General features: G+C 44.8%; 1 protein-coding gene across 1 annotated transcript; it reads left to right on the top strand.

Annotated features, from left to right (window-relative positions):
- The first annotated feature begins 91,151 nt into the window (after positions 1-91,151).
- On the top strand, positions 91,152-472,296 carry LOC146812208 (uncharacterized). Its single transcript, XM_085619240.1, has 8 exons — positions 91,152-91,210; positions 98,505-98,613; positions 163,039-163,126; positions 166,587-166,691; positions 350,789-350,926; positions 396,251-396,311; positions 438,950-438,998; positions 471,984-472,296. Exons 2-8 carry the CDS (start codon positions 98,520-98,522, stop codon positions 472,004-472,006), a joined length of 558 nt encoding a protein of 185 aa, XP_085475366.1. The 5' UTR covers positions 91,152-91,210; positions 98,505-98,519; the 3' UTR covers positions 472,007-472,296.
- The last annotated feature ends 104,420 nt before the right edge of the window (positions 472,297-576,716 follow it).

Genomic DNA, 576,716 nt, shown 5'->3' with positions numbered 1-576,716 from the left:
AATTTTTCACAGGACTCAGGAGGATCTATTTCCTGCTGTAACTTCTGGTCAGAGTCATAGAGGGATGTACTACTACATTTGTTGGAGGTGGTCAGAGTTATCAAGGTCCATTTATTTAGATCAGCAGAGAACAGAAAATGAGACTCTTTGGGTTGCAAATCCTCCTTATTCACCTTGGGTCAATAGATTAAGAAGGTAATTTCTATTGCCTACTTAAATTCAGGTTGCTGTCTTCTAGTTTAATTGCTAGCACGTTCCACAAGTGGCATGGCTGTCTCATGGACACAATGATGTGGTGCTTTGATTACAGACATTTGTGCAACAGGAAGGTGAACAAGACTTGTATTTTTGTGAATTATTGCAGGCTAAATGTATCCCAATATACTGTGACTCAATTTGCTACAAATGTTTTCAATGCGCAAAGATTTACAATAAAGAGGAATTTTTTGAGAGCAGGTTCAAGTTTAGTTAATCAAATATAGTCATTGCATGGATTCTGTGTTATGATAACTCCTTTGGAAGAGACATTGAGCTTGGGTACGTCTGTATTCTGTAAGAATGAGACGAGGAGCGTCAAACAGGAGGTGATCTCTGGATTACTTACCATTAATCTGCATTACTCCAATTCCAAACTGCTTTTCCTAGTACTTACTTTACCACTCTCCCACCAGTATCAAAACGGCCCTAGTAGAAGCTTGGATATAACCTGGAGTACATTAGAGACTGTTGCCTTTAGTAGTAAATGGGGCAGGTCTTTTTATGTAAAAAACAGAAAAGCATACTTGAGGGAGACGTGCCCAGGAAGAAGTGGGGCCTCACAATTGCATTTAGTAAGTAAAATATGTACTAGGAGCAATGAAGATTAACGGTTAGCAATCCAGAATTATATTACAAATGAAAGTGTTTTATCGGTATCTCTGGCTTCTAGCAGCCGCTCTGTTGATTCCGTGACCAGTTTCAAGGGTACACAATAGCAGCCATATTTGCCTCTGGGTTAGGGACTACTCCTATTGTGCCTATCTCCCATTGGTCTCAACAGTGGCTGCTCTTTTATTAGCCTCTTCCAGTATAATTCTTTTTTTGTGTGTAATATGCAACCCTTTCAGTTCCCCAAACATTATCCTAATGAATGGCGCTGCTGCTTTTGTTACAATGGGGTCAATATTGCAGCACTGCTGCAAAACCGGCCCATAACAAAAAAGGCCCCCACCTCTCTAAAACTGTCCCCCACTTTCCACCCTACCAGGAAAATGCCCTGTTCCCATTATGGCCAGTCCGACCCTGATGGTACCACACCTTTCTGCCCTCTCTGCTGTCTTAATTCAGTGCATTTTTCGGTGCCATACTGGAATCACACATGAACCATATGACACTACAAAGGGCTGCGCTTTTAGGACCTCAATTACAAGCCCATTGCCCTGTTGGTGCGTCTCTTTTTTTAACGTACCAGTGGCGCAATAGGCTTGCCTATATCTACAAGGCCGGGTAAGTCACTGTGCGTGACTTTTCATTGTCTTGTAAATATGGGCCCCTTTCACGCATTATTCTGAATGAAAGGGGCGTTCCATGGGTGTTGCTGTGGGTTTTCGCACGCAACATTCATGAAACCTGACACATTCTCAGAGTTACACCATTTTATAAAGCTGGGAATTCGACAGAATTCCACGCTTCTCCATGGGAGGCATAGGAGTGGCTCAATGAGGTGAAATACTTTTATTTCTCCTCAATTTTCATGTGTGCTGCACAGAAACAGGAATGTGCCATCAATGATTGTTTTGGTGCAGAAATATGTCCCTTCATGCAGAAAAACTATAGTTCCGCAACGCGGACACCCTTGCAAAATGATGTAAGAGTGCCTGCGCTGGCACATGGCAGCCAATTGGTCAACAGAGCAGGGGAAAGAACACGGATGTATCATATTGTTGTTGATGCGACTCATCCGTGTGCTTTGAAAATGTCACAGCTTGGCACAGCTAAATGCTTGTGGTGCCATACTGCATCATTTTCTTGTAAATGAAGCCCTTAGTTTGATGGCACTATCTGCCAAAAACAGGCAGCATTGAATACACAATGTCTCTGCAGTTTGCATCCTGCCTTTCTTTGGCTAGGGTGTCATAATGTGTAAAACGTCAGGTTTGGAAATCCGAATATTTTAAACAATATATGTATTTTATATTTTTCAACCCAATACTTTTTGTACTTTTAGAACTGTGCAAGGTGAAGGGTTTTGAAAAACATTACCTTTAAAAGCCTACTAAACACAAGCTAATTTGGTTACCTAATGTCATTTCTTTGGGGAGGAAAGAACTAATACATCTTTCACCATATAGCTACTCAATGCCGCTCGAGGATTCCTACCTTGCTGAGGGACTATGCGGGACTCTGGGGCTCGTTTCCCACACCGGACATCGTCACTGTGAAGGACGCCGTGCTGCCTGCTCACATCAGCCACAGGGGAGTGTTTGCCAGCTGCCACCAACGCACTCGGGACTGCGAGGACCAGGGAGCTGTGCGCGCTGCACATTGGCTGCACCTGGTCCTCTTCCCGACTCCTCCCCTCTAGTCTTTATTACGACTCGCGGCCCCCGCTACGCGGGAGCCGCTCGAGGATTCCTACCTTGCTGAGGGACTCTGCGGGACTCTGGGGCTCGTTTCCCACACCGGACATCGTCACTGTGAAGGACGCCGTGCTGCCTGCTCACATCAGCCACAGGGGAGTGTTTGCCAGCTGCCACCAACGCACTCGGGACTGCGAGGATCAGGGAGCTGTGCACGCTGCACATTGGCTGCACCTGGTCCTCTTCCCGACACCTCCCCTATCTCCGCCCCCTTCTTCTTCCTTATTACCATACCATCGCTCACACGCATTAGCGGGACGCGTGCGGGACTAAAGCCGGGGCTAAGACCGGGCAAAGAGCGGGCCGTTTGAGGCCGTTCGAGGCAGTAAGAGGCTGGACTGGACATCCCTCTTGGTGAGTGCTCTCTGTCAAAGGCTATAAGCAACGGCTACTGGTTTCTAGATCGGGCCCGTTGCAGCAACTCAGAGATCGGACTGGGCCCCCCCTTATTGATTCACACCAGGCAAAGGAATTGCCAGGGTATAGGTCTGAGTTGTGCACATTATATCATTACTGACACGAATAGGTGGCCATGGCTGCAAGGGAAACTAGGAGTACTGCTGCAAGGTCTGGAGCCCAAACACTTTCCACTTTGGGGACTATGGACAATTTCATTATAAGGGCTAATTCTGTACTGGACAAAGAAATTACCACGCTAGAGAGGAGACTTTCACAGGGCTTAGCTGCATCGAAACGCTCCTCTCTGGGGGCTATTGCTAGGGCTTTATCGCCTATTCAGCAGGGTCCTCCGGTGAATGCCAGGGATTTGAGCTTAACACCTCCATTACTAGGGTTAGTTGGTGATGCTCAACCCTTAACTAACAGTGTTATCCCTGACACACAAGGTGATTTCCAAAGCCCCCTCCTTGTCCCCTTCACCCAACCTACACAGGGCCCTGTACTTAGGAATAAGACTCTAGAGCTAGGCCAACGCGAAGGTGCAATCAAGAAAAGGAAACAATGCACAGAGGGTCTGGGGGGGAAAAAATCTAAAAAACCTAAAATCCCAAAACATGATAACGTCCAATTTTCACGGAATACGAGCAAGGGACAAGGGAGGAACCCCCAGGTTTATAACACCAACCCAAGGGCAGAAGCTACTCCCCCACTGTCAAGCAGTCTTTCTGCAATCTTCAAGGTTGACGGGGAAGTCGAATTGAGGGATAGAGACTTGAGCTCTACTACAGAATGCCTGATAGACTTCCTCGAAGCTAGATTAACACGGCTAGAGGCTAGATTAAGTGGTATTGAGGAGGGTATAAACGCTACTCAGCAAACCCTTATGGAATCTACCCGTGGGCTAGGGAAAGTAGAGGGTAGGTTGACTAGAATGGAGGATTTAATGAAAGATCTGGTAAAGGGTGTAGGGACACTGAAGGTACCGCAAAACAGCAGTGGTATCTGTTCAAAGTGCGCAGTAAGGGGAGATGCAGCTCCCGCAACATCATCCACCCACCCAACGAATCCATTCTATTCAGCCACTACTCTACCTACTACATCTGGTACCAACAATCTAGTCCCAAGTAATGACACACCACGGGGCATTCCAAACCCTTCCCCACCACTCCCCCCATCTATACCTCCTAGGGGGGTCACTACCAACAAAATCCCTGTGACAGCACCCCCTGTTATTCAGACACAGGGACCTAATCTCCCGGTAAATCTGCCAAAGGGACCCAATCCTTATCCTAGGGAGCAAGCCATGCAACCTTCAATGAAGATCCCTGATTCTAATTCCGTCAGGAGACCAGCCCATCTACCTCCAGGTGCCGCTCCTTATGTGGTAGTGCTCACTGGTGTCCCTGAGCTTGCTGAGGGCTCCAATGAGACTCCCACTTCTATTAAAAATAAGACCATAGATTGGCTCAACAAATTTAGGCCCCTACCCCCGGGCATGCACAATGACGTTATTTTGGCAAGGCGGGTCCCGTGGGTAGGAGAGTCAGTCAAAAGGGGCACAGGGGACTGCGTCCTGGTTAATTTCAGAGACCCAAGAACAGTTGCTTACATCTGTAATTGGGTCGGGGGCTCACCATATACCACCATACAGACACTTCCCTTATCGGCCTTCTATCCCGACAAATTAGAGCGGTTTGCGGAGGGAGGCGACGAGGGTTGGTCACGGGTGGGCCCGAGAAAGTTGTATCAGGGGAGAAGAGTTTTTCCCCAAGGGGAACCCCGGGGCATGAATAGATGGAACCAGCCAGCCTTGGGTTTGAATGGGGTCCCATTTACTCACTTTACTCATTTTAACAGATTTGACTGCCTTGATGCTGTGGATTGACGGTATAATTCCAAAGGGGAGCACACTGTCTGTCCAACTCCTGGGGGGGAGAGTAATACTGGGGTGGTTGGGTGTTCATCAAGAAAGGTCTCTTCGCCACGGGCTATCCTTGGCAGTGAACACTCTGCCACTGGGGATCGGGCCCTCCCCGGGTTAGACCAAAGTATTCCTGCCGAGATTGTTACAAATACAGATAAGGATTTGAGGTCATTAGAAATCCTATCCTGGAACATAGCGGGGCTACCCAATAAACTAGACTGTAGTGAATGGGAAGACTTCATTAAAAAATACGATATATGTATGTTCCAGGAGACATGGGCCAGAGAGAGTCTCTGCTATGCTGGGTTTGCAACTTTTAATGTTTTAGCCACATGGGGAGGGAAGGGACGCCCGTCCGGTGGTCTGTCAATATGGGTTGGTTCTCATCTCGGCTGCAAGGCCGAGATTGTAGAAACCAACTCTTTGGATATTTTGTGTGTGGCCTTGTGTTGGCCCACTGGGATGGGTCTAACACTGGTAAATGTATATTCCAGACCGGTTGGAGTAGCGGGCACCTCAGGGACAATGGAGGACCTGGCTACATTTCTCGACTCTGTCTCTAGCTCAGTAACACTCTTTGTCGGAGGCGACTTCAACACTCAGTACGAACCACTCCCGGCTTACCTAGACGGGGTCAGTAGTGAGGAGGACGATCTCTGGGACATTCCAACTATTGCGGGTCCCCCGGTCAGGGCATGCTCACCACTTGTATCCCAAATAACAACTATGACCCTTGCAAACTCACTTAGAGCTTGCAACGGCAGGTTTAAAGGGGACATACCACCGCAACCAACTTTTAATAGACTAGGCCATGAGTCCCGGATAGATTATATACTAACTAGATTACCGGATTGGAAACTAGTCAAAGAATTTAAAATAGTCCCTAGGCCGGTTAGTGATCATAACGGCCTGTCCCTCTCCTTAGCAGCCGACGGATTCCTCAATCCTGTTGTGGTAGAAAACAAAGCAGTGGCGATAAGTTTAACTATATCCAGTAATAGGCGAAGAATAAGGTGGGAAAAACTCTTGGAAAAACCAAATCGTATCCGGGCGATTTATGAGTTAGTGGCCCCAGCCCTCGAAAAGGTGGGTAGGCTTCTCCCACAATTGCCTTCGCCTGATGGATGCCGTTCCCTGGGGGATATCCATCTGACCCTGTGTAATAACCTTGCTGAGGTATTGAACCCGGTGGTTCGGGAGAGGAAAGCGAGGAGAGATAGAGCATCCTGGTTCAATGCTAGTTGCAGGAAAGCCAAGGCAGACCTTCTCCAGACACTCAAAAATAGGGAGGACCATCTGGTTATCAGGGAAAAGCGGGCCGCTTATAAGTTCCTCCTTGAAAATGCCAAAATAGATTGGGACTGGGAGAATTGGTCAGAAATGACATCTGCTCTCAAAGTCAGAGATCCCAGGAAGTTCTGGCAAATAGTGAAACATGGCTCTGTTGAGCCTGCTCTGGCTATAGAGGCAAATATTGCGTCCGAAGCATGGGAGGAACATTTTTCTTCCCTCTATAGTGTAGCTGGGCTGGATCATCTGGGAACCGAGGCTGGAGAGATAGTGCCCCTAACCACTGGTAATTCTTCCATGATGGAAGATTTCAACTTGGAGGATCTGGAAATGGCGATTGCTCACCTTTCCTCGGGAAAAGCGCCAGGACTTGACAAGCTCCCAGGAGACCTCTTAAAACATGAGGTTAGAATCTGGGCCCCCTACTTCCTTGTACTCTTCAACGCCATTGTCCATGGTATGCCGGTTCCCTCTACTTGGCTGGGGGCAGAGATTGTCCCTATATTTAAAAGGGGTTCATCTCTGCTTCCAGCCAACTACAGACCGATCAGTCTGATAGACGTCCCCCAGAAGCTTTTCGCGAGGCTTCTGCTGGATCGACTTTCGGACTGGATCGAAGATAGGGAAATCTTGAGCCCCCTCCAGGCTGGGTTTCGACAATAGGTCTCTACCATAGACCAGGTCTTCAGGCTGTCCCTCATATATTGGAAAACAATACAGTTGGAGGGTGGCAGCCTCTATACTGTGTTTGTGGACCTGAGGGCGGCCTTTGACCTGGTTCCATGAGGTAAGCTGTGGGAAGTGTTGGCTAGAGTGGGGGTACCTAGTGGTCTATTGTCGATGATTATTCGACTTCACACCAACACCTATGCTCAAGTGAGGTGTGGTAAGCAGGGTGCCCTATCCAACAAGTTTCCCGTTGGCAGAGGGGTAAGACAGGGGTGTGTACTTGCACCGACCCTGTTCTGCCTCTTTGTCAACGGGGTCATTGACCACCTCAACGGGGTCCCTAATTCTGACGTCCCAAAGCTGGCAGGAAGGAGGGTTCCGGCAATTATGTTTGCGGATGATACCCTCCTCCTCTCCAAGTCACCGATGGGAATCCAGCGTGTTCTGGACGGCTTTGTGGACTTCTGTAGAGAGCACGGACTGGAGATTAACACCACGAAGACCAAATTTATGGCCTTCAATCCCCCGCCTAGGTTCCACTGCATTCCCCGTATAGGGAATAATACGCTAGAACGGGTTAACACCTTTGAATATCTTGGTGTAACCCTCAATGAGAAAATGGGGTGGGGTCCACATCAGGCGAAAGCAAAGTTAAAACTAGTACAACATGTGGGTGGGATATTAAGGCTGTTGGGGAAGAATAGGTCAACTCTTAAACCTATAGGCCCTCCGCTCCACATTTATAAGGCCCAAGCCAGAGGAGCCGTTATTTATGGCAGTGAATTATGGGGCCACAAAGTCTCGTCTTGTTTGGCTAAGGAGGAGAACAGGTTTCTCAGGTGCTTAGTAGCCCTCCCTCCAACTACACCTTTAGTGCCACTAAGACTTGACTTAGGTATTAGACCCCTGGAAGAAGATCTGGCGCTCCGTCCTCTGATCTACTGGCGCAGATTGTGGGCGGTGCCCGAACTGATCCATTATAGGCAGGGCTTGCAGGAAGTCCTTAGCCTTCCGAATTCGGGGAACATTGGTTGGCTCAAATTTGTAAGGAGTAGTCTGGTGGGTCTAGGCCTTGACACCCTATGGAATGATCCTTTAGATGCTTGCCCCAGGCTTCCAAAAAAGGCCCTCACTAAAATGTACTATGACTCCAAGGCTCCCACAGTGCACCCCTCCATAACCCCTGGGACCCTCACGGAGCAATTCATTTGTATTAAAAATGCTTATAGTCTGGAACCAGCCCTGGACAATATACACCCAGTACTAATAAGGAACTTGTATCTGCAATGGAGGCATGGGTCCCTGCCAATCCGTGCATTCACTTGTCACTGGATTGAGTCCGCACCTAGCACTTGCCCGGCATGCAGAGTAAGTGATGAAACTGAACTGCATATAATATTCTTTTGTCCGGGCTATAGTGAGGCGCGGAGAAAATGGATCATCCCCATTTGCAGGAATTTGGGTTTTACTAGGTGTCATGAAGCCTTTAGAATCTTGAAGAGTGAAATGGCTGCCCATATTGTGTTTGCTGTGGCCAAATTTCTGGGGGCTTTCTGGCACACAAGGAGACGGTACTTGAAAACGTTCACCTGATTCAATTTGTACTGCCTCAAACTGTATATGATTGTTGTATCGAGCGGCCATATAGATGTCCTGGTGTTCTAAATGTTTTAAATATTTTAAACACTTCTTAACTAATTCTATGCACGTTTTTTAAATATTTTAATAATAGTACAATTTTATGTATCTTTTATGGAGATATTCTCCGAAATAAAGTTTATTTGACTTGACTTGATTTATAGCACATAATGTTCACCATAGAGGCACTAAAATATGATTAAGCTAAATGTTGGTTTCACCTCCACAAGACTACATGCAGCCTAGTGCATATATAGGAAATATAACAAAATTGATGGTTGGACTGCTTTAATTAATATTAGGCATTGATAATTACTCTTACTGCATTCCCAGCCATCATTATTTTGTCCACCATGCCACCTTAAACAGGAGCCACCCATTTTCAGGGCAGCCATGGTCCTGCTGCAATAGGAATAGTTCAACTTGGACTGCCAGTCCAGGTCTACCCTGAACCAGGAAACAAGCAACCCCAGACTTATTTTGAGCTTACACTTCATTAAAATGAAAGTATGCCAGGGATAAGTGACCTATTGGCTACAAAAAAAACTCAAACTTCCAGAATATTAGAAAAACATCCAACCGGTTCTCTAAAGAGCTAAATGAAAGCGGAAAATCTCTGTGACCATACAAAAGGGCTCCGTGACAAAATACGTGGACAGAAAATATCTCAGTTGAGGGCTGGAGAAAAATACTTTGAAAATACATCTCCAAAGAGAACTCTAGTCACCCAAAAGGAGAGTTTGAAGGGGCGTGACTTGGGTGCCCGAGATGGGGGACACAGCCTAGTGAGGCTCTGGGTGTGATGGAGAAGAACTTAGCTATAAAGTGACATTGGGATGATTTGTGACTGCACAAAATAGATCAGGATATCAAGTCAATTTGTGGTAGCTGTTTCTTTGAAGAAAAATATTATTTTCCAACATGTCAAGTCGCATGGTAGAAGAGACAGGATGGGCTTGTTTTAATAAGAACTGTTGCTCCAGTCAGCTTTGCAAGACTTGCTGAGGATATTTATGACTTTCAAATTAAGAAACATGTGGTGGCAGATTTTTTGAAGTGTCATCTAGGTTATCCATTTTACAGCAATGTGAAATACTTCTGTGGAGAAGCTACAGTGTTTCTTTTTATGAGTGTGTCATACCTGTCATGTTTTAGAAGCAGTGCTAAGGTGATTTTCAAGCTTTTCACTGCTCTCTCTTTATCTCTATTGCCGTGAAAGTCTTTTTTAATACAGATTTAAGTTTTGCTGTATAGCAGGGCAGGGATGATAATACTTAAAAATAATACTGCTTTGCCTTTCAAGTCAATGCATCTGCTAAGTAAGCAAGGATTTGAAATGCTTTCTGAAATGAATGTAAAGGTCTTTTCCTGAAACACTAGGACGTTTATTAACAGGAACATACTGAAACAATTCTGAAAGGTACAAAAACATTTATGCATGCAGCATATTTTGAATAAGACCATCTGATGCATTGAAAAAATAAACTTCTTAGAGCTTATTTTTCTCCTTATTCATTATAAAAGCTGAAGCTCCAGAAGTTGTTTGCTTACTTATAACTGAAACAACACTGCTCTGCCTATTTACAATGAAGGTCCAGCAATGATGTGGTTTTACCTGTGTTAGGACAAAATATCGAATAAAAACATTGTGATACAAAAATATTGTGTCAAGAATATTGGGATGTCAAAAAAATTGACGACAGGAATATCAAAGGTAAAAATATTGTAGTGCTACCCTGCTGGGCCCATTTATGATCTCCACTAGTTTTGCGTCTCAGATATTTTAGGCTGCCTCTGCTCTGCAGAGCAACATATAATGCATTTGTTTTCATGACATTGTCCTAGGCAGTACATGTGGTTTGTTATTCAGAGACTCGTCTTGGGATCTTGTCCGCACATCTGATACAAGGTTGCTAGGAATACATACCAACATAGTGTACTGTTTTCATTGCTCATTCAGCAACATCTCCTACATCTAGACATAACATTGTCACACAATTGCAACTCTAACACAATAATTTATCATATAGACTATGTCCCATCTGCTTGGGGACAGAGAGGAGAATTCCAGAAGAGATGAGTGCTCTAGAACTTCAGCAGTGCCTGACAATCAGCCCTGAATAAACTAAATTTACACTCCTGATGCAGACCACCGAACTGCATACACCAGGAATTAGGTCCTACACCAATCCAAGAAATTGCAAATATATCCCTGTGCTTGCATAGTAAGGGTAGACCTAGACGAATATATAATTTACCATGGTTGGGATGTTTGTTCTTTACAATCTGTTAGTAATGTTAATTATTTGTTTTGTTGCAGATGCCCAATGATGGCAGCACACTTTCTTCATAATAGTCTACAATTGTTTCAAAAAATTCATGGTAAACTTTCTTTGTGTCTTTCTTATGTGAACTATGGGCTTGCATGAGTTTGTAAGTGAGTAACGAAAGGAGAGGATCTCTTTCCACAGTTCTCTTGGGGACTAGAGGGTCATGTTCTAGGTTGTCGAAATCACCTGTTATTTTGGAGAGGTTAGGAATTCAGGTGAGGCACTGTGAGCTAGCCAGGCACTAATGCTGTAGAGAGACCCAGTCCCTACACTATGACGTCCTGTCATCCTAACACACAGTTCTGCATCACCAGCAAAATTCATGCGACATAGTGCTACCAACTTTGATCAGGTACTTATTTAACCGGTCTCCTGAGTAGTAACTGTATGTGACCTTAGTACCCCATACACCTCTATCTGAGTTAGGTAGTTAATCCTCCACAGTATTTTTTGGAAGTACCTACATTTTATCTGTTGGTTGTTCAAGCTTGATTCTTTAAAAGGATACTCATATTTGTGTTCTGTTCCCTTTACTTTTTTAGTAATGGTGGAGCCGCAGCCTACACCTATACCTATACCTATAGCTGATAATTGAAGACATGCTGTTCATGCACATCTGGCTCTACAGGAACTTGGCAATGTTGGTGGTGATGTAACCTTGGTGGTTGAAGCCCATGATGGTTGCAAGTATTTTATTCTAAAGCTAATTTTCCAGCTGTGGTTGCAAACACACAAACATTTCATAAATACACTGACGTTTCACCCCCGCTTAATATAGAGCATATCAACAGTTAGAAATACCACTATTTGTCTGGGAACATCAAAATTTGTTCCGATGTGACCGAGTGCACATTTTGGACCATGTCCACACAAGACACATTAGTAATGAAGGGGCCAATGGCTGGTGTCAGCTGGTCATATACCATATCCTATTCTGTGAAATCTCAATGCTAATGAGCTATTGCCATTATATGTAGTTCTAGTAAGACAATATTGGCGCTTGAGTCAATATGTTTTGCACACATTGATGGCTGTCCCAGCATGGGCAGATTTTGCAGGACAAGCACAGTTGCCTGCTGTACCTCCAATTCTCCCTGTAATTATTAATGCAATTATGGGTAAAATTTCCATGAAACGTGCTGAAATTCCATTTTGGATAGCCCAACAAATTAATCAGATTGAAGGCGTGTTTCTCTTTACGGTACCACAAAATAAACATAGAATACCCTTCGGGATAGATGACTGCTCAACTTGGGGCACAGTGTTTGCTGTAGTTTTTACCATCATACAAGGTACTCCATCTATGGCAGTCTTGCCGAAGGTGTTGAAATAAATACAAAACAAACACGGGCAGCTTCTGCCCTGAATTTGGGGATGAAATTAATTGGAAACTTTCCCATGGTCTCCTCAATTATTCTAGCCAACATTAAAGGTTAAGCAGCATGTCTGGTTATATACCAATGGCTCACACTGGCCACACCAGTCGACCAGGAACATGAGCTAATTATCAGTAAGGTGTACATCTCCATATGTCAGGATAATTTGGGGGCCAGATCAAATAAACCACATCTTGGTAAACCTAGTTCCGACAATGATATTGCCAAGCAGAACCCGGAGTTTGTTAAAAAATGATGGGACAAACCCATCAAAAGAAAAAGCTATGTCTAAAGGAGGAGCCACAAAAAAAGGGACCATCTGACGGATGCTATAATTTGTGTGATTGCTCACATTTGAAGCCACTTGATAGGTATGAGTATTCTGATACTCGTCCTTCTCGTTCCTTTCAGGACTCCACGGATAAACAATTCAAGAGAGGAGGACATTCTGAGCACTAACAGGAAGAGTATGTGAAACCAAAGAAGGACTCACAACACTCATCTGACGTGAAGATAAAGAAGGAAGAGAAACTTTCTCAGTTTAAGCCACAATTAAAAAAAGAAAGTTGTATCTCTAACTGTAATATGCCACTAACACTGAGAACTTTCCTCCTGAACATGAGGGGGGTGGTGACTCTCCTCAACAGCATTGCAGAGACCACTATAGTGCACCAGAATCTCCAGGAGTTTCTGGCAACGAGAGCAACAGATAAATAAATTACAGTTGTTACCCCAGATCGGCGAGTAGGCCCTCCAGTTAGATTACATGATTTGGATATACAAATAGAGGGTTCTGTACAGCGCACCATACAAGTAATATTCTGGGAAAATTTAACAATATCATATAACATTCTCTTGGCGGAGGTCGACTGGCCCATGGAGTTTGTACATACATCATCACAAGCTGAAGATGTAATAATATCATAATTCTTTGGGCAAGGCCCTGATAAAGTCAAACAAGCCTGCACATCTGAATGGGCTCTCTCACAAGCACCAGCATTATACCGCAATCATGTCGGCTGGGATATGGAGTCTCCACATCATTGCATACCCATAAGGTCCAGCCCATAAGTGCAACTGCAGTTCCCAATTAAACAGGCTGCTAAAACTCCTGTTAGAGAATACTCTCACAATTAGAATATCAGGGTCTCATTGAACCCTTTATCTCCCCAATTAATAACCCTCTTTTCCCAGTGGTGAAGTCAAACCACTCATATCATATTGCCTTAGAATACAGACATTTAAACAGTCATACACACACATCTGCGATATAGAATACACATAGTACGGCATTTATCAATAATACAGTCCATAAAAAATATGACACAAATTTCGATCTTTCCAATGGTCTTTTTCTGCCAAAATATAGCATCTGAAAGCAGAGAATGGAACTGCCTTCCCAGCACTAGGCTCTCAATGCTCCTTTTGCCAACACCCCATGGAGTATAAAAACTGTCTTGGATTGTTTGCTGCATGCATAGTGTCAATTCTACATGATATTGACCCAGACACATTGTCCTACGCCAATGATAGCTACCCTTAAGGAAGATTAATTAAAGACACATTTAGCCACAGTGGATCACATCATTTTGGGATTTGCTGAATATGGCTACAAATTCAATCTCAAGAAATCTTATATAGCATTTCTAAGTGTCCTATTTCTCTGATGCATATTTACCCGGGAGGGAAAGAGCCTCACAACACACTTCCTAGAGAAGTGTGCTATGCTAAAATCACCCAATACACTTCTTTTGGCAGAACCTACATTCCTGATTATGCCCAATGCATTAAACCTTTATTTGAATTAATTCATCCTGACTTTTCAAGTTTAAATTTGACTTCAGATCATACAGACATAATCAGATCACTACAATCTGACTTGCTTGCTACAAAACACTTATATACACATGTCAATACCACAAATCTGATCATTTATATTGTTGCAGGGGCCATTGGCTTTACATATATCACCTTTAAAGAGGGTGAGACAGTGCCTATTGCATATAAATCGCATCTATATTCCAATGGGGAAATGCATTTTGCATCCACTGAAAAAAACAACAACTGTAGTTCAAATGGCTGTCATTAAAGAGTGGCTGGTTGCACAAGGGAAACACAATATTGTTGTTACTCCCATTCGAGCCTTAGAGATTATCACAAAAGCAAGAGTCGGGGGCGTGGCTTGAGTCGCCACAGGATGTCTGCATCCGGTTGAGGCTCCGCGCTTCAAGCCAGATCTTCTCTACCGCCGGAGCTGTTTTTCCTGTACAGGAGGAATATGAACTAGTGCGTTTATGCAGCGGATGCAGGGGCACAGGCAGCGGTTCTTTTTTCTGTTTTCTACCTTGTTTGCTGCCTGTTTTACCCCGCGCCGCTTTTGCCTCGGGGCGCCCGCCATTTTGTCTTTGACGGAGCGCCTTTCTCCCCTTAGAGCTCCCCGGTGCTGTGCGCGGTGTGGGCTTTCATTCCGCCGTGGCAGCAGAGCATTGGGTGCTCCTTCCTTCTGTTGAGGCACCAAACTTTTGGAATTTCCTTCTTCTTTTTCCTGGCTGGAGTTGGCAATGGACTCTTGTTTCTTTCATGTTGCAACTGCCCGGGTACAATGTGCTGCACTGGATTTCTTCATTGTGCAGTTTTCTTCTAACGCCTCACTACTTAAATATAATGACTTTTAAGGTGGTTTCACTATAATTCCATGCCATCCTACTTCATATAAAAAGGGCTATGGTATTTTTTGAGTCATTTTCACTTTTTTTTTGCTTTTTTGCTGGGGAAGGATTTTCAACTTTAAAATGTTATAACTGCATTGGACAGAGCAACGCTGTCATATAGCCTGCTTTTTGACCCTGTCCTTTCTAACGCTTTGCTCCCTTCGCACAAGCCTGATGACATTTGTTACTTTACCTCAGGGTGATGATCCCTTTTTCACTGGCTCTTCAGTGTCGCTGTGGTGTGTTTTTGGGATGCTGCTGCTGTTCTTCATCCTTTGAGCTTTACACCATGTTGCTGTACAATGTGAACATTTGGTATCTATTCTTCGATATGGATTAGTAGCAAGTTAGTAGCGGATTATCCGCGCTACGTTGTTTACTTCTATCATCCCCTGCGACTTCCCCACTGGGATTCAATGCTCCCCCAAACCGAATGCTGAGTTGGGAGTTACGTGCTAGAGCACAGGCTACAACTTTTTGTTCCAAAGTGGGTTCTCTAAGTGGATCGGTGTGATTTCACTGGCCCCTTGTCTGGGATCACAGCAGAGTTGAAGGCCCTAATCTGGGTGTGGTGAGATATCATCAGAGCAGATCTTTTCAGTGTGTTGCACGGTAGTGACATTAAGTTGTGCCCCATCCGAAGCCAACACTTTGCCTATCTCTCGGGATTGCACTCCAATAATTATTTTTCTACATGGAGTCCTCAACCTCACTTGGACATAAACCCACTTCAGCAAATATGTCTTTTCTTCGTAAAGACTCTAACAATGTTGCCCCTTCTAAACATCATAAGAAGGAACCTAACACCCCTATGAAGTCTCCACTACCTATAACAATGGATGACCTCATGGAGGAGATAAGGCTGCTTAAACCTTTTGTGATTGAAACCAACGCTACTCTTCAGAAATGGGACAATAAATGGTCTAATTTAGAGCTGAGAGTGTCGGCAGTGGAACAGAGGGTTAGCGACACTCAAGATGTGATTCCTCAAGTTACTGCCATGTCTAAAGAGATTGATCTCCTCAAAATGCAGACAGAAGACTTAGAAAATCGCAATAGGCGCAATAATCTCCGCATCTATTGTATTCCTGAGGGAGAGGAAGGATCTGACATGCTTGCCTTTTTTAAAGTAAATATCCCCAAAATTGTTGGTCTGAAGGATGACACTGCCCTTAACTTGCAGCATGCTCACCGTATTGGTCCTAAAAGTGGTGTATCATCTTCTTCCTCGTCCCAGAGGAATAATCCTCCACTTCTTGGAGTACACAAGTTATTAATGGTCCTTTCAGCAGCCAAGCTCCGAAAACAGATGCTGTGGTCCGGTCAAAGAGTTTTATTTTCTCAGGATGTGGCACGCGCTACTGCAGCTCGTCGCAAGGAATTTCTGTCTCTCCGCCCAGCTCTTCGATCTATGAATGCCCGATATGGCCTAGTATATCCATGCTTCTTCAAAGTTACATACAAGGAGAGGTCCTACTCTTTTGATCGTCCTGAAGATCTAAGACAAATTATTTCTCGCCATAAAGGAGACGTGATGGACCTTGGAGGTTCTTGAGTGTTATTGCTGTCTCTATGTTGTCCTATGTTCTCTAAGTTTATCTTTTCTAATTTAATGTTCTGAAGAGTTTCGTCTTCCTCTATCATTGTTGGATATGATCCGTCAATGTTGTGTTTTCTAGATTACTGAGGTTTGGTTGCTTTCCGGCAGCCATTTTATATTATTGTTTTCTTTTGTTTCCTCCAAAGATGTTCTTTCCCTCTGTATCAACCCATTACCCAGATGTTTCCCTATCCCTAGCCTTTCACCTAAACCTTATTGTTTACACTTAACACCCATGTCTGGTAAGTGTCATATTTTATATCACATCCTTTCTGTTCCTGTTCGCCCTTTTTGTATCGTTTCATGTTATGTATAAAGTTAGTATGTATTTGATTCCTCCTGTTGTGTCATTTCACACTAAGCTCATGGCATTCATATTTATTTCTCCTTTTTTGGTCCTGTTTGTTCCCCGGCTGTCCTCGCCGGCTTCACCGTCTGTTTCCCTTTTGCTGCTCCCCGCCTTCCCATGTTATTTTTCTTGGTCTGGATATTCATCCCTTTCTTCTTGACTGAAGCCCCCTGGCTTCTCGTCAGCTCCCCTTTATCTACCACTTACCTCCTCTTTGGCCTCTTTTTTCTTTTTCTCTTTCTATATTTTTTTCTATTTTAAATTTTTCATTCTTTTTCCTTGGGTCTCACACCTAGTTTTTTTATATTTACTTTCTTTCTCTCATTCTTTTCTCCTCCTTTGTGTACCTTTTATTCACTCTCTCTTTTGTATCCTTTTTCATTCTAATCTCTTATTGCTTCATTGTTATTAATCTGCTGAAATTGATTGTGGTCATAATGTTTATTTGATTCCTTTTCAATTATATAATGTTCATATTATTAATTGATGTTCTCTTTACCTTCAATGACTGAAAATATTTGTATTGTTTCATGGAATGTAAAGGGTTTACGTAATCCCCTAAAGAAGCAACGGGTACTCTCGCACCTTTCCAAATTACAATGTAAAATTGCACTGTTACAGGAAACACATCTTACTGATAATGATGTTAACTCCCTCAGGAAACAGTGGGTTGGTAGTGTTTATAGTTCCACATCTATGGACAGGAAAAACGGAGTGGTTATATTATTTCACAAGTCCCTTGCCCTTACTGTAGAAAGAGAAGAGAGAGATGCTGGCTTCTTCTCCACACTATCATTAACATATCCCATGTGTCTCTCCTTAACATTTATGGTCCCACAGGTTTCGACTCCCATTTTTGGCAATCCATGTCACATACTCTTCACTCATGCTCTGATTCTAATCTCATAGTGGGGGTGACTGTAATCAGGTCATAGACCCGTTTATGGATAGGAAATCCTCTTCTAGATACATCCCTAATAAAATGCAAAAGACTTTTGCTCAGCCTATACTCTCAAGAGGCCTGGTCAACGCCTGGAGAACACTCAATCCCGATTGTTTAGAATTCACTTTTTATTCCCCGACCCACAATTCTACATCTAGAATCGATTACATTTTTTTGAGTTCACATCTTCTTCCCAATCTATTGCATGCTGAGATTGGCTCCATTTTGATTTCCGATCACGCCCCTGTTCTTATCAACTTAGATCTTCCTTCCTTATCATCCAAATTCCATAAATTATCTTCTTAAGGATTCCTCTTTTATTAATCGCTTTAAGGAGTTTGTTTTAGAATTCTTTCTCCTTAATGGCAGTCCAGATTTGCCCTTTCACACCATATGGGATGCCTTCAAGGCGACAGCCAGAGGTTTTATAATTGAATCTGTTGCTAGTAAAATGAAACAATTTTGCAAGGAATCTGCCTCTATACTCTCTTCCATTAAGAAACTAGAACACATGTATTTTTCTTCCAATCGTGCTGACACCCTCAAGAATCTGGTTCAAGCAAAACTTGATTTTAATAGGAAATCCACTGAGGAAGCTACTAGGACTTTATTAAAAATCAATTCCAAATTCTATGGTGGCCGCAATAGAGCAGGTAAATTGTTGGCGAATTACCTGAAAGTTAAGTCCCAAAGATCTAGAATAGTCAAAATTACTGTTGATTACGGAGTTCGCCATTTTAAGGATGAGGAGATATTGAGATGTTTTAGACCCTTAACACTCCTGAATCTTCTCCATCTGACGATGCGTGGGACTCCTTCTTTGATTCATTGCCTCCCCGTTCCTCCCCTCTCCCGGATTGTTCTATTTTAGATATAGATATATCCCTCTCTGAGATAATGTCTTCTCTATCCAAGTTACCCAAGGATAAGGACCCCGGCCCTGACGACATTACGGCTGAATTTTATTCTTGCTTTTCCCAGATACTTTTACCTAATCTTTTATCTCTTTCTCAATATTTTGTATCCCATAGTGAGGCCCGTGGCTCTTTTCTTGAGGCTATGATCTGTTTAATTCCAAAAAAAGATAAGGATCCCTCGCTTTGTGCATACTACCGTCCCCTTTCATTGATTAATTTAGATTGTAAAATATTTGACAAGGTATTAGCTCTTTGCATTAATCAGGTACTTCTGGAATTTATTGGTCTTGAGCAGAAGGGGTTTGTCAAGACAATTCCAGAACCTTTCTTAACATTATCCCTCTAGCATTCAAGAGTTCCTCTCCTGCTGCAGCCATAACCCTTGACGCGGAGAAAGCCTTCCATCGTGTTCATTGGCTTTTCATAATGTGCGCCCTTAAGTGGCATGGCTTTGGTCCTGCTATTCTGTCCCTTATTAATCTGCTATATTCTTCCCCCTCTACCTCTGTATTTGCTAATGGCTCACGATCTTCTTACTTTCCTTTACAACGAGGTACTCGACAGGGATGTCCTCTTTCTCCTTTACTCTTTTTTCTTTCACTTGAGCCTTTTCTTCATTCCTTGCGTCATTCTCCTACCTTCCGAGGTTTTAAACCTAAGACAATTGAAATCAAATTTACTGCCTATTCAGATGAAATTATGCTATATATTTCGGATCCCTCCACTTCTTTACCCGCCTTCTAAGATCTTCTTTCTTCTTATGCCTCCTTATCCAGGTATAAATTAATTCTTTCTAAATCTGAAGTGCTTCCTCTAAATAAATATTGTTTAAAGAGCATGTTTGAAGGATCTGATTTTAAATGGAATACACGTAGTATCACTTGCTTAGGCATTAACTATTCCTCCTCTATCGCCAAAACGATTCAACTTAATTTAGAAGAGGTTCTTTTAAAGGTAAACAATATGATAGGTGGATGGTCCCCCCTTTTCCTATCTTGGTGGGGCAGATTGGACACAAGTAAAATGATGCTGCTTCCTGTTATTAAGTTTTATTTGTCAATGTTCCGATCAGATCGACTCCTGAGGCGGAAGCCGGGAGTTTTTTTAAATCACTGGTATTTACTTTCGCTTACCTTATTTTAGTGTATTCCCCTTCTACCTGGCACTAATCAGGGCTCGCCTCACTCAGCTCAGCGCACCCTGCCTTCGCTGCCAGTCGGAACCTGCATCGCTTTCCTATCGCGGTGTTGGGAGACGGAGGCAGACACTTGTTGGCAGCCATATTGGGTGGGGGACTGGACAGCGTTCTAGACGCCCAGAGGCCGGGGGGATAAATTGCAGAAGTCATCGCGAGCGCGCAGCGATCAGATCGACTCCTGAGGCGGAAGCCGGGAGTTTTTTTAAATCACTGGTATTTACTTTCGCTTACCTCATTTTAGTGTATTCCCCTTCTACCTGGCACTAATCAGGGCTCACCTCACTCAGCTCAGCTCAGCGCACGCTGCCTTCACTGCCAGTCGGAACCCGCATCGCTTTAATATCGCGCTGTTGGGAGACGGAGGCAGACACTTGTTGGCAGCCATATTGGGTGGGAGACTTGACAGCGTTCTAGACGCCCAGAGGCCGGGGGGAGAAATTGCAGATGTCATTGCGAGCGCGCAGCGGGCGCGCTGGCAGCGCGCCAAAGGCGCGCTAAAGGCAAGCCCGTCTGTGCCCGTCCGCGCCCCTCCGGGCTCAGGGGCCAGCCATTATGGTCAGTTCGCTACTCATTCATCTAAGAATCTGAAGGAGTTGCACTACATGAATGGGCAACTTCCTAAAAAGACCTTGTCTATTTTAACTGACAATGATATATTCATTGCACGAAACAGTTTCCCGGAACTACAGTCCATTATCGTTCATAACCTGCACCCTTCTATCCAGACTATACACAGAGCAGCTCCTCTGTTAATCTACTATCTCAACACTCGATCCCTGGTTAAACATCAGTTGGAGATTTTTCTACTCCTGATCACTGATAAACCAGATGTCCTGCTACTGACTGAGACCTGGCTCACCGATGAATCCGCCCCGGATATACTTGCAGCACTTCCCCCTGTCTATTACATCATGTCGGCTAACAGATGTCCGGGCAAGTCAGGTGGCGGTGTGGCGGCCGTCATTCACACTGATCTCAGTTTTTGCTCTCTGACATCCCTCTTTCTTACTGATACGGATAATATCGTGATTAAACTTGAGTCTGCTAACGACTCTTTGGTCTGTGTCCTATTATATAGACCACCTAAGCCGATGCCTCTCTTCCAACTGGCTCTTAGCGAACAGATAGCCAAATTAGTAACGGAGCACGCTAGGGTCCTTCTGGCAGGAGATTTCAATTACTGGTACGACGATCCTAATGAAGGGCCTAAATCTGCAGAAATGTCTGATTTACTCAGAAACTTAAATCGATCCCAGCTTGTCTCTTCCCCAACCCACTCTAAGGGTTGGATCCTGGATCAAATATGGGCTACCGGTGTGAATATCTCTATCCCTACTGTGTTACCTTGTATCTGGTCCGACCACCATCTACTGAAATTCCAAATCACAAGATCTGTTCCTCCGAAAATCAAAGCGCTGGAAGGAGGTCTAGCCAGTAGATGGAATCTTATCAACAAAGAAGATTTCCTTAACACACTAGCTGACACCACTCCAGCACTAGACCATGATGTTAATACCCTGGAAAACAAGGTATCCAAATGGCTTCTCGATGCCAGTAATAAACACGCTCCTTCTAAAAGAGTAAAATTAGTGCGTCTGACAGAGGCGAACAGATGGTTCTCAGATGATCTTAAGGCACAGAAACTGACCGTACATCAACTGGAGAGACAATGGCGTCAGCAATACTCTCCAGGAAAAAGATCTCAGTACATCACTGCGCACAAAGAGTATAAGAAAAATATTTTGACGGCCAAAACGGCTTTTTTCTCTGACCGTATTCTGAATTCTAATCACAGTTCTAAAGTAATATTTTCGATAATAGATGAACTTTCCAACCCTGAGCGCACCCTACGAAAGGCTGCCCCTTCCCAGGAATTATGTGATTCTCTGAATGATTACTTCATTGACAAGATCTCTCTAATAAAAACTAGCATCCCGTCCCACCCTTCTCAGCAGGATTCTCCTGGCCATCACTGTAACAATAGTACCCTTAGTGGTTTTCCTACTATTAGTGAAAAGGTCTTCCAATCTCTCTTAGTGGAAATCAAATCTGGTGCTCCCTCCGACTGTTGCCCTCCTCACATTCTTAAAGAGTGCCTCGCTATTCACCCTGGCCCGGCCTTGCTCTATTGAACAAATCTATCACATCAGGCACAGTCCCCTTAGCCTTTAAAAAAGCTACAGTAGTCCCTCTTCTGAAAAAGTTGGGAGCTGATCCTGCGCTTCTTTCCAACTACCGTCCCATATCTCTACTGCCTTTTCTGGCCAAAGTTTTGGAGGGCTATGTAGCTAAATGCCTCTCCAACTTTTTGGAGTTGTCTAAACATTTGGACTCCCATCAGGCCGGCTTCCGTCCCGCGCATTCCACCGAAGCCGTGATTTTGTCAGCTATGGACAGCTTACGTGATTTTGCTGACAAAGGTTGTCCCCGAGCCTTGGTCTTGTTGGACCTGTCTGCGGCCTTCGACACGGTCGACCAAGGAGGGCCGGAGTTTTAGGAACCGCGGCACGCTGGATCTCCTCTTTTTTGGAGGATCGCTCTCAAGCGGTGCGCCTGGGCCAGTTTTCATCTAACCCACACATTACCACCTGTGGGGTGCCCCAGGGCTCGCCCTCTCTCCCCATCTATTTAACATCTATATGGCTCCCCTGATTAAATCACTCAAAAAGAGAAATGTACTGGTCCTTAACTATGCTGATGATCTGCAGCTCCTCCTCAGGGTCGATAGCTCCAACAACTCCATCATGGAATTCCAGGATACTATGTTATTTATCCAAACTTGGATGGATCTTAATCACCTCAAACTGAATCCTGGAAAAACGGAAATAGTCCTTACCGGGGACAGCCTTAAGCACTGGGGCCCTCACTATTGGCCTCCTGCACTCGGTCCACCTCCCATCCCTTCTAACTCAGCTAAGACACTAGGGGTACTCCTGGACAGTGAGCTATCACTAAAAACGCAGGTTGGAGCTGTGGTGTCCAAGTGTTTTTACCAACTGCGAAAAATCAGGAATATTCACTGCTTTCTTACTCACGATGCCTTGATCCAAGCCATGATTTCTACGGTATTATCTCATCTAGGCTATTCCAACTCGGTCTACTTAGGAATGCCCCACTATCTATTCAAGCGACTTCAGCTGGTCCAAAATCAGGCAGCTCGACTGATTTACCATCAACCTAAATGGCAACCTGCCTCCCCATTGATGAGGAAACTACACTGGCTCCCTGTATCACAGCGCTGTGTGTTCAAGACCGGCTGCCTCATTTTCAAGGCCTTACATGGTACCAGCCCGAAATTAATAATCTCATACTCAGGTACTCCCCTACACGTTATCTAAGGTCCGCCCATCTCGCCCTTCTCACTACTCCGAACTTCAAGAGGGTACGTCTTGGAGGACGCAGATTTGCCACTCTTGCCCCCAAACTGTGGAACTCCTTCCCTCTTGAAATTCGATCCTGTACAGACCTCCTCTTGTTTAGGAAACTCCTGAAAACCTGGCTGTTTACACAGGGCTAGCTCTTGCCTCTCTCTGTCAATCTGTTCTCTAGCGCCATGAAGCCAATCGGCGTACATGCGCTTTATAAATTCCCACTAACATTAACATTAACAATGTTACCTGTTCCTCAGAAGTTTTTTAAGACTCTTAATGGTGTTTTGAGTAAGGGTGGGCGTAGTGGGCGTAGTGGGGCTATGTGAAGCAGCACGTAGTGTGCCCAAATCTACGCACACTAAGCGCTTCGCGTAGCCCCACTACGTGCCACCCACCTCCCACCCGCCCTCCTTTTAAATAATATCAGCAATGTAAAATAAATTAAAGTAAAGAGACTTACCTTAAGCCCGGTGTCTCCGGGGCTCCCTCTTCTTCGTTTCTAATTTCTTCTGACAAATGCGCATGCGCGGACGCCCGCGCATTTCTCGCAAGAAATTCGCATGCGCGGGTGTCCGCGCATGGGCATTTGCCAGAAGAAATTAGAAACGAGAAAGAGGGAGCCCCGGAGACGCCGCGCTTAAGGTAAGTCGCTTTACTTTAATTTATTTTTCATTGCTGATATTATTTAAAAGGAGGGCAGGCGGGAGGTGGGTGGCGGGTGGCAGGCAGCTACGCTTCGCCCTCGGCGTGTGCGTAGCGCTGCCCTGCTTCGCCTACTTCGGAAAGTGCGAAGCAGGCAGCGCTACATACACTACGTGGGCGAAGCGTAGTGCTACGCCCGGGGTTAGTTTTGAGTACATTTCTTTGGAGTGGTCGGAAAGCTCACATTTCTTTACTTCTCTTGTCTGCTCCTAAAGATCAGGGGGGTGTTCAGTTTCCCAACTTTCGACAATATCACTCTTCCTTTTTGATTCGTCAAGTGCTACCGTACTTATCTTCCTCAGAGGGACTTTCTACCTTTGTCTGGCACAGATTGGAGGAATCTTTTATTTACCCTTTCCCTTTTTCTTTGTTAGCTTATTTTACTCATTCTCCTCGTTCTTTTAACTACCCGACAATTTCCAACTTTATTTCCACCTTTCATCCAATTAAGCCCAAATCTCATACTCCTTTGCAAATATTTTTAGATTCACCCCAGTTGCATAACAAACTTATTAAGGGGCATATTAACAAGGAACAGGGAAAATTAACACTAAGGGCGCTGTCACGAGCCAAGACCTGGACCACAGGGTCGAAGATGAGTCCCAATGCCCCACCACCAGCTCGCCACCCGAAAACTGCAACGCACCAATAGGGGGGAAAGGGGAAGTGGAAAACAAAGAGAGACAGCCTGGCGATGATGATAATGTTGTTCACGCTGTTGGATCAGCTGAGTCTGGGCAGTTCTACACGCTGTGCCTGCAGTGGATAAATAAGTCTCATAAACAACAATACTTCACAGTACAGCAATCTATGTATTTAATTAATGCACATTTGCTATTACCCATTGGCCCAAGGCTATTGCATCTCTCTATCTATGTAGTTGCTTGGTGAGTGTGTATTCTGCACCTACAATGAAAGTTAGACTATGAATACATTTCCTGGTTTTAGCATGAATTCAGCTTATTTTCGTTTTTTTAAGATATTCACCCCAAGGTACAATTAGCTGCTTATAAATTAGTTCTTGGCAATTAGGTTTTCTGCTTTATTATGTGGAGATAAGGATTTAATTGTTCTTATCTATTTTCAACACCACAGGGTGGACAACGCAGAAAATTAAGCAGTCACTGTAGAGTGTTTTTCTTTTAACTGAATAATGGCAATGTCGGGTAGCCTTTGCTGGTTTCTCAAGACACCTCTTACCACCGCAACAACCGGAACTAATCTCTGCTACTTAGCGCTTCAAATATTTAAGTTCTTGACACGTAGAGAATTTTCGGAGTCTTCTATTTGCCGCTTCTGAGGAGAGTAGTTGCTTCGTCCCACGTAGCGCATGCGTGAAGAATTTTCAGCTTCACGGAGGTTCTCTTGACAAAACTTGAGATGCCAGACGCGACTCGAAAACTAATGCTATAAGTAACTAAAGTTCTGTGATAACAACCAAAACGCGTGAATACGAAGCAACCTGCTTCGTCACGCAGACGGTTGAAGTGTGAAGTTCTTTTCCAGAACCCGCGCATTAAGCACCTGGGTTGCCGCGAGTCTGGAAGGTCTAAACCGCTGACTCAACCCACTGATGGAGTCAGCTTCCGCCATATTGGATTTCTGCAACGTAATAATACACTGTTTCAGGAACAGTCTGGTAATTAACAATTTGTTCTTTTTATGATAACACCTCTTGCCAATTCTCCAACGAGTGTTTATCTTCTTTTTCAATCTTACAGGATGGTGAGTGGTCAGACAGACCTTGACAGGCGCTTAGTGTTCATTTTTTTAACGCCCGCTATCGCTGGATAATATTGCCTGGTTATCGCGTTATTAACAACGCTAACCGCCTAGGCGATAAAAAATCCAGCGATAGCGGCATTTTGGGAGGTTATCGCTGGTAATGTAGCGATAAAACTACAAGGATAGAGATATCCTTGTTGATAGCCCATTGTGGACTTAGCCATGTAATCCAACTCCCAGTGGATTACATGGATAAATCTGAAAATTAGCAGACGTAAAAAAGCAGCGTTAATCCGCTGCTTTTTTGTCTCTAACAGGGTTAGCGTGAAGCTTGATAATAGGAGAAATGTCGCTTAGCGACATTTCTCCTATTATTTTGCTCTGGAACGCCCACTTTGCATCTCATTAGAGATGCAAAGGGAAGCGAAGCGAAGTGAAAAAGGGTGCTAACATGCGATTTTGCATGTTAGCACCCTGTTGTTGATAGGGCGATATTTTTATCTCCGCTTCTTTGGTTTTTAAAGCCAAAAAAGCGGAGATAAAGCCCTTGTTAATATGCCCCTAAATTGTGAAATCGTACTATTTTTTGGAAAAAATGGGCTGACAAAGGGATCTTTCTTGTTAAACATTTATTGAATGGTTCGTTCTTTCTTTCCTCTCGAGAGGTTCAATCTAATTTCGATTTACCTGCCTCCCTATTACTCAGATATGACACCTTGAAGTTGCTCTTAACTAATCAACTTTCTCTCCTCTCCCTCAGATCCATGATTCGAACCTCGACCCTCCTCCCCCTCAGCCCTGGCCTCTCATATTTATAAATACCTCAATTTTTCCCCCCCTAACCATCCCAAGAGTAAAGTTGACCTTTTATGGGAATCAGAGTTGCAACATACCCTCTCCATTCACATGTGGAACTCTATTTGAGATCAAAAGGAATGGGGGAGGTAGAGAGAAAAGAGGCTAGGTCCACCCTCCTGTATCATATGTAGTAAAAAAATCTGAACTCTCAGATAGAGAACCTAGCATAAAAATTGTGGGCATATTATCAAGCCAGGCGATAAAAATATCTCTGCTTTAGCGGCAGAAAACTGCCGCTAAAACGGCGATAATGGGCTTGATAATATGCTCTATGGAATTCCAATTGAAGCCCTTGTTAAATGTGAAGGACATCTAACATGGGCTTCAATTGGAATTGATTTATTTCCTGGTGTGGCGGACGGTCCTGCAGCAGTCTGAGAGTGGGGGCCATATATTAGACCATATTTTTCCCCCCTTAGGGTCTAATATCAGTAAATGAGACTATCATTCTATGCTGGACTGACCATATGTTGTTTTCGTTTCATTTACATATCCAGGAAGTGAACCCCCTGAAGAAGAGTACGACATCTGGAAGTAAGGTCAGAGCGTGGCATAAACATATCAGGCCTTCTTATGGATCTGTTTTTGATCTTTCTAATTCCTTTGAGCCCAGGAATCCCATAGAAACCAATTGTATTATCCTTGATGAGGAAATGACTGTAAGGTTAGATAAAATGATCCCCCTCACTAATCATAAAACCCATCACTGACCACCCACTCCTTGTTACAGTGAGTGACTGAAAGCAGCAAATCTAATCATCTATGTAGGCAATGGGAAAGGAAATTGAGTCTGCCCTATACTGATGCGGATACACTCTACTTCAAGGCTGCTTTGAATAACTATAAAAAGATGGTTCGAAAGGCAAAAGCATATTTCTATACAAATTCTATGTTAGCCGCCTCCATTGGTTCAAGAAAGATTTTTGATATCTTTCGTGACTCATCTAACCTCACTGTCTAAAATAAGAAATAATTCCCTCTCAGGAACTGTGTGATGATCTAGTGGTCTTCTTTGAAAAGAGGATTAGCAAGATCTAAGAAGATATTGATGGTTGCTTGGATATGGATAAGTTACTCTCTCTGGAAAGGACCAGTCTGGCTGTTGTGCCTCAACTTTATAATGATGTCACAGAGACTCCCAGTATCAAGAATGGTGTAAGGCAGGATTTCTCTGTGAGCATTAATTTTCAGACCGAATGCATTGATCCTATTTCTAAGGAGCCTTTCCCCAGTATTGCTATGACCACTATTTCTGAATATCCCTTAGACACTCTTATTTCCAGAGAGTGGAAAATGAAGCAGATGCTGCCAATGAGACTACTCTGTAACCAATCCTTGGAATTTGGATTGGGACCTCGTAGTTGGAAGAAGGCCATAGTTAGGCCTTTATTGAAAAAAGCATCAGCAGATCTGGCAGTTTTGAGTAACTATAGACCTATCTCCCTTCTTCCTTTTCCACTGAAAATACTGGAAAGCCATGTTAGGAGGATACTCTCTCTATGCCTCGAAACACATTCCCTGTTGGGGGAAGAACAATTTGGCCTCACCATGGCACAGAGACTGTCTTACTGAGCGCCATGAATGAGATGTGCTTGAGGGTAGACAGAGGTCAGTCCACAATGTTAATTCTGCTTGATCTGTCCGCAGCTATTGACACGGTTAACCACCACACCCTAATGGCAAGACTAACGTCTTTGGGTGTTGGTGGTACCGTGTTAAAGTGAATAAAATCCTATTTGCAAGACCACTGTCAGGCGGTGGCACTACCACCTTATTGATCGGACTTCAGAGGTATCCAACATGGAGTGCCAAAAGGCTCGGCACTCAGTTCGATATTATTTTACATTCAGGTGAAGCCACTAATTTACTTAATCAAAATGCATAATATCACTTTAATTGATTATGTGGATGACGCACAGTTGGTCCTGTCTCTTGATAATACCCAGCATGATATGAAAAACACCTTTCATACCTGTCTAGTAGATATCATAAAGTGAATGAATGAAAATTCCCTGAAACTAGATAGGGATTAAACAGAATTCCTTTGCTGCTTAGCAGACAAGGCTCCAATGCCTCTACCCCCTATTTTCTGGCCACTTACCACAGAGATAGAGATGCATCCTTCTGAGTTTGTTCGGTTGTTCATAATCTTGGGGTCACCTTTGACGAACATCTCTCCCTTGAGAATCAAGTTAATAAGGTGACTTGTGTTTGTTTTGCAGTGCTTTGCGGCCTCAGAAAGCTGTTCCCGGTGTTACCTGTGCATCCTAGATCTTTAATTGCATAGAGCGTTATACTTAGTCATCTTGACTATTGCAATGCTCTTTTCTTTGGACCCCCTGATTATTTGGTTAATAGATTGCAAAGTGTTCAGACAGCTGACGCCAAGCTAACGTTAAATAGATATTGTAGATTCTCTGCATCCACCACCCTTAGAGATCTCCATTGGATTCCGCGAAACAGAGGATCCTCTTCAGTCTATATGCATTGTGTTCAGGACGCTTCAGAACAGAGCACCTGTCCTGTTGCAATGTAGACTGAAGAGATAAGTTCTAAGGAGGTCTTTATATTCTGCCACTGTTAATTTCATGCAGGTGCACAGGTTCTCAATGTTTGTCTAGGTGTAAAAGCCTTTTCAGTAAAAGTTTCCACACAATCTGAGAGAGCACTCATACCTGCTGACATTTAGGAAAGCTTTGCAGACCTGGCTGGTCCCACAGCAAGTGGAGGAGGTCATTCCATGCCCTTCAAATTGGGAATGGTTGCCGGGTATTTAAATCAACATTTCTAAACACAGTAATATACACGAAGCAAGGCAAAAATCCCAGGAGATTAAAATCTGCTTTCGGAACGTGAGGGGAATTTTAGATCATGAGGACAAATCAAAGAAGTTTGTAGACATGTCTGTGAATGGCATTATGTGTCTGCAGTAAACATGGTGTATAAAGTCTGAGCCTCTTCCAAGCTATATGGATGTCACAGCACCCGCCCTTCCATCCTGGTGCTGTGGACGCCCAAGATGTGGGGTTTCAGTACAAGTCAAAAGTGATCTGGCAGTTAATGCCTCCACAATCTGGGCCAGAAATGGAGGTGCAATCATTATAGAAATTGAAACACTTAAAAGTCAATACAATAGAATAACCCAAACTTTAATTATTGGGAATATATATATGCACTCGTCAAGCACATGGAAATGTGAGCCCGCTTGGATTCTGGTGTACTTTTAAAAGGCATAAAGCATACGTGCTGTTTGAAGGTGATTTCAATTCAAATTTATTGCGTAATTGCAACCAGGAGCAGTGGAAAGATAGTTAGAATGCATACTTAATCATTCCACAAGTGACCTCCCAGGAGCAGAGACAAGACAAATTAAGTCAATAACTAGCTAACTCTCTAGAGTTTCTAGGGATGCAATGCCTGAAAGACAGAGTAAAATCCGACCGACTAGCAGCATATACACATATTTCCCCTACCAGGTTAGCTACCCTGAACTATCTATGGTCATCAATATAGCACTTTCATAAAATAAATGATTTTTAGATAATACCAAAAATCTCCAGTGAACATGCAGCTAGCTCATGTAAAATTATTGTGTTTGCGAAAAATTATGACAAAATATAGCTCGTTGGCCACCAAGGCTATTGTGCCCTGTTAAAAAGAATAAATCAGAGGATGGAACAGACTAAAATAAACAAAATAAACATGGTCTGGGTCTAATAAAATGGGGCACAGAACATAAAACGGACAATGAACCAACTACAAGTTGGATTATGTTGGAAGCATCTCTACATGAGAAGGGCCCCAAAAGAACATCAGACTTAGATAACAATAGATCAGAGTGCTCTGCTGGACAGATAGCATAAGGGCTGAGAAAAGAACTAAATTAAGCCCTCCGGTGACTCAGGAACACAAAAGTGGATGCAAAGAGTATGAAAGAAAAAGTTCAAACTCTGAGGCAATCATACAGGAAACAGCAAGGGCTGATAAACATCAGTTGAGGACCTAAACTGGCCCAAAACAAGGCTGTATTCTTGCTCCTTGACTTTTTTATCTATACATGGCAGATAAATAAAAGCCAGTTAGCCATTCCTTGGATTTGCCTGGCTTGCCTGATGAAGAAGAAAATACAAATATTACAATACGCATATGACATGTGGTTCTAGATCATTACCAAATTGGTCTTCAGAGGTCACTTGATGCACTTGCACAATACTGCACGGAAAATGACATCATCATTAATCTGAAAAAGACAAAAACAATCATGTTTTGTAGAAGTTTAAAAAAAAGGGCGCTTGCATTTTTGGAGGCTCACATATAGAAAAAGTATTAAGCTTTAAATATCTGGGCATGATGAAAGTGGTAGCAGGAAAGCTCAGTTAGGCTCCCTTAAAATGGTAGCAAAGCATTTGATATGCAGGTTGGGACAGCTTTCGGGGAACCTTGCCTGTCAAAATACTAGGGCCCTACTGACGGTTGTCCCAAGAAATCTGAGGCCTACAATTCCATATGGTGCAATGATGTTTAACGACCAGCTTCACCATTAGTAAGACAAACAACAATGCATCTGATCACGCCACTAATTTGCACTCCCAGATTGCACCAGCCAAGCTCAAATCTGACTGGAATTCAAATTACCAAAGAAGGATTTGGCCTAGAGGGCAAAATGTTTTTCCTACTGCCAAATATTGAAAAAGGCTCCAAGCTGTACAATGACACAACTCCTCTGGGAGAAATTCCAGGAATCCGGCTCTGTATGGGGTTTGTGTTTGGCAACCTCAATTGAGGCTCTGTGTGAGGAGGCCTTAACATGCAAAAACCTACCAGACAAAATTACATCAAAATTATTAATGAAATCCGCAAAATTTAATCTCACCAGGACCTCAAGGAGTTAAGAGCAAAATCACACAGTAGAGGAGCAGTGGATCTATACACCCTGGGTGAGCTCACAAAGTATGTGAGCCCTCCTTTTTCCAACTATTCCAACTACTCACTTATTAGACTGTGTTTCGGCCTTATTCCTTTGAGGTGCTACTGGTACAGCCCAAAGGTGGATGAAAACAATATGCAATGCAGATGGTGTCACCAAGCAGAGGAGTCTTTAATGCACACGATTTGCATGTGTGAATCCTTAAAACCCCTTATGTGTCTATGGCTTCGACCAATATTTCAGACTCTAAATGTGAGGACTTGTCTACCAGCCATTTTAAATTGCTGAAAAGTGAATGAAGTCAGTTACGTGGGCGGTTCTTAAAGCTTATGAAAGAAGGAATCCACAATAAATAAAGTATTACTATGATTTTAAAAGGAATAGGAGAAAACTTGCATTTTCAACAGACCATGAGGCTCTTTTCTTATCAGCATGGACCACCTTTTGGCCTATGGGGGTCAGCCATGAAGGTCTTAGAAGTAGGTATTGTGATAAGATGCAAAAAGGGATGTGGTGACAAAACAGGTTTGGTACACTAAATCAGATAGAACACAATGCATTTTTTGCTAGGAGCACTTTGAGCCTTGGGAACACAGGCTTGGTCCCCTAGGAAATGGAGTACGCAGCATTTTCTATGCAGGAAGCACTTTGATCCTCAGGGATGCTTAATGGTTGAATATGGATAACAATTAGGTGCCGTGAAGATAAAGGGCCTACTTTGAAGGGCTGACTGTGGACTAGGCTGATGGACTTCGGTTTGACTTGTGACGCATGATGGATAATGGCTTGGCTCACTGAAACAATGGAGCACATTGCATTTACTTTGCATGGAGCATTTTGATGCTTGGAAATGCATGATGATTGCATTTGGATAATGAAGCATGATAGTTCACTTTTGATCAATTAATCAATCAATAATTCGTAAAGCGCACTACATACCCGCAAGGGTTTCAAGGCGCTGAGGGTGGGGAGAGGAGGAGTGCTGTTGCTACTGGTCCAACAGCCAGGTCTTGAGTTGTCTCCTGAAAGCGAGAAGGTGTTCAGTTTGTCGTAGGATGAGGGGGAGGGTGTTCCAGGTCTTGGCGGCGCGGTGGGAGAAGGTTTTGCCTCCAGCTGTGGTTCTACAGATGCATGGGACGGTAGCCACGGAGAGGTCTGCGGAGCAGAGTTTCCTGTTGGGTACGTAGAAGGAGAGTTGACTGTTGAGATAAGCTGGGCTGGTCTTGTGGAGGGCCTTGTGTGCGTGGATCAGGAGCTTGAAGGAGATTCTTTTGTCGACAGGGAGCCAGTGCAGGTTCCTCAGGGGGGGGGGGGGTGATGTGGTCGCAGCGTGGGACATCGAGGATCAGGCGTGCGGAGGCATTCTGGATTCTTTGCAGTCTGTTGATGAGCTTGGTCGGGGCTCCGGCGTAGAGGGCGTTTCTATAGTCGAGTCTGCTGCTGACTAAGGCCTGGGTGACTGTTTTCCTTGTGTCTGTCGGGATCCATCTGTAGATCTTGAGGAGCATATGGAGGGTGTTGAAGCAGGTGGAGGAGACAGCGGTGACTTGTTTGGTCATGGTGAGTTTCGAGTCGAGGATGACTCCCAGGTTGCGTGTGTGGTTGATGGATGCGGGGGGTGTCCCCAGCGACACGGGCCACCAGGAGTCGTCCCATGCTGATGGGGTTGGGCCTGAGGATGAGGATCTCCGTCTTGTCTGTGTTCAGCTTAAGGCGGCTATCCTCCATCGGCGACGGCCTTCATTCCCTGGTGGAGGTTGGATTTGGCGGTGAGGGGGTCCTTGGTGAGGGAGAGGATCAGTTGCATGTCGTCGGTGTAGGAGATTATGTTGAGGTCGTGGTGTCGGGTGATACGTGTGAGAGGCGCCATGTAGTAGACGTTGAACAGCGTCGGGCTGAGGGAGGATCCCTGCGGGACGCCTCAGATGACCTCGGAGGTTTCGGATCGGACCGGGGGGAGGCGGACTCTCTGGGTTCTTCCGGATAGGAAGGAGGAGGTCCAGTCCAGGGCCTTGTCTCAGATCCCTGCGCCGTGGAGTCGTGTGCGTAGTGTGCGGTGGTAGACGGTGTCGAAGGTGGCGGAGAGGTCCAGAAGGATGAGGGCTGCCATCTCGCCATTGTCCAGTAGGATCCTGATGTCATCTGTGGCGGCGATGAGGGTGGTCTCGGTGCTGTGGTTGCTGCGGAATCCTGAATGGGAGAGTTCCAGGATGCTGTTGTCTTCGAGGTAGCGGGTGAGCTGGATGTTGACTATCTTCTCGATGACCTTAGCTGGGAACGGAAGCAGGGTGATGGGCCGGAAGTTTTTGAGTTTGCTCGGGTCCGCCTTGGGTTTCTTCAGTAGGGCGTTGATCTCGGTGTGTTTCCAGCTTTCAGGGAAGGTCACGGTCTCAAAGGAGAGGTTGATGATGTTGCACAGGTGGGGTGCAATGGAGCTGCCGGCTTTGTTGAAGATGTGGTGTGGAAAAGGGTCAGACGGTGAGCCGGAATGGATTGTGCCCATAGTCTTGATTGTGTCTTCGATGCTCACGTTGGCCCAGGTTATCAGGGGGTCGTGGTCGGTGGGGTGTGGTGGTTTCAGCATGTTGGGGCTTGTTAGGGTCATTCGGGGGGTCGAAGCTATCTTGGATGTTGGTGATCTTGCGGTGGAAGAAGGTGGCGAGGGAGTCGTTGGCGTTGGAGCTGGGGTTGGAGAGTTCCTTCACGATGTTGAAGAGCTCCTTGCTGTTGTGTGCGTTGTTGTCGAGGCGGTCTTTGAAGGAGGTCCTCTTGGTGGTCTTGATGAGGTGGTGGTGGTTGTGGATGGCGTCTTTGTGGGCTGCTCGGCTGCCCGGCGATTTCTCGCTGTGCCATATGTTCTCCAACTTCCGGCAGGTGTGCTTTGACACTAGAAGTTCCGGGGCGAACCAGTTGGCTCTCTTGCTGGTGTCTTTGAGGGTTTGTTTTTTCAGCGGGGCTAAGGTGTTGGCGCAGTCGTCCATCCATCATCTGAGGGTGCGCGCACCATCGTCGGGGTTGGAGGGGTTGGTCGGTGGGTTGAGTGCGAGGTTTGTCTGTAGTTGCACTTCAGTGATTTTGCCCAAGCAGTGACGGGGGATCTGTAAGGTGCGGTGATGTGCGACGGGTTTCCGAAAGGTGAAGTGGATGCATTGATGGTCGTCCAGGTGGGTTCGGAGACGTGGCTGAAGGAGACGTGGGGGCTTGAGGAGAAGATGACGTCGAGCGTGTGTCCGGCGATGTGGGCCGGCGTCGTGACGAGCTGTTCCAGTCCGAGGTTGGCGAGGTTGTCTATCAGGGTGGAGGAGTTGCTGTCGTTGTTGTTCTCCAGATGGAAGTTCAGGTCTCCGAGGAGGATGTAGTCGGTGGAGGTCAGTGCGTGCGTGCTGATGAAGTCGGCGATGGCGTTGCAGAATTGTGGTCGGGGTCCGGGTGGTCTGTATACGAGGGTGCCTCTTAGGGTGGTCTTGGGGTCCGTGTGGATCTGGAAGTGCATGCGCTCGGCGGTGTTGAGAGTGTCGTCGGTGTTTGTTGATACCCTGATGGTCTTCTTGCGGACGATGGCGATTTCTCCTCCTACTCTGTTGGTGCGGTCTCTGCGGGTGATCTTGTATCCGTCTGGGATGGATATGGTGATGTCTGGAGAGGAGGCTTCGTTCATACAGGTCTCGGTCAGGAAGGCGACGCCTGGTGCTGCGGTGTCGAGTAGGTCCCAGAGCTCGACGGCGTGTTTGCGTGCGGAGCGGGTGTGGATCAGGATGCATCAGAGCTGGTTGTGTTCTGTCGTGGCGGGTGTGTCTGCGTCTTTGATGGAGGAGAAGCTGCAGTTCTGGCAGGCGAAGGGACCGTGGGTGCGCTTCGGGGTGGCCCTGCAGCAAGTGGGGGTCCGTCCTGGGTTGAGAGCATTGAGGATGCTGGCGTCATATCAGAGGTGGTCTTCATGGCTGGTGCGGGGACCAGGGTTTCTGGCGCTGGGCACGGTCCAGGCGCAGATGGGCGCAGATGGGCTTGCCTTAGGCGCTCCTTTGGCGTGCCAGCGGTGCGGCCGCACAGAGGCCACCATTTTAAGGGGAGGTGGGAGGGAGGACCGCTGGGTTGCGGGAGGCGGGTGGCAGGGGGCAGCGAATGGGCACAGGGGGCGGGTCCACAGGGGATGCAGCGGCGGGAACGCACAGAAGGCAAATATGGGCAGCGGGGCACAGGGGAACAAAGGCACACAAAAGCGGGGAAACAAAAAGAAAAATGGGCAGCGGGGCACACGAGAATGGGGAAATAAAAGCAGGATGGGCAGCGGGGCACACAAGAGCGGGGAAGCAAAAGGGACACACAGGAGCGGGGTAAAAGAAGCAAGATGGGCAGCGGGGCACAGAGGAGCAAAAGGGCACAGGACACTCAGCGAGCGCAGGTGGAGCTGCAGCGGGGGGGAGCGACCTACCTGGCAAGGTCAAGGGTCACTTTTGAAGGGCTGACAATGGACGAGGTTGATGGTCACTGGTTTTGATTCGCTGGAACAATTGCCTATGATGCTCTTTGAAACATGGGGCTGCATGATTGTTTTAACATCAGTAACTATTAAGTGGCATGTGGACAATGGGTCAAGATTATCCACTGTGAATGGCCAACAGTGGGTGGGGTGGTTGTTATAAAAATGACCAGACTATCAAAAAATTATCTTTTAAAATTCTACACTGTTTTTAATATATTTAGGATGCAGATTTTGGGAAAAGGATATTAGGAAGTGGGGATCAGGTCACCCTGAGAGAGTTAGTTTGGAATTGCAATGAAATTTAAATTTCTACGGAATATGAATACAGAAATGCTCTAATACTCATTCCCCGATGTGTTGGATGTAACTATTTGTAATTCTCTTTTTATAATTTGTGTGAAACTAGATATAATAATTTTAATTAATATGTATTTTATTTCTGTTTCTATTATCCATATGGTCAAGGAAATTGAACAACTAAAAAAAAACACAGAGTACTTGGAAAATAGAAACAGGAGAAATAATTGTCATTCATATTGTATACCATGATACTGAGGATCCAGGAGATAAAGATGCTCAGGGATGTGGTCCATGGAGTGCCTTTGTGGTTATACCTCAGTCCACGGGTCAGTTGAGGTGACTTTTACCGCATAGGTTGGGTTCCCTCGAAGTCCTCTTTGAGACCATAGAAGGCCAGCTGCTGCTAGGCTACTGGGTACAACGGTCCTAGTAAAATCCTTTAGTGGGGCATGGTGTTCCTCTTGGGTGACAAATCTGGCCTAAGACAGCACTCCTGGGTCCGGCTGCCTCGGGTGCAACTTTTGGCAATTGAGGATCGGTATCTTGCGGTGGCTAGCAACTTGCCAGTGTGGGATCCTTAAGCTGTGGTGACCCCACTGCAGGTTCCAGGGGGTCAGTCCATAATTATTATTGAATTGTTCCTTTGGTCTGGGCCTGGGATATGAAATTTCTTGAGCCAAGAGCCACAGGCACAGTCTTCTCTTTTCTAGTCCAAAGTGCAGCAGGTGCAGTCCAGCAGACAATGTAGCCTCTCTTTGTGTAGTCCAGCGGGCATCAGGGCAGTGCTTCTTAGGTCCTTGTTCCAGTTATGACGTGATACGGGGTGGAGGCGGCCAGCAATTCCACATTTATTCCCAGAAAGTGCCCTGGGGGGAAGATGCATTCAGTTGCCAATGGGCTACCAGGTCATCTCCCTCTTGGTGACAACTTTTTGTGTATGTGTGGCGAAATCTCGTTATTGATGTCATAACTACACTCTCACAATTGCTTTATTTTCATTCATGCTTTCTCTAATTTGCTTAAAAATGCAGCATTTGCCCTATCTTTTTTCAAAAATTTCCCAGAGGGACACCTCTTTCAATTATTACCAGCTGTCTCTGCATGACCCTACTCATCCGCCACCCCTTTTTTTTAGGAACCTAATTTCACAGAAAATACTATAATATCTGGTGATAATTTCCTACTAGGCGGGGATTGTAATTAATAAATTAACCCCTTTCTTGATAGATATTCCTCAGCTAGATTTTTTCTTAACAGTGCTCATAAGGCATTTAAAAATACCATTTCCCAGAGCTCCATTTCTGACTCCTGGAGATTGTTTAACCTAGTCAGTCATACTTCGTTATTCGGCCATAGGACATAAAAGACAAGAATACAACAATTATAGCATTTATCCAAATAAAAACAGGAGGAATAAAAACCTTCCTTTACATAAAACCTTAAAACATTCAATATTTAGACAGCATATAAAAATATCTTACCACCCACACCAGCATATGACAGTACATTCTCGCCCACATTTTATCACTGAGAAATCAAGAAATCATCTTATATCTCCTTCTAATACCAATTCCTTTCCTTATAAAATTCAGAACAGTAAGGCAAGTGTCCCTAACCACAAGGCTTTGTAAGTATGTTAAGCCCTCCTGATGTGGTCTCAATTTGGACTTCCATAATACAGGTATTACATTTTTTTGGGGGGGGTCCTTGGATAGAGGACAAAAGAGAGCAAAGTGACTAGTGCTTTGTTTGGTAGTTTGGTCACATGGGCAGTAAGTCATGTGACCAGACACCATGTATGAGAAAAGCAACCTTAAAAAGTATCTTAAAAAAATCTAAAAAGGGATCAACAAATAGCAATGATGACTGGGGTTTGATATCCATACAAGGTATGCTTCCAGGTTATCTGTTGTAGAGATCGGTACATATCTTTGAATTGCATTTCTGATGCCTGATATTTGAACAATAATTTAGGTAACACAATTTTACCTCTTTACTTTTTTGGGTGATCTTGGAAGGATTTTCAAAAAGGTCCTCTTTACCTATTAAGGCAAAAGTCTCTTTTCGGTAGGTCACCCAAGGAATTTGTGTCACTCCATCCAGTGCCAGACAGTTCAAATACCAAATCTGCCTCTGGATGTAGCCATGACTTGATCCACAATAACAGTAGAGCTAGCTCCAAACTATCTTCTAAATAAGGGAGACCTACTTATTGATGGCAGAGCTGGTTGGTTGCCGAGCCCTGGGGGACCATGAATAGGCTAGGCAAACAATGAGTCTCAACTTTCTGGAGAATTTCAACATTGGGCATACCCCCACAGGCCCGCTCCAAATGCATATGTCAAAATATATTTTTGTTTTGTACAGATAAATCAATTTGTTAATGGGTTTCTTTCCCAACTTTTTAGCAAATCTAGAAATTGCCTCTATGTTGCTTTTAAGGCTCTGTGCCCTGGCAGTTTAAAGCGATACCTATTAAAAGGAGGAACTGAATACAATCCCCAGGTAATTAAAGGTATTTACTTTCTCCAGGGTGGAAGTCCCCATGAAGTAGTGTTTGGTGTTAGTGAGGGGTGGCCCGCAATTAATAATATATAATTTAGACTGATTCACCCTAAGATCCAAGTTGCCCATGGCCACAATTAACATTGCGTTGTCAGCGTAGAGTAAAATAGTGATTGTTTTCCCTCCAATACAAGGAATGCCCTTCCCAACCTCCTGCAGACATTTGGAGATTCCATTTATTTATAACAAGAATAAAAACGGAGAAAGGATGCATCTCTTTCTTACTCCAGCGTCGACTTGTTTAACCCAGATTTTAGAGAGCTCTCATTTTACTCGACCACTTATAACTCTCAAACTAGAATTGACAATTTATTTTTATAAAAGTATGATTCAACATTTGATTAATTGAGAAATTGTCTCAATTCTGATTTCTGACAATGCCCAGGTTTGGACAGACCTAGAAATTCTGCAGAGCAATAATAGGAAATCTTAATGGAGATGTAATAAATTTCCTGATTTTGAATAAGACTTTCATTACCATCTACAAAAACTTTGTCAAAGAATAGTTTGATAATAAAATTACAGGGTAAACTTCTTTCAACTTTGTCTGGGATGCATTTAAACAGCCTCAAGAGGTTTTAGAATTGGTTATGTTTCCTTCAAAAAGAAAAATGCAGTAAAACAATCTGCATCTATTCTTGACAACATGAAGATTTAGTGCTCGATTACGATGCTGTAGGAAACGTCTCTGACCCTCGGTCAGAGCCGTTCCTACGGCATCGTAATCTCCTGTTAGGATTAATTTCCGACCGACCCATTTGGATGGAGTCAGTCATAAATTAACCCAAACCGGATCTCCGAATGGTTTACGACGGGCTCAGAGAGCACGTCTGCCATTCGGAAAGAGGCTAGTAATCCCAAAGGCATCTCTTTCCACCGGAGGGATTACAATGGCAGATTCCCAAAGCCTTTCTGTGCCGGCCTTTATGACACAGAAAGGCTGTTGGAATCCAACTTTGGGGTCCCCCAGCAGGGCCCCGATGGGTGCAAGGCCTCCGGATGGCCTACAGGGCACCATAGTCCCTGTTGATCCCTGCACCCGGTAGCAGGCACCTTGAGGTGCCTTTCACATGGTGCAGGGAAGGACTGCACCTCAGCTCTTTACAAAGAGAACATGCATTCCGGACAGAATGCATGCTCCCATTGTAAAGAATAGGTATGCGATCGACAGTGTTCGGTCGCATCCTAATTGCTGGGTTGGGACCGCCAAAAGGAGGTTGGTCAGTCCCAGTTCCTACAACGATCCGTCCGACATCGTAACCAGGCCCTTAGAATATTAATACTATACTGTAAAAAATATTAAAGCTGATCTCGATGTGTTGATGGCAGCTAAAATACAGTTTAAAAAATACACTACTGAAAAATCTTGCGGGGTTCTTCTTTAAATGAGCGGCAAGTAATATGGTGGGACGAATCAAGCTGGTTCTTTATTGGCTAATTATCTGAAGTGCAACAAGGAGAAGTCACCTGTGAAATCAATTGTAAATGGCTTGGCAAGAAAATGCTCAGGGATTCTGATACTGCTACTTGCTTTGCGCACTATTACCAAAATGTATACTCTCCTAAGACTAGTCCTTCTGAGATATTCATTAATTTCTACTTCTCTAGGCTCAAGAAAAGGAATACAGACAATATGGATTTATATCCTCTATAAATTCCCATAAAAATTGAAGAGTTATAATATCCTGTTAAAGTTCCAACAGGAAAAGCAACAAGTCCCAATAGATTTACAGTAGAATTATATTTGCAATTTTCAAAAATTACTTTTCCTATACTTTTTGAGCTGATCACTTTTATCACTGAATGACTCTGTGGGTTCTTTTACTGAGGCTATGATTTGTATTATACCTAAAAAAAGATTGAAATGTCTCTTTGTGCAAGGACTACAGACCTGTTTCTCACATTAAGACGTACAGCAACATAGGAGCGGGATGTACAGCAACATAGGAGCAAGATGGCGGCCGTGCTACTGGCCGAGTGAGGTAGCGTTTTTCACTCCGCTGGACCACGCCGTTATTTCAACGGTCCTATCTTTCCCGGTATCCGGCTACGTTAGGAGAGTTGTCGGGGAAATGCCAGCGAAACGTTAAGGAGGCTCGTTGTCTCCAGAGGCACGGCGGAATAATCGTGAGCTGAAGAAAAAAAACCAAACAAGGAGAGATGGCGATCTGCGCGCAGGCTCAGGCTCAGGTGCCGGCGCCGGCGCTCTACCCAGCGAATCCGAAGACCGTCAATCACTGACCAGAGCTCTGCCTCACAAGCCGTTCATATGGTGTATGGTGTATGGTGCTTTGCCGGAGACTCTGGAGGGAGGTTGGACGACGGTTTGGAGCCAGCGCTGTTCAGCGCCTCAGCGCCTCAGGTGTGAGCGTGTACCTGGAGCTGATCTCGTTTTTGTTCTCTGAGACGCCGTCATCCAGTGTGAAAATTCCGGGGCTATGTCTCCTCAGAGGCGATCGGACTCCAAACTGTGAGTAACACGAGCAAACTGGATTGAATGGGCATTGGATATTTAGCTTAACGGTGACTCTTCTTGCTTTTTGTTCGGACTTGAGCCGTTTACTGAAAAAATCCTCAACGGGGCTGACTAAGTTGATTGAGCAGTGAAGAGGAGGTCTGCAACATTGTATCATTTGATGGTTTGATGGTTACACAGTTAACGTACTGCTAAATCCAGACCCGGTTGCTATTAGGATTTGGATATTTAAACACAGCGGAGAGGAGAGGAGAGGAGAGGAGAGCTTGCTACTCTCCTTAAGCCCTGGGGACTTAAAATCGTATGTCTCTCTAATTAACTAGAAATTAGTCGGTTGCGGCTTTATCTCCTTTTGAAATACTGAAATATCGAAACTGTCTCCTTTCTGAAAAATTAAGGGCTAAAGGGCTACCGTATTACGCATGGCACTAGCATTCTACCTGGATATCTTAAGACCTGCCCTCTCATCAAGACGGAGCTGGCAGTGGCGAGCTGATCAGAGCCCGATTTCCAACATATGTTACACGACGGACAGCAGAAAATATATCCTCTCCGCGGTTTCTCAGCCTCCTTCCAGGTTCTTCTCGGACTTTTTTGCCGTACCGGTAATGCCACCAAAAGCTTTGAAGACAGCTCCTAAGCCGGTGAAACCTCGCAATCCTACTCGCAATCACCCTCCAGACGCTGAAGCCAATAGCACACGGGCCACTCGGAGGGGCAGAGCTCCAATGTCGGATAAAACTTCTGTTCAGGGGTCACCAGCTGTCACGACTGTAGCTTCAACCTCATCCTTGATACCGGGTAAGGTCCAGACCCTGTCGGATATCTTTGCCAAATTGGGAGCAAAGGAAAAAATGGTAACATCTGTTTCAACTGCTCCATCCGCTACATCGGTACCGGCAACAGCTGTCTCTACCTCCACTATCTTGCCTCCCGTAGAGCAACGCTCTTCCTTGACAGATATCCATGCTCATCCTCCTCATGCTGTGACCAATTCCAACAATCTGATCCCTACAGTGGCTACCCCTGAAACACCCGACCTGTCTCAATCTACGGTGTGCCCCTCTTTATTGACAGTCCCGGTCCTCTCTGTTCCTTTGTTATCTGCGTCTGGCTCTGTATCACCTCAGTGTTCTATGGATGATGCGGTTTCCACAGTCTATCAGGAATCTGTTGGCTTGGGAGCCTCGGAGGAGGGTCGTGTCACAGGTGCGATCAGTGACTCAATGGAAAAGTTCTATTCTGTTTCAGATCACTCGCTGTCTGACGAGGAGGAGGGTGATCTTGATTTAGAATGGTCAGATTACGACAGCGAAGCTGGTGATTGGCGACCCAGTCTGACTACAGAAGCCCAGGCTACTGACACAGTCCGTAAGGCCCCTGGTATCAAGCCTCTAGGAGATCAATCTCAAATTGATCTTCAGACATCATTAAATTCCAAGGTTGGAGCCCCTGATCTGCCAGAGGAGGTTTCTCTGTTAACAATATATCATACAATTATCCAACATAGAGAGGCAACAAAGCAAGAGAATTTACGCACTCAGTCAGTGTGTCGTAAATTACAAAACTCCCTTCGACGTGTAATCAAATCAACAGCTGAGATTAACACGAGAGTTACTGAAGCTGAAGAGAGGATCTCAGCACTTGAAGATGCTGCAGCTGTCCAAAAAGACTTGGTTACCGAGGTTAAGGAACAGCGAAAAGACATAATATGGAAGCTATCGGACCTTGAGAACCGCTCAAGAAGGAATAATCTCCGCATTTTGGGAATTGATGAGGATATTGAAGGAGGCGATGCTCGGCAATTTATAGTTGAGCTTTTCACTGAAGCGTTCCCAGAGGTCACCCAATGGGAATGGAATCAAGAAATCCAGAGAGCACATCGCTTCCCGCTATCAAAAAGAAAGAAAACATCCTCTACTAATACTAACAGTTCTTACCCTCGTGCTATTCTGGTTTGTTTTAACACCTTTCTTGCTCGTGAGTGTGTTTTCGATTTAGCTCGACCCAATAAAAAAAGATCTGCCAAGGGCTGCCAGTTTTTTGCTCGGCCCGATCTTGCAGCAGAGACAGTAGAACGCCGCTGGCATCTCCGTCAGCAGATCCCTCTTTTTCAAGCGAAAGGTGCCCAAGCTTTTTTGCTCTTCCCTGCAAAATTGAAAATAATACATAAGTCAGAAACAAAATTTTTTCTTTCTGAAATAACTGCAAGAGACTATCTGGACACAATGTAGGGAAAAGGGAGTGGTAAGGGTGGCAAAAAAACAAACAAAAAAAAAAAAAAATGTTTAGAATAGTGGGGGCTGACTTATACAATCTATAAAAAAAAAAAAAAAAAAAAAAATTTTTTTCTTTGCTGTATTTCTCTTCTCATTTATTGCCTCAATGTGTTAAAAGGAAGTTAACAGACCCTTTTTTCTTCTGTATTACTTTAACGTGATTTAGATAGGACCGATTCTCTTATAATATTTATCAAGTATATTGTTGTTGGCCCAGCGGAGCGTGGTGTGACGCTTACTCAACCATCACAGGGACCTTGGTCCTGAGCTCCCGTTTTTGGTTAAAGGGTAGGGGGGGCAACGGGGTGGGAGGGGGGGGTGGAAGGTGGGCAGGGGGGGGTGGGGTCACTGGGTGATAATGTGGTGGATACTTGAGGTGATTGGCCATACAAGTAAGATGCATGGCAGGGGGACTTTAATCTCTTCTAAAGTGTTAATTATGTACTCTTTTTTGATATGTTGGTGGTATATCCTATATAATCTCTTTCAAAGTGTGTATACGTTTATATGTATGATGTTCTCTCTCTCTATTAGGCTCAATGGCAAACTGTAAATTGACCTGTGCAACCTGGAATATCTGTGGGTTAAATGATCCTAAGAAGCGGAGGATATTTTATAAGCTGATGCAAGTCATGCAAGTGGATTTGATCTGCTTGCAAGAAACTCATATTTCTTGGTCCAACAGGCACTATCTTAAATTTTTGGGTTATGATTTAGTGGTTACCACCAGACAAACCTCCACTATTAGGGGCGTTGCTATCATCGTAAAAGCTGGAATTGCCCAACTCAAGAGAACTAAACAAGATAATACAGGTAGATGGTTAATCGCTGAATTGCTCATCAATAATTCTATACTTTCGATCTGTTCAATATATGCCCCTAATCTGGATGATCCACAGATTTTAATGGATCTAAATGTAGAATTAGCTAATTGGCCGCACCCGTTAATCTTCTGTGGTGATTTCAATATCAATATTCCTAGTGGGCTAGATATCACTAAATCGATTAATTATATCGGTAGGAAACCTCAGGTGTATAAAGCACTTCGTATATTAATATGTGAGCATGGTCTAGTAGATACATGGCATGTTAGTAATCCAGCACTTAACGGGTTTACCTTTTATTCAATACCCCATCAAAAATTGGTTCGTATAGATTACGTCTTTGCTTCTGTTGAAGTTCTGAATTCTATTAAGGTAAGGCTCGACCCACGGACCATATCTGATCATAATCCCATAATTTTTAGTTTTTCTTGGAATCGGCCTCCGCACCATATCAGATCTTGGACTTTCGACAGGAAGCTGTTGTTGGATAAACTTTATCATGAACGGATGTCAGTTTGGATTCCAGACTTTTTTTTAATTAATAGTAATTCAGCTTCTGTAGGCCTGGTCTGGGACACCTTTAAAGCTGCCCTACGCGGGGAAACTAAGAGAATTGCGTCTTATCGGTGGCAAACCGAGCAGCAAAATCTTAAAAATAGGGCTTTAGCACTCCAACAAGCTGAGCTAGATCTAAGCACTAGCATCCGTATTGGCGGCGATCTAACCACTTGTCAGAAAGCGGTCGCTCTTGCCAAGGCTAACTTTCTTGATCCTTTATATGCTGATATAGCTATTAAGTACTTTCAATTTCGTACATCAATGTATGAGTTTGGTGAAGCATCAGGCAAGGTTTTGGCAAAAAGAGTACAACAAAGAACAATAGCTAGTCATATAACAAAGGTTAAAGACCGATGGGGTACTCTACAAGACTCACCCAATGGTGTTTTAAACACCTTTGTGGATTTTTATTCAACCTTATATACTGAGGAATCAAATATTTTTCAGCAACAACAAAGTCAATTGGATCATTTTTTAAAATCCTTTGAAACTCGGAAGACTGCTCTCGAACAGAATCTAATCTTGGTCGAACCTATAAGTTGGGAAGAAATCGAAGCTGCCATAAAATCTCTGTCCTCTGGCAAGGCCGCAGGACCTGATCTCATTCATCTTGAATTTTATAAAACTTTCTCTTATCTATTTAAACAACAGATGCTCGAAGTCTTTCAGCTTGCTCAGAAGGGGGTCATTCCCGAGACTTGGCGACAATCGACCATTGTATTATTCAAAAAGAAAGGAAAGGATGAACTAAATCCAGCATCTTATAGGCCTATAGCACTAATTAATACTGACAGCAAAATTTATTCCAGGGTTTTAGCATTTCGTCTCGTCCAAATTATTTCTCCATTAGTTTCTATTCGTCAACATGGTTTTATTCAGGGTAGAGATACCACTGATCATATCAAGCGTGTTATTGCACTTTTAGATTGGGCTCAGACTACAAAATCTCCCCTGGGTGTGATCCTGTTGGACGCCGAGAAGGCGTTCGACAGGGTCTCCTGGGGCTATCTCTGGGCTGTTCTTCGTTGGAAAGGGATACCGTCTGAATTCATTCTTGCCTTGCAAACATTATATATTTCCCCAATCGCTAAAATTCGCATCTCAGGAGAGGAATCGAGTTATTTTCCTATTACTCGTGGCACCAGACAAGGGTGCCCTTGTTCCCCTCTCCTTTTTGCTTTATATATTGATCCTTTTCTATCCCTCATAGAACAAGCACAAAATATTTCTCCGATTATCGTTCATGGCACTGAGTACAAAACACTGGCATATGCTGACGATATAGTAGTGCTAACAAATAATATTACTGCATCTTTTCCTGTGCTGGAGACTTTAGCAGCTCAATTTGGCTCAATCTCTGGATACAAATTAAATATTACAAAAACTCAAATCCTGCAATCATCAGCTATGCCAATAACAACTGTTTCTACTGTTTCACAAGCGACATATTTAGGTATTGAGATATCGGCGGATGTAGGACAAATTTCAGATTTAAATTTTTCTCCTATCATCGACCAGCTTCATAATAAACTAGAACGGCTGAACCACCTCCATCTCTCCCTATTTGGGCGCTGTAACGTTCTTAAAATGTTGGTACTTCCAAAATTTTTGTATTTATTCCGATCCATCCCGCTATTAGTTTCTAACCTTACTTTAATAAAGGCACAAAGAATCTCTCAGAGGTTCTTATGGGCATATCGTAAGCCACGACGAGCTGCCAAATGGATTTATCTCCCGCAAGAACGCGGGGGCTGGTCAGTTCCAAATCTTACCTACTATTATTGGGCGGCGATGATTCAACACTTTGCCTTTCCACTATTTGGTAAGAAGGTGGTATTACAGCCATTTTTGGCTCCTTCAATCTATTCAATTTCATTAGGTAATGCTACACAAGGGATACTAACACGTATTTTAGAACCAAGCTATTTTAAAAAAACGAGGTTTAAGGTAGCCTGGGCCTTGTTCACGATCTGGCAAAAAATTCGTCGATTATTCTCTAACTATAAAATCAACTTTTATACTCCATTGAATGCGTCCGGACTTCCTCCAGTGATATTTCAAGACTCAATAACTGCTGTCTGGGCTTTGCAAGGCCTCACCGATATAGGCGATCTAGCCGATTCTGGCATGCTAGCATCTTTTTCTTTTTTACAACATAAATTTGAATTGCATTCTAACCAATTTTTCAAATATCTACAAGTTAGAAGCTTTCTTGAGAAAAAATTATTAGAAAACTCAGCACTGTTTGACAAGATTTTGATATTTGAACTGGTTAAAAAACAAGCCAAAATCGGCATATTGTATCAAACTCTGCTATCCCAACTATCAGACGATCTCTCGAATTTTAATAACAAATGGGCAGTTAAATTTGGGGTACCTACTATAGATTTAAAGGTACCACTTATGCTAGCCAAGACTGTTTTTGTTTCCGGTACTCTCCGTACTCAAAGCTATATGGCTATGTTCAACCTTTATTATACCCCAGCTAAAATATCAAGATGGGGGATCGCCTCGGGGGCCATAAGTTCGTTATGTCCAAGATGTAAATTCCCATCTGCGGATTCTCTTCACATGTTTTTTGACTGCCCTGAACTATCACTCTTCATTAAGCAAATTGAAATATTCCTCACACAGATAACTCAATCTCCAATTAAAATCTCTGCTGAAATGGTGATTACAGGTTATCAATATGCTATGGACACTGCCAGATCAAGATATCTTCATTCCTTTTTGTTCATTGCAATGGCAATGTTTAGACTCTGTATTACCTCTATTTGGATAAATCCTCAACCTCCTACTTTCTTTCATTGGCAGGCCAGGATGTTGGCTTGGTTTAAGTTAGAAACTGCTGTACGTAAGTTTCAGGGAAGGAGAAGACGTTTAATTGCTGCTAAAAACTGGGCCCCATTTCAGGATTGGTTAGCAAATTAATAAGTTGTTTTCTATAATCAACTGTCATGTATTTTTGTTGCTCTTTTTCTGTTGTTTATTTTTTATCTATTGTACATATTTCTGTATTTCTTTTTATGAAGTTTAAATCGCCAATACCTTTTTCCACCACTGTAAAAAATGTAAAATAAAATAAAAAAAAAAAAAAAAGGAAAAGCAACAAGTCCCAATAGATTTACAGTAGAATTATATTTGCAATTTTCAAAAATTACTTTTCCTATACTTTTTGAGCTGATCACTTTTATCACTGAATGACTCTGTGGGTTCTTTTACTGAGGCTATGATTTGTATTATACCTAAAAAAAGATTGAAATGTCTCTTTGTGCAAGGACTACAGACCTGTTTCTCACATTAAGACTTATTTTAAAATATTTGCCAAAGCTCTTGCCCTTAAACTAGATAACTTCATAGCAGAACTAACTAGCCTGAAACAGCCTAATTTTGTTAAAAATGCAAACATGGTAGCTAGTTCTTGCATTTTTAAAAATATTAACAAAGCTTCTAAAATAGCCAACCCTATTGCTGCACTTGCTGTCGATGCAGAGAAAGCTTTTGACATTGTAAACTGGCAGTTTCTTATGGAAGCACTGGAGTGGCAAGGTTTTGGTCCCAAATATTAGAGCTTATTTCACTATAGTATTCTCCACCCAAGTTGTCAGTAATAGTAAATGACATCCAATCCTCTTATTTTCCCCATAATAGGATACTAGACAGGGATGCCCTTTGTCTCCTTTATTCTTTATTCTGGCATTAGAACCATTCCTCTTTCAAGTAAAACAATCTAAGAGTTTTCTGGCCTTAAAACTAAAGATCAACTAATTAAACTTACTGCTTATGCAGATGATATAATTTTGCTTGTGTAAAAACTGGAATTCTCTATTCTAACTTAGTTTATGGAACTAAAACTCTATTCTGAGGTTTCAAATTATGAGCCTAGGGTAGATAAATCAATGGCTAGGTCTCTTAATAAACATTGCATGAATGAGCTTTTGTTGCAGCGGGTTTATACTGGAATATGACTAAGATCAAATGCTTGGGCATATGGTATTGTAATTCTACTGGGGATACTCTTAAAATCAATACAGATGAAATTGTTAGTAAAGTCCATCCCCTTACACAAAAATGGTCTCCTTAATTTTTATTTTGGTGGGGTTTCATTAATATAATTAAGATGATTCTCCCAATTATAAACTTTTTTCTTATGATGATGCGGTAAACATTTTAAAATATGTTTAGCTACCTTAGATAGCATATTATATAAGTTTCTTTGGAATGGGAAGAACCCTAGAATTTCTCTGGCTAGATTGAAAAATCCCAAGGTGTCTGGAGGTGTTAATTTTCTGGATTTCTGCTCCTATCACAGGACATTTGGAAATAAACAAATTCAGGATCATTTAGTGGACCCTGTCTCCAACACAGGTACTTAAGGTTTTCTAAATATAGAGGGCTTTGCTTCTCCCTTTTTTCATAACAGAAATATTCTTTAAAGTTAAATCCTCCTAAGTTTTGGTTGCTGTCTACAGTATCACACTCTTGTTCTTTTTTGAAACCATTTATGGTAGTTTGTTACCAGTCACAACTGGTATAATAACTTGATTAGGAAATATGGGAAAACCATATAATGGATGAAAAAGGGCATTTTGTCCATTTCACAATTAGTGAAGGATATCGCTATTTTTTCTTTTTCGGAACTGTACAGCACATATAATCTCTCAAATAATATATTTACGCAATATTATGAGCCTAAGGGTCTCACTCACATTGCACTAGGGTCACTCACTTCCTTGAGACTTGCGGCTCCTCCTGAGCAGGATTAGCCTATTTCTAAGAAGTTGCTCTAAAAAGCTTCTCTCATGTATATTGCTCTGAACAACAAATATAGGCAGTCCTAAGTATACTACCGAATATTTGTGGGAATTGGAGTTGCATTGCACTTGTTTCCAGCTGAGATAAAATCTGGGCTTTTTACTACTCGCTTTGCAACCTTAACTCAAACTCTGTTTTGTTTTATAATCGATTATTTTAAACTTCAGTTTTTCTTTTTAAAATTCAACGCATTCAACAAGATACTTGTTGGCGTTGTGATGCACATGCTGGTTCATGCTTGCATAGGATTCTTTTATGTCTAGTTTTTTCTGAGTTTTGAACTCATGTTTGGCAAAACGTTGTAGTTATAACCAATGTTTCCTCACCATTTTCATTGAATAAATTGCTTTTGGGAGAGGTGCACTCTGTTTGATCTGAGCAATTGATTTACAGGTCATTACTTCGAACTGGAAATCAAAAGAAAATATTTCTATTGATTGTTGGTCATTAGAACCACACATTGGACAGATTTAATCTAAACTCTTCACAGTTAGCAGTTAAACGTGACAAACTGTGGTTACCAATTACAATTTATTTACCTCATATTGCTACTGCTAATGCTACAATGTATTCACAAGGCTCACCACCTTTTTTGAAGTATTTCATCTATGCTATGAGTTTATGTTCATGTTATATTTCATTAGGATTTTAATAGTATATTATTTTATCTCTTACTATAAATTTTGTCTCAACATGTACTTGATATCCTTTTTGCTTTCTGCTTTCCACGCTCTTCTTTTTCCTTCTCTTTTTTCTCCTTCTAGTTTTTTTTCTTTTCTATTGTAAAATCACTCTGTATATTGCATTTCCAGTGACTTATTCATTTTGACTTTTTTTTATTTCTCTTTATTTTGACATGTTCACATTCTACAGTGTTACTAACTATTTGATGTACTGCTTCTGTTATGATTTAATGTTTTGATTCTTCAATTAAAAAAAAACTAAAACAACAGTGTTTGATGTAGAAATAGGCATAAAAAGCAACACTCTCTAACTCAGATACATTTTCCTTTACCTCCATTGACAGATGTAAGGAGTTCTCTAACTTCTCTATTGATAAAAAAAGTGAAGAAGATTGAACTCTCACAAACCCTTCAACACTGCAAAATCAAAATATTACGACCATAAAAGGGAAAACACTCTGGGCCAACTTTAAAGAGATGCTTCCTGCAAAATTTAGTTCAGTAATCACCAATCCCAAACACTCCTCTCATTTCTCTGAGTTCATTGCTATGATATTCCTAAAGGAGATCAGGAACTATGTCATGCCTGACCAACTCCTCCCTATCAGAATGAAAGGTCCCCAACTGCTGAAAAGTAGGTCAAGTGTTTCCCTTTATCAGAAAGCAAGGAGTGGATTTGTTTGATTTTAAGAATTACCAACTGGTATCCAATATCCCTTTTTGACCAAATTACTCAATAGCTGCATTGAATTCTAACAGAGAAGCTTCACTCCTGGCCACAATACAGAGACACTAATTCTAAAAATAGTAGCTGGCACTCTCTGCATCCTAGACTAAGGCCAGTTATGCTTACCTGTCCTCCTTGAACTATCATGGATCTTTAAGAAATGGGACTGAAAAGAGCAGCGCTCAAATGTTTCTCCTCATACCTGAGAAATAAAAGCCAATGCATGAAAATATTTCACCTCATCTATAGCCCCATGATTGTACCCCAAATTGCCAACAAGGCAAGTATACTTGAAAACTTCCAGACATTAATATTTCACAACCATCTAAAATTGAAATTCAAGTAACTAAATTCCTCCTTACCTAACCTCCAACTTGGACTTTCCTGACTCAAGCTTGTCTGAACCACATCTTGGTACTGAACTTCAAACCATTAATAAGGAAATCCGTAGAATCACTGGACTTCTACTTAGGCAGAAACATCAACCTCTGGCGGAACACTCTTCCTGGCTGCTGGAGGCCTCCATTATCCTGCTTCACCTACCTACTGTTGCCTGGCTGAGGTGGCACATAGATCCCGAAAATGCCCATTATGCTGCGGAGAGAAGAGGGCAGGCCTGCCCTCCCAAACGCTGTAAGGCGCCTGCTCATTCCAACAGCATGGGACACTCTTCCTGGCTGCAGGAGGCCTCCATTTGCCACTTCACCTACCTGCTGTTGCCTGGCTGGGGTGGGACACAGTCCCCCAGCACAGCCAGTACTCCATGGAGACAAGGAGGAGGGGCTGCCCTCCCGAAATGCCATAAGGGGTCTGCACATTCCCACACTGCGGGACACTCTTCCTGGTCGCTGGAGGACTCTATTTGCCGCTTTATCTACCTTCTGTTGTCTGGCTGGGGTGGGACACGGTCCCTCACATGCCCATTATGCCATGGAGAAAAGCTGACGGGGCTGCCCTCCCGAAACGCTGTAAGGCACCTGCACATTCTGCAGCACAGGACATTCTTCCTGGTCGCTGGAGGCCTCCATTTGCCTCTTCACCTACCTGTTGTTGCCTGGCTGGGGTGGGACACGGTCTTCCTGTACACTCAGGATGTCGCAGAGATTAAGGGGTGGGGCTACCCTCCCTAAACGCCATAAGGCAACTGAACATTCCCGCAGCGCGGGACACACGCGGGTGTGCCCGGGCAAAGCCCGGTCCAAGGGTGGGCATGTCTGTGCCCGTAAGAGCCTGGAAGAGGCTGGGCTGGGCCACCTCCCTAAGATCTTCTATCTGGGATATTAAGGTACTGTTCAACTTTACTGTAGAACTGATAACTTTGAGACTCAGTAGACGGGGACAGTCTCGCCAGTTACACTGTCTTAGTGTTTCTACCAGAGCTCCCATAAATACTTATTTGTCACCTACCATGAGATGGAGAAAAGAAAGGTGTCAGATGGTGTGTTAGGTGGGGCAGCAGGGAAAGGGAAAATAGCCAGGAAAATGGTAAAACATGCTGGAAGCAACTCTGTACTTGACCGCTTCGACAGTTTGTTAGTCGAATTTGAAGGCATTTTAGACACACAAGTTGCGACCCCCCACCATGTGCCTTAGGTAACCCGACATCAACTAACAGCGCAAATCCCAGTAACCTGCCAGTCATTCCAAAAATTTTTAAAAGAGCTGTTGTGTAGTTCCTACAAACCATTATAGGTTCTGTGCGTTTAGACAACATGTACTGTAGGATTGGAGTCAGACCGATTCTAGACACCACTACCGAATATGTTAGCCTTTATACCAGCTGGCTCACAGTGCCACTAGAAACTTCTCTTACCAAGGAGAGAATAGTTCTTTGCAACTATCGAACATGACAACTCTGTCCCATCAGGGATCATGGAAACAGTGTACTACTTTTTGCTCGGTCACTCGTGATCACTCTGTCTTCGAGAGATACACAGAATAAACGGTGGGGACGTTTTTCAATAAGCATTTATTGAACAAGTGTAATTCTTGTGTAAAATAGGTGTGCTGAAACAACCGTTAGACAGTAACAGATATAAACGATTATAAGCACTAACAGAGTAAAAGGATGGTAGATTTCTACCGTCGTGCTAAAACAATGAATACATGCAAGTATATACAATACATGACAGTAAAGATGAGTACTCCTACGATGCAACCCTAACTAGATGTACCTAAGTGTACCTAACAAGTATGTGGGTGTAGAGCCAAGAATCACTCAAGGATAAAGTCAACCCCTTTACCTGAAGTGAGAGACTGTGGAACCCCGTCTTGGTTTCAAGATGGACACCCCGCAAGGGATGTCAGACCACTGCAAGCTGTAGTGTCTGCGTGCAGGAGCCTCAGCGTCTTGTGTCAGTGTGTCGGCATGGAAGTCCATTTTTCCTCTGACTATCTCAGCAAGAGATGATGTATATATACCGAAAGTGGTACCCCCTGGGGATATACCTTGCTGTGTCATGTCGTACTTAGGATTACGTAAGGAATTACCCTTATACATAGTTATTATGCAGGAGATGGTAGGTCTGCTGTCCTGCTGTGATTCCAAGAATCTTCATGCATAATGAATGAGGCTTAAGCTTTTCGTAGAAAATCCCATGTCATCTCTGGACATTACCTTAACTAGGTAAAAGGTCAGTACTAAGAACCATTATGTAGGGTAATGGTATGGAGAATATAGGTGAAATGTTAGGTGACTACATGAGCCTATATTGGGGTACCTATATGTAACTTAACACCCACTCCTCATCTGACTGGGCGACATACTAAAAATTCTACGTAAAAATAGTGCATGCGACAGAAGTCTGTACTAAATAAGTTTGTATATATAGTCAGAACAATGAGAGACTGAAAGACATGCAGTTTAGAAAAAGTGTCTTGTTTAAAATTCAAAATTTGGTTGTTTTTTGAAAAAGGCAGAATTTTTCCCAGCACAAGATAAGCCAAATATTTATGTGTCCTGGCTGGGAAACGCAACATTACTGTTGCCTCGCAGATCAGGTCAATTGAGCACAGATGTTCCTCTGTATTCACCACAGCCGTTGCTGGGGATGTAGTAGTGTCATCTGAGGCCTGAATATTTGTTGAGGAGCCGGTATCCTTCCCGACAGGAGCCAAAGCATCCCATGGTGGCTCCAAGAATGTAGTCATCAACATTGGAATATGTTGAAGACACTGCAGAACATAGGCCGTTATCGGGTCCTGCAAAGCATCAACGTCCGGTGGCGCAATTGTTGGAAATTTTAGACAGAGATTCAACACACATTCTTGTCCGCAGAACAGGCATCGGATGACAGGCAGAATACAGTCGATCCAGACTGCTCTAAATGACAAGAACCAAGACTCGCTCAGTTCTCAAAGACGAGGTGTGCCCAGATGGATTAACATGTGATCACGGTATTGGCGCTCCAAGAGCGTGCGTTCCATCTCCTTTGTGACTGGGACATCCATTGCGTAGCAGAAAAAGTACAATCAGGATACCTGCTATTATAAACAGGATCAGGGGAAACTCTCCAAATATGCTTCAGAATGCGAAGTGCATAAAGTTGGGAACAACTCCGAGGATTGTCTGAAAGCTGCTTAACAGTCCAGAACCTATGGTCTTAAATAGGTGGAAAATACCAGTCGTACAAGACATATTAAAGATATGTTGACCATTTCTGAGATATGGAAAGGCAAGTTAGTTTGTATCAGAGCCGGTATCTCAGCCGAGGACCTTGCAACCTGGCTATCATAAGTTTCTGGGGCAGAGGTTAAGGGCACGCTTTGCTGTAGAAGCATAGCTTTCATTCGGCTCAGAGTATCAAACCATATAAAGGAAACATTCAACGAAGGCCATAACTGCACCTCCCTGATTGTGTGGGTCAGTGGAAACAATACTTGCACAGCAAGTAACCCGAGATCTTACAGTGACAAGATATGCGATGCCCGAGAGCATCCCACAACAACCTTAATCATTCAGCATCAAGTAACTCCCATTTGAAAGTAACTTGACTACCGGATTAATCACGGCAGCTGGGGAAACTTTCAAGTGGCAGGATAAGTTAGCAACTGAACCATTAGAGGCCCCGTGAAGCATGATATCCTGGCATATGAGAGATCCACTTAAGGAATTCTCGCAGTTGGTACCGCTAAGGAACACTTCCATGTCCCCATTCCTACATCGAAATCGGTACAGCAATTCCCAAGTTTCCTTGATAAATTCCCTACCCATTGCTTCATATCTGCCTGCCAGTTGTTGATCTAGGCAATACTGAAACTGGAAAGTTATGACTGGCAGTGTTATATGGCCATGAATTAACTAACCCTGGGCATAGTACGCGAAGTAGCGCTATGCGTAGCTATGCAAAGTGCACTTCGCACTACGCGAGCTACGCGTAGCACTTTGCGGACTGCGTAGTACCCTGTTCGCACTGAGCAAGATGCCGTTTTCAATGATTGCATGGTGCCGGATGCTTTTCCGCACTGTGCAATCATTGAAAACGGCATCTTGCACAGTGCGAGCTGTAGTTTTCTGCCGCTCAAGTAGATATTTACTCGAGCGGCAGCTTTCTCTAAGCGGACTGGTAGTTTCTCATAGCGAGCGGTCATGAGCATACGCGACCACTTGCAATGAGAAACCTGACCTCCCCGCGTTGAGAATCTCGCCGGGATGTCATTTTGCTTGCTTGCGGTTGCCAACTTGACGTTGAGGACCACGAGCAAGCAAAAAATGACCGCTGCACTACGCTACGCGTGTTTGCACTATGCTACGTGTAATTCGCATAGTGCGAAGTAGCGCAAACTTCGCAAACTACGCGAGCGTAGCGTAGTGCTTTGCCCAGGCTTAGAATGAACCATTCTGTGGATAGTGACTCTGCCACAGTAAAAGGTAACTTGTCAAGTTTTTCAATACGCAGCATTGTATATTTTGCTCCCCTGTCGACCATAGTAACATGTTTTTCAGTTACATCGTATGCTGAAAATAGACACATACTGTTGATTAATCGCCAAGGCACATAACCAGCGCGCAATGACTGCAGCATACTGCTTAATAACATAATAAAACGTAGGTGAGGTTGTCCGTGTTGTAATATGGACAAGTCCTGTTCTAGTATATCAATAGCAGAGGATACAATATTGCCCAGTGAATAAATCCTGGATGTTAAAGTAGCCATACCATTGTCAACTACAGCTAACGCTTTTTCTACGTTAATTTTATATATTTCACTGAGTCTCTCCGCAATTTCTTGTTGAGAGATTTTCCAGAGTTCATTATAGACAGCGTAATAGAAACGTTTCTGACGTGGCTTTCGGGGACCTGATAAACAATCCATTAAATCCACCTCATCTGAGAGTAAGGATAAGTGCTGTTTCACCTGGGACAGTGTCGAGGTTTTAGCCAATCAAAGCATAACTTCCCAACACTGTAGGATGTCACTACCCCGGATGTTCTCTTTGTACATATTGTGGGTCTGGCCTATGGATACTAAACCCTTTGGTTGTAGCCCTGAATCTTGATTGACATCTGTTTGTGTCGGTGGGCCAAACTAACCATCTCTTCCAATTGGTGTCTGATGTATTGTATTGCATGATGTCATCTATTAAATCCCCTCCACGTGATGTAAAATTGATGTGCGAAGGTGTGGGAACCCATGGTGTGTTCAAATCCTTGTTCTTGGCTAGTCCAAGACAGGAAGTCTATCGCAAAGTTTCATTCAGAAATATTATTTGTTGCAGAATGAGGCATGCTCTAAATAGTGCTTCTGTTCCCTGAACTTGACATTCCTTAGAACCCCAGACTGATTTAGTGTCTATTGTGTCCTTCCATAAGTCGAAACCATGTTCAGACAGTTGGGCAATAAAAGATGCAGAATAAATCTGTTTGGTGTTAGTCAGTATATTTCTCTGTGCAGGTGTCGGTGCAACCTTATAGTAAAATGAGGTTGGGTCAGAAGTGTTAAACTCTGAGAAATATGAGAATTTTTGTGCAAACGTTTTTGAACTAACTTTCGGCGGTATCGGGCAATGTTCCCATTGGTGGTATGTGAAAACATTACGAGGGATACTCGATTTATGTAAAAAGTGATGAATCATAATGATGGTAACAGTACATGCTATCAAAGTGAGATGTGTCATCTAACATTTCATTGTTTGAAAATGCAGTGTATTTTTCCAAATCAGACAATATATTGTTTACAGTTTTAAAATCCCAATGATCAGAAAATGTACTGGAGGTAATGATATCATTTAGAGATATTTTAAATAAATGTGGTATTTTCATAAGTTCAGTAGAGCTAAATACATCATAATCAGCATTGTCCCAAACTATACCATCAGGAATTGGAACAGCTGTAATGTACACGGAGAACAAGTCTCTTTGTTCACAATGAGATGATGTATGAGGTTTCAAGACCAAGTTCACATTGGATACTGCAGAGCGTTCTGGGAGATATTTTCCATTTATGAGTAAGCAAAACACAGTTACTAGGCCAATCCAGAGCAGAAAAAACAATATTCCAGTTATGATCCAGAGCTGGAGCCAGGGTGATACTAAGTAAGTCTTTTTCAGGAAATTGTAGAAGTAACAAGTTTGTTGCTTTCGGGAAACTGGAGCTGCTGTTGTCTCAGGTTCACTAGGATCAAGGGAGAAAGTATCAAAATCGATGAAGTAGCCAGATGCAGTTTGATCTAGCTTTGGTAACTTGGCAGGTAGTATTGAACTGGCAGATGTCTCTTGTTGAGGCATATTGATGTAGACATAGGTGGGATGCCGAATTGATATTTGTCTTTCATTTGTAGTTTGAAGTTCTGTTTCCGGAGGAATGAGTTCCAATTTCATTGTTGGAAATTCCGTCACTTCGAATTGGTGACTCGTCGAATGTTAAGAGTCTTTCTGTCTGAACATCCTGTATGGTAGGGAGAGGAGTGCATCGCCTACCCAGGAGCCCACAAGGCCTACTATTCACTATCGGCCACATAGTGTGGTTTGATCAGAACAGTGGAGATAAATCTCTTCTCTTTTTTGCCGCCAAGTGGCGGAAGAAGTACTGTTCTTGTTTCTTCGACAGCCAGGGCAGGTACAGGCTTTCTGTAGGATGGTCCAAATTCTTTCTTGTCCTTGATCTTTTCTCTGACCAGATCCCTGACTTTTGGGACCCGGACAGGTCTTGCCGTGACTGATTTGACTTCCCTAGTGACAGTCCGTTTTACTTGCACGTTGCTTAGTAGTGCTCTTGATTCATGCAGATCCTGGAAAACAGCCAAATGTTTATTGATGTCAAATGGTTTTTCATCCGCCACCTTGCCTTCACAATCAAGATCAGGTACCCACATTCTTGTCCGAAATAGGACCTCATAAGGAGTGACTTCTTGGCATGTTGAGGGCACGCTGTACCCCATATAGGTGATTGACCTAACTACGACCAGAACCTAATGCTCTTGTTCTTAAAGACTGGTTTAAGTCCAGGTCTTTCCTCTCTGCTACCGAATTTCCCTCAGAATGGTACAGAGAGGAGTGCCGCGATGCTACACCCAAACCTTCCATGGCTTCCTTGTAAGCCCTAGAACAGGGCCACAGTCAGAATTTAATGTGCCAACTGCAAATGTCCCTATGAAGACTCACAAATCTTTTATAACAGTTCGAGCATCAGCAGAGCGCTGAGAGCATACCCATTGGAATCTTGAACATGAATCCACCGCCATCAATATATACTTGTAAGCCCCATCTGAATGTAGGGTCTGCAGTGGTTCAGTAAAGGTGTCTGCCCCGAACGTGCTACAGTGGAACCCTTCATCTGCTGTCAGATGTCGCTTTTCAAGACAAAATTCTTTGTCTGTTTTGTTAAACCAGGCAACCAATAGCATTGTTTTAATAAAGAAACTGTTGCAGTAATCCCTGCGTGTGCAGAATCTAGACCCTTGCATGCAGCTAGTATTAAACCCAATCTACGATCCATATTTGGTATCACTCGGTCCCCAACTCCAGGATCACAAGCATACAGAATGTTAATTGCATCTATCTTGTAGGAGTATTTGAGTGGAAAACCTTTAGGTAAGGCAGTGCTGTTTTTGTGTGTAGCAATGCCAACTATCATTATCCGTCCGTCTATTCTCGTTTTTGAGTGATTGCAGCTACATCAGTAGTTTGTACTGCCCCCTTTGCAGCTTCATCAGCCAACAAATTCCCTTCAACGTGAATGCCATCATGTTGATGACTCAGCGTGTGTATCACGTGAGCTCTTGGTAGTTCGTTTTTCAACTCAGCTACCTGTTCCCAAAGCATTGTATGCTTAATTCTGCCACCTTTTGAGTCTTTAAACCCATTTTGACCCCAGTAGTGAAGATATTCATTATATGACTAGACACAGTAAAAAGAATTGCACACAATCATGTCAGCTTGTAGGGAACAAATTATATCTGTGTGTTCCTGTGTCCAATGCCTAACTGAGAAATCAGGTTGTATTAAGTTTGTTAGAACTGGGGGTCTCTAGTTGGCAGAGGTAGGTACCTATGACCAAATAGGGACCCTTGCTTCTAAGTCAGGGAAAGGGGATTACACTACTGGAGAATCCCTGCTCACCCCCTTGGTAGCTTGGCACAAGCAGACAGGCTTATCTCAGAGGCAGTGTGTTAAGCATTTGTGAACACATACAGTAATACAGTGAAAACACTACAGATGGACACCACACAGGTTTTATAAAAATGTATTCTTTATATAGACTTAACACAACACCACAAATGACAAAAATCCACAATACTGTAGTCAAAATTGACTTAAAGATGGTAGAGTTAACTTAGTTCAAGTAGATGGTAAATGCGACACAGTTTGTCACAAAAGTACATGGATGCGTGACGCAAAATAAACAAAAATCTCGCAGCATTGGAGATGCGTCGGTTCCTTGCTTCGGGGGAGACGATGTGTCGCACTTCAATGTTTGCGCAGAGTAGGGAATGCGTCTTGATCCTTACCGGAGAGGAGGTGATGCGTAGATTTTCGTCCTGCAGCCCGGTTGCAATGTGGCAAGATGGCGCCTCGATGTGATGCGACAATCCGGTGCGATGCAATAAGATGGCGCCTTTGATGCGACGACGTTGAGAGGATGCGACACGCCCTGGCAGCCTTGCAGCGACTCTGTACTTTGGAGCCGCGACAGGCCCTGCAACACTCTTCTCCAAAGATGCAATGGCGACCCTCACGTTTGGGACGTGCTTCTCCAGTGATGCGACAGCAGACAGCTGCGACAAAGGCACGCTTCTGGGAGATGTGGCGGCGGCACGCTTCTCTGGCGATACGATGACTACAGCTGCGGCGGCGACATGCTTCTTCTCAGTGCGTCGCACTTCCAGCTCCCAGCGACACGCAGGCTGCTGCAGATAGACTTCCCAGCAAGGAAATTCAGAGGGGAGCTGGTGGTGAAGTCTGTTGTCCCTGAGACTTCTTGGAGAAATATTCTGCAAGATGGTGAAAGTTCTGTAAAAGTTCCTTCTCCTCTCCTTGGCAATGAAGACACCACTGCAGGCCAACCCAACAACACAGTACACTGGCAGGGGAGCAGTCCAACTCCTACAGCTTCCTTTGGTTCTTCTCCTTGGCAGAGGTCTATTCTTGTTTTTCCAGAAGTGATCTAAAGTCTCGGGATTTGGGTCCCCTTATTTATACTACTTTTCTCTTTGTTCTCTGAAGCCAGAGAGGCCTTTGCCTAGTCCAAACTAGTTCTGGTCAGTCCTGGAGCACTTTGTTCACCTGACTCCTTCTTCCCTTTCAGAGTACAGGGCAGAGAGATCAGACACACCACAGGAGGTGGAGCCAGCATTGTGGAGGGAAGGCACAGCCCTATTCGGGTCCCCGGTGAAACTCCTCCCACCCATCTACATGCAGATCTCTCTATTCAGCCCTGTGCCGACTCACCCTCTCCCCTGGAATCCCCAGACACTGTCACTCACAGAACCAGATACACAATACACAACCTAGTAGAGGCAGGCTTGGACTGTTAAGCAAGATAATACCTACTTTCTAAAAGTGTTTATTTCAAACACAGAATGTTAAAACCAACTTTACTAAAAGATGTATTTTATCATTCTGAGTTCAGGCATACTAAATTCGAATTTCACCATGTTCCCTAAGTCAGTTAGGATTGTAAGATGTAATAATCAAACTGCCTATTCTAGCCTATGGGGAACAGGTAGCCGTGCAATAGTGATAAACGAAAATGGCTGTAATTCACTATTAGGACATGCCACACACTCCAGGGCATGTCCTACCTTATACTTACAATGCACCCTGCCCTTGGGCCTACCCTAGGGGTGTCTGACATGAAGAAAAGGGAAAGTTTAGGGACTGGCAAGTGGGTGCACTTGGTCAGTCAGCATGGCAGTACCAGACTGCATATAGGCTCTGCAATGGCAGACCTGAGACACACTTTACAAGCTGCTTCTGTGGGTGGCACATCCAGTGCTGAAAGCTCACCAGCAGCATTTGATTTACAAGCCCTGGGCACACATGGTGCACTGTACTAGGGTCTGACAAGTAAATCAAATAACCCAATCATGGAGTCACTAATCAATACATCAATTTACCCCATGGAGCACTTGCACTGTGGAACTGAATGTCAGTGGCACAGTGCCTAAAGCATCTAAACCAGCAAAACATATAAAAAACAGAGGAGGCAATCAGAAAAATGGAAGGGAGACTCACGCCAATGGTAACAGGCTTTACTATTTCTGCGTAATCCAAAATGTATGTTCTGCCAAAATTTGAAAATACTGATATGGATTGTAGGTTTTTTTAAGATTTAGGAGGTTGGAGCAGCGCACACTTTTCTCAAAAGTTAGCTGCCATGCTTTTTCACTCAGTTGATCGTATCCCAAAAAGAGGACATTGAGGTGGGGTATTTTCGATTTATTTAAAGTTGAATTTGCAACCCTTAGAATCCCAAAATGATGGTACTCACTCTGGTCAAGTGATCCTATAAATCATCATCTGTCAGATAAATATCATCCCCATAAGACAATGTCTCTTCATCCAAATTCTCAAGTAATTCTGTTACCTTAGCGGAAAACAACACGGGGCTATTCTTAAACCCTTGAGGAGTTGACAAAATTGACGCGGGGAACCTAGTGTTGAGAATGCTGCTAAATACCTGCTTTCAGGTGCTATATTTTGGCAGAGGAATCCATTTGAAATGTCCAGTGTTGTTTTGTATTTTTCTGAACAATTTATTAATTTATGTAGCACTATGTGAATTTTGTACTGTGAATGTTTTAGTGCATGTGTTCAGATGTCTGTAATCTAAAACTAGACGATATGAATTATCGTGTTTCATTACGGAAAACAAAGGATTATTCATTAAAGAGGTGCAAGTTTCTATTACACCCTGGTATTCAAGTTGATCTAAGATCTCCCTGACCTGTTTTTTTGCTTCTTGTTTTATTGGGTATTGGCTCTGTAGAGTTGGAGTCAATTTTACTGGGATTACATGGTGTGGTGACTCAACATCCCACCCAACATGGTTGCGATAAAGTGCTGGAGCAAGGGCTACTGCCCACTCCCGTGTGTATGTATGTTTTCAGTAAATTGGAACATGGTCGGGAAAAGCTAGTAAAATTACTGTTTCTCCCTTTGGGCAATCCATAACAATTTCAGAAGGCCAATATTTTTCAGCTAAAAGGATGTCATAGCCATAAGTCAAGTTCTCTTAAAAGTGACCTATAACTTTTCTGGGTTCGTCCCCCTCCATTTGGAGTGGTAGTTCATGTAACCTATTTGGGACACTTACCCTCATATCAGGGGTTTCCACAATGATGTGCTCATTCAACTCCGCTGTCACCAGAAATTCCATCAGTTTCTGGCGAGCTATTGTTACTTTTGCTGCGCTGTCTAGCATTGTCAGAGCCCATCCCCCATTCAGTAATTGACTCCTCAGAATTCTGGGCATGTCTAACTTTGAGACCTGCTACTTACTTCTTTTTAAATTGAGGTTTAGATTGTGGCTTTTCTTCTTTTTTAGAAAGATAGCTTGAAGTGCGTGGCGGGTCTCTGGACTTCTTCTCTGTGTTCTGACCATCCTTCTTTCTCAGAGTTTTGTGCTGATCCCTGCAAGGAACGAGAGGAACGTGTATCAGTATCCTGATACCTGTCAGGTTTTTTTAATGTTATCCCTATTTCTAAGGTTATATCTCCTTTTGGAGGGCTCCTGTTGAGGAGACCCACTCCTAGATAGAGATCTACTTTCCCAAATGTTTTGTTTTTTGTTGTTATTATCCCATTTCTTATTGGAAGAATAAGGTGCTTGCTTGGTGTTATCCTTTTCAGGACCACCCATGATTTGAGGTTTTGTTACTTTAGCTCCTAAACTATCTATACCTAGTTTAACATAGGTGTTTGTGATAACTTTAGGTAATTCATGTTCCTGTTGTAAAGGAGTGAAATCCCTCAGGCATTGGTGTATTGCCACTGCTGCTGCCTCCCCTTTTATATTTGCTAATAATATAGCTGATACCAGGATAAAATTGCCTAATAATTTCATCCCTGAGTTCAGAGAAGGTTCTGCTCTGTATTTGTCTTAATACGTCTGGTATTACTGCTAATGACGCGATACCATGAGTTCTGGTATATATGGCAGTGAAAATTGTACCCCGAGTGGTACAATCCTCTATCTGGGGAGCCATCCCAATTGGCAAGCAGAATGTGAGCATTCTGTGTTTTTCTTGAGGGCTTATAAGTGTAAATAATGCCTCTAGCTGTGTTATTAATTTAGCTATCCAGAATGGCATTTGCTCAAGTTTAAAGGGCATTTTACCCATAACTGGGTATAGAGTTTGTGATGTAATTTTAGTTGTAGAACCCTGAATTTGTACTGCTTGTGTAGCTCTTGTTGGCTGAAGTCTGAGTGTTCCCATCACAAACTGTGTCAGGTTTTTGTAAAGTTTTATTATTTCTTTATGAAGTAGACGTAGGTCTGCTACTGACATTGTGTCAATTTCTGGATGCGGTGTGTAAGCTGCAAAGACTGGCCAAGTGGCTCCATCTCTTCTGAGTGGACCTAACATTGCTTTGTCTTTTGTTTTGGGAAGGGTGCCTTTAAACCAGTTTATGTGCTCCTGGTAGGTGAGCGGAATTTCAATGTCCTCATATGGACAGTATTCATTTGGTGTTTCATCTTCAGTGTAAGAATGACATGTATTTGTGCATCTGCTTGTGGGAATTTAACCCATGAGTAGAATACCTCTGTTCTACATGGTTTGTGAGCCTCAATACCTATATGGAACATAACAGAGCCTAGGGTAAGAATTTAATTCCATGCGCTCATGAAGTCGAAAGCCAAACTGATTTGATCGATGCCCACAGAGTCAGTCTGACCCAGTGATCTCTTGTAGCAACATATTTACTCCCCTTCTTGATATGAGCAATGCCTCTCAGGATGCCATTGAGCCACCAATATCAGAGGAGCCAAGTGTATCAGCATCAGGCAGCCATCATCACAACCAGAGTGCCTATCAGCTTATCAGCGACCTCAGCACTGAAGTGGGGTCCTTGAGGTCCGTAATAGGCGACATCACAGGGCTAATGAAACATCTATTGGAGAGCAGCCATAGACCCTGCTCTCACAGTGAAGCTTTATTAAGTACGACTAGTCAACCTATACATGAGCCACCGATTATTTTGTTACCCTATTAGAGCAGAAGAGTTCCCTCTGCCCAAATCAGAACCAACTCTTCCTTTACAACCCAGGACCACGACCAGTGGGCACGCGTTGATATCCTCCCCAAAGAAAATTATTTTGCGAATTCTAGGTTAGGTGGGGGTCTACCCTCCGAGATTAGCCCCAATATGCAATGGGGCAACATTTCGGCAAAAGTAGGAAGGAATCAGGCACCATTTCAAGAGCTACCCATGCCACTATTTCCCTGGAAAATGTATATGGTAAATGTTCCCAAACTAGGAGCCCAGCAGTGATTTGAGGGGAAAGCATCATTGAAAAATAAAGCAAAACACTGGATTTGTCAAGTGAGGGGGTGTCACTCCTTAATACAAGATGACATCATACGGGCAAGAAGATGCCATGATTTGCCCACCGACTGCAACCTCTAAAACCACATCAGTACAATAGTTAAAGGCGCAAAACTCCAACTCATACTCATTTTCCACCATGGAATAAAACCGTTCATCCCTGACACAGCTCTAAAACTAATAATCAAATTTCTTGTCCTCTCAGGGATCTTTCTAGTAGCATTTCAGAACCTACACCTGACGGCTTTTAAAAGACGACCCTTCATGCAGCTGTCAGGCTGTCTAAAGTCTTCAATAAATTTGACTATATTTCACCTTTCCTTGTCACTCTTAAATGGCTGCCAATTGATTTGAGAAGCATTTTCAAATTTGCCTCCATCATGCACAAAGTCTTATTCAGAGAAAATCCAAACTATCTTGCCCAGAAACTGACCATCTCTGGAGGACAATATTTCCTTAGCAGTTGCGTCTGCATACTTCTTGAAATACTTGACTTCAATAAACAAAAACTCTGAAACAATCATTGCCTGGGTGCATCCATTAGGACAACCTTACTTTTATACCATTAAAAAAACAACTACGCCTATAATGTGCCAACATCACTTCCGGTTCTGAATGAGCACTCTAAGCACCACATAAGATAAGCAAACATGTAATCTACTCGCTTTTAGCTATGGTTGTTGTATAACATGTGTTAACATATTCCATCCCATTTGCTAATCATGCGCTGTCAGCCTTTGGGCTCTGTACTCACTATTTCAATTCAATTTTCAATTCAAAATACTTTATTCGGTATATAAAAACACCATAAAAATGCAAATAAAATAGATCATAATAAAATCAGGCCACATTAGTCCATCCATAAGTAAAAACCCCTTAAAATATAAAATTCATATTTAGGGCCGATACAGGACTAGCCTCACCAATCACAAAAATTCAGAAGGGATGCATCACATAATAGGAGAAATGCAAAACAATTCAACAGCTTAAAATAAGTGCATGTTCAATCCCTCCTGGATTAAGCGAACCATTCCCCTCATCAAATTCATTTAAAAGGCCTTTAACAGAATCGCGCTAGGTACCACATTTATTCACCTAGTACCTCTTGTGTTTCTAAGTCTGACAGCTACCCTCAAAAAGGTTACAGTGCAGAACAGAGTTAATGCATCTGGGGACAATTTTAAAAACAACAGGGCCTCCTTAGCGTGATTAAATCTAGCATTTTTTAAAATACTTTTTTAAAAACAAGCTCCTAGGATATGAATGAAAAGGACATAATAAAACAAAGTGAAGGGTATCCTGCGGAGACCGGTGGTTGCAGCCTCACGGACCCTTTAACTCTATAGATAGGGTATATCCTGCCGGATCAGCTAATATGTGATGTAGAAGTAAACCTGAAACGTGTCATTAAAAATCTGTCATGGCCATAATATAAATGAGATAAATAAGGCTCAATACCCGGACATGATTTAGTCAGGAGGTGTGCTTTGACTGTTGTCTTGACCAGATCCCTATCTTCCCTAAGTGATGTAACATATTTCTGGTACCGATCTTTCATCAAGGCCTTATCCTGGACTAGCATTTATGTGGGGTTATTAAAAAGGTCTGCACATCCTATGCCTACTAGAGACTCCTTTATGTACTTAAGCCAGGGGATGTGCAGTCCCCGATCACGGGCAAGACAGTCTATTATGATCTGCTTGCTAAATGAGGCCTCTGGGTTTGTCCAAATTTTGGCCTAGCAGGTTAGGCGTTTGACTTCCAACCTGTCTCCAAGATAACTAACACCCAATTCTTCATGAATGAGTTGTGACGGTGTACTCTGGGGCACTTTGAGTCGACGCCTTTGGGCTCTGTACTCACTATTTAAAAACCACAAATAATAACAGCACTTTGCATATTTTTAAGCAATCAAAAATAAATAGGTAATCTAAATTGTCTTGTGAAGTCTTCTCTAATTCCGAAATATTCTTGATCTCAAATCATTAGCATGGAAAATAATCTGATTATAAATTAGGATTTACTGAAGTTAAATACTTTCAGCAGTTGACAGGAGTGAGGGATGGCATAACATGAAGTGAAGTGACCAACATGTGCATTGGCATAATGAAAAGCTGGAAAATTAGAGGCTTGAAATAGTAGGCAGGTAAATCAATAAGGTCATCAAGAATGTTCTCTCTTGATTGAGTTAAGGAGCGGACAACTATTTAACATGGACTTTGGTAATTTGTTTGCTTTTGACTTTATTTACCTCCTCTTCTTCAGCTGTGTAATGGACGTACATCTGGACATGCCCCACACCTCCCCTTTGGGTGGATAAGTGTAAAATGTACATAAGATTCTGGAGCCCATTACTCATGCATGGATTGCTTTGTTGTCTAACTCAGGTCTCTGCTCCTGATTCAGTGTCTTTCCTCCATGTTCTTATGTTTGTCCTGCCAATAATAATTTTGGTCTCATAGTGATCTGATTGGATGAGTTGTATATTCCATTACTACTTGTTCTCACTCCCTCTCCATTACCCACTTTCCTTTTATTTCCATCTTCTTCATTTCCTACCTCCCTGCATTCCCTTCTGCTCTCTGACGTTTTCATGCTCCTTCCCTTTCTTCTCACTTTCCCTTCCTGCCTTCCTTGCTCCTATCCTCCTAACATCCCTGCCCAGTTGTTCTTCCTGCTGTTTTCTCCCTCAACCCGTTGCTTCACCATTGTGCTTTAAACCTGCCCCCATTGCTCCATATTATGTATCACCCCACCCATTGCTCCCCGAGCGCCTTGCAGTGCTGCCTGTTTTGTACTCTCTGTCCTCATCTGTTGATCCCTGGTCCCACTCCCTGTTTTGAATTTTTTAGCACGAGCTAAAGCCAACGAAATAAATCAATGGCAAAGCCAATAGCTGTGCCTTAGTAGCTTTGCCTATACTTCTTTAAACTTGACATTGCAGCCTAATGGGTAATCTCCTAAGGACGAACAAGCCCTGAGCATGGAGTTGCAAGTACAAACAATAAAGAAATTGGTGAAAACTCCTTGGCTTAACGCCGCACTCCACCACTTCTGAAACGTAGGGCTGCACTGCATTTACAAGACTACGGTGCAGCCTTGCGTTTCCCCCTGCACTGGTTTCTAAATTAGCTGCCTAGTGCCAATGCAGGTACCCTTGCACCATAGTGAACGGCTGCTTGTGTTGAGGGGAATGATTGATTATGTGCAGGAAGGTGCCCCTCCCTGCACATAAACAATGTGAAATGGTGTTTTGAAACTTCTATGTGTTCTGCTTAATGCAGCTCACATAGAAGTTGCAAAACATCTTTTTTAATGATTGTTTATGTGCAAAAAGGGACACCTTCCTACACATAAACAACCAATTGAATATTGCTGTTTCCATGTGTGCTGCACAACCCAGCACATATGGAAACAGCAAAAACGAGGAGAAATTAAACATTTCTCCGCATTGCGCCAGGATAAGACCAGGTTTTCCTTGGTCTGAATTTTGGCAATGCCTGAAATTTTACGCCACCCTTGTATTGGGCAATGTCAAAATCAACGGGTGTTGCGGTGGAACACCCACCACAACACCCATTGCCCGCCCCTTTCATGCTAAGTATAGCATTAAAGGGTTCCTTACTCACAAGGCGGTGTTAATCCTGTGGCTTAACGCCGCATTGTGAATAAGGCAAAGCCCCTATTGCCACCAAAACATCAAAAAAGTGACAATGTGGAGTCACGAGGGGTTTGTAAATATGCCCCTATGTTAGGTGTTCTGCAAACAGCATTGCTCAGTCCAAGACATTTTCTTTCTCGTCACTGTTCCTTCATGCAAATTCTCTACCAGAAATCCATTCAAAGGATGACCTGGAGCTCAAGAAATGGTCAAAAAGAGCATAGTGAAAACTAAGCTATCGTTGGTGTTGCTCATTAAAGTTTTGGATCAAAGTATCAAATAATTCTTTAGTTTTGGGGGAATCTAGACAGATGCCCAACTCTTATCATGTGTTTTGTTTCCTTTAAAATTCTTGGCAACAAGCCAAGGCATTTTACCATAGCTGCCACCTGAACTGATGTAGTTGGAATACATGAACATTCTGTTTAACAAGTCAGACAACTGAAATATAAAATGTATTAATAGTTCCTACTTAAGGCAGAAAGTGTGAGGGGACGGTGCATGGGCACATACACAATATAGTTCCTCCTTCGAAATGTGCGGTGTGTCACATTCACCAGTGACACCCCATCTGAGGACCCCTGCAACCGAGGAGTGCTGCAAGCATTCACATCCAAAGCTGGAAAAATGAATCTATGTAAAGAGGTGCATATCAACCCAAGGTTTCCAGAAAAGCTATAGTCACCATTATCTAGTCTACAGTCAACTAGGCGCTCAACTCAGTTCACAAAGGAAATTACCCATTTGAGATCAAAGGAGTACCCCTTTGGGCACTTCATTAAGGTAATTCTAATGATGTCCAATGGCACACAACAGCTTGCCTCCTGATTGAAACCTTACAAAGAGGGGCAACTCCAGGGAGAAAGTCAAATGTTGAAGACTGGGGCAGCTGACTCGGTGAGCACTGAGCTTTTGAGCTCAAAACCCTCTTCCAAAGTCACTGCCTTTCTACTCTTTCAGACCATTTTTAGTTATTTTTCATTGTACACAGATTAATTTTCCTTCTTTCTCCTCCAAACAGAATTATGTTTTTGTTTTTTCCCGCACATCAGGTTCCTTTTTTGTGAATCAATAACGGAAGAGATGCCTCTACAGAGGAGGGCTTTAATTTTAATGAGCTTAACTGCATTTTGAAACTAGTTGTGGATGTGATAGTTGAGTGAACAAGGTCGTCATGTGCACAACAGAAAAAGCCAAACTCCTTCTGTCATTCAAACTCAACTCAATTTCCATGTCTACTCACAATTAATTATAGCAAACGTTTTTTGGTTTCCCTTGCTGTGTTTGGCCTGTGTTCCCTCCAAGGTGGACCCTCAGGCCTCGCCAAAGCCTGTCTTCCAGCCGCACATGTATGGGGTGGGAGGGTACCGAAAAGGAACACAAAAGAGAGGAATTATCGTCCTTTAAGGGTGAACTGCTCATTAACCTATTTAAGCTCATCACTGAAGGATATTGATTGAAAGGTGGATGAATTGCCTGCCAAGTTTTTGAGAGATCAGGAAATAATTTGAAAGGTAGGGGTGTTAACATTTAGAAAAAATCTATAACGTAAATACCAGAATAAACTGATTATTTGAAATCAATTTTCGAATAATCCACTAAAACAGTGCGATTTTATAGTGCCGTAACATTATCACGTAAAGCTATGACAAGTGAGCATAGGAATGAAAGCCGAGCAAAGAGGCAGTACATTATGATCTGTGTGCTTATATTTCTCTCCTAAGTACCGGCACAGTGAAAAGGAAAAGTGGAATTTGTGACCTACTGCAAAAGTGTAAACATAATTTGTTGGAACTGGCCCTTTTTGAAGGGTTATCCCAAAACTTTTTGCATCTTCCTCCTTTGTTTTTCCTGACCGGTGGTTGTTGGCTATAGGACTCTGGTCACTTTACCACTGCTGATCAGTGCTAAAGTGCATATGCTCTCTCTGTAATTTGTTAATTGTGATTGGTTATCCACGATTGGCATATTTGTTTTACAAGTAGGTCTCTAGTAAAGTGCACTGAGTGTGCCAGGGCTGGTGATTCAAATGCTACTAGTGGGCCTGCAGCACTGATTGTGCCACCTACATGAGTAGCCCTAAAATGGTGTCTCAGGCATTCGACCGCAGTGCCTGTGCGTAGTTTGTTAACTGCCATGTTGACAGGCCAGTGTCCACACTTACCAGGCCTGACCCTTCCCTTTTCTTACACATAGGACACCCTTATGGTAGGCCCAAGGTACCCCCTGGGCGGGGTGCAGTGTATGTGAAAGGTAGGATATCTACTAGTGTGGGTAACAAGTCCTGATAGTGAAATACTGCCAATTTCGTGTTTCACTATTGAAAGACTATTTTGCCCATAGGACAGAATGGGGAATGCTGTGTAACATGTTTACCTGCATATCTTCCCATAGCAGCAAGATGGAAATTTAGAATCTGGCATCCCTGAACTCAGATTTTAATAACACATCTTTCAGGGAGGATGGTTTTTAAATCCAAAGTATGGAAATGGCACTTTTAAAAATTGGCTTTTTTCTCTTTCAACCTCTCTGTGTGCCTCTGCCTGTTTGTGGATTGACCGTCTGGTTTGTGAGTGACAGGGGCTGGGGTGGCTCCAGGAGGCTGGGTGAGTCAGCACTAGGCTGAATAGACCTATCTTCATGTAGAGTGGTGGGAGGAGTAGCACCTGGGTCTGAATAGGGCTGTGCCTGCCTTCCACAATCTTCAATATTCTGCCACTTTTTGGTTTTTAATTGTGATTTTCTTAATGTCAATCATGTATAAAACAATTAATAACATGATGCTTTTTAAATGTTAATCAATTTGTGTTTTTAAATAAGAACTGTTATTATGTTACTATGTGTTGTACTGAGTTTATTATTTTCACATACATAAATCATATTGGTATAATTAAGTTGCCTACGAATTTATTTTTCATTGTGTATTACCCTGTCCTTGGAATTGTACGAGCAATTTGTCAGGGGGTCCTTGATACTCACATGAGATATCCCCTAGTTATACCCAGAGAAAGACCCTTCTCGCAACAGTATCAAAGGTCAAATTAGTGACCACTTCAAATTATACTCTTTGGCAGACACGATCATAATTCTTCTTCTTTGAACCACATATTTGGAGCGGTGTTGGATTGCATCCCCTCATTCCGCACAGACAGTAGTCCTCCCTTCTTCTAATTAATTGTTTTATCACCCTTGACTCCCCTCACGCTTCCCTATCTTGTACACACAACGTGTCTTTCTCCACTCATTAGATCGTGCACCAGGCACCAGCAGAGAAAAAAAACACTGCACCCATAGAAAGCATTCATCTTGAAGATAAAAACATTGTGAAATTCAAATGCTTAAGGCCTTTGGTTAAGTTAAAAAATGCTAAGATTCAGTACTGTGTGAATACAGATAGATGGACAGTCATGTTATAGGTGAAAATGTAATTCTGATAGATACATGTGCCATGATTCAGTAAATGCAGACTACCTTTAAATGAATACATGAATATATGAAGTTTAATCAATATTATTGAAACGCACACGTATAAATATACATGAGAAGTGCAATTCGTTTTTACTGTAAAAGAAGCATTAATGTACACACATATATATAAATGTCGAGGTTGCATGATAAATGCCCTTTCCTTAAGGCTTCCCTTCATTAGTCACACCATGCCACGTGAGTACATAAGGCCCTAGATAAACATATATGTGGACTAATCAATAATAATGAGAGTGAAGCTAAAATGATGCTGCTTCAATATTCCACTCTGTTGGCGTATCCAGCCATCATGGATAACAATCTGATCTTATCGGACGGACCATCTATAACAGGCCGATTTTTCATCTTGAATTCTCCAGGCATTTCATATCATCATAGTATCTACTCTGACTCTCCTTTAACTCCACGTCTGCTTTCTTGCACTTCACTCCTCGTCTAACGTCAGCATACTTATATCCCTTAAACGTCATGAATAGAACTATCACACACAGAGCAATTATCAAAAGGGGATTCAAAACGGCACCAGGAATTCCACTTCCCAAGTGTCCAAACCACTTGTCTACAGCAGACAAACCATTCCCAAAGTTTTCCCAAGCTCCTGTTGCTTCTAACCCTTTCAAATCCTTTGTCAACCCAGATATATTTTGAGTGTATTTACCCAGGTCCTGACTTTCATCAGGTTTATAAGTACAGCATTGTTGGGCTGAAGTTCATGTTCCCTCAGTTTCATTTGAATTCTCACAAAGATTCCAGAATTCCCAAAACTCTTCTCTCAGTCATTTGCAAGGAAATATGTCAGTTCAGGAGAAGAGTACCTCTGACAAGGCAATATTGCTCTCTTTGACTTTCTGAGTGCATTTCCCTGTCCTTATGTGTCACTCAGATCAGAGTTCTGAGTTTCTTCCTGAATAACAGGAAGGTCACCTTCTTCTTACTGGATCAGTCCCTCCCTCTCCTGTTGTCTTGGCCAGTGTTCGACAGCTGCCACTTGTGGTTCAACAGCACTAGGCTCTTCTTCAGAGTCCGACGATTGTTCTGTCACTGCTACGGAATTAGCTTCATCTCCTGCCTCAACAATGACTCATCAGGACCGAAAAGCCCTCAGACCATAAAAGTGCAGTCTTGAATTCTTGCTAGTCCCCAACAGCTTGACTAACCTGCTCCCATGGTCTCTTGCCCACGACTGGTGCCTCTGGGAGAGGTGCTGTTATATCATTGAGGGGACACTGAATTCGGCAAGTGTGTGCAGCATGCACCCAGTTTGGGAGACCGCTGCACTTCAAAGCAGTCAGGGTGACCAGAATCAATTGATATTGCCCAGCCAGTGAGTCTCCAGATAGCTCTTCCTCACATGATTTTTCACCAGGACCTAGTCACTAGGACTTAGTTAATGGCACTTCTCCTGATGAGGTGAGGTGGTAGCAGCTTCGACTTGCTGAGACACAGAATGCACCACATCAGCAGTTCCTTTGCAGTAATCAAGTATTAGATCATCAGTAATGTATGCAGGCACTGCTGGCAATCTCATTGCCCTACCCATGATGATCTCATGGTGGGAATATCCTGTCCTTCAATCAGGTATGCTGTTGTAACTCATCAACACAAGCAGCAAAGCATTAGGCCATTTCAAGGACATGAAAGCACACACTTTGAAAAGCCTTGATTTCAAAGTCCCATTAGCTTGCTCCACCAGACACAAAGCCTCTGGTCTGTAACTGCAATGCAGTCATTGTTCAACTTGCAAAGTAATGCACAACATTCTTAAGTGTGTGCCCCGATCAGATTCCATCGAAGTCGGGAAGCCAAACCTAGGTATTAACTCCCTCAACAACAATTTTGCTACTGGGAGTCTGTTGCTTCTTAAAGTAGGGTAATCCTCAACCCATCGTGAAAAGAAGCACACAACTTCCAACACATAGCTCTATCCATTACACACAGGCAACTCACTGAACTTTAGCTGCATCCTATTAAAGGCGACTCAATGTGACTGCAGTTCTTTTCCCCACATTATTCTGTGGACACACCTCACACCTGTGAAACAGTGCTTTAATCATCAACCTAAACAGGGGATTAAACCAGGTTTGTCAAAACAACCTAACCATGGCGTCTCCTCCTACATGAGTTGGACTATGATAATGTCTTGCCATTGGGGGTAAAAGACTATTTGGTAACATTGGTCTATCAACTGTCGAAACCCAGATCTCATCTGTATCAATCTTGACACAGCTTGCCTTGACTCAACTTTGCTGTTCTTCATCTAACACTTCTTCCTGCAACCTTTTTTACTTCTTCCCAAGTGTCTGCTGTAGTTAACAAAAGGTTGTAGATGGTCTCATCCATTCTCTCATTTGTGTATTCACCATTAAAAGTACAAGTATTATAAGCATGGTATTTAGAAAGTTCATTTGTGTACCTATTGCCCACTGTTACATATTCATCACCCTTACAATGGGGTGCACACTTAACAACAGCAACTTGGGCACTCATTTGTAATGCTTCAAGGAGTCTTAAGACTTGCTCCCTATTTCAAATGATACATACAACAGTGGTCCAACTGATCAATGAACTTCTAGAGGAGAAAAACAAGGATAGGAAAAAAAACACAATAATGAAATCAGACAATGACCAAGTTGACTCAGTTGTCAACAAAATGCATGTTGATAATTATTCATCAATTCACAATTTCAATGGTTGCTCAACAGTGACAAGGTTAGTAAAGTGCTCAAGGTGGTGCTCGTAAAGTGAAGGACATGTGGAGGATAAACATATGAATCTACACAATATTTACAAGATTGAAAATGACCTGTCTAACATAGTTTTTAAAAGACTAACTACATAGCCTAAGCAATGCAATGCCTTGAATGCACAATAGGTTTGTCCGCTTTTGGGCTGAATGTTTGAGTACAGGACAAAATATAAGTAAAGTCGACGTTTCAAACCCAGAAACTAGAAGAAGGTTTGTTCAATACTAACAAAGGGGTCTTCCTCAGGACCAGTGGAGGAGCAACCTACAAGGTAGGTAGAAATATCATCAATACTAGTACAAGTTGGAGGGGTGCGCATGATTGCAGTAATGTTGCAATAAAGTTCACCTCAATGAAGACACTGTCCAATATACAGTGTGGAGTTGGTAATGGGGCTGTGTCGCTCCAGGGGTAAGAGAAATGTGACACCACGGGTGCTGGACTGAAAGATTAAGAAAGGCACATAAGGGCTCAATCGGATAATCAATACTTTAAGGCTCATAGACAATAAAGGCGATACACACATGATAAGGGATTTACATCAATGGTTGAGTTGGGCCTTGGATATACTTCAGTATGGGGGATTATATCCGAAAAGTAAAAGTTATCCAAGATTCAGGTAATGCTGAATGAATCAGCACTATTCTACAAACAAAACAAAAAACAGGCCAATGAGTAGTGAAAGTCAACCACAAAAATGTGTGCACACTCGTAGTTAACATTGATGAGTGTCTAGCAGAATTAATCTGATAGCGTATTGTTACAACGGTGAACGATAGTAAAATGCTGCCAGTGGGACCAGACCAAAATCCTGTTCATCCGATGAACGGGTGAGTGGACAGGTCTCAGAACAAAAGGGCGACTGTACAATTACAGAACACTTAAAGAGGACGATGTATCATTACCCAAGTGTAAAATAAAGGAAGGAGGGGGGAGCGGGCGATGCTCTTTACCTTGACAAGATCGATGAGCTCAACTGGGTGCCTCATGTCTAAGTGAGCGGCCGGGAAACTGCAACTAGTTAAGTAGTCACATGTTTGTGCACGACGTGACTAAACAGCAGGGCGGGCTACCGCTAGATGCTTATCACCTTAATGGTGGCCCGACATTGAAACGTCACGTTCAGCGTTCTAGATGTCAGTAAGGTTACTGATGTGGTGCTAAGAGTAGCATGGCTTGTTGGAAAGGGTGACTAAGTTAGATAAACTAAAGCACTAATGGATTGGAGGGTACGCTGTGTGTGCAAGGTCACAGTATCTGAAAGTAAATCACGTGTTTCAGTAACAATAAAGAAAAGGCCCAAGGGACTACACTTAGATTGTAAGGAAAATCAATTTGGATTATTAACATAAAATCCAGTAAAATCAGTCGGACAGTAGGAACGCATCACATACTACTGAAGCACCAATGAACCTAGAAACAAATAATTACATAACTACATAATTACATTTAAAAAAGGCATTAGCGGTTAGTGCAATCTAGGAAGCCAAAGATGGTGATCAATGAATACAACAATAGAGGTTCAATTACATCAAATTGGAAGCTGGACAAAAGCATAGATGCACTGGTTGAAAACAACAAACAACACGGCAGCAGTGACTCATTTTAACATGTGACGTGTAAAGGCGGAGGTGAAAATATATCGACAAACATCCATTGCCACATTAACCTACGGGTGTCAGGCAAAAGGATTTCTGTGAAACCTCTTGATACATGGGAGTGTGTGTAACCAATGCAAGGGTCAGCCCATGGTTAGTTGGGGTAACTGCCTCACAATTTCCGCTTGTTTATTCAGGCTGTTTTTGACAGTGTCCAAATAATGCATCTACTTGCATTCACGCAAATTCATAATATCTGCAATGTTGCCACCCCTCAGACCTAGTACAACCTGGTCAATGACTACCCATCTGATGTCTGCAGAGTGGTGAGACAACTGAAAATGTTCAACTAAGGGAGCTCCTGAGACACCACATCGGATCCTGCTGCAAGGTTGTAGGATGCGGGTCTTGACCTTCTGACTGGTTTGACCAATGTATCGAAGGCCACATGGACAGCTAATTCCATAGATCACATTAGTGCTCTTGCAGTTAGTGTGTTCCTTCAATGTGATGGAGGAGTTGTTGTGCGAGAATTTCTTGGTCTCAATGGTAAGGTCACTGGCTTTACAATGGCCACATATGAAGTGGCCCAAAGTGGATGGTAAGTTCCACAATGTGTGTAAAGAAGGAGAGCAGTTAGCCTAACGGCTAGGGCGGTCGACCTCTAATCTGGGGAACCGAGTTTGAGTCTCGGCAATGACGCTGAGCATCCTGTGATTCTGGACAAATCACTTAATTTCCCCATGCCTAACAAAAATGAATGTGTCCTCATGTAATGCAACTGGTGCCCGTGTAAAGTACTCTGATATCCGATACCTTCGGGTCAAGTTCACACTATAAAAAACTCCGTAAAAAAAAAATAGGTTATGTGAGTGGTTTAAAAAAGGAATGGACCAAATGATCCCTGATACTTTTGCCCCTCTTGAAGGAGTGCATTGGTGGTTCAGTCATGTTTAGGTCATCAGCAATTAATTTCCAATACTGATTGAATATTTGTTTGATGTCATCGCTACCTGTGTTATAAGTAGTCACACATACCATGCGCTCCATGTAGTTGTCATGGCTGGGTTTGACTTCAAGTAAGGCTTCCCTGCGGTTGTACCAAGCTCTTTTGCAAACATTTTTCACTAGAGATTTGGGATAGCCTCTATCTTTCAATCTTGACAGGAGGTCCTCGGACTCATTAAAGTAGTCCTGCCTGAGAGTACAGTTCCTGCGGATTCTAAGACATTGGCCAAAGGGCAGGTTGTCCCTAAGACCCTTAGGATGGTGGCTGCTGTAACATAGGAGGTCGTTTCTCTCGGTACCTTTTCTGTGCAGTGTAGTGTAGAGCCAATCATTGGCTGCTTTTATAGAGATGTCTAAAAAGTTTATTGAAGGGGACTGTATTCAGTAGTAAATTGGATATCTGGTGTTCTTTGATTCTGCCACATATGAAAGGTCTCAAGGTCACTACCATTTCCATTTCGCATCATGGCTACTTCCAACAATTGTATTATGAATTTGGTGGGGACCTGTATGGGTCATGGTCTGACATCCAGTACCGTCCGCATCACACCCAAGCAGGTTTCTGTGGGATGTCGGTGTAGAGGGGAACAATATCTTTCGTTCCCCAAAAGTTGCTGGGTGGGATTGATGACCATGTTTTCCACCAGTCGGATGGTTTCCATGGTGTCCCTAAGATATGTTGTGGTGGACTCAGCAAGTGGTTTGAGGAAAAAGCCAAGATATTTACAAAGAGGCTCTAAGACTCAACTGCAGTCTGATACTATTGGGTGGCCTGGGGGACGTTCCAGGTGCTTATAATTTTTGGGGAGCGCATAAATGGTGGGGGTCCGTACATGTTTCCTATTGAGGAAGTCATATTCAAGGTCTGACAAGCATCCTTGGCTACGGCCCAAGTCTTTGATGCCCTTAATCAACTTACTGATTTTCTTAGTGGTGGTCTGTACTGAGCTTGATGTAGCTAGTTCTAGTGGTCAGCTATGTCTCAATTTCCGTTATGCAATCTGAAGTGTTCTGTATTACCAATGCACCCCATTTGTCAGTGGGTTTTATAACTATGGAATCATTGTTTTGAAGTGTACGGAGCACCTGCCGTTCTGGAGATATTGGAGCTTACATATTGTCTCTCTGAGCATAGATTCATCACGTCCCTTAACACAACCTGTTCATATGCCAAGATTTTGTGTGACATGGTATTTGTGGGGAGCATGAAGGTGGAAGGACAGCTTAACCTGGTGGCAGACATAGAAGGGCTCGTAGGAATTCTGTGAAAAATAGTGCTGAAACCTGATATTTCTGAAAAATGTATGCAGTTCTATTTTGCTATTGAAACTGTTGAGTCGTGCAGTGGGAACAAAGGATAAACCCTTGCCCAGTACCCTCTGTTCATCAGGTAATAATATGTGGTTAGACAGATTGATGATGGGATTGTGTGGGTTAATGTCTACCACTGGTAGTGTTGTCTCCTGGTCTGTGTGCTCCCATGACTCTCTTGCCGAAAGCAGACTTGTTTGCGGCCCCTGTTCCTGCCCCAATCTAAACCCCTCAGAGGTTCCTGATTCCTGCCTGAAATCCAATATTGTCCTAGTTGTTGTACCTGATTCCAATTGCCTCTCCCCTGGCAGATCATCATTGACCTTCCCCTAGAAAAGACCCTCGGGGTGCAGATTGATATCTATAGTCCTGATTGTGTGGACCGTAACATGGGCCCGGTGCTTCAGTGTCAATTCCTGTGCTGCTGCGGGCAAAGGAATCCGAGAAAGTGGTGAATGTCCTAGATCCCCCGAAGTACCCTCTACCTCTGTTAGAGAACCTTCCCTGAGTAGTTTGTTTATAATAGTCCTCTTTAGGTATGGATATTTCACTTTTTTGTCATAGAACGAAATAGGCTACCTTGATGAAGTCATAAATCCTCTCTGGAACCATAACTGTCCAAAGTCATGAACAACATCAAAGTGGTATTGAATATCTGTGGAAATTGTCACTTTCTGCTGATCTGAGAAACAGTATGCTTTAGGTAGAACAACCAATTCAGCCATTTGTACTGAATACACACCTGGCAACCATGAATCTTCTACTACTCCTGAAACAGTGAAAACTGCATAAGCAACTTGCAGATTCCTTTATGGTTTCGTACACATGAGCCATCCACAAACAATGCAAAATGAGATTCAGGCACCGACTCATCTTGAATATCTGGTCCTGGATTGTTGCGCAGTCCAGAGACATCGAGACAGTCATGCTCCACCTCATTTTCTCTACTATCAATGTCAGGAATAGGCAACAAGCTGGCAGGATTTAGAACAGAACACCTCTTCAAAGTGAAATGAAATTTCAGCTGCCAGTATGATGTGTTCGCACAGAGTCAAGCAACTGTTTGTCAAATGCTGTGTGCAAGTACAATATTTCCACAGAGTGAGGAACATAGGGTTAAAGGGTGACCCATGACAATGCCTTCACATCTCTCAATGTTAACATGTACAGCTGCCACTGCTTTCTGGGCATGCAAGCCGAGCTGCCGCTACTGGATCTAAAGTAGCTGAGAGGTAGGCAACTTATATACGGCCATTCCCATGAGTCTGTGTAAGCACTGAGAGAGCACAGCCCTCCCTCTCACTGCAGAAAACCAAAAACACTTTATTATAATCAGTCATTCCTAGCACCAGGGAATGACAGAGACTTTCTCTCAACTCTAGGATGAAAACCAACAGTCATTGTCACAAGTCACCGGATCCAAAACATCCTTGTGGGTCAGCCTCTGCTAAGGCTTGGCCACTAAGGAAAAGATGTCCACTGGTGACAGTAGCCCACCATTCCCAAGAACATCCTGACCTATTTATGAGTTGTTGGCGGGTCCATCTGTAAAATTGCCAAAATTCTCATTGGCGGCACCTTTCTGACTCCCTTCTCAATGTTATGACCAAGATATAAGACTTATTTTATATAGTATAGTAACTTACCGTGGGGCATTTTATATTGTCCATTCTCAGCCAAGTTGTTTCACAATACAATAGTATCAATCCTGCATGCTTCACAAGTATTTGATGCAACCAGCAATAGTAAACATACTGAACCAAGACAAAGTTACAAAGCATGACTAGAGACTTCAAATTATTTTTAAGGATCTGGTTAAAAATTGACTGATTCTCCATATACCATTCTGGCACCATGCCAAAACACGATTGCCGAGCTGAAAAACAAAAAGGAACTGACTGTTCTCATGCAGGGGTATGGAGAAAAATGCCTGGCAAAAATCAGTAACAGAAAAATACTCAGCCTAACATGGAAACTGAAACAATATTACAACAGGATTCAGTACCACAGGACAACAAGAGACCACAATATTATTCATTTTGAACAGATCCTGCACTATGTAGTACTTACTGCTAGGCTTCTTCATGCCCATAATGGGTGATTAACATGGACTCCCCATAATCTCCTTCAGGATAAATTGGTGGATCTCTAACTCAATTGCTGAAGTTATTCTAGTGATCGTTTTAGGGAACAAATTATACTGCGGGGTTCTGGGAACTTCTGTATTTGGCTTTATCTGTATACGAGCGTGCTCAACTACTTTAATGAGTCCAAAGTCCTTTCCCCAAAAATTCCACACCTCAACTTTCACTGTTTCTCTAAGGTCTAAAGGCAGGTCTTCATTTGTCATCATAGGGTACATTATAACAATTGGGGTGTGATTAACTTTTTAAAGGCCACGTCCTCATCGTCAGTCTGAAATCCTACACCTCTCGGTGTACAGTAAATAGTGTTATTCACCTTGCATAATAAATCATGCTCCAACAAACTCAACGCTCCTAATAATGCCCTATTCCAACAGGGACTTCTTCAGTGATAGGATTTCTCATTTGTTGATTAGCAACACCAACAACTTTCAAAGGGGCATATTAACAAGGGCCAGCGATAATTATCGCTGGCCCCACATAGCGGTAGAAATATTATCGCCGGCTATCGCTGAAAATTATCGCCATGATAACGCTATATTAACAATACATAGCACTATGGCGATAATATTTCAGCGATAGCGGTGTTTACCATGGAACATCGCTGGTTTTCCAGCGATGTTCCATGGAAAATAGCGATAACATTGCTGATACGACCCTGTGGTCTTATCAGCATAATCCACCTACCATTTTTAGTATGCCTTCGTCTGGAATTTAACTGACGTTAAATTCAAGCGTTAAGGCCGAGGTAGCGCGATTATTTTTATTGCTGCACCTACTTGTTAATATCGCGAAGCTGCCTTGGCGATATTTTCATGTGTTGTTTTCACAGCCACGCCTTCTTTGCATCTCATTAGCGATGCGAGGCAAGGCTGTGAAAAAACGGGCTCTACATCAAAGAAACACGCGCTAGCGTGTCCTTGATGATATTGCGAGATAGTTATCGCCGCTTATCGCCTGAAAACGGACGCTAAAGCGGCGATAATTATATCGCCAGCCCTTGCTAATATGCCCCAAAGTTCTTCCCGAGAAGGGTAGATCTGGAACTTCCACTGTTTGCACAGTAGAACGGGAAGCACCAGTAGTTACTTCAACTCCGACATATGAGCCAGTCTGGTCTACCTCCAGTACTGCGCCACATACTCAATCCTCCTCCCCCTCCGGCAACGTCAGGCTGACTGATTGACACCAAAATTCTCAACTATCTCAAACATGGTATATTGCTGGTAAGGAATGTTACCCTGAAATGAATTCTGATTAACATTCAGAATCTGAATTGAAACAAATCTGGGACAAGCAGCTTTCAGCAGGTTTGGGGGTTGTGGGAGTTGCATCACTGGGTCTTGGGGTACATTGAAATTTTGGATCCTTAACATAGGCACATGCTGTTGCTACATAGGATTATTTCCCTTTTGTGGTACAAACCCTGGATTCTGTCCTTCATTTGCTGGATTAAGGCAACATTCCCACTTCCAATGCTCCAAACAGTTACAGTAGTGCCATGGATTAGACTTTTTCGAAGTACCTACATCAATTCCAGTACTCAGATCAATAAGAACTCCTCTACTGCTGATACACTCCATGCATAAAAGGTGCATTTTCTACAAATGGAGGGCCTTCCCTACCCCTCTGAGCAGCTTTTGTTTGCACCACCATGAGCTTTCCTTCCCATTTTTTCTGCCTCGTGTCAATCTCATTGTTGCAATTCTCTGCGTATCTCAAGATCTCATCAACCAACTTCTTTTGACAGCAAATTAAATGTTGTTCAATTATCATGCTATTCTCAGGTCCTTTTACAAACCTAGACACAAAATTTCCTGTATCCCTGGGTACCAACGTTTCCATCCCACCTTAAAGTTTGTATGCTTCTAACAATCTCTCATGATATGTATAAATCATCTGTTTATGTTCCTGAGTTGTACGATCAATGTTAACCCAATAGATATCTTGGGGTGACACCTTAGATTTCAACCACATCCTTACCGGGTAATACTTCCTCATTACTATTAATGAAGGGCCATTAGTGAACGGATCCTTCAGTGGTACCCTTTCAGGCTACCCTGTAGCTATTTTACATGCTGTCCACAAATCCCTTGGAACCACAATATCAAAAAGAGTATTCAAATCAGTCCACAACACCTTCAACATTTTCACAAACCTCTCAACTTGTTAGCCCCATTCAACAGGTTTCTCTCCCAACCTGGGACAAATCATTAGAGGATCATGCAATATCACTTCTGCTCTACGGCACATGAACGTAACCTTCAAAAAGCACTTTCCGTAAAAGTAAAATTGTGGTACCTGGCCCACCATCTCCTGGAGGATGTGGTTGCCCCATTAATCTTTTAGGACCTTTCTTTTTTGACCGTTTGACTTTCCATTTGTCCAGCACCCCCAAATCTGAATGCTTTGAATTGGTTCCTGAACTTGCATTTTCAACCCTGGTATCCTCATGTTTTTGAGATCTTGGTTCAAAGAATAAACTGATGATTTTTCTGTATTCTAGATGTACCTCATATTTCTAGATAGTTCAGATACTTTCTCATGGGCTTATCTCACTTTTCAACCAACATCCTTACGCATAAACAAAACCTCATGTGGTTCATAAGTGTCTATTTGAGCCAACTCAAGACTTCCACTTGTCATGTCATCCAATTTGAGTTTTAATTTAACAACATTTACCAGATTTTTCTCTTAATGTTCACTGAATCGTCCTTTGGTTTATTTCTGTACACTTGGTCTCATTCGAAGGTTCAGTGTGAGCTTTTAACCACTCATCTAAATTTTGATCAGTCAATATGTTTGTCATTTAAGGAACATTAGGTATCACCTTAGCCTTGAGTGTGCTACTTTGCACATTCAAACGTGGTTCCCATACAAGAGAATCTAATTCTGGTAATCCCACAAATGACTTTAAAGGTCCAAATCCTCCCTCACTCATTGATGGATCTGCATTCGCACCACAATTGGAATTCACATTCATTGGGACCAAGGGAACAAACTTCACATTAGATTTGGTTGGAGCTTTCTCTGGAGCTCTTGTCTCATTAGGGACGGGCAAATTACATGTAACACTTCTAATGGAGCTGGGATTATATATTGGTCCTACAGTACTAATAGAAACAGGGACTGTAAGAGCATTTGGAATTCTTGAGGCTGTAGAAACATTTGGGGCTATGGGGTGACTAGGTACATAGATCCCCGAACATCCTTGTATCATATTATGACTCATATTCATAGGGGTAACCCCTACTGCATTATAACTCATAATCATTGGTGCAGTAGCAATCTCTGAACTTCCACCAATCATTAAACTTCCACCTTTCCTTGCTTGAGGCTGGAGCGTTGGGATCAACACATCTAAAAGACTGCCTCAAGTGTCACTTTCATCAGTTCACCTCCATCAGCCAATTCCTTTGGCCCATTCACTCTCACATTCTGTTTTTTTCTCTTGTCTATCTTTCACAAGCTCCTCACCCGTCAATGTCGGATACAATTTAGCTCCCTCTATCATATCCATCCTCCACCTCTTCTAATCTACATCCCATCTTGCATTTGCATATGTAGGTACTGTCCTTCTGGCTCTGCCCTGATATCTCTCTTTATCCTTTTCATTGGCAGTATGCTCAAAAGCATTGAGCTCTTCAAACTATGTAGGGTTAAGTTATGGTGCCATTTCCTATAAAATACTTTCAAAATGTTCAATAATATGTGTATTAAATGTACCATAGCGAGGCAATGCCAGTGCACCTTCAGTTCAGTGATCTTATGCCATTGTTTGAGCCAAATACAAGTGTGAGGCACTTATGAAAAAGTACAGAAGTGTTCCTCCAGACTACGCGTGTCTTCAAAATGGTGGGAAGCACACAGCTTTGTTTAAATACCCCTCACCCACCAAAAGGGCCCTTGGGGGCATGCTTTATCATTGGGATCTTCCCGCCCTGCTGCGGGACGGGGCGTGCTGCACCTATGACTACGCTGGAGCACTGATTTTGATTTTTTTTACATTGACTTGAGGAGGACGTATCCACCTCTTATGCTCCTTGAAAAATACCTCTTCACTCCCTCCTTTGTTAATTTGGTTATCACCATATAATGGCCTGCAGTAACTTTGGGTGCTGCCCCTTCTCCTTCTCTAACAGGTTTAGACACATCTCCCCTAACCAAGTCCTGTATTACTTTAATACATTACATCTTTTGTTCAATATGTCAACAATCACAGAAAAAAGTATCCAATTCAAGCAAAGAAATAACAATTTTCACACACATTATTTTTGGAATAAACTGCCAATACCAGCACAACACCCTATTCTGTAACCTACAAATAGCAGCCCAACTTTACACCAATCAACCAATCGCAGCATGTCACACTGTGACGTTGATCTCATTCCTTGCAGCGATTTACCCTCCTTTATAATTTTCACAAATGCACTCTCCAACAACAAGCACAAATCCAAATACAATAACGAATAATAGTTGTCTGCTTTACTAAAGAAATTGACAGAATACAATCACCCAAGAAGCACTATAACATGCATTCAAGCGAAACCTTGACCTGCGGGAATTATCCTGATCAGTGCAGTGTCCCGCTGCGCACAAAGTCCACCGTACTAATCCTTCTTCTCAATCACATGTAAAGATAAAGTCCCTTGCCAAGTGGGTTGCTGACGGTGTCTCACGACAAAGTCTACAAAATTCAAGTATACAATTACAAACTTTGATACCATCCTGGGATCTTAGCCACATCGGACATATTAACAATTTCGCCACAATAAACACCACACTCAAAGTCAAGGTAATATAAATCAGTCTCAGAAACATAGTATAGCAGTACAAGATTATCAAAGGAAAGCAAAATTGGTGAACAAAGTTAATCCTAAATAGCAAGTAACAGATGAGGACTTCAGAAGTAATTGTGCAAAATATAAGAAAAACAGTATGGTGGTTGGATTGGAAGTTTCAGTCCTCCTGCATATACTGCAAGAGAGATTCTAAGTTCCTTCAGGTAACCTACACTAAAGAGTGCTAAATAAAACCCAGAGTAGATCTATTAATGCAGAAAGGTGTCAGCATATAAGAACTTCTGTAGAAGTTATTTAAAGCAAGAGTATTGCAATGTATGAAGCCACGCAACAAGAAAAGCACATAGAGGTCCTGGAATCTGAACAAAGCTCAAGATCATTCCCTAGTTATACCCAGAGAAAGACCAGTTGAGAAAGAGCATCAACGGTCCAATTAGTGACCACCTTCAAATGATACTCTTTGGCAGATGCACTCATAATTCTTCTTCTTTGATCTACATATTTGAAGCGGTGTTAGATCACATCTCCTCATTCTGCCCATATAGTACTCCTCCCTTCTTCTCATACATTTTTTATCACCGTCAACTCCCCTCACGCTTCCCTATCTTCTTTACACAATGTGCCTTTCTCCATTCATTATATTATGCACCAGGCACCTGCAGAGGAAAGAAAAACACTGCACCCATAGAAAACATTCATCTTGAAGGTTAAGAATTGCAAAACCCAAATGCTTAAGGCCTTTGCTCAAGTTAGCAAATGCTAAGATGCAATACACATTGTAACTGCGTGAATACTGATACATAGACGGTCATCTTATAAGTGTAAAAGGAAATTCTAATAGATAAATATACCATTATATATAGTAAATACAGACTAGCTTTAAATGAATATATTAATGAATACATGAAGATTAATCAATATTATTGAAACACACAAATGTAAATATACATGAGAACAGCAATTTGTTGGTACTGTAAAAGAAGCATTAATGTACACATGTAATTAAATGTCAAAGTTACATGGTACAATACACTTTCTATATGGCTTTAAGTGCACTTCACTTCATTAGACACACTACAACACATGAGTGCATAAGGCCCTGGATTAAAATGGATATGGCCTAATCAATAATAATGAGGATGTCGCTAAAATTAGCAGTGCAGGAACAAATTATGTGACACAATTGCCAACATTACGCATCAAGAAAAGACAAATTTCCCATCCCAGAAAGGCAAATTATGTTCCAAATCATGCAGTTATGGCAGGTTAGGCAGCATATTCTGTGGAATTATTTTGAGAGAAGTATTAGCATTTTAAAATCTAATTATACATACTTAATACCAGTGCCTTTACAAATAGACTAGCTTCTTAATAATAAATATTCGCATTAAGCCAGATACTGTTAATGTTTTATTTACTAACATTCTGAGAATGTGCCCTTCATGGAAGCACTTGAATTCTACTTTTTACACTGTCCTTTCTAGCTTCAAGAGTGAAATAGATTACATAAATCATATTTACTTTTACATTCTGTAGAAAATGAACCTTGTATTCAGACTTACTATTATGAAACGTTGTGAATGATTTATTGTGTGCAATACAATTATGTTCTAAAACTGGCCCTCGGTTTCAAGAGCAGTCTGTGAAAGCACATATTGCCATTATGAAAATCACCACAGAACATAATGAGTTCTGTACGTTTCTCATTGAAAGGTACTTTGTGATTCAAGACAATGGACACTGGGATTCTTCTCAATTGTGTACAAAGAAGCCTTCCTGTTTCACCATGTAGGAAAGTGCCTCTTTTTGCATAATTGCCCCCACTTCTTTGCTAATGTTGATGTACTTTGACTGAGTGTGCACTGGGTTCCTGCCAACCAGGTACCCAGGGCCTATGTCCTTTCCCCAAAAGTGTACTGTTTCAAAACCTAATTGGCAACTCTCTGGCCACATGTAAGACCCTTGCAAAAGGTACCATAGGTTCCAAGGGCACTGTGACAAGGAAAGAACTCTAAGGGCTGCAGCACTGATTGTGCCACCCTTAGAGCCCAATACCTACACACAAACACACTGCCTTTGCAGGCTGCATGTCTTGGTGCAGAACAAAGTGAAGAGTCCACATGGAACACATCCCTGTGTACAATGCCTACAATACACTGCCCTGGCATAGGTAAGCCACCCTTCTAGCTGGGTGCACCATACCAGTGGTGAGGGTACAGGTGCATGAGCCCTATAACCCTATAGTGTCTAAGTCAATTCTTGGACATTGTAAGTGCAGGATTGCCATAAAGAGTATATGGTCTTGGAGTTTGTGATTTAGAACACCACAGCACCATAATGGCTTTACTGAAAACTGGGAAGTTTAATATCAAACTGCTCAGCACATTAAACCCACAATGATGACAGTGTGGGATTTAATGAAAAATGCACTGAAAAACGACCTAATGCTAGTGTCCTGACTGAGTGGCTGCTCGCTAACTGCCACCATCAGACATGTTTCTGGACCCCTGGCCCGAGAGCCTGCCACTCTCGGGGTCCTGAAACAAAGCACATCTTGGGACGAGGTGCCAAGGGGAAGTTTCAAAGGCCTGCAGTCTTTGTGAGCTACCCCAGACATTTGTTGCTGCCAGCAACTGGCCCCCACTGGTTCTGACCCCCACATTGGGCGGGAGATTCGGCAGGCAAACCAAGTTAGGAGGAAAGTTGTGCTCACCTTTGCCAACCCCACCCCTCAGGTGGGGGAAGTGAGGTGAAGCAAAACTCTGAGTCGCCGCCATCTTGAAGATGGAGGGACCCAAACAACCAGAGTGAGGCTTATGCCCCCCTCCCACTGGAGGGTGAAATAATAGGGGGTGCATCCACCCCAAGAAAGGGACCTATTGGTCCTGACCGGGACCTACCTGTAAATGCCCCAAAATGTTGTATTTAGGGGCAACCCTGAACCTTGCTTCCTCAGACCAGAGCCGAAAAGAAGAAGCAAGAAGAAGAAGGACCAAACAGCCACCAGAGAGAAGAAGAGGAGGACAACAACTGACTTGGCCCTAGTCCTACTGGCCTGTCCTGACCACAGACTCCTCTAACAGAACCTTGGTCTGTCCTGCAGACAGCAGTCCTCGAAAACCCGGAGAACCTGCCCTGGTGACTAAATAGGACTTTGTCTCCAGCGAGCGCTGGACTTGCTTAAAGGTAACCTACTCTGACACCAGACGATTCTGTGAGTCTCCAACACTCCACTCCCGGTGCCCCGAGCCCGAGTGACCCAATACCCTAAGAAGGTCCCCCCCGCAATCCTTGCCTGGATCCCAGTGACCCATGAACCTCCATAAATTCCTAAATCAAACCTGCAGCCAACAACTGGAAGGTCCCCTCAACCGAGACCGAAGGTGCCACCCTGACCGACTCTGTAACTGAAGCAGTCCTGAAAGAGCAACAGTGACCGTTCAACCGACTTTATCACTGAATGCTTGCGGTCACAGGACGGCGACTCCCAAAGACCCCATTCACCTCAACAGCATCTGACCAACTCCGACGGAACCACGACCGAATCTACAGCATCAGCAAAACTGCATCCTACGCCCAGCCGCCCCTGTGCCACTGGTGGTGTAGTTCTTGTGTTGGCCATTGGGCCTTCAGTGATGACTTCGACACCAGGAGGTTTTGTTCCACAATTTGGTGGCCTGCTCACCGCAGTCCTCAAGCCCATGACCATGTTTAGCCCTGTGGCTAACGTGTGGTCCCAGCACTCTGCACCCGGCTGCCTCTGTGCCGCTGGCGGTGTGACTCGAGTGTCTATTAGACCAAAACTTTACCACGGACCTGTAAACTCAGTTTTGCCTTCTCTGGACTAAATGTGGCTCGTTAGTAGTACTATAAACCTGTATTACATTTGCAAAATGCATTGTCTCTGTTTTCTTTCCCTCAGGAAATGCACCAGCCTAGCATCTAGAGATACCTGGCTGCGTAAGAAATTGCAAAGTAATTCTGTATGCGAATTCAAAGTAATGATATTGTAACTAATTTAATGTATACAAATTATATTTAAACTGCATATGCTTGCAAAGTATTTTTATACTAACCTGTATCAGGCCTGGCTTGGTTCTAGAAAATTAATATAACTAAACAATATTTTTATACCTACCATCTGGCTAGAGTTCAGTCCTTGAGTGTGTGAAATCATTTCTTGCCTGAGTTGTACACGTGCTTAGCACTACCCTCTGATAAGGCCTTACTGCTCGCCTACACTACCACAAATAGAAAGTAAGGTTCTTTAACCTCTGCCTACCTTTGGGGATTCACTGGACTCTGTGCACAATATACCTTACTTTTGGCATAGTATATACAGAGCCAGCTTCCTACACACCACTCTGCTACTTTGTAGGAATTCATTGAGGAGCACTCTCCAGGAGATTTTTAAATTAGGTGAGTCTGCTTATAGCTGTTAATATTTTTGTTTAACATTTAATAGCTATGTTTACTTAACTAAGCAGTAGTGAGATAAACTCTACTGAAAACCAAAACCCATTTTATGTATAGAACTTTAGCAAATCTGCAAATCATTTATCTAGGCATAGTGCCAACAAGTAATTTTGTAAAAAGTATGGATACATATTTTACAAATGGATCCCTGTTAGAAGCAGCAGAGAATATACTTATTTTGTTTTCTAATCACTTTGGCTTGGCCTGTTTGCCTTTTCCCTCTGACCCATCAGTACTTACTGCCACTGTGTGGAAGGTCTCCCACAGCTATCGCTCACATAGTGACCCATCACAGCCTTCGATTCCAGGCCCAGTTAAGAAAAGACCACAAGCACACAGCACACGGAGGAAAATAATTAGAAGTCGAATGAATAAACCTGCATGGCGCTCTTTAAGAGCCTTCTCTGGAGATGCTATCTGACGTTTGAATACATTTATATTAAGAAAACAAGTGGCATTTGTCAACGTTTGCACCACATATCCGAAACATGAATGTTTTTTAGAAAATAGAACTGTTTCTTTCCCTTCGATACATTCCGTAAGAGAAGAAAAGATACCGTCATCCTTACGTAAATTCTTTTGGCTTAAAAAGCGTTTTCATTTGTTTGAAAAGCAGTTGTGCCATCCTCTCCTGCAGGGTATATATAGCCCGCAGGTTTAGTCTCCTTTCAGAGCGAAACCAGGAAAGCAGGCTGTTCTAGACGAGAAACCCTTGCTGACAACCGCTTTGCAGAGGTGAGTGAAAGAGTGTCTGGCAGTGCTTAACTGGAGCCTGTGGTTGCTGGTGGGGTCGGCTGGCACTCATTTGTGGGGACCAACGCTTCATTTTCTTCATCAGACACTGACTGAGAGGGAAAACACACAAAGAAGAAAGCAGGGGGAAGAGAATGATGGAAAACTGTCACAAAGGGAGAAAACAGCAACATACAAGAGTGAAAGAAAGGGGCAGGCTGTGTGTGGTAGTGGATTAACTGCTCAACTGTGGCGCGAATTCCGCCGCGGTGCGGCAGTTTGAAAGAGTGCGTCGGCCAACAGAAGTGCGCAGCACTAGCCAGGAAGTGCTCGCGACAGCTGTTGGCCGACAGGAGCACGGAAGGGGTTAAAGAGGCACAAGGTGGGTCGACAATATGCATTTGATGTGCAAACATTTAATTGCACTGTCCCTGGGACTCTGAGCTTAGGTTTGGGCACTGGTACTCATTTACAAATCAAACCATGGAATCTCATATTGGACTGATGTGTAGTAAATATTGGAATATTCTAGAATATTGGCGGCCAAAATATCAGCAAGGTTAAAGAATATAGCTAGGAACAGGTTTACTTTCTAGACTCTCTGTCTATTTGTATTGCAGACAAATAATGAATAAATAAACTTACATTTAGAGATCGCTAGCGGTCTGTGCCTGGTCCCTTAGGGGATGTGAGGAGCAACACAGGTAGGAGCAATATGTATATAAAAAACTATGTTTCAAATTTTATTTATTTTTTCTATACAAGCCAAATTTAAAGTACACAAACATTAGAAGTTCTAAAGTAATAGTTATACTTTAAATTATAATTTACACATCACCTTCAAATTACTATTACTCACGCACCTTTGTATACAGTGTTGTCAACTTGCTAGCCAGACTACATTAACTTTACGATACACTGCTTACACCTGTTCATATTAAATCATTTATACTATGTGAAATCATAGCATTTATGACAACTCTTATGACATCTGAAATGAAATAATTTGTGAGAATATTGTGCATAGTAGAGTGCCAAGTTATAGTTAATGTAGTCTTAGTTTAAGTTGCAGAGTTCCTGATTTTAATGGTAAATATAGTGTACGTGTTATTTTTATTTTTAGATACTTAATTTGTTTATTTCTTTCTTAAGTACACTGTACTACATTATATTTTCCCTAAAACCCCAGAATGCAGACTAAGGGGTCTATTATAATTAAGGGTGGGCGTAGTTCGCGAAGTAGCACTTCGCGAAGCTACGCAAAGTGAAGTTCGCACTACGCGAGCTACGCGTAGCACTTCGCGAACTGCGAAGTAACATGTTCGCACTGTGCAAGATGTTGTTTTCAATGATTGCACAGTGCGGACAAGCAACCGGCACTGTGCAATCATTGAAAATGGCATCTTGCACAGTGCGAGCTGTAGTTTTCTGCTGCTCGAGTAGATTTTTACTCGAGCTGCAGCTTTCTCAACGCGAACTGGTAGTTTCTCATCGCGAGCGGTCGCGAGCATACGCGACCCCTCGCAATGAGAAACCTGACCTTCTCACGTTGGGAATCTCGCCGGGAGGTTTATTTTCCATGCTCGCGATCGCGAACAAGGAAAAAGTCTCGCCAGGATGTCATTTTGCTTGCTCGCGGTCGCCAACTTGACGTTGAGGACCGCGAGCAAGCAAAAAATGACCGCAGCACTACGCAACACTACGCTACGCGTGTTCGCACTGTGCTACGTGCAGTTCGCGTAGTGCGAAGTAGCGCGAACTTCGCAAACTACGCGAGCGTAGCGTAGTGCTTCGCCCAGGCCTAATTATAATGGCGGGCGCTTCGCCACCGCCCGTATGGCGGTGGCGATCCACCTGCCATTATCCACCACCTGCATGAAATTTACCCCCCGCCTGATTATATTGGCGGGGTACCGCGGCGGACGGGAAGACTGTACAACACTATATTTCCCCTTAAATCCTAGAATGCAGACTAAATGTGTTGTGAGCAATGTTTCCCCCTTCCAAAATTGAAAGTGCGTAATATATTTTAGACAATCCTGCATTCTGTTTTTTAAGGGGAAACATAGTGTAGTAGAGTGCATTTAAAATATTTTGCATTTCTTTTCTTTTTTAAGGCGCTAAATTTAGCTGCCTAGCGCCAATGCGGGCACCTATGAACCATAGTGCAAAGGTTCCTGCATTGCAGAGAATGATTGTTCATGTGCAGGAATGTATTCCTTCCTGCACATAAACAATCAATAATGGCGATTTGTAACTTCAATATGTGCTGCTATATGCAACAAGTTAGCAGGGAGAGCCATGCCAAGGGTCTGTCTTGACTCCAAGAGCGTGTTTTGGCTCTAAGATCCCATTCATGAGCTGCGCCACTGGAACATTTGGAATGGAAATTGTGCCACAAACTTCATCTAAATAATATAAGAAATTACCTTTAAAATTAAAAAAGTCTATTTCTTGAAAAAAACATTTCACCTTAGTGTATCCGATTATATCACTGCATTGAGCGGCATTGACTCAAGGTAATAGCTGTTAAACATGTTAAAGAGAAACATTTAACCATTCATGCCCTGACCCCTCACCCTGACGACTATACCATTACTAAAGTAAGAAGCAAGTCAGTTGTCATGTCCACCCTTTATGTGGGCTATATATTCTTATTTTACACCGAGCAATAAAGTAGTCCATTAAATCAGAGATTATTTTACAGTACTCATCCATGTTTACTTCAATGGTTTCTCATATGCAATAATGAAAAGAATAGTGGGCACGATAAAATAAAATAGTGTCCGTGGATCACACAGTTTAGTCAAATGGCCAAGCTGGGATTAATCTGAAGTTTTCACATTGCGCAATTCAGCCACTAGATTGGTATACTTTTATTGCTACTGTTTGGCATCAAAGTTTAATGCTTTGCCTTTCAATCTTCATGCATGAGGTTAGAGCATGGGCAGCGGACAGATGCCACATGACAGCTCAGCTCATTTTGAGCATGAGGGCTCAAGAGGAGCTTACGCTTACCAGTTCCTGTCATCTTGCTAGAGCCTTCAGTGGCTCACATGCCTCTGTACTTTACTCTGGGCATTCTCTGGCTGAAATAAGCTTATATAATGCGGCCAGTGTGATGCCTGTTTTGTATGTTAGGATATCTTAGCTTGCACTGCTGATCATCTTGTGCCAGTGCTGTGCATGAGGGGAACTTATACTACTGCGAAATAGTGCACATTGTGTGTGCGCTTGCTCAGAGGCTTTTACTGCAGCTTCAGATGTTGTCCATGTTCTTTGCATGCAAGGGAAGCTTGCATTGTTTCTGGCCAGATTGGTATGTGTTCTATAGGTGTGGTTGTGAGGGAAGCATTTGAGGGAAGCGTTTACTCGACTGATGATGTATCTGTTTTGTGTGTGGAAGTCTTGCTATGTGAGTCAAGACTGCACGCATACACCCTCGTGCTATCCATTACACTTGTACCAGATTTGAAATACTGCTTATTCATTTTATCAAAGAAAACTGTTAAACATTGCTGCCCAGTGCCACAATTGTTTCATGTCTTTAAAGGAAGGTTGCACTGGCCCTGCATTGTCATACTTGTTTCATGTCTTTGAATGAACCTTGCACTGGTCCTGCGATACCACACTTGTTCCATGTGATGCTCTAGGCCAGTGTTGTTTGTCTTATGTTTGTGAGCCAAGGACCCACTGCACTCCTGCTCACTGTACTCTATCTATTTGTGTTTGTTTTAGGTCTGACCTAAAGACTGTCTGAGCTGTCTCGTCAGTCTCATGTTTCCTTAAAAATAATACAGAAGCTTGCTTAGCACATATTTTTAAGTCTTTGGGAAATAGATTATCCCTCTTCACCCAATGGCTTTGCTGCCAATGATTTGCTCGGCCTAGTAGACAATCACTGGTCTTTAGGATTTCAGGTAGTCTAAGTAACATAATTCGGCCTATTACTTTGTGTTACTCTGCAACCAGAAGAATACGACCTCAGGAGATATTTCCTTTAGTTCAATCCCTTACAGAGCACCTACAGCTGCAGACTAGTGCTAATTGAGTACTGAAAGTACTGGGCGCTCTGATGCCACTGCCGCCTGATCACACCTTTCTGATGCAGGCCGACAGGCATCTTCTGGAAGCTTCAAAACTATACCAGCATTTTGAAATAGTATTTTGCATACTCAACATTTTTTACTGTTCCAAGATGACAGGCCAGTGTGAAGCTTTACTTTTACATTTTTTGTATTGAAGCACATACCCTCCACTTTTGGTTGATGTTTTTTCTTTATTTACTTATTTATTTTAGTATGTGTTTGCTCTACAAATAAAACCACTGGTTGACGTTTTTTCTTTAGTTTTTTTTCTTTATTTACTTATTTATTTTAGTATGTGTTTGCTCTACAAATAAAACCACTACCTTATTTTTAGAAGGCAAGAGGGATGTTTTTTCATGTCAAGACAGCAAATGTCCACATAAATCAGACTTACGTGGAGTGCTGGTTTAAGAGTGGCTTAAGGATTGCCTCATTGGAAATTCAGTCTTCAGTGTAGCTTACTTCTAGAGCTTTGGAGTGCACTAGTGGACTGATACAACAGATACTTGTGCCTCCTATCACACCACTTGTCCCAACTCTGCTCCTTCCTGTGAGCGGTATATCCTGTGTGAGCAGTGTGCTTGTGTGAGTGCACAATAGCCACCACGTTGTGTGAGCGCAGAGTGATGGGTGAACCTGTGTGAAAGCAGTATTAACATTATCTTTTGTGATTCAGGGTAAGTGGTTTACAGGTTGAAAGTTGTGCCTGTTTGAGTGCAGAGTGAGGCATATGCATGTGTGAGTGCAACGGTAAGGGTGTGCCTATGTGAGGCCTAACCTATTGGCTTTGGTACTGTTTTTAGGGTTTGACTTTGACTTGTATTAATGCATTGCATGGAGAGGAAATGGAATAGTGTGTATGTGAATGGTACGGAGTTTTGATATGGCAGATAAAGACTATGTCGAAGGAGGTTGAGGAGTTTTGGGGGCAGCTGAAAGAGATGTGGCCATAGTGAGGGTCCTAGCTACTTTGCTTGCACCAGGGCCCATGGCAACCTAGCTAAGCCACTGATGTTTATAGACAAAATGGGTAAGTTTACACCTGCTTGGAACTCAGAAAATGATACTCAGCAGGGAAAAATCAATTTACACCTGCGTAATTTCATATCTCAGGTCTGTAAGATTATGGCTGTGTAACTCCCACATGAGGGGAGGAAGTGGGATATAAAAGGTGCAGTCAGCCTTTTGAGTTCAAAAACACCCATAAACAGTGTTTGCTTTAAGGAGGTGCTTCTAAACCATGTGACAAACCTGGAGGTGGAAGGTGACAGGGGGGGGGTGACTGAGTTGACAGGCCAGGCTTGATAGGCGAGCAAAATCCATCCGCAACATTCCTTGTTTGCTCAACAATGTTAAATGGATAATAATGTCAAGATGATTCTAGTGGTTAATGTAATTTTTTAGAGATATGTGTTTTGTCTAGTAACCATTTTGACTCATCTTAAAGTAGCACATAGGGTTAATGCGCCTGCTTCAAAGCACCAGATGTAACATGCAGATCACAGATTTGTATTTCGTAATGAAAGCTCATAGGGTTACTGGATTTCTGACTGAGGTGCTTTGGTTGCTTTGGTTGTTCATAAGTTACAGTCTCTCTAGTGTAGCACAGTGAGCAATGAACCAGCATCAAAGAGTTGTATGCAAACAGTAAGGCAGAAATGTAGAAGCTTGTTTTGTTCTCAGCTGTGTTTTATTCTAAGGTTGATAGAAATGTTTCCTTCGTGTGTTTCTCCAGACCAAGCACTCTTAAAATATAATGCCTACCAGTATGTATGACATGTGACTCCTATAGCACGCAGCCCTCCCAGTCAAATGCAACATTACCTATACTTTAATTAACACACTTGAATGACTAATTGTCTCTGTGTAATAATCATGCAAGATGTAAAGCAATCTGACACCAGACACTGAAATGAGTAGTGTTATAAAACAAAATTAAATAAATGTCAGAATTGCTGTGGAGGGATGAGGGGCACTTTTGGAGGGTGGTAGTAAGGGAATCCAGGGGAAAGGAGGTGACGAAGAGGGAGTCAACAAAGATTGGTTCACCAGGTATCACCAATGCTAAAGATAGCAATGCCAATAAACATGGAAGCTTGTGAGTATTCACAAACCACTCTCGGACCTTTCCACACCATGAAAATGGCCAGAGGTTTTCTTCTTTACAAAACTGGAATAAATTCCTTTTGAGGATGGAAGCGGAACAGAAAACCTTGAAACTTAGTTTGTGATGGTGAAAATGGGTTTTCTGTGGGAGAAAATGTTTTCCGAAGGGAGAACAACGGCACCTGCTTTTTTACAGAACTATGATGGCTTTTCCATATGTGAAATTAGAATGTGCATACAATTCAGTATTGGGAAAATGCCTTTAAAACCTACTTGTTATTTAGAAATTATGTCTGGAAAGCTGCAACCTGCACAACTTTTCATATATACTCTTGCAAACATTTGTCACTTTCAAAAAAGGGCATAATTAAGTCCACCTGACACCTTTGAGAATTGGTTCAGACTGCACAATTTGGATACAACATCCATTTTCCAAATGGCAGCTTGTGTGGCGGCCAGAAATGCCCGGCAGGAAAAGCTGCCCTTGGAAAATGGATGTTTGTAAACATCTCTGCACCGTGTGGCAGGCACCATGAGGTGCCTGCCACCCCCAGGCCCCATAATGGAGGGTCAGGGAGGAAGGGGGCCCTGCTGGGTCCCCCAAAGTCACTTTCCAACAGCCTTTACATGTCAGATAGCCTGACATGGAAAGGCTGTCGGAAACTGACATTGTTATGCCGACGGCAGAGCCAAAGCTGGCTCCACCATCATTCATGGGATTACATTTCCGATCATCTTCCCATTGTAAGAGGAGTGGAATCCCCCTGCGGGTTTCCCTCCGACCACCGTCATCATAATACGGTGTTCGAAGGAAACCCTTGATGTCGAGTTAAAAGCCTCCAACAGTCTGTCGAATGGCTCTCCGCCCAACATCAAAATCGGGCCCACAGTTTCAAAGTACATTTAAATGGAGATTTAAATCTGCACGTATACTTTTGCCCTTTTTTGTGGTTTTGGTCCTGTGTCTTAAACCCTGTTTCTGGCATCTTTATCTGTCTCAGAAATATTCTAAGATGATTATTAGTACCTAAATTGCATGGCCTTAGACTTCATTCCACAATGTCTCTCAATTCTCTGCACTAACACAGTTTTGTTCTTAGTAGATCTCAGAAACCAAGATGTTTAAGTACGTTCTGTTGAGTGTCCTCCTGACCATGCATGTGCAGAAGTCTGCTGCTGGCTGTGTATGTGACCCGAAACAAGTAGAAAACTGTGAGTAATATGCATATGCAATTTGAAATGTTACAGTATGTGGAACTCCTTTTTGAGTATCCTGAAAACAAAGTCCTGCTCTACCAAACCTGAGAGAGGCACTCTGTCCTGTCTCAAGGTCATGACGGAGGCAGCCATCCCTGACTACTGTATCATATCTGGAGGCTTCCACTCACAAGGGGCATCCACAAGAAGCAACATTTCTAATTATTGAGATACACAAAAGGGCATTCACCTGACACAGTGCAGGAAGCACTAGCCTCATTTCCCTGCACTCCAAAATTCAACGCAACACTTCTGACTGCTTGACACATATTGGACCTCTTTGATGAAGTAGCAAAGTATATTCCTACATATGGAAATTTAAAAATGGGAATAGTATATTTAAAAGGCAGATTGTCTGATGACAAAATGTCCAAAATAATTGTAAAGACAGTAAAGAGATACATTGAAGTTTAAAGTATAGGAAATGAAGTACCACATGAATAACTATAATGAAGTCATACAAGTTGTCTTGACAAGTTAGGTCTATCAAGCAAAACAGTGTATGCAAATGAACACAACACAAACTACAATGCCTATATTGCAATAGGAGATCGGAATGAGAGAAAGGAATGTGAAAGTTAGAGAACAAAGGAAAGCAAACAATGCTTTGTACTTAGGTTCTCACAAAATATGTGTTTTGGCAATAACAGAATGAGATGAGATTCCTTGCATTCTAAATACCAAGGGCCTGATTACAAATTTGGCGGTGCAGAGTGCACCGCCATACTGGTGACCCAGTCCTGCACCACCAAGCCTGTGGTCGGGCTGCCTGCCAGATTAGGAGTTTCCTCCTGACTGGCGGGCTTTTTTTGCCATGCTGCACGCCATGGACTGTAAAGTCTATGCCGTGTAGAAACTGGGGTGCATGCAAACAAGGGGGCACATGTTGCCCCACTACATGCATCCACAAGGCATGAGGCACAAGGGGGCCCTGTAGAGTCCCCATTGTTTCCTCTTCACTGCGGTTTTCATGGAGGAGGAACCACCATGAGACCTGTGGCAGAGAGGAAACTCTTAATATGCTTGGACTGCAGCATTTCTGCCAAGCATATTACTGCCACTAAGCCACCACGCCACTACCAGGGAACAGCTGTTCCCTGGCACTGATGGTGGTCCCAGGGTAATGCGACCACCCAACTCATAATGAGGCAGTCGGACCGCCAGTGCGGCGGTGGCTGGACCACCACCGCAGTGCCACCACGTAATCAGGCCCTAAGACAAAACACCTTGTGCTGCCAGTTTATTATTAATACTTAAAAGGGAATGCTTGCAGATTCTATACATCAAAGTAAGTAATTGCTAGAGAAATGATATATCATGTGTACTGTTAGAAAATGTAATCATTGCTGAGAAATGTTTACCCTGTGTCTTTCACCCCATACCACAACATAAACAGTACAAATACAAATTGACTCTTTCTTTTACCATGCACCAATATGGATGTTAACCTTCAGCTCAGTACATTTAGCTCCTGCTCCACCAGCTCAACAAAAAATTATTTTTCAGTGCACTGTTTGATATTCTGACAAAAAGTAAGATTTCACACCTGCAGAAATGATAAGGTGTATGGGGCATATTTATCATACTTTCATGCAGTGCAAGGCAGCAAGCCACCTTGCTTTGTTGTGCTGCATGAAAAGGAAAGGGCAAGAATGTGCTGTATTTAACATCATATGCCACATTCCTGTACTTTCCTTACGCTGGCACAGATTTGGCAAGCAGGATTGTTTTTGTTCAGAAAGGGACACTTTTCTGAGGAAAAATAATCCTGAAAGGGATTTTCTTCTTTCTATGTGTGCTGCAGAAAGCATCACACATAGAAAGAGGAAAAAACAAGGAGGAATAAAGATATTTCTCCTCGTTATGCCTACCTTTGAATGCACCAAAATCCATAGGTGAATGTGTGGGCACACCCATGCACTACCCATGGAACACCTCCCTGGGCCAGAGTAACACAAAGCAGTGATTTGCACTTCCTTTGGCTAAGCCAAATTCATAAAGCCATGCAGAACCACGCAAGGTGGTCTTGCATGGCTTAATAAATCTGACTATAGTGTTATGTCGCACTTGCACCCCTTGCATGGCACAAGGGCGATGCAACACTATGATAAATATGCCACTAAATGGTCATATTTTTTAAGTATAATATGAGGACTAAATTATGGACAGACTTAAATGTACCTTAGGGTAGTGGTTCTTAACTTTTTGACTTCTGTGGAATCCAACTAATATATTACTGGAATCAGAGAAGAGGCATAGGGGTCGCTTGTGCTCCTCTGCTCCTCTTCTTTGGCACAGGCTTCCAGAATGTCTTGCAGACAATCCTGAAGCTGCTCTCACATGGGAGCAGCTTCAGGATTGGCATGAGCACCCATATGTAGCTTCGGTTGGAGAGCTTTACTGCCCATGATGGTTTGGTCAGGCTCAGACGGCCAGCCAAACCATCATGCGCAGTGAAGGGAGTGCACTTCCACTTTGCTCAGTGCTGTAATCCCCTAGGTCCTGACCCCAAGACTCAGCAGGAAAGGAGAAATAAAATGAGTGTTGTTTTATTTTTCCTTTGCTGACATTTTTGGGGGGTGACGCTCCTCCGCAATAACGGAGGAGCGACCACTGGGTGTGATCTCCTCCTTGCAGAATAGCCAGTGTGGATGTGAGCCCAAAAGGAGCTCTTCAAAGGGGAATCTGCCTTTGAAGGGAAAATGGTAATTACTCATCGAAGGGGCTGCTCTTTTGTTTTAGCAGACAGGTTGGCCTCGCCGGCAGAGAGAGAGGAGCCACTGTCTAACAGGTTTTTTGAGGGGAGTGTAGCCCACAGGTAACCACACCTCTGGGTTGTCATAGGGAGCTCACACACTGAAAGAAATGTAGGGTGGGTCATTCTGGGCTACTGGATCTGGAAGACCTTTGGCTAATTAGGCTCCTCTTCTCCGTAGGCTTGTACTGGGCATAAAAGTGGCAACCCTGTCACCAAGACCTCTGATCACTTCCGTACTGGAGGAGGACTACAGGAGGACTGCACTGCAGTTCCCTGGACCCAGCAAAGAGTAGCTGCACCAAAGACTAAACTGCATCTGCTGCACCTTGGAATAGCAATGAAAGAAATGTGCCTGTGTTGCCCCACTAGTGGAAAAGTTGTCCATACGTTCCAGACAGAGAAGGCTCCTCCAAGAGTCAGTTGGTTGACTCCCTGCTATGGACACAGGATCATGGAAACTGAGAATCCTGCACCCTTGAGAGCCTGAGGTACGACTTGGAAGACCAAGTTCTGAACCTCAAACATTTCAGCTGAGTCTGAATGTACAGCCCTCTGTACGGATATGGTCAAAAAACAGTACAGCCTTGTTCTTGAAACAGGATTGACTGCTGTCCTCTAATCTGTCTACCATTGCCATTGAACCCCTTGCATCCAGACTGCGCCAACACCATATTGAGCACGGCCTCAAGTATGTGGGTTGATTAATAGTGGTATCAATGTATGTAGATCATGTGACAAATTTAGTTTAAAAAAAACCTGAGATCCACCTCATGCCCTCTCTGCAAATATTTAATTGATTTTAACACCTCTGTTAACTGATACAAGTGAGTGATCTTCCCGCGCACTGCTGTGACGTCTCACTTTGATACAGAGATTCCTCTAAAATGGGCGGGAGCTGTGCTCAAATTTTCAGGGCAGGGATCTGGATAAGTAAAATTATGAAGATGATTTGGAGGGAGAATTACGGCAGGGCCATAGCATGGCTGGAAGAGAGAGTCAAGGTTTGAATTGCTTTGTCCCTGTCTATGGTGGGGAGAAATGTGATCACCAAAATGGTAGTCCTGTTTAATCTCCTCCAATCTCTTTATGAATATCACCATTCCCCTGACAAGAACATTCTTTGGCTACCTTTGCTCACTTTTGGTTGGTAGACATGTAAGGGCAGACAGCTGAGGCTGGCATGGGTGGCATATTCACTCATGGTTCCATCCAATGCCATACCAGACACACATCACAGAGTAGTCTGACAATGCTGACCACGTCCTATAAGGTTTACAGTGTTGGCTGGAGTGGGATGCGTCACAGATCTAGGAGACAGTGCTTGCATTTGACTTAAGTGAGCATCACATGGAAATATGCGCTGCCTCTCACTGTGGAGGAAAGGGTCCAGCTGCACCTGAACCACCTGAAACTGCTATCAATGAGAGATTTATACCCTGCAGGAAGCTTAATTGGCTTGCAGTATATACAAGCTGCTGTGGAGATTGTGCCTGTAGAACCTGCTTCTGTATTACAGGTTACTTAGCACTAACAAGAAACTACATTGCACATTCCTGCAGGAGCCCAAGAGTATGCAGTCGCTGGACTATATTGTAGACACGGTCTTCCTCTGATGACTGATTACATAGCTATAGTCTACCATGCAGAACACTGCCCCTGTGATAAAGCCCTGACCTTTGTCTTAAGAACTGGCTTTTCGAATGACCCCCAACAGAGCTGCTCACACCCACCCCTCAGCGCCTTGAGACCCTAACGGGTGAGTAGTGCGCTCTACAAAACCCTGATTAATTGATTGAAAGAAAGACCGTCACCCAGGCCCTCATCAGCAGCAGCCTCGACTACGGAAACGCCCTCTACGCGGGAGCCCCAACCAAGCTCTTCAAACGACTACAACGCATCCAAAACGCCTCGGCCCCCACTTGAGAAACCTACACTGGCTCCCCGTCAACAAGAGGATATACTTCATGCTCCTCATCCACGCACACAAAGCACTCAACAAGACCGGCCCAGCCTACCTCAACAGACGGCTCTCCTCTACATCCCTAACCGCCAGCTACGCTCCATCGATCTCTCACTCACCACTGTCCCACGCATCTGAAGAACAACCACCGGCAGGAGATCCTCCTCCCACCTCGCCGCGGACATGGAACACCCTCCCACTGAGCCTACGACAGACCCAAGACCTGCTCACCTTCAGGAGGATACTCAAGACCATTAGTAGCGCCACCCCCCAGCACCTTGAGACCCTCGCGGGTATGTAGTGCACTTTACAAATGATTGATTGATTGATCGATTGATTGATTGATTGATTGATGTCCTAGTGGAAAGATTCAATGACAGTGGCATCACAGGCAAGCAGTGGTGATGCTGCTGCAAAACAACCAAACTGTTCTCACCTAATTATAGAATATACCTGATTGACATTAGGTTCCTGCACATACTGTACCACACCCCTGTTTAACTGTTTCAAATCGGGTTATGGAGAAACTCCAGATGAACGCAATGTAATGAGGAGGATGCAGTTTTTATCCACCTAGCCTAGTGCTGCCCTTAGGTCACTGGGTTCTGGGATGGAGTGTATGGGAATGGTTTCAGGGAGCGAGGTTCCTAGAAACCACTCTATTGACTTCTATGGCGGTTTACCCATGCAACCTGTAACGTTGCTGGAGACTACTTCAACCAAGAGGTAACTGTTCAACTGAGCCTGACTGGTTCCTAAGACTGGAGTCCGCCCTCACAAGAGTGCCCTTAAAGACGTTTTCAAGTGACTTGTTGTGACTAGCCCTGTACCATGAGTTGCTGTAGAGGATAAATATGTATTGCGTCAGTGAAAATAATTGATATATTGTTTCTTTGAAAATTCATATCTCAGGAACCCTGTGGCGAATTTTTGTCTTTGAGGTGTATATTGAAAGATAAAAATACAATTTAGTTTTAGAGATTGGGGTTGGATTTTTATTGTGTTGTGTTTTCTCGTTATTTAACTGTTTTGATACTTATTATTGCTTTTCACCTGATCCTGTGATATAGTCTGACTTCTCTGAGCCACAGCTCCCCAGGAATGAGCAAACGTTTTACAAATGAACCTGACTAGACCTGATACAGAACTGTGACACGTTGAGGTCGCACAACCGCACCCTATAATAAACCACTTTTTACAAACACATCAAACATCTTACAAAATAGATATTAACCCATTCTTCTCTTCCTATACATCAAAATGGTTGTAACTGAGCTATCCTGCACTGCTCTGTTTATGTGGCAACACTGTCATCTTCAAACTGCAACTGAAAGCAGCAAGGCTCAATAGCAGGTACATTTAAATATTTGGTGAATTGCCATGCAGGTATTTTTGTACATGGCAGTTTCTCTTTCTCCTCAGATATGGTCGATATATTGTGCTCTGAGTTAGTTGGTAACTAAAACAATGCTATCATTAACTTTGTACATAACATCAAACCCTGTTCCTTACTATGAAAATGCTTCTCTTCTTCAACAATATTTGTATGCCTTTATGTTTCACTTGAAGCACAAAATGTCTATTTCCATAACCTCAAAATGTTTGTTTTCTGTTCCATCAGTGTGCCGATCCAGTTGCTACAATATTTTCCATGGCTATATCCATATCAGAGACCCAAAAAAAGAGAGCAGGAATGACTGCCACCCTATTAGATCCTTGCATACACTCTTGCTCAACATTATGTGGTGATGCCCGTTGCTGGCCCCTTTTGCAATTTGTGCTACCCTTCTAAAAAGGATCATGCCGACTGGGATTGACCTTGGCAGCGAAATTGCGTTCATCGAGTAGTTTCTGTTCCTCCCTCCATATAACATTTTCCTTCCAACTCATGGATTCTATGGCATTGCCCAGGGCTTTAAACTGTTCCTGAGGAGGCCTGCATATGCCTGCCTCTGAATCTATTTTTATTCCCAAAAAACCTGCCTGGTTGCTTGAGCTTCTGCTTTTTGTCCTGCTTAGTTGGACAACCTAAGGCATAAGCCAATTGTGTGAACTAAGCTAATATGCTATTGCACTGCTGTGATCTAGCCTTGTCATCAAATAGAAAGTCAGCAAGATAGCGTAGCTTCCCACCTTATGGATAATATTTTCAAACCACTCCAAGAAAATAGTAAACATTTTGAAGTATGCACAAGACACATTGGCATCTATTTATCGAAAACATATTTCCTCTGAAATTTGAACCCCACCGGATGGAAGTTATTGGGTTACACAGGTAGCAAAGGCTGTTATATTTATATCTGCCTTTTGTCATCATGGCTTCCGCACCAGAAACTCTCACCACATCAACTCCATTGTCAAGTTAGAGATAGAATACAGAACAGTAGTTGTATTTTATAAAACCTGTGAAGAGCACATGCATCCTTCCTAGCATGAGCTCCTTTAATATACTCTACCTGACCACTTCAGATTGTCCGGCCACCGATTTGATATTTCTGCTATCGCTACTGCTTATTGGGCATTTGTAAGGGATGTGGAACGCTATCTCAAAGAATTTAAGTAAAATGTCTACTTCAGACAACCTCTAAAACTCATTAGGCAATTGTCTTAATTTTACCTTGTGAATGGAGGTGGTGCCCTTCCAAATTTAACTGCAGGATGAACATTCTTTTTCTCGAGGGTCATAGCCAGGTGGTCTTGATCATGCATGGTGTTCCGGTGAACTATTGTGAGCTGTATTCCTTCTGGTTCATTCCCTTTTTATTCCACAATCAGTTGGGTGTTTGCCTGCTCTTGATGCTCCTACACATGTGCATGAATTTACAGGCTGGTACATAGCAATCGCCCTTGTCAAAACACCAGTAGATATTGTGATAACCCTACCTGCCCCTGTAAGGCTTTTGCTTATTAAATGGGTTGAAACTGTCACTTTCAATTTTGCATGCCCAAAATGGCTGCTTAGGGTTGGTGGCCACTGCCTGGCTGCAACCATTTTGTGCACGTAGCTTAACACATTTTCATGGTCCCATTCTAGCATGGGTCATGTTTGCATCTTCAATCTAAAACCATGATTATTCTTACAGTGTTTCTTGTAGTGGAAAATTTAATTAAATTCTTTCCTTCAAATCCTTTCTTTCACGACAAAGGAGTGAGGCTTGCTAATCTGTTTGACTTGACAACAATAGAGTGCCCCAGGGGAAGCCCTTCTGTAAGTAGATGCTGGTGTGGTTGTTGCTCCTGTGTTCCTCTCTGCCCTTTTCATGCTAAAGTTGTGTCCACCACTTGCATTAATTTGTCGGTCCTGTTGTCATTTGCCATGAGTATGTTGGTGCTATGGGGTTGTTCCTCCCTGTATCCTTGGCCCTGAAGCTGTTCCCCCATGTTGCTTTTCCGACCTAGGTTGAAACCACAACCACCTAAGGTCCCTTCTTGCTCGACTGGCCATGTGTTGCTCAAAGACTTTAAACATTGTAAAACAATTGCACTAATTCGCTCACCATTTCGTGTAGATGCATTGGGGCTGGTTTATGTTGTCACTGTGTTGGCCTCAGACATCAGGTCTTTTGTCTCATAATCATTTTGGTTTGCTTCCCCTGTTTCCCAGCTCTTGACTGGTGTGGATTTTGCTTTGCCTGTGCCAATAGCTGGTCCTCTTCTTGAGCCTGGTTAGGAGAAGATTGCTCCACCACTCTGAGCTTTTCTGGCATGGCCTTTGACTATGGCTCTTTGACTTTCTCAATCCTTCCACCAAATAATTCCCACATTAGCGAGTTCTTCCCATGCTTGGACCTAATTGACTTTAAGATAAGAGAATATCCTCCACATCGGGGGAGCATATATCTGTGCTCCATTCTCTCATGCCATAGTATTACTCCTCTGCCTTTGTGCAGCCCCTACCATCCCCTTGCTCCTCTTACCGGCATTTGCTACTGCCTGAGGGGCCAAGTGGCTGGGCACAAAACCTATATGCTGACTTATTCTTTATTGCTAGTATAAACAATAAGAGAGCGAGGAGCAAGAGGGGGTACATCCTTTTCCCCAAATAAATGTACAAAGCAACAATAGGGACGGACCCTGCGAGGGAATCCGAATTCACTGCATCAAAGGACCAGAAAATAGGAAAAAAACATTACGTTTTTTAAAACAACCTTACCCACCAATCTAGTCGGTGGCATGCTTCGTCATCAGGTTCCCACCTGGGGTGCCGAGTGCATTCCGGGTGTGCTTTGACGCATGAGTTACAGCGGGGCAGGTGTTTTTATTGTGTTTTGGGAGTGAGTTCAATGTGAAGGTTTTTAAAATTGCCTCAAGGATCCTCCTTGATAAATAAAGTGTTTTAATGATGAGAATCTGGGACAAGGTTAAAAAGAAGAAAGAGATCAGATATTACTAGGCCTGAATTGGTCTGGAATATCCTAGTGATGGTCTACATGTTTCAGCTTGTGTTCTAAGATTTACTAGGCTTTCTTCAGGACCAGTAAGTGGTATGAAGACAAAACAAAGGCCTCGTGAAATATCATTGCACATGCTAAGGTGCACTGTGAGTGCAGGGGTGATCCCGTACTTACGTTTTTTTCACTAATGCGCTATGTCCGTAAGACAAAGCAAAAACATCACTGTGCAATGTTAATGGAACTTAGGTAGGTGCTAAGTGATTCTCATGTCCCATCTGTATTACAGACAGTCAGCAAATAGCAACCCACGTCAGCATCACCGTGACGTCTGGCATACATTGGTGCAAGATGTGTTCGGAGAACTATACATGTGGATTCCCTGTTATACATCCAGAAGACTGTTATCTTAAAGGCATGTGATCGCTAGGTTAACCACAGAAACCTATAGTGCATTGTGGTTGCTATGTGATCTTAATAAAACCATGATTGCAAACATGGGCATGAAAAGCATCAATGTTGCCCACTGGGTCAGGGTAGACAATGGTCCAACCTGCCTTAAATGGGTATAGGACATCATCATTAAGGGTCCCTACCCTTCGGAAACCTCTGAGTAAAATGAGATAGAACATAATTATGGCATTCACTTATTTTTTTTAAAAAGATTAAAGTTTCAAAAGAAACTTCCTTCAGTGCAACTGCTTATTAGCAGCATGGATCTCGGTGGGGGCGGGACCTGTAGTTACACGTTAGGAAATGAAAGAAAGAAGGGTGGACCATGTCTGTAAAAAAAGTCAGACTACCTAAATGCAAAGCCTCCCCTGTTTTTTTACCGAGAAAACCCACTTAATTCGTCAAGGTTGACCGCCCTCCTTGGTACCTAATGTTGACCTGCGGTGCGGGATCCCGAAGATATTTGCAAGTTGAGTTTCGCTGGTTAAATGCAAAAAGCAGCAGACCCTGGCTCGTATGCAATGGGCGTGGCATGTGCTCATAAGCGTCGCAGTGATGTCATTGTCACAAGCCTACATGATTGGATCGGTTGGGCTATGCTTCTACCAAGACAGAGTCAAGAGCAGAAAAAGACTGTGCCATGTGATTTTATCGAAAGGGGACATTAGGGAAGAAGTATCGGGTTAGCCCTTAATTATAGCCCCTAATTCAGTCTATTTTAAAAGAAATATGTTATTGGACACGGAGAGAATGGAAAACGTTAGGCCAATGTGAAGACACATAATTGTATTGTAGGAAAAGTATATTCCGTGGTATGGTGCAAAAAAAGAAATAATATATATTCCAAAGTATGGTGCAAAATTTGAAAGCATGTCATAGTACGTGTAAATTACAGGGGACTCGAGTCAGATATGCCTGAGTGTGGTAAAGACCAATATGGCTAGCTGTATTTAGTGTAGGAGAGCCATTGTGTCAGGTAATTGAGGTACAGTGATCCCCAGGATCTAAATTTGTCTATAAACAGCGTATATACAAAAGCTTTACTGATTTTTAGCAGAATGGACATGTGGCAAATCAGACACAATGTTGAACCGCTATTAAGGGCATTCCAGGGGATATTATCGTTCAAGCCTTCTTTGTGAGTTTACAAGCGATAGACCCATCTCTGGTCTTTTTTTAGTAGGCGGCTCTCTAGGTTAGATTGGCACTTTTCAATTTGTTCACTGACCCCTTATTGGAGGTCATTAGTTGTATGCCCTGTAGACAGAAAGTGATCAGTCATTCTTGCTGTGCTGCATCGGCATCTAATATTGCTAAGATGTCCACACATTCTTATAATACTTTCTGGCTTGTCATTCCGATGTGGCGTAAGCCACAAGAGCAGGTGGTCATATATATCACAGTGCTGGAGTTGCAATTCGTATGTTTCCTGAGATGCAGGTCTTTCCAAGTTCCAGATTTAGTTTCTTTGCGGCATCAGTCATGTGACAGACACTACACTTACCACATGGGAAGTGTCCTGTCACATTCAGTAGTCCCCAGGTGTTGAGAACTGTGTGGGTCTGTAGTTCCAAATTTCTTGGGTGAGTTGTTACTAAACTGTCTTTTAAACTTCTCGCTCTCCTTGAGAAAAAAATAGTTTTTTCCCAGCGTAACTTTCCTGTTTGCAAAATCTTCCAATATTTGTTGATTATATTAGATACCTGGTTAGAGACAGTGCTGTATGTGGTTACACAGGTGAGCGGTATCATGGTGTCAGTTCTGGGTGTTTCTACTAATCGGGCATCCCTATTCTGGTTCCGGGCACGTTTCTAGGAGGTGTTTAAAATCCTCTCTGGGTAGCCATATTCTCTCAGTTTTGTGGAGAGGGCTGATGCTTGTTTTTTAGAGTCTTTAACATCACTGCAGTTCCTCTGTATGTGGAGGCACTGCCCGAAGGGGAGATATTCTCTCAGTGTCCTTGGGTGGAAACTCCCAAATTTTAGTAGTGAGATTCTTGCTATTGGTTTATAGTAGGTTTTTGTTCTAAGTTTCCAATTCTCGGCAATGATGTCGATGTCTAGAAAAGAGATCTTAGATTTATCAATGCAGGGGCTGAACTTCAGATTTTTGTTTCAGGAATTTATCCAGTTCAGAAAAGGGGCAAGGGTCTCTTCCTGTCATTCCCAAATCAGCAATACGTTATCAATGTATCGTTTGTAGAATGTGATGGTATCTTTAAAAGGATTGTTGGAGTTAAGGATATACGTGTTTTCGAATTCGAAAACATACAGGCCCGCTACACTCGGGGCTAATGTGCTGCCCGTGGAAGTGCCGTAGGTCGGTAAGAAAAAGGGTTCATTCAAATTCAAAGAAATTCTCTTTTAATGCGAATTCAGTGCTTTCAAGAATGAAGGACCTAGGAGTATTATATTCCCATGTTGTTCCCTCTAGGACCGCCTTCAAAACCTTGATCATGTCATCCTGAGGGAGGGGGGCTCATATAGAGACTCTCAATGTCTGGACTGACCAACAGGGAAGTGTCAGCATTAGAACTGATTGTATTCAATTGTCTCAATCGATCCTTCATATTGTTTAAATAAATAGAGTTTGTTTTTTACAATGGGTTTTAGGAAGAAGTCACAAATGTGTCACAGAGGTTCCAAAAGGGAGCTGATTCCAGAAACTATTGGGCGACCTGGGGAAGGGTTCTCATTTTTATGTATTTTAGGCAGAGTATAGACGTATGGGACTTTTGCCTCTCCTGTTTGTAAAAAGTCTACCTCTCATTTGACAATCTCTCCCCTTATTTCTGCTCACTCTGCCAGGACTTTCATTTTTCCTTTGAGGGTTTCTGTTGGATCATTTTGTAGCAGTCTATAGTTTTTTTGATCACCCAATAGGTGTCTGCATTCTTTTTGGTAGTCTTCTTTATTTTGGAGAACTACTCCTCCCCCCTTGTCAGCTTGTTTGATGGCAATCTCACTGTTATTGCGAAGAGTGTCAACTGCTGTGAATTCATCTTTACTCATGTTATTAAATTTTTCAATCTCTTCTATCCTTTCCACTTCATTAAATACTGCTTGTTCAAAGGTTATGAGCTCAAACGGTATTGTGCTTAGCGGTGGACTGAATGTATACTTGGGTCTTAAGCTTGTATCACCCTTATTTTCTAAATCTTCCCCAGTTCACAATGCAACTTAAATTTGTCTAGGCAAGCTGTAGGTACAAAACCCAAACCTTTGTTCAGTATGTTTACTTCGGCTGGTGTTAAAATGTGGGACGATAAGTTGATAACTAGACTCTGTGTGAGCTTGTCCCGGCTTGTGGGTCCCTTAGGGCTGGTTTCTGGGTTTCTGTTGTCGTTGTCACTGTGTTGGCCTCAGACACCAGGTCCTTTGTCTCATAGTCATTTTGGTTTGCTGCCCCTATTTCCCAGCTGTTGACTGGTTTGGAATTTTTTTTGCCTTTGCCAAAAACTGGTCTTCTTTTTGGGCCTGGTTAGGAGAAGATTGTTTTACCACTCTGAGCTTTTCTAGCATGGCATTTGATAAAGGCTCTTTGCCTGTCTCACTCCTCCTACCAAATAATTGCCACATTAGCGAGTCCTGCCCATGATTGGACCTAACTGACTTTGAGATGAGAAAATATCCTCAACATCGGGGGGAGCAGATCTGTGTGCTCTATTCTCTCATGCCATAGTATTACACCTCTGCCTTTGTGCAGCTGCTGCCATCCCATTGCTCCTCTTACCGGCATTTGCTACTGCCTTAGGGGCCAAGTGGCTGGACACAAAACCTATATACTGACTTTTTCTTTATTGCCTCAGAGCCTTTTGTCATCGTGTACTGGTGATCTGATGAGTGGGCTGCCTTACTGCTCCCTGACCTAGCCCCACCACACTTCTTGCCCCCTTGTACTAGTACTTTGTGGTGTCCCTTTGTTCTGCCTTGCTTGGCACAGCTCCCTTTTTGAATTTCATCTCGCTACTAGTGCAATTTTTTCACCAACTTGGATGCTTCTTTCCTTCTTATGAGAAGCAGCTACTGAGTGTAGATGCCAATGTTTGTGGTTTCAGTATCAATCAGTATTAATCCAAGCAACTGGTGAATCATCACCAGCTAACTACATGTCATTTGTCTGTTCCATATGAGGCAGCATTGTCACGCAAGACCACTTTGCTCCTGCATCTACCTCCTATGATGCAATGGTTCCCAAGGACTCATTTGTATTTAAATTAATTTAATTATTTTAAACTCTTTGAATTAGCTCAAACAAACACAGATAGCGTTTTATTACAGAGTGCCAGTAGCCACTCTGTAGTTATAGTTAAGGTTACCAGAGATAGGAATTCCTCTGATTTTTCACCATTAATTACTTTGCATCTGCTTAAAGTTGAGATTCATCAAGGGGTGAAATTAAAAAGGGGGGTGCCAAACACGTTTGGGCACCAATGCAGTTCTCAAAGACTTTGTACTCCGGCATAGTGTGAAAATGGCTGGACAGATTTGAATGACATTTGGCACGATTATGCAATATGAGGGGTAGATGATTCTTTTGAGTACTACAGGTAAGTAGGGTAAGTATTTTTTAAAGTTATAAGGCATTTTATCTTAGTGATATCTGTATTCATGGTAGCCTCACAAAATTTTACGGGATTACAGAGGAACATAGCAATGACAGGTCCTTATGTGATAGGCTAATGACTGCCTTTACAAAAGTTAAAAGCAGCCATGTTGTTTTAGGCTCACTTTGGCTGTGTTCTGCGTTTCACCCTTAGATAGAGGTAAGTATTAGGTTTGATATTTTCCCCCTACCTAGTACCAATTTATTAAAGTGGTAATAGGTAGGGAAAATATTTATAAGTTTCTATATAGTTTTAAAACAATTACAAAGTACCGGATACTTCCTCAGAAGTAATGCAGAACGTAATTAAATAAATATGTTACAAATGTAAATGTACACTGTAATATACTATATTTTACAAATATACTGTACTAAAATGTGGTTTCTATTCCTAAAACACATAAATATGTACAGCAAAGTCTACGGACTACTGCGGTAATGCTTACAAATTACTATGCTTGACTTAAAATAATGTAAAAAAAATTTGGTTCTCATCAAACTGCTGTAAAATATATAAAAATGTATAAATACATTTCTTTACCTATTACCACTTTAATAAAGTGATAATAGGTAGTGAACAACAATAAAACCTACTACTTATCTATATCAAAGACTGCGACCCACAATGTAGATTGCAGTAAAACTGTACTAGAAAATATGGCTAACTTTTACCTTTGGTAAACAGCCATTAGTAAAACACATACTGAGATCTCTTTCACATGTACCATGGTATACTGCTAACTTAACGTGGTATACTGCAGTCCAATATCTAACCAAACATTTTAAAACACATAACTTTTAACACTGCTTACACTATTCAAACATACTACCAACATTTACCATTTACACCTCATAATGTATATTACTGACACATTATATCTACATCCATTCAGACACTTTCAAGGTACATCCTTTTCAATTACCATACTGTATTCTATGCCACTCCACTCTGCGCCACTACATTCCACGCTATTACACTCTACGCCATTCGAGTGTATGTCACTCAACTATATGTCTCTCCACTGTGTGCTAATCCACTGTATGCCACTTCATCCCACTTCACTGCACTCTATGCCACTCCACTCTACACCACTCCAGTGTTTGCTCCTACACTCTATGCCAATCTATTCTATGACACTACAGTGTATGCCCCCCACTCTACGCTACTGCACTGTACACTATTTCACTGCACGCAACTACATTCTACAACACTAAAGTCTAGGCTATTGTACTCTGCGTCACTCCACTGTATGCTATTTCATGGTGCACCACTGCACTATACACTATTCCACTGTAGGCCACTCCATTCTGTTCCACTCCATTGTATGCTACTCCACTCTATGACAATCCAGTCTATGCTATTCCTCAATGCACTACCCTCTTCTGCACCCCTCCATGCCATTCCATTCTTCATCATAACCTCCTATGCTATTAAAGTATACGCTATTCCAATGTACTACACTCCCATTTATGCCACTCTACTCAATGCTACTCCACTGTATGCCACTCCATTCTACATCACTGTACTGTACACCTGTAAACTCAAAGTTATTCCGCTCTACTCCACTCCACTGTATGCTACTCCACTGAATGCCACTTCACTCTACAACACGCCACTCCACTTTATGGTATTCATCTCTACGCCAAACCACTGTATGCCATTTCACTATACTATATTCCATTCTATGCCACTCCACTCTGACACTCCACTCTATGCTATTCTACTGCCTGCCCCTTTAATGTACCTCACTCTACTGCACGCCGCTCCACTGTATGCCACTGCACTCAACCTAACTCCACTCTATGCAATTTGCTCTACCGCACTCCATTCTACGCCATTCCATTCTTTCTCACTCCATTGTACACCACTGTGCTGTATGCTACTACACGCTGCAAAATTCCACTGTGTGTTATTCCACTCTACACCACTCCACTGTACACAACTACACTCTAAACAACTCAACACTTTGCTATTTGACTCTATGTCACTCCACTCCACTCCACCCCACTCCCCTGTACTCAACCCCACTATATGCTCTTCCAGTGTACCCCACTTCACTGTACAGCACTGTACTGTACACCACTGCACTCTACACCAATACACGGTATGCCACTCCACTCTACACTACTCACCTGTTTTCTATTTCACTGAATGCTACTCTACTGGATGCTATTCCACTCTATGCCACTCCAGTCCACACCACTCCACTTAAGGCCACTTTGCTATACACTATTCCACTCTATGCTACACTCTAAGCTATTCTATTGCATGCCACTACTCTCTACACCACTCCACTGAAAGCCACTTCACTCTACACCACTGCACTCTATGCTACTCCATTGTACTCTATCACACCCTTTGCCACTCCAACTGTACGATATTCTACAGTATGCCACTACACTATATGCCACTTACTCAACAGCACTCAATTGTGCGCTATTCCCCTCTACTCCGTCAACACTGTATACTGAGACACTCTGCACCACTCCACTGTGCCCTACTCCACTTTACAACACTTCACTATACAGTATTCCACTGTTTGCAACGATACACTACGCTGTTTAACTCCATGCTATTCAATTCTAAGCCACTCCAATCCACCCCACTTCACTTAATGCCACTCCATTGTACCCCATTCCACTGTACACCACTCTGTTGTATGCTATTCCACTGTACACTACTCCACTGTTCCCTACTCCACTGTATGCCACTCCATTGTACACCACTGCGCTCTAAGTCACTCCAATGTACTCCATTCCAATCAATGCTACATCAGTGTACACCACTCCTCTGTACACTACTCCACTGTACACTATTTCAGTGCATGCTAATCTACTGTATGCCATTCCACTACATGCCACTCCACTGTATGCCACTCCACTGTATACTATTCCACTGTACGTTGCTTCACTCTAACCCCTTCCACTCTCTGTCACTTCAGTCTATGCCACTCCACACCACTTTCCTGTACACCACTCCACTTCATGCTACTCCACTATACTCCACTACACTCTACCCCACTCTACTGTATGATAATCTACTGTACGGCACTCTAGTCTATTACACTCCACTGTACACTGCTTCACTTTATGCTAATGTATTCTATGTAATTTCAGTGAATGCAAATCCACTCCATGCTGCTCCACTCTATGCTTTTACACTTTCCCCAACCTTACTGTGCTCCACTCCAGTGAAGCCACTACAGTGCACACAGCACAACTGCACACTACTCCAATGTACACTATTCCACTCTAGGACAGTGCACTGTACGCCACTCCAATCAGTGCTATTCCACTTTATACCACTCTACTGTGCGCCACGCCACAATACGCTATTTCACTTAACCCCTTCAGTGCCCGCCCCTTTCCCCGCCCAGTGCCGGCCGTTGCATTAGCGGGCGGGGTCTATGACGAGCTGGACTCGTCATGGGCACAGCGCCACCGCGGCCCATGACGAGTCCAGCTCGTCATGGGCACTGAAGGGGTTAATGGCACTCCACTGTATGCTAGTCGCCTGTATCCACCTCCACTGTATACTATTCTACTCTACTCCACCCCACTGTATGCCAATCCAGTCACCACATTCCACTATATGCAACTTCACTGTATACTACTCCACTCTATGCCACACCGGTGTACGCCATATCACTGTACACTATTTAATTGGATAGAACTCCACTCGGCAACACTCTGCTATATACTATTCTGCTATATGCCACTCTACTGTACGTCACTTCACTTAACAGCACTCTATAACACTACACTCCACAACACTATATGAACTCCACTGCAGCACACTACCATATTCTAGTCTACTCTAATTCACTCATCTGTACAATATTGTACTCCAGTCTAGTCTACTGCACTGTACTCCACTCTGTTACAGTTTCACACACTGTACAACATGGAATACCACTCCACTGTACGACTCACCACTCCACTTTATAACACTTTGCTCCTCTGTATGCTACACCACTACAATTTATTACACTATATGGCACTGTACTATACAAGATGCCCCTACACTATATGACACGTTATCCCACTCTATGCTACGCCATGCCACTCCACTCTACTACACTGTACGACAGTTTAGCCCAGTGTATGCCTTAGTACGACCCTCCAATGTACACCTCCTCACTCTACAGCACTCTACAACACTCACCTTCACACTATGCCAGTGTACGACACCGTGCTACACTGTTTGACCCTACACTACACTGTGCAACACTGTACTCCACTCTATACCATTCTAGGATATTTACTCAACTCTGTGTCACTTGATGACACTCCACTCCAGAACACTCTATGACACTCGACTCCACAACACTACAGTTGACGATACTCCACTGTACAACACTCATCTGTACTGTATGACGTCAGTCCACTGTACAAAATGCCCAACTCCACTATATGACACATCACCTCACTTCACTAGTCATTCCACTATATAACACTTTACTCCACTGTATTCCATACCACTCCACTCCACTGTATTCCACTCCACATCAATACATTCTATGACAATACACTGTAATACACTGTCCTTTACTATACTCCACAACACTACACTTAACATCATTCAATTAAATGACACTTAACACTATGATTTTTAGTTAAAAATAAAAAACATTTAAATGTAATGAAACATTAGCTGGTCCCGTCGGGGTTTGAGGAGGCCTTAATATCTAATAATTATGGGAAAAAGTTCCCCCCCACACACAAGGCCGACTACTAGGCAGAAAGCCCCAATTCGAACCCCTATTGCTCAACCCTTCGCCCAACCAACTGCCATCGACAGAATGCTGCAGCAGGCTATTGGAGCAGTCTCCATTTATTATTTATTTATTTATTCTTTATTTCGCGCCGGGATACTCCTGAGTAACTGTGCGCGTAATAAATGTATATAACATAACATAACATATATAAACCCAACTTAAACTATACAACCAGGAGAAATTATAAAGTTATATTTATAACTTACATTTCGAATTTATACACCAGTAGTTAGAAGTTACATTGATAATTTTTGCACGACCTTTAATTTACTATACAGCATACACCTCCATATGCATTCTTCTTGCATCTGTCGCCAAACTACATTAACTATAACTCACCATTCTCCCACGCAGTCTGTTTGGAGAAATGATGTCATTTAAGATCATAAGTCTTATTATAACTGCTATCATTTCACACTCTATAATTTAATATTATGCAAGGTTAAATCAGTGCATGGAGAAAGGGTGGCCTACAGTTATCTCTTTCAACGATGGAATAATGTGGAAGGTAGCTAAGAGTTTTGAATAGTTTATTGGGTGAATTTCAGTTTTCTATTCTACATCTTGAGGGTGGTTTAAATAAAAGGACAGCAGTACTCTTCACATCTCACAGTACAGGCCTAGGGTCTGTTTTGGTTCTTTTCCATAGGACATAGCCTTGAATGATTAATCTTTCCTCTCAAACATTTTTTTTCTCAATGAGCATAGGAATGTTAATCGGGGAAGGAATAAGGAAAGGAGAACACCCTTTCACTAGGCCTTGGCCAAGACTTTGATTTTGCTTTTACTCCCCTCAAGTACAGATTTGTCATACAACATTCGATAAGTACACCTTTCACCAGTTGAAGCAAGCCAGGACCTTCACCTGATCACTTAGTAGTCTTTTCTGTCAGTGTTGTGAACTTTTGCTGGCCCTTTTCTTTCAGCCTATAAAAAAGGTTTTACTCTGCCAACAATCTTCTTCTCCTGTATCTTTCCGCTGATTTGTAAACCAGTGCAGGGAAGCATGAAATGAAAACACTATCAATTTTGGTTTCCGTGACAGGTAGGTTAGCCACCTTATCTGCTTCTATTTCACTTAGTATTAACTCTATGGGTCTTTTTTTGGGCTCTTCTATTCTCAAATCAAGACCGTATCCTATGTTTTCAAGAAGGGCTATTTGATTTGCTTGAAGAATATTTGACAACATTACAGCCTTCAACATCCCCTGAAATGTATTTGCAGAAGTGAGAGCATGCTAAGCATTGATAGCACAGAAGTTCCACCATCCTCAATCAAGCTAAAAGGCAAGGTAAAGGCTGCAAACAATTTTGAAGTACAAATTCCTCAACATTATCTGGGACTGGTGATGTTTGAGCTAGTGAAAATGCAACGCTAGCATTTTTCATCAAAGGAAGGCAATCCTTTATACTAAAGTAAGGGCATGAGGATAAATGTGGATCTATCATTGCAGTATTGTTTCTAGTACCTTCCAGTAATGAACCGGAGTTAAGGGCTTGAACGTCTTCCTCTGAAACCAGAGTTTGACCATGGCCTGATGACCTGAAGGAAATCAAATTAGGCACAACTCAAAGGCATAGACTTGCTGAATTCTCCACTTCAGCAAAGGTAACAAAAGAAGATGAAATAGGTCCAGAGCGGTCACTAGCGCCTTGCTCTATTTGGATCACCCCTGTTACAAGACCTCCTTTTCGGGTGGTCCAATCTTCAGTGAGTCTGGAAAATGAAAATATTTGGCAACAAAGTACCTCAGCCATGTAGATAGTAGTTGTGAGAAGTTGGCCTGGTATATGCTGTCCACTAGTTACAGTGGGCACCTTGCACCAGTGCAAACAACCCCTTATCGATGATAGGTTAAAGGCAACCTTATTTGAAAGCTATCCTAGTGGTAGCTATGGAGAGCAGCCTTCAGGCTAGGTCTTGAAGGAATGTAAAGCAGCTTGTTTTACCAGTCTATAATCTCTTGAATGTCCAAATGAAAGGAGAACCACACTAGGTATATATATAAAATATATGTATTTATTTCTAAACACACCCTAATAGTCTCTTTATGAGGCTAGAGGTAAAAGCACATATGTTACACTTCAAATATCACAGTAAATTAGCACAATATACGATAGGCCCTAGGGGTGAACCAAACCATATATTAAAAAAGTGGTATAAAAACCATGACTTGACTAGACACAAGGCCTAGAGCCTGTAGAATCGCTGGGACCCCAAGGAACCACCAAAGGTAGACCCACGGGGACCCATGGGGGGCGTGTGCAGTGTGAGAACACAGCCACGAGCTCCCGTTTGCTTCAATGGGGAAAGTCACAGTTAGAATTCTAAAGTTTAAGGACACTTAGGCGTGGACTAGGAACAAACCCTTTTGGACTTAGATGGTTCTAGGGCCAACACCCACGGGAGAACCGGAGTACTCGCGTTACCTCACCCAGGGAAGCCGGGTGCATAGGTGTCAAATGGTGTCGGGTGGCGTCGTCGTTTTCAATAGCAGGAGACTGAAAAGTGATGATGCCAGGAAGAGGAGAAGTGTCCGAAGAGATCCAAGCTTGGATCAAAGATGTGAATAACCTGAAAGCAGAGGGGATAGAGTCTGGGTCACTTGCCAGTGACCAGGGGAACGATAGACGAATGCCCCCCGATGTTGGGTGCTTCAGGTGCAAAGAGAGGAAGCTTGACTCTTCAGCCACGAGGACCAGGAAGTACCGAGGATAACCAGGTGCTGGATTCGAGCTGTCTCTTGAAGGATGTCGAATGCTGCAGCATCGGTGCACAGATTGGACACAACAAGCCTTGGCAACTGCAACCAACGCAGGAAGAGTAAAGATGCTACGGTGAGGAACAGCAAGGTCCTGGGGACTCTCCAAGTGATGAAGAGTCAGAGCACATCTGGAGCAACCAGGGAAGCCCAATTAAAGTATGAGTTGCCTTCACAGGGACCTACCAGTCAACAGACCAGGAATCGCGAAGAAGCCTCAAGCAAAAACACAAAGGGCGATCTCACGGAACACTCGTGGAGTGTAGGCTAGCAATCTTCAGTGTAAAATGTGCTCGGGGTCTGGGCTACAAATAATCCAATGCACAGCCTTAAAGGACGTCGAGAAGCTGATGGACTTGAAAATGTGGAAGGTGTCCAGGGGTTCCGGTTCCACGGTACTCAAGAGGGCTATGGGTCTAAGCTTTGCTGGGGACTCAGGTCAGCCTCTGGGAAGTCTGGAAACCCACCTCGGTGTTACAAATTCTTCGGCATCCGGCGGGAGCTTTAGAGATGCAGACCAAACAGATGCATCTTTGGTGCCTGCCAAGCAGGGGAGTAACTCCTTTACTCCAAGGGAGATTCTTCAGTAATCTGGTTGTGTAGATCGTCGAAGTTCCAGGATTTCTGTATCAGAGTTTCGTCCAGGACTAATCTAAAGACCTGTAGCCAGGGGTTCCTTTCTTATACCCAAGGAAGGGGTTGGACATACTCTGGGGACCCACCTATGGGAGGGTCAGGAAAGAGGGGTGGCTACACTCATTTCCTTTGTCCAGTTTCATGCCAGAGCAGGGGCTGGTAGCCCCGGCAACCGGTTTGCGCTGGACTATGCAGAGGGACACCAAATGTGCCCCCAGTGCAGACTTCAAATCACTCCTGGAGTGCACCCACCCAGCCCTAATCCACTAAGACCTGTCTGGGAGGTGATAACACCTCCCTGTGACAGGAATCCTATTGTCCAGGCCTCCCCTGCCGGAGTTTCGGTCAGCAGCAGGAGGTGAGACTCGTGTCTGTGGCTGGCCGCATCCATTTTGTGATGCCAGGGCTCTGTTAGCTGGTACCGGGTATACCGGTGCTTCATTGTCTCTCCCTCTAGAAGGGTGGGATCATACTCCCACACCAGTTACTGGTGTGGGGGTATGATTCCAAGGTGACAACCCCGGAAAAGAGATTCTGAAGGCTGCAGAGGGGCTCTGATCATGCATGGGCACCCTCTCACACAAAACAAAGCACCCTGCCTTCAGGATTGATAAGGCCTGCCATAGGGGTGTCTGATAGGTGTATATGTACAGTGATAGGGTGAGATATAGTGAACCTATATCTCAGTAAGGGATGCATGCGCCACCTTACCCAGGCTGCAGTAGCAGACCTGTTGTGTCATTTTGGAGGGCTTCCCAGGGGTGGCATAATATATGCTGCAGCCCCTGGTAGGCCTCTGGGGTACCTATGCCCTGGGTACATAGTATACCATATACTAGGGACTTATAAGGCACCCCAGAATCCAATCTGGGGTGTACCTAAGGTACTAGGAATCAATTTCGATGGGAAGCAGCTAGGCTGGGGTCCTGAATAGCAGGGCCCCAACCAGACTAAAGTCTAAAAACAGGGTTACATCAACAAAAAGTGGGGGTAACCATAAGAAGCAGATCCTACTCTCCTACAGTAGTGACAAATTACAATTTGATGCAACATATCATGGAAGACACGACAGTGAATATCATCCCCTTGCTCACCCAATCTGCCCCCTGTAACACCTAATGCCTTTGTTTTTGGTTCTTGTTCTGTTTAAATAGAGACACATGTCTGTTCTCTGCCCATGGTTGTAGTGTAAAGTTATTGTAGGTTTAACTGACATTATTGATTGGGGGAATGAAACCCAAAGGAACCCAAAAAACAATTGCCACCCACCACAAACCATTCTTTCGACTTAGTCAACACTTCCTCATTACAGCTACTTGAGTTGAGTTGGCAAAGTGCCAAAAATCACTGGCTTAGCTCCACTACCAAGACACTTGGATAGACCAACGGAAAAAAAGAAAATTTCTGAGGTCTACTACATTTGTCATAAATGAGAATCTTGGTTGATTACAGCTCTCCTTTGGGGTCAGGAAACCTGAAGCCAAATTACTTAGTCTAGTCTATTTAGGCTAATTCATACAAGGCTGCTGACTCTGTCCCTTCAGGCAACTTTAAATATGATTTTCAGCCGTCAGGAACCTGACACTTTCATTTAAATATGCTCTTTGTCCTTCGCATAAAATAAGAGGTGCTGATGGGCATAGCTGGCCTAGACTTAATTAGAGCTGGATAAATCATAGTTATGTAGTTAGATTGCATTTGGTGCCACCAGTTCTCTGCTGTGGTTCCTCCATCAAAAGGACAATAGGTTGAAGATTGGGCAACTGGGGCCACAGGATGCACTGGGCCAGCACCCCCCCCAGGAATATCAATTACTGCAGAACTTTGTCAGGCAAAGGCCAGGTAAGCGAACCCCATTCAACTATTCCATCGTATCCATGGTGATACAATGGCAGCATTTTGTCAGAAGACCTACAAGAACAGAACACGATGTAGGAGTATGGAGAGAAAGGGAGAAATGTTCTCAGACTTCAGGCATGCACTACCTGAATGGGAAAAAGGAGCATTAAACTGGGAGGCATGATTGCCAAGCAACTTCCACAGGCACCTGCAAGCTGATACAGGCTCCTCTGTCTTCCACAGCTTTTTCACCAAACTGTTAGACGCTCCCCAGGCCCCAAACTCCAACAAGCACTGGCATCAGCAATGTGGTCAGCAGCTGGCTTCCCGTGACAGCTGCAGCTCCTTCCCCCTGGGGCATCAAGCATGTTCTTGGATTGTATGATGCAACCATGCATGCCTAAACCACGCATGCCTTAAGCACGCAGTCTTACAACGACCGCATCGCGTCTTTACCACACATGCAATTAGCACACATGCCTTTAGAACAAATGTCATTGTAAAGGCATGATTGGTAAAGGTATATAGGTGGTAAAGATCATACCACAGCCCCCTCTGCCCTGAGTCATAAGATGTGTCCCTCCTGTATCATAATCTACCTGCCCCAGTCCTATTCACTACCCTGACATCCTACCCTGAGCCCTAAAACCTGCCCCCCTGGCCCAAAAAAAACTACCCCGATCCCAACACCCTGAGCCCTAAAAAGTGGCCCCAGCCCAGAAAACTGCCACTTACCCTCTGCCATAAAAACTACCCCAACCCCAGCCCACCTTCCCAAGACCTAAAACCACCCCCACCACTAAAACCTACCCCCACCTTACCCCGGCCCCAGTACAACTTACTAGCCACGTCTTGGTCCTTCTTCCTGCCGCGATCCTTCCGGTTCCTCTCCCCGCCCATTCGCTCAGACAGCCACAACACCGACTGCCTTAACCATGCATATGCGTGGTTAAGGCATATGGGTGGTTAAGTCAAGCGTTATGCCACTTGCAGGTAAATGGCACCCTTGCTTAAGGCTGCGTTGTAAAGGTTGTTTCTCACATCCCTGGAGTAAAGAAGCAATACACTTGACAGTAGCCAGTAATAAGTATATATTTATAATTAGGAATTAATGTAAGTTGATTCAAACAAGACAGCCAGTATGAATTTTGAGGTAATAATTAATTTGGTTCAGTCAATATCTAAGGTAGTGTTAAAGTAATAATAAGACTACTGCTAGGTGTTTCCACAACAGATTTTTGAGGCACAAGGTTCACAAAATGTGAAATTTGTAAGAGTAAAGTTAGATAATTTCCAAGATTCTTGTAAGTAAAATATACCTAGTGGAAGAAACCATGGAACCCAAAATGCTGATATAGAATGGAAAAAGGAATAGTTCAAATAGCACACCTAACCTGGAAGTAACTTAGACTGAAGAGGGCGTAGAAAGCCCTGGAGTAGCTGCTAAAAACACTGAAGGGAAGAATCTGGAAAGTGGGGAAGTGCAAGGGGTCTTCCCTCAGCATTGTAGGGCTAATAGGCCTGTTACAATGAAAGGTAAGTCACAAGAGTCACTGACTTAATTGATTAACAATAAAACCACCAAACTGTTCCCCCTCTTTGTAAACAAACCAAAGACCAACAGCAGCATGAATTTTCCAGGTTTGAATCAGCTCCCCTCAATAAAGTAAGGCTAAATGCAGTGCAAGGAAACACAGCCTAGCCAAACAAAATCTTGAGAATTGAGAAAGGCCCTGAAATGGCTAAATAAATAGTTAAAATTTAAAATATGGAAAATAATCAAAAGGCAACCACAAGGAATGAAGCAGTAGGAAATGAAATCGCAGCCATTTTGAAAGGGATCCTGCTTGAGATTCTGGGAGAAATGAAGCAGATTAAACTAAAAACACACAGCAAGGAATTGCGAAACAGATGGCAGAGTGTCTATTTAGCCTAGTGGAGAAGATTACCCTGGGGCTTGACAGCAAGGAGGAAATGGAGAAAACGGAGCAACAAATATCAAACTGCGAAGATTAACTTTCTCAGATTAATGGGCATAATCTCAAAAAGGAATTCTAGGCCCTACGAAATAAACAGGAGGTGCTAGATAACCACTACAGAATGTCCAATTTAGGAATAAGCCGAGTACCCGAGCATAAAGAAGATGCTGTGGTGCCCATCGTCTATGTGAATGTTCTGATAAAAATGTGTACTTCAGGAACATGCACAGGACTTAACTATTGTCTATGCACATCGAGTACCTTTTCACACTCCTGCAAATGTAAAATGTCCGTGCACAGTTGTGGTCAACTTTGCAGACCTCTGTGTCAAACAAACATTTTTAAGTATAGCAATCCATAAGAAAACATTAGAAATCAACATGGAATTTTCTAAGATTTGTTTTTCTGAAATGGCAGTTGACTCTGCTCACTGGCTCAAGGATTTCAAGACTTTGCTTTCATCTCTCCATCCGATTAGAGTTCAGGCAACCATTACACAGCCAGCAAAGCTTAAAGTACTGTATAAATACCGATTTCATGTATTTACAATGGAGGAAACACAGGGTTTCCTGGGAAAAAGTCACAACGCCCAGAAATGTCAAAGAAATATGGGGGCATATTATCAAGACAGGCGATACAATTATCGCCGCTTTAGCGGCAGAAAACTGCCGCTAAAGCGGCGATAATTTTATCGCCTGTCTTGATAATATGCCCCAAACTTCCATAAAAGACTCGCAGGGAAGAGGAGGCACGGGGGCGAGTGAGGGAAATGTGGCACGAAACCATGGTGCCAATAGCCGAATCAGACTGGTGACTCTGGAACAACAGTAGGTGGGGCCCCAAAAGGATGGGGTGGAGGGAGGCAAAGGCTGATGCGAGGGGGAGAGCAAATATAAAATGGAAGAATTTGCAGTGTGAGATACAGATACAGATACATCTAGTCATCAATGCAATAGTTTAGATGTATATCAGAGATACATTGCACATTTTTAAAAATCCGAGTTTTAACTACAATGGGTTACAAATCTGAAATTGCACAGGAGGCTTCAGCACTCTGCACTTTAGGTCATCAATATAAGTAGAATGCACTTTAGTTACAAGTTACAGTGGGCACAGGCTCCTCATGATTTTTAAGAAACGCTGACAAATATGAAGAAATATGCATCATAAATAAAGGTTGCCCTTATTGGCCTATGAAGGGGAAGGATTGCATTTTTGTAACAGAAACACCTGTGTGAAATCTGCACAATGTACTTTAGAGCTCAGCACTTTAGTGGATAATGATTTCACATTGGAAATAGCTTTGGTGTATGATACTTCAGCTGCTTATCACCAAACAATAAAGACTGAAATGAGCAATGCATAGGTGTGTGTCCCGGTAGATACCAACTCTCAGCACGTGATGTAATGAGTGGCATACAACACTTCAGCTCTTTGTATCATGGGGCACTTCTGTCCTTGGGGTAATTGCCTGTGATTTTGACACACATATGTTGTCTGGCCCAACATAACATAGTCTTAATTCAAGAGACTCATTTCAATGAAGCTATACAACAAAACTTCACAATCTTCAAGAACTGGGCTGGGTTTAAGATCATTTCTAGTGCAAATGTAGCACACAGAGTGGTGGCAATTTATATAAACAAAGATCTTGAGTATGATATTAGCACCGTTCAAACAGATAAAGAGGGCAGATTGGCATGGGTCAGGGGCAATATAGACGGTGTAAGAAAACAATCATAACCATCTATGCTCCTATCTCCGATGACCCAGTCCCCTTGATATAATTATTTCAATCAGTAATCATCATTCCTGAGAAATAAATTCTAGTAGGGGACTTTAATTTCCTCCAGAGTCCAGAACTAGATTCATCAACCAACACTCACACACAAAATAAGCCCCAAACAGCCAAAATACTGGCCGAATATATTAAAGCTCTAAAAATTAGTGATCTATGGAAGAATAAATAGCCAACCCAGTGGGAATATATCTGTATTTCAGAAAAATATAAGTCAGCCACAAGGCTGAACTATTAGGCCTTTATACTTACAATCACATAACAAATGACTTTTCCAACTATTCACTAATTAAGATGCATGTTACTAGGATTAAACTTGATAGACCTAGGCGTTGATGGTTTTTCGACAAAGTGAAACTAGAAGATGAATCTTGAGTTCAAGAGATCGAAAAGGATATAACTAGTTATTTAGGGGCATATTTACAAGCTGGCGATAAAAAATTATCGCCGCTTTTGCGGCCTTTTTCGACTGAAAATCGCGCACAAGCCAACCCTAAATTATCCAGTGCTCAACCCTCTGGTAGCATGGCACAGAGCAGTTAGGCTTAACTTGGAGGCAATGTGTAAAGTATTTGTGCAACACTTCAAACAGTAAATAAAGTGAAAACACCACACAAAAACAATCCCACAGTAGATTAGTAAAAGTGCGTAATTTTTGATAAATAGAAGAAGACCAAAGCAACAGAAATCCAATGAAGAGAACCAAAGACATGCAGTTTTTAAAGTTTCAGTGAAAATAACACCGAAAAGCACAAAATACTAACTGTGGATATCTGGTCGTGCTGGATTGGCACAAAGTCACCAGTTCAGGGTAAACGCGAAGGAGCGCAGGCAGGCTACAGGTACCCAGTTAGGCCCACTGGATGAGAGTTCTTTAGGTCCTGGCAGCAGAGCATTGGGAGGTCCTGTGCTGAGGAGGCGTCTTGCAGCTGAGGTTATACGTTGGCTCCAGGGAGTTGCAAAGCAGCAATGCTAAGTCCTGCGTCATCAAGGATCTCATCGACAAGTGCTTGTGATGTGAATTCTGGTGGCGTGGATGCGTTGCACAGTCAAGGCGATGCGTCAGTTCCGAGGAGCTGTGAAACGGCGATGCAAGAACCTGTGTTGTCGTCTAAGCTGCCATCGATGATGTATTTGCAATGCAAGTGCCTGTGTTGTGAAAGCTTTGCAGAGGCAGCAGTTCAGAAGCAGGCAGCGAGATCGATGAGGAGCCCTTGAGTGGGAGAATCATTGCGGCAGATGTGATACGTCAGTTGTGCTTGGAGTTGTGCAGCAGAGGAGATCCAGGTCTGGGGTGGCATCACTTGGCAGGGTAGGACTCACAGATGGCAGAGTCCAGGTGCCGAGTACAAGGGTATTGGAGGCTTCTGTCCCGAGGCTCTAGTCAGAAGGCCAGCCAACTAGCCCATGATGTCACTTTGGAGTCCTGGGTTCAACAGATGCAGGTCCAAGCCTTCTCACCCAAGCAAGAGGGCAGCAGTCATCAGGTCAGCACAGCAAGGCATCATTCCAGTAAGGTAGTAGACGAGCAGGGCAGCAGTCCAGCAGAGTGACAGTTGTTTCAGCAGCACAGCAGTCCTTCACTCTGGCAGAGCATTGACAATATGGCAATATGTATACTTGGTGCTCTTCATCGGGATGGTGGGAGAAGCTTCTAGAAATTCTCATTGAAGTGCACAAGCTTGCTGCCTTTCCTGCCCTTGCTCCAGACTATCTATAGAGGTATGAAGTAATTTGTGCGTATGCAGGACACAGCCTTTTTAAGTGTAAGTAGGGCTGTGTACAGTTCCACCCTCCCATCCTGCCATTAATGGTCCATCTAGGCACGCCTAAGCTCTCTATTGTGGCTGGCTATCTAGGAGGAATGCACAAAGCCTAACTTTCAGCTAACCTCACTCATGTGACCCAGAGGCCAGGCTACAGGCACTTTGGGGTCGATTCCGATCCGAGAGCTGTTCGTAGCCTTACCTTACGACCAACACATTTCGGGACCAGGTCCGTCCATGCAATGAAGTACGATGCGCATAATTGACACAAATCCGACCGACACGAAGGCTGCGATTCAAGCTGCATATTCCATATGAGCTGTACCTCCGATCGCCGAACCGAGTCACCCGGAAGCAGCCGAGTCGCCCGGAAGCAGTTCCCACAGCAGTTTCCGGCCAGACAAGTACGATGTGCAAATCATACGCGCTGGACGGGTCGCCATGTATAGCACGTCACAGCATCCGGGAAAGCAGCATATCAGGTGCGATTCACGCCAGAACACAATCCACGGCTATGAGACGGACCAGCTAGCAACGAGTACGAGACGGAGCAACAAGCAGTGTGTACGAGACGAACACATCATGAATCCCATCGCCCAGGTCATACCAGTACTGTACATCTATGACCGGATCAGGAACAGACGCGAACGGCGCAGACGGTAAGTCAGACACTCACCACACAAACAAATGACGCGTACCAGCCAAATGTCACACACACCCAGGGGATCCATATCCTGTCCAGTAGCAACAGGCCACCATAGGGGTCGCATGGCCATCACCACTACCTGCCCCACTCATAGGGGACTTGTTGGCCATCACTACTGCTACCCCCACTCATAGGGGACCTGTTGCCCATCACTACTGCCACCTCCACCCATAAGGGTTATGTTGCCCATCACTACTGCCAACCCCCACCCATAGGGGAACCTGTTGCCCATCACTCCTGCCACCCCCACTTATAGGGGTTATGTTGCCCATCACTACTGCCACCCCCACCCATAGGGGACCTGTTGCCCATCACTCCTGCCACCCCCACTCATAGGAATTATATTGCCCATCACTACTGCCACCCCCACCCATAGGGGACCTGTTGCCCATCACTCCTGCCACCCCCAAGCATAGGGGTTATGTTGCCCATCACTACTGCCACCCCCACCCATAGGGACTATGTTGCCCATCACAACTGCCACGCCCACTCATTGGGGTTATGTTGCCCATCACTCCTGCCACCCCCACCCATAGGGACCATGTTGCCCATCACTACTGCCACCCCCACCCATAAGGGTTATGTTGCTCATCACTACTGCCACCCCCACTCATAGGGTGCTGTGTGACTATCAATATCAATACCCCCACTCATAGGATGGGTGATGCGCCACACATCCATCATACACCAACATTAGGTATGTCAGCAAAATACATCCCCCTAACATCATGACAACAGTGTGTAGTCTGTGACAAATGCCCACAACAGTGAATATGACTTCGAACATACAATGTAACTACCATCACATGTGTGACCAAAAACTGAGTGTGGCCTACACAAGTCAAGCATCACAATAGCACTGTGTCAATGTGCACTAACCCCCCCCCTACTGTGTAGAAAAAAAGTTAAGTGTGGGGTTCCAAACTGCAGCAAATGTTGAGGATTGTGGTGATGGGGTCTAAACCCCCCCTCATCACAGTGACGAAAAGGTAAGTGTCATCAGGGTAAAAGTTGCAAATACCAAACAGCATGTATGATTCCTGGTCCCAACACATGAAACACTTTTGTGGCAAAGTAGAGGTTGTGTCCCATACCCACAGAGATGGGGTGAGGCTAACAGTGCTGTGAAAATCATACATACTCTCAGCCATGTGCAGACAAGCACCAGCCATGGGGGCTGACATTGCATGCAGTGTACAATGACACAAAAGCAAAAGTGACCATCATAATGCATACACACATCTCGAAAATAGATACACAAATCAATACATCCTGTGTAGACTGTAGGTGCCAGGTCACAAACTCCTATTCCATGGCAGCAATGGGACCTAACAACCAGGATGAATGTGCAGAACGATGTGATATGACTCACAGGGACAGCAGGGAAAATCACCCAAACAATATCCAGACAGTGACCCACAACAGCAATACCAATGCACTGGTGCAGATGCACAAACACAAACAGGCAACCTCACACTGCACATCTGACACAACATGTGTGTCTCAGCATCCACAGGCAACTGCACAACACATGAGGGGGATCTGAAACATAGTGACACAGATGTGGACACAGTGCCATACAAAAGTAACCCATCATTGGGCCCCCCTTAGTGGGCAATCAGGCATTGTGAGATGAGAGGGAGCCCAACAGACACGTGACACAAGCTGGAATGAACAGCAACTAAAACACAACAGCACTACCCCCAGGGACCATACATTGGGTGACACAAGCATGCATGATACGTCCACTGTGATTACACAGGTAGATGTCGTACAAACTGTGAAACTCAGACATATGTCCTGTGCCACAAACGTACATCACACCTACACAAACACAAATCACTCAGCATGGCCCTTCATCCTGGGACAAACGGGAGGTAGGGGCCGAGCCATGCAAACATTCACATCTGTCCACCCTCAACACCACACACCCTGAACTGCACCAATGTGCATCTGTGAAGCCCACCTGGACATGTGACATTGCATATTCACCCATGACAAACACAGTAATGTTGGGAGGACAAGGACAGTCTACAACCCTGGTGAATGACAGACATACTGCACAGTATGCGGTACATGGCCATGACGTCAAAGCTCACGTAACCTTCGGAATCCCTGCCACAGTCCCAGGACAAAACAGAAGCCAAGGAGAACCACAAGGCACAGATGCTTACACCTGCCAACATTGCAGCCCTGAACCTGACGAGTGTGAGCAGTCACACACACATACACATGTCTCAATCACCTAAAGGTACCACCAAGGGACAACTACATGATATTGCAAACAAACAAGTGCCTTGGGGACCCCTGACTGTGTCCCATCTGCGTCTGACCATGTCATCACCACTCAGAACTGACAAATCCCAATGATGAAACACCAATTAACAGTAGTGTGTCATGCACCCACACACCTGGTAGCCCAGGACAAAGATGTGGGATGAACACAGTACAACTCAGCAAGCATCAACAACAGGAACATATCAAGGGAACACAGCCTGTGTAGAAAAAGGGATGTGGACACTCACACACAAGCTCACACAACACACACCATAGGCCCAGACAATGTCACGGAACAACACACTTACTTGAGGGGACTCAACTCCTGTGGAAGCTCAGCTGTGCCAAACATAGTTCCAGCAGGTCTCAGTCATGTCAGCAGAACACTTGGTCAGTCAGCCATCAGTTACCACCCAATGAAGGCACCCGTCACATCAGCCTGGGTACGGGAGTGTCCCATAAGTCATCTGCACATACTCAATACATATGTCCAGCAAGTTGCACAGAGGACCCAGTTGCTCCTACACCAATGATGTCCACACTTGCAGGTCCAGTGGAGATGCACCCACAGTCAGAGAAATAGACAAATTGGACAATTGGAAACACATCATATGTGCATGTGTGCAAGCCACAGATGTGACCATGCAAATGAAATGTTTACAGAGATGTTCACAAATTGTTAATCATGACTCACCCAGTTAGCTGCAAAGGATGACATGGATACCGAATGGGGGTGCGGTGCCTGGCACAAAGGAGACATGCTCCCGAACACGGGAGCCTCCACGGACCTCTGGGATGGGAGCCGATGGGAGGGTGGTGATAGTGGTGGTGGTTGCTGGGACAGCCTCACTAGCTGGGGTGTGTTGGCTGCTGACACCCGCCTCCACAAGGGAGTCATCCTCTGAGCTGCTGTGGTCCTCAGCTGGGGTGGATGGTGCTGAGGACTCCTCGGGGTGGCTCCACTCGCCCTCTGTACCACTGGGTCCCTCCAACTCCTCACTTTCTGTCCCAGTCTGGCTCTGTGGCTCTTCCTGGTCCGTGGCGCGGTCTCCTCCTGTGGCCGTGGATGTATCTGGATAGAATTAGGAAAAACAGACCAACATCAGTCACCTGCACTGACCACACACACCACAGTGAGTACAGCACATGACAGAGCATGCCCTGGAATCAGCATCTGAACACTGCTCAAAGTGCTCACACTGTGCTGAATACGCCAATTGTCAGTCTGACCATCAACCATGTCACTCATATCCCTCCTGGACTTGCACCCATATGTCTGTTGCATGTTGGATGCTAATACCCCAATGTGCAGACATGCATCACCTACACAGTTGTTGGACATGCAAGTGAATATGTAGAAGTTTGTCACTATACACACATCACATCTCTTGACACTGACTCGGTACAGGTGTCAGGAAGAAGGGATGGCCAGAGTCTCATTTCACATGCTTGTGATGCATACCAGCAACACACACTATGATGTTCTCATGTCCTGATAGTCAATGCCACAATGAGGTGCAAAGAGCACATTTGACTCCAATGCAGGATCCCTCATAACAAGTTAAATGCCATGGCACAGGCATGCCTGGAAAGGCAGTCATCACTGTCTCCTGTCACAGGAGCAGGGCATCCAGACAACAACAGTATGCACTGTGTCACAATCATAGGTCATGGGTAAAGCAAGCTCTGCAGCTGACAAGTGCACTTGTCCATCCCCTGCAAACAACATATCCCGGACTCAGATGGCCCCACATCATACAAATCAGACATATGAATGACTGCGAACACAACTCCCAGAACATGAGCACCTCACAGTCTGCTGTGCATGAAACACAGCTGCCTGAACTTCACAGTTGCATACACCATTGTGCACTGTCATGTGATCACACACCTCTATGTCACACAGGTCTCGTCTCCTATAGTCACATCTCCGATGACCTGCTGACCCTCAAACTCATAAACAGCCCAGTTGTCCTGAAAAGGAATCCATACCACAATGACACAGAGGCAAACACCTGAAGGCACATGTCACTAAGCACGACCTGGAAGTTGATACACAGGAGTGTGAGTACCGAGTGTTTCTAAATGCCCTGGACTAGGCATGACTGCCCAGGTCTATGTGAAACAGTGTATAGCCCTGGACAGTAGTCAGGTGGCTAAACAAGTGTGACACACTTGATATACATACTCCTGAGGCCCAACATTTGGAGTCCCCTGCTGCATGGGTGTGTTTGAAATACCCCAGGCACGTGTGGCGAGTCAGTCCAGCAATTGGAACACATATCAAGGGAACACACAGATCACATGTTAGATCTCAGGCATTGTGTAAACAATTGACCCACCCATTAAACACAAAACAGAGTCATGGTAACAGATGCTGTCCGGAACCTGAAGCATAGCTGACTGCAGGGACACAGTGCCGTAGTGACACAAGCCACAGACTGTAGGGTCCATACCTGTGGATCAGATGAGGAGGGTGCATCACACAATTGAGGGACATGAGTCCTGGACTACAAGACCTACGTAATGTGAAAGTTTGACCAGGCCAAAAGACTGCAAATAGCATGTCAGACATAGTACACAGATTAGGCATGGACTTACCACCTCCTTGCTGCTGTCTGGCCTTCAGCTGCCTATCCAGGTCCGGGAAGACCTGCCAGAATTCTGTGCATGTGGGGGGTCAGGGTCCGTGTCTGCCCCTCCTGCGAGGAGGCGGCAGCTTCAGCTGGACCCTTGCAATCCACCGGGTCCAGCCCTGAAGGTCCTGCCACTAATTCTGGCAGTTGCGGATCCGGCGCTTATAGACCCCCACTGATCTAAATGCCTCGGCGATGGTCAACCAGATATCCTGCTTCTGGTGGGCATCAACCAGTGAGGATGACAAAGTTAAAAGTCCTTTACCACACATGCCACATATTTGTGCTGCACACAGTTGGATATACATGTAGTCATCACAAAGGAAAATGAGGTGCACAGGTAGTGCACCCATGGAAAAGGACAAATGCCCTGCATGTCTGACATGTTAACATTGCCTGGGAAGTTAAAGCTTGCACAAATGCACTTTGCTGCAGAACACAGTTTGGGGGTTGAAAGTACTCTGTGAGTACGCTTGCCACTGGTGTACACACTGCTAATACTGCTAGTCAGACAACATGCACAATTAGGAAGGCAGTGGACTGCACACTCACCTGCTCCCCTGGTTTCCCATACAGCTTGCAGTACTGTGGAAGGAGCCCGTCCAGCAGGACCTGGTTTTCCTCCTCAGTGAAGGCTGGGGCCCTCTCCAGAGTGCGTGCCATAGCAGTAGCCAGAGGATGCAGAGACAGCAGCAGTGGTAGCAGAGATGTGGTCCAGTAGCATATAGTGCAGGCAAGTGAGATCCCTGGGGGTCATCCAGCCTTATATCTGTGCTGCAGAGGCAGAATCTGTGCCATGTGTCCCAAGTGATAGGTGCAACACGGTTGCATTTAATGAATCTGGTCAATCCATGGAATTGTATGACTCGTACATGTCTTCCTCATTGTTCAAATCTTCACCTTCATGAAACCCTAGAAATTGCAACTTGTAAGCATCCAACGGAATTTCCAGTGCATGACTCGTACATGTTTTGAATCCGCGTCCATCTCCATGACAATCCAGAGCCAATGGGTGCGTACGGCTCGGTCAACTGACTGTACAACAGATAGTTTGAAAATCCACACACACCTGTCTCCATACGATTCAATGGCCTAGGTGTGCGCAGGGCTTGGTCCAAACCTGCATGACGCGTATGCATGATAGTCACCCGCATCGGTTCACATTTCAGTTAATGGCCAAGGCGTGCGCACGGCTCGGTCCTGAACTGTGCAATGCATATGCATGATAGTCACCCGTATCGGTTCACATTGCAGTCAATGACAAATGCATGCGCAGGGCTCGGTCTATGCCTGCACGACGCGTATGCATGATAGTCACCCGCATCGGTTCACATTGAAGTCAATGGCCAAGGAGTGCACACGGATCAGTCCTGAACTGTGCAATGTGTATGCATAATAGTCACCCGCATCGGTTCACATTGCAGTCAATGGCCAAGGCGTGCGCACGACTCGGTCCTGAACAGTGCAATGCGTATGCATGATAGTTACCCGCATCGGTTCACATTGCAGTCAATGGCCAAGGAGTGCTCACGGCTCGGTCCATGCCTGCACGACACGTATGCATGATAGTCACCCGCATCGGTTCACAATGAAGTCAAAGGCCAAGGCGTGCGCACGCCTCGGTCCTGAACTGTGCAATGCGTCTTTGTAGAACTCACCTGTGTCGGTTGACATTGGTGTGACTTTTTGACGGCTTCCACACTCAATTACTTGCCAGGGACTCAGGTGCACACCTACCACACTACAGCATGTGCCACACTGTGTCCCATGGCATGTAAGGCTGCATTACCTGTGTGTGTAGTGGGGGCAACATTTGGTTTGTTGTGTGGCACTTTGCTGCAGCCACTCCCAGGCTCTGCACGTGTTCATGGGGACAGAATCCTTTGTGTGTTGTGCACATTACCACTGTGAAGTGCAACTGTACAGTTCTGGGCATGAGTCATGGACACAGTTGCAGGTTGGATATGTTTAGGACATTTCACATACACCCTGAGTCCTGGGTGGGATGGCATGTACATCACAGTGAGACCCATAGCCACAATTCTGATGTACACCCACAGTCTGTGTGCATGTTGTGTCTCAGATGTGTCTGCTCAAATGTGCCCCATGGGAGACAGTCTCCACATCCATGTGGTTTGGGCATCAACATTGATGTTGTGTGTGTGTCCACGAGACGTCCATGTAGGGCCTGCAGAGACAACAGATGCTACTACCTGTGGGAATCATGGTTGTTATTTGGCGTGTACATGGTACGCCATGTCATGCCAGTGTCCATGTGGCAATACAGGGACCCTGGGTATCTGCCTGTCAAAGAGCTGTGATGCCTGGGAGACATCAGGCCTCACTTGTCACTGTGGTGTGTGTTTGGAACGTGACAGCAGCACATAGGTACTGTGACACAGCCCAATGATTGGCCATTGCACTACATGTAACTTATGTAGACATGTGGACTTGAGATGTGAGATGATGGGCATGTAGGTGACATATGTGTCCATACCCAACAGCACACACCTCAGTACTTTGTGTATTGTCATGATGTTTCATGTGATATTTTGCTTGGTCATAGCCACATGGGTGGATGAATCAACAATCTTCCTTTGTTCATCTCTGTACTGCAGGGCACCAGCTGTCCATAGACCGTTCCCAGACCTTGAAACCATGCAGGAACGCGACTTCATCTGACGGTACCGCTTCACCAGGCCACTGACTGAGGAGTTGGCAGAGCAATTGGTGTCACATCTGCTACCTGGCCGGACATACCCCACAGCACTGACCCCAGAGGTGATGACAGCCCTGCACTTATTTGCTATTGGTACCTTCTAGTACACTGTGGCTACTGCTGGTGGTATGTCACAAACTATGTTCAGTCGTGTGCTACGCAATGTCTTGGAGGGCATGTTGCAATTCCTCGACCTGTATATCAAGTTCCCGAGCCCAGATGAACTCCCTGAAATTAAGGATGCTTTTTATACACTGGGGAGGATGCCTAATGTCATCGGATCTATTGATGGTACACATGTGGCCCTGGTACCACCACGGGCACATGAGCAGACATACCGGAACAGGAAACATTCCCACTCCATCAATGCTCTGGTGGTATGTCTTGTGGACATGTGTATCACACATGTGTGTGCAGGTTTCCCCGGTTCTACGCACGATGCCTACATCATGAAGAGTAGTCGCATTGCAACGCTGATGTCAAAGATGCCAAACCAGCGTGCCTGGCTTGTCGGTGTGTACTGACTGTTTACCATTGTGTATGTGTGGCAATGTAGTATTCCACCCGCTTTCAAAACTCAGCTAATTGTTAAATTTTTTGTATGTAGGTGACTCCGGATACCCCAACATGCCGTGGTTGCTGACACCCCTCAGGAACCCTGTGACACCAGCCAAGATGTGCTACAATGAGGCACATGGTCAGACCAGGAGGGTGATTGAGCGGACATTTGGTCTCCTAAAAAGCCGCTTCCGCTGCCTGGACGAGACCGGAGGGGCCCTCCCATATGACCCTGCAAAAGTGTGCAAAATTATCCTTGTATGCTGCATGCTATACAACATGGCAGTGCGGAAGAAGTTGCCTCTCATCCAGGATGACGATGACCTACATCCACCTGTGGAGGATCCAGGCCTGGGCTATGATGCCAGTGATGATGATGATGATTAGGGTGACGTCCGCACACAGCTCATCAACAACTTCTTCACCTGAAAGTGAGTTTACAGGGTTGTTGTGTCAGTGTATTGAGTTCGCCTGAAATGTGTTGGGGCTGCTCGGTTGCTGTTTGAGTGTGTCTGTGTGCAACTTGACTGGATGCGTGCAGTGATGTGTCCTTTCAGGTAGTCTGTACCCCACAATAGTGTCAACATGCTAACTTGTTTCTGTGTAGGTTTCTTGTGACATGTTTTGTGCATGTGTATTACATTTCTATCCTGTTCTACTGTGCTTTTGACTGTGTCTTATGTCTGTCCTTCCCAGGGTACTTTGCCTGTTTGGTCAACACTGACCCCCAACACCCGGAATCCAACCCCAGGGTGGAAGTTGTCAATTCCCATCAAGTGATGTACCACACACCCCTGAACTTCAATCCTCCAACACTTTGTGACTGTGTGTCCACTGTCACGTAGAATTACCTTGCAAATGTTGTGGAATAAACATGTTGCTGATGTGTAATGAACCTGTGCTACGCTTTGTTATGTGTGTTGTCTGTCTTCCCACATCTGACTGACAGTTGCTTTAAATCACCTGTGGGCTTGTTACCACTGACTGTGGATAGGTGTGGTGTCTGTGCATTCCACTGTATTTCAGGTCAACATCATTGTATGGGATGAGTTACATGGCCATGGTGAGTATGTGTTGTGGTGCCATAGTGGTGTGTCTCCCTCACATGTGTCACATCAACATGACTCACATAACAGTGATCGCATTGCTGTAGTATTTGGCATACACTGTGTTCTTTAGCAGGTGAGGAAATATGAATTTTTATGATCAATTGTGTCCCCTATCTAGACCCCAACGGCTCCATGTACATGCTACAAGTACATGTATGTTCCCTCCACTTCAAGCTATGAAGACGCAAATACAATTGTGTCCAACGTTAATATGTCCTCTTTCAGATCTGCCATGAATGGGTCAGATATTCTGTTCCTAAGTATGCCTTGCCACCGTCTTTATATGGTGTACTTTTCACGTTTTTCAGCTCTGGCAAGTTAGGCCCTGAATTCTGCCATCGAGCCTTTTCCTGCCTTCTGCCTCTGAACGCTCCAGCCTGGACCTGCATCTGTATCAATGACCTTTGTCTTACTTCCTGCGCGGTTAACGGTGCCTAGCCCGGCCTGTTGCCTGCCAAAACTGTATTCAGCCTTCAAGTTATCTGCTCCGCTCCTCGAGAAATGCATTCCTGTCTAGTAGCTTAGGTAAACATCCCTCCAGCTGCAAAGCAAAGGGCCCGGCCTTACTGTCTCTGTGCAAATAATTCATGACTTCTGTTGTCATGGTAGGCCCATGCCCCCTCGCATCTCATGTAGACACTTAGACGCTTGTACACGCACTAGCAGTCAGTATAGAATAGGCTCTGTCCGAAAAGACCTTTCCTTCCAGATAATATAGTTCCTTAAACACAAGATATTAGATATGATTTGGGATTAGGTTGTCCTGACATCCCAGACTTCTGTCTTCTCATGTAGGGCTAAATGTCAAGTTCCCTTCACCCTCTAGTTACACGTCAATCACACGTCATGCGGCTGCGCGCGCATCTCTGCCATATATTTCTGCTGACTTTGCAGGATTCTTTTATGGATCCACCCACTTGTGTCATCATCATAATGACGTTTCTAGTATACGCCTTTATGCACGCCTATTGTAACGCCTTTTTCATTACGTATGTGTATTCTTATCTCTCTTCTCAACTGTAACGCCTTCTGCATATGTCTTTACTGTAATGCATTTTTCTATAAATATGATAACCTGTCAATAATGTGCTGCTGATTCCTTCCTGAACCTTCGTGGTGACGGAACTCGATTGCCTGGTTCGAACCATAATTCCTTTGTAAGGAATAAATTCCCTTTTATAACCTCAAATACCACGGATTCTGCCTCTTATTTTTACTGAGTTATTCTTATTGAATTTTACCGCATAAATTAAGTCTAGGTAATTTAAATTTACCACATAATTGGCACCCGAAAAGGGACACCTCTCACACCCCACGCGCCGGAGGTGCGTTGCAGACCCGGTCTCCTGCCACAGCCGGACGGACAATTACGCGTACCCGCAGGATTTCCTGTATCTCCCTCAGGCCAACGGGGGCGACTGAGGCTGCGATCAACACCCAGACGAGGCGGTGAGGAGTACGGAGAATCCCGACCAGAGCCTAGCTGAGAGAGCAAGATCCGAGGTATATAGAGGCCCACCAGATTCCGAAGTTTCCGAAGTATCTAAGTCACGAGTCGAGTCCAGTCCAGTTTGGTCTAGTCCAGTCCAGACTTCCGAGGCCTTCCGTTCCGTGCTTCCCGGTGAGTACCGTTGCTGGGGACGCATCTAGACGTGCACATTAGTTTGTGCCGGTCAAGACGGGTTTGGGTACACAGACCTGGTCTGCACTGTTTTAGCAGTGTATCTGTACTGTTTAGCAGTACATACAGTATATTTAGTATTATGCAGTTAACTAGTTTTATTCTATTTATTATTGTTCGTTTCTAAAAAGTTTGTGATATGTTTTAAATGTCGTGGTATGAGTGATTGTTCGATCTTCATTATTGTGTTTATTGTATTAATTGTGTTCAAGTCCGAGTAGGAATCAAGTAGCAAGGTTTAAGATGCCGTTATTTTCAAAATTAAGACAGATAAAAACTAGAAAAGGGATACTCGAGGAAGCTGTTCCCATTCCACCTAGGGACACTCCAGGGTACTTTATGTACCATAAACATGGCCTAGATGCCGTATTATATCTTGATCTATGGGTGGACTACACCAAGGATTTAGCAGAGAGTCAGAGATGGCCCGCTACTAGAACATGGGATGCAGATTGCATCATGAGAGTAGAAGAAGTATTATGGAAAAAGAAAGCCAGACAGTCACAGAAAGATGCCATTGAACTATGGCGTAGAGAATCGCATAGACGCACAGAGAAAGCGCTCAGAAAAGAAGAGAAAAGTAGGGAAGATTCAGAAAGAGCCCGAGAAAACATATTAATTGACGAAGGTATCCGAGTAAAAACAGAACAAGTAGACAGACAACGAAACACTCTTATGAATGGTATGTATCCTCTTCTGGCCGAGGGTTTGCCTAAGGCCACCCTGGAGGTACCAAAAGATCTGCCACCTCCATTACTCCCGATTAAAGTACATCCCAAGACCGCAAAGGACATTTTCCTTTCTTCCTATTTAGATGATACAGCCCCCGAATATGCTAATGGTGCGCAGCCACGCACACCACCTGTTAACGACGCTCAACCCCAAGATCAGCCGCCCCCACCTCCGCAGCAACAAACTCCTCCTCACGTTCTAAACATTCCATCTGTTTCTACAGTCCTTCCTGCATCCACACTCTCTACCCTACACCCAACAAATCCTTTTGGACCTGGCACCTCAGGAGGTGCGACAGGAGGTTTTTCCACGCCACCGCCAGCAACTAGATTGACTTATAGGGATTTAGCACACCAACGTACACCCCAAAGAGCTAATGACAATATATTAAATGAGCCTCTTACAGATTGTAGATATGATCCAGTGCCAGGTAAACACGACAGAATGTTGCTATCTTCAGTACGTTTACGACGAGTTGCAAACTATTTAATGACATTACCAGGAATGGTTGAACATCTAGACAAAATATATCGCTTTGTCCAAACAGGGCAAGGTCCTGAAAGTATTGGCGAGGCCATGGAATACCAGAAAGTAGATATGCAGAAATTATTGTTACGCTTTTTCATAAACTGCTTGATCAGAAACAGAGATAGGCCTGAGATCCGGAGGAAATGCATGTACTTACCAGATGGGGTCAGAATATAGCAGACGGAAAACATGATAAACAGAAGTATATAGAAGTCATGTGCCGAAAGATCAGAAAAGAAGTAGAACGAATACATGAAAGAAGATTAGAAGCAGATAAAACTGAATCAGAGGAAGAGGAGGAGGAACAGTCAGAAATGAACACAGGACAATTAGAATTACCAGCTAGACAAACGATAGCTTATGTAGGAAAAGGAAGATCTTTCAATAATCCAATGCGTCCGATACGTCCAGAATGTAACAGAATTTTCAAACAGCTATCTCAAATCCAAGGACCCCTGAACACTTATTCCAGGCTACTGATAAATTACTTCGAGAACGAAGGGGGTACCATGTGCTCGATTCTATGGATGAACAAGAATTAGCCAGGTCAGCAGTACAATGGGCTGACAGCTCTGAAAAATACAGTGATGATGCGCTAGCACACACGTTTCTGAATCTCACCCCAGATGAGCAGCGTTTAGCTAGTATATACATGATACAACATCTCCTTATATTATATAAAGGCCAACACTCCGATCCTGGTCCCCTACCTGATATACTGATAGAACTACTCCTGAATAAATGGAGAGGTCTAGGTACCGATCTAATTAAAGTAATTCTAGAATACCGACATAGATATAGTGCCTTTTTGTGTCCAGAACATGATCCAGCTCCTTCCATGGAGAGAAAAACGTATTACATAGACAGACAGAATCCCTTATGCGAAGTACACCCAGTTAGAAATGATGATAATACGTTTAGACGCGTGTTTGTGTACACGCCCATAACTAAAATAGAACTATTGGAAATGAAAAAATTAGTGCCCAGCCATGACAAAGATCCAGCAGGTTTTCACCGTGAACTAAAGGACATGTTACTCATGGGTGATTATACCTATCCTGACATTATGAAAATATTGAAAGTATTATTGCCTGCCGGTATTTATGAGAAACTCAAAGAAAAAGAATGGGAAGTGGGAGACCAAAAGATTGATTGGACCGTATTAGAAAACGAAGAAAATGCCCGAACTGCAGGCGTAGGGCTTGGGGACAAAACAAAAGCATTGCCAGGATTATTAGTACAAGTATTGCCACGTTTATTAACTACGAAAAAGGAAGACTGGGGAGCAATCTCAGCTTGTAAACAGAAACCCGATGAAGACACTAGTGATTTTTATTCCCGATTTGAAAAATGTTTTGGTATTAATAGCGGCCTGAAAGCAAGTAGCGAGTCATATCCACATCTTTTTGTAACAAAACTAGTCGAGAATTCCCTGCCACAGGTTAAAAACAGAGTATTGAAAGTTGAGAGCACTTGGCAAGCTAACACTCCTTCACAGATGTTACAAATGTTACAGTATCACCAGATTAGAATTAGAGAAGAACAAGAACACGAACAAAGACGTATGAAAGACACGAAAATGAAAATGCTCGTCGCTCAGTCAGTTCCAGCTGACGGTCATAAAAAGGGTGCGACACAGTCCAGTAATTCAGCGGTTCCCGTTAAAGGGACATGCAACTATTGTAAACAGCCAGGTCATTATATAAACGACTGTGCAGTTCTGAAACATAATATCTCTACGGGTAAAACCAAGGAGAGACCACGTCCGCCTAGACAGGATCAGATCCAACAACAAGCACCTCAACATGTACAGCCTATGCCGGTTCCACAACAGACCGTAGTGGTACCACAGCCACAGCCTATTGCCGCAACACAAAACACGACGCAACAGATGTACCAGTATGCACAAAATGACTATCCAGATTATCAGCGCTATACATGAAATAGCCTAGAGAGGGAAGTTGGCTTACCCCTTATTGAGGTTCCTGTAGATCAAGAGGGTCCTTATGTACAGAGTCAAGTATTAGGGAAAGACAGAAAGTTTCTACTTGATACAGGGGCAAGCAGAACAACTATAAGTCACGACGAAGTCCCAGGGGCACCCCTCTCAGGCTCACAAAATATTTCCCTTGGTTTTTCGGGAAAGCCTACTATTAACGAAGTATCGCAACCGCTTGCATTTACAGTTGGTCCATTGACACGGACTACAGATCTATTGCTTACAAAATCATGCCCAGAAAACTTGTTAGGTATAAAAACATTGAAAGCTCTAGGAGCTATAATATGTTGTTCTCCGGACGGAGTACGACTATTTTTGCGTGACTTTAAAGGTCACTACGTGTCAAGAGACATGGATCACCGGTTACAGAATCTACCTGCACATTTATGGGCAAAAGGCCCCACTGATGTAGGTTGTATGCACATTACACCATATCGAGTCACACTCAAAGCAGGAGTGGTATTACCACGAATGCGACAATACAAGTTACCTCCAGATGCTGTAGTGGTTTTACTGCAAATCATTGACGAGCTCATTGCACAAGGAGTGGTTGTAGAAACCGACTCCAATGTATGTAATTCTCCGATCATTCCGATTCTTAAACGAACTGATCCAAAAGCACCCCCAGTATATCGATTAGTTATTGATCTGCGCGAATTGAATAAATGCATTGTACCACAATATCCCGTGGTCCCAGATATCTCTTCATTACTGACAGCTATTGATTCAGAAGCAACGTTCTTTACTGTAATTGACCTCAAGAACGCCTTCTTTAGCGTCCCAATCGATCCGGAGAGCCAATATTTGTTCGGATTTAGTTTAAATGGACGAAGCTTTAAATTCGCACGCGCGCCTCAAGGATTTACAGAAAGTCCTAGCATCTACAGCCAAGCACTGAAAAGACAACTTGACAGTATCCACATGCCAGTTAACACTGCACTGCTTCAGTATGTCGATGATCTGCTGATCACCGCCCGAAGCGAACCCGAATGTGAAAAAGCATCACTGCCGATTTTACATTTTCTGGCCGACAAGGGGCACAAGGTGTCCCCTTCGAAGCTGCAATTCTGTGCCCAGCAAGTTGTGTACCTAGGGCACTTGCTGTCCAAGGGGGGGAGACAGCTCACACCTGACCGCATCCAGTTAATTGTAAACATGCCACCACCCAAGACACAAAAGGAGGTACGGGCCTTCATAGGCCTCACTTCGTACTGTAGGCAGTGGATTCCCCAATATGCATTTCTAGCAAAACCACTCATTCAGTTGACAACCCAGGAGGCAGCGACATCGACTGTCCTCCCTTGGACTCCAGAACATACACAAGTTTTTGAAGACTTAAAGAAAGCTTTATGCCAAGCACCTGTTTTAGCGACACCATGTTACAGTAAGCCTTTTACACTCTTTGTTACAGAACGGGAAGGTACTGCTTTGTCAGTACTCACTCAGGAACAAGCAGGATCACACAAGCCATGTGCTTACTTTTCTAGCACATTAGATCCCGTAGCTCAGGCTCTTCCTGCGTGCCTGAAATCAGTTGCAGCGACAGCTCTAGCGATCAGACAAAGCGATTCCATAGTATTAGGACATCAATTGACAGTACAAGTACCACATGCAGTAGAGGTTCTCTTGAACCGAACACAAACACAACACTTGACTATAGCACGACTGACAGGTTACGAACTAACATTGTTTCAGCCACACATAGATATCAGACGTTGTAGTACATTAAATCCTGCCACACTTTTGCCATTAAGTGGAACAGACCCACTGGCACATGATTGCATCGAAGTCATTACTATTACGACGAAACCCAGACACGACTTGACAGACGTCCCATTACCAGACCCAGACTTGACATTTTATGTAGATGGTTCATGTATGAGAACAAGTACAGGAGAGTTAGTGGCCGCTTATGCAGTCACAACAGACACCGAAGTCATTGAAACAAATTGTATTGACACATTATCAGCTCAAGCAGCAGAGCTTATTGCTCTGACACAAGCCTGTATTCAAGCCAAAAATAGAAAAGTTAACATATACACAGATTCACGTTATGCATTCGGAGTTGTACACGACTTCGGAGTCCTTTGGCGAGAGAGAGGTTATTTGACTTCTCACGGTGCCAACATTCAACACGGTCCCCTCATTCAAGCTCTGTTAGATGCAATACATCTACCTACTTCAATATCTATCATGAAGTGTATGGCCCATACAAAAGTCACCAATATCATTTCCCAGGGTAACGACCTAGCAGACCGAACAGCTAAGCAAACAGCACAGAATAGGACTCATGCAACTGACTTGACAAAGACAATAGTTCCGACGCCGACACACTGCATGACAGTTAGGGATCCCGCCCTTGATGTAATTGACATACAGACACATGCTACACCAGAGGAAATAAAGAAATGGACTGAATTAGGAGGGATCCAAACAGATCAGGGATGGATGACGAAGGGAAAATCTATATGGTTTCTCCCCGACTCAATGGTTCAAGTTATCATTAACACAATACACAGTCCAGCACATCTAGGAGAAAAAGCTATGTTAGACAGTATTCAACACATTTGGTTCAACAAACACTTACGAGCTGCAGCCAAACAGAAAGTCCGAACTTGTATGATTTGTTGTCAGTTCAACCCAGGTAAAGGCGTACCTGTAGAGCAGGGTGGATTTCAACCTCCCGATCATCCTTTTGAAGTCCTCCAGATGGATTATATCCAGATGGAACGATGTCGAGGATTCAAATATGTCCTCGTAGTTGTATGCGCTCTTTCCCGTTGGACAGAGGCATATCCCGTCTCAGATTACACTGCCCCGACTACTGCCAAACAGTTAGTTCGTGAATTCTTCCCACGGTATGGTTTGCCCCGTATCGTGTACTCAGATAATGGCCAGCCGTTCTCATCCGAGCTAATGAAACGCATTTCACTCTTGTTAGGCTATCAATGGAAATTCCACTGTGTCCGACATCCCGAGGCAGCAGGTCTCGTGGAACGTCATAATCAGACCCTGAAAATTCGACTTTCCAAAGTCTGTAGAGAGAAAGGCGTCGACTGGATAATAGCCTTGCCAGTTGCACTCTTTTACATGAGAATGGTAGCACATTCTCGCACAGGGCTATCCCCGTACGAGGTGGTCTTCGGTAGGCCACCAAATATGTGGGGGACGCCTATACCTCGTAAAATCACTGATGTTGATTGTAATATGCTGACAGATTACCTTGCTTTCTTGATGTCTGCACTACAATCTTGCCGTTCACAGGTAGCTGCAGCCTTTCCCGACAACACCGAGGTGAAGCCCCATGAAGTGGTTCCTGGAGACTTGGTCTTCATAAGAAACTTCGACAGGAGGAGCCCGTTGGAGCCTCGCTGGCAAACGCCAAAGCTGGTACTTCTAACCACGAGGACAGCAGTGAAGGTCGAGGGTCGCAAGGGTTGGTTACACTCGAGCCATATCAAGAAATTTCATGGACTACCATCTGATTTGAACTCTCAGCCCTGCCCCCTTCCACAGACTGATTCAAAACTCCCCCTGGTTGAAAAGACCAAATCTCAAGACTATAAACTGAAACTAAGGTCTAGCAAGTCAGACAATTCGATTGTTTAAGTCCTCTCCAAGGTGAATCGGTTGAATTAAGTCTCTGACATGTATCCTCTAGACCGAATTAGAGAGAGAAATAGACAGAAACAGCTCAAGAAACATGCATACTGTAAATCACTTCATAGTCACTGTATAGTGACATTGTTGATTATGTTTTTTCTAAGTCTTTTTATTATTGCTGCAAGTATACTGTTGCACATGTACTATCCTATTTTCAAGCGTGCTCATTCTGCTTACAATGTTACTGCCGAACATTCTTTTAGTGAACTACCTCCACATGAGTTGTCCTATAGATTTGCGCTGCGCAACAACACATTCATTAGTATGTTACACCATTTCCATCAGACCAGCAATGTTACAAATTGTTGGATATGTGGCCGACTTCCTCCCTATCAGAAATACAAAGGAGTTCTGCCTCTCTTTCCGTACCCGTTTACACACAATGGTTCCTGTGGAGCATGGTTTAGTTTGATTAACTCTTTAGATTCAAACACTGTAGTTTACCAGAGCAACTGGGTATGGGGAAACCTGAACTTAGTTTTGCTTAAAGCCTGTTATCCTAACAAGGAGGGACTTCCCAAAAGAACAGGAACTGATCTAGAAAATGAAGTATATGGATTAGGTAATTTTACACTTAACCTCATGATTCTGAATGTTGAATCTGAAGCTGCACTAGTCTTGCCTGCTATGTCAGTATTACCAGTCAAAGGTGAATTCTGTGTAAGAAAGAATGGTTCAGTACACCTGGGTCATAGTAAATGTACTACTGTGATCGAATTCAGTGATAAAGGCAAGTCTACATTTAGAGCTTCCCGTCATTCCTACTTCATATGTGGTCATACCGCATATTTACGCCTACCTCTAGATTGGGATGGTACCTGTTACATTGCATTCCTTCTGCCACCTGTTTTCCTAGCCCCTCCTGATTATCATAGAAATACCAATCTAGTACACCATAGACCCCAGAGAGATATCCCGATTGTTGACCACACTGAAACAGCATGGGAACAATATACAGACTTCAATAAAGGTCTCTTTCCTTACATAGGTGTGGTCTCAAATAGTAAACTGATACGTAGATTAACCAGAACCCTTGAAGCAGTAGTGAATGAAACTACTTCCGCCCTAGGCAACTTAACAGAGGAGCAGTCTGCGATGCGGATTGTTGTTCTCCAAAATCGTCTTGTCCTTGACGTCATCCTAGCCGATAGGGGCGGAGCCTGTAGGGTCATCGGATCAAGTTGCTGTGTTTTCATTCCAGAAAACGCGCCATCCGTATATAAAGCCATAACTCGTCTTCACAAGATTGCAAACCAGATACATCAGAATCCAGGCACCTGGACATGGTCCGGTTGGTTCTGGAGCGTGTTGTCAGCCTGGGGATGGAAAGTCCTATCCTTCCTAGGTATTGGCCTTCTCATAGTATTCAGTTGTTGCCTGTGTCTACAATGTGGTCCAGCGATTTGCGGCCTGTGTGCCACCTCGTGTATTCCACGTTCAAGTTTTCATTCAAAATCCCGGAAGGAGAAAGAAGGGCAAATGATGTTACATGAACAGATTGATGGATTCTTGAAGATCGATATTTCATGAAGGGTCCGTAGGGGACAAGGAGGGAATGAGGAAATATGAATTTTTATGATCAATTGTGTCCCCTATCTAGACCCCAACGGCTCCATGTACATGCTACAAGTACATGTATGTTCCCTCCACTTCAAGCTATGAAGACACAAATACAATTGTGTCCAACGTTAATATGTCCTCTTTCAGATCTGCCATGAATGGGTCAGATATTCCGTTCCTAAGTATGCCTTGCCACCGTCTTTATATGGTGTACTTTTCACGTTTTTCAGCTCTGGCAAGTTAGGCCCTGAATTCTGCCATCGAGCCTTTTCCTGCCTTCTGCCTCTGAATGCTCCAGCCTGGACCTGCATCTGTATCAATGACCTTTGTCTTACTTCCTGCGCGGTTAACGGTGCCTAGCCCGGCCTGTTGCCTGCCAAAACTGTATTCAGCCTTCAAGTTATCTGCTCTGCTCCTCGAGAAATGCATTCCTGTCTAGTAGCTTAGGTAAACATCCCTCCAGCTGCAAAGCAAAGGGCCCGGCCTTACTGTCTCTGTGCAAATAATTCATGACTTCTGTTGTCATGGTAGGCCCATGCCCCCTCGCATCTCATGTAGACACTTAGACGCTTGTACACGCACTAGCAGTCAGTATAGAATAGGCTCTGTCCGAAAAGACCTTTCCTTCCAGATAATATAGTTCCTTAAACACAAGATATTAGATATGATTTGGGATTAGGTTGTCCTGACATCCCAGACTTCTGTCTTCTCATGTAGGGCTAAATGTCAAGTTTCCTTCACCCTCTAGTTACACGTCAATCACACGTCATGCGGCTGCGCGCATCTCTGCCATATATTTCTGCTGACTTTGCAGGATTCTTTTATGGATCCACCCACTTGTGTCATCATCATAATGACGTTTCTAGTATACGCCTTTATGCACGCCTATTGTAACGCCTTTTTCATTACGTATGTGTATTCTTATCTCTCTTCTCAACTGTAACGCCTTCTGCATATGTCTTTACTGTAATGCATTTTTCTATAAATATGATAACCTGTCAATAATGTGCTGCTGATTCCTTCCTGAACCTTCGTGGTGACGGAACTCGATTGCCTGGTTCGAACCATAATTCCTTTGTAAGGAATAAATTCCCTTTTATAACCTCAAATACCACGGATTCTGCCTCTTATTTTTACTGAGTTATTCTTATTGAATTTTACCACATAAATTAAGTCTAGGTAATTTAAATTTACCACACAGGTCATCATCTCCATGACACATAACAAGTTGGAATCACAACAGAGGCAGGTACAGTGTACTAGTGAGTTTATTTACAAACATGTGTGAGGATAGTGCACAGGATGGTGAGTGCTGTACATTGGGTTTTGAATCCAAAGTTCACAGAAGAGTTGGAAGTGTTGGTAGCTGAAATATCCAGAGTAAGGTCCACAGTCATCTGCTACATTAGACCAACATGAACCCTCCATGTCATGTAGTCGACTTGGGTTATATGCGACAAGGTGAACGGTTTGCACACAAAGAACATTTTCCAGAACAGGTTTTGAAGTCCTGGGCGATGTGCATGGCCATCTGCGCCTCACTTGTCCTTCTTCGGACGACCTCTCTTCTTCTTCGAGGGGGGATCCTCAGGTGCAGGTGGCTGTGGTGCAGAGGACACACCACCAATGTCATCCTCCCTCCCTGTGGCACTGGCAGATCTTGCGGCAACAGGTGTTGTGGCCACACAGGGAGGTGTGGACATGTTGGTGCTTATCTGGTGGAGGCATGTGAGTATGTCCCTATGCACTGCAGTAAGTGCATCCCACTTGGACTCCATGCGAGCATGATGGGCAGCCTGCTCCTGTTGAATGTCCTTGAGGATCCCCACTACCTGGCCGAATCCTCCGGTGCTATCCTGGTATGCATCTATGATGCGTACAGTTGGGGGTCATCATGCAGTCCAGACCTCTCTGCAAGCCGCAACCTCTGCCTACCACCCCTCCCACCACCCCTAGCCACACTTGCAGGACCTGCAGCGGCACGCGCAGGTGACACTGGGCCCCTTGGGTGATGTTACTGGTGGTGTTGTCCGTAGCTTCCTGGGGGCCTGTGTCCCTGTGCTGTGAGTATTCCGTGTCCTTGGTCTGTCCGTGTTGGCGGGGGCACCCTGTCTGTTGCCAGATATTGGAGGTGTGGGTGCAGGATGTGCAGATGTTTGTACTGCTGGTGCTGCATGATGACTCACACTGGAGGTGCCAGGTTGTTCTTTCTCATCCGAAGAGGACAGAGACTGATCCACAGCAGAGAGCTGAGGGTCCACCAGAGTCTGAGACAGGGACTCCTCTTAATTTGCCGCTGTGTCCCCAGCACCACCTGTGTTTGGAAGAGACACACAATGTAAGTTATGTTTCTAAAAGGCATCAATGGTTCACATACATGACATTTGCTACTGTACGTCAGGATGCGTCCCTGTACACAGCTTTGTCCAATGTTGTCACGGACAGAGATTGATATTGTTGTTGCACATTGTCCAGCCAACATGAAGCATTTGAATGTGCATGGCGAAGTGTGTGAATGACCAGCTCATGTATAGATTTTACTGTACATGGCCATTACTATTCAAGGGCCATCAAGTTGCTGACACAGGTGTATCATCCCTGTACACATTTGACCTTTAACAAGGACATACATGCTATTCCACTGAGGATATGTTGCAAGATTGGGGCATGTGTGGTAGCAGATTTTACTAGTCTTTGTGTGTCACATTGGTGTATTGGTACGACATGGTCACATCCCGGTATGCCTGTGATCTCTTGGGAGAAAGTGTTTTTTTCCTGTGTTCCTAGTTCCCATCTCATTTCATACAAGTGATGATCTCACCATCGTTAATGAGTCTGGTGCTGAGTTTTATATGTGCATATGTGAGTTGACTTGTCAATGTTCTCCATGGTGACATGGATTGAGCAAAGCAGCTCTCTGGCTTTTCAATGCTCATGACAGTGAGAGCCGGTGTTGTGTGTGTTGTGGTTTGGCTGCTGTGAGTAGCATGTCTCCTCCAATGCAGTCCAGGTTAGACCATGTGACTACAGTGTCTATGACAGTGAGTGGTGTGTTGTGTGAAGGATGTATATGTTGTAGAAAGATGTAGGAGTGGAATGCAGCTCACAACAGCACTGAGTGTGAATGAGACCATGCTACGGTGTTGGCTAGATTCCATTCACTGTCAGATGTCCCCTGTCAATGATGTATATGTGAGTTCCTGTGTGTTTTGTGCAATATACTATATATGGGTCTCCACACTTGTCATCTGCAAGACACACCTCCACAGCCAGGCCAGGGGGCACCCCTGGACACTGCATCCCCAGACAGTGAGTTTGAACATACGGCTGTGTGTGCGACCATGTTTGGGTTGGCGGGTGCATATGTGGGATTTTCAGCCACATCATTTATCAGGCCCATGTGTCAGACATCTTGAGCGGGCATTATCTTTGTGAGTGACTGGTACCACGTGTGCAATGTGTTTTAGCATAGAAGGTGTGTGTATGGCTAGCATCGGTGTTATTTGTTTTCAAGTCAGGACCTCCTTCTCCCCAGGCCAGTTATCCCATGATGAAGCGTGACACCATTGCAGTGGGTGCAGGTTAACTTTCAGGATGTCAATCAGTGCAGTGCTGGTGTTTGTTGGTGCCCAGTTCCCAGCAGGGCCTAGTGCTCCCCACAACAGAGCCCAGTGTCAGACATCTTGTCAGTCCATTTCCACTCCCTGTGAGGTGAGCATGATTCAGTGTGAGCTTTCTGGGTTATGTGGGTGGGTGGGGATTGTCTGTGACTACAATTCCCATCATACATTTGGCTACACCCCCCCTTCCCAGCATGTCCATACTTCCTTCCTTTTGAATCTGCTTCCCTGTGAGGGACTGTGACAGCAATGGCAAGATGGCTGACTGTGCAGTCCTGGTGTTTGTTGGTGCCCAGTTCCCAGCAGGGCAGTTCCCAGCAGGGCCTTGTGCTCCCCACAACAGAGCCCAGTGTCAGACATCGTGCCAGTCCATTTCCACTCCCTGTGAGGTGAGCATGGTTCAGTGTGAGCTTTCTGGGCCATGTGAGTGGGTGGGGATTGTCTGTGACTGCAACTCCCATCATGCTTTTGGCTACACCCCCCTTCCCAACATGCCCATAATTCCTTCCTTTTGACTCTGCTTCCCTGTGAGGGAGTGTGACAGCAATGTCAAGATGTCAGTCAGTGCAGTCCTGTTGTTTGTCAGTGCCCAGTTCCCAGCAGGGCCTTGTGCTCCCCACAACAGAGCCCAGTGTCAGACATCTTGTAAGTCCATTTCCACTCCCTGTGAGGTGAGCATGGTTCAGTGTGAGCTTGCTGGGCCATGTAGGTGGGTGGGGATTGTCTGTAACTGCAACTCCCATCATGCTCTTGGCTACACCCCCCTTCCCAGCATGCCCATACTTCTTTCCTTTTGGCTTTGCTTCCCTGTGAGGGAGTGTGATAGCAATGGCAAGATGGCTGACTGTGCTGTCCTGGTGTTTGTCTACAAGTCCAAAGAGAGCCGCTGTGCTTCACATGGCAGAACCCAGTGCGGTGTATCTTTGTGTGATATTTCACTACAGTGTGAGTCAATGCATTATACCCGGTGAGTTGTGTGGAGGTTGTGTTGAGGGGTGTGTGTGTCTACACATGCTGGTAAGTATGGTCAGAGCTGTCAGCCCTCCTTCCCACCCGGCCAGACATCCCACCATGAAACGTGCTTCCATGGGGGGGGTACAAGTTGGCTTTCAGGATGTCAGGCAGTGGTGTCCTGCTTCTGATTTGCGCATAACCCCTACCAGGGCCTTGTGCTCCCCACAGCAGGACCCAGTGTCAGCCATCTTGTCAGTCATTTTCCACTCCCTGTGATGTGGGCATGTTTCAGAGAGGTCGTGATGGGCCAATTGGGAGGGGGTGCATTATCTACGACTACAAACCCCATCATGCTTTTGGATACACTCACTTCACCTGCATACCCACGATTCCTTCCTGCCAGTCAGCTGCACTGTGAGGTAGTGTGTTTGTGGTGGCAAACTGTCTGACAGTGTTTATTTAGATTTGTGCCACTGCCTTGCTCTATTTGTTGGTAGGTTTGTAGATGACATAACACAGTTACAGGTCAATATGAGATGGCAGGTATTGTGTTTGTCTGACTAGCATACACATCTTGGGATGATTATCTATTGGTCACTGTGGCTTTGCTAACGGTGCATGATTTCACTGTCCCCTTGCCACACAATATTGAGCATATTGGTTGTGTACTCACCAGGCTCTGGTATGTCTGATAGACCATGGATGCTCGCTGGTGGTAGGATGTCCCGCACCTTCTCTTCCCAGGACCTGAAGTATACAGGTTTGGCAGGAGGGCACTGAGTCAAGGCATGATCCTTCTCGATGACTTTCTTGACCCTCCTGCGCACGTCATACCACCTGTTCTGGATATCATCCTTTGTGCACAACATTGGTGCTTGTGCGTTCACCTTGTTCACAATCCTCGCCCACATCTTTGTTTTCTGTGAGATGGGGGTCCTTTGATCCAATGTACCAAACAAATGTGGCTCTACCAGCACTTCTAACTCACTATCTGTGAACTTTGGATTCTTCTTTGGGGGCATGGTGATGGGCGGTGGTGGTGGTGAGTGATGTGTGTGTGAGGGTGCAAGTGAGGGTGGGTGAGTGTCAGTTTTGCTAGGTGTATGTGTGAGTGCTTTTGGTGAGGTGCGAATGGTGTGAAAGTTGTGTGATGGGTGAGTTGTGAGTGTGTCTGTGGTTGCTGTCTGATGGTGTTCTCTGCTGGCTGTTCTCTTGAATTTGCAAAGGATCATGGTAGTGATTAGTGTTCTTTATAGGTGGAGTTGTGGGTGTGTCTTTGTTGCAAGTTTTTTTTATATTTATTGACTTTGTCACTGCTTGTATAGTCCTTTTTTTGTATTTTTTCCTTTGGGTTTTCTAGGCATGAAGGAGACGTTCTTCTGACCGAGACGGACGCTGATGTTGGCTCGTGTGGGCTTCTCCAGGTCTTTCACGCTGACTTTCTTCTGTGTTTCATACGCGTCGGTCGCGGAAATCTCTATTGCTACAGGTCCCTGTTTTCTGTGCGTGTCGGTCATGCGGGTGGGCTCCGTGCGAGTCGGTCTGGTTTTACACGCATTGCATTGTACTGCGCAGATCGGACATCGCTGATACGTGTCAGTCAGGTTCATTCGTGGTGCGTGTCGGTCGGTGCGAATTGCGTCCCATTTGCGGGGGAAACACTGGTTTCCCTACGGCTTGGTCGTACGACTTATATTCTGTATGTGTTGGTTGTAATTCACACCCGTTGCATCGTACTGCACGAGTCGCACGGCGCCGGTCCGTGTCGGTCAGTCTCCGTTCCCGGTCCGTGTCGGTCGGTACGTTCTACGGCCGGAATCGGAATCGGCCCCTAAATGGCTAACACAGGAAAATGCCACCGTTCTAAGAGTGGCTTTTTCAAAATTGTAATTTAAAATCCGACTTTACCAGAAGGGAGGATTTTAATTACAGTTCAAAAGATACCAAACATGAACTGGCTAATTGTTCCCATTTGTAAGTTACAGCTTGTTAAATGTAATAAGGTAATTTTAATGTTATCCTATGGGAGAGACAGGCCTTGCAATAGTGAAAAAACAAAAGTAATAGTTTTTCACTATCAGGACATGTAAAACTTCAAAGTACAACTTTTTAAATGCACTGCACCCTGACCTCATGGTGATTCACATGTATTAAAAAGGAAGGATTAGGCCAAGCAAAAGATTTCTGCCAGATCGATATGCTAGTTTAAAACTGCACACTCAGGCTGCAATAGAGACCTGAGACATTTGGAAAGGGCTACTTAAGTGGCTGGCCAAACAGTACTGCAGGCCTACAAGAAGCATTTAATTTATAGGCCCTGTGTTTATGTAGTGCCAGTTTACTAGGGACTTACCTGCAAATTGAATATACCAATTGGGTATGAGCCAATGTTACCATGTTTTAAGGAGTGAGCACCTTCACTTTAGCTCTGGTAAGTAGTGGTAAAGTTCACAGAGTACTAAGGCCAACAAAAATGAGATCAGCAAAAATAAGGGGAGGAAGGCTAAAACGTTTTGGGGGAGAAAACTCTGAGGCTGACAGCTCTAACAATATGTCTATCATTGTATTGTTTGATATGGTATGGGATGGCATGTGATTCTATAGTATGGTATGACCTGTCATTGTAGAGTTTGGTATGGTATGGCCTGTCATTGCATATGGTATGGTCTGGTATGGTCTATCATTGTATGGTATGTTATGTTATAGTATGGTATGGTATGGTATGGTATAGTATAGTATAGTATGGTATGGCATTGGATGGGATGGTATGGCTTGTTATTGTATAGTATGGGATGGCCTGTCACTGTTTAGTATGCTATGCTATGGTATGGTAAGGACTGTCAGATATGGTATGTATGGCCTGTCAATTTATAAGATTGTTTGGTATGGCCTGTCATTGTATAGTATGGTATGGTATGGTATAGCATGTCATTGTATAGTATGGTATGGTGCATGGTGTGGTATGGCCTGTCATTATACTTTATGGTATGGTTTGTTCTGATATGATATGGTATGGCATGTCATTGTATAGTATGGTATGGTATGGTATGACCTGTCATTTTATGTTATGGTATGGTATAACCTGTCATTGTATAGTATGGTATGGTACACCTGGTATGGTATGGTATGATATGTCACTCAATGGTATGGTATGGTGTGGTATGGTATGGTATGGTATGGTATGGTATGGTATGGTACAGTTATGTTATGTTATAAACATTTATAAAGCGTGCGGCTTCTCAGAAGAGTGTCCTGGCGCTGGCAGAGGGGGAAAAGAGTCGCATCGGGTAACTAGTTGTTTAAAAGGTGGGTTTTAAGCTTCTTTATAAACAGGTCAAGGCTGTCTATCCTCCGCAGGTCCAGTGGTAGTCTGTTCCAAGACGGGGGTCCCAAATAGGAAGAGGACCTCCCACCCATTCTGAGTCGATTGATTTGGGGCACCTTTGCCATGCGTCCGAGGACGGTATCGTGTGGTATGGTATGGCATTGTATGGCCATCAGTGTATCATATGGTATGGCCAGTCATTGTATAGTTTGGTATGGTATTGTCTAGTATGGTATGGTATGACCATCATTGTATGGTATGGTATGGTATGGTATGAATACTATAGTGAGGCTGGGGGCTCCCTGTCAAAGGAGGAAGCACACCATTGCACGGTAAGTCTAGGAAGCAGTCAGTAGTATACTTTATAGTGCACCCCTTTCCCTCTCTTAACACTCACTGGAAGGCTGACCTTTTTAGCTGGTTTCACACTTTAAGGCATCCGGGGGAATCTGTCAGCGAAGCCACTCTTTCCCGGCCACTGTTCAAAACACCTGATTAGCTGATAAAATATCCACCAGTGCTGACGAGACACAGATGGACATGTGAGCCTGTGAGTCATCCAAGTACTTTCCGAGAATATGGAGACATGTAAATACAAAGCTTTCAGTTAAAGTGCAAAGGGCCATGCTTTCTACAATGCATGATAGACATCCAAAGCTTATGTTTGTTATCGGTATGGAAAAGAAAAAAAGAGTATTCCGGTCCAAAAAGCTGCAGGAAACAACAATAACCATATTTGTAGTTACAAATATAACATTTTTATATATAAATCTCAGGAGTCTGCTTACCCACCCCATCAACTTATTATTTATTTTCTTCTTAACTATGATATTTTACCATCTAAATGTATTGTTATGTGCCCCTCTTATCCAAATACCTCTTCCCGTCCGGGTTTGTATTAAATTCTGATTGTCATACTGAATTGCATCCCTTTTAATCAATGCTGGAAAGCAGGGGACCCCCCTGGATCCTGGCTCCAGCAGCTATCGCTGGGTCGGATTTGAAATCCGACCAACCCCAGGGAAAGATGCTGAATTTGTCTTGCACCAGGACACAATTCAGCAGTGCCCACATGTTGTCTGCTTTTTGTTCAGTGCAGCAATCTACAGGCAGCAAGGGGGCTTTCCCATTTTAAAATACAGCTGGGTACAAAACAAAGGCTTGATTTATAGGGTAATCAGCCCGCCTTTTGTTTAAGTATCATCCTAGTTGGATGCCATCTGCGGCCTCACACCTAGACTCCAATGGAAGAAAAACAAGCAATGGCATAGCCAATAGGTCTCGCCTTTGGGACCTTATAAGTGTTTAGCCATGCAACAGTTGGTGTTGTTGCACCAAGGATACTGTGCTGCATAACTAAACACTTATAAGGTCCCAAAAGCGAGACCTATTGGCTATGCCAATGCTTGTTTTTCTTTTGAATTCTGGGAATTGTAGTCTTGTTTATTCCATTATAAAACGGAACTAAAAGTCCCAGAAGTCAAAGGGGAAAACACTTGGACTGAAGTAGTACTTCATGGACTTGAGAAAATTGGCAGCTGTGGAGAAGCCATGGCTGCCCCAGTTCTGGAGGAGTGGGATGTGAAACCCTCTTGGTCGAATCCTATCTAAGCTAGTGCATGTTTACACAGCCGGTTAAGGTAAACATGCGTGAGAGGTGTGCCATTCTGATGTAACAGGAGATCTGGACTCCCCTCTGAGATGAAAAACTCGGATACCCTAAGGCCCAAAACATGCCATCCAATCAGCCTGGCAGAAGTGCAAAGACTGGGAAAGGTGACACATAAGGCTACAAGGATCTTCAGTGCCCAGGTCTATGGGCCTCCATGTATGCAGCTTGGAAGGGAACACACACTCCTACCCCCTCATGGCCTTTTTGACCCGCACATTCCTTGTGGGGTTCCCAACTTCTCTGAGAGTGGCCAAACAAAGCAATAGCAGCCAGCTGGCTCCTAACTTCACCCAATGATTTGGCCGCTCTCTCTGATTTGACAGTAAATCCGGGCTCCCCACTGTCTTGAATCAGCCCAGCCTGTTGCTTGCATCAAACATTTTGTCAGCCTGCCAAGCTTCCTCATGTGTGATTGTATCTGTTTTTATTATTATTATTGGTATAAATTGATTGTCTTATGAAGTTTTGTTTTGCTAAAAATGATCGATATGGAATAACAATCTTTTGACAACTAATGATCTACTCGGTATTTGTTTAAATATGTGAGAAGAATTTAAGTTTTCCTTTTAACTGAGAAGAAATTTACATTGTAGATGCTGCTAAAATCTGTAATAAATGTGACACTTTTGCATTACTCATGGATCAGTGCTTTTGTAGTGAGTTATCCACGAGCCAACTGTTAAGAAGCATTCTTTGTGAATAATTTGTAGGAATGATAAGAGTGATCAAAACGATTTGAGGCAAGGATACATTTGTTGTTGATAAGTGACACTGTTCTTTTCCAAAAAATAGGGCACCTCTCCCATTTTTGTGCAGCCAGGTGACAGACAGGGCCATGGATTTCCTCTAGAAAATGGAGCTAAAATGCATAGGTCCTTTCACGTCGTTAGACTTTGTGATGTTTCACCTGCAAATCTGTCATCGCTCTCACAATGTTTCTTGAGAGAACCTCTTTGGGGTAGAATCCATTTGCCCACCAGTCCCTGCCGCTGATGACGGTGACTTTGCTGCTAATAAACAAGCCCCAGTTAAGCCCTGAAGTAGTCGCGCTTGATTGAGTGCCGTGAGGAATCAAAACTTACACGTAGGCCTTGTGACGCAGAAGGGTACATTCACGGGCAGAAACGCACTGCTTCCGAGGAAAAGAAACCGAGAGATGGCCCAAGGGAGTGTATTGAGGAGAAGGAGGCGAACCTAAGGAGGTGAGGAACGACTGACTTTAACCTTCGTCGCTTGCGCTGCTGTGTAAAGTGTCTTAAGGAAGGGCAATCATTGGGTCGTAAACTAAGTGCGAGTGACGTAGTGTCGTGAGGAGGACTCTAGGCTGGAACAAAACCTATTCAGAGGAAGAGAAACCTGATTTTAACACAAATCTCCTCTTTAAATTGATAGAGAACCCAAACTCCAGCATGAAGCTGACCGGCTAAGCTCGGCTAAGAGGGAAAGGGTTAACGGTCGACTGAGTTGAGAGGCAGGCAGCAGGGGTAGTGCTTGGGGGTCGCAGTGCAAGGTCTCTTAGCCCTGAGAGAAGCCCACAGCTGTGTGTGCTTGGAGGGTGGGGGGAGGGCTCTGGGCGCTACGAGGGAGAACGCCTTCCACAGTGTAGCGTCATAAAATGCGCTTAGAAGCCTGGCGCTGCGTATAAAATCTATACGAATGAAGCTACGATACAGTCCAAAAGCATCAAAGCGAATGCATTCCAGTGAGTGGGTGAAAATAATGTGTATGGGGGAGAGAAAAACAACAGAAGTGGAGACAGTTATGATATAGAAATATGTTGGGGGGGCGGAGGGTTGAAGAACCTAGACAAGTGACAAATACTTTCTTCCACAGAAGTAAACTTTCAAATCTCTTCTAAAAAGAATCCGCGCTACATTTGCCAGGGCTGTATTTTGAACATGAGCCGCGGAGAGGCCACGACAATGTACCTCATTGTTTAATTCGAAGCACCGCGACCAGAATCGCACCTGACACCTAAGGGGCAATGTATCAGATTACCGCTATCAAGCGCACGCCAACATGTGGGAACAACTGGAGCAGGGCAAGTGGGGGGGAGTCAGAAAAAGGGGGCTTTTGACTTGCATTGGAGAGGCAATAATTCAGGAATTACGAAGTTATATAAAGTAGACATGTTCACCATTTTTACTGTAAAGGAGAGTTAAAATGCAGGGCTAACGCATTTTACAAATGTTCTAAAATAAATAGAAATAAAAAGAGTCTCTCCGTCAAAAAGGGAAGGTGGGCTATTATTTCAGCGCTCCATACGTGCATGTATAAGTAAATAACCGGACCGCTTGTGTCTTCGTGGTCATCCTTTTGCTGAATTTAATCTTTGTGTTTCAGTTTCTTCGCGATGTTACAGGCATACGTTTTAAAAGTTACAACGTACTTTCAATAACAAACCAGAGTGTGAGGGCAGACCAGGAGAAGTGCCAGAGGCAGGAAGTTGTCAAGGGGGGGCCAGCAGAACAGAGCACAGCAGTGGGCTTGAGGGAGTAATAACAAGAAAAGCCCGGCGGAGCGTGGGCGCGAGCGCTTGGGGGCGGGGGAGCGGACCCTTTGAAGTGCTCAAAGGAGCCAAAGCTATAGAGAAGGGAGGGCGGAGTGGGAGCAGCTGTGCACGTGCACGTGCATGTGATCGTGCACTCAAGGTTTAGGCCAGCCAAAACTGTGGGTAGCACTTTGAAAATCCCACATATAAAATGTCTCTTCGAGCCTTTGGCTTGCGAGACCTAAAAAGGCACTCAGCTTTCCAACACTTCACAAGTACTTAAGGATAACTATGATTTGGCGTCACGTTTTTAACTTGCTTCAACTCCCTACGAAGAGATATGCTTGTACTGTAAGAATGCAAAATGTATCTGTCCATATGAATAATGAAACATATTGATTTAAATGCATTTTTGTTTTATTTTATTCTATTATGACCCTCATCTCAATGTAGGGTCTGAGAGCCCTTTCATTATCCACAGAGGCCCAATAAGTCATACAAGTGTGTAAATTAAGAGTACAGGAAATGTTGCATAAGATAATGAGGTTTTTAAGGTGTAGGGGTCACATATCGGCCATATTTGTGGATGTTATAATGTTAAAAGTGAATGGTTGGGAAAAACAAAAAGTCATATTAAACGTAAAAAAGTGACTGTGGTTGTCTGTACTAAGTAGACTTTATTTCTTAGCAACAAACCCTTCTTTGCAATAAGGATCTAGATCAATGACTTTGCGCACACCACCTTGATGCTTGTAAATAGATCACTGCAATGTATTAGAAGGCTTGCAGCTTACAAATAGTAAATTAAAAATTTGAAGTAACATAATGATCTCAGTGTCAAAGGCCCACTTACGTATCCAAATAAAATAAATACACATCTGTGATCTGCATGTTAAACTACGTGCTTTGCAGAAGGCTCATTAACCCTGAATGGAACTTGGACTCAAAACTGTGACTGGGCAAAATAAAAAGCTCTACCAGAACCGTATTAACACAAGCAACCCAGGACAGGTTTTGCCCTTGTTATTGGCTCTTCAGACATATATAGTTTGTCTCCAGTTGCACAGTGAGCCTGAGACCGAGGTCTGGGCATACCAGCCGCACTTAGGTCATCAAATGCAAAAACAACGTGGTGAGGGATGTAATGCTTGAATTAATCACAGCCTCTGACAATTGCTCTGGCCACAGCCCAGTCCATAGTTTTTCACCCACAATGCAACCACAGTTTGGATCCAGCCATTTGCAAATCAGTGTTGACCTTGTTCCTCATGTGAACAGACAAACCCAAACTGCCAGGCCAGGTCCTCCCTCAATCGAAACACAAGCCACCCAGTGCTGGTTTTGCCCATGTTATGGGGTCTTCAGCCTTGTATAGCTTGGCTCCAGTGGCACAGAGAGCCCGAGACACACATCTGGGCATACCCAGCCCACCTAAGGTATCTAATGCAAAAACAACAGGGTGATGTATGGAATGCTTTAACTAATCTCAGCCACAGCCAACGGCTGGGGACTGCCCCCGAGTCCATCATTTTTCACCCACCATGCCACCTTAGTTTAGATCCAGCCATATGCATAACTAAGGGTGAAACTGGTCTTGGGTTGCTTTTGTTCCTGTTCCAGGAGGACCTGGCTTGGCATTTTGGGCTAGACTGCTCTGATTGAAGCAGGGTCAAGTCTGATTTGCACAGAGCGGGATCCAAACTGAGGTGACATGGTGTACAAAATAACAATGGACTGGGATGCAGCCGGCGTAATTACTAGTGGCTGAGATTATTTCAAGCATTCCATCCATCACTTTTTTGAGCACTTTAGTGTGTCCAGTCGTGATTCCTGTGCAGACTGTCACTGGAAGCAAGCGGAACCCAACTGATGAGCCCATCACTACGGCAAAACCATTGCTTGTGTTCCGGTTCAGGGAGGCCCTTGCTTGGCAGTTCAGGCTTGACTGTTCTGATTGGAGCAGGGTCAAGGCTGATTTGCATATAGCTAGGTTCAAACTGAGATGACATGGTGTGCAAAATAAGGATGGATTGGGATGTGGCCCAAGTAACTGCCAGTGGTTGAGATTAATTCAAGCATTTCATCAATCACTTTGTGTGTACTTTCTTATTTTTTCAAGCCTAAAATTGGTCCAAACTTAACATAGTGAGGTATAGACAGGGTTTCAAATGGGTAATTAAGCGGGAGTGTTTGTTTTTGTTTATAGAACAAATTCTACAAGGCTGGGCCAGGTAGGTTTGTCTCAAGATGCGATTTCACCGTATCATTGTAGGGAAGACCTGAACTCAAAGTAATAGTGATTACCAGTAAGTAATCAAGACTTTCACTGCTGCTAAATTGTATTTTATTGTTATCTAGCTGAGACTTTTAGCAAAACAAAGACAGGAGGATAATGTGGTGTTTCATAATCTTGTTATTCACACAGATTGGGGTGCCTCTCTAACTGGGAAAAACTTGAAAGATGCATTTAATGAAGAAAACATCCCACTTCTGATTTCTTTGTTGTCATTCAAGTGAGTAGAGAAAGTATTTGTTGGCTACCCACGATGGTTTGTATTACATTTTATTAACTCATTCAATCCTCGGGGAAAGAATAATTGAGTCATGGTTCTCATGTGTGCACCAGTTTTGCCAGCTTCACCAGAAATGTCCCAATGATATATCGAAATTCTACCACTTACTGACCTAAATTTCAAAAGATAGCAAGTTAGACATGTTTTTAATGTAAAGGAAGAATGCTCTTAGGCACTATATTCAGAACTTTAAAAGCTGAATTACTTCAAGAAATCCTTATTAGAAATGTCTATTGAACCTGCAAGCTTTCGGCAAGTGTCCTTAGAATAAGTATTGGCAAAGCCAATAGGTAGCACCTTTAAAGGGTAGTGGCGAACTTTTAACTTTATCAGTGCTCGTTTGTCAATGCTGCTGGTTTTAGCCACAAAAGGAAAAAAAAGCCAAACGATATTGCACTGTGGGTGCTTGCGCATGAACAGGTGTGCACATGTAGCTGGAAATCTTGTATTTAAAAAAAATATGTTTTATATATATATAACTCATCTATAACAGTTAATGGGCAAGTGCATCATGAGTTACACACCAGCATCCATTTTACTAATTTTCACCTACTATTCCAAGACGGCAGACAGGTTTTTACAATGGTAAATTATTGGTTTTTTTCCTTTTTAAATTGTGCTGGAGTGCTCAAAACAGAAATGACCAGCCCAGTAAGTAGTATGTTGCATTTGCCTGGCCAGCGTTAAATAAGAATTAAAACAAAATGAATAAACAAGTGACAAGCAGTATAGGAAGGGCGGGGTAACGAAGGGGAAATGGAGATTCACCAAAGAGAATGATCATAGGCGAGAGTGTAAGAAAAAAAAATGCATTTGCATAAAGTGTTGAAACGAAAAATGAAACAATACTTCTCTGCTGTCAGAAGTGGAAGTATACAACACATCCAATCAGAAACGTGGTAAATCAGCTTTGCTCCAAGGCTAAACCGAAAACAATTGTAGTCACTTGTCTGAAACAGCAGGGTTTCTTCTGTTCCTCATGATGTTTAACAACAAACAATGCGCTTTGTTAAATGGAAGTGTCCTCTCTCTAGGGCTTGATAACAATGTGAGGTATCGTTGACAAGGTACTGACTGAAAAGGATGTTGTTTGGCGGAGTTTTTATATAGCGCGAACTTGACCCGAATCCAATCAGGTATCAGAGCGCTTTACATAGCACCAGTTACGTTACATGAGGACACACATTCATTTTTTTGTTTTTGTTTTTTGTTTGCGGTTTGGCCTATATAGGACTGGTTGGTAAGGCGTGTAAGGTTTGAGAACAGGGACTGTTAGACGAAGCCCAACCAGGAGCATTAACAAAGCGACTTATAGAGGCACTTTTAAATCCCCATGAAAATGATATGCAATCTACTGAGGAGTAAAGAGGAGCAACCCAATAAAGCCACTGTTAATAATCAAGGAGAATTATATTGAGTCTGCCAATGACCAACAGAGGGGAAAAACCTTTGGAGGCACTGCTATCTCACCAGGAAGTATTACACGGAGTCTGAGCAGGAGCGTCAGAGGTAGTGGAATCTCCTCCGCTGAGGCGTAGGAGCGTCGCCCCACTGCTCCAGCAGCAAGCTGAATGCAAAAAACATAAAATGATAATAATGTTTGTTATTATCATTTTGTTTTTTGCATTCAGTTTGCAGCTGAAGCAAGGCAGTCAGGGCTGGGGTAGGAGTGGTGGCAGCACCTAAAGTACACATGCCGCTTTGACCAGCTGTCTCAAGCCGGCCAAAGCATCATGCGCACTTTGCATGTTCTCCATGCAGGCTGTATTACAGCCTGCGGGGAGAACATGCACAGCCTGCTAGTCCCTGTCTGAGTGCCGAACCACGGCGCTCAGACCAATCACAATGCTTCTAAGTCAGCCTGGTGATTGCCCAGGGGATTGTGGGAGGCAGTGTGCTATCTGCCATGCAGAGAGGAAGACGGAGAAAGAAGAGGTGGCAGTCAGCAGTAAAAAGGTAAGTCCTTTTTTTTTACTTTCCTCCCTCCCTTCCTCCCTCCCTTTGTCCCCCAGCACACCCCCCGTCACACCACCCCTGGTCAGTAACAGCCGCTACTGGACAGAGGGGCGATAGAGTAGCAGCCCATTAGAGCCTCTCATGGGCTGCTGCTCTGTTGCCCTTCTGTCCAGTAGCAGCTGCTACTGACCAGGGGTGGTGAGACCGGGGGGTGTTGATAAATATTATCAGGAACAGAAGAAACCCTGCTGTTTCAGACAAATTACTGAGGAGAGCACTCGAGGACAGGAAAAACTTCAAAGTAAACTGCGATTTGTATGACACGGTCAGGTTTAACACAATGCTCAAGATTATGTGTATAGAACAGCTCAAAACCCAGATCAACAATTGTTCTTCTTCCTAAGGGATCTCTCAGGCCACAAAACAGAACAAACTGGATTGTACTTGAGAAAAAGCTAAAATATTCGGATTAAACTCCAGTAAAATTAAAATCCTGACAATGAACAGTAGAACTTCAACTTAATGCTGCGGGGATAAATGCAGAAACTTAGCCTATCCCACCGAAGAGCACTTTAAGACAAAGTAAAAACCAGGCGAACTGCATCAAGTGCCAGGCCTACAAATAAGAGACTTGACGTAATTTGTCATAGGTTTTAACAGTAATATTTGGCTCATTTTCTTTAGTTTTAACTATTGTGTTTAATTTAAATTATTTTTGTATCTAGGCTTATGTGAAAGGTCGTTATGCTTATACATTGTTGGCCGAAAGCACCTTTAATAATATTGAAAATCACATATATAGAGATGTAAGCCTATGTAATCACCATCGTTAATGATGAAATTAAATCAATGCAAACATGTTCTGTAGTGAATGACCCAAATGATAAAATTTTACATCCGCCTAGTCGTTTCTCTTTTCTATTTTTTAATCTAATAAAAAGTGCCTATATTTGTTGGACCAAGAAACGAAGTAGGCATAGATTGTGCATTACCTTTCAAGTCATATGTCACTTCTTCATATGTGAATTTCTGATCTTTAGAAGAAAGAGTATTTTGTTTTCCCAAAGATAAAGTAATATCGATTTTTCAGATGGTTCAATAGAAAGTAACCTAATAAAATGCTATTTTTCTGTAAATAATCTTATTGTTGCCACTATGACACAGTGACACACGGTTAAAATGTATTATACACCATAAAAGGTATATTTATTTATATTTTTTAAAATACATTTATAATGGAATATTACTTTTGAGCTTTGTCGATAAAAATAATGAAGAAGTGTTCCAAAATGTGAGTGCTTTTTAATACTCTAAGAAAGAAAATCGATGAATAATGTAAGCTAAGTTTATCCTTTTGATCCAATTCAATTTATCATTACTTGCAGGTTACAAACTACAATATGAACAGCCATGTTTTATCACTCACTGTTTTAAAATCCTTTAGGGTTGTTGCAGTTGATCTGATAATACGACTTATTGGAACTGAGACAACTGACAAAAGCATCACGCTGTTACTGAAAATAGGAGGCAACTTGTCATTACTAAATAAGTAAGTACAATATTTAACCTACTCAAAATGATACTGTATCATTTTATAAAAAGCCCTCACAATGCTATTCAAATAAAAGTCGAAGCATGGTCAGTTCAAGGCTGCAGGGTCAAACTTTGACCCTTTGAACGAATATAATAACTGAATTATTAAGGGCGGGCCCTTCCATGCCCATCATTGCCCGGAGGAGGCTGGGCTGGGCCACCCCCCTGACATCTGGCCTAGGAGGTCCTTCTCCCAGAATCTGGCATCTAGAGCAAGATCAAAGGTACAACCCCCACTTATTGGACTGATATTTTATCACTGCAAGCTAAAGGAGATTTATAGATATTACGGGGCTTATTTATGAGCCCTTGCGTAACTTTTGCGCCGCCAGTGCGTCACTATTTGTGACGCACCAGCAGCTTAAAAAATTAGCATTGTTGTACCATATTTACAAAGTGACGCATCTAAGTAGATGCGTCACTTTGTAAACCCCTGCGCCACATTATACCTGCTCCAGGTATAATGTATGCAGGGGGAGTGTTCTGACGCAAGAAAGGGTCTTAGAAGTGACGCAGTGAAATCTATAAGATTTCACTGCGCCACTTCTAGGACCAAATGCGTCAATATCTTATGCCTGCCTCATGGCAGGCGTAATACTGATGCAGACATATTTCACATGGGACTTGCCCATGTGAAATGACCCATTGCTGGAGTTGCGTCACTTTTGTGGCACACTCCAGCAATGCATCATTTTTGCGCCTACAGATACGTCAGAAATACTGATGTATCTGTAACTCTTGCGACATGATGCGTCATACTGTAAATATGACGCATCATTGGTGTCGCAAGGAGAGCACAATGAAAAGTGACGCATCGCTGTTTTCTCGCAGCGATGCATCACTTTTCATAAATGAGGCCCTAGGTTTCTGTAAGGCTTATATCCTAAGGGTGCCATCACTGAAGGTTGCCCGCCTGTAACAAAGAATCTGTTTTGATCTTTTTACTTTGTCCTAGCTCTGGAAACTTGCAAATATGGTGAAACGGGCGTGCCCTGCAAAGCAACAAACCTTGATGCAGCAGTCTGCTCCCACAATGGCTCCCACTACAATCGATAAAATGTTACAAAGGGTCATTGAGGCCCTTGCAACAGAGATTGAACTCACTGAGCGGCATCTATCCCTAACCCATGATTTTTATTTTTGGGCGCCTGATTTGACCTCCCTCCATTCTACCTCTGACCCAGAACCAGTACCACAGGCTTCTCAAGCCAATATCTCTGCTAGGGAGAAGGAACCACTAACAACTGGCCAGCGAAACGGAATAATAGTTTGTGGACCCATCAAAAATGGGAAACCCAAGCAACCTAGCAGGACAGGCATAAAAAGAAAGAAGTGAAATAATGGAACGCCTGACACTGGAACACTTCAGGTTGACCCAGATACTGCTTTGGATCTTGCTCAAGTACTTTGAGACTATCCAACATGGATAAAGAACTTAATGATGGACCTACAGACCCAAGTCAGATCTATTGTGAAAGAAGAGCTAAGCTCTCTTTCAGTTCGGGTAGACAAACTGGCAGAAACATTTGAACTCTGGGTGGGTAGGTTGATGCCAGTTCCAGGGAAAGGTACAGCTTTTAACCGCCTGGCAGACATAGGTGTGCAAGCACCTGACCAAGTACCCAAGGTCAGAATTCCCGTCAGTCCAAAACCCCACCACTATCCTTGTTCCTGGTCTGGCTAGCAGGGAGCCTAGGAGTAAAAATCCAGCATATCCTAGTTTGGTAAACAAACCCACATTATGAGTCGGCGTGGACCAAGGCACAGAGGGGAGGGCGATTGTGGATCGTAACGTAAAAGGGCCGGAGAAGGGTATAGCGGTCTACCTTCCATCAATTTACCCCCTGCCTCATCTCCATATGTTATTGTCCTAGTGAGCGTACCAGAGCTCAACCCCCGACAGCGGGATTTGCATTGCAAACTAAAAAATAAATGCATGTTTTGGCTAGCAAGGAGAGGCAATTCTCCTACGAAAATGCTGGAGAGATCCTTATGACCCGCAGGGTCAGCTGGGTGGGGAGGTAAAGAGTCAGCATATCGAGTTGGAAGTGTCGACTTGAACTAATATTGAGTGCAGATTATCGAGATACAGAAATATCGACTGCAAGAATATTGTGGTCAAGAATATTAAGTTTAAGGTAGGAAATATCATTTCCAAAAATATTGAAGTCATTAATATTGTTTGCAAAAATATAGGGGCCGATTCCGATTCCGGACGCAAAACGAACCGACCGACACGGACCCGGACCGAATACCGACCAACACGGACCAGCGCAGTATGACCCGTGCAGTACGATGCAACACGTGTGAATTCCAACCGACACATACGGAATACAAGCCGTACGACCGAGCCGTAGGGAAAATAGTGATCCGGCCGGGAAACCGACGCGATTTTCACTGACCGACACGAACCCGGAATGAACCCGACCGACCCGTACCCGCGATGTACGAGTAGTGCAGTACGATGCAATGCGTGTAAAACCAGACCGACTCGCACGGAGACCAAGCCGCACGACCGACACGAACAGACAACCCGGCACACAAGCAATAGAGACCGCCGCGAACGACGCGTACCAAACACAGAAGACAGGCAGCATGAACGAGGCGGAGAAGCCCGCACGAGACAACAGCAGCGTCCGTTTCCGTCACATGAATGTCTCCTTCATGCCTACAAAACACAAAGGAAAAAAGACAAAAAAATGACCAAATAAGCAATGACAAAGCCAATAAATACCCCCCCCAAAAAAATGGGACAAAGACACACCCACAACCCCGACTATATAAAGGACTGCAATCACTACCATCATCCCTTGCAAACAGGAGACACAGCAAGCAGCAAACACCAGTACACAGCAACCACAGACACACTCACAACTCACCCATCACACAACTAACACACAATCAGCACCTCATACAAAAGCACACACACATACACACAGCAAAACCAACACCAACCCACCATCACTTGCACCCTCACACACACATCACTCACCACCACCACCCATCACCATGCCTCCAAAGAAGAATCCAAAGTTCACAGACAGTGAGTTAGAAGTGCTGGTAGACGAGATCATCAGAGTAGAGCCACATTTGTTTGGTACATTGGTTCAAAGGACCCCCATCTCACAGAAAACCAAGATGTGGTCGAGGATTGTGGACAAGATGAACGCACAAGCACCAGCAAGGCGCCCAAAGGACGACATCCAGAACAGGTGGTATGATGTGCGCAGGAGGGTCAAGAAACTCATCGAAAAAGATCACGCCCTGAGTCAGTGCACCGGCGGTGGCCCTCCTGCCAAACCAGTCTACTTCAGGACCTGGGAGGAGAAGGTGCGGGACATCCTACCACCAGAGAGCGTCCATAGCCTAACACTCATCCCAGAGCCTGGTGAGTACACAAACAACATACCCAAGATTGAGTGGCAAGGGGACAGTGAAACCATGTACCCCAAGCAAAGCTACAGTAACCAATAGATAATCAGCCCAAGATGTGTATGCCCGTCAGACACACACAATACCTGCCATCTCATAGTGACTGGGGACTGTGTCATGACATGCACCAACCTACAACCAAATAGAGCAAGCCAGTGGCACTAAGCCAAATAGACCCTGCTAGACAGTTTGCCACCACAAGCACTCCACCTCACAGTGCAGGAAGGAATAGTGGGGATGCAGGTGAAGTGAGTGTAGCCAAAAGCATGATGGGGCCTGTAGTCACAGATAATGCACACCCTCCTGATTGGCCCATCAATACCTCTCTGAAACATACCCACATCACAGGGAGTGGAAAATGACTGACAAGATGGCTGACACTGGGTCCTGCTGTGGGGAGCACAAGGTCCTGCTAGGGCATGTGAGCAAATCAGAAGCAGGACACCACTGACTGACATCTTGAAAGACAACTTGCACGCCCTACAATGGAAGCACGTTTCATGATGGAAAGGAGGACTGACCGCCCTGACCATACAACTCAGCATGGGGAGACACCCCCCAACACAAACTCCACACAACTCACCGGGTACAATGCATTGACACACACCTCATTGAAATATCAGCAAAAGATACCCCGTACTGGGTGCTGCTGTGTGAAGCACACGGGCTCACTTGGGACTTGTAGCCAAACAAACACCAGGATTTCACAGTCAGCCATCTTGCCATTGCTGTCACACCCCCTCACAGGGAAGCAGAGTCAAGAGGGAGGAAGCATGGGCATGCTGGGAAGGGGGGTGTAGCCAAGAGTATGATGGGAGTCGCAGTCACAGACAACCTACACCCATCCACATGGCCCTGCAAGGTCAAACTGAACCATACTCGCCTCACAGGGAGTGGGAAGGGACTGACAAGATGTCTGACACTGGGCTCTGTTGTGGGGAGCACAAGGATATGCTGGGAAATGCCCAACAACAAACATCAGGACTTCACAGTCAGCAATCTTGCCATTGCTGTCACACCCCCTCACAGGGAAGCAGAGTCAAGAGGGAGGAAGTATGGGCATGCTGGGAAGGGGGGTGTAGCCAAGAGTATGCTGGGAGTCACAGTCACAGACAACCTACACCCACCCACATGGTCCTGTAAAATCAAACTGAACCATACTCGCCTCACAGGGAGTGGTAAGGGACTGACAAGATGTCTGACACTGGGCTCTGTCGTGGGGAGCACAAGGCCATGCTGGTAATTGGCCAACATCATACATCAGGACTACACAGTCAGTCATCTTGCCATTGCTGTCACACCCCCTCACAGGGAAGCAGAGTCAAGAGGGAGGAAGCATGGGCATGCTGGGAAGGGGGGGGTAGACAAGAATATGATGGGAGTCGCAGTCACAGACAACCTACACCCACCCACATGGCCCAGCAAGATCAAAGTGAACCATACTCGCCTCATAGGGAGTGGGAAGGGACTGACAAGATGTCTGACACTGGGCTCTGTTGTGGGGAGCACAAGGCCTTGCTGGGAAATGGCCAACAACAATATCAAACTCTGTCTGTGACAAGCTGGGAAAAAGCAGTGTACAGGCAGGCATCTGTTTGAAAAGTAGAAAATTTCATGTTTGTGAACCAACGATGCATGTAGAAACATAAATCACATTGTGTGTCTCTTCCAAACACAGGTGGTGCTGGGCACCCAGCACCAAATGACGAGGATACCCAGTCCCAGACTCTGGTGGACACTGAGCTCTCTGGTCTGACTCTCTCACTGTCCTCTTCGGAAGACGACGACCAACCTGGCCCCTCCGGTGTGAGCCATCATGCAGCACCAGGAGCATCAACATATGCACCCCCTGTACCTATGCCTCCAGCATCTGATTCTGGACACCGACAGGGTACCCCCGCCAACACGGACAGACCAAGGACAATCAACACCCACAGCACAGGGACACAGGACCCCCCGGAAGCTACAGCCAACACCACCAGCAACACCACCCAAGGTGTCCCAGTGTCACCTGTGCGTACCGCCGCTGGTCCTGCCCCTGTGGAGAGGGGTGCTGGGAGGGGTGGGAGGCACAGGGCACACCTTGCAGAGGGGTCTGGACTGCATGATGAGCCCCAACTGGCACGCACCTTAGATGCTTACCAGGATACCACCAGAAGATTTGGCCAGGTAGTGGGGATCCTCAAGGACATGCAACATGAGCAGGTCGCCCACCATGCCCGCATAGAGGCCAAGTGGGATGACATCACTGCGGTGCATCGTGACATACTACAGTGCCTCTGCCAGATCAACACCAACCTGTCCACACACCCGTGTGTGCCCACAACATCTGTCGCAACACCATCTGCCAGCACCACAGGGAGGGAGGAGGACTCTGGCAGAGAGTCCCCTGCACCGCAGAGGCCTGCACATGAGGATCCCCCCGGAAAAAGAGGGGTTGTCCGAAGAAGGACATGTGAGAGGCAAATGTCCCAGCACATCCCCCAGGGCCTCCAAACCTGTTCTGGACAATGTTCTTTGTGTGCAACCCGTTCACCTTGTCCAATAGCACACAACTCGCCCACATGACATGGAGGGTTCATGTTGGGCCAATGTATCAGATGACTGTGGACTTTACTCTTGACATTTCATCTACCAGCACTTCCAACTCCAATGTGAACTTTGGATTCCCAAACCACTGTACAGCACCCACCATCCTGTGCACTTTGTAAATAATCTCACCAGTACACCATACTTGCCTCTGTTGTGATTCAAACTTGTCATGTTCAGGGAGATGTTGATCTGCTACACAACACAGTGCATGCCAAATGCTGCAACAATGTGACCAACGTAAGGTGAGTCATGGGGATGTGACACATGTGAGGGACACACACCACTATAGCAACATAAAACATACTCACCATGGCCATGTTACTCATCACACACAATTATGTTGACCTGAAACACATTGGCATGCACAGACACAATACCAAGCCCAGTCAGTGGTAACAAGTCCACAGGGGAGGTAAGCAGATATCACTCAGATGTGGGAAGACAGACAACGCACATAACAAAGCTTAGCACAGGTTCATTACACATCAGCAACACGTTTATTCCACACTAGTTGCACGGTAATTCTAAGTAACAGTGGACACATGCTCACAATGTGTTGGTGAATGGAAGTCCAGGGATGTGTGGTACATCAGTTGATGGGAATTGTCAACTTCCACACTGGCGTTGGCTTCTGGGTGTTGGGGGTCAGTGTTGACCACACAACAGGCAAAGTACCCTGGGAAGGACAGACAAGATACAGTCAAAAGCACAGAAGAACAGGAGAGAAATGCAATACACATGCACAAAACATGTTGCAAAACACCTACACAAACACTAGTTAGCATTACTACCCTATTGTGGAGTACACACCACCTGAATGGACACATTATAGCATGCATCCAGTCAAGTGGCACACAGACACACTCAGACAGCAACAGAGCTGGCTCAACACATTCCAGGCTACCTCCATACATTCACATAACAACCCTGGAAACTCACATTCAGGTGAAGAAGTTGTTGATGGGCTGGGAGCGGACATCACCATCATCTTCATCATCACTGGCATCTTGGCCCAGGCTGGGATCCTCCACAGGTGCCGGAGGTTGGTCATCCTCATCGTCATCCTGGATGAGAGGCACCTCCTTCCGCACCACCATGTTGTGTAGCAGGCAGCAGACAAGGATTATTTTGCACACGTTTGCAGGCTCATATGGGAGAACACCTCCGGTCTTGTCAATCACCCTCCTGCTCCGACCATGTGCCTCATTGTAGCACAGCTCAGCTGGTGTCACAGGGTTCCTGAGGGGTGTCAGCAACCACGGCATGTTGGGGTATCCGGAGTCCCCTACACACACAAAAGTGAACAAGTAGCTGAGTTTTGTAGGAGTGCGAATACAACAGTGATAAACACACACAATGAGAAAGAGTCAGTACACACCGACAAGCCACCGACAAGCCAGACACGCTGAGCTGGCACCTGTGACATCAGCGTTGCAATGCGACTACTCCTCATAATGTAGGCATGGTGCACCGAACCAGGGAACCGTGCACACACATGTGTGATCGACATGTCAGCAAGACAGAGCATTGATCAAATGGTAGTGCTTCCTGTTCCGGTATGCCTGCTCATGTGCCTGTGGTGGTATCAGGGCAACATGTGTCCCATCAATAGATCCGATGACGTTCGGCATCCTCCCCAGTGTATAAAAGGCATCCTCAATTTCAGGGAATTCATCTGGGCTCGGGAACTTGATATACAGGTCGAGGAATTGCAACATGCCCTCCAAGACATCGCGTAGCACCCGACTAAACATCGTTTGCGACAAACCACCAGCAGTAGCCACAGTAAACTGTAAGGTACTGGTAGCACAGAAGTGCAGGGCTGCCATCACCTTCACCTCTGGTGTCAGTGCTGTAGGGTATGTCCGGCCAGGTGGCAGATGTGGCGCCAACTGCTCCGCCAACTCCTCAATCAGTGGCCTTGTGAAGTGGTACCGTCTGATGCAGTCGCGTTCCTGCATGGTTGCAAGGTCTGGGAACAGACGATGGACAGCTGGTGCCCTGCAGTACTGAGATGCACAAAGGAAGATTGTCAGTACATCCACCCATGTGGCCATGACCACGATCACTATCACATGCTAGTTCATGACATTACACAATGTACTGAGGTGTGTGCTGTTGGGCATGGATGCATTTGTCACCTACAAGACCACCACCTCACATCTCAATTCCACATGTCCACATGAGTCCCATGTAGTGCAATGGACCATCATCTGGCTGTGTCACCCAACCAATGTGCTGCTGCAACGTTAAAAAAACACACCCCAGTGACAATTGAGGCCTTATGTCTCCCAGGCATCACAGATCGTTGCCATGCAGAAACCCAGGCTCCCTGTATTACCACATCAACACAGCAATGGACATGGCATAGCACGTACACACCACAAGGCAAGCGTAAGTCCCACAGGTAGTGGCCACTGTTGTTCCTGCCGCCCCTACATGTCCGTCTCTTAGACACACACCCCATCAAGGTTGATGCATATGCCACATGGATGTGGAGACTGTCACCCATTGGTAACATGTGATCAGACACATCTGAGACACAACATGCACACAGACTGTTGGTGCACATCAGTATTGTGGCTACAGGTCTCACTGTGACGTACATGCCATCACCCCCAGGACTCAGGGTGTATGTGACATGTCCTAAACATATCCAACCTGACACAGTGGCCTTGACTCATGCCCATTACTGTACAATTGCACATCACAGTGGTAATGTGCACCACACACAAAGGATTCTGTCCCCATGTACACGTGCAGAGCCTGGGAGTGGCTGCAAAAAGTGCCAGCCGAAAAAACTGCTGTGGCCCCCCCAAACACCCAGGGAATGCATCCTTACATGCCATGGGACACTGTGTGGCCAATGCTATAGTGTGGCAGGTGTGCACAGGTGTCCATGGCCAGTATATATGTGTTGCATCCGTATAATAGTCACACTAATAAGGTCCGAAGCGGGTGACAATGCGTACGCGTTGCACGGGTCATGTCCGAGCCGAGCGTACGCCTGGTCATTGAATGCAATGAGGTCCGACGCGGGTGACAATGCGTACGCATTGCACGGGTCATGTCCGAGCCGTGCATACGCTTTGTCATTCAATGTAATGAGGTCCGACGCGGTGACTATCATGCATATGCGTCGGACAGGCATGGTCCGAGACAGGCGTACGCCTTGGCCATTGAATCATATGGAGACGGGTGCATGGGTATATTGAAAATACGCGTTGTACAGTCAGTTGAACGAGCCGTGCGCACCCATTGGCTCTGGACTGTCATGGAGACAGATGCGGATTCAAAAGTTGTACGAGTTGTGCACTGGAAATTCAGTTGGATGCCTACAACAATGTTGCAATTTCAAGTGTTCCATGAAGGTTAAGATTTGAACGATGCGGAAGGCGTGTACGAGTCGTACTTTTAAATGGATTGGCCAGATTCATAGAATGCAATTGTGTTGGACCTATCACTTGTGACACATGGCACAGAGTCTGCCTCTGCAGAACAGATATAAGGCTGGCTAGCCCCCAGGGAGCTCACTTGCCCGCACTACATGCTACTGGATCACATCCCTGCTACCACTGCTGCTGTCTATTCATCCTCTGGCTCCTGCTATGGCACGTACTCTGGAGAGGGCCCCAGCCTTCACTGAGGAGGAGAACCAGGCCCTGCTGGACGGGCTCCTTCCAGAGTACAGAAAGCTCTATGGGAAACCAGGGGAGCAGGTGAGTGTGCAGTCCACTGCCTTCCTAATTATGCATGTTGTCTGACTAGCAGTACTAGCAGTGTGTACACGAGTGGCAAGCAGTCTCAATGACTGCTTTAATCCCCCAAAGTGTGTCGGTACATGCAATGAATAGTTTTCCTGCTGCTAAAGTGCATTATTTCAAGCTCAAACTATCCAGGCATTGTTCCCGTGTCAGACATGCATGTGCTTTTGCAATCCCCATGGTTGCACTACCTGTGTAATTTATTTCCCTTTGTGATGATGACATGTCTATCCAAATGTCTGCTGCAGCAATCTGTGGCATGTGTGTTAATGTACTTTTCACTTTGTCCTCCTCACAGGTTGATGCCCACCAGAAGCAGGAGATCTGGCTGACCATCGCCCGGGCTGTTCGTTCTGTGGGGGTCTACAAGCGCCGGATCCGCAACTGCCAGAAGAGGTGGCAGGACCTTCGGGGCTGGACCCGGAGGATAGCTAGAGTCCAGCTGAAGCTGTCACCTCCACGTAGGAGGGGTAGACACCGGACCCTGACTCCACACATGCTCCGGATCCTGGTGGTGGTCTTCCCGGACCTGGATAGGCAGCTGAAGGCCTGACAGCAGCAGGAAGGGGGTGAGTCCATGTCTGATCTGTGTACTGTGTCTGACATGCAAATAGCAGTCTTTTGTCCTGCTCACACTTCCACGTTACATAGCTCTTGTAGTCCCAAACTCAGGTCCCTCATTTGTGTGATGCACCCTCCTCATCTGTTCCACAGGTGTGGCCCCTCCAATCTGTTGCTTGTGTCACTAGGGCACTGTGTCCCTGCAGTCAGCTATGCTTCAGGTACCGGTCAGCATCAGTTCCCGTGAATCTGTTGTGTGTTTCATGGGTGGGTCAATTGTTTACACAGTGACTGAGACCTGTGTGTGCCCTTGAGATGTGTACCAATTGCTGGTCTGACTCGCAACATGCGGCTGGGGTATTTCAAACAAACCCATGCAGCAGGGGACTCCAATTTAGAGGCCTCAGGAGTTTGTATAGCAAGTATGTCCCACTTGCTTAGCCACCTGACTACTGTCCAGGGCCAAACACTGTTTCACTTAGTCCTGGACAGTCATGCCCCCTCAAGGGCATTTACAAACACTGTAATCCCAGTCCTGTGTATGAAACTGCAGGTTGTGCTCAGTGACATGTGCCCTCAGGTGTCTGCCTCTGTGTCATCAGGGTGTGGCTTGTTGCTACGTACAACTGGGGTGTCCATGATTCAGAGGGTCAGCATGACATCTGCGATGTGACTGTGAGAGACAAAACCTGTGTGACATATAGGTGTGTGATCATCTGACAGCGCACAATGGTGTAGGCAACTGTGTCCTTCATGCAGCTGGGTTTCATGCATGGCATACTGTGATGTGTTAATGTACAGGGATTTTTGTTTGCTGACACTCATATGTCTGATTTGCATGATGTGGGGTCTTCTGGGTCCTGGATATGTTGTTTGTATGGGATGGGCAAGTGCGCCGGTCATCTGCTGAGTTTGCTTTACCCCAGAGCTAGGATTGTGAGTCAGTGCATATTGTTGTTGTCTGGATGCCCTACCCCTGTGACAGGAGACAGTGTTGACTGACTTTCAGGGCATACCAGTGCCATGGCATTTAACTTGCAATGAGTGAGCCTGCATTGTGTTCAAGTGTGCACCATGCACCACATTGTGGCATTGACCATCAGGACAGGAGTAAATCATAGTGTGTGTTGCTGGCATGCATCACAAGCATGTGGAATGAGTCTCTGCCCATCCCTTCATCTGGACACCTGTACTGAGTCAGTAGCAAGAGATGTGCTGTGTGTATAGTGACATACTCCTACATGTTCACCTGCATGTACAACTAATGTGTGGGTGGTACATGTTGGCACATTGGGGTGTTATCATCCAACATGCAACGGACATATGTGTGAAAGTCAAGGAGGGATATGTGTGCCATGGTTGATGTTGAGAATGACAATTGTCTTATCCTAAACAGTGTTGGCACTTTGAGCTGTGTTCAGCTGATGATGCCAGGGCTTGCCCTGTGATGTGATGTACTCACTGTGGTGTGTGCAGTCGGTGCAGGTGACTGATGTAGTTCTGTTACTTCCTATTCCTATCCAGATACATCCACGGCCACAGGTGGGGACAGCTCCACAGACCAGGAGGAGCCACAGAGCCTTACAGGGACAGAAGGAGAGGAGTCGGGTGGACCCAGTGGCACGGAGGGTGAGTTGAGCCACACAGAGGAGTCGTCAGCACCATCCCCCCAGCTGAGGGCCACAGCAGCTCTGAGGATGACTCCCTTGTGGAGGCGGGTGTCAGCAGCCACCAAACCCCAGCTAGTGAGGCTGTCTCCGCCCCCGCCACCGACACCACCACCACCACCCCCCTCCCATCAGCTCCCATCCCAGAGGTCCCTGTGGGCTCCCGTGTTCGTGATCATGTCTCCTTTGTGCCAGGCACTGCCCCCCCTGCCCCTGTGTCCCCTGCTGCCCTGAGTGAGGAGTCTGTGGACTTACTTCGACAGATCCATGTAGGGCAGACGTCGATGCTGAAGGTCCTCCATGCACACACAGGTCTATTGACACAACTGGTGTCATTCATGGAGGGCATTTCCTTGGGCATGTCTGCCCTACAGAGGACCAATCAGTCTGTGGCCTCCTCTCTGATGGCAGCAGTGTCCCTCCTCCAACAGTCCTGCACCCCTCCTACCCCTGCACCACCCATGATTCCTAGCACCCTACCTGTCCCAACCACAGAAACCCCCAAACCAAGGTCTAGACGCGCACACAAGCAAGCGCAGGGGACTGATTCCACACTCACAGGGGCTGGTTTGCTCACACACAGTCATCCACAACCACTCCACAGTCCTCCGAGACCTCTCCCTCCCAGCCCCCTTCCCTTGCCTCACCTGCAACCCCATCCCCCAGAAGCTTTTCCTCTGTGACCTTGACCTCTTCCCCACCGACCCTGCAGATCCTGATTACAAGGGGAAGAGGAAGTCCCCACACACAGAAGGGAGTCCCCCTCACATCCAGACACCCTCTCGCAGGCGCAGTCAGACCGAGACGCCCACCCGCAAGTCCCCCCGGCGCCAGAAGAGCAAGACCCCCCGGCCACCACACAGCTCCAAGGCAAAGTCTCTGTCCTCCATCCCCCAGGCCACCACTCCAGAGGCTCCCCCGCCACTCCCTGCCCCGGGTTCCCCCACATACAGATACACCATCCCCAAAAGGCTAAGGCCATCCCCCCTAGCACTTGCTACTCCACACCTGGTCAGTCAGTTGATGCCACTGATGTAGGGGCGTGTCCCCCCTGCCCTGCCGACCTCACCTGTCCCCCATTCCGCTCCCATGGATGTAGGCACTGCTTTGGAGTCCACTACCACCCCGTCTCACTTGGGCACTGCAGTGGTGAGCCAATCCACTCCATCTGACCTGCCCACTGGAGTTGTGCCGGCACCCACCCCATCTGACTTGTGCTCCACAGTTGTGACAGCACCCACCACTTCAGTCAGCTCCACTGCAGTTGCAATTGTCATCCACCACCTCTTCACTGCCTCCTTCTGCTGCGCCCTGATCCTGTCCCTGCGGTGCCTGGCCTGCCCCCATGTATGCCCCTCCGAGGGGATGACCCCGGTCCTTAGCAGTGCAGGCAAGCAAGGTGTGACAGTTGTCACTCTACTTTACTCCTTGGCATTTGGACATGGGCTGGCCATTGGCCTTTTATTTGCACAGATGTTTACATTTTCATATACTGAATTTGTCACTCTAGTTCACTCCTTGGCATTTGGACATGGACTGCCCATTGGCCTTTTGTTAGAACAGACGTTTCACTTTTAATATGCTGAATAAAGCGTTTTTCTTTATCCCTGTGAACTTGATTTAGCTGTACATTATGTTGATGTTGTTTTACATGCCCTTGCACCTGTAATGCTTGGTTTACAATGTTGAATACTGATGTGTTGATGTGTTGATGTGAGGTACTCCCTGTGGTCCATGAGGTATGTATCCTATTCTGGTGGGGTATCCATGTCATCCTTTGCAGCTACCTGGGTGTGTCAGGATCAACTATTTATGTACATCTCTCTGTGAGCATTTCATTGGCAAGGTCACATCTGTGGCTTGCACCCCTGCACATATGATGTGCTTCACATTGTCCAATTTGTCACTTCCACATACTTTGTGCTCATCAACACTGGGCCTACAGGTGTGGGCATCATTGTAATAGGAGCAACTGAGGCCTCTGTGCAACTTGCTAGACATATGTTTTGGGTATGTGCAGATGACTTAGGGGAGAATCACGTACCCAGGCTGCTGTGACCAGAGCCTTCATTGTGTGGTAACTGATGGCTGACTGACCAAGTGTTCTGAAGGAAGAAAGAGATGAGGACCAAGAAGGGGACCAGAATTAGTCACCAATTGGTTATGGGAAAGAATAGGGGGAGGGCCAGGGGAGTGCCCTTTGCGGAACTAGGGTGGTAACTGATGGCTGACTGACCAAGTGTTCTGCTGACATGACTGAGACCTGCTGGGACTATGTTTGGCACAGCTGGGCTCCCACAGGAGTTGTGTCCCCTCAAGTTAGTGTGTTGTCCATTGACATGGCCTGGGGCCATGGTGTGTGTTGTATGAGCATGTGTGTGTGTCCACATCCCTGTTCATACACAGACAGTGTTGCCTTGATGTGTTCCTGTTGTTGATGCTTGCTGAGTGGTACTGGGTTCATCCCACTACTTTTCCAATGGGCTACCAGATGTGTGGGTGCATGACACACTACTGTTAATTGGTGTATCCTCATTGGGATTTGTCAGTTCTGAGTGGTGATGATGTTGTCAGACACAGATTTGCTAAATCATGTAGTTGTCCCTAGGTGGTAGTTTTCAGTGATTGTGACATTTGTATGTGTGTGTGACTGCTCCCACTTGGCAAGTACACCTGGAGCGTCCTCAGGAACACCTGCAATGTACATTAGGCCAGAATTTGCATTTCTCGAGCAACACTGTGTGAAGTGTAAGAAACTTATATGCTTCGGTGAGTAGTCCGTGGATGCAGTCTGTGCTGCGCAACGCAACCATCGATGATAATTTTTTTGTTTTTGGAATGATAAGTAATTCCAAATGTTTCCTATTTTATTCGTTCTTTTTTTTGTTCATTTTTTGAAAAAACACCCAAAAAAATACAAAATTGTTAATAAAACCCCCAAAAAATAAAAAAGAAAAAAGAAGAACTACCTTATCTGGTTAAAGAAAGAACTATAATTGCAAGGTAATGTGTGAAAGTATGGTTGAATATATGTATAGAGCATGATTAACTGAAAGAATGCATTAGTAGTGTATGGTGAATTTATAGGTGAAGATTTATGAGGAACTACTACAGCGTGACACTGCAAGCTCTTTAGCTGCACTGCACTGTGGCAGTTCCAAAGCACAGGGATGTGACATATGTACATGAATATGTTGCAACTCTGTGCTTCCCTCTGCACTGCTGCACAAGCTGCAGCAATGCGGTGACACAGGCACCCTTGCATCATGGTGCAAGGATGTCTGTGTCGTGTGGAGATTGTTTTTGTGCAGGAAGGGACACCTTCCGGCACAAAAACAATCAGTAAAGGCATTTTCCTCTTTCAATGTATGCTGTGGAATGCAGCATGCATTGAAAGAGGAAAAAATGAGGAGAAATGAAAACAATTCTCCTAGTTGCGCCTTGCTACACCAACTCTAGGATGGCGCAGCATTCACACACATCTCCAGATTTACGATTTCTCATAAATTTGGAGATGTGTCTTGTTCTATGGGTGTTGCGTGGGAACACCCACAGCAACAACTATGGGATGCCCCTTCAACGCAAAGTTCTGTGTATGAAGGGGTCATATTTACAAGGAGAGGAAAAACCACGCAGGGTGGCTTTTCCTCTCCTTGTAAATATGAAGGAGTGCCTGGCGCCATCACTACGTTCCAAAACGTGACGTACTTTTGGCGCAGGGTGCTTGTAAATCTGCCCCATAAGTGCTTAGGTATTGGCAGACTGATACAATAAGAACATAGTGCTGGATGGGTGATTGAAAAATTGCATGAGACTGACAGGAGGTATCCTATGCTGCATGGGTACTACTTCTGTATTTAATGGAGTGGACCAATAGTATGTATCTGCTTAGAAATTTGTAGGGATTATGCACAGAATATTTTATGTGTTCTTGTGTTGGTGCCTAGGTCATGTTATAAGAATACCACTAGCAACTGGAATGATGACAGTGCTGCAAACAGAGTGAACACTTAATTTTTAAGTGCTTACATATTGGTGGAGTGATAGGATAGGTAGATAGTGGTAGATAAGTGATTAAAGAAGTGCATGGGACAGACTGGACGATTCATGGTCTCCATGGTCTGTGGATATGCCATCATAGTCTCACTGTTGCCCTCCATGGTGTGTCTTGCTTCTAGTGCCCATCCTGCCTGACCTCCATGGTCATCTTGCTGCTCCTGCCCTGCCCCCTTGCCCCCAGCCCCCTGTTTCCATGTGCAGACCCCTATTCCCTCCCTCCTGGCTTGTCTGTTCCATTGTAATGCCCCTGATCCGTCACTCCTGCCCTTTATGGTCTGTTATGCTGAAGCTTTCTCTCCTGTCTGTCCATTATGGTCAGCTAGCTACCATTGCCTCTTTCCCCTCTGTTCTCTGTTGTCCATGTGCATGGTCCTGTCCCCTCCCTATTGCTTGCTATGGATTGTTGTGCTGCACTCCCATCCCGCATGCCCTGTGTGGTGTATTGTGCTGCTGCAAACCCTGATGCCTGCCCTGTAGGGTCAGTTTGGTGCACCTCTCCATGTCCCTCCTGTCCTCTGTTATCCGAGTCCATGTCCCTACCCCAATTCCTCCTGCCTTCCATGATCCAATGTACCATGCTTGCTAACATTTTGAACTTGGTAAGAGGGAGATTTTGAAAAAAAACTGGGGTATTGATTTTCCAATTTTACTTACATTGAAAAAGAGGAGATTGTAGACAGGAGACAGATCAAATAAAGCCCATTTGGGCTTAAAAACATTGGACGTTTCCTGGCTATATCGGGTCTGTTGGCATGTATGGTTGTACTACCACTGCCTCTTCCTTCTACCCACAATGGTCTATTCAATTGCCACAGCCTTTCTTGCCAGTCCTGTAATGTTGGTTTGTTGCCCCTACCCCCTTTCCACTCCCCTCCATAGTCTGTTGTGCTGCCACTGCCCTTCCTGTCTGCCCAGTGCGGTCAAATTGTTGCCTCTGCACCTTCCTACCTGCCTTCAATTTTCAGAGTCCGTGCCCCTGGCCTCTGCCTCTCAACAGTATCCTAATGAACAACTAGATTGCTAACATTCTATATTTATTACAAAAGTGTGGAACGCCTGACATCACCTTGATGTAATCAAAACTGTAATACCTAGAGCATTTCCTTTAGAAATTACATATATGAGAGGGTCTTATTTGCATCAAAATTATGGTTAGTGCTGTAAAAAACTAAAATGAGGACATATTTTCTGAGTTTTCAAATAGCGACAAAGAACTTTTAAATTATTTGTTATCTTTATGTTTTTTTATCCAGTTGACCACTTGATTAAATGTTGCACTTAGAGGAGAGGATGTGGTGTTACTTCCAGAGCTGCAGACTTTGCAACTGGGGAACCAGGTTGGAGTTTCAGCTTAAGCTCGACATTCTGTGATTCTGGTCAAATCACTTAATCTCCCCATGTCTACAACCAAAATGAAATTGTTCTTGTGTGATGTAACCAATGCTCCTGTAAAGCACTCCAATACCTGACAAGTCTGCACTATATAAAACTGCAAATTCACAAAAAGTGTTTTGCACACTTCTGTGATTGGGCTACATCTGGGCTACATCTGGGTGACATTTGTGCTACATTTGGGCTCTTTTGTCTCTGGTGGCCATCCTGGGAGACTTATATTTTATGAAGTTTCCTAATTTCCTCATTTACTGCAGTCTCCTCAGTAGGAAATACTTTCAGTTTTTTACTTTGGTTCCATCAAGAAGGCTTTCAGATGTGTCACACATTTGCCATAAATTCTGAATGTTACCACTCTAGTTGCTCATTAGATCACTGTAGTAAAGCTACTGCTCACCAGGGAAGTCTGCTGCTGGTATTCAAAGTGCATGTTTCAGTCTGCATGTCAGAATTTTTTTATGAAATAGAAGAGGATTTGAGAAGTCAAAATGTTCCCTAATTTTTCTTTCTGCAGCACTAATCATAATTTCTATGGCAAAATGAACCCCCTCATTTTGTTAATTTGCAAATTAAATGTTTTAAGTGTTACCACTTTATTCCAATCAAGATGGCTTCAGGTGTGCCATACTTTTGTCATAAGTAAGACTTTTAGCACTCTAGTTGTTCTTTAGAACACTCTGGGAAGCTGCAGTAGAACACAAAGGAATCAACTGACAGTCTCTGCCCTTGTTGGATGTACATGTTTTACTGAGAATGTCAGACTTCATTCTCACATGACTGAAAAAGATAATCTGAATTTACAGAAAATATGCTCTCAGTTTAGCTTATAGATCACCTTCCAAACCTCTGTGGGAAAAGCATGGGAAAGTAGTTTTCTCTCAAACATGATTCATGATATCCCAGCAGAAGGCTTTTTCACGTGGTAAAATCACCTTAGAACACACCACAATTCCTAAAATGAGTAGGGTACCATCAACAAATGATTTATAATGTAAATAAAGTCTTAAAACCTTCCATTAACTGCAATGCTTTTTAATGAGGTTCTATCATGTATATTGGTCCCAAGATGGCTGCCAACACTTCTTAGATGAAGTGCTGACAGCCAATCAGATCTTACGATGAGATGCGTGGTTAGGCTCCGCCCAGATATCTATATTTCTTTTTCCATTAATATTTTAAAAACTACTGAACGGATTTACACTATTTAACTAAAAGACATGATTCTAAACCAAGTGCTACCCTTTTGCCAAATTTGGTGTAATTCCATTCAGCAGTTCGGGCTTTAGCCGCGACTAAAGGTTCCTATGTTAAATTGCATGGGGAAAACATGTTTTGGGACCCCCCTTTTTTCTCAGCCCCCTCATGCCGAATCACCCCGAAACTTTAAAGATAGGAGCGGACCGGAGTGCCCCACGAGATTTGAAAATTTTGAGAAGATTCGTCAATCGGCGCCAAAGTTATTGGGAATAGAATGTTGAGATTTTCCTATGGTAACTAGGTCCTAACTATAACTACCTACTGGCGATTGTCAGTTGGTGATATATATGTATAGTCCATTTGGATTTTATTTTCATTCCCGCGCAGAATCAACCCAGGTATGGTGAACTCTGGGAGATGTAGTGCTTACAACACTGCAACTGATGGGCGATCACATGACCAGGGATTGTGAGTGCTCCTACCAATGGGAGGGTTGCAGGACTATTTAAAAACGAGGGTGGGGCAGCATCCTGGTAAACAGTGGCATCTGAGGAAGGCGTAGAGAGCCGAAATGCATCATGCCTTATGCTGTTGAATAAAAGGGCTTCCGAAGATATTTCCCTGTGTGGCCTCTTCCTTTATGTACTGGAGGGGTTCTGTGTATGTTTGCACGCCAGCCAGAGGCGTGATAAGAGGCCCCGTTCTACAAGTGGCTGGAGTGTTACTGGTTCCTGCATCTGCAGTTCTTTTCGTATTCCGAGGTATCGGAACCACTCCGGCCCGCCCCAACGAGTAAGCAAAGCAAGGGCTGCTGCCAGGTGCAGCTTGTGACTTCACAAGTGGCTGGATTCACTGCAATCACAGCCTGCGGCCCTGTGGATACTTATTTTTCGTGGCTGGAACGTTAAGGGGACCCAAGGAAACCCTTTGGACATCAACCAACCAGGACATTTTCCAATCAGACACCCGCGTTTGGTCCTGCACAACACTAGTCCATTTGGATTTTATTTTTATTCCCGTGCAGCATCAACCCAGGTATGGTGAACTCTGGGAGATGTAGTGCTTACAACACTGCAACTGATGGGCGATCACATGACCAGGGATTGTGAGTGCTCCTACCAATGGGAGGGTTGCAGGACTATTTAAAAATGAGGGTGGGGCAGCATCCTGGTAAACAGTGGCATCTGAGGAAGGCGAAGAGAGCCGAAATGCATCATACCTTATGCTGTTGAATAAAAGGGTTTCCGAAGATATTTCCCCATGTGGCCTCTTCCTTTCTCTACTGGAGGGGTTCTGTGTATGTTTGCACGCCAGCCAGAGGCGTGATAAGAGGCCCCGTTCTACAAGTGGCTGGAGTGTTACTGGTTCCTGCATCTGCAGTTCTTTTCATATTCCGAGGTATCGGAACCACTCTGGCCCGCCCCAACGAGTAAGCAAAGCAAGGGCTGCTGCCAGGTGCAGCTTGTGACTTCACGAGTGGCTGGATTCACTGCAATCACAGCCTGCGGCCCTGTGGATACTTATTTTTCGTGGCTGGAACGTTAAGGGGACCCAAGGAAGCCCTTTGGACATCAACCAACCAGGACATTTTCCAATCAGACACCCGCGTTTGGTCCTGCACAGCACTAGTCCATTTGGATTTTATTTTCATTCCCGCGCAGCATCAACCCAGGTATGGTGAACTCTGGGAGATGTAGTGCTTACAACACTGCAACTGATGGGCGATCACATGACCAGGGATTGTGAGTGCTCCTACCAATGGGAGGGTTGCAGGACTATTTAAAAACGAGGGTGGGGAAGCATCCTGGTAAACAGTGGCATCTGAGGAAGGCGAAGAGAGCCGAAATGCATCATGCCTTATGCTGTTGAATAAAAGGGCTTCCGAAGATATTTCCCCGTGTGGCCTCTTCCTTTCTGTACTGGAGGGGTTCTGTGTATACAAAAACAACGAGAGAGGAAGGGAACACAACACGAGTACTCCCCTCGAGGGATGAATCTCAAAAAACAACGAAGTCCGTGTGGTTTATACACAACCTCTTAGGGTCAAAGAAGCACGAGTCTGCTGACTCAAAACAACACTGTATGTTGTTTAACCCCTTCGATGCTGCTCAGATTCCGCCGCTGTGCTGGCGGAATCTTGCGCGGGCGTGGTCATGACGGAATGGTTCCGTCATGAGCACAGCTCAACCGTGGGTCATGACGGAACCATTCCGTCATGAGCACCGAAGGGGTTATGGAGAAAAAACCTAAATAGGTTTTATATAAAGCCCTCACTCACCAACCTGGTTGGTGACATGCTTCATCATCGGGCTCCACTGGGTATGGCCGAATGCCATCCCAGTGTGCTGCAACGCCAGGTTACTGCGGAGCGGGGTTCGTGTGAGGTGACAGTGAATTTAAAAACTTCCAATTGAGTCAAAAAAGTAATTTTATTTGTTTTGCTAATTGGAAATATTAAAAAAGAAGAAGAAGAGTGAGGGTCAAAAATTAGAAGACCAGATTCACTCTGTGGCGGTCAACATGTTTCTGCCTTGATGTATGGTATACAGGCTTTCGTCAGGACCAGAGTGGGGGTGCAGAGTCCCGGTGGTATGAGCGCGCTAAGGCTCACCCTGCCGAGGACTGCGAGTGTGAAAAAATTATATTGAAAATTAGCCGCCAACAATTATAGTGGTGGAGAGAAACGACTTTATTCTTGTGACTGACAGACACACAACAGAAGACAAAAAATGAAAGAATTATAAGTATTCATGTCCATACTGTAATCAGTCGCTGCCAAGTCAGCCAAGCAGCAAACAAAGTGCTCAATCGGTGATGTGCTATTAGGTTGTACCACAGGTGCACTATTTGTGAGACCGGTGCACCTAAAAAGTACCAAGGCTCAGGTGTCAGGCAAGTAACTTGAAACTCGTCCTGAATAGCGTGTCTAGTTGAGTATATCGAGACACACGTGATTGCTGTACAACGTGATAACAACTATATAGCATATGGGCAAGGGGGACGTAGGAACGTACCCCTGTGTAGGTCATAGATAGAGACTAACAATAAGATAAGACACAATCTTACTCGGAGGCATATCCGTATGAAGCCTCAGGGATCCCGGGAGAAGGGTGGGAGCATATGGCACACCCTGGAATTGAAGGAGAGATGAAAGGAAAATGGTTGAAACGCCAAGTGCGAGGTGTCTCGCTGGAAAGCGCTTACCGTAACTTGGAGGGAAAGGGGACGGGATTTTACTCACGCCCTCGTTGCTCGGCACCCGTTCGGTACCTATAGAATGCCTCTCGTGCCCGGGTCCAGGTGATAGGGGCCCGGAGTGAGGAGCTCGTATATGTAGTAGCAAAGCTGACATGCGTCGCTATGGTAGGCAAATCATATGGCTAGAGACTAGAGACGGCCACACTGATTGGTCCAGCTATGCCCATGCTGATACATGATAGGATATACTGGAGGCTAGGGAGCCAATCGTGTCGGAGTTAAGGAACGGACAATGCCGTGTAGTCTAGGGTACCTGATCGAGAAGGAAACAGGTTTTTTTGTTGTTAAGACGAAACTTTATTAAGAGTAAGACTATTAAAGTCTCCCATTGTAAATGGTTGATTGGGAGTATCATGTAGTAGATGACAGCTCCCATGTATATAGTTGGAACTATATTCGAGAGTAGAACTAAAAAGTCTACCATCGTAAGTGGTTGGTTAGAAGTGTAATATAGAGGTTGATACCTCCAGTGTATTTAGTTGGAAACAGCACAGTCAACGGGCAACCGTTAGGCATAGTATCGTGTTGATCTGCACAAAGTACAGCACGGCAAAAGAAGTTTTTTTGCGAAGCAAGTAGTATTAATACGCAAACACTCTATGCACGGGGTAGGTGGCAGCTACGGGTCAGAGAGTTGGGGTGCACAGATGATTACATACAACTGTGTGAGAAGGACAAAGGGAGGGAGTCTTTCAGGGAAAAGGAAAACTGAGGGGTACCAGTCCTGAAAACGCAGTTAAGTCACAAATAAGCAATTAGACTGAACGCAGGGGTACTAGATTGGTGATAGTTAGGGGCAACAGAGAGTATTAGGGACTTATAATACTGTAGCCCACGGTATGTTGTCATTAAGCCCACCTCACACGAACCCCGCTCGGCAGTAACCTGGCGTTGCAGCACACTGGGATGGCATTCGGCCATACCCAGTGGAGCCCGATGATAAAGCATGTCACCAACCAGGTTGGTGAGTGAGGGCTTTATATAAAACCTATTTAGGTTTTTTCTCCTTAAACAACATACAGTGTTGTTTTCAGTCAGCAGACTCGTGCTCCTTTGACCCTAAGAGGTTGTGTATAAACCACACGGACTTCGTTGTTTTTTGGGGTTCTGTGTATATCAATATATATATATATTCACAGAAAAAACCATAGGTTTCAGGGGTGTTATAGTTAGCTGGACTTTTCACTTGTACAAAACCATTGAAATTCCCCCGTTATAGTTAGTTCAGCTAACTATAACTCGCGCGCCCGCAATGCACTGCTGATGACGTCACATATTACATCACTCATGACATGGTCAGTGACATCACTCATGACATCACTGATGACATCTCAAATGACATCACTGATGACATCATCCAGTGAATGTGTGTTTTTCTGAAAATTAAATATGTTTTATATATGTATATCTCAAGGTCGATGGAAGAATAAATGGGTATATAAGTGTCTAAATGGATGATTTGTTTTTGAAAAATTGATTGTGTAACTGACTGATTAAGTGTATCATAGTGAATACATGGCTTAGTGAGTAATGTTTAAATATGTAAATATCTGTATCAGTCTCTCACTTTGTGTATAAGTGGCTGCATGGGTTGGTGAGTAACTACATGGGTGTCGATATAGGTTATTAGTTGGTTTTTTGAGTATCAGTCTGAGTGTCTGCATGGTTCGGTGGGGGGTATTACGTAGTGCATAGGTGCATGAATGAGTGACTCACTCTTTGTATGTATTGAAGACCGCATGTGTGCAGGACTGTATGGGTGGATGAGTGTGTGTATGGGTGTGTTAGTGAGTGAATGACTGTCTCAATAGTGTCTTTATGAGTAACTACATATGTTTTAAACTAGTATATGTGACTATTGGTGTATATAAGTGAGTATATGTGAGAGTGAGAGATTGAAAGAGTTCCTGTATGAATAAGTATGTGTTTCTATAAGTGATTGTTTAAAAGACTAAGTATGTGTAAGATTCCGTAGAAGTAAGTGTGGTGGTGTGTATAACTGTATATGCAAATAAATGTATGTTTGATTCTTTATTAGCACGAGTGACTATGTGTGTGAGTAACTCTATGGATGAGTGGCATTGTGTAACAGGATGTATAGGTGTATGAGTACATATGATGACTGAATACATGTATGAGTGACTGTATAGGACTGTTGGTGAATGAGTGGATGTGTATGTGGATCTTAGAATTACTGAAGAGGTTGTTGTAACTGGTATTGCTATGTCCATTGTTTTGAAAAGTTTAGTCTCTATTTTTGAATGTGTGTATCAAATGTTATATTAGGGTGAGAGGAGGTCTGCCACTCTATCACAAGGATGATGTCATCAGTGATGTCATCAGTGATGTCATTTGAGATGTCATCAGTGATGTCATGAGTGATGTCACTGACCATGTCATGAGTGATGTAATATGTGACGTCATCAGCAGTGCATTGCGGGTGCGCGAGTTATAGTTAGCTGAACTAACTATAACGGGGGAATTTCAATGGTTTTGTACAAGTGAAAAGTCCAGCTAACTAACACCCCTGAAACCTATGGTTTTTTCAGTGAATTTCTGAGGTTTTTTAAATGCTAATTCCTAACTATAACGTGCCTGAAACCTATGGTTTTTTCTGTGAATTTCAAAGGTTTTTTAAATGCTAATTTCTAACTATGCCTACAGAGATAGGACATGTGAAGAAAGAAGAAAAAATGCACAGAAAGAAAAAAAAGAAGTGCAGAAAGAAGCAACAGAAGTCCTCAAAGACGAAGAAAAGTGCAGGAAGAAGGATAACGTGCAGAAAGAACAAAAAGAAGAGCAGAAAGAAGCCTTGTTGCAAAATTATCCTGTACCCTCAACTTTTTCAGACGGATACTGGTGGTAACTGAGTCTGACTAACCAGTCCTAGAGCCAGTGCTATGTTAAAAGACACTTAGAATACAGTGAAAACACCTACATACACTAGGGAACATTATGCGTTGGGGTCCCCCTGTGATTAGCATGACCTCCTCTGTAAGCCTCTAGTATATAATAGGGCAGGGGGATTAAAACTACCTCTTAAAACAGGCCACAGGGCGTTTTTGCACACGTTAACTCAGGCCCCGACCCCTCCCTTCACCACTGTGTAAACACGCCCTGTGTCCGTTTTTAGTTGGGAGATTAAGTTCATTTGAATCCTGAGGGTCCCTAGGGTCCAACTAGCCCACTAGGTACCTCCAGTAAGTGCCACAGATCTGCGTTGCAGAGAGGTGTAAAAAGTGGCACGGCCTGGACCACCTCTCTGCAATGCAGCTCAGTGGCGCTTACTGGAAGCACTTGGTGGGCTAGTTAGCCCCCAGGGGCCCTCAGTATTGAAGGAAAATTATATACCCAATTTAAAACGTGCCATAGTGCGTGTTTGCACACGTCACCTCAGGCCCCATCCCCTCCCTTCACCACCGTGTAAACGCGCCCTGTGGCTGTTCTAAGTTGAGAGATTAAGTCCCCTTGAATCCTAAGGGTCCCTAGGGTCAAACTAGACCACTAGGTACCTCCAGTAAGCGCCACAGAGCTGCGTTGCAGAGAGGTGTAAAAAGGGGCTTGGCCTCAGAACACCTGTCTGCAGCGCAGCTCCCTGGTGCATACTGGAGATGCCTGTTGGGCTAGTTGGCCCTCAGGGACCCTCAGTATTGAAGAGGAATTAATTCCCCAACTTACAACTCGCCAGGGGGTGCGTTTGCAGAGTGCTGCAAGGAGGGGGCGTGGCCTCCGGCACGATGCCAGTCTTTTATTTATTTTAATTTTTTAAGAAAGGGGGCTGTGTGGTTCCCCTTCTTATTCTAATTTATTGGCCCTGATGACCCCATCCCCCAGGGCCTGTCTCCTAATTATATTTTTTTGACCCCAGTCCCCAGGGCCGGCCACTGTTTTTTATTATTTAAAAAAAATATATATTTATAGACACACCTAGGACATGCTGGACAAACCGTACGTACCTATCACCATGACGATTTGCGGGATATTCATTAAAAGGCGACTATGCATACAATGAATCCACGTGGAATGTATTTACACCACTAGTGAAGCTCTGACATGTCTGATGCCCTACCGTGCCTAATCCCGGTAGACACCCTTGTCGTTTATTTATAAAAACATGGGTAGCTATTGACGGGCACATTTAATACACATGCACACCAAGCCATTCAAAGGGGATTCGACAAAAATTCGACAAACTATGCAAGAAACCCCCCTCACGGTTAATAAAACACACATCCACTGCCGGATGTGTAATACTTTTAATTTTACTCTCTGGAAAGGGGACGAACATCACTTGAGAGTCACAGCGCGCTCCTGGCAGAGCCCAATGCTGTGTTACACCCACCATTGCCTGCTGAGTGCCACACACCTCTGTGTTGTATTCCACTAGCTAGTGCATATGCTATGACACTCTCTAGCCCATGTGCACTGTAACACCACCCCGTGAATATGTCATGCCACACTTGTCTTCGCACGGGTTATATTGCCCCATCTAACGTGCCTTCCTCGATGCCTAAGATATAACGCACAGTGCTATGCCATACATATTACAATCTGGGATTCATATCTTTGTCACAGTGCATATGCAACGTTACACTCCCCAGCACATATTTTATATTACAACTTTAGAGACTAGTTAGGTTACACAACACTGCCCTGTGCATATTGCACTCCAAGGTGCATATCGCATAGCACGCGCTAGTGCCTGTGCTATCTCGCGCTCTCCAATGAATCTGTCATTGCGCACAATGTATTGCATATTATATTTCACGCCCGGTTCATCTTATCTCACACTTTTTGGTGCATAGTTTATACCATACACTATATCTAGTTTTCATTTTCAATCGTGCTCTCAGGACTATGTTCTATATAACACTGTGTTCGCCTACCCTTTTCACGGGCATTACATTTTGCGATAGGGGGTGGAGGGTCAGGGGGTGTTTCTGCCAAGTGAGCCCGGAGTCACAGTCACAAACGTCCTCTTCTTCCTGAATAAAAGTGAGATTATGCTGCATACTTGTTCATATTTTAAGTAGTTCGCACAGACATACGTTTTAAAAACAATAAAGTTCCTAATACCCGCCTTCTCTGAACAGTTAGCTTGCTGCCCCATCCCCCTCCTCCCTATCCTCTGTTGTGTGAATCCATGGACTAGCCTCCTCCATCCTGCCATGCATGGTCTGATGTGCTGCCACTGCCCTCAATTTAGTATGATGTACCAGTCCACTCCTCCTGCCCTCCTTTGCCCAATTCTATGCCCCATCATTGACCTCCTGCTTAAACTCTGTGCTTAGCTTGCTGCCCCTATTCTCCTTCCCCCTGCCTTCCGATGTCTTTATGTATGCCCCTGCTCCATCCTTTTTGCCCACCATGTTCCATGGACCTGCCACTCCTATCTACTCTGAGTGTTCTGTTGAGCTGCCACTCCCCTCCCACCTGCCTAGCATTGTCAGATGACTGTAACCTGTCCCTGCCACCTCCACCCTGCCTGTCCACATGCCATGCCCCTATCCTCTTCCTCCTGTCCTACATGGTCCATTGTACTGCCACACCCTTCTGCCCTCCCTGGTCTGTTGTGCTGCAACTGCTCCTCCTGCCTGCCCCGTGCGGTCTGTTGTGAGACCCCTTCCCCTGAACTTTCTTGTCTGTGCACAGGTCCTGACCCTCCCTTCTATCCTCCATCGTCCTTTGTGCATGCCCCTGCACCCTCCTTCTTGCCCATCATAGCCATTGTGCTACCACTAACCATCCCACTTGCCATGCATGGTCTTCTGTGCTGCCATGGCCCCTCCCACCTTCCCTATGTGGTCAGTTAGCTGCCCCTGAACCCCTCCCACCTTCCCTCCATGGTCTGTGTGTATGCCATCACACTGTTGCTCTTCATGATGTGTCTTGCTTCTAGTGCCCATCCTGCCTGACCTCCATGGCTATCTTGCTGCTCCTGCCCTGCCCCCTTGCCCCCAGCCCTCTGCTTACATGTGCAGACCCCTTCTCCCTCCCTCCTGGCTTGTCTGTTCCATTGTAATGCCCCTGATCCATCCCTCCTGCCCTTTATGGTCTGTTATGCTGCAGCTTTCTCTCCTGTCTGTCAATTATGGTCCTGCCTCTTGCCCCTCTGTTCTCTGTTGTCCATGTGCATGGTCCTGTCCCCTCCCTCTTGCTTTCTATGGATTGTTGTGCTGCACTCCCGTCCCGCATGTCCTGTGTGGTGTATTGTGCTGCTGCAAACCCTGATGCCTGCCCTGCAGGGTCAGTTTGGTGCACATCTCCATGTCCCTCCTGTCCTCTGTTATCCAAGTCCATGTCCCTACCCCATTTCCTTCCATGATCCAATGTACCATACTTGCGAACATTTTGAACTTGGTAAGAGGGAGATTTTGAAAAAAAACTGGGGTATTGATTTTCCCCTTTGAGTTACATTGAAAAAGAGGAGATTGTAGAGAGGAGACAGATAAAATAAAGCTCATTTGAGCTTAAAAACATTGGACGTTTCCTGGCTGAATCGGGTCTGTTGGCATGTATGGTTGTACTACCATTGCCTCTTCCTTCTGCCCACAATGGTCTATTACATTGCCACAGCCTCTCTTGCAAGTCCTGTATTGTTGGTTTGTTGCCCCTGCCTCCCTTTCCACTGCCCTCCATAGTCTGTTGTGCTGCCACGGCCCTTCCTGCATGCTCAGTGTGGTTAAATTGTTGCCTTTGCACCCTCCTACCTGCCTTCAATTTTCAGAGTCCGTGCCCCTGGCCTCTGCCTCTCAACAGTATCCTAATGAACAACTAGATTGCTAACATTCTGTATGTATTACAAAAGTGTGAAACGCCTGACGTCATCTTGATGTAATCAAAACTGTAATATCTAGAGCATTTCCTTTAGAAATTACATATATGAGAGGGTCTTATTGGCATCAAAATTATGGTTAGTGCTCTAAAAGACTAAAATAAGGACATATTTTCTGAGTTTTCAAATAGCGAGAAAGCACTTTTAAATTATTTGTTACCTTTATGTTTTTTTATCCAGTTGACCACTTGATTAAATGTTGCACTTAGGGGAGAGGATGTGGTATTACTTCCAGAACTGCAGACTTTGCAACTGGAGAAACAGGTTGGAGTTTCTGCTTCAGCTAGACATTCTGTGATTCTGGTCAAATCACTTAGTCTCCCCATGTCTACAACCAAAATGAATTTGTTCTTGTGTGATGTAACCAATGCTCATGTAAAGCACTCCAATACCTGACAAGTCTGCACTATATAACACTGCAAAAACACAAAATAATAAGTGTTTTGCACACTTCTGTCATTGGGCTATATTTGGGCTACATCTGGGTGATTTTGGGCTACATTTGGGCTCTTTTGTCTCCGGTGGCCATCTTGGGAGATTTATTTGTTATGAAGTTTCCTAATTTCCTCATGTACTGCAGTCTCCTCAGTAGGAAATGCTTTCAGTTTTTTACTTTGATTCCATCATGAAGGTATTCAGATATGTCACACACTGGCCATAAATTCTGAATGTTAGCACTCTAGTTGCTCATTAGATCACTGTAGTAAAACTACTGTTCACCATGGAAGTCTGCTCCTGGTATTAAAAGTGCATGTTTCAGTCTGCATGTCAGAATTTTTTAATGAAATAGAAGAGAATTTGAGAAGTCACTCAAAATGTGCCCTCATTTTCTTTCTTCAGCATTAATCATAATTTCTATGGCAAAATGAACCCCCTCATTGTGTTCCTTTTTAAATTAAATGTTTTAAGTGTTACCAGTTTATTCCAATCAAAATGGCTTCAGGTGTGCCATACTTTTGTCATAATGAAGACAGTAAGCGCTCTAGTTGTTTTTAAGAACACTCTGGGACATTCTGTCATTGGGCTATACTTGGGCTACATCTGGGTGATATTTGGGCTACATTTGGGCTCTTTTGTCTCTGGTGGCCATCTTGGCAGACTTATTTGTTATGAAGTTTCCTAATTTCCTCATTTACTGCAGTCTCCTCAGTAGGAAATACTTTCAGTTTTTTACTTTGATTCCAAAGGCATTCAGATGTGTCACACATTTGCCATAAATTCAGAATGTTAGCACTCTTTTTGCTCATTAGATCACTGTAGTAAAGCTACTGCTCACCAGGGAAAACTGCTGTTGGTATTGAAAGTGCATGTTTCAGTCTGCATGTCAGAATTTTTTTATGAAATAGAAGAGGATTTGAGAAGTCACTCAAAATGTGCCCTAATTTTTCTTTCTGCAGCACTAATCATACTTTTTATGGAAAAATGAACCCCCTCATTTTGTTCCTTTTTAAATTAAATGTTTTAAGAGTTACCACTTTAATCCAAGCAAGATGGCTTCAGGTGTGCCATACGTTTATCATAAGTAGGACTGTTAGCGCTCTAGTTGTTCTTTGGAACACTCTGGGAAGCTGCAGTAGAACATAAAGGAATCAACTGACAGTCTCTGCCCTTGTTGGATGTACATGCTTTACTGAGAATGTCAGACTTCATTCTCACATGACTGAGAAAGATAATGTGAATTTACAGAAAATAAGCTCTCAGTTTAGCTTATAGATCACCTTCCAAACCTCTGTGGGAAAAGCATGAGATAATATTTTTCTCTCAATCATGATATCCCAGCAGAAGGCTTTTTCACATGGTGAAATCACCTTAGAACATACCACAATTCCTAAAATGAGTATGGTACCATCAACAAATGATTTATAATGTAACTAAAGTCTTAAAACCTTCTATTAACTGCAATGCTTTTTAATGAGGTGCTATCATGTATATTGGTCCCAAGATGGCTGCCAACACTTCTTGGATGAAGTGCTGACAGCCAATCAGATCTCAGGATGAGATGTGTGGTTAGGCTCCGCCCATATATATATATGATTTTACTTTTGATTTTCTCAGGAACTACTGAACAGATTGACACCAGACCTGCAAAAGGCACATCCCTGACCTGAGGACTACCTCTCTGCCAAATTTCAAGTAATTCTGTTCAGCCGTTCGGGCTGTACCTTGGACTAAAGGCCCCTATGGAAAATTGCATGGGGAAAATGCGTTTTGGGACCCCCCTTTTTTCTCAGCTCCCGCTTGACGAATCCCCCCGAGACTTTCAGGATTTGAGCGGAGCGGAGCGCCCCACCTATTTTGAAAATTTCGCGAGGATTTGTCAACCGGCGCTAAAGTTATTCCAAATAGAATGTTGCGGATTTCCTATGGAAAGACGGTCCTAACTATAACTATCTACTGGCGACCGCCAGTAGATAATATATATATATATATATATATATATATCCACAAAGAGCTTGCAAAATTTCCTCGCAAGCATGAGCCACACCAATCCAATTTTGTTAACAGATATATATTTCAGGGCAAACAAAGACGAGTTACGAGCTATCCAGCTCTTGGTCACATGACCATAGGTTCAAAGTTCAGAATCTTTAAAGACATTTCATAGAGATAGACAAAAGACTTGGGATTGAAAGTCATCCCCAAATAAACACAAACATTTTTTTTATAATAAATATTTTTGGGTTTTGCACATAAATGATAAATAAATCATTCTAGTGATATAACGCATTGTGTGCGAAAAGATACACTAAGTTATTTATCTTCATGTGAAATACAAATATATCAGTATTTGCAATTAGACAGATGTTATTTATTATCATCCCCTCCTCTACTTCTCACAAGAGCTTAAGCAGAGCGACAGTGATCACTTTGTTGAATTTAATCCAAACAAATAAAGAGTAAAGTACCCATTATACAAAGTCTCAATCATCTGTCCTTTAGATAAAGAGCAGATCATTGAAAGGTATAGTACCTAACTGTTTACAGATTTCAGTACTCCCAATCTCCCAACTACTTAGGAGAAAGAATATATATATATATATATATATATATATATATATATATATATATATCACTGAAAAAACCATAGGTTACACACACGTTATAGTTAGGAATTAGCATTTAAAAAACCTTGCAAATTCACTGAAAAAACCATAGGTTTCACACATGTTATAGTTAGCTGGGCATTTCATTTGTGAAAAACCAATGAAATTCCCCCGTTATAGTTAGTGCGGGCAACTATAACTCACGCGACCGCAATCCTCTGCTGATGACGTCAGATATGACATCACTGTATTTAGACACTTATTTACCCATGTCTTCTTCCATTAATTTTTAGCTGTACATAAATTACAAATATTTTTTTCAGAAAAACACATATGTCAACATTTTCCACAAGACACATCTCGATCATTTGCAGTAACATACTAGTATGTGTTAACAGGTGTATACTTCTAGATCTAAGGAAGTGCTCACACGCTTTAAGTCCATCTCTGTATCTGATGCTGGTATATAAGCTTTCCATGTCCAGACACACAAGCCAAAAGTTTCTATCCCAATGTATGTTTTCTATCTTTTGTAGAAAGTCTTTGGTATCCCTGATATAGGATGTCAAGTCCTTCACATAGTCTGATAAAAAATGGTCCACGTACATGGAAATATTCTCGAGCAGACTGTTTTTGGAAGAAACTATTGGTCAACCTGGTGGTTGCACAGGATCCTTGTGCACCTTAGGGAGGAGGTAAAAAGTCGGTATAGTAGGTGTCTCGTTTTTTAGAAATTTCTGTTCATCCCAATTCAAAAGGTTCTCATCTGTCCAACCTTTAAGGAGGTTAAAAAATCTATCCTGCAGTTTAATAAGATACGATTTGTCTACCTTGGTGTAGCATGTCACATTGTTAAGCTGTCTCCTGGCTTCCTGAATATAGTTCTTTTTATCCCACAAGACAACATTGCCGCCTTTATCGGACGGCTTAATAACAATGCTGTCGTCATTTTGTAGACTCCTTATCGTCTCTCTTTGTGTTCTACTGAGATTGGAATCAGTGACAGGTTTTTTTAGAAGATGTAAAATGTCATGATTGACCATCTCATGAAAGACGTCAATATTATCTTTAGGGATCTGTGGTCTATATTTAGATTTACCTCTAAAAGGTGTTACAATGGGTCTGGCAGGATCTAGTCCTAGAGTTGGCACTGTACCAATGATGTGCGGGTCAGATATTTCTATTGTCTGTGTGTTATGACCATCCTGTTCATCATTAAGACTAGTGGGTGTTCTTAAAATTCCAGTGTCAGTAATGCTCCGGTCAAATAATTCTACTACCTGTATATTGTATACTGTCTGTTCATCATTGGGATTAATAAGTGTTCTTAAAATCTCAGTATCATCCATAGAGGGGGACAGGGGGTGTATCATTGTTGCTATTGTATTTTGATTCTGTTCTCTGAGTTTGTGAATCTTAAACAATTTGAGTTTCCGTACAAAACAATACATGTCAATGCGTGTTTGAGCATAGTCAAGGAGAAAGTCTGGACAAAAAGTTAATCCTAGTTTAAGGACCTGTTCTTCTATTGGAGTCAAGAGTCTATTGGGGAGGTTCATTACTGTAAGTTCTTTCCATCCATTACTTCCCCTCTGGTTCTGGCCTTTGGTTCCCATGCCAGTGTTGTTGTTCTTTCTTCTGCCGGTCTTGCCTTCTTTTGCCTGTGTTTTTCCTCCCCTTCCTTGAAACCTTGTCCTTCCTCTTATTGAGTGTTCGTTTGCCTCCTGCATGAGGCGCAGTTCTTTGGAAAAAGACGTGATTTCCGGTGGAAAGGAGCTGGTACTATCTATGGATCCCACATCAGAGCTCAGACTTGTGCCAGACTCCCATCTTCCCTTATCCGCAGCTCCCAGTGCTTGGTCTTTAGTAAGGTTGGTGCGCAATTTATCAAACTTCTTGGCGAATGTCAAGATTCTCACGGACCTGTAGTCCCTCTCGTCCCTTTCAAACTTCCTCTGCTTTCTTTCAATGATGTCCTTCTCAAAGATTATTATCCGTTCATTTATTGCCTCTAGAAGTTTCTTCACTTCATTCTGGTCTGTCTCTTTAGCCAGATCATCCAGTATTTTCTGTATTTCGTCAACCAGCTCTTTATGCTCCTCCCATGCGTTTTTAATAAGAATTTGAAGCATCGTTCTGGAGCAGGCAGTGGTGTTATCAAGCAATGCTTTCAGGACTTCTTGTTTAGGCTTATTCAGTGTTGGGTACAATAAAGATCCTCAGACCCCTTGGTATACGATTTACTTCCAGATAATTTTGGAGGGATGTGGCCTCCCACCATCTGCTTAGTTCTTTTTTACGTAATGTCTCCAAGAGATTACCCTTTTGTTTAATACTCGATGTGGTCAGGGATTGATTTGCACCCATTTCATCTCTATTCCGTTCGTTTGTAGTTTTCTTGAAAATTAATGTAGCCGATATATGGCCCCCCAACCCAATACTAGCATTGCCCCAGGATTTGCCCCCCCGGGGGCAAATTAGCAACGAAGCGCGGGAGACCACGCTTCGTTTTTTTTAAAAAAATCGGCAGGATCCGCGCACCCAGTGCGGAATTTGACGACTTCTAAAAAAAAATATTTTTTTTGGGCCCTGGGGGTCTTTGTGGGACGCCTTAAGCAGGCCTAGGGGATCAGGGTGTTTCTACCCTGCCCCCTTTTTGCATTCTGCATGTTTGGTTTTGTGCTTTCTTGTGCCTCGGTTCTATCGAGGCACAAGACGGCTGCCAACACTTCCTGGTTTGGAGTGTTGACAGCCAATTAGCATCCAGCTCGTGCTCGGCAGGGTGTGCGGATCCACCGCGCCCATAGATATATCTATGATTTTACTTTTGATTTTCTCAGGAAGCACTGAACGGATTTACACCATTTAAGCAAATGGCACGTGTGAACCAAGGGCAACCTTTGTGCCAAATTTGGAGTAATTCCGTTCAGCAGTTCGGGCTGTAGCTGCGATTAACGGTTCCTATGGAAAATTGCATGGGAAAACACGTTTTTGGACCCCCTTTTTTCTCAGCCCCTGCTTGACGAATCACCCCGAGACTTTCAGGATAGGAGCCAACCAGAGCTCCCCACCAGTTTTGAAACTTTCGTGAAGATTCGTCAACCGGCGCCAAAGTTATTCAAAATAGAATGTTGCGGATTTCCTGTGGATAATAGGTCCTAACTATAACTACCTATTGCGACCACCAGTAGGTAATATATATCTATCTATCTCTCTATATATTATCTACTGGCGGTCGCCAGTAGATAGTTATAGTTAGGACCGTGTTTCCATAGGAAATCTCAAAATTCTATTTTGAATAACTTTGGCGCCGGTTGACGAATCCTCGCGAAATTTTCAAAACGAATGGGGCGTTCCACTCAGCTCCTACCCTGAAAGTCTCGGGGGGATTCGTCAAGCGGGGGCCGAGAAAAAAGGGGGGTCCCAAAACGCGTTTTCCCCATGCATTTTCCCATAGGACCTTTAGTCGAAGGTACAGCCCGAACGGCTGAACAGAATTACTTGAAATTTGGCAAAGAGGTAGTCCTCAGGTCAGGGATGTGCCTTTTGCATATATGGAGTCAATCCGTTCAGTAGTTCCTGAGAAAATCAAAAGTAAAATCATATATATATCTGGGCGGAGCCTAACCACACATCTCATTGTGAGATCTGATTGGCTGTCAGCACTTCATCCAAGAAGTGTTGGCAGCCATCTTGGGACCAATATACATGATAGCACCTCATTAAAAAGCATTGCAGTTAATAGAAGGTTTTAAGACTTTAGTTACATTATAAATCATTTGTTGATGGCACCATACTCATTTTAAGAATTGTGGTATGTTCTAAGGTGATTTTACCATGTGAAAAAGCCTTCTGCTGGGATATCATGAATCATGTTTGAGAGAAAACTATTTTCACATGCTTTTCCCACAGAGGTTTGGAAGGTGATCTATAAGCTAAACTGAGAGCATATTTTCTGTAAATTCACATTATCTTTCTCAGTCATGTGAGAATGAAGTCTGACATTCTCAGTAAAACATGTACATCCAACAAGGGCAGAGACTGTCAGTTGATTCCTTTGTGTTCTACTGCAGCTTCCCAGAGTGTTCCAAAGAACAAGTAGAGCGCTAACAGTCTTACTTATGACAAAGTTATGGCACACTTGAAGCCATCTTGATTGGAATAAAGTGGTAACATTTAAACCATTTAATTTAAAAAGGAACAAAATGAGAGGGTTCATTTTGCCATAGAATGTATGATAAGTGCTGCGGAAAGAAAAATTAGGGCACATTTTGATTGACTTCTCAAATCCTCTTCTATTTCATTAAAGAATTCTGACATGCAGACTGAAACATGCACTGTCAATACCAGCAGCAGACTTCCCTGGTGAGCAGTAGCTTTACTACAGTGATCTAATGAGCAACTAGAGTGCTAACATTCTGAATTTATGGCAAATGTGTGACACATCTGAATGCCTTCTTCATTGAATCAAAGTAAAAAACTGACAGTATGCCTACTGAGGAGAATGCAGTAAATGAGGAAATTAGGAATCTTCATAACAAGGTTCCCAAGATGGCCACCAGAGACAAAAAAAGAGCCCAAATGTAGCACAAATATCACCGAGATGTAGCCCAAGCATAGCCCAATGACAGAAATCCCAGAGTGTTTTAAAGAACAACTAGAGCGCTAACAGTCTTACTTATGACAAAGGTATGGCACACCTGAAGCCATCTTGATTGGAATAAAGTGGTAACATTTAAAACATTTAATTGGCAAAGGAACAAAATGAGGGGGTTCATTTTGCCATAGAAATTATGATTAGTGCTGCAGAAAGAAAACTTAGGGCACATTTTGACTTCTCAAATCCTCTTCTATTTCATTAAAAAGTTCTGACATGCAGACTGAAACATGCACTTTGAATACCAGCAGCAGACTTCCCTGGTGAGCAGTAGCTTTGCTACAGTGATCTAATGAGGAACTAGAGTGCTGCCATTCAGAATTTATGGCAAATGTGTCACATCTGAATGCCTTCTTGATGGAACCAAAGTAAACAAGCATTGAAAATGCAATAGGTCTCGCCCTCGTTTAAGTTAAAGCAATTCTGATTATAATTAGGTGGCTTTTTAGCTTTGCTTTTATTAGTGTTTTTCAAAATTTCATACACATACCATGCATATGTATGCATATATGTATATGTATATGTTTGCATGAATTTATATTTATATAGATATGCAGATTATATGTTTATATATGTATACATATATATATGTACACATACATATATATAAATGCATATGCATATATATGCATATATATATGTGCATATGTGTGCATGTACAGAGAGGTAGAGATGTAGAGGTGTATAGGTAGAGGTGTAGAGGTAGAGAGGTAGACGTAGAGAGGTAGAGAGTAGTAGAGAGAGAGGTAGAGAGGTAGAGAGTAGAGAGCATGTAATAGAGAGTAGAGAGTGAGTAGTAGAGAGTAGTATAGAGTAGTAGAGAAAGTATCAGAGAGTGAGTAGTAGAGAGTAGTAGAGTGAGTAGTAGAGAGTGAGTAGTAGAGAGTGAGTATTAGAGAGTGAGTAGTAGAGAGTAGTAGAGAGTGAGTAGTAGAGAGTAGTAGAGAGTGAGTAGTAGAGTGAGTAGTAGAACGTAGTAGAGAGTAGTAGGGAGTGAGTAGTAGAGAGTGAGTAGCAGAGTGAGTAGTAGAGAGTAGTAGAGAGAGTAGTAGAGAGTGAGTAGTAGAGAGTAGTAGAGAGTGAGTAGTAGAGAGTGGTAGAGAGAGTAGTAGAGAGTGAGTAGTAGAGAGTAGTAGAGAGTGAGTAGTAGAGAGTAGTAGAGAGTGAGTAGTAGAGAGTGAGTAGTAGAGAGAGAGTAGTAGAGAGTAGTAGAGCAGTAGAGCGTGAGTAGTAGAGAGTGAGTAGTAGAGAGTAGTGGAGTAGTAGAGAGTGAGTAGTAGAGAGTAGTAGAGAGTGAGTATTAGAGTGAGTACTAGAGAGTAGTAGAGAGCGAGTAGCAGAGAGCAAGTAGTAGAGAGTGTGTAGTAGAGAGTGAGTAGTAGCGAGTGAGTAGTAGAGAGAGTAGTAGAGAGTGAGAAGTAGAGAGAGTAGTAGAGTAGTAGAGAGTGAGTAGTAGAGTGAGTAGTAGAGAGTAGTTGAGAGCGAGTAGTAGAGAATCAGTAGTGGAGAGTGAGCAGTAGAGAGTAGTAGAGAGTGAGTAGTAGAGAGTGAGTAGTACAGAGTGAGTAGTACAGAGTAGTACAGAGTGAGTAGTATAGAGTAGTAGAGTGAGTAGTAGAGAGAGAGTAGTAGAGAGTGAGTAGTAGAGTAGTAGAGAGTGAGTGGTAGAGAGTAGGAGAGAGTAGTAGAGTGAGTAGTAGAGAATAGTAGAAAGTGAGTAGTAGAGCGAGTAGTAGAGAGTAGTAGAGTAGTCGAGAGTGAGTAGTAGAGAGTGAGTAGCAGAGAGAGTAGTAGAGAGTGAGTAGTAGAGAGTGAGTAGTAGAGAGTGAGTAGTAGAGAGTAGTAGAGAGCGAGTAGTAGAGAGTGAGTAGTGGAGAGTGAATAGTAGAGAGTGAGTAGTAGAGAGAGAGTAGTAGAGCGTGAGTAGTAGAGTAGTAGAGTGAGTAGTAGAGAGTGAGTAGTAGAGAGTAGTAGAGAGTAGAAGAGAGAGAGTAGTAGAGAGTGAGTAGTAGAGAGAGAGTAGTAGAGTAGTAGAGAGTGAGTGCTAGAGAGCAGCAAAGAGTAGTAGAGTGAGTAGTAGAGAGTAGTAGAGAGTGAGTAGTAGAGAGTAGTAGAGAGTAGTAGTAGAGAGTAGTAGAGAGTAGTAGAGAGTGTAGTAGAGAGTGAGTAGTAGAGAGTAGTAGCGAGTGAGTAGTAGAGAGTGGTAGAGAGTGAGTAGTAGAGTAGTAGAGAGTGAGTGGTAGAGAGTAGTAGAAAGTAGTAGAGTGAGTAGTAGAGAGTGAGTAGTATAGAGTGAATAGTAGAGAGTAGTAGAGAGTGAGTAGTAGAGAGTAGTAGCGCGTGAGTAGTAGAGAGTGAGTAGTAGAGAGTGAGTAGTAGAGAGTAGTAGCGAGTGAGTAGTAGAGAGTGAGTAGTAGAGTAGTATAGAGTGAGTAGTTGAGAGTTAGTAGTAGAGAGTGAGTAGTAGAGAGTAGTAGAGTAGTAGAGAGTGAGTAGTAGAGAGTAGTAGAGAGTGAGTAGTAGAGAGTGAGTAGTAGAGAGAGAGTAGTAGAGAGTAGTAGAGAGTAAGTAGTAGAGTAGTAGAGATTAGTCAGTCAGTGTCAGTCAATGTCAGTCAATGTCAGTCAGTCAGTGTCAGCCAGTCAGTGTCAGTCAATGTCAGTCAATGTCAGTCAGTCAGTGTCAGTCAATCAGTGTCAGTCAGTGTCAGTCAATCAGTGTCAGTCAGTCAGTGTCAGTCAATCGGTGTCAGTCAGTCAGTGTCAGTCAATCACTGTCAGTCAGTGTCAATCAGTGTCAGTCAGTGTCAGTCAGTCAGTGTCAGTCAGTGTCAGTGTCAGCTAGAGCAGCTCTGCTGACCTGGTTCTCTGGCTCTAAAGCAGCTCTGCTGACCTGGTTCTCTCTCTCTAAAGCAGCTCTGCCGACCTGGTTTCTCTGGCTCTACAGCAGGTCTGCTGACCTGGATCTCTGGCTCTAGAGCAGCTCTGCTGACCTAGTTCTTATGCTACAGAGCAGCTCTGCTGATCTAGTTCTCTGGCTCTACAACAGCTCTGCAGACCTGGTTATCTGGCTCTAAAGCAGCTCCGTTGACCCAGTTCTATGGCTCTGACGCAGTTCTGCTGACATGGTTCTCTGGCTCTATAGAAGCTCTGCTGACCTGGTTCTCTCCCTCTAAAGCAGCTCTACTGACCTGGTTTCTCTGGCTCTGCAGCAGCTCTGCTGACCTGGTTCTCTGGCTCTAGAGCAGCTCTGTTGACCTGATTCTTAGGCTCTAGAGCAGCTCTACTGACCTGGTTCTCTGGCTCTAAAGCAGCTCTGCTGACTTGGTTCTATGGCTCTAAAGCAGCTCTGCTGATTTGGTTCTCTGGCTCTAGAGTAGCTCTGCTGACCTGGTTCTCTGGCTCTAAAGCAGCTCTGCTGACCTGGTTCTCTCCCTCTAAAGCAGCTCTGCTGACCTGGTTTCTCTGGCTCTACAGCAGCTCTGCTGACCTGGTTCTCTGACTCTAGAGCAGCTCTGCTGACCTAGTTCTTAGGCTCTAGAGCAGCTCTGCTGACCTAGTTCTTAGGCTCTAGAGCAGCTCTGCTGACCTGGTTCTCTGGCTCTACAGCAGCTCTGCTGACCTGGTTTTCTGCACTCACGACGCACGCACCCGACTTCGCGAAAATATATTTAAAAATAATATAAGTTTCTTATAAGTACAAATATATTATTTTGATGAATATCTTACATAATCTCTTGCCTTAATATGTATATTAAATACACAAACATATCATTTTGGAACATACATTATTTTTGCGGGAGTCGCGCACCCAGCGCGCCCCAGCACGTATATGATGTCACGCGGGACCCGCAAGCGCGCAAAAATCTCGAACCATAATGCGCATGTGTCGCGAATGCACGGGAGCAGGAGTCGCAGACTGGTCGCATACTAATCGCGCATATCACGTGATATTAAATGTATATGATGTAACTGAAAAACACGCAGCCGTCGCACACCATACGCGGATCCTTCATGACTTTTCTAAAATGGCGGCTAGAATGCGCGCACCCACCGTGATGTGTGCTCTTTGAGTGCGCGACTGCGGAAAAAATTGGATTTTTTTTTTAAGAAAATGATATAAATATATTAAAATAAAATATGAAAACAAGAAAATTAATCAATATTTCAGTTTTAATTAAAAAAAGTTTTTTTGCAATTTTCAGAAAAATATATGTTATTTAATGAATAAAATATTTATAAATAAACAGTTAAAAATTGGTAGAAAATCAGTACAAAAAAATAGATATAACTACTATCACACTTAAAAGTTAGCATTTAAAAAACCTTTGAAATTCACTAAAAAAAAAACATAAGTTTCAGAGACGTTATAGTTAGAAATTAGCATTTAAAAAACCTTAGAAATTCACAGAAAAAAACATAGGTTTCAGGGGTGTTATGGTTAGCTGCCCATTTCACCCGTACAAAACCATAGAAATTCCTCCGTTATAGTTAGTTCTGCTAACTATAACTCACGCGCCCGCAATGCACTGCTGATGATGTCACATATTGCATCATTCATGACATGGTCTGTGACATCACTGATGACATCTCAAATGACATCACTGATGACATCATCCACTTGACAATCCGATACACCACATCATACACTAGTATAACCTTTCATCACTCACTGTAAAATACAGAGTACCATATTGGAAACCATTGACACACCAATACCAGTTACTACATACCCACTCACTGATTCCTAAGTCTACACACACAACTACCCATTCAACAACAGAATCATCTATACATGCAGTCATTAATTAATAGAACACTATCAAATGCACGTATACACATATATAGACATTGACACATCAGCAGTCATCTTAGTCGGTTATGCAGTCATCCTACTCACTCATGAAAAAAATGTATCGCACTTAAATTTACTCACTTACACAATTATCCAATGATACCTCATTTATTCAAACACATAGTAACTCATCGTTAATATGTTAAAAATGCACCATTACAATTATACACTCATTCATATATTTACTCTCACAATCACTGACTCTTACACAAACTTATTTATATACACCAACTCTCAGATACAATGCCTTTTATTTTTTTACTTTGTTGAAGATGTACAACTAAAACATATATTCACTCACCAACACACAAATAAATACACTCAGTCACCCAAACAACTGTTTCCACATGCACTCTTAAACCCATATACCTAGTCAATCAACCATTCACACATCTATGCATAGAGTTACACACACCCCATCCAACCACACACAAACTCAGTGTCCCATACATATACTCACCCAACTAATCAATAACTAATATACACACTCATGTAGTTAGTGACCAACTGAGGCAGCATGTTATACAACAACAGAGACAGTGCTGCACACATTCACATAGTTTAGTTACTAATCCATGTATTAAGTGAGACACTTTCAATTACTCACTTAAAAAGACAGTCAGACAGCTACTAAATCCACCATCCAGACAGTTATATATCCAGTCAATCTTCAATACAGATTGGTATATATATAATACATATTTAAATTTCAAACTAAACCACATTCAGTGGATGATGTCATCAGTGATGTCATCAGTGATGTCATTTGAGATGTCATCAGTGATGTCATCAGTGATGTCACTGACCATGTCATGAAGGATGCAATATGTGACATCATCAGCAGTGCATTGCGGGCGCGTGAGTTATAGTTAGCAGAACTAACTATAACAGAGGAATTTCTATGGTTTTGTACGAGTGAAATGGGCAGCTAACCATAACACCCCTGAAACCTATGTTTTTTTCTGTGAATTATATATATATATATATATATATATATATATATATATATATATATATATATATATATATATATATATTCACTGAAAAAACCATGGGTTTCACACACGTTATAGTTAGGAATTAGCATTTAAAAAACCTTAGAAATTCAATGAAAAAACCAAAGGTTTCACACATGTTATAGTTAGCTGGACATTTCACTCGTAAAAAACCAATGAAATTCCCCCGTTATAGTTAGTTCAGCTAACTATAACTCGCGCGCCCGCAATGCACTACTGATGACGTCACATATTACATCACTCATGACATGGTCACTGACATCACTCATGACATCACTGATGACATCTCAAATGACATCACTGGTGACATCACTGATGACATCATCCAGTGAATGTGTGTTTTTCTGAAAATTAAATATGTTTTATATATGTATATCTCAAGGTCAATGGAAGAATAAATGGGTATATAAGTGTATAAATGGATGCTTTTTAAAAAAAAAAAAATTTGTGTAACTGACTGATTAAGTGTATCATAGTGAATACATGGCTTACTGAGTAATGTTTAAATATGAAAATATCTGTATCAGTCTCTCACTTTGTGTATAAGTGGCTGCATGGGTTGGTGAGTAGCTTCATGGGTATCTATATAGGTTATTAGTTCTTTTTTTAAGTATCAGTCTGAGTGTCTGTATGGTTCGGTGGGGGGTATTACGTAGTGCATAGGTGCATGAATGAGTGATTCACTCTTTGTATGTGTTGAAGACAACATGTGTGCAGGACTGTATGGGTGGATGAGTGTGTGTATGGGTGTGTTAGTGAGTGAATGACTGTCTCAATAGTGTCTTTATGAGTAACTACAGATCTATTAAACTAGTATATGTGACTATTGGTGTATATAAGTGAGTATATGTGAGAGTGAGAGATTGAAAGAGTTCCTGTATGAATAAGTATGTGTTTCTATAAGTGATTGTTTAAAAGACTAAATATGTGTAAGTTTCCGTAGAAGTAAGTGTGGTGGTGTGTGTATAACTGTATATGCAAGTAAATGTATGTTTGATTCTTTATTAGCATGAGTGACTATGTGTGTGAGTAACTCTATGGATGAGTGGCATTGTGTAACAGGATGTATAGGTGTATGAGTACATATGATGAGTGAGTGCATGTATGAGTGTCTGTATAGGACTGTTGGTGAATGAGTGGATGTGTATGTGGTTCTTAGACTTACTGAATAGGTTGTTGTAACTGATATTGGTATGTCCATTGTTTTGAAAATTTTAGTTTCTATTTTTGAATGTGTGTATCAAAGGTTATATTAGGGGAAGAGGAGGTCTGCCACTCTATCACAAGGATGATGTCATCAGTGATGTCATCAGTGATGTCATTTGAGATGTCATCAGTGATGTCATGAGTGATGTCAGTGACCATGTCATGAGTGATGTAATATGTGACGTCATCAGTAGTGCATTGCGGGCGCGCGAGTTATAGTTAGCTGAACTAACTATAACAGGGGAATTTCATTGGTTTTTTACGAGTGAAATGTCCAGCTAACTATAACATGTGTGAAACCTTTGGTTTTTTCATTGAATTTCTAAGGTTTTTTAAATGCTAATTCCTAACTATAACGTGTGTGAAACCCATGGTTTTTTCAGTGAATTTGCAAGGTTTTTTAAATGCTAATTCCTAACTATAACGTGTGTGAAACCCATGGTTTTTTCAGTGAATTTGCAAGGTTTTTTAAATGCTAATTTTTATTTTATTTATTTTTTTTTGTTTTCAATTTTTTTTTACATATTTTTATTTTAATTTTCCATCCTTTTTTAAAGACTATGGTTAAATTTTAAAAATTCTACAATATGTTTTTTTTTTACCATTTTTATAAAATAAACAGGTAAGATTTATTAGTATAACATATTGGTTTCTTTTTTCCCTTTTTTCTTTTTTTCTTTTTTTTTTTAACGTGCGCGTACGGTAAGTGCACGTCTTGCTTTCATTACGTTAGATTTCTACGCTGTTTGCGTTCATTTACGCAATTTGCGTAGACGTACATCACGCGCACGCAGCGAGTAACGCGTACGCTGCACGCGCTTGTTACACGGAAGTGAAGGGGCGTGCCTGTTTTGCGCATGCGCGCTAGTGCGTGTCTTTTTTATGCGCATGCGTACTTTTACCGTAAGCGCCCTGTAAGCGTAACATAAGCGTAACGTACGCGCACGGTGGGTCATGTGATCATGAAACACAACTTTTGATTGGTTGAAACTACTTTCAGTTCTAGAACTCTCCTACACCACACCCATTCCCCTCATTTCTGCTTGTGATCCCTTAGGAGAAGGAGCTGAGTTGTCTTTGTGATACGATGGCAGAACAGCAGAACTCTTCTGAAAGTGAGGCTAGCAGCACTACCTTGAGGCAGAGAAGGAGGAAACAAAAGAGCTCTTTCATATGGGAGTATTTTTCTTTTCCAGAGGACAAGAAAAAGGTAAATGCACCCTTAGTGACTTGTAAGCTTTGTCGCCGTGTACTTTCAAGAGGGAATCCCAACAAGAAGTATTCCTTCGGGAATCACACCATGTTGAGACACCTTCAAGATGTACACGGTAGGACATTTGCTCGACATACTGAAGGTAACCCTTCAGTAAGTTAACCAAGCACATCCACAGCAGCTCAGCCTGGTCCATCATCTGCAGTGCCGAGTCCATCTTCGGCAGGTCAGCTGAGCCCTTCATCTGTGGGGGGAGCATCTCCTTTTTCTCGTCCTCTGGAAATCAACCATCGGTTTTCGAGGGTTTTAGTTCGGTGCGCCACTTGTCATGATCTAATTTGTCATAGGGAGACCAGTGTTGCCCTAGTGAACAATTTAATAGATCAACACATTTGTCGTAGAGACTAATATTCCCACTCTTTCTTTCCTCTGTCCCTGCATGAACACAACGGCTCTTTTAAGAGCCAACCTTACCTTTTAACTTTTTTTTATATATTTTGTAAAACTTTTTTCAATTTTTTTTTTACCGTACGCGTACGGTACGCGTAATTATTTTTTTTTTTTTTCAAAAACACTAAAAATCAATTATCACATTACAAGGTCCTTGAGAGACTACAATGAAAAACTGAAAATGTGATTGTGGAGAAGTGGAAAAAAGGGACCATGACATTTTTGACTTACCATACCCACTCAAAAAATTATTTATTAATTTAAATTTAATTTTAATTGCTTTAAAAATGGTTCAAGTTTTCGAAAAATTTCTATCTCAATCTGAAAAAAAAGAAAAAAGTATTAATATTTAATAAAACATTTTATAATACAGTACACATATTTACATATTTTCCCAAAACATTTTTTGCCTTTTTTTTGCTGTTTTCAGAATATATTGCATTTCACTATAAATTGTGAAAGCAATTGCATTCAAAAAAGCACATGTCCAAACTGCTTTTTCAGACCAGCACCATGTGTAACCTGGGTGACTGACTACACTCCAGCAAGGGCAACCAGCCTTAGTGATGCTGAATGTATTTGCATTACTGACTGAAACTCAAACCCCACTCGGTTGTGAATACTGTGCATGATTCCACAGGATAAGCAGCTGGGTGTGTGCTAAGAGTCTGCTTCTGCACAAAAAAATGGCTCCCCCTTTCCATCTAATGCAAATGTGAAATCTCCAGAGCAATACGTAATAAATCTCTGCCTGTAATTCCTATTTGCACACAGAGTCATGTTTTCACATTAGTCACAAAACGAAATTTCTTTGCCAATTTGAAAGCACACTTACTACTCTTTTTTTTGGCAAGTGATAAACACTTTTACAGACTGACACATTTTTAATCCACTTTTCAGATTCTTAAAAAAGCACATGTCCAAACTGCTTTTTCAGACCAGCACCATGTGTAACCTGGGTGACTGACTACACTCCAGCAAGGGCAACCAGCCTTAGTGATGCTGAATGTATTTGCATTACTGACTGAAACCTCAAACCCCACTCGGTTGTGAATACTGTGCATGATTCCACAGGATAAGCAGCTGGGTGTGTGCTAAGAGTCTGCTTCTGCACAAAAAAATGACTCCCCCTTTCCATTTAATGCAAATGTGAAATCACCAGAGCAATACACAATAAATCTATGCCTGTAATTCCTATTTACACACAGAGTCATGTTTTCACATTAGTCACAAAACGAAATTTCTTTGCCAATATGAAAGCACACTTACTACTCTTTTTTTTGGCAAGTGATAAACACTTTTACAGACTGACACATTTTGAATCCACTTTTCAGATTCTTAAAAAAGCACATGTACAAACTGCTTTTTCAGACCAGCACCATGTGTAACCTGGGTGACTGACTTTACTCCAGCAAGGGCAACCAGCCTTATTGATGCTGAATGTATTTGCATTACTGACTGAAACCTCAAACCCCACTCGGTTGTGAATACTGTGCATGATTCCACAGGATAAACAGCTGGGTGTGTGCTAAGAGTCTGCTTCTGCACAAAAAAATGGCTCCCCCTTTCCATCTAATGCAAATGTAAAATCACCAGAGCAATACGCAATAAATCTCTGCCTGTAATTCCTATTTGCACACAGAGTCATGTTTTCACATTAGTCACAAAACGAAATTTCTTTGCCAATTTGAAAGCACACTTACTACTCTTTTTTTTGGCAAGTGATAAACACTTTTACAGACTGACACATTTTGAATCCACTTTTCAGATTCTTAAAAAAGCACATGTCCAAACTGCTTTTTCAGACCAGCACCATGTGTAACCTGGGTGACTGACTACACTCCAGCAAGGGCAACCAGCCTTAGTGATGCTGAATGTATTTGCATTACTGACTGAAACCTCAAACCCCACTCGGTTGTGAATACTGTGCATGATTCCACAGGATAAGCAGCTGGGTGTGTGCTAAGAGTCTGCTTCTGCACAAAAAAATGGCTCCCCCTTTCCATCTAATGCAAATGTAAAATCTCCAGAGCAATACGCAATAAATCTCTGCCTGTAATTCCTATTTGCACACAGAGTCATGTTTTCATATTAGTCACAAAACGAAATTTCTTTGCCAATTTGAAAGCACACTTACTACTCTTTTTTTTGGCAAGTGATAAACACTTTTACAGACTGACACATTTTGAATCCACTTTTCAGATTCTTAAAAAAGCACATGTCCAAACTGCTTTTTCAGACCAGCACCATGTGTAACCTGGGTGACTGACTACACTCCAGCAAGGGCAACCAGCCTTACTGATGCTGAATGTATTTGCATTACTGACTGAAACCTCAAACCCCACTCGGTTGTGAATACTGTGCATGATTCCACAGGATAAGCAGCTGGGTGTGTGCTAAGAGTCTGCTTCTGCACAAAAAAATGGCTCCCCCTTTCCATCTAATGCAAATGTAAAATCTCCAGAGCAATACGCAATAAATCTATGCCTGTAATTCCTATTTACACACAGAGTCATGTTTTCACATTAGTCTCAAAACGAAATTTCTTTGCCAATTTGAAAGCACACTTACTACTCTTTTTTTTGGCAAGTGATAAACACTTTTACAGACTGACACATTTTGAATCCACTTTTCAGATTCTGAAAACAGCACATGTCCAAACTGCTTTTTCAAACCAGCACCATGTGTAACCTGGGTGACTGACTACACTCCAGCAAGGGCAACCAGCCTTACTGATGCTGTATGTATTTGCATTACTGAGTGCAACCTCAAACCCTTAAAGTATTCCTTATTTTTACCAGTACACCTTAATTTATCGTGAAAACATAGTCCATATTATTTTACATGTTCCTCACATTTAAATTTCTCCCAAAACAGAAAATAATAAACACAACTTCAGCAAAAGGAATTCCAATTCTATTATTCATTTCTTAATTTACCATATACATCCCCTCTCAAACTCTAAACTCACCTTTAAAATTAGTTAGTTGTGAAAAAATTGTAGCACTCAAACAGCAGATTATCAGAGCCAGGATCTCTGTTCTGTTCACCTCTCTCCTCTCAGCAGAACCAGATAATGGCAAACTTTCCGTCTCTTTTTCAACACTTATACATGTTAATTTCAAATCTCAGTGCTTCCCCCTTTTTTTCAAATGTAATCACACATTTCTATTGGTTGAAAACCAACCCTTTTCCAAAAGTGCCCTTCCCCCAACTTGACTTCTGCCTAGTACCCTTCCCCCAACTTCACTTCTGCCTGCTACCATAGCAACAGCTCATGGAACACTGCTGTGTGGAGTTAGGTCAGAAGTTCGCCACACAATGTTTCATTTCCAAAGAGCAGGAGTGCTTGACTTTTCAAACCTAACAGCAAATCCATAGTACTGTTCTTTGGTAACACATTTTTCTGTACCAATACAAAACATGCTTCTATAAATTTACACATACAGCCTAGTTTTTATTCTAGAATGGTATGAAACAGCCAATCAGTTCTTTTTTTTTATAAAAAAAATATGTATGCCTCCATTTCCAAACTGTCTTTCATTTCTTTTTACCATTCTACTGAATTACACCTCCTGAGTGCATCCAGTTCTCCTTTGAAGATGTTCACAGTGTGGATTGTAGGGCACAGCTATGTCTTCTGGTGTGAAAAGTATGCAGAGAAAACAGATATGGTGAGAGACCTTGCTTTGCCAAATGTAGACATTAAATGGATTGGTCAGAGAGGGTTAAAGTGGCACCAATTGATGCCATTGGTGAAATCCTTCTTGCAAATCCAACACCCTGACCTCATATTAGTGCACTGTGGTGGCAATGACCTAGGCACTTTGACTGGGGTAGGTCTGGAAATGCTTATGAAGAACACCTTTGCACAACTGTTTTCACTTTTCCCTAAAACTGCCTTTGTGTTTTCTAACATATGCCAAAGGCAAAAATGGAACTGGTCCAATCATTTTTGTCCGCAGATTGACAAAGCAAGAAAGCACGTCAACAAATCTGTTTGTGCTTTCCTCCGTGACTATGGTATGGGTTCCATTTACCACAACAACTTGCGTTACGACATGCAAGACATTTATAGAGGAGATGGTGTACACTTCACTGATGAAGGGAACAGAGTCTTCCTCTTGAACCTTAGACTCTGCATCGGTACTTACTTGTAGGTACCAATAAAAAATCACTTCATAAACACAACGGCTCTTTTTAGAGCCCCCTAATATCTAAACACTTAAATCTGCATTTCATTTCTTTTTTTTCTTTTTTTTTTTACCGTACGCGTACGGTGAGCTTACCGTACGCGTACCCCGTGATTTTTTTTAAAATTAATAAATGTTTTTTTTGTACTTTTCTGTCCTTCTTTGACCCCCTTACAAATGTTAGGGGGTCTGTAACTCTCTTCCTTGCCCCCTTTTCAAGATATCACCCTTTTTTTTCTGAGTGAAATACACAAAATGGCGGCCGCCGCTTCCTGGTTTCGACCGATTCGAATGTTTACTAAGATCTAAGAGCCAATCAGAATCGCGCTCGCGCACGTCACCGTACGCGTACGGTAAGCGCACCGTAAGCGCACCGTAAGTTGGCTCAGATATATATATTGATTTAAAGGCTATTTTCTCAGAATCTACTGAACAGATTTACACCAAACCTACAAAAGGCACTTCCTTGACCTGAGGACTACCTCTCTGCCAAATTTCAAGTAATTCTGTTCAGCCGTTCGGGCTGTAGCTGTGTCTAAAGGTCCTATGGAAAAATGCATGGGAAAAACGCGTTTTGGGACCCCCCTTTTATCTCAGCCCCCGCTTGACGAATCCCCCCGAGACTTTCAGGGTCGGAGCGGAGCGTAGCGCCCCACCTATTTTGAAAAATTGGCGAGGATTCGTCAACCGGCGCCAAAGTTATTCAAAATAGAATGTTGCAGATTTCCTATGGAAACGTGGTCCTAACTATAACTACCTACTGGCGACCGCCAGTAGGTAATATATATATATATATTTTAAATGTTTAATACATTTCTAACATTTTATAATTAATTATAAATTCTTATTTATTAAAATATTATTATAAGTAAATATATAGATATATACTACATTTTATATATTATTATTATCTCCACGTTGCTCCTTCTGGATCTATGGGTACTTCACCAGCAATGTAAATAATGTGCAAAAGGTAAAAAAATAAAAAAAATAAAAACATTTAAAAATGTAAATATGCAAAAGGAACAATGGCAACTGCCAAAAGCCAGATGCAATCATTGTTAAATATGGGTTAGCAGTCTAGTCTATTTTCTAACAGAAACAAACAAGGGATGCATGCACTTAGTTACTTTAAATAGACAGTTTAAACGGTGGGAATCTATGGTCCAGTTGAAGGCATCTGCCAAAACGCGTCGACCGCCCTTTCATGTTTTGCACTGATGGTGTTGAAAGAATAAAAATACCTTAAAGGAACAACTGTGGACTCCCTCTGTGCCGTGGATACTCTGGTGGTGATCGCGACGAGTTTGCTTTAAAAAAATATATATATATATGGAAGAATAAATGAGTATATAAGTGTCTAAATGGATGATTTGTTTTTGAAAAATTGATTGTATAACTGACTGATAAAGTGTATCTTAGTGAATACATGGCTTAGTGAGTAATGTTTAAATATGTAAGTATCTGTATCAGTCTCTCACTCTGTGTATAAGTGGCTGCATGGGTTGGTGAGTAGCTACATGAGTGTCTATATAGGTTACAAGTTGGTTTTTTGAGTATCAGTATGAGTGTCTGAGTGGCTGTATCGTTCGGTGGGGGGTATTACATAGTGCATAGGTGCATGAATGAGTGACTCACTGTTTGTATGTGTTGAAGACAGCATGAGTGCAGGACTGTATCTGTGGATGAGTGTGTGTATGGGTGTGTTAGTGAGTGAATGACTGTCTCAATAGTGTCTTTATGAGTAACTACATATGTTTTAAACTAGTATATGTGACTATTGGTGTATATAAGTGAGTATATGTTAGAGTGAGAGATTGATAGAGTTCCTGTATGAATAAGTATGTGTTTCTATAAGTGATTGTTAAAAAGACTAGGTATGTGTAAGTTTCTGTAGAAGTAAGAGTGGTGGTGTGTGTATAACTGTATATGCAAGTAAATGGATGTTTGATTCTTTATTAGCATGAGTGACTATGTGTGTGAGTAACTCTATGGATGAGTGGCGTTGTGTAACAGGATGTATAGGTGTATGAGTACATATGCTGAATGAGTACATGTATGAGTGACTGTATAGAACTGTTGGTGAATGAGTGGATGTGTATGTGGATCTTAGAATTACTGAATAGGTTGTTGTAACTGGTATTGGTATGTCCATTGTTTTGAAAATGTTAGTTTCTATTTTTGAATGTGTGTATCAAAGGTTATATTAGGGTGAGAGGAGGTCTGCCACTCTATCACAAGGATGATGTCATCAGTGATGTCATTTGAGATGTCATGAGTGATGTCATGAGTGATGTTACTGACCATGTCATGAGTGATGTAATATGTGACGTCATCAGCAGTGCATTGCAGGCATGCGAGTTTTACTTAGCTGAACTAACAATACCGGGGGAATTTCAATGGTTTTGTACGAGTGAAAGTCCAGCTAACTATAACGCCCCTGAAACCTATGGTTTTTTCAGTGAATTTTTATATATATATGCCTTTGAATCCTGCAAAGCCAAATGCCTTTGAATCCTGCAAAGCCAAATGCCTTTGAATCCTGCAAAGCCAAATGCCTTTGAATCCTGCAAAGCCAAATGCCTTTGAATCCTGCAAAGCCAAATGCCTTTGAATCCTGCAAAGCCTCACATTGTGCCTGTGATCAAGAAGTTTTCACTTCGAAACGCGTAAGGCTTGTAAATATGCTCTGAATTAAAGAATGCTGTTTGAAGCTGATACTACGTCTGTTTTAGAGTGCTCCTTAAACCGAGGAGGCATTGTTTGACATATATATATATATATATATATATATATATATATATATATATATATATATATATATATATATATATATTACCTACTGGCGGTCGCCAGTAGGTAGATATAGTTAGGACCTAACTTTTCCATACGAAATCCGCAACATTCTATTTGGAATAACGTTCGCGTCGATTGACGAATCTTCGCAAAATTTTCCAAACTTTTGGCCAGCTTTGGTTTGCTCCTATCCTGAAAATTTCACGGTGATTCATCAAGCGAGGGCCGAGATACAAGGGGGGACCCAAAACTAATTTTCCCCATGCATTTTCCCATAGGACCTGTTGACGCAGCTACAGCCCGAACTGCTGAACTGAATTACACCAAATTTGGCAAAGAGGTAGTCCTTAGTTCAGACTTGTGCCTTTTGCTTAAATGGTGTAAATCCGTTCAGTAGTTCCTGAGAAATTAGAGTTAAAATGATAGATATATCTATGGCCTCGGAGGATCTGCGCACCCTCCCCGCACCCTCCAGAGCACGAGCTGAATGCTAATTGGCTGTCAACACTCTGAATCAGGAAGAAAACCCCCCAAAAAAGGTGCAAAACGCGACAAGGGGGCAGGGTAGAAACAAAATCGTGGGATGCGCTTAGGGTCCGCGCATCCCGCTGCTGAAAAAAAAAACAAAGCGCGGACTCCCGCGCTTCGTTTTTATGTAGCCCCCGGGAGGGGCAAGTCCCGGGGGCAATATGTAAATGATATGGGCACCCCAGCCCCGAGGACAGCCACCCTCCGGGGCTTATGTGAATTATGGGGGGGGCTCTCAGCCCCCCAGCCCCGGGGACTGCCACCTCCGGGGCTTTATTATAGATGGGTGGGGGGGCTCAAATGCTCCCCCAAACCCCGGGGACCGCCACCCCCGGGGCTTGAATTTAAAAAAAAAAGGAAAAACCCTCTGGGGGGGGCTTGAGCCCCCCACATGCCCCAGGGACTGCCACCTCCCGGGGCACTAACTATTTAACATAGGGGGTCCGTTACGGACCCCCAAGCCCCGGGGACCACCACCCCCTGGGGCTTTAAATTAAGTGGGAGGGGGACCGCGCGGCCCCGCCTGGAGCCAATGATGGCCCTGGGGACCGCCAACCCCCAGGCCCGGCTCCTGCAGTGTCCCGGGGTGCCCACCCCTGGGACACTGCTGTTTGCAATGGCAGGGCGGGAGCCTCGTGGCTCCCACCCTGCCATTGCAAACTGCTTTGCTTCATTGAAACAAGAGCAGGGAAACCTGCTCTCGCTTCAATGAAGCAAAGCAGATTGCTTTTCCACATGGGGAGCAGCATGTTAGCTGCTCCCCATGTGGAAAACAATGCCGGCTCCTGCAGGAGGCGGGGAGCCGGCTAGGACCATGGGGGGATTGGGGACCCCCCCATGGTCCCCAATGAGGTGGCCAGGCCCTGGGGGATAGGGTCCCCGGGGCCAGTAGTGGCCCCGGAGGGGGGCCACGTGGCCCCCCTCCTAAAAATAAAAAATAAAAAAACGGCCCTGGGGGATGGGGTCCCGGGGGCCAATAGGGGCCACAGGAGGGGGGCAAGGCAGCCCCCTCCAAAAATCAAAAAAGAAAAAAACGGTCATGCCCTTGGGGGTGGGGTCCCCGGGGCAAATTATGGCCTCGGGAGGGGGGCCACGCAGCCCCCTTCCCGATTTTTGGGGGTTTTTTAATAAAAAAAAAATTGGGGGCAGGCCCTGGGGGATGGGGTCCCCAGGGCCAATAAATTAGAAAAAGAAGGGGGGCTACACAGCCCCCCTTCTAAAAAAAGAAAAAAAAAAAGAAGAAGGCTCGGGCTGGAGGCCACGCCCTCTCGTTGCACCAGAGGGGGATCTAATTCCCCTTGAATACTGGGGGTCCCTGTGGGCCAACTAGCCCACCAGGAACCTCCAGTATGCACCAGAGAGGTGTAATGAGGCCACGCCCCTTTTTACACCTCTCTGTAACGCAGCTCCGTGGCGCTTACTGGAGGTACTTGGTGGGCTAGTTGGCCGCCAGGGGACCTCAGGATTCAAGGGGACTTAATCTCCTAACTTAAAATGCGCCAAGGGCGCGTTTGCACAGTGGTGAAGGTAGGGGGCGGGGCCTGAGGTGATACTGTGCAAAAACGCCCTGTGGCGCGTTTTAAGTTGGGGAATTCATTCCTCTTCAATCCAGAGGTCCCCTAGGGGCAACTAGCCCACCAGGTAACTCCACTAAGCACCACGGAGCTGCGTTGCAGAGTGTTGTAAAAAGGGGCGTAGCCTCTGAAAACCTCTCTGCACTGCAGCTCCCTGGCGCATACTGGAGGTACCTGGTGGGCCAGTTGGCCGCCAGGGGACCTCAGGATTCAAGGGGACTTAATTCCCCAACTAAAAACACCCCATGGAGCACGTTTGCACAGTGGTGTAGGTAGGGGGCGGGGCCTGTGGTAATATGTGTGCAAACACGCCCTGTGGTGCGTTTTAAGTTAGGGAATTAATTCCTATTCAATCATGAGGGTCCTTGGGGACCAACTAGCCCATCAGGTACCTACAGTAAGTGCCACAGAGCTGCATTGCAGAGTGTTGTAAAAAGGGGCGTGGCCTCTGAACACCTCTCTGCAATGCAGCTCCCTGGCGCATACTGGAGGTACCTGGTGGGCTAGTTGGCCCCCAGGGGACCTCAGGATTGAAGAGGAATTAATTCCCCAACTTAAAACGCGCCACAGGGCGTTTGCACATGTCACCTCAGGCCCTGCCCCCTTCCTTCACCATTGTACAAATATTCCTCTAAAATCAGCCGAACTACGAATTCCGATTTACTCACCTGTTATCAGGAGAGAACCCAGGGCTGCATCTTTTAGACCAGCAGTGACCCTGAAAAGTAATTCTAAGCGTACTTACCAGTAACTTGTATTTCGGTTCCATAGGAATCCATTGTGCGGTTTTCAGCAGAAAAGTTTCTAAGTGTCCATTTTTGAAACTTACAAATATTCCTCTAAAATCAGCCGAACTACGAATTCCGATTTACTCACCTGTTATCAGGAGAGAACCCAGGGCTGCATCTTTTAGCCCAGCACTGACCCTGAAAAGTAATTCTAAGCGTACTTACCAGTAACTTGTATTTCGGTTCCATAGGAATCCATTGTGCGGTTTTCAGCAGAAAAGTTTCTAAGTGTCTATTTTTACAAACTAAAAATATTCCTAAAAATTAATCAGTATGACTTAAACACATTCTTTCAACTGTTTACAGGAGGTTGGCCAGTGCTGGATCCAGGATCCACCACTGAGTAAGAAAAAGTAACGATAACACTACTTACCTGCTAAGTGAATTTTCTGCCATAGGATAACATTGGTGATTCTATGTGAAAAATGTTCAAAGTGTCAACTTTTAAAATACAATAATATTCCTTAAAAATAACTACTGTAACCAAAACGCTTTTACTCAACTGTTTAAGGAGATGTCCAAGGACTGAATCTAGGATCCAGTCCTGTGGTTAGAAAATGAATCCATAAAGTAACTAATTGCATTTAACTAGAAATTCACATTTAGCTCAATGTTGCTTTGTGTTTGAAATTGTGTTGCCCATTGCAACAACTGTAACTACTGTACTTAAAAGTCTGTTGCCTATTTGCCAAGTATTTAAACTAAAGTAATTCATTCTGAGAAAGTATATTTTGTATTGTAATGTATAATGTAAGTATAATGTAATTTAAAAAAATATATTTAAAAATAAATAGTTTAAAAAATGTAGTAAATCAGTATCAAAAAAATCTGTATAACAATTAGTACATTAAAAATTGTCATTTACAAAACCTTTGACATTCACTGAAAAGACCATAGGTTTCAGGCATGAAATAGTTAGGAATTAGCATTTAAAAAACCATTGAAATTCACTGAAAAAACCATAGGTTTCAGGCCTGATATAGTTAGGAATTAGCATTTAAAAAACCTTTGAAATTCACTGAAAAAACAATAGGTTTTAGGGGTGTTATAGTTAGCTGGACATTTCACTCGAACAAAACCATTGAAATTCCTCCGATATAGTTAGTTGTACTAACTACATCTCGCACGCCCGCAATCCACTGCTGATGATGTCACATATTACATCATTCATGACATGGTCAGTGACATCACTGATTACATCTCAAATGACATCACTGATGGCATCATCCACATGACAATCAGATTCACCTCATCATACACTAGTATAACCTTTCATCACTCACTGTAAAATACAGAGTGCCAGATTTAAAACCATTGACACACCAATACAAGTTTCTAAACACCCACTCAGTGATTACTAGATCTATACACACATCTAATCACTTACCTATAGATTCACTCATACATGCTGTCAATGATCAATAGAACACTATCAAATATACTTATACACCTATATCGACATTACACACCAGCACACATCCTAATCACTTATGAAGTCATCCTACTCACTTATGCAAACAATGGATCATACTTACTTTTACTTAGCTATACACTTATAAAAACACCACTTCATCTATTCATATCGATAATAACTCATACTTAGTGTGTTATCAAAACACTATTACAAGTATACAGTTATCCATACAGTCACTCATACAATCACTGAGTCATATATATACTTATTTATATACAACAACTGACACATACACTTGCTTTTATTTTCCTAGTTTGTTGGACATGTACCATTGAGACATATATTGGCTCATCACCACACCCATAAAGATATTCACTCACCCAAACAAATGTTATAACATGTAGTTTTAACTTCATATACCTACTGAATCAACTATTCACACATATTTGGGCAGTCACACAACCCCACCGAACCACACACACATTTACTCTCCCAATACTCAGTTAACTAATCAATAAATAATATAGACTTTCACGTAGCTAGTAACCAACTGGTGCAGCAGTTTACACAACAACTGACAAAGTGATACAGATATTCACACAGTTTAGTCACTATCCAATATATTTAGTGAGACACTATAAATTAGTCAAGTAAACAGTCAATCACACTGCTACTAAATCCTCCATCCAGATATTTATATATCCAGCCATTCTTCAATGCAAATTGCTATATATATATATAATACATATTTAAATAACGAACCAAACAACATTCACTGGATGATGTCATCAGTGATGTCATCAGTGATGTCATTTGAGATGTCATCAGTGATGCCACTGACCATGTCATGAATGATGTAATATGTGACATCATCAACAGTGGATTGCGGGCGCGCGAGATGTAGTTAGTACAACTAACTATATCGGAGGAATTTCAATGGTTTTGTTCAAATGAAATGTCCAGCTAACTATAACACCCCTAAAACCTATTGTTTTTTCAGTGAATTTCTATGGTTTTTTAAATGCGAATTCCTAACTATATCAGGCCTGAAACCTATGGGTTTTTCAGTGAATATATTACCTACTGGCGGTCGCCAGTAGGTAGTTATAGTTAGGACCCTGTTTCCATAGGAAAACCGCAACATTCTATTTGGAATAACTTTGGTGCCGGTCGACGAATCCTCGCGAAATTTTCAAAACTAATGGGGCGCTACGCTCCGCTCCTACCCTGAAAGTCTCGGGGGGATTCGTCAAGCGGGGGCTGAGATAAAAGGGGGGTCCCAAAACGCGGTTTTCCCATGCATTTTTCCATAGGACCTTTAGACACAGCTACAGCCCGAACGGCTGAACAGAGTTCCTTGAAATTTGGCAGAGAGGTAGTCCTCAGGTCAAGGAAGTGCCTTTTGTAGGTTTGGTGTAAATCTGTTCAGTAGATTCTGAGAAAATAGCCTTTAAATCAATATATATATCTGAGCCAGCTTACGGTGCGCTTACGGTGCGCTTACCGTACGCGTACGGTGACGTGCGCGAGCGCGATTCTGATTGGCTGTTAGATCCTAGTAAACATTCGAATCGGTCGAAACCAGGAAGCGTTGGCCGCCATTTCGTGTGTTTCACTCAGAAAAAAAAGGGTGATAACTTGAAAAGGGGGCAAGGAAGAGAGTTTCAGACCCCCTAACATTTGAAAGGGGGTCAAAGAAGGACAGAAAAGTACAAAAAAAACATTTATTAATTTTTTTTTAAAAATCGCGGGGTACGCGTACGGTAAGCTTACCGTAAGCTTACCGTAAGCTTACCGTACGCGTACGGTAAAAAAAAATAAAAAAAAGAAATGAAATGCAGATTTAAGTGTTTAGATATTAGGGGGCTCTAAAAAGAGCCGTTGTGTTTATTAAGTGATTTTTTAGTCGTACCTATAAGTAAGTACCGATGCAGAGTCTAAGGTTCAAGAGGAAGACTCTGTTCCCTTCATCAGTGAAGTGTACACCATCTCCTCTATAAATGTCTTGCATGTCGTAACGCAAGTTGTTGTGGTAAATGGAACCCATACCATAGTCACGGAGGAAAGCAGAAACAGATTTGTTGACGTGCTTTCTTGCTTTGTCAATCTGCGGACAAAAATGATTGGACCAGTTCCATTTTTGACTTATGTTAGAATACACAAAGGCAGTTTTAGGGAGAAGTGAAAACAGTTGTGCAAAGGTCTCCTTCATAAGCATTTCCAGACCTACCCCAGTCAAAGTGCCTAGGTCATTGCCACCACAGTGCACTATTATGAGGTCAGGGTGTTGGATTTGCATGAAGGATTTCACCAATGGCATCAATTGGTGCCACTTTAACCCTCTCTGACCAATCCATTTAATGTCTACATTTGGCAAAGCAAGGTCTCTCACCATACCAGTTTTCTCTGCATACTTTTCACTCCAGAAGACATAGCTGTGCCCTACAATCCACACTGTGAACATCTTCAAAGGAGAACTGGATGCACTCAGGAGGTGTAATTCAGTAGAATGGTAAAAAGAAATGAAAGACAGTTTGGAAATGGAGGCATACATATTTTTTTTATAAAAAAAAAGAACTGATTGGCTGTTTCATACCATTCTAGAATAAAAACTAGGCTGTATGTGTAAATTTATAGAAGCATGTTTTGTATTGGTACAGAAAAATGTGTTACCAAAGAACAGTACTATGGATTTGCTGTTAGGTTTGAAAAGTCAAGCACTCCTGCTCTTTGGAAATGAAACATTGTTTGGTGAACTTCTGACCTAACTCTACACAGCAGTGTTTCAAGAGCTGTTGCTATGGTAGCAGGCAGAAGTCAAGTTGGGGGAAGGGTACTAGGCAGAAGTCAAGTTGGGGGAAGGGCACTTTTGGAAAAGGGTTGGTTTTCAACCAATAGAAATGTGTGATTACATTTGAAAAAAGGGGGAAGCACTGAGATTTGAAACTAACATGTATATGTGTGGAAAAAGAGAGGGAAATTTTGCCATTATCTGGTTCTGCTGAGAGGAGAGAGGTGTACAGAACAGAGATCCTGGCTCTGATAATCTGCTGTTTGAGTGCCACATTTCTTTCACAACTAACTAATTTTAAAGGTGAGTTTAGAGTTTGAGAGGGGATGTATATGGTAAATTAAGAAATGAATAATAGAATTGGAATTCCTTTTGTTGAAGTTGTGTTTATCATTTTGTGTTTTGGGAGAAATTTAAATGTGAGGAACATGTAAAATAATATGGACTATGTTTTCACGATAAATTAAGGTGTACTGGTAAAAGTATTTATCACTTGCCAAAAATAAGAGTAGTAAGTGTGGTTTCAAATTGGCAAAGAAATTTCGTTTTCAGACTAATATGAAAACATGACTCTGTGTGCAAATAGGAATTACAGGCAGAGATTTATTGCGTATTGCTCTGGTGATTTTACATTTGCATTAGATGGAAAGGGGGACCTATTTTTTTCTGCAGAAGCAGACTCTTAGCACACACCCAGCTGCTTATCCTGTGGAATTATGCACAGTATTCACAACCGAGTGGGGTTTGAGGTTGCACTTAGTAATGCAAATACAAACATGTAAAATAATATGGACTATGTTTTCACGATAAATTAAGGTGTACTGGTAAAAGTATTTATCACTTGCCAAAAATAAGAGTAGTAAGTGTGGTTTCAAATTGGCAAAGAAATTTCGTTTTCAGACTAATATGAAAACATGACTCTGTGTGCAAATAGGAATTACAGGCAGAGATTTATTGCGTATTGCTCTGGTGATTTTACATTTGCATTAGATGGAAAGGGGGACCTATTTTTTTCTGCAGAAGCAGACTCTTAGCACACACCCAGCTGCTTATCCTGTGGAATTATGCACAGTATTCACAACCGAGTGGGGTTTGAGGTTGCACTTAGTAATGCAAATACAAACATGTAAAATAATATGGACTATGTTTTCACCATAAATTAAGGTGTAGTGGTATAAATGAGGAATACTTTTAGGGTTTGAGGTTGCAGTCAGTAATGCAAATACATTGAGCATCACTAAGGCTGGTTGCCCTTGCTGGAGTGTAGTCAGTCACTCAGGTTACACATGTTGCTGGTCTCAGAAAGCTGTTTGGTATTTCTCTGGTGATTTTACATTTGCATTAGTAGGAAAGGGGGAGCTTTTTTTTCTGCAGAAGCAGACTCTTAGCACACACCTAGCTGCTTATCCTGTGGAATTATGCACAGTATTCACAACCGAGTGGGGTTTGAAGTTGTACTTAGTAATGCAAATACAAACATGTAAAATAATATGGACTATGTTTTCACCATAAATTAAGGTGTAGTGGTATAAATGAGGAATACCTTTAGGGTTTGAGGTTGCAGTCAGTAATGCAAATACATTGAGCATCACTAAGGCTGGTTGCCCTTGCTGGAGTGTAGTCAGTCACCCAGGTTACACATGTTGCTGGTCTCAGAAAGCTGTTTGGTATTGCTCTGGTGATTTTACATTTGCATTAGATGGAAAGGGGTAGCTATTTTTTTATGCAGAAGCAGACTCTTAGCACACACCCAGCTGCTTATCCTGTGGAATCATGCACAGTATTCACAACCAAGTGGGGTTTGAGGTTGCAGTCAGTAATGCAAATACATTCAGCATCACTAAGGCTGGTTGCCCTTGCTGGACTGTAGTCAGTCACCCAGGTTACACATGGTGCTGGTCTCAAAAAGCAGTTTGGACATGTGCTTTTATCAGAATCTGAAAAGTGGATTCAAAATGTGTCAGTCTGTAAAAGTACTTATCACTTGCCAAATAAGTAGTAGAAAGTGTGCTTTCCAATTGGCAAAGAAATTTCGTTTTCTGGCTAATTTCAAAGCATGACTCTGTGTGCACACAGGAATTGTTTTTAAATATTTAATTTGTGAAGGTGTTATTGTGATTTTCACTTCTAGGAAAGGGGTACCTATTATTTTAAGATTTGAAAAGATCATAAAAAATGTAGTAATATATTTAAATAAAAAAAAGGAATTTTTTTTTAGTTTTTTTCAGGTATTGCTGAAGAGCAGTGAACAAAATTTAAGATGCCTACAAAATCCAGAGTAAGGAAAAACCACAAAAAAAAACTATATTTGAAGACAACTGGAGGACCTAAGTTAGTTGGAGATGCTCATGTTGGGAAAAAGAAAAAGTCTTCTGGTAAGCAGACAAAAGATTTTTTAAAGAACATCTTCAAAAAAAGGAAAAATGTACAAAATGTCTGTACTGGAAAGAATGTTTTCAATAGAAAAGAACAGGAAAAAATTGAGAATTTAGTTAATGCAAATATACCTTCTGCAACAATAAAGATTAACTTAAACAGAAAAACAGCGTTTAAAGAGATACGTAGAAAAATGTTTCAGAGAAGAGTTATGTCCAATTTGATAAAGGATGTGAAGAAATATAAGCAAAAGGCAAAATATTATAAGAGAATAAAAGAAATTGAAGCCATTGCAGCAAAGGCATTAGAATTAAAAAGGAAACTATTCATTTTAATTTTGAATAGGATGCGTACATTAGATAAAATGGTTAATGTACTAAAATCACAATGCAAAAGGAAAAGAGTAGTGAAAAGAACAAACTTTTGTAAAGTGTGTTAAAGGAAAGGTATCCAATTGTATTGTGGACTTAATTAAATCCTAATTAATCTTTCGGAAACCAAAATTTTAGAGATAATCGGTAACATGTGTACAATTTAAATTTTGGAATTTTATTGGATTATCGTTGGAAATTTAATCAAAAAATAATTTCAAAAATTAACATTTGGCCTAAAGGAAATGAAACTAGATGTATTGTGGATTTATTTGAGATATATTGTTTTTGAGATTATGCTTCTGAAAGAAAATTGTCAGACGGTATTTTTTAGAAATAGTTTTTGTTATTAGATGATATTTTTAATGAATAATATTTTGCATTTCGATAATGTTATGTTTAACTGAGAAGAGATTCTGGGCTTTTTTTAAACAATCTTTGAGATTGTTATTTTTTTTTTGCCCGCTGTTAAGTGATGAATGCAATTGCTTTCACGATTTATAGTGAAATGCAATATATTCTGAAAACAGCAAAAAAAAGGCAAAAAATTGTTTTTGGAAAATATGTAAATACGTGTACTGTATTATAAAATGTTTTATTAAATATTAATACTTTTTTCTTTTTTTTCAGATTGAGAAAGAAAATTTACGAAAACTTGAACCATTTTTTTTACAATTTAAATTAAATTTTAATTAATAAATAATTTTTTGAGTGGGTATGGTAAGTGAGAAATTTCATGGTCCCTTTTTTCCACTTCTCCACAATCACATTTTCAGTTTTTCATTGTAATCTCTCAAGGACCTTGTAATGTGATAATTGATTTTTAGTGTTTTTAAAAAAAAAAAAAAAATTATGCGTACCGTACGTGTACGGTAAAAAAAAAAATCAAAAAAAAGTTAAAAAAAATATATAAAAAAAAGTTGAAAGGTAAGGTTGGCTCTTAAAAGAGCCGTTGTGTTCGTACAGGGACAGAGGAAAGAAAGAATGGGAATATTAGTCGGTAGGACAAATGTGATGGTCTATTTTATTGTTAACTAGGGCAACACTGGTCTCCCTACGACAAATTAGACCATGACAAGTGGCACACCGCATTGTAACCCTCGCAAACCGAGGGTTAGTTTCCAGAGGACCAGAAAAAGGAGATGCTCCCCCCACAGATGAAGGGCTCAGCTGACCTGCCGAAGATGGACTCGGCCTTGCAGATGATGGACCAGGCTGAGCTGCTGTGGATGTGCTTGGTTGACTTACTGAAGGGTTTCCTCCAGTATGTCGAGCATATGTCCTACCATGTACATCATGAAGGTGTCTCAACATAGTGTGATTCCCGAAGGAATACTTCTTGTTAGGATTCCCTCTTGAAAGTACACGGTCACACAGCTTACAAATCACTAAAGGTGCATTTACCTTTTTTTTGCCCTCTGGAAAAGAAAAATACTCCCATATGAAAGAGCTCTTTTGTTTCCTCCTTCTCTGCCTCAAGGTAGTGCTGCTAGCCTCACTCTCTGAAGAGGTCTGCTGTTCTGCCATCGTATCACAAAGACAACTCAGCTCCTTCTCCAAAGGGATCACAAGCAGAAATGAGGGGAATGGGTGTGGTGTAGGAGAGTTCTAGAACTGAAAGTAGTAAAAACCAATCAAAAGTGTTGTTTCTTGATCACCAACGTGCGCGTACGTTACGCTTACGGTGCGCTTACCGAGCGCTTACGGTAAAAGTACGCATGCGCGTAAAAAAGACACGCGCTCGCGCGCATGCGCAAAACAGTCACTCCACAACACTTCCGCGTAACGTGCGCGTGTAGCGTACACGCCTACGCGCCCCACGCGCAGTACGCACGGCTACGCAAATTGCGTAACTATACGCAAACAGAGTAGATAAATTACGAACATTTCGTAAACCGTACGCTTACCGTACGCTTACTAAAAAAAAAAAGAAAAAAAAAATATTTTCTATGTTATACTAATATATCTTACCTGTTTGGTAAAAAAAAAAAAGAGAAAAATTTATATATTGCAGATTTTTTTTTAAAAAACTTAGTATTTAGGAGAATAAAAAGATTTAAAAAAAACTTGTTTTTTAAAAAAAAAGCAACACATTTAATATAAGAATTTATAATAAAAAAATCATACAAAATCAATAAAAAAACTATGGGAATCACATATGTTATAGGTAGGAATTAGCATTTAAAAAACCATACAAATTCACTGAAAAAACCATGGGTTTCACACACGTTATAGTTAGGAATTAGCATTTGAAAAACCTTGCAAATTCACTGAAAAAAACATAGGTTTCACACACGTTATAGTCAGGAATTAGCATTTAAAAAACCTTGCAAATTCACTGAAAAAACCATAGGTTTCACACACGTTATAGTTAGGAATTAGCATTTAAAAAACCTTGCAAATTCAGTGAAAAAACCATAGGTTTCACACACGTTATAGTTAGCTGGACATTTCACTCGTAAAAAACCAATGAAATTTCCCCGTTATAGTTAGTTAAGCTAACTATAACTCGCGCGCCCGCAATGCACTGCTGATGACGTCACATATTACATCACTCATGACATGGTCAGTGACATCACTCATGACATCACTGATGACATCTCAAATGACATCACTGATGACATCATCCTTGTGACAGAGTGGTAGACCTCCTCTCACCCTAAGATAACCTTTGATACAAACATTCAAAAATAGAGACTGAAATTTTCAAAAAAATGGACATACCAATACCAATTACAACAACCTCTTCAATAATTCTAAGATCCACATAAACATCCACTCATTCACCAACAGTCCTGTACAGTCACTCATACGTGTACTCACACATCATATGTACTCATACACCTATACATCCTGTAACACAATGCCACTCATCCATAGAGTTACTCACACACATAGTCACTCATGCTAATAAAGAATCAAACATACATTTACTTGCATATACAGTTATACACACACCACCACACTTACTTCTACAGAAACTTACACATACTTAGTCTTTTAAACAATCACTTATAGAAACACATACTTATTCATACAGGAACTCTTTCAATCTCTCACTCTCACATATACTCACTTATATACACCAATAGTCACATATACTAGTTTAAAACATATGTAGTTACTCATAAAGACACTATTGAGACAGCCATTCACTCACTAACACACCCATACACACACTCATCCACCCATACAGTCCTGCACACATGCTGTCTTCAACACATACAAAGAGTGAGTCACTCATTCATGCACCTATGCACTACGTAATACCCCCCACCGAACCATGCAGACACTCAGACACTCATACTGAGCCTCAAAAAACCAAATAATAACCTATATAAACACCCATGTAGCTACTCACCAACCCATGCAGACACTTATACACAAAGTGAGAGACTGATACAGGTATTTACACATTTAAACATTACTCACTTAGCCATGTATTCAAAAGGATACACTTAATCAGTCAGTAATACAATCAATTTTTCAAAAACAAATCATCCATTTAGACACTTATATACTCATTTATTCTTCCATCGACCTTGAGATATACATATATTAAACATATTTAATTTTCAGAAAAACACACATTCACTGGATGATGTCATCAGTGATGTCATTTGAGATGTCATCAGTGATGTCATGAGTGATGTCACTGACCATGTCATGAGTGATGTAATATGTGACGTCATCAGCAGTGCATTGCGGGCGCGCGAGTTATAGTTAGCTTAACTAACTATAACGGGGAAATTTAATTGTTTTTTTACGAGTGAAATGTCCAGCTAACTATAACGTGTGTGAAACCTATGGTTTTTTCACTGAATTTGCAGGGTTTTTTAAATGCTGATTCGTAACTATAACGTGTGAAACCTATGGTTTTTTCAGTGAATATATATATATATATATATTTATAATGTTTAGTACATTTCTAACATTTTATAATTAATTACAATTCTTATTTATTAAATTATTTTGAAGTAAATATATAGATATATACTGCTTTTTATATATTATTATTATCTCCACGTTGCTTCTTCTGGATCTATCGGGCCCGTGAGTAGTGGCGCACACGCCGGCAAAGCAAACCTGCAAACAGTTCCCATACGAATCATAAATTACGAGCGCTCTCAGGAAAAACAGGTCTCAAACTCCAATGAATTACACAGTGTTTAATTCACACAACGTGTTTCTGCTTCTTCCGTAGTCTTGGTCATGGGTAAAGTGCAACATAAGTGATTGGTTTAAATAAGTACAGCATGGTAAAAATAGAAGACGGCTGTATACATAGTCAAATGACATGAACTTAGCGGCCATGTTGGAGTGTAGTCAAAAGGTAAAAGGTAAATACTAGAAGAACCTGAACATGTACATTGCTGTAAACACAGTGTTGCATAAAAACTGAAGTTGGTGTATATACAGGACAATTTATGTTTCACAAGATTAAGATACCCTGTAACCAACTCGTGATACATGATCATTAAGTGGTACAATTCACGTTTGATAAACTCAGTGTTATTGAAAGTCTGTATCGCACCTTGCAATGCCCAATAGGTTAGATTGTGAATGTCCGATATGAAACACTGTTGTTGATGATGTTACACCTCAAAATGGAGGTAAAGTTATCGTGTTTACTGCAAAATTGGTCTAAGGAAATAAAACGCAAATTTGCGTGTAGCTACTTTGTGTAAAGGTGCAGTAAACGTTTGTCCCATCAAAATACTGGAACAACGGTGTAGAGCCCCCGTAAATAAATGAGAGCTCACAGTATTGGCCAGTGCCCAAGGTGAAACAAGAGGGAAGTCCCAGTCTGTCAATCAGAACAGTATAACACAGATGTTAAACAAGTCGCATTGTCGCATGAAGCCCATACAATAAAGACAGAGCTCACAGTAGTGGTCAGTGCCATATGTGTTAATACCAGAGAAATAGTGGCCTGTCAAAGGATGTATAATAAATGCTAGTGACAATGTTCTAAAACAATGCCCATGGTGGTTTGCAAAGTTAAGGTAGAAAATTCTGAACATAAAGAGAATGACAGGCGGAGCCCCAATGACAACACTCTCTAATTGCACCACGTTTTAAGTACCATGGACAATGTGAAGTAAAGTTAAGATGAAGAAAAGGTTAGGCGGATGGTGATGGTGAATCCAAAGTGAGTGGGCCCCTTCCTTTCCTCCTGCAAAAGAAACAAAAAAGAGACAGAAGAAAAAATGAACAGGGAGAAAAAAAACTGGAATCTGAGAAATGCTTCTCTTGGTAGTGTCGCGCCACCGAGTATTTTGGATCCCTGTTCATGATCGCCCTCATGTGTTCAAGTATTCTTTTTAACCATGAGGGTGGTGCTACCAATGTATCTGAGTTTACACGGATATTCGATAAAATATATCACGAATGTGGTACTACACGTAAGGAATTGATGAATGGCTTTCTTGTGAGTTATATGTGTGAGTTCATTGAGAGATACTCTGTTCCTGCACGCTTTGCAATGCCCACAGGGAATAAAATCCCCGTAGACCATGTTCGCTGCTGGTCGTGTGTCTGGTAATATCACTATGAACCAACATGTCTCTGTAATTCCTGCCTCTTCTGAAAGTAATGTTAGTTCTGTCTTTGATAGATCTCCCGATCAAGCTGTCACTTTTGAGGATATCCCAATTCTTGACCAAAATATGTCTGACTTTCTCTACATCAGAATTGTAGGATAAAATTATTCTGGTGTCCATTTCTTCAGATTCAGCCTCGGTAGGATCTTTATCTGTAAGGGTGTCCGCTGCTATAGACACCATTAACTCTGTATTTAGCTCTTTTAAGGACCCAATTGGGATTGCCCCTTAACCTGAATCTGTTAAGCATACAGATGCTTTCTTTGGCAAACACTTCTTCACTACTAAAGTTCCTTTTTGCCCCCAGCAGTTTTCCAAAAAGAATACTCCGCTTGAGAGTCTCTGGATGACCGCTGAGGGCATACAGGACACTGTTTCCTGCAGTTGCTTTCCGTAACAAAGTGGTGTGGATATGATTCTGTTTGATATCAAGTTTGACTTCAAGATATTCAGCTTCAGTCCTGCTAATCGTCCCTGTGAGCAAAATGTTGCGTTTGATGACATTGAGTTTTTTGACAAACTCACTGGCTTCTGATCCCGAACCCCTCCAGATAATGAACAGTTTGTCGATGTACCGAAGCCACATCACAACCTGTTCAAAATCATGAGAAATGTTTGGATCTTGTAAAATCTCTTCCTCCCAGAGACCCATGAAGAGATTGGCAGAACTAGGAGAAAAGCACGATCCCATCGCCATACCGGTGGTCTGTAAATACAGGTCACCATCAAACAGATAGATGTTATTCTTCAGACAATACTCTGTCATTTCAAGGACAATTTGGCTATGCTCCCAGAATCTCACATGTCTTCTTTTTGGAAAATGTTCACAGGCCTCTAGTCCCTGCTGGTGGTTAATGATGGTGTACAAAGAATGTATGTGATGAAAAAAAGGTCATCATCCCATCCGACATCTTGTAACTTTCCGAGGAAGTCTTTTGTGTCCCTAACATAACTGGGTAGGTTCTGGACATGTTCCCTCAAGAAATGATCAACATATTTGGACACATGTTCTGCCACACTGCCCCTGGAGGAAACAATCGGTCGTCCAGGAGGTCTAAGAGGATCTTAGTGCACGTTGGGCAGAAGATAAAGTACAGGTAATTTGGGATGATCTCTTTGGAGATAACAATACTCTTCCCAAATGATGATACCCCTGTCCTTCCATTCTTTGAGTTTGTCCCAAAGGGTGGTAAACCTCATGTTGTATAGGTCCCTGAAGATAGGTATATAGTATTGGGTTTCACTATGTTGTCCAAGGGCTTCGTTAATATACTGTTCCCTATCCAATATCACAATGTTCCCACCCTTGTCAGCAGGGCAGATAACAATCTCAGTGTCCTCAGCTAGGGTTGTAAGGGCCTGCCTTTGCCCATAAGTGAGGTTCATGGATCGTTTATTGCACTTGGTATTTTTATGTCTCAAATCCATGAGTGCTCTAGTGACACTCTCGTGGAAAGTATCAATAGCATCTTGAGGGAGGGTAGGCATAAAAGTGGAACGGGGTCTTAAATCAGTGGGGGCCGCTGCATCATGGGCGATACCTAACTCCTGAAGGAGTTGTGACTCACTGATATCTGTCATGTGGTCGCCTGGGCCTTGTTGTTATTCAAGCCTGGTGACAAGAATATCAATATCACCAATGGTTAAATCACTATCTGTAGCTGCAATCCCTCCACCAGTGTTCCTATTCATGCCCGGTCTTTTTAAACTATGCCATTTTCGTAGTTTTAACTTTCCGACAAACGTGAACAGGTCAATCCTGGTGTTAGTGTAATTGAATGAGGAAGAGGGACAAAAGGAAAGTCCTAAACATAAAGTCTGTTTTTCAATGTCACTAAGAACTCTCTTAGACAAATTAACAATGGATTTATTAACTGTATTGAAATCCATTAGTAAGTTTTTCCAGCGCGTGTCCTGCTGTTTCCCATGGCGCCATGTCCCCGCCTCTTCTGCCAAAGCTATTGGATTCTTCTCCTTCTGTTCCTTCGTTTCCTTGGCCTCTGCCTCGGCCACGTCCTGGTTCCCTCTGTCCTCTCGTTTTTGGTGCTGGTGTGCCCCTCGTGGTTTGACGACCTCGACACAACTGTCTGTATTCGTCTAAAAAATGCACTGGCCTTAATGTACGTTCGCTCTCTGCGACATTACCAGCTGTCGGTTCAGACTCACTGCTGCTGGCAATTTATAGATCCGACATAGGGCTTTCAGTGGGTACATCTAGTGTGGCAATAGATTTGGTCTTGTTAGAGTATAAATGATCATATTTTCTGCTGAATGTTAGAATGCGACCACTTTCATAGTCTGCATAGTCTCTGTTCAGTTTCCTTTCTTTACGCGCCTTTATTTCTTCTTCATGTTTCTTCAGGCGGTCTCTCATTGCTTCCATCGTTTTATATGTATATGTTTAATTTATTTTTAAATTAAATTTATTACGTATAATTGTTAAAATTTACAAATAATTGGGGGGCGCTAGAGAGCCCGGAGCAAGATGGCCGCTTCCTAGCGCGGCTCTGCCGGCCGTGACTTCTATCCGCCAATTATCCTCCGCCTCCCATGCCATCCATGCTGGGTACGATCGGACCTGCCGTCCCTGCTGCCTGCTGTACATTTTGATACTCTTTGGTGGCCAGCAGCTGCTTCCTGCTTGCTTTTCTGCCTCTGGGGTCCTGGCATGCAATGGCGGCTGACCTGCTGGCGAGGTGACGGCTGTGCGCAGCCGGTTGCTGGGTGCGGAATCCGGATCTGTGCTTTGCCCCCAGCGGAGCGGTGTACCCTGGGCCTTTGTGGATCCGAGCCGGGGGTGAGCTCCGAGCAAGTCCTTTGTTGCAGCCCAGCCCTTAACCTAACGGGCACAGTACCTTTCCGAAAGGCAGGAGGCAGTCCGGTCGTCAGTGGTGACTCACCGGAGTTTCGGTGGAGGAAGCGCGAGGAGCGGAGTGTGGCAGCAGATGCGGGCTGGAGGTAAGGGGTCCACGGTGGAGTTCGGGGCCCTGTAGTCCTGTGCCTGGCCTCTTCTGAGCGGCGCGGAGGGTGGCGCTGCCCTCTCCCCGCCTCCGCTCATTGCTGCTGCTCCCTGTTGCTGCCGCTGGTGGTTCCGATCTGCCGCATCGCGAAGAGGAGCTTCTCTGGACCTCATGGGCTGCTGTGAGCGGGCGGCCCTATCTGGGCCTGTGCCTGGCCCTCTCGATCGCCGCTGGAGTCCACTGAGTGCTGCAGTGCGGAGTGGAGTGCCCCTGGACCTGCATTGGTAACAGTGAGTTTGCCCTGCCTGTGCTCCCTGCGGGCTTGCGTCTTATTGCTGCCTACTCGCTTCATCCTGTGGGAGTGCCGGCCTGCTTGGATCCTGGGCCCTGCGTTATATTGGCCCTCGTCACCAGCCGACTGGACTACGGAAACACCCTCTACGCCGGAACCACAGCCAAGCTACAGAAAAGACTCCAACGCATCCAGAACGCCTCCGCCCGACTCATTCTGGACATCCCCCGACGCAGCCACATCTCCGGCCACCTGAGGGACCTGCATTGGCTCCCCGTTGACAAGAGGATCACGTTCAGGCTCCTCACCCACGCACACAAGTCTCTCCACGACCTGGGCCCCAAGTACCTCAACGACCGCCTGACCTTCTACACGCCCACCCGCCAGCTACGGTCTACCAGCCTCGCCCTCGCAACCGTACCACGCATCCGAAGAGCCACCGCCGGAGGCAGATCCTTCTCCTACCTGGCGGCCAAGACATGGAACTCCCTCCCTATCCACCTCCGGCTGACCCAGGACCACCTCGCCTTCAGGAGACAACTCAAGACCTGGCTGTTCGAGCAGTAGCGGACCCCTTCCCCCAAGCGCCTTGAGACCCTTCCGGGTGAGTAGCGCGCTATACAAATGCTATGATTGATTGATTGATTGCCACTGCTGGTGCCCTGGGGTGTCTTTGCGGCCTGCGGTGCGGCGGAGTGGCGGGTGGAGGGTGCTAGGCCCTGAGTGGGCACCACATGCTTTGCCCTTTTTGCTGATTACCCTTCTTGAGCCCTCTCTGCTGTGTGGGTATCGTTGTGCTGGCGGACTGCTCACTGCCCTGCGCTATTTGGGCGATTTGGTGGCTGATTCTGTGCCTGCAGGCCCTTGCGGTGGGTCTCATAGCGCTGCTCGCCGCCTCCGCCGCTTTTTTTTTCCTGCTTTTTGGTAGCGCTGGGAGCTAATTGAGTGGATTTGTTGCTTCTACCCCTCGCAGTTACTTCTGATTTTCCCCTCGCGGGTGGCTCTGGGTGGTCGGCATGGGCCACACTGATAAGCAGCAGAGTAAGCTCTCTTTTGACGCTAGAAAGCCTCCTAAGCCTCCCACACCTATTACTTCGGACGCCGAACCTGAGCCTGAGCAGGGCTCCGGGGCTAGACTGGAGCGCATGATGATGTCCATGCAGCAAAGCCTTCACACTATTGATGCCAAAATAGACAATTTGAATCTGCGCATGGACACAATGGCGTCCAAGTTGGACAAGCATGGCGCCCAGCTTGCCAGGCAGAGCAGCGTATTTCGACGACCGAGGACCGGGTTGAGACACTTAATACCTCTTGTGTGGGTATGGAAAAGCTTCTGGAGGTCATCCGAGCTAAGAATGACGACATTGAGGCCCGCTCACTACGCAATAATCTCCGTATTACCGGAATTTCGGAATCGACCAACACTGGGCCCATGGAGCTATACATTGAGACGCTGCTGACCTCTCTGCTGGGTGCGGGGCACTTTTCAAAGGTGTTCATTGTTGAGCGGGCTCATCGCTCCTTGGCTGCTCGACCTATTCCGGGAGCGCCGCCCCGGCCAATAATAGCCCGTTTGCTGAATTATCGTGATCGTGATGCCGCTCTGCGGCTAGCGCGGGAAAAGGGCAGTCTGAACTATCAGGGCTTGAAAGTCGAGCTCTTCCCTGACTTTACAGTGGCGGTGCAGCAGGCGCGCAGGGAGTTTCACGCTGTCAAGAAAAAACTGCAATTGCTCAGCATTCCCTACGTAATGCTCTATCCTGCGCATCTGCGCATCCAACACAATGGCAAAGCCCACATTTTTTCATCACCCAAGGATGCTCTTCACTATCTCCGGCAGTTGGAGCGCCGCTCCCCGCAACATGAGACTGTGGGGGACTCTGGCCCCGATGGCTAAGCAGTCGGCTTGATCTGTATCTGTATTATCTATGTTCCATTTGCCTTCTATAATGCTGATTTGATGTCTCATTCATTCTCTTTGCGTCCAATTGCTGTTTTGTGATGCTCTGTTGTAGTTGTAAGGTCCAGTTTGCTAAAGCCTCATTTTGACAATTTGTTTCATATCGTCTTGACACTTCGTCCTGCATTGCTTGTTGTGATGTGTGTAGGGGATGGGAGGTCCTTTGCTGTAAGGGTTACATCAGTGACCACTATGTGGATATTAAGGTCAGCATAGGGTGGCCACACATGTGTTGTCTCGGCCCACCCTGGGTTCCTCGGGGTGCCGGTGGCCTCTGGCGCATCTCTGAATGGGAAATCCCCGCAAAGTTGTTTTTTTTGCTCTAGAGCATAGGTGCGCTTTGTTTGTCTCCTTGTTACTTTGGCGACTGTTGTTGCCTGTGTTGCTCCTGTTGCAACATGTTTCGGGATGGTTCCTTCAATGTTGTCTCCTGGGATGTCACAGCAGCCTTATGTTGCTGGAGTGGGTGGGTTGGGGTTTTTACCTTTTTAAGATGTGCAATGATGTGGCGCTGCAGATGTAGTGATGTAATGCTTTGGGCTGGTCCTAACTGTGGGCATGGGCCATTGTTTCTCCTTGCTGGGACGTGACTGCCTCTGCTGCCCTAACGATATCCTGTCTTAGTTGGAATGTAAGGGGGCTTAATAATCCAAGTTGCTCTTCTACAGGACACGCATCTTCTCAAACAGGCTGTGTCCGGTATCGCCACTAGATGGGCCGGGGTGCGACTTGCTGCCTCGTATTCCTCTTATGCTCGGGGGGTGATGATTCTGGTTAAAGAAGATACCCCCTTTACACCGCTCTCTGTAGATGAAGACGACGAGGAGAGATATCTTATTGTGCAGGGTACACTTTATGGTAGATCTCTGACTCTTGTTAATGTGTATGGCCCTAACATCGACGATCCTGCGTTCTTTGAGGCTCTCTGGCGAAAGCTTTGCTGTCTGCCTCCATGCACTATCATCTGTGGTGGGGATTTTAATGTGGTTCTGGACCCTGCTGAGGATCGGGTGTCCACTGTGGACCGGCCCCCTAAAAAGGCAGCTGCAGCTCTTCGAGATGGTATGTTGACGCTGGGGCTGGTGGATGTCTGGCGCTCGCGCAACCCTTGCGCTAGTGACGGCACTTGCCACTCTTATGCCCGTTCTGCATGGTCCCGTATTGACTTCTGGCTGCTGTCTCGTGATGCTTGTGACTGGACTGTGCATGTGGAGCATTTACCTAGGACGCTCTCTGATCATTCCCCTGTGCTGGTCCGCATGGCGCTTCCCTCGTGCTCTCCCCCCCTTCCAGTGGCGACTTCAGCCTTCTGCCCTGCTGGACCTGGTGTTCTGCGAGGGTGTTCGGTAGGCTATCACTGATTACTTTGCGCCTAATACTGGATCGGTTGATGCGGTGGGAACATTATGGGAGGCCTTTAAAGTGACCATACGGGGGGTCTGCATTGGGCTCCAGGCTGGGGTTCTTAGATCCCTTCGGCGTACAATGTCCGCCCTGGAGCGTGAGCTGCAGGGGCTGGAGCGCAGTTATGAGAGCTCGCCTGACCCTTCTGTGCTATCCCTTATTAATGACAAAGTGGCAGAATACAATGAGGTGGCAGATCAGGAGGTGCGCCACATGTCGCGGAGGTGTAGGGCTAGGTACTATGGGGAGGGTGGTCGGCCGAGTCGGGCATTGGCTGCCTGTCTTTTGGAGCCCCGAGGGGGGGTCTATACAGTTAGCTCCATTGTAGCTGATGGCGTTACCCATCATGACACTTCTCATATTCTGCAACAGTTCGCAGATTTCTACACGGATATGTATGCTCAACGGCAGGTTGCGACTGAGGTGGAACTGCAGCACTATTTGGACGACATCGCCTTAGTATGGCTCTCTCTGGGACAACAGGAAATTTTAATGCACCCTATTACCCTCGGTGAGATACGGGATGCCATTGCGGCTCTCCCTAATGGTAAATCTGCCGGCTCTGATGGCCTGCCGGCAGAGTTCTACAAGGCTTATATTGATATCCTGGCTCCTTGTTTGTTTCAGGTCTATGAGTAGGCATACCACGCGAATTGTCTGCCTCGTACCTTACGGGAAGCTCTGGTGGTCACTCTTCTGAAGCCAGGCAAGCCGGCCGATAGCTGCGACTCCTACCGACCTCTGTCCTTAATTAACACAGATGTCAAAATCTTGGCTAAGATTATTGCGACCCGGCTGCAGCTGCTCCTTCCCGTTATGGTTCTGCCGGATCAATCAGGTTTTGTGTCGACTCGATCCACCTCGCATAATCTTCGGACGATTTTAGCGGCTATGCATATTCTAACGCCCACGTTGCCTGCGGTGGCTGTACTTCTTGATGCCGCTAAGGCTTTTGATTCTATCTCTTGGTCGTACATGCTTGCGATCTTGCACCGGATGGGGGTGCCTTTTGTCTTTCCCAACTGGATAAAACTGCTTTACACTTGGCCCACAGCGCGCGTGAGGGTCAATGGTGCTTTATCTTCTCCTTTTCCTATACAGCGTGGTACACGGCAGGGCTGTCCGCTCTCCCCGCTGTTGTTTATGCTCATGCTTGAACCCCTGGCCTGTATCTTGCGGCAACGTTATTCCCAGGCGGCGTTGCGGTTCTTTCAGCGACCTTTGGCAGTCTCCATGTATGCAGATGACATAGTGCTGTACGTGCGGGAGCCTGCCCTCTATTTGCCTCCTCTTCTCTGGGAATATGTCCGTTTCGAGTGGTTCTCGGGGTTGGGCATCAATTGGTCCAAGTCCGTGGTGCTGCCCTTGACGGACTGTACATCTCCCATTGACTTGGAGTTTCCGCTGGTTTGGTGCACTGACGCCGTCAAATACCTGGGCGTGTGGCTGCACCGGGATCCTCAGGAGGTGGTGCGTGCCAACTATGGAGTGGCAGTCGCGCGGCTTGAGGAGCAGGTTGGCCGTTGGATTAAGCTGCCTCTTTCCTTTGCCGACCGTCTGGCATTGATAAAAATGGTGGTCCTTCCCTGCTTTCTGAACCTTTTTTTAAAACGTGACTGTGCATTTGTCCCGCCAATTTTTTCGTTCTCTTCGCTCGCATCTGATTACGCTAGCATGGAGGGGTAAAAAGCCTCGTCTTACGTGGGAGACGCTGGTGTTACCATATGAACTGGGGGGGTTCGCTGCGCCTGATTTTCAGCTGTACTATTTGTGCGTGCAGGCCCATTTTGCGTATTATTGGCAACATGACCCGGCTTATATTCCCCATGTGGCGGTCGAGGCTGGGGCGGTGCACCCCATACCACTCAAGTCCATGCTTGTTAACACTCACTCAGTGTTTGACAAGGGAGAGTTTGATACTGTACAGACCACAGCTAGGGCTTGGCGAGAGCTCGGCAGACGTGCTCGGAAGCTGCCGTTATATGCGCCTGCTATGCCACTGCTTCATCATACGGATCTCTCGAATACCACTGAGGTGGGCGCCTTGCGGGTCCTTAAAGACATGAATTTAGTGACCATGAAAGATGTCTACCCTGGGGGTCACTTTGTGACTTCGGCAACCTTGGCTGATACTGGCCCTCTTCCTTCTATGCACCTCTTTGCTTACATCAGATTGAGGTCGGCAATGCACGAGCTGTATCCGTGCTTTCCTGCTGAGCCGCCTAGCTTGGAGGCACTGCAATTGTTATACACTACCCCCTCCAGAGTGAAGCTAGTCACGCGGCTTTATCGGGCGTCGCAGAGGGAAGCTGCTGTCTCTGATGCGGTGGCCTTGGCCAAATGGAATGCTGTCCTGCCGCGCGCTCTGACTGAAGATGAGTGGGGAGGTTGCTGTCGCCTTACTGGGCATCTAACGTCGAATGGGAATTTGCGGATGGTTCATTTTAAGTATATCCATCAATTGTACTATACCCCTGCTCAGCTGTCTAAATATGGGTTACGTGATTCTGCGGCCTGTAAGCGGTGTGGGGCTCCTGATGCTACCTTTTATCATCTAGCATGGTTGTGTCCTAGAGTATTCTCATACTGGGAAGATGTAATAAAGATTCTGCACTTAATGACTGAGCTTTCCTTGGACTGCACTCCTCAGCTATATCTGCTTGGTCTCCTTGCCGATGTCAAGGCTTCCTATAGACGATTTGTGGCTATTGCGCTGTTGGTTGCCAAACGGCAGATCTCTCTGTGTTGGGAGAGCAGGTCGGCGCCCACCACCAAGCATTGGCTGCAGGACTTGACCTACTGTAGGGATCAGTTGGTTTGCTATGCTGAGGAGCTGCCCGTCCCCTCGCGGCCATGAGACATATGGTCGCCCCTTACGGCCTACTTACTATCAGTGACTGCTATCTAGTCTCCTGCCTTCCCGGCCTCTGTGATGGATTGGTCTGCTACATGCCTGTATTGTACTGTCCCCCTCACCTGTGTTTCCCCCCCCTCAGTTCCGGCAATATTGTATGCTCTAATTATGTGCCTGCTCCAGCTCTGCTCTTCATGGATCTGTTGCCCTTGCCATGTGCTGTATAGTGACCAGTCTTTCACCCTGTAGTGTGTTTCATTGCACTTTTGATTTCTTGTTTGTACACTTCATTGAAAATGACAATAAAAAAAAATAACAAAATAAAAAAATACATATAATTCTATTTTTTTTAAAGGTAAATGTATTATTTAATTTATTTTACATTATTTCTTATACATAGTAAAAAACGATATTTTGTACTACAATATTTTTAACAACGACATTTTTTTCTGATATTTTTGTACTTACCATTATGAAGATAGGAGGTCTATATTTTTGACAATGATATTTATGTTCTGAAATTTTTATAACTCAATATTCTTGTACTTGATATTCTGCCAGTGATCCTGGTGGGGAATAGACCAAAAGATGTGCAAGGAGATTGCATAGTAATCAATTTTTTAAATCTCATTATCGTTCAAACACTCCTAGCCTCAAAACACCAGTTTTCAGGTGAGGGAATCAGGTCTCTCCCCCTAGGGTATTTTTACATCCCACACCCAGTACCAGACCCCAAAACATACACAAGCCATGGACAGGGGACATGGAAACATAATCACCACTACACAAGCTAGAGGTTCCATGCCCCCAGACCCTTTTTATACAATGTACTCACAGTAAACAGATTTAGAGTCTTAGAAGAGGTAGAATGACTCACTGCAATTTAACACTCTGAGCAGCCCACCTTCATCCAACAGGAAACTGGGGTGAGCTCCTCCCTTAGAACGGAATGTTACCCCCCTAGTTCTAAGCCCAGACCTGGGATAGGTGTTTTGTTGAACCCTCATGCTGTAATTCTCTCAAGCAGGGGCAGCCAGGAAACTGACTGGGGCGGGTTGCAGTACACTGGGGCAGACACCTTTTGATTTTTCTGTAAGTATAAATACAGGTGCAATCCAAGTTGTGCCCCAGTTCATAGCCCCAACATTCCCTGTAGACCCAAATATCCCAGTCTCCACAATCGATAGCTCTGTGACTGTAACCGGAATCTTGGCAGCCAGTTTGAGGGACCAACTTAGTGTAACTAGCCTTCCAAATGCTGAATTCAGGGCAAGTACACCTGCCAATACCAGAAACCGAGTTAAGTTAAATATCTTATCTTGGAATGTTGCAGGCCTGAGAAATAAGCTTGATAATCCTGACTGGGGGGAATTCGTGGACCAATACGACATCTGTATGTTCCAAAAAACCTGGAATAGGGAGGTGGCCTGGTGGGTGGGGTTTGCAACATATAGTATTCCTGCTACTTAAACTACAGGAGTTTGTTTCTAACGACGTCCAGTGCCTTCTTCTGACTTTTAATTCCAAGGGCAGAATTGCCCTGCTAAATGTCTACTCCTGGCCTGTTGGTATTAGTCATGAATCTCCGACCCTTGAACAACTAGCTACCTTCTTGACCATCATCCCCAGTAACTATTGGATGGTTGTGGTAGGGGATTTCAGCTGCCAGTTTGAGCCCTTCAGTGACCCTAATGGTGGCATGCCCAGTGAAGAAGATCTACATTGGGGTGTCCCTGAGGTCAATATCTGGCCAATAAGGCCTTGGACATCGCTGGCGCAGTAGATCAAGTCTCTTACCTTGTCACACTCCTTACGGGCTTGTAATGGTTGAACTAAATCTGATATGCTGGGGAACTATACTTTTATTCGCTCAGGGCATTCTTCTATCATAGATTACATCCTAATTGATATTAGGATCTGGCAGAGGGTGGTTGACTTTATTTTCTCCACCCGCCATGATAGCGATCATGATGACCTAACTGTTGATCTAGAACTGCCGTCCACTGAAGCTGTTGTTGGTCTAACTATAACAACGGACAATAGACTTGTCTTGGCCAACAACAGAAAAAGGGTCCGGTGGAGGGCCTTACACCAATCACATGTCAAGCTGGCCTCTCTGTACAAGACAGTTATCTATTGTCTTGTGGCAACGGAACAATCCATCTCTGGGGATGGTGCACTCATCTCTCATGACTAATTGCTGTGACTCATGAATTGCTGACAACTAGTTTGGCAGATATCTTTAACCTTCTGTCCCGTCCCAGTGGCCAGAAAAAGGGTAAACAACCCTGGTTTAGAAAAGCTGCCAGAAGGCTAAGTTAGCCCTGACTGAGGCAATTAAAGCCAAAGATAGACCCTTAATTAGAGCAAGTAGGGTGTTTTGTAGGGCTTGTATCACTGAAGCCAAAAAAGCTTGGGAGGTGGAAAAGTGGGAGTCCTTAAAGATGGTCCTTTCTGGAAAGAATATTTTGAGACACTCTATCAAGGGCTAGAACATGTAGTTACTAATATAACCTATGAGATTACTTCTTTGCAAAATAGGGACATAGAGGCCCCTCAGATAACTCTATCAGAGATAATGAGTGCTCTAAAGAAAATTGCCCCCTCAAAAGCTCTTGGCCTCAACAAGATCGCTGGCGACCTCTTCTGCTCTGAGCCAACTAGCTGGACTCCCTACCTTTGGTCTTTATTCAATGACATATTGCAGGGAATGGCTATTCCCTCTACATGGGCAGGTGCGGAAATTCTCCCAGTTATCAAAAAGGGTTTACCCCTTCTCCCCTCTAACTATCGGCCTATAAGTTTAATTGACGTAAGTCAGAAGATTTTTGCCAAGGTACTGTTGGTCCGGCTTCAAGCCTGGATTTACAAGCTGGTTTTAGGGGAAACATTTCAACTGGAGAAGTGTGGCTCAATGATTAGAGTGGCAGACCCATTGCAGAGGTCTAGCCCGGGACCAGGGTTCAATTCCCCGCCTCGGCGGGTCTTGGGCTAAAAAATTCCACGGACCTGATAATTCTCGCCTCGGTGCCATTCAATCATGGAGTCCCACTCTGCAACTCTGGGCAATAGCTTGCTTAATCTCCACAACGGCCCCCACAATGCTAAGGATGCCTGGCCTCCACCTTGGGGCTGCCCAGGAGTGGACGCCTCACAGGGAAAGCCAGGATGGGTTCCACAGCGCTATTCGTACAAGCGCCTTGAGACCCTTGCGGGTGAGTAGTGCGCTATACAAGTATCAATTTACAACTATGGCCCAAATATTCAGGCTTCAACTCTTGTACTGGAAAATGGTGACAATAGAGGGTGGCAGTCTCTATTTGATCTTCTTGGATTTAAAATCTGCGTATGATCTCTGGTACGGAGAGAGAAGCTGTGGGCCATTCTAAGAGCTCTGGGGGTGCCTCCTTATCTTTGCCATATGTTGAGGCATTTGCACGAAGGCAAGCATGCCCAAATCAGATTTGGCAAACGAGGGGAACTTACCTCACCCATTCCAGTAGATAGAGGTGTTAGGTAAGGGTGCGTGCTTGCACCCACCCTTTTCAGTCTGTTCATCAATGCACTTGTTGATGTGTTGAATGCGGGAAAGTATAACGATGCACCCAAGTGAGCCAGCAGAAAAATACCAGCAATGATGATTGCCTATGATACTTTGTTGCTCTCGAAAACACCAATGGGCATACAGAGGATCCTCGACAACTTCAAGGCCTTTTGCGACAGTAGGGGACTCGATTGTGCGAAGACTAAGTATATGGTCTTTAACCCAACTAGTACCACTCATTCTAATCCCGACCTGCATGGTACTCTCCTGGATCAGGTCTCTGTTTTCGATTACCTCAGGGTTACCCTGACTGAAATAATGGCCTGAGGGGCGCAAATTATTAAAACCAGTTTGAAGTTGGTGCAGAGTCCAGGAGGGTTAATGAAGCTATTTAGGAACTCCCCATTCAAGCCCATCGGCCCAATAGTGGCAATTTTTAAAATGCAAACTAGGGGTTCTGCTGTGTATGGGGCCGAACTTTGGGGGCATAACTCTCTAAGAAATATTACCGAGATTGAGAATGCATTCACCAGACAGATTCTTGGTCTTCCACCTAGTACTCTGCTTATACCACTACATTTAGATCTGGGGATAACACCCACTGCTTAAGATATTGCCCTTAGACCACTACTCCACTGGCGCCGACTATGGGTAACCCCGGAATAGACTGCTTACCGGGACGAGTTAAAGGAGGCTTTGACTCTGAATGCTGATGGGAAATATACCATGGTTAGCTTATGTAAGGGACACCATTCAGAATATGGCCAGAGCAAGCCTATGGCACACCCCTGAGGAAGGCTGTGTCCTAGTTTCTCATAAGGAATTGGCACAGGGATACAGGGAAGACAGACTTGCCAGAATACAGGGGTGTTCGGCAACAGGCTCACTGGCAGCTTAGTTTATGAGGGTTAAAGATCAATATAGCCTAGAGCCTGCCTTGGATGAGATACAATCTGCGCTAGCAAGGAAACTCTATGTCCAATTTATGCATGGGATCCTCCCACTATGTGCATTCACAAACTAATGGGGAGGTGCACCTACTCTGGGCTGTGCTGCTTGTGACCATGCAGAGGAATCAGAGTTACATGTCTTCTTTTTCTGCCCTGGTTATAGAAATTCTAGGCGCCGCTGACTGACACAATTCTGTAGAGACTTGGGCACCAGATGCTGTGTGGAGGTTTTTAGGCTGCTGAAGTATAATACTCTAATTCCTATTGTATTTGAGGTGTCACGCTTTTTATTATCTATGTAGTGTGTGAGCAGGTCGTTTTTAAAAAGTATCCCCTAAGGGTGTAATTGATAGCATCACCCCTTTTTTTTCCTTTGGGTTTCCCCGTATGTGGTTTTTATCTACGTCTTTTTCATGTTGCAGACCGTGAAATCTATGTGCACTTGTCTTTTAATATATTGCACAATCCTTCTTACATGGTTTTTATGTATGTGCTGTAATGAGTTTTGCTATTTTTTTATTGGGGAGTGGGTAACTACAGAAATCATGAGCAGTAACCAAGGGGCCTTTTGTTTTTTAAGACTATGGTCCCCATTAGGATGGCCACCCTAGCGGTGCTGGGACCGGTTGCCAGTGGTGCGGCGGTACCACACTGCCAATTAGGATGTGACCGCCACCCTGGAGGTCGCATCCCGCATATTCAACATTGTGATGGGTGGTGCTGTAAGCAGCACCCGCCACAATGTTGAAAATGCATGTTGTGCATTGGCATGTACAACATGACAGGCACCTGCCACCTTGTGAATGCCAATGTAGGGGGAACCATGGTTACCCCCAAGTGCAGCCCCCCACCCCCAGGAGACCCACAATGGGCCCCCAAAGTAAACTCCGCATGCCTTAGGAATTCCACTGCACAAATCATAATATGGATGGCGGTGTCTGCAAGGCAGCACCACCATATTATGGGCCTTTTCTGCCCGGCAGGCAATCGTGAAAATTGGCTACAGGCGAAAACGCGGTGGACGGTCTTTCCATCTGCTGCGGTACCCCACGCCATGCTAATGTGGCGGGGGTAAATGGCCATCTGGCGGGGTATTTTGGCAGGTGGATCGCCAACGCCAGTAGGGCGGTCTGATCCGCCCGCCATGATAATAGGCCCCTATGTATTTGAGATTTTTTTTTTTATTTGAAATGTTGCGTATCTTGCACTTTTATGGTCTATTGACCACAATAAAGTTTTTGAATTGAATTGATTACTCAATTTTGAATTTAGCAGATAAGCATAAGTAAACCAAAAACATAAACAGCTAATGCTATATTATAAAAAGAATATGTGGTTACAAACATAGCAAACGTATGGTCAACATGTTCATACTTTGTAACATAAAATAATCTCCGCCATATCTCTTCAAATGTCTTGTATGACTCCTATTTCTGTATGAAATCCACACTTTAATACCCAAATCTATTTTCTATCCACAAGCCCACACATAACTTCAGTTTCCTTTTCAAATTTTTGAGTTTCATAAATCTACCAACTTTGAACTCCTTCAACACAAACTCTCATTCCTTCAACACAAACTCTTTGGTTTGTGGGTATTTTCAAGCATCTCTTTGACCGATGTCCAGCTTCAAAACGGTTAGAAATGTACTCCTGACAAGGAGAGGAGTAAATCATTTTTGAGAGTTAAAAGGAAATTCAACAACCTAAAAATTGTGGTGCTAAAGAAAAAATCCTGCTTCTTCATGACAAAAAATATTTTCTGTTGTACAAATACAATACGGTTTCTGCATTCATTATTGTACAATACGTACAATTGGTCATATATAAATGCCTCCGTATAGTCGCAAACTGGATATGACAAAACATTTTGACGTTTGTGCTTAGAAATATGTGACTCTCACAGGGTTCAAGGCATACTTCGGAAAACCTTTGTAAATTCAAAAAAGTCTGAATTTTGCACCAGTGGGAGGTTGTGAAATTGCAGGTGTACATCTCAAGCTTTATCGGCAAATTGTGCCAAGGACCCTGTTTCTGATCAATGTTGTCCTCACTACCATACTAAATCTTAAACATGAATCCTCTCAAGTCTCATTAACTAGTACCAGTTTCACCATCAGATGTAGAATGCCTACATTAACTCTAGAATAGCACACCACCATATTTTGAAGGTAAGTATATATTGCATTTTTAATATTCTTAACTCCATGTCTAGTTACCCTAACAATATATATCCACGAAAGCATAGATCTTTAGGGAGGGGGCAGACTTTTGATTTATTGTACAAAATTCTCCCAACAACCATAGATCAATATTGTTCACTCATATGATAGTAGGATCCATGCATCTTGTTGTCTATCTTTTAATTGCTCTGTGTGTCCTTCAAGGGGAAGGAAAAAAGAAGGAAAACATTGCTGTTGCTTCCTGAATAATGAGGGTGTTGTATTGGCTAATTAGAAGAAAGGAAGTGTTTAAGGACAACTGCTAAATTTGTAACACAGATTGCTTAATAACCCTTTCCACAGCTCCACCCTTATTATAATCCAGCTGATGAGCTTCAAACCTTTGACTGAGGCATATGTTGTGATATTTAGGTGCATATTTATCATTGCTGTTGTGTCACGCAAGCGCCACACAAGTAAGCGCAAGGGTGATGCAAAAACAAAGTCAGATTTGTCAAGGCATGCAAGGCCACCTTGCATGGCCCTCAGTCGCTTTATAAGTTTAGAGTAATGCAATTCAGCACAAATCGCTGCATTGTGATACTCTGCCCCAGGGAGGCCTTCCATGGCGGGAGCACGGGTGTTCCCAAGCATTCACTCATGGATTCTGGCGCATTCCCAGATTTACCATTACTGGTAGACCTGGGTATGTATCAAAATGCTATGCCTCCCCAGGTGAAGTGTAATGAGGAGAAATATGTTTCTCCTCAGAGGATTGTTTCGGTGCAGCGTAGCGTCCCTTACTGCACAAAAACAATCCGGCTTACAACACAGGCACACTTTCACTGTGGTGCAAGAGTGCCTGCTTTGGCGCTAAGCAGCAGTTTATACGACAGCACAGGCAGAGAGCAAGAGTGCGCCGTTATAGCCTTAGAGCCCGTCGTAGTAGGTTTCACTGGCCATTTAGGGTCTTTAGCAAGGAGGGCTATGGAGCGCTCAAAAGCTATTAAAATAGTCCTCCCCTTGGTTGGCAGAATGTTCTAATTTGTAAAACAAAGGCCTCATGGAGTAGGGGCGGGTTGAAATCCCCTCAGGCTCTGTTAGGCCTTTGTTCACAGCTGTTGCTGTGAACAAACATTTGAATCTTGATTCTCCAGACTTCTACCGGCCATTAGAAACCTGGAGCACTCCATTGTTTTCAATGGAGCGCTCAACATTTCAATGTTCTAAATAACGTTAAATTCAGCACATTCCTGCCCTTTCCCGTTCATGCAGTGCAGCATAGCTAGGTGGCTTGCTGCAATTTGTTACATGAATGCTTGATACATTTGCTCCTTAACATCTTGATGTTAGGATGGACATGTTCTCAGTAGCCAAATCTCCAAACCAAAGTACGTTAAAAAATGATATAAGATATATTACATGCTATTCAGTAGCAATGACAAATTACATCAATGAAACATTAGTTTACCCCACTCTTGGATGAACAGGTGATTGAATAAAAAAACCTGAGCCGACCAAATGCCACTGTCTCATCTGAGACTCCCTTTTGAATTCATTCAAGAGCTAGATGACCTGCAACCCACTACCCAACCGGAGGCCTCAGCAGAATCTGAACACATTAAAATGAGCTCTTCACTTTAGAACCTGTCATTTATAGGAAAATATTCTGTTTTGCAGACCCGGGTCTGTTTGTATTTAACAATGTCAAAGTCAAAAGATTTCCTTTGCTTTTAATCTCTCCAAAACCTGAGGCATTTTAAAAATTAGAGGCCTCATGATTATGATGCTCCTTTCACTAAAAGTAGGCCGTACTGTCATCACTGCACTTGGAGGGGCACCAGGTGGGAACACTTGGACAGACATATGTGCTCTCGCTATGGGGACGAATTCTGGAGGACACATAGCATATAAGTTAATCCTCTAACAGCTGGTCTATTAACAAGCCTGTGCGCCTTTAAAGAAACCCAAAAACCATAGGATAGGATAGGCCAGGATAATATTTATAAAGCACACTTATACCCGAGGGTGTCAAGGTGCTTAATGGACGGGGAGGAGAAAGAAATGCCTACATCCAGCTAAGAAGCAAATAGCCAGGTTTACAAAAGTTTCCTAAAGACCGGAAGAGAGTCTGCCTTGGAGATGGAGGGGGGCAAGGAGTTCCAGAGTTTGGTGGCTTCCACAGAAAAGGAACGACCACCCCATCTGGTCCTGTGAAATCTAGGAGAAACCAGTTTTCTCTGTGAGGAAAATCTCAATTCCCTTCCCGGATTGTACCACTGAAACATGTTTTTTAAATGCTTTGGATAGCCTTATATACCATATTCAGGACCTTGAAGGAAATGAGCTTCCTAATGGGGAGCCAGTGCAAGGCTCGAATCCCTTCCCAGGCCAACGGATACTTCAAGATGTTAAGAATCAGCCTAGCCCCTACATTCGGTACCACCTGAAGCTTGTTCAGGGATACTGCGTTGATGTTAAGGTACAGAGATTTGCAGTAGTCCAGCCGGGAGGTGACTAGTGCGATTATAGTGGACCAATGCAGTTCAGATCGAATATACGGCAGCACCTTTCTCAAGATTTTTAAGATGTAGAAGCAGGTGCTTACTGTACTGCTGACCTGAGCATCAAAGGTCAAACCTTCATCAAAAGTGACCCCCAGAGTTTTTGCTGTTCTGACCTGGACAGGAAGGGGAGCACAGTCTGCAGGCCACCAGGCGTTTGACCAGATAGAATTCTGTGTGCCAAAAACTAGCACCTCGGTTTTATCCTTATTGATCTTTAATGAATTGCCCTTCTTCCAGCATAGAATGCTTGACATACATTGATTGAACTTTTGTGCGACCGATTGCTAACTATGTAAACAATGATTTGTGTGTCGTCTGCGTAGGAGAACACCTGGAATCTGAACGATCTCACCAGCTTGGCAAGAGGGGTTGCATAGAGGTTAAAAAGAGTGGGGCTGAGCAAAGATCCCTGGGGGACCCCACAGGGAAGGCCAAAGGCCTCTGCTCTGAAGCCTCCACAACTGACAATGTGCGTTCTGCCAGTCATATAAGATTGAAAAGGCTGCAAGGCTCTTCCAGTGACTCCCATTTCCCTCAGTCGCTGGGCCATGCACACTGGGAAGACGGTGTTGAATGCCGCTGAGAGGTCGAGCAAAATCAGCACCGCAGATCCACCTCAGTCAATCTGCATGCAAATACAGTTGTGGCTGCTACTAGGGTGGTTTCACTGCTGGGACCAGAAAGAAACCCGTTCTGAGAGCTGTCAAGGATCTTATAGGATTCAATGAGTTTCATCAGCTCAACATTGCTGAATTTCTCCAAGATTTTGGCAGGAGCTGGGAGAAGGACGATAGGTCAAAAGTTCCTCAGATCTGAGGGGTCTACGTTGGATTTATTAAGAAAAGATGAGACAATTGCTTCCTTCCAGGTGGCTGGGTAGTTGCAGGACAGGAGTGTGTCATTGTAGGTTCAGGTGCAAGTCTGAGTATGGAGGACGAACAAGGGTTCAAAGGAGCTCCGGACTTTAGGCCCTGTAAGAGTTCCTTGGTTTGCTGAGCTGTGATTTGTAGAAAAGAGGACAGGGCATACTTTCCGAGGACCTGGGTGAGTTTCCCTTTAGATGGATCATTGCTTTCCCCTTCAGCTACCCCTGTGGTAGGATAATCCTCTATAGTAGGGGTAAACTCATGAAAGATCTTCAGGACTTTGTCGTGGAAGTAGATTGCTACTCTGTCACAGAAGTCTTGGGAGGGGTTCAAGAGCTGTGACCCTGGTTGCTCAGAGATCTCTCTTATGACTTTGAATAGCATGCTAGAGGATTTGTCAGCCGTTACAATCTTTTCTGTGGAAACAGGATTTGGCCTGAAATATGGCGTGTTTATATTCCTGCAGTAAAGATTTCTGCTTGACTTTTTCCCGATGGCAAGGGTCAGCACGCCATTTTCGTTTTTGGCTACAGCATTGAGGCCTGGGAGCCATAAGCTATTCTGAGAACCATGGAGCCGAGGGTTTCACTCGGTGATCCAATTGCGAAAACCCTCTGCAGTGGGAGGATGAGTGACATAAATCCCAGCAGAAGCTGAAGCCAAGGTGGCCTCCCAGCAAAAATGCCATCCAAGGTATGGCCAGCACCATGGGTGGGAGAATGGACTAGATGCTCAGATCCTATAGATGTCATAAGATCTAAAAGGTGAGCAGAGTCATTATCCTGTTTGTTTTCAAGATGAAAATTGAAATCCCCAAGAACGGTGTAATGAGCCATGGTGTCAAATGGTTCTAAGGTTTGGCACAATGTCTCCACAAACTTGGCTCTTGGCCCTGGAGGATGATAAACCAGAAGGCCTGAGAGGTTACAGTTCTCAGATAGCTTAATTCCGAACGTGGCTGCTTCCATTAGCGAGCCAGGTACACCTTCCACAGTGCTAAGGGTACATTTAAGAGAGTCCCTAGCCACCAGGGCTAGGCCACCTCCATCAATTCTCTTTCTCCATATAATATTGATCCCCCAGTGTTCTTCTATGGTGAAACAAGTGTGGGTCCCTATCCCTGCAAGCCGAGTGGGAGGTAAGATCAACAATGGCCTGCCAATTCAACAACGGGCAGGGTAGGATTACTCAGCCAAACAGAGCTTTTTCAACTAAACAACAAGATGTGGTGCACAGAAGCACACACAACAAGTTCACTCCAATGAACAAATAATGCTATATCTGGACCACAATATGCATGCACACCAGAGTCAGCGTCTTCAGCAAACAACATACAGAGACCATTGTTAGGTTTGTAACTGCAGCAGTTGTAGAGGAAGAGAACAGTTTCATCACCATTGTCTGTGCAGCCATGACTAAGACTTGCACTCGAACTCTCAAGTGGTCTGTCAACCCCTTTCAGAGATGGTGACAGTTCAACCAAATTATGAGAAAAAAAACAATCCCGCAAAGTAAGTTCCAGGAACTTTGGTGTGATGTGTACTCCACTGTATCCTTACTGAAGGAAGTTATGGGGAGACATGGACAATTGCTGCTTACTGCCCAGCTTTAATAATTCAGGCGCACATCAGAAGGTTGGCAATGTTTGCAGCCAAATCATGTAAGAACAAGGATCCCTACATTTGCTGGGAGAAGGTGATGTCCCTGTGATGACGACTACCTCACCTATGCAGCAATTCTCTATGCCCTGGTAAAGCTCAAGTGAGACAGTAACAGCTAGGGAAACAAGTGGCTGCATATGCCATGTGAGCCAGGCACCAATGAGCTGGTCTCATACAGCCTCGATGTCCACTGTGACAGCACTGTTAAAATAACACCCCTATCAAGTCGCGCTTGACACCAGGGTACAGCTGTGAAGCCAGAGTATTCTCTCAGTGGAGCTTCTATGGCGCACTTGCCATAAGCAGGACAGCACTCAGATGACTGTAGCCTCTGCACTGGAAATAGAGTCTGGGCCAGACATTCACCTGATTTTGCAGGCTCATTCTTTACTTGCTTCCACAAGTAAAGTGTATCAGGAGACAGTAGGAACAAGGCAAGAGGAGGTAATTATGTTAGTAGTCTTACAGAGATCAACGGCTAAGCTTCTTCTCAAGGACCCCCCCAGGCTACAACCAGCAGTTCAAGATTCTTTACACCTAGGAGAGAAATACTAACTATGCCTAGTGCTCTTGGCCAGAAATTAGAAAACATTTTTAATGTGAAGAAGAATGAAAACGAGACATTGCATATCTAAATATCTACCATGACAGAGAGGTCTTAAAATCATTGGAACAAAATGATCTCCCTTCACTTGAAGAGAATCTTGGGGGCATATTTATGAGGAAATGGTGCAGCGTGGAGCTGCAGCAAATTTTGCAGCGCTAGTTTGAAAACGCAGGTATGTGCAGTATCTACAAGAATATGGTGGACCCCTGTGTTTTCACTTGCACTTATGCTAAAAATAGCTGCCTAGCGCCAACACAGGCACCCTTGCGCCATAGAGCAAGGTTGCCTGTGTTGCAGGGATGATTGTTTATGTGCCAAAAAGTGTCCCTTACTGCGCATAAACAATCAATACAATTAGCTACTTTCATGTGTGCTGCATTCTGCAGCACACAGAAGTAGCAAATTGTCATTAGCAAATGATTATTTTTGTGTAGGAAGGGACACCCTCCTGCAACACAATCATTAATGGCATTTTCCTCTTTTTATGTGTGCTAAAGAATGCAGCACACATAGAAAAAGCAAAAACAAAGAGAAATAAAAGTATTTTTCCTCGTTGTGCCACTCAAACATCTGCTTCTGCATGGGGTTAGTTTTTGGCCCCAGATTTACTGATCCTTGTCAATCTGGTGCACTATCAAAAAGCAATGGGTGCTGTGGTGGAACGTCCACAGCAAAACCAATTGCATGCAGATACCTGTATGAAATGGTGCCATATTTACCAAGTGGTTTACATCGAAAAAATAACATTGCGGCCAATAGCAAAAACCCTCAGTGTCAATCAATCATTTGCAGGTTGAGTTACGTGGAACATTGCGGTCAATAGCAAAACCCACTACTGACAGTTGACCACTTGCAGGTTGAGTTGAGATAAACCCTTATAGGGTTATGGTAATGCGGGCCCCAGGACCAGGCTAAAGCAATCAGATCTCATTTACCTAGCCTGTGGAGTCCTGGTGCCGAGTTGTTCTGAATGTCCTTGGTGCTGAAGGGGAGCTGTGGGAGGTGCTGTTTTTACCACTTACACACTGCAGCAAGAAACAGAATGCAAAAACACAACAGATAAACAGCTGCTGATATCGGATGATGGTTGCAAGGCGGTTCAGGGCAGGTGAAACTACAATTCCTATAATGCACTGGACCACCAAGATTTGGACTATCACTCAGAGGTCCCGATGGCCAGCGAATCTTTGGATCTGGCGAGTGTTTTACCTGCACTTTGAAGGGGACTGGTGCCACTAGTCCAGAGGAGACTAAGGGCTCTTCTGGCTTCCACAAGGGTCCCTCTCATCTGCATTTTTGAGTTTTAGCCAAGGACGAGGGTCGTTCTCTCAGTTCCAAGTTTGTTGCCTCAATAGTGATGTACAGAGTATCCCTCTTTTCCTTCATGCAGTTGGCAAAGTCCTGTTGTCAGTGAAACAGGTCTCCTCTTGGTCCTTTGTTGAAGTAAGTTGTTCAGTTATGAGGACCTGCTGTTGGGGGGACCCTTAAGTCCTTGATTTAAGGGATTTAGAGGCGTGGGAGCAAGTAGCCAATGGGCAGCTAGTCCCTAAAGATAATCTGTCCCTAAAGTGACCACATCCAGTGGTGTAGGTATCTTTTTTACCCAGAACCCACAATTTCTGCCCTCCCATTGATGGTAGAATTCTGTTTTAGGTATACAGATAAGGATGCCCACTCTAGAGATGTGGCCAGCATTCCTGGGGGTGCACACCTCCTACATATATAATTTCCCAGCTTGCCCAGGTCCAAGCATGCCTGGGGCAAGGGGAGGGCTGTGCACTCCTTACTGGGACAGCTCAGATGCATTTCAGAGGCCCTGTAGCCCTTGAAACGTGCTGCCTTAATGTGGCAATTCACTAGCCTGCTTGGGAGCAAAGAGGTGTAACCTCCTTTCTCCCAGACCTTTGTTCCTGACCACTGGGAGTGATAACACTACCTGGCAGGAGGTCAGACACCTGTCTTGCTGCAGCAGGCATGGTAAAGTGTGGGCTGGTCAGCCAAAGCACAGTGAAGCTAGAGCAACCAGATGGGCAACCTTTAATATGCCACCTGGGTGCATGCCATGTCACACAGAGCATGAGAAAGATATCAAGGCTGGGAAGGCATGCTGTTTGATACCAAACATGACATATTTTAGTGGCACCATAATGGAGCTGCCAATCTCAAGAGTGCTTGGTTGGCAGCCCATATTATCCTAAGGACCGCTAACACATAGTAGTTTCTAATGGAGATCACCACTATACGTACATATATATGTTTGCACTTACATGTCCTCACCTTTAATATACTGCACCTTTCTTCCTGGGCTGGGGAGGCCTACCTTAGGAGTGCCTTGCATATATGAGAGGTAGTGCTTTGACTGTGCCACACATGGTGAGGGCACTGTCAAATTCGAGCAGTTTACACTGCTTCTGCAGTCTTCGATGGCAGGCAGGCTGTCAGTAGTTTGCTTGGGTCACAGAGGATGGAACACAATTGTGCTGCAGTCCTGAGGGACCCTTTACCACCTTGCCCTGGGTATCCTGGTACCATATACCAGGCTCTTCTAAGGGGGTAAAGTCTTTGCCAATTTGTGATTACCAAGCCGAACATAACCGTTTTGAGAGAGAGTACAGACACTGGGGTAAAGGCAGCATTTAGAGCAAAAAGTGGGGGATGACCATACAAAAGAGGCACTTTCCTACACTTACAGATCGCACACACACTTGCACTATGGTGCAAGAGTGTGTACACTGGTGCATGTCAGCCTAAAGCATACCAGCGCAGGGACAGAGAAAAACACCTCCATATCCAAAAAGATCTGGTGCTGTTGTGCTCTCTCCCTTTCACCGAATGCAGCACAACAGCTTTAGTTGATGTGCTGTTTTGCATGAATTTTCATAAATCTGGGTCCTAATTGATTCAACGGATCTTTAAAATCATTAATTATATAGAGCTGTTCTACTGTGTGCCTGACAAAGTTCTAACTAAAGAATAATACATAATCACCAAACAGAAAGAGCTTTAATGTTGATGGCATCATGGAGGTACTCTCACACGTTAAAGCTTGAGAAATTAATCGAATAACCTAGGGATGTTTTTTCTTCTTCTGTTGCCTGAACAGTAAGCAATGGTCTTTCTCCCCCTCCTTCTCAAAAGGCACTTCTTTACATGGTGAAAAAACGTTTCTTAACAATTGGATCACAAATCAATTAGGTCCTCATTTATGAGAGGGTTGAGTTATGTTTGCACTACATAACTTGATACATGCATGACGCAAACCTCAAAGTCAGATTGTTTAAGCCATGCATAAATCCTTTCTGTGTGGCTCTTAGTGGCTTAAAAAATATTGAGTAACGAAACGAAGTGCAAATTGCTGTGTTGCATTACTCTGCCATAGGTAAGCACTCCATGGGCATTGTGTGGGTGTTCCCACGCAACTCCCATGGCTTTTGGCCCGCCCCCCAATTTCCAAGAAATTGTAAACCTGGGAATGCGCCAAAAATGTATACTTCCTCAGGGGAGATGTAACAAGTAGAAATATCTCTATTTCTCCTTTTTTCTTCTTTTTTGCGATGTGTGCTGCTTTCTGCACCAAACATAGAAAGAGGAATATGCCTCCCAGTATTGATTTTGTGAAGGAAGGTGCCCCTTCCTGCTCAAAGAGCACCTTCATGCACAAAGACAAACCTGAATGCACCACAGGCACCGTTGCACCAAGATGCAAGAGTGTACCCAAAGATTGTGGAAATGGAGGTGCTGCAGTATTGTTGAGGGTTCTATTAATTATGCATAATTTCTTTTTGCAATGCTATATAGTGCGGACATGAACCAAAGACATCAGAGCACTTTGCTGCCGTGCTAAATCACTTACTAAAATGCAGCAAAGTCCACAGAAATAATTTTTACAGGAGTTAGCCTGAGTCGCTTTAGCCAGTTTCACCACAGTAATACTCCTTGGCCACTTTCTAATGCTATAAGTGGGCTACATTTGACTACTTTGGGTTTTTTCTGAGTGCTCTTTCGGTTGGCAGAGAAGTGGCTGGACTTTGGCACGGCAGGAACAGAGTACCTGAAGCAGAGACATCGGCGGCAGATTAGAAGGAGCTGTATGTTGCAAGTGCACTTCTGTCACCTTCAAATCTAGCTTCCACATGCAGTAGCGGCTGGTGACTTTTGAAAGTGGTGAGGCGGGGGCAGCACGTAAAAGTGAAATCATTTTAGAAAGAAGGACATGCTAAAATTTGTAAGGCAGAGGTGATCAGGGTACATTCTATATGTACGTTTTACGTCTATAGGATGTGCACCGATCAACCCTGCAATACAAATGAAATGTATCACGATATCGGGACTATTGGCAAGCCACACACAATAACAGAAGCCAGAAATAGAACCGGCACAGAACTGAGGGTTCAAACACTGGCACACCCTGGATGAAGCACACAGGCCTGGCTGCAGTCTCACACTTATTTTCACAAGTGTCACATGTGGTATATCTTTTTACAACATCTCAGGTACTCATGCATCCCAGGTACTCACAGTTCTCATTTCCTTGCACGCATCACCGGCTCACATGTACTAACCGATCTCGGATGGTCAAAAGTCAAAAACATCATACAGTGGCAGTTTCCACCTATTTCTCAAGTGAAAATAATTCAGAGGACCCGTCCGAGCTTCCTGTTATGCTCTTTGACGACGTTCATCCAGTCCAATTCATTTCAAACGAAAGTTCAAGTCGGACAGACACTGAGCTGTGAAAGCCCACCCCGATGACAGATGTAACAGATGTAACAGACCCCGCTGCTCAGAGAGCCCATGCACTCACATGTCCCATGCTGGCACAGCGCCCACACCCCTCCACCCCGATCCACACCGAGCCGCACTTTTCTGCAGCGGAGGCTCCGACTTCAGGAAGAGCGATGCTTGGAGCGCTAGCAGCTCGCCCAGAACCGACACATGACCCCAGGGGAGGATTCAGGAAGTGCGGCTCGATGCATGGAGAGAGGAACTGTCAATTCAAGCTAAAGGTCGAGCGCGCTGCATACCCGGAGGGACGCCCTGTGCAGGTTTAGTGCGATGTACCTGGAGGGACTGTGCTAACGCTCCATACCTGTTTGTGGGGAGATGAACTGTCACACCGTTGTGTGTCTACTGCATTGTCGGCCTGTTGTAGGGCTCACTATGGGGCATATTATCAACGGCCAGCGATAATTATCGCTGGCCGTTCATAGCAATAGAAATATTATCGCCAGCTATCGCTGAATATTATCGCCATGATAACGCTATATTTACAACGCATAGCGCTATGGCGATAATATTTCAGCGATAGCCGTGTTTTCAATGGAACATCGCTGGTTTTCCAGCGATGTTCCATTGAAAACAGCGATAACATTGCTTATAGGACCCTGTGGTCCTATCAGCATAATCCATATCCCATTAAAAGTATGCCTTAGTCAGGAATTTAACAGGTGTTAAATTCCTGAGTTAAGGCTGAGGTCGCTGCATCTCCTCCTTGTTAATATCGCGAAGCTGCCTTCACGATATTAACATGTGTTGTTTTCACAGCCATGCCTATTTTGCATCTCATGAGAAATGCGAGGCGAGGCTGTGAAAAAACAGACTCTACATCAAGGAAACACGCGCTAGCGTGTCCTTGATGATATTGTGATATAATTATCGCCGCTTTTCGCCCAAAAACGGACGCTAAAGTGGCGATAATTATATCGCCAGCCCTTGCAAATATGCCCCTATATCTTCCGTTCGGTTGTCAGTTGTGAACTAGTGTGCACGCTGCAGAAGGGTGCGTGCACAGTACAGCCTGCGAGGGATGAGTGCCCTGTGATTCCCGTGGAACTGTGCGGAGAGTGCATTGTTCACCTTGCAATGTCAGGTCGGTGGATGTGAGTGGTCTGTAGGCTCCCCTGAGCTGTGCATGGATGGTGCAGCGCTAAGGGGATGGACTGCACTCACTGTTAGCCTCGATATAGTTAATTATATGCTGTTCGCCCTTCCTTGGGGTGAGTGCACAATACACCCTGCTGAGGAGGGTGATCGCAACTGCAGGATTGTCGAGTAGGGACTACACTGCCGGGTATGCAGCAGGGTGAGTTGCCTGTAAACCCATGCTATGGTGTGTGTGTACCAGCATTCTTGGTGTGTGAGTGAAGTGCTTTGTACAATTGTATCATCAGGTCTGCTGCGTACACCTTGCTGTGTTGGAAGGAATAAGTGACCGGTTAATCCTGATGTGGGGTGAGTGAGTTGTCAGCGCTGCTTTTGTTTTAACTACATTTATTGTGATTGTGCAGTGGGGTGAGAGCAACCCTATGCAATCCACACCTTGAAGAAGGGTGAGTGCACTGTACACTCTGCTGTGAGTACACTGTTACAAAAAGGACATTAAGTACTCACGGTTTTCAGCTTGATCACAGGGTTTCTCTCGGACCGGGTTGAAGCTGGTACAAGGAAGGAGGGAAATACGAACCCAGCGCAGGAAGCAGTACTTGAAATCCCGCCTCTATTTGTCATAGGATGACTGTATCAACGGTCATCCAGTCAGAGGAGGAGGCGGGATCCTAGAACTAGAAGAATGTTCTGAGCTACGTCAGAGATCCAGGCAAGCCGAAAATCCTACCGAAGTCCTGGAAAACCAGCTGCTTCAGGTAGCGCCTGCTTGCCCTCACCACTGCCTCACAGACAGACTCTGCACATGCGTGACTTGGGCGATATTGAAGTCAGACGTCCACCACACATGCGCAGGGTGTGATTGTACACGGCCGTGCTGCACTGCTACCAGAGTGCCGCAGCCTCAGACCACCAGTCTCCTTTCAATCTCTTTCTCCTTCTTCTGAGACTGGTGGTGCTCCGCCCCATACGCCCTCATGCAGGAACCGTGCCTGTACATGTATTCACAATGTGTATAATATTTATAGTGCACGCACAAAGTGGCACTCTCTCTTCCCCACTTCCATCATACTTCTCCGTCCCCTGCGTGGCCATGAACGCTCAGAATCAGTTTATATTGTCCAAGGCGTAGCTTGTATTCACATCAAATCAGGTAATTCACCACAAACCACTACGAGAATAAAAATATCCTACTTGGATATATATATCAATATTCATGGCATCACACTCTAGCGACATCCACATGTCAATGGCAATAAGGAATTAAAATTGACATTACAGTTAAGCTTTAACTTGGCCATCCTCTTGAACACTCTACTGCACACATTGTGCCAGCAGGCCCCAAGGTGCTACCGCAAACAGTTGCACTACTAGAAATCCAGGGCATCGCATAGCGCACTGGCCCACCGGGGTACCTGATCTGAACACAGGCAGCCTCCCCAAGATTCATCTCAGTCCATAAGTTGCGGGTTAGGACAGTAGAGTCGAGGACCACCAGCAGGTCAGTCCCCCCCTCCCAGCCTACCCTCTGCCAACTTCAATCCTACCCCCTCCTGGGGTCCATCCAGGTGCTGAACCTCCATTGTTGTGACTGCCCCTTTGTTGTTAACTGTCAGCGCTCTGGCTTACTCTGTTGCCGGGTGGGTGGGTGGTTGCTGATGCTCCTGCAGCTTCGTCAGGTTCCCGGAGAACAAAGAGGACGAGACCCTAAAGGTTCAGCCTTAAATACCTACTACTAGGATTCAGTTTAATTTCTTACTTCTGCACACCCCTCTCCAGTGTCGTCACCAGTCTCCCTCCTCCACCAGCCCCCTTTTCCCCGGCCCCGGGGGATGCTCGGTCCAGTGGCGCTACTAAGGGCGCCTCTCCTCTAGGCACAGGTGGCGCCTGCTCATAGTGCGCGCACAACGTGACACTCTCTCTTCCCCACTTCTATCATCCTTCTCTGCCCCCTGCTGTGCCCATGAACTCTCAGAATCAGTTTATATTGTCCAAGGCGTAGTTTTTATTCACATCAAATCAGGTAATTCACCACAAACCACTACGAGAGTAAAAATATCCTACTTGGATATATATATCATTATTCATGGCATCACACTCTACGGACATCCACATGTCAAAGACAGTAAAGAATGAAATTTGACATTACACTTAAGCTTTAACTTGGCCATCCTCTTGAACATTCTGTTGCGCACATTTTGCCAGGAGGCCCCAAGGTGCTTCTGCAAACAGTTGCACTACTAGAAATCTAGGGCATCGCATAGCGCACCGGCCCACCGAAGTACCTGAACACAGGCAACCTCCCCAAGATTCATCTCAGTCCAAAAGTTGCGGGTTAGGGCAGTAGAGACTAGGACCAACAGGAGGTCAGTCCCCCCTACCCACCTACCCTCTGCACACTTCAATCCTACCCCTCCTGGGGTCCATTCAGTCTCTGAACCTCCATTGTTTTGACTGCCCCTTTGTTGTTAACTGTCAGCGCTCCGCCACAGGGGGAGAAGCTCTCTGGTGCACTCGCCCTTCCCCCCTGGCGCTGACTGTTCTTTAGAATAACCCCCAGTATAATGTGGATAAAGATCTCTGTCCCTTAACCTGACAGCTGCACCCATACTGATGGAACAACTCTGGTTTCCCGGGATGGAGCAACTGGTGCCGAATTGTACCCATTGTAGAACCCTTTAAGATTCTTTGTATGGAATAGTTCAGCTTCTGTAAAGATGTATTCATTGCCTTCACCAGAGTCCCCACAGCCCATTCCACCCGTGGTATATCCTCCGACCACAATATTGATGATGTCGGTAAGTATTGTCTAATTCTAGACATGACTGAAAACAAGGCCTCTCTTACCCCTTGCATCATATCATTCCTGCCCGCGTGAATAACTAAATTGCTTGGGCAAAGCATTGCTTTAGATTCTATAACTTGTTCAAACCGACCAAACAGATCCTGTAATTTTAGACCCCGCACCCCAATCCAATGGTGCGCAAACCCAGCGGCCCTTTGCGCTTCCTCCAGACTGGACCCGCGGAAGTGCTGCTCCGCTCTGCGAATCAAGGAATGCTCACACCAACACACATGAACTGTATTGCGGGAATCAACTGAAAGAGAGAAAGAATTGCTGTTAAGACCATGACTGGTGGGCTCTCTGGGCCTCATTCTTCCCCCTACATGAGACTAGGCCGGACATACCGTTCAAAACATGCTGATTGCCATCGTCCCACCCTTTTGATTGTTTCTGCTGATAGGCCCATCGCCGCTGCTGTGGTGGCCGCCCTTATGTAAAAGGAATGGGAGATAAACTGGGTTGAGTCCTCGCCCAGGTAGGCCAATGCCCTCCTACACACCTGAGTGAACTGGTATTGCGTCATTGGAATCCCCTCCTTGTGCACTAGAAGCCTAGTTGAGGCCACTACAGGGCGTCCCCTAATGTACTCCCTCACCATTGCCACTGGACAATATGCGGCGTAGTGCGCCGCATGTAATTTTACCCACGTGTCCTTACCGAGCGAGTCTGTTTTTGACCGCCGGATCATAAGATGGATCGCCCCTACTTCCAGAAGGACATCCACCAGGCCTATTCCCCCTTCACCCTTCCTGGATGAGGCCACAAACTCGTAGATGCGCAAAGCCCCAAAAAAAGGCAAGCACGTATGCAAGGCTGAATAGCTCTAACTCATATTGAGACCGGCACGCCTGCTGTAAGGCCACCAATAGTTTATCCAGCCTCTCAACATTTATAGATTGCCTATTGTCCTGCACTTCGGATACCAAGTTTTCCCAATCCCTGATAGCTTTCAATACCCTAAGGTCCTTGGTGGGATCCCTGACTCCTTGCATCCCAGCAAAGAAGGCAATGGTGGACAATTGCTTGCAAACTAGCAACAGCAATTTTCCCTGGTTTCTCTGCCCCACAAGAAAACCTAGTACTCCTTCCGGTGTGAATCTGTCCCGCTCCCCGCCTGATCTGATTGTCGTGCTGTACACCCCCCAAGCCCTCTCGTACATACGTTTTGACTGGTGTGCCAACGCTGGTGCAATTAGGTGTGCGGCAATGGGGCACCTAGCCTCCATAACTCCTCTGGGAACTCCGCCATCACTTCGTCTGCTTGCGGCCACCGTGCCCTGAACTCTGCCAACTTAGATCGCGACAAAGCATCAGCCACTGCATTATCCACACTGGGTACATGTTTGGCAGAAAAATGCGCATTATGCAGGAGACAAATAAGAATCTTCAGCAGCCGCAGCACCAAAAGGCATTTAGCGCTCTCTGATTATTGATGGCCATGACCGCAGACATGCTGTCTGACCAAAACATTATTCTGGTGTTCGCTAATGATGTCCCCCAAATGAGTAGGGCGACAATGATGGGAAACAATTCTAGAAAGGAAACATTGCGTGTGAGCCCAGACGCAACCCATTTCCCAGCCAATGCTTCATGCACCACCTAGAGCCCAACACTGCTCCAAAACCAATGCTGCCCGCTGCATCCATGTAAAGGGCTATCTCTCTGTTGCTCTGGACTGGTTGCTGCCACAATAGCGTTCCATTGAAATGATCTAGGAACCCCCTCCATGTCTCCAAGTCCTCCCTGACCTCTGTAGACAACCTTGTGTGTTGGTGCTTTGCCCATGAGCTGGACATTGCTCTGGCTATTTTCTTTGAAAAAACTCTGCCCATGGGAATCACTCTCAAGGCAAAGTTCAATTGGCCCACCAAGACCTGCAGCTGATGTAGCGTAACCTTCACGGCAGTTATGCAGGCATTAACCGCATCCCTGAATGCCCTCACCTTCTCCTGCAGCAGCCTACACTCTCCTGCTACCGAGTCTATCTCAATGCCCAGGAAACACAAACAGGTCGTGGGGCCTTCTGTTTTCCCTTCAACTAACGGAACCCCCAATGCCTGAGTAAGCTGTTGAAAACCTTGCAGTGCCCTCCCGCATGCCCGGTCACCTGTGGGACCCATGAACAGGAAGTCGGCCAGGTAATGCACCACAGTGTCCGATGACAGCAAGTCCTTCACTGCCCACTCGAGGAATCTGCTCAATGTCTCAAATACTGAGCACGCTATGAAAAACCCCAATGGGCATACACAAGTCCAGGAAATACTGAAACTCAAAAGTGAAACCCAGCAAGCGAGTATCCTTTGGGTGGACAAGTAGAAGGCAGAAAGCGGACTCTATGTCTGACTTGGCCATTAGAGCCCTCTTGCCGAATCTCCGTAATTTTCTGATGGCTTCGTCAAAGGTGGTGCATCGCACTGTGCATAGTACCTGGTCCAATCCATCATTTACCGAGAACCGAGTGGGGTGAGAAAGTTTGTGAATTAAACAAAATTTTTCTGGCTCTTTCTTTGGAACCAACCCTAGGGGCGAACACACAAATGATGCACATGGTGGAGAACTAAAAGGACCCGCCATTCTCCCCGCATGCACCTCACTCACATAATCTTGTCTTGGACCAACTACTATTGTTGCAGGACTGACTGTTGATTCTTTGGTGGGACTGATGAAGGGGGTGCGCGGGAAGGAATGCGGTACCTGTCCTTGAAGCCTTAGTACAGCATGTGAGCATCTTTTCTGTTATTGTATTTACTGAGCAGGTGTGTGAGAACGTGCATGCGAATTGGGGAATGGCGCTTCACATTATTGCTTGGGCAATAGACTCTTAAAGGTTGTGGGCTCCCTTTGTTTGCCCTGCTTTTTAGAACACTTAAACTCTGGATGTCCTTGTCCCCTGCAGAAGGAGCAAATGTGTTTACACTTATAGGCTGCCCCCTTGCTACATTTCTTCTTATTGTACTGCCAGCAGGCCAGTTTTTTTGTCTCCCAAACTTTTGTTGAATCGAAAGTACTGAGCCGCCCTCCCAGTTGCATGAGACATATTGAACTCTGCATGCCAAATTGATCTCCCTCTGGTCCCATGCTACCTCAGGCCTAACCGCTTTAATCTGCCTAAACTTAGTGTCATACTGCATTTATGCAGACCCTTGGAACTTGGATGCCGCCCCGTGTATGACGGACATGTACCCAAATAACTGTGGGGCTAGTGATGGTGTTTTCTCAGTTAGAATCGCTGTGTAAATGGAAAACCCTGTTACCCAGTACCTCATGGACCACTCAACCCACACCGTTTTTGGCTTCAACTCGCTCTCCCTTGCTGTTCTGGGTCTACTTGGGACCACCCCTGCATTGATCAAATCAAAAACGTTCACAAATTCCCCCCTGTAAATCTTGTCCCATGTCTCCGATGGAACGTGCCATATAATGGCTGAAGGAGGGGCCAGCACCAAAGATGTAGACCCAGATATCAATGGGGTCACCACTGGAGACGATTGGATTACGCTCGCCCCCACAATTGCAGTGTGGTAGAAGGCTGCTCTACTCCCAGCCCCACCATCTCCGGCGTCCCACCCGTCTGTGCCCACACTTGTGTTGGCTCCCCCCCTTGCACTCCTGACACTGTACTTGGTCCGGTTGGTGGTGGAACTGACGCCCTCCCCTACACTATGGGGACCTGGTGAGCGGCAGCACTTCCTGCCGCATGCAACCCCCTTGTGATCCTGACTGCCCGCCTGGCCCGCGTGGTGGTGGCACCATCACCCCCACCATACTCCCCAGTGGCTGGAGGGCTGCAGCCCTACCTGCCGCTTGTGTCACTACTGGCGCTCCCCCTACTTGTGGTGCCCTCACAGATGCTGTTATTGTGAAGACTGCCATAATGCTCTGCCCCACCGTGCCCACACTCGTGTTAAATACAGGCCCCTGCGGCGCCTGGTCCGAGCTCCGAGCGGCCATGTCCTGAGAAATTGACACACATCCCACAGTGGCTACTGATGCAGGCTGCTTGCGGGGCTTGTCATGTTGCCCCTCCCTATATCGAACCAGGACCTGTCTCTGCCGTTTTGGTGCCGTGCCGTCTGGCTGTTGCTCTGGCTCGCCGCCAACTTCTGCAGCGCTGCCTCCATGCCATGCCGTTCCAAAGCTCGTTAAGGGCGTGGAAATCCTCCTGGGTTGCAGGCATTCCGGAATTGGTGCATGCACGCTTAGGCGCTATGTCTCTCACCTACTAGCCAGAAACAAAAACATTATGTTAAACACCAGCCTCCCCATACATTACAAACTCTGCCTCCCATACCACCTGCCCACCGAATGGTTATCACCCCAGTAGTCCACCATGCCCCAACTTGAAATGCACCTATGCCCACAATTATTTAATGCATTAATTTCCAACCAGATCAGAAGTGATGTTTTGCCAGGGCATTAGAGTCATTAAACATGTTGTTATTGTAGGTACAGGGATATTACGTAATGTGCCCAAGATTACAGGATGGCAAGCTATCGCTGACACTCAAATCTAATTCCCCAACTCAAAGGGAGGCCACTCTGGCCGTAATGACACCTACTCTCCTGTGAGTTTTTTTTGTTTTTTTGTTATGCTGTTGCATTAAATGTCTTCTTTTATAACTCAATGCTGTAACCGGAGCTCGGCCTGAAGTAAAATTGTGCCTTTTAAAAAGTAAGGCTCACAGGAAACCTATGGAAGCCATCTGCAGGTCTCTGTATGGGGCATTTTTTTTTGTTGATTTGCAACTCAACATGCATTGTCACATAAGCTCTAAGCAAATAATTTTAAACATTCACCTCATCTCCCCCCACGGCCACACAAAAGGCCTCTTCCCCCACCGCGCCGTTATTACAAGCTGTGCCAAATTAACTCAAATAACGCCGCATGCGTTCTTGGAGCCACACATCATATTGCAATTTCACCGACCATGAGGCTCGAACCCTGGTTTCCGGGATTCACGTCAACCGTCCTACCCACTGAGCCACACCCCACTGACACAACTGGGCGCATCCTGGCTCCCGTGTAGCCTTCAACATCTATAATGCCTTAACCACCCCAATTGATGCAGCCAATTCAACTTATGGCCTCCGCTGAAGGTGGAACCCCTGGGCCCCTCAAAGTACCAACACAGTTCACACCACAATGTTAAATAAAACGCTATTTGCAATTGCTTAAAGAAATGCTAAATCAACATTCCGGGCTTACAAATAAAATCAAAACTTACTACAGCAGACATCTCAAGGAACAGATCCCTGTCCCCCAGGATATTAAGTGGGATGAAAAACTGTTATGGCCCTCTAAAGGGCGTGGCCGATGTAATTAACGGCGTGGCTTAAAGAGAAGCACGACGATAAACATTTAGGAATGCTTGTACGGTATTCTCAGAAATTAAGCTAGCAAATAAATGCAATGACTACCAGGCGCCCACCCTGGGGCTCAAACCAGGTTCCTCAGTACCAAAACGAGCGCCCTGCCCACAGGGCCACGCCCCATCTACACTCAGGCGTGGCCTTGCTCCCGCGTGGAACCACATCAGCAGTCACCCCTCGAGCACCGCACTCAACAAAATGCTGCCGCACACATCCTCATCAACGGAACACATTTCCCACAACCACGCACAGGTGCCACAACCAGTCCATTGCGCCTCCACCAAGTCGCTCACCCCAGCGCCCCGATCTGAAGTCGACCGCCCACCAGCGAGCCACCTCCGTCCAAATGGGCCCGGCCACACTCATGCACAGCCTCACAACAGAACCCGACAGTCCGCAGACACATACAGGTAAGCAACCCCAATTTAACTCAACCCAACCTTGCCCAGCAACCGCTGGAGGCTCCCATCTGTAGCGTGGGTGTATGGGGACGACCTCGTGGGCACAGCGCAGGACAGACACACAGGACCACGCTCAGTGATACTTCGGCCGTAAGGTCACGTGCGACCTTCGCCCATTTAATATATAGCCTCGGACCGAGCCCGGTCACGAGGGGTGTGGTGCGTACATGTACGTTCGTAGAGGCTGGGTGGCACTCTACATCCCTCCAAACCTTTAGCTGACATGTAGGCATCAGAATGAAAGAGGCAGGGGCAGTGAGAAAAGATAGAGAGGAAAGGAAGAAAGATAAGAGGGAGAGAATTGGAACGGACTACAGATAGAAACAAAGGAAGAAACAATCTGCGTTGCGCAGACGGGGGTGCTTATCCAGTCTCTGGCTGTCACTCTGGTGATGGTGTCACATGCTCAGCCGCTTGACAGGCATAGTCTCTGAGCCTCTGGCTGGGTGCTGGATTCGGCCTCAACTGGTAGCGTTGACCTCGAGAGGATGTCATGTCTTGTGTTGAGGTGGCGCCATCCTGACACCCGTTGGGATAAGAAGCAGCTCCTGGACACGTTGGATGCTGGGTATCGGGGTTCTCCTTGCTCCGCCGGGGCGATGGTGTTGGGGTTTCTCTTGCAGTTGGTGCAGTGATGTCCAGGAGGCTGGACATTTCTTCATCTCCTTCAGGGGCCTCCTCTGTCACCTGTGGCCGGTTCACCACCTCCTTGAACCACGATACATTCCTTACTACTGAGTGCCACCCCCTCTGGGCAGTAATCATTGTCCCTTTTACGTTGGTTACTGTCCACTCCTCGGGTTCATAACGTGTGCAGAACTACCAGCCGGGATGGCGATCTTTCAAGATTACCCGAGACCCAACTCGGATGGCTGGAACCTTGGCTCCTCGACGGAGTGTTGCCTTGTCATTAGTTTGCTGACGCCTCTGTTGCGCCCGCTCCTGATCGAAGGCTTGCGGCGCCCACTCCGGGTCCTCGGGGATGAGGTCCCTCGGTGTCCGCTTCAGAAGGAGAGTTGCTGGGGCGCACCCTGTCATGGAGTGTGGCGTCTGCCGGTACGCAAACAGGAATTGATGAAGACAGGTCTCGGGGTCTTGATGTTTGTCCATCCCTATGCGCAGCGCCCGGTTCAGTGTCCTCATGAATCGTTCAACTTCCCCGTTGGCTTGAGGCCACTGGGGTGTGATGCGCCGATGTCTGATCGCTCGCCTCTGCAAGAAGTCTTGAAACTCCTGACCGTGGAATGGTGGTCCATTATATGATTTCACCTCCTTAGGCAGCCCAAAGGTTGCGAAGATCTTTTCAAGTGCAGGTTGGACATGTGCGAAAGCCGTGGACAGCACCAACTCAACCACCGGGAATTTGGTGTGCGAGTCCATTACCACCAGCGTGTGGCATCCGTCGGCGAAACTGCCGAATTCGACGTTCACTTTGGGGCCACAGCTGGTCAAACTGGTTGGAGTCCATGACGTTCACCGACGCTCCTGTGTCGATAAGAGCTTGTATGATGCATCCGTTGACGCTGACCTGACATATTGGGGGTGGGCGCCTTTTCTTTCCTGGCCGCCCCGCGAAGGAAATGACGAACGCCTCATCGTCGTCTTCATAGTATGCTGTGGCGGTAGCTCCCACCGGGACCTCAGCGACTCCCTGGTCTTCCAGCGTGAGTTGTCTCAGACTCATCTGGCATCCTCTGGGTGCACTACCGCGTGCCCTTCCTCCTCGCCCACGGCACACGCTGGCATAATGGTTGGCCTTTCCACACTTGGCGCACGCTTGCTCTCTTGCGGGACATTTGTCGTGTTCTCCGTGGTCAAATCCACAGTAACCACACTTGCTGGTGGACCGTATCCCGGTGTTCCGCCGCTGGGTGCCCACCGGCCGTCGTTGGATAGCTTCCACAGACTCCTCCTTCACTCGCACCTGCTTCGGCGCTGTCGAGAGCGACGTGTTTCTTAGTCGAACTTCTTCCATCTCCTACGTACGCTTGTCGGAGAGTTCATGCGACCGGGCCAGAATTAGAATTTCATCTAGCGAGATGCCCGGTTTCCGCAGGATGAGACGTCTTAGGGTGACCGATTTGCATCCCGAGATCAGTTGCGCTCTGATCTCATCGTTGTGGTCTATGTACGTGCAGGTGGCTGCAAGCTTGCGAAGCCTGGCATAGTACAAATCCATCGTCTCTGCCTCCGTCTGCCGGGCCTGTCGCAATTTGAACCGCTCGTAATCCGGGTTCATCTGGGGGTCGAAGTATCTGTTCAGAGCTGCAATGACGACATCGTAGTCGTCATCTTCGCCTGTATTGGGTAGAGTTTCAAACAGCTCATACAGCTCGTCACCTCCAAAGTGCATGAGGAGCGAGCGTTTCACCTTGCCGTTGTTTTCGCGTGTCCCGGTGAAATAGTGGTTGAGACGCCCTACCCACTGCTTCCATCGTGGCGCTGCAGTGGCGGGGTCAGCTAGCTGGCTAAATGGCGGCAGGGAAGTCACTGAGGCATGCGAGTGGGGGTTCGTGGGGGCTGGTGGCCGTGCAGCTGGCTCATCTCCCATGTTGCTGTACTGTGTATTTCTGTTTCCTGGTGGCGCCCTCTTGAGACCACTTTTGATGTTGGGTGCAGTCACTTCGTGCCCTCCTGAGTGTTCCCTCTTGGGACCCTCCCTTGCTGCTGTGCTGAGGGACACTTCCCCTTGTTGTGCTCAGGGTAGTCTTCTCTATGTCCCTTTCACCTAGTTTTCTTCTTGTGGGTTTTTCTTCTTTTAATCCTTGGCTTGGCTGCAGTGAGGCGCTGTCTGCCCGCTGTCTACCGCCGGGGCACAACCCCCTCCTCCTGAGGCCCGCAGGGCCACGCACGGGCACAGCTGACAGCTTCAGAGGCCTGCGGGGCCTCGCGTGAGAGATCCACCGGGCCTTCCTGACGCGGGCACGCGCTCACTTCCTCGTGCAGCGCCTCCTGCTGATTACCGGCCTCGCTGCAGAGGGCCGGGTGAGGCGCCTGGAATCCACCTCGGATGCGGGCGCACGCAGGAGCGGGGTGTGAACACTCACCGCAGGACGCTGCAGTCCACCACGACGAGAGGGCGATCCTCGCCGTTGGCGCCGCCGCCTAGGGACCGGCGCGCGCACTTTCACCGGGCTGACTCGATGAGGCAGGTCGTGCCGCAGGCAGGTCGGGCCGCAGGCAGGTAGACACTCACACCGGGTGCAGACTCGGAAGCGGGAACACAGCAGGGGTCGGAAGCACACCCTGATTGCCAGTGTAGCGTGGGTGTATGGGGATGACCTCGTGGGCACAGAGCAGGACAGACACACAGGACCACGCTCAGTGATACTTCGGCCGTAAGGTCACGTGCGACCTTCACCCATTTAATATATACCCTCGGACCGAGCCCGGTCACGAGGGGTGTGGTGCGTACATGTACGTTCGTAGAGGCCGGGTGGCACTCTACACCATCCAAACAGGCACGCTCTGCCCGAAGTCCGGGGTCTGGAGGACCCAGCATCTACCGGCAGCCTCTGGATCTGTTGAAATCACCACCGCGACCCCGGGCCTCTTAATAACCTTTAATCGGGCAATCGCGTTATCATAAACAGTTGCACGCCCCATCAGAGATTGATTTAGCAACAATTTAGAAATAGAGAAATGTATCATTTAGAAATAACACCCGATCCTACCCACTCATAATACCACTAGACACTACACGGGCTCCCCTGAAACCCACCGTGCCACCCTACTCGAGCCGCCGTCCGGAACTTCTGGTTGCCGACGCTCCTGCAGCTTCATCAGGTTCCCGTAGGACAAAGAGGACAAGACCCTAAAGGTGCAACCTTTTAAATAACCTACTACTAGGATGAAGTTTTGTTTCTCACTTCTGCACACTCCTGTCTAGTGTCGTCACCAGTCCCCCTCCTCCACCAGCCCCCTTTTCCCCAGCCCCGGGGGATGCTCAGTCCACTGGCACTACTAAGGGCATCCCTCCTCTAGGCGCTGAGCATGTCCACCCTTATCTTAACAACAACAATTAAGCGGCTATAACTTACAAAGGAAAATCACCCCGCAGCTTTAAAATGCTCCATTTTGGAAAAATAATGGGAGGAAATTAATTTTGAGAAAACCACCAAATGCATAATGCCCCACATTAAAATGTATATGTGCCCGCCATGAACATGCATGTGACAAAGAAAGATTTAAAAAATGTAATCTGCAGTGTTTTTCCAACCTCGGAGGGGCACGCAGCATGTGTTGGCATAAATATTACAGAACGACCTGCCTCAAGTAAGACCAGTAAACAGCTGTGCCGATGCTGGCGCCTTGGCTGCCGGGAGTGGAGCGGCGGGTTGGGATGGCAAGAGGAATGCTCTCAAGAGATGAAAATAGCATCCAAAGTGGAGCGAGGCAGAGGAGTCCAGCGTTCAGTAATCGCCCAGCCTTTTGCAAGGAGAATGCGTGCTCTGAAACCAGGAGTACCGGAAAGGTGTAGCAAAGAAAAGTGTAAGACTGATGTTTGTCAGCACAGAGAGGGAGCACTCACAATAAAAACGCAACCCCCTCCCCATCTAGGAGGCAATGAGCAGGGTGGGCAGCAACACGGGGATGCCCTTCGTGACCCAGCAAGCAGCCTATTAGAACGCTCCAGGGGCGTAAGATCTGGCACAGCGGATTTCGTAAACAATACATATTCGGTGATTTGGAAAAATAGATATACTGCATATATTAATCATAATTAGACATGCAAGGTAACCCTATTGTTCAGCACACCAGCATTGACGGAACACTCTCCATGCCGGATTATAAAGCAAGGCGTGTGCCGCTTTTATAAAAGTTAAAGCAAGGCCATTTGGAAAAATAGATATACTGCAACTATTAATCATAATTAGACATGCAGGGTAACCCTATTGTTCAGCGCACCAGCATTGACGGAACACTCTCCATGCCGGATTATAAAGCAAGGCGTGTGCCGCTTTTGTAAAAGTTAAAGCAAGGCATGGCACGCTGGGAAAAATAAAAAAATCTAATTATATGGGGGGAGCTTGCAAAAGGGGTGGGGGGAGGGGGTTGTACAAAGCAGTGTCCCCAGCAGAGCTCTGTCAGGCAGCACAGAGAACGGAAGCACAGACAGTCTGCATCTTCCAGCGGCGCAATATTTGGAAGCTTCTGCTTTATCGAAGTAGACCACAATGGAACAATTAAGCAGCTACAGCGTAAGGGGTCTGTAGTTGGCCGGTGTTCCTGGGTCCAAAACAGAAGTGATGAATCAGCAGTGACAACCAATGAGGGGCAATCAAACAAGACCTACACAGGGATCAGCCAATGGTAAGCAGCAGTCTGAATTTCCCCTCGGTATAGTGCTTACAATAGGTTTTGCAGACAGCGCATGCACTGTCAAGGCTAGACCTATAAATTGTGAAATAGTAGCGTTCAGAATCACCCAAAAAAGTAAATGCATCAAGAATAGAGCACCACGCTTAAGCAGATAATGATCTAACAACCCCCCTTCTGAAGACACAGTTGTAGCAAAAGAAGCTTAAGAAAACAAGGAGGCAAGTGTTTTTTATGAAAGAACCAGTTAATTATTATCTCTCCACAGCACCATAGACACAAATACAACATTGTGACATCACTTCATGAAAATATCACAGCCTGCTTGAATGCGTCTTCATATGGTCTGGGACTACCGAATTTCCCCCTCCCCCTTCGCGTAAACCACATTTCTAATGAGGGTCATGAGAAGGTAATTACTTTTTGGAGGTGTGGGTCGCACAACCCCCGGCCGTATTTATTAAAATATGAAAACAAAATTAAATTTTTTGAAATAAACAATATTTACACAATTATACGCAGAAACATAACACGACATTTGATTACAATTCATATGCACAGATATCAGATGGCTAACCTTAAACTATCTCTAATACATAGTTTTTCTATCCGAATCTAACATCTGGATGTAATCATACATTAATTACTTTCTGCGTATCCTATTTGAGCCTACGGCAAGGTCGCTAACCGGTGTCAGATCCTTATCAATTAGCCACGCCCTCCCGTAGGAGTTGCGCATGCGCAGAGGGCCCGCTTACCGAGAGGGTACTTCCCCCCCCGGTTACCCCATACGTTCCCTGAACTCCATTCCAATTTGGGGGGTCTTGCACTCTGCGCCATTCAATGACGTCCATACAAGTGCGGGGTGGCCAACCAGCCTAAAGAAAGCGTGGCTCCCCTCTTTCCCCGCACCCATCCATAGAACCGGATGTACCGCCCCTGGAGTTCTAGGAGAGACCCCTTGTCCCTCCTCCTGGGCGACCCCATCCGTGAATGGCGCCGCCCCCTAAGGACCTTAAATTTACTGCTCACCAGTCATGACCTTACCGCCACAGGCCAGCATAGTTGACCGACTATCTGGCCCCCCCCATCCTGTCACTGAGAAAGGTCATGCCCCTGCCTCAATTCCCTGACCAAGCTTATGAAAATTTATCAACACTATTTCATCACCTAACCTAGTCGAGTGGACCCCGACTTCTATGAAGCACAGTTCCCCATGACACCCCATGTGACCAGACTATGCTGCAGCCCTGGCACTCCTTTGCTAACCAACCAACCTTGGAGATTACCTCCTCCAGCAAGACCCTTCTGCCTAGTGGTATCAAGTCGTTCTACTAACTATAAGAACTATTGTGGCGAAGGACTGTGTCTCTTCAGAAGATCAGTCATAAAAACCCCCTAAACTGACTGAGGCCAAGGAAAGATACTTAGAAACCACCCTGCTCTCAGCTCTGTCTGTATAGTCTGCAGGTGTAAAAAACGCTAGCTAGCCTCCTCTCTGCTGGAATCTCTGCAATCCATGCCGAGGTGTACCTCGGCATAGACGTGTCACTTTCCCACTCCCATGCGAAGTATTCCCACTGTACTACCCAGGCGTAGGGTCCGCAACCCCCTTCCTAGTGTACGATAACACAAATACCAGGGCTGACTGAATCAGACAAAATTGACATACCGTCAGGGAGCCACTAAATGGTCTTGATTGAACGCATCGCGATGTAACACGTTGCAACCCACACCCTAGCATTATTAGCACCATGCTCTAAACCGTCAGAGTTAACCGGCCACTCACATGCCCCGGTACTCATTGCCGATGTGATTATACAATTGTGATACTAACCCAGTAGTGTCCCACAGGCTCCCAAAGAGTTCCCATAAGCATACCATGGGCCTCATGAACCACTGAAACCGAACCAATATGCTCTAAGATAGGTTCTGTGTTGGCTGCTGCCCCTACTACGGAGCATCCCAACACGCACAGTGACCAATTTAATGACAAGGGGTGTTGAGGAATAGTTTCGTACCTGGTCACTCCCCATTTGCAGGATAATAATGCTACGGGGCTGGCTTCCTCATAGGGAATGAACCTGCCGTTTTGGGGCCCTAAACCGTGAACTATCTGCACCCGAGCACAATGTTCTGGGATAGGCTCTGTGTCAGCCTATCCCCCTACACGGAGCATCCCAACACTGCTCAATGTCCGCACTGAAAGGGGCCTGCGTGCACATGCGCCGTAATGGCAGTTAACCGTTCAATGACACAGGAATTATTGTGTCGCATCTGCCCCTAATACTTGTGTTTTATACCATCGGTAAAGGTGTACACCTACAAGGCAGCGAACTGCCACCATAACACGAATGGCAACAATAAATGGGTGACAACCATACCCTCCCACTATAATGCATGAGCAGCTCTGAAGGTATACACCTGCCAGGCAGACGTACTGCCAACTTACCACAAATGGCAACAACAAATGAGTGACAACTATACATTCCAACTATGAAGCATATGGAGCACTGATGCCGCCGCTTGCCACTCACGTTCCGGATCCGCCAGTCCCCTTGATTGTCCGCCTCTTGTAGTCATAGCGGTGTGTAGCACTTCCAGGCATCAGGCGTGGATCCAGGCATACATAAATGAAAATCAAAGATCAATGATCAGTGCCTTATGCTGTGAGGTGCCCAACAATGATTTTTTAAGTCAGCGCTACTTCGTGAGACTGTACTCTCCTCCTTTTACCCACCCTCAGGCTTTTAAAGTGCATTGGTACTATTCTTTGGCCCGCCGGACCCATCATTCGTACGCCAAAAGGATGCGTTGATACTGCCGACACTACACCCCTCTCTAGGTGTGACACCGCCAGGTCCCATATTCTGCCGGCCGCCGGGTGCATTGATACTGCGTGGGTCTGACAACATAGGCCCCCAAGTACCCCAAATGTGAACCAGCCCCAGAGAGTGGGTCCAGCGCGACACAACCCAAGAATAACCTGCTTATTTTACAAGTCCAATGCACCCCAGTAATGTGCGACCCCACACATACATTACACTGTGTAAGTGCATGGGCAATGGTGCATATATACAACATGACAAACCCCAGGCATATAATGCCGCCGTGTATACGCACTAGGGGAGCGACGGTACCATGTGATGCCATACGACGTACAAATAACAAGTGCACAAGCATATAAATGCAGAGATACCGTGTGATAAAATACATCATTGTGCCTGCATGTATGCGCATAAATGTGTTCCCTGAACTCCAGTGTACAGACACTGAGCAGACATCGGAATCCAGTGCCTACGTGTATAATTGGACCGGCGCAGAGGCGCCGTGTGACTTAACGCCCTCCTGCAGCTTACTTCCCCTGCACATGGCGCCTAGGGCTCCTTGACCCAGACCCCTCCTTCCTATGTACCCCCACACCGCACACACGGATACCCTTGACGGTGTGACAACAAGGCCTCTACTTGTTGAGAGTTTACTTAAGTGACCCTCACCTCAGGACAGTGCCTTGTGGGCCGAACCTCATAATCATTTAAAGGCATCGGTTAACATGCTGAGCCTAACTCACAAACTAAGAAATGTCGCACAATGTGCAACCCTGTAGCCTACCATAAAGGTACCTTATATGTAAAGAAGTGAAGGTTTGTACCAACCTGGCAATTTACCAACTGTTTGAGCAGATCCTACAGTGATAGGTCTGACACACATTGTTAAAAAAGGGGGCCTACCCCGGCGGGTGGCTATGCTGGTGGTACAGGCCCACCAGCAGTACTTGGCTTACAGGTCATGGCCCACACCTCTCGTATTCCTAAAAATATTCTTCAGTAGACCTGGTACATTCACCCTAGGACGCTTTCATAGGCAATGTTGTCCCGCTTTGCATGAACAAAACACTGACTCCTATTCCACTGTTCCAATCCCTGCCTACTTCATTTTTTCCTTATCTATTGCCAATCCCCTAACACGGCTTCCTACAGTGTTACCTAATGAATTTGTAATGCAGGCCAAGGCATTGCTTTCAGCCACCTAATGAATCTCCAAACAGTTTGGAATTGGCCCAAATGTAAATGCTGACTCTAAGGCACTGAGTACTGACTTGCATATACCACCCGTATGTGTTCCCAATTGATCCGAAGCCTAGTAATTTTGTAAACTAAAAAACGGCGGTCAACATCAGCCGCCTTCTTCAACTGTATTCACCTGCAGGTGAGACCTACACAATCCGAGAACCTTTGCCATGGGCATCAACCGCAATTGTTAATCAGACTCACAAATGCATCACCTCCGGATCATTGTAAGTAGACTCCTTTGAGACTGTCCCGCCAGTCTCATCGCATAAGGAACATCGAAAACGGACAATAAAACTTAAAATGACGCTTAGCATAACGCCAGATGCACTACCTCAGGGACACTAGATTCAGACTTACAATAGGGAGTGCCCTGCATAGCGCTTGTCACAGCACACTGAGGTAACATTGGAATCACCCAAAAAGGAGAGTGCCTACCATGAGCAATACTTGAGGAGTTACGTACACATTTTTCAATTGAGACCGCCTAGCTTAGCACCCGCTGCATAACATAGCACAACATAGTACACGTTGCCGTAGTAGACAAAACCTACAAAACCGGACCGTCTTTGTCGAGAGCGTATAACTGCACCCTCAAATTTACCCGCAGATCATTAAAGTACCTCAATTTGAAACATTTTTTGGCAATGCCTCTAGATAAGAGGCGGATTTGTTAGTATGCCAGCACTTCATCATACAACTAACAGATTGTGTCCCGCAAGGGAACATAAGACGTGAGTGTTAATTAGCGTGTGAGACCTTGTGTAAGACAGGAAAGGATATGGTTCGATTTTAATGTTAAAAACGTGAAATCGCCACAAAGGTATCGGGACGCTTTACATGAGCACCCTGTAAGTTACGCAAGAACACGTCCATGTACTTTTTTGTGTGCGTGGGGAGATTTTGTCCATACTCACAGGATATACTGTATTTTATTATGTTTGGGTGTCACCAAGTTTTGGTTCTCAGTCGTTCAGGAGCACTCAAATTTCATTTTTAGCTAAAAGAATGTATTGCATCCTCTAGCATGAAACCCCGCATCCTGAAACGTGCATTGCTCAGTAAACAAGTACAACTGGTTACCACATGAAAGATGCTCTGGGACTTATTCATTAGTAATCCGTGACTTTTGTGACCTTCACCAGCCTGTGATCTGCGGCCTACTTCTACTTCCCTATTTGCAAAGCTGTCAACAGTGCTTTTAAAAAATTGTCTAAAGTCCGCCATTCAAGGAACCTCGCAAACCCCGATTCAGGTGCAAACAGCAGTTTGGGCCTGAATTTTGATTGGTGCCCACAATAGCACAACCATGGATTTCTTCGCACACAATTTTCCCCAAAGTAAAACCTGGGAAAAGATTGTGCGGGTAAACTGAGCACGTTCCCCATTTGTGAACCTCGGGACTGGAGGAAACAAGTTATACGACTGGTTTATCTTGATAAGGAGGTCCAAAAGCCAGTATGGCGATATCATTGTGCACCTGACTAAATATAGTGCCCAGTGTCATCCGTATTGAAAGGGGTCACAATTAACCCCTCGGGTCACACGGGTAGAGGAAGAAGCACCCCCTCAGCATTAGAATACTTGAATAACAAAATCATGACGCACATACATCCATGCAGCATACAATTGTCTCAACTGGGCGATGTTGTGGGGATTTTTTATAGCGCGAACTCGACCCGAAGGTATTGGAGCGCTTTACACGAACACCGCATTTTCATTACACATTTTTCATCTGGCACGGGGAGATTAAGTGATTTACCCAGAATCACAGCATGTGGACCCGACCTCGTGGCTCTAACTCAAATTTCCAGCACCAAAGTCAGTAGTTAACGCCGACGGACCACCTCCTCGCCCGAATTGAACCTGAAAAACAACCGTCCCTGGGTGGGCTCGAACCACTAACCTTACAGTTTTGCAGGCGAACGTGCTACCGATTGCGCCACAACATTTGTATTACCCTTGAAAGTACGAGTCTCAGACCTTAACCATTAGGCCACAGTGACTCCGCATTGCCAGAGCCCTTGCACCCGTGTGCCGCTTGTTATTCTTGCCAATATTTCAGGGCCCCCCCATTGCCAGATTACGCTGCATGCTCCTATTTCAGACGCATGCTCACCATAAATAACACGGGCAGAAGGCAGCCCCTCACATCGCGGCTGGCCGACATAGCTATTCCCCTCGCGTTCAACGCCCTCTCCGCCGACGAGCCCGACACCGGCACTGGTCATCTTGCGGGTCCTGCGAACACAACCTCCATCGACGAAGCTGTAAACACGAAGACCATGCCACCGATGAGCCGCACGTCACTCAAGCTCTTCGTCGCCAGACCGCTCCCGAATCCGCCAATTAATCCTGAAAAACAAAGCAAACAAATAGTTAGCAGCCTCCCAGGGGCTGCGTCCGGATGCCTGAGAGCGCGGGACCAAGAAACCGCGTCCCGCGCTCCCCGGCCTTTTATCCTAATACTGGGGGCAGGCCAGTTCTAACTGGCCTGTCCCCTGCCGCCCCCTTGACCCGGAAGCACCTTAATTGCTTCCGGGCCAAGGGCTCCCCGCCGCCACCCAATCCCAGCCGCGACGCGCCCACCGCGTCACACTGACGCGGTAGACGCGCCGGGCGAACAGGCGAGGGGGGAGGGGGTCGGTGCCCCGCCATATCTGCGGCGGTGCCGATACCGGCTCCCGCCTTTCTCTTCTCTGCTACCACATAACATTCTAGTTTAAGAAAAAAATGCTGAGATATGGTAATGAATGAAAATCAGCTGGACTGGGATAACAAACATGAGAACAAGAAGATGAGGAAGACCTTGCAAAAAAGGAAGCTATGACAAGGAGGTCGGAAAGGGACAAATGGGCAATGAGCAAAATGCATAGCAAATGGCTGCAGGTAGCTTTCTCATGGACTGGTAAAAGTACACATTAATCTGAGAGAGCGATTTGACCTATACCTTAGAAAGTATACTGGGTAGATTGGAGGTTATCTAAAACTCCCACCCTCTTTTTAATAAAATCAAACATTTTCTTTCATCTAAAGCTTTGAAAATTCCCATTTTAAAGCAAGACAGAGAAGAAACATTTTATTCATGATTATGCTTGTGGTGGGCGATAAATTCCACTTCGCCTTTGGGGTTTGCAGAGTATTGGCCACTCTGCATTGCACTTGTAATGCGCATTTTTGGCCAAACTCCTCCAATCGCAGCGTGGGTCACCTTCGGTAAGTTGGCAAGCACGAGTGAGAATTGGAATCACCTAGTGCCATTTTTTAGAGCTAGGAGTGCACTTGGTGAGATTTTCCCACAAAAATCAACTCAAGTGGCAGAAAAGAAGCATAGCCCTCCTGCACACTGTTCAATGCATTTCGTGCTGAATTTGCAGAGCGGAACAAGCTCTCGAAAATCAGCGTGAGCAGCGTGACATGTTGATTCATGCCCACTAGTGGAACTCCAAGGAATCTCATGGAGATTTCATGTAACTTTATCCAATTCTGCAGAGTGAAACTCTGTGAGTTTCGCACACCCCTTGCTTATGCATCTGCAACTTTTTCAGCTATTAATGAAGTATGGATTTCCTCTAATCTGGGGTCAGTGCAGAGACTTTGGAACTCATGGCACGGTGTCCCCTGTCAACAAAATAGTATACTTAATTTCCCGCATAGTCATCGCCATAGCCATCATCTCTCTGACCCTGTGAGCTTTGCTTGCAATGAGTTTGGATATGCAGCTACAAAAGGATTGGTTTTAAAGAAGCTTGCTTGAATTCAATCCACAAAGCACAGGTAATGTAATGCTTGAAATATAGAAGCACATTCTGGGAAGCTGTTTGGCTTCAGGCTGCAATGAAACCATGCATTATCTAGCCAATATTAAAGGGCAGAGTCAGAATGTGCTGAGATGTTAGATACTCCTCAACATGAAATGGAACAGATTAGAGATATTGGACAGAGTGAGCCCTAAAAGTCATGGTTGAATTAGACAGCTGTGAGGAAAGTGGCTTATTATATGGTGTGGTAGTGTGGCCTCACCATGTATTAAAGTCACAATTCTCTATCAGGTCCAGCCAGGTTCATTTTCAACCTTCGCTCAGTCATAGGCAGTTGAGGCTCAGAGCTGTCAGGATGTACTAAAGGAACCATTGTAAACCATTAAGAAGCTAATAAACAGTTTTATAAGAAGGAAATGCAACACAATAAAAATTCAATACCAATTTACAAAAATGGGTTGTATCTTTATCTTTAAATAGACTCCTCGATGACAAAAAACCATCGTAGGGTTCCAAAAATGTGAATTTTTAAACAAATAATAAATCAAAGATTTTCACTTTAGCAATAAATCATTGGGATCTATTGCGACTTGCAGTTCAGGGTTAGTCACAACAAGATACTTAAAAAACGTTAAGAAGGCACTCTGGTGGCAACCCACACTGGCAGGGAATGAGCTGCAGGTTCCAAGACGGCCCAACAGAACAGTTATCTAGAAATGAAAGCGGTCTCCAGTCTAGTTCCAGGGATCAATGGAGAGGTCCTGATTTAAAGGTACAGGATGCTGAAGATGCTCAAGGATGCTGAGACAGTTGTGGGGTCCTCCCTTGTTCCACAAACCTGGTGGGTTCGGTTTGGCCTCGAAAGTTGATGTCCCTCAAAGTCTGGGTGAAGTCCAGCCAAAAACGAGTTGCCACTAGCCTACTGCTCTCCGGTTAGAGCAAAACCAGCAGTTCTCTTTAACTTGCAGTATCTTCTGTGTTGGGTGAAAAACTGCACTACGACGACTCTCCCATGTCCTGTAGATTTGTGTGCAACTAATGAGGATCGGGACTCAGTCTCCCTGGCTGCACTTCAGTGGTCAGCAGTGGTCAGGCGTTTTTGGCTAACAACTCACCAAGGCAGGCTTCTACAGTTTTTTTGGTCCTCTGGTAGTAACAGGCAGTCATCCAACCTTGTCTGTATGGGGGATGGCTATTCTTTGAACCGGGCACCACAGGCACTGTCCTTTCTGTGCAAGCCCAAGGAGCAGGAGGCGCAGTTCAGTCTTTGATGAAGCCTAACTTTGTTAGGCCAGGAAAAAGCAGGGCATTCCTTCTGTGGTCCTCTCTCTAGTTCAGACATGATCTGAGATCTGGGTACCAGTTGTGCCACTTTTATGCCTACAGAAAAAATGATCTGGTAATGGCTTCTCCTTCTCTGTCTGAAATGTCAGCCTGTCTGCTAAAAGAAAAGAACAGCCCATCTCATATGTGTGAAGCTCCCCTTTTTGGCTCACACCCTGTTTGCCAATCCTGAAAAGAGTAGGACACACCTCTTCCAACATAAGTGCCTTGTGTTTCTTCCTGAGAGTAGCTCACATCTCTCCCCAAGAAGACAGAAGGCAAATTGTGTGCAACTCTAAATGGTCACTAGAAAATTTGAACAACAAAGTGACACATTTCTAAAGTTGCCATTTGTGCAAAAGTTACAATAAATGTGACTTGTTCTCACCCCATTTCTCTTTTCAATCCATACTAATGGAGTAGAGGCTCCCCTGATAGAATCAACGCCGGACGTTCCAAAGATGAATCAGTTACGCATTCTCATACTTCTCTACGCTGACGGTGCATTGCTCATTGCACGTACCGGTCTAACGCTTTAGAACCTTTTAGAGGTAACGAGAATTAGATGCATAAACTAGATTTAAAAAACAATGAGGCAAAGTCTTTTATCCTAGTCACTGGTCCTAAGGAGAAGAAGGTACCATCTTTTTACATAGGTCAAAAAGTGGCACAGGCGGACACATTCTCATACTTAGGGTTGACCTTTGATAGAATGTCAACATGGTCCCATATGATAACTAAGCAAACAAAAGGAGATAATGGACAGGGCACTGGCTGATGAGGGGTGTAACCCCAATACCGGTTCCAGGATGCTTGTTTCCGGTCCAGGAAAGACATAGCTTGGCAGTTCGGTCTGGACTGTTCCCATGAGTAACAGGGTCAAGACTGATTTGCATATGGCCGGATCTGAAATGGGGTGGCGAATTTATCTAAAGAACGATGATGGATTCAGCCCAGATCTGTGACTGGGGGTGAGTGTCTGAAAAGTTTCAGCATCCGTCCATCATCTCCTTGTGTTTGCTTTGTTTGCCCTAATTTGACAGGGTATGCCCAGACGTGGGTCCCTTGCTCACTTTGCCACTGGATTCAAGCTAGCCTGGCTGATGAGGGGTGTTACACAGGAACCGGTCCCAGGATGCTTGTTTCCAGTCCAGGAAAGACCTGGCCTGGTAGTTCAGACTGGACTGTTCCCATAAGGCACAGGGTAAAGACTGATTTGCATATGGCTAGGGCCAAACTGGGGTGGCGAAATGAGCTAAAGAATAATGATGGATTCAACCCAGATCTGTGACTGGGGGTGAGTGTCTGAAAAGTATCAGCACTCTGTCCATCATCTACTTGTGTTTGCCCATATGATGACTAACGGGGTCTAATGTTAGAAAAAAGTATTACTGCTTTATACTCCTTTAATAAAAAGTTAGGTTCAAAACCTTTGGATGCTCTAAAAATGTGCATATGGCAAACTCCATCTCAGTTCCTACCTATGGGGTGGGTGTATGTGGATATTCTAACCCTACAGCTCTACAAGTTATTGAAGACACCTTTTTTGAAAAAACTGATAGGACTCCCCAAAAGCTGTTCAAATTGTTATTGCCACTCTGAACTGAATGTTCCATATATTTTTGACCAGATTAGCCTGGCCCCAATTCTTTTATGACACTCCATCTGGAGAAGGGAATCTGTTAACCTTACACACCAGTTTATTGAAGACTTTCTCTCTTTGGAACAAGTACACAGGATCCCTTGGATCACATATGTTAAAAACAGTCTAGTTTCCCTAGGTTTAGCACATATCTTTGAAATGCCAAGTAAATGTTTAACTATTTCTAAAAAGGAGACTAAAACTCAATTTTTAAATCCAATGCCAAAAGAAAGATATAAAAATAACATCCTAAAATAAACGGTAAAATCCTATTTAGAGGGACCAGTAACTAATGAAGGGACAGCCTCATACTTACTGTCCGTGACAAACCAACGCCATAGCGTTATGCTACTTAGGTTTCGTATAAATCTCATCCCCTGTGAGTTGGCTTATCCAGCGGGGAATTTTTGTTTACAAGAGGTCCTGCCTAGCCCATGTGGTGGCGTGTCTACACAATCTAACCTGCATATTTTTTTCTTCTGTGAGTTTTACTCGGAGCATCGTAAAAGATTCATATTGCCAATTATGCACAAATGCAATTTTAGGCAATGTCACCCAGGGATGTTCTTTTTACAACTGTTGTCTGATCACCTTGTTTGTTATTGTGTTGCGTCCTTTCTATGTATTATTTTAAAGACTAGGAGATTTAAAATGAATTTCAAGCTTTATCTGCTTTTAACGAATATTTTTAATACGATATTTTAATATTATATTTTGTATAATGACGAATGTTTTGTGTGTATAGCCGAACTTTTATGAACAAAGATCGAATAAAGAGATTTGACTGACTGACTGCACTTAGGCCCACTTCCAAGGGTCCAGGCATTGGGTGGAACCACATGGCAGGGTAGACTCATAGATGGCAGAGTCCAGGTTTAGGTGAAAGCTTGTTGGAAGCCTGTAATGTCCCTGAGGCTTCAGATCAGGAGGCAGTCAACTAACCCTTGGAGTTACTCTGGTTTCTGGGTTCAAAAGATGCAGGTCAAGTCCTTCTCAACCATGCAAGAGGGCAGCAGGCATCAGGTCAGCACATCAGGACAGAAGTTCCTTCAGAGCAGCAGTCCAACAGAGTGGCAGTCCTTTCAGCAACACAACAGTCCTTTTTCGTGGCAGAATATTCACAGGTCCAGAAGTGTACTGCAGAGTTGGTGTCTGAGGTGCAGTATTTATACATAGTTGTGCCTTTGAAGTAAGGAGAAACTTGGAAACATAGGGCAGTAATTGCTATTCTAAAGATTGGATTAGGATATGGTCATTTACCTTGTTCAATAAACAACTGATTTAATGATTCTGCATCAGTGATGTGCGAAAAATAGTTTCCCAATGCGATCCTTGGATTGGGAATGGGCAGAGCCTACTAGACTGCTGCATACTTGTGTCATGTTAGTGTTTCATTGCAATTTTAAAGGCAAGAAAACAATGCAGCAATATGTGGAAGAATTGCTTTATTATTGCCTCCAAGCCATATTTTCCTTAAAGGCTTAGTCATAAGTGACTTGATGCCCTTTGCAAGCCATCTATTTTGGATTAGCAGCAAAAACCATTTCATCAGAGCTTAGAAATCATAACTCTTCTTTTACCTTCCTTTTGAGATTATTCCTCTGTGGGAAAAGGTTTGCCTTTCTTCAAATTCTTGTAATGCCAGGCTTGCCCTTTTAAATCGGCTTACCTCACTTCCAGACGATTTGTCAATGATCTCATCACAATCAGCTTCTTCTAAACTTCTACATTTCTTGGCATGGCAATCCTTGGGGATCTGCAAGATGGTCAGCTCTTTAATGAGACAAACATGATCAATGAGACCTGGGCTTCAGCAACTGGGTGGTAAGATAAGTCTGTCTCACAGCCTGTGTTCCAATGACCTTTTGTATAGGAATATTATTCACCAACCTGCGTTCACATCACCCCATCCCCTTTGTAGTGCCACTTTCATCGGTAAAATCTCCAGATGTGTAGGGTCGTGAAGGGCGTCCACCTAATGTGACCTTTTCTTCCTGTTATCCCTGCGACTGGAATGTCTACTTGGTCCTTTAGCTTTTATCTAAAGGTCTGTGTACAGAAACGCCACTTATGCCATGATCACCCTCTAGTTTTTGGAATGATCCTGCTGGTTTTTCAACTGAAAAGGTGCATTGAGTCGTGCCAAACAGGCCTCAGTGAGAGCTGCTCTAATCCTTAAATACATAAATGTCTAATTGTCTCATCCATAATTGGCATAAGTTTACTTATTTAGAAGTCCCTAGTATATGGAATCAGAGTTACCCAGGGCCTGTAAGATAAAGGTCCCTTGTGAACTGAAACACCTATTGTGCTACCATGAGTGTGACAAAGCAAAGCATGACTCCCAGCCCACCGTTGCTGGCTGGCAAAACAGTTTTACATTGCTAAAAGGTTTTTAAAATTGGCACTCCTAAGGCAGGCTTACTGAGCCCTAAAGGCAGGGTGTTTTATATTAAAAAGACGAATATATGTTTTGGTTACTTTACGTGGCCAGGCAGTAAAAACCCTGCATTGTCATTTTTACAGTGGTAAGGCTAATTTTCTCATTAGCAAGAACAAAGTTAAATGCTAACAACTCAGCAGTGGTAACTTCTTAATGGAACTACTAAATCAAAATCGTTAAGGTATCAAAAGAATCATTACAATCCTGTCGTACCCCTCCTATTCACAAAGAACCACCTAGTACACTCTCCCTGATTCCCGTAACCGACGCAGGCCAAGGCCGTGGAATATAGCTGCCTGATGAAGAATGATTGTCTCATCAATGACCATCTCCTTCATAATATCTCCACAAATGATGGTGGGCAGCACAGTCAAATGCTGCGGATAGGTCCATGAATGCCAAGTAAAGCTTGCCTTGTTTGGCTTGTGTATACTTGGCAATTAGCAAGCTTAGATTAAGGCCCTGATCCTGTGTGCTTTTGCCTTTTTTTAAACTGTATTGGACTGGAATCAAAACATTATTTTGGGTGGGCTATTCCTCCAATCTGTTCAGTAGGACTCAACCCATAAGTTTGGGGGTACTATTCAAAAGTGAAATGGGCCTTTAAGTTTTTTGCGTCAGATTTATCTCCCTTTTAATAAATAGGGATTAGGATAGATCTCGACCAAGAGTCTAAAGGGCCCACACTGGGAACTACATTAAAGACATTTGTACCGGACCCCGAGATCCGGGTTCTCAAAGAAAAAATCTATTGAAGTACCGTCCGTGCCGGGAGCCCAATTTCTAGAGCACTGCACAAGAGCTTCCCTAAACTCAAGATGGGTAAAGAGAAGGATAGGCTTTGTGGATGGTGTATTATCTGTCTGGGAAAAATGTCTTCCCTCGCTTGGAGGGCCAAATATTTTGGTGAAGTAAGCCACCTAGGATTCTTTATCTAAATGAATATCTCGGTTTGGGTGAGTAGGTGGTTTAAGGAAAATGGCATTGATTACCATATAGAAATCCCACGAGTTATGTGTGCTGGAAGCCTCATAGAGTTGTCCTCATGCCTCCTCCTTCAATGTTTTTAATCTGACCTTCCTAGCATCTTTATACTGATGGCGCAAAAGCTTGACTTAATCTCATCTCTTGGGTTGTTTCTAAGAGCCTTATGTAGATTTGATACGGTTCTAGTACAGGCTTGATCGATCCATCTGGGGGCTACAGAATTAATAATGGGGCCACTTTTAGTTAGATTGTACTTTATCTCGGACAATATTGTCTCAAAGGCAGTCACCACCTTAGTTGGATCTGTATTCATGTCAAGACAGGTCATAATTTCATTGCGTATGTATGCAACAACCATGTGGACAATTTTCTCCTTGTTAATCTTCCCACATTTAAAAATAATATTTTTTTTTCTGGTTATACAGGGTTTTATGCGCCTTATTTGCTGGGTTAATCCACATATTGCTTTGGTTAAAAAACAACAACTATGCACACTAAAATCTCCCAGCCATAATATGCAAGGTATCTGCTTAGGAGCATTGAATAGTGCATTGATTTTTCCCTCGAGTAAATTAACCACCTTTGTCATTTCGCCCACAAAGTTGTTATTATAATAGTTGATTACAAGCATGGTATTGCCTCCTTTGCCTTTTAGATGTAATAAATAGTAATAAGGAGAATCATTATAGGTGCACAATACTTCAAAACTAAGGGTTTTTTTCATCAATGTCAACATTTCTTCTCTAACACGACCTGATTTTGAAGGAAGAGTGGGAGTATAAAAAGAACGGTAACTGTCTAAATGGATAGGGCCTGTTTCCCATGTCTCTTCGAGACATATCACATTAAAAGTGATTATATTCATAATCCATTCATTGTCAGACAGTTTTGAGTCCAACCCTGCCATATTCCATAAATTAACCTATTCTGGTCATTTACTTCCGTACTATGTCGGGAATACTCTGACCCTTCTGTAGCACAGCTAGGTGCAGGGATGGGAATCGTCCCAATCATCCTCTGTCTATCACAGGCTCCAAGATCCGCCAATGCAGTGAATCGGTTATTAGTTGGAAGGGGGTAAGTTGTGTGCCTCAAGTAGGGATGTTGGATTGCTGGGTAAAGATGACTAGACTGAACCATGGGGCCCTGATCCCAAGGGCTATACCTTACTGGTTTGTAAAAAAAAAACTAACAGCAGTGAAAATATCGGTGTATCTGGTGATTGGCCATCGGGTAATAAACTTAAAAGTATCCGAGCCATAAGATAGGACTTAAAATTTACTACCACACAATCCTCCTAAATGTTTTATCTGAATTTCCCATCAAACCCACCCTTCTCACCATTATGATTCTAGAGAAAGATACCGCCTGTCCCCCGTGTGTTTATTAATTAAATGACATGCTTTATGAATTAATTGTTCAGTTGATTTCCTTTGATTGCTGTTTAACTCGGGCCATTAGCCAAAATAATAATATATGGGCAGGATGCTGGCAGTAGGGTTAATCTCGTGTAGGAATCTACTCGCCAATCTGATAAACTATGTGCCCTCGTCGGTATTGTAGCAAAGTCTGCGTTCCAAGATGTTCTTTGGGTCTGTGTGACGTTAAATAGAGTGGAAACAGAGTCAGAGGGGTGGGGCGAGTGGTTATTCAAGATGGATGCTGCAATAGCCTTATAGAGTCCCCCGACAGCAGGTGTGCAATAAGACTCATTTGGTGATCTTTGGGAACTCCCTCATCTCCGTCTTTCATTGAAGCTTGTCTTGCCTGGTGTTCATTGGTTTTTTTTTGGGGGGGGGGACAATGGGGAGCCTCTGTCGGGTCAGTACGAGAAGTTGCAGTGGGGGCCTGGTCAATGAAATCATTCAATAATATCCTTCTCCTCAACGAGGTAAGTGATGCTATATTAGCCCTAATTCTAATTATTCTCTCCAAACAAGGTTGCAGCAAATTGGTAATAGTCTGTTCAACTCTAAGGGTCAATGCCTCAAGAACTAAAGGAGTAGCCAGAGTAGACCCGAATCGGTGTGTGTAGATTTACTCATTCTCCCCTCTCCTTTTTTCTTCTTAGTGGGTGGCTCTGCCCGATGGGGGGTTCAATAGAATTGAGCATTTGCAGAGGGTGGTTGTTGGATTGACATTTGGGGGATCAATAGTGAATGCAGATTGAATCTCAGCGTTAAACGGCTAAAGTGAGGGTCAGGCTCCCAACGGAGAGCCTACACTCAGTGACTTCAGTCTTTTTTTCCAGAGCATCAGATACCCTTAGGAGGAAAGAATCCAAGGTGTTAGTGGGGTCACTTTGGTGTGTCGCAAGATTGATCATGTTTCCTCATCTTCAGGCACAACTCCATTGCGACTAGGCAGCCAAAATAACCGCATTAGCGGGGGGCCCAGCCCAGCCTCTTCCGGGCTCCGCGGGGCAGCGTTGTGTTTATATGCGCCCCAGGAGCTGGGAGTAGATGTGAGTTGAAGTCCATGTGGGTCCAGCAGAACTGGAGCATCTCCTCTGCTGGTTGGGGTAACCCTGAGCAGAACAGAAGCATTTCCACGGCTGCAAGGATTAGACCTGTTGCAAAGACCCGCATCATCTCTTCAGCCAGCTACGCCTTCGAAACTGCTACTGCGCTAAGCATCCTCGGTGCGGACCCTCACATCCCTCAACGACGCCAGCATCAATGACAATGCTGGACTCAGCAACTCGTTCAAACCGGCGCACTGCCTTGACTGTTCACTGCACCCCTACACCAGATTTCGCATTGCAAGCCCTGTCAATGGGACCCTGGACAATGGCTCAGGCCCTCGCATCATGGCCTCGTAGTTTCCGGAACCGACACATCACTTCAGCTGTGTGAAACCTCTTCGACAAAAATCCTTGCAATGCTCTGCCAACCAGGATTTAAGGTCATTTTGTTCACCATACCTAACTGGGTCCTTGTGGGCAGTCCATGCTTTATCAGTTTGAATTTGTGTCTTTTTCCCAGTCTGGGGCAGCCAGACTGTGCTTTTTGGTGCTATTTGTTTCTAAAATCTTTAAAATTGAATATCTCCAGTTCTACCAATTGGATTTTTGTTGTTTTGCTCTTGTTTTGTTAATGACCCTTTCCTCTATTTTACACACTGCCTCTAAGTGAACCCTGACTGCTCCATACCAGGATACCAGACAGTGGAGACTAGGTTAATTTGGGGTCAATTTGTGCCTTCACTCTCACATGGATTGTGATTGCTGCCTGACCAGGGCTCACACCCCGGTAAACCATGAATGTAATTTCTTACACATCTTTACTGATTGTCTTCATGGGATTCCCTTCCTGTCAGCACTAATTGAAAGGCTATTTAGAACTTTAAGTTCTTTACAATATGATTTTAAAATGAACATTAACAAAATGAAGACATCTTGCTTTATTTAAGCATGCAATAGAAATATCAATGGCTGTGTTATTTTGGAAGGGTTTGTGTTTGGTAATAGTTGGGTGAGTCTGCATGTGTTGCTTCCAGCTCTCCAAGGTGGAAAAGCCATAATGAAATAACATTTTCGGGTTCATCAATATGGAAGCAGAAGTATGATCCCTTTGGTGAACACACTGCATGAGGAGAGTTAAGCTATATCTTCAAAGAAGAGTGTTATGAAAAGAAGTAAAAATATAGAGTTTGCCTAGTGAGTGATGAATTTAAAAGGCATACCCACAAATATATTGCAAAGTAGATATTTTTCCGACAATGGACAGTAATTTGAAGACATTTTCAAGAGAGCCAATTTACATGTTCATTTTAGGTTTCGCTTGCACAGCGCTTACCTTCTGCTTGGGAAATCTATTGTTGTTAATATAAACTTAAAAGGGCCTTTCCACCGCCTTCTCTCTCTCTCCCTGGCTTTTCATTGGTTCTTGCACATGCTACTTACTTTTCCTCTATTTCTATTAGCTGTAGCATATTTTCCTGCATTTACCAATGCTTGTACCTCGTCTGCTTCTCTTATCAGTTTCCCGTCGCCAAAATACTGTTAACATCCGCTTTGGTGGACCTATTTTTTCATACAGTTTTGCCTCTTTTCGCTTTTTACTCTTGCAGTATATTTATATAACAATTTATCACCAGAGAGATTAAGTCATTTGCATAAAACAACAGGATGTTGCTACCACCTAGGCTCGAACCGGGATCCCCAGCTCTCGAGTCAACAGCTCTGGTTCCTGCGCCACATCCTCTCCCGTGTTATATGTCAGGGAGCTCTTTCCTTCTCCCGGTCGATAATTGATAAAAACAGTACTTTATTCATCACATAGGCGAAACCAATGCATTACCAGTGCTTGTTTAATTTGCGAACAAAAAAGCTGCAAATGAAATAACAAGTTATCATGACAGTAAAGAAAAACAAATGACCTAGCAAGGGTGATTAGTAAATAGCCTTAGACTGATGCAAAGACAAACATGCACTTCAAAACAAAATATCAATACGCCAGCAATTAAAATGTCATGTCAGTAAAGTAAATACATCAAAGAACACATGCTGACACTGATTTGCAAGCTATACGTCATGTTTCTGAAGTACAACAAACATACTTCTTGAGCCAATTACCAAAGCCCAGTAGGAACACAAATAGGGCAAAGTAACTGTTACAATGAAGACTGGAGCGAAGGTAAGTTCAGTAACTTCTTTATTTCGGCATCCACTCTGCCACCAACAAGCCCTCAGTGTACGGGCCCAGTGCACTCTGCACTCCTCTCAATCAGGCTGCTCTTGTCAACATTCCAAGGCAGCCTCTAGCCCAACAGAAGGAATATACCACTAGGAAACTAGGAAAGGAAAAGTGGGGGGGGGGCAATCAGAAAGGCTAATATAAAGATTCCCAAAGTGTCCAACAAGAATAACTTGAAAGAAAAGGAAAAAATAAAATAACAGTAACTATCCATGAAATGCTATGACCTTGATGGGAAGCAAATCCAAGCAAAGAAATACCATGAGATACCATGTTAGCCAATAGATGTAGTGAGCTGACCCTAAACCCACTCTATCTGTACTACTTCTGAGATGCACTTTTAAACCATGTTGATAACAGTGGTCTTCCAGCTAAAGCTGCCTGTAGCAATCAATTAAAAAGAAGTGTTTAATGAGTTTCTCCTGAGCACATCTACAGGCAAATCACAAGACAGCGTCATGTTCTCTTCATTGGTTTCTTGATGCTGCTTTCATTGATCATTTATGTTTATTTTATTAATTTCTTAGCACTTATGATCACAGTCATGCTTTAGTAAGAACTAATTTTGGAACTGCAGCCCAAGATAGGAGGATATCGTTCCTAAGGGACGAGATTAGGCAAGCCTACCTGGAGGCCGCTAAGTTGTTGTGGAGGTCCTCTGTGGCCCGAGTATATGGATGGGGAGGTAAGAATGGGAAACTCCTCCATCGTCTGGCCACATATCGTATGGTCAATCGTATCATTCCCAGGGTGCTTGATTCCAACGGAGTGACCCAGCAAACCCCAGTGGCAGTGGCCCAGTGTTTTGCCACCCGCCAATCTGTACTCTGCACTGCCTAACAGTCTCTCACTCCCGGGGCTCCTTCGGCACAAATGATTCCCTCTTCGGCGACTCAGTGAATCAGGTGCGAGGCGCTAGATGCCCCGGTCACTCTGGAGGAGATCAATGATGCCCTATTGCACATGGCTGCCGGTAAGACGCCAGGGCCAGACGGACTCCCACAGGAGTTCTACATATCCTTCCGAGTCACGCTGGTTCCCCACCTCCTAGAAGTTTATCAGGAGGTGGTTGATCGCGGCTCATTCTGCCCGAGACGGACACGGCCACCATTGTGATGATCCCCAAGTCTCAACCTCCGTTGAAGCATTGTCTTGACTACCTCCCGCTCTCTCATAAATTCAGAGCTCAAAATATTTGCTGCTGTCATGGCTAATCGCATGAGACCGTACCTGGCCAAGCTGGTCCATCCCGACCAGTGCGGATTCATGCCCCTCCGGGGAACCAGGCATGCCTTAGACGCCTCCACCTGGCTTTAGCAAACTGGCAACAGCTGACCCCATACATATCCCTTCTTTTTGTGGATTTCGAGAAAGCATTTGATACAGTGGACTGGCTATTTCTAGAAGAGGTGTTGACCGAAATGGGGTTCCGTCCACCCTTTCGCAACCTGGTCAAGACGTTATATTGTAAGCCACGGGCTCAGGTACTAGTCAATGGAGCCCAGTACTGCCCCTTTCCCGTCAGAAGAGACACAAGGCAGGGATGCCCCCTTTCGCCCCTCCTCTTCGCGTTGGCAATGGAACCCTTTGCCGGCCTCGTTAGAGCTGACAAACTCATCATGGGATGGCGGTGGCCAGGCTTAGAGGAGGACAAGATCGCCCTTCACGCAGACGATGTTTTGCTATTTTTAGCAGATCCAGCCCAGTCGGGACCCCCATGTCTGCGGGCCCTGAGCCTTTTTGAACAAACATCCGGTCTTTCCTTGAATTCGACTAAATCCGTCCTGGTCCCCTTCACCTCTCGAGTGCTTTAACTGGCAGTCATCGATACCTCTCCGGCGTCAGTGCTTTAAATACCTGGGGATCTGGGTTGCCCTCCTCCCCGACCTCACCTGGTCACTCAATGTCACCCCGCTGGTGAAAAGATTCGTGCTGATCTCCTGAATTGGCGGACTTTGCCATTGAACCCCATGGCCAGAATAGCTTTATTCAAAATGATGGTTCTGCCCAGATTCCTTTACATGCTCCAGAATTCAGATCTCTCCTTCTCCCACGCATGGTTCTGCAAGATGGACAGCTTGGCTATCAAGTTTTTATGGGGAGGTCGAAGGCCTCGGCTGGCCCTCGCCCAGTGCCGGATTACGCCCTTTGATGGAGGTCTGGGGATGAATACTCTATACCTCTACTACTAAGCTACACGGCTCCTCACTTTGCATGATTGGCTTAATGGGGGATGGTCCGACCCAGCATACCGCCTGGAACTCCACACCCTGGGCCTACACAACATTCAGGGGATGCTGTATGGGAACAACATTTCCCAAACTATGCCTGAGGTTACACGTGGGGTGCTTTTGGCCTGGCGGGCTTCTCTGCACCATACCCACTGGTTGGGTAAACTGACCCAATATACCCCATTGTGGAGGGGCACTCAGCTCCGGGAGGTCATCAATCTCTCTGGTTTTTAGGCATGGGATCTCATTGGGATTTCACTACTGGGGGATGTATGGAGTGGGAACCACATACGCACCTTCCAAGACTTGCAGACTCGATACTCCCTTCACACCTCACAGTGTTATTGGTACCTGCAGCACCGCCACGCCCTCAATTCTCATATATCAGAAGGCACCTCTCTGCCCGAATATAGCCTGCCTGAAGCACAGATCAGGACCAGCGATTTGGGGAAGGGGGGATCTCCCCTATCTATCGCTTCCTTACTAACAACACCCCCAACAAACGATTCCAACTCAGGGGCAAATTGGAGGGGTGGCTCGGGCCCTTGCATGACGCCGACCGGAGAGACGCGTTAATGGCTCCCAAAACAGTCACTGCCTCGGCGCAGCTTCGCCTGGTTCAGGTATATTACCTCCATGCTGCTTATCTCACACTGCTGCGCCTCCACCAAGTTAGGCTTCGACCCGATGCATCCTGTCCCCGCTGCAGCAACTCACAAGCCAATTTCTATCACATGGTATGGCTCTGCCCCGTAATTGCACGCTGCTGGGAGTCAGTGACGGGAGAGCTTACTAAGGTTCTGGGATCTCCAAATTAATTAAATTTTGATTATAAAAAAAAAAGAACTATTTTTGACCCTGTTAGTATTTCATTCCTCTTTCGTACAATATTTTAAAAGGGCATTGTGGCATCCTGAGATTCTACACCTGTTGCCCGGTGCTAGAGAATGTTATGATGTAAGCTGGCTTAGAGATCAGTTAGAGCCTTGATTAGGTCATGGTAACAGGCTGCTTGTGGATGGGATCCTTTTCCTGGAACAAACCCTACTTTACTTCAATACTGTGTACTTGGATTCTTACATTTGGCAACAGAGAATGGCTCTACTCTTCTAGGAAGGATCAAGAAGGATCCCAACACCACTTCTATGGCATATTGATGAAGAAAGTGATTTATACTACCTACTTGTCAAAGGTACTGTCTTTCCTTTTACTAAACTCTCTGCATGATCTTGACTGGGAAGAAAGATATATTGAAGTTCTTCTAGTTTATTCTACATTCTTATCACTGAATCTCCATCTTCATATACAAAGTGAAGATATACACTATTAATGTATATGCACGGCTCTTGTTCAAGGGTTCCCAAGCAAGAAACGCTCGCTTCGGCTTTGTTTCCTCCTCGCATCACCACATAATTGCTTTGCAACACCAGCCGATGTAACCGTGCATTCCACGTCTTTGCGCACAACGTGAATTCTATTTTGAATGTTGCTTAGTCACCGGCGGAGGAGAAAATAGTTTGCGTTCCACATCTGTGAAACGCACTCCCTCTCACGAATATACGCAGCGTGTCATTTCAGTGACACGCACACTTTTGAAAGGGCAACATATTTATTCTCCACATCAGTGACACGCTCACTTATCTTCAATTCAAAGAAAAAAGTAGCATGCACTGAAAGAATATCACCTTGCGTGCCCCATCAGAGACACGCACACTTTTGAAAGTTTAATGTGTTTGTTCTCCGCATCAGTGACACGCTCACTTATCTTTAACAAACAGCATGCACTGAAGGAATATCACCTTGTGTGCCACATCAGTGACACGCACACTTTTGAAAGTTTAACATGTTTGTTCACCAAATAGTGTGCCTTTTCAGTGATACGCTAACTCTTGACAAAAAGATTTTTCCTGCTACTTGTGACAGGCTCATGTGTATATTGAACATCTGCGTGCACACCATTTCAGTGACACGCACACTGTTTTTTAAGTGTTATTAGTACAAAATTTGCATTTGAAAGAAAATTTAAAACTAATACAAGAAGGAAGAAACAATAAGTCTGCACAACATTGGTAGCTCATTTAACTTTATTGTTAATAATTGTTAATTTAAAGTAAGCTTATACTAAATTTGCATTTTATTCTACAGGGATATTTACATTGGAGTTTTCTTTGACTTGACACCAAATTTTTATTGATGTAATGTCATTGTGGTAATGTTATTCTTGTAGACTTGTTACAACTTTTTAAAAGGGTGTGTGTTAAAAAAAAAAAAAGTAACAAAACAATGCAGAATGTGACTGCACCTCTGTTCTTTTTGCCGCCACCGGGAGATCCACCAATAAGATGGCAAAAATGGCGCAGTCTTTGAAAGTTATGCCAGGGTATGTGGATCCTCCTTAAGTGCTGCGAGAAAGACGGCTTTGTTGCTACATTGCTTAGGATCGGAAGGTCAGGAGGTTTTTGACCATCTTCCTGAGCTTGATGATCATAACGTTAATGAATATGAAATATTCATAGATAAATTGGATAAGCATTACTTACCAAAAGTCAGCACCATTCTTGAGAGGTACCACTTCGGTCGCAGATCTCAGTTAGATGATGAAACAGTTGAAAGTTATGTGACATCTCTCAGGAAATTGGCATCATCTTGTAAATTTGGTTCGACTCTTGATGAAAGAATTAGAGACCAATTTATGTTAGGTTGCAGCATTGATCGGGTCAGGGAAGAGCTATGGCAGAAGGATGAACCAACTTTAGATGAAGCAGTAGTTATTGCTAAAAGAATTGAACATGCTTTAAAATGTGTTGAGGTTATTAAGAAAGACTCTGAAAGAAAAGAAAAAAAATCAGTACACCTTGTTAAACAGAATCGAAAGGAAATTAATGGGCAGAAAGATCTTAAAAAGAAAAGTACGTTTTCTGAAGGTAATGTTCAATTTAATTTATCTCAAGCAAAATGCTTCCGCTGTGGAAAGTTAGGTCATTTAGCGAATAACAAACAATGTCCAGGTTGGAAAGCCACTTGAAGTAAAAGTAAAAGAAAAGGTCATTTTTCTGTTGCATGTAAAGGTAGAAATTACAAAGGGAAAGTTAGCTAAATTTATTATGATGTGAACGATACATATGAATCTTGTGATGAGGTGGATTGTGGTCAAATTCAAGTTCAAGTCGTTCAAAACGAGGAAAGCAAGAATTGTCCTACTGATGAAATCTTGGTGGCTGGGAAACCAACAAATGTTCTCTTTGATTCTGGTGTGAAAATCACCATAATATCCAAAGAATACTATCTCAAAGAAATCAGAGAGAAAAGTAAGGTTTATTCCCCTGACATTAGATCTCTTGCTTACGTTGGGGAACCAATTAAGCTCTTTGGTTATTTCTGAGGTTTGCTTGATTACAAAAACAGATTGACCAATGCGAAAATATATATATCTCAGAGAGGTGATAGTATATTGAGTTGGTTTCACCAGAGAGATCTTGGTGTAATTCTAGACCCGAATGCTTCACCCCCCATTATACTGAAAGAGAATTTTAATTCTAAGTCCATCGCTGTCATAGATAGTGATGCAAACACGACTTTTACACAATTGTTAAAAGAAAAATTTCCAAACGTATTTTGTGAAACTTTAGAGTGTCTAAAAACTACGTCCATCACATTCGCTTGATTGATGGTGCCAAACTGTTTTTTTGTAAAGTAAGACATGTCCCAGTAGTAGTCAGAGAAACAGAATTTGAACGCTTAAAAAGGGATGGAATCATTAAAGAAGTTGAGGCAACTCAATGGCTTGCTCCAGTTGTAGCCGCCAAAAAAGCTGATGGCTCTCTCCGGCTTTGTGTGGACCTTAGAGAGTTGAACAAAAATGTGGTGGTAGAAAAGTACCCTCTACCAAAATTGTTGATATGTTAATGCTCTTAAAAGGAGCAAAGGTTTTTGGCACAATAGATCTGAAATCTGCATACCACCAGATTATATTAGATGAGGAGTCAAAAGATCTGACAGCATTTGTTACTCCTTTTGGTACATATCGCTTTGTAAGACTACCTTTTGGGTTGGTCTCAGCGGCCTCGGTTTTCCAGAGGGCGTTGGAGATTGTTTTGAAAGGACTTCCTGGTATAAGAGTATATCAGGATGATATCTTGATTTTTGGGTTGAATGACAAGTAGCATGAGTTGAGACTAATGAGTGTGTTAAGCAGGCTTGATGAATTTAGACTAACCGTCAAAATTGGAAAGTGCAAATTCAAAAGCGAATCAATTGATTATCTGGGTCATACAATCTCTGAGGGTGGTGTTTTGCCGAAGGAAAATTTTGTGATTGCGATACAGAGAATGCCTTCACCTACTAACAAGGAAGAATTTATGAGTTTTTTAGGAATGGCTGAATATTATATTAAATTGATTAAAGGTTTTGCCCCATTATGTGTTTCCATGAGAACTTTGTTGTGTAAAGGATGTGAGTTTGTTTGGGATGAAAAGTCTGAACAAGAATTTCGCATCCTTAAGGAAAAGTTAAGCTTGGCAACGAAATTGAGCAGCTTTGATCCAGAGAAGAAATCCATCTTAATAACTGATGCTAGCATGAAAGGTCTAGGAGCGGTTCTCCTGCAAAGAAGCAATGGACATGAAGAAGTGATACTCTTTTTGTCTATGAGTTTGAGGGGAGCTGAGATGCGATACTCAGTGGTAGAGAGAGAAGCTCTTGCCGTTTATTGGTCAGTAAATAAATTGAAAAATCTGTTGTGGGGAGGCGTATTTGAGGTTAGAACCGACCACAAACCTTTATGTGATTTTTTTTTTTTTAAAGGGGCATTGATGCTGTCTCCAGTAGAATCACAAAGTGGGTTGTGGCACTGCAAGATTATAATGTTGAGGTAAAATATTTACCTGATGTTGAGAATATAGTGGCACGTGCCTTATCTTGCCTACTTGTTAAAGACGATGTTTGTCCCCATGATGAGTGCGAACAGGATGGAGAAATGGTATGCACCATTGAGGGAAGCATAATTGAGAAAGAGAGATGGTTAAAAGCCTTAGGTGATGATAATGATCTATTAAAGATTCTAGAGTGTATCAAAACAGAAAGTCAAAGCCAAAGGTGATGAAAATGTGGATACATTTTGGCATGTGAGGGACCAATTATTGGAACAAAATGGTTTACTTGTCAGGGGGGTGAGGCTTATTCCTCCAACTTCTCTTAGGGAAGAGCTTATTTCTTTAGCACATGATGGTCATCTGGGAATTTCCAAGACTAAGGAAAGGTTAAGATTGTCCCATTGGTGGCTGGGAATGGAGATACAGGTGGAACGGAAGATCAGGGATTGTATGCAGTGTGCTTTAAGTGAGAGAGTGGCAAAATCCAAGGTGCAACCCATGGTTATAAGAGACCACTCTGATGGTCCATGGAAGGAGGTTGGCCTAGCTATTGTTGGCCCCATCCGTTCTTCTGGCACAGAGTGGTATATACTTGTTCTAGTTGATTTTTTTTCAAGGTGGCCAGAAATAGCTATAACACGAGGAATTGAAACTAAGTATATAAATGTTTTTTGGGAGAAACTCATTGCTAGAGAGGGCATACCCAAAGCTATTCTTAGACAATGGCGTACAATTGGTCACCTTGGAGATGGAAGAGTTTTTATCTGCACATGGTATTAAGCATAAGAGGTCTTCATTATATCACCCAGAGACCAATGGATTGGTTGAGCGGTTTAAATCAGGTGCTCAAAGAAGCTATTGAAATGGCCAAATCTGCAAGTTTGGATTGGCGTACAGAAATCCTTAAAAAAGTAAAGGTTTATAGATTGTCTCCCCATGCTGTCACCAAAAGAACTCCATTTGAGTTATTTAGAAGCAGGTGTGCAAACACTCTTGTTACGCCTACTTGGGTGAATGACATGCAACCAGATTGACATTTTGAGAATGAAAAGAGTGATTGGAGGTTAGCGGTGTCTAAGAGAATTGATTATAGAAAAAAGCTTCATGATGTAAAGAAATGTGTAAAGAAAACAGTTGTGAAAGTTGGGGATTGGGTTTTGATAAAAACCCCCTGCAAGAGTAAGTCATCCGAAGCATTTTTGAAACCTATTCAATTCATTAAGATTTTCAACAATGCTGACCACCGCATTTGGAATTTGAACAGGGTAGTGGTGGTTAGAAAAGATTTTGTTTGTGACTCAAAGGAATCTTCTGAAGAGTTGGATCACACCACTAGTGTTCCACTTGGCATCCGGAAGTCTTCAAGAGTATCATCTCCCCCAAGCTACTTAAAGGATTTTGTTAAGTAAAGTTATGCATCGTATTTCACATGTTTCTTTGCTTACTGATATTGTTTATTTTTAACCCATTCTAATTTTGCCTTAACTATTTTATTTTTGTTAATTGTAATGAAAGGAGATGTGTGGCATCCCGAGATTCTACACCTGTTGCCAGGTGCTAGAGAATGTTATGATGTAAGCTGGCTTAGAGATCAGTTACAGCCTTGATTAGGTCTTTGTAACAGGCTGCTTGTGGATGGGATCCTTGTAATGGAATAAACCCTTCTTTACTTCAATACTGTGTACTTGGATTCTTACAGGCATGTAAGTGAATCCTCTTCAGCCCCGGTTTAATCTCACGCAGCAAATTTTCACATTTACTGTCTTCATGTCTACTCCACCTGGAAATAGTAATTACTTTCATTATAAGATTTTAAATGGCACCATGATGAATTTAGCAAATCAGCTCATACACTGGCAAGCGAGATACGCATTCACGAACTGCCTTCAAGTACTGCCCATCACATAAAAATTAAGGGGCATATTTATGAGCCCCTTGCACTGCCTGTGTGTCATTTTTTTGTGACGCACCAGCAGTGTAAATTATGCGTCACACTGCGACATATTTACAAAGTGATGCATCTTAGCAGATGTGTCACTTTATACACCCCTTTGCTACATTATACCTGTGTCAGGTATAATGTTTGCAGAGTGGGCGTTCCCCTGCACAAAAGGCTCGTAGAAAGATGCTTCAAGTTGTAAAGCCCTGCGCTACATTAAACCTGCGTCAGGTATAATGTATGCAGGGTGGGCGTTCCGACGTAAGACAGCCTCGTAGAAGTGAGGCAGGGAAATCTACAAGATTTCACTGCGTCACTTCTACGACACCACTGCGTCAAAACCGTACGCCTGCTTGAAGCAGGCACATGGAGTGATGCAGCACAATAGGAATAGGCATTCCGAAGCATTGGTGGAGTTGCGTTGTGCTTGCGACGCGACTCCAGCAATGCGTTACCTTTACGCCAACAGATGCGTCACGCATCTGTCAAACTTTGCACCATGGAGAGCCGCATTGTAAATGCAATCTATCCATGGTGGCACAAGGGTTTTTTTTGCGTGACACAAATTAACTGACGCATCTCTGCTAATATGTAGAGATGCGTCAGTTCTTGTAAATATGCCCCCCCTATGTTTATTGAGTGCTGATGGTTGGGTTAAAGATGTGAAGTTACCACACATATCACAGTAACTGGATTATGATATCTGGTAAGATATCCTTAATTTCTTAATAATACTTAACCCTTTTTGTCCATCCCAGTTGCTGCTAATATAATGCACCTAACTCAGGGGCTTTGGTGGTGTTCTACCCAGCTAAATGCACAAATGCAAATATTTTATTAGGCTGTATATTTTAAAGACTCAGAGAAAAGCCTTTTTTAAAATAAGTTCTATATTAGCTCAAAATCATTGATTTTTAGATGTGGTATGTACAATAGATTGCTTTGTAATTAGGGTACAAAAAATGTAAACATATATTTAAATGTACATTGTTTAATCATATTAATTAGTGGGATGTAGTAATAATATGCATTATATTGTTCTAAGATCTTTATTATTTGATCGTTTTACTGACATTTAGTTTGAAAGACTACAGTTATTCATTGACTGTTGTCTATTTTAGTCATTTAATGTGGTTTGTGATAACATTTTATCCCCAGTACTCTTGTACTGCTTTTCCTCTCATTAGCAACGTTTGTATCCTATCATGATTATTTTATCAACCATACACAAAACTGATTAAATTGAGTTGAGTTGGCCATTTATGAAAAAATAAATACAATAGCTGCTGCTTAGAAAGTGCCACGATGCTAACAGGTGCAAATAACACAAACAATTCTCCATTCCCCACGTAATAGGAACTTTGGGAATAATCAATGTAGAAAAAACATATCAAAGAAGACTCATGAACAAAGGCCTTGCTCTTTATAGGTTACAATTTCAGCCTTTATAGGAAAACAAGAAAAGTGTCATCCGTGTCCAAAAGATGACCAGATTTGATTGCGAGCAGAAGGCTAGTGACAATGAGTTCTACATCTTAGCATTGATAACATTGTTTTCAATCCTTGCTAAATACAAATTGCTACCTTTCTCTGTTGCTTAAAGTATTCTTGTTAAATAAGTTGAGTTCATTAAGATATCAAGGGGCGTGTAGCAAAAAAACTCGAACAAGTATCCAGTAATCAGCCGTGTGTCACAGCACTGTGTACTTGGAATTGTACATAAATATTTTGCATTCTAGTCCTTTACAACAGTCTTCATGGAAACGGCTAATTAGCAAACACTACCCTGTCAACTATTAAAATAAGGCAATATACTCGTTGAAGTTTAAACAATCTGGAAGAGCATCACAGTGTCAGATCTGTAATTTAAAGTAATACGCAAACTGACTGTACTGGGTGCCGCTCGCTGGCGTGAACATTTGATTTCATTTTTACCACAGAGGGACGAGTGTTTGAAGGGCAGCTCATCCATACCGGGACTGCGAGGACCAGCGTGCTCCCTGCTCTTCGTGCGGCGCAATCATCAGCAGCTGGGGGACTCTTCCCGACTCCTCCCCCTATTCCTAATCTATTTTAGACACGCCTTATCTCGCGTACGCGGGACGCGAGCGGAGCGCAGACCGGGGCTAAGCCCGGGCAAAGGGCGGGCCCTCTTAGGCCCTCAGAGGCCGAGTGAGGCCGGGCAGGGCCCATTCTCTTACGCCCCTCTTGTGTTGTATAGATTTGTTTGTTAGTACTGTTGCTATGGCCCAGAGTCTGGCCAATGTTATTCTAGAAAAGCCGGGGGGGTTGTCAATTGGCACTCTTGACAGTTATTTCACAAGGGTTTCCACCGATCTAGATAGGGAGTCAATACTAGAAGAGCGCAGGGCGGAGCGCCGTCGCTCGGTTGAATGCCTGAAAAATTGGGCTCCAAAAGATCCCACGCCTCAGACTCTCCCTCCTAGTGGAGGAAGTCCTAGTGGTATTGACGACCTAATTTCCCTTGAGAGTGTTCCTCTTCTGTTACGTGATTCCATACTTACACCTACCCCCTCCATCGAACAGTCTGGCAGCCACCCCACCCTTCCCAGTCTTAGTGCCCTAACTGGTAAACCTGTTCGACATAAGATGATCAAATCAATCCCGCCCAAGGTACATGGCCCCCCTCCAGGCAAAAGAAGACGTAAAGGGGGCGAATATCAAAAACCTAAGATTAGTCACAAAGACTTTGGCAGGCATCCTAAGCCGGCCACTAGAATAGACCAGGCGCCAGTAGCCGTACTAGATAACCCCCTTAAACCTACCCATATTGACAAGGAAGCTAGTACCATTGTACCCACTGCCTTTTCTGCTGAATCCACACTGAAAACAGCATTCTCCACCCTTTTACCAGACAGCATGGAACAACTAATTAGGTCTCTCATTTCTCCAATTATCGAGGGGCTAAAGAGGGTGGAGAAACGTCTCGAGGTTATCGAGTCTGCTATTAGCAGCAAGGATGTCGCAACTAGGGTTTTTGCGTCTACGGCGGTGCCCTCTACAAACCTGGCTGTACAACCAAATAGCTCAGCCTCTAAAGTTACATCAGTATCTCCCAATCTAGCAAAACCCCAACAACAAAGGCTACCTCCCCCAATGTTGGCTAATAAACCAGCTGTAATTCCTTTAAACGAACCTACGAGAGGAACAGATATTGTACTTGCAGGAAATATGCAGGAGGGGGGGGGGGAAGCACCAGATATACAAGGGTTCCAATGAACAAAGGTCCAATAGTTGAACTCCCCCCTGAAGCTGTTCCCTACGTGGTCGTCTTGACGGGGGTCCCCATATTGACAGATAACAGAAGGGAAGGGTTTGCCCAATTAAAAAACAAAATCATGCACTGGCTTAGTATACACAGACCAATCACAAATAACATCAATGGTGAAATAGTGCATGTTCGGCGACTCTCATGGCTGGGTGGTAGAAGTAAAGACCTCGAGGGAGATGTAGTCGTGGTTAATTTCAGAGATCCACGTGTGGTCAATTATATATTAAACTGGCCTTTGGGTAATGGAATGAACTCCATCATACCTCGTGCTTTGATATACTTCTATCCAAGATCACTTGTGTTTCCTACAACCTATGTAAGTGGCCAAGTACCCATCTACCCAAATTATTTAGCTCCTTATAATACGGGGCACCCTGCACAAGCTCAATATTCAGTACCTGTTGCTGACCCCTTTGGGTGGAATATTGTTCCTCATAGATTTAACACAAACAGTAATAGGAGAATGGAGCATTTAAGACCTTTTACACCCTTGGAGACTGTAAACAGATTCGATGTGCTCACAGATATGGAAGGGTGCGATTGAAGATTACAGCCGTTGTGGGCCTCGCGGGCTCGCCTGGTTGGGGGTGTTACCCGCGTGAAGCCGCAACGTAATGAATCTTTTAGCCAACAAATAGTTGGGTCTGTTCTCCTCACTGACCGAGATCCCATCATTGTATATGATAACATTTGTAGGGAGGAGGTTTTGATGGTTGGTGAGACTTGTGTTGCAGACGTAAAAGGTATAACTACAACCCCTAATGTTCCACTGCTTTCGTCTGTTTCAGGTAGTAAAGATTCTAACAAAGGTGGGGTTGGGGCTGGAAGCTTAATGTCATGGAACATAGCGGGTTTGCGTCACAAACATGAGTCCCAAGAGTGGGTTGACTTTGTCAATGGTTTTGATATCTGTCTATTCCAAGCGACATGGGTGTGTGAACCCATGTTCCTGCAGGGCTTTTTGAACTATTCTGTGCCAGCCACTAAGGGTAAAAAGGGCCGACCTATGGGAGGTCTGACGATTTGGGTCCGGCAAAACCTGTGCATAAATATTAGAGTTATCGAGACAGGGAGTAGGGATATCCAACTCATAAACCTAGATTTGGGACCGCTAGGGTGCCTTGACTATACAATGTATATGTTAGGGGCAACAAGGGTGGAAAGTCAGAAGTTTTAGCTTCCTTGGTGGCTCTCCTAGAGACCCATTCCCTGGCTAACAATATTATAATTGCTGGGGATTTTAACCGCACATTTGAACCGCTAAATATAGGTGATGACTGTCTAGGGACAGAAGAAGATAGGCATTGGGGTGTCCCTCCACTTGATCTAGACCCGATAAAACGATGGTCCGATGATATCATTTGCCTAAACGCCACCTGCCTGGAGAGAGGGCTCCGTGCGTTGAATGGGAGAACCAAGAGCGATAGGATGGGGGCTTGCACTTTTGATAATAGTCGGAGTAGGAGTAGGATAGACTATGTTATGTGCAACTTGGAAATATGGAACCTGGTTAATGATATGGAGGTTATCCATAGGTTGGAAAGCGATCATGACCCTCTGTGTATTTGCCACAGATGGTGGACCTTGCCTAGCGGGAATGCTCGAATAGAGTGGGAAGGTCTCCCTCTACCAGTTTCTTCCAATAACACACGTCGGTTAAAATGGCCCCGTGTATTGGCCAACCAAGATTCTATGGCTAGTATAAATAAGGAGGTGTATAGAGCTATCGAAGCCTTGGAGCAGGTTGACGCTGTTACCCAGGGGTCACAGGAAGCGACAATAATTCATGATACACTCTTTTTAACTATCAAGTCACATTTCCAGAAGGCAGGTAGGATTAACAATCGCAGGGTCCCTAACAAGACAGCGAAGTGGTATAATGCACAGTGTAGGACGGCAAGGTTGGCCCTGGGCAGTGCCATTAAGTCTAGGGATTTGGTGGCAATCCGTGGTGCTAGAAGTAATTATAAAGACTGCATAGTTGCAGCAAAAAAGGAGTGGGACGAGAGGCACTGGAGTGAGTTGTTAGAAGCCTGTGGCTCCAAGGACTCCAGGCTTTTCTGGAGTATTGTTAGATGGGGGAGAGGTGGTGTGCCCGATTGCCCTGACAATAATGTCCAAGAGGAGGATTGGGTTAAATACTTTAAACCTCAATATGCTGAACCTAAACCTGGCAGGGAGATGGAAGGGTTTAAGGATGTCTACCCGAATGAGCCATTTTTCAGCCTCAAAGAGGTTCTGTTGGCTCTAAGTGCCGTATCATCGGGTAGAGCCCCTGGGATTGATGGGGTACCGGCAGATCTCTTTATTTATGATAAGGAAAGATGGGGTAGATACATCCTCCTCCTCGCTAATGCAGTTGCTCAAGGAGCACCGGTACCGTGGAGTTGGAGGGGTGCAATCATCATTCCCATATTCAAGAAGGGCGATAGGGGATCGCCTGGGAACTATCGGCCTATCAGCCTGATAGCGACCATACAAAAGGTTGTGGGGAGGATGGTTGTAAATAGACTTATGGAATGGGTGGATGAGCACAATGCATTATCACCCTACCAAGCAGGGTTCCGGAGGGCTACTAGTACGATGGACCAGGTGTTCCGATTCACTCTGGTTCAGTGGCGGACCGTGGCGCTGGGTGGAGGCAGCTTGTACGCTGCTTTTGTAGATCTGCAGGCTGCCTTTGACCTGGTGCCTAGGTCCAAGTTGTGGTTTGAATTAAGAAGCCTGGGTCTGCCTGACGACTTGTTGACTATGGTCATACGGTTACATGAGGCTAATTTCGCTAGGATACAGTGGGGTACTCAGGGCGAGACTACTGATGATTTTCCAGTAGAACGGGGTGTGCGACAGGGTTGTGCGATGGCCCCGCTGCTTTTTTCTTTATTTATTAATGGGGAAGTAGCCAGAATGCTAGCTACGAACGTGGACGCACCCTCGTTGGCAGGCATCAAGATACCGATCTTGATGTTCGCCGACGATACGTTGATCCTGTCTAAGACCCCTAGTGGCCTGCAAAGTGCTCCCTGTATTTTTGACGATTTTTGTAGGAATTATGGTCTGGAAGTCAATGTGACAAAGACCAAACTTATGTTTTTTAATCCGCACCGCAGCGTCAGACCCAGGCTGTTTTTGAGCCAAGGCCCCCTGGATGTAGTCAGAGCCTTCACTTACCTGGGCGTTTACATAACTGATGATTTAAGATCGGCTCAGCATATTGAATTGGCTGCCTTAAAGCATAGGCAAGTGTCTGGAATCCTTGGGCTTGAGCACAGGAAATCACAGTCGAAACCTATTGCACCAGTTTTGAAGGTGTACGAAGCAAAATCTTTGGGATCTGAACTGTATGGTGCAGAACTCTGGGGATTTGGTCACCTAATTCGATCCAGATGTCTGAGAATAAGTTTGTTAGGTCATTAATCGGTCTCCCTAAAAGTACACCCCTGATCCCAATGAGATATGACTTGGGAAGGAAGGCAGTAGGGGATTTGGCAAGACTACGCCCAATCTTGTATTGGAGGCTGCTCTGGACTACACCAGAACTCAAGCATTATGCTGAGGGCTTTGCAGCAGTGATTAAGGCTGACGTTTTTATAAGATCCAATGGTTGACCAAACTTGGAGCATTGTTATGTACGCTTGGGTTAAAAATGCTATGGGACACCCCACAAGAAGCTGTCTTCCCAAGTAAGCAAGCAATCAAGGAGCTGTATTGGGCTTATGTGTTCGACCAGGCATGGAGAAAATCTGATGCAGGCTCCATGTCTGGTCGTTTCCTGGAGGTTAAGTCATTCCGTATACTAGAATTATTTTGGGATATTATAACTAACCCAAGGGACAGGAAACTTTTCTTTCAACTGAGGATAGGTGCCCTCCCCTTAAGGTCTTTAACCGGGAGGTGGAGGGGGTCTACTCATATCACCTGTCCCGCCTGTGGAACAACAAAAGAGTCCATTGGGCACTTCTTGTTTTCCTGCAAGGCCTATACAGCCCCTCGGCGTATTTGGTTAGCACCGGCTTGTAGAAATTTAAGCGTTCCCAATGGTTCTGTAGCTATGAGAATCATCTCCACTAGCTCCTGCCTCCAATTGACTGTTGCAACCGCCAAATTCTTGGGATGGGCATGGTCCATTAGGCAGAGTACCATTACCTAGGAGTTAACCGTTTAGATGAATGAAACACTGGCACTGTGCTAATTTATTGCATCTATACTTATTCTTTTTAAATTGATTGTTTGTATATTTTATGATGTATGATATTAATAATTATTGTGTGTACTGCTTTTATGAGAAATTCTCGAATAAATCTCTTTGAATCTTGAATCTTGTATTTCTTCTATCAAGCCAATGTCTGTTAGCGTGTTTGGTTTATCGAAGATGTTGATCTGTCTGAATTTAAAGACTTCAGAGAGAAAGTCACTCATGGAATATTACACGTAAAATGCAATAAATGGTTTGAACTACATAAAGCTTATTGTATCCACTGAAATCATAGTCTGAATGTTACTAAACGAAGGCAATATACTTTCAAAATGTTCATGTTTGAAAATGTACGTAAGATTCATAAAGAAGCACACACAATGCCTTTTCTTTTAGTGTGTGTTTCAAAAATGCTCATTCAGTGAGATTTCACAAAATCACCCCTATAGATTCACAGATAGTTTCCTGCCATTAACTCAAGACTCAGATCTTTACTCTACAAATATGACCATTATTAACTAGTTGCTATGAAAATATTACTAAATAATACTACTAAATAATTTACCACCTTTAAATCTCATTGGCTGTCTTTATCAAAATGCTACAACTGAAAATGACCTTTGAGTGTAATTTTTTCCCTATCTTTATAGTACATTTTAACTATTTTCTGTGCTTTCTAAATTTATTATGATTTTCTTACATAGTTTGGTGTTAGAAGCTGCATCACACTGCTTTACAAAGAGCAAAGTATCACATGCGGCGATAGGAGAGAAGTGCTGCAAAGTGATTCGGCAAATACAAAGTGATTGATTACCTGCACAAGTTAAATAATGCAGATTCTAATTTTACATATAAAATACTGGTCATCGTCTAGAAACACGTACCTACAGTACAACTCTGATGTATATAGGAGGAGGAGTAAAGTTCAGCAACTGAACCTGGATCAAAAATGAAGATTAAAATAGGTAGAGCACAAAAGCAATATAAAAGTATAAGGGTATCCTAGACACAGTGGAAAAAACTGGTCTCCCATCGACAGTAGAATCTAGCTATGGTAATTGACATGCAAATATTAAGAGGATTGAAGAATCAAAATAGAAGAAAGAAAATCTGGTGCTTGAGAGGCAGTTGTTTCAGGTCTTTTATGGTTGGTAGTGATAGCATAGTGCAGAGAGAAGATGGAATGGAGTTTCTGTCCCTCGGAGCACAAACCTAAAAAGATTCTTAAAAAGGGCTTGATTACGGGTTTGGCCAACAGAGTTAGGCTGTCACAAATGTGATGGATATCCGATCTGCCAAAATTCAGTTATATCCTATGGAACTTGAAATATGGTGAACGGGATATCCGTAATGTTTGTGACAGAGCATCACATCCTCTAAACTTGTAAGGCCCTATGAGTGTAATTGTTGAGAAGTTGAAGGGAGCATCCTGAGACCTTTATTGCCAGTTAATGAGGATATCAAATTATAGTTGTTTTTGAAATACACATGATAAACAGATGATGGTATGCTGTTCCTGGGGTGGGGGGCTTTACAGGATGGGAACTGTGGCAAGTCACTTCAAGAATGTCAGTTGCAGACAGGTGCTAGATAAGACAGGATAGTGTGTCAGGGGATAACTCAAATAAGGAGCAAGGGTACTCACACACCCGAGCTTCATCATAGGGCAGCTCCTCATTGGGCCGGAGCTGCTGCAATGCCCAATGGGCCCCGCAAGGGGGGCTCTTTGCCGGAGGTCTTCTCGGTTTGCTGTCATGAAGCTAAATGATGTAATTTGAAGGTGCCTCAGTGTAGTGAGTAAAAAACGGATCATGTGCGTGTGGTTTAAAAGATGGGTCCTGGTTTCTCCAGATACAGTTTATTCAAGGGGTACCTGGGCCATAAATAAAAACGGACTAAGAAGTCGTGAACTGAGGAGGGAGGATTAAACCCATCTCAGTTATAAGGTTTTTGATGAGTTGTGCAAGGGGTCGACATGCTTCATACCTTATTCAGTCCATAGGGATCTAGACATTTCTTCAGGACCTATTTATCCTCATCTACTCAGAGGGGGCAGTATGTGATGATTGGCCAAAGGGCCTAAAGAGTCATGTCCCCTCAAGTTAGGTTCCAACAGTAATCTTAATGTTTGGAATAAACTAAATGTACAATTATACCTTCTGGAAATTCGCGCACCTGAAAGAAAATGGGTCGGGAAATAGTTTAAAGTCAGCAGGATATGCCCTGGTTCACACTAGAAAAGAAACCATGGAGTAATGGAAAGGGAAGTAGGCCCTACAGCACCTAAGTGAGATAGAGTAAAGTTGGGCAGGCAAGGACCTGGAGAGGACAGAATAAAAATACACACATTGGTCATGGTAAAAATGCTGTAATCAAGAAAGTTATTCTTCTTTCTAAAGATAATGAAGAACCACATATGAATACATAATCACATCACCCACACATGCATCAGCAGCATGAATGTATGGTGAAGCCACTTGGTGATGCTACTGTCGTGGGACAGTGTGACATAAGGAGACGATATATATCCCTGTAACCTTGTGCCTTAGCATGTGTCCTATGCAGTCTCTGCCACCAGTGAACTCACCTAGATATTGGGGTAGTTTCTCCCCAGCAGAGGCAGGCCAGGATCATCGCAGACAATGCGAGAAGGACCAATCTGCAAATGGCAGATACAGAAGGGGTTAGTTTAGCGAGTGGCTGCTAACGGCCCGCTATGGTTGGGGGACAATATAAACCTCAGATCCTGTGGTCGATGCAGACTATGTCCGCTGGATAGATGTAGGCATTACTGCCGCACCTTGGGCCTGCTGGGTGCTAAGTAGATCGGGTGGGCTATGTGGCTTCAATGTGGTCGAGGGAGCAGTGAAAGATAAAAAGTGTTGCCCTGTGTGGTACACAAGGGCCAATATGTGTGTGTTGCTGGGTAAAGTCTCCCATGGATAATAGTGGACTCTGCTCCCACGCATAGTGCAGAAACCTGGGGTTGCTCATTGATAGAGAATGGACCATGAGGCCCGTGATAGAGGTTGTGCCTGAGATGTAAGGTGGACCCTGATGTCCAGCGTCATGCTCAAACCTACCGCGGCTCAATGGTAGAAACAGGAGCGTAAGGGTGCATTAAGACGCGGTGGTGCACAAATTCAACCAACCGCAAGTAGTTATTAGTGCTATAAAATGCACCCAGGTTATAAAGGTTGAAGGAGTTGTAAAAATATGGATAATTAATGCTGGGGGCCCTGTTGTGCCCAATGATAAGGAGGGTTGTTGGCGCAGGTGTTGGTAAAGGGGAACTAGTGCTGAGAATGTGTGCGACAGACGTGATTGCAGGGAGCCTACATAGCCCTTGATGCCTCTGCCGAGTTGGCGGAGCTCTGCCAGAAGCCAACCACCGGAGGTGGAGCGTACATTGCTCCAGGTGTGGCGTAGAGCCAGTGTTGAACCCCATGATGCTCGAGATTCACGGTGCTCTTTAATAAAGTGCCGGGGCATTAGAGTACCGGGGACGTTGTTACAGGGAGACTATATGGCCCGTAATGCCGGGTTGATGGAGCGCTACCCGAGCCCAAACACTAGAGATGGATCGTGCGTTGCTCCAGGTGTGGCGTGGTAGCCAGTATTGACCTCCATGATGCTCGGGACTCACAGTACTCTTAGGTGAAGAGCCGGATTGTTAGAGTACCCGGGGAGCTGTGTATTTGAAATGGATCATAGATGAATGGTAACCGAGATGTTGCTGTCAGGGCGGTGGTGTGCAGTAGGGGAAGTAGACCTACCACAAGCAGTGATTGCGCTGCGTGATGCATCATATTGGAGTGGACGTGGGGGTCCATAGCACTGCCATGAGATGTAGTAGGTGATCAGTGCTGGTGGGGGAAGCGGCAGGCTGCATTCACCTTTAGGTACAATGGTGCGGAGCACTAACTTGAGTCCTCGAGGTTCCTGGTGTGGGACCTACCCTAGGCCGACTGTCTCCGGATGTCTGAGCTGGAGTACTGGGGAAGCTGATAAAGAAGAGACTAGAGCACTAGTGTGTGTATTGGTGGGCTTTTAGCGGTGGCCATGTTTCATCCTACATGATATTGGGGGCCATCTTGGAATGGAGTCTCAGAAAGGATCTAGGTTGGTACAAGGGGAGATCTAGGGAGGATGGTTTGTATGTGGGGAAGGGAGGCAGGAATACCGAATGGGGATGGTTCACAGTGGCGATGAAGAAAACAAATTAATCAGAAGGACTCTCTTGTGGTGTTGCTTTTTTGGAGAGACTGCATAGAACCATGCCTATAAGCTGAACTAGCAGGTTGATTGAGTTGGGCTATAAAGCGTGGAGGCCTACTGGTATGCTTGCAGGTGTGTATTACTGTGATCAGTTCCTTGCAGGAAAATGGTATCCTAGCTAGCGGGAGGGTGAGGAAAGGGGGGGCTGGTCACTAGTTTGTGTATCCGTAAGGGTGGACTGCGTAGTTATGACAAACATGGGTAGTAAGGCAAAGGTGTATGTAACCTTGTATTCACATGCGTTATCAGGGATGTACTTTTGGGCGTACTGACTAGATTTAAAGGTGTGTCAACGGGTGACCTCACCCCAGGGATGTCATCATTCAGGCCCATCTGGTGTGTATTAAGTCGGAACACACATCTTTGTTCCTTAACAAGAAGGGCATGCGGGGTTGAGGTGGTGTTAATTTCCAGGACTGTCCACTCTATGTCATCTGGTGAGTGGCTTTGTTCAATGTAGTGTGTAATTATTCTTGTCATGCTTCTTAAGCATCTTATATTGCTGCAGTGTTCAGTAATCCTTAGTTTGACAGCCTGTGTAGTCATTCCAATGTAAAACACACAAGATGATGGACGGAATGTTGCACATTGGCAAAACATTCACCCCCAGTCACAGATCTGGGTTTAATCCATCGTTATTTCGCTCACCTCGCCACCCCAGTTCAGACATGGCCATATGCAAATCAGTCTTGACCCTGTGCCTCATGGGAACAGTCCAGCCCGAACTGCCAAGCCATGTCTTCCCTGGACCGGAATCAAGCATCCTAGCACCGGTTTCTGGCTATCAGCCGTCATCAGCCAGGATAGCTTGACTCCAGTGGCGTAGTGAGCACGGGACCCACGTCTGGGCATACCCTTCCCACATAGGGTGAACAGCAAAACACACAAGATGATGGACGGAATGTTGCACATTGGCACAACATTCACCCCCAGTCACAGATCTGAATCTAATCCATCGTTATTTTGCTCACCTCGCCACCCCAGTTCAGACATGGCCATATGCAAATCAGTCTTGACCCTGTGCCTCATGGGAACAGTCCAGCCCGAACTGCCAAGCCATGTCTTCCCTGGACCGGAGTCAAGCATCCTAGGACCGGTTTCTGGCTATCAGCCGTCATCAGCCAGGATAGCTTGACTCCAGTGGCGTAGTGAGCACGGGACCCACATCTGGGCATACCCTTCCCACATAGGGTGAACAGCAAAACACACAAGATGATGGACGGAATGTTGCACATTGGCAAAACATTCACCCCCAGTCACAGATCTGTGTTTAATCCATCGTTATTTTGCTCACCTCGCCACCCCAGTTCAGACATGGCCATGTGCAAATCAGTCTTGACCCTGTGCCTCATGGGAACAGTCCAGCCCGAACTGCCAAGCCATGTCTTCCCTGGACCGGAATCAAGCATCCTAGGACCGGTTTCTGGCTATCAGCCGTCATCAGCCAGGATAGCTTGACTCCAGTGGCATAGTGAGCACCGGACACACGTCTGGGCATACCCTTCCCACATAGGGTGAACAGCAAAACACACAAGATGATGGACGGAATGTTGGACATTGGCAAAACATTCACCCCCAGTCACAGATCTGGGTTTAATCCATCGTTATTTTGCTCACCTCGCCACCCCAGTTCAGACATGGCCATATGCAAATCAGTCTTGACCCTGTGCCTGGGGGTCAATGTTTTGCCAATGTGCAACATTCCGTCCATCATCTTGTGTGTTTTGCTGTTCACCCTATGTGGGAAGGGTATGCCCAGACGTGGGTCCCGTGCTCACTACGGGGTGATGTGGTGAGCAAAATAACGATGGATTAATCCCAGATCTGTGACTGGGGGTGAATGTTTTGCCAATGTGCAACATTCCGTCCATCATCGTGTGTGTTTTGCTAGTCATTCCAATGTAACGTTTCTGGCAGGGGCATGTGATCATGTATACGTAATAACAAGTGTTACAATTGGTGTGGGTTCTCTGGACTCACATGCCAGTGGTCCCCAAATCTACCTGCTTGGAGTGGCGTGCAAAGCACACACACTACATGACCCATATGGGTAGTGTCCCAAGATGGGAGGGAGGCCCCAGAGTTGTTGTTGCCGCCTGGTGGGTGCAGGGAGAGGTCTGGTGTGTACAATGATGTCCTTGATGTTGGCAGTTAGCTTGAAGGCATAGGGGGAGGTAGCTGGTGACATGTACCCAGTGAGTAAGAGGGGCCAGTGTTTCTTTATGATTTTTCTTGATGTTTTTTGACTATGGAGTGAAGGATGTGAAGCAGGTGATTACATCATTAGTTATTCGTTCCCATGGTTCCAACAGTGCTTCCCTGTGGTTATTCCTATCCCTTTTGTTGGCTTTTTGTACAGAATTCCTAGGGTAGGTACAAGCCACAAAGTCAGAACTAAGGGATTGTGCTTGTTGTTTGTAGTCCCTGATGTCACTACAATTGCAGCGTAGACAGAAATATTGTCCAAATGGGAGGTTGTCTCACAGGTGTTTGGGGTGGTGGCTGTCATACCTGAGTAGACTGTTACTGTCCGTGTTTTTTTTATATGTCCTGGTAATCAGTTTTCCTTCATTAAGGACTATAGATAAGTCCAAAAATGGTATTTCAGTAGTGGAGGTGGTCTTACTGAACTTGAAAAACCCGTTGAGTGTATTTACCCATGTGTAGAATTCGGAGCAGGTCTCATTAGTACCTTGCCAAAGGATAAGTATATCATCGATATACCTCTGCCACAACAAGATGTTATCCTTGGAAGGGTTGGTATTGCCCTCTATGTGCTTCCTCTCAAGGTCTGCCATGTACAAAAATGCCAGACTCGGAGCATAGGTACTACTCATTGAGGTGCTCTGTGTCTGATGGTCGAGTTGGTCCTCAACTGGCAGTAGTTCTCTTTTAGTGCCAGTGTGGAGCACTGCATGATGAAAATGATGGGTGTGGGTGAAGTCCAATCATCATTCCGGAGGACGGATTCGACCACCTCCAGAGTAGTGTCTTGGGGTATGCTCATTTAGAGGGCCTCCACGTCTAGGGTAACCAGTAAGTTAAAAGTGGAGTCCTCACCTAGGCTCTCTAGAAGGTTGAGGACTGCTGTGGTATCCTTCAAAAAGGATGGAGTTTTCACTACCAGAGGTTGAAGGAAGTGGTTGCAAAATTGGGACAGTGGTTCCAGTATGGACCCTATCCCTGATACGATGGCCCTACCCGGGGGAGGTCTTATTCCCTTGCGAATTTTAGTGAGGGTGTAAAGGTAGGTTGTCTTGGGGTGGTCGTTGATCAAGAAGGCCGCCTCCTTTTTGCTGATCCAACCCTGCGCCTCCACTGTGAACGCTACTGATATCATGTGTGTTTTGAGACGTGCCGTTGGGTCATCTCGAATGGGTGTGTAATGTTCACTGTTAGACAGTTTTCATCTACATTCCCAATTGTAGTCCATGGTAGCGGTAGCCTGTATTTCGAAGGCCGCCCCCTTATCCGCTGGTTTTATGATAACTAAGATGTCAGTCCCTAGCGCACGTGTGGCTATTGTTACCATTTTTGACATGTTGAAAAAAAGAATCTTGCATGTGTGACTGCCAATATCCTTCATAACAGCCTGCTCAAAGGTAAGTATGCCCCCTCAGAGTAGCTGAGGATAAATAGGTCCAGAGAAATTCCTAGATCCCTTTGAATTGAATAAGGCATGAAACATGTCGACCCCTTGCACAAATCACTAAATACCTTAGAACTGAGACGAGTTTAATCCTCCCACCTCAGTTCATGACTCCTTGGTCTGTTTTTATTCATGGCACAGGTACTCCTTGAAATAAACTATATCTGGAGAATCCAGGAGCCATCATTTAAAGCACATGCATACAATCCCTTTTCTACTCACTAAACTGCGGCATCCTCAAATTATATCATTTAGCTTCACGACGGCAAACCAAGAAGACCTCCGGCAAAGAGCCCCCTTGTGGGGCCTGCTGGGCATTGCAGTGCTGACCCAATGAGGAGCTGCCCTATGATGAAGCATTACACCCCTCGGGGTGAGTGAGGGCCCTTGCTCCTTATTGGAGCTATTCCCGGACACACTATCGTGTCCTATCTAACACCTATCTGCAACTGACATTCTTGATATGACTTGCCACACTTCCCATCCCATTCCTCCCCCCACCCCAGGAACAACATACAATCTTCTCTTTATCAGTATTCATTGGGCCTGTATGCTGAACCTGCTAAGCCCCTCGTTCTTCCCTGTGAGACTCTTTGAAATACACTTGTCACTTTATAGGTATATCTAGATTTGATTTGATGTGAAGCCAACTCAAACTGAGCAGTTCAGGAGTAAGGTGGTTAAAGCATTCCTCACATAGTTAAGGTTGGCTGTAGTAGGCTGCAGCATGAGGAGTGCCTTTGAGGTGGGACAGATAGGTTTTTGGAATGGCAGAAAGGATAAAATGTCCATAGTTTGACCTGGAGAGGACCAAAGCATGGTCTCCTTCCATAAAGTCCTCTTTTGGCATAGGGATTTTTTTTTTAATTCTCTCAATAAGTGTATGACTGTAATTATCATTTCTAGCTTCGTTGTTAATGTATTTCTGAAGATAAAGATGGTTGTCCAGATTGAAGCCAGTTAATTTGCAGATTTCAATAGTGGTAGTAGCGCAGTCTAAATTATTTGTTAATTTCAGCCAGTGTTGAACCAACGTGGAGGATGATTTGGGAAGAAACAAAGCACTATTTAGATTAAATTTAAAGTGATAAGTGGTCATCTCAGATATGATCTATGATAAAAGCTAGTGAGAATATTACATTTCGAGTAGATAGCTTCAAATAAAGTTGAGTGTTATCAGTATATCTTTGGGGTAATATGGCAGACTCTTGAATAAAGTTACCTGTGGTTCAATATAGAGGTTGAAAAGTGTAGCGTTAGCACAGATCCTTCTTCTTGTACCAGAACAGGGTCAGAAAAGGACCGGTCTTTTTTGTCTGTTTGAATTTGTCAGGTAAGGTTGAAATCATTTCAGCACCCTGTGTTCAAACGTCATTTGGTGTTTGTGTGAATTTGGCTGTGGGGCCCTATCGTGGAGTACACTCACAAATTCTGTCTTGGGTCCAATAAGGCTTGTGGCTGCGGCAAGGAACTTAGTGCAAAGCATTTAAAAGCATGAAACAACAAAATAAGAAAGTAACAAAACAAGAAGCAGACACAACAACAATTTATAAATATTGAGTGTATTTTCATGAACATTTTTAGAGGCTTTGATCCGCAAACTAGGCTGGGCCTGGGAGTCAACTTTGACCTGAGCCAGGAGGTGCAGGCGCAGTCCAAACTTTGCAAGTCCATGGTGCAGCAGGTGCATCCTTCTAATGGTGCAGCATCTCTTTGTGCAGTTTCATGGGCAGCAGGGTAGTCTTTCTTCATTCCTCTCCAATTCCAGCATGATCTGCGGAGCCGGGTACTAGGGGTGCCACATTTTTTCTAGTAAATTGTCCCGAGGGGACCATGCAGTCACTAGCCAATGGGCTACAGGGACCACCTCCTTTCTAGTGAAGTGTGTCCTGCAATGTGTGGCATCTAGCTATCAGAGGGCCCCCTTCTTGCCCCTTTCAAGATGACATGACCCTTCCTTGATTGTCGGGAGCACAGTAGCTCGTCCTAGAGGTGTGGCTACCAGTGGGCTAAACACCAATAGGAAAACTGATTTGGGGTTGGTTTTCCCTGTCTGTGTCAGTCTCCTATCTGCCTGCAGAAGCAATAGGCATTCTTCTCAGGGGTGTTGTGCAGTTGGCCTTTCTAAAGCCGCTTCCCCTTTTGAAATTCGCCTTTTGGACTAACACCCCGACTGGCTATGCTGGGAGTGGACGTCTCACCTCGCTCTCAGGCAACTGCCTTTGTTCCTGGGCCTGACAGTTGGTCATAAGTTCCCCTAGGTGGAGAGAAAGCTGTCTGTGTGCCAGGGCCTATGTTAGGCCACTGGACAATTTGAAGTGCAGGGTGCCAACTTTCCGAAGGTTGCTTAACTTTAATGGTGACATTAAATTTGACCTGGGCATCAGGTTGAGTTTAATACCACAAATAATTTGATATCTTACTTGGCCCAGTTAGGTAGTCCCATTCAGAGGCTAGTCAGGCTGAGGTGCTAGCTGGTAATCCTGTGTTATTTAAGAGGGTTTGTAACCTTTCGACAGCAAAATGATACTTTGTAAATGTTGCTGTTAAGGCACATCATAAATTGTATGTCCTACTGAATAATGTATGCCAAAGGGCTCCATGTCCTTCCTTAGGGGAGACTTGCATATATCTTTAACCCCTTCCCCGCTCATGACGGAACCGTTCCGTCATGAGCCACGGTTGCCGTGTGCTCATGACGGAACGGTTCCGTCATGACAATCCTGTTGGCGGCCGCTCCGCCTGCGCGGCGCTGTTTCCCCGCCTGTGCGAGGGGACAACGCAAATGGGCGGAGTCATGACGGAACCGTTCCGTCATGAGCACAGCTCAACTGTGGCTCATGACGGAGCGGCTCCGTCATGAGCACAGGCCCACCGCGCTGCCCCCCTGCCCTCCCCAGCGCTGCAGCGGAATGTCCGCAGCAGCGAAGGGGTTAAGGGAAGTGGGTCTATGACTTTAGTTGTAGTGGCAAAGTTGAACTAGAATAGTAAACACTACCCTTTCTGTCTGCAGTGGCAGACTGGGATCCATTTTGTCCTTTGTTCCACTCAGGGTGACATAAACAGTGCTCCAGCCCTGGGTAAACACTCTGCCTTACATGCCCTGGGCAAACTTGGTTCCATATACTTAGGACTTATAGGTAAGTCAGTATTTGCCAATCAGGTTTATCCATTTCAACATATTAATTGCATAGGGTTAGAACACTCCCTGTGAGGGCTAGTTAGCAGGCCTCAGTGCACTTTCAGAGTAAAGAAAATAGCAGCATCAGTCCAAAAATGTGGGAGTGAACATGCAAAAAGAGGCGTTTCCTTCCATGGCTCCCCTACAGATGAAAGGTGATGAACAACTTAACCCTTATCCTGGTGATTTTCATCATCTAATTGGAAAAACATGGAAAGGCCCTCTTCATTGGCATGGTCAGCCCCTGGTCTGTGTTCCACTGCAAAGTCCATACCTTGTAGGGAAATGGACAACCTCAGCACTTTGGGGTTCTCTACTTTTATCTATATTAACTATCTGAGAGACCTGTGGTCAGTTTGAACTGTTAAGTAATCTTTCACGAAAGTAGGATCATAGCTTTTTCAGGGACCTAACCACAGGAAAGGCTTCCTTCTCAGTGGCATTCCAACGCTGTTCTCTTGATCTTGACTGTATTTAGGCCCCAGTAGTCCACACAGACTCTTAACTCTGGTTTTACTCCTTTTGAAATAGGTTTGGGGACCAGAACTACTGAGCTGGCCCAAGGACTAGAGGGCTCAATCACCCCCCAACTCTAGCATTTTTGCAACTTTTGCTTTAATGCTAGCCCTTTCTGAAAATCCGTATATTTTACTTGTGAAAGTTAGACTGTCACTGATATCCACATCATGGGTGGAACATAATGTCAAATCCGAGGTCAATGAAAAATTCAGCAAACTGTTCAAGCAAGTTGCAACAGTATTTCTGTTGCTGACTGGTCAGAATGATACAGAGAACTCCTTGCTCAAATGAACCATCTTTGACATTGGTTGACATCAGGTCTAGGAGAGGTTCACTTTCTTCCTCTTCTCCACCATCTGTCACAATGAGCATTTTAATGCCTGCTCTGTCATGATGTATCATGTAACTTGAGTCTATTCACATGTATCATCCTAGGAGTATTCCTTGGGGTACCTACGTCCACAAAGTATGTGACTTCACCTTTCTTTTCCAAGATAGGGTAAGGCACAGTCCATTTGTCTTGGAGGGCCCTGGGTGCTACAGGCTCTAACACCCAAACCAATTGCCCAGCCTGAAACTCTACCAGGGAAGCCCTTTTATCATAATAGTACATAACAGGCTCCTGGCTGGCCTTCAAGTTTCTGTTTGTCTTCTTCATGTATTCTGCCATCCTTGAGCGAAGGGCTAGTACATTATCTAGGATGTCCTGTTTGGGCTTCTTGAGAGGTCTTTCCCAACTTTTTCTTACCAAACTTAAGGGATCCCTCAAGGAGTGTCCAAACAATAGCTCAAAGGGACTGAACCCTACTTCCTTTATGAGGAACCTACCTGTAGGCAAACAATAGGCACGGGAGTGCAATATCCTATCTCCTCCTGAGTGTCTCTGGTAAACCCATAATTATGCATTTTATGCTCTTGGTAAACCTTTCAACAAGGTCATTATCTTGGGGATGGTATGGTGTAGTACATTTGTTAGTCACGCCACACTCATCCCACATTGCTTTCAGATAGGGAGATATAAAGTTTATACCTCTATCTGAGATTACTGCCTTAGGGAAACACACTCTGGTAAAAATTCTAACTAGTGCTCTAGCTACTGCAGTGGCGTGGCTTCTGGATATTTGGTGGCTTGGCCCACTGCCATCAGGATAAACCTATGCCCACAGACAGTAGGTGGGTATAAGAAACCATCTATATCAATTCCACCCTCTCAAAAGGATCCCCACCTTAGGAAGTGATGTAAGGGGAGTCTTTGGTTTGCTATCTGCTTTGTCACTGGTTTGGCAGGTAACTCAGGAGTGGCAAAACTATTTCACCTTTTCGAACATCTGAGGCCAATAGAAGTGATTAACCAACCTATCCCAGGTTTTGGTCTACCGAAGATGTCTAACTAAGGGCATGTCATGGGCTAGGTTAAGGAGAAATTCTCTGTATTGTTGAGGGACCACCACTCATGAGGTTGCCCCTGGCATGGAGTTCCTTGCTTCACTAGAAAGGATTCCTTCCTCCCAGTATACATTATAGGTACCACTGACATTCCCTTCCTCCTATCTGACAGCCAACTGTCTCAGAACCTTAAGAGTGGAATAAGGGCCATTTGTAGGACCCTACCAATTTGCGACTCACAAATTGTGTCGTTTGGTGACTCACAATTTGCGACTCACAAATTTGAATGTACAACAGTGTCTCAGACGCTGTTTGCGATTCCTAATGGGGTCGCAGATTGCATGTCTAATTAATATTCATGAGGCAGATGCAAATTGCAACCTCATTAGGAATGGCTAGCACTCCCAGAGATGGTGGCCTACTAGGGTCAGCAGACCACTATGTCTGTGACTGCTTTTTGAAATGAAGCAGTTTTTTTTTAATGCAGCCTGTTTTCCATATAGGAAAACAGTATGCATTTAAAAAAGAAAAATTAAACATTTCTGTTTCATTTTTTAAGGGCAGGCAGTTGTCCCTGGGACCCCTGCCCCTCCGCATCCATTCACAAAGGGGAAGGGGTCCCCTGGGGACCCCTTCCCATTTGCAAGTGCTTGCCACCTACTTGAAATTGGTGGTAAACTTCGAGTGCAATCCCCAGGGACACATTCTGCCTGAATCCTTAGACTTGGCAAGTCCCTTGGAACTATCACCAGTGGGTGATTTCTTTGTGCATGCAGGATCCCCTTTCTTGTGCCCTGGCTGTCTACATTCATAGCACACCCCAGTCTTTGTTGGGTCAAAGTTCTTTCCCTGATATGCCGTTTTAGAATTGGTATGTGGCTCTGTGCTTCCCACCTTGGTGATCTTTTGGTTTCTCTGACTTTTCAAACTTAGCCCCATCTTTCCACTGTAGGGGGACCTGTTCAACATTTTTGTGTTCAACACCGTGGGACTTTTAGGCACTGTGGGACGGCAGACTGGACAAACAGATGCGGAGGCTGTATGTAATGAGCCAGTTGGTGTTTTTTTATTAACCAGATAGGAAGAGGGCCTGCCGGTGCGGGTCTCAGGGAGTCTTGGTGAAGCCTTCGGGTCTCCTCTTGTTCCGCTGTGTCTGGAATGTCCCCTTCGTTGAATGGCGCTTCTGGGTTGGGCTGTGTGGTTCTCCCAGGGAGGCTCATGCGAGAGGCAAAAAGAAACAAGAAGCCGTCAAGGACTCTAACTTGTCTCGCCCATAGGCGATCGCCGGTCCATCACCACACCCGGTTGATGTTTAGGGAATGTGCAGGGCGTATCTCCTACTGGCTAGTGCAGGGGTTTGTGAGGAAAAAGGGGAGGGGGTTGTATGGAAGGATGGCCTAGATGTTACTGTGACTGGCAGCAGCTAGAAGGAGATCAGTCCCGACCACCAGAGCCTTCCTTTTATTATATAGGGGTGCTCTCTTAGGAGGGGGTGACTTGAGGAAGGGAAAACAAATCAAGGGAAGAAGACTAAACACAAGCGAGAGAGGCAAAAAAAAACAATATTCCTTTAACCACCCTCCACCCCTTTGTTACCCCTCTCTAAACCACCCGCTGCCACCGCCCTGTCCTGTTTTTCCCGTATCTCTCCCAAGTTGCGGCCGCTCTCCAGCCTCCTCCAGTGGGGTCTACCAGTCCTCACACCACGTCTCGTCCTGAGCTTCTTCTTCTTCGCTACTCTGCCTCTCCTCTCCACGCTGCTCCTTCTCCTCTCCACGCTGCTCCTTCTCCTCTCCGCGCCACTCCTTCTCTCCACGCCGCTCCTTCTCCACACCGCTCCACTCCTTCTCCTCTCCACGCTTCTCCTTCTCCTCTCCACGCTGCTCCTTCTCCTCTCCACGCCTTCCTTCCTCCACTCCGGCACATGTGCATCTGTTTGCAGTCTCCGTGCCCCTTTTCACCTGTGACGGAGAAGTACATCCGGGTTTAGTCCCTCCCACTTCCGCATTCATCCTGGATGCATCACGGCCCGGCCGGATCCGCGCGCGAGGGGGCGGGGCCAGTGTCCGGAACGTCGCGGCCATGCTGCAGGAGTCCGTGCGGCTGTTTTCCCCAGGTGAGGTCAGTTCACGGGTTTGTGGGGATGGTGTGGGCAGGGGAATGTCCGGGGCCCTCTCACATCCCTTTTTCCTTGCTGTCCTTCTAGAGTGGGGGGGTTCACTGGGATAACGAGAAAGGAAGTCTGCATTTGTTTGTTCTGTTCCTTTCCTATGGTGGGTATGGAATCCATAGGGTTGCAATGCCAGGAACCAGCGCAATACCCTTTCATTGTTCCCTTTGTTGCGGGCTAACCATTCCAAAGGGGCATGGTCCGTGTATAATGTGAACTCTCGACCCTCGAGGTAATATTTTAATGAGTCGATGGCCCATTTAATGGCTAGGGCTTCTTTTTCGATCACGCCGTAGTTCCATTCACGTGGGTACAGCTTTCTACTTATGTATAAGATGGGTTTTTCTTCTCCCTGGCGGTTTCTCTGGGACAATACTGCCCGAGACCCTGATCAGAGGCATCAGTCTGGAGGATAAAAGGTAAGGTATAGTCGGGACTGGCTAACACTGTCTCAGAGGTCAGGGAGGCTTTTAATGCGTTGAATGCCTGCACTACCTCGGGTTGGGGTCCCTCAATCTGGCTTCGGTTTTTACGGACTTCTGCAAGAGATCGGTGAGTGGGGCGGCTATCCGGGAGAACTGAGGTATGAACCTCCTATAATACCCCAGCAATCCCAAAAATGCTCTAAGGGCTTTGGCTGAACGTGGAAAGGGTATTTGTGATATGGCGGTCAGTTTCTTATCCTGGGGCCGTATCATTCCCTCTCCCAGTAGGTAGCCTAGGTATTTCACGGTCTGGGCGGCCAGATGACTTTTGGCCGGATTGATTTTAAAGCCGTGTTTACCCAAGGTTTGGACCACGCTGAAAAGATGGGTCAGATGCTGGTCCCACGTCTCACTATAGATGATGATATCGTCTATGTATGCCCCGGCATAGCACTCATGGGGACGCAGAATGAGGTTCATGGCCCGTTGAAACGTAGCTGGGGCTCCGTGCAATCCGAAGGGCAACATTACAAACTGGTAGAGGCCGTCCGTAGTAGAGAATGCCATTTTCTCTCGGTCTTGGACTCTCAGGGGTATTTGCCAGTACCCTTTGCATAAATCGAGGGTGCTGATCTATTTGGCCTTCCCTATCCTTTCTATCATTTCGTCAACCCGAGGGAGGGGATATGTGTCAAATTCGGATACTTTATTAACCTCCCGGAAGTCAATGCAAAAGCGTACCGAGCCATCGGGCTTCGGCACGAGAACAATGGGCGAATTCCATTCGCTCACAGAGGGTTCTATGACCCCCATCTGTATCATTTGTTGGACTTCGTTTCGTATAGTCTGTCTGTGGGCCTCTGGAATATGGTACGGCCGCAGACGCACTATTCTACCGGGACTGGTTTTGATGGCATGTTCTACCACTGAGGTTTTTCCAGGAGTGAGGGAAAACACATCCTGCAAAGGTAGCAATGAATCAATCAGAGCGGCAGTGTTACGGGAGGGTAAGTCACCATCACCGTCGATACACTGACAGTACAAGGGGTCAAGGGGAAGGGGTCCCTCCCACTTCTTTAACAGATTAATGTGATAGACCTGGGAGGTACCTCTTTTTTTGTCTAACTCGATTTTGTAGGTGACGGGGGTTACTTTTTCTAGTACTACATAGGGTCCTTGCCACTGACCCAATAATTTGTGGTCAGAAGACGTCATCATAAGGAGTACCGCATCTCCGACAGTGAAGGACCTGTCCTTTGTTTTCTTGTCATATTGAGATTTTTGTGCCTCCTGCGCTTTCTCCATATTGTTCCGGACAATGGTTCGTATCTGCCCCAGATGGGTTCTCAGATTAGTAGCATATTCAATCAGGGGAGAGGTATTGTTCGGTTCTGTTTCCCATGCTTCGCGAGCCATTTCCAACAAAGACCGAGGTTGTGACCGTATAACAGTTCCAAGGGGGAGAAACCTGTGCTCTTCTGGGTTTGGCATCTGATCGCGGACAATGCCAGGGGCAATAGGTCCTCCCACCGTTTGGTTTCGAGGTCAAGGAGTTTTTTTAGTGTGGTCTTCAGTGTGGTGTTGTAACGCTCGATGAGACCGTCCGTTTGGAGGTGATAGGCCGCCGCCCTTATTTGTTTGATCACTAACTGTGTGCATACCTGTTTCATCAGTTTGGACATGAATGGGGTCCCCTGATCCGTTAGGATCTCTTTCGGGAACCCCACCCGAGAAAACACTGAAATCATGGCTTTAGCTATGGCCATGGCATTCGGGTGTCGTAAAGCGATGGCCTCCGGAAAACGCGTAGCATAATCCACAAGGACCAGCACATACCGACATCCACTACGAGAGGGTAGCAGGGGGCCTATGATGTGCATCCCTATCCTGCGGAATGGTTCCTCAATAACGGGTAGGGGTTGCAAGGGAGCTCGGGGGGGCCTATACCTGCTATTTTTTTGGCAAACGGGGCATTCACGACAATACACCTTCACTTTTTTATAGATGCCAGGCCAGTAGAACTGCTTGATTATTATTTGTTCTGTTTTTTCCTCACCAGAATGCCCACCCAGGAGATGACTATGTGCTAGATAGAGGACCTTATCCTGAAAAAGGGAAGGGACTAATAACTGAGGGTTGCTGTTGGGCTCTGCCTTCCGGTAGAGCAGACCGTTTTTGACAAAGAAATAAGGACATACGTGTAATGGGTCTTCTTGGTTCAGGGCTTTGCTCCAGGCTTCCTGTAAAACCGGATCTTCCCGCTGGGCTGTGTGGAAGTGGTGGTTGTGTTCCCACGGGTTTTCCATTGGGGCAGCTGGGAATGCAGACACCGTCTTCCCTTTGTCCCTTTGTCCCTTTGTTTTTGATTTCTTGTTTTCCTGGGTTTGGAAGGGGGCCAGTCGGGATTCTCCTCTTGCGCGAAGGGTGCTATATTCAACCATTCTCTGTCGGGGTTCGGGGCTTCTTGCAGTAAGGCAGGCAGATGGGGATAATCATTTCCAAGGATGATCTTTTCCGGTAGGTGTCGGATGAGGCCTACTTTCAACGCAGAGCCAGGATCCGCGGTGGTTTGTACTCGTAGATGGGTAGTGGGATATGTCTTTGTATCCCCATGAACGCATTGTATGTTCACAGTCCCATCCACTGGTCCGATGTTGGCCCCTAAATCCTGGGGCCGTACCACGCTCTGTCGGCAGCCAGTATCGGCAAGTGCTATCATCTGTTGTCCATTTACAGCTACTTCACAGTGATACGGAGGTGGGTGGGGGGTCTGGGGAGGCAATAATAATTCCTTGCCATGCCGATCTCCATCGGTTCTGCCTTCTGCGGGCAAAAATGGGCGATGTGACCTAGCCCTCCGCAACTGTAACACTGTGGTACGGGGGTAAGGGTTCTCACTAAGGGGGGGCCCGGGGTTCGGAAAACAGGGGGTCCGGGGATCACTGTCACAGGATCAGGTTTTCGGGTCAGTGAAGGCTGGGAAGGGCGATGAGCCCCGCTCACGCCGGGTTTCCAGGTAGTCTCGTCGCGTCCCTTTTGTACTTCTTGCGCTCTGCTGTAGGCACTAGCGATTTCTACGGCAGTATCCAGTGTGAGGTGCGCATGTTGTCTTACCCATCTCTGTATGGGTGGATGGAGGGAAGCGAGGTATTGCTCCAGGTAGACTTTGGCCATAATGTCCTCCTTTGTGGCGTTGGCGGGCTTCAGCCATGTCTCGGACTCGGAAGTATAAGGCCCTAGGGGACTCTTGGGGTCCTTCCTTTATTTGCCAGAGTCTCATCCTATTGGTCTCATCGTTCACCCCTAAGTGTTCCATGATACATTGCTTTATTTCGGCGTAGGGGGTTGTACCCAGGATATTGGCCGCTTGGTAGGAAGCCTGTAGTTCTCCAGACAGCAGGGGCCCTAGGTATTGACCCCACTTATCCACCGGCCATGCTGCGGCCAAGGCCATTCGTTCGAAATTGTTGAAAAAATACTCAGGGTCTTCTCCTGTTACATTTTTTTGCAGAATCACTGAGGGTAGAGTACTCGGCCCTCGTTGTTGTCCTAGAACATCTGTGATTTTCCCCATCGCGGTATCATGGGTCTGGCCCTGCTCCGTGAGTGCCTGTTGTAGCCTCCCCCGATCTTCTTCTACAACGACGAGGAATTTTTCCATGGCTTTTCCCAGGCTCTCTTGGCTCTCGGCCATTCGAGCGATTGCAGCCTCCATGTCTCCAGTTGATCCCACTTCTGACACCACTTGTGGGATGGCAGACCGGACAAACAGACGCGGAGGCTGTATGTAATGAGCCAGTTGGTGTTTTTTTATTAACCAGATAGGAAGAGGGCCTGCCGGTGCAGGTCTCAGGGAGTCTTGGTGAAGCCTTCGGGTCTCCTCTTGTTCCGCTGTGTCTGAAATGTCCCCTTCGTTGAATGTCGCTTCTGGGTTGGGCTGTGTGGTTCTCCCAGGGAGGCTCATGCGAGAGACAAAAAGAAACAAGAAGCCGCCAGGGACTCTAACTTGTCCCGCCCATTGGCAATCGCCAGTCCATCACCACACCCAGTTGACGTTTAGGGAATGTGCAGGGCGTATCTCATACTGGCTAGTGCAGGGGTTTGTGAGGAAAAAGGGGAGGGGGTTGTATGGAAGGATGGCCTAGATGTTACTGTGACTGGCAGCAGCTAGAAGGAGATCAGTCCCGACCACCAGAGCCTTCCTTTTATTATATAGGGGTGCTCTCTTAGGAGGGGGTGACTTGAGGAAGGGAGAAAAAAGACCAAACACAAGCGAGAGAGGCAAAAAAACCACTATTCTTTTAACCACCCTCCACCCCTTCGTTACCCCTCTCTAAACCACCCGCCGCCGCCACCGCCCTGTCCTGTTTTTCCCGTATCTCAGCCACTCACCGGCCCCGCCACAACTCTCCCGAGTTGCGGCCACTCTCCAGCCTCCTCCTGTGGGGTCCACCAGTTCTCGCACCACGTCTCGTCCTGGGCTTCTTCTTCTTCGCTACTCCGCCTCTCCTCTCCACGCTGCTCCTTCTCCTCTCCACGCTGCTCCTTCTCCTCTCCACGCTGCTCCTTCTCCTCTCCGCTCCACTCCTTCTCCTCTCCACGCCGCTCCTTCTCCGCTCCGCTCCACTCCTTCTCCTCTCCACGCTGCTCCTTCTCCTCTCCACGCCTTCCTTCCTCCACTCTGGCACATGTGCATCTGTTTGCAGTCTCCGTGCCCCTTTTCACCTGTGACGGAGAAGTACATCCGGGTTTAGTCCCTCCCACTTCCGCATTCGTCCTGGATGCATCACGGCCCGGCCGGATCCGAGCGCGAGGGGGCGGGGCCAGTGTCCGGAACGTCGCGGCCATGCTGCGGGAGTCCGCGTGGCTGTTTTCCCCAGGTGAGGTCCGTTCCCAGGTTTGTGGGGATGGTGTGGGCAGGGGCATGTCTGGGGCCCTCTCACAGGCACCGTAGTACGTACCCACTATTCAGCTATCTTCCCCAGCTCTCTTGGGCTAGATAACTTGGAATCTACTGGATGCTGGTGTAACTACTCTGAGGTACAATTTGTAAGAACGTGCTCTTCAACCACTACATTGGAAAGTCCCTCATCAGTATCCACTATGTTACCCTTAATCCAGCCTTCCAGTCACTTCACAGAGGCATTCCCAACATGTACCTATGTCTGTGTTGTCCCTTTGTGTATGCTCCTAAACCTTTGTCTATACTCCTCTGGGGTAAGACCAAACAGCTCAATGAGTAGCACTCTCATGTGGGTGAAAGGCTCTGTCACCTCATGTAGGCAGTCTATCTCACCCTACTGATGGTATCAATTCCAAAATTAAGTACTCCCAATGTTGTGCACTTACCCTCCTTATCCTTGGAGCTCTCTCATAGAATCCTAGTCACTTGGCTATGCCATACCCTTCTGTGTGTTTTGGAATAATATTATTGGGCAACCTGGGATCATAGCATAGGCACCACTTGTGATTACCTCTCCTTCTCTGGTACTACCACCATCTTCTTGGGGTTTCAGACACAAGTTGACCTTCCTCTCCTCTAGGGCAATTTCTTGTCCTCCAGGGCCAGCTTCCTCTCCAGGATCTAATGGAGGTTGAGATTGACTGTGAGGTTCTGTGGTCTCCTCACTGAGGAAGAGCTCCTTTCACTCCTAGATAGAGAGTTAACTCTTGAACGAATTGTGGGCACCCCACTTTCATTGTCCCAATCCAGTCCATTGAAATCAACATCATCCTCCTTTTTTTCACTGTTAGTAGGGGTGATCTCCTCTTTGTGCTGGAGCTGGGCCCTCCTGGATTCCTCCAAAGCTTTGAGAGTTTTTGCAAGATTCTGTTTAGATGCAGTATTTCCTTAGAAACTGTTTCTCTCCCTGCACACGGACCTCAGGGTATTATTCTTGAGCCTGGGCAGGGCAGGCTAGTCCATTCCCCTGCTTGCCATATTTGAAGACTTGCAGGAATTTATTTTTGCTACTTTTCTTTTTACTTTTCCTCTACACAACAGGTGGCTTTGGAATTTCAGTGTTTTGTTTACTTTTTCTTGTGGTCTACTTTGCAGTCTCTTTCAGTGGTTACCAACTTATTAGTTGTATGATATACCTAAACACAAATCCTGGTTCCCACCGCAAGGCAAAACTGTGATGATTAGGGTGCACTATATGATATGGCTGTGGGGCCTTATTAATCCACCAGAGGGTTCTGGAGGTCCATATAGAGGGTTCTGGAGGTCCATATTTAAGACATTTATATCACTTTTAAATGCAACTGTAAACAATTATTGCTCACAGAAAGTTGGTAAACTTTACAAACCTTGTTAGGTAGGTCGCTCCCCCACCACACAGCTCCACCTGTGTGTCCTGCTTCAGATGCCGCTGCTGTAGAAGTTGAGACCCTCCTCCACCCGCAGGCTACCCCCTGCACCTCATCCCTGGTGGCCAGTGGTAGGCCTTAGGTTTGTATCACTGTCGCTGTCTGTCTGTCTTTTCCCTGTACTGCCCAAACTGTCTTCTGGTGTCTGTGACCGCTGTTGCCTGTCTCCCCCCTGTATCTGCATTCTTTTCTGTGCCCGTTTTTCTTGCCTTCTGTTCCCCCTCGTTATCCCCTGATTTGTGCCGGTTGCCTTCGGTGCCCTCGCTGCTCCTGTTCCCGCCACTGCATCCCCTGCAGCACTGCCCCCTCACTGCCCATGCCTCCTGCCTCCCGCCTCCCAGCTGCTCCTCCTTCCCACCTCCCCATATATGGCAGCCGCTGTGCGGCCGCACCGCTAGCGCGCCTAAGGCAAACCCGTCAGCAACCGCCCATGCCCGGACTGCGCCCAGGGCCAGAACCCCTGGTCCCCGCACCGGCCACGACTACCGCCACCGCTACGATGCCAGCACACTCCACGCTCTCAACCCCGGACGGACCCAAATCTGCTTCAAAGCTGCCCCGGAACGCACACAGGGTCCCTTCACCTGCCGGAACTGCAGCTACACCAGCCTGAAAGCCGCCGATCCACCCGCCAAGAAAGGCCGGAATCTCCTCCGATGCATCCTACTGAACACTCGCTCCGCACGCAAACACGCCGTCGAGCTCTGGGACCTGCTCGACACTTCATCCCCAGACGTCGCCTTCCTGACAGAGACCTGGATGAACAACTCCTCCGCACCTGACATCGCCATTGACATCCCAGACGGCTACAAGATCACCCGCAGGGACCGCACCAATGGAGGCGGAGGAGGAATCGCCATCATCCACAAGAACAGCATCAGGGTCTTGAGCAGTACCGACGACACTCTCAGCACCGCCGAACACATGCATTTCCAGATCCACAGAGACCCCAACTCCACCCTCATAGGGACCCTCATGTACAGACCCCCCGGACCCTGACCACAGTTCAGTGACACCATCGCCGACTTCATCAGCACGCATGCCCTGACCTCCACCGACTACGTCCTCCTCGGAGACCTGAACTCTTACCTTGAGAACAACAACGACAGCAACTTCACCACCGTAATTGATAACCTCGCCAACCTCGAACTGAAGCAACTCGTTACAACACCGACCCACTCCGCCGGCCACACGCTCGACCTCGTCTTCTCCTTAAGCTCCCATGTCTCCTTCAGCCACACCACCGAACTCCACTGGACTGACCACCGCTGCGTCCACTTCACCTTCCAGAAACCCACCACACACCACCGCACCCAACAGATCCCCCGCCGTTGCTAGAACAAAATAACCGAAGACCAACTACACATGAACCTCGCTCTCAGCCCACCCATTGAACTCTCCAACACCGATGACGCTACCCAAAGCCTCAGACGCTGGATCAACGACTGCGCCAACACCCTTGCCCTGCTAAAGAAACCCTCCCACAGTGACACCAGCAAGAGGGCCAGCTGGTTCACCTCAGCACTCCTAACCTCCAAGTGAGCCTGACGGAAACTGTAGAAGAAAAGGCACAGCGAGCAGACTCCGGACAGCCACGCAGCCAACAAGGACGCCATCCGCAACCACCACCACCTCATCAGGACTGCCAAGAGGACCTCCTTCAAAGACCGCCTCGACAATAACGCACACAATAGCAAGGAGCTCTTCAACATCATGAAGAAACTTTCCAACCCCAGCTCCAACACCGACATCCCGCCGTCTCAAGCCCTGTGTGACTCCCTCGCCACTTTCTTCCACCGCAAGATAGCAGACATCCACAACAGCTTTAACACCCAGACAGCCCCAACAGACTTCAACACAACAGAATCTCTGCGCACCATCGACCACAACCCCATGCTAGCTTGGGCCAACGTGAGCCTCGATGACACCATCAAGACCATGAGCACTATCCACTCCGGCTCCCCGTCAGACCCACTCCCACACCACATCTTCAACAAAGTCAACAGCTCCATCGCACCCCACCTGCGCAACATCATCAACCTCTCCCTCGAGACCACGACCTTCCCAGAGAGCTGGAAACACGCCAAGATCAACGCCCTACTCAAAAAACCGAAGGCGGACCCTAGAGACCTCAAGAACATCCGGCCCATCTCTCTTCTTCCGTTCCCGGCGAAAGTCTTCGAGAAGATCGTCAACAGACAGCTAACCCGATACCTTGAAGAAAACAGAATCCTGGACCCTTCCAAGTCAGGGTTCCACAGCAACCACAGCACCGAGACTGCCCTCATCGCCGCCACCGACGACATCAGGACCCTGCTGGACAATGGTGAGACCGCGGCCCTCATCCTCCTGGACCTCGCTGCCGCATTCGACACCATCTGCCACCGCACACTACGCACACGCCTCCACGCTGTCGGAATCTGAGACAAGGCTCTGGAATGGACCACCTCCTTCCTCTCCGGCAGAACCCAGAGCGTCCGCCTCCCCCCATTCTGATCCGAAGCCTCCAAAATCATCTGTGGCGTACCCCAGGGATCTTCCTTCACCCCAACACTGTTCAACATCTACATGGCCCCACTCACACATGTCACCCGACAGGACGACCTCAACATAATCTCCTACGCCGACGACACTCAACTGATCCTCTCCCTCACCAAGGACCCCATTACCGCCAAATCCAACCTTCACGAAGGAATGAAGGCCGTCGCGGACTGGATGAGGATCAGCCGACTGAAGCTGAACACAGACAAGATGAAGGTCCTCCTCCTCGGCTCCAACCCCTCAGCCTGGGACGACTCCTGGTGTCCGACGGCACTGGGGGCACCCCCGACACCCACCGACCACACACGCAACCTTTGAATCATCCTCGACTCAACGCTCTCTATGACCAAGCAAATCAATGCCGTCTCCTCCTCCTGCTTCAACACCCTTCGCATGCTCCGCAAGATATACAGGTGGATCCTGACACACACAAGAAGAACAGTCACCCAGGCCCTCATCAGCAGCAGACTCGACTACGGAAACGCCCTCTTCGTGGGAGCTCCGACCAAGCTCATCAAACGTCTGCAATGTATCCAAAACACCAATGCACAACTGATCCTCGACATACCACGCCACAGCCACATCACCCCTACCTGAGAAACCTGCACTGGCTCCCCGTAAACAAGAGGATATCCTTCAAGCTCCTTATCCACGCACACAAGGCACTCCACAAGACCGGCCCAGCCTACCTCAACGGATGACTCTACTTCTACATCCCCAGCCGCCAGCTCCACTCCACCAACCTCGCACTCGCCACCGTCCCTCGCATCCGTAGAACAACCACCGGCGGAAGATCCTTCTCCCACCTCGCCGCCAAGACTTGGAATACCCTCCCACTGAGCCTACGACAGACTCAAGACTGGCTGACCTTCAGGAGGCTACTCAAGACCTGGCTGTTCGACCATTAGCGCCCTACCCTGCCAGTGCCTTGAGACCCTCGTGGGTATGTAGTGCGCTCTACAAATGACTGATTGATTGATTGAGTGCGAGTACTCTTGCCCAAGGTTGGGTGATCAAATCAGGCAGGAAAAATGTCTAGGGGGCCAGAAAGAATACTTCGGACAGTTACCTGGCTACCAGTTCCTTTTTCAGACAAGTTTCAATTGCTACAGGATGAACATACATCATAGACATAAATGCAGTGGCCCTGATACTGAGGATTCAGGCAAAATATGCTCAAAGGATTCTTAGGTTGAGGTGTGGTGGACATGGGTTACTTTGTAGTTGTCCCTTGGTCCACCGTTGATGTGAGGTGAATTTGGCCACAGAGTTCGGGTCCGTTGAAGTCCTCTACATTGCAGTAGCAGACCAGCCGATGCTAGGCTACTGGTATCCTTGCACAGCGGTTGGGGTGAAGTCCTTGAATGGGGCTGGTGTCCCTTGGATACAAGGAATCCAGACTCTGATATCGCTCCTGGGTCTGGGACATATGGGTGCAACTTTTGACTATCTCAGTTCTGTGCCCAGTGACTAGCAGCGGCAAAACATCTGCGGTGGCTAGCAACGTGTTGGTTTGGATTTCTTCATAACTTGTGCTACCTACTTGTTGGATTGGGCTTCTTCAGCTCTTGTGTCCCTACAGCTATTTCTAAGGGATCAAACAACTGAGGTCACTGCTGTAGGTTGGGGCTGGAAATCAACTTTTCCCTGAGCAAGGAGCTGCAAGCACAGTCCATAAGTCGCTACCCCATGATGCAGCAAGTGCGCCCTACCGCTAGTGCAGCCTCTCTTTGTGCAGTTCCAAGAACAGGAGGGTAGGCCTTCTTCTTCGTTCCTATCTTTGATTACTGCATGATCTGAGCGGCAGGATGCCAGGGGTCCCAAATATGTCCCAGGAAAGTGCCCCGAGGGAACCATGCAGTCACTAGCCATATGGCTACTGGTTCCCCTCCTTCCTAGTGGTGTGTTTCCTGCAATGTGTGGCATCTAGCTATTCCAGAGTGCCCCACCTTTCAAGATGGCATGACCCTTCCTTGATTGTCAGTAGCACGGTAGCTTATGGATTAAGGAGTATCAAAAGGCTTAAATTACCTCTAGCCAGGTTGTGCAACATATCATCAGTGGTTTGAAAGATGGTTAATCCTGCTTTAAAGCCAGACCAGAGATAATCAAGAAGAAATTTGCCATAACAAGCTGTTTTGATTAATTATTGTAACAGTTTTCAAGAATCTTGATAAGGAAATGCAGACCAGAAACAGGACAGACATTGTTTGACTCAATTAAGTCTGCAGTTGTCTTTTATAAAAAGAGTAGACATTGATCCCACTTAACTTAGGTGTTCCAGAAGCACTTCTTGTAAGAGTGTGAGATTCATACAATCGTATCAGTGTGGCACAAGATATGCCCACATATCTTGTTTTAAGTTGGTTGGTAGAGGATCTTCAAAATTATTGGAGGGATTGAGTTTGGATTTAATTGTAAGAGGTTTAGTGCTGAAAACCTTTTTAAAAAGAGATCTTTTGTATGGTGATGGTCACCATAAAGCAGGATTTGATTTGGGACTTGGGACTTTACAGATGAGAATTTTGATTTGACTATAATATTCTTTAAAAATTTAACAGCACATAGTTTCTCACAGAGACACATTTGCACTATGAGCAGAGGTGTGTATATGACACTCAGCAGCCTGACTGTGTGCAAGTGCTGAGGAGAGAGCAGAACAGCACCATAGCTCTGTAGATATGGAGGTTTCCAGCTCTCTTCCCGTCATGCTCCACAGTGCAGCAACTTTGGGTGCTGTGCTGCGTTGTGTGACAGTTTTGAAAACCTGAAGTGTATTCGTTCAGTCTAAGGCTTTTCTATTCCAAATCAAATGATAGAAGATACTTTACTTTTCATTCTTTTCTCATTCTTTCAGGCAAAATCATATATGATTCTGATTATGGATCAATTTAAAGTGGCAGTTGCATTATTCACATAATACCCTTTTTGGAAAAGAGTGGAGGCTGGAGAAATAGTGTGCTATGGGTTTGTTTAGATTAATTCTCAATATGAGAAACCCACATTTATGGTCTTTTGGGTTTCCCAGTCTTCTTCGTTAAAGAGAAGGATATCAAAAATGCAATTTAGTGGTGATCTGATGAGTCAACTAGAACAAGTTCATCAACTAGTATGCAATCCTTCTTGAACATGATGATATATTTGGTACCCCTTGGTGTTTGTGGATTTGTGGCAGTGTGGGATAGTGCCATTCTTACACGGAGAAGAGAAGAAGGGGGAACATTGTGATGGATCGTTGAGGTTGCCCCACTGTAAATTAAAATTGCCTACAAATATGTGAATTCTATTGAAAATAGAAAGTCAAGAAGTTAAATGATCCCTGTCATGTTCCAAAAAGGACATATCCCATCAGGTGGTAATTAAATAATGATTGTGGTAGATTTAGAGGCTGTGGACATACGATCAAGGAAGAGATGGAGTCATATGGCACTTTATGGCAGAGATTGAGATTTTTTATGAATTACAGCTACCCTCACACCCCAATTTACCTTTTTAGTCATGCAAATTCATGGAGCAACACAATATAATAATTAAGTTATTATCATAATGTTCAAGTATATGTCGACAATTGAGCTCACATACTGTATCCAATGTTTGACTATGGACATGCAGTTATGGAGTATGGCGTTAATGTTAGGTACCCCCTTGAGAGAGCATTCTAACTAGATAAGGTTATTATGTTCAGCCCTTTTGTTGGTAAAGTGGCACAGAGGGTGGGGGGTATCCTAATTGGAACACCTTCATGCTCTTAGCTGTTCTATACAGCTTGGGTCATAGAAATCCCCAATTAATAATTACCCTGAAGAGCTTTAATTTCCCTTGGGAGAAGAGGGTCTGTTCTGTAGAGACATATGTGATAATACATTATTATTCGATTATGCATCATAATTATAAAATATAAAAACATAAGAACCACTTAAATACATTAAAAACATTACAATATACAGTCCACCATATTGTGCTCAGATCGCACATTATATAAACATTAGCTACAATTTAGAAGAAAACAAACCAACCAATCTATCAAATCACTGTAAATTACTCACACATAATTGTATTCCAATATAGAGCTCCTTTTAAATAGGCAGTAACCACCAGCATCACCGCACAATCAGGTAATAGCTCTAAATGTAAAAAGGCAGGTTGAAACTGGACAGAACCGCTGGATTTTAAAAGCGGTATTGTGTACTTTTATGAAAAAAATCATAACATATACAGAATAAAAACAGATGTATCAGGGTTTGGGGGAGAAACCATTACAGTGACAAATCAAAACTTTGTAAGCAATGATCTGTCCCATGAATGTCTAATAGCTGTAAGGTATGGTTTGAGCCGGTTACAGTTTTCAGGAGCAAAAAGGATCTATTAGTGTATTTCTCCAGCGCCCTGGCTTCCCTTTCATCCTTCCATTGGTTTGAAAATTGTTCCCTAAGAAGGCTTCGATCTTCTTTTTAAAGAAACTGTGACCTATATAAAAGGTCTATACTGTCTAGGGAGCGATCAATCATTTTAATATAATTTAACCACAGTATCTTGTGGCCCTACATACACCTGAGACAATCTTCAATCACACTCTTGTTAAAATTCAGTTTCTTGTCACACCATACTGAGATCCAAACTAACAATGGGGCCAATTTAACTTGATCCTCCACATAAACCAATCCCAGTTCTTCATGAAAAAAAAAGGATGCACTATTTATACCCGGGCCCAATAATCTTCTACAAAATCTGTCCTCTTCCTGCTGTATCACCTTGCAGTTATAGTATACCCAAATTGCTGCACTGCAAGTCAATACTGGGAGACGTTTCATTCTATAGATTTGCAGTAGGGGCAGAAAGGGTTTCTTGATTTTGGACTTATACCTTTTTGCAGGACTATCCCCAAACATTTTGCTTCTTCCTCCTATGTTTACCTGACTTTTTGTTGTTGGCTTCATGACTCTTGGCACTTTACCACTGCTAATCAGTTCTAAAGTACATATGCTCTCCATGTAAAATGTGTTTATGAATTGGTGTTTCCCTGATTGTCAGATTTTATTTACTGGTAAGTACCTAGTAAAGTGCACTGAGTGTGCCAGGGCCTGTAAATCAAATGTTTCTAGTGGGCCTGCAGCACTGATTGTGCCACCTACATGATTACCCCTGAAAAAGGTATCTCAGACCTGACACTGAAGTGTCTGCGCGCAGTTTTATACTACCATGTCAATCTAGCAAGTGCACCCACTTGCCAGGCCCTAAGCTTCAATTTACTTACATGTAAGGCACCCCTATGGTAGGCCCAAGGTACACCCTCGAGCAGTGCACAATGTATGTGAACAGTAAGACATGTAATGGTGAGCGTGACATGTCCTGATAGTGAAATACTGTCAATTTTGTTTTTCACTATTGAAAGGCTGTCTGTACCATAGGATAGAATGGGAGATACTTTGCAACATCTTACAAGTATAACTTCCCATTGGGACAAGATAGAAAAATAAAGTTTAGGCTCTATGAACTCAGAATTTAATAACACATCTTTTAGTAAAGATGGTTTTTAAATTAAGTGTTTGAAAGTGCCACTTTTAGAAAGTAGGTATTTTCTTTTTTAAACAATTCTGTGCGACTCTGCCTGTTTGTGGATTGACTGTCTGGTTTGGAGTGACAGTGGCTGGAGATGTGCATTCACTGTAGACAGCCAATGAGGGGTTGAGGTGTGCCTGGCCCTGTATGGGTGATTTCGAGCTGAACTGATTAGGGCCTGGCTCCCTTGCACAATGCTGTCTCCACTCCTTCTGGTCAAATTGCACCAGTGAAGAAAAAACTGGTTTGGACTTGGCTCAGAGACCCTTGTACAAAGAGAACAAAGACACACTGGTGTATCAGTAGTAGACCTTAAATCCCAGAAATTTAGATCACTTCTGGACTCAAGAGGAACCTTTGCCAAGGAGATGAGTTGAAGAACTACGAGGAGGAGTACTGCCCCTTTTTGCTGTGTGCTGTGTGAGGTTGGCCTGCAATTGCTGTTTCTGCCAAGGAAAGGACAAAGACTGGAACTTTGCTGTGAACCTGCTTGAAGAAGAATCTCTGAAGGCCTGAAGTGTGCTGGCCTCCTGCTCTGAAGTCTCAGGGACACAAAGACCTCACTCCCAGCTCCCTGGAGCTCAATTGCTGAGAGTTTCGACCTGCCAAGAGGTGTCTATTCCAGTTTTGGGGCTCTGAAGGTTGTTCCTGCTGTTGGGAGCTGGAAGAATCCTAAGAGAAGCAAGAAAGCATGTCTCTGACACCGTCAGCAATGCCGCTGTGATGCCGCGACCTGCATCGAGGCCAGGGGCATCACTCATGAAGTGCATGACGCACCGCCCGACCTGCACCGCAACTTAGTCGCCCATCAATGTCTGCCAATGCCTGCAGTTATCGGTATTCCTGATGCCAGCACTCGCACCGACTCAGTCACCAAGAGTGCCTGCATCCTGTTATTGCGACGCCGATAACCACTGAGGGGGACTCCACAAACTCGCCGACTTCGCACAGTCACCGGAACCGACGTCTCATCGCTGATGCAACCGTCTTCCACCGTCCTGGATTCGACACGTCGCCTCATCGAAGACACAATGCCTCACCTGCCCCGTGACTCCGTGCCCATCGCCGCACTCCTCGTGGTCAGCGCTGTACTTTGGAACTATTGCTGTCACAACATTGCAATAGACCCAGGTGGAGCTTTTTCTTTTCTACAAGCTTTATTTTTGCAATAACTGTTCTGAAGTCATATCTTATTAGCTGTATGTTGGATTTTTGGCATTTTTGTCTTGTTGAGTTTAGATAAAGATGCTTTATTTTTCCTAAACTGGTGTGGTGTCCATTTGTGGTGTTATTACTGTATTGCTGTGTGTTTTGAGTGCAAATATCTTACACATTGCCTTTGGGATTAGCCTGCCTGTTTGTGCAAAGCTACCCAGGGGGGTGAGCAGAGTTTATCTAAAGTGTGTATCGCCCTTACCCTGACTAGAAGCAATGGTCCCTATTTGGACAAAGGTACCTACCTCAGCCAACTAGAGACCCCCATTTCAACAGTTGCCTATTGACGAGGAAAATCTAAACAGAGAGCTACAAGCTTGACTAAATTTGGAGCATCAGTTAGATATACCGTTGAGTTAAGACTTATTAGTTTGTTAAGTTTCACAGTACTGAGAATGGCTGATTAATTAATTAGTTTTTATGTCTGGGGACTGATCGCATAGCTCCTGGAATGGTGAATTCTTAATGTTTGTCCTTTTTCGAAGTGTTCCTGAAGGGATTGTTATGAGAGATTCTAAAGTTGGATATTTTATTCAATAAGAGTCCATGAACCTCCATCCTAAATTATTTTGTAGATGCAAATGCTGTGATTTGCAAAATGGGTGTGTTTGCAACTGCAAATAGGTTTGACTATACATTATCCCATTTTAGGAGCCAGTACATTTTTACTGAATCCTGTCACAAAACTGACTCCCATGTTGTGTTGGTAATAAATTCACCAAAGGTATGAGGTACACTTGGGATCCCTTGTCCTTTGTGAATCTTAGGAAAAAGATTCTTTGGGAATAGGCAGTGGTCCGAGGAACTATTAACAATTCTTAAACCACCTTTAAAAAATGCTAACTTTCTTTTTGTGATTCTTTTTTTTTTATGGGAAAAAGACTGCATTTAAAGAAAAGTTTTCTTTCTTGAGAAGCAAGAATGGGAGTCTCCTTGGGTTACTAACCTTTCACACAATGCAGTGCAGCAAGGCATTGCATTAGAGAAAAGAGAGAGAGCAGAAATGTCATATCTACTAATATGTGGCACACTGTTGCTCTCTCATAGCACTGGTGCACTACAGGACACCTAGTGTCAAAACAGGCACCCTTCACCAAGGTGCAAGGTTGCCTGCATTACAAGAATAATTGTTTTTGTTTAGGAAGGAATACCTTCCTTCATGAAAACAATCCCTGGAGGCATTTTCTCTTTCTATATGTGCTGCAGAATGTAGCACAATGCATCACACATAGAATGAAGAAATAACAAGGAGAAACAAAACATTCTCCTCAAAATGCCATCCTCTGGGAGGCTTAGTGATTTAAATCAACCACAGATTTACACACCTTTGAAAATCTAGGATTACATAAAATCCATGGATGGATACAAGGGACACACCCATGCTCCACCCATGGAATGCCTCCCACATTGAAGAGCAAATCCCCACCTGTGTGGCTTCGTGAATATCTACAAGATTTTGCATTGAGGCTGAGCCACAAAAGTGGTGCAACCACAACACGAAATGTTAGTAAATTTGTCTCCCAGTCACCATCCTGTGATGGCCTCTAATTGAAGTGAGTAACAATTTTCAATCTACCTCATGAATATTAATAAGGTACGCTGAAATTGCCACTCATTGTGAATCATTTATTTTCAAACTACTGAATGTTGGTCGGTGTATAGGAAATCTTTCTGGACACAAAATTACTATTATGCATCCAGAAAGTACATGCATCAGGCCACAAATTACTATTGATAAAGTGCTGAGTGATTAAAGTTAATTCAAGAGCAGTAAATGGTGATGGCTAGTCATAGCAAAACTTTTAATACTAGAATTCAATAGTTGAAGAACAACCATGAATGGATAGAAAGGTTACATATTTCTTTAGTGATTGCAGTTTTTTATTTTCATTGCAAAAATAAAATTTTAAGTAAAGTTCCACCACATTGGTAAGGCAAATGGTGTGGGGGTCAGCAGATCTGATTGTTTGCTTACACAGATATATATAATTCTATTTATAAGAAATAGAAATAGTGATTTGGTCTCCTGTCCCAGGAGAATTATTGAAAAGTTTCAAAACTTTTATTTCTCAATATATATTGATTCTAAAATCCATCACTTATGTGTTTGATAACTGTCTTTCAAATTTACATTTGCCAAATAGCTATCTCATTTATAATACACTGCAATTCTCACTGATTATTTTCTAACCTTAGTCTCCCATTTTGAAATATATTACAATCAATTCATATTGTAAGAGGAAGTTTGTGGTTCTTTCAAAGAAGCCCTGATCATTCTCAATCCCAAATTGGCAAAGGAAAACAATATTACAAACTTTAGGGAAAATAAATCCCTAATTACTATTGACAATAAAGTGCATGTTAAATATTGATAGGTTGATTGGCAAAGGTGTTCCTTTTAATAATTTTTAAAGAACAGTATGGTTTTCTGATAGATAATTACTCCTCAAATATTAAAGAATTCGTTTTTAAATACAATACTTCATGGGACATCTGTCAATTTTATGAGTAAATGTAATGTTAGTCTAAGTTTTAGCGCTGTGCCTAAATGCATACAGAATGCTTTGATTCTTGCCAATGTTAAAGAACCATGCTCGTTTAGATTAAATCTTTGTACAACATAAGGTTGCTCACTTTTAACTTTGTTATTTTTACATTTGGTGGAGTAGAAATTAGTACTTTATTTTCTGTTTTACTGATGAGTTTCAAGGGATTAACATAGGTATCACCCAAAATAAATTATTACCATAGACAGATGATATTTTATTTCTCACCAGTCTGCTAACATTAGTTGCTTGTGTACTGAATTTAATTCCAGGAAATTATGCATTTTCTTTGCTACATATTAAATAAAACAAATGTATATTTTTAATACCTCATGAGAAATACTTTCCCTAAGTGCTACTTCCTACAAGCATTTTCAGGTTTAGTTCATCTAATTAATATTCAGGCAATAGATGTGAAAACGGCAATTCAGAATCTATTTCATTCAAATGTAATCCTATTCTTACAGGCAAAGAGCATCATATGTCTAGATTGTCTCCAAGTAAATCTTGATGTTTAAAGACTTTATTTGAAGTTTCTACCAAAATTACATATTTACTTCATATTTTTCCTGTTTCACTTCAGTTTTTCAGGAAAATTAATTGTCTAATTTAATATTTGGTTTGCCAAAACAAGAACGTATATTTCTATAATCAAACTCTAATGCAAAAAAATGAAAGTAGTTATTAATCTGGCTCCTTTTCAACTAAAACGTTCAACTTTTTTGGTAAGTCATGGTCATTTGTGGTTTAGGAAAACTTCAACTAATTCCCAGCCTGCACCTCACAAATCAACCTCCTTTTGTTTCATGGTTTAGTATGCATCACCAATAAAATGATAAAAGTGAAGCTAATAGAGTCTCTTAAATGTTGGAAGTAAACTATCTCTTAAGAATGCCTATGATAAATGTATTGCTCCTTTTTGGAATGAAAATAATGGACCTAATTTTAAAATCATTCCAATTTCAGATAAAGTATTGTTCTTTCATTTATAGATCTAAAGATTTAAAATACATCTATACAAATTAGAAAATGTTTATTGCATCAACAAATATATTTGTTTATTTTGTCATGCTTTATCTTCGTAATCACCTATTGATGGTCAAATTAGTAATGCTGTTTAACCTGTTTTTCCTCTTCATTGTGTCCAATTCCCTCATAATTTCTTTACTTGGTCATTATCACAATGTTTTCCATTATACAGAAATGAATGTCTTTGGTTCTCAAATAATCTGTGTCCTGCTCTTCATTGTACAATTTTAATAACATATTTTGAACTTAAAAATTGCACCAAAATATGAACTGCATAGGAAGATACTTTAATTTCCAGGCCTTATTAAGATTTGGAGTAAGAGTTACAAACTCTACTTCTAACACACTGCTCCAATAGCAGTGATAGATAATACATTTCACTCTAAGATAAACATTGAGTTTTAAAAGAGTTTCTAACCCATGAATTGTGCTCTAGGTGGCTTAGTGAATATTGGAGGACTGACGTAGGAATGCAAATTAATATATATATTTTTTTTTAAAAGTTGTATTTTTAGTGTGTGACACTATTTTTAGGTTGAGCTTTCAAGACCTCTTGTATATACTTTAGTATATACTTCATATACTTTAGTATATACTTCTTTGTGGGCTTACTGCTTTTCATTTGCTTGATTCAGAGTCCCTTAAAAATCCTTACTTGCCAGTGGTCAGTCTTGCCTATTTGCCCCTCCATTTAAATCCACGGAGCAATACCCCAGTACTTGTACCCTTCCACTGGTCTCATTGTAGCATCTGTTCAGAGACTGATTTTCCCTTTCTCCAAGAGCATCTGACCCTATTGATGTTTTGAACTTGTGTTAATGTTTGCCTGTGCTCCAACTGCTGTTTATGTAAGCAGGGCTGCAATTCTTGTTATGTCCTCACATTAACTCTGTATTCAAAGACTGAGCTCAAATGCCAGACACAAGGTAATTTTATTTCTCATACATTAAAGTGAGAGGATTTCCCCATCCCCCAAATCCCTCCCGTTTTGCTGCATGCCTTTTTTTCCTGCTGGTGATTGTCTAACTCCTCTAAATGTCCGGTGCCTGCCCCTTTAACAATCCTTGTGCCTTTATGCGCCTTTAATTCTGCCCCCTTTAATTTCCTTGTCACCCATAGCCGGAAAAGACTAGCTGTTGTGCTCTAATCGGAGCTGCTGCAACGCGTTTCTCTGCTGCTCAGTGAGCTCTTTACTTGAGCACTAGTTACATTACATACATTCATATACATTTTTTCTGCATGAAACATTAAAGTAATTTGCACTGACCCACACAATGTTAAGCCACCTCGACTGTTATACTGGCTAGAACCATTTAATTTCTATCTCACACTGACTCTCTCAGTCAGACTGTATATTTGTGCCATAGTTGTTTTCTTTCACACTCGTTTTCAGACACTTAGGGGCTTATTTATGAGCCCTTGCGTCACTTTTGCGTCACCAGTGCGTCACTTTTTGTGACACACCAGTGGCACAAAAAATGTGCCTTGTTGCGTCATATTTTCAAAGTGATGCATCTAGGTAGATGCGTCACTTTGTAAGCCCCTGCGCCACATTATACCTGCGCCTGTTATAATGTATGCAGGGGGGGGGGCGTTTTGATGCAAGAAAGGGTCGTAGATGTGACGCAGTGAAATCTATAAAATTTCACTGCGCCATTTCTTGGATGCTAATGCGTCAATATCTTACGCCTGCCTCAGGCGTAAGACTGACACAGGCACTATCAACATGGGACTTGCCCATGTGTAATGACACATTGCTGGAGTTGCGTCACTTTTGTGACACACTCCAGCAATATGTCATTTTTGTGCCTATAGATACGTCAGACATACTGACGCATCTGTAACTCCTTGCGACATGATGCGTAATACTGTAAATATGATGCATCATTGGTGTCGCAAGGAAGGCGCAATGAAAAGTGACGCAACACGGTTTTCACGCAGCGACGCGTCATTTTTCATAAATGAGGCCCTTAATGGCATATTTGCAAGCCCCTTGCACCACCGATGCATCACTTTTAATATGGGAAAAAGTGACATGCCAGCAGCGCATGGGGCCTGTAAATGAGGCCCTTGATTATGGAAATATGCGTAGCCTGTGGTCACGGTCTTCAAAATACTATACCACGTCAACACCTTGTGGTGAAAGGAAGAAATCACACAATGTAGCTACATTGCATGCAATTGAATAGACTGAAAAAACAAACTCTCAGAATACACCGAACAGGGGCTATAAAGTTATAACAAAAACTACAAGAAGAGCAATACAGAGCTTCTAGCGTGCAAGAGACTGCACCCGAGAAATGAAAAGCCAACACTAAATCAGAAGTTATCTTACACACCCTTCCCGTGTGGTTGTTGTTGACGTGTGGCTTTTCTGCTCAAACCATCCCTCCTGAGAGACAGTCAACATAACTGTGCGAAAAACAAGCAATTACACAAGACATGGGTAGGTCAAGAATTGGGATTTATGTGGAAATAAGCTTGCACAGTGAACATTATAACAGATTATGCATGGGGCTACTGTTGTTGCCAGAGAATATGGTGAATTTGTCTTTATTGGCATCTTGTGTCACATAATTAGCTATTCCTTGATGCATAATTAAAAAAACACTTTCACAAGAAGCAGCAGAGTGCCATATAAAGAAACTACAAAACAGTTAATCAGTAAATACTGCAACATAATGTGGTCCTTCATTACTCCATAGGCCCAGATTATTTATGCTACACTGATTGCATGTTTTATTTTAGCAAACAACAGCCAGGATAATGTGTAAAACTTCACAGATTCCTGCAGCGCAAACTCATTTTGTGGACTCCCCCTGTACTATGGATTATGAAACCGTCTCCCATTGTCAATTGCATGGTGTGAATACTTTACTGGAAGTTTCAACAACAATGCAATTGACGCTGATGATAATAATAATACGTGTTATTATTCCTATCAGTCTCTTTTAAGTCTCTGTAACTTTACCGTAACTTGTAGTATCGTCATCAATCAGAATTATGAGATTTTGTGGCTTTGGTGTTTTCTGGATAGATAATGGATTTGCCACATAATCCATTATCTGCTTCCTAATTTGCAGATTTTCACAAAAAATGCTTGCTTCTCCAGATAGGATCAAACTTTACTAAAGCATGATGACATGTGTTGTCATGCAGTGGGAGGCCCTTGGCAAAGACCGACTGGTCACCTTTTAGTTGTTAATTGCTGTATGTGGGTGCTGAACAGGGTCTAATGTGGGTGAAAACCTTTTCACAGTGAGTTTGTAACCAATACAAATAAAATAATGCATCATGCTATCACAAAATGTGCATTATACCAAATAATGTGCATTTTTTCTTGCCACATAATTTGACCCTCCCTTTCCACATAATTCAAATGGCCCTGTGCATGTTGTAAGGCAGGAAATATGTTTCTGTACAATCTGTGTGATGCCATAGCATGTCTGTCGTTTTCTTTCCTCTGGTATCATGTTGTAAGCCAGGTCCAATGATAATGTTTCTCAAATGTTTATTCAAATATTTTGTGTAATGTTTCTGGCTTCAGTTTCAAGCCAGAGTAAAGAGGCGGATAGATGTTCTTGATAAAAAAACTCAACCTGTCAAAGTAGCAATGAGTGTGTTTGGCGTCAGTATGCTGATCACATTTTGCTTTCTACTGAAATGTATTGGACTGAACATTTAAGTTGGGCACATCAGGAAAATAGCTATTTTGGATACAAATAAGTGTAAAATCAGTGCTCTTCAACGGAAGGTCTATGGAGTTATAGGTGTGTACATATTGTTCATTGGAAATCAATTATTTTGAGCTGTGCTATTTTTCCATTTTCTATTTTCTCATTCCTTGAGTTTTACTACTTCACCATCTAGTATGTTTCTAAGTGCCCCTGGCACTGATTCTTCAGGCTGTTCAATACTTTAGTGTTGCAGTCCACACAGAATGTTACAGTGATGTTGACTTGCATAGAGGCACTTGTCTTTCTGTCTGTGCCTTAAAAAATTCTTGGAATTTGTCCATAAATGTTTTCTGAGGCAAGCATGTATTTATAAATTAGACTGTATGACCTAGTGCGTAGTAATTGTATTGTTCTTCAATCCCTGGCAGCACATCACCCAGAATAATGTGCTGCATGTCTAAACACTTATAAGGTACAAAAGGCTTGTTTGCATAGAAACTAAAAATGTCTCCATGTTTGTCTCTCTGTTACTAGATGGAACAGGTATGATCATAGAAATTCCGACATCCACCCCACTCTGAAACCAATGCAGAAAATAATTTCTTAATGTTTATAATCAGAAATGCCTCAAAAAAATGTTGGAACAGTTAAATACTGACACAAAATTAAAAGCTGATTTTCCCTGAAATTGATATAGTTAATTCATTTGTTTCTGACAGTGTGTGTTCTTTTGGTGGTGATTCAAATGCTACAGTAACTCTGACAACCTATGCAGAAAATGGACAATGCAAGCTTAATTCACCTACAGTCCAAACTCAAAGAGTGGATCAACATCAACTCAAATGTTTAGGGCAGACGTAAGTTATTTTTCTGAATATATTGCAAAGTGCACTCATGCCCAGTAACAGTTTTTGAAAAGTAACACAGAATTGTGATTTTGTTGTAAATATAACACCATTAATGTATTCCTTATAATAATAATGATAATCTTTAGTCAGCATACATAAATATGACCATAGAGGAGACAATTTGAGCTACACATACATGAAATGTAAACATATTTGCTAAAACAACCAAGTCCCCATTAAGACAGCATGAGATCCATAAAATATGGTTGTCCCCTTTTGTCTTTAAAATTCATGATGCTTCCAGCAGCCTTTATTTCAGATATAAAAGTATGATCATTAAAATCCTAAATTGACCACAGTTTAACATGTAAAAACTGGACCTGATCCTAAAAAGTGACTCACAATTCACAACTTTTATAGCAACCTCAGACAGTGCAAAATCGACAGAAACTCTTGTATACTTCAAACACCTCTAGTGGTTCTTATCTTTAAATCAGATCTTAAAAAGTTAGAAACACAAAAAAGTGAAAAAACAACTGATGAAAGTTGTAAAAACAATAGGGCAACATGTGCCTGCCTGAATCTAGGCTTTCTTAAAAGCCCGTTAAGGAACACTCTTCTCGGGTGTGAGTAGTGAGGACAGAGGAAGACAAAATGTAAGGTATTCTGTGGAGACCTATTGTCGCAGCCACAGGGTCCTCTGTTTTCTGCGTGTGCCATGAAGCCAGCGGGGTACAGCCAATAAGTGATGGAATAAGTTCAATCTGAGACGTGTAATTAAAATTCTATCACATGGGCTTGTTATAAGAGATAAACAGGGTTCCATGCACTGCACTGACTTTACTAAAATGTGATCTCGGATCGTGGATTTTTTAAGCTCCCTATCCTAAGCAGTGACATGTTTAAAAGACAGATCTTTAAGGAAAAGCGCTTTTCCTGTGATCCCACCTTATCATGATTGGTGAACATATCTTCTCATTCTAACGCGGTGAGGGTGTCCTTTACATATTTTAGCCACCGTATTTTTAACGCATAGTCGAAGGAGCGACAGTCCTGGATTATCATCCTATTAAAGCTTACCTCTTTGTTGGACCAGATCTTCACCCAACACATTAGGGGTTTCACTGCCACCATATCAGAGATGTATTTGGACCCCAATTCTTCATGTACAGAGTATGCAGGGAAACTATGAGGGACTTTCAGCAAGTGCCCAAAATATCTGTTTTCTTCAGTTTTTAATTTGTTATCCACCTTATATCCCCATACCATGCTACCATATAAAACGTTTGAACTACAGACGGAGTTGTATAAATTTAAAATTGTCCCAGTTGACCAGTTGCCTAATCTATGAGCAAAGTTTGCAATTGCTCTGGTAGCATTCTCCTCTAGTAGGTGTTTAAAACTCAATGTCTCAATTTCTCATCAAATAAAATAACCAGATATAAGAAGGCTGGTACTTTCCCTAAACTGTGTGTGTCTACCGTGTATGTGTTATGCTTCCTGCACTTCTTCCCAATTTCCATTATATAGGATTTAGTTAAAATAGGGGACAGGTCCATCGTTTCCATAAAAAGGCAATAAGTGACATGGTCGTCGAGTTATGGTCACTAAATACACTATGGATGATATTAAAAAAGGATATAAACTTCCTCAATGTAAGAGACACAAATATAAAATCAATAAATGATGAGCAGCCTCTACCTTTTATAAGTCGGGAGCACAACTGAATCAGGTTGAGTTGCAATCAGGTCAAAGGTGTGAGTTAGACTATAGGTGTTTAGGAGGAAACTCAAATACCGCCCTTCCTTAGTATGTTCCATATGTGGTATGCAGGTCGACCAGTCACAATGAGTCACCCTTATATTGGGACACAGGTGGCAATTAATGTCTCAGGCTAAAATTAGTTGAGACCATGACAGGCCTTCCCCCTGAGTTTGCTCCAGCCGTCGACTTAATTCCACCAGGCTAGCCGATCCATGTGAGTGTAATCAGTAAGTATTACTCGTGAATGTGAGACCTTATACAGCATCCGAGTTCCACAACAGGGTCTTCCACCCACCGTGAATCCTGAATCCTGAGATCTCTAAACACTCCCCCCCTTACTCTGCCTGCATTTGACCTTAATGCTGGGCAGAAAAGGTTTTAGAACCTTCTAGGAAAATGTTATTAGCTGGCTCCTATGTTTCCTGAATGCATATATTATGGATAATTCCTTGATGACCTTAGTGTCTAAGCCTATGGTGTCATCTCCTTTCTCCGCCAGAATTGTTATCTTATCTACTTTCCGTTGTTTCTTCTGAGAAGGTGGGCCACTTAAATCCGCACCATGAGTAGTGGTCATAATAACTCTATTCCGTGTGGTCTGACCAACTGTGGTATCAATTAGACTAGTGCCATGGTTGGAAATCCCTGAGTCTTCCTTATCTTGAACTTGTCCCAAGGCACCGTATGCTAACTTTTCAACCTCCTGGCCCACGCACTCCCCCGGGAGCGATAGTGCTGCCCCTGTCTTTTCCAAGGAGAACTGCTGCTCTGCGTTGTCTATTTATTTAGTGACTGTCCCCACTGCTTTTACCAAAAAGGAATCAACGGTTCCCTTATTTGACTCCTGTGGGGAACACGAGGGAGCACCTTTCCTCTTCCACATGATGTACTTATTCAATAAACCCACCTACGCAGCACAAGGCAAAGTGATTAAGGCGGTTTCAGGGAAAGGCAGGGATGTGAAAAAGTACTCTCACAAGCTGTATCTGCAATCAATGACCTCCGGTCAGCCTTCAGCCCCAGACCACTGACTTGTCCTCCAAGCACCTTGCCGATGTTCAAAGAATTCCGACCACTCCTGCCGTAATATCCGCTAGCATGAAGCCAAGAGGGTAAGCCCGGCCCAGCCACAGTCGGCCACGGTTGGGAGCAGATGGGTCCCCCCTTGGTCTGGGAGCGGCCCAGGCACGTCACCATGCGTCAAATGCTGTTGGAGACCTGGGCTGGCCATAAGCGCCTCTTGGTGCAAAGGTGCCGCCGTTAGCGGTGTGCGTGAGAGCCACGATGCCCACTGGGGCTTGAAGTCCTGGCCCCCTCCCTCAGCACAAAATATATGTCAGCGGTCTCCCTTATAGAGAACATAAACATTAAGGGTCTATTTTAGAGTTCATCAGATAGATAATCACAAAAGTATGGTTATTCTGACCACCTTTTTACAAGTAAATGTTTTCCTAGTGCACTTGTTATAAGGGGGATGGGGTATTGCACGCATTATAAGGTGGATGGGATATCCTTCATTTTATTGGTGGAGTACCCACAAGCCAACCTCTAACTCAGGCCCTAAGTTTCTAGTTCAACCGATGGAGTTCTGTGCATAACTAGCATAAACAGAGATAAACAATAGCTGTGCTTCTTGTTACTGTCATACATTTGAGCAGTGATTTGCCCATTACTGCCCCTTGCACTTCCTCCCTGTTAACAATCTTCTTGTTGCCTCTTTCATGCTCGTTTCCACATTCAGGAGGATATAAGTGATACCTGTGGTATATAACGTGTCTCCAAGATAAGATTACATGTTGATTATGCTGCATTGTTCTCAGATCTCCATCCATTTAATTTTCAAGGAATATTCAAGTATTGTGGGACACTTTGTGAAAAAAGCAAGATCAAAACTATCCTGATTCATTTCACTGAAAATGTCTTACCTCAAGGGTTAAGAAGTAGAATTCAATTGATGCATTTCCAATGTTTGGTATGCTAACTATAGAGCCTAATCCAGCTACTTAACCAACATACTCCTCCAATGGCCAGACAGAGTATTTGTGCATCCGAGGTTAGCCAACCGACTGCCCGCCCAATTTAGAGTGGACAATCAGATTGCTTGTTTTATGCTGTCAAACACAGTCAGGTTAGGGAGTGTTAAAAAAAAATGACCTTTTCACCATGGAAGAAAGCTCCCATGGTTTGGGCGCCGCTAGTTTTTCATTTATCAAAAACAAACTCCTGTTTGAAAAGGGAAAAACAGTGTAGAAGTTTGACGAGCAGCTGTCAAGTTTCCCAGAGCAGTCTGTTAAACTTTTACAACAGTGACATGAAGAGTTGTCTGCCAGACTGGCAGACAACTCTAAATTTGGCTGGTTGAGGACCAATCGGGATGGTGGGGGCAATATTTTATGCCATCCCAACAATTGCCCTCCATCCATCAAAGTCTAGATAGGGTTCTAAAACTGAATTTCCTAGGGGCGTGGCCAAGATGGCAGGTGAATAAGACATGCTTCTCCCATCTCCTCAGCCCTGCCGCCTGCCCTGGCCTACTCTACTGCTTGAATCAGCCCAGCAGGACCACTGAATAGCTCCCAGGGATAAGCTGAGAACAGGGCATGGAGCAGGGGGCTGTCTTCCTCTGCCCAACACCGACATCTGAGATCCACGGGGAAGAGAGTGGAAGTGGCTGGTGAAGCAAGATGGTGGCCGCAGCCTAGGACGCTGGCTCATGGTGCGGGCTGCTCTGAGGGGCCGCCTGCGGCCGGGTGACCTTCAAGGCATCCAGTGCACAAGAGAGGTGGTTAGCGGTGCCGGCCCTGAGGGTGACTGCAGCAGGGGTGCTTCTTGTCCCTGGAGAGGCCCGGTTCTCGACTACCAGCTCGGTCCCAGGCTACAAAAGTTGGCCGCTGCCGGGCGAACGTCCCCACCAGCGGTGCGGGACTGGCCTGTGAGTAGTGGTCAGCGGTGGTCACTGGCAAGAGCAGTTTGTGACATCGACGGGGGACCCTGATGAGGGCCCTAGGCACAGTGAGGTCCTGAGGCATCCCGGGAGCTGCTATTGAGGCCCATGACATGCAGGGGGAGCTGACCTCAGGAGGAGCCCCGCAGAAAGTAGCTGAGCCAAGCAGGAGTGCCTGCAGTGGGGTGACCTGGCGCCTGAGCGACCCGGCGATTTGGAGCTGCTGCAGCCAGTGGAGACTGAGATTAGATGCTGTGAGGGGGCGGGGGGACTCATGGACTGAGCTGCGTCCCTGGCCTGCCAGAGGTAGGCTGTGGGGTTTTTCCCGTATGAACTGTCACACAATAAGAGATAGACGCTTTCCACTTTTCTGAACCGAAGGGCTGAGGTTGACATTGGCTTAACATCTGGGACAGTGACTCCTTCTTCCCCTGTGAGGACCATCTGAGGTGGAGGGGTGTGACCACCTGGCAACCAAACAGCAACGGCCAAGTAGTGAACTGTGTGAGGGTCTTCCTGTCAGGCACGGCGTCTTGCCTTGTTACATGACCCTGCTCCCGATGGTGGTCATTTGGCTTGACCCTTAGGCTGCGGCGTCCACCCCAGCTGTGGCCTGGGCCATCACTGTGGCTGAGAGATCTTCAAAAAGCCTGCTTATACCGGTAGCCATGGGGGGCTGTAGCTCGTCTCAATAGCGAGCGGACCCCTGCAGCGTGGGGGAGTGAGGTGGCGGGACCATCACCTCCCGCACCAAACAAGAAGTCCTAGGTTTAGGATGGAGCGGGGGCCTCTGCGGCACCGGGCATGGACAGTGCTGATCAGGAGTCCTATTCCACTCAGAGTATATTTATAGACCCCCTGTATAGCTTGCCGGATACCCACCTCCAGGAGATGGACAGCAGGTGTCATGGAGTGGAGAGTGGGGGGGCGGATAGGTTCTCAGGGTATGACATCAGCTCGAGCGAAGAAGGAACGGTCCCTCAAAGATATGCTGACCAGGCCCTCCGTCACTCCGGCTAGGGAATGGCAGATGAGCCAGCCACAGGACTTGGAGAGGGGAGGAGCCTGTCATCTGCTCCTTTTTGGAGGACCTTTTCTCCTTTCTGCGCGAAGACCTACAGGCCCTCAAATGTGAGCTCTCTAGTGACATTAAGGAGATCAGAAGCAATGTGCATTCCATCAGAGAGAGGCCCTCAGTGATCGAGGACCAGGAACACACTTGCGATGAAGAAGTGGCGCACCTGCAGCAGGAGGTGATACACCTGCGGAAAGAGCAGATAAACTTACAGGCCCACTTGGAGGACAACATTCAAATTAAGGGTGTGCCATCCTCTACGGTACTGACCTGTCCATCTATCTTAGGGATCGTTTCCTCTTTATTCTGGAAGCCTCATTAGAACTAGAGATTAAAATTGACTGTCGCCGTGTGGTCATATATGCCACGGTGACGGCCAGATTGGACTACGCGAACAGTCTATATGTAGGTTTACCTGCACATTTGATTAAAAGACTGCAAATGGTCCAAAATGCGGCTGCGAGAATGATTAGGCGAGTACCTTACCGCATATTAAGCTACTCCACTGGCTGCCCGTGGCTAGGAGACTTGAATTTAAGGCCCTGACATTTGCTTTCTGTTCCTTACATGGCAAATGCCCGAGCTATTTGAAACAAAGCTTATGTAGCTATAAACAGAATAGGCTCCTGAGATCTACTTCCTTAAACCTATTATGCGTTCCGAGGTTTAAGAAGCCCGGATTGGTGGGAGATCATTTATGGTTGCGGCTACTAAGCAATGGAATGCTTTGCCTAACTTTTTGCGGCAGATTGAATCTGAGCCATTTTTCCGGAAAGCGCTGAAAACATGGCTTTTTACCCTAGAACTGAAGGACTAGGTTAGCTTTTGCATTCTCGGTTGCTTGCACTTCTGTCTTGCTTCAGTGCCGGGACACCTCTGCTTGAGGTAGCTGTTTACGCTTTTATAAATGCCGTTATTATTATTATTAGAGCATGCCGGGTCGGTCTGCCGAGTCCTGCATTGGCCCCACCTGGGAACATATTGGCTTGGCTCGATGATTTCCAGCCGAAATAAAAGATTTTGTGAAAGGCCTGTGAGAAACATCCACTAACTTTTAAGGGACACATACCAATGCTCTATCAAGACCTGGCCATGCTAGCCTTTCAGAAAAGGCGGGACTTCCGTCCAGTTTCCTCCTACCAGCAGAACCTTGGGATCTCCTACTCTTGGGGGGTCATGCTTTTTGTCTCATCTTTCACCTCGAGGACAAGTCATACCAGCTATGCTCCTTTAAAGAGATTTGCCGGATACTCGGGATAGAAGGTTTAACTGCTGGGGCTCAAGATCGGGAATTTCACAGGGCCGTCGCCTCTCAGACACCCACAATGGCAAAGACCTCGTCCAGCCTTTGGGACTGTGAAACCTGACCCAGCTACATTTGCTTTGGAATGTAAGCGGTTCTGGAGTTACTGGCCGGGGACCAGCCAAATAAGGACAACGCATGATCTCACTGGGCATAGCATCTGTTGTTAACTGAAGGACTGCCCTTGCATGCGGCTGGGATCTGGGGCCACAACATGCACCCTCTGCTCCCATTTGCTGGGAAACTGCGGACTTGTTTTACCAGTCCCGGACTTGACCTTGTTATTTCTATGTTTTTGTATTTAGTTAGTTTTGTTTGCGTTGTGGAACAGTACTCAGTTTTGATGTTGGAGGGAGATGAACTAGATACATTCATGCAGGCGTCCAGAGAGGTGGGAGGAGGGCAGGTAACCTCGGTCTCCACAACAAATGAGCACAGCATAGCACTGCAATTCTACATAGAAGAATTGACTTGCCAACAGGTTAATGTCCTTTCACTGATCGTGAAGGGAATCAACAACCCAGTCAAGGGCAGAGCAATATTGTCTTATCTCGAGCACTCTGGGGCTAACATATGCTTACTCCAGGAGACCCACCTTCTGGTTAGGGACTGGCATCAACTTCGCTTCCCCACCTTCCCTCACCAGTTTTTTTCTTCTGCATCCACTAAAACTGCGGGAATGGCTATACTAGTAGCTAAGTCTTTCTGAGGCAGGGTGGGTCCCAGGGTGGTGGAATTGAAGGGTAGGACGTTGCATACACTGTGTTCATAGAGGACCAATCTCTTGTGCTTCAGCTCCATATATACTCCCAAAACTAGACAAGAACAATTCATCCATTCAGCAGTGTCGGAGGTAATGGTCTCTCAGGCACACAGGGTGCTCCTCTGGGGGGAGGGGGGGCCACAATCTGTTATTGGATACTGATAAGGATAGAACAGCACATTGATACGGCCAAGCAGGGGCCCTGTCCAAGGAAGTGGTTAAGTGGCTGTGAGCGATGTGGTTGCTTGAGTTTTGGAGGGATTTCCATCTGCAAGCTCTTGAGTATACCTTTTACTCTCATGCACACAAAGCACATGTACAACTCGACTATTTTTTTAGGGACCAGGGACGTACATAATCTCATGGGGGGCTGCCCGTTTCGGATCATGATGCAGTTACCATTACTATGGAATTCCCCCCAATGGATAGACGACTAGGACATGGCAATTTCAATAGACCCTTGACAATGCCCAAGGACATACTACAAGTCACAAGAGCAATACAAACATTCCTAGGTTTCAATAACACCCCTGAAACCTCCATTTCCATACTCTTGGAGGCCCTGAATGCCATAGTGAGGGGCGAGCTCAAAGCTATTCCCGCAGCAGATAATGAGGTTTGCAAAGAAAAGAGAGATCAGTTGATTAGCCTGGTCAAAGAGCTATAACGAATACATTGTCGAACTGGGGCTTTGAGAGTATGGCACCAACTACACGCTGTGCACACGCAACTTGCAGGATTAGATTTAGACTGGGCTGAATATGCTGCCCTCTGGCTAAAACATTCCTTCTACATAGCAGGAGATAAATACAGACCTCTGTTAGCTAACAAGCTGAGGGCCTAATGGCAGCAAGCAGGAGTCTATTCCCTGCGGACACCGGAGGGCAAGGTAGTGCTACATGATAAATCTATAGCCTCGGCATTTCGAGACTTTTTACGCAGAACCTTACTAGGGACAAGAACTAGAGCCGCAATCATATGTTCAAGGAACGAATATGACCCGAATCACTCCACTACAGGCGGCTTCACTAGATTTCCCTATTAAACTGGAAGAGGCCATTTCGTTAATAGCCCGTCAGAAGCCCTTAAAACCCCTGGGGCTTGATGGATTTTTGGCAATCTGTTGCAAAACCTTTTGACAGATTTGAGCCTCTATCCTCACTAGGTAGTTCAATTCATTCTCGGGCCCGAGATCCATCCCCTCTTCCATGCTGACAGCAGCTATTGTGGTCATTCCGAAACATGGGAAGGACAAACAGCACAGCAGCTCATACCAACCAATATCTCTTTTGAATGTGGATATGAAGCTCTTTACAGGCATACTCACGTTGAGGCCGGGTCCCTAGATGCCAAGCATTATAGTCCCAGACCAGGCTGGGTTTATTCACCAAACGCAATGTTGTGATAATACAAAGCGTATACTGCACTTAATAGATAAAGCTAATCATTCAGACGATGAGACCCTGCTACTTTCGATCAAGGCAGGGAAGGTGTTTGATCGTGTGCACTGACTGTACCTGGAACAGACTCTTCTCCATTTTGGATCTGACGATCGTTTTCGAGCTTGGGTTGTGAGCTGTTATAGCTCACCTACGGTAATGGTTAATATTGTAACATCATCGCCCTTCCCCATCAACAGAGGCACCAGGCAGGGGTGTCCCTTGTCACCCCTGCTGTTTGCCCTTTACATGGAGCTCATGGCTCAGTGGATCAGAGACAACCCTGATATAATTGGAATTGCCTTTGGGGGGGAGCGGCACACTATTCGTCTATACGCCAATGACGTCTTAGTTTCCCTGCTTAACCCCAGTGCTGCCCTCTCGGCCTTTATAGATAAATTGTCCACATTCAGCTCTTCATCGGGATTCTGAGGCAACCTCAACAAATCACAGGCCTTCACCCTATCGATATCCCAAAGTCACTTGGCCCTCCCTAAGGCCCAATTCCCTATACATATCAATCCCGTATCTGGAGATCCAACTCACAATTCGCCAGACCGCTACCATAAACTATAATTCTTTACTTCACCGGATCAGAGACCACCGCTTCTCTTGGCTTGGATTTGGGTTACCTACCTCCAGATGCTGGGGGTTTGGGGTACCCAATATTCAGCACTATTTTCAAGCGGCGCAGCTGAGGCTACCTCCTGGAGTGGAACAGAGAACAATTGGAGAAACATTGACTATTCTAAGATAGGGCGATAGCAGGACTTTCCTTGTGAAAGGTACCCTTTCTCAAGGAAGCTCATAGAGCAAACACTTTGCAAGCATCCCCTTGCTAAAATGATCATGGAGGTTTGGGACAAGGTAAAGACTCAACGGGGCCTCACCACATTCCCCTCCCCCAAGACACCCTTGTTCGACAACAGTAACTTTTCCCCGGGGTTGCAGCGAGGGGTATTTGAAGTCTGGAAACAGACACAATGCTGCTCTGCGGCCCACTTCTTTGATGCAGAAGGGACAATCCCATTCCCCCAATTGCAACAACAATATAACTTGCCAGAGACAAAAAGAATGCATTATTTACAACTAAAACACTGGCTCTTACAATCTTCTAATCTCCCTGCGGTGGGCTTGCAGCTTACACCTTATAAAAAATGGTTGGTGGCCAAAAGTACCAATAAAAGGCTAATTTCTGAGTTATATGCCTTTCTACGCCAGCCTACCCAATCGCTGAGCATCCTCAGCCAGAGAAGGTGGGAAAGGGAACTGGGGAGAACTTTAACCCCAAAGGAATGGGGAGAGATTTATTACAGAGCGAGTAACACAGCCTGTAACATGGCAAGTATGGAGACCACCACCAAGGTAGCCACTTACTGGTAGCTGTCCCGTACACCTCCACTGGGGCAATCCGGAGTGAATCCCAGACTGCCGGAGAGGCTGCAGCTCCCTGGGTACCTTGCTCCAACTGTTGTGGGACAGCCCCAAATTTACAGACTATTGAACTAAACTCCTTGATGACATAGACCTATATTTGGACACACATATACCCAGATTCCCCTCCTACACAATTTTGGGTCTGCCCAACCCGCTAATGTTGCTGCTCATATCCCTTAGGGGAGGCAAATGGGACAAGCCCTGGGGACGGCACAGCAGAACATCCTTGTCCATTGGTGTTTCGGACACATACCTACCTATCAGGAGTGGCTTCACAGATGGTGGTATATCTTAGTGATGGAGAGGATTGCTCCATCCCTTGCCACTTCTAGGGTTTCGTTTGGGGAGATATGGCACCCATTTCTCACACTCCTAGCCACAGAATTTCTTGAGCTCCCTTGCCCCAAATATCTGCGCATTCTCAGATAAATAAAAAAAAAAAAAAAAACTCCCCCTGACCTGGCAATAAGAGACCTTTAAACACCTAATGCTCAATTCCCTCTTCTGCTAACACGCTCTGGGGCATATGTACAAGAACTGCCACTAACTAACGTTAACAATAGTTAGCGGCACTTTTCCTAACGGGCCTATCGCCGCAAACTATCGCCCTGTTAGCGATGTATGTACAATATGTCGCTACATGGCGATAGGTTCAGGTAGTCGTGGTGAAAACTGCTGCTAATACTGGCGTGAAGGCAATACAAATTCAGACATTAGCGGACGAAAACTGACGAAAGGTCAATTAGAGGCAAAAAAACTCACGTTAGTCAGCCCAATGTGACTTTTTTTGCCTCTAGAGGCAAAAATACCCTATAGGTCCACCGCCAATGAAACATAGGAAACAAAACCAATGGAATGGAGCAGCAATGGCCAAGTGCAGCACATATCTACAACCCCTCCCCCCACAACAGCCAGAATGACCAGCCGGAGTCCCAGAGGAAGAGGAAATTCGGAAATTCAGGGCTACAATAATGAAAAGAGGCACATCGCTGGGCAAAACCAGTGATGCATCACTCATCATTGCACACTCCTTGCAACGCCAAGGCATCCAAAACCTTGAAAGCGCAGAGAGCCTCCCGTACCTGGAGGCCTCGCTGGGCCCACGTCTGGGACTCGAAGTGGGATGCAGAGGTGCTGTTGAGTTGCTGGGCCATGGTGGTAGACATTAAGGTGTCGGCGATTTCCCTTACCTGGTGATGAAGTCTACCAGGTTGCATGGAGACACATTACTGACCTGTGTGAGAAGACCGCCTGGTGCCTCTTGGAGCTGTGAAAGGTAGAGGCACTTCTGCGCACCAATGTAGGGAGGTCTGCATCGCATACCATGTGCCACCACTAAACTGGGATGCACGGAGGAGATTACCAATGGTGGGACACAGTCTGGAGGATATTGTGCTGGCTGGATGCTGTGGCGGGTGAGGCCCCTGAGCTGCGCTGAACTTGTGTGGTGGGAGCACTGCCACTTCACGCCTAAGGAGGCCCCTGTTGCATCACCTGCATTGGGAGGTTCCCCAGCAGACTTGGCAGCGATTGCTGTACCCAGGGTTGTGAAATCCCACCTGGCTGAGGCTCCTGCTGGCTGAGTCACAGATTTCGAAAGAGGGCAGCGGATTGCGCCACGGTGTCATTGTCCAGGTGAGGAGAAGGGGAAACGCAGTGGGGAGAAGAACAGGGGTGCAGTCGGGGCCAGGCCTAGCACCTGTGAGTGACGCACCCTCAGTGGCAGCTCATACGCTATGTCGGAAGAGCATTGCCCAACTGCTTTCAAGCAGTGCAAGAAAAGGGAAACATAACATGATGATAACTTTCTGATGTACTGATTAGGCCTGGGCAGTAAATTCCGTTCCGCACACGGAATTTGCGAGATTTGGGTAGTTTCGTGTTCTGCGGAGATGGTGGAATTGCCAAAAGTTCCGCGATCCGCGGGTTTGCGGAATTTTTCGCTTGTTTGCGCTTTCAAAATGCGTGTTCGCAAGATATTTTCCCCCGAGCAGGCAAACAGAGTTCGCGAACAGGCAAAAAGCACCGCGAATGGGCGGAACAAGCAAATTTGCGTGTTCGCGGAACTCTGCGTGCTCACAGAGATTTTTTACTGTTTCGCAGAACTTTGCGTAGCACTACTATGCAAATTCCGCCCACCCCTAGCTATGTTTCCTTTGCGGGTGGGAGGGTGGGTAGGGCTGCTCTACTCACAGAGCAGGGCAGGGGTGGAGTGGTATGCCCACTCAAGTGCGCAATGACTGTTTGGTCGCCTCTCTCAGGCCGGCCAAAGCAGTCATGCGCACTTCCCTGTTCGCAATGCCGGCTGCATTACAGCCTGCATGGAGTATATGCCCACCCCTCCAGCCCCTGGCTGAACGCCTTGTCAAGTCGCTCAAGAACAATCAGAATGCTGCATTGCAGCATTGTGATTGGCTGAGGGAGCCTGGTTGCTTGCTTCCTGTTCTTCGGAGCAGACTCAGGAGAGCAGGAGCACAGAAGACACGGGACCAGGCATCGAGGTAAGAATTAAAAAATATATCTACAACCCCTTCTCCCCCCAAGTCCACACCCCCTACAGTGTCGTTTCCCGCGTTTCCCGCCTCCTAGCTGTCCAGTCCCCCCCACAGCACTACTTAATGGCAGCCACTGTGCAGCCATGCTCAGCGGGGCATACTACTGTTGCGTCAAAGGCAAGCCCGTCTGTGTCCGTCTGCCCCTGGACCGCATCCAGCACCAAGGACCTTTCCTCTTGGAAACTCCACCACTACAACGCCAGCACCCTCCTTGCCATCAACCCTGGACACCACACCACCTGCCATCTAGCAACACTGTAGATTTCTCTTACACCCTGCGCCTGTCGAAACTGCAATTGCCCCTTCTGCCACATCACCACCTCCTGCCGCCCAGCTGACCAACAGCCCTATCGACTGGCTCAACTGCATCCTACTCAACGTGTGGTCTCTCCACAAACATGCAACAGAAATCTGGGACCTCCAAAACGCCACCTCTTCAGACATCACCTTCTTCAAGGAAACCTGGACCAACCTCTGCTGCGGACCGGACATCGCCATCACCATCCATGACGGCTACAAATTCACCCACACAGACCACCCGAGCACCAGTAGGAGGCATCGCCATTGTCTGAAAAAGCACACTTCAACTGACCACGCACTCTAATGACCCAACGGTGACCATGGAACACCTCCACTTCCAGATGTGGACCAAACCCAATAACATTCTCTGCGGCACCCTCATCTACACGCCCCCCAAGCAATGAATGCCCATTCACCAATGCCATTGTAGATCTCATTGCGCCCCAGGCTCTCCCATCCACTGACTACATCCTACTCGGAGACCGCAAGTTCCACCTGGACAATCCCAGTGACTAGAACACCACCCCCCTCCTGGGGAACCTCGCCAACATCTGACTCAAGCAGCTAACCCACAAAGCCTGACATACACTTGAACCGTCTTCTCTACCAGCGGGTACTTCAACTACAGCCACACCACAGAACTCTCCTGTACCGACCATCATTGTTTAGATCACGCCTTCACCATGCCCACTGTACACCATCGCAATCATTGCCCCCCGTCGCAGCTGGATCAAGGCAGCTAAAGAACTACCCATCAACACCCTCAGCATCACCACTCCACCAAGGCTTACGGGTGTCAACACAGCAGCATGGAACCTCCACCGATGAATCTCCAACTGTGCTGACACCCTGGCACCCCTCAAGAAAAGACCAGGCAAACAACACTCCAAGAAGGCCACGTGGTGTTGTGTGTCGATTTAGATACTGTATATAGGTGTCCCGATTTATGTCCTTATATAGGCACAATTCGCATTGCCAATATTTAAGCATAGAAATCCTACCCTTATTTAGGCATTATCCATGCTAACCAAATACAGGCATGGCCACATACATCCGTTCATCTATGTCACAACGAGTTCTTGGAAAACTAGACTCTTAAGCCTTTAGGACTTCCCCTTGCTTGGATATTGATTTGTCCAAGAACTCATTTATTATGCATGAACTTCTATTCCTTAGGGGTTCATTCATGACGTTCTTCTGCCCGACTTTTACGTCAATACTGCCATTCCTAAACATTTCAAGTTATAAATATACCTTCACTTACCATGGCAAACCACGGTTCTGCTGCCTACTTGCACGACGCGGCTCGCCACGGCAAGTTCGGAAGGAAGTCAATTCCCCGCCTGATGCACTCACCAGACACGGTCATCCTCCTCGCAGATAATCCAGCTCCAGTGTTTCTGACTCCCCTTGCGGGGTGTTAGAGATCGAGACTCGGAAAGAGGTTCCAACCTCACTCATTCTAAGGTATGGAGCGGACTAGAATCTAGAAGGACTTTTGGCAAATCTTGGCAACTATAGCTAAACTAGACTATAGACAAACAGCACCTACTTCTTACCTCGTACTACACTTAGGTAAGGTACACTGGGGTAGAACTAGCTAGAAGTATCAAATGAGTATTAACATTTTAGCCTGTGTTACTTATGTGTGTATTTTTATGAATATCTGTCATAGCTACAAACCATGCTATTGCAGTACATAATATACTTCGCGTTCTGTCTTACGATTGTAGCAGTTCATATCTCTTGCACGAGATATAAGATTGTTCAATAAACCCTTTTTTATTGAAATGCCCATCTATCTATTTCTGTATAACTCTGTAGAAATGAAGCATGCACGATTGACTGAGTGAAACTGTTATCTATTGTTTCCACGATTCTGAGATTGTTCCGATTCTAAGGGAAACAAAGTTGTCATGTTTATGCAGTTGTCAGAAACTAATCCCTTCTTGTTTATTCGAGAAGTTTTCTAGTGACCTCCGAGGTAGCTGGCACACACAAGTAATTAAGTTTAATGTACTTGACAGAGACATACTGACCTCAGTCTTATGTCAAAACTATAGTGTATATTATTCCAATGCGCAGAGCCTATCAGGGATGTAGGAAGTACACTACATGGCACCCAGTGGTTTGGTAAGGCACTAATTTAACACTAGATACTGTAGTAACTCAGTCGTGCTTTTCTCAGAGACCCCTACTCATAATAATCCATAAGACGTCTGGAGTGGGTAGGGATAATATCCGCCACAGCTGAGTAGGACAAAAATCCTATGTATTAGCTGTTTGGTTTGTTTAACGTTGAAGGATACAGTGTTCCAAAATATTGTGCACCTTATCTTTGTTCCCTTGAAACTTGCTATGCAATTTTCATTAAACAAATGTCCGTTAACGGGGTTAATAACACCGGAACCGGTGGAGCTGTACCCAATATTGTCGCAGCAGCTTTTTGATTATACAGGTTTTAATGAAACCGATGCAAATGCGAAAATCATCGCTCCAAATTTAAGGAGAGCCATCACTCTAAAACTTATAAAACATGGCCTAACACCAAGAGGTGGTAGAGCAGTGTTTGTGATAGAGGCACATGAATCTCACCAGACAGAGGAATTCTATTCATGGATAGTATTCTCAGAATCAAATCCAGTAACTAAAACGTTTCACTTCTACAAAGAAGATGAACCACCTGAGGAATATATTCCTTTCGAGGATATTGAAATTCCACTCAGCATGCCTCTGGTTTAAAGGTGCCCTAAAACATTACAATCACATTACCAGGCTCAGTCCACTTTGAGACCAGGAGCAACCTGGCTGATTTTAGCCGGCTACACACCTCATCCGGACATTGAAGATATGTCAAATGAAGAATTACTTGCTCAACTCAAGGAGTTATTCAAAATATATAGACAATTGGTTCAATATGTCATGCGGACTTTCACAGTCCAACCAACAATAGCCATTCCAAGACAAACCTCTCACCAGGTGAATGCGCTAAAAATCACACCACAGACTTTATATGCAGTCATGGGTAAAATGCCCACAAAACGTGAACAAATTCCATTCTGGCTAGCTCTAAAAACGACTCAAATCGAAGCGGTATTTCCTAATACCAGCCCTTATGAGAAACATACAATTCTAACAATCTGTTTACCAATGGGGATAACACCACATCTGGAAGACTGCACCACTTGGGCACAGTCTTTCCTGCTATCTATACTAAAACACATGGTGTTCCATCTATGGCGGTAATACCTGATGTCCTGAAACAAATTCAAAACGAATACGAGGCAGAGCCTGCTCTGAATTTAGGTAGGAAGTTACTGAAAAATTTCGACCAGGTCTCAACAATAATATCTAATATTAAGGGAGAAGAGGCATCAGTGGCAATGCACCAGAAATTAAGGGAATTTGATGTAACAGAACAACCACAAGAACTAGCCAGAATAATTGAAAAATCCTATGAAGAATTAGGCCGAGACAGTTTGGGAGGGAAACCAGTTAAACCACAACAGATATCGTCACAGACATCCGAAAGAAGAGGACGGTCAGATCAAAAAGAAGAATGCGTGAAGTCCAAAGACAATCAACACGTTCAGAAAAACAAACCAAAACTTCTATTCTCCAAGATGAAAGTAGCAGGTATGAAGATCAAACATGCCGAGGATTCTGAGAACACAACTCAAGAATGGAGAATTGGCTCAGACAATGTTGGACAGCGCAGCCGAAGTATCAATAGCTCGCCAGAACCTGAAGGGACTTCTGGAGACAGTGGACCTGAATGAAGAGACTCGAGTTGAAACTGCAGACACAAGGGTTAGTTCTCCACAAAGGTTATATGAAATAACACTCCGGATTGAGGGAGGCATATCAAGAAAAGTGAAAGCACTCTTTTGGGACCGACTTTCAAAGGGTTATGATATACTTCTAGCAGAACGGGACTGGCCATCAGAATTTGTCAGAGAGAACCCACATGGCGAAGACATCATTATGCCAGCCTTCTCTAACCATCTTCCAGTACATTTAAAATATACTTATGCCAGGAAATGGGCAGTGGCCCAAGCCCCAGCATTATACAAAAATCTTGTAGGATGGGATGAGGACTCACCGCACCATAAGATCCAGTTAAAAAATCAACCTGGCCGCCAACTTTTTAGAAAAGTGTGCGCTGCTCCAACCTCCAAAAACAATGAAAAACGTAGTCGATTCTAGGTTTCCTAAATTTTGGAAGAACATACATTCTAAACTACGCAGAAAGGGTTAAACCTCTCTACGAATAATCAAACCTGATTTTAAAATCACACATTGGACACAGGAACACACAGATATCCTGCGTTCACTTCAAGCTGACATGTTAGCAACAAAACACTTACAAACACGCATAAACATACGCAACTTAGTGATCCGAATCATTCCGAGTCAATGCGGATTCACCTACTTAACTTTTAACGAAGGTGAAAAAGTACCAATTGCATAAAAATCACATTTGTATACGCAAGCAGAAATTAAATTTACATCGACAGAAAAAATTCTGACCGCAGTTCAAACCGCTGTAGCAAAAGAAAGAGCCCTAGCACAGGGGAAACACATTATGGTTGTAGCCCCTGTACAAGCCTTAGAGGCAGTTACAAAAGCGAGTATTCCAAATGAAAAAGCTTTACATCCAAGATGGATACAGTGGGTTAATTCTCTTGCTGCAACTGATGTTGAATATGTTTTTGATCCTTATTTAAAAACACAAGCATTCCTGCAATACGAACACAAATTTCCTCTGCCTACTGAAATTCTCCCTCTTGACCAGTACAAATTTATAGTTTATACTGACGGATCTGCACAACCCGCTACGGAGGGTAAGCAAGCTTATAGTGCAGCATGAACTTTAAAGGTTGTATGCTCAATGGCAAATTTAGACCAATGGTCACGAAAACAAGCGCAATCTCTAGGAGATTGTACAGCTCAGCGAGCCGAACTACAAGCATTTCAAATGGCACTTGAAAATACGGATCGCGAATTCCCCACACTCATAGTGTGCAATTCTTTTTATTATGTTCAATCATACAATGAATATTTACAGAATTGGCTTCAAAATGGTTTCAAAGATGCAAAAGGTGGAACAATCAAGCATAAAATGCTTTGAGAACAAGTAGTTCAGTTGTGAAACGGACTACAAAACACTCACGTGATACACACGCTGAGTCATCAACGTGATGGCGTTCATGTTGAAGGGAATTCATTGGCTGATGAAGCCGCGAAAGGGGCTGTGCAAATGGCTTCCGTAGCTGCAATCACTCATTCAGAAACGAAAACAGACAGTGAAATGATACTGGCTGTCAATGCTTCAAGCAAAGGCAGCGGTGCAGCGTTACCTAAAATGTTTCCACTCAAATACTCATATATAATTGATACGAACAATGTTCCGTTTGCTCGAATCCCTGGAGTGGGGAACATAGATTAGGACTAATCCTAGCAGCACATGACGGGATCGCCTCTGCCCATGCAGGTGTTTCCGCCACAGTATCGTTATTAAAACAGAGATACTGGTGGCCAGGCATTTGGAAACAGATCAGGAATTATGTTTTGGACTGCGAAATATGCCAGAAGATGAAAGTCTCTACTGTGAAACGTCCTGCGCAGACGCTCCTGTTAATTTCAGATAAACCATTAGCATGTGTTTACCTGGACCACTGCGGTCCCTTACAAAGGGATGGTAACTATAAATGTATCGTGGTCGCAGTGGATTCGTGTTCAAGGTTCCGTTGGATGTGGCCTCAGCGCTCGGCTGACACTCGAACTGTTATAAAAGATTTGCAAGTCTTTATCAACACATACGCAATTGGCACACTACATTCTGACCAGGGTCCTGCGTTTAGCTCTCGAACTTACAAAGAAGCCATGGCCAGTTTGGGTGTAGCATTGCGGTATTCTTCTCCATTCCCTCCTGAGAGAAATTCTGTTGTGGAAAGAAAAACATGGGGCATAAGCAGTCTATAACAGCTAGGGAATTAGGTTTGGGTAATGGGTGGGTCAAACATATTTATGGGGTCCAACACTCATTAAACAATTTGCCAAGAAGTTCTCTACGGGGTGTCACTCCATAAGAAGTCCTATTTTGAACTAGAATGTTGATTCCGGACCTTGACATGAAAGGCACAGTGGTGGAAAATAAAAAGTTTGATATCAAAGATCGTTTGGCTGTTTTACAGGACTTAAATGAACTAAGATCCAAACAAAGCAACGTGTTCCTGAAGCCAACCACCACTTGTGAAAAACCAAACGTCCCAGCAAGGCCTGTCTGGATCCCAAAGCTTGGTGATCTAGTCGGAGAAAAGATTGCAGACAAGAAGGAATTTGGGCCTTCTTACAGACAACCAGTACCTGTCCTAGCAATCCATGGATCGAGAACAGTACTACTGCTGCCCCTTGCTGGTAAAAAGGGGAAAGATTTGTGTCCATCGACCTGATCAAACCACACTATGTGGCCGATACTAAGCAGTAGGCCAAGAGGACTCCGACAATGTAGCAGGCGCACTCCACTAGCTACAATCCAAGAGGTTCAAACTGAGAGACTCATCACGTTTGAAGATTCTACAGTGAGAAATGAAGGACAAAGCAAAAAAGCTTTGGAACTCATCCCTCTTGAGACCCAAAGAACAGTTCGTCCTGATACACCTGTCTAAAATGAAGTAACAAGTGATCAACTGGTTCCAGCATTTTCAACGAATCCGGATGCAATTCCAACCATTGACAGAACTGCCTCTGGCTATTTCATTAACTTTGACACATTTTCTGAGGATCCCAGTAAACCTGAAATTACGCCAGCACAAAGATCTTTCAAAGAACAAGCAACAGACTTTTTTCATCTCCTGAAAAAACTTACCTGGTTTCACCATGGATTGAACCATGGATTGTTTTGGGAATATTCTTCTTTCTAGTTTGGTTAGCTCTGGTAATAACTCTGGGTATGCTGATAAATGGAAGATATATTCAAATGGACACAGCAAGTAAAAGAGTGAACTTACTTCTCCAGCCACACAAATCATCCCATCGTGAAGCAAGAAACTTGTCAGCAGTGAACATCACAGCCGTTCCTATACCAGATGGTATAGTTTGGGACAGAACTGAATATGAAATTTTTGGTCCATCGGAACATTTGAAGATTCCACACTTAAAATTTCATTAAGTGACTTTATTACCTCTAGTACCTTTTCTGATGATTGGGACTTCGAGACTGTTAATAACATGATGTCTGATCTAAAAATGTCTGCAATATTCACAAATCATGAATATTTAGAGGGTTCATCAGACTATGAACAAATGTACTTTTATGACCACTATGGTCATCATTACTTGCATAAAACTGCATCACCTAGAAATGTGTTTATGTATAACCAATGGGAACATTATCCTATATCTCCACAGGGTAGCTCAAAAACGTTTGCAATGAAATTTCCATATTTTTCAGGGTACAACTTATCAAATCCAGAATCATTTTATTTTAAGAATATGAACAATACAGGAACGAAAAATATGTTAACCAATACGAAACAGATTTATTCTGCAGTCTTTATTGCCCAACTGTCTAGACAGGGTTTCGACTTTTGGAAAGACAACATTGAGCCAAAATCTGTCTGGGGTACAAAAGATTGGCAAGTGCAGGGGGTAGAAGATTTGTTTAGTGCCTGTATCATCCCTGAGCAAATTATGTTTTTGAATGACACCGTCCAACAAACATCTTGCCTTGCGTTAGCCAAGATCAAAGACATTAACACACCGACCATACCGATACCTGCAAATAATAGCACTACATGGGGGGAGGTCGACGTACATAATATTTTGCATCACAATAGATCAGATCCGGAATGGAAAAAATGGTTACTCTGGCCCACAGACACAAACAACTGTCAAGATCGGTTCCTGAACAAAACACAGGGTTTCACTATCAATAGGCCAGACCCACGCTATGTTCAAAGACAGCATCCAGGGGTAGTAACAACATACAGTGTAGGGAAACTCTGCCTTGATTGGCTACAGAAAGCTACACTGCAGGGTGTAAAACAACACTTATCTTTACTTAAAGAAGGAGCAGACCATAGGGAATTCTTGCTAGGACCGAGAAAACCGCGTCAAAAATGTTTCGTATATGTCGGTATCTCCGCTGCTTATAATGAAATATGGAAGATTACCCAAGCAGAGACTGCAGAACAAATACGAGAAATTGATCATATTAATTTAGAGAAATCTCTCTCTGTAGTAGACAATGGGTTAACGACTCTGTCGTCCAGGATATTTTCATTGGACAGCATTGTGTCTTCTGCCATAGAAATCATAGAACAAGACTTGGTCATGCGACAACATGGTCAGTCTCAATTACGTTCTATAATGCTATTAGGCTGGATGCTCCAAAACTTGCGTTCAGGCTATATGCCTTGGCGTTTAATCAACACTACGTCACTGTTTTCAGAATTTAATCTCACTGATAAACAGATCAAACTGGCACAAAAGGGAGCAGACTATACGGTGCTGAGCATTGAAAAACTGGAAAAATTACCATTCACGGTGGCGGAAAAACCAGCTGCAGAGTGGATCATACATGGCAAAATTACACTGCCTATTGAAACTTTCCATTTTCAGTATTGCCTAAAACATATAAAAGCAGGCAAATATGAAAGGTTGGGTAAAGAATACATCAAGACATCTTGGGATTTACCTTATACACATAGATGTTGGAGTGGGGGGCATGAAGTGTTAGCGGAACAAACTGTGAAAACGTGCTAAGCGGTACTCTCCTTTGTCAGGGTATTAATATACACGGGGCCTGAGATTGTTCCACTGCAAACTTATCCTGTCACCTGCAAGGCTCACCAGCTGTAATGATTACTCCAATTTTTGGACTACTTTCAAATGGAAGTTACCTCATGTTGAATGATCACAGCTGCTGTAGCATGTTGTAAGGTATCCCATATCTAGTAACAGTTACATCCAGGGTCACTTGCTGTATGCAAGTCTTGTTTCCACAAATACAGGCAGTCAGGGAGTCACCTCTATGGCCTTCACTGAACATCTCTTCTATACAAATTGATACTCTATGCAGAATGAAAGCCATTCTTTTACAACAAACTGTGCCACTGACCTCGGCCAAAGAAACCTATGATCTACAAGTCACAAGGACTTCTGCCGAGATACAAGCCCTTTTGAATACAAACTGCCCTACACATTTCGCAGAAATGTTGGACAGTATCTTAAACATGTCTGATACAAGCGGTATTGTACATGTATTTAAGACCGTGTGTTCAAGACTGTTAGCACCTTTTCAAGCAGTCCTCTGAATAATTCCCAACTTCGTGTACTCTGTGTTTGGCGGACTGCCACTACTTTTTGGACTCGTTGCAGGGATCCTATTTTTGTTCCTACTGCTCCGACATGGCAAGCCAAATCATCAGCGTCACTCTGAGCACCATAGAGAAAGCTCTATTGGAGATGAAGTGTCGTGAGCGCATCGTCCAAATTTTAGGTTTACCCCGTCTACGAGAATTAAATACCACATAGTTTCTGTCATTCAGACCGATCTGGCAAGATTGCATCTTACCTATTCTACGCTGCCTGCTTTGGGGTGAAAAATGCGTGCTAGACATCTGTCTAACACTCCCATCAGTCATGCCTACGGATATCGATACTAGGGGTGGGCGGAATTTGCGAAATTCACTTTCGCAAATTATCGCGAAAATGTTAAAACTCTCCGCAAACATGCGGAAATATCGCGAAGATTCAGAAGTTTTTTCCCGCCCGTTCACGAGATTTTCTGCATGGTTGCAGCTCGCCAACTTACCCATGTGGTTGCTCGCTGGCGCGGCCATCTTGTTTTCAGTTGTCTCGCGGTGCATGATCGTGAGAAGAAAGACGTGATCGCGCGACGCATGACGTCACTGCGGGCGTGAACTGTCGCGAGACAGCGCAAATGGCTAAAAACAATACAACATCTCATGGAGAACGCGACCGGATCGGGAAAACTTGTCGGCGAACGCGGGGATTCAGGTAAGGCGATCGCGCGCGCACGAGAATGTATTATTTTACAGCGCGAGCAAGAAACAAATTATCGCTAAGCTGCGGAATGCGGAAATTTTGACATTTTCGCGCTTTCCGCGGAACGCGAAAATGTCAAATTATCGCAATTTCCACGACTGGAACGAAATTTTAGCCCAGGCCTAATCGATACTCTGCTGGACCCGGTAATGGCCCATGCTGTGTGTTGTCCCCAGCGGCTACCAATCCTGATGACGGCATTCATTGAGATCTGACAGACGCAAATTGCTACTGCTGAGGTACGAGAGGAAACAACAGGCACGCAGGCAACATCCGATACAAGCATTGCTGATGCAACCACTGCTGACGGCGGTGCTTCTCATCTATGTGCAGTTAGTCTTCTAAACGAAGGTAGACAACTTTTTATCTACAGGGTTAGAAGATTTTATGTTTTCTCCATCCCCATACACTGCATTTTGATTCAGCACACAGTGTACCAGGAAGACTCTGAATTTCGCCTTCATTTTTCAAAACAAAGACTAAACTTGGAACTTTTTCCTATGATTTTTCCAAATTTAAATTTTTCTTTTTATGGCACAGAAATCTACTTATAGTAGAACTATTCATAGAGAACAGAATTCTTTGATACACTTTCAGAGAAAATATGTCACCTTGTCAATACCAATTGATTTATGTAACTTAGCATGAAATGGTTTCGACCTTTTTTTCTTCTGTATTTACGAGCCATTTCATAATGTGTATATATATGTATGTTCATTCATTTAGCATTCAATGAAAATATATGCTTAGAATGAAACATTGCTTTAATATGTACAACACCAGTGCATTTTTATGCATGCCAACTGTTTTTATGCATTTTACAATGTATTTTTAGACATGTTCTTAGCCATCCATATATAGCTATATTTTAGATATGTTTAACATGTTTAGGATTTAGTGATGTCGTTCATACGAAAGTGGAGTAGGTGTTGTGTGTCGATTTAGATACTGTATATAGGTTTCCCGATTTATGTCCTTAAATGGGCACATTTCGCATTGCCCATATTTAGGCATTAAAATCCTACCCTTATTTAGGCATTATCTATGATAACCAAATACAGGCATGGCCACCTACATCTACGTCACAACGAATTCTTGGAAAACCAGACTCTTAAGCCTTTAGGACTTCCCCTTGCTTGGATATTGATTTCTCCTAGAACTCACTTATTATGCATGAACTTCTATTCCTTAGGGGTTCACTCATGACGTTCTTCTGCCTGACTTTTACGTCAATACTGGCATTCCTAAACACATTCAAGGTATAACTATACCTTCACTTACCATGGCAAACCACGGTTCGGCTGCCTACTAACACGACGCGGCTCGCCACGGCAAGTTCGGAAGGAAGTCAAGTCCCCGCCTGATGCACTCACCAGACGCTGTCATCCTCCTCGCAGAGAATCCAGCTCCAGTGTTTCTGACTCCCCTTGCAGGGTGTTAGAGATTGAGACTCAGAAAGAGATTCCAACCTCACTCATTCTAAGGTATGGAGCGGACTAGAACCTAGAGGGACTTTTGGCAAATCTTGGCAACTATAGCTAAACTAGACTATAGACAAACAACACCTACTTCTTACCTCATACTACACTTAGGTTAGGTACACTGGGGTAGAACTAGCTGGAAGCATCAGACGAGTATTAACATTTTAGCCTGTTTTATTTATGTATGTATTTTTATGAATATCTGTCATAGCTACAAACCATGCTATTGCAGTATTATTTTATCTTACTGCTAACGCTGTACATATTATACTTCGCATTCTGTCTTACGATTGTAGCAGTTCATATCTCTTGCGCGAGAAAAAAGACTGTTCAATAAACCCTTTTTATTGAAACGCCCGTCTATCTATTTTTGTGTTACTCTGTAGAAACTAAGCATGCACGATTGACTGAGTGAAACTGTTATCTATTGTTTCCACGATTCTGAGATTGTTCCGATTCTAAGGGAAACAAAGTTGTCATGTTTATGCAGTTGCCAGAAACAAATCACTTCTTGTTTATTCGAGAAGTTTTCTAGTGACCTCTGAGTTAGCTGGCACACACAAGTAATTAAGTTTAATGTACTCGATAGAGACATACTGACCTCAGTCCTATGTCAAAACTATAGTGTACATTATTCCAATGTGCAGAGCCTATCAAGGATATAGGAACTACAGTAGAGTGGTTCACTCCCGCCCTCCACTAGTCCAGCCCCACCTGCAGACGTCTTGAGAAGAGATGTAGCCACAATATCAATCAAATCCGCAACACAGTTACCCTTGCACCATGGCGCAAGGGTGACTGCGTTGGTGCATGGCAGACATCGTGCACCAACGTTGGGGAGAAAGACAGGGGGGCTTATTTATGAGGCCCTTCTGACAGTTTCACTCCACTGGTGGGTCATTTTCCTGATGTACTTGCAGGGTGATTCTTGCACCACGTTGTGCCGTATTTGCAAAGTGACGCCTCAAGGCCTTAGTGTGACCTTGTGAAGCCCTGTGCCACATTATATCTGCATCAGGTATGATGTATGCAGGGTGGGCGTTCCCACACAACAAAGACTCATAGGAGTGGCGGAGGGAAATCCATCAGAATTCACTGCAAAAATTGTGGGACGCCACTGCAACAGTAGCTTACGCCTGCCTCATGTAAGGCATAAGGATGACGCAGTAAAACAGGGATAGGCTTGCCCCATGCACTGCTGGAGTTGCGTCATGGTTGCGACACAACTGCAGCAATACGTGACTATAGCGCTGACAGATACTTCAGGATTCCAAACGTATCTGCCATTAATTGCGACATGGAGCGGCATATGGTAAATACAGCGCATCCATGGTGTTGCAAGAAGGGCGTAGTGAAAAGTTTTGCAACGCTGTTTTGTCAGTGCAATGCAACACTTTTTATGAATGGGGCCCGGGAATGTGCCCTATCTTATTGATGGTGTGCATTCCTGCCCTGTAGTTTTGTCACAGGCAGTGCAGCAACATTACTTGCAGTGCTGTCCAGCAACAAAACCTTCTGAAATGAGGCCCCATGTGTTTGCAGCATTTCAATACCAGCTCTTTTCTGGTCTTAAAAAACTGCCTCTAACTGGAGTTAGAGGCAGTTTATTTGGTTTGGCATCATACAAGGAATTCCTTGTAAATATTGCGATGTGAGATTAGCAGCAGTTTTTGCACGGGAACGCCTACCTTGCATCTCATTTTCGTTAAGTCCCGCTAACAGAAGTGGCGGTCTTGAAAATTCACATTTGCGCCTGAAAACTGCAGCTAACTGCGGTTAGCGTCAACTTGTAAATACGGTGATAAAACAAAACCTGCCATAACGTTGAAAAATTGACGCTACAGCGGCGTTAACTCCATGTACATACACCCCTTTGTCTTTTGTTAGCGAGTTCTGGGGGGTGAGAGAGGGATTTTCATATTCAAAGCACGTTCACACGCAAAGCGCTGCAATGCTCTTTTTCTTGATATATCTGCTACGCACAGGTGAATAAAAAGATTGAAACCATATAACGGAATTTCCAGTGATGAGGAAAAATGTCTTTGTTGTTACTTTGTATATAAATGTGATTAAAATTAATAGGCTTTTGCCTCTTTTCACTTTTTCTGTAATTTTCCTGCTTTTTTAATAAGGCCTTCTTCATTGATTCTCCCTTAAATTGAATGAACCACTGAACAGGTCTATAAATGCAAACAAAATTCACCAGAATTCTAGAACTAAGTTGCGCACCAAATTGGAGGATGGGGATGGGCATTCCCTTATTTTGAATATTGTTTTTTTGCTTGCAATCTCAGTAACTCTGACATGTCTGATTGTTCCAAGTCGTGGTGAACAAATTTCAAACATGGTCTCAGCTAAAATGATCAGGCATTATGGATTATTTGGTTTTGCATCTAGATTATTTAATTTAGAGGCCCAACAATATCTTAATTCAACCACACTACAAATTATGTGTTGAATTTATGATTGGTGGCTCAGGAAACTCTGTTCTATTGAGCTTTTGGCTTCCTTCCACTTTGGAGAAGTTCACTTTTGTTCTGAGGCACTCAGGAGAGGAAGGGACTTAGTCTCCCAACCAGTAGTGCAGGTCCTGCGAGATGGGGTCCCCGGGGCCAAAATTGGACTTTGGAGGGGGTCACACAGCCTCCTTCCTTAAAAAAGAAAAAAAAATGGAAAAAAAACTTCTGCAAGTTTCCAGAGGCCATGCCCTATCCCCACAACTCTGCAAACGCGCCTCCTGGCTCACTGCCAGTTGGGGGATCAAGTTCCCTTGATTCCGGATGCCCCTTGGGGTCCAACAAGACCTCCTGCTACCTCTAGTAAGTTCCACACAGCGGGATTGCTGAGAGGTATTTGGAGGCCATGCCCCCTTTCTCCACCACTCCTCAAACACACCTCCAGGTGTACTGCTCGTGGGGGATGATGTCCCCCTGGCTGCTGAGGGTCCTTGGGGGCCAACTACCCCTCCTGTTACCTCCATTAATTTATATACAGTGGGATTGCTGAGAGGTTGTCAGAAGCCATACCCCTTTTCTCCACCACTCTGCAAACGCACCTCCTGGCACACTACTGGTTGGTGAATGAAGTCCACTTCTCTCCTGAGGGACATTGGGGGCCAAGAAGCCCTTCTGGTATCTCCTGTAAATCCTACACAGCTGGATTCCTGAGAACTGGTCAGAGGGCCAGGCCCCCTTCTCCACCACTTAGCAAACATGACTACTACTTAAAAAACCAAAGAAATTTGATGAAAAAAACAAAGGTTACAGGGATGTCATAGTTAGGAATTAGCATTTAAAAAACCTTAGAAATTCACTGCAAAAAACAAAGGTTACATTGAAGTTATAGTTTGGATATGGAATTAAAGAAACCTAAGAAATTCATAGAAAAAGCCAAAGGTTACAAGCAATGTTCCCTCTAATATTTTTTTTTGCTGTGCTGCAATGCAGTGTCTATGTGCACACTTTTCTGTGCTGTGTGCGCAAATGAGGCATAACAGGACTATGTGAGTGAGCGTAGCGTGCTACCTCTAAACACCGTGAAGATAACACCTCTCTCATTTTTGGACAAAATGGGAGGAAGGGTGAATGGCTGAAAGTTTTTTTAAATAAGTGCTATGACGCAGCCAGCGTTGATAACATTTTATCTCTTTTATTATTGTTGTGGCAGGTAGAGGGGGCAATATGGACAGCAAAAGGAAAGCGGGAGCAAGCAAGAACACAGACAGCAGTTGAGGCAAACAAACACGGACAGTAGTTGGAGGCAAGCAACAACATGGACAACAGGTGTAGCAAGCTACAGTATGGGCTGTGGGTGGGGTCAAGCTACAATACAGACATCTAGAAGAGGGCAGGAGGTTGCAAGTAACAGCACAGAGAGTGGGAGAGAGTAAGCAACAATACAGGACATTGAGAGGATGGTGGGAGAGGGCAAGCTACAACATGGAGAATGGCATGAGGGGCAAGCAACAACACAGACAGCAGGAGGGGCAAGAAGTACATGAGGTAGCCAGATGAAAAAGACACTCTCTGGTAGAGTGCTTAAACCTAAAGAAAAATGTAGCCCCACATAAAATGAGCAGTGGAAGGACAAAAGTAATGCATCAATATTCCAGGGGACAGACACACACATGAAGAGGAAGAAAACCTACTGCAGCTTACTAATAAGATGCAAGCAAATGAGAGTGACAATGAAGCCAACCAATGGTATTCCCACTGTATATAAAACAAAAGATCTTGCATTCGCTGTCTTAGGGAAAACATAAAAAAGGATCAAATGTTCTGGTGCTCATATAAAGTGCACCAAGGACCTTGGGCCAGGTTTGCACTATATAAAATTGTTGAAAGGAAATTGTTCCTAGGTGTGCTAGCTCAAATGGATCAAGCGATCCATGTAAACCGAGACTACAACTCCTTGACTGAACAGGGCTGTTAAATAAAGATCCATCTTTCAGCATATAAGTGGGATCTACAGGAATTGAAAACGATGGTCGTTAAAGCCAGAAAGGCCTAACAAGAACAAGGGCCAGATATGCACAGGAATTTTGTGTTCACAAAAGGTCTGATTTCCAATATCAGGCTGTTTGCGTCCTTAAATTTATATATAACAAACCGACATTGCAATACATAACACGTTACAAAAAATACAAAATGAGCAGTGAACCCTCTATATGTATTTTTTTACTGTAACAGTTACTGAATCGCAATTTCTGTTTGCCACTAAATTCTGAATCGGTATTTGTAAGTGGTGTGTTTAGGGCTTCTCTTCCAAATACTAATTTGAAAAGGGATGTCATAATGTTTTGCGACTGAAATTAGGTTGCAAAACATTATATTTTAACGACTACACAAGTGTCACGGTAATCCTACCACCTTTGCAACTGTTGACAAAAAACTTTTTTTAGAGTACTCAGTGGTCCTATCCCTACTCTTTAAAAAATCTTACTTAAACTCTTCTTTTTATGAAACAGATACCTTTTTCCTTTCATGAAATGGGCTATATTCAAAAACAAAATTATTTATTTATTTAAATACAACAATAAATAAGGTGATCTGCTGACCCCAGCAGGCCGCTATCGCTCAGATTTGTTTGGGGGGGGGGGTTATATAGCGCAGACTTGACCCAAAGTATCGGAGCGCTTTACATGTGCACCAGTTGCTTACACAAGCACACATTCATTATTGTTAGGCACGGGGAGATTAAGTGATCTGCACAGAATCACAAGATGTTAAGCATCATTGCCGAGACTTAAACCCCGTTCCCCAGATTTGAGATCGACCGCCCTAGCCGTAAGGCTACATATTCTCTCCATGGAGAATGGCTGAGAATCATAGTGGGCCACATTTTGTGACTTACCTTGTTAGTATTGTTGAGGTAGGTCGAATTGTGACCCACTACGACTTGGTATTTTGCAAACGGACCTATTAGTACATAGGTCGGTTTGCAGAATACCACACTGATTGCAAAAATATTGGTCACAAAGTTTGACCAGTATTTTGCGACCAGAGCTTCATACATCTGGACCAAGATATTTAGTAAAAATACTTTTTGGGTGTATTTTTTGTTAGACCATGGACATACTACCATAAATCTAAGGAAACTTTGGTCTAGAGCTAAAATTAAATGATTGTAAAATGTAGAAAGGTAGAAACAGAATATAGTCTATGCTTAAAAGAAAAAAAGGCTCTTTGTATTGCTGTATACTTTAAATTTACAGGGCTCTGTTTTTTCAATTCCATAACAGAGCAAATGCTAGGAAAGTTGCAGCCCTCAGTAAATACGTTCAATTCTGCTGTGCTTTAACTAAAGAGATAGAGATACCCCTGCCCTGTGGCGTTCGTTTCATTGCTGGTGCCTGTGTCTTTGTTGATTTCCAGATGTCAAAGAGCTCTCCTGCTGATAAGCAAAAAGACCCTTTGAAATGCACGCTCTGGAGGGCCCCCTGCGCGGTAGTTAATGACAATGTGCACTGCCGCCCAGGCACGCACTCTAGAGGGAACAGTGGTTACAGGGATGTTATAGTTAGGCTCAGGTTCTATAACTCATGCTCCCCCCACAATGCACAGCTTAGAACCTCACATATTCTCACTCATGACATGGTCAGTGACATAACTGATGACATCACTAATTACATCTCAAATGATATCACTGATGATATCATCCATAGAATCACTGCACAAGCACTCAGACCCCCATGGAAGCTTTCATACACCCACTCCTACACCCACAGAACCATTGACAAATCAATTCACAGACCCATACCAGTACTTACACGCCGACTTACTGATTCATAGATCTACACACATCTACTCACTCACCGATACAGCCACTCATACAACCACTCCATCACTAATGCAGCCACCAACATATCCACTCATACACTCATACAGCCACTCACACACTGAGACAGTCACCCATAGAGCTACTCACACACCTATTCACTCAACTATTTACTCACTCATACAGATACATACACGCCCATTCATTTACTCATACAGATGCTAACACATACTCACACACCTATACAGTCACTGACACACTCACCCACACAGCCACTCTCACAGTCACTCACTCACCCATACAGTCACTCATATACCCCATCACTCACATATACTGCCTTTCACATACCCAGTTACTCACCCATATACCACTGACACATCCAGTTACTCACCCACACAGCCAGACACGCACTCAGTCACCCATACAGCACCTCACACATGCACTCACTCTCCCATACAGCTAGTGACTCATCCACTCAGTCGTCCATACAGGCAGTCACACACCCACTCATCCACCCACTCAGACAACCATACAGGTACTCAGACAACCAATCACTCACCAATACAGCCACTCATGTACCCACGCTTGCACCCATAGAGCCACTTAGACACCAACTGACAGACTGATACAGACATTCACACAACCAGTCACTCACCCATACATTTACTGAGAAACCCAATGACTCACATATACAGGCAGTTGTGCACCCACAGAGTCATCCATACAGGCTCTCGTACATCCAATGACTCTCCAATATACCTTGGTGTATATATTTAACACACATAAACTCTTTTAAAACACTCAGTCACCAGATGATGTCATCACTGATGTCATTTAATATGTCATCTCATCAGTGATGTCAACAAAGAGAGGGATAGGTGGGTAAGATTAATGAGGTCCAGTGTACATACCCAAGAGACTGATGAGACAAAAAGGGTACAAAGTTCCTCAGGTCAGAGAAAAAGAAGTTATGGTTTCAGCAAAAAATGTCGTATGTCATGGATAGGGGGAAACCCTTTAGTTGGAACTAGGGCCCTCACACACCCAGCAAGCTAGGTGTCATGCTTCATCATTTGAGCCTGCCCCTCGTCAGGTCGGCGCTGCAATTCCTGACGGGCTCCCAATAATGGGGCTCTTTGGCGGGGATCTTCTGTTCCTGCCGAAGGGTGCTGTGGGGGTAAGGGGCCCTAGAATGTGTAGATGTGGTGTAAGGATAAAATAGGTACTGTTAGTCCACAAAAAAATGTATTTAATGGAGTGGTAAACAGCCTAATTAAAAGAAATGAGAAAAGTGAGGTGGGGATAGCTACTAGTGGTTATGACGCTAGTTATGTATGCCCTACTCTCAAAAGGATCAACATGTTTCTTGCCTATAAAGCCAGTAAGTGGTCACGGCAATTCGTCAGGATCAAAAAACATAGACTATCTACAACAAAGGTATGTGTGTTTTACATACCCGAGAGGTGCTCAGGAGTAACCTATGAAAAGATTGGAGACAGAAAAAACATGACAACATACTGCATGGTAAATAATACACACATAACATAATGAGCTGAAATCATCGAGAGTCTCCTGGGGAGAAGTTCCCAGGGTGGGTATTGAAAGGTCACAAAGGACGGGACCAATCAAGAGACAGGACTCGGGGCGGAGACAGAGGGGAAATCACTATTGCAGAAAGGCCTTGGTTTTGTCCCCACCCCTAGGGTTGACAGATTCAGGGATCACTGCGAAATCCACTATCTTTTTCGGAAGATACGCCTTAAAGCCTTCTTTCAGGACCAACCCCACAACGAGGTTATCGATTCTGGATTAAGAAACCCCTCCACATTCACTCCACAAAATAACATGGTTCCTGTGGAGATTCTCACATTTGAAAAAGCGGTGTTGAAAGAACTAGATTCACCCCACAGGGAGGCTCCATTCCATAATCTGACTGGGCACGAAACCCTGCTCTTGAAAAACCTCTCTGAGGATTCCACTATTACTGTCAAGCAGGCGGACAAGGGCGGGGCGATCGTAATCCAGTCCACCACAGATTACGAGACTGAATGCAGACGTCAACTCACAAATGAGAGATATTATACTCCCATAGCGTCTGACCCGACTCCCCGTCTTAAGACCACCATCTGCACCATGGTTTATGAAGCTGAAGCCAATGGCTGGATTACCCACAAAGAGGCAGAGTTCCTGATAACTCGGGAACCGAGGATCCCCTTTTTCTATACCCTCCCGAAAATCCATAAGGGCACGACTCCGGTCCCAGGACGACCGATTGTATCCGGCATTGGTTCGCTCCTCGAACCTCTGTCCAAATTTTGTGATCACTTTTTGCAACCCTTGGTACGTGACATACCCTCATTCATCAAGGACACCACTGACGTCCTCAAAATCATTGATGACTTTCCAGACACTAGTGTCATCAACTATCTCGTGACCTTGGATGTGGAGGCCCTCTACACTAACATCCCTCAGAGGGCCTCTTTGGCAGTCATTGAGTCAACACTACGGGCACTAGACTGGTCGTCACCCACACCAGTCACCTTTATCATTGACTGTGCTACCTTGGCTCTTACTGAAATTTTTTTTGAATTTAACAAACAACTGTACCACCAGAGCCAAGGTACATCTATGGGTAGTACCTTTGCTCCCAGTGTAGCATGCCTCTATATGGCTGATTTCGAGAAGAACGTGATCTCCTGTACATCTAATCCTTTCCATGACAACATCTCCCTTTGGAAACGATTTATAGACGATATACTCGTCTTTTGGCACGGTACACATACTGAGTGTATGAATTTCATACAGTGGATTAATGAGCAGAACGAGTTCCTTAAGTTCTCTCATACTATATCAGAACACTCGGTACCATTCCTGGACCTGAACATCACTCTATTCGAAGGTACCCTCACCACCACACTGTACAAAAAACCCACTGACCGCAATAGTCTTCTACGTTATGATAGCCACCACCCGAAAACATTGAGGGACAACCTGCCCTTTGGGAAATTCCTACGCATTAGACGTAATTGCACTCAGATAACAGACTACAACTCAGAAGCCAAGATACTATCATCTAACCTGATGGCCAGGGGTTACCCCCCTAGGTGTGTCCTTAACTCTATGAAAAGGGCTAAGACTAACCCACGGGAAACACTACTGGTAACACACACTAAACCTGATACCGATATTTTGACCTGTGTCACGTCCTTTACATCTGACTCGAGTAGGATTAGAAAGATCATTTTGAACAACTGGGGTATTCTAGACACGGGCAATCTTAACATACCCAAACCCAGATTTGCCTACAGACGCACACAAAACATCAAAGACCTACTTGTCCACACTAGACCTAGACTACGCACCATTGGTCCACAAAGGACGATATGGGAGCTACCACCAGTTAAGGGCCATTTTCCGTGCGGTTCGTGCGTAGTGTGTAAACTGACTAACGCCTACAAGGACATAACTTTTAAGAATGACTTCCACTGGACACTAAACAGACACACGAATTGCAACACTAAGAACTGCATATATATGATTAGATGTCCTTGTGAGTTGGTATACATAGGCATGACAACCCGCATGGTGAAGACCAGGATAATGGAACACAAGAGTAACATACGATGTCAGAGAGTGACCACCAAACTCTACACCCATTTTAAAACAATGCAACATCAGACAGACTCCATCAACTGGGTGGTCCTAGAAGCACATCCTCAGATCTCTCAAAATGCATTGTTTAAACTTGAGCAAAGATGGGTTCTTAGACTGTCTTCGCATCTGACTGGGCTGAACGACGACATCCCTTGGTCCACACTCAGTGGGTAAGCTTGCTCCTTAATAGGACCTGTGACCCTTCCTTAATACACGATGTATGCCTGTTACTCTTACGACCACCTTGGCCAATCCTGTTATCTTTCATGCGGACCTTACCTCCCTAGAAGTGATGATAGTTGAAAATACACCATGAAGAGATCACAAACCATCTAGATCCCTTTTTCACTGTAGTAAATAGATACACAATACTCGTATCTTATTTTATCTTTTTCTCTGCCTCCCTCTGTTTGTTTACATGTGTCTGTCTCCCGTGCGGATAGTTGCCGCTCTGTTTTTAGACCCTTATTCACGGGTTATACCCCTGTAGATTCTTTAGGTCATTGAAACTCCATCATGGCCCCCGCGACCGCCACCATTATCCCGATTTTTTTGGGACTGTGCCTGGTCACTCATCTTTTGCCTTGCTTTAATCTATATCGCTATGGCAACCTGTTCTTTGAGTACACCTACCAATGTAGTATCACTTCCTGACTCATACCGGATTCCGATAGTTATTCACTCTACCCGTTCCAACATGGCCGCCCCTCCATCTATTCCCCGACCAATGGGATTGAGACAACCATGGTCATGTGACGTAATTGGCGTCTCTCGATATCCTTATCTGGCTAAGACCGACACTGGACGGGACCCATCCCAGGTCCGGCGGCAGGGGTAGGTCTTTCATCCCACGCGTCGAACGACGCAGGTGAGTGCATCGTGTTCCGCCGCTCGCTTTTCCAAAAGGTGAGTTTGGCTGCATTGAGGGGGCTTTTTGGCGCCTCCATGACTTCAATGGCACCTCGAGCGAGAACGTCCTGCTCTGACCCATCCGCTATCAGTGGCTATGGCGGTCGCCCCCTGTTTGCTCACGAGCCTTCCGTAACAACCCAGTTATTGACCTCACTGACCATTTGGGCGGCGGCACACCTTGGCCCCTGAGCACGAGGGTTACCACGGCTGCACACCTTATCGCTCATGTTAGTACCTTTTGAAATATAAGGCTGCCTTCACCCTCCAACACTTTACTTACCGCTTGGATTGCCGGGACGATCATGCCACTGTGGATTTTGGTCCATGCTTGGTTTTTTACAATCACTCTTCCCGGTTTTTTACCCTAGGACCCACGTTGGGAGTCCTTTTTACCCGCCGGAGACTGCTGCAAGATTGTCTTGCTAATACAAGAGGTGAGTTCTGCACCTCCCCTCTGTCTCCGCCCCGAGTCCTGTCTCTTGATTGGTCCCGTCCTTTGTGACCTTTCAATACCCACCCTGGGAACTTCTCCCCAGGAGACTCTCGATGATTTCAGCTCATTATGTTATGTGTGTATTATTTACCATGCAGTATGTTGTCATGTTTTTTCTGTCTCCAATCTTTTCATAGGTTACTCCTGAGCACCTCTCGGGTATGTAAAACACACATACCTTTGTTGTAGATAGTCTATGTTTTTTGATCCTGACGAATTGCTGTGACCACTTACTGGCTTTATAGGCAAGAAACATGTTGATCCTTTTGAGAGTAGGGCATACATAACTAGCGTCATAACCACTAGTAGCTATCCCCACCTCACTTTTCTCATTTCTTTTAATTAGGCTGTTTACCACTCCATTAAATACATTTTTTTGTGGACTAACAGTACCTATTTTATCCTTACACCACATCTACACATTCTAGGGCCCCTTACCCCCACAGCACCCTTCGGCAGGAACAGAAGATCCCCGCCAAAGAGCCCCATTATTGGGAGCCCGTCAGGAATTGCAGCGCCGACCTGACAAGGGGCAGGCTCAAATGATGAAGCATGACACCTAGCTTGCTGGGTGTGTGAGGGCCCTAGTTCCAACTAAAGGGTTTCCCCCTATCCATGACATACGACATTTTTTGCTGAAACCATAACTTCTTTTTCTCTGACCTGAGGAACTTTGTACCCTTTTTGTCTCATCAGTCTCTTGGGTATGTACACTGGACCTCGTTAATCTTACCCACCTATCCCTCTCTTTGTTGACATATTTGCACGGGCGTACACCCGTGGGATTTTGAGGCTACCAGCGGATCACAACTATTTGTGTTTTTTTGCTGGCCCATACCTTATTTGGGTTTTATTAAATTCCCTCCACCTCCACTACTGCGCATCATTCGCGAGACCTCACCAACCCACCATGGATTTCCATCAGGGTTTGAGTTTCGGCGATGATGTTGTAACGGATATTTTAGATAGGACTCCGTCACTGTTAGGGGCTGATGGCAGCGCGGCAACAGGTTCACAGTCGGATGACTGGACAGCATTGACACACCTGAAGAGGGAATGGCTTAAAATTACCCTGCATGGGGCACTCATGACAGAGTACCTGCGGGCTAACATCGCACCCGCAGGCCTTATTGTCAACAACTTTCCTAGATTGTTTCTAGAGGATGCCACTTTTAAGAAGGAATGGTCCCTGGTGTCATGGAAATGCACCAGGGACTGGCTTGTCTTGATTATTAATACCGCGAAGAGATTGGCTGACGCCATCCTCGTGAGGATTCAAATTGCTGAAGGGGCCTTAAAAACAACTATACAGATAACGGCCTACAAGACCAGGTTGGCCGAAATCAACGCCGAGATTTCTGACAATAAAGACTATCTGATGAAACAGAAAATAACCAAATTGCAAAAAGACATACAGAAATTTGATAAGGAAAGGGTCTACCCATACTTGAAGGCTGACTACACCTCAGACAAAACGAGCTACTCCTCTGACGAGATTTCAGACAGGAGAGACTCCAGCGATAGTAATTCTAGCACCAATAGCTGGGGGAGTAATAACTCGAGAAAAAAACAACGGAATAATCGACCCTACAATGGCCCTCCCTTCCAGGGCCCTCCTATGTTCCAAGGTCCCCTTCAACCACTACCATACTGGCAGTTTCCTCAATACCAACATTGCCCCCCCCAGTTTTTCAATGGTAACAACCAGCCTTTTTTAGGCAGAGGCTGGGGCAGAGGAAGAGGGCGCAACAGAAGAGGCGCACAGAAACAGGTCCATTGGCAAGAACCACCAACCAGCGGCATGGACACCAGGAGCAGAACGAAGGACAAGAGGAACTAGTTGTGAATCTCTCACATAGGGTCCTCATTGCTCCTGATAAATCACTATTGCAGAAAGGCCTTGGTTTTGTCCCCACCCCTAGGGTTGACAGATTCAGGGATCACTGCGAAATCCACAATCTTTTTCGGAAGATACGCCTTAAAGCCTTCTTTCAGGACCAACCCCACAACGAGGTTATCGATTCTGGATTAAGAAACCCCTCCACATTCACTCCACAAAATAACATGGTTCCTGTGGAGATTCTCACATTTGAAAAAGCGGTGTTGAAAGAACTAGATTCACCCCACAGGGAGGCTCCATTCCATAATCTGACTGGGCACGAAACCCTGCTCTTGAAAAACCTCTCTGAGGATTCCACTATTACTGTCAAGCAGGCGGACAAGGGCGGGGCGATCGTAATCCAGTCCACCACAGATTACGAGACTGAATGCAGACGTCAACTCACAAATGAGAGATATTATACTCCCATAGCGTCTGACCCGACTCCCCGTCTTAAGACCACCATCTGCACCATGGTTTATGAAGCTGAAGCCAATGGCTGGATTACCCACAAAGAGGCAGAGTTCCTGATAACTCGGGAACCGAGGATCCCCTTTTTCTATACCCTCCCGAAAATCCATAAGGGCACAACTCCGGTCCCAGGACGACCGATTGTATCCGGCATTGGTTCGCTCCTCGAACCTCTGTCCAAATTTTGTGATCACTTTTTGCAACCCTTGGTACGTGACATACCCTCATTCATCAAGGACACCACTGACGTCCTCAAAATCATTGATGACTTTCCAGACACTAGTGTCATCAACTATCTCGTGACCTTGGATGTGGAGGCCCTCTACACTAACATCCCTCAGAGGGCCTCTTTGGCAGTCATTGAGTCAACACTACGGGCACTAGACTGGTCGTCACCCACACCAGTCACCTTTATCATTGACTGTGCTACCTTGGCTCTTACTGAAATTTTTTTTGAATTTAACAAACAACTGTACCACCAGAGCCAAGGTACATCTATGGGTAGTACCTTTGCTCCCAGTGTAGCATGCCTCTATATGGCTGATTTCGAGAAGAACGTGATCTCCTGTACATCTAATCCTTTCCATGACAACATCTCCCTTTGGAAACGATTTATAGACGATATACTCGTCTTTTGGCACGGTACACATACTGAGTGTATGAATTTCATACAGTGGATTAATGAGCAGAACGAGTTCCTTAAGTTCTCTCATACTATATCAGAACACTCGGTACCATTCCTGGACCTGAACATCACTCTATTCGAAGGTACCCTCACCACCACACTGTACAAAAAACCCACTGACCGCAATAGTCTTCTACGTTATGATAGCCACCACCCGAAAACATTGAGGGACAACCTGCCCTTTGGGCAATTCCTACGCATTAGACGTAATTGCACTCAGATAACAGACTACAACTCAGAAGCCAAGATACTATCATCTAACCTGATGGCCAGGGGTTACCCCCCTAGGTGTGTCCTTAACTCTATGAAAAGGGCTAAGAATAACCCACGGGAAACACTACTGGTAACACACACTAAACCTGATACCGATATTTTGACCTGTGTCACGTCCTTTACATCTGACTCGAGTAGGATTAGAAAGATCATTTTGAACAACTGGGGTATTCTAGACACGGGCAATCTTAACATACCCAAACCCAGATTTGCCTACAGACGCACACAAAACATCAAAGACCTACTTGTCCACACTAGACCTAGACTACGCACCATTGGTCCACAAAGGACGATATGGGAGCTACCACCAGTTAAGGGCCATTTTCCGTGCGGTTCGTGCGTAGTGTGTAAACTGACTAACGCCTACAAGGACATAACTTTTAAGAATGACTTCCACTGGACACTAAACAGACACACGAATTGCAACACTAAGAACTGCATATATATGATTAGATGTCCTTGTGAGTTGGTATACATAGGCATGACAACCCGCATGGTGAAGACCAGGATAATGGAACACAAGAGTAACATACGATGTCAGAGAGTGACCACCAAACTCTACACCCATTTTAAAACAATGCAACATCAGACAGACTCCATCAACTGGGTGGTCCTAGAAGCACATCCTCAGATCTCTCAAAATGCATTGTTTAAACTTGAGCAAAGATGGGTTCTTAGACTGTCTTCGCATCTGACTGGGCTGAACGACGACATCCCTTGGTCCACACTCAGTGGGTAAGCTTGCTCCTTAATAGGACCTGTGACCCTTCCTTAATACACGATGTATGCCTGTTACTCTTACGACCACCTTGGCCAATCCTGTTATCTTTCATGCGGACCTTACCTCCCTAGCAGTGATGATAGTTGAAAATACACCATGAAGAGATCACAAACCATCTAGATCCCTTTTTCACTGTAGTAAATAGATACACAATACTCGTATCTTATTTTATCTTTTTCTCTGCCCCCCTCTGTTTGTTTACATGTGTCTGTCTCCCGTGCGGATAGTTGCCGCTCTGTTTTTAGACCCTTATTCACGGGTTATACCCCCGTAGATTCTTTAGGTCATTGAAACTCCATCATGGCCCCCGCGACCGCCACCATTATCCCGATTTTTTTGGGACTGTGCCTGGTCACTCATCTTTTGCCTTGCTTTAATCTATATCGCTATGGCAACCTGTTCTTTGAGTACACCTACCAATGTAGTATCACTTCCTGACTCATACCGGATTCCGATAGTTATTCACTCTACCCGTTCCAACATGGCCGCCCCTCCATCTATTCCCCGACCAATGGGATTGAGACAACCATGGTCATGTGACGTAATTGGCGTCTCTCGATATCCTTATCTGGCTAAGACCGACACTGGACGGGACCCATCCCAGGTCCGGCGGCAGGGGTAGGTCTTTCATCCCACGCGTCGAACGACGCAGGTGAGTGCATCGTGTTCCGCCGCTCGCTTTTCCAAAAGGTGAGTTTGGCTGCATTGAGGGGGCTTTTTGGCGCCTCCATGACTTCAATGGCACCTCGAGCGAGAACGTCCTGCTCTGACCCATCCGCTATCAGTGGCTATGGCGGTCGCCCCCTGTTTGCTCACGAGCCTTCCGTAACAACCCAGTTATTGACCTCACTGACCATTTGGGCGGCGGCACACCTTGGCCCCTGAGCACGAGGGTTACCACGGCTGCACACCTTATCGCTCATGTTAGTACCTTTTGAAATATAAGGCTGCCTTCACCCTCCAACACTTTACTTACCGCTTGGATTGCCGGGACGATCATGCCACTGTGGATTTTGGTCCATGCTTGGTTTTTTACAATCGCTCTTCCCGGTTTTTTACCCTAGGACCCACGTTGGGAGTCCTTTTTACCCGCCGGAGACTGCTGCAAGATTGTCTTGCTAATACAAGAGGTGAGTTCTGCACCTCCCCTCTGTCTCCGCCCCGAGTCCTGTCTCTTGATTGGTCCCGTCCTTTGTGACCTTTCAATACCCACCCTGGGAACTTCTCCCCAGGAGACTCTCGATGATTTCAGCTCATTATGTTATGTGTGTATTATTTACCATGCAGTATGTTGTCATGTTTTTTCTGTCTCCAATCTTTTCATAGGTTACTCCTGAGCACCTCTCGGGTATGTAAAACACACATACCTTTGTTGTAGATAGTCTATGTTTTTTGATCCTGACGAATTGCCGTGACCACTTACTGGCTTTATAGGCAAGAAACATGTTGATCCTTTTGAGAGTAGGGCATACATAACTAGCGTCATAACCACTAGTAGCTATCCCCACCTCACTTTTCTCATTTCTTTTAATTAGGCTGTTTACCACTCCATTAAATACATTTTTTTGTGGACTAACAGTACCTATTTTATCCTTACACCACATCTACACATTCTAGGGCCCCTTACCCCCACAGCACCCTTCGGCAGGAACAGAAGATCCCCGCCAAAGAGCCCCATTATTGGGAGCCCGTCAGGAATTGCAGCGCCGACCTGACGAGGGGCAGGCTCAAATGATGAAGCATGACACCTAGCTTGCTGGGTGTGTGAGGGCCCTAGTTCCAACTAAAGGGTTTCCCCCTATCCATGACATACGACATTTTTTGCTGAAACCATAACTTCTTTTTCTCTGACCTGAGGAACTTTTCATCTCATCAGTGATGTCACTGACCATGTCATGAGTGATGTAATATGTGAAGTCATAAGCAGTGCGTTGCTGGGGTTGCGAGTTATAGTTAGCTCAACTAATTATAACTGCTACATTTCACCTGTTTTGAATGAGTGAAACCGGAGCCTAACTATAACGGCTGCCAGTAGGTAGTTATATTTAGGATCAAGTTTCTATTGGAAAAGCATTTTTTGTTTTGCCAATAACTTTGGGGCCGATTGATGAATCTTCACAAAATGTTCAAATCTTTGGCTACAGTCCGTTCAGCTGCTGTGTTGAAGGTTTTGGGGGGATGTGTCAAGTAGGGCCGAGAAAAAAGGGAGGTCCCAAATATATTTTCCTCTTGCATTTCCCCATAGAGATTTTGAACATGACTGCAACCTGAACCGCTGAATGGAATTACATCAAGTTTGGCAGAAAGCTAGATAAGGTCAGAAAGCGTGCTTTTTATAATTTGGTGTAATTCTGTTCAGTAGTTTTAGAGATATTTCAGTTTAAAAAATATTGATACCTGGGGATGCGGATCCTTGCAGTGGCTCACGGATCCACAGTCCCCGTGCTGAATTTGATTGGCTGCCAACACTTCAATAAAGAAGTGTTGGCAGCCATCCTGGGACTGGGCTTGAAGCCAGTCCCACAAACAAAATAAAAAAATAAAGAAAAGGGGGCATGGCAGGAATACCATGACCCTCCAGATATGGTGGTGTGTGGTCCCACAGGAGACCCCACCAAGGGGTAATTCAATTTTCCCTTCAAAGCCATACCCCCTTTCTCCACCACTCTTCAAATGCTCTTTGTGGTGCACTGCTGGTTGGGAAAAGAAGTCCTCTTGGTTCCAGATGGTCCTTGGGGGCCAATAAGACCTCCTGTTACCTCCAGTAAGTCCCACAGAGAGGGATTGCTGAGAGGTCTTCAGAGATCAGTCGCCTTTTATCGACCGCTCTGAAAATGTGCCTTCTTCTGCAGTATTAGTGGTGGGATGAAGTCCCCTTGAATGCTGAGGGTCCTTGGGGGCCAACAAGCCCTCCTATTTCCTCCAGTATATCCCAAACAGCAGGATTGCTGAGAGGTCATCAGAGGCCACGCCCCAGTTTTCAGAACATGAGCAGTTGCTGTTTGGCAAAACTTGCTAATTTCAAACAATATTTCTTAGCACGCAGATGGATTTTGTGCTAAAATATAGCACCAAATGCCAGTTTTGGATTGTTTGTAATTACCTGTAATAATGTGTAATTACTCAGAAATGTAATGGAATTATGCAAATGCGAATTAAGGTAATTTAGCACACCCCTACCAATAATAAGTCCTGCTGGCCATTCCTTTTCATGCTTATCATTTTCTCTCATCTTGTTTTGCAGTTTACCTCAGCTCAGTCCATGCTTTCCACGTCCACAAATCAAGGGGCCATATTTATGAGAGGAGTTGCATCGCTCTTGCACCATGCAACATGGTGCAAGAGCGACGCAAGACTAAAATACAATTTATGTAGCCATGCAAGGCCACCTTGCAGAGCCCTGAGTGGCTTCATAAATCGGGAGTAAAGCAACGCAGCGCAAATTGCTGTATTGCGTCACTCTGCCCTGGGAAGGTGTTCCATGGTCATTGGACTGGTTTCCCATGCAACTCTGATGGTTTTTGCTGCATTCCCCAATTTACCAATAGTGGTTGACCTGGGAATCCGACAAAAAGATACACCTTCTCAGGGGAGGAGTAATGAGGAAATTATCTTTATTTCTCCTTGTTCCTCCCTCTTTCTATGTGCGTTGCATTCTGCAGCACATGTAGAAAGAGGAATGTGCCTCATGAGATTGTTTTCATGCAGGGAGGTGTCCATTCCTGCCTAAAAACAATCCTGTATGCAACACAGGCACCCTTGCACATGGTGAAGGGTTTGTAAGTTTTGGCACTAGGCAGTCAAAACTGTGCCTTTGCAGGGAGAAAGGCAGGATCCTAACCTTTACCAGTCATGCAGTGCAGCACAGCATGGTGACTTGCTGCGCTGCTTGTTTTATTTGTAAATATGCCATCACGTATCTACTTTTGCTTGGTTTTCATCTCTTGTATCCACACTAATCATCCACTATCTTCAATGGCTTTGCCTCTTGCTCCCAAATCGCATTGCACTTTGCTCCTTCCTGCATTGTACCCTATGGTGCTCCCACTTACACAATCTGCTGCTCCCCACTGAAACATGCACTGTTCTCTTGGTAATTTTGCCAGCTTCTGCACTTGCACCCAATTCTGCTCTACCTTGCGCCAAGCACTGCTCCCCGTTCTACTCTTCACTGTTGCCCATGCACCAAGTACTAGTTCACCTTGTAGTCTGCGTTGCTTGCCTCTTGTACCACATCCTGCTGGGCCCTGCACCTGCAAAGGCCTCCTCTTGCACCCAAAGCTGCTACTCCCCCTAACCACAAGTGCTAATCCCGTTGGTATTTTGAATAGGGAAAATATGTTTGTAGAGCTTCACTAACAATCAGCACAGGTCACAAGGGCAGCAGCAGTGCAAGCTTTACTTCACAAAACTCACTTGTGGGACAGGTGTGCTTCTTCACTCGCAGAACAGGTACAAAAGCTGAACTGAATAATTTACTTTCTAAATAACAATAAGCATTTTCTGTTGCTAGCCATGTTCTACCAAGCAGACGTAGCAGTCTCCAATCAGATATTGTGAGGAAATGTTTCAATTAAGGTAAGCTGCAATGAAAGATGCAATAATGGAGCACAAGTCATTGTTCGGAGATATCTGTACCACAAGAAACAGGGATCCATATCCTTTTATTTCATAGTTTCTCCCTTACTTATGAGCTGTCAATAATGAAACACTATCACCTTGTTTTTCTTAACTTACATTTTGAGATCTCTTTATGTTTTTGTTTCCTGTACAGGCTCGACGAAAAAACAAATGTGGGTTTTGGGAACAGCTACAATACAGTTATGGCTTCACTGGTAAGTGTTTCAATTACCTAATCAGCTTTTAAAAGATGCCTCACAGAGCAGAGAGCTAGGAAGTTAAAAAAATCAAAAGCACAGCTGTGACAATTATTCTGTTTTTTAAAGGTTATAGGGCCTAGTGTCTCAAAGTGTTTTCCCACACTGTGTCTATGGGAAAATGATTCAGTACATATTGGCCAAAGATTACAATGTAAAAGAAAGGAACGATTCACATTTTCTAGTTTTTAAATAAAATAGTTAATTTAGCTTTATACCTTTTTCTTAGATAAAAGATTTCAGTTCGAGCAAACACTTTGGTAGCAGTGACTGATGATCTATTATCTTATATATATAGTAAGCTTTATTCGATTTATCAATAAATCATAAAAGCATACAAATACAATTTATGCAGACAATTAAGAACAGTTTTCATATGAACAAAGTTACAAAAATGGATAAAACATTTCTCCAAAAGTTAAAATCTACAGCAGTCATTTGGATGAGGGGCCTCGTTTTACACTAATCAGTCAATATTAACATGTGTTAGTTAAGTCATTGAGTTTCTAAATTTCATCACTGACATTAAGAAGCGAGAAACAGCCAAGATGACATCCACATCTTCTAAAAGCAAAACTTTTAAATATGCAGGTTTACATGTTCTTATCCCCCAGCGTTTAAGTAAGGGTAGAAGAAATAATTTCCTCGGGCTGGTATACAGATTACAAAAGAACATGATGTGAATGTTACTTTGTATTGAATGGTCGTCGCATGGACATATTAATTTCAATGAGGCCCAGTCATTCTGTTTCGGCAAAGTGACCAAGCGGAAGAAAATCCCTAGGCGCAGCCTAGTTAAAAGCATGCGAGCATAGGGTGCTTTTTCAATCCCAAGGTAAGATTGTAGGCCTTCAGTAGGGGTGATTTGCTGATAGCTCAGGGTTGTGCCTTTAAGTTTCTCAGTGTCCCATCTAGCACTCTCTAAGTGTATAGATAATAGTTTTTTAAGGGCCGGTCTAGTCAAGGTTTGTAGGGTCTCTGGTTCGTCGTAAAATTCAGAGTGTCCAATGTTAGAAAACATCGCTTGTACATATCGCAGCCACTTAACTTTTGCTACACCGTCCAAAGCCATGCAGTCTTTTATGAGATTTCTATTCAATTTGCACTCCTCTGTGGTCCAAATCTTATGCCAGAGCAAACAAGGTGATATTTTTATGATGTCGCTAAGGTATTTGACGCCGGTCTCAATGTGAGTCATAAAAGTCGACGTGGTTTTGGACACACCTAGTAAGTAACAGATGAAGATATTCTCGCAAGTTTGTAATGAGGACACATTCTCGAAACCCCAGAGACCTGCGCCATATGTGGCCGTAGCTATACACTTTGCCCGGTAGATCTGTAACATTTCTTGAATGGGTTTACCCCCAACTTTGGCTGCAAAGGTTCTTAAAGCACCTATGGCACGGCTAAAGGCGAGTTTCCTAGCTGACACTGCGTGTTTCCACCTTCCCCACCTGTCAAACACAATGCCCAAATAGCAAAAAGTGTCTGTAATGGCAATCTTTTGCTGATCTAAATATATTGAGCATGATGGTCTGTTGTTCTTTTGGGAGCAGGGCATGGAGAAAGTTTTGGAAATATTCACCTTTAAATTTCTTTTACCCATGTAGGATGAAAATTCATTTACTGCTCTCTGCAAACCTACTTTTGTCCTAGACATAATTGCCGCGTCATCGGCATATAAAAGAATGGGTACAGGCCTACCATTAGCAGCCGGATAATCGCTTGACAGAGTTATTAAGCTTTCAGCGATAGAGTTTATGTAAAATGTGAAAAGCAAGGGTGCAAGTATGCAGCCTTGCCTCACCCCTCTGTTTATGGGAAATTTTTGTGAACATTGCCCCTGGGTCCCAAATCTTACTCTGGCCCCCGCTTCTCTATATAATTCTTTGATAAATGTGAGGATAACTGAGTCCACCCCAATGTCTTCCAGTGTCGACCAGAGCATCGCATGGTCCACGCAATCGAATGCGGAGCTGAGGTCGACAAAGGTAACAAATAGGTCCCCTTTTTTGGCCTGCGTATATTTAGAGACTAATAGGGACAAGTTTAGGGATTGCTCCAATGTCCCTAGTCCCTTTCGGAACCCATATTGAAACTCCGATATAACCTTCTTCTCTTCTTCCCAGTGTTGTATCCTCTTAAGGACAATCCTGCCAGCAACTTTCATGAGTCCGTCCAATAGCGATATTGGACGGTAGCAAGCCGGGTCGTCCCTATTCCCTTTTTTAAATATGGGGACTACGATTGCGTCCGACCAGGTGGTAATAAAACCGCATTTATTTCCCATATTTAATACATTGGTTAACAAGGGAACCCAGAAGTCCGGTTCTGATTTATAGAGATCCACTGGGGTGTGGTCAGGGCCGGGGGCTTTACCTAAAGGACTTTCTCTAAGGGCATCTTCCACTTCTAGTGTGGTAAATACCAGTTCAATAGGGTAAGGAGGTGCTGGGGAGACAGTTAGGTGGTTATCCTGAATTATGCTATCTGGGGGTGAATTCACCTTGCATGGGTTCGAGGCATTACCCTGTGTGTTGTTGGAATAAAGATTACCATAATGTTCTACCCAGAGCTCAGCCGTTATAGCCACTTCTACAGAATTATCTCTGTCTTTTGAGTTATAAACAGATCTTATGACTTTCCAGAAGGCATTGCTGTCCTTATTCCTGGCAGCTTCCCCCAAAGCTTCCCAGGCCTCCTGCTTCAGTTTCGCCCTCCGCTGTTTAATTGCCAGCTTATAATCGTATCTCGCTTGACGAATTTGAACTCTATCTTTTGGGTCGGCAGACAAAGCTTTCTTTAAGATTTTCAGTATAGATGTACATCTAGAGTCAAACCACCCACGAGTATGCCTCCCCTTGTCTTTGCAGTTCCTAGTCAGGGCATTTTTTATATGGCGCTGAATGTTAGAAAAAGCAACCATGATGCTCTTTGGGTCAGTATCTTCCTCTAAGCGGGCAAGTATGTCCGTGGAGCAAGAGGATAGGAAGTTTTGAAAGAAGGATGTTGGGTTCATTTTCTCCCATTTAATTACATACCCATTGGTCTTAGATAGGGTAACCTCAAATGGATATCGAACCCTACTAGATTCCTTTACTTTGCCCTCCATGAGATTTACCCCGAAGGTGATGGGATAATGATCGCTCATGGGGTCATCCCCCGTTTCCCAGAAGGTTATAAAGTCAGGATAGGTGGGTGATATCAAGGCAAAATCGATTGTAGATTTACAACCTCTTCCATTGTACGTTGGGGCAAAGGGAAGCGGGGGGAAGCATGCCTGGTTAATAAAGGTGAGGTCAAAGGTAAATATGACATTGTTAAGAAGAGACCCCATGTTGGTGTGGGAGAAGTGCAGAGGACCGTCCTCCCCGAGATCTGACAGGCCGCACAAACCTAGCTCAGAAGACGGACAGACGGAACAATTGAAGTCACCCACCCACAACATCATGTGATCCCCCGAACCTTGATCTCTCAGTTTGTGAATATGATGGATCATAATATTCAAATTTGATTCCACCTCACAAATTGGCAAATTATTATAAAAATTCACAAGAATCACCTTTTGCGAAGTGCCCCATTTAAGTAGTATGATTTGGAAGTACTGATTGGATTGGAAATCGCAAACTTTTACATCCCCTGCGTTAGATATGTATGTGCACAAGCCCCCCTTGTTGCGACCCTGGGCTGATGGCACAGCTGGGGAATGGAAGGTTCGGTAGCCCAACATGTGCACTTCCTCTATAAGCCAGGTTTCTTGTAGGCATAGGATGCCATACTTCTGCACAATCTCCAGCCAAGGTTTGTGGGTGATCTTACTACCGAGGCCTGCAACATTCCAAGAAAGGAGAGAGTGCATTGGGTTTCTAATTTCCTGTGGATGATGCCCTGCATGCCCCGTTGTGCCTATCCGAACTTGCAGGTGTGCAAGGTCTGCCTGTAGTTTGACCTGTGCAGTAAGAGGGTGCTGTTCAGGGGGGTTTAGGTCTATCCCAATGTGGCTTGGAACTTGGGGTATGGGCATTAATTTTTCACTCGGGACAGTTTCCGTTAGGGAATTTTGGGCATTGGTAAGGATTGGAGCGACACTAATTCCCAGTCAATCCACCTGATCCAGACATTCAAACCTGTTCATAGTGGGTGCTCCTTCCCACCAGTTGTTAAAGGGTTGCCAACCATCTTCATGTCCTTTCCATCTACGATTGTGGGCTATTGACCAAGCCCCAGGTGGCTCAAGAGTCTGTTTTGGAGGATAGAAAAAGGTGAGGGGTCTGGTGACAATAGATTGGTCAGTATCCTGTGAATCCCATATAGTGATATGCTGGGCTGTGTGAGGGTCTGCAAATGAGACCACTATGCAGTCTCCAGGGATGGATTTATGGGTACGACCCACCCATGGCACTCTCCTAACCATTAGAACCCTAGTCCTAACAGTATTCGGGAGCTGTCTATTGATGTTGAGCCAGTGAATCACCTTATTCTTTAGGGACCACTGGGTCTCCATAGAAAGCGGGTCAAGTGGTGGTACACCAGCCAGTATGACGACGTAGGGCCCGGCGTCAGGAGGAAGATCAATGTAGCCCCCACAAAAGTTCTGGCGGCCATGGTACTGGTTGGTTATGCGCGCAGTAGGGGGGATATTAGTCTTATTGGACTTGTGGGCGGCCTTAGGGATAGGGTTGGGTAAGGTCTGGTTCTCGGGGCCTTTTGCCACTGGTATTGGGATTTTTGGTATTAGGGGAAAGGGAACGATTGGCTTAGAGCAGGGTTTGGGTATTGGGGTTGGCTTTGGTGGGGGTAGGGACAAGACCGGAGGTAGAATTTCAGGGGCAAGGGAACTAACGTTAGTTTCTGGAACCGGGTAAATACCATCGTCATTCTCCTGAGGAGTACTCTCAGCAATATGAGGATAAGTTGCTTCCAGTTGTTTTAGGCTAAGGGTGGCCAGGGAGACTAAGGTCTTATCCATCTCGAGGAGATTATTCTCGATACGAGAGAGTCTGAGTTCCAGAGGTGACAGTAATTGTTTTAATGTACCCCAGACTATCTTAAGAAAGTCTTCGTCATCACCCCCCTTGTCTCTATCCCTCCCTGGCTCACTTTGCCCTCCCTCTTTAGGTTTCTCACCATATGTGGGGAGAGGCCCTTGAATAGGGTCAAGGACTACGTTAAGATTGCTGTGTTCCCTGTCCCCCCCTATTAGATGGTTAACCAAATTTGGCGCTTGTATGGTCTCCCCAGTGGTGGGTAGTGTTCGCCTATTATTAAAGAACTGCAACCTCACAATTTTTCCTTTTTTGCGGGCATAAGCAGATCTTGCATTATTTTTCTTTTTTAGAGTTAGGCCATCTTTGTTTTTATTTTTTGCTACTGGGGGAGAAAGGTCAGGGGGGTCAGGGCTATCCGACAAGACAATGGCAGTTCCAGGTCCAGTGGGCGCGATTCCCTCGAAAGTTTTGGGGGGCACAGTAGTTAAGGTGGGTATAGACTCTAATGGAAGGGAAAGAGGTGGGGGGCATGGTGAACATCGGCATGGATTATCAGTGGGGGAGGGCAAGAAGCATGTTGTGGAGATGCAGCAGACGCGATTTTCCCTAGGGAAGATTTTTTAGAGTTAGCAAAGGTCTGGGAAAGCCTACGTGCCGCGTCAAGCTCAACTGACACCCTCTTCTGCATTTTAGTGATTTCAGCATCAATTGCTAGATTAGTCTTAACAAGGAAATCATCCAATGTCCTGCTGGGCTTACTCAGCCCCATTGCAGTTTTACTGCGACTGCCCCGTGTACTCATGATATATTTGAATTGCAGTACCCACAATGTACTTGCTGGTGGAAAAGGGACGAGTCAGATAACAAGAACCAAGGGGGGTGGGCCAGGCCAGTCCTCTATGTCCTCGAACGGCCTCAAACGGCCCGCTCTTTGCCCGGTCTTCGCCCCGGCCCTTGCCCCGCGCGCGTCCCGCGTGCGCGTGGCTTTGGCAGATTATCAGGGGGAGTGACAGGAGGGGGTGGGAAGAGGACCAGCTGCGGCCGATCAGCGCCGCTCAGCAGGCTGGTCCTCGCAGTCCCGCCTCTGAGCTTGTGTGTTGCGAGGTGGTTGCAGTAGACGCGTTGGTGCTCCTATGCACAACAGGGGACCAAAAAAGAAACCAGGACCCTGACACAGTCTTGAGCCTGCGAGTGCCTCCCGCGGAGCGGGGGCCGCGAGGCGGTGAGTTGGCAGCTGGAAAAGAACAAGCAACCGGGACAGCACTCCCAACACAGCCAAAGGACGAACCCAAGCAGCACAGTCTCCGTGTGGTTTTAAACAGGTGGAGGGGGCGGGAAGAGGACCAGCTGCGGCCGATCAGCGCCGCTCAGCAGGCTGGTCCTCGCAGTCCCGCCTCTGAGCTTGTGTGTTGCGAGGTGGTTGCAGTAGACGCGTTGGTGCTCCTATGCACAACAGGGGACCAAAAAAGAAACCAGGACCCTAACACAGTCTTGAGCCTGCGAGCGGCTCCCGCGGAGCGGGGGCCGCGAGGCGGTGAGTTGGCAGCTGGAAAAGAACAAGCAACCGGGACAGCACTCCCAACACAGCCAAAGGACGAACCCAAGCAGCACAGTCTCCGTGAGGTTTTAAACAGGTGGAGGGGGCGGGAAGAGGACCAGCTGCGGCCGATCAGCGCCGCTCAGCAGGCTGGTCCTCGCAGTCCCGCCTCTGAGCTTGTGTGTTGCGAGGTGGTTGCAGTAGACGCGTTGGTGCTCCTATGCACAACAGGTGACCAAAAAAGAAACCAGGACCCTGACACAGTCTTGAGCCTGCGAGCGGCTCCCGCGGAGCGGGGGCCGCGAGGCGGTGAGTTGGCAGCTGGAAAAGAACAAGCAACCGGGACAGCACTCCCAACACAGCCAAAGGACGATTATCAATCTTTAACGTCTCTATAGTATTTAAGATGTTACGTTTAAAATACGAAATAAACCACAAGGAGAGGTTTCCATCTGCGATGGAAAATGCCAAAATTGAAGGTTTATCTTTGCTGCAGAAATGTTCTTTAAGCTGGTTTAGAAAGCAGTGCGATTTTCAAAGAAGACCCCAAATATGCCTTTCTGAAGTATCTGGTATATCAGAGTGTAGCCACTTTTTCTGGCCAATATGTTTTTAGAGAGTATTGATCCAATCCTGAGCCACTTTGTAAACTTGTGTTCCTGACGACTCCATACATGGTAGGATCGAGGGAAAGTTCCCGAGGGATCTTCCCAGGATACAAGATCTAAAAAATAGAAATGGATGCAGTGGAAATAGCATATGCAATCTGTCACGAGGAAACATAAAGAACTGTCATAGGACGTGATGCCATAGTCCCAACATATACCTGGCTCTAATACGAATGCATCTGTTTTGCGGCCAATATTGTAAAAAAAAACGCTACAACCTTCTGACTGTCATGATTAATAAAAAAAAAAAGGCATGGACCATGGAAGGACAATAATGCAAATATCACTGAGCAAGCATGGGTAATACTCGTCGGTCCCTGAGGAACATCCGGGGAGTCTGACTCACGCAAACCAAACAGAAGTAACCAGGACGGAGGCAAAGATGGAAATACCAGGGGCAGTTCAATAGATGTTTTCCAACAGGTCGTACATCATACTGGGTTTTCCAGTGAAGAAATTGAGAAAGTAATTTCTAAAACATGCTGTTATTTAGTGTTTACTGTAGCCCAAATGGGCTACAGCAAGCACTCTTTAAAAAAGATCCCAGGCTATGGACACCCAGCTTGACATCCTTTAAAAATTCATCTTGCAGGTAGAAGAACTTCCCGATTCCTGGAGGGGCTCAATAATTTATCCAATACACAAAGGTGGAAATTCAATAAAACTGAACAATAGCCTGATCGCCCTGATTGACATTGAAGCCAAGTATTTTGCCCCCTGATATTGAAGTTCCTTGAGGACTGGGACAATAATCGTGGGATCATTCCTCTGAATCAGACAGGATTCAGCCAAACCCAATGCTGTCTTTTGGATCTAATGGCTATTTCAATGTTAATAAATAGTGCGATCCACATGCGCTCTCTTCTGTATGCGTGTTTCATTAATTTTGAGGTGGCTTGGGATCAAATCTCAAGGAATTTACTTTGGTAGAAGTTAAAAGCTTCAGGGGTGCAGATGGAGCTCCTCAGACTAATACAATTATTATACACTGGTTCTGGCTGTGAATGAGGCTGGCGGATGGGAGCATCCTGTCAAGAAAATTGTCCCGACATAATGCCTAAAACAAGAGTGCGTTTTGGCACCCCTGCTTTTAAATTTGTTTATCTGCGACCTCTCGGGAGAGCTGGATAGAGTCAACTCGCACCCCCCAATTTTCTAGAACAATCCCTTATCCACCTTGCTCTGTGCAAATGATCTGGTCCTGCTGAGCCACATCCGAGTGGGTTTACAGAAATTAATAAACTCTCTGTTTGAATATACAAAGCAAAATAAACTGGTGATGAACCTGAAAAAACTAAAATTATAAACTTAGGAAAATGACAAAACAACCAGGCATGTGGTGAATGGGAGGGAATAACCTCTAAAAGGTGTTGCAATATAAATACCTCAGGGTGTGGCTAGATGCAAATGGATCCTATCTGAAGCAAAAGTCTTCAATACAAAACAAAGCACACACCCTCCAGGCCGCCTTGTCAACGTGAGGGAAAAAGCTGTGGGTGTCTACCATACTGCAGTACATGAAGGCAAATGTTCTGCCAGTTCTTTCATATGGAAGCAAAATTATGCTGGGCAAGACATGAAATTGTTACATACTTTTATAATAAAAATCTATAAAGGTGTTCTTTGCCCCCCAGGATCAGGATCTCCGGCCCAGGTTTGCTAAGACTTTGGCCTCCCCCAACAACAGATGTTCAGGAGAAATGCATTCATCAAGTTGTGTCGCAAAATCAGGTCGGCAGAACCTGATCCACTTAACAGAATAATATGGAATGATCAAAAGAATACCAGAGGTAAAGCCACCCTTGTTCAATATATGGATACATGATTGGATGACGTAAGTCTCCACGAGGTATGGAGCTTGGGAACAACCCAGAGCAGGTTCAGGAAAGTGGTGATTGTGAGTGTCCAAGTCTTGGGCAACCGGTCGAAAATGAAATCTTGTCTTGGCGATCCCATACCTGGATGATCTTATCTTCATATAACCATCTGGGTGACCAGCCGTACCTGTAGCAAATTATAAAAGATATATTAAAATAGACTTCTAGCATTTTGCCTTGGAGCCCTTCCAACTTTGGACCATTTCCTGAAGTGGCAAATTCAGCTCCAAGCGACTCAATGCAGACTTTGTAGCAAAGAGCAGGAAACCCATGTGTGCCCTATGTTACTCATGCATCGCAGTCAGCTGCTCCGCTAGCAGCTTTTCCTTCGAAATGTGTGGACTTGTATACAGACGGTTATAGCAGCCCTGAGCCCAGAAGACATAATGTTGATCACTGGACTTGTCAAGTTCCTATCAGTATTTTCCCATATGTTAAAACTGCATGAGATTGAAGGCTGAAAAGCATTTGTTTATATGTGACTTCTGACTATGCATCGAACATGAGGGCCTTCCTAGTATTGATTTACACTATATAATTTTATCAGTATATACTGCATGCTTTTACAGTCTCTCGTTCTGCCCTCATATACCTGCACATTCTAATAATTGTGTAATAGCTCTGTCTCTTTATAAGATTAGTATACGGAACAAGGTTAAGATCGAGTCAAAATCTCAATAGAACCTTGTTTATATATGGCTGCCAATTTTATTTTAATTTATCTGGATGATCCGAGTATGTTTCACAGTTTTATTATGTACTCTTAATATTAGTGTTATTTTTCTTCTTAATATTATAATTATTCTTGTTAACTGTCAATATTATAAAGAGTTCTATGTATTCATTAAAAAAGTAATGATTTTCGGCATCCAAAGCGTTGTATATTTATATAATTCCATACTGCATTTTCGTTTTCCACTTTTACTTTAGATTTAAGCATTGAAAAATTGTTTACATATTAATAAAAAAGAATTCGCTTAAGCACTTGCTGGTGAGATCTGTATGTAACCTGTTGGTCAGAAATTCATATCTTGGCAATTTAATCTCAGTTTTAGGGGTTTCATGGTCATTTAAATTATTGCTGTTTCCTTTTGTAATAGTAATTGTAAACAAACGATTTTGCATATCACAGCTTCTGCACTAACCGCTATGAATAAAACAGGCTTGTGACAAATTGTGGTGTATTATTTGTTGTGGTTGTATGACCTCACTCACCATGGAATACACTCACTAAAGCAACTTGGGTCCAGTCAGGCTCGTTTGCTTAACCTGAGCTCAACCCTGGGTAGCTGTGGCTTTGAACAGTCAGGCTTAAACAAAGAAACAAGTGCAAAGCATTTAGAAGTATCAAAACAGCAGAATAAGAAAGTCACACATTATGAAAGAAATCCTACACCAATTAATAAAACTAGAGTAAATGTTAATACATTTTTAGACACCAAAACAAAAGGTTTCATTGGAGCATTCCAGAGACATAGATTTTTTTGTTAAATGTAAATCTCAGCTTTTTACTCTCAAACACAAACAAGATTTGGTTACCGCAAAGTTTGGAAACTTTGTAAAACTTTTAAAGAGTTGTGTTTGACTACGTTGATCCGCCTTGGGCGACCAACTCGGACAGGGGATGGTGAGGGGGCTAGTAGTGGCACAGTTACCTTGGCAGCAAAGCAAATCCAGTTCCATGCTCTATGGGAGAAGCCTCATAGACTTCAACAAAGCGGTTACAATGCAAGAGATACAGGATGCTGAAGATACTGTAAGATGCTGAGGATGCTATGCAGTCGATGAGAGTCTTTCTGGAGCTAGTCCTCAGTCCACAGTCCAAGTAGGGTGACTTTGGCCACAGGGGTCGATGTTACTTAAGGTCCTTTTTGTTCTAGCAAAATTCCAGTTGTCACTGAACTACTTGTCTCTGGTCAAAGCAAATCCAGTGTTTCAGTTTGGTGTAGGCTAGTGTCTATCTTGGGTGACCAAACTGCACTTTAACATATCTCCGGGGTCCGGCAGACTCGGGTGCAGATTTTGGGTTTCAAGACTTGATCTTAGGACCCTGATGATACTTAACAGAGGCTGGACACAATTATTTATTAGGGGTATAAGCTTTTACAAGTGTTAGAAGTCTTACTGGATCTGAATTATGAATAGCCTTGTGACCAAGGCTGAGTGTCTTAAAAAATGGATCCCTTACACACTGAAAGCCAATATGAATAGATAGGTGATGAGAAATCATAGTGCAGGATAGTAGGCCCAGGATAAGTCGAGCTGCGGCTTTTTAAATTATTTGCAGCATCTTCATCAGATAGGCAGGAAGACCTAAATACAGCTAGTTAGATTGCAAGTGAAGAAGCAAGACCTGAAGATGAATCCAACTCAATGGGTCACAAAAGTCAATCAATCAATCAGCATTTCTATAGCGCAGCACTGTGACCCCAAAGGGTATCTGGGCGCTGTGAATACAAACTCTCCATCGAAGATCCAGGTCAGAAACAAGCAGAAAAAGATAACGTAAAGGTCAGAAACAAGCAGAAAGAGGAAGAATAATGTCTTAAATATGGATCTCTTACGCACTGAAAGCCAATATGAATAGATAGGTGATGAGAAATCATCGCACAGGAAGGGAGACCCAGGATAAGTTGAGCTGAAGCTTTTAAAATTATTTGCAGCATCTTCATCAAATAGGTCAAAAGACCCAAATACAGCGAGTTACAGTAATCTATTTTTGGTAGTGTAACATATTGAACTCCCATTTCCTATTCATTTACTGGGATGAATGGCAGGATTTAATGCAGAATCAGTAAATGTTTCAAAAAAGAACAAGTTATCATTGTGACTTGCTCAGTGAAAGATAGAAAATCAACAATAACTATGCCGAGATTGCAAGTGAAGAAGCAAGACCTAAAGATTAATCCAATTCAATAGGTCACAAAAGTCAATCAATCAATCAGCAGTTCTATAGTGCAGCACTGTTAACCCTAGGGGTATCTGGGTGCTGTGAATTCAAAGTCTCAGTCGAAGAGCCAGGCCAGAACTAGCAGAAAAAGGTAAAATAAAGGTCAGACACAAGCAGAAAGAGGAATAATAATAGTAGGAGAGTAGGATCTGCTTCACATGGGTACCCCCACTTTTTGCTGGTGTTTCACTGTTTTTCGACCTTAGTCTGGCTGTGGCCCTGCTAATCAGGACTCCAGCCTATCTCCTTCCTCTCTAAAATGGTTTCCATGTACATTAGGTACATCTCTAATTGTATTCTGGAATGCCTTATAAGCCCCTAGTATAAGGTATACTATGTACCTAGGGCATAGGTACCTCAGAGGCCTACCAGGGGCTGAAGCATGTATTATGCCACACCTGGGAAGCACTCCAAAATGACACCATATGTCTGCTACTACAGCCTGGGAGTGGTGGTTCCTGCACCCATTACTGTGGTATTGGCTATCTATATCACTACCATTGCACACACATATCACACCTATAAGTCACTCCTACGGCAGGCCTTAACAATCCTGAAGGCAGAGTGCTTGGTTTTTATGTGAGAGGGTGCCCCTGCATGAGCAGAGCCCCTCTGCAGTGTTCGGAGTACCTCCTCTGATGCTGTTTGTGCTGCAGCCTGACCATATACTCTTAAGTGCATTATAACCTCGTGGTAAATGCTAACTTTGGACTGGCTGCACAAAAACATGTTGTGTTTGGTGTCAAACACTTTGGAATACTACCCCCGCCAGTTCTGGCGGTGGGGGTAGCATTCCACCCTTCGAAAAGGAGAAACATGTTCACACTGGTCTACCCGGTAAAGACTTTCTAAAGCCATGGCATCACAAAATGGATGCCACTGCCACAGACACGGGTCTGGCCTCCTGCTGCAGACCAAAACTCCGGCAGGGGAGGCCTGGACAATAGGTTTCTTGTCCCAGGGAGGTGTAACCACCTCCCCAGTCAGGCAGATGTGTATTGGGGCTGGGCGGGAGCACTCTCTGGTGCTTTGAAGTTCTGCACTGGGGGCACACTTGGTGTCCCTGTGCATAGTCCAGTTCAAACCAGTTGCAGGGGCTGGACAAAGGAAATGGGTGTAACCACCCCTCTTTCCAAACCCTCCCATAGGTGGCTCCCTAGAGTATGTCCAACCCCCATACTTAGTATAAGTATGGGAACCCAGTCCTTGAGACTTTAGATTACCCTGGACGAAACTCTGCAACATTTATCCTGGACCTTCGACTTTCTATTTTCGCTAAAAGACTGAAGAGATCTCCCTTGGGTTCAAGGAGTGACTCCCCTGCTCGGCAGGCACCAAAGATGCAACTGTCCAGTCTGCAACTCTGAAGCTCCCGCCGGACGCCAAAGTCTTTGCATCACCAGAGGTGGATTTCCAGACTTCGCAAAGGCTACCCTGAGTCCACAGCAAAGCTGAGGCCCGTGGCTATCGTGGGTGATGTGGAACCGTGGCCCCTGGATACCGAGTACTTTTGCCGGTCCATCATCTTCCTGGTCTTCCTCGAAGCTGTGCTTTGCGCTCCGAGTAGCCCCAGCCTTGGGCATCCGTAGCACCGAAGATCTCTGGCCTCCACTCCACGAGTGACCCGTGGCCCAGTTTGACTGCTTGAGGCTCCTTTGCGATCGCTAGCCCGTTGGCTAGTGGGTCCCCACGAAGGCAACTCCTCTTCTGATTGGGCTTTCCTGGTTGCTTCAGATGTGCCCCGACTTACCCACACTGGGTAAGTCCCCCAGACCTTGCTGGTCTGCACCGACGTCTTTCTTCTTCTTCCCCCTGACTTGCCGTTGCCAAAGCTTGTTGGGTCCATCCTGGTTGCCAATACCACAGCACTTGACAGACTTTGTGGGACAGCTCAAATCCAGCTCCTGGTTTTCATCGACACCTCCTGGGCTTCGTGGCTGAAGAGTCAAGACACCCATCAACTCACCTGAAGCACCCAACATCTGTGGGCATTGGACTATCGTGCCCCTGGTCACTGGCAAGTGTCCCAGACTCTGTCCCCTCTGCTTTCAGGTTCCTTCCATCCTCTATCCAGGCTTCGATCTCTCCGGACACTTCTCCTCTTCACGGCAACAGCACTTCTTTGCCAGCTTCCATTGAAAACGACGCCGCAACCCAACACCATTTAACACCTACGCACCTGGCTTCCCTGGGTGAGGTAACTCGAGTACTCCGGTGCTCCCGTGGGTGTTGGCCCTAGACACCTCTAAGTCCAAAATGGTTTGCTTGTAGTCGTCCTCTAAGTGTCCTTAAACTCTTAATTTCCTATCGCGACTTTCCCCATAGAAGTTAACGGCGATTTGCGGCAGTGTTCTCACACTGCACGCGTCCTCCGTGGGTCCCTTGTGTCACTACCTTGGGTAGTTCCTTGTGGTCCAAGCACTTCTACAGGCTCTAGGCCTTGTGTCTAGTTCAGTCGTGGTTCTTATACCACTTTATTGGTATATGGTTTGGTACGCCCCTTGGGCCCAAATGTGTATTTGTGCTTTTACTGTTGAATACTGACTTGTAACTTAAGTACTTCGAACTCCAGCCTCATAAAGAGACTAGAGGGGTGTGTTTTAGCCTAAACACATATATTTTAAATATATACCTGGTGTGGTTGTCCTTTCATTTGGTTATTCAAGAGATTATAGACTGGTAAAACAAGACTTAGCCTGAAGGCTGCTCTCCATAGCTACCACTAGGATAGCTTTCAATAAAGGTTGTCTTTAACCTATCATCAATAAGGGGTTGTTTGAACTGATACACGGTGCCCACTATAACTAGTGGACAGCATATATCAGGCCAACTTCTCACAGCGTGTGGGATTCCACCTTGCTATTGTTTTACTAGATAATCTCAATTGAATTGATCAACTGAAACCCACTAAAGGTACCTTGGGTACATATAATATCAATCTTAGTATACAGTAAGTTCTACTGAACTTGGAGTTGTGTGGTTGGAGTTGTGTGTCAAGGGCTTAGCACACCCTTTCTACAACTCAAGAGCGTTTAGTAGGACACACTAGTGTAGGTAGTGCAATACACCACACTAGTAATGTCTAATCAGCCAGGAACCAGTGGGTCCCTCCCAGAAGCCAGTGGGCTTCTCCCTATAAGTATGAGGATCTCACCTTTGCTCAGCTTAGGGCCTTATGTTCTATTAGGAAGCTGAAGACAGGCAAAAACCCAACCACCCAGCATCTCTTGCAGATACTCAGGCTGGATGATCTCTCAGGGCCTAGGGGGACTGAAGGGGTAGGCAGAGTGGGTGGGGCAGCAGTTGAGGGTGGACCTAGGTGTGGAACTTCCCCTGGCCCAACCTCTGCTGTTGACCAGACTGATGACAATGATCAGGATCTGGAAAACCCAGCTCCACTGGATGAGGATGATGAGGATGAGCACAATGCTCCCCTCTTTGTCCCTCCAGGAAGAGTTGAAAGTAGGGTTAGAAGGGCTAGATCTCTCTCAAGGGAGACTGTCCAGTCTACCTCATCTGTAGGGACCTCTATTTATTCTCACAGAGGGAGGGAAACCACCCAGGAGAGGAGAGAGAGACTGCTGAAGTATGAGCAAGCCCAGCTTCACCTCAGAAAGTAGCATATGGCCCTAAATAAGGAAGCCCTAGAGCTCTACAGAGCTAGAAAAAAGGAGGGACTAGGTGGCAGCAATTTCCCTAGAGATAGGGAGAGGTCTTATGACCATAGGAACCTAAGTAAGATTGTCCCTCCCTACCAGAGTGGGAATGACATCCACAAATAGATAACTGCCTTGGAGAGGGCCTGTAAAGTACAGAGGGTCCCCCAAGGGCACTGGGCAGCAATCACATGGCTCTCCTTTGCAGACAAAGGTAGAGATAAGCTCCTCACTGTAAGAGAAGAGGATGCTGATGATTACCAGGTCTTGAAAAGTGCACTGATAGATGGGTTTGGCCTAACCACTGAACAATACAGGTTAAAGTTCAGGGATACCCAAATGGCTTAAAATCAAGACTGGGTAGACTTTGTTGACTGTGCTGCTAAGGCTCTGGAAGGTTGGTTATTGGGCAGTAAAGTATTTGACTTCATAGGATTGTACAATCTGATAATGAGGGAGCAGATTCTTAATAACTGTCAAAATCAGCCGTTGCACCAGTACCTGGTAGACTCTGATCTGACCTCTCCCCAAGAATTGGGAAAGAAGGCAGACAAACGGGTCAGAACCAGGGTGAGGCAGAAGGTACAGAACCAAGGTGGTGACCCTAAGAAGCAAGATTCTAAGAACTCTAACAAGGGTGGCGACAAGGGTAAAGACCAGAAGACTTCACAATGGCCCGAAAATCTTCTTCAGGTGGGGATTCACAGTCCAACAAAGGGAAATGCCAAAAGAAACCATGGTGCAAAGTCTGTAAGCAAAAGGCACGCTGGACCAGTGATTGCACCAAGTCTAAAGAGAATACTCCAGCCCCCACCAATCCCCCTAAGGCACCTGCTTCCCCTAGTGCAGTTACAATTGGTGGTGGGAATACACAGGCCAAGGGTTTAGTAGGGTTGACCCTGGGTTCTGAGTTGGGCTCTGGCCTAGTCAGAGAAACCACTCAGGCTGTTCTTGTCTGTGATGGGGGCATGGATATGACCCCCTCTGTGAGTTCCAGTAACTTGGGCAAGTACAGGAAACAGCCTTTAATCAATGGAGTACAAGCTTTGGCATTCAGGGACACAGGAGCAAGTGTCACTATGGTGACAAAAGATCTTGTGGGTCCTGGGCAGATTATACTTGGTGAAATGTACCAAGTGACCAATGCTAGCAATGTCAGAATAGACCATTCTCTGGCTGTTGTTAACTTCTCCTGGGGAGGGTAACTGGCCTTAAGAAGGTTGTGGTGAGTGCAGACCTACCAGTCGAATGCTTGCTTGGCAATGATCTAGAGACTTCAGCTTGGGCAGAAGTAGAGCACAGGACTCATGCAGAAATGCCAGGAATCCCTGCAGACGTTTTTGCTGTGACCAGGTCACAGGCCAAAATGTCTGAAACTGAACAGGCCTTGGATTCTGGAAGAATAGAACAAGTGCCATCCAAGAGGAGGAACAGAATGGTTAAGGCAGAGCCTTCCCCCCTGACTCAGATGGAGGATCAGTCTCTTGAGGGAGATGATCACAGTCCTGAAGAAGGAACTGTCCCAGAGGAGCTTAAGCCTGATCAGGTTGAGCTCTTGTGGACAGGGGGCCCTTCCAGGGCAGATCTGAGCCAGGAGCAGCAGAGCTGCCCCTCTCTTGAACAGCTCAGACAGCAAGCTGCTGCTGAGGCTGCTGGGAGTGCTAGTGGTCCCCATAAGGTGTATTGGGATGATGGACTCCTGTACTCAGAGTGTAGAGACCACAAGCCTGGTGCAACCAGGAGGTTGGTTATACCTCTGAAGTTCAGGGGCTTCCTATGGACCCTAGCCCATGATATCCCTTTAGCAGGTCATCTGGGCCAGAACAAGACTCGGGACAGACTGGTCCCTCACTTTCACTGGTCCCACATGTCTGAAGACACAAATGAGTTTTGTCGCTCCTGTGTAACCTGCCAAGCCAGTGGCAAAGCAGGTGGCACTACAAAGGCACCCCTGATACCACTACCTGTGGTGGGGGAACCGTTTGAAAGGGTGGGGATTGACATTGTTGGTCTCATGGATCCCCAAACAGCATCTGGGCACAGATTTATCCTGGTGGTAGTGGATCATGCTAGCAGGTACCCAGAAGCTATTCCCCTTAGGATCACTACAGCACCTGTGGTGGCAAGAGCCCTGTTGGGAATTTTCTCAAGAGTGGGTTTTCCTAAGGAGGTGGTATCAGACAGAGGTACCAAGTTCATGTCTGGTTACTTAAGAGCAATGTGTAAGGAGTGTGGAGTGACTTACAAATTCACCACACCCTATCACCCACAATGCAATGGTTTGGTTGAAAGGTTCAACAAAACCTTAAAGGGCATGATTAAAGGGCTCCCCGAAAAGCTTAGGCGAAGATGGGACATTCTCTCTTGATCTACCTTTTGTTTGCATACAGGGCGGTGCCACAATAGGGGGTTGGCTACAGCCCCTTTGAACTTTTGTTTGGTCACCCTGTCATGGGTCAATTGTGTTTGGTGAAGGAAGGATGAGAGTTACCTCTCAAGCCCCCACAGCAAGACATAGTGGGCTATGTACTTCGCCTCCGCTCCAGGATGGCTGAGTACATGAAAAAGGCTACTAAAAACCTTGAAGATAGCCAGGAACCGCAAAAAGCCTGGCATGACCAAAAGCCTGTACTGACTGTTTACCAGCCAGGACAGAAAGTGTGGGTGTTGGAGTCTGTGGCCCCAGCAGCTCTCCAAGACAAGTGGAGTGGACCCCACACTATTGTTGAAGAGAAGTGAGAGGTTCCTTACTTAGTAGACCTAGGAACTCCCAGGAGTCCCCACAGGGTTCTCCATGTCAACAGGTGTTGGACTTGGCCCTTCTGGCAGGTTCACCCCTGAACTTTTTGCTTTTACTGGTGACCTGGTGGTAATGATTTTTGGTTTCTGCGCACTATCCCTGTGTCCCAGAGTAAAGTGCGTGCGCACTCTGAGTGCATGTGGTGAGATAGGCCTGCCCTTCCATAGGAATGCATAGGGAATGTATGTGTCCCTGGTAGTTCCTGATGCGTGGGGTGTGCAGGCTCGAGTTTGGTATATGTGGACTCGTGTGATTGAATGCTTCGCAATGATGTATAATGCGTGATTATGTCATGTGCAGACAGCTATTTCTTGGGTTGGCCTGCAGTAGAAGCTGGAGGAGGTAACTGCCCCTGTGCTGTTTGCTATTTCTTGGGTTGGCCTACAGTGGGGACTTAATTGGTATGGAGTCACTAGCTCGGGAGGGTAAATCATCCCCCTAAGTGCAGTGTGTTTTCTGGATTCACCAGTAAGGGTGGGATCCAGTGGTGGCAGCATAATAGTGTCCAGTACATTTGTTCCCCGCCCTGCGCCCAGAGTTGGTACCTGTGTCACTTGTGGTCAGGTTGAGGAATCAGGGGTGGTAGAAACTGCCTTACCAGTCCGAGGGGAGGGTTGTGTGTGGATGAATGGTGTGCGGCACTAGACAAGTGAGTGTGAGTTCTCTGGGATTGAGAGCTTGCTGAATCCTTTGTGAATGTTGTACTCCTGTGTTAAGCTCAGACCCCTTGGTTCCCTGTGTAATCTTTTCTCAAGAACGTCCGCCAAAATGGAGTCTGCTTTTGATTCCTGTGATCTGTTTGGGTACAGTATGTTGGAGTTGGTAAGGTTCTGTGAAGAGAGAGACATAGGGGTGGATAAGTCAGACACTCAGTCCGAACTTAGAAGCAGCCTGATCCTATGGCAAAAGGGTCAATGGGATCTTGAGCGCAGTAGGGAAAGGGCCCGGGCCTCACACCTGGAGGGTGGTGGGTCTGTGGGGAAACCTGAAGATTCAGAAGAGGAGGAAGAAGATGACAGCACCTGGACGCCAGTAGAGAGTGAAGACCCCATGGGTAGGGAGTCCCTTGCTGGGTCCAGTATAGGAGGCAGCGCCTCATCCCTTTCCCTGTCCCCAGAGGAGTGGGAAGATAGGAGGAAAGAAAGGGAGCACCAGCTGGCGCTACAGAAGCTTAGGTTAGAGCATGCCCAGGCTATTGCGCAGCTGGAGGTCAAGAAGCAACAGCTAGAGACTGAGAGGGTCTTGGCGCAGGAGAGGATAGAGGAGGCTGAGAGGACCTCCACCAGAGTCAAAGTAGCTCTGGAGGGTAGACTTTCCCCTGCGCGCAGTTTAAATTTTCTGGATTCCCCAGGGAGGGTTGAGTCCAGTGGTGGCAGCCATATAGATTCCAGTGTAGGAAATCCCAGTCCCAGTTCCCCCAGTCTGGTACCTGTTTCCCAGGAGGAGGAGTTAAGGTTGAAATTCAGGGGCAGTAGGAAACTGTCTCACCAGTCTTGGGAGGAGTTTGTGGATGAATGTGAGAATGCACTGTTTGAGTGGATAAGAGGTCCCGCAGAATCTGATTATGATAAACTGTGTGATCTGGTTCTCAAAGAACACCTGCTCAGTTGTTGTGTGCCGGGGTTGTGCCAACACCTGTTGGGATGTGGATTGTCTGCGCCATTTGAGCTTGGAGATGAAGCAGAGTGCTGGGAAAGTGCTAGAGGTTCTCTAGGGTCATTAGGGAGTGACTCCAAAAGTAGTGGTTCAGGTATCTTCTAGCCCAGCGTGGTGGAAGAGGCTCAGTGTTGCCCAGCTAGGTCCCAGGATAGCGAGGAGGGTGTAGGGGCTTACGGCCTGGCTCAGTGGAGCGGGAGTAAGTGGGTGACCGAGGGTCCCCAGATGCACGAAGCCCTGCCTCAGGACTTGGATGGTTTCTTGAGGGAACACCAGGTTGGGGACCTAGGCTGTCCTGTTAGTCCATTTGAGGAAGATCCCCTAGTGAGTAGAGGACCTGGAGCGCCTGTAAACAGGGCTCCTGTGGTTCTAGAGTCTGGCAGTACCGCTCCGGTAGGGAGAGTACAGGAGTCCAGTGTGAGGAGTGATTGGGGGATGAGTTTCCCAGTGGAAGTGCCAGTGGGTCAGGGACTACCCCTTGGGCTAAGATCCCGTGTAGTGACCATGGGGACACCACTTCTGTTCTGGGGGATCTCTGCGCACTGTCAGGTGGACAGGGGACAGTAGATCTGCGCCAGACAGACAGTCACACGACACATGGGTCATGTGTCAGCCTCAGGGGGATGGAGTGTAAATCCCCGGAAGTCCTGGAGTGCCAGGTGATTATTCCACCAAAGGTTCTCGGCCGGAGGTTGGAAGGCCAGGTTCGGGATCAGCCTGACCTGAAGGGTGGGACGTCTGTAACCAGCGTCCCGACCGGTTCTTCTTCCAGAGGTACCGCCCCAGTTGGTAGGGAGCAGGGCACTGGAAGGGGGTGAAGAGGGTGGGAGAGCTCACCTCTGACCCCGGTGCAACCTGAGGGGTTAAACCCTGGGTTGGAATGGCGTTCTAGGTGTACCCCTCGCCGGAGGAGGAGGAACCCTAGGAGAAGAGGTAGGGAGAGGAGAGCCTTCCCTGAGACTCCTGGTCCGCCTGAGGGTGCAGACCCTAGGCTGGAGAACCAGTGGCAGTCTAGTCCTGTCTTGCAGACAGGAAGAGTGGAGAATGGCCGCTATGTGCCAGGGGTTACTACCCCCCACTCTGTGATTAGGCAAGGACCGGTGGCACCTGGGTGGCCTAGGGCCTGGTCTTGGCCGCGGACAGCTTGGGAGTACCAGTGGGGTAGCCCAGTTGGTCCGGACAGTGGTTTTAGAAGGAATCCCATGGGTTCACCGTGGCGTAGAACAGGTGGGTGTCCCTGCAGTTGCGGGCCCGCGTCCGTGTTCTATCGCCCCAAGCAGGGAAGTCCATCACGGTGGTGATTGGTCTGCCCTGTGTTTTGGCTGGAAGGGGGTTATGTTGAACCTTCTGGCAGGTTCACCCCTGAACTTTTTGCTTTTACTGGTGACCTGGTGGTAATGATTTTTGGTTTCTGCGCACTTTCCCTGTGTCCCAGAGTAAAGTGCGTGCGCACTCTGAGTGCATGTGGTGAGATAGGCCTGCCCTCCCATAGGAATGCATGGGGAATGTATGTGTCCCTGGTAGTTCCTGATGCGTGGGGTATGTGCAGACTCGTATCTTTGAATGCTTCGCAATGATGTATAATGCGTGATTATGTCATGTGCGGAAGTGCCACTTCTAGGAGTTGGCATATTAGTGTAAAATGTGCAGTGACTGCCTGTCGCGTGATTGGCTGGCTGAGGTCATGTGACGGGCTAGGGAATCCCGAGAGTCAGGAGGAGTCACCCAGTGGTGAATAGGGAGATTAGCATGCTGATGGCTGGGGAGGAGTGCACCTTGGACCTGAATAGGGCAGGGCTTTCCCCACACAATGCTGGCTCCGCCCCCTGTGGTGCAACTGATGACCCTGGCCTGCTCTCTGAATAAAAAAGGGCTGAGCAAAATAAAGTGCTCAGGAGCCGGTTGTGACTGGTTCGCCCCTTCCCTGCACCTTGAGACAAAGGGAAAAGATGTATAAGAAGGGGCTGTGTCCCCTTACAATTTGTTATCTTCCAGGATCCTATCTGAGGGGGGCTGCTGCTGCTGCTGGAGGCCAGGAGGAACCGCCACTTGGAACTGCCTTCCTGCCCTGGAGGGCCCAGTGAGCTGGCCCCTGGCCCAGCCTTGCCCCCTGCCTACCTTCCTAAAGACTCTACCAGGACTTGGTGGCTGGACTTGCTCCAAGCGCCTGGAAGCGCCCTTATTTTACATATAGCGCTAGAAGCGCTTTATCTGGTGCCCCAGCGCTTCTAGAGCGCTCCGTGTCGCCTCTGCAGGGCCAGAGAATCCCCGGCGTAGGGATTCCCCCTCTTGTTGCGGAGATTGGAGGCGGGAGCCCACCCCGCATTGTGGGTTCGTTGGCGGGTGCCCACCCCACTTGTCTCTGTGTTTAACAAGCAGGTGCCCACCCTGCATCTCGGCGCTGGGAAAACCCGAGCGGGAGCCCACCCCGCATCGGTACCTTGGAAGCGGGTGCCCACCCCGCCTCCTGCCACTTTCTTGTAATTTCGGTGGGTGCCCACCCCGCATACCTACGAATGAATATCCCTAGCGGGTGCCCACCCCGTCAGGGACCTTGATTTCATTATCGGGAGCCTACCCTGGTCCGCCGCGCTGCCCGCGGTGACCCGGAAAGGGATCCCGGCAGCCTTAGGGTGGGCGGGGCCAAGGCCCGGTATGGAAGCGCCACGTCCTCCACCCAGGCGGGAGCCCACCCCGCACTGGGACGGACTGTCTTCAAGTTTGGAGCCGGTAGGCTCCGTACCCAAGTCCCGGGTCCCAGGAGGGGGCCCGGGTGAAGCCCCGCGCTGAGGAAAGGTGTGCCGCCGGAGTCCCGGTGAGTGGGGGCAGCCTGATTGTTGGGAAGGGCGCGAGGTCGCTCCCAAGCAGGGCGCATTGTTATTCAGAGCCCGGTTGAGGCTCCAACGTCAGGGGCATTGCTTTGGTGGTTAGAGCGGCCCCGGAAGACAGCGGGCCGCTCCAACGTTACAGGGGCATTTCTTCAGTGATTGAGTGGCCCCAGATGGCAGCGGGCCACTCCCACCTTTCCCCACAGAGTTGTGCAGAGCCCCAGAGGCTCTAGGGGGCATTTCTTGTTGTCTTGAGCTCACGAGGCTCCAACGAAGGGGCAGAGTATTTGTTTAGAGCCCACGTGGCTCCTACGTTGCTTTGGGAGCATTAGTCATGCCCAGAGCCCGGTGAAGCTCCAGCGTTGGCCCCATCATTTGTCTAGAGTCCAGGAGAGGCGCCAACAAACTGCCATATTTGTTTTAAAAGGCGCAGTGGTGCCCACGCTCCTTTTGCCAGCTGCCCAGCACTTAGTGGGCAGCTGCAACGTGTAGGTTGTGCCTTGTGCGCCCTGGTTTGCGCAGCCTGCGCAGGCGCGCCCTGACTCTGCTGGACACAGGGCGTCCTAGCCCCGACAAGGCCAGTTGGCCTAGGGACTTCCACAGAGGGTGGCTAATGTGAGTTTTGCGCTATTGTTCCTAAACCTGCACCTCTGAATGTGTTTTTATGCGTCATGTGCCTTGTGTTTACACCTCTGAATGTGTTGTGATGCATCATGTGTAATGTGCTTTTACCCCTACAGGTATTGTGATACTTAGGTGGTTGTTTTCTCCTAGTACAGGTGGTGCTAGTGATGTCCTAGTTCCCTGCGCGATATTTTCCTAAGGTGGTTAGGGTTGCGTAGGTGGTACTTACCTGTTACCAGTAGTTACTGGTTGTGTTCTATATGTGTTATTTTACGCTACAGTAATTTTATATCCTATGGTCTAAGTGCTAAGTTCTAAAAGTGCTAATTCCTGACAGTGGTCCCTGTGGCCCTGTCCCCTGTACATATAATCCCTTGTAAAATTCTGCCCTGTGCCAGTTGGCACAGTGTAAATTGTGTGAATATTATCTAATGTGTTTTGGTATAATACAACGGCTATTTTTATATAATACCTTGTGTGGAGTTTTCTTTGTGGTGGGCCTTGGGTGTTGTTGCTGGGTGCGCGCGCAAACGCTTTACACATTGCCTCAGAGATAAGCCTGACTGCTCGTGCCAAGCTACCAAGGGGGTGAGCAGGGGTTATCTTTGGCGTGTAACTTCCTTGCCCTGACCTGAGTGGTGGTTTCTGCCTGACTTTGGCGCAAGCCTTAGCCAACCAGAAATCCCATTTCTAACAACAGGCTAAAGCCATATGTAGACAGGGCTGACATGGGCTTGCTCATGGCTACTGATGAGGGACAAGAGGAAGAGAGTGACCCACTCCCTGACCTCCTCTCACAGGACCCTGATGATGGATCAGTTGATGGTGTGGCATTGGCAGGCAGCCTCACTGCCCAACAGCAGACCGATTGCAGACAGGTACTCAATCAGTTCAGAAACATGTTTTCTCTGACTCCAAGTCAGACTACCTGGTGCACTCATGAAGTGGACACTGGGGACAGTCTGCCTATTAAAAATACGATTTGTAGGCAACCTGACCATGTTAGGGACTGTATCAGGATATAGGTCCAGAAAATGAAGGATTTGGGAGTTATTGAACCCTCAGATATCCCTTGGGCTAGTCCAGTGGTACTTGTGCCAAAACCTCACACCAGTGGTGGGAAAAGAGAGATACGGTTTTGTGTGGACTACAGGGGCCTCAATGCAGTCACTAGGACTGATGCCCATCCAATTCCAAGGGCAGATGAGCTTATAGATACTTTGGCCTCAGCCAAATACCTTAGCACATTTGACTTGACAGCTGGCTACTGGCAGATCAGACTAGCTGATGATGCAAAGCCAATAACAGAATTTTTGACCCCAAGTGGGCATTACCAATTTGTGGTGATGCCCTTTGGTTTGAAGAATGCACCTGCCACTTTCCAAAGGTTGGTGAATACAGTTCTCACAGGTCTGGAAGCCTACAGTGCAGTTTATCTTGATGATATTGCTGTCTTTAGCTCCACCTGGGAGGATCACCTGGTCCACCTACGGAGTGTTTTGGAGGCCCTGCAAAAGGCAGGCCTAACTATCAAGGCCACCAAGTGCCAGATAAGGCAGAGTCAGGTTGTGTACCTGGGCCACCTTGTAGGTGGAGGCCAAGTTCAACTACTGCAGAGCAAAATCCAGACCATCATGGACTGGGTTGCTCCAACCACCCAGACTCAGGTGAGAGCCTTCTTAGGCCTGACTGGGTACTTTAGGAGATTTGTCAAGGGGTATGGGTCAATAGTGAAACCACTGAATGACTTAACTTCTAAGAAAATGCCCAAAAAGGTTCAGTGGACAGCTAGATGTCAAAAGGCATTTGATGACCTGAAGCAGGCCATGTGCACTGCTCCCGTTCTACAGAGTCCTGATTACTCCAAGAAGTTCATTGTCCAAACGAATGCATCTGAATTGGGGGTAGGGGCTGTACTGTCACAATTGAATGATGAAGATCAGGATCAGCCAGTAGCTTTCATAAGCAGAAGGCTGATCCCTAGAGAGAAACGTTGGTCAGCCATTGAAAGGGAGGCCTTTGCTGTGGTTTGGGCTCCGAAGAAGTTGAGGCCATACTTGTTTGGTACTCACTTCCTTGTTCAGACATACCATAAGCCCCTCTTATGGCTAAAACAAATGAAGGGTGAAAACCCCAAACTGCTTAGGTGGTCCATTTTCCTACAGGAGATGGACTTTACAGTGGAACCTAGACCTGGGAGTAACCATGCCAATGCAGATGGACTCCCTAGGTATTACCACTTAGAACATGAAGAATTAACTGATCAAGGTTAGTTTAATATCCCTGCGTTTGGGGGGATTGTGTAGGAGAGTAGGATCTGCTTCACATGGGTACCCCACTTTTTGCTGGTGTTTCACTGTTTTTCGACCTTAGTCTGGCTGTGGCCCTGCTAATCAGGACCCCAGCCTAGCTGCTTCCTCTCTAAAATGGTTTTCATGTACATTAGGTACATCTCTAATTGGATTCTGGAGTGCCTTATAAGCCCCTAGTATATGGTATACTATGTACCTTGGACATATGTACCTTAGAGCCCTACCAGGGGCTGAAGCATGTATTATGCCACCCCTGGGAAGCACTCCAAAATTACACCACAGGTCTGCTACTGCAGCCTGGATAAGGTGGTGCCTGCACCCCTTACTGTGGTTTAAGCTACCTATATCACTATCATTGAACATACACATAACAGCTATAAGTCACTCCTATGGCCGGCCTTAACAATCCTGAAGGCAGAGTGCTTGGTTTTTATGTAAGAGATTGCCCCTGCATGAGTAGAGCCCCTCTGCAGCATTCAGAGTACCTCCTCTGATGCTGTTTTTGGTGCAGCCTGACCATATACTCATAAGTGAATTATAACCTTGCGGTAAATGCTAACTTTGGACTGGCTGCACGGATACATGTTGTGTTTGGTGTCAAACACTTTGGAATACTACCCCCGCCAGTTCTGGCAGCGGGATAGCATTCCACCATTCTAGAGAAAGAGACATGTTCACACTGGACTACCCGGTAAAGACTTTCTAAAGCCCTGGCATCACAAAATGGATGCCACTGCCACAGACACGGGTCTGGCCTCCTGCTGCTGACCAAAACTCTGGCAGGTGAGGCCTGGACAATATGTTTCCTGTCCCAGGGAGGTGTAACCACCTCCCCAGACAGGCAGATGTGTATTGGGGCTGGGCGGGAGCACTCTCTGTTGCTTTGAAGTCCTGTACTGGGGGCACACTTGGTGTCCCTGTGCATAGTCCAGTTCAAACCAGTTGCAGGGGCTACCTGCCCATACTCTGGTGCGAAACTGGACAAAGGAAATGGGTGTAACCACCCCTCTTTCCAAACCCTCCCATAGGTGGGTCCCTAGAGCATGTCCAACCCCCATACTTAGTACAAGTATGGGAACCCAGTCCATGAGACTTTAGATTACCCTGGACCAAACTCTGCCACATATATCCTGGACCTTCGACTTTCTATTTTCGCTAGAAGACTGAAGAAATCTCCCTTGGGTTCAAGGAGTGACTCCCCTGCTTGGCAGGCACCAAAGATGCAACTGTCCAGTCTGCAACTCTGAAGCTCCCGCCGGACGCCAAAGTCTTTGCATCACCAGAGGTAGATTTCCAGACTTCGCCATGGCTACCCTGAGTCCACAGCAAAGCTGAGGCCCGTGGCTATCGTGGGTGATCTGGAACCGGGGCCCTTGGATACCGTATACTTTTGCCGGTCCATCATCTTCCTGTTCTTCCTCGAAGTTGTGCTTTGGGCTCCGAGTAGCCCCAGCCTTGGGCATCCATAGCACTGAAGATCTCTGGCCTCCACTACACGAGTGACCCGTGGGCCAGTTTCAAGTGTGACTGCTTGAGGCTCCTTTGCGATTGCTAGCCCGTTGGCTAGTGGGTGCCCACGAAGGCAACTCCTCTTCTGATTGGGCTTTCCTGGTTGCTTCAGATGTGCCCCAACTTACCCTCACTGGGTCAGTCCCCCAGACCTTGCTGGTCTGCACCGACGTCTTTCTTCTTCTTCCCCTTGACTTGCCGTTGCCAAGGCTTGTTGGGTCCATCCTGGTCGCTGATACCACAGCACTCGACAGACTTTGTGGGACAGCTGAAATCCAGCTCCTGGTTTTCATCGACACCTCCTGGACTTCGTGGCTGAAGAGTCAAGACACCCATCAACTCACCTGAAGCACTCAACATCTGTGGGCATTGGACTACGCACCCGGCTTTCCTGGGTGAGGTAACTCGAGTACTCCGGTGCTCCCGTGGGTGTTGGCCCTAGATGCCTCTAAGTCCAAAAGGGTTTGCTTGTGGTCTCCTCTAAGTGTCCTTAAACTCTTAATTTCCAATCGCGACTTTCCCCATAGAAGTTAACGGCGATTCACGGCTGTGTTCTCACACTGCATTTGTCCCCCGTGGGTCCCCTGTGTCACTACCTTGGGTAGTTCCTTGTGGTCCAAGCACTTCTACAGGCTCTAGGCCTTGTGTCTAGTTCAGTCGTGGTTCTTAAACCACTTTAATGGTATATGGTTTGGTACGCCCCTTGGGCCCAAACGTGTATTTTTCCTTTTACTGTTGAATACTGACTTGTAACTTAAGTACTTCGAACTCCAGCCTCATAAAGAGACTAGAGGGGTGTGTTTTATCTTAAATACATATATTTTAAATATATCCCTGGTGTGGTTGTCCTTTCATTTGGTCATTCAAGAGATGAGAGACTGGTAAAACTAGCTGCTTTACATTCTTTCAAGACTTAGCCTGAAGGCTGCTCTCCATAGCTACCACTAGGATAGCTTTCAATAAAGGTTGTCTTTAACCTATCACCATAAGGGGTTGTTTGGACTGATACACGGTGCCCACTATAACTAGGTGACAGCATATATCAGGCCAACTTCACACAGTAATGGACAGATATGTGCAGAAAGAGGAAATATAAAGGTCAGAAACTAGCAGAAAGAGTACAAATAGGAGGCATGAACCAACAGAAAGAGGCAAAATAATGGGCAGAAATGAAAGGCAGTAAGACGGAAAAGAAAATGGGCAGAAACAAGCAGAAAGACAGGAAATAGTGTCAGAACAAAGCAGAAACTGGAAAACTAATGGTCAAAAATTAGCATAAATAGTGAAAATACCCGGCAGGAACTAGCAGAAAGAGGAAGGTCAGAAACAAGCAGAAAGAGGCAAAATAAAGGTGAGGAGCGAGCAAAAAAGACAAAGTAAAGGTCAGAAATAAGCAGAAAGAGGCAACAGGCAGAACAAGCTGAAACAGGCAAAAATAGAGAGCAGAAGTGGTCAGAAAAGGCAAAAAACAAGCAGAAAGTGAGCAGAAGACAATGAAGATAATTAACCGAGGAGGCTAAAACCTAAGGCAGCAGAGCTGGACAGGAGAACTGTCACAGGAGGAGCTAGCATGAAAACCTTCAGCTGCTGTCTGGAAAGATTTGGGGTGATCCGTCCAGCTAGCGCCAAGAAAGGGTGGGTCCCAAAATGCATTTTCCCCAATTAGTTTACCATTGGGATTTTAGAAACGACTACAGCTCAAATGGATGACTGGAATTACCCAAAGTTTAGCAGAAAGCTAGAACTTGTTCCAGAAAGAGTGCTTTTAGTAATTTATTGTAAATCTGTTCAGTAGTTTTGGAGTTATTAAAGTAAAAAATGTATGTATATCTAGAGAGGCAGATCCACCGCAAGTGATGAACAACCAGAAGAGGGTCACCCATAATAGACTACCTTTGTTTTGTCACAAAAGTAATCTGAGACAAAATCCTAACTTTCTACTTTCAGTATTCACAAAAGGCATTTAGGAGTAGTAAAGTTAGGATTTTGTCTTAAGTTTGTCTTAAGTTTTGGTTTTAAGACAAAATCCTAACTTAAGTTTTACTTAATCTGAAAGATATATGTACTAAATACATCAGATAATTACAACCACTGAAGACTTGAATGTGTACAGACATACTAACACATCACAAAGTCAATACTCAAGAAAACACATCACTGGCTGCAAACACTGCATCTTAACCCACTCCAGACTGGGGGGTTCACAGCCGTGGTTAGGAGCCTCAGCAAACCGGGATCTTCTGCTGAAGTAGATGGGTCCGTCCCCATTCAGATTCCACAAATCCTAGTTTCCAAGTCAACAAACCCCAGTTTTAGAATCTCAAAGCACTAGAAGCATCCGAGAGGCCCTCCTCTGCGCCAAGGAAACTTAGTAGAGTTGGCCACTCTCCATGCAAGCGTTCTAAAGGCAAAAGAGTTCTCACATTGCTTCTGCGCTCTCACATGTTCCAGCCTCTTATCTAAATGAAGCTTATGAAAGTACAGAAAACAATTCCCAAAAAATAAAACAACCTTGAACATGAATAGCCTAAACAACTTAATAATCTGGGGACCTGTCTGTGCGCACAGCTCAAGCTAGACAGAGTCAGAATTCAAGATGGCATGAGGGCATGTCAAAACCAATAGTAAGAACTTCATAATACTTCCCAATGTTCAACATAATGCATATTTGAGCACCACTGCATATCACACTGCACTCCGAGACGAAGAAGTACATTCCACATCTCTCTCTCTCATGCTTTCAAATGCACATCCCACATGTTTTGTTCCTGGCAAGGCTGTTCTACTCTGTGAAAGCTCACCCACTCTAAAACTGCAGTTACACAAAAGAAATCTTCAAGGAAACATGCACATGCAGGAAAAATGATGCTGTACGTTGAAGCTAGGATAAATGAAAACACCAAAAGTCAATTAAAATAATGGTAGTCAAAGGTCATCACGTGGTCTCAATACATGGGAGTTCCTCTAGCACTACACACTGTGATCTAAAATTGATACAATATCTGTTGTGATTACAATTAAGACTGGATTTATACAATGAGATGGACAAAATCCAGTTTGTATTTGGACTAGATATTCATTAGGCTCCATGAAGGAGAAGGCCTGACAATTAACCTTCTTTTTCACCCTTTTTGGAAATGATTTAAAGTAGCAAGATTGGACAGAAATTACTAAGGGCCATATTATCAAGGAACAGCAATTACATTATCGCCGCTTTAGAGGCAGGAAACTGCCACTAAAGCGGCGATAATGGGCTTGATAATATGCCCTTGTGAATTCACATAGAAGCCCAGGTTCTGGTGTGAACCTGGGCTTCTATGGGAATTCACAAGGGCATATTATCAAGCCCATTATCGCCGCTTTAGCGGCCGTTTCCTGCCGCTAAAGCGGCGATAATGTTATCGCTGGTCCTTGATAATATGGCCCCAAGTACCTTTGGGACTGCATTATGTTTTTTTTTAAGTTGGGATTCATCGATGTTCTCTTCCATTCTTAAAGCACTAATAACATTGAGGTAAAGGATATATTACACCAATTAGTAAATATAGGAGAGATTGTCCAAATGACTTTGTGTAGAATAGAGGTCTGTTACACCTGATAGCCTTAGGGTGGTCTTCCCCCAACCTTTTTGCCTGTTTTCCTGATAGTTTGCTGATACGCTTTGAGCATTTTACAACTGCTAACCAGTGCTAAGGTCAATGTGCTCTCTCCCCTATACATGGTTTATTTGATACACCCACAATTGGTATATGTAATTTACCTATAAGTCCTTAGTTAAGCGCACTGCATGTGCCCAGGACCTGTAAATTAAATGCTACTAGTGGAACGGCAGCACTGATTGGGCCACCCACTCAAGTAGTCCTTTAAACATGTCTCAGGCCTGCCACGGCACAGCCTGTGTGCAGTTTACACTTTCATCTTGCCAAAGCTTGAAAAACTCATTTATTATATATGACACCCCAATGTAGGCCCTAGGTAGCCCATAGGGCATGGTGCTGTGTAATCAAAAGTGAGTACATGTGTGTTTAAGTTTGATATGTCCTAGTGGTGAACAACACCCAAACTAGTTTTTCACTACTGTGAAGCCTACCCCTCTCATAGGATAACATTGGGGATTTCTTATTACGCTTAATAAGCTATAACTCCAGATTGAGAGGGAGAGGAGCTGTCATGTTTTATACCTATTGAATTGTAATGATAAATCCTCTTTAATGGTGTATTCGAATTTATCATAACAACTTTGAAAATGCCACTTTTAGAAAGTTGGCATTTGCCTGCTCTTAGCCTTTTTGCGCCTGCTGCCTATCTTTGACCTATCTGGGGTGGGTGACAGTTGGACTTTGTGTATTCCCACTAGACAGCCACACAAAAAGTTAATTTATGTGCGAGTTAGTGGAATTTCCTGGGAGGATGGAAGGGAGGAGCTGGGCATAGCCTCACACTTGCGCCTGCATAGGCTGTGTTCCGTCCACACACAAAGGGCTGCATATCCCCTTGTTGTGAGTCTGGAACCAGGGCAGAAAGAAAGGACCAATTTGCACGTTAATGTCCCTTCTTTGAAGCCACCCCCACTTCAAAGGCACACTGCGTATAAGTACTGGGTCTCTGACCCCAACAAGACAGTACACTTCTGGACCTGATGTCACGCTGCCTGGAAGAATAACTGCAGTGCTAAAGGACTTCCACTGTGCTAGACTGCTGCTCTGGAAGATTGCTGCCTTGCTGTGTTGCCCTGTTGCCTGCCTGTTGCTCTCTCTGACTGGGTAAAGACTGAACCTACATCACTTGAACTGAGAGTGAAATCGAAGTCTAGCTGGCTAGCCTCCTGATCTGAATTCTTAGGGACATAACAGACTTCCACCCCTGCTTCTGTACCATTACAAGTGTGCCTGAGGTGCTCACACCAGTGAGATTAATTCATTCTCTGCTGCGAGAGCAGAATTAACGGATTGCTGCTATTGCGGGAACAGGACCGATGCATCACACTTCGGATCAGTGCATCGCCATCGGTGACACAGTATCGCCACCAGTGCAGATGGATGATTGACGCATCCCCTTGACTGCAGTGAGAAACCCGGTGCATCATCTTCGGAACTCTCACATCTCGAAACTGGCACATCGTCTTGGGATCCGGCTCATTGGCATTATTGCATGGAGAAAATCAACGCATCATCTTTATTGCAGGATCGACACCAATGCATCACTCGGCTGCACCCCGCATCTACGCTGTTGTGACCAGGATCAAGGTACTTTGTTCAGCGTGCACTCCTGTATCTGGCCCGTGCTTCATCGCGGTCGGGCTAAACTTTTGATTTTGTCCCGGTTAGGCACTTCTAGTATCCCAAATAGGAGATTACTGCTCATAAGCGATATTTTCCCTATTAAATGTTAATAATTCATACCTTGACTTCTTCTTATGTGGTGTTATCATGTTTGAGTCCTTGAGTCACTAAATATTATTATAGAGTGCCTGCAACTAACATATTTCAGCCTCAGGGAACAATCCTGACTGTATAAAAAATTAACAGTCTTGCCATTGATTGACAAAATGAAATGCAAATCTGATAGCCTGAATCATCTTTGGCCATAGGTTGTCTAAGAACCTCTTTACAGAGCTTTCCTTCCAATAAGTTAAAAATTAATCTGCCATCCAGCACTACCAAGTGTCTGCCTTATAAAACCAAAAACGCAATGCTAACTCTAATCTCTTTAACCAAAAGCTGGGTAGAAAAATCTCCATTTGAGTGGTTAAATGTCATAAAGCCCTGAAGATTTAAATCACTTTCATTAATCATGTGCTAGCGCATGGCCCAAAACATTGTTCTCGTAAAATGCATATCCAATTTTTCAGACAACTTTAGTAACTTCCAGTCTCTTTTAACCCATCTACCATGCATAGCTGATTGTGTGCCCACCACTTTGATTTTACTAATATTTATTTCTGGATCATTCTCCTAACAGTAATAGGAAAGATCCATAACTGTAATCTCCATCTGGATCCAAATAAATTTGAAATTAATTTAGCAAAACGTTTTGTGATTGAATCCAATAAGAATATGCAATAAAAGCAAACCTGGAAAAAATTTTTTTTTTTTTTTTAAAGCTGTAACAATCTCCCCGAACCAGAGTTCTGGACCTATGTTTTTTTATAATAAACCATAAGTCCAGGTGTTAATGAACCGCCCACCAGTTCAAAGAAATAACTACTCACATCCACGTGTAAAAACATTTGTATCTCATCAAACGAAACATTTTGATAAGTTATCTTCGTCACAAAAAGATTGTCCCAAGGAATTATTTCTAGACCATCACCCTTTGTATGGGTGTGGGCCTATCTTAAGATTTTGTAACCACTAGGAGAAGTTAACAATATAGGAGCACCTGAAAAATCTGAGCCTTGTCTATATTGTAAAAAGGTGTCAAAATTAGAAGAAGGAGACAAGATCAAATATTTAAATTTTATGATGCACAAGCGTGAAAGCATTTAAAAGCATACTGGACAGGTGTGACAACTTAATAACCCTTGTATTTTTGTACAATGAATCCACATTCCAGCAATGGAGAGCATTCAAATGGATAGTGCTAATCTTTAGCTAAAATCATTGACAGCTCACATGTTGTGGGATTGAAAATGTATCAGTAAAATACTGTAATCATTGGTGAGTAGTCCTAGGGAGCGCTAATATTTCAAAAGCAGGCATGCCTTATACATGTACATTACACTCAGGAAAAACGTGCATGCAAATTATTCTTTCTACACTGGAGAATTTTTAACAGTTAAGTTAAAAAATTAATAAGGTTTGCATAATTCAATAAACAATGGAAAGTTCTGTTCACATGTCAATTATGTTAAAAGTTCTGCTTTAGTGTATTATAGGCCTTGTTTTTAGTAACAACATGGTGGCCTTTATTCAAAACGCCATTTACAGACATAAAAATAAAGCACCAGATAACAATGGTATCATGTACTCCTGCCAAATATTCACAGAAGGCTAGCGAAATTGTTTTTATTGTAGTACATGTCTTTACCAAGGGGCTAACTCTCAAAATAAATGTTGACTCTTCCATACCTTTGTGAATCGGCCCCAAAATATCATACTCTATTGTTATTGCTAAAGGTGAAAACAGGGCATAGTCATTGCTACGTGCACCAATTGTATAAAATTATTCCCTGAATACTGCCAATGTGTTTACAATTATGTTTTCGGGCTCATTCATAAAGGCAGTTAAGAGTGCATAAAAGTGTTCTAAAGCAATACTTTATGTACTCCAAAATGTATTTGTGAATTATTCTGCAAGAATGTGGAGAGATCTCCACCAGTAAAGTAAAGGCCATATTTATCAAAGGTTTGTGTTGTTTTTGCACCAGGCAACATGTTGCAAAAGCAATGCAACCCCTAAGATGTGATTTATCAAGCCATGCAAGGCCCCCTTGCCTGGCACTGATTGGCTCGGTAAATCCAGAGCCACGCAACGCATTGCGTTACCTGCCCCAGGGAGGTATTCCACGGGTTGTGCGGGGGTGTTCCTGTGCAACCCCCATGGATTTTCATGAATTCTCAGATTTAATTTTACTAATAGACCTGGAAATGTCCCAAAATGCTATGCCATCACAGGGGAGGAGTAAGGAGAAGATATATGTTTATTTCTCCTCGTTATTTCCTCTTTCTATGTGTGCTGCATTCTGCAGCACACTTAGAAAGAGGAAATTGCCTCGGGGATTGTTTTTGTGTGTGAAGGCGCCCCTTTCTGCACAACAAAATGCTGTTTACAACACAGGCACCCTTGCACCATGGTGAAATAGTGCCTGTGTTGGGGCTAGGCAGCACATTGTACAACAGCACTGGGAAAACAGATAAATAAAGAGCATTTATGTCCTTTCCCTGTGACACAGCACAGCAAGGTGACTTGCTGGGCTGCATTACATTTTGATAAATATGGCCTTATAAGCATTGTGTGGGTAGTGGACAATGAATGCATCATTTATCTTGATAGTTTTTGAAGGTCTAAAAACTTCTGTGTTTGGTGCCATTCACAAATGTTAATCTAGCCTACTCTTCCCCTATGAATGTTTGGAGATTTACTCCAGCAAAGGTCTAAAGTGTCTTTCCTTCTAGACTGAGAAGGGCAACTGCCCAGCTTCAAACATGAAGGTATTTTAGGGAAGTGGTTTCTCTAGGGCAATCGAAACCAAAAGGTGTCATCCACTGTCCACTAAACAATTTAGAGAGGTTAGGGTGGTACCTGATCTAGTTAAAAAAAAGTGAGCTCCCTATGAATATAGTAGCAAGTTAAGCTCTGTCTATTTGCCATTATTTCTAACAGTTTTGTTTTGTCATGAAATATTTAGCAAAAAGTATAATACAAGAACTTGAAGAGGCCTACGCCAAAAGGATAGGGGCGCTTTGGAAATGTAGGCTGATTTGGGAGGGCTATGCTTTGACCACACGCGCAAACGATAAATTGTAACTCAGGTGATCTCTTGCATAATGTAAAGACAGGGGTTTTTATTTATTAATCTGTGTGCTTCTTAAATTGTCAGAATGAGGCTAGTTTGCAGTAAAAAGCGGAGGTGCTATTTAAGATGTTGGTTTTTGTATCATGTAAGATAGAATATGAATTTGCGCTATTTATTGCTTATTTAAATATGAGATTGGATCTTCTGTAAGTTTGTCTTTTTCTTGAACCTTGCTTATCATGTTTTTATTCACACTCAATAAAAAAAAATTAAAAAGGATTATACAAGTTGCTACACATGGCTCGATTTTAGGTCCAGCATTACACAAGACATTTTGATCTTACTAAAATTATACACAAAATATACTCACATATATGGATTTGTATTCAAGTTTTTTTGCTGCCCTTGACAACCTACTACATGAGGCAATAGGTCAGTCCTATTCAGCCATTAGCTAACTTCACTCTGACTAACGGCATTCTGCACTTTTCCAAAGTAGTTCCCTTCACTGCCTGGGACTAGTATGGCAATGTGTGCTTTTTGTGACCACAAATATTATTGTAATCAATTAAATTCACAATTCTCGAGGTAAGGATTTGAAGAAGCTTCTTTTATTCAGCCATCCACTCTCCTCAGTACCTTAAGCAACAGTTAGTGAAACGAACATTCTTAAGCAGGCTTCACTAGGATTGAGCCATTTACCATACTAGGGGTGAGGTGGAACATTCCAGTGGTACAGAGATCCTATAACTCATACGATTCCCTTTACTTTATACTTGTAATACAATACACAGGTGTTTTTATATTATAACACATCTCCCTCCTATACCAAATAATAATTAACACATCAAAAAAAAATAACAATACAGGTGATTTACAAGGAATACAATGGAGGGAAGACATGAAGAGGAGTATTCTACATGCGGACTGTGTCTGGCTAATTTATCATTACTCCAAATTTGTCCATTGCCCAGTTGCACAACATTATGACATATTTTGATAATCTGATAGGGGGATTAGTACTTGCTGTGATGTTGATCTTTGGTATTTCTTTTTACCTGTACCCAATCACCAATTTTCCAATTCTGCTCTTTTACACTATATTTCTCATCATACCATTTCTTGTACTTTAGTTGGTGCTGGTATACATTTTCCTGGGCCACATCCGAGTCCACTGCCACCCTTCTCCCTCCTTCCAGCCAATTTGGAATCATTTTGGTGCTGGGTTCTCTGCCTCTAATCGCTACTAAAGGAGCAATACCTGTAACCAGGTTAGGTGAGGTATGGTGTGACCACAAGCAGTCACTCAGTGATTTGTCTGCATCCACACAATTAGCTATGGCTAACTGTATATGCTCTTTTAATATGCCATTAGCTTTCTCCACAAGTCCATTTTCCTTGGGACAATACAGGGCTGTTCTTTCATGCTTTATATTTAGAGTAAAATAGAAGTCCTTAATTTCTTGAAATATAAACTGGACACCATTGTCCGTAATTTTTGTAGCAGGTATACCTTCCATACTCAATGCATTCTTCAAGAATTGTATCACAATGGAGGAAGTAGTGTGATGTACTAACTTCGTGAAAATCCATTGCGAAGTATAGTCAATTAATACTAACATAAGATTTTTGTAAGCTCCTACTCCCTCCACTGGTCCAATTATATCCATAGCCAACTTATTCCAGGGTGTAGGAGGGACTTCCACTGGAGACAATGGTGCTCTCTGTGTGCTTTTACTCTTGTCACTGTGTGTAGAACACACACAATCTTTTGCTTTTTTGTTCAACCATTGAGTCCATTCTGGGAAAACAAAATTTACTTCTTATCTTATTCTTTCTTATACTATGGCCTAAGTTACCCTCATGGGCTAAATCAATGATATTTACTTTCAGGTCTTCAGGAGGAATGACTGTCCTAATTCTACATTTTTTCCATTCTTGGGTATGCAACTTGTGTTTTAGTTCCCAATAGTCTCTTAGCTCTTCTTTGAGCTCACTGCACTTAGTTGGCCAACCACTCAGTTTCGCACAATGCAGGTAGGGCTATAGCAAAAATGGGGCTATTCAAAATCTCTTCATGCACTTCCTGTTCTATAGATGCTTTTGAAAGATAGTCTGCTACTATATTCTCTCATCCTGGCACACATTCTACACTAAAACAATAGTTTTCAAGACCAAGAACCCATTTGGCTATGCGAGGTGTGCTACGTTCCACTCCCTTAATAGAAAGCTTGCACGTGAATGGCTTGTGATTAGTTGGTATGGTGAACTTAACACCCCACAGATAGAAGGTGAAATGTTTTAACGCCCAATAGCATGCTAGGGCCTTTCTTTCGATCACAGAATAATTACATTCTGCAATTATTTTCTCTCCCCCTTTTCCTCTCTAGGATAGAGTGGCCCCTAGACCCCTGTCACTGGCATCTGTGGTTAAAATAGTCTTCTTTTGAGAGTCAAATGTGCCTAACGCAGGAGAGTTGATAATCTCTTATTTCATTGCATCAATGAGTTGTTTGTGTTCATCCTCCCAAACACATTCCTTATTTTTCTTTAAAATGGCACGCATATTATCACACTTATCAGAGAAATTCTTTATATACTTGGACATATATTCAATGAGATCCATAAAGGATCTTAATTCATCCTTTGTTTTAGGGTAAGGTGTTTCTTTTACTCCCTAAATTAGACTGGTTTTTGGTCTGAAACCCACTTCAGAGATGGTATGAACTAAGTAGTCTACTGACCCGCCCTTAACTGGCAATTACTCTCCTTTACAGTAACACCAGCATCTCTCAATTTTGTGAATACCTTATGTAGAATACTGTCATGTTCACTTTTATATGAGCCATATGTCATTATGCCATCTTGAAAGCATAGTGTATTACTTAAACCTTCTAGTATCTAGTGCATAATGTTTTGGAAAATGGTGGCCGCTGATGCAAGCCCAAAAGACATCCTAGAAAACATATATGGCCCCAACTGGAGTTATAAATGCTTTTAATGGTCTAGCATCTGAGTGGAGATCTACCTGGTGGAATGCCATCGATAGATCAAGAACACTAAAATATTTTGCCTCTTCCAAAGTGCTAAACATTTTGTTTATGTGGGGAAGTGGGTGTCTTTCGACCCATTGATTTTCATTCAAACTGCGTAATTCCTCACCTAAACGTATACCATTTTCACTGGCTTTATAAGCTATAACTATGGGGGCCAACCATTCCGAGGACTCTATATGTTGGATAATTCCTGTTTCACACTATCTATTCAGTTCCTTTTCTAATGGTTCTTTCAGCAAGTTGGGAACAGGACATGGTTTGTGAACTGCAGGTTTAGCTCCTTTTATAGTTTGATTTTGTGTTGATAATCCTTCAATTGACCCAGTTTATCGGAAAACAAATCAGGAAATTCATGACAAATATCCATGGAACCTACTGGTCTGTTTATAAGGAGCATTTGCTCTTTATTGTTAGGATCAAGAGTTATCTGGTGTTGCCACACTGATAAATTGGAACATTTTCCAACGATATGAATATTACCAATTGTGGACCTACCCCTGAAACTCACATGCATCTTTAACATATCCACCAAAGGTATGGATTCTTTAGTGTACCCTTCTCCTGACATGTACGCTTTTTCTAGGTTCACTTTATTATTCGTTGACAATTTGCTAAACTCTTCCTGGTTCCATAATGTGAAAGGAGAACATGAATCAATTCATATATCTACTGCATTTCTATTACGGTACACTTTACATCTAGGATAGTTCACTGGTGCATTCACCCTGGTGTGTCGGATTTATGCTTAATGCAGCCACCGTTTTAACCAATTTACTGGACAAGGAAAAGAAAAAAAGAAAACATTTGTACTAGATTTTATGTACTGTAAGTATATTTTTACAGTAATTAGAATATAAAAGAAGAATCTGAAGTTACAACACCAGGTATCACATAAAAACAGATCTTATGCAGTAACATACACTCCTACTAGTACTATAGCATAAACCAAACAAGTAACATTTATGAATTATACATTTCCGGTGACTTAGCTATTCTATGCATTATAATTTATAATGCATAATTTAGGTGAGTCACCCAAAATTTCCTAGGTAACACACTAAAGGATAAGGGTGTGTGTATCACCGAAAAAACAACCACAAAAACACTAGTAGTGTGATACTCCATAAACTGGGCAAACAAATTAGCCACAACATGGATGAGGAGTGTATCATTATGAGCTGCTTCCATTCAGTCATTTTTATAATAGACCTCACACAGTACTAAGTTACTCACGCCCTCGAGGTGCAGACCTCTGAATCGCCTGGCGCAGGCTGAGTTCCAAAGCTTGACAGCAACAACTGTCGAAAGGAAAGAAAGTTGGTATATGTGACGGAAATATAACCTTCTCAAAATACCTCCCAGGCCAAAATTCCTCACAGAAATGCTCTAAAACAGTGAATATGGCTCTTTTATTTTTTTCCACTGGTGGTGTCAAGTGCGTACACAATATTTGCAGTGCCATAGCACTGCCAGCATAAATGATGCTAGAATGGGAACATACCAGCTCCAAGGTTGCTGGTACACAGTAGAAACTTCTCGCTTTCAGCTTGACCTCTGAATTATTGGCTCCGCAGTTGCTGGAACACGGGATAGACGGCCCCCTTCCTCTTGATCCCACTCAACCTCATGAAGGTGCAAAGGGACGATTAGAAGAAAGGATCCGGCTTTATACTCCAAAAGGCATCAGCTTAACATCAAGGCTTGGCAAAGAAAGCAGGATGCCCCACATTAGGGTTTCGAGGCTCCGAAAGGCTTGAGGCTGGAAAAGGCAGCAGCACTCATTGAGGCTTGGCAAGGAAAGAAACCAGTCCCACACTGGGGTCACGAGTGCCTAATTAATGGTGCTGCGAAATGGAAGTACCTCAATGGAGTCTTCCCATAATGGAGAGAAAATGAAAGGGGAGTTGACTGAAACTGCCCGTTACGCAGGAAATTGTTGCCAGTATTGTAATTAATGAACTTCACAAAACTCGAGGTAAGAATTTGAAAAGCTTCTTTTATCCAGCCATCCATTCTCCTCAGCACCTTTAACAACTGTTAGTGAAATGAACATTTTAAAACAGACTCCACTAGGATTGAGCAATTTACCATACTAGTGGTGAGGTGGAACATTCCAATGGTACAGAGAACCTATCACTCACATGATTCCATGTACTTTACAACTATAATACAATACATAGGTGCTTTTATATTTAGCCAATATTTTTATTATAAATTGGCAAGGGTCCAACAACTCCCTCACGTTACAATTTCACAAAAGCCATAACAAAACAAGCATTAACGGATGCATGACTGAACTCCACATGCCTTTACAACTCAGTCTCTACCCTGACTACGACGTTGCCGCACAATCTTTTACAATGCAAGTTGTTACAACGTCTTGCTTTAGGGGTCTGCTGGACTTTTGAATAGTATAACTCACTATTCCAATTCCCGTCCATTCAACAGTAGAGAAGGTGATGGACTTAAAAACCAACATCAGTCCAACAATGCGCCCCCTAAAGCAAATAGTTATAATGACTTGCGTGGTAAAGGAACGCGTGGTAACATCGCATTCGAGGTAGTGACTTTGTTGTAAAGGCAGATAACGTTAATGACAGCGTGGTAAAGGATGTTTCACACCAGAATTATAGGCTTTGTCAATGCCTTTTTTAATCTGTTAGTAAATGTGGAGATTGATTTTAATGCATAACGTGTCTGTTTTTTTAGGTCAATCTATCCTTACACCTCAACCAAACTCTTCCCATCACCCCTTTTGTAGTTTGCATAATACTAGCGTTTCTATTGTATTTATTTTTGGCACTAAAGCTGTGTTCAAGAATAAAATATATTGTTACTGTGAATACATTTCAATAAGCGGCAGCAATTATAATCAGGGGTGTGTGAAATTTTGGTAATTATCTTATGAATAATTAAGCAAAATTGCAGAAAAATTATCCAAATTTACAAGAAGTACAAAATGGGCATTTTGTGTTATATCATAATGCAAAATGCACCCTTGCTCTAAAAAAACGCAGAAATCACATACAAAAATAAATTGGAAATATCAGCCACTCAAGTTTTGGCCATCCTCGTTCTTCCTGTGTGGTCATGCTAACTTATTTCTGGGAATGATGCATAATTACGTGACATGGTGTAATACTGTCATTTTTGGAATATTGCATAAAGAGAGTAGAAGAAAACTATAGGAAAAATGCCCACCTAATTAACGTTTTGGGTGGGCCTTATTATAATGCCAGCGAGAGAGTTTCCAAAGAGCTAAAATATCATGATGACCCTAATATTTAAGTTCTGTCTCTTGAAACTTTTCGATATCTCTGTTAATTTGTAGAAATAATCATTTAAATATTTTATGAACAGACTATCCAAGTTGAACACAAACAGACCCCTTAGTTGGGAGACTCCTGATGTAGCAATTTCACACTTGCCATTAACGATACCACAGGGATCACCTATTCCTGGATGCAAAAGTACAGTGGTATTGCAAAGTTTCACCCACTGGAAAGGGAATTCCAATTTCCTCCCATATCTAAAGTAGAGGGCCGCAGGATACAGGTATACATAGTCTGTAAAAGTCCAATTTCTCCATTTGTTCATTATTAAAATATTTTACTTTGCAAACAAAATCCCTTGGGCGAAAGCAATAACTTTAAAATGTATATTTTTTTCTCATACAGGTGGGAAATGAAGTTTCCCTTCACTTGAACCCGAAGCTGGGCAACATAGGTATGTTGTGTTTCTTTAAGATGCATTAAATTACATTATGGTGTTGAAAATGTGTGGCTATTCTCTATTGTCCATGCGTAGGATGGATTACTGTTGAAAGACAGGCGCATGGAGCCCAATTCATAAAGCTATTTCTGTTCATACACCTACATATATGGCCAAACAAAGGCTTCACATACCTTTGCCAGAAGTATACATTGGAATACCTGACAAGTGTAAATGGTTTTATTACCACGTAATCATGTAAGCCACAACTGTGTACAAGTGCGCAATAGTTAATCCCTCATAAACAGTGGACTGTTGTTGGTTTATGGCTTCTCTTGCCTAAAATCTTTGTGAAAACCATTGGCAGCTCCTCCGCTAATGCGGAATGTCACCCCACTGCTCTTGGAGCATTGTAAAAGCAAAAATAAAACGATAATAACAGGAGTTTTTTCCGTTATTATCATTTCATTTTTAGTGTTAGCCAGGTTGAGCGGGCGGTGCTCCCCTAACACCCGGGAGGAGGTGTGGTTGCTGCACTCCAAAGAGCACATGACTGCTTGGCGGTCCAGCCAAACAGTTTTGCGCACGTTGCATGCTCCCTACTAGGCTGTATTACAGAGCCTGGTGGGGAACATGCCCAGCCTGCCATTCCACATCTGAGCACCGAGCCATGGTGCTCAGACCAATCCCAATGCTGCATTACAGCATTGCGATTAGCTTAGGGGGGGGAGCCTGTGTGCTTCCTGGTTCCGGCCACAGAGGGACGACGGAGGAGAGACGATTGAGTACTGGAGACGCAGCTAGGAGTTAAGTGTTTTTATTTTTGGTACCCCGCCCCTCCAATCTCATTCCCTGTCAGCGGCTGCTGGTGAAAGCCAGCAAATAACTTGTGAGTTTGTTAACATTCACAAACCCCTCTCTGAACCCTTTCCAATCTGGAAACTGTCTGAAATTTACTCCAGAAAAGGTTGTGATAACTCTCCTTCAAGGGCTGAGAAGGTGACTGGAACTCCCTGGACTTCTTGGGGCTTAGGGAAATGAGTTACTGTGGAGGAAAAAGAACAAAAAAGACTGTACATTTGCACATTGGGCTATCTGCACCCACAGTAAGGCTATATGTACACCTACATATTTTGCAACCAAAAAAGATCCCATATTTATGCTTGGAAAGGTGCAACTTGTTCACCTTTCCATATTTCTGGGAATGTTTGTGAGTTCTCAAAAGTCATACATTTACATCTGTGCATATTAATAAGTATATATGTTTCATCAGACCCATAAATCTTGATTTAGAAGTATTGGTGGTTCACGAGGTTACCTGCAGTGCTTAAACTATGATGACCACCTCACTCCAGTACATAAGAGACATTAATCCAGTCCTGTAATATTCGCCTTTAATGCATTGAATTCAGATGTTATATTCTAATTCATTAAATGGTAGCAAAACAAGACTGCAATACCCAGAATGCTTTAGGACAGCGGTTCTAAACTTGCAGTCCGGGGACCCTGAAGATCCACAAAGCCTTCTTAAGATGTCGGCGACTGCTTAGAACATGTAATCAAATTATAGCCTTATAGCCCGCCGTAGCGGACTATACCGGCTATTAAAGGCCCGCTGCTGCTTTAAAGGCCCGAGCCGAAGGCGAGGGACTTTAACAAGGCAGCAGGACTTTAATAACCGGTATAGCCCAGCTACGAAGGGCTATAAAGCTATTAGAACATTCTGCCACTAGAGGGCAGAATGCTCTAACAAATTAAACAAAGGCTTTAGGGAGCGCAAGGGGATTGAAATTCCCTCAGGCTCCCTGAAGCCTTTGTTCACAGCCAGAGCTGTGCACAAAGAAGCATTGGAATGTTGGAGCTCCGGGCTTATACCAGCCATTATAAGCCTGGAGTTACTCCATTGCTTTCAATGGAGCTTCCAACATTCCAATGTTCTAATAACAGATTACTAAAGATAACTGAATTAATATAGATAAATGAAGAAGCTAAATGTAAAATTATTTTAAAAAAAATATTCTGAATATGTATAGGAATCTGATACTTAATACCCTCAGATTGTTTTTTGGGTTCAGTGCAAATGTATCAAACAGATTACAGTATGGACGATGAGTTGTCTCAAATGGATTTAGAGAAGCTCCAACCTTCCCATCTAAAATTTGTATTTAGATTTTTTATATTTGTTTGTTAATTACATAAAATAAAATATGTCATAATTCATGCATTTGTTTGATGAATGCTTGTTGCTGTATTTTTTGTGGATGGTTTTGCAGTTAAAATCATCAAAAATGCTTAGTCAGGGTCCCAATCTAACACTAATGACTCTTTGGAGTACCCCAGATTCCAATAATAAGTCAGTGGGCATCCCCGGTTTCCAGTAATGATTAAGTGGGAGTTTACAGACTTTAAAAGGCTAAGAACCACTGCTTTACACTACCATTCAGAAGTCCATAGCTGGAAATGCTGTTCGTAATGACTAGTAGGACAGACAGAAGATCACGGCTCTCTCTTGAACAAAGTGGTGTTCTGGTTGATTAAAAATTGTGGATATCCAAGAGCTGGAGTAAACCACACCCTGACCACACGCAGAGTGAGCTGGGTCGGCCCATTACAAAAATGCTTTGAAGGTGATTGCATTATTATTAACTTTCGATCCCCAAGTTGGGTTAGTAAAACTCTCAATAATGCACCCCCTCCTTCCTGTATGGAATATAATATCACTCTTTTTCCCTTAGGGTATTTTTATAGACACTTAATGCCAATACAGGAAACTGACAGCCGTCCCAGAAATAGATCCCTCTTAGCTCCTCCAAGCTCTTGCTCCCTATTCCACCCTGCCATTTCATTGGCTAATAGATTTCAGGCCCTGAGTGACCTCAACACTAATGATTGACGTAAGGGACATCCACAGATGAACCAGGTACAACAGGTCCGATATGAATGTGCTGATCCTGTATGGGGAATGGAGGTCGAAGACATTACCAATTTGGGTAAGACGGAATCTTTTGGGATAAAGTCGGGTGGTGGGTATATTCCTAGAATAACTCTGTTATCTCCCACCACTGACAACTATGTTTGTCCCCCTCTAATCTCATCATTCCCCAATGATAAAGTAGATGATAAAGTACTCCAACCGGAAGATATTGAGGCCACCGAGCCTGTACCTGGTATTGGTCATTTAGTAACATCATCATCATCATCATCATCAGTCTTTATTCGATTTAAAAGAATCATAAAAGACACAAACATAAAACAAAGAACTCAGTATTTTGTGTCCAGAGAAAGACAAGACATCAATAAATACTTTAAAAGTGTTAAAAAAACATTAAACAAGTCAAGATACTGACAAATGGATATACATAGTCAAAAAGGACACACAAACTACTACAATGTGTTAATCACTATGTTAAAAAACACATCATGGTGCATAAAAAGAAATCCGAGCCCCAATTTTTAGTTAAGGGACTTCTAGGGTATGCTTAATGGCTTTATACCATAAATACCACGCCCATCCCAGATATTTGGCTAGGGCTATAGAAATAGTTGTTAAGGTGCTTGTACGCAAGATTCGTAGTGCCACAGCACTGCTCCTAGTACCTAAGGTCTTACACATAGGGGACAGCCAGACTCGCCTTGGGATGACAAACGCCGGACAAACAAACAAGAAGTGGGCAATTGTTTCTACTTGTGCCCCACAAACAGGGCATGATTCCTCGTGCGCCCTAGTCCACCTTTCAGTCAAAGACCTAAGAGGCAGAAAACCAGCTCTGAACTGGAAATAAAGTTTCCTGTCACCAGCTTTAGCAACCAGATCCCAATATGGTTCTAGAGCGGGTGAAATTGTTGCCTCTAGGTAACAACCAGACATCCCAGATGCTCTACTCCATACCTGGTATTCAACTCTTTCCCAGTATGCCATTTTGAGGGATCTCTTTGTGGGGAACAGAGCGGCCACCGGGTCACTCCATAACCCCTCCATACCCATGTCTTTCAATGCCTCATGGAGGTTCTTCAGCCATCCAATTTTGTGAAACACATCTAATTTTATGATGTCCATGAGACCGTTAGCATAATGGGAGAGCTCAGGGGTGGTCCAGAGTCTCCGCCAGTATTGAACCGGTCGAAGTTTTGCTATGTCCGAGATGGCCTTCCTACCTAGTTCATATCTTAGGGGTACCAAAGGAGTACTCTGGGGAAGGCCAGTTATACTTCGAAAAAATTTGTTTTCCACACTGGATAGGGATGCTAGCTGTTCAAAGCCCCATAGCTCTGCCCCATAAAGCATGGAGCTTAAGGCCTTGGCCTCGTAAACTTGGAGCACAGGGTATATTGGTTTTGTAAAGGATTTGTTGTGCTCCCTACTTAAGGCACCTGATAGTTGCTTAAATCTCAAGGTGGCCATTTCAATGCGCTTGCGCCATTTGTTGTCATTTGCTATATGCATGCCAAGGTACGTAAAGTTGTTAACCATCTCTAGTGGCTGGCCGTTCATAAATAGCTTTTTCCATCGATAACTAGGGTGAGGGTTAAAAGCCATGAATTTCGTTTTGGCCACATTTACCTCCAGGCCATGGTCAAAACAAAAATCGTCGAACACGCACAAGGCTCTTTGCAAGCCGCTCGGAGTTTTGGATACAATGAGCGAGTCGTCTGCGAACATCAATATTGGGGTGGTAACTCAAGCCAACCTTGGAGCGTCAGTGTTTACACAAAGCATGTGATCAACTATTCCATTGATGTATAATGAAAAGAGCGTGGGTGCCATGGTACAGCCTTGGCGCACACCACGCTCAACTGGGAACTCGGGAGTGACCTCACCAGGCCCACCCCACTTGATCCTAGCGTAGTTAGACTCATGCAGTCTCATTACCAGGGTCAGTATTTCTTTGGGGAGACCGAGTTTTTCCAGTACTGCCCACAACCGAAGGCGAGGCACTAGGTCAAAGGCAGCTCTGAAGTCCACAAAAGCGGCATAGAGGCTGCCCTTGCCCAGCGTCACCACCTTCCAGTGGAGCTGGACAAAACGGAAGACCTGGTCCACTGTGCTAGTTAGCTTTCGGAAGCCCGCTTGGAAGGGGGACAGAATGTTGTTATCATCAATCCACTCTAATATCTGATTCAAGACCATCCTCCCAATGACCTTCTGAATAGAGTCTATTAGGCTAATTGGCCTGTAGTTGCCTGGGAGTGCCTTATCTCTAGCCCTGGGCGAAAATTTCGTTCCGTTTGCGGAAATTTGCGATAATTTGACATTTTCGCGTTCCGCGGAGAGCGCGAAAATGTCAAAATTTCCGGTTTCCGCAGCTTGGCGATAATTTGTTTCTTGCTCGCGCTGTAAAATATACATTCTCGCGCGCGCACGATCGCCTTACCTGAATCCCTGCGTTCGCCGACAAATTTTCTTGATCCGGTCGCGTTCTCCATGAGATGTTGTATTGTTTTTAGCCATTTGCGCTGTCTCGCGACAGTTCGCGCCCGCAGTGACGTCATGCGTTGCGCGATCACGTCTTTCTTCTCGCGATCATGCACCGCGAGACAACTCAAAACAAGATGGCCACGCCCGCAAGCAACCACATGGGTAAGTTGGCGACCCGCAACCATGCAGAAAATCTCGCGAACATGCGGGAAAAAAACTTCCGCATCTTCGCGATATTTCCGCTTGTTTGCGATAATTTTAAATATTTTCGCGATAATTTGCGAAAGTTAATTTCGCATATTCCGCCCACCCCTACTTATCTCCCTTCTTGAACACAGGGATTATGACTGCCCCCCCATGACTTGGGAACAGGCGCACCTTCAGCCACAGCATTTGCTAGTAAGGTGATGTACTTACTCCAACTGGCTTTGCTGTGAAGAAAAACATCATGAGGGACCCCGTCTGGTCCCGGAGCACGCCCACTAGCAACAGAACCCAGGGCCATCAAAGCTTCTTGTATACAGAAGGGGCCCTGGGAATAAAAAACGTAAGTTGGAGCCCAGGTAAAGTTGAATGAGGGGTTGCAAGCGTATTGTGGTTCGAAATATTTTAACCACTCCTCTTGAGTGACATAGTTAGAAGGTCTATCAGGCCGCCCTCCTCTATCCCACTTAATGATGTTCCAGAATAGATGGGTATCCCTGGCAGAGCATGCTCCTTTTAGGTCAAGCCAGTAGTGCTCGTCCCATTTCTTTTTGGCCAGTCTTACAGCTTTTTTATATAGTTGCCTGGCCGTGCGAACACAATCTTTGCGTCCACTAGAGAGGGCTATGGCCAAGTTGGCCCTGGTTTGCCTGCAATCGCCATCATACCATCTAAGTCGCTTGAGTGGAACCTTATTAGATTTCCTCACAGGTTTCATAAAATATGAGCTTATTCCCTCAAACAACGTATCGTGAAGTTCAGTGGCTACTACGCTACCTGTCTCATTGGCCAGCGTGCCCTCAAGTTCCAGTATGGTTCTGGCTAGTTTGGTATTGGTCATTTAGTAACCTCCTGGAATATATCCGGTTTTAAGAGCAAGATTGGTACTCCGGCATGGTTAGATTTTACCTCAGCCCAACATGATTTTGTATGTCTCCAAGAGACATGGTGCACGGGGCCAGTATATGTAGAGGGTTATACTACTCATTCGCTACCGGCCTTGCCATCAACTTCAGGTAGAGCTTTTGATTATGATTGCTAGCAACTTGAATAAATGTAATATTAAGTCTTGTATTACTGTTGGTGCTTATGCCCAGATTATGTGGTTTGAGTCCATGGCGGGAAAAGATGTAATTCTGATCAACTTTTATAACAATCTATTCAACTCAACCCGAGGGTCAGTTGTTTTTGCCCTGGAGCGAGAAGTTGACAAGTTGATCAGTACCATTAGGAACCCGCCTACTATTCTATGGGTTGGTGATTTTAATATCCAGGCGTGTCCCTTATCCTTGACTAAAGTATGTGGGCATAGGAAGGGGGAAAACGATGATTACATGCATTTCCCCCACTGTGATTATGGTGTTGCTTTAAATAATGTTACTGCTAAATTGGATCTGGAATTGCTGGATTGTACTATGGACAAAAATAATGTGAAACGTCCTACATTCACAGGGAGAAATGTAAGGTCTAATATTGATCATATTTTAATTTCTTGTAACAGTGCACACCTGTTTTCCTCACCATGGGTAACGGAGCAACCTATAATTGATCATAATAGTATCTCCCTTAACCTATTTCCTTGGGGTTTTAAAAACCCCATCGATGTATCTACCAGTCCATGTATTGCCCCTATTAGAACTAATGGTGTGCGGGTAAACTGGACAGGTTTGAATCCAACAAAAATCCAGAGTGATGTCATTAAACAATGTCAGGTTGAACTACAACTCTGTTTAGGGGAGGAGACTGATCCTCAATCTTTGCTTGAAAATTTTATTAAGATCAACAAAGTCATTGAGAATCTTTCGACGAAACCTGCCCATGGTAAAAGAAACCCCAAGTTAGGCTGGTTCGATAAGAACTGTACAGCTGCCCTACATCACCTTAAACAAGCCCTGGGGTGTAATCCACGAGAGCGGGAAAAAATCAGGACTCTACAAATAGAGTATAATTCTGCCCTGGAGATAAGAAAAGCTGAACTTCGAGATGATGTATGGGAAAAATTAAGTTATGCAACTGATACAAAAAATAGTAAGCTATTCTGGGATACTGTTAATAACTCTTCCTTGACAGATGATCATGTACCAGAATGTAATTCCCACATTACTAGTAACTCCTGGGTCGAACATTTTTCAAATATTTTTAATTCTATTAATAGCAATACCCTGCCTGCCATACAGCATGATATGCCCGCTCAATGGCCAACTATACTTCTGATGATTAGTAATGGGGAGGTTTTAGATGGTATATCTAGTAGTAAGGGTGGTAAAGCGCCCGGTCCAGATGGGGTTCCGATTGATCTTTATAAGAACAACATGGATTTATGGTCACCCCTTTTAACTAGAGTTTTTAATGTTGCTTCTGAAACAGTATTCCCAACATCATGGGGACAGTCAATAATAATCCCAATCTATAAAAAGGGAGTAAAGACTGATGCCTGTAACTATCGCCCAATCTCATTGTTGGACTCTTCTATAAAGATTTTGAGCAGGGTCTTGCTTTCAAGATTAGAAGATTGGGCTACAGAAAAGACGATCCTCTCACAAGCCCAATACGGGTTTAGGAAAGGATTGGGAACATTAGAGCAGTTTTTAAACCTAGATCGGGAAATATACACTGGCAAAGGAGGGCAACCTATACCTATGCTTTGCCGATCTGAGTAGCGCCTTTGATCTAGTCGATCATTCAATTTATTGTCCCTCTTGCTAGAAATGGGTGCCCCAAAAGATATAGTCTACTTTCTAGCAAGACTATATGAAGTTTTAACTAGTAAGGTGCGGTATGGATCTTCATGCGAGTATATCCCCCCTTTAAAGTCAAGAGAGGTATCCGTCAGGGGTGTGTGCTGGCTCCATTATTGTTTTCTTTATTTATTAATAATGTTGATGCCGCCCTGAAAACATTTGAAGCTGATGCACCAAGGATTGAAGGAAACCCTATCCCAATTCTTTTATACGCTGACGATGCGGTTCTATGATCCCGGACCCCTATTGGGCTCCAGCGTCTTATCGACAATTTTATTATATTTATTACTAAAAGAAAGCTTTTAATTAATAAATCAAAAACTTTTGTCATGGTTTGCAGCAAGAACCCAATAACAGCTAGACGTTTTTACATAGAGGATTTTAAAGTATTAACTGTAAAATCATTTTGTTATTTGGGTATCACTTTCGCTGGAAATGGGTCATGGGCACAGGAACAGGAGAATGCCCGTTCTAAGATGGAGAGAAATATTACCGGCATTTTTAGATTTACTGCTAAATCGGGCCGCCGCCGTATAAAAGATATGATGGCAATTTATGAAGCAAGATGTGTTTCTGACGCCCTTTACGGTGCTGGCATTTGGGGACACACTCAAGCGATTTCTCTTTTACAAGCAGAAAATGCCTTTCTAAAACGCTTGCTGTGAGCCCCCCCTTCCGCCTCTACGGAACTTATTCACCGGGAAGAGGGCATTGCCTATATATCAGACATTGTTTCATTACGACCTCTCCTCCTATGGAAATCAATTTGGTCAAAGGAAGAGACTAGGTTCAGCCAATCTATTATACAGGACTGCGTTAAAATGGAAAACTGTTTAAAAATACCATGGCTTAAATACATCTCGCACTGGTACAAAACTCTTTTCTATTATGATATACGGCTGGACCCCAGGTGTATAGCCTCTGTTTCTAAAAATGAGATAAAATCAACATTCCGTACACAGCAATTGAAGGCCCGTTTTAGTGTACTCAATAAACAAACTACCTTTATGCTCTACCAACAACTGGAAGTTAAAGAGGGTTTCCAATCTTATCTGTCAGTTGTGACCAGAGCATCACACCGATATGTGCTGACACGTTTAAGATTGGGTACATTACATCACCTTGTCAATTTTCCAGTCATGAAACAGAGTACTGCCCAATGTTGCCCATGTGATGGTACATCTCACCAAAGCTGCTGCCATTTTTTATTAATTTGTAATTTGTACTGAAATTTTAGAAAGTTTTATCTGAAACCTTTTTTCTTATTTTATAATATCAGGTCGGTTAAAGATGCCATTAAGTTGCTTTTTAAATTAGAAGATCCAGGATTGTGTTTTCATTTAGCTACTTTTATCCTGAAATCCATTGGTATTAGGAAATCTATGTCCACTTATTTTTGATACTGAGTCTATTTGGATTTCTTATGTACTGTATTATGCATTTGCACTTTTGTTCCTGCCTAGTTACATCTCTCATAAAACCAATTTCAATAGGCAATTTGCACTTACTGTTTGTTTGCCAGTAAATAAGGATACTCATTTGTACTGTATTAATACATTTGCACTTTATGTATTAAGACTATTATATGCCTATGAATTCCTATGTATTTATATCAAGGATAGCTTCACTTTTATATGTTGTCCGTTATTATGTCTGTGCTTATATGGCTGTTGTATATCAACCGAATAAAAGTCATTTGAATTTTGAATTTTTTGACTTCAAGGGAGATGGTCACCGTAGTTTAAAGGTAGTGCAAAATATCTTTCTGTTTTTTTTAAATGCATGTCCTTTCCTACCAGGAGTCAGACAGTCACCATGCTCCAATATTCCGTGTTGCCTTTACTTCTGCCCTGCCTACAGCCTTGTGGGCTACGGATTAATAACAGGTGCAGAGAGGTCATAATTAAATGACACTACTGAGCTCAACAAGACATTGATGCATCACACAAACATGAATGAAGTGCTGCATTGTCTTAAATATCGCCAATGGTATTGATAACGTTTACCTGTGTATGCAACTTCTAAAAAAAACGCAATACTACAGCATGCACACTGAGATGTATAACACAGTCAGTATCAGATAAATGGATAACAGATAGTATTAAGGAGGCCAAGGAACAACGGGGAATATTATCAAGAAACAGCGGTAACATTATCGCAGTTTTAGCGGCAGAAAACTGCCACTAAAGCGGCGATAATGGGCTTGATAATATGCCCTTGAGAATTCCCATAGAAGCCCATGTTCTGGTGTCAACATGGGCATCTATGGGAATTCTCTGTGGCATATTTTCAAGCCCATTATTGCCGCTTTAGAGGCAGTTTTCTGCTGCTAAAGCGGCGATAATGTTAATGCCGTGCTTGATAATATGCCCCAACATTACATGAGCTTTAATGGATATAGATACCTACATACATACATACATACATACATACATATGGAATGGAGCCAACACAATCCACCTCTTAAACACTAGCATTACTTTTCTTACCTGTGCCAAAATAATAGTGTGTGTGGTTAACAGCCACAATGCCTTTAATGAAGGAAGTTATGTATGTTCTTAAGTTTTGACGGTGCAAGTTAAACAGCCACAGTGTTCTGTGCTGAATGTTCCACAACTGCTGATATTACAACAGTGGGGAAAAAAGCTTGGCAAATACAATATTACATTTTATAACAGCGCTTCTTAAACAAAGGGTATAATGTCATGAGCAGTTTGATACTGAGCATTACAATTGTTATACTTCAATATTTGAATAAGTATTTGTGCTGTTAAACTGTAGCCACACAAAAAGATGATGGCTGAAATGCTGAACATTGTCAAACATTCACCCCTCGTTAAATCCATTGTTTTCTGCTTACCATAGCATCCTAGTTTGGACCAGCCATATGCAAATCAATCGTGCCGCTTCTCCCCATGGGAACAGCCAGTCTGGACTGCCAGGCCAGGTCCTCCCTGGACCAGAAAAAAAGCATCCTGGAACCGGTTTCGGGGTATCACCCTCATCAGCCAGGCTGCTTAAATCCAGTAGCATAGTGAGCACAGGACCCATATCTGGGCATACACTTCCCACTTTGAGTGACTATAGCAACACAAAAAGATGATGGACAGAACGCTGAACATTGTCAAACATTCACCCATTGGAGTCATGCTATCCTGGTTTGATGAGGGGAGAAACGCCAAAGCTGGTCCTAGGATGCTTGCTTCCAGTGCAAGAACGTGCCTAGCACCAACGCAAAAGACACACAATTGATGGACGGAATGCAGAACAAATCAAAACCTTCACCCCCAGTCAAGAGATCTGGGTTAAATCCATCATTCTTTTGCTCCCCATGCCACCCCAGTTTAGACCTGGCCATATGCAAATCAGTCTTGACCCTGTGCCTCATGGTGAAACCCTGAAACCGGCCCTAGGATGCTTGTTTCCAGTCCAGGGAGGACCTGACCTGGCAGTTCGGGCTGGACTTTTCCCATTGGGCACAGGGTCAAGACTGATTTCCACATGGCTGGGTCCAAACTGGAATGGCATGGTGAGCAAAAAAACAATGGCTTTAGGCCCAGATCTCTGTACTAGGGTGAATGTACGACATTGTTCTTCATTCTGTCCATCAATAGTTCTTTTTGCATTTGTCACCCCGAATGGGACGGGTATGCTCAGACGTGAGTCCCGTGTTCTCCATGCCACTGAAATCAAGCTATCCTGGCTGAAGAGGGGTGAAACCCCGAAACCGGTCCTAGGATGCTTGCTTCCAGTCCAGGGAGGACCTGGCTTGGCAGTTCGGGCTGGACTGTTCCCATTGGGCACAGGGTCAAGACTGATTTGCATATGGCTGGGTCCAAACTGGAATGACATGGTGAGCACAAAAACAATGGATTTAGGCCCAGATCTCTATACTGGGGTGAATGCATGACATTGTTCTAAATTCTGTCCATCAATAGTTCTTTTTGCATTTAGCACCAAGGCAGGCATCCTTGCACCATGGTAACATGATTGTTTTTCTGGGACACCTTTCTACACAAAAACAATCAATGGAGGCATTTGCTTCTTTTTATGTGTGCTGCAAAGAGGGGGGAGGCGCACAATGTTGACTCATTCCCAGGTTTACAGATCCTTGTAAATCTGGGAATGTGTCAAATCCATCGGTGTTGCATGGGAAGACCCACAGAAATGCCCATGGAATGCCTCCTTGAGATAGAGTAAGGCAACGCAGCCCGTTGCTTTGCCTTGCCTTACTCTATATCATTGAGGACATGCAAAGCAACATGGATTGGCTTGCATTGTCGCATTGATATGAAGTGGTGCTTTGTCAGCGCAGGTCTCTTGTAAATGAGGCTGTTTGGTTTTAGCATCAACAGCTCTGATTGGGACGAAGCAGGATTCTATTGCTGCCCAGGGTGCTTTGTCATTAGGGAAAATTTGCTGCTTTGCTCCAATCGTTTGGACACACTTAGTTGGTTTTCAAAATCCACCAGCAGGTAAGGCTGGAAGCTACCGCTGCATAGGGATCAACAATGCCAGATATTTTTACTGGTAAGTCAAACTGAATTTGTTTTCAGTACAGCAAAAGGCCTTCTGGCAGGATGAACCAGGTTTTCTTACCCGCCCTGGGGATGCCCCAGAACCTTCTTTCAGTCCTCCAAAGGTGGAAAAATGACTTACTTCTAAATTTTTCCAACTACTGGAATTTTCCATCTTGCCACGTATGCAGGTGGTGTGGAATTACCACCATCAGATCCAGGGCGCTCATGATGGGGCAATTAATGTTGTACAAAAATAGAAACATTCTGAGGAATGTCATTAAAAATTCACAAAGTTATGCTTTTAGAATAAAATGCAATTTGACAGAATAGCGAAGGACATGTTTTCATGCAAGCGCCCGTTATACATAAAAATGTCTTGCCTGATATCGGCAGGAGGGTGGCTGAAGCAGAAAATGTCTCGCAAATATGTAAAAATTATGCAAAGTTGCTTAAAGCGTAATTTTGTGAAATGTCATTAATTTTGTGAGGCACAACATTTCTGAAATTATGCTAGATTCACGGGTGTAATAGAAGTTTTGCCCAGATGTTTATTTGGCCTCTCCTATTTCTTACATTGGACTTCCTATTTCCCCTGCTCTGCCAGCAAACAAGCACACTAATCTGTGAACTGTAGGCCTGGGAATACAATATATTTCAGTTAGAAGCAAACATGACTTAGCCACATGTATTTCAAGGTCACTTAGGTGAAAGCCTGGTTTGTGGCAGGTAAACTATCTTGATCATATACTCTATTTTGAAAAAATGCCACAGTTGTGAGCCATCTTCTGTAGGGTTCAGAGCAACTGAAATCAAACTAATGTTCTAGGGGCACTCACCTGCTCTCCATATGATTGTACCCGGCATGTAGGTAAAAGTCGCCAAAACGTATTAATGTGATTAATATTATTATTTACAGGTTGTGGCGAGGTAGCAGGGACAGAGTCGACAACCAGACCAGGATGGCGTAAAGAGGGTTTTATTTTGGAAAATGTCTTCTTTTGTCTTGCGGCCCGTCACGCTGCTGCAGAAGAAGGGGAGCCCGGCTTGGTCTTTCTGGGTGACTCCAGACTGAGGGAAGGTGGTGTTGACGTCTCTGCTGACTTCTCTCTACAGGTTCCAGACCTCGGGAATGGGTTCCGGAGTTGTTATGCCGAAGGGGAGAACATGAAAACAACAACAAAAACAAGGATTAGGACAATCGTCCTGTTCGGCTGTTTGTCAGGGAACGGGAGTGAAGGAAACCGAGTGCTCTTGTGCTCTTAGCTCTCCGGTCTGTGCACAGGGGTTTGGTGCAAGGTGAGGGTACGGGGATTACTCTGATCGTGCGTGCGATACACCGCTAACTCGGGGTGGCGGGGTGCTTAGAGGGTAGGCGGTGTCTTTCTTCCCACCCAGCCCGCTACCTTCCCCCGTACCTGTTCTAGCCACGCTCCTCCCGTGGGAACGTGGCGGGGCGGCTCGTGGAGTCGTTGGCCTCCTGGCGTGTAGCAGTCGTCTCTCCTCGGCTCGGGACCCGCTGCGCTGCTTTCTCCTACTCTTCGCTCTTCTTCCAAACTCCTCGCACTCCTCCACTCCAACTCTCCTTCTGCCTCCAGGGAAACGCCGTCCGTCGTCTTCCGGGTTTCCGCGATCTTTATCCCGCCCTTCATCGCGTCGTCATCAGGGGGCGGGGTTTCGTCAGACTGGAAGGCCGAATTAAAGGCACCTCGTTCCGGCTCTGGAGTCCAGTCCTGAGAAGGATACGGGTACCACCCGTCCGTTGCATGTGGCACTGCTGGTGGCTGTAGGGGAAGAGAAGGTGGTATATGTTCGCCTTGTGAGCGTGATACGCAAGGACTGATGTCCGCCTTGGTGGTGTTCTCTTCTCCGTCACACAGGTATTGCTTCAGTGTATGTTACAACCAGTGTAAGGCTTTAGGACACTATTGAATACTGCATCAGTATGAGAGACCAACATTTCATTAACAGGCTCACAATGCCAGGTTTTTAGACACTTAAGAAACTTCCTGAGAAATGATTCTTTCCGAATCCTGAGAGGGGCAGAGTTCTATGAAAGAGCATCTGACCATAGAACTTTAAACTATCAAATAGATAAAGCAATGTTAAAGAACAGGTCAAAAAGAAAGGCAATATACGAAATAGAAACAGAAAACCTAAGTTATTATGAAGGGCCTGATGGCCAGGTATTTTTTGGTTCTGGGATGTCATTTTCACCTGTGTACTGCAGGGGACTACTGCCACTAGTCCATGGGAGTCTGAAGTTGCCTTTGGTTCTCAAAGGGTTCCCTCTGTCTGGGGGAACCGGTCTTTGTTCTGGAATGAGTCGCAGCCATGCAGTATCAGAATGGTTGCCACAAGTGCAGAGTATTATGCCTTTGCTTTGTGCAGATCCTGTTGTTGCAGGCTCGGGTCTCTTCTGTGTCCACTATCTCAATCTGAATCAGAACTGAGGTCCTTGAACAAGGGGTGCCCCTTACATTTAGGGGTGTTAGGGGTTTTGGTGCTAGTGGCCAATGGGCTACTAGTCCCCTGCCTAATCTGCCCCTGAGGTGACCACATCCAAGGGTGTGCATCACCTTTTCTACCCAAAACCCTCTGTTCTGCCACTTTTAAAAATGGCAGCAACCTTCCTTAGCTGTACAGACCTGGTAGCCCACCCTAGTGATGTGGCTCGCCTTCTGGTGCTAGACACCTCCTGACTATATAATTTTACCGCCTGCCTTGGTACAAATGTGCGTGGGGCATGGGGGGCAACTGTTTCCACCTAAAACAATAACACAATTAACATGATTACCAATTAATTATTACTAATTGACAACCAATTAATAATAAATTAATTCCCACAATTAACAATATGAAAAACTACATAGATAAATAGTGTTTAATAAAAAATAATAATACTTTAATTATAATTAAATTACTTCCCATTCTATTCCCCTATAAACCCACAACCTGCTCCTAAACAAATGTCACAATTATTATATTTACTAATTAATTATTCAATAAAAATTAACAGCCAATTATGAATTAATTAATTATAAATTCATTTCCACAATTAACACTATAAAATCAAAATTAAATAAATACTAATAAATACAAATTGATATAAAATGTATTAAAATTAAAATAATCTCCACCCTATTTCCCTATAAACCCACAACCCGCTATGGAACTAAAACGCAAAATTTGATTAAAATAAAATTAAGAACTTCAAAAAATGTAACACATATATTAAAAAACAAATGCATACTTAGACAAGAAAATAGAGCACATACATTTAAAATACATACTAAAATACATAACACTAACTAAAAAAATGATATTTTTAACAACCAGGAGTGTGCAGGCACATCAGCACCCAGGATGATCGTTGGAGATCTGGGACATAGGGACCCAGTTCTCTTTCAGGGGTGAGTCTGCCCAGCATGGCCAATGCTACTTTCCTACAGCTCGACCCCCAGATGAAGCTTGACAGAAGATTTGTAAGGTCCAGGAAGAAACCCTGAGGAACCCACACAGCACAACAAAATAGTGCAACAGTCTGGGTAGGGCCACCATCTTTATTAGGGTGACCCTTCCCATCATGGAAGGGAGGTGCATTGACCAGAAATCAGCACTGGACCTGACCACGTGAACAGACTTGCCCACATTTCCCTCCAGGAGATCTGTGGGATCATGACAGATCAGCACCTCCAGGTTAGGCAGACACCTAGGTTCCCAGTCCACCCCTCCCAACCCCTCTGTGAGGCCCCTTTTCCCACATGGGAAAATGACAAGAATTTAGCCAAATAACCTGCACTCCTCAGACCGCCTGAACCATCCCAAGAGCTCACAATCCCCTCTCATGGCCTCCCCGGCATCTCAAAGGAAGAGGAAGAGATTGTCAGCACAGAGCGCAATATGATGGACCTCTTCCCTCAGCGCTACACCCTGATATGCTGCTCCAGCTTCGGCATAGCAAGGCGAGGCCAAGGCAAAAAGTAAGGGTGACAAGGGGCAGCCCTTTCTGGTGCCACGTCCCACCTGTTAGCTATCTGAGATAATCCGGCCTATCTGCACCTTGGCCGATGGATCTGTATACAATAAACTGGTCCAAGCCACTATCTTTGGGCCTAGGCCACAACACCGCACTCCCCTGCAGATGTAGGCCCGACAGCAAAATTCACAGTCTCATCTTTGTTGTAAGTATCTGCTTCCAATAATCTAACAAGTCTCCTAACGTTGAGAGCTGTATTGTAGTCTGGATAAACCCTGCCTAATCCCAATGAATGAGTACTGGCATGCAATATAAAAGATGAATTGCCAAGATCTTGCTCAGGATATTATAATTGAGATTTAGTATTGACAACGGTCTGTAGGCTTTCTTATCATGAGCAGGTTTTCCAGGCTTCAGTAGGGGCACAATCATGGCCTCACTCATAGTCGTGGGAAGTAGCCCTACATCTCCCACTGCATTATATAACTCCACTAACCGGGGGCCTATCCTCCACAGAAGTGGAGTGTTCCTAGTCATTGACTTTATGGCTGCTTTAATCTCGGCAGTGTAATCTCTGCCCTCAGTTCATCTGCCTCCTCTAGTGTCACAGTCGGCAGTACTATCTGTGCCAGAAAGGCCTCAATGTCAGCCTTTCAACAAATAACCTTACTGCTGTGAAAGGTAGAATAGTAGTCATGAAATTCAAGAATGATGTCTACCTGATGGAATATGCAGTGGCCACTGTCCGCAGCAAACTCTACAATCACTGAGCCCCGTTTGGCCAGGTTGGCAAGCAACGCTTTTAGTGGGCCAGTCCAGTCTCACTCAGAATGCACTCTTATCTTGTAGTTTTTGGAATCACAGCACTGCAGCAGCTCAACATGTCCCCCGACTTTTTCTTTAAACTCCAAATAGTTCAGCCTACACCTCTGGATGCCCGGGTCTGCACCAATCCATTTCCCTCAACACCTCTTCTGCTGCAACCACCACAGTCAATATGGTCCTCCGAACTCTTACCAACTTCAAAATACGTCTACCTCGAATCACTTCCTTAAACTCATCCCACTCTACCTGTGGGGTCGAGGTGGAGTCAGCATTGTAAGCAAAGTATTGTCTAAAGGTCGTCCCAATAGTGTCTCTAAAGACCTGATCCTCAAATGCCTCAAAATCATTGAGGCACCTCCAGGAAAGCCTATAATATCAGGCTGTGGCCCATTCTGGAATCCCTTTGGGAGATACGGAGATTTTTTTCATCAAAGGCACAGTACCTCTTGTGACTACCTATGTCAAGGACACAACCCAATTCATTTACCTTATTGAGACAGAGACCTTCAATCCTGAACCACAAATTCTAGTCAAATGTGACATAGAATCTCTGTACACTAATATGCCAGAGAGAGGGGGCACCCAAGTGATAGCTGACCATTTAAACTCAAGACCGGCCTTTACACAAGTTTCTACCAGCTTTATCATCTCTTTACTTGAAATTGCTTTCACAAAAAACGATTTGCTTTTCAAAGATACATACTATTGACAATGAAAAGGGACTTTAGTGGGAGCGGTTTTCGCTCCCAAATTTGCCATACTTTTCATGAATGATATTGAAAAGAAACACTTGCTTGATGCCAGCAATCCTTTTCTCCAAACGATTCATATTTAGAAAAGGTACATAAATGATGTGTTCTTGATCTGGTCTGGAAATGAACAAGATCTAATCCCCCTTCTGTGATCGACTCAAACTATGCCATCCAGATTTGAAATTAATGCAACGTCAGCATTGATTACCTGGATGTGACAGTTAGGATACTAGAAAATCAGGTGTACAACACTTTGTTGCGAAAGCCCACTGAGAGAAAAACTTTGCTCCAATAGTCTACTTCACATTCACTGGCATTGAGAGGTGGACTTCCATAGGGCCAGTTATTGGACATCTGTCTCGATTGTAAATTCGAGGAAGACCTTTTCAGAGAGTCTGAAGTTCTCTTCCGACAAACTCATAAAAAGAGGAGAGCCTGTAAGACTAGTAAAACATTCACTCAAACGAGCCTGGTACACACATAGAGAAGTACTTATAGAACCTAACGACAGAAACCCACTCAAGAAAATCATGTGTGACCACTTTCTGTCCTATTACAAACAAAATATCAAAAAGCATCAAAAAAGATTGGAATGTCTTATCTACGGCTAATTTGGCACTAGTCAATTTGGCTTTCAAAAGGGGGCAATATAAAAGATCACTTAGTCAGGGTTTACAAATCGACAAAAGTACACTACAAATGTGGCAATTGCCAGGCTGTAAAAACTTTTCAATATTTCAATGTTCATCAGAATTTAAATTTTTTCTCAAATTGCAAAAGTAATAATTTCATTTATTGCTTTTGTTGTACCAGCAATCTGTTGATTGAGCTGCAAGGCAACAGCAGTGCCCCAGGTTGAACACTTCATCCAAAGTGGCCACATTGAGAATGATTTCACATGGCAAATCACTGGCAGAAAACATCCCAATGATGCTAAACAGACTTGAAGGCAAATCCATTTTAAAGTGTGACTCAAAACAACAGGTCTCAACACGCAGGAAGAATGAAACAGTATTCTATAACCTAATTGTCCCTATTTGTTATAGTACCGCTGGTTAAAGCATCGCCACAAGCTCTCGGTATGTCTTGTTAATAAATGATTGAGTTTTGTTAGCACTTAGCTCTAACTGTGTAATATTCCTTGTGAGTAATTTTTCTATATTGCGATTTGTCTATTGGTATTATTCCAGTACTTTATCTGTCTAGATTCTGTCATCTATATCTTCTATTTATTCCTCACAGTCAGCCACAATTCCACCTTTGCACATGATGCTCTAAACAATGTTTAGTTTTCTGTGGTCTACTTTGCCTTCGCACTATAAGCTGTGCACGACACACCGTACACCAAATCAGCGGCGATATTCTAGACACGCTTCTGTCTTCAGTCGTCTAATTTCTTCTGAGGATAAGTAGTCCTGCCCTTGTGCAATTGCTCGTGGGATATATTCCCTGGCCTCACTTGCTCCCATGGCTGTTCGTACTCATGTTGACTTCCGATTGCAAGATTTGAGGAATTCTGCCTCGTTGCTGCTGCCTTCTTGATTGCTGCCCTCCAGACGTTGACTCACAAACCATCGGGGCACACATAGGGTTAAGTATGTTACTTTTCTCCTCCAGGGATATGCTGTGACTTCTCCCCACCAGACCTTGACTTCCCCAAGTTGGGCATATTCTCCACTGTGGAAGCCAGGATGTTTTCCGGCTTCCGGCCCTCCTCTTGACCCTGCCGATGTGGCTCAAATCACTGAAACGCACAACGAGGTGAGCCAATTGATCACCTCTCGCCCCCTCGAGATCCTTAAGTTCCAGAGCTTCCCCCGCCCATATATTGGGTATTCAATTAATCTGTGGGTAGTCCTCTAATGTGACATCATTGTTACTTGAGTGTTGATCACTATTTATTTTTTGGCTGCACTATTCAGAGAGTGTTAATTTCCCTTCCAAATTCCAATCAATGAGTTCTTTAGTTACTCATGGGGAGGCCTGAAATCCTGCATCATTGACACTATACTATTAATTCTCTAAAATGCAGGCTTCAACGTGTGTTAATTTCACTTCCAGATTGTAAACAGCCCCTTTCCAGGGCTCTGATCCATTACCCAATTGAGGACTTGCTACCAGCTGCTACAGTCCTATTCTGCTGACTGGCTGGCCATGCAGTACTAAACATAATTTGTGTTGTGTTCAAATAAGTGAATACTACTGTGCAATCCATTGGTTACCACAGATGATTATTCCATCAGCCTTGTTATCATCTAAATGCATTCACTGATTTTTCTAGTTTCATCATTATTTTTCTGTATGCTTAGGGCAATACTGTCAGCCTTGAAAGTGGTGCCAATACATTGATGAACCCCCAGTCTTGATTTAGTTTTTTCCTTATTAGCCAAGCATGTTTTTTAACCAGTTAATACAGGTCTACTGATGGTAAACATTGCCTTTTCCAGAACCTTTTTTTTTTATTTTCAGATATTAGGTGCTCTAGCTCCTGTTCTGATGATGATCTCATAGTCATAGAGGTCGATACACCGTTGACACCAGACTTATATAGACTTCTTTGACAGTGGAATATTTGTAAAGATAGGAGCAAGTACACTCTGATCGCCAGATCTTGTTTTGCTAAGAAATAAATGTTTTGCATAATGCAATATTAAAATTAAATTGCAAAACACTTTTTCGCACATTTTGCCTGTCTTTTCACGTGCTTTGGTAAAAAAGACTTTTTCTCATGGTTGTCTCTTCATATGTTAGAAGACTTTGCTGAATAATTTATTTACCAGTGAACCATATTTTTTTTTAAAGACTGCCCTACAATATGGTTGCGGTTTCTGTAGTAGAGGAGCTTGGCCACCACTGAGAGTGGCAGCGACCCTGGCTGGGGCAGTCAAGCTGGAAATCTATGTGCCCTCTCTAGGGAGAAGAATGGGGAGAGGCCCTCTGGAGATACTCCACTGCGTAACCAGCATTCCAAATGGTCCACCTTCTTTTTCCCCTCAGTTCACTCTGGAAGGCCTATGATTCGTATGCTGTTTCTCCTTCATCTATTTTCACTTTCTGCAGCCCTGATCATCAGCGTTTGGATTTTATCCTCCATGGCAGCCAGTCTGTCCCGCAACACAGACATATCCAGAGGGACATCAGCCAGAGTTCTCTTGGCAGTTGTAATGTGTTCCATATGGTGCTGATGATTGTCTTTCAGGATGCCCATGTCCGCCCCCAGAGTATGACTCTTTGTTTCCAGTGCCTCTCTAGAAGCAGTGATATCCTGCATAACATCTTGAAGTGTTAACCCCTCCTGAGTCACTCCTACAACAATGTGAGCGATCGGACATCTCTTCCACGGAAACTGTAATTACTGTTGGTCCTCCAGCCTCTGAGTCCCGCAGCTGCGCCACTTTGCCACTGGCGGCCAGTTGCCAAACCTTTGCCATCCAACACTCACAACAGGGTTAAACCACGAAAAAGGAGGACCCGATTTTCCACAGTGAGGACCTGAACTTGGCAAGCAAAATTGACCAATCGGTTTGTATCCCACAGATCCTCAGCTTGGGCCTAACCAGCGTGGGCCTCCAGGAAGTTAACGCCCCATGTGTGCAGGCAGAGAAGGAAAGCACCTAGGAGGGGTGCCCCAACTGTTAATTCAGTAGTGCTGCTCTGGACATTGGTGATGTTAGAAGAGAGCCCCTTCTCACAACTTAGAATGGCGTGGATTCATGGGGGGGCACCAGTATACATCTCTGGGGATAGGGAAACAATCCCACCCCCCAGCCAACATGCAAGCATTTGTTCTTCCTTTGAGGGGTATTTCTGACCAGGGAAATGTGGCTCGGTTAGGCCCCTAAAGTGCGACATGCACCATTCTAATGATGGCCACACAGAGGGGGCTGCCTCATCCCCCAGGGTTTCAAGAGTGTTGATCCCACGCAGAATCTCAGGCGGCAACACCCAGCTACTGGGGCCTGGATCCAGCGCCACTGGTAATTAAAGGAGGTTGCCACTTCCATGTGGTACCACTCTCTCTGGGACTCAAAAGTTCTTTGAGCTCAGTAGGGCATGCCAGCTGCCCCCTTCTGTCACTTTGGGGTGTCCAGGCAATCAGCCAGTCCTGACCCACAGCACTGCCACCTCGGCCCCCTCCCAGCATTCTTTTAGTTCGTGGCCTGCTGCTGCTCCGACGTCCATGCAATATGCAAGCATCTTTCTGGGCTTCACTACAAGCCGGCCCTTGGATGCTCTCAAAGCGGTCCACTCCGTGCCGCAGAATCAAAAGGTGGTTCACATCCCTCCAGCTACGAACCGGGGCCCAATACCTCAATCCCAGGCCAGTCGCTGTTAGCCATTCAACCCCTGGTCATAGTATAGGGGGAAAAAATTCCCCCCTGAGTCAACACAGGTCTTTGCGTTCCACAACAATAAGGTCCCGGTAGGCCTGCTTGAGCCCCCAGGCAATCCCAGGTGCAGCCGCTCACTTGCCGGGTAGACTCTCAGGGGTGTAGTCGCAGAGGCTCCATTCAGCCCGAGTTCACCGCCACTCCTCCGTCGCCACTCCTCCGTCGACCACTGCTCCGTCGCCACAGCTCCTGTGTAGTGCTCCTTGTCAGGCGGCTCCAGTAGTAGTTGGCCTGTCTCTCAGAGCAGGCCCAGCTGCATGGCAGCTTCCTCAGTTTGTCCTGCATCTACCTAGTCCAGGCTAGGCCATGCCGCCCAGCTCCTGGACATGTGTCAGAGACAGGAGCTCCTCTCAGTGCCTCGCATACGGGGAGGTCTGGGTCCACCTTGTTTGTTCACCACCCTCAGTGACTGAACTGGAAGCCTCCTTCAGGTCCGTGCCAGCACCCAGTGCTAGGGCTCTGCGCTGTCACCAGTCCATCGCGGCCACCATCTTGTGAGCGCTGCAGCGCTAGAAATGCAGACTTTTTGATAGGGGCAGTTTATGACAGTGACTGCTTCCCACAGGGTGGTCAGAGCATGCTCCTGAACTCAAGGGGTCCCTTCTATGGATGGCGGCCCCCCTGAAGTCAGTATTAACACAGGATTCAGTCAGATGGGGATCTCTGGCTGAAATCTCTGAAATCCGTGACTTACTACATAGGCGTTCCGCCATGCCCCCTTATGTATTAAGGCAGTTTTGATCTTTTTCAACATATTAGCAAGGAGCCTGGCTAGGATATTTATGTTGGTGTTGATCAATTGATAAACGATATTGGCCTGTAATTTACACAAATTAATTTACCTTTCCCTGGATTAGGGAATTAGGAAGAATAATGCTTTATTGTAATAGTTCAAATCACCCTTGTCTGTAGCTTCCCTTAAAAAATTCCTGAGAAGCGGGATCAAACTGCTGTTGTGATTTTGAAAAAGTTCAGAGGGTAGCTGACTTCTCTTGAAGTCTTAAAAATCCCAACTGATTCAATTGTCTCCCTTATCTCCTTTTCTGTGATAGCACTTTCTGTTCATCACAAGGTTCTGCTATGAGGCATAAATAGGGAGTTGGTTCACAATTTTTTTTCCAGAAGACTCATTTGAGGTGGCCTCAGCAGGCAAAGAGTAGAAAGTGGCAAATTCTCTTCTTATTTCCAATGGACACATTAGTAGATAATTTTGGTATCTATTGACTGCTGTAAAAGCCCATTGGCCTCCCTCTGCTTCAGCTGTAGTACGAGGAGACTCCCTGTTTTCTCACCATCCTAGTTTTGTTTGCCTTTAATACAGATTAAGGTTTTTCAGTCTGCGATGTTAAGATGGTGTTCAGTTTGCATTTTCTGGAAACAAGCTGTTATAGCACACCAGCATCAGGCGTTCTGTGATAAGAACCTAGAAGTTGCTGTATATATTTTTCCAGAACAGGTTTCCTTTCTGTCAGTTGCTTGAGCATAATAGCAGTGCAATTCGATTTTCTAGATGCTGAAAGTAAATATGGAGAGGATACAGAGTGCTCAATCCAGATAGTCCTTAAATTGGGTTTATACCTTTTTGTTAATCAGGCAACCTATATTACTGGATATCCATATTTCAGATTCTTGTTTTCAGAGTCTTGATTTTTAGGTTCAAATATAATAGGATCAGGGCATGATAGTAAATGCTGCTAACTCCAATTTTGTAGCTGCATGGAGTCTGGAGTAGTCTGGTGCTGGTATGTGCAAGAAAATAATCTATTCTTTCTGTAGTATGTGAGCAGCATAAAAAGCTATAGCGCCTATTTGCCGGATGTAAGAGTCTCCTAGGTTCAATGAGAGGGTGATCTGCCAGAAGGTCTTTGTTTGCTGAATCAGAAGGCCCAGAGTCGTCTAATATCAGGTCAGGCACCAGATTACAATCTCTGCAAATAACTACCTGCTATTGTCCAAATTCCACAAAGATTCGGTTGAGTCTTGAGAAAAAGATTGATTTAATATTGTGCTATAGGTGAATGACCTTTTAGCATAAGCTTGATAAATATATATCGCTATTGAATCCAAACATGTCCCTTGTACCTTGGCTGTGACTCTCTTCCGAAGGCGGAGGGCCACCTCGTTTTTCCTGTAAGACTGATATCCAATGGTGGGAATTTCTTTCTCAGATTTGGAACAAGAAGCAGAGATCACCTTCCCCACTCACTCTTGTTTAATCTTTTCAAACTCCTGTTGTGATATGTGTGTCTTCTGTAAGAGAGCATTGACCATTTCCTTAGAGGCCAGAAAACTCAAACCCTTTTTCTGTTAGATATAATTGGTCTAGCCATTGGCAATCATGGGCCATATTGAAAATCGTTATTTCTAGACATTGCTTGGGATAAATGCTTGGGTAAATAGAGAATATTCCACAGAATGGCTGTCCGAAATATGTTGCAGGAGCAGATGAGGAGGCAAAAAGTTAGATGTATAGGTTCTATGTAATGTAAAAGCGTAGGCACAACTAACAAAATTAGAAACTGTCGGATCACTAAAAGTTTTTAAGGGTAGTTTTCCAGCAAACTGTGGAATACGTGCCCCAAACTAATACTAAGTCCAAGTAAACAATGCTAGCCATTTCCAGACTGTGCGTGACATTCCAAATAACAATTGCATTTTGTGGAGTAATCTATATTTATCTTTATTCCTCATAGGACGTTCCTCTGAGTTGCAGTCTTAGATGGAAGATCTTGTAAATCATGGTTACTATACCGGATGTTCCATTGTTTGTGTTAGAAATCAGAAGAAGTATAGCTGACAGGTGGAGTAAGATTGTGACTGACAGAAGAAGACATGTCCATTGTTGTCTGGGCCAGGTTATCAATGAAACGTTGATGCTCCTACGGGTCTTAACATTTTCTGTGTCTATTATTATTAGCATCACTGCTGGGTCCAGCAAGCCATAGGAGAGCTCCCACTGCCAGAGCTAAGGACAGACAGGTAGAAATCTCCTTGTTAGGCTGGTTTCATAAGGAAACTCCTCAGCGAGTAAGATTTGCGAATTTAGTAAGAGAATGTGTTGTGTCTTTTGGAAGTCCCATTTAATCAGACGCGCATGCTGGTGGTGAAGACTACACATTATGATTGGCTACGGAGAGTCTTTTTTGTCATTCTATTTTGGGCAAAGTCGACGCACACTCTGAAATTCCAGAGACGGTCCGAACTCGATATTAAGAAGATGTGGAAACAAAGAGAACAAGAAACCAATCATAGCTTTCTCCTCTTCATTCTCAGTCACTATCTTCCTGGTCTGTGACCTTATTTTCTAGGTTCCACAGTTATTGACTCCCAGTCTGGAGCATTTAGCACTGTCACATCTACAGTATCCAGTTGTTTCCTTGATCTGCCAAGTTGAGACCCAAATGCAGACATCTCAGCATGCAGAAATTTCAGAAGGTTAGACGTTTCCACAGTCAAATGTTCCACTGCATTATAAGAAGTTTTAAGGTCCTGCAATTTTTTCATGAGTGTGCCTAAGCTAATTGTTGCCATACTTTGCTGAGTATTGTGCCAGTTTTTGATGACTTCTGAAAATAGAAGTCACCAGGAGGACTTATTTAGAGGCAGTTGCTCAATTGCCCCAGCATAAAGTGTAGGGAAATATCCAAAGGTGCAGTATATAAAGTGAGTGCTAGAAATTGGGGAGTCCACAATTATGAGTGCCCCCTCAAGGAAAATGTGTGCTTCCTTGCAACTATCAGCAGATTACTGTTAGACCTGGTGTTCTCTGCAGTGTCATCCCCAAACCTTTTACCTTCAGCGTCCTGTTTGTTGACCTTCAGGACTCTGCACACTTTACCACTGCTAACCAGTGTTAAAGTGCTTTACCCTTAAAACCTGATACAATTGGCTTATACCCAATTGGTGTATTTAATTTACCTGTAAGCCCCTAGTAAATTGGCACTACCTGTGCCCAGGACCTGTAAATTAAATGGTATTAGTGGGCCTGCAGCACTGATTGTTCCACACACTTAAGTAGCCCTTTAAACATGTCTCAGGTCTGTGATTGCCTTTTGCCAACACCAAATCTCCCTTTTTAATACTCATTAGTCACCCCTAGGGTAGACCCTGGACAGCCTAGAGGACAGGGTGAAGTGTATTGATAATGTTGGACATGTACTTTTAAGTTTACAAATCCAAATAACATCACAGCTGTTTCTCTGTTTTGAATCATTACTTGTGCAAGATCCCAGTGTTAAGTCTTCCCGACTGCATCCTACTATTTTTTAGGTCGAGCCTATAGCAGCATCGTGCATGCGCTGCTCGCTCTGCGAGGCATGCAGTAATGGATTTTGGAGTTGAAGCTCCGCCCAGTCTCCGCCAATGTTTTTAATTGGCTCGTGTCATTGTCTTTCGTAAATACTACCTTCTGACTGATTATGAGGCTTGTTGGTCCCTCCATATTATGGCCATGTCATCAGTGTATCCTTCCATGGCTACTGGCCCCTTTATTTCGAGTGTTGCACGGTATATTTTATATAGATTGTGAGCACTATTTTGTTTAATAAGGTTGCCCGTGTCTTCTCCCCCCTCCCGCAGTTCATGCCTTCTTGCCCCCCACTCCCCCGCACTCCTGTTGTTTGTGCCTTCTCCTCGCCTACCCCCCGCCCACCCACCCGCTTGCAATGCAATAGATCTTCCATAAATGCGAGTCCTATTGCATTGGAAATGCTTGTTTTGTGTGGTACGCAAGAGTTCAAATTATTATCGACCCAAACCTGGGAGCATGCGGCAGAGCGCTTTGGACAACAAACCCGCCTCTGTGGTTACACAGTGCCCCTTGCAGGGATTCCTGTGCTGTTCACGTCCGGCGAGGTGGTTGGAGCTGGGATCTGATCTGTGGACCCACTAGTCCAATTATTGTTCACCCCCTTGTCCAGTTGGGCTGCGCATGCCCCTCCACTGAAGACAGTGCTCATTGAGATGAAGGCCTCCTCGCTCGTGGGTTTGCTGACTGCGGTGGTCCTGATGGCGACCACCGCCTCCGCGCCTCCTTCTGGCCCCACACCACAGGTCCCACCTTAGGAAAACATGCAGGTTTGTGGCATCTATGGATCTGTATAGGCTTAAGGGGAAATTAGTACATTTGTGACAGTCTGGAACCGCTAAATGCCTAAAGGGCCTGGCTGGGGTGTACCAAAGGTGCTCTGGCTCTTACACAAGAGAGGAAAATAGGGTTTATTGATTTCATAGTAGTACACTTACACCCGGGGTCTATAAAGTTTAGTGGGCCCTTACATCTGTGGGCCTCGGCACCATGCGCCTGGTAGCTGCTACCATGTCAGTGTACCTTGTTCTTCTGACTTTCAACTGTCAGCCTTTTATAACTGAGCACAAACCTAAAGTGACTTTTTCTGCCCCAGCTCTTCGGAGGAGAGCCCAAATCATGACTGAAGTCTGGCATGAATGATTACCCCTGTCACAGTTCTACTGACCTACCAGAGGTTGTTTGCCTCTCGGGTAAAAGAAAGTGTGAACAGTTGCAGTACCCAGGCCTAACATTTACGATCCAGTTATATCCACTCCTCTAACGAGACTGTCCAGAGCGAAATATGTACTGTAAAGTGCACTTGAAGGAAGTGAAGATGCTTTATTCAGTGAATTGCTACAATGACCATGATGCTTTAGGTCAGGGCTTGAGAAGTTGAGCTACTGAAACCTGTAAGTGTCATGTAACTAATTGTCAATGAAACTATAAAGCTCCAGATGCGGTGGGAATCAAAGTAGAGGACTGGTGTGGATAAGGCACACACCTGACAGACATTAATGGTGGCGTCTTGGATTTCTACCCACCATAGGATTTTGAAATTAATAGACCTGAGGTTGGAATGGTGTTATATCAACTGTTACAGGTACTGTGATATTAGGTGAAAAGACAAGCAAGAGTTCCTTCGGGAAGTGTGTGCATTAGAACATTTTAACACATGCTTCACTGTGCCTGGACATCATTAATGCGACAGAGTGATTCACTTACAAGCCGAGAGGCAAGATAGCCAAAATGACAAGAAGGTCAATATTCCTCAGCACAATGACCGACATAGCTCCATATTGCACCTGGTGCCGTGGCCAAAGCTGACAACTTGCAGAGGTGCGTTGAACTCTCAGATCAGTACAGGGTAACAACCAAACCCGAACTTTGGGTTGGAAGGTTAACAGGTCAATAGGTCAACCTATGGAGGCAGGGCTAACACCTCCAAAAAGGGAGCAAAGCTATCCTTAGAGCCAATAGAAGAAAATAGAGTGATGAATTGTGCATGCAGAACATGTTGGTCAAACCCCAAACATGTATAACAAACATGCTCTAGTGGATTTGACATTGTTTAGAGGCCACTTTAAAAACAAGCATTTGCAATGCAACAGGTCTCGCATTTACGCAAGTTTGAGCTATTGGCATTGTAATGCCTTTTATTTCTGTCTTGGTTTTTGAAACATAAATAAAACACATTGTCATTCACAATGCCAATAGCTTAAACTCGCGTAATTATGAGACCTGTTGCATCGCAAATGCTTGTTGTCCTTTGCCTTTGAGCTTTGTTTACTCAAGAATACAAATAATTGCCAGAAAGGAACCACATGTTATGTAAAAAATGCATAAATACTTTACACATTGACTCAAATGTAACCATGGCTGTTCTGTGCTAAGCTATCAGAGGGTGGAGCACAGGTTAATAGGGGTTTGCTTGTGCTTCACCCTGACAAGGAGTGGGATTGCTGCTTGCATAAGGTGACCCAGCTTCTTACAATAGCCTATTGCCTCAAAAGAAGGGACAGTAGACTGTGCAAGAGGAGGGGCCTCAGGTACATCCGAATCCCCAGTGCCTCAACAGTAAGTCAAAGAATTTCCACATTCCCAACTTGTGTGTTCTCTGGCTCACAGCTATCTGAAAGTATATCTGTGCTTGCAGGAATCAGGTCAGTAATCAGCACCATATCAATTCAAGAAAGGCGGCTTACCCCTGGAAGCAGGATCATCAGCACCTCTCGGGTCCACCCATTAGCCCCCAAAAGACCTCCACTAGATGGGCATTGAAAGAGTCTTTATCTTGACTCCACAATCGCTTGGCAGCCAGCGGTAGGCAAGCATGGGAAGTAGCAGGCGCCGGACTGAGTCCGGGAACAATAGATGTGCTTCAAATGCCCTACACACTCTGTTCCCAAAGCAGGAATAGCATCATTGCTGTAGTCCTACTTCAGATTGAGGACTAAAGATTCCATTTATAATGTATTTATGGGGGTGGCCCATTAAGAGCAATACAAAAGGTGGCCATCTTCATCACGGCCAAGTCCTACATTGCCTGGGATATAGCTTGTCAATGTATTTCAGAAATGAGGGCCTTTGCAGATGAAGATAACCTTACATAGCACATGTAGATTTAAACATGATCTGTTTGTAGACTGACAGCAAATGTAGTTGTTTCAAATGGGCCAAACATAATTGTTTCCAAACAGAAAAATGCTCTCACAGTAGCATTTTTAAATATAGTGTTACCTAGAGATATTTGGTAAGATATACTAAGAATGGATTTGGTAAAAATGGTCACAAATTGCCCACTGACTTTTACCGAATCTATTGTGTTTTTGCGCAACGACCGATGTACTTAAAGGTTGGTTTACAAAAACCTGATTTATGTTTATTTGCATTTTAATCTACCTCATGAATATTATTGTGGTGGGTTGCAAACTGCAAGCCACTATGAATTGCAGCTATCACTTGGATGGGGGCCCACTGAGGACAGCAGACCACCGTGTCTGTCATTGCTTTTAAATAAAGCATTTTTATTAAAAAAAAAATACAATCCGTTTTTCTTAAATGAAAATGGGATGCGTTTGAGCAAAAAATAAAAGGTTAAGTAACATTTTTTAAGAGTAGGCAGTGGTCCATGGGAACACTGCCTACTCTTAAAATGTTTTTTTTAGGCATTCTAAAAAGAGGTGGGCTTTCCTGTGGACTTCTATCATTTGCAAATGGCTTCCCTTCAATTTTGATTTAGTGGTCAAATATTAAAGTTTTGTCATAGGTTGAGCTGTTGTAAAACATTAATATATACCTAAAGGAATCGATGTTTGGAAGAGAGGCCCTTAAACATGCACCTTCCAAATAAGAATTCCTTAATATTTACTGAATCCATATAATGATTCTGAAAATATTTTCTGAATCTTTAATCGGGTTTAGTACATTACAAAAAGTGTGCTAGTGGTCGCAAACCCACAGATTTCAGAATCTGAAGCTTTGCTACTGATAAAACGGGGAACACCCATCGCAACGCATGCGTCGCATTGCATGCGTTTACATCGCATGCCGTCACAGCGCACGCGACGTTACGTCACGTGCGTTCACTACGCACGACGTTCCATCGCAGGTGCCATTGCATCGCGGGCGCTATTAGAACGCAGGTGCGGGTACACGGGCGGCAGGGGAGACAATGTTGGAACCAGGTAAGGTCAACGCTGTTTTAGGGTATAGGGTAGTTTATGGGTAGTGCAGTGGAGGGGGGGGGGGTTTAGGTTTTAGGGCTTAGGGTTAATTGTTGTATATGGGAGTGTTTTAGGCTTTAGGGCTTAGGGTTCGGAGGCGTATATGCTAGTGTTTTAGGATTTAGGGTTAGGGTTTAGGATTAGGAGGCGTATATGCTAGTGTTTTAGGCTTTAGGGTTAGGGCTTAGGGTTAGGAGGCGTATATGCTAGTGTTTTAAGCTTTAGGGTTAGGGCTTAGGATTAGGAGGCGTATATGCTAGTGTTTTAGGCTTTAGGGTTAGGGCTTAGGGTTTATGTTAGTGTATGGTACTGTTTTGCCGTGAGTGACGGGCATTTTACTGACTTTGGTGGGTCCGTTAGGGAGAATTTTGCGGAGTGCTGGAATGCGTGGTCTTTGTGTGCGTTGTAAATGTGTTTTGCATGCGTGTGGAGGCATCGTGTGATGTTGTGGTTTGCGTGGTGAATGCATGCGATATAACGGTGTGTGCGATGTAATGAATGCGATGTAGTGGTGTGCGTTGTGTTTGTTTGCGTTGAATCGTCATACATCCGATAAAACACTTTTTGCATCAGGCCCATTCTTCTTTGATAATCGAAAGAGAACTGATTTTTCAACATCAATGTGGAACTGGATAAAATAACTGATCATCATGTTCATAACTCCATTGGGCTGGTAATGGGTGTAGAATTCGGATATGTGTGTTATATCCGGTTACCTCAATTCCAAGTCATGGTGCATCATAAATTACATTTTGTGTTAAAAATTGCATCCTCGCAATTTTACCCAGTTCAACTTTGGCTGATCAACTTTATTAAATTTAACAGGGAAAATGCCCCGTATTTAAAGGGATGGTTGAACTTTGGTGGGGAAAGCACCAAAATCATCATGTAATTCGTAGTTTTGGAGGGTGGAACCCATTAAACATAGTATTTATTACACCCAGTGTAAATTCCAAACCACAGGGTATCAGATGTTACTGAGTGAGATATAAATCAATCCCCAAACCTGGACATTTTCATTCAAGGCCTAAGATAATAAAAACATGAATTTAAAGGGAAGGCTTTCTGATGAGACATATCCAACTAACCTTGAATTGAGATAGCTAGGTACCTGACAGTCTGGCCTGGCTGAGGTCGAAGACCAAGAAAGTCTGGACACAAACTAGTACCCCACATTGAATGTCGACACATGGAACTTGTAAGGACATTTGCACACATTGGGATGGATTGGCAAATATTTTGCTGTGACATTCTTATACAGTACTCCTGACTTACTTCTGGAATTCAGTAAGAAGCCAAGAAAACTAGAAGAATAAGAAAGTTTTTGTGACACCAAAATCTGTGTGAATTGGGCCCATTGTGGTGAAACTCTATGCACAAATATTTCGGTCTTACTCTACTGTATCAGGTGTATCAATGGGTCCTCTCTTTTGAACACGTGGTCATTACAGGGGTAAGCCTTTAGAGGTACTTGGCAGTGGGCATCGTCCTAGTTGAAGAAAATATATTTATGTTTTAATGTTTGCTTTCCTTAAACAGTTGTTTTCATTCCAATAAAAATGTTAATTTATTCTATGTCCAAGAAGAATTTGGCAAAAAATTGTAAATGGCACTCAATGTCAAGTTTAAAAAGCTAACCTTTCCTTTCTTTTTTCATGTAGGGTGCACATTTACTGCAAAATAATCGAGGTGGCGTGAACCCAACCGAACACCAAAAGGATGTCTCTTTTAAAATCCATACTCTACTAAACTTTGTCAACAGAAGGGCCATTGAAAGCTTGCAATTATTTAGAGGGAACCAAAGCTTAACATTGTTTGTAATACCTTAAAAGGCGAGGAGGAGAGAAGCTAATTTCTGATCTGAAAATGGGCAATGCATTTCATGTGGCCTGCTATGCTGATCACTTATTAAATTGACTGTTTCTGATTGCTAAGTGGTTCAGTCTTCTTATTAAATCAATATATTTGCATGCATTTTCATGTGTGTGTGCTGTTTTATTGTATTGCAAAATGAATCTACCATTCCTTCCCTGTGAGAAGTTGGCCTGGCATATGCTGGTCACTAGTTATAGTGGCCACCTTGAACCAGTCCAATTCGACTCTTATGTCAGATAGGTTTAAGACAACCTTTTAAAGAAAGCTATCCTAGTGGTAGCTGTGGAGAGCAGCCTTCAGGCTAAGTCTCAGAGGAATGTAAAGCAGCTTGTTTTACCTTATAATCTCTTGAATTACCAAATGAAAGGACACCACACAGGTATATATATCAAATATATATGTATTTATTACTAGACACACTTTACTAATCTCTTTATGAGATTAGAAGCCAGGTACACATTCAAATGTCAACGTTTCACAATAAATTAAGCACAAATATGGCTGGAGCCCTAGGGGCGTACCAGACCGTATACAAAAAAAATGGTGTAACAATGTCAACTTGCAAAATGACAAGGCCTAGGGCCTGGGGAATCGCTGGGGTTTCACTACTGCAGTGTTAGCAGGTAAGTAAGAGGCCCACGGGAGACGCGTGCAGTGTGTGAACACAGCCGCGGGTTCCCTACTGATTATGATGGTGCAAGTCGCGGTTTGATTTTTAAAGTTCTAGGGTACTTCGAGGATGTCTACAAGCAAGCCACTTACAAGGTAAGTACTTCGAGGGCCAACACACACTAGGGCACTGGAGTGCATGAGTTACCTCACCCAGGGAAGCCAGGTGCATAGGTGTCTTTTGGTGTCGGGTCGCGTCGCTGTTTTCTATGGAGACCAAAGAAGACTTGCTGCTTGCGTCGACTGAAGAAGTGTCCGGTGGAATCCAAGGGTGGATTCACGATGCAGAAGACCTGAAAATTGAAGGGACAGTGTTCTAGGTCACGTGCCAGTGACCGGTGGCCAGCAAGATGGATGACCACAGATGTTGCGCGATTTCAGGTCATTGATGGTGTTTTGACTCTTCACTCATGGGGTCCAGGAAGGATTGACGATGACCAGCAGCTGGATTCAGAGTGTCCTATAAAGTCTGCAGCGGATGGCGGTATCGGCAACCAGATTGGAGCCAACAAGCCTTGGCAACTGCAAGTCTCGTGTAGATTGAAGAAAGTCAATGGTGCAGACCAGCAAGGTCTGATGGACTCACCCAGCAAAGGTAAGTGAGGGCAGGCCTGGAGCAACCAGGGGAGCCCTTTGAGTTGATCAGAAAGTCTTCGGGGGACCCACTAGCCAATGGGCAAGTGATCACAAAGACGCCTCCTCAGGAAATGCTTCACAGGAGCCCACGGTCACTCGGGATGGGGTAGGCCACTGATTTTTGGTACAAAACCTGCTGGATGCTTGGGCCACAGATGGTCCAATGCACAAGTTTGTAGAACGTTATTTAGGGTTTGCACTCAACAATAGTGCACGGTCCCTGGGTATTGCTGTTGCTCGTCACTCGTGGGGTCCACTCACCACAGCTTTGCAAGGGCTCACAATGGCCATCGAGAAGTCAGAAAATCCACTTCTGGGGCAGCAGGGACTTCGAACTCCGGCGGGAGTGGGAGAGTTTGCAACCGTTGATTAAGGTTTTTGGTGCCTGCCAAGCAGGGGAGTCACTCCTTGACTCCAAGGGAGATTCTTCTGTCTTCCAAAGGTAGTGGAATGTCGAAGGGCCAGGATTGTTCTTTGTAGAGCGTTGTCCAGGGTTATCTGCTTTGCAATGGCAATGCTTGCTATCTTATAGTGAAGATAGGGGAGGGACTAGCTCTATGATCACTCCTCTAGGAGGGTCAGGGTAGGGGTGGTTACACTCACTTCCCTTTGTCCAGTTTCGTGCCAGAGTAGGGACAGGTAGCCCCTGAACCGGTTTGAGCTGGCATATGCACGGAGGAGCCTACTGCTCCCCCAGTGCAGGACTTCAAAGCACTCTAAGAGTACACCCACCCAGCTCTAATACACTAAATCCTGTCTGGAAGGTGGTGACACTTCCCTGTGACAGGATGCCTTTTTTGGGCTTCCTCCACTGCGTGTTTCAGTCAGCAGCAGGAGGGCAGCCCAGTGTCTGTGCTGGTGGCATCCATTTTGTGATGCCAGGGCTCTTTCAGATTTCTGTCGTTTAAGTACAGTGGGTACATGTCATCCCCTCTAGAAGGGTGGGATCATACTCCCACACCAGTTACTGGTGTGGGGGTATGATTCCAAGTTGTTTGACACCAAACACAACATGTTTTGATGCAGTCATTTCAAAGTTAGCATTTACCGCGAGGTTATAATGCACTTAAGAGTACATGGTTTAACCGCATCCACAAACAGCCACAGAGAATAGACTCTGCCAGCTGCAGAGGGGTGCTGCTCATGCAGAAGCACCCCCTCACATAGTAAACCAAGCACCCTGCCCTCAGGATTGATAGGGCCTGCTATAGGGGTGGCTGATAGGTTTATATGTGTGTGTATGGTGAGATATGGGAACCTATACCTCAGTGAGGAGTGCTAACACTACCTCACACAGGCTGCAGTAGCAGGCCTGTGGTGTCAGATTGAGAATGCTTCCCAGGGGTGGCATAATACATGCTGCAGCCCCTGGTAGGCCTGTGAAGTACCAATGCCCTAGGCACCTAAGGTACCATATACTAGGGGCTCATAAGGTACCACAGTATCCAATCACTAGTGCATTTAATATGCACACCAAGTTGTTGAGAGAGAACAGAGAGACTGGGGCCCTGATTAGCAGGGACCCAGCCAGACTATAGCCAGAAACCAGTGTATACATCAGAAAAAAGTGGGGACAACATAAGTGCAGATCCTACTCTCGTTCACAACCCCCCCCCCCCCCCCCCGAAACGCAGGGACATTAAACTAACCGTGAACAGTTGAGTCTTCATGTTCTAAGTGGAAATACCTTGAGAGTCAATCTGCATTGGCATGTTGGGTCCCAGGTCTATGTTCCACTGTATAGTCCATCCTCTGTAGGGAAATGGACCACCTGAGCAATTTAGGATTTTCACCTTTCATCTGTCTGAGCAATAGGAGGGGCTTGTGGTCAGTCTGAACTATGAAGTGAGTGCCAAACAAGTATGGCCTCAGCTTCTTCAGGGCCCACACCACAGCAAAGGCCTCCCTCTCCATAGCTGACCAATGTTTCTCTCTAGGGGTCAGCCTTCTGCTCATAAAAGCTACTGGCTGGTCTTGACCTTCATCATTAAGTTGAGACAGTACAGCTCCCACACCCAGCTCTGAAGCATCTGTTTGAACAATGAACTTCTTTTTGTAATCTGGACTCTGTACGATGGGGGCAGTGCACATTGCCTGCTTGAGGTCATCAAATGCCTTTTGACAGCTAGCTGTCCACTGAACCTTTTTTGGCTTTTTCTTGGAGGTCAGATCATTTAAGGGGGGTCACTATAGATCCATATCCCTTAACAAACCTCCTGTAGTACCCAGTCAGGTCTAAAAAGGCTCTGACCTATGTCTGGGTTGTTGGAGCTACCCATTCCATTATGGTTTGGATTTTGCTCTGCAATGGTTGAACTTGGCCTCTACCTACAAGGTGGCCCAGGTACACAACCTGACTCTGCCCTATCCGGCACTTAGTGGCCTTGATAGTGAGGCCTGCTTTTTGCAGGGCCTCCAGTACATTTCAGAGGTGGACCAGGTGATCCTGCCAGGTGGAACTAAAGACAGCAATATCATCAAGATAAGCTGAGCAATAAGTCTCCATACCAGTCAGAACTTTATTCACCAACCTCTGAAAAGTGGCAGGTGCATTTTTCAAACCAAAGGGCATTACCACAAAGTGATAGTGGCCACCAGGGGTTGAAAATGCTGTTTTGGCCTTGGCATCATCAGCTAACTTGATTTGCCAGTAGCCAGCTGTTAGGTCAAATGTACTAAGATACTTGGCTGAGGCCAAAGTGTCTATAAGTTCATCTGCCCTGGGAATTGGATAGGCATCAGTCCTGGTGACTGCATTGAGGCCTCTGTAGTCAACACAAAATCTCATCTCTTTCTTACCACCCTGGGTATGAGGTTTTGGCACAAGGACTACTGGGCTAGCCCAAGGGCTATCTGAAGGCTCAATAACACCTAGTTCCAACATTTTCTGGACTTCAGTCCAGATACAATCCCTGACATGGTCAGGTTGCCTGTAGATTTTACTCTTTACAGGCAGACTGTCTCCAGTGTCCACCTCATGGGTGCACCAGGAAGCCTGACTTGGGGTCAGGCTAAACATATGTCTAAACTGTTGTAGCACTTGTCTACATTCAGTTTGCTGATGCTCAGTGAGGCTGCTTCCCAAAGCAACACCATCCACTGACCCATCATCAGGGTTCTGTGAGAGTAGGTCAGGGAGAGGTTCACTCTCCTCCTCCTGGTCCTCATCAGTTGCCATGAGCAAGCCCATGTCAGCCCTGTCCACCTATGGCTTAAGTCTGTTGACATGGAGCACCCTAAGGGGGCTCCTGCGAGTTCCAAGATCCACCAAGTAGGTGACTTCTCCCTTTTTCTCAACAATTGTATGGGGGCCACTCCATTTGTCTTGGAGAGCTGCTGGGGCCACAGGCTCCAACACCCACACTTTCTGGCCTGGCTGATAAACAGTCAGGGCAGCCTTTTGGTCATGCCAAGCTTTTTGTAATTCTTGGCTAGCCTTAAGGTTTTTAGTTGCCTTCTTTATGTACTCTTTTATCCGGGATCGGAGGCCAAGTACATAGTCCATCACATCCTGTTTGGGAGGTTTGAGAGGTAACTCCCATCCCTCCTTCACCAGACATAAGGGTCCTCTAACAGGGTGCCCAAACAGAAGTTCAAAAGGGCTGTAGCAAACCCCCTTCTGTGGAACCTCCTTGTATGCAAACAGAAGGCAGGGAAGTAAAAGGTCCCATTTTTGCCTAAGCTTTTCTGGGAGGCCTTTAATCATTCCATTTAGGGTTTTGTTGAATCTCTCACTAACCCATTGCATTGTGGGTGATAGGGAGTACTGGATTTGTAGTTGACACCACACTCCTTCCACATTGCTTTAAGATATCCTGACATAGTTTGTTTCTCTGTCAGAGATGACCTCCTTAGGGAAACCCACCCCGGAGAAGACTCCAATGAGGGCTCTTGCTACCACAGGAGCTGTGGTAGTCCTTAGGGGTATACCTTCTGGATACCTGGTGGCATGATCCACTACCACCAGTATAAATCTGTGTCCAGATGCAGTTGGAGGGTCAAGGGGACCAACAATTTCAATCCCTACCCTTTCAAAGGGAACCCCCACCACAGGTAGTGGTATCAGGGGGGCCTTTGTTGTGCCACCTGACTTGCCACTGGCTTGGCAAGTGACACAGGAGTGACAAAACTCCTTGGTGTCCTCAGACATGTGTGGCCAATGAAAATGTGGAATAAGCCTGTCCCAGGTCTTGTTTGGGCCCATGTGTCCTGCCAATGGGATGTCATGTGCTAGGGTCAAGAGGAAGCCCCTAAACTTCTGAGGTATTACCAACCTCCTGGTGGCTCCAGGGGTAGAATCTCTAGCCTCAGAATATAGGAGCCCCTTATCCCAATAAACTTTATGGGGCCCATTAGCACTCTCAGCAGCCTCAGCAGCAGCTTGCTGTCTGAGGGGTTCAAAAGAGGGACAGCACTGTTGCTCCTTACTCAGATCTTCCCTGGAAGGTCCCCCTGCCCCCAAGAACTCAACCTGATCAGGCTCAAGGCCCTCTGGGGCAGTTCCTTCTTCAGTTTCTGCTTCTCCTCCCTCAGGAGGGAAATCTGAGATCTGAGACAGAGGGGAAGGCACAGCCTTAACCCTACTGCTCCACCTCTTGGGTAGCATCTGGTCCATAGTTTTAGGATCCAGAGCTGGTTCAGCTTTATGCATTTTGGCTTGTGACCTGGTCACAGCAAATACCTCTGCAGGTATGCCCAACATCTCAGCATGAGTCCATAATTCTACTTCAGACCAGGCTGAAGTCTCCAGATCATTGCCCAACAAACATTCAACAGGGAGGTCTGCACTGACTGCTACCTTTTTGAGGCCAGTTACCCCTCCCCAGGAGAAATTCACAACTGCCAGACTATGGTTGGTCCTGACATTGCTTGCATTGGTCACCTGGTACATTTCACCCAGGATGATCTGTGCAGGGTCCACTAGATCCTCTGCCACCATGATGGCACTAGCACCTGTGTCCCTGAATGCCAAAGCCTGTTTGCCATTTATGATAGGCTGCTGTTTGTACTTGCCCAGAATACTGGGGCTCACTAGGAAGGACATATCAAGGTCTCCCTCACAAACTAGCAATGCCTGTGTTGGTACTCTGACTAGGCCAGAGTCCACATCAGAACCCAGGGTCAACCCTACTACACCCTTATTCTGGTTACCTCCTCCACCAATGACTGCACTAGGGGGAACAGCTGTCTTAGGGGCTGGAGTGGTGGTGGTTTGGTCTTTGGACTTGGTACAATCAGAAGTCCAGTGCCCTTTCTGTTTACAGAATTTGCACCAGGGCTTCTTTTGGCCTTTTCCCTTTGTAGACTGTGAATCCCCACCAGTTGCAGATTTTTGGGGCCCTTGTGAAGACTTCTGGTATTTTGACTTATCCCCACCGTTATCTGAGCCTTTAGGATCTTGCTTCTTGGTGTCACCCCCTTGGTTCTGGGGATTCTGCCTCACCCTGGTTCTGACCCACTTGTCTGCCTTCTTCTTTCCCAATTCTTGGGGAGAGGTCAGATCAGAGTCCACCAGGTACTGATGCAACAACTGGTTTTGGCAATTATTAAGGATCTGTTCTCTCATTATAAGATTATACAATCCCTTAAAATCAGTTACTCTACTACCAACCAGCCAACCTTCCAGAGCCTTGGTTGCACAATCAACAAAGTCAGTCCAATCCTGAGTCTGTGCTTTCTAGGTATCTCTGAACTTCAACTTGTACTGTTCAGTGGTTAAGCCAAACCCATCTATTAATGCACTCTTCAGGGCTTCATAATCATTAGCATCCTCCTCTCTAACAGCGAGGAGCTTGTCTCTACCTTTATCTGAAAAGGAGAGCCACATGATTGCTGCTCACTGTTTCTGGGGGACCTGCTGAACTTTACAGGCCCTCTCCATAGCAGCTATCCACTTGTGGATATCATCCCCACTCTGGTAGGGAGGAACAACCTTGGATAGGTTCCTATGGTCTGGAATATATTCTCTACCTCTAGGGACACTTTTGCTGCCACCAGGGATATCTAACCCCTCTTTTCTAGAAGCTCACTGGAACTCAAAGGCTTCTCTATCTAAGGCCAATTGCCTGGTTCTGAGGGTAAGCCTAGCATCCTCATACTGGAGCATCTTGTACCTTCTTTCATAGGAGGTCTCTCTACGGAAGTATGAGTTCCTCTGATGGACAGATTCTCAGTTAGAGTGGTATGAGTGGTCAGATTCCCTTGAAGGGGACCTAGGCCTCTTTTCCACTCCATCAGTCCTCTTAGGGAGGATTCCTCTGTCCTGTTCAGACCTTTCTGGGTATGGCCCTTCAATCACAGACTCCAGGTCATCTTGATTTTCATCATCAGACCCAGAGACTATGGTTGACCCATCCCCTGATCCAGATCCACTAGCTCCTATAGCTAGTCTAAGATCATCTGCTACTAACAGATCTATCAGGTGTTGGGCTGAGGGACTCCGTCCTAGCTTCAAGTGTCTTTCAACACACATGGTCTTCAAGTCAGTGTAGGCCATGTCCTTGTACTGAGGCTTGATGGACCCACTGGCTCCACCTTTTAAGGACATTCTAGTGTTGTGCAGTGTTGTACTACCTACACTAGTTTGTGGCCTACTGAACCTAGCTTGAGCTGTAGCAAGGGTGTGCTTAGCCCTTCACAAACAGCTCTAAGTTCAGTAGAACTTATTGATACTAAGCTTGACTTTATATGTACCTTGAGTACCTTTAGTGGTTTTCAGTTAGTAATTCAAATAGAGATTTTCTGGTAAAACAATGGCAAGCTGGAATCCCACACGCTGCCCACCAATGTGAGAAGTTGGCCTGGCATATGCTGGTCACTAGTTATAGTGGCCACTTTGCACCAGTCCAATTCGACTCTTATGGTAGATAGGTTTAAGACAACCTTTTAAAGAAAGCTATCCTAGTGGTAGCTGTGGAGAGCAGCCTTCAGGCTAAGTTCAGAGGAATGTAAAGCAGCTTGTTTTAACTTATAATCTCTTGAATTACCAAATGAAAGGACACCACACAGGTATATATATCAAATATATATGTATTTATTACTAGACACACTCTACTAATCTCTTTATGAGATTAGAAGCCAGGTACACATTCAAATGTCAACGTTTCACAATAAATTAAGCACAAATATGGCTGGAGCCCTAGGGGCGTACCAGACCATATACTAAAAAAACGGTATAACAATGTCGACTTGCAAAATGACAAGGCCTAGGGCCTGGAGAATCGCTGGGGCTTCACTACTGCAGTGTTAGCAGGTAAGTAACAGGCCCACGGGAGACGCGTGCAGTGTGTGAATACAGCCACGGGTTCCCTATTGATTATAATGGTGCAAGTCGCGGTTTGATTTTTAAAGTTCTAGGTTACTTCGAGGAAGTCTTCAAGCAAGCCACTTACAAGGTAAGTACTTCGAGGGCCAACACACACTTGGGCACCGGAGTGCACGAGTTACCTCATCCAGGGAAGCCGGGTGCATAGGTATCTTTTGGTGTCGGGTCGCGTCGCTGTTTTCTATGGAGACCAAAGAAGACTTGCTGCTTGCCTCGACTGAAGAAGTGTCGGGTGGAATCCAAGGGTGGATTCATGATGCAGAAGACCTGAAAATTGAAGGGACCATGTTCAAGGTCACTTGCAAGTGACCAGTGGGCAGCAAGATGGATGACCACAGATGTCGCATGATTTCAGGTCATCAATGGTGTTTTGACTCTTCACTCACAGGGTCCAGGGAGGATTGACGATGACCAGCAGCTGGGTTCGGAGTGTCCCACAATGTCTGCAGCTGATGGCAGTGTCAGCAACCGGATTGAAGCCAAAAAGCCTTGGCAACTGCAAGTCTTGTGTAGACTGAAGAAAGTCGATGGTGCAGACCAGCAAGGTCTGATGGACTCACCCAGAGAAGAAAAGTGAGGGCAGGCCTAGAGAAACCAGGGAAGCCCTTTGATTCAATGAGAAAGTCTTCGGGGGACCCACTAGCCAACGGGCAAGTGATCGCCAAGACACCTCCTCAGGAAATGCTTCACAGGAGCCCACGGTCACTCGGGACAGGGTAGGCCGCTGATTTTTGGTGCAAGACCTGCTGGAGGCTTGGGCCACAGATGATTCAATGCACAAGTTCATAGAACATTGTTCAGGGTTTGTACTCGACAATAGAGCACGTTCCCCGGGTATTGCTGTTCCTCATCACTCATGGGGTCCACTCACCACAGCTTTGCTGGGGACTCACAAGGGTCATCGAGAAGTCAGGACATCTACTTCTGGGGCAGCAGGGACTTCGAACTCCGGCGGGAGCAGGAAAGTTTGAAGCCGTTGATTAAGGTTTTTGGTGCCTGCCAAGCAGGGGAGTCACTCCTTGACTCCAAGGGAGATTCTTCTGTCTTCCAAAGGTAGTGGAATGTCGAAGGGCCAGGATTCTTCTTTGTCATCCAGGGTTATCTGCTTTGCAATGGCAATGCTTGCTATCTTATAGTGAAGATAGGGGAGGGACTAGCTCTATGACCATTCCTCTAGGAGGGTCAGGGTAGGGGTGGTTACACCCACTTCCCGTTGTCCAGTTTCGCACCAGAGCAGAGACAGGTAGCCCCTGAACCGGTTTGAGCTGGCATATGCACAGAGGATTCTACTGCTCCCCCAGTGCAGGACTTCAAAGCACTCTAAGAGTGCACCCATCCAGCTCTAATACACTAAATCCTGTCTGGAAGGTGGTTTTCTGTGAGTATCAGTCAGCAGCAGGAGGGCAGCCCAGTGTCTGTGCTGGTGGCATCCATTATGTGATGCCAGGACTCTTTCAGATTTCTGTCGTTTAACTACAGTGGGTACATGTCATCCCCTCTAGAAGGGTGGGATCATACTCCCACACCAGTTACTGGTGTGGGGGTATGATTCCAAGTTGTTTGACACCAAACACAACATGTTTTGATGCAGTCATTCCAAAGTTAGCATTTACCGCGAGGTTATAATGCACTTAAGAGTACATGGTTTAACCGCATCCACAAACAGCCACAGAGAATAGACTCTGCCAGCTGCAGAGGGGTCCTGCTCATGCAGAAGCACCCCCTCACATAGTAAACCAAGCACCCTGCCCTCAGGATTGATAGGGCCTGCTATAGGGGTGGCTGATAGGTTTAAATGTGTGTGTAGGGTGAGATATAGGAACCTATACCTCAGTGAGGAGTGCTAACACTACCTCACACAGGCTGCAGTAGCAGGCCTGTGGTGTCAGATTGAGAATGCTTCCCAGGGGTGGCATAATACATGCTGCAGCCCCTGGTAAGCCTGTGAAGTACCAATGCCCTAGGCACCTAAGGTACCATATACTAGGGGCTCATAAGGTACCACAGTAGCCAATCACTAGTGCATCTAATATGCACACCAAGTTGTTTAGAGAGAACAGACAGACTGGGGATCTGATTAGCAGGGACCCAGCCAGACTATAGCCAGAAACCAGTGTATACATCAGAAAAAAAGTGGGGGCAACATAAGTGCAGATCCTACTCTCCTACATTCCCTCTTTTAAACTTACCGTAAAATCGGCATGCATCCCTATTATTGAATCCAATATAAAAACTGATAATAAAACTCTAGAAAATCCCTAACAGCACTTTAACCAGTTTCCATATCAGGCCACATGTCTCACACTACACACTAATTATAAACTACTCACCAAGTACAGTTTTCATAAATCCCTCAATTCAAGTCAATATATGAATGCTCACTTTTTACAAATGTACATGCTCAAAGTAACATTTTAACTCCCTGTATGTAAGCAACCCCCCCAAAAAAACTATGCTAATACTATTGCACATACAACATGTTTATCAGAAAACACACAACTAATTAGAGTCTAGCCTTCATCACATTTTGCCCAATTACCACTCACTAAAAAATCATATCAATCAACCATATATCCCAAGTACTGATTCCTACTATGTAGGAACAAACGTAGCCTGTATAAAAATCAACCACATTATAGCAAGGACTGGGCGGACATTCATAAGGGAGACACAGCAATCAGAATCTTAACCTAGAAGGAGCGATACATAGTCTATCGCTTGAACTATGTTTGAAACACCATGTTTAATCCCGTTCCTACATTTATATGTGAAAATATATATTTTTTGAATGTATTCACACACCACTATGAATGTCACTTACACAAGGTCCTCGCAATAACATCACCACTTTCCTTGACACATGTGGTAAAGGGACTGAATTACATCCCTCACAATACAACATGTGGTAAATTGGCCTGGGAATGAGAGTAAATGTTTAACACATCTAACATATTGAAATATCCAGTCACTTGCTGCACATTTTTGTACATTTATAAAACATAATGGCCTTCTTTATGATGTTGGGTGGACCACCAGTGACAAGCCATCGGTGGCGGTCCACCAGACATCTAGGGCAGCAGTCCAACTACCGGATTACGTTACCGGCGGTCAGAGCGCAGAGGGTGGGGGGTGGGGGAAAAGACCACCTCCTCCCACAGGCTCAAGGAGCCCGTCAGGGAGGCGGTTGGACCATAATCCTACTATGGGGGTGGTACCTTCCCAGGCACGGCTGTAGGTATTACGATGTCAAATTCCCACAGCCTTTTCATGGCGATCCCACCACCATGGAAAGGCTGTCAGAAAGGGACTTTGGGAGCCTCCAGCAGGGCCCCTGTCTCCAATGGGGCTCTGCAATATTGCCATGGGGGCACATGTGGTGCCACACCAAACATCCATGTACCGTGTGCCAGGCAGCACATGGTGCCTGGCACACAGGGCATGGATGTTTAAAAAAATCCCTTTCTCTACTGAGGCTTTTGCTGCTGCCGTTTTCCGGGTGGCAGAGCAAGCTGCATAATCTGCTGGGTGGGACTGCTGACTTCTTGTCGGGTGGTCCTAATCCCGCTACGACCGCAGTCGGATGCTCCTCCAACCACCATCGTAATAAGGCCCAATATATTTTCAAGTAAACAACAGACACATTTTTTATATTTGAGATATTTATACAATAACAAAATAAAAAAAGACAGCAAATATCTTCCTCCTCTGGTTCTTTTAAAACAACAAAAACTAAATGTTGTGGGTAGTTTAGAAACAAATTATATGTCCTATCAAATGTCAATCAGATGCCAAATGCCTCCATGCATAGTTCAAGTTTCACTCTAGTTACGGCTCTTCAGTCAGCTATAGTTTGGTTCTAGTGGCGCAGTGAGTCCGGAACTCACATTTGGCATACCCTGTGCACTTAGAGTGGCAAATGCAAAAAAAAAAAAACAAGCTGATGGATGGAATGCTTGATTAAATCTCAGCCATTAGGAATCACACAAGACCTCATTTCAAGCCATCATTTTCTGCCCAACTGAGGTGACATGGTGTGCAAAATAATGATGGTTTGCGATGCGGTCCAAGTAATTACCAGTGTCTGAGAATTATACAAGCATTACATCCATCACTTTTATGAATGCTTTAGTGTGATGGATATGCCCAGATGTGGGTCCCGTACACACTGTGTCACTGGAACCAAACTGTAGCTGGCTGATAAGCCCATAACTAGAGCAAAACCGGTCAAGGGTTGCATGTGTTCTGGTTCAGGGAGGACCTGGCTTTGGGGTTTGGGCTTGACTGTTCCGATTGGAGCAGACTGTTTTTTATATAGCAGGGTCCAAAGTGAGGTGACATGGTGTGCAAAATAACGATGGTTTGGGAGGCAGACCTGAGTGATTACCAGTGGCTGAGATTTATTCAAACATTCCAGACATCACTTTTTTGAATGCTTTAATGCGACGCCCTAAGTGGGACTGGTATGCCCAGTCATGGGCCCCTTGCACAATGTGTCAGTGAAGCCAAGCTGATCCTGGCTGATTAACCCGTAACTTGGACGAACCCAGTCGTGGGTCGCTTGTGCTCCGGTTCGGGGAGGGCCTGGTATGGAGGTCAGGTTGGACTGTTCTGATTGGAGCAGGGTCAAGACTGATTTGCAGATAGCTGGGTCCAACCATAGGTGACATGGAGTGCAAAGTAAGATGAGGGTGGATTGAGATGCAGCCCCAAGTAAATACCAACGGCTGAGATTTATTCAAGTGTTCCCTCCATCACTAAAGTGCATATGCTCCCCATGTAAATTGTGGTATGATTGGTTTTCCATGTTTGGGATATTTGATTTACTAGTATGTCCCTAGTACAGTGCACTGTATGTGCCCAGGGCCTGTAAATCAAATGCTACTTGTGGGCTTGCAGCACTGGTTGTGCCACACGCACAAGTGGCCTTTCAAAGGTGTCTCAGACCTGCTACTGCAGTTTCTGCGCACATTTCTTACTGCCATATCGACCTGGCAAGTGCACCCACTTGCCAGGCCCAAAGCATCCCTTTTTGTACATGTAAAGCACCGGTCAGGTAGGCACATGGTACCTCCATGGGCAGGGTGCAGTGTATGTTAACCCCTTCCATGAGTCACAGTGGAGCTGCCCGCCCGCCCACGCGTGATTGATTCCCCGCCTGTGCGGGAGAATTAATTAATGGGCGGGGTCGTGACGAAATTACCCCCACGGCAAAGGGGTTAAAGGTAGGGCATGTACTAGTATGTTTCACATGTCCTTATAGTGAAATACTGTGTATTTCGATTTTCACTATTGGAAGGCTGTCTGTCCCATAGGCTATAATTGAAGCTCCTTGTAACATCTTACAAGTGTAGCTTTCCATTGGGACAAGATGTTGAAATGGAGTTCATGCTTCCCGAACTCAGAATTTAAAAACAGATCTTTTATTAAACATGATTGTTATATTGTGTGTTTGAAAATGTAACTTTTAGAAAGTGAGCATTTTCTTGCTTAACCATCCTGTGTGCCTATGCCATTTGTGTATTCACTGTCTGAGTTTGGAGTGACAGGAGCTGGGGATGTGCATTCACGCTAGAACGATACAAGGGGGGTGGGTGATGTGTGTTTTGCCTTTCCTGGGGGACTCATTGCCAGGCTGAAGGAACCTGGCTGTATTTAGAGTAGTGGGAGTAGTTGTCGCTGGCACCTGAATGGACTGTGGCTGCCTTCCACAAAGCTGTCTCCACCTCCTGTAGTGAACCTGGCCTGAGCCAGGCAGAACTGGTTGATGTGTGCCAGAGGAACTTTGTGTGTACCAACTTCAAAGGAAAATGTGGTATAAATTTAGACTTTAGTTTACTGCTCGACTAGGGAACCTGCCAGGAAGAAGAGTTGAAGAGCTGCCAGGAGGAGTACTGCCCCTTTGCTGTTGTTGCTTTGTTGAGTTGGCCTGCAGTTGCTGCCTTTGTCTTGGGCAGGGAAAGGACTGGACTGTTCTTTCTGCATTCTAAGTATCACCAAGGGCTTGATGTAGAGCTTGCCTCCTATTGGAAGTCTCAGGGAAATCAAAACTTTCAACATCTTATGGGTACCGGCTTCTGGAACTGGACGTTTCAGATGCCTCAGAGGGGAAGGTAACCCGACGCCGTCAACAATGCCGCTGCCGACTCCATGACCTGAAGGCATCGCAGCACAGAGGGCACCGACACACTTCGCACCGCAATCCTTGTCTCACTGACGATGACGTCCAACGCCTCTCCTTGCACCGTGACCTGTGGGCACCACACTCCGAAGCCGCCTCACTTCACACCACCGACTTGACGATGCCATGCCGCTACCGCTGCCTGCACCAAAACCTGTGGTCACCCCGCATGGAGAACATGGAGCCCCTTCGCTAATCTAAATAATTTAAAATAAGCTAAATAAAGCAATAAGAACCCTAGAATTGATGGTCTAGGGTATTCTCTTTAAAGTGTGCAAACTAGTCCTTCTGGACACACTCTTTTCTCCTGTTCCACACCACATCCTTGGACCACCGACGCCAGCACCATCAACTCCAGTCATCAACTGACAGTGCTGCCTGCACCGTGACCTGTGGGCCCTGCACATCACATTGCCCCATCCCGCACAGCAGCCTTGGGTTTACCGATGACAGTGGTTCAGCAACGACAACACCGCTGCCTGCACTGGGACCTGTCAGCACCACAACATGCACCGCCCCACTTTGTACCACAGCCCTGGTTTCACTGACACTGCTGGACAGCCATCACCAAGCCGCCGCCTGCACTGCGATCTGAGGCGATTGCAGATCACACAGCTCCGCTTTACACAACGGCCCGATGCCTGCTGGTGCTCCTGACTTCAAACACATGGAGTATGACCTGCAACGTGTGTGACTTCAAGGGCCTGTCGACTCCTGCACCGATTTCCGGAACCGACCCTTGCCGACGCCGCTCCTCTGGAGCTCACCACTAGGTCGAACGCTCTGCATCTCCAAAGGTACTGTTTTACGGGTCTCTCTGACACCGTAGCTGGCCCACGACGCCGCGACCAGCCGGAACTATTGTATTTGTTTGTTCACGACACTTTAATAGCCCCGGATGGAGTTATCAACTTCAAGGAACTGTATTTAAAGTCTATTTTTGCATTATTTGTATTTTTATAGCTGCATGTTGGATTTTCCCATTTCGTCTTGTTTTACACAGATAAATATTGGATATTTTTCTATAACTGTTGTGGTGTCCTCTTGTAGTGTTTTCACTGTATTACTGTTTAGACACAAAAGGAGAGGGTGGAGGCTGATAAGAACCGCACCTAACAAATATTAGTGGTTAATGTAAATAGCTCAGAGATAGTGCACGAAACCAGAGAGTACTACCCTCTTTACTCTCAACGATGTGGGACAACGTCCTACAACAACATATGAATACACAGGAGGTTTAGCACTATGTACTTTCGTAAGGTCTCCAAGTACCTATACACTTTTGTATCTTTTCAAAGTAACCAATAAACTCCTGATAAAGCATGCGACACATATAACATGTAAAAACTTTTCTTCTTTATTGATTTTGAGTGAAGATTTATTCCATGTCACATTTCATATTTTCATAGCCATAGCCAACGCGTTTCGTCTCCCATGAGACTTCTTCAGGGCTATCAAAAGAGCATACACGAAAGAATTTTAGGATTCAATGCTAACATCTTTGAACATGGTTTGAAAATAATTTTTTGATTACTTTACAAAACCAAAACATAACATTTCTGTATAGTTCGACGTTGACCATATCCTTCACAAAGCATTTTACATGCACAGATTGAGGGCCTAGCCTATGAAAGGCAAGAGAAAACATCAGAATTGCTGATTTTCAGTAATAACTATTCTCTACAATGCTGACTTCATAACTGGTTATCATATTTACTTATAAACACAAACAAAGGCTATTAGGGTGCATCTAACTTCATTAAAAAGTACACAGTGTTGTTGTCATCCAATGTCACATCTTCGTTGCCAATATTCTATGCTCAAATTGTAGCATATACCGCTGAAATCATGCAGGGCAGGCTAACTATATGTTGCATAATTCGATAAATCTGAATACATTCTATCAGCATTTTGCTTCTGAACCACTTCACATTCTGTAAGGTAATCTAATACAGGTCAGGAATACACATTCTCATCGCTATTACATGTCATCCCTTAAAGTCATATCTAATTCGCATACCTCAATATTATGATGAGTATATTTCTTTTCAGTCTTGCCGTTCTTTTGGATATGGTTTTCACGATGCAGGTTCTATCTTGGTCATAAAGTATTCTATAATAAATGTATTTATACAACCTTTCAATATTCATTCCATAATTGTTATTTTCCTAATCTTATACTTAGTGACGTCTTGCATCTTCATATCAAAAAGTTTTTACTTGCCCATTTTAATCAGTAATAATATCCATTTATTAATGGCCTAAACTTTTTAAAGAATAAAACCGTACTACATAATCACGTAGTTCCATTACTGAGAATAAATATTAAAACATACATTCCATTTTAAAAGCTATAATACATAACATGTTTTGTAAAAGGATCGATACTGTAGTTACATTTGGGGCTTATAATATAGCCAGATTTATCTTTGAAGAGGTGACAATGAAACAGATAAATTTCAAGACTGATATAGAGACATTTTTCCTTTTTCTCATTAATTAACAAGATAGCACAGAGAGAAAGTATTTTCTATGTTAAAGAATAAACGTCTACTTATATACATCATCGTGACGCCAATTAAGAGTCTTCGCTTTATATATAAGTAAAAGGCAGATGCTATGTTAATATCCGCCTATGTGAACCTGATGACACCAATTAAGGGACTTTGCTCCAAATGTGATCATATTAGCATGTACTAAACATTCTCATCATCTATTCACATACATGCGGGATGAGCTATAACCGCATGTAGCGGAGAGTCACAGAAATAAGAACTGATTATAAGGATCATGCCTCTTGCTAGTATTTATGCCCCACCTATCCTGTGTAGGTGTAAAGTACTCGCGAAGTTAGTTGCGTCTATTTAAAATCGAGATGAAGCGCGTGCATCTGCTTAAACGAGTGCGCTAGTTAAACTGTGAAAAATCAAAGTGACAACCAAATGCTCCTCATTTACAACTGCAGCTGTACCAAGCACATATTACATTTAGGTTAGACAAGGCTTTTCTATCTATTCTACTTACTTGTGACAGTCTGGTAACCACCAACTCAGGTCATGATTTCAGCGAAGCCGTTTGCGTATTAGCCTCGGCTTTTTAAATCCAGCGCCCGATGATGCCAGTGTCACGTGAACTGTACATCATTTAGAGTGTTTGTCAAAAGTGTTGGTGCAACACTGTCGGCCATCTTGGAATGGTGTAAAGATCCCGTGTGTTGTAGATATCATCACATACATTCAAATAAAGGATGAAAGCTAATTAAAATATTCTGAATAGCATAAAAAATATATACGTTTTCTTTTTATAATTACTTGTTTAGTTTCTTTCATTTCGTTTTATGACAATTTAACTCCAGCGCCCGGTATTAATCATGTCACGTGCCTTACTCGGCATCCGATGCATTTTGTCAAAGGTATCGGGGCCACTGGTGCGGCCATCTTAGAGTGGTGAAATAGTCTATTATGTTTAAGCCATATATCTTAATAGGCAAGTGAAGGCAAGCCACCCTATTAAAAACGCCATTCCAAATATATAATAGCAAGTTATGCGAGTTCAATAACTCGCAAATAAGTATATTGCTGGCATCAGTGAATACAACGCCGTGCATTTTGTCAAAGGTATCGGGGCTACTGGTGCGGCCATCTTAGAGTAGTGAAATAGTCTATTATGTTTAAGCCACTTATCTTAATAAACAAGTGAAGGCAAGCCACCCTATTAAAAACGCCATTCCAAATATATAATGACAAATTATACGAGTCCAATAACTCGCGAATAAGTATATTGCTGGTATCAGTGAATACAACGCCGTGAATATTGAAGCCATAGTAAATCCGTTTAGGACAGTGTATGACTTATTTATTCCTATTAGAATATATATCCATATTTATTAATAATTAATATGCATAAGTTGAAATGTGAGCAAAGTTTTGACAGAATTGGTATACACGTCAAATATCTTTAGGAAGTCAGTGTATCAATATGCCGGTAATAGGTGTTTAGAACAGTACTGTGCTAATTCATTGTCATGACATGTCTTTATATAGTAGTTAATAATTCGTATACTCAATTGAACACAAGATTCAACGAGATTAAATTAAGTTGTTGATCTGTGTGCCGTTATAGTCATCTATATACAGATCAAATTAAGTAAACGTATGGCGCGACATGATCATATCGTATGTGGAGAACTCCCTTCCCCAGTAAGATCATAGGAAGTGATGCATCTCATCATAGATATTAAGGCCAAACTGCACAGTTCTAAGACGACATATCCATGACGCCTCTCGTTGTCGCAAGATCAATTGTCTATCCCCTCCACGTTCTGGCATCTTGACATGATCGATGCCAATAAATTTGAAGTTTTTATCATTGGGATGTTCACATTGAACATGTATGGAAACTGGATATTTGTCTTTGCCATTTTTTATAGCTCTTGCATGTTCTTGTATACGCAGTTTCAAACTGCGTATACTACTCCCAATGTATTTTTTCTGACAGGCACATATAATCATATACACCGTAAAATCAGTATTGCAGTTGATAAAGCAATTTGTTGTGTATTCTCGTGAATTGTTGCTGAATTTCTTATTCCTATTAATGCCAAACTGGCATATGCAGCAATTACCACAGATATGAAACCCAGAGGTTTATCTGGTAACCATGTATGTATAGGTGTCTGTGAGTCCCTGATGTAACTTGGACTCAGGACTTCTTTTAGGGTTTTGCTTCTACGATAGACAACTTTCGGTCGCTTAGACATTATTGTGCTTATCTGACTATCTTTAGAGAAGAGGTGCCAATTTTTCTTTAAGATATTATATACAAGATGACTCTGAGCATTGTATTCTGTAATGAAAAGTATTCCAGATTCATTTCTCTCTTTAGTTAGTTTGTTTGTGCCTTTCGCAGCCAATAGCTCCTTCCTTTTGAGGGTCATGGCCCTCTTTTCAGCCTTATTTAAACATGCCTGGTTATAACCTCTCTGTCTAAATCTACTCTTGATTTTGTTGATGTTGCTTTGAAAGTCAGTTTCCAGACTGCAATTGCGTCTTGCGCGAACCATTTCACCATAGGGAATGGCTTCTATGGTGGATCGTGGATGCGCACTAGTAGCGTGCAAATAGCTGTTACAGGCAGTTCTCTTCCTATATATGTCACTGTGTATGTTCCCATCCATGACAAACAGTTTTAAGTCTAGAAACTCTATGTTTGTTTCAGAGTGCTGGATAGTGAGCTTTATATTAAAGCTGTTTGCGTTAAGGTAAATGTGATACCCCTCTAGCTGTTCAATTGTGCCATGCCATATCATGATAATATCATCGATATAACGGGCATAAAAGATTACATTGTTAACATTGGTGCCCGGGCCCCAGACATGCTCCACCTCGTACAGCCCCATAAAGAGGTTGGCATATGAAGGAGCAAATCTGGAGCCCATCACAGTCCCACGTCGCTGTAGGAACCATTCTCCATTGTGTAGAAAAGCATTATGTGTTAAAATCATCTCTGCCATGCCCAAGAGCATGTCCGTGTGTTCTAGATGTTGTGCGCCTCTCCTAAAGAGAAAATGTTTAAGGGCTCTCATTCCTTCCCTAATATGAATACAGGTGAAGAGGCTCTCTACATCCATTGTAACAAAGTGTAAGTTGTCCTGGTCCCACTTGAAGTCTTCAAGTTTGCACAGAAGGTCAGAGCTATCTCTAAGATAGGAGGGGAGATTCTTCACAATGGGTTGAAGAAAGTTATCTACATATTTGGCGATATTCTCAGTCGGTCCTCCATTTCCAGAGATAATGGGGCACCCCGGTGGGAAAGGGCCCCCTTTATGGATTTTGGGTAGGACGTAAATACAAGGTGAACGAGAGTGGTGTGCCTGTAAAAATTTATATTCAAGATCCGTCAGTAGACTGGATTCATGCCAATCCCATAAGTGTGCATTAATGTTTCCTTCTATCCTGGGCAAGGGATTCATTTTCAGTTTATCATAACAGTTGATGTCATTGAGTTGTCTTTCTATTTCTTGGAGGTAGTCTGTTCGATTCATAAGGACGATGTTTCCACCTTTATCTGCCTCTTTTATAACCAACTCCTTGTCATTTTTTAGGGATAGTAATAACTCACTCTCTGCCTTACTGAGATTTTTTGAGAATGCACACCTACGTTTGCTATAGTATGAGTCCTCTACTGTATTACTGTTTGTTTGCTTTACACATTGCCTCTGAGATAAACCTGACTGCTCATGCCAAGCTACCAAGGGGGTGAGCCGGGGTTATTTTAGACACGTAATCCCCTTATCCTAAATAGAGTGTTGGATTCTTCCTGGCTTAGGTGCATACACTAGCCAACCAGAAAAACTATTTCTAACAACCATTATTTGAACATTTGGGCGTCCTTTCAGCACAAAGGAAAAGTTAGTATTGTTGTTAAGATAATAATTATGTCAAGCTCGCAACTCAAAGGGATTGCACATAAGCTTCCTTAAAATGTGCTAGTTCAGGCTCATCGTTTAGTTCTAACATGGAGTGTTACATTTCTCAAGGCAATTTTTTTAGTCTAGAAACCTCTGTCTTTATGCCCTTGAGCTGCAAGCAGTCACCATGCACTCATGCTTTGGTTCCCGTGATGCAGGATGCAGGATGAGAGAGGTTGTCAGTCTTGTCTGGCCGTGTACTCGGAACCATGGGGCATATTTACAAGCCCCTTGTGCCACTTTTGTGTCACTTTTAACATGGGAAAAGTGACGCAAAACTGGCGCAAGAGGCTTGTAAATCTGCCCCCATGTGTCACTTGATAATCACATGTACGACCCTTGGTAGTGATAAATAAGGGAGCAGAGACAGGGGGAGCCTTGTGGGACCCTACAAAAAGTATCCAATTTTAGGGACGGAAAGGACACTTTAGTGTGGGCATGAACAAGCCCTCGGAGGAAGGGTCAGCAGTGCCCCATGGAACACCTTAGTCTTGCTAACACAATGTTGTGCTTCACTGTGGACCACTATAAATGAGCACCAGTTAGTTTACACATTCTTTTTTTGTAAACCCATGGAGATTAGGGGATTTGCCCAGAATCACGGGATGTTGAGAGGATGCCGGAACTCAAGGTTCTCTAGTTCCAAAATTGGCGGCTCTGCTGATGTGTGCTGCATCTGGGATTAAAAAATTTCTGTACAACTACTGCAATTATTTCATTCACACAGCGTATACAAGAAGCAACTCAAACACGGGATGGAAACATAGACAGTCTCGACTTAAGTATAGGTGAGCAAACGATGATTATATATCAAATACAGCTGCAGGAGAAAGCGTTCATGCTTCTGTTGCTTGTGTTTCCCACCCTCTGTATCTGTTTATCAGATGCCTGAAGAGCTTCCACCTTCCACTCAGCTAGCTGCTGCATAATATGGACAAGCCCTGCAAGGCCTGTTTGATCATTTAAAGCCCTTCCAAATCGATGCAAACCAATAAGCACATGTATGCATAATGATCACAATGGGTTCTCACTTGTTGACCAGACAATGACAGGTTATCTCAAAGACCTCACTCAACAGGATCAATAGATCTGCTTGGCCATGAGAGCTGGCCCGAGTGCTGCCCCTCCATTGACCATGGCTCACTGCGCCTCAGCCTACATGGCAGCTTCGATGAGAACAAGAAGTGGCTGTAGGCCTGGTAATGCAATCTGAGTGCAGGAAGAGCACTGATTAGACTCACTCCAGCGCTGCTCTGCTCCACTCCGGAGCCATGCCATCCAGGATGTATGGGCGGCCAGGCGGGTAGGGACAGTCGGAGCGTGCTGTCAGGAGCTCTCCCTAACTGAGGCCATGCGTTGTTTCACTTTCTCCTCAGTGAGTGTGTGACAGGTGATTCATGTGCGCATGTGGGCGGGACTATGTCTGTGTGCAGGTCCCATCTTGGAATTGAGCAAATGTCTGGGATGGGCGCTGGTAAACTCTGCCTCATGGCAGAGTGTGGAGGTTTTGACGAACTCCGCACTCCGCTGGCAAAACTCTGCGAACTGCGCTGGCAGAGTGGAGTTTACCGCCCAGGCCTATTTTTGAAATGTGATGGAACCCTCACCAAATCTTCAGAGGCTTCAGTGATTTTTGAAATATGCAACTTGTCTTCTCTAACATGACAATTCACAGATTTGGAAATGGAAGTCTAGGTAATTTAGTGTTGCCAAATAAACTGAGCAAATATGACCTGGATTCCTGATTCACATGAGAGGTTTCAGTAAACACCGAAATGTCTAACTTGAGCTCCAGCTTTGCACAGACCAGCAGCAATGCAGAAAAGAGGTAAATATTGGCTGCTCATATTGGATAATTTCATGGTTCTGAAACTATCCATTGTGGACGGAGGAAAGGATTAGTTCAGCATTCAAGCATTTGGATTGTTTACATGAAGAACATACATATCACAATAGCAAGGCATAACTGAACCACCTTACCAGCATAATAGAGGCCTGAGCAAATTCATAATTGTGGCGCTATGCACATAATTATTAACTTGGCACATTTGCCATATTGACCATCACCTGTATTGAAATCCATGGATATCACAAGAAAATATAAGTGGTTCAAATTGATATACATTTTAAAAAAAACTGTAGCTCAAGGGATGCAGTGCAGCTCCAGATAATTTACAAAGGTTACTTGTGCATCTATTATTTTCTGCATTCAGATATTAAAAACTTGAGAAATGCATTTAAATAATAGACTTTTACCTGTAGCATGACGAAGTTACCTTGCTTACATGGAGGAAGGGACACCTTCCTGCACAAAAACAATTCATGGAGTGTTCACAGAATGCAGCACATATAGAAAGAGGAAAGAACTAGGAGAAATAAAGATATTTCTCCTCGTTATGCCTCCCCAGTTTTGATGCATTCCCAGGTCTACAGATCCTTTCAAATCTGGGAATATGTCACAACCCATGAGTGTTGCGTGGGATATCCCACCGCAAAGCCCATTGAAAGCCCCTCTGATGCAGTGGATGGCAACACAGCGACTTGCGCTGCATTGCCTTACACCATATCTATGAGGCCATGAAAAGGAGTGCAAAGTGGCTTTGCCTAGCCTCATAGATATGGTTCTGCACTCTGCGCCACTAGAGCATCATAAAAGGTGACACATCAGCGGTGCAAGGGGCTTGCAAATAAGCCCTAAATTATGTAGTAGGGCTTCATAAGGGGCTTACCTCTATACAATGACTTCTGTACCGGGCAAAAGCTGTGTGTAGTAGGGTTATGTGAAAGACTGGCCTCTCTGCCACGAGCTCTGTAAAAGACTGTGCATAGTAGGGTACATTTATTTTGTGTTTTTTCTAAAACTATGAAGATATTTCCAAGAAACAATGAAACAGTAAACAGAGAGAGTGTGTATAGTTTGTTATAATTATGTTATACTATTGGTGTTAGTCTTCATCTTTTACACTTTCTGTATTTTATGCAGCTCACTTACATTTAGAAACAATCACATAAACATGATTTGTACATCTACTTTCTCTCTTGTCATTGATGGTGTAACTAATAGATCTTTTTCAGAATGAAAAATAGAAAAATCCAATGTTATGAAAATACCATTATTTATTTATTTTTACTTGTGCTGATGGAATTCTCTCTTTATAAATAAATCTATAATTGTTGGGTAGGATGCTGATCGGCTGAGAGAGGCCGCAACCACTCCCCCTCACTTACCCTTGACATCAGACGCCAGCAACAGCTGCAAGAAGCCGCCGCCACCAAAGTCGATTCTCCGGAGCCGCGGAGCTTCAGAAGCCAGTTTTCTGATACATCAGTGGGAAGGCTGTGCCCCAGCAACCGGCGGCTTTTGATTTCTTCGAGGAGGAATGGGATTTTTTTTTCTCCCCTTTCTGGATTTTTTTTTTTCCAAGTCCCATTTAGCGTAAGGAGCCAGAAGTGAAGCTGGAAGCAGAAGACTCTGGAGAACTCTGGAGCTAAAGTTAATTAAAACGCAAGGCAAGATACTCTCTGCTGGGCTCTAGAGCTATCTCAGCCCCCTGAGCACGTAGAAAGACGGGAGAGGTATCGTTGGAAAGGGGAGAATCTCCCCAGTGGATCCCTGCTTGGGGATCGCCACAGGAGGGCGATCCCCATGCAGGGATCCACCCACTAGACACCAGGGAGGGGGGAGTGGCCCCTTGGGCAAGGGCCTTTGCTCCCCCCTGGTTATTTTGCGTATTTTAGTCTTTTTGCCCCCCCTGGGTGCAGATGGGGGCATTAGCCCCCAATCTGCCCCCCCCCCGGGGTAAAAAGCCCACTAGACACCAGGGAATTTTTGAAAAAAGAAAAATAGGGGTGGGGGCTGCCCAAAACGGGAAGGCCCATGCCCCCACCCCCCCTCCCCAATTACTACAGTCTTTCTGCCCCCCCCCGGGGGGCAGATGGGGCATTGGCCCCTAATCTGCCCCTTCGGGGGGGCAGAAAGCCCACTAAACACCAGGGATTAGTTTTTAGTTTTTTTTAGGGTGGGGGCTGCCCGCAACGGGCACGCCAATGCCCCCACCCACCCATCAGCATTACAGCCTTTCTGCCCCCCCTGGGGGGCAGATGTGGCATCGGCCCCCAATCTGCCCCCCGGGGGGCAAAAAGCCCACTAGACACCAGGGAATTGTAAAAAATAGATAAAATAGGGGTGGGGGCTGCCCAAAACGGGCAGGCCCATGCCCCTACCCCACCCCCCAATTATCACAGTCTTTCTGCCCCCCCCCGGGGGGCAGATGGGGCATTGGCCCCTAATCTGCCCCTTCGGGGGGGCAGAAAGCCCACTATACACCAGGGATTTGTTTTCAGTTTGTTTTAGGGTGGGGGCTGCCTGAAACGGGCACGCCAATGCCCCCACCCACCGCCACCATTACAGCCTTTCTGCCCCCCCTGGGGGGCAGATGGGGCATTGGCCCCCAATCTGCCCCCCGGGGGGGGGGGCAAAAAGACCACTAGACACCAGGGAATTTTACAAAAAATAAAAATAGGGGTGGGGGCTGCCCAAAACGGGCAGGCCCATACCTCCACCCCACCCCACCCCCCAATTATTACAGTCTTTCTGCCCCCGGGGGGCAGATGGGGCATTGGCCCCTGATCTGCCTCTTCGGGGGGGGGGCAGAAAGCCCACTAAACACCAGGGATTTTTTTTGCGCAATTGTTTTTAGGGTGTGGGCTGCCCGAAACGGGCACGCCAATGCTCCCACCCTTCCCCCCACAAAAATGACAGTCTTTCTGCCCCCCAGGAGGCAGATGGGAGCTGTAGCCCCCAATCTGGCCCCCCCTGGGGGCGCAGAATGCCCACTTGAAACTATGGATTTTTTTGTTTTATTATTGTAGGGGTAGGGGCTCCCCAAAATGGGCATGACAATACCCCACCCTACCCCCAGAAAAATTCCAGTCTTTCTGCCCCCCCCGGGAGGGCAGATGGTGGCAGTGGCCCCTGATCTGCCCCATGGGGGGGGCAGAAAGCCCACTAGGCGCCAGCGAGTATGCAGGCTTTTTTATGCGTGGGTGTGGGGGCTGCCCAAAATGGTCATACCAATGCCCACACCCCCACAAAAAATAGCCACAGTCTTTCTGCCCCTTTAGGGGCATATCAGGATGAAACCCCCTTCCCCGATTCCCCCCCAGGGCGTCAGAAAGCCCACTGGGCTCCGAATTTTTTTTAGCAATTTGCATACCTGTGGATTTTGGGCCCTAGCGCAGTTGGCACGTAGGCAAACCTAGCAAACCTGTACATTTTTTTTAACTAGACACCGAGGGGAATCCTGGATGGGGTGACTTCACTGGCTCTCAACAGGTTCTGTTACCCAGAATCCATTGCAAACCTAAAAATGTGTCCAAAATAACACATTTTCCTCACATTTCTGTGGTGGAAAGTTCTGGAATCTGCGTAGGTCCACAAAATTCCACCCCCCCTGCGTTCCCCAAAGTCTTCAGAGAAAAATGGTACCTCACTTACGTGGGTAGGCCTAGTGCCCGCGTCAGGCAAGGGCCCAAAACCTATTGAGGAGACATCAAAATTACCTATCACAAAACAACCTGGATTTGCAAAGGGGGTCCCATGAGTTTTTGGCCCCGGGCTTGGCGGCCATCTAGGGAAACCTACCAAACCCACACATTTCTGAAAACTAGACACCCGGGGGATTCCAGGGAGGTATGGCTTGCGTAGATCCCTCAAAGTTTCCTTACCCAGAACGCCCTGCAAACCTCAAATTTAGCTGAAAAAATCACTTTTTTCACAAATTTTTGCGTGGGAAAGTTGTGGCATCACCGGGCTGACACAAATTTCCTACCACCCAGCGGTCCCCCGGGTCTCCCGATAAAAACGGTGCCTCATTCTTGTGGGAGGCCCAAGTACCCGCGACAGGCAAGGGCCCAAAACGTAGTGCGCCTCAACAGGCAAGGGTCCTAAACGTAGTGCGCCTCACTACGTTGTGGGCCCTTGCCTGTCGCGGGTACTTGGGCCTCCCACACGAGTGAGGCACCGTTTTTATCGGGAGACCCGGGGGAACGCTGGGTGGTAGGAAATTTGTGTCAGCCCGGTGATGCCTAAACTTTCCCCCACAAAAATATGTGAAAATCAGATTTATCCTTCTCTAGACAGTAGCTCTTTTTCCATGCAATGGGACGCTAAGAGTCTTCTTAATTTGATTCTGGAAGAAATTTGTGAATTAAAAACCTGCCAATCTGCTGAGATTGCAGCAATCCATGCCTGCCTGACAAAGATTGAGTAGAACATGGCTCAGATTCCGGTACGGCTCTCGGAGGCTGAAACCAGGATTTCTCAATTGGATGATCAAATGTCATCTATGAATCTCAAAGCTCTGCTTCGCTACGGTGTGTGCGTAGCGCTGCCTGCTACGCCTACTTCGTAAACGCCGAAGCAGGCAGCGCTACGTGTACTCCGTGGGCGAAGCGGAGCACGAAGCCCAGAGTTAATCAAGAGCCATTAAACAAAGACAGTTTTCCTCTGCAGAAGTGCCATTATGTCGCATCTTTTTAGACATATCAGCCGCTGCAGCAAAAAGGCGGAAAGATTTAATCAAAATGCTTCATTTGTTTAAGGCACAAGGGGCGCAAGCTATAATAGCCCAGCAGAGTAAGCTGGAGGTGTTAGTCAAGGGTAGATTCCACATCTTTTGTAGGGTTCCAGACGCACAGGAATTATTGCAACAGATTTCTTCGGATAAACCCTAATGGCTTTAAGTTAGTCTTCAGTTAGGTGGTCGGGACGTCTCTTTCTGGAAAGGCAAAGAGCTAATTGTTCACAGAGGACTGTTATTGTGTTTCTTATATTTTTCTATCCTCTTCTTTTTTCAAGATGTCTAATGCGGTTATAATGCTGTTTAAATGTTGCTTTTTTTGTCTAAGAAGGGGAGGGTAGATGGGGGGGTGGGCTGTCCGGCAGCACTAGGCATTAAGTCATTGTGCCAGTAGATAGGTTGTCTGGTTCTGAGCAGGGGCGGTCATCTGCTCGGGACGACAATGGGCCAAGGGAGGGAACACGGGGGTGGAAAGGGAGCATGTGGGAAAAAACTGAAACCCTATTTGTGATTTCAATACATCTGTATGTCGCCATTCCGAAACGAAGAAGGGGGAAGAAGGGGGAACAAGTTATCTTGCTGTCTCTTTGTGCAAACTGAGTGTCAAAGTGGGATTTTTAATATTTTCAGACTATTGGGGGAGTTAGAAAAGTGTCTCATTTTTAGTAAATGGCAAATTGGAATTAAGACAAATGGGAAATAAGGAATTATTGAAGGTGGTTTCTTTCAATGTAAATGGCCTCAATAATAATAAGAAAATGAGGGCCATTGAGGCCTGGATTAAGACAGAGAATCCCTCTGCTATCCTGTTACAAGAGACCCATATACCAGTGGGCAAAATAGCAGACTTTTCAATGTTTCAATTCCTGGGCTGCGTATAGGTGCTTCTCTTCATCTTCTGCAGCCCACAGGGGGACAGTGATTTTTCTCAGTAAGAAATTTCAGGCTGAGGTAGTTAATTCGGCAAGTGATCAAAGTGGAAGATGCTGTTGGGTCACCTGTAATTTAGCACACAGATCCTTGACGCTCGCTAGTTTATATGCCCCAGTAGAGGATAATCCCACCCCATATGAGGAATTCTTTCAATCATTAATCCAAGTATCAGGGGATTTAATAGTGGGAGGGGATTTCAATTTGTTAATGAATCCGAAAATTGATTCCTCATCTAATGCAAAAAAACAGTTAAAGCGAAAATCTTTTCAAATGGTTCAAAGCTATAGCTCAATGCTTGATATAGCTGACCCTTGGCAGGCAGCATTTCCCACTGAAATTGCTTATACCTGCTCTTCAGGGAGATTCCATACTTTCTCGCGTATTGATTTTTTCCTTATCTCCAAGCGTTTGGTTTTTAATTCACAGAAAATTCTTTAGAGTGGGCTCTCGGATCATGCACTGATTATTTTAGAGCTGGAACTGGGTGAATGCAGCAAAACCTCCAAAAGATGACAGCTAAATCGACAATACTTACTTGAGGAAAACTGGGTCTCTTTTAATAAATCAGAAATCGGAGAGTTCTTTGAGCGAAATAATGGCTCAGCTCCACTACATGTGGTCTGGGATTCGTTTAAAGCCTTTTTCCGACGGCTTGCTATTGCTAAAGATGCGGAGAACTCAAGGATTAGGAAGGAGGGGAAGCAAATACTTGAGCAAAAAGTGCAAAGGTCTTTTGATAGATTTCTTTCTAGCCCTTCGGTGGCGAACCGTCGACAGCTGGATCAGGCTAAACGGAACCTGGCCGATATATATTATGCTAAAAGTGCATCCCTATTTCAGCAGGATAGGCAAAAGATTTATGAGGAAAGCAATTATACAGGCAGATTTCTGGCATGGCAGGCAAGGAAACGGGCTGCAAGTAATCAAATAGTCGCACTGAAAGGCCCCACTTCAGGTTCTCGTCTGGAGAACTTGGGAGCAGTAGGAGACATCATGGTACAACATTATGAGAAGATATATGGCCAACAACAATCCATCGATATGTCATCTTCGGAAGATTTTTTCCAGGAAAGTGAATTGCCTGTCTTAACAGACCTAGAAAAAAGGATCATGGTGAGACCATTCACAAAAGAAGAGCTAGGGGAGGTTATTAAAAATCTCCCGAATGGTAAAGCTTGCGGGCCAGATGGCCTTCCTGCCGAGTTTTTTAAAACATTCGCTAGCGTAATTGTGGACTATCTTCTTTTACTGGTAAATTCAGTTCTTGATGCAGGACCCATACCTCTGTCTTTTCGAAAAGGGAAGGTGGTCAGTTTTAAAAAAAAAGGTAAAAACAGTGAAGATCCCAACTCATATCGCCCTATAACGCTTTTAAATTCTGACTACAAATTAATTACTAAACTTTTAGCCAATCGTTTTAATGGGATCACCTCACATTTAATTCATCCTGATCAGAACGGTTTCATAGCTGGGAGGCAACTTGGAACCAATACGCATTTTTTAGTGGAGGCACTGGACTATTTTAAGACCCGGAAGATTCCAGCATTAGTACTTTTTTTAGACGCTGAGAAGGCTTTTGATTTGGTTATTTGGGAAACTTTATTTTGTATTTTAACGAAATTTGGCATACCCTCTAAAATTACAGGGCTGGTTGAGAAATTATATATGAATTCAGAGGCTAATATTATCATTAATACCACTCAGATCAGCCAAGTAAAAGTTTAAAGGGGAACCAGACAAGGATGCCCGTTATCCCCGGTGCTATTCGTCTTTTTTATTGAGCCTCTTGTAATAGCAATCAGGAATAATGGGGATATTTGCCCCCCGCTTCCAACCATGGTAAAAGTTAAATTATACGCCGACAACATTATGCTTATTATAAAGCCGGGGGAGCAAGTGCAGGCAAAAGCCTTCCAGATGTTTGACCTTTATGAGTCATTCGGTGGCTACAAAATTAATAAAAGAAAAACAGAAATGATTTTGTGTGGATGTGCATCTAGGGATTTACACCCCGATATTCTCCTGTGCTTAAATTCTAATCCCAAGAGGTACCTAGGGGTTTATTTTTTGCCATTCATTTCAGAACTATATGATTGGAATTTCGTCCCATTGCTACGAAAAGTACAGGACTTATTTACACAATGGAATTGTCTTCCTTTAACCATTCTCTGTAGGGTTGCTTTGATCAAAATGTTGGTGCTTCTAATGGTCAATTTCCTCTTTTCAGCAATTCCCTGTGTTTTAGTTAACTCCTTTTTTATGAAATTAGAGTCAATGTTTACTTCGTTCCTGTGGAACAAGAAAGCTCCCCGAATTGCACTTAGCACTTTATATGAGATATTGGAAGATGGTGACTTACCCCTCCCCAATGTGAGGGAATATTATTTTGCATATTTTGCACAATACATGTCTAGATTTAAGCAGGGTTATCAGTTGGGTCTTTTTATTAACTTCTTTATGAATTTAAAATGCAAAGAAAATCAGATCCACTGCCCATTATCAATATTTAGATCTCCTAAATGAGTAAGATATAAGTGTTTACATTGTTTTTTCATAATTGTCAGGTATTTTTTAGACGTTATTCCATTCCAGTTATTAATGTCACAACGCCAATAGCTGATCTTTTTGTTTCAGCAGGTATTAGAGATTTATTTTTAATTATATAAAATTGGACCAAGGCTGGTTTTCATAAACTCTCCAATTTTCTCCGGAATGATAGATGGATGAATGTTAGCAAAATGTCTCAATTAATTCCCGGCGATTTCCTCCTCGTTGGGTCATATAATATTCTCAGTAAATTCTTTAGCAAACTTGATTTGCTTCAGATTATTGGCCAGAAACCGTTAGTCTATGACTTGCTGGAAGATAGGATAGTAAAAAAACCGGGGGAGTGGAAAAACTGCTTATCCGCAATTAAAGTGGTTGATTTGGAGGCCAAGGCCATAACAAAATGGGGTAAATACGAGGACTTGGAAATTACAGCAAATATGCGGTCTACATTAATAATTTAATTTTTAGTACAGTCAGAGGGGCTAACTGGAGAAGGATGTTATATTTTAGCAATTGGCTATTGTAGAGAACCCCTAGCTTTGTAGCCAAGGTTTATCTCAATCAATCGGGGCAGTGTTTCCGATGCCATATTCCTCCTGTAGCTAACTGGACTCATAATATTACTGTGCCCCTTGATCCAGAAGTTCTGGAACAATATTTTTGACTATCTGGCAACAGAATGTTTGATATCAATTGGGTTTAACGATCGACTGATAGTGTGGGGTTATGACCCAGATCTTCGGTTACCCGAGAAGTTGACTAAACATTTATATATTGGCATGGCTGTCACCAGATCACTTCTACTTCAAAGATGGCGAACAAATGTAATCCCATCTAAAATTGAATAGGTTTGGAAAAGGGGTCAAGTTAAAAGAAGCAAATGAACCTATGCTTCACTAATTGGGGGACTTAAGAAATTTGAGAAGATCTGGGCACTGCATTTTGACTGTGATCTCCAAAGTTAGTATATAATCTACTGTATCCGTCTTTATTTTTATGAATCTTAGAACCTGGCATTTTTAACATGGATGGTATACTTCATGTCAGTGTATCAGTCTTTTTGGCGGCAGTGGACATAAGTCTCGAGATTCTAGGTGTTCTTTTTATCTTACGTTTTGATAATGTTTTTGTTTTTTTTCTCCCTGCTTAGTAACTACTAGATGTGTTGTCTTTTGATTAATTGGTGTTAACTATCTATTGATCCTTCAGATGCTATTGATGAATTTTAAAGGATGTATATCCGGATTTAAATCTATGTATCTTATATGGTTTTCAATAAAAAAACAAAGCTTCAGTGCACTTGTGGCCTAGTGTTCCAGAGTGCTTCAGTTAACTAATCAACTCTTTGTCCATTAACAGACCTACTTAGATTATACTCCAATTAACAAACCTTCTGCTTTGGAATTAAGCACAATGATACTTAATTGCACCAGTAACAGTCCCCTGAAGTCATACTAGTACACCAGCACTTATTCTTGTATACATTGAGCACTATGCTTAGTTATGGTGAGGAACTTACAGCTGAATAAGTCACTGTCAAGAAGACAAAGAGTGTGAGTAGCACAGGCGTGCCATATCATATAGTTTGGTTGTAGTAAAATACTGGGCTATCCATTTGAAAGTCTGTAAAGAACAGTCTGTGTATAGAAGAGTTTGGACACCCAATGGGCTGCAGTGTGATTCTTTAATACCTTTGTCTGTGACTACCTGCAACCTAGCGAAAATAACTCTGTTATCACAAATATTGAAACGTACCATGCAGACTTTAATACTGCAAGTTTACCTCAATTATTAACAACTGCTATATATACAAATTTCAAATACTTAAACATTTTCTTTAGTGTTCTTAGACCATGCTATTTCACTGAGCGGATACTAATCCAAATGTGATCAGCACTGGCAACATTAAAAAAAAATGTTGGTCATCCTTGAACTCTGGGGAAAAGAACAATTGGATTATTGCTTTTTAAACATAATACTATGCATGTCAGAGCAGATGTTCCACATCACTATCTTTTAGACATAATCTTCCCATTTTCTACGTTAACAATGAACAATAAGTGATGTTATTGCAGAATCATTAAAGGCCTAAAGTGATTATTGGTTTGCTAGGCTACATTACGACATAGATGCATAATTAAATAATCATTTTCAGTGTAAAACTACATGTGATTCACATAACTACATAGCTTCTAGAACTTTGATTTAGAAATAGCAGATATGATTTGGGTAGTTTCCATGATATTCTGTGTTTGAATGCTAAACATTGAGATATCAATATTTATTTTACTGCCATCCGCTTTACACTTTTATAGCATCAGAATGTTATACTTTCTACCCTCCCTAACAACTAAGTCGAGAGAACATCGGATATACAGACTGAAGCAGAATTATTTTGCACAGCTTTGTTTAGTAACTTAACAAATAACACTGATTTTTCAATCTTGCTTGGTTATATACACAAATCGCTGTGAATCAATGTCGACTCTTGATGAATGTGGAATTTAATCACTCATGTTCTTCGGGAATAGCAGGTTCCAAAAAATTGATTGGAATATTCTCGCTGTCTAAAATATCTAACACTATCATAAGAAATTCCTGGACATCTCCTTGTGAATTTAAAATTAATGTGTCCCTTTAATACAGACTTCAGCACTGTCACGTATACCTGTTGTGGTAAGACACAAATCCTTCCCAGCTTGCACTGAACTCGGTAGAGTTGACAGTGTACTCTATAATTCTTTCTCTTTGTTTTCTCCAATTTGCATTAGCAACTTGAAATAACTGGAAAAGAACATTTAGAATTACATTACAATATCAGTTAACGCCACAACAGTTAACAAATTTAATTGACTACCATATCATCTACTTCTTCTACCTTTAACTTTTTCTGTATACTCTGCATTTGTTTAAAAACTTTTGTACTTTTGTTTTCTGGGCATATTTTGTCAAATGGATGCTTCTTACAGCTTCACATATTTCTATAATTAGGCATAAATCTAGATGGGGAGCATACAGACCTCTCAATTAGTTGTAATATTAATCCACATTTGTAAAGCGCGAACAATCACCCGTAAGGGTCTCTAGGCGCTGTGGGCCATTGGGAAGATTAAGCAAGCTATTGCCCAGAGTCACATGGTGCTGGGCTAATCTGCCGCCGGCGATCGAACCGTGATCCCCAGATTCTGGAGTCAGTCGCCCTGGCCATAAGCTGTCTGCATTTACTTTGCTCTCATCAAAATCAAGAAGGTACAACCCTGAGTGTGTCCTAACACATTACCACTCAACATAAGACATATCTTTTCTGGATACTGCTGCCAGACCTAAATCGTGTGGTTTATGAATAGTGACCTCATAGGCCAGACACAAAGGAAACTGTTCTCAATGCACATAAAATTCTTTAACTAAATGAAACCTAGCAATATATCAACTTTTTTGCTTTGGCTCTTTTATGACACATCTGACCAATGGATACTCAAATTCAGTGTTATTGGGAAATGTGATGAAGCCTCCAACATTTCCTATAGCTCCATTCATTAATCATCCAGCCTCTAGAAGCTCTGTACAACATTATGCCTCTGTGTGTTAGAATTTGATGAGAGACTTGCCCTTCTGCAAGCACCTTTCAACTAGTGGAAATGTGTGCAAATTGAAATTTACTCGGCGATCGAGCTCTCTGTTAACACCTCCTTACTGACTGAATGTTGTGCTTACAACAGCTTACTGACACAATGACATATTTGACAAGAGCAATCTAAAAGAAGATGTCCATGTGCATCAGAGATTGGTGAGGGACTGGCTTCTCTGCTAGTGCTACTATACAGGGTAAAGACTGTGTGTATAAGGATTTACTGACAAACGGCTTTCTACATGGTGAAAGAGGTGCATAATTTAATTTTTCTAGGGATTGGGCATTTCCTAATAGCTCTAAATAGGCTTACGACTGCATCAACATTTTAGTGAGACACTGACCTCTCACAGGAGACATTAGTAAAAGATAATGTCAGTGTACAGTAGATTCAGGTGAGGGACTATTCCCTCTGCTAACACCTCTATGTAGGGTAAATGCTGTGAGCAAAAGGGTTTACTGGGAGACTGGACACTCTGCAAACATCTTTAACACATGGTGAAACCTGGCCATAATAGGATTTGCTCAGACAGTGGACTGCCTGCTAAGATCCCTTAACATAGTACACACTGTGTATAGAGACTTTACTGACACACTACCCTCTCTAATTGAAGCTCTGTACAACATGATGTCTCTGTGTAGTTGAATTTGATGAGACTGACCTCTCTGCTAAATGCACTGCACAGAGTGAAGGGTGTGTGTAGGTGTGTTTTTGATGGCTCTGTGTACTGAGCACTGCATCTTATAATGGAGCCATTATAGGAGAGTGACCGTTCTGTCAACAATCCTCCAAGGTATGAAATATGTCCAAAGTAAAAACTTAGTACCTCAAGGTTTTCATTGCCTGTAGGGAGCATCTTCTCATTTAAAATTTCAACACAGTGGTAATCTATGCCATAATGCACTTTACAAGGACTAGCATCTCTGTGACTAACAACAACGAAAAGAGAACACTGTACATAGTTAAAACGTTAACACATGATCTACTTTCCATTAATAAAAGCATTCATCTCCCTCAAACCACCGGTCCACAGAGTAAACTATCTACAAATTAAAAACAATTGTCAGTCATTATTGCAAAGCCTTTTTCACATATTCATCGTTCATTTATACTGTAATTAGGTAGTGTATACTACTATTCACAGTTTACAAATAAAAACTACATCCAACTAATTATAGTTCTACCAAGGCAATTAATATGCTATGCTTAAACACATACAAAAACTGCATACATACATCTTTAACTCAATATATATTTTGCGTTGAAATAACAATAAGTGAACCATATGGTTTTAGGCGTGAGGCAAGATGGAGGGTTGAACACGCCACTGAGCGGCAGCGCTGCGAGATGCTCTCCCTCTCCCACTCTGCTCCCGAATAGTGCCGCATGATAATCGCTTAAGAAACAGAGAAATCTTAACCCACTCTACACCTTTTCACCTGTGGATATTTGTTACCGACCAAGACATCGGATGCTGCGCTTTTTGCTGGGTTGCTGTGTGCGGAGGATTTTCTTCATTCAACCGGCGATAGCTCTGGGAATAGCCGGAGCCTTGTGGAACTCTTCATTTGGCTGCTCTGGTCTGGGATCGCAACGGCTTTTGGCTACACGCTCTGATCGCGGTTTCTGCTCCTGCTTCGTCATGGCCCCGAAAAATGCACAGAGATCGGCCCGGACCGGGAGGGGTCCCACTGCTGAGAGCTCAGCTTGCAGTGGAAACCTTGTTGCAGGAACAACTTTGGCTCTTTTGGCGGCTCCTTCGGAGGCTTTGGAGGCTACATCAAAACACGCTGGGAGGAACGAGAAGAACGCAGCGATCCCCGGTAAGCAGATTATTCGAGCTTCTTCATTCTCTGCAGATACCCAAGGCAGGGCAGGCTCCTTATCGATTTCTGGGAGCAATATTGTTCGTGGTGACCCCCCTGCGCTCCTTCTGCCCCTTATTCATAATGAGGCTTTGTCTCTAAGTGGAAATGGAGGCGGGACAATTACAAACCAACAAACAGACAACTACAGCGTCAACGGAGAGATACATTCTAATGTATCTAATAAGGGGTGCTCAAAGACTTTTATATCAGCTTGGGGGGGCACACTCACGGCTGATATTTTGATACTACCTGAATGCCTACAAGGGACCGGTCAGACGAATGCAAATATAGAGAAGAGTTCGGGTACACTGACATCACCCACTACGGGCATACAAACAGCATCAACCGAAGAAGAAATGAATCATAAGGAAACTGAGGATCGCCCTATCGATGACTATGAAGAATCGGATGATGAAGAAGAAGAAATGTCTAGTCCTCCCATGAGACGCTCCGGTCCTAAAAGGGGAAAATCAAAAGCGAAACACAAAATGAAGAAAGGGAAGATTCCCAAGACTACCATTTTGTCTGTTTCAAGCTCGGTTATGAAAACACGCGGTAAAGCCATTACGGACGAAAGTCCCTTACGAAGGTGGATACAGGCAAAAGGAGGGGTCAAGAACATGGCCTTACGCCTTTCAGGTATTAACTCTGCTAACCCCGCTGAAGAAGAAGAGCACTCAAAGGAGTGTCATGCTATGGCCGACGCCAATATAATCCAACTTGCTCCGACTGTTTCACCTGCTGCTGCTCCAGGCATTCTCTCAGTTGCCCCTTTTGTCTCTATTACTTCTAATGCAGTAATAATTACTGATTTGGATCTCCAAGGACCATCTTTAATCCCTGCAAGTCCCTCTAGCGTCCCGCTTGCTCAAGACCATTCTGGGAGAACAGAACTTAACCTCTCTTCTTTCGATCAGATTCTAAAGATTTTAACTGACCATAGAAACGAAGCACAACACTTCCTACAGCTCAGAGAGGATAACTGTCAACTTCAGAGGTCCTTAGTAGAAGCCACTAATAAATTTGGGATAATCACTCAAGAAGTGGCGGAGCTACAACAAAGGGTTGCAGGCATCGAGGAAATATCTGCTCGGGCCGAGACTTTAACTGGACAACATGATGCACAGATATCTAGTCTTCAGAACAAGCTTGAAGACATGGAGAATCGTCAATGAAGGCAAAATCTTCGACTTTTTGGTATAGCGGAAGGCTCAGAAGGATCCGACCCACGGGCCTATATGGTAAACCTTTTTCAGAGAGCTTTCCCAGACTTATCCGATTGGGACTGGGATTCCCAACTACAAAGGATCCACAGGTTACCTCTGGCTCAAAGAAATAACGAAAGTAAATTCCCACGGCCTTTTTTGATCTACTTTGGCAATTATCTACTAAGACAAGCGGTCTCTTTTAAGGCCAAGCCTAATTCACCTATCAAAGTAGATAATGTTACGTTTTTTGTTAGATCTGACTTGAGCAAGGCCACCATGGACAGACGTTGGAAACTACGCAACTCATTGACCCTTTTAAATCCTTGGGTGGGCAGGTATTCCTGCAGGAACCAGCCCATTTAAAAGTAATAAAGGGGGGACATACATATACTTTCACTGATGTTAAGGAAGCTGAGACTGCATTATCGAAATTTGGCTAAAAACTATTGATAATCTCCTATCTACATAATTATTCGCTCTAGGGCTCTATGGCTTTAGCGGATAGATCGCTACACTTAGTAGATTGGTAATCTGGCTCGGGCAGAGTGCGTATAAAGTGTGTACAAGAGTTGGGTTTCTTTTTTTTTCAAATTTGTGTTGGTATTCACACATACACTATTCGGTTTTTATTGTTGGTTTTTTTCTAGGCAGAATGGGGGAGTCAGAGGGACTACTCGCTGCTGCCTCTCATCTAGGCTGCCCCAACAACGGCAGCATGGAACAAGGGGGTGCTCTCCCCCAAGGGCTTTGGGGGAAGGTTTGGTTCGGGGTGGGTTTGGAACAAGGGTTCACGGGTGGTAGTTAATAATGTTAAAAACGACAACACAATAGTAAATAATAAAAAAGAAATGCTGATATTTTTTACAGTTATTTTTAGAATCATTGACTTTCTAAAATGATTAGACTTAGCTGTTTAGTATGGAATGTTGCTGGCCTCAATTGCAAGAGCAAGAGACGATTAGTACAGGAAGAGCTTAAATTGTATAATCCCCATCTAGTTTTACTTACTGAGACACATATTTGTTATAAAGACAGGAATTTGTTAATGTTATTAGGGTACGAGATTGTCGCTTGTACTACTTTAAACGCCACTATTAGAGGGGTTGCTATCTTAAAGTTAAGACAATTGAAACTAAATATTATTAAAACGGCTGTAGACAAGAGGGGCCGATGGATAATCATTCAAGTTGATCTGGAAAGTTGTAAATATGTCATATGTTCTGTATATGGGTCTAACATTGACGATCCTTATATTTTTGATTGGTTAAGCATTGAGTTATTGGCATGGGAAGGAGAACTCTTAATTGGGGGGGATTTTAACTGCATAATTGACTACGATATAGATACTACTAAACATAGGGGGTCTCAACGTATGCGGAAGACACGTGCGGCCATATTGGAATTAGCTCGTTTACACAACTTAAAAGATGCTTGGCGAACTCTTCATCCTAAAATACCAGGTTACACGTACTATTCCGCACCTCATAAACTATGCTCTCGCATAGACATGATCTGGGCTTCAGATAAGATTTTAGAATTTAGTATGATCGACATTTGCCCAAGACTCACTTCAAACCATAATCCCATTCTTTTTACTTTCAGTACAGTTTCAAGAAGACAAGATATTAGATTATTTTCATTTCTCAGATACCTTCTTTCAGATCTAGAATTTACATTACAGTTAAAAAAATATATCTCTGAATTTATCGAGATAAATCTTCACTCTACCTCTCCAATTTATGTATGGGATGCTTGTAAGGCTAGTATAAGAGGATTTACCCAACAATTTATTTTTACACAAAACTCCAAATTCCGCAAAGAGGACAAGACCATTCCTTCCAAAATTTTGCTGCTAGAAAATCAACTGGCAGACGCTCTTATACAAGGCTCATCAGATGCGGACAAACTAGGATTAGAATTAATTAGTCTCCGATCTGCTACCAAAAATGTTCTTAGAGAACGAGCTAGTGTAAAATTACATAAATATAAAATCTCTCAATATGAGAGTGGTGATAAAATTGGTAAGATTCTGGCTTATAGAATTGCGGATGACAAAGCAAATACAATAATTAAATTAATTAACCCCTTCGCTGCTAGGCCTTTTCCCCTCCTGTGCTAAGCCTTTTTTGGGCTATTTGGTGTAGTGCGCGCTTAGGCCCCTGTAACTTTTTGACCACATTAGGTATCAACGCCAAATTTGTGTCCTTTTCTTCCAAATCTTGGGGATTCTAAAGGTACCCAGGGTTTGTGGATTCTCCTAGAGGGTTCCCAGAAATTAGTCAAAATACAGCAAAATTTTGTTTTTTGTGAAAAATGGGAAACACGGGCTGCAAATGAAAGCGTCTGGGTTTTTCTCTGCAAATGGTATCAAAAAAGGGTTTGTGGGGCTGAAATCACCATTTCTCCAGCTTTCAGGGAATGACAGAATTTTGTCAGAAAACCAACATTTTTTACACAGTTTTGGCATTTTTCTGGGACATACCCTATTTTTGCTATTTTTTGAGCTTTCAACCTCCTTCCAGTTAATGGTAGAAATGGGTACAAAAACAATAATGGATCCTGGAAAGCTATACATGTTTGAAAAGTAGACAAAATTCTGAATTCAGCAAGGGGTCATTTGTGTAGATCCATGAAGGTTTCTTTATAGAAACTACCAGTTAAATATAGGAAAAATTAAAAATTAGTTGAAAAAAGCAGCCTTTTGAGTCAACGTTTTCACCTGTAACTTCTTCTAATTATCACATCTCTTAGAAAGCAATGTACCGTTACATCCACTGGACCTTCCTGGTTGTGGGGATATATAGGACTTGTAGGTTCACCAAGAGCCCAACGAACCCAGAGTAAAAAACTGAGCAGCATTTTGTAATGGTTTTTTTTTTTGTTCCGGGTATATAGCAATTATTGTGGGAACATGTATACATGGAAAAATCGGTATGAAAGACACCTATGTATTTCTGAAATGGGAACAAATTACAGAGTTTAGAAACAGTGCATATTTGCACATTTTCGAAATTGGGAATACTCATACTTGCATGACAATTATTGGTCATTTTTCAAAATGACTTTTTTTTTACACAATGTCTTTCATTTGGAAGGGAGAAATGCATCCAAAATCAATAGGTAATAACAGTTACTTTACAAATCTGAACTACCCTAAGTCTCCCGATAAAAATGGTACCTCACTTGTGTGGGTAGGCATAGTGCCCACGACAGGAAGTGGCTCAAAACCTAAGCTGAACACACCACATTTTCACACTGAAAATTTACACTTTTTTTGCGAAGAGTCTAGCTGTAGTTTTTGAACCCTAGCCCTGCCAGCACCTAGGGAAACCTAGCAAACCTATACATTTTTTAAAACTAGACACGCAGGGGAATCCAGGATGGGATGACTTGACTGCCTCCCACCATGGTCTGTTACCCAGAATCCCTTGCAAACGTAAAAAAATGAAAAAAAAACACATTTTCCCCACATTTCTGGGATGGAAAGTTCTGGAATCTGCGTGGATCCACAAATTTCCACCCATCCCGCGTTCCCCAAAGTCCTACGAGAAAAATGGTACCTCACTTGTGCGGGTCGGCCTAGTGCCCGCGACAGGAAACGGCGCAAAACGCAAGGTGGTCACACCTCAATTTTGCAGTGAAAAATGACCCCTTTTTGGCAAAGGGACTAGCTGTAGTTTTTGATCCCTAGCCCTGCCGGCACCTAGGGAAACGTAGCAAACCTATACATTTTTGAAAACTAGACACCCAGGGGAATCCAGGATGGGGTGACTTGACTGCCTCCCACCATGGTCTGTTACCCAGAATCCCTTGCAAACGTAAAAAAATGACAAAAAAACCACATTTTCCCCACATTTCTGGGATGGAAAGTTCTGGAATCTGCGTGGATCCACAAATTTCCACCCACCCCGCGTTCCCCAAAGTCCTACGAGAAAAATGGTACCTCACTTGTGTGGGTCGGCCTAGTGCCCGCGACAGGAAACGGCGCAAAACGCAAGGTGGTCACACCGCAATTTTGCAGTGAAAAATGACCCCTTTTTGGCAATGTGACTAGCTGTAGTTTTTGAACCCTAGCCCTGCCGGCACCTAGGGAAACCTAGCAAACCTATACATTTTTGAAAACTAGACACCCAGGGGAATCCAGGATGGGGTGACTTGACTGCCTCCCACCAAGGTCTGTTACCCAGAATCCCTTGCAAACGTAAAAAAATGACAAAAAAACACATTTTCCCCACATTTCTGGGATGGAAGGTTATGGAATCTGCGTGGATCCACAAATTTCCACCCACCGCGCGTTCCCCAATGTCCTACGAGAAAAATGGTACCTCACTTGTGCGGGTCTGCCTAGTGCCCGCGACAGGAAACGGCGCAAAACGCAACGTGGTCACACCTCAATTTTGCAGTGAAAAATGACCCTTTTTTGGCAAAGTGACTAGCTGTAGTTTTTGAACCCTAGCCCTGCCGGCACCTAGGGAAACCTAGCAAACCTATACATTTTTTTAAACTAGACACCCAGGGGAATCCAGGATGGGGTTACTTGACTGCCTCCCACCATGGTCTGTTACCCAGAATCCCTTGCAAACGTAAAAAAATGACAAAAAAACACATTTTCCCCACATTTCTGGGATGGAAAGTTCTGGAATCTGAGTGGATCCACAAATTTCCACCCACCCCGCGTTCCCCAAAGTACTACGAGAAAAATGGTACCTCACTTGTGCGGGTCGGCCTACTGCCCGCGACAGGAAACGGCGCAAAACGCAACGTGGTCACACCTCAATTTTGCAGTGAAAAATGACCCCTTTTTGGCAAAGTGACTAGCTGTAGTTTTTTAACCCTAGCCCAGCCGGCACCTAGGGAAACCTAGCAAACCTATACATTTTTGAAAACAAGACACCCAGGGGAATCCAGGATGGGGTGACTTGACTGCCTCCCACCATGGTCTGTTACCCAGAATCCCTTGCAAACGTAAAAAAATGACAAAAAAACACATTTTCAACACATTTCTGGGATGGAAAGTTCTGGAATCTGCGTGGATCCACAAATTTCGACCCATCCCGCGTTCCCCAAAGTCCTACCAGAAAAATGGTACCTCACTTGTGCGGGTCGGCCTAGTACCCGCGACAGGAAACTGCGCAAAACGCAACGTGGTCACACCTCAATTTTGCAGTGAAAAATGACCCCTTTTTGGCAAAGTGACTAGCTGTAGTTATTTAACCCTAGCCCTGCCGACACCTAGGGAAACCTAGCAAACCTATACATTTTTGAAAACTAGACACCCAGGGGAATCCAGAATGGGGTGAGTTGACTGCCTCCCACCATGGTCTGTTACCCAGAATCCCTTGCAAACGTAAAAAAATGACAAAAAAAAACACATTTTCCCCACATTTCTGGGATGGAAAGTTCTGGAATCTGCGTGGATCCACAAATTTCCACCCACCCCGCGTTCCCCAAAGTCCTACGAGAAAAATGGTACCTCACTTGTGTGGGTCGGCCTAGTGCCCGCGACAGAAAACGGCGCAAAACGCAACGTGGTCACACCTCAATTTTGCAGTGAAAAATGACCCTTTTTTGGCAAAGTGACTAGCTGTAGTTTTTGATCCCTAGCCATGCCGGCACCTAGGGAAACCTAGCAAACCTATACATTTTTGAAAACTAGACATGCAGGGGAATCAAGGATGGGGTGACTTGACTGCCTCCCACCATGGTCTGTTACCCAGAATCCCTTGCAAACGTAAAAAAATGACAAAAAAACCACATTTTCCTCATATTTCTGGGATGGAAAGTTCTGGAATCTGCGTGGATCCACAAATTTCCACCCATCCCGCGTTCCCCAAAGTCCTACGAGAAAAATGGTACCTCACTTGTGCGGGTCGGCCTAGTGCCCGCGACAGGAAACGGCGCAAAACGCAACGTGGTCACACCTCAATTTTGCAGTGAAAAATGACCCCTTTTTGGCAAAGTGACTAGCTGTAGTTTTTGAACCCTAGCCCTGCCGGCACCTAGGGAAACCTAGCAAACCTATACATTTTTGAAAACTAGACACCCAGGGGAATCCAGGATGGGGTGACTTTACTGCCTCCCACCATGGTCTGTTACCCAGAATCCCTTGCAAACGTAAAAAAATGACAAAAAAAACACATTTTCCTCACATTTCTGGGATGGAAAGTTCTGGAATCTGCGTGGATCCACAAATTTCCACCCATCCCACGTTCCCCAAAGTCCTACGAGAAAAATGGTACCTCACTTGTGTGGGTCGGCCTAGTGCCCGCGACAGGAAACGGCGCAAAACGCAACGTGGTCACACCTCAATTTTGCAGTGAAAAATGACCCCTTTTTGGCAAAGTGACTAGCTGTAGTTTTTGAACCCTAGCCCTGCCGGCACCTAGGGAAACCTAGCAAACCTATACATTTTTGAAAACTAGACACCCAGGGGAATCCAGGATGGGGTGACTTTACTGCCTCCCACCATGGTCTGTTACCCAGAATCCCTTGCAAACGTAAAACAATGACAAATAAAACACATTTCCCCACATTTCTGGGATGGAAAGTTCTGGAATCTGCGTGGATCCACAAATTTCCACCCACCCCGCGTTCCCCAAAGTCCTACTAGAAAAATGGTACCTCACTTGTGCGGGTCGGCCTAGTGCCCGCGACAGGAAACGGCGCAAAACGCAACGTGGTCACACCTCAATTTTGCAGTGAAAAATGACCCTTTTTTGGCAAAGTGACTAGCTGTAGTTTTTGATCCCTAGCCCTGCAGGCACCTAGGGAAACCTAGCAAACCTATACATTTTTGAAAACTAGACACCCAGGGGAATCCAGGACGGGGTGACTTGACTGCCTCCCACCATGGTCTGTTACCCAGAATCCCTTGCAAACGTAAAAAAATGACAAAAAAAAACACATTTTCCCCACATTTCTGGGATGGAAAGTTCTGGAATCTGCGTGGATCCACAAATTTCCACCCACCCCGCGTTCCCCAAAGTCCTACGAGAAAAATGGTACCTCACTTGTGTGGGTCGGCCTAGTGCCCGCGACAGAAAACGGCGCAAAACGCAACGTGGTCACACCTCAATTTTGCAGTGAAAAATGACCCTTTTTTGGCAAAGTGACTAGCTGTAGTTTTTGATCCCTAGCCATGCCGGCACCTAGGGAAACCTAGCAAACCTATACATTTTTGAAAACTAGACATGCAGGGGAATCAAGGATGGGGTGACTTGACTGCCTCCCACCATGGTCTGTTACCCAGAATCCCTTGCAAACGTAAAAAAATGACAAAAAAACCACATTTTCCTCACATTTCTGGGATGGAAAGTTCTGGAATCTGCGTGGATCCACAAATTTCCACCCATCCCGCGTTCCCCAAAGTCCTACGAGAAAAATGGTACCTCACTTGTGCGGGTCGGCCTAGTGCCCGCGACAGGAAACGGCGCAAAACGCAACGTGGTCACACCTCAATTTTGCAGTGAAAAATGACCCCTTTTTGGCAAAGTGACTAGCTGTAGTTTTTGAACCCTAGCCCTGCCGGCACCTAGGGAAACCTAGCAAACCTATACATTTTTGAAAACTAGACACCCAGGGGAATCCAGGATGGGGTGACTTTACTGCCTCCCACCATGGTCTGTTACCCAGAATCCCTTGCAAACATAAAAAAATGACAAAAAAAACACATTTTCCTCACATTTCTGGGATGGAAAGTTCTGGAATCTGCGTGGATCCACAAATTTCCACCCATCCCACGTTCCCCAAAGTCCTACGAGAAAAATGGTACCTCACTTGTGTGGGTCGGCCTAGTGCCCGCGACAGGAAACGGCGCAAAACGCAACGTGGTCACACCTCAATTTTGCAGTGAAAAATGACCCCTTTTTGGCAAAGTGACTAGCTGTAGTTTTTGAACCCTAGCCCTGCCGGCACCTAGGGAAACCTAGCAAACCTATACATTTTTGAAAACTAGACACCCAGGGGAATCCAGGATGGGGTGACTTTACTGCCTCCCACCATGGTCTGTTACCCAGAATCCCTTGCAAACGTAAAACAATGACAAATAAAACACATTTTTCCCACATTTCTGGGATGGAAAGTTCTGGAATCTGCGTGGATCCACAAATTTCCACCCACCCCGCGTTCCCCAAAGTCCTACTAGAAAAATGGTACCTCACTTGTGCGGGTCGGCCTAGTGCCCGCGACAGGAAACGGCGCAAAACGCAACGTGCTCACACCTCAATTTTGCAGTGAAAAATGACCCCTTTTTGGCACAGTGACTAGCTGTAGTTTTTTAACCCTAGCCCTGCCGGCACCTAGGGAAACCTAGCAAACCTATACATTTTTGAAAACTAGACACCCAGGGGAATCCAGGATGGGGTGACTTGACTGCCTCCCACCAAGGTCTGTTACCCAGAATCCCTTGCAAACGTAAAAAAATGACAAAAAAAACACATTTTCCCCACATTTCTGGGATGGAAAGTTCTGGAATCTGCGTGGATCCACAAATTTCCACCCATCTCACGTTCCCCAAAGTCCTACGAGAAAAATGGTACCTCACTTGTGCGGGTCGGCCTAGTGCCCGCGACAGGAAACGGCGCAAAACGCAACGTGGTCACACCTCAATTTTGCAGTGAAAAATGACCCCTTTTTGGCAAAGTGACTAGCTGTAGTTTTTTAACCCTAGCCCTGCCGGCACCTAGGGAAACCTAGCAAACCTATACATTTTTGAAAACTAGACACCCAGGGGAATCCAGGATGGGGTGACTTGACTGCCTCCCACCATGGTCTGTTACCCAGAATCCCTTGCAAACGTAAAAAATGACAATAAAAACACATTTTCCCCACATTTCTGGGATGGAAAGTTCTGGAATCTGCGTGGATCCACAAATTTCCACCCACCCCGCGTTCCCCAAAGTCCTACGAGAAAAATGGTACCTCACTTGTGCGGGTCAACCTAGTGCCCGCGACAGGAAACGGCGCAAAACGCAACGTGGTCACACCTCAATTTTGCAGTGAAAAACGACCCCTTTTTGGCAAAGTGACTAGCTGTAGTTTTTTAACCCTAGCCCTGCCGGCACCTAGGGAAACCTAGCAAACCTATACATTTTTGAAAACTAGACACCCAGGGGAATCCAGGATGGGGTGACTTTAATGCCTCCCACCATGGTCTGTTACCCAGAATCCCTTGCAAACTTAAAACAATGACAAATAAAACACATTTTCCCCACATTTCTGGGATGGAAAGTTCTGGAATCTGCGTGGATCCACAAATTTCCACCCACCCCGCGTTCCCCAAAGTCCTACGAGAAAAATGGTACCTCACTTGTGCGGGTCAGCCTAGTGCCCGCGACAGGAAACGGCGCAAAACGCAACGTGGTCACACCTCAATCTTGCAGTGAAAAATGACCCTTTTTTGGCAAAGTGACTAGCTGTAGTTTTTGATCCCTAGCCCTGCCGGCACCTAGGGAAACCTAGCAAACCTGTACATTTTTGAAAACTAGACACCCAGGGGAATCCAGGATGGGGTGACTTGACTGCCTCCCACCATGGTCTGTTACCCAGAATCCCTTGCAAACGTAAAAAAATGACGAAAAAAACACATTTTCCCCACATTTCTGGGATGGAAAGTTCTGGAATCTGCGTGGATCCACAAATTTCCACCCATCCCGCGTTCCCCATAGTCCTACGAGAAAAATGGTACCTCACTTGTGCGGGTCGCCCTAGTGCCCACGACAGGAAACGGCGCAAAACGCAACGTGCTCACACCTCAATTTTGCAGTGAAAAATGACCCCTTTTTGGCACAGTGACTAGCTGTAGTTTTTTAACCCTAGCCCTGTCGGCACCTAGGGAAACCTAGCAAACCTATACATTTTTGAAAACTAGACACCCAGGGGAATCCAGGATGGGGTGACTTGACTGCCTCCCACCATGGTCTGTTACCCAGAATCCCTTGCAAACGTAAAAAAATGACAAAAAAAACACCTTTTCTCCACATTTCTGGGATGGAAAGTTTTGGAATCTGCGTGGATCCACAAATTTCCACCCACCCCGCGTTCCCCAAAGTCCTACGAGAAAAATGGTACCTCACTTGTGCGGGTCGGCCTAGTGCCCGCGACAGGAAACGGCGCAAAACACAACGTGGTCACACCTCAATTTTGCAGTGAAAAATGACCCTTTTTTGGCAGAGTGACTAGCTGTAGTTTTTGATCCCTAGCCCTGCCGGCACCTAGGGAAACCTAGCAAACCTATACATTTTTGAAAACTAGACACCCAGGGAAATCCAGGATGGGGTGACTTGACTGCCTCCCACCATGGTCTGTTACCCAGAATCCCTTGCAAACGTAAAAAAATGACAACAAAAAAACACATTTTCCCCACATTTCTGGGATGGAAAGTTCTGGAATCTGCGTGGATCCACAAATTTCCACCCATCCCGCGTTCACCAAAGTCTACGAGAAAAATGGTACCTCACTTGTGCGGGTCGGCCTAGTGCCCGCGACAGGAAACGGCGCAAAACGCAACGTGCTCACACCTCAATTTTGCAGTGAAAAATGACCCCTTTTTGGCAAAGTGACTAGCTGTAGTTTTTGAACCCTAGCCCTGCCGGCACCTAGGGAAACCTACCAAACCCAGACATTTCTGAAAACTAGACACCCGGCGGCTTCCAGGGAGGTATGGCTTGCGTGGATCCCCAACGTTTCCTTACCCAGAATCTCCTGCAAACCTCAATTTTTGCTGAAAAAATCACTTTTTTCACACATTTTGGGGTGGGAAAGTAGTGGCATCACCGGGCTCACCTAAATTTACCAACACCCAGCCTTCCCCCAGGTCTCCCGGTAAAAATGGCGCCACCAAGTGTAGATATTGTCGAAAACCCATGGCAGTTCATGTTGATGTCTCTCTTGTGAATTCCCCAAAAAATTTTATCCCCAATGTCCTGCAAACCTCAAAATGTCTGCCACGTTTTCTTTGCAATATTATTCCAAAATTCTCACGCTGTAGGAACAATAGTTAATCTGGTTTTGCAAGGGGGGTCACTTTAGTTTTTGGCCCGGTGCTCGGCGGCCATCTAGGGAAACCTACCAAACCCACACATTTCTGAAAACTAGACACCCGGCGGCTTCCAAGGAGGTATGGCTTGCGTGGATCCCCCAACGTTTCCTTACCCAGAATCCCCTGCAAACCTCAATTTTAGCTGAAAAAATCACTTTTTTCACACATTTTGGGGTGGGAAAGTTGTGGCATCACCGGGCTCACACAAATTTACCACCACCCAGCGTTCCCCCAGGTCTCCCGGTAAAAATGGTGCCTCACTTGTGTGGGAGGCCCAAGTACCCGCGGCAGGCAAGGGCCCAAAACGTAGTGAGGCGACATCAAAATGGCCTATCGCAAAACCACCTGGTTTTGCAAGGGGGGTCACTTTGGTTTTTGGCCCGGTGCTCGGCGGCCATCTAGGGAAACCTACCAAACCCACGTATTTCTGAAAACTAGACACCCGGCGGCTTCCAGGGAGGTATGGCTTGCGTGGATCCCCCAACGTTTCCTTACCCAGAATCCCCTGCAAACCTCAATTTTTGCTGAAAAAATCACCTTTTTCACACATTTTGGGGTGGGAAAGTTGTGGCATCACCGGGCTCACACAAATTTACCACCACCCAGCGTTCCCCCAGGTCTCCCAGTAAAAATGGTGCCTCACTTGTGTGGGAGGCCCAAGTACCCGCGGCAGGCAAGGGCCCAAAACGTAGTGAGGCGACATCAAAATGGCCTATCGCAAAACCACCTGGTTTTGCAAGGGGGGTCACTTAGGTTTTTGGCCCGGTGCTCGGCGGCCATCTAGGGAAACCTACCAAACTCACGCATTTCTGAAAACTAGACACCCGGCGGCTTCCAGGGAGGTATGGGTTGCGTGGATCCCCCAACGTTTCCTTACCCAGAATCCCGTGCAAACCTAAATTTTTGCTGAAAAAATAACTTTTTTCACACATTTTGGGGTGGGAAAGTTGTGGCATCACCTGGCTCACACAAATTTACCACCACCCAGCATTCCCCCATGTCTCCCGTTAAAAATGGTGCCTCACTTGTGTGGGAGGCCCAAGTACACGCGGCAGGCAAGGGCCCAAAACGTAGTGAGGCGACATCAAAATGGCCTATCGCAAAACCACCTGGTTTTGCAAGGGGGGTCACTTAGGTTTTTGGCCCGGTGCTCGGCGGCCATCTAGGGAAACCTACCAAACCCACGCATTTCTGAAAACTAGACACCCGGCGGCTTCCAGGGAGGTATGGCTTGCGTGGATCCCCCAACGTTTCCTTACCCAGAATCCCGTGCAAACCTCAATTTTTGCTGAAAAAATCACTTTTTTCACACATTTTGGGGTGGGAAAGTTGTGGCAACACCGGGCTCACACAAATTTACCACCACCCAGCGTTCCCCCAGGTCTCCCGGTAAAAATGGTGCCTCACTTGTGTGGGAGGCCCAAGTACCTGCGGCAGGCAAGGGCCCAAAACGTAGTGAGGCGACATCAAAATGGCCTATCGCAAAACCACCTGGTTTTGCAAAGGGGGTTACTTAGGTTTTTGGCCCGGTGGGCGGCGGCCATCTAGGGAAACCTACCAAACCCACGCATTTCTGAAAACTAGACACACGGCGGCTTCCAGGGAGGTATGGCTTGCGTGGATCCCCCAACGTTTCCTTACCCAGAATCCCCTGCAAACCTCAATTTCTGCTGAAAAAATCACTTTTTTCACACATTTTGGGGTGGGAAAGTAGTGGCATCACCGGGCTCACACAAATTTACCACCACCCAGCATTCCCCCAGGTCTCCCGGTAAAAATAGTGCCTCACTTGTGTGGGAGGCCCAAGTACCCGCGGCAGGCAAGGGCCCAAAACGTAGTGAGGCGACATCAAAATGGCCCATCGCAAAACCACCTGGTTTTGCAAGGGGGGTCACTTAGGTTTTTGGCTCGGTGCTCGGCGGCCATCTAGGGAAACCTACCAAACCCATGCATTTCTGAAAACTAGACACCCGGCGGGTTCCAGGGAGGTTTGGCTTGCGTGGATCCCCCAACGTTTCCTTACCCAGAATCCCCTGCAAACCTCAATTTTTGCTAAAAAAATCACTTTTTTCACACATTTTGGGGTGGGAAAGTAGTGGCTCACACAAATTTACCAATTTTTCAGCTAAAATTGAGGTTTGCAGGGGATTCTGGGTAAGGAAACGTTGGGGGATCCACGCAAGCCATACCTCCCTGGAAGCCGCGGGGTGTCTAGTTTTCAGAAATGCGTGGGTTTGTAGGTTTCCCTAGATGGCCGCCGAGCACCGGGCCAAAAACCAAAGTGACCCCCCTTGCAAAACCAGGTGGTTTGGCGATAGGCTATTTTGATGTCGCCTCACTACGTTTTGGGCCCTTGCCTGCCGCGGGTACTTGGGCCTCCCACACAAGTGAGGCACCATTTTTACCGGGAGACCTGGGGGAACGCTGGGTGGTGGTAAATTTGTGTGAGCCCGGTGATGCCACAACTTTCCCACCCCAAAATGTGTGAAAAAAGTGATGTTTTCAGCTAAAATTGAGGTTTGCAGGGGATTCTGGGTAAGGAAACGTTGGGGGATCCACGCAAGTCATACCTCCCTGGAAGCCGCCGGGTGTCTAGTTTTCAGAAATGCATGGGTTTGGTAGGTTTCCCTAGATGGCCGCCGAGCACCGGGCCAAAAACCAAAGTGACCCCCCTTGCAAAACCAGGTGGTTTTGCGATAGGCCATTTTGATGTCGCCTCACTACGTTTTGGGCCCTTGCCTGCCGCGGGTACTTGGGCCTCCCACACAAGTGAGGCACCATTTTTACCGGGAGACCTGGGGGAACGCTGGGTGGTGGTAAATTTGTGTGAGCCCGGTGATGCCACAACTTTCCCACCCCAAAATGTGTGAAAAAAGTGATTTTTTCAGCTAAAATTGAGGTTTGCAGGGGATTCTGTGTAAGGAAACGTTGGGGGATCCACGCAAGCCATACTTCCTTGGAAGCCGCCGGGTGTCTAGTTTTCAGAAATGTGTGGGTTTGGTAGGTTTCCCTAGATGGCCGCCGAGCACCGGGCCAAAAACTAAAGTGACCCCCCTTGCAAAACCAGATTAACTATTGTTCCTACAGCGTGAGAATTTTGGAATAATATTGCAAAGAAAATGTGGCAGACATTTTGAGGTTTGCAGGACATTGGGGATAAAAAAAAAATTTGAATTCACAAGAGAGACATCAACATGAACTGCCATGGGTTTTCGACAATATCTACAGTTGGTGGGTTATTCTTGCATGGAAAGTGTACCTTGGCAGAGAAACTAAAGACAAAGATTCCTGCACAACCATCTATTCCTCAAACACACACACATACTGGTTGGATTTGGCACGAGGGCGAGTCATGCTTCAGTGTATTAAATTTTATTAACAAGAGATTTCACAAAAATGAAATGCACTGTCAATAATTAAATTCACAAAAAACCAAACCAATGACTCGCAGCTCGTGAGCTGTAAAGCCACGTCAAGGCACCAACCACTTTACAGGCCATTCACACACCTTTCATACGTGATACAAACAAGACCATTCGCACCACCAGGCACAAAAGCAACACATTACAAAATTCACCAAAAAGGGACAAGGTACACACTGCTTCAGAAAGACAAATATTACTGCACAGCCATCTAATCCGCAAGCACACACACATACTGGTTGGATTTGGCACGAGGGTGAGTGATGGTTCAGTAGATACAATTGTATTAGCAAGTGATTTCACATAAATGAAATGCACTGGTAATAATTGAAAGGGCGAGAAACTGAACCATTGACTCACAGCTCGTGAGCTGTAAAGCCACGACAAGGCACCAACCTCTTTACAGGCCATTTATACACCTTTCATACGTGTGAGACATACAAAACCATTCACACCGCCAGCCGCGGGCCCATCACATAAAAAAACTCACACCAGCACACAGCGCCATTCAAGGGCCCATCACTTTCACACGCCCACAATCCAGACACAGCAACTACACAGGCTGATGGATTGCGTGGAGCGGCACTCAGCTAGCAGTGTGTGTAGTGACCAGCAGAAAGTCACTACTCACACACAGCCAGCCGAGCACCAGTCCACACACACCGCTAGCCAAACACCAGTCCACGCACACCGCTAGTCAAGCACCAGTCCAGGCACACCACCAGCCAATCGCCAGTCCAGGCACACCGCCAGCCAATCGCCAGTCCAGGCACACCGGCAGCCAATCGCCAATCCACGCACACCGCCAGCCAAGCTCCACTCCACGGACACCTCCAGCCAAGCACCAGTCCGCACACACCACCAGTCCACGCACACCGCCAGCCAAGTACCAGTCCACGCACACCGCCAGCCAAGCACCATTCCATGCACACCGCCAGCCAAGCTCCAGTCCACGCACACCACCAGCCAAGCTCCAGTCCACGGACACCACCAGCCAAGCACCAGTCCACACACACCACCAGTCCACGCACACCGCCAGCCAAGTACCAGTCCACGCACACCGCCAGCTAAGCACCATTCCACGCACACCGCCAGCCAAGCTCCAGTCCACGCACACCACCAGCCACGCACCAGTCCACGCAGACCGCCAGTCCATGCACACCGCCAGACCACGCACACCGCCAGCCAAGCACCATTCCACGCACACCGCCAACCATGTGCCAGTCCACACACACCAACAGCCAAGCGCAAGCCTACACACACCACCATCACATGTAGGATATTTTAGAAAAAAATAAAAACAAAAACAAATCGCAAAGAGATACATATCTTCTAACAGAAAATCAGCAACTAAATACATTGCACTAACACCAACCTTGAAACAGAATCAAATTATCCAAAGAATACAGACCAGGCAGTTCACTTTACCACTCATGAATGCTCCCAAAAATTCTTTCGCGTGTGGTACGCTCTAAAACAAGCAGGGAGACACAGTGCAGGATGAGAAGGACAGTCGGGGCAGGACATACGACTCTCCTTCCGCGAACCTCTTCGCCAACAGACTCTACATCTCCTACTGGGAAAATCTTTTACGGGTGTGGGAGGAATGTGATCTGGAAAGTGGCGTTCTTTCAATCTAGCAACATCCTCCACCACTCCAACTCTAGGAACACTTGCCTGTTCCACTACAACAAGGCTGCCTATTACAGACTCCTGAAACTTAGCAAAAGTCATCTTTGACTCAGGGCAAGAATCCTGGAACACAACAAAACCATTAAACATTGCCAAGTGGAAAAGATGGATAGCCAACTTCTTGTATCAAATGTAAGCCTTACGAAGAGCAGTGTAAGGTTCCAACCTCTGATCTACTCTGTCAACACCACCCATGTGCCTATTATAGTCTAAAATGCACACAGGTTTGCGCGCTTCAGCGACCTGACCCCAAACAGTCACAGGTGCAGTGCTTTCATGATGGATGGTAGTCAGCATGTAGACATCTCTCCTGTCTGTAAACTTCACAGCAAGAAGCTCCTCGCAACTCAACGCACTGCACTGTCCCCGCACAAGCTTTTGACAAACAAGTTCTTTCGGGAAACCTTTACGGTTAGAGCGGATTGTGCCACAAGCAAGAGTGTCCACTTTGGCCAATTCCCTGAACAACCGCACACCAGTGTAGAAGTTATCTACATATAAATGGTGGCCTTTGTTAAAAAATCCTCTACCAAGTTCCCAAACAATTTTCTCAGTCACTCCAAAAGTGGACGGACAACCAGGGAGGTTAATCCTAGATTCCTTACCGGTGTACACCCTGAAATTAGAGACATATCCAGTCCTACTGTCACACAGCATATACAGCTTTATTCCATAGCGTGCCCTCTTACTAGGAATGTATTGCCTAAAAACCAAGCGGCCCTTGAACAACACCAAAGACTCATCCACTGCAATTTCTTTCCCAGGGGCATAAATCTCAGAAAATCGATCAACAAAGTGATCAAGGACAGGCCTAATCTTAAAAAGACGGTCACAGTCAGGGTGATCTTGTGGCAACGCTAAATCATTATCAACAAAATGCATCATCCGAAGCAGAAGCAAATACCTGTCACGAGTCATGACTGCCGGAAAAATAGACGTTGCCATCAAGGGACTGCTAGACCAATATGAAGACATTGATGGCTTCCTTAGCAAGCCCATCAAAAAAGTTAAACCCAAGAACTTCTTCATCTCTTCAACATTTGTGGGAGTCCACCGGGTAGCTCTAGAGTAGGGCCTAAGTCTGGCACTGTTGTCCCTCAAAAACTGTTCGGCATACAAATTAGTCTGCTCAACAATCTCTGCCAAAAACACATCGTCCATAAACAACTGAAAAAAATTTACCGGCAAAAAGTTTTCAGTATTCACTCTAGACCCTGGAACACCAGTAAACTCTGGCAATGCCGGCTGCACCATGCCAGGGGCAACCCAGAGGTCATCACTTTCAAAGGGAAGCCTTGCAGCCCCAGCCTGCAGCCCAGATGCCTCTTGCCGCACTTCACCAACGGGAAGCCTTGCAGCCCCAGGCTGCAGCCCAGATGCCTCTTGCCGCACTATCGGCACATCAGTCTCCTCCTCTAACACAGGCACTTCATCCGCACTAAGAGTATCTTCATCATCCGATGACTCCATACGGAGAGACAACTCACTGCCAGAATCGTCCCCTGCCTCCTCTCCCTCAGATGCAGAGTCAGTCTCTGAACCATGGTCAGAGGAAGACTCAAACAGCAAACCAACAACCTGCTGAGCAGTAATCCTGCGGCTAGCCATTATACTTACTAAGATAGAAGACTGCACAAACAAGTCAACAACAACCAACACTGTGCAAACCAAGTAAGTAAAGAAATGTGTACCTTTATCACAAAGATCAATGTACTCAAAAACTATACAATCCAATTACAAGAGACAGCTGCACTCACCAGAAACCAACTCTGCAGTGACACAGCAAAAACCAACGATATCAAACTAGAAAGAAGAAAAAAAAACAAATTACTCACAAGACAACAAAATACACATCGAGCACCAATGCAAAAAGTTTTTGACACTCAAAAACCAAACATACTGCTATTATTACACCATTTGCAAAAAAAAAACAGGCAGAGAAATCAAACACATTTACATTGTACAAAAAAAAGTGTATGTCATAGCAAGGAGGAGGCAGATTCAAGTAGCAGCACAGAGAAGGAGGAGGAGACAGGAACGCGTTTACAGAGTGCGCTTAACCCTGTTCCAGCAGACAGAGAAAGAAATACTTGAGAAGTATAGACTGGACTCAGCAACTATACTAGACCTGATAGCTGACCTACAACCTATACTTGAGTATCCAACCCGCAGGACCCAAGCCATTCCAACACATGTGCAGGTCCTCTGTTCACTGCACCTAATAGAATCAGGGAGCTTCCAAGGGGTCATAGCTACAGCAGGAGGGGTGTCCCAAATTTGCCTGTCGCGCTTCTTTCATGCATTCTTGGATGCAATGGTACAGAGGATACACCATTACATCAGATTCCTCACCACACAACAGGCATTGCAGCAGACCAAATTGGATTTCTACCAGATAGCACAGTTTCCCTATGTAATTGGGCGCATTGATGGGACACATGTAACCCTCTGTCCCTCCTCAGATAATGAGCATGTATTCAGTAACAGGAAATCATTCCATTCACTCAACATACAGGTCATATGTACCACAAAACACATAATAACTGCTATAGTGGCCAAATATCCTGGCAGTACACACGATTCCTTCATATTTAGCCACAGTGGAATACACACACGTCTCACTGGGGGTGAATTTGGTGAAGGATAACTGCTTGGTAATTGCAATTTTGCACACTCTGTAGGACTCATTACTTCTGCAAAAATTGGACAGTTATTTAACCATATGCTTTTCATGCTGTAGGTGACAGTGCATATGCTGTGCGCTCATTCATCCTCACATCATACCTCAATCCGGCTAATCAGAGTGAGATAAAATACAATGACACACACAAGTCAACCCACAATGTCATCGAGCGGACATTTGGAATACTAAAGAGCAGGTTCCGCTGTCTGCACAAAAGTGGAGGAGCACTGCAGTATAGGCTAGAGGCCTGTTGCCCGATCGTGGCTACTTGTGCCATGCTGCACAATGTCACAACAACAAAAGGCATACCAGTGGAACTCACAGATTTCGAATCAGATGAAGATGAGGAACCAGGTCCACGTCTCACACCAGCAGATGGCAAACAGAGACGTGATGAAATAAAACACAACTATTTCTAGGTGGGTGATTATTACACAAAGCAACTCATGACTGTTGAATAATTGTGTTTTAATATACCCTGACATCAGGTAAAATGTATTCACTCAGCCTACAAATCACAATTAATGTGTGGTTTCTGTTGTTTAACATGTCATGTACACAGGAAATGAAAAATTGAACAACATATGTACGTATGCCATGGGTTACATCACCCATTAGCATTAATCTGTGGCAACACTGTACATTTTTTCCGTCCATGGACAGCAGTTGCACTATCAATGTTTAGACTGCACTCCCTTGATGAGACATCTGATGCTGTTCCCTGCCTCACACTACGCTGCCTGGATTCAGTCATAGGTGGGGTAATGCTACAGGAGACCTCTTCACTGATCCTGTCCCCAGAATACCTGTGCCACCTATGTGTGCTGTCTGCAGCTGGTCAACTGCATTGGTGACCTGCACCAAAACCTTGGCAACATTCTGGCTGCAGTGTGCCATTTCAATCTGAATCGACACAGTGCTTCTTGATAGTACAGATGTGGCATTGCACAAACGGTTGACTGCCTTACTGTAATGATCCAAACGGGTGAATAGATGTTGCATTTCCCTGCGTCTGGATGCATGGTCCCTCTGCATTATGGCACAGAGCTCTTTGATGGCTATGGTCATTTCCTTAATGATGTCTGCACATGCCCTTTTGCCCTCCTCAACAGTGTGGTTTAGCTACCTGATGCATCCTTTATGTCTGCCAGATTGTGATTGACAGACTCCAGCTGTCTGTTCATTGACCGCATGCTTTTTGCTTGCAGACGCTGAACCTTGACCATTCTGCCCTCCAGCCCAGAAAAGACAGAAGATTCATCTCATACGTCTGCGGTGTTTTGTGTCCTTGGCCTGCATCTCACGCGACTGCTGTTCCTGCGGTGTATAGGAGACTGGTCATGTTGATGCAGTGCCTGCTCTTCTTGCCATGGATGTTGCTCATCCTGTATGCCTTCCGGTTCTCCTTCCAACTCCTGGAGTGGAGCCACAGCGTAACAGCGTTGTGTTTGCGCAGGCGTTGGCAGTTTTGTGTGCTCTGCCTCCTCTCCCCAAGCCTGTTCCTGTAGCTGTGGTGCCTCATCAAGTTCTGTGTCATCACCCTGTGTCGCAGGTTCACCTGTGACTACAAGAGAACTACTTATTTAGTGTCCTGCTTTCTGTTATTTTATACAATTAAATTCAATACAGTTGGTGTAACTAACTGCTGTGATTCATTTTTTTACTGTTGTTCTCAACTGCAGATATATTGCTGTCTGTCAATGCCTAACTGTGTAATGTATGTGACTACATCTCCCATGATGCATTGCTGGGTGACCACAAAATTCTGAACTGGATTGGCAATGATACTTAGATATTGAGGCATTCCTGAGTGTGGTGTTTAGTGGGTAATGGGTTAGGGCTGATTTAGCATGCATCCTACCTTGTCTGGTGTTGGGCGTGGCTGAGCTGTCAATATCTGCAACCACTCCTATGCTCCAAATCCTCAAGGGGAGTGGATTCAGGCTCATTAGATGGACCTCCACCAGTTTTATTTGCCTCTGCAAACCTGTTGGCAACCTTATCTTTTGCCCTTGAGCACTGGTTGTACCAATGCTTGCGTAGGTGGTTGATGGAGCGCTGTGTGACACCAATGGCATTTACCTTAGCATGTATGTCCAGCCAGATTTTTCGCCTCTGTGACTCTGGGATGTGCAGAGATTTCTTGCCAAACAGCTGTGCATGGCTCCTCACCATCTCCTCAATGAGGACCTCAACTTCTTTTCCACTGACCTTTTGTTTCCTTTTGCTTCCATCAGCCTCCTTTGCCTTCTCCTGTGTATCCATAGTGTATTTGATGGTGTCTTTGCACTACAGATGGACTTCTGAGTGGTGTGCTCCTGCTCCCAGCCTTTAACACAGCCTCAGGAAATCAGAAACAGCATGGGAAGTCACACTTCCTGGGGATGATGTCATCATTCTGCTCCTGAATAGCTGATTCACAAAATTATGATTTCTGAATTGCAATTTCGCTATTAAGGAATTGCAATTTAAGAAATCGGTAATTGTGATTGCCATTTTTACTGAATCGCTATTTTTTTGCGATTATTTTTACGTACATAGCGTTTTACGATTCTCAAATATTGATTCGGAGGGCACAAATGTGTCTCTGGTCAGCAGCAACAATTTTGTGCTGTCCGGGTTGAGAAGGCTGGTACCGGGAAGACCAGGGACCCCACAAAGCTTGCTTCAGAAGGGTGGGATCATACCTCCCACACCGGTTACTGATGTGGAAGTATGATTCCAAGGTGTTTGATACCAAACACGACATGGTTTGTTGCAGCCGTTTTCGAGATAGCATGTTATGCGAGCATATAAATCACCTCTACCTATATATCTGGCTGCGTCACGGACTACCCGGGAGAATGGTCTCCGAAGGCTACAGGGGTGCTCTGCTCATGCAGGGGGACCCTCTCATATAAAACCCAGCACCCTGCCTTCAGGATTGACAAGGCCTGCTATAGGTGTGAATTATAGGTTATAGGTGTAGTGACCTATAGATAGCGTAATAGATATAGTAAACCTATATCTAAAGTAAGTTGTGCATGCACCATCTTACACAAGCTGCAATGGCAGGCCTGTAATTCCATTTTGCATGGCCTGTCATGGGTGGCATAAAACATGCTTCAGGTCATGTGAGGCCTCTGAGGTACCTATGCCCTGGGTACAATTCACAGTGCTTAGATCAGAAACCGCGGAACTGAAATGCAAGTTATTATTCAGCTTATTAGTGTAGATGGATTGCTTTGAAGGTTCAACGCCTTCTTCCACGGTAATGAAAAAGACTTGCTTTAGAATAATCTAGACTAGCACCTGATGTCTTCTGACAGTGATTGTTAGCACAGAGAGACGTAACAGTCCGTCATCTGTGGCATTTTGTAAAACAAAAGTCACTTCAAATTTCACCTAGTGTACAGTTCAATTTACTTTATTCTGGTTGCATACCTCTCACGCCCATTTGGGAAAGATTTCTGTGTACAATAGCTTAAAAAAGCCAAGGAACACCCTTTTCTAGATGTATGCATATGGACAATTCCACCTACAGGTGTAGCGAACCATGAAGAGAGAATGAACGTGTTTACTTATTAAATCCTTAGGTACACACAAGCTCTAAATATAAAAAAATAGACTGCAGTCTCTGTCTGTAAGGCAGATGCCATGCAGAAATAGAAGACATGGTATAAAGCAGACATACAAATGCACTGGCACCGGAAATGATCATGTTAAATCATAAATTGGTTAGATCAGGTCTACACATCCCTAAGGTGGTCATGTTTGCAGCTCCCAGATGCACTTCCGCCAAGCAGAGGATAGAAAAAAATATTGCACTACAGATACAAAAATTTTATTTTTCTTTCAGATTAGGGATCCCAGTGGCAGTTGCAAGCATATTGTTCCTGTGGCTTGATCTTCGAAATGTTCATGACTGTAAGATTTGAAAGCATTCTCTTTTTAAAGAGCGGGAGATGGGTTCCACGGAATTCTGAAGGCACACGCATTTATGGTTATAACCATAGTCAAACTTTGATATTATTATATCACTCTAATTTGAGACTGGGAAATTTTCCTTGACTGCAGGATTAAATCCAGACAGCTTTCTGAGGTTTCAGGAATTCATGGGCAAATGTGCCACCCTTGAAATAAGTACTGCCTATTGTCCCTGGAATACCAAGAACCAATCCAGGTAACGCTGCATAAAAGCTGAATTGGCAAATACATCTTCTTTAGGCTAGGACTCTCGGGGGGGGGGGGTAACAGGGACAAAAATCAAAGTCTTACTCGGGGAATGTAGTGTAGGAGCAGATTTTAAGAGCCTTATGTACAACATTTGAGCCATAATTCAGTGTTTTAATAGTATAAAATGATTTGCGACCGAGACTTCATTTTGCACTGTGACCGATTGTTGGAAATGGAATTTCTGGTTGGCTAGGGCATGTGCCTAAGCCAGGCAGAAACCACCACTCTAGTCAGGGCAAGGGAGTTACACGCTGAAGATAACCCCTGCTCACCTCCTTGGTAGCTTGGAAGGAGCAGTCTGGCTTACCCAAGAGGCAATTTGTAAGGCGTTTGCGCAACACACTCACACAACAGCGACACACTAGGCTCACCACAAAGGAAACTCCACACAAGGTTATATCAAGAAATAGCCTTTGTATTACTTATTTGACACATTAGAACGCAATCACATATTTACACTGTGCCACCTGGCACTAGGTATTACATTACAGGGATTACATACATAACAGGGCCAATCTGGCCACTGTCATAACCATTAGCCTTATCTGTTAGTGAAAACAACATGGCATTTAGCGTGAACACATTAGGCATACACAATGGCATTACTCATCAGAGAAGCATATTGTGCAAAACAATCCATGCACCTCTTAGGCATACCTCCCAAATCAGCGCCAGTGCACCGTAATCAATAACAAGGTGCACACATCACCCAAGGGCCGTATGCCCAGCCAGAACACAAGGCGAATACCAGGCTGACTGGCCTGCTCCTCAGGGGCCCGTCTTGGGCTTCCCCGCAATGCCCTTGGTTCCACAAAGTCAGGGTTCTCCCTACTCGTGTTTCCTCTCACACGGGGCCTCCAAACTGGCCCCATCTGGCTGCCAATGCAGCAGGAACAAGAGTACAATTACAAAAATGGGGTGGGGGTGCAACTTATCTTTGTCCCCCCCAACAGGAGGGCCCCCACGTTGCAGCTGCCTGCGATCTGGCGGCACAGCTGTAACAATATTCAAGCACCAACATTGTGCTGTACAGGCCCCTCTCACCGGAGCCTCTCTCTCCTCCTCATTACCGGGAAGTATGAGGGACGTAGCAGCAGGGAGCCCGCGAGGCTCTGGTCCTCCCTTGGTTTCCGGTGAGCCTGCGAGGCTCCCTCTTCGTCTGATTCAAACAACAATGGGGTGACCCTGTGTCCCTCAGAACCTGGGTATGGATTAATAAACAAAGACAATGGTTATGTCGGGTGCGCACACTATTTCTTATACAAACAATTAATATTATATGTTATTCTCTACAATCTTCAAATATTCATATTTTAGCTGTTTTGATATATGGAACATAAAACAAAAACAAAAGCAACGCAAATTGATGGGAATTATGTTGTTTTATATAAATTGCATCATTTATATATACCCACACATTTGTAAAATAGGGCTGTCAACACAAGGTGAAGTTTAAGGTGATATGTGATCAAGTGACATTTGTGCTCAGTGATAAAGTTTGGTGCATATTACATACAAGGTGATTAAAATATGTACAAGGGAAAGCCAGAATATTACGGAGAACACAACGACTCTGTTGCTTTATACAAATTCATCTTTAGTATGCAGAGCCTTGGTCTGGACCGTGAAAGATCGTCGACGTTTTGACCCAATCTATGCTCTATTGAGTAGTCAATGCGGGTATTCATCAGGACAGGTGTGGGGGAATACGGGATGACAGCCTACGAAATGAAAAAAGTGTGAATTAGGTGTGTTCCATTGCCCAGCCAAAAATGGTCCTTTAATTAGCGAGGGGGAGGAGTGACAACACTCACCTACAGAAAACCAGAGATAATCCTGGTTAGTCAGTCATCAGTAGCACATAATGGTTCGCTCATGTGCGATCGTAGCCCCGTCGTGGGAATTCTAAAAGAAAAAGGCGGAATGGATAATTTAAGATACACCCGCTCTAACCTGCCTATGATTGGCGGTCCTCAAGGGCACCTGCCCAACTGTACTAGACCTCCTGTGTGTAGAGTTCAAGTGGTAAAAAAGTCACCAAGTCAAAATACTGTCGGCGTGATGAATCTGCAGAGAAGAGCCAAAGCAGGAGGGAGGATTTAGAATGGACCCGCTTTACCTCGTTCAGGCAATGCTTGCCCTCATTTGTAGACCAATCTTACCACGTTTACCATAGAGAGCACATGCACTTTACCACTGGACAGCAGTGATAAAGTGCCCAGAGTCCTAAAACCACCAACACCAGGTCAGAAAAAATACCAGGAGAAAGGCAAAAAGTTCAGGGATGACCCTGCAAAAAGGGCCAAGTCCAACACTGATGCAAAAAATGTCCATTTGGTAGGATTCACTGAACTCTGCACCTTTAATATGAATAGCGGGTAACACAGAACAGGTTGCAAATGCAGAGATAGAGGACCTCAGCGCTTAAATTGTAAAATAATTAGTGCTGGTGCCAAAAGCTATGCTCAGAAGCCCACTGACAGTGCTATTAAATATCAACACGCCAGATAGCAAGGCTGTAAAGTCTTGAATCTACCTCATGCCTGTTTAACCCACTACCAGACACTCCCAGCGGTTGCATCTCCCACTTTCGCAGGTTCCTTCTTTCTCCCTTTGTGGCGGTTTTTCTGTCTTTCTCTTCTTCCGTCTCTTCACTTTGTACATTTTTCCCTCTCTTGCGCTCGGTAAATGGCTGATGCATTAAAATAAGTGCTGATCCAAAAAAATGAGTGTTGGTGGGGCCATAGGAAACCACCAGCTCAAATTAACCACTGGAGAACCTCCATCCTGGTATTTACAGTCACTGAATGGCAGCTTCTTTAAATGTATTCTCTGCCACTTTTGGGGATATATTCTGTCCCGTATGTCTGTAAGGGTAGAGATGGGCTAAAAACGATGAATTGGAGTGTGGCCGAGGGTGATTACTAGTGACAGAGATTATTTCTAATAGCCCCCTGGGGGTTTTTGGCACAGAGAAATGAATTATTGCATGCCCACTTTTCCCTGTTAAGGAAGAAAATTGAAGAAGAGAGACATCTTGATACATTTACCAAAGGGTAGAAAGAAAGTCCTTGTTTTTGTGAAAGATGAAAGAAAGTGCTTTGAAGAAGGTAGGTGCCATTACTGAAAATGAAAAGACTTATCTTCTTTAATGATGGAAATGAATTACTAAGGTGCCGGCATCATAACGTGTGTGTGTATCATATTCTATGAAGCCCTTTTTCCAGAGAAATTAAGCTGTCCCAAATGCACTACAGTGAGCGAGATGTAATGTTTTGAGAGCAAGATTCTAGCTTCAAGCGAAATCAAATGCAAAGCCCAAACAAAATAGTAGTACAGCAGACTTGGAAAGTGCACCTGGTTATTCTAGCGCTTCCATGTTGAGCATCCATGAGCCCATATAGTCTGAAATAATAACTCTCTTGCCCTTTGATGTGGGATACTGTAGGCATTGAGTTTCTCAATGTGAAAATGCATGGCTCTGTAATAGCATTCTTCTGGGCCAGCATACTGGTGCCGGACACACATTTAATGCCCATTTTCTTCAATAGCTACAGAACCAGACAGGAGCCCATTCTTGCTGGACATCATATTTATGTCCACAAGCTCTGATGAACTCCTATTTTAATTTCCTTAATCTTATCTGGGTTGATTCTTAGTCAGCGTATGGGCGTCTGCAACTGACTTCAAGCACTACTGAGCTGGAATCAACTGAACATTCTGCCTATCCAGCCAAAGAATGATCAGTCTATTATTAGCACACATGTTTGACAAGAGGTCAGGAAATGGATGAGTCTGGTGGGTGGCTTAAGCATTGGCACTGCCAGAAGGTCTTGCATATATAGTGTGATGCCTCCGCTATATGTGATTTTGTTGCTGCGATATGTGCACTGGCGATCTGCATTTTTATTGTGATGCAAGTGTAAATTGAATATGTATTTGTGCATGCTGTGCTGCCTTTTTCTGGGTGGTCAGTGTTTGCGTCCAGCAACTCCGGGTTCCTCTAAAATCCTCAAAACTCGAAAAAAGGGACCCAAATTTGTCCTAGATGCCTTTTGCGGAAAAAATATTATGAAGGCCTTAACATGAAGTGTTCCAGATATCATAAAAGGGCTCAGCACTGGGAAAGGGACTTGACAGGAGAATGTGTGCGCATAGAGGGTTGAAGAGAGCAGCCACAGCAGCTAAGGAGTCAATATATTTCACTTCATGAAGGGGCAGCATGTGTTAATATTTGTCACCACACCAGGAAAGTTTACCACATGTCGGGGATGATAACCACATACCAGGTATACCCAACAGATGTCACGTAGAGTTACACTATCCCATAGATGGACACCATGCATCAGAAAGGGACATACCAGGGAGTGCCTTCAGATGGGAGAAATAACCATCATATGCGGTCATCGCCAACAGCGAGATTCTTACAACCATTAAACACATGCACTAAGGCACAAATATAATGAAATATTAACATTTACACTTTAACCCACACAAACATGCAAACACACACACATGCACAAACAGACACGTCTCACACTTTGCCGTTATTGTGATGCTCTTATTCAGCTCCAATGCCTGCTTTTGATGGGAAAGGGCTTAGGATGCGGCACTGTACAGATGAACTCCCCAGTCCCAGCCCCTACCCCCATGCCAGCAGACCTAGGACTGTGGATTGGCTATTCAGCTCCCAGACAACACTGAGCCCTCCCCTCACACCTGCCCAGGCCCCTTAAGGCTTTGCTGGGTGCACCCCAAATCATTCTCCTCCATCTTGTGAGTTGTAGCCTACCTGTGCCCCAGATTGCAGTGAGCAGAGTTCAGGAAGTGGTAAGGCGGCAGACTAGTGCTGTCTCTTTCTTAAAAGAGTTAAAAAATGATTTTCCCTATCTGCGATTACTGTCTTTGCCTGTGGTTGTTACAGTTTAAAATTGTAGTTATAACCTACCCGTGATTGCATATTTAACTACCTGTTTTGTGTTCAAACTTGTGTTTTTTCCTGCCCTTGATTGCTTCCATTAACGAGTTGAATTGTGGGATTTTCAGTCCTAAATCTCTGTATTTTTTCCCTCTCATTCCTGGTGACTATCAGGTTTCCCTCCAAATTTCCCCTTGTCTCTGTGCTAAGACCTGTATGTTAAACAGTGCACCCCCAGCCACCATTTTGTGTTAAAAAGTCAGTGAAACCAGCCCCTCCTCCCCCCCAACAACAGGGATATTCTACATCAGGGCGTGCTCTGAGGCAGCAGTGATCTTCTGTGTGCTGTTCAAACTGTGTTTAATAGGGAGTGTGCACTTTGTTTTTTGTCCAGGAGAGGGAGTAAAGTTTTATACAAACACTTTTTTTCAGAGAACAAGTTAGGCCCTTACCTGCAGAAGTCCAAAGTGTGGATTGAGCCTGTCTGTCTCCTAGGAGATTTTGAACAAGAGAAGCAGCTCCTAACTCCTTGGCCAGCAAACCTTGTCTGAGGTCGCTGGGACATTATATAGTCTGCTAGTGGTAGATACATATATACACTGATTGGTGGTTTTATCTGATGTTTCTATTGGATTAGGGTTAGTGTCCTCATTGGTTGGGTATTTGAGGGTTCAGATTGGTTTCTGGGTCTGTGACTCAATCAATGTAGGGTTGGGACTAGGGCTAGGGTTAGGACTTCTGTTGGAAGTAGGGAGTGGGACTTCCTGTGCCATTGGTTGCTTGGACTTGGGTTGGGACTATTGGTAGGGCTAGGGCCTCTTTTGGACATAGAGATCAGGGTTTTTGAAAGTTATTGGGTGCTTGGACTAGGGCTGAGATTGGCTGTAAGGTCCTCGTCTCCTATTGTTTCTAGATTTTAGGGATAGTGTTGTGATTGGATAGGGTTAGGGCTAGGGTTTCCATTGGCTGAAGGGGTCACCTGATTACTAGGGCCATAAAAAGGCCAAGGCATAGGGCCTCTCAGCTCGGGCATCGAGGCTAAGGGTGAAGAACCAGAACCTTATGGGCCTGGCGGCGCAGGGTACGCCTTAATCTGCCGGGGTTCACCTGCTCAGCTACACAGAGACACGGGACACTCTGTTCGGCGTAAGAGACCAGATTTATTTTAGCTGCAGCTACTCCGTCCATCATTTCCTTTGGTTTTTGCTTTGTTCGCCATAAGTTGGCAGGGTATGCTCAGACGTGAGTCCCTTGCTCACTTTGCCACTGGATTCAAGCAAGCCTGGCTGAAGACGGCTGAAATGCCAGAAACCGGTCATAGGAAGCTTGTTTCCGGTCCAGGGAAGACATGGCTTGGCAGTTCGGGCTGGACTGTTCCCATGAGGCACAGGGTCTGACTGATTTGCATATGGCCATGTCTGAACTGGGGTGGCTGAGTGGGCTAAAGAATGGTGATGGATTAAACCCAGATCAGTTGACTGGGGGTGAGTGCTTGCAATGTTCAACACTCCGTCCATCATTTCCTTTGGTTTTTGCTTTGTTCGCCATAAGTTGGCAGGGTATGCTCAGACGTGAGTCCCTTGCTCACTTTGCCACTGGATTCAAGCAAGCCTGGCTGAAGTCGGCTGAAATGCCAGAAACCGGTCCTAGGAAGCTTGTTTCCGGTCCAGGGAAGACATGGCTTGGCAGTTTGGGCTGGACTGTTCCCATGAGGCACAGGGTCTGACTGATTTGCATATGGCCATGTCTGAACAGGGGTGGCAGAGTGGGCTAAAGAACGGTGATGGATTAAACCCAGATCAGTTGACTGGGGGTGAGTGCTTGCAATGTTCAACACTCCGTCCATCATTTCCTTTGGTTTTTGCTTTGTTCGCCATAAGTTGGCAGGGTATGCTCAGACGTGAGTCCCTTGCTCACTTTGCCACTGGATTCAAGCAAGCCTGGCTGAAGACGGCTGAAATGCCAGAAACCGGTCCTAGGAAGCTTGTTTCCGGTCCAGGGAAGACATGGCTTGGCAGTTCGGGCTGGACTGTTCCCATGAGGCACAGGGTCTGACTGATTTGCATATGGCCATGTCTGAACTGGGGTGGCAGAGTGGGCTAAAGAACGGTGATGGATTAAACCCAGATCAGTTGACTGGGGGTGAGTGCTTGCAATGTTCAACACTCCGTCCATCATTTACTTTGGTTTTTGATTTGTTCGCCATAAGTTGGCAGGGTATGCTCAGACGTGAGTCCCTTGCTCACTTTGCCACTGGATTCAAGCAAGCCTGGCTGAAGACAGCTGAAATGCCAGAAACCGGTCATAGGAAGCTTGTTTCCGGTCCAGGGAAGACATGGCTTGGCAGTTTGGGCTGGACTGTTCCCATGAGGCACAGGGTCTGACTGATTTGCATATGGCCATGTCTGAACTGGGGTGGCAGAGTGGGCTAAAGAACGGTGATGGATTAAACCCAGATCAGTTGACTGGGGGTGAGTGCTTGCAATGTTCAACACTCCGTCCATCATTTCCTTTGGTTTTTGCTTTGTTCGCCATAAGTTGGCAGGGTATGCTCAGACGTGAGTCCCTTGCTCACTTTGCCTCTGGATTCAAGCAAGCCTGGCTGAAGTCGGCTGAAATGCCAGAAACCGGTCCTAGGAAGCTTGTTTCCGGTCCAGGGAAGACATGGCTTGGCAGTTCGGGCTGGACTGTTCCCATGAGGCACAGGGTCTGACTGATTTGCATATGGCCATGTCTGAACTGGGGTGGCAGAGTGGGCTAAAGAACGGTGATGGATTAAACCCAGGTCAGTTGACTGGGGGTGAGTGCTTGCAATGTTCAACACTCCGTCCATCATTTCCTTTGGTTTTTGCTTTGTTCGCCATAAGTTGGCAGGGTATGCTCAGACGTGAGTCCCTTGCTCACTCTGCCACTGGATTCAAGCAAGCCTGGCTGAAGACGGCTGAAATGCCAGAAACCGGTCCTAGGAAGCTTGTTTCCGGTCCAGGGAAGACATGGCTTGGCAGTTCGGGCTGGACTGTTCCCATGAGGCACAGGGTCTGACTGATTTGCATATGGCCATGTCTGAACTGGGGTGGCAGAGTGGGCTAAAGAACGGTGATGGATTAAACCCAGATCAGTTGACTAGGGGTGAGTGCTTGCAATGTTCAACACTCCGTCCATCATTTCCTTTGGTTTTTGCTTTGTTCGCCATAAGTTGGCAGGGTATGCTCAGACGTGAGTCCCTTGCTCACTTTGCCACTGGATTCAAGCAAGCCTGGCTGAAGACGGCTGAAATGCCAGAAACCGGACCTAGGAAGCTTGTTTCCGGTCCAGGGAAGACATGGCTTGGCAGTTCAGGCTGGACTGTTCCCATGAGGCACAGGGTCTGACTGATTTGCATATGGCCATGTCTGAACTGGGGTGGCAGAGTGGGCTAAAGAACGGTGATGGATTAAACCCAGATCAGTTGACTGGGGGTGAGTGCTTGCAATGTTCAACACTCCGTCCATCATTTCCTTTGGTTTTTGCTTTGTTCACCATAAGTTGGCAGGGTATGCTCAGACGTGAGTCCCTTGCTCACTTTGCCACTGGATTCAAGCAAGCCTGGCTGAAGACGGCTGAAATGCCAGAAACCGGTCCTAGGAAGCTTGTTTCCGGTCCAGGGAAGACATGGCTTGGCAGTTCGGGCTGGACTGTTCCCATGAGGCACAGGGTCTGACTGATTTGCATATGGCCATGTCTGAACTGGGGTGGCAGAGTGAGCTAAAGAACGGTGATGGATTAAACCGAGATCAGTTGACTGGGGGTGAGTGCTTGCAATGTTCAACACTCCGTCCATCATTTCCTTTGGTTTTTGCTTTGTTCGCCATAAGTTGGCAGGGTATGCTCAGACGTTAGTCCCTTGCTCACTTTGCCACTGGATTGAAGCAAGCCTGGCTGAAGACGGCTGAAATGCCAGAAACCGGTCCTAGGAAGCTTGTTTCCGGTCGAGGGAAGACATGGCTTGGCAGTTCGGGCTGGACTGTTCCCATGAGGCACAGGGTCTGACTGATTTGCATATGGCCATGTCTGAACTGAGGTGGCAGAGTGGGCTAAAGAACGGTGATGGATTAAACCCAGATCAGTTGACTGGGGGTGAGTGCTTGCAATGTTCAACACTCCGTCCATCATTTCCTTTGGTTTTTGCTTTGTTCGCCATAAGTTGGCAGGGTATGCTCAGACGTGAGTCCCTTGCTCACTTTGCCACTGGATTCAAGCAAGCCTGGCTGAAGACGGCTGAAATGCCAGAAACCGGTCCTAGGAAGCTTGTTTCCGGTCCAGGGAAGACATGACTTGGCAGTTCGGGCTGGACTGTTCCCATGAGGCACAGGGTCTGACTGATTTGCATATGGCCATGTCTGAACTGGGGTGGCAGAGTGGGCTAAAGAACGGTGATGGATTAAACCCAGATCAGTTGACTGGGGGTGAGTGCTTGCAATGTTCAGCACTCCGTCCATCATTTCCTTTGGTTTTTGCTTTGTTCGCCATAAGTTGGCAGGGTATGCTCAGACGTGAGTCCCTTGCTCACTTTGCCACTGGATTCAAGCAAGCCTGGCTGAAGTCGGCTGAAATGCCAGAAACCGGTCCTAGGAAGCTTGTTTCCGGTCCAGGGAAGACATGGCTTGGCAGTTCGGGCTGGACTGTTCCCATGAGGCACAGGGTCTGACTGATTTGCAAATGGCCATGTCTGAACTGGGGTGGCAGAGTGGGCTAAAGAACGGTGATGGATTAAACCCAGATCAGTTGACTGGGGGTGAGTGCTTGCAATGTTCAACACTCCGTCCATCATTTCCTTTGGTTTTTGCTTTGTTCGCCATAAGTTGGCAGGGTATGCTCAGACGTGAGTCCCTTGCTCACTCTGCCACTGGATTCAAGCAAGCCTGGCTGAAGTCGGCTGAAATGCCAGAAACCGGTCCTAGGAAGCTTGTTTCCGGTCCAGGGAAGACATGGCTTGGCAGTTCGGGCTGGACTGTTCCCATGAGGCACAGGGTCTGACTGATTTGCATATGGCCATGTCTGAACTGGGGTGGCAGAGTGGGCTAAAGAACGGTGATGGATTAAACCCAGATCAGTTGACTGGGGGTGAGTGCTTGCAATGTTCAACACTCCGTCCATCATTTCCTTTGGTTTTTGCTTTGTTCGCCATAAGTTGGCAGGGTATGCTCAGACGTGAGTCCCTTGCTCACTTTGCCACTGGATTCAAGCAAGCCTGGCTGAAGACGGCTGAAATGCCAGAAACCGGTCCTAGGAAGCTTGTTTCCGGTCCAGGGAAGACATGGCTTGGCAGTTCGGGCTGGACTGTTCCCATGAGTCACAGGGTCTGACTGATTTGCATATGGCCATGTCTGAACTGGGGTGGCAGAGTGGGCTAAAGAACGGTGATGGATTAAACCCAGATCAGTTGACTGGGGGTGAGTGCTTGCAATGTTCAACACTCCGTCCATCATTTCCTTTGGTTTTTGATTTGTTCGCCATAAGTTGGCAGGGTATGCTCAGACGTGAGTCCCTTGCTCACTTTGCCACTGGATTCAAGCAAGCCTGGCTGAAGACAGCTGAAATGCCAGAAACCGGTCATAGGAAGCTTGTTTCCGGTCCAGGGAAGACATGGCTTGGCAGTTTGGGCTGGACTGTTCCCATGAGGCACAGGGTCTGACTGATTTGCATATGGCCATGTCTGAACTGGGGTGGCAGAGTGGGCTAAAGAACGGTGATGGATTAAACCCAGATCAGTTGACTGGGGGTGAGTGCTTGCAATGTTCAACACTCCGTCCATCATTTCCTTTGGTTTTTGCTTTGTTCGCCATAAGTTGGCAGGGTATGCTCAGACGTGAGTCCCTTGCTCACTTTGCCACTGGATTCAAGCAAGCCTGGCTGAAGACGGCTGAAATGCCAGAAACCGGACCTAGGAAGCTTGTTTCCGGTCCAGGTGTGGTAAATAAAATTCCTTTACCTGGACTTAATTTGATACGGAAACATAATAAAATAGCTCAGTAAAATGAGAGGCAGAATCCGTGGTATTAGAGGTTCGGAATGGGCTTTATTCCAATGAACGATTATAATCGGTTGCTCCAAGTTCCGTCACCACGAAGGTTCAGGAAGTGAAGTACATACATTATTGACATGAAATGACTTTTATAGATCATACATTACAATGAAGCGAATGCAATAGGCGTAACAATTGATAAGGAAAATGACGATTTGTCTGCGTAACCAAAAATGGGTGTAATAAGGAGTAAAAAGGAACATAATTGGTTATGATGTCATATATAGGTGGATCTATAAGATAATACTTGGCATAGATGCGCGCGCAGCAACATGACGTGTAATTGACGTGTAACTAGGGGGTGAAGGGGACTTGACATTTAGCTCTACATGTGGAGACGAAAAGTCTGGGGGGTCAAGTCAACCTAATCCCAAATCATATCTAACATCCTATGTTTAAAGAACTATGTTATCCACAAAAGAAGGACTCTCGGACAGAATCTATTCTATACTGACTGTGCGTGCGTGTACAAGCGTCTAAGTGTCTATACTAAATGCGAGGGCAGGAATCTTCCATAGTAACAGGGCTATGAATTACTTGTATAAAGACAGAGAAGTCGGGCCTTTTGCTTGGTAACTGGAAGAATGTTTACTTAAACTACTAGGCAGGAATGCATCGGCTGAGGGGGAAGCAGATAATTCGAAGGTGAAATACAGTTCTTGGCAGAGAATAGGCTGATGTCAGGCTTCGTGAGCCGCGCAGAGAATGAGACAAAGTTCATGGTCACAGATGCAGGCTCAGACTGGAGTTTTCAAAGGCAGAAAGCAAGAAGAGTTTTGATGACAGAATCAGGGCCTACTTGCCTGGACTGTAAAATGGCATAGGTGAACCATATAAAGGCGGTGGCCTTTCGTACTTAGGAATGGAATATCCGGCCTATTCATGGCGGATCTGACAGAGGACATGTTGACGGTGGACGCACATGTATTTGTGTCTTCATAACTGGAACTGGAGGGAGCATACATGTACTTGTAACATGCACATAGAACCGTTGGGGTCCAAGATAGGGGACATAACTGACCAGAAAAATCCATATTTCCACATTCCCTCCTTGTCCCCTACTTGCCCATCAAGAGATATCAATCTTCATTAATCCATTGATCTGTTCATATAGCATCATTTGTTCTTCTTTCTTCTTCCGGGGTCTTGAATGAAAATCTTGATGTGGAATGCACGATGTGGTACACAGACCACAAATCGCTGGTCCACATTGCAGGCATAAGCAGCAACTGAATAATATGAGAAGGCCAATACCTAGGAAGGATAGAACTCTCCATCCCCAGGCTGATATCACACTCCAAAACCAACCGGACCAAGTCCAGGTGCCTGGATTCTGGTGTATCTGGCTTACAATCTTGTGAAGGCGAGTTATAGCTTTATATACAGATGGCGAATTTTCTGGTATGAATACGCAGCAGCTTGATCCGATGACCCTACAAGCTCCGCCCCTATCAGCCAGGATGACGTCAAGGACAAGACGATTTTGAAGCACAACAATCCGCATAGCAGACTGTTCTTCTGTTAAATTGCCTAAGGCGGAAATAGTTTCATTCACTACTGCTTCAAGGGTTCTAGTTAATCTACGTATCAGCTTACTATTAGTAACAGTACCTATATAGGGAAAGATACCTTTATTGAAATCTACATACTTGTCCCATGCCGTCTCAGTATAATCGACAATTGGGAGATCTCTCCGCTCTCTATTGTGTACTAAATGAATATTTCTGTAATAATCAGGAGGAGCTAGGAAAACAGATGGCAAAAGGAATGCAATGTAGCAGGTACCATCCCAATCTAGAGGTAGACGCATATATGCAGTCTGACCACATATAAAGTAGGAGTGGCGATAAGCTCTAAATGAAGATTTGCCTTGATCACTGAATTCTACTGTAGTAGTGCATTTACTATGGCCCATATGTATGGAACCAACTTTTCTTACACACAATTCACCTTTCGCTGGGAATACTGACATGGTGGGTAAGACTAGTTCAACTTCGGATTCGACATTTAGAACCATGAGATTAGGAGTAAAGTTACCTAATCCATATACTTCATTTTCTAGATCAGTTCCTGTTCTTTTGGGGCGACCCTCCTTGTCAGGATAACAGACTTTGAATAAAACTAGGTTCAGATTTCCCCATACCCAATGGTCTTGATAAACTGCTGTGTCTGAGTCTATGGAATTGATTAAGCTGAACCATGCTCCACAGGAGCCATTATGTGTAAACGGATGTGGAAAGAAAGGCAAGACTCCTTCATAATTCTGATAGGGAGGGAGTCGGCCACATACCCAACAATTAGTTGCATTACTAGTCTGATGGGAATGATGTAACATACTAATGAAAGTGTTATTGCGCAGCGCAAGCCTATAAGACAATTCATGCGGGGGTAAGTCACTAAAAGAATGTTCAGCAGTAACATTGTAAACATTTCTGGCAATAGGGTAATATATGTGCAACAATATACTTGCAGTAATTATTAAAAGACTTAAGGAAAACAAAATTATTAATGTCATTATGCAATGGCTACGCAGTGATTTACAATACGCCTGTCGTTTCAACATTTTCCGCGACTGTCCATAATTCAGGTCTAGAGGATACATGTCAGAGACAAATTCAACCGCTTCACCTTGGAGAGGACTTAAACAATCAAATTGTCTGACGTTCTAGGCCTCAATTTTACTTTGTAGAGTTCGGTTTTAGTCTTGTCAACCAAAGGAAGTTTTGAATCAGTCTGTGAGGGAGTGCAGGGCACAATGTCTATATCTGAGGATAGTCCATGAAATTTCTTGATATGACTTGAATGAATCCAGCCCTTGCGGCCCTCGATCTTCACGGCTGTCCTTGTGGTGAGCAGAACCAACTTGGGTGTCTTCCACCTGGGCTCCAGCTGAGTCTTTCGGTCGAAATTTCTCACAAATACGATATCACCCGGAACTACGTCATGGGGTTTCACCTCAGTGTTGTCGGGAAAGGCTGCAGCTACCTGTGAACGACAAGATTGTAGTGCAGACATCAAGGAAGCCAAGTAATCTGTCAGCATATTACAGTCAACATCAGTTATTTTGCGTGGTATAGGCGTCCCCCACATATTTGGTGGTCTGCCGAAGATCACCTCATACGGGGATAGCCCTGTTCGAGAGTGTGCTACCATTCTCATGTAAAAGAGTGCAACTGGTAACGCTACTATCCAGTCGACACCTTTTTCTCGGCATATTTTGGACAATCTAATTTTCAGGATCTGGTTATGTCTTTCTACGAGACCTGCTGCCTCGGGGTGTCGGACACAGTGGAATTTCCACTGATATCCTAACAGAAGTGAAACATGTTTCATTAATTCGGATGAGAACGGCTGGCCGTTATCTGAGTAAACAACACGTGGTAAACCGTATCGTGGGAAGAATTCTCGAACCAACTGTTTGGCAGTAGTCGGGGCAGTGTAATCTGAAACCGGGTACGCCTCCGTCCAGCGGGACAGAGCGCAGACAACTACGAGAACATATTTGAATCCTCTGCATCGTTCCATCTGGATATAATCCATCTGGAGGACTTCAAAAGGATGATCAGGAGGATGAAATCCACCTTGTTCTACGGGAACGCTTTTTCCTGGGTTGAACTGACAACAGATCATACAGGTACGGACCTTTTGTTTGGCTGCAGCTCGTAAATGCTTGTTGAACCAAATATGTTGAATGCTGTCTAGCATAGCTTTCTCTCCTAGATGGGCTGGACTATGGATAGTGTTAATAATGATTTGGACCATTGAATCAGGGAGGAACCACACAGATTTTTCCTTCGTCATCCATCCTTGGTCCGTTTGGATCCCTCCTAATTCAGTCCATTTCTTTATTTCATCTGGTGTAGCATGTGTCTGTATATCAATTACGTCAAGAGTAGGATCTTTAACTGTCATACAATGTGTCAGCATCGGGACTATTGTCTTTGTCATGTCGGATGTTTGTGTTTGAGCAGTCTGTTTAGCTGTTCTGTCGGCTAGATCATTGCCTTGAGAAATGATATCAGTAACTTTCGTATGAGCTTTACATTTCATAATTGATATTGCAGTAGGTAGATGTATTGCATCTAATAAGGCATGAATGAGGGGTCCGTGCTGAATGTGGGCACCGTGGGAAGTTAAATAACCTCTCTCTCGCCACAGCACGCCGAAGTCATGTACAACTCCGAATGCATAACGTGAATCAGTGTATATGTTGACTTTTTTACTTGTGGCTTGAATACAGGCTTGTGTCAGAGCGATGAGCTCTGCGGCTTGAGCTGACAAAGTATTTATACGATTAGTTTCAATGACTTCAGTATCTGTTGTGACTGCGTAAGCAGCTACTAATTCTCCTGTATTTGTTCTCATACATGAACCATCTACATACAATGTCAGGTCTGGGTCTGACAGTGGGACATCGGTTAAGTCTTGTCTAGGTTTCGTCGTTATAGTAATAACTTCAATACAGTCATGGGCTAGTGGGTCTGTTCCGGTTACTGGCAAAAGTGTGGCAGGATTCAATGTGTTACAGCGTCTGATTTCTATATGTGGCTGAAATAATGTAAGCTCGTACCCTGTAAGTCGCGCTATAGTCAAGTGTTGTGTTTGCGTTCTATTTACAAGAACCTCTACTGCATGTGGTACTTGAACTGTCAATGGATGTCCTAACACTATGGCATCGCTTTGTCTGATTGCTAAAGCTGTCGCTGCTACTGATTTTAGGCATGCAGGCAAAGCCTGAGCTACGGGATCCAGTGTACTAGAAAAATAAGCACATGGTTTGTGTGCTCCTGCTTGTTCCTGTGTGAGTACTGACAAGGCAGTACCTTCGCGTTCTGTAACAAAGAGTGTAAACTGTTTTCTGTAACATGGTGTTGCTAAAACAGGTGCTTGACATAAAGCTTTCTTTAAGTTTTCAAAAGCTTGTGTATGTTCCTGAGTCCAAGGGAGAACAGTCGATGTGGCTGCCTCCTGTGTTGTCAACTGAATGAGTGGTTTTGCTAGAAATGCATACTGAGGGATCCACTGTCTACAATATGAAGTGAGGCCTATGAAAGCCCGTACCTCCTTTTGTGTCTTGGGTATTGGCATGTTAGCTATTAACTGAATGCGGTCTGGTGTAAGCTGCCTTCCCTGGGGAACAACCTTTACAACGCAACTTTTACAACGCACTACCATTACAACGCATTTTTTACAACGCATAATCCATTACAACGCATGATATTACAACGCAGGATACTACAACGCATTTTTAAAAACTACCTTTACAACGCATTCCATTACAACGCATACTACCATTACAACGCATACCATTACAACGCATAATATTACATTATACTTTCCAACACTTACACTACTGATGCACCCCCTGGAGTTAGAATAGTAATTTTTACCCCTATACTATCCAACACTTACACTACTGATGCACCCCCTGGAGTTAGAATAGTAATTTTTACCCCTATACTATCCAACACTTACACTACTGATGCACCCCCTGGAGTTAGAATAGTAATTTTTACCCCTATACTATCCAACACTTACCCTACTGATGCACCCCCTGGAGTTAGAATAGTAATTTTTACCCCTATACTATCCAACACTTACCCTACTGATGCACCCCCTGGAGTTAGAATAGTAATTTTTACCCCTATACTATCCAACACTTACCCTACTGATGCACCCCCTGGAGTTAGAATAGTAATTTTTACCCCTATACTATCCAACACTTACCCTACTGATGCACCCCCTGGAGTTAGAATAGTTATTTTTACCCCTATACTATCCAACACTTACCCTACTGATGCACCCCCTGGAGTTAGAATAGTAATTTTTACCCCTATACTATCCAACACTTACCCTACTGATGCACCCCCTGGAGTTAGAATAGTAATTTTTACCCCTATACTATCCAACACTTTCCCTACTGTTGCACCCCCTGGAGTTAGAATAGTAATTTTTACCCCTACACTATCCAACACTTACCCTACTGTTGCACCCCCTGGAGTTAGAATAGTAATTTTTACCCCTACACTATCCAACACTTACCCTACTGTTGCACCCCCTGGAGTTAGAATAGTAATTTTTACCCCTACACTATCCAACACTTACCCTACTGTTGCACCCCCTGGAGTTAGAATAGTAATTTTTACCCCTACACTATCCAACACTTACCCTACTGTTGCACCCCCTGGAGTTAGAATAGTAATTTTTACCCCTATACTATCTAATACTTACCTTAAATGTAATTTAATATTATGCGTTGTAATGGTATGCGTTGTAAAGGTAGTATGCGTTGTAATGGTAGTGCGTTGTAAAGGTATTTTTTAAAAATGCGTTGTAGTGTCATGCGTTGTAATGTCATGCGTTGTAATGGATTATGCGTTGTAAAAAATGCGTTGTAAGTGCATGCGTTGTAATAGTGTGCGTTGTAACGTCATACATCCGCCTTCCCTCCTTGGACAGCGAGTGTCCAAGATAAATAACTCGCTGGACACAGAATTGCAGCTTAGAAGGGGACACCTTGTGCCCCTTTTCGGCTAGAAATTGTAAAACTGCCAGTGATGCTTTTTCACATTCGGGTTCGCTTCGGGCGGTGATCAGCAGATCATCGACATATTGAAGCAAGGCAGTGTTAACTGGCATGTGGATACTGTCAAGTTCTCGTTTCAGTGCTTGGCTATAGATGCTGGGGCTTTCTGTAAATCCTTGAGGTGCGTGTGAGAATTTAAAGCTACGCCCATTTAAACTAAATCCGAACAAATATTGGCTTTCCGGATCTATTGGGACGCTGAAAAAGGCATTCTTGAGATCGATTACAGTAAAGAATGTCGCTTCGGAATCAATGGCTGTCAGTAATGACGAGATATCTGGGACCACAGGAAATTGTGGCACAATGCATTTGTTTAATTCGCGCAGATCAATAACCAATCGATATACTGGCGGGGCCTTTGGATCTGTTCGTTTAAGAATCGGAATTATTGGTGAATTACATATATTGGAGTCGGTTTCTACAACCACTCCTTGGGCAATGAGTTCGTCAATGATTTGCAGTAAAGCCACTACAGCATCTGGTGGTAACTTGTATTGTCGCATTCGTGGTAGCACCACTCCTGCCTTTAATGTGACTCGATATGGTGTAATATTCATGCATCCAACGTCAGTAGGGCCTTGTGCCCATAGATGTGTAGGTAAAATCTGCAATCGGGGATCCATGTCTCTAGCCACATAATGACCTTTAAAATCACGTAAAAATAACCTCACTCCTTCCGGAGAACAGCATATTATGGCTCCTAGAGCTTTTAGCGTTTTTATTCCTAATAGATTTTCTGGACATGATTTAGTAAGCAATAAATCGGTAGTTCGGGTCAAAGGTCCTATCGTAAGTGGGAGAGGCTGTGACACTTCATTAACAATAGGCTTTCCTGAAAAACCAAGGGAAATATTCTGTGAGCCTGAGAGGGGTGCCCCTGGAACTTCACTACGTTTTATGGTCGTTCGACTTGCCCCTGTATCGAGTAAAAATTTTCTGTCTTGGCCTAACAATTCACTATGTACATAAGGTCCTTCTTGATCTACAGGGATCTCGATAAGGGGTAAGTCAACTTCCCTCTCTAGGCTAGTTCATGCGTAACGCTGATACTCAGGATATTCATACTGTGCGGTCTGATACATTTGTCGTGTTGTTGTCTGTGTGGCAGCAACAGGCAGCGCTGGTGCAGCTGGCACAAACTGTATTGGCTGTTGTGCGGCTGGCATGGACTGGGCATGCTGCAGAGCTCCTTGTTCATTCTGATCCTGTCTAGGTGGCCGTGATCTTTCTTGTGTTTTACCTATGGCGATATTATGTTTCAAAACTGGACAATCGTGTACGTAATGACCTGGCTTTTTACAATAATTACATGTCCCTTTTACAGGTCCTGCTGAATCACCGGAATGTGTCATACCCTTCTTATGTCCTTCAGCTGGAACTGTCTGGGAAACTAGCATTTTCATTTTCGTGTCTTTCATGCGTCTGTGTTCATGTTCTTGTTCCTCTCTAATTCTATTGTGATGGTATTGTAACATTTGTAACATTTGTGATGGAGTGTTACCTTGCCAGGTACTCTCGAATTTTAACACTCTATTCTTTACTTGGGGCAGGGCATTCTCCACTAATTTTGTTACAAACAGATGTGGGTATGATTCGCTACTTGCTTTTATGCCACTATTTATACCAAAACATTTTTCAAATCGGGCATAGTAATCACTAGTGTCTTCATCTTGCTTCTGTTTACAGGCTGAAATTGTACCCCAATCTTCCTTTTTTGTAGTTAATAAACGTGGCAGTACCTGTACTAGTAAACCTGGTAATGCCTTAGTTTTATCCCCGAGTCCTGCTCCTGCAGTTCGGGCCTTTTCTTCCGCTTCTAACACTGACCATTCTATCTTTTGGTCTCCTACCTCCCACTCTTTTTCCTTGAGTTTCTCATAAATACCAGCAGGCATCAATACCTTTAATATTGTCATAATGTCGGGATAGGTATACTCTCCCATGAGCAACATGTCTTTAATTTCTCGGTGAAAACCCGCTGGGTCTTTGTCATGACTGGGTACCACTTTCTTCATTTGTAACAATTCTATTTTCGATATGGGCGTATATACAAATACGCGCTTGAACTCGTTGTCCTCGCCCTTTATTGGGTGCACTTCTCGTAAGGGATTCTGTCTATCTATGTAATACGTGGTTCTTTCCTTGACGGGTAATGAGACACGGTCTGAACATACAAAAAGAATATACTGCTTTCTTGATTCTAGAATTTCTTTAATTAATTTTGTACCTGAACCTCTCCATTTATTCATAAGCAATTCAGTCAATATGTCAGGTAAGGGACCAGGATCTGAATGTTGACTCCGATATAGTATAATGAGTTGTTGAATCATATAAATCCCAGCTAACCTTTGTTCATCTGGGGTGAGATTCAAAAATGTGCGTACTACTGTATCATCACTATATTTTCCGGGACTGTCAACCCAATGAACGGCTGACCTGGCTAATTCTTGTTCATCCATAGAATCGAGAAAATGATAACCCCTTCGTTCTCGGAGTAGTTTGTCGGCGGTTTGGAACGAATGCTCGTTAGACCTTATATGGACTATGGGTGTTGGGAAGCTCCTGTTATTGTCTGGACATATCGGACGTATCGGGTCAATAGGACATCTATTACTATTACAAGATCTTCCTCTACCTACATAGGCTATAGTGTCTGACTGTCCTGTGGGCAGTCCTGATCCTTCCTCTTCGTTTTGCTCGAACTCATCTACCGCTAATCTTTCTTCGTGTAAGCGTCCTATTTCTTTACGGATCTTTCGGCACATGGCTATTATACAATTTTGTTTATCATGTCTACCTTCTGATATATTCTGGCTCCATCTGGTAAGAATTTGCATTGCTTCCGGGTCTACCCCCGGTCGGTCTTCATTTCTGATCACACAATTTATGAGGAAACGTAACAGTTCCCCCTGTATCTCCACTTTCTGGTATTCCATAGCTCTGTTAATACATTCTGGATCTCGCCCTGTTTGGACAAAATGGTATATTTTATCTAGATGCGCAGTCATTCCTGGTAACTTCCCTAAATACACTGCGGCTCGTCTGATACGTAATGATGCTAGGGTCATTTCGTCCTCTTTTCCGGGCACAGGGTCATATCTACAATCTATCAGAAGTTCCTTAAGCGTACGGGCATTTATGAGTTTGGGTGTACGTGAATGTGCTGACTCTTGAAAAGTAAGCTTATTTATTCTGGGTGGCGTAGAAAAAATATTAGTAGCACCTCCCGTAGCCCCATCTGGGGTGTCGGGTGTGAAAGGATTCGTTGAACGTGATACAGCAACTATAGGTGTGGACACAGCTATAGAAGTAGCTGTAGGAGCGGATGCAGAAACAGATGTGCTTGCCAGAACTTGTGACTGTATAGATACGGGTGCCGGATCTTGGCGTTGAACCTCCCTGACAGGCGGTCTATGTGGGGCGGAATTAGCATACTCGGGAGCTGCGTCATCTAAATATGAGGAAAGGAAAACATCTTCTGCGGTTCTAGGATGCCCCTTAGGATGTACCTTTATTGGGAACAATGGGGGTGGCAAGTCTTTCGGTATTTCTGGAGTAGCCTTAGGTAATCCTTCGGCCAGAAGAGGATACATACCATTCATAAGGGCATTCCTTTGTCTGTCTACTTGTTCTGATTTCACTCGGATACCTTCCTCAATTAATAGATTTTCTTGAACTTTATTGGAATTCTCTTTACTCTTCTCTTCCTGTCTACGTGCTTTTTCTGTTCGTCTATGTGATTCTTTACGCCATAATTCAATGGCATCTTTCTGTGACTGTCTGACTTTCCTTTTCCATAACTCTTCTTCTACTTTCATGATGCACTCTGCATCCCAGGTTCCCGCTGTGGGCCACCTCTGACTTTCTGGTAATTCCTTGGTGTAGTCTACCCATAAATCAAGAAATAATATAGCATCTAAGCCATGTTTATGATACATGAAGTGCCCTGGAGTGTCCCTAGGAGGAATAGGAACGGCTTCTTCGAGTACCCCTTTTCTTGTAGTGATCTGTCTTAGTTTCGAAAAGAACGGCATATTGAGAACTGACCTTATACTTGATTTTGACCAACTGGCCTGATACTTGATTTTGAACAGACTTAATACAATAAACACGATAATGAACAGTCATTCATACCACAATATACAGAACGTACTTAAACACATTAAACATTAAACATTAAACCTTTAACTGGAACAACAATGATGATCGTCTGCATAACTAATCACCAAGCTTAATTCTTGACAATAACTAGATACTTCGGAATACTTGATATACTGCTAAACAGTACAGATACACTGCTAAAACAGTGCAGACCGGATTTGTGTACCCAAACCCGTCTTGACCGGCACAACCTATGTGCACGTCAGAAAATGCCTCCCCAGCAATGGTACTCACCGGGTAGCTTCGGAAACGGAAGGCCTCAGAAACTGGACTTGGACCGGACTGGACTGGACTCGACTCGTTGGACACTGGACTCGACTTGGGACTTCGGAAACTGGTGGGCCTCTGTATACCTCGGATCTTGCTCTCTCAGCTAGGCTCTGGTCGGGATACTTCGCACTTCTCACCGCCTCGTCTGGGTGTTGATCGCAGTCTCAGTCGCCCCCGCTTGACCGGAGGGAGATACAGGAAATCCTGCTGGTACGCGTTATTGTCCGTCCAGCTGTGGCAGGAGACCGGGCCTGCAACTCACCGCCGGCGCGTGAGATGAGAAAGTGTCCCTGTTCGGGCGCCATTCATGTGGTAAATAAAATTCCTTTACCTGGACTTAATTTGATACGGAAACATAATAAAATAGCTCAGTAAAATGAGAGGCAGAATCCGTGGTATTAGAGGTTCGGAATGGGCTTTATTCCAATGAACGATTATAATCGGTTGCTCCAAGTTCCGTCACCACGAAGGTTCAGGAAGTGAAGTACATACATTATTGACATGAAATGACTTTTATAGATCATACATTACAATGAAGCGAATGCAATAGGCGTAACAATTGATAAGGAAAATGACGATTTGTCTGCGTAACCAAAAATGGGTGTAATAAGGAGTAAAAAGGAACATAATTGGTTATGATGTCATATATAGGTGGATCTATAAGATAATACTTGGCATAGATGCGCGCGCAGCAACATGACGTGTAATTGACGTGTAACTAGGGGGTGAAGGGGACTTGACATTTAGCTCTACATGTGGAGACGAAAAGTCTGGGGGGTCAAGTCAACCTAATCCCAAATCATATCTAACATCCTATGTTTAAAGAACTATGTTATCCACAAAAGAAGGACTCTCGGACAGAATCTATTCTATACTGACTGTGCGTGCGTGTACAAGCGTCTAAGTGTCTATACTAAATGCGAGGGCAGGAATCTTCCATAGTAACAGGGCTATGAATTACTTGTATAAAGACAGAGAAGTCGGGCCTTTTGCTTGGTAACTGGAAGAATGTTTACTTAAACTACTAGGCAGGAATGCATCGGCTGAGGGGGAAGCAGATAATTCGAAGGTGAAATACAGTTCTTGGCAGAGAATAGGCTGATGTCAGGCTTCGTGAGCCGCGCAGAGAATGAGACAAAGTTCATGGTCACAGATGCAGGCTCAGACTGGAGTTTTCAAAGGCAGAAAGCAAGAAGAGTTTTGATGACAGAATCAGGGCCTACTTGCCTGGACTGTAAAATGGCATAGGTGAACCATATAAAGGCGGTGGCCTTTCGTACTTAGGAATGGAATATCCGGCCTATTCATGGCGGATCTGACAGAGGACATGTTGACGGTGGACGCACATGTATTTGCGTCTTCATAACTGGAACTGGAGGGAGCATACATGTACTTGTAACATGCACATAGAACCGTTGGGGTCCAAGATAGGGGACATAACTGACCAGAAAAATCCATATTTCCACACAGGGAAGACATGGCTTGGCAGTTCGGGCTGGACTGTTCCCATGAGGCACAGGGTCTGACTGATTTGCATATGGCCATGTCTGAACTGGGGTGGCAGAGTGGGCTAAAGAACGGTGATGGATTAAACCCAGATCAGTTGACTGGGGGTGAGTGCTTGCAATGTTCAACACTCCGTCCATCATTTCCTTTGGTTTTTGCTTTGTTCGCCATAAGTTGGCAGGGTATGCTCAGACGTGAGTCCCTTGCTCACTTTGCCACTGGATTCAAGCAAGCCTGGCTGAAGACGGCTGAAATGCCAGAAACCGGTCCTAGGAAGCTTGTTTCCGGTCCAGGGAAGACATGGCTTGGCAGTTCGGGCTGGACTGTTCCCATGAGGCACAGGGTCTGACTGATTTGCATATGGCCATGTCTGAACTGGGGTGGCAGAGTGAGCTAAAGAACGGTGATGGATTAAACCGAGATCAGTTGACTGGGGGTGAGTGCTTGCAATGTTCAACACTCCGTCCATCATTTCCTTTGGTTTTTGCTTTGTTCGCCATAAGTTGGCAGGGTATGCTCAGACGTTAGTCCCTTGCTCACTTTGCCACTGGATTGAAGCAAGCCTGGCTGAAGACGGCTGAAATGCCAGAAACCGGTCCTAGGAAGCTTGTTTCCGGTCCAGGGAAGACATGGCTTGGCAGTTCGGGCTGGACTGTTCCCATGAAGCACAGGGTCTGACTGATTTGCATATGGCCATGTCTGAACTGGGGTGGCAGAGTGGGCTAAAGAACGGTGATGGATTAAACCCAGGTCAGTTGACTGGGGGTGAGTGCTTGCAATGTTCAACACTCCGTCCATCATTTCCTTTGGTTTTTGCTTTGTTCGCCATAAGTTGGCAGGGTATGCTCAGACGTGAGTCCCTTGCTCACTTTGCCACTGGATTCAAGCAAGCCTGGCTGAAGACGGCTGAAATGCCAGAAACCGGTCCTAGGAAGCTTGTTTCCGGTCCAGGGAAGACATGGCTTGGCAGTTCGGGCTGGACTGTTCCCATGAGGCACAGGGTCTGACTGATTTGCATATGGCCATGTCTGAACTGGGGTGGCAGAGTGGGCTAAAGAACGGTGATGGATTAAACCCAGATCAGTTGACTGGGGGTGAGTGCTTGCAATGTTCAACACTCCGTCCATCATTTCCTTTGGTTTTTGCTTTGTTCGCCATAAGTTGGCAGGGTATGCTCAGACGTGAGTCCCTTGCTCACTTTGCCACTGGATTCAAGCAAGCCTGGCTGAAGACGGCTGAAATGCCAGAAACCGGTCGTAGGAAGCTTGTTTCCGGTCCAGGGAAGACATGGCTTGGCAGTTCGGGCTGGACTGTTCCCATGAGGCACAGGGTCTGACTGATTTGCATATGGCCATGTCTGAACTGGGGTGGCAGAGTGGGCTAAAGAACGGTGATGGATTAAACCCAGATCAGTTGACTGGGGGTGAGTGCTTGCAATGTTCAACACTCCGTCCATCATTTCCTTTGGTTTTTGATTTGTTCGCCATAAGTTGGCAGGGTATGCTCAGACGTGAGTCCCTTGCTCACTTTGCCACTGGATTCAAGCAAGCCTGGCTGAAGTCGGCTGAAATGCCAGAAACCGGTCCTAGGAAGCTTGTTTCCGGTCCAGGGAAGACATGGCTTGGCAGTTCGGGCTGGACTGTTCCCATGAAGCACAGGGTCTGACTGATTTGCATATGGCCATGTCTGAACTGGGGTGGCAGAGTGGGCTAAAGAACGGTGATGGATTAAACCCAGGTCAGTTGACTGGGGGTGAGTGCTTGCAATGTTCAACACTCCGTCCATCATTTCCTTTGGTTTTTGCTTTGTTCGCCATAAGTTGGCAGGGTATGCTCAGACGTGAGTCCCTTGCTCACTTTGCCACTGGATTCAAGCAAGCCTGGCTGAAGTCGGCTGAAATGCCAGAAACCGGTCCTAGGAAGCTTGTTTCCGGTCCAGGGAAGACATGGCTTGGCAGTTCGGGCTGGACTGTTCCCATGAGGCACAGGGTCTGACTGATTTGCATATGGCCATGTCTGAACTGGGGTGGCAGAGTGGGCTAAAGAACGGTGATGGATTAAACCCAGATCAGTTGACTGGGGGTGAGTGCTTGCAATGTTCAACACTCCGTCCATCATTTCCTTTGGTTTTTGCTTTGTTCGCCATAAGTTGGCAGGGTATGCTCAGACGTGAGTCCCTTGCTCACTTTGCCACTGGATTCAAGCAAGCCTGGCTGAAGACGGCTGAAATGCCAGAAACCGGTCCTAGGAAGCTTGTTTCCGGTCCAGGGAAGACATGGCTTGGCAGTTCGGGCTGGACTGTTCCCATGAGGCACAGGGTCTGACTGATTTGCATATGGCCATGTCTGAACTGGGGTGGCAGAGTGGGCTAAAGAACGGTGATGGATTAAACCCAGATCAGTTGACTGGGGGTGAGTGCTTGCAATGTTCAACACTCCGTCCATCATTTCCTTTGGTTCTTGCTTTGTTCGCCATAAGTTGGCAGGGTATGCTCAGACGTGAGTCCCTTGCTCACTTTGCCACTGGATTCAAGCAAGCCTGGCTGAAGACGGCTGAAATGCCAGAAACCGGTCCTAGGAAGCTTGTTTCCGGTCCAGGGAAGACATGACTTGGCAGTTCGGGCTGGACTGTTCCCATGAGGCACAGAGTCTGACTGATTTGCATATGGCCATGTCTGAACTGGGGTGGCAGAGTGGGCTAAAGAACGGTGATGGATTAAACCCAGATCAGTTGACTGGGGATGAGGGCTTGCAATGTTCAGCACTCCGTCCATCATTTCCTTTGGTTTTTGCTTTGTTCGCCATAAGTTGGCAGGGTATGCTCAGACGTGAGTCCCTTGCTCACTTTGCCACTGGATTCAAGCAAGCCTGGCTGAAGACGGCTGAAATGCCAGAAACTGGTCCTAGGAAGCTTGTTTCCGGTCCAGGGAAGACATGGCTTGGCAGTTCGGGCTGGACTGTTCCCATGAGGCACAGGGTCTGACTGATTTGCATATGGCCATGTCTGAACTGGGGTGGCAGAGTGGGCTAAAGAACGGTGATGGATTAAACCCAGATCAGTTGACTGGGGGTGAGTGCTTGCAATGTTCAACACTCCGTCCATCATTTCCTTTGGTTTTTGCTTTGTTCACCATAAGTTGGCAGGGTATGCTCAGACGTGAGTCCCTTGCTCACTTTGCCACTGGATTCAAACAAGCCTGGCTGAAGACGGCTGAAATGCCGGAAACCGGTTCTAGGAAGCTTGTTTCCGGTCCAGGGAAGACATGGCTTGGCAGTTCGGGCTGGACTGTTCCCATGAGGCACAGGGTCTGACTGATTTGCATATGGCCATGTCTGAACTGGGGTGGCAGAGTGGGCTAAAGAACGGTGATGGATTAAACCCAGATCAGTTGACTGGGGGTGAGTGCTTGCAATGTTCAACACTCTGTCCATCATTTCCTTTGGTTTTTGCTTTGTTTGCCATAAGTTGGCAGGGTATGCTCAGACGTGAGTCCCTTGCTCACTTTGCCACTGGATTCAAGCAAGCCTGGCTGAAGACGGCTGAAATGCCAGAAACCGGTCCTAGGAAGCTTGTTTCCGGTCCAGGGAAGACATGGCTTGGCAGTTCGGGCTGGACTGTTCCCATGAGGCACAGGGTCTGACTGATTTGCATATGGCCATGTCTGAACTGGGGTGGCAGAGTGGGCTAAAGAACGGTGATGGATTAAACCCAGATCAGTTGACTGGGGGTGAGTGCTTGCAATGTTCAACACTCCGTCCATCATTTCCTTTGGTTTTTGCTTTGTTCGCCATAAGTTGGCAGGGTATGCTCAGACGTGAGTCCCTTGCTCACTTTGCCACTGGATTCAAGCAAGCCTGGCTGAAGATGGCTGAAATGCCAGAAACCGGTCCTAGGAAGCTTGTTTCCGGTCCAGGGAAGACATGGCTTGGCAGTTCGGGCTGGACTGTTCCCATGAGGCACAGGGTCTGACTGATTTGCATATGGCCATGTCTGAACTGGGGTGGCAGAGTGGGCTAAAGAACGGTGATAAATTAAACACAGATCAGTTGACTGGGGGTGAGTGCTTGCAATGTTCAACACTCCGTCCATCATTTCCTTTGGTTTTTGCTTTGTTTGCCATAAGTTGGCAGGGTATGCTCGGACGTGAGTCCCTTGCTCACTTTGCCACTGGATTCAAGCAAGCATGGCTGAAGACGGCTGAAATGCCAGAAACCGGTCCTAGGAAGCTTGTCTCCGGTCCAGGGAAGACATGGCTTGGCAGTTCGGGCTGGACTGTTCCCATGAGGCACAGGGTCTGACTGATTTGCATATGGCCATGTCTGAACTGGGGTGGCAGAGTGGGCTAAAGAACGGTGATGGATTAAACCCAGATCAGTTGACTGGGGGTGAGTGCTTGCAATGTTCAACACTCCGTCCATCATTTCCTTTGGTTTTTGCTTTGTTCGCCATAAGTTGGCAGGGTATGCTCAGACGTGAGTCCCTTGCTCACTTTGCCACTGTATTCAAGCAAGCCTGGCTGAAGACGGCTGAAATGCCAGAAACCGGTCCTAGGAAGCTTGTTTACGGTCCAGGGAAGACATGGCTTGGCAGTTCAGGCTGGACTGTTCCCATGAGGCACAGGGTCTGACTGATTTGCATATGGCCATGTCTGAACTGGGGTGGCAGAGTGGGCTAAAGAACGGTGATGGATTAAACCCAGATCAGTTGACTGGGGGTGAGTGCTTGCAATGTTCAACACTCCGTCCATCATTTCCTTTGGTTTTTGCTTTGTTTGCCATAAGTTGGCAGGGTATGCTCAGACGTGAGTCCCTTGCTCACTTTGCCACTGGATTCAAGCAAGCCTGGCTGAAGACGGCTGAAATGCCAGAAACCGGTCCTAGGAAGCTTGTTTCCGGTCCAGGGAAGACATGGCTTGGCAGTTCGGGCTGGACTGTTCCCATGAGGCACAGGCTCTGAATGATTTGCATATGGCCATGTCTGAACTGGGGTGGCAGAGTGGGCTAAAGAACGGTGATGGATTAAACCCAGATCAGTTGACTGGGGGTGAGTGCTTGCAATGTTCAACACTCCGTCCATCATTTCCTTTGGTTTTTGCTTTGTTCGCCATAAGTTGGCAGGGTATGCTCAGACGTGAGTCCCTTGCTCACTTTGCCACTGGATTCAAGCAAGCCTGGCTGAAGATGGCTGAAATGCCAGAAACCGGTCCTAGGAAGCTTGTTTCCGGTCCAGGGAAGACATGGCTTGGCAGTTCGGGCTGGACTGTTCCCATGAGGCACAGGGTCTGACTGATTTGCATATGGCCATGTCTGAACTGGGGTGGCAGAGTGGGCTAAAGAACGGTGATGGATTAAACCCAGATCAGTTGACTGGGGGTGAGTGCTTGCAATGTTCAACACTCCGTCCATCATTTCCTTTGGTTTTTGCTTTGTTCGCCATAAGTTGGCAGGGTATGCTCAGACGTGAGTCCCTTGCTCACTTTGCCACTGGATTCAAGCAAGCCTGGCTGAAGACGGCTGAAATGCCAGAAACCGGTCGTAGGAAGCTTGTTTCCGGTCCAGGGAAGACATGGCTTGGCAGTTCGGGCTGGACTGTTCCCATGAGGCACAGGGTCTGACTGATTTGCATATGGCCATGTCTGAACTGGGGTGGCAGAGTGGGCTAAAGAACGGTGATGGATTAAACCCAGATCAGTTGACTGGGGGTGAGTGCTTGCAATGTTCAACACTCCGTCCATCATTTCCTTTGGTTTTTGCTTTGTTCGCCATAAGTTGGCAGGGTATGCTCAGACGTGAGTCCCTTGCTCACTTTGCCACTGGATTCAAGCAAGCCTGGCTGAAGACGGCTGAAATGCCAGAAACCGGTCCTAGGAAGCTTGTTTCCGGTCCAGGGAAGACATGGCTTGGCAGTTCGGGCTGGACTGTTCCCATGAGGCACAGGGTCTGACTGATTTGCATATGGCCATGTCTGAACTGGGGTGGCAGAGTGGGCTAAAGAACGGTGATGGATTAAACCCAGATCAGTTGACTGGGGGTGAGTGCTTGCAATGTTCAACACTCCGTCCATCATTTCCTTTGGTTTTTGATTTGTTCGCCATTTGTTGGCAGGGTATGCTCAGACGTGAGTCCCTTGCTCACTTTGCCACTGGATTCAAGCAAGCCTGGCTGAAGTCGGCTGAAATGCCAGAAACCGGTCCTAGGAAGCTTGTTTCCGGTCCAGGGAAGACATGGCTTGGCAGTTCGGGCTGGACTGTTCCCATGAAGCACAGGGTCTGACTGATTTGCATATGGCCATGTCTGAACTGGGGTGGCAGAGTGGGCTAAAGAACGGTGATGGATTAAACCCAGGTCAGTTGACTGGGGGTGAGTGCTTGCAATGTTCAACACTCCGTCCATCATTTCCTTTGGTTTTTGCTTTGTTCGCCATAAGTTGGCAGGGTATGCTCAGACGTGAGTCCCTTGCTCACTTTGCCACTGGATTCAAGCAAGCCTGGCTGAAGTCAGCTAAAATGCCAGAAACCGGTCCTAGGAAGCTTGTTTCCGGTCCAGAGAAGACATGGCTTGGCAGTTCGGGCTGGACTGTTCCCATGAGGCACAGGGTCTGACTGATTTGCATATGGCCATGTCTGAACTGGGGTGGCAGAGTGGGCTAAAGAACGGTGATGGATTAAACCCAGATCAGTTGACTGGGGGTGAGTGCTTGCAATGTTCAACACTCCGTCCATCATTTCCTTTGGTTTTTGCTTTGTTCGCCATAAGTTGGCAGGGTATGCTCAGACGTGAGTCCCTTGCTCACTTTGCCACTGGATTCAAGCAAGCCTGGCTGAAGACGGCTGAAATGCCAGAAACCGGACCTAGGAAGCTTGTTTCCGGTCCAGGGAAGACATGGCTTGGCAGTTCGGGATGGACTGTTCCCATGAGGCACAGGGTCTGACTGATTTGCATATGGCCATGTCTGAACTGGGGTGGCAGAGTGGGCTAAAGAACGGTGATGGATTAAACCCAGATCAGTTGACTGGGGGTGAGTGATTGCAATGTTCAACACTCCGTCCATCATTTCCTTTGGTTTTTGCTTTGTTCGCCATAAGTTGGCAGGGTATGCTCAGACGTGAGTCCCTTGCTCACTTTGCCACTGGATTCAAGCAAGCCTGGCTGAAGACGGCTGAAATGCCAGAAACCGGTCCTAGGAAGCTTGTTTCCGGTCCAGGGAAGACATGGCTTGGCAGTTCGGGCTGGACTGTTCCCATGAGTCACAGGGTCTGACTGATTTGCATATGGCCATGTCTGAACTGGGGTGGCAGAGTGAGCTAAAGAACGGTGATGGATTAAACCGAGATCAGTTGACTGGGGGTGAGTGCTTGCAATGTTCAACACTCCGTCCATCATTTCCTTTGGTTTTTGCTTTGTTCGCCATAAGTTGGCAGGGTATGCTCAGACGTTAGTCCCTTGCTCACTTTGCCACTGGATTGAAGCAAGCCTGGCTGAAGACGGCTGAAATGCCAGAAACCGGTCCTAGGAAGCTTGTTTCCAGTCCAGTCAAGACATGGCTTGGCAGTTCGGGCTGGACTGTTCCCATGAGGCACAGGGTCTGACTGATTTGCATATGGCCATGTCTGAACTGAGGTGGCAGAGTGGGCTAAAGAACGGTGATGGATTAAACCCAGATCAGTTGACTGGGGGTGAGTGCTTGCAATGTTCAACACTCCGTCCATCATTTCCTTTGGTTTTTGCTTTGTTCGCCATAAGTTGGCAGGGTATGCTCAGACGTGAGTCCCTTGCTCACTTTGCCACTGGATTCAAGCAAGCCTGGCTGAAGACGGCTGAAATGCCAGAAACCGGTCCTAGGAAGCTTGTTTCCGGTCCAGGGAAGACATGACTTGGCAGTTCGGGCTGGACTGTTCCCATGAGGCACAGGGTCTGACTGATTTGCATATGGCCATGTCTGAACTGGGGTGGCAGAGTGGGCTAAAGAACGGTGATGGATTAAACCCAGATCAGTTGACTGGGGGTGAGTGCTTGCAATGTTCAGCACTCCGTCCATCATTTCCTTTGGTTTTTGCTTTGTTCGCCATAAGTTGGCAGGGTATGCTCAGACGTGAGTCCCTTGCTCACTTTGCCACTGGATTCAAGCAAGCCTGGCTGAAGTCGGCTGAAATGCCAGAAACCGGTCCTAGGAAGCTTGTATCCGGTCCAGGGAAGACATGGCTTGGCAGTTCGGGCTGGACTGTTCCCATGAGGCACAGGGTCTGACTGATTTGCATATGGCCATGTCTGAACTGGGGTGGCAGAGTGGGCTAAAGAACGGTGATGGATTAAACCCAGATCAGTTGACTGGGGGTGAGTGCTTGCAATGTTCAACACTCCGTCCATCATTTCCTTTGGTTTTTGCTTTGTTCGCCATAAGTTGGCAGGGTATGCTCAGACGTGAGTCCCTTGCTCACTTTGCCACTGGATTCAAGCAAGCCTGGCTGAAGACGGCTGAAATGCCAGAAACCGGTCCTAGGAAGCTTGTTTCCGGTCCAGGGAAGACATGGCTTGGCAGTTCGGGCTGGACTGTTCCCATGAGGCACAGGGTCTGACTGATTTGCAAATGGCCATGTCTGAACTGGGGTGGCAGAGTGGGCTAAAGAACGGTGATGGATTAAACCCAGATCAGTTGACTGGGGGTGAGTGCTTGCAATGTTCAACACTCCGTCCATCATTTCCTTTGGTTTTTGCTTTGTTCGCCATAAGTTGGCAGGGTATGCTCAGACGTGAGTCCCTTGCTCACTCTGCCACTGGATTCAAGCAAGCCTGGCTGAAGACGGCTGAAATGCCAGAAACCGGTCCTAGGAAGCTTGTTTCCGGTCCAGGGAAGACATGGCTTGGCAGTTCGGGCTGGACTGTTCCCATGAGGCACAGGGTCTGACTGATTTGCATATGGCCATGTCTGAACTGGGGTGGCAGAGTGGGCTAAAGAACGGTGATGGATTAAACCCAGATCACATGACTGGGGGTGAGTGCTTGCAATGTTCAACACTCCGTCCATCATTTCCTTTGGTTTTTGCTTTGTTCGCCATAAGTTGGCAGGGTATGCTCAGACGTGAGTCCCTTGCTCACTTTGCCACTGGATTCAAGCAAGCCTGGCTGAAGACGGCTGAAATGCCAGAAACCGGTCCTAGGAAGCTTGTTTCCGGTCCAGGGAAGACATGGCTTGGCAGTTCGGGCTGGACTGTTCCCATGAGGCACAGGGTCTGACTGATTTGCATATGGCCATGTCTGAACTGGGGTGGCAGAGTGGGCTAAAGAACGGTGATGGATTAAACCCAGATCAGTTGACTGGGGGTGAGTGCTTGCAATGTTCAACACTCCGTCCATCATTTCCTTTGGTTTTTGCTTTGTTCACCATAAGTTGGCAGGGTATGCTCAGACGTGAGTCCCTTGCTCACTTTGCCACTGGATTCAAGCAAGCCTGGCTGAAGACGGCTGAAATGCCAGAAACCGGTCCTAGGAAGCTTGTTTCCGGTCCAGGGAAGACATGGCTTGGCAGTTCGGGCTGGACTGTTCCCATGAGGCACAGGGTCTGACTGATTTGCATATGGCCATGTCTGAACTGGGGTGGCAGAGTGGGCTGAAGAACGGTGATGGATTAAACCCAGATCAGTTGACTGGGGGTGAGTGCTTGCAATGTTCAACACTCCGTCCATCATTTCCTTTGGTTTTTGCTTTGTTCGCCATAAGTTGGCAGGGTATGCTCAGACGTGAGTCCCTTGCTCACTTTGCCACTGGATTCAAGCAAGCCTGGCTGAAGACGGCTGAAATGCCAGAAACCGGACCTAGGAAGCTTGTTTCCGGTCCAGGGAAGACATGGCTTGGCAGTTCGGGCTGGACTGTTCCCATGAGGCACAGGGTCTGACTGATTTGCATATGGCCATGTCTGAACTGGGGTGGCAGAGTGGGCTAAAGAATGGTGATGGATTAAACCCAGATCAGTTGACTGGGGGTGAGTGCTTGCAATGTTCAACACTCCGTCCATCATTTCCTTTGGTTTTTGCTTTGTTCGCCATAAGTTGGCAGGGTATGCTCAGACGTGTGTCCCTTGCTCACTTTGCCACTGGATTCAAGCAAGCCTGGCTGAAGACGGCTGAAATGCCAGAAACCGGTCCTAGGAAGCTTGTTTCCGGTCCAGGGAAGACATGGCTTGGCAGTTCGGGCTGGACTGTTCCCATGAGGCACAGGGTCTGACTGATTTGCATATGGCCATGTCTGAACTGGGGTGGCAGAGTGAGCTAAAGAACGGTGATGGATTAAACCGAGATCAGTTGACTGGGGGTGAGTGCTTGCAATGTTCAACACTCCGTCCATCATTTCCTTTGGTTTTTGCTTTGTTCGCCATAAGTTGGCAGGGTATGCTCAGACATTAGTCCCTTGCTCACTTTGCCACTGGATTGAAGCAAGCCTGGCTGAAGACGGCTGAAATGCCAGAAACCGGTCCTAGGAAGCTTGTTTCCGGTTCAGGGAAGACATGGCTTGGCAGTTCGGGCTGGACTGTTCCCATGAGGCACAGGGTCTGACTGATTTGCATATGGCCATGTCTGAACTGAGGTGGCAGAGTGGGCTAAAGAACGGTGATGGATTAAACCCAGATCAGTTGACTGGAGGTGAGTGCTTGCAATGTTCAACACTCCGTCCATCATTTCCTTTGGTTTTTGCTTTGTTCGCCATAAGTTGGCAGGGTATGCTCAGACGTGAGTCCCTTGCTCACTTTGCCACTGGATTCAAGCAAGCCTGGCTGAAGACGGCTGAAATGCCAGAAACCGGTCCTAGGAAGCTTGTTTCCGGTCCAGGGAAGACATGACTTGGCAGTTCGGGCTGGACTGTTCCCATGAGGCACAGGGTCTGACTGATTTGCATATGGCCATGTCTGAACTGGGGTGGCAGAGTGGGCTAAAGAACGGTGATGGATTAAACCCAGATCAGTTGACTGGGGATGAGTGCTTGCAATGTTCAGCACTCCGTCCATCATTTCCTTTGGTTTTTGCTTTGTTCGCCATAAGTTGGCAGGGTATGCTCAGACGTGAGTCCCTTGCTCACTTTGCCACTGGATTCAAGCAAGCCTGGCTGAAGACGGCTGAAATGCCAGAAACTGGTCCTAGGAAGCTTGTTTCCGGTCCAGGGAAGACATGGCTTGGCAGTTCGGGCTGGACTGTTCCCATGAGGCACAGGGTCTGACTGATTTGCATATGGCCATGTCTGAACTGGGGTGGCAGAGTGGGCTAAAGAACGGTGATGGATTAAACCCAGATCAGTTGACTGGGGGTGAGTGCTTGCAATGTTCAACACTCCGTCCATCATTTCCTTTGGTTTTTGCTTTGTTCACCATAAGTTGGCAGGGTATGCTCAGACGTGAGTCCCTTGCTCACTTTGCCACTGGATTCAAGCAAGCCTGGCTGAAGACGGCTGAAATGCCGGAAACCGGTTCTAGGAAGCTTGTTTCCGGTCCAGGGAAGACATGGCTTGGCAGTTCGGGCTGGACTGTTCCCATGAGGCACAGGGTCTGACTGATTTGCATATGGCCATGTCTGAACTGGGGTGGCAGAGTGGGCTAAAGAACGGTGATGGATTAAACCCAGATCAGTTGACTGGGGGTGAGTGCTTGCAATGTTCAACACTCTGTCCATCATTTCCTTTGGTTTTTGCTTTGTTTGCCATAAGTTGGCAGGGTATGCTCAGACGTGAGTCCCTTGCTCACTTTGCCACTGGATTCAAGCAAGCCTGGCTGAAGACGGCTGAAATGCCAGAAACCGGTCCTAGGAAGCTTGTTTCCGGTCCAGGGAAGACATGGCTTGGCAGTTCGGGCTGGACTGTTCCCATGAGGCACAGGGTCTGACTGATTTGCATATGGCCATGTCTGAACTGGGGTGGCAGAGTGGGCTAAAGAACGGTGATGGATTAAACCCAGATCAGTTGACTGGGGGTGAGTGCTTGCAATGTTCAACACTCCGTCCATCATTTCCTTTGGTTTTTGCTTTGTTCGCCATAAGTTGGCAGGGTATGCTCAGACGTGAGTCCCTTGCTCACTTTGCCACTGGATTCAAGCAAGCCTGGCTGAAGATGGCTGAAATGCCAGAAACCGGTCCTAGGAAGCTTGTTTCCGGTCCAGGGAAGACATGGCTTGGCAGTTCGGGCTGGACTGTTCCCATGAGGCACAGGGTCTGACTGATTTGCATATGGCCATGTCTGAACTGGGGTGGCAGAGTGGGCTAAAGAACGGTGATGGATTAAACCCAGATCAGTTGACTGGGGGTGAGTGCTTGCAATGTTCAACACTCCGTCCATCATTTCCTTTGGTTTTTGCTTTGTTCACCATAAGTTGGCAGGGTATGCTCAGACGTGAGTCCCTTGCTCACTTTGCCACTGGATTCAAGCAAGCCTGGCTGAAGACGGCTGAAATGCCGGAAACCGGTTCTAGGAAGCTTGTTTCCGGTCCAGGGAAGACATGGCTTGGCAGTTCGGGCTGGACTGTTCCCATGAGGCACAGGGTCTGACTGATTTGCATATGGCCATGTCTGAACTGGGGTGGCAGAGTGGGCTAAAGAACGGTGATGGATTAAACCCAGATCAGTTGACTGGGGGTGAGTGCTTGCAATGTTCAACACTCTGTCCATCATTTCCTTTGGTTTTTGCTTTGTTTGCCATAAGTTGGCAGGGTATGCTCAGACGTGAGTCCCTTGCTCACTTTGCCACTGGATTCAAGCAAGCCTGGCTGAAGACGGCTGAAATGCCAGAAACCGGTCCTAGGAAGCTTGTTTCCGGTCCAGGGAAGACATGGCTTGGCAGTTCGGGCTGGACTGTTCCCATGAGGCACAGGGTCTGACTGATTTGCATATGGCCATGTCTGAACTGGGGTGGCAGAGTGGGCTAAAGAACGGTGATGGATTAAACCCAGATCAGTTGACTGGGGGTGAGTGCTTGCAATGTTCAACACTCCGTCCATCATTTCCTTTGGTTTTTGCTTTGTTCGCCATAAGTTGGCAGGGTATGCTCAGACGTGAGTCCCTTGCTCACTTTGCCACTGGATTCAAGCGAGCCTGGCTGAAGATGGCTGAAATGCCAGAAACCGGTCCTAGGAAGCTTGTTTCCGGTCCAGGGAAGACATGGCTTGGCAGTTCGGGCTGGACTGTTCCCATGAGGCACAGGGTCTGACTGATTTGCATATGGCCATGTCTGAACTGGGGTGGCAGAGTGGGCTAAAGAACGGTGATAAATTAAACACAGATCAGTTGACTGGGGGTGAGTGCTTGCAATGTTCAACACTCCGTCCATCATTTCCTTTGGTTTTTGCTTTGTTTGCCATAAGTTGGCAGGGTATGCTCGGACGTGAGTCCCTTGCTCACTTTGCCACTGGATTCAAGCAAGCATGGCTGAAGACGGCTGAAATGCCAGAAACCGGTCCTAGGAAGCTTGTCTCCGGTCCAGGGAAGACATGGCTTGGCAGTTCGGGCTGGACTGTTCCCATGAGGCACAGGGTCTGACTGATTTGCATATGGCCATGTCTGAACTGGGGTGGCAGAGTGGGCTAAAGAACGGTGATGGATTAAACCCAGATCAGTTGACTGGGGGTGAGTGCTTGCAATGTTCAACACTCCGTCCATCATTTCCTTTGGTTTTTGCTTTGTTCGCCATAAGTTGGCAGGGTATGCTCAGACGTGAGTCCCTTGCTCACTTTGCCACTGTATTCAAGCAAGCCTGGCTGAAGACGGCTGAAATGCCAGAAACCGGTCCTAGGAAGCTTGTTTCCGGTCCAGGGAAGACATGGCTTGGCAGTTCAGGCTGGACTGTTCCCATGAGGCACAGGGTCTGACTGATTTGCATATGGCCATGTCTGAACTGGGGTGGCAGAGTGGGCTAAAGAACGGTGATGGATTAAACCCAGATCAGTTGACTGGGGGTGAGTGCTTGCAATGTTCAACACTCCGTCCATCATTTCCTTTGGTTTTTGCTTTGTTTGCCATAAGTTGGCAGGGTATGCTCAGACGTGAGTCCCTTGCTCACTTTGCCACTGGATTCAAGCAAGCCTGGCTGAAGACGGCTGAAATGCCAGAAACCGGTCCTAGGAAGCTTGTTTCCGGTCCAGGGAAGACATGGCTTGGCAGTTCGGGCTGGACTGTTCCCATGAGGCACAGGCTCTGAATGATTTGCATATGGCCATGTCTGAACTGGGGTGGCAGAGTGGGCTAAAGAACGGTGATGGATTAAACCCAGATCAGTTGACTGGGGGTGAGTGCTTGCAATGTTCAACACTCCGTCCATCATTTCCTTTGGTTTTTGCTTTGTTCGCCATAAGTTGGCAGGGTATGCTCAGACGTGAGTCCCTTGCTCACTTTGCCACTGGATTCAAGCAAGCCTGGCTGAAGATGGCTGAAATGCCAGAAACCGGTCCTAGGAAGCTTGTTTCCGGTCCAGGGAAGACATGGCTTGGCAGTTCGGGCTGGACTGTTCCCATGAGGCACAGGGTCTGACTGATTTGCATATGGCCATGTCTGAACTGGGGCGGCAGAGTGGGCTAAAGAACGGTGATGGATTAAACCCAGATCAGTTGACTGGGGGTGAGTGCTTGCAATGTTCAACACTCCGTCCATCATTTCCTTTGGTTTTTGCTTTGTTCGCCATAAGTTGGCAGGGTATGCTCAGACGTGAGTCCCTTGCTCACTTTGCCACTGGATTCAAGCAAGCCTGGCTGAAGACGGCTGAAATGCCAGAAACCGGTCCTAGGAAGCTTGTTTCCGGTCCAGGGAAGACATGGCTTGGCAGTTCGGGCTGGACTGTTCCCATGAGGCACAGGGTCTGACTGATTTGCATATGGCCATGTCTGAACTGGGGTGGCAGAGTGGGCTAAAGAACGGTGATGGATTAAACCCAGATCAGTTGACTGGGGGTGAGTGCTTGCAATGTTCAACACTCCGTCCATCATTTCCTTTGGTTTTTGCTTTGTTCGCCATAAGTTGGCAGGGTATGCTCAGACGTGAGTCCCTTGCTCACTTTGCCACTGGATTCAAGCAAGCCTGGCTGAAGACGGCTGAAATGCCAGAAACCGGTCGTAGGAAGCTTGTTTCCGGTCCAGGGAAGACATGGCTTGGCAGTTCGGGCTGGACTGTTCCCATGAGGCACAGGGTCTGACTGATTTGCATATGGCCATGTCTGAACTGGGGTGGCAGAGTGGGCTAAAGAACGGTGATGGATTAAACCCAGATCAGTTGACTGGGGGTGAGTGCTTGCAATGTTCAACACTCCGTCCATCATTTCCTTTGGTTTTTGATTTGTTCGCCATAAGTTGGCAGGGTATGCTCAGACGTGAGTCCCTTGCTCACTTTGCCACTGGATTCAAGCAAGCCTGGCTGAAGTCGGCTGAAATGCCAGAAACCGGTCCTAGGAAGCTTGTTTCCGGTCCAGGGAAGACATGGCTTGGCAGTTCGGGCTGGACTGTTCCCATGAAGCACAGGGTCTGACTGATTTGCATATGGCCATGTCTGAACTGGGGTGGCAGAGTGGGCTAAAGAACGGTGATGGATTAAACCCAGGTCAGTTGACTGGGGGTGAGTGCTTGCAATGTTCAACACTCCGTCCATCATTTCCTTTGGTTTTTGCTTTGTTCGCCATAAGTTGGCAGGGTATGCTCAGACGTGAGTCCCTTGCTCACTTTGCCACTGGATTCAAGCAAGCCTGGCTGAAGTCGGCTGAAATGCCAGAAACCGGTCCTAGGAAGCTTGTTTCCGGTCCAGGGAAGACATGGCTTGGCAGTTCGGGCTGGACTGTTCCCATGAGGCACAGGGTCTGACTGATTTGCATATGGCCATGTCTGAACTGGGGTGGCAGAGTGGGCTAAAGAACGGTGATGGATTAAACCCAGATCAGTTGACTGGGGGTGAGTGCTTGCAATGTTCAACACTCCGTCCATCATTTCCTTTGGTTTTTGCTTTGTTCGCCATAAGTTGGCAGGGTATGCTCAGACGTGAGTCCCTTGCTCACTTTGCCACTGGATTCAAGCAAGCCTGGCTGAAGACGGCTGAAATGCCAGAAACCGGTCCTAGGAAGCTTGTTTCCGGTCCAGGGAAGACATGGCTTGGCAGTTCGGGCTGGACTGTTCCCATGAGGCACAGGGTCTGACTGATTTGCATATGGCCATGTCTGAACTGGGGTGGCAGAGTGGGCTAAAGAACGGTGATGGATTAAACCCAGATCAGTTGACTGGGGGTGAGTGCTTGCAATGTTCAACACTCCGTCCATCATTTCCTTTGGTTCTTGCTTTGTTCGCCATAAGTTGGCAGGGTATGCTCAGACGTGAGTCCCTTGCTCACTTTGCCACTGGATTCAAGCAAGCCTGGCTGAAGACGGCTGAAATGCCAGAAACCGGTCCTAGGAAGCTTGTTTCCGGTCCAGGGAAGACATGACTTGGCAGTTCGGGCTGGACTGTTCCCATGAGGCACAGAGTCTGACTGATTTGCATATGGCCATGTCTGAACTGGGGTGGCAGAGTGGGCTAAAGAACGGTGATGGATTAAACCCAGATCAGTTGACTGGGGATGAGGGCTTGCAATGTTCAGCACTCCGTCCATCATTTCCTTTGGTTTTTGCTTTGTTCGCCATAAGTTGGCAGGGTATGCTCAGACGTGAGTCCCTTGCTCACTTTGCCACTGGATTCAAGCAAGCCTGGCTGAAGACGGCTGAAATGCCAGAAACTGGTCCTAGGAAGCTTGTTTCCGGTCCAGGGAAGACATGGCTTGGCAGTTCGGGCTGGACTGTTCCCATGAGGCACAGGGTCTGACTGATTTGCATATGGCCATGTCTGAACTGGGGTGGCAGAGTGGGCTAAAGAACGGTGATGGATTAAACCCAGATCAGTTGACTGGGGGTGAGTGCTTGCAATGTTCAACACTCCGTCCATCATTTCCTTTGGTTTTTGCTTTGTTCACCATAAGTTGGCAGGGTATGCTCAGACGTGAGTCCCTTGCTCACTTTGCCACTGGATTCAAGCAAGCCTGGCTGAAGACGGCTGAAATGCCGGAAACCGGTTCTAGGAAGCTTGTTTCCGGTCCAGGGAAGACATGGCTTGGCAGTTCGGGCTGGACTGTTCCCATGAGGCACAGGGTCTGACTGATTTGCATATGGCCATGTCTGAACTGGGGTGGCAGAGTGGGCTAAAGAACGGTGATGGATTAAACCCAGATCAGTTGACTGGGGGTGAGTGCTTGCAATGTTCAACACTCTGTCCATCATTTCCTTTGGTTTTTGCTTTGTTTGCCATAAGTTGGCAGGGTATGCTCAGACGTGAGTCCCTTGCTCACTTTGCCACTGGATTCAAGCAAGCCTGGCTGAAGACGGCTGCAATGCCAGAAACCGGTCCTAGGAAGCTTGTTTCCGGTCCAGGGAAGACATGGCTTGGCAGTTCGGGCTGGACTGTTCCCATGAGGCACAGGGTCTGACTGATTTGCATATGGCCATGTCTGAACTGGGGTGGCAGAGTGGGCTAAAGAACGGTGATGGATTAAACCCAGATCAGTTGACTGGGGGTGAGTGCTTGCAATGTTCAACACTCCGTCCATCATTTCCTTTGGTTTTTGCTTTGTTCGCCATAAGTTGGCAGGGTATGCTCAGACGTGAGTCCCTTGCTCACTTTGCCACTGGATTCAAGCAAGCCTGGCTGAAGATGGCTGAAATGCCAGAAACCGGTCCTAGGAAGCTTGTTTCCGGTCCAGGGAAGACATGGCTTGGCAGTTCGGGCTGGACTGTTCCCATGAGGCACAGGGTCTGACTGATTTGCATATGGCCATGTCTGAACTGGGGTGGCAGAGTGGGCTAAAGAACGGTGATAAATTAAACACAGATCAGTTGACTGGGGGTGAGTGCTTGCAATGTTCAACACTCCGTCCATCATTTCCTTTGGTTTTTGCTTTGTTTGCCATAAGTTGGCAGGGTATGCTCGGACGTGAGTCCCTTGCTCACTTTGCCACTGGATTCAAGCAAGCATGGCTGAAGACGGCTGAAATGCCAGAAACCGGTCCTAGGAAGCTTGTCTCCGGTCCAGGGAAGACATGGCTTGGCAGTTCGGGCTGGACTGTTCCCATGAGGCACAGGGTCTGACTGATTTGCATATGGCCATGTCTGAACTGGGGTGGCAGAGTGGGCTAAAGAACGGTGATGGATTAAACCCAGATCAGTTGACTGGGGGTGAGTGCTTGCAATGTTCAACACTCCGTCCATCATTTCCTTTGGTTTTTGCTTTGTTCGCCATAAGTTGGCAGGGTATGCTCAGACGTGAGTCCCTTGCTCACTTTGCCACTGTATTCAAGCAAGCCTGGCTGAAGACGGCTGAAATGCCAGAAACCGGTCCTAGGAAGCTTGTTTACGGTCCAGGGAAGACATGGCTTGGCAGTTCAGGCTGGACTGTTCCCATGAGGCACAGGGTCTGACTGATTTGCATATGGCCATGTCTGAACTGGGGTGGCAGAGTGGGCTAAAGAACGGTGATGGATTAAACCCAGATCAGTTGACTGGGGGTGAGTGCTTGCAATGTTCAACACTCCGTCCATCATTTCCTTTGGTTTTTGCTTTGTTTGCCATAAGTTGGCAGGGTATGCTCAGACGTGAGTCCCTTGCTCACTTTGCCACTGGATTCAAGCAAGCCTGGCTGAAGACGGCTGAAATGCCAGAAACCGGTCCTAGGAAGCTTGTTTCCGGTCCAGGGAAGACATGGCTTGGCAGTTCGGGCTGGACTGTTCCCATGAGGCACAGGCTCTGAATGATTTGCATATGGCCATGTCTGAACTGGGGTGGCAGAGTGGGCTAAAGAACGGTGATGGATTAAACCCAGATCAGTTGACTGGGGGTGAGTGCTTGCAATGTTCAACACTCCGTCCATCATTTCCTTTGGTTTTTGCTTTGTTCGCCATAAGTTGGCAGGGTATGCTCAGACGTGAGTCCCTTGCTCACTTTGCCACTGGATTCAAGCAAGCCTGGCTGAAGATGGCTGAAATGCCAGAAACCGGTCCTAGGAAGCTTGTTTCCGGTCCAGGGAAGACATGGCTTGGCAGTTCGGGCTGGACTGTTCCCATGAGGCACAGGGTCTGACTGATTTGCATATGGCCATGTCTGAACTGGGGTGGCAGAGTGGGCTAAAGAACGGTGATGGATTAAACCCAGATCAGTTGACTGGGGGTGAGTGCTTGCAATGTTCAACACTCCGTCCATCATTTCCTTTGGTTTTTGCTTTGTTCGCCATAAGTTGGCAGGGTATGCTCAGACGTGAGTCCCTTGCTCACTTTGCCACTGGATTCAAGCAAGCCTGGCTGAAGACGGCTGAAATGCCAGAAACCGGTCGTAGGAAGCTTGTTTCCGGTCCAGGGAAGACATGGCTTGGCAGTTCGGGCTGGACTGTTCCCATGAGGCACAGGGTCTGACTGATTTGCATATGGCCATGTCTGAACTGGGGTGGCAGAGTGGGCTAAAGAACGGTGATGGATTAAACCCAGATCAGTTGACTGGGGGTGAGTGCTTGCAATGTTCAACACTCCGTCCATCATTTCCTTTGGTTTTTGCTTTGTTCGCCATAAGTTGGCAGGGTATGCTCAGACGTGAGTCCCTTGCTCACTTTGCCACTGGATTCAAGCAAGCCTGGCTGAAGACGGCTGAAATGCCAGAAACCGGTCCTAGGAAGCTTGTTTCCGGTCCAGGGAAGACATGGCTTGGCAGTTCGGGCTGGACTGTTCCCATGAGGCACAGGGTCTGACTGATTTGCATATGGCCATGTCTGAACTGGGGTGGCAGAGTGGGCTAAAGAACGGTGATGGATTAAACCCAGATCAGTTGACTGGGGGTGAGTGCTTGCAATGTTCAACACTCCGTCCATCATTTCCTTTGGTTTTTGATTTGTTCGCCATTTGTTGGC

This window comes from Triturus cristatus, chromosome 7, assembly GCF_964204655.1.
Source record: "Triturus cristatus chromosome 7, aTriCri1.1, whole genome shotgun sequence".
Classification (NCBI taxonomy): Eukaryota; Metazoa; Chordata; class Amphibia; order Caudata; family Salamandridae; genus Triturus; species Triturus cristatus.
This window is presented reverse-complemented; position numbering and strand designations above follow the sequence as displayed.

Bases quoted from the DNA above. Each gene is read 5' to 3' on its own strand.
- LOC146812208 (XM_085619240.1), top strand. From the start codon at position 98,520: ATGTTTAAGTACGTTCTGTTGAGTGTCCTCCTGACCATGCATGTGCAG. The intron at 350,927-396,250 runs GTAAGTTATTTT...TTTCCTGTACAG, and splicing joins CTCAAATGTTTAGGGCAGAC to GCTCGACGAAAAAACAAATG. The intron at 396,312-438,949 runs GTAAGTGTTTCA...TTTCTCATACAG, and splicing joins ATACAGTTATGGCTTCACTG to GTGGGAAATGAAGTTTCCCT.